A 576,716-nucleotide genomic window follows, 5' to 3' on the forward strand; every position below is an offset into this window, starting at 1 on the left:
TATGGCTTATCTGACAGAGTATTCCTTATTATTTCCAAAATTTCTATATTGCTGTCCTGCATTATACACATGTATTTGGCATGTGAGCTACTTACGCTTAGAAACAATGTATGAAAGAGCAGCAGAGTGACAGATGTACCTCCAGAAGGATATTTAAATTGATTTTTTTCTTAATACCTTTGGTTTTTTTCCGTTAAATTCCCTCTAACTTTATATGTCAGCTCACATAATACAGTTTATTGCTATTATGGCTGGCTTTGGCACCATTGTTTCCTAGTCATTTGATATATTTGGAGAAACATTTAATATTTATGAATGCCACAAAGGAATATTTTACATTTTTTTAGGTCTTTAGCTATTCCTTTTCTTTACACCCTTTCCCTTTTAGTAAAATAAAACACTTTTATAGAAAATATCTTGCTTTATCAAAAATTCGTTTACAGTTTTATGGCCTCTTAGTTGGATTATCTTTTACTCAACTTGGCCCTCAATTTTATTTTGCTTTATTTGGATTTTTCATTTTTTGTGGCATCTGTGATATGTTGATTTATTAGTCAAAGGACCATAGAAAATTTTCAGAACTCCCATTTTCTGAATAATTTTGAAATTAAATGAGGATATAGCCATTTATTATAAATCAAACCATTGTCATTTTTATAGGAAAAAATAGAAGAGAAAGAAAGAGAGAGGGAGGGAGGAAGGGAAGAAAATAAAAAGAGATGGAAGATGTTAAGCTTTTTTTTCTTTAGTGAAATAAATTGTAAAGCTGAAAAGGACTCTAGAAATATCTAGCATAGCGATTTCCAACTTCTTTGAGTATGAAGCCCTATCTTTAACATACGTATTGTTTTTCAGACCTCGCATAATAGCAATTGTTATTTTGGTAAATATTGATCAGAATATATGGGAAAAGATTTATAAATTAAGTGACATTTTACAATTAAATTTACATTTCATTAGAACCATAGCATCTATATATATTTGGAAAATTAGTGCATATATGCAAATAACATATGACATTCTGGCTGGGGAGAATAAAGATGAACATTAGGAAAGTTTATGAAATAACAGTATTTCTGCAGTAGAATCTCATTCAGTCAGGAAACACAGAACTTCTGCAATTCATTCTTTTTATATTTATAAAGTGAAAACCCAACAGATGAGGAAAGTTGACCAAGATCAGATTAATGAAAAATTTAGATTAATGTTTCTGCTAGCCAAATAATCTTACCGTAGTACAATATCACCCCCAATAAGGAGTTAGTCAATTATGTATCTAATAACTCAGATCAGACCCTTGAGGCAAAGTTGACTTTAGCTTACACATTTTTTGTTTGATTATCTCAATTTTGTTTGGTTGTATTAACATATATTAAGGCAAGATTTAGTAATTAAGCTGTGATTAGAATAAAAAGTATTGGTTTATACCAGATTACCAGCAATAGAAACAGATTTCATTACTTTAAATTAATAAAGAAGCATTAAAAAGAAATTTTAATTGAGTTGATAGTTAAACATGCACATATATTTATATGATTCTTTAGATCTGATAGGATATATTACTAGTAATAGAGTTCTATAAATATTTTTAACTGATCACCTGAATGATCAGAGCATGCAACAGACTGAACAGTTATGAAATTTTAACTTCAAGTTATAGAAAATCATGTGTATTAATGTGTATAATTCTTCATTATATTTCTGATATCGTTATGAACAATGAAGTTCCCCTAGATAGCCCTGCAAAAACTGACTTCTGGGATTATGAGGAAGGTGGGACTGGCTCCTGAGTGAGGTAGGTCATGTATTCTACAGCATAGACATGTTTTGAAAAGAGCAAGTAAATCTCAGGTGAATTTGGCCAACTGCTTATCCTTACATTTAAGCCAGTTACACACCCACACAGATGCCAAGGTGTCATCTCTAAAATATTGGGAGGGAAAACCTTGGATTCAATGCTGTCTTACTGGAAGTGATAACCAAGCATTACTCAGAAAAAAAAAAAAAACAACTTTTTGCCTATTGCTGAAGTGGTTATATAGTAATGATTTTACTTTTAAACTTTAAAATATTTATTTTTCTATATCCTGGCAATACTATTGATAGTGCTCAGGAGAATCGTTAACTGTTATTAGATAAAGTATAATAGAATAAATAATATTGGTTAGTTAATGTTGGATTCTGAAAACATCTCAAATGTGTTAATGTAAAGTTGTAATAATTTTAAACATTGTAACAAATCTCCTTTGAAGATCCTATTTGTCACTGTTCGATCTGGAGCGCAAATGAATGAAGCCTGCTGTGACTTAGGCTGAAGCCACTGTATGGAGTTGCCCATGTGAAGAGCCACTGAGTGCAGATCAGTGGCTGGAATTTAGGCTGTCTTTCCTTGAGACGTATTGATGGGCGCATGAAGCAGATGCTCACTGGGAATTGCAGACATTTGAAAGTGAATGGTGAGAGTGAAGGAGTTCGTGATATATTTGGGATATTATATAGATTCCATAGTATACCTTTAAGAGTCCTGATATCACTTTTGAAAACGTTGGATTCCAAATAGTGTTTCTCTATTGATGTTTCAGAGCCTCTGGAGATTCAGCGATCGACTTATTCCTGAGATTCCTTTGTGGCCACTTTTACTGAGATCATCCTTCTATTTGGGGGCTTGAAGAAAGTGATGCATTTTAGGTGTTGAATAGATGCTGAGCTCCTTAGCCTAATCAGTTTGAAGTTCTCATTTGAGTCTTTTTTTTTTAATGGACAAAGACCCTTAACTTGTGGGGGACCTCTCTCCTGACTGCCAGTCATATGGTCTTGTTTGGTATGAGCTGACCTGGAGCCCAGCTCCAGACATACACAATTCCTCACGTAACCCTAAAGTCTCTTCTCTTGCTTGCCATAGAAAGAGCCCTTAATTTCTGGGTCAATTTGCAAACAATTCTTAAACTTCTAATTTTTTTTAGTTAATTTGGAACTAAAATGTGTCATCAGAAAACCATGTGTCTTCTATGACACCTTATGCATATCCACAAGAGGGAAAAATTAAAATCCTTTGTTAATAAAATTATGGAATATTTGTTGCTTTCCCCCAACTCCCAATAACCTTGTAACATTTTTCCAAAATACAATTTTGTTGAAAAATTTTAATTTATAGCCCCTACTTTTTTCCATATTGTATGGGAAAAAAAAGGAAGCCAAGAGAAGCTTCCATCAGGGCTCTCCAAAGAGCATGCCTAGTAACACTCAGATTTTATATTTAAGACAACTCAAACTGATCTCTGAACTCAGTGATGACCCATCCAGATGTTTTGAAGTGACGGAGACACAAACAAAAAAAGCTGTTCTTGTCAGCCAGTCACCTTAAAAAACATCATATCTAAAAAGAACCTGTAAGAATTTATTTTCCTGATAAACAACATCCAGAATAACTGCTGAACAGCCTTAGTTAATGAATGTGGCCAACTTAAACTGATATAATTCTAGCCTAAAGATAAGAAACTGTATGTTAGGAAGTCTGTGCAAACATATTGGGGATACAGTTATTATTATAGTTTGGACTTCCTGAATTACTAATACCATGAAGATCTTTCCTGACAAAAAATGCCTTCATTCTTGCTAGCTTTGTAGGCATGAGAGACATTTGGGCCTACTGATATATAGGAATATCTATCTAGTGCTTATGTTGTAATTTACTGGTATTCTTTCCCAAAGAAGGACCTGTTTACAGTAGCTCTGGACTGCATGAGTAACTGAGAGTAGGGTGGTATGAAAGGGGAGAGGAGATCCCCTTCAGAACCCTAGTTCTACAGGTATTTGGAGAAGCCATGGGGATCACCACCATCAACCTTGACTGCTGCTAAAGAATTCCTGCAAATATGCCTCCAAATGAATTTCTCATCTATGCTAGCCATGACACTTGATTCATCCTTCCATTACAGCATTTATACACAGAGTTATTGTTTTATTTCTTTCTCTACACTGGACTCTGAGCCCCTGGAGGACAGCTCTCCTACCATGGCTATGCCCAGTGATACTGTTTGACATGGTTTCCGGGGCTGAGCTATAGCTCTGTTGCCTGGAGGCGTATCAGTTTTCCATTTTTCATTCAGAATCCCAGCAGTGTCTGTTTCTCGTGAATAATTAGCTAGTGTGAAAGTCACAGAATCCATAGCCTCTACAAGGTGCAAATTTATTAAATGCCCATGGTTCTGCAATGAATTAGTGTTTTTAAAGCGAATATAAGAAAAAGGAAGTGATAGAATAGACATTATTGTAGTTATTTTAGAATTCTATTTTTTTTTTTTTTGAGACAGGATTTTGCATGTCCCCAGAACTGGAATGTAGTGGCTGCATTGTAGCTCACTGCAGCGTCAAACTCCTACCTCAGCCTCTGGAATAGCTGGGACTCCAGACGGAGCTAGAATTCTACTGTCACGAGTAGGGTGCATTTAATAATCTTTAAGGTCTTTCCAAGTGCTAAAATTTCTGATTCTGGAAGATTTGTCCTTATTGTATCAGTATTTACTTCCTTTTTCCAATAAAACAGTCCAACAGATGCTTACAGTGTACCCGTGGCTTATGAAACCAAAGACATGAGGAAGTTAGAGGAAAGCGTACTTCCTATAAGACAAGTAATGTTATTTAACAAATTCTCATGCATTTAAAGCAACATAATGAGAAAATACCAATTCTACCGAAGCTCATTATGAGAACATTTTCAGAGTTCATACTATGGACTTGATATACATTAAATTCTTAAGAACTTCTCTCCAGTACTCCTGGAAACTAGGTATCACAGTCCTTGGGTAGACTGTTTTAATAAAGAGAGCAGGTCAGGTTACGAAAAATGCAGGTTTTCCAATGAGCTTTACTTCTAATGTATATCGTAGATCACTGATAGATGATTGCAAAGAAATACATGCATTTCATTTTACCTCCAGGAAATTCCCAAGAATTCAGAATGTCTACTTTGTGTTGACGGTTTTCTCTGGAGTTGCGAACACTGAGAGTGAAATCAGTTTCGAAAACCATGCTTCAAATATTCCTTTCAATTTGCTCTTGTGGCAGTTTTCGTCAAACAACCTGCTTGGAGATAATCTATTTGCAGAACCTAGGTGGGGACAAACCTGCCACATTATATAATTCACTGAGCAGGTTTTGGCTCTCACTTCACCAATCCATCTTAAATAGTGGCTAGTGCCCTGCATCTAGCAATACATATGATTAAACAATTTAGCACAGAAAGAGAAAGGCCACACAACTTGGCAACCCCGTAGACATTTATCTTTGAGAAAACTAAACGGATCCAACTTTTTGCCAGAGTTTAATAGCAAAGCTGTCACATTTTACACAAATGAGTATCCAGTCCGCTAGCGAATGGAAAGAGGGGACAGGGAGGAGGGGACCAGAGGAGGCGGGCTGCTGACTGGACTGTTTTCAAAGGGGCTCCCGTGTTTAGGGGAGGTGCTGGGATGCTCCACATGGCTGGAGAGACGAAGTAGTTAAAAATTATTACTAGGGAGGGGGCCGGAACCTCGGGACGTGGGTATATAAGACGGTGCCTGAGCGCAGAGCGGCTGCTGCTGCTGTGATCCAGGACCAGGGCGCACCGGCTCAGCCTCTCACTTGTCAGAGGCCGGGGAAGAGAAGCAAAGCGCAACGGTGTGGTCCAAGCCGGGGCTTCTGCTTCGCCTCTAGGACATACACGGGACCCCCTAACTTCAGTCCCCCAAACGCGCACCCTCGAAGTCTTGAACTCCAGCCCGGCACATCCACGCGCGGCACAGGCGCGGCAGGCGGCAGGTCCCGGCCGAAGGCGATGCGCGCAGGGGGTCGGGCAGCTGGGCTCGGGCGGCGGGAGTAGGGCCCAGCAGGGAGGCAGGGAGGCTGCAGAGTCAGAGTCGCGGGCTGCGCCCTGGGCAGAGGCCGCCCTCGCTCCACGCAACACCTGCTGCTGCCACCGCGCCGCGATGAGCCGCGTGGTCTCGCTGCTGCTGGGCGCCGCGCTGCTCTGCGGCCACGGAGCCTTCTGCCGCCGCGTGGTCAGCGGTGAGTCAGGGGCCGTCTCCCCGAAGAACGAGCGGGGAGAGGGGACCACGGGGCGCGGCGGGCAGCCTGTTCTCCGGCGGAGGCTCTCCGGGGCGTTGGAAACCTGCATGGTGTAAGGGCCCGGGAGGAGGCGGGGAGAAATTGATTGTGCTGTTCTCCTCCCTCTCTTCTCTAACACACACGCAGAAAAGTTTAAATTTTTGTGAAGCGCTTGCTTAAGTAGCTGCGGAGCGAGCCTCTGCTTCATTACGAGCGGCATAGCCTTTTTCAGGAGTGATTTCCACTGTCTTTGTGAGAGAGTTGACCACACGGCCGGGCTCAGCACCTGCCAAAGGGGTGGGGTAGGGCGGAGGCAGAGGGAACCCAGAGACAGAAGAGCCACCGCAGAAATACCACCCTCTGTCGCTCTGACTGGACTTTGGTCCCAGCACCATGTTCACTCGGATGCTTTCTGTGACCAGATCAGTTCGCTGTGGGTCGCCTCCGGATGCCTGGGCATTCGGTCTTTGTTCTCAGCAGGACTACTGGCAAGGAACTGAAGTGTGGTCATTGCGTGTAGATGCCTTTCCTTTGCACACTGCGTTCCAAGTTGGGGACTTCCCAGAAAATGAAGTCAGCTGGAGTTGGGCCGAGGTATACTTGGTAATGACTGCAGGTTCGGCACACAGTAGGTGCACAATTAAGTCGGTCGAGTCAGTGCATGGGAAATGGATCAAAATTGGCAAGCTTCCCAGGTTGTCTTTGATTTTTCTTTTTTTGACTCTCACTGTCCTGTCGTTGAACAATTTATATTGCAATTACTCTCCCTTACTTTTTGGGACGGTCTCTTCAAAAGGATACAGATTCTCGACGACCTAGGGTGAATGTGCTTAGGGCCTCACATAAAGGCTGATCATAGCTACACTTTATTGAAATCTCTTACTATGCTCATTGAAACATTGCAATAAGTATTTGTTGGATATAGGTGTTTTGAGGGTGAAAAGTTTTTTTAAAACATAAAAAGCACAAATAGCCCTTTTCACTTTTGTACACCTATACAACAGGTGTCACTGGATGTAGAAATAGATGACAGATGACAGCAAGTAATTCAGCTGTGAAGCCAGACCTTTAGACATTGGCATATTAAGCTTAATTGTCACTGATCTTCCCCTTAGCAATTTGTGATGTTCTACAGCTTCAGAATATAGTTCTTACATGTGTAGTTACCGATCACTCTACACTTTTTTCAGAATTTTCAGAATCTGTGACATTAGATCCTTTTCCTCCCTAAGTTAGCTGCAAAGAAAAAGTTCATTATATAGACTCATCTGATTTTGTGAATTACTTATCTGTCTTTGTATTTATCAGAATTATTCATGCAACTGAATGAAAAGCAGAGACCATGCTTTGAACATAAGATGTTTTTTACTCATTGACCTAAATAATATCCTTTAGATATGCTCTTGTTCCTAAGCCTCAACATTTTAAAGGGAGGAAAAATAATATCTAAAGTAAAAACAGAGCTTAAAAAATTGTTGAAGAGGTGTATTTTGCGTTCTATGAGTACATAATTTTTTCCAAACCTTTTGTTAGGTTTTCTTATTAAGCATTTATAGGCATCTTGTAGGTGACATCTGGAAAATTTCTAATTAACTGAACATGATCTATTTGATTTAGCATAAATGATGATGTTTATTTGATATTAAAATAATTAGTTATGTTTTTCTTATGAATAATTCAATTGTCTTTGGTCATAAAATTCACATTGAAATTTAACCATCTATAAATTGATTTGTGACTTTTATTCTTTGAAGACTAATTTCTTAAAAAGATATATTTTGACCACAGTGGCCAGAGAACAGAGCAGCCTGAAGCCTGACATTTTTGTAGCAATAGTTTCTAATGGATCTATTGTCTACCTGGTCAATGTAAGTTTTGAATTGGTGCATCAATTTTTCGTGCCACTTGGGACCATTCACCAAATCTTTATTGAAGAGTAAGAGCCTCTTTGGGGCTGTTATTAGGAACATACTTGCAACATATGGAATATATTTCTATTTGTTAAATTTCAGTACAACAATTTATAATTTCTATGTAGGATACTCAAATAATCACTGAACGCAGAAAAATAGACACTCACAAAATAATTCTCCACAGAAATTATCTTTAATACTTTAAAATATTCAATAAGGTACTTTCCAATACTTTTAAATACATCACCTTTTCTAAAGTTTAGAGCATTACTTAAAAATAAAGTGGATATATTTTAGCAAGAAATGACATTTCAAACAACTTCATCATCATAATCTGACCCATGAGATTTAGTGGCATCTAGTAGTAATAAGAAAGTATTTTTTCTAGGTCAGTGGTCATGCTTATTTTGATGTACGAATATGCAAAACAATATGTGACATGATGATAGTAATCAAAGCCTATTTATTGAATTTATGATGCTAATTTGGAAACTACTTTTAGGAGCTTAGACCTTTACTGATTTCTTACTACACACAGATGTGTAGAGAATATCTATGGGAGCTGCAATCATTTAATTTTGTGAAGTGACTGGTGAGTAGTGATGTCTTCTTTAGGACAAAGGTAAAAGGATTTTACTTGTAGGCATAAGGATAAATATGAAGGATTCCAAATTCAGGTCTCTAAGTTGGGAGGATATGTTTGAAGAGCAAGTGATACTTTTAAACATTTGAAGTGTTTTGAAGTAATGTGTTTCTTTTTTTTCCCCCTTTTTCTTTCTAGTGTGCATAGCAGTGATCCCCAACTTATTTTTGCTGCAAAATGACATTAGGAATATTTCATGGTGCTTCCAGATTTCTCCAGGGCACTTTAATATATATCAGTTTAACTTTATTAAAACTGGCACACGTTTTATTTAGGAGACTGGGTGATTTAGAGGCCTGTCTTCTTATCCTGTCGATACCATAGAATATTGCAAATTCATGGGTGGTGAACAGTAGCACATACATTAATACAATATAATATAATATATAGCAAGGGAGATACAAGAAAAACTGCTGAGCCTTTCTCAGCCTATGGAACTAATCTATGACATCACCAAAAGCATAAAATGATGACAGTGCAGTTTTCAGAGATGCAATTACTTTAAGTATCTCTCGGGCATGAAAGGAACAAATTAATCTTATTACCAGTCATTTAATGAACTAACCATTTATCATAGCCATTATTCTTCAACTGCTGTTTGTCACCATTTTATGGTTTTGTTTTTATAACTCTTTCCCAAAGATGGCAGTATCTGTTACATTACCTTTAGAAAAGGTAATGTATTTTTTATATATATATAAAATATATGTATAATACATATATAATATACATAATACATATATTTGTATAATACATATATGTATATGTGTGTATATATGTATATATGTGTATATATGTATACATATGTATGTATACAGATATAATATATGTATACATATGTATGTATACAGATATATGTATACATATGTATGTATACAGATATAATATATGTATATATACATATATTATATATGTGTATATATAATCTTCTGAATTTATATATGTATATATATAATCTTCTGAATATATAATACATATATGTATATATACATATATACATACATCTACATATATGTATATGTATGTATATATGTATGTATATATACGTATGTATATATACACATTGTATATGTGTACATATGTATTGTACATATAATATAATACATATATGTATTTTATATATAATATATAATATATATAATATTAATATATATAATATATAATATATATAATAATATATATATAAAGGAGTCCAAGGTTAAAATTCAGAAGATGCACTCACAAACAATTTTTACTATTTACAACAACTTTCTGTGTCAGGAATTCATATACAAGTAGATGGATGTGTGCGACTCTAGGATGAGAGTGTTTCTTTTACTATTTTAACATATTCCTCATGATATAACACAGGATGACAACTTGGCTAAAGTTATACTCTTTGTAATGTGGAATGCATTCAATTTGGTTCTAGTTTGTTTTATTTGGAAAATAAAAAGACTAGATAAAAATTTATTAAAGGCATATATGGTTTGAAAATCTGAGACAGAGGCAACATTAATTCTTATTTAAACATTTGTAACAGAAAGTCTAATTCTGTTTAGAAACAAGCTCTCAATGCACAAGCCTTGCTTATATTAGCCACCCAATAATCAATAACAGATTAATGCTTATGATTCTGACATAGATAACATGCACAGTGTTTGTATTCATCAATCCCTTTTGTTCATGAAATATTTCACCTTTATATTAGGTTTGAGACATATGGAGACAGCATAGAAACCTGGTAAAAGCATGGAGTGTAGAGCCAGATGGCCTGGTTTCACAACCCAGCTTCAGCACTTGTGAGCTGTGTGAACTGCCCTCTTTGCCTCATTTTGAAAACAGATAAGAGCACCTATGTCATAGGATTGCTAGGGATATTAAAAAGGTTCAAACACAGTTATGCAGATTGTGCACTGTGTCGAGGTACAAGCCAAAAAGACAGGAGAAGGAGCTCAGCTTGGCAAGCCCAGTGCCTGTAGCTCAAGCCACCTAGAGGCAAAATCAACTTTTTCTAGTTGAACAGTCTATAAGAGGGACCTTTCTGCCATCTCTTACCAGGAGAGGTCGTCTTTTCCTAATTTATCCCAAAGCATGGATTGTGGTAGAAATGAGGTGCTGCATTCTAAATTATTGCTAAATTTCAGGCTTTTATTATTAGAATCATTACTTCTATAAAACTCATAACTGGTCTCATTATTTAAGTAAGAAGACTGAGGCCAGGGGCGATTAAATAATCTCAAGTACCCAAAGTTCAAGTGTAGAGTTTGGTTTCAAAGCTAATTCATTTTGATTGGCTACATGAACTCTTAAGTCACAATGATACTTGGTTTACTACTTATTATTCTAATCTCCATTGTAAATATTATGATTTTTTAAAAAAGGTAGTCTCATCCTCTTCTCAGAAAGCTTACGCATTTTCCAACTGGAAAAGTAGGGCTTGCTGCTGCTGCCACCATCCAGAAAATGACCACAACCTACATTTATAAACTTAATTTAAAATTATAAATAAAATTATAAATAAATTTGTTTATTAATGTAAGAAAATGGACTCCAGCTATACTGCACTAGGCAATTAAGTACATTATAAAATCTCTGTTGTAAAAATAAAAGTTTATTATAGTAAAACTCTTTATAAGAAAAAATTTTAAGAAGTTGGTGTAACATTGAATGCTGAACGCAGAACGCTTGAACACCAGTCATTTTCTTTTTAGTTCAAAAGTGTTGGCACTGGTATCACAGTCCTTGCTGCACTGTGTATGGTAGTATCAACATATTTATCAGTGTGATTGTGAGGGGGGTAAGAAGAAATTATGAAAAAGAAAAAAAATCTTGTGTGATTCTAATAAAACATTCTAAGTTAATTCAGTCTGGTTTGGGGAATATTTACCATGTGGATGCTCTTTTTTACTGGTAGATCATAATTGAACAGTAGGAATTTGTAATATGTCTTTTATATTTTTATTGAAAAAGTGATATAAATCCAATATTCATCTAATATTAATAATATATAATTATAGCGTGAGACATTAGAAAATATTTATTATTTTCATAACTAACTGAGCACTCAACTATCAGAAAATAAACAAATATAAGCAAAAAGAAACCAAATTATAGATCCTTTCTGCTCAGAAAGAAAAAGCAAACTACCCTGACTTCATGAGTTTGGCCCCACTTTATATCATTGCCAAGAGCATTTAAACCTCTGCCAATAGTTAGCTCTATAGAAATTTTAATGGCTAAGAAAAAAGACAAAAATCATCTACTTATTCATGGAAAGAGTGATGAAATCTTTGTTGTGACAGTGATAGGAATGTTAATAATAATAACTTTCTCTAAATAAAAGGGCCTGTTTATTTATGTAGCTGTGTGTGAAACTAATAAGGATGAATATTTCTTTTATATAAAATAAATGTGTATTTTATTTATTTTAATATATAAAATAAATACGTATTTTATTTATTTTAATATATAAAATAAATACGTATTTTATTTATTTTAATATATAAAATACGTACGTATTTTATTTATTTTAATATATAAAATACGTACGTATTTTATTTATTTTAATAAATAGTATTTTATTTAATGTATAAAATACGTACGTATTTTATTTAATGTATAAAATACGTACGTATTTTATTTAATGTATAAAATACGTACGTATTTTATTTAATGTATAAAATACGTACGTATTTTGTTTAATGTATAAAATACGTACGTATTTTGTTTAATGTATAAAATACGTACGTATTTTATTTATTTTAATATATAAAAATACATATTTATTTTATTTATTTTAATTATTTATTTTAATATATAAAATATTTATTTTATTTATTTATTTTAATATATAAAATATTTATTTTATTTATTTATTTTAATATATAAAACAAATATTTATTTATTTATTTTAATATATAAAACAAATATTTATTTATTTATTTTAATATATAAATATTTATTTTATTTATTTTAATATATAAAATAAATATTTATTTTATTTATTTTAATATATAAAATAAATATTTATTTTTATTTATTTTAATATATAAAATAAATATTTATTTTTATTTATTTTAATATATAAAATAAATATTTATTTTTATTTATTTTAATATATAAAATAAATATTTATTTATTTTAATATATAAAATAAATATTTATTTATTTTATTATATAAAATAAATATTTATTTATTTTATTATATAAAATAAATATTTATTTATTTAATTTATTTATTTTAATATATAAAAAAAGTTTATGTATTTTATATAAAGAAGCCTCTTTTATATAAAAGAAATATTCTATAAAATATTTCTGTAAAAATTCAGTGCAATCTATACGACAAACCTCCATGACACACATTTACCTATGTAATAAACCTGCACATCCTACATATGTACCCATGAACTTAAAATAAATGCTTAAAAATCCAGTGCAGAAAAACTTACATATTTAAATACTTTCTGGATTTAAAAATTAATTAGCTCCTAGTGCACATCTAGCAAATAAATTATCTTGGATTTTATTTTCCCAATATGTTTGTAGAGAAATTATCTTGAATTTTATTTTCTCAATATGTTTGTAGAATCCTGGGCAGATCTTTTCTGTCTCTTGTAGATAAGCTCACAATAAAAGGATGTCTTCAATTGCAGATGCCAGTTGACATTTAGTAATTTATGGTTCGACGGCATAAATGTAACCTTAGTGTAATAGAACCCGTTATATGGTTCTCTGAATCCTTATCTATCCCATAAAATGTTGATGGAAGATTTTATCTGAACATAACATTTGAAAATAAGAGACAGAGAAATTCTCCACGTTATCTCACAGAATGAGACGAGAGGTAATTGTAATTGTTCTCTAGGAAAATTGGCTTTTACAGAAGTGGGAATGTTGCTTCCAGAAGATCTGCATTAACAAAACTTTTCTGGGAATTAGGGCAACATTTGTTTCCCAGCTGTTGGAGTTTCACTGCATTAGTAGCCAAATGGGATCAGCTGAAAGAGCGGTGAGACGTTCAATAGCTGCTGCTTCTGATGATTTTGCTGCAACTTGGACCAAATTTGCACGATAAGGTGGAAATCAGTAATAAAATAGAATTGAATGTAAAGAAATTCAGTGTCAGCTTTAACTGATTGTATATAAACCCATAAAAATTGTGCAATATATTTACAATTTCCTGAAAACTGCCTTGCTAGATCTGAACTGTTAGTGACTTTTCAGTTCAAACTCTGTAGACACAGCTGATGATCAAACTTTAGAGTTAATATATCTGTTCTAGTTGACGATGGGCTGCTGTCTTGATGCCCTGAGAGTCTCCTGGCCGTGCAGCCATCACAAGCTCCACTCCCTCAAGCAGGACCGGAGGACTGCTCTACTATCCACAACCAGAGACACGGCCTGGCACAGAGAGTGTCAAGCTGTCTATTGTCCAGGGCCTGCACAGCACTGATTGTTAATTATTTTAAATATAATCTCTCTCCCTAGGTTTTTTTCTTTTATTATTATTATATCTGTATAAACTAACATAATGGTGTTAGAAATTTCCACATGAAACCTAAAGCTCTCATGCATTTAATTAGAAGTACTATCTTAATTTTATGAGTTAATTTACATCACCATTTCTGTATGCTCATCATGAGTAAATCTGTGCTGCATTTATTTTTTAATATATCAGAGATAATGAACAGTGACATTTAGCATACACATCATACCCTGGAATTCCCTGAATGTTTGGGGCTTTGTTATATATAACAAACTTTTTACTCACTGAAAGGTCTGGCTATTCTGTTTTGTTTTTTTTTAATATGACATTTTTTGACATCTTGCAAAACAATCTTCTTAGGGAAATTTAATATTTCAAAAGTGCTGGGATAAAATCCAAGGCAGAAAGTTCTTGGAGTGAAAAATTGAACAAGTTAAAAACTCAAGGGAATGTAATTAAGATATATTTGGACACTTAGAACTATGTAAAGGATGTAGTAGATGAAAATGGAAACCGCGTGCTTCTAAATACAGTCATGAAAATACAGGCTTAATGGCATTGTTAGGCTCTGACTGAGAACAACCATTTTAAATGATGAAATCATCACAAAACTTAGTAATACATTAGGAGAAATTTTAAAATAATACATTAATTTTCAGAGTCAACCATTGGGACTTTCATGATCATCTCTCAAAGAATATTTATTTTCAGGCTGATCTGTCCTCCTGAAGTTTCTCTAACTTATTTCCCATGGTCATTCATACTAATATGTTCTTTTTCATTAACAGTTTGGGCAGCCTGTTAATTTGTTCAGATTTTTTAGTGTGTTGCTGCTGGGTCCAGATCACAGTCACGAAACAGAGGGAACAACTCTTGGCTTGCTTGCATTGCCAGAACTACTATTTTATGATTGGTTGTTCTCAGTTTGTGTCAACATATTGAATGCCTATCACTCAAACACTGTTGAGAAGTTAGTGACCTTCTACTGATTTCTGTGCCTTTCTCCCTCTGAGTGTCATCATAGGTCATTAACTGCTGACTCCAGAAAGGAATGGATATGATACACTGGCTCAGTGTGATGTACTGTAATTAAAGTACAAAGTTTGAATGCTTTTTTTTTTTTGCCAGTATTTAAATACAAGAATCTCCCCCACCCCTACAAATCCCTGACTACTGACAACTTTTATTGATAGGCTACACAATTAAATACATAGTAGAAAAGGCCATAAATACCAACAGGAATAATGTTAATGGAGATGAACTGTAAGAAAGTAGAGAAACTATTTCCTAATTTCTTAGCATAAAGTAATTTGTCTAAATTTTACATAAAGTAATTGACAGTCTATTTTCCAGGTCCAAATCTAAGCTAAACTAGGGCAAGACTAAGAAAGTAGAAGAGGCTATGGACTATGGAAAGCAGTCTGGGCGTAAGAAATAGTAACAGAGAGGGATCCTTGGCGGTTTTAAAAGTTGACAGCAGAGAGCAGAGGTGAACAAAAGCAGAAGCAGTGAAAATCAAAACAAGACAGAATGACCATTCTGGAGATTGTTTATAATCTTGCCATACATTCTTAGTGGTAAACAAGGGTGAGTGTAGACAATAGAACAATAGAAAGTCCATTGCTTATAGAACTAGCTAAATCCTATACACCGTAATATCCTTGACATCAATCTATTTATATCTGTTTATCGTCTGTCTATCTATCTATCTAATCTGGCATATATATGTAAATATAAAAATATACGACTTTATTATGACCTGATATCATGCATATTTGCAGTTATTTCACTTGATAATTAGGAAAATTAGCACTGCTTAACATGTAGAGGTATGCGAAATTTAATTTTGAGATTTTTTTTTCAAACTCTTTTTGCCTATGTGTTTAAGACTTCACAGATGTTATTAGAGCAGAATTTCATTATGACGTCTCAAAAATTCTTTTAAGCTTGTTTGTGGTTCTGGCCAATATCTTGAAATAAATTGATTTTCAGTATACTACAAATAATGACTTTATTGGGTATAGTATAGACTGTACATAATCAATAGATGTCAGGATAGGTGGTTAGGTGGTTAAACGGAATGCTGTAACATGAAAACCTTTAAGATACAGGTTTAAGATAAAAAATAGATTTTAAACTTCCCTTCCAAATTCAGAGTATTCTATGTATGTATTTATAGATTTTGGATATTTGGTTGGTCCTAATCTTTATTCCTGAAGAAATATGTAATAAAACCACCAGTAGTAAGATTAACTACAGAAAAAGGTGAATTTAAATGAATTTGTATTTAAGTTTAACAAAATTCTGAGTTAGGGAAGGTTTAAAAAATGTAATACTATTACTTTCAAACTCATAAGCGAATGAATGGAACATTTTTAAGGTTAAATTAGAGGAAGACATTGTTATTTCATATGTGTTTAATATATAAGTAGAGCCTCTAAAGCTGAGAGAAATAATTTGTTTTCAAGTCTGCTAAATGTTTATTACCTTAATTGTTTTGAGCTAATAATTTAACTGTCTTTGAAAGACCAGTTTGGCCAAATTTCAGCCTACTCAGGTCTCCATCCAAATTGTAAGAAATTGAAAACAGCCATTGATAAGATTTTACTAGCTATTTTATTTCATGATATATTCATTCCACTGTTTTCTAAGCCATCATTTTTTTCACATTTAAAGTATATTCATTTTTTTTAAAAAAAGTACTTAATTCTTTAATTTCATAGTTGGGAGATTTTAATTTGCAATTTATCACTTATCAGAGATGTCTCTGTAAAATGAGAGAAGACATTGGCCTAGGAATTGGAGTTTACACACAATATCTCCCCAAAGACCCCAGAAAATACCCAAAAAATTGGTAATGAGATTTTTTCAGAGATAGTGAGTACTTTAGAACTCTATCTTGTCACTTCCAATGTAATATTATATTAATTAATCGTTTATTACTACCAATTACCTTCATTCTGTCCCCTTTTAACTTTCAATTTTAATAGATTTGTTTCGGGTATAAAAAATGAAAGCAAATATTTATACCTTAAATCTGCCACTTTGTATCTTCTTCAGAACACCTTACATAAAATTGTTTCATTATATATTACTTGTTTTTGATAATTAATTTGCTTTATGAATTGTTATTCTTCTTTCATTAAGTTTTAGCTCACTTTACTATACACTCCTGAAATTCCTTTAGCTATTTTCATTTGCTTTGTTAATTGGTTTATAGAATCTAAGCCAGAAGAGTTATAACTTCCCTTACAAACCTTGCTTGAAGTACTGGGTTTAAAAGTTTATGTTGCAAGTTTACGAGGGAATAAATTTGCTTTTACAAATTGCAAGCAATAGGCTAGAAAATAAACTTTACGAAATAATTCAGTGGGAGAAGCATTTCTGGTAATGTATTTTCTGCTTTGACTGGTTCTTACATTTTGATTCTTAGTGTTGTTACAAATAGAGTTCAGATCATCAATATATGGGCATCTTTTTTTTTTTTTCAGGCCAAAAGGTGTGTTTTGCTGACTTCAAGCATCCCTGCTACAAAATGGCCTACTTCCATGAACTGTCCAGCCGAGTGAGCTTTCAGGAGGCACGCCTGGCTTGTGAGAGTGAGGGAGGAGTCCTCCTCAGCCTTGAGAATGAAGCAGAACAGAAGTTAATAGAGAGCATGTTGCAAAACCTGACAAAACCCGGGACAGGGATTTCTGATGGTGATTTCTGGATAGGGCTTTGGAGGAATGGAGATGGGCAAACATCTGGTGCCTGCCCAGATCTCTACCAGTGGTCTGATGGAAGCAATTCCCAGTACCGGTGAGTATGGATCTTGAGCAGTTGGCAGGTGCTCTGGGGAACTCCAAAGATAGAGGGAGGACTCTGTTACCTGTAGAGGATGTCAGAGTAGGACAGGCAGAATCATTTAGTAGGCATGTATCTGAGTGTTCCTATTACTCTCTGTTTGCAGAAACTGGTACACAGATGAACCTTCCTGCGGAAGTGAAAAGTGTGTTGTGATGTATCACCAACCAACTGCCAATCCTGGCCTTGGGGGTCCCTACCTTTACCAGTGGAATGATGACAGGTGTAACATGAAGCACAATTATATTTGCAAGTATGAACCAGGTAAGCAGTAGCAAAAGAAGGTATAGAAGATTTTGTGCATGTTTAATTGTATTAAGTTTTGTCTTTAATTTTGACTACCTGTGGCTCTTTTTGTTTTTCTGCTGTGAAGTAGAAAATTACCTTGCAGCTTCTCATATCACTCGTGTAATGAAGCATATCATATGCTGTAGAGCAAACTGTCCAATGAGCTCAAAGAAGAGAGTAAATAAAAACATCTGGAGAGATGTCTTTAAGAAAAAATAATCATTTCTTACAATAAAACCAAATATTTTTGTAAATAGATTTTATAAACAATATTTTAAAATATTTTAAACGTTACTATAATATGTGGGAAGTAGATGTAAGTTACCAAAGCACCTATAGACTTACACATGTGAGCAGCACTTCTTTATCTGACTTTAAGAGAACAAAGCACTTTCTCCTGGATCATTTGCTTATCATTTTATGGTATAATACTTGACATGTGGTACTCAGTAAAAAGAAGACTATCATAGCTCATTGCCCCATAGTGGAAAAAAGTAGGAAGATGCGACTCATTCTCCCTATGATTCCTATTCTTGAAATATGTCTCCTCAGTTAGCTTTCTTTTGAAATCTCCCACTACTTGTCATATGCAGCAAATGGGAATCTTACATTGACTTGAGCTATACTGGCATGGGTTCTGGATCTAAAAAATAGTCCATTTGAATTACTTTAACTAGGACGGATCATCTGAATTCATATTTGACTGAAAGAGGGACTAATACAAACTCTGTGGACTCATTTTTAAAAATCATCTAGAAAGTCAAGTTAGATCCTTAGGCTTTGAGATTTTTTTGCTGTTTTTCTCCTCCTCAGTGTTTGGAAGTGTCATTTTAACTCTTCTGAAGAGGTGTCTGCTTGAACTCATAATACGTGTTCACAGAAGGCAATTATAGTTGAGTACTGCTGCTTCCATTATTCTCCTGAAATTACATGATTCTTTTTCTCATAATACCAGAAAACACAAAGGATTATTTGGATTAGACTTACCCTTCTCTTACATTTATCCTGCTCTTGAGTGTATTAGCCACCTTTTTTTTTTATCCCTGGTGAGTTTATTCTTTAACCATCTTGGTTGCTAAACCCGTCATTACCCTCCTGGAAGTCTTTGCAAAGCTGAATCTGTTATGCGCTTATGTCCTCTATTTTTCTCTTGGAGAAATATAAAGTTGAAATCCTCTGATATTTTAAATTTATGACATTCTATGTACTTAAGACTACTGGATAATACAAGTACAATATTATGCATTATTCTTAATATTACATTATCGCCTTCTCCTTTCTTTTGAGTTCAAAGGTCAATTATTTGACCCTTCATTGTATTATCTTTATTTTATTTTTGCATCAAAATTTATGCCATTATTTAGGACACTGTAAATCTTACAATCTTCTTTACTTGTTTATGTATTAGGTAATCTAGGTTTACATTACTCATGCAAGAGCATTTATGATATAAAATTATTCTTTCTTTATCTTCTCCATTCTACCCAAATCTTCAAATAATCTATATTTATTAAAATATTATTTTATGTAGTTTTTGTTTTGAAGCACATTCACGGGTTTACTGTTGGCCTTATTAATGTGCTCAGGATTTTTATTTTTTATTTCATGATTTAATCTTTTTTTGTCTTTTTATTTATATTTAGTTAACCCTCCTTGAGCTTAGTGACTGCTTAGTAAAGGATGTTGGTTTGATTAAATTCCTTGGTTGTGTAATCAGTGCTTGATTTTTAGTGATATTTTGCATAATATTTATATTATTTGTTTAAAAATACCAGTTGACTAGGCATAGAGTGACTAAGTTCTCTAGAAGAGTAGGTATAGTCTAGGACTGAATCTGAAACCCAGAGGAGGCTATTAAAATGTCAGAGTTAAATCTGTGTACAAGAGTAACAAATATTTCTACAGAATGGATTATGATTAAACTTCCAACAAAGGGGGACTCTTTGACATTTTAAGGCAATGTAAGAATGGTAAACATTAAATTAAAATTCTTCTCTATCCTGAAGACTATATAAGAACATGGGTTCTTATTTCAATTGATAAAAGTAGAGAGTTACACTTTTGGAACAAATGGAAACAAATTTACAGGTTTTTAAAAAAATAATTCAATTTATTTTCATTGAATTATTGATTTAACAAATAGTTCCTTAAGGAAAAGAAAAATAGAAAATAGAGCAATACGAAATCATGACAATAAACTTCAACAATTTTAAAGTGTGTAGCAAGAGAAAAAAAAGCCAGGAATAATAGTTAATGGACGCTGGGCTTCATACTTAGGTGATGGAATGATCTCTGCAGCACAGCACCATGGCACACGTTTACCCACGTAACAAACCTGCACATTCTGCACATGTACCCCTGAACTTAAAAGTTAGAAGAACAATAAAAAATAAAGTGTGTGGAAATTGAAGAGACATCTATAAAACTAGGGAAAGAAACAACTTGCAAGCTTTAATTTAGTGTTATTATTATTATTTTTAAAAGTAGACACTATTGGAAAGCAAATCTAAGGATGGCATTGTATGTGCAGAACAGAAATGTGGCTTAGAACGTTGTTACTTGAATCATCCATTCCAAATGTAATCCACATACAGTCATCTGCTGATTATTATTGCAAGGGGAAACCCAAATAATACACTGATATTAGTAAAGAAATTATCTTGCTTGTCTCTGAACTGCATTTAATATATCACACTCTTAACGTTTGCCAATTCTTGGTTATCCTTGCTTAACTTTGTGACTGGTCCGCCATTATTGCCTGCAGCAGGCTATCATCAGCACAGTCCCACTGTTGATTGCTAATTGCAATTTGGAGTTTTAAGGGAGAACATATCAACTCCATCTTTTATTCAAAGAGAATTAAATGTTGACTTTATAGTTAGATAATTTCATGTAAATTTAAATTCAGAATATATTTTATTAGCTGTAAGCTGTTCAGAAATCAAAATTCTGATGTTTTTATTTTATAATATAATTTCATATTTATATGTTTTCAATTCTTTTGTTTAATCATTATATATGATGGTGGTTCTTATTATTTACAGAAATTAATCCAACAGCCCCTGTAGAAAAGCCTTATCTTACAAATCAACCAGGAGACACCCATCAAAATGTGGTTGTTACTGAAGCAGGTAATTACTTCATGTGCCTTTAACTTCATCAAGAACTGAACTGTACTTTCAGACGCTGCTTCATGTTGACCCCAGTGAAACTTGTCTTGCCTGGGGAAGTGGTTCACTAAGTATGGTCCTATGGACATTTACTTTTGAACTAGGTTAGAAAAAATTATGCTAAGCTAGTATTTGAATAGAAAAACCTGTTTTGTTTTCTTCAGAGTGGTACTAAACTAAGTGATCCACATTAAAATTTGGATCTGGCCAGGCACAGAGGCTCACACCTGTAATCTCAACAATTTGGGAGGCTGAGGCAGGTGGATCACTTGAGCCCAGGAGTTTGAGACCATCCTGAGCAACCTGGTGAGACCCCATCTCTGCAAAAAATACAAAAAACTAGCCTGGCGTGGAGGTACACACCTGTAGTCCCAGCTACTGGGAAGCTAAGGTGGGAGAATCACCTGAGTCTGGGAAGTCGAGGCTGCAGTGAGCAGTGATCATGCACTACAGTCCAGTTTGGTCAACAAAGTGAGACCTTGTCTCAAAAAAGCAAATAACAAAACAACAACAACAACAACAACAACAACACACCACCACCAACAACAAAAGAACTTTGGATCTACAAGAAATTTCTCTAACAACACGTAGGCGTCATGATGCAAATTGGCACATTCAGTGGAGAGCAAACAGGGGTGTGCTGGTAAATGTTTAGGGATTGGTTGGATCCTTAAATTGCTTGAAGTCAAACAGGAGTGGGAGGAAACAGCAAATTATCGCTCAGATACCCTATTGCTCATGAGTTTGTCTTCTGTTAACAAATGAAGTGATGCACAGTTAAATGGAAAGCTTTATCTACATCTGGTCCACTTTGACCAGAATTATTCAGATTAGTCATGATGATGACTTTTAATTTACAAGCTAAATGCATAGTTCTTCAATTTGCTTTTTTTGCATAGACATGATATTAAGGCTTAGTGATTTTCACTTTTCAGGTGCCTGGTTTTAAAACCATTCAGAACATCTAAACCTAATTAAAAAGATCAGTAGGCTGGGCGCAGTGGCTCACACCTGTAATCCCAGCACTTTGGGAGGCTGAGGCAGGTGGGTCACCTGAGGTCAGGAGTTCAAGACCAGCTTGGCCAACATGGCAAAACCCTGTCTCTACTAAAAAATACAAAAATTAGCTGGGCGTGGTGGCAGGTGCCTGTAATTCCAGCTATTTGGGAGGCTGAGGCAGGAGAATCACTGGAAACTGGGAGGCAGAGGTTACAGTGAGCCAAGATTGCACCATGCACTCTGGCCTGGGAGACAGAGCAAGACTCTGTCCCTCCACAAAAAAAAAAAATTCAGTAATCACATTAGAAATACTTTTTTCTCTTTTGAAATTGAGCAGATGTTTATTAATTTTAAGTTGTATGGAATTACAGTGTCATGGTTTTTTAATTTTACTAAGAATACCTAGCATTATCAAATGTGATGGAACAGGATTAAAAAATGATTCATTTTAGAATTTAATTAAGATCAAGTCTTTGTGCTGCTGGAGTCTCGTGTCTCTGAGTCGTGACTGTATCATCAGTTAATATTTATATATTTCATTTTAATCCCAGTGACTTGTATGGAATCATGACACTAAGCTTATTGGCTAGGTAATTACTTACCCAATATATTTACAATAATCTTAATAATTATTATTTTTAATAATAAGTACTTATTTTTGTAAGTAATGATTGAGAAGGAGTAATGAAATGAGTTAGCTAAGGTTATTAATGAAAGCTAGTCCATGTCTGAATTGTAGATTTAATAATAGTTTTGGAAGTATGGATATCAAATTGGAACAGTTTGATATCACTAGAGATCAGTATAATTCAATTTTCCGTTCAGTAAAATTTTGTTTTTAACTTTTACCAAAACATGAATACAGTCATGTGCCACTTAACAATGGGGATATGTTCTGAGAAATGCACCATTAGGCGATTTTGTCATTGTGCGAACATCATAGAGTGTACTTGAACCTAGGTCATACAGCTTACTACACATCTAGGCTGTTTGATATGGCCTATTACTTCTAGGCTACAAACCCCTGCACCATGTTACTATACTGAATGCTGTAGACAACTGTAACACAATGGAATTTGTATATCAAAACCTATCTAAACATAGAAATGTATAAAATAGGATATCAAATATAAAAGATGGTATACCTATGTAGGGCAGCTCCATTATAATCTTATGGGACCACTGTCACATATGTGATGCATCGTTGACTGAAATGTCACTATGTGGTGCATGACTGTATATTATGTCATTAGATTTTTCAATATTTTGAGAAGAACTTTGGGGTCAATTTATTGAAAATTCTATTTCACCTGAATTTTTTGAAACATTCTTACATATTTTTGCTTTAGAATTCTTCCTCAACTATCTTTTCACATGAAGACTGTTTTATTTTGTAGGTATAATTCCCAATCTAATTTATGTTGTTATACCAACAATACCCCTGCTCTTACTGATACTGGTTGCTTTTGGAACCTGTTGTTTCCAGATGCTGCATAAAAGGTAAATAACTCATATATGTAGAGACAATTTGAAAAACTTTAAATAGGTTTTCAGAAATGTTTTAAAACTATTAGCATAAAGTTAATTATATTTTAATTTTCCTTAAGAAATCCTATACATACAATCTAATAAGATATACATTGAGGATAGAATTAATGTAATATAACATTTAATCCTTACAGGACTTATTAAGCAGTTACCCTTCTGTTTGTATTTCTCAGTTGAGAAGATGGTGTCTTAGATGGGTTACCTAGTCTGCCTTGGGTACCATAGTTAGTGTCCACGGTGAATCTGAAATTTGGATGTTTGTAAACTTCCAACATATGCACTATATTATATTGTTTTTTGTTTATGAAGTATAAGAATTAATGCTAAACTTTTCAATCTAGATATCAAGCTATATGTAAGACTTGATATTTGTAGGTTCATTTTATATTACTTTTCAAAATTCAAGTCACAGGTTTCTGTTTTATTTCAAAAAGATCTTTTAAGAATAGGAAATAAAATACAGCGGTTCAAACAGGCCACTTTTTGGCAGGTATCTTGAAATAAAATCCTATATTTTACCAGCAAGATTTCTGGGGGAATATTATGACTTTTTATCTGCTTTCCTATACCCTTGGGTTAGCGAAGTTTTTCCATGTGTGCCAATTTTTTAATAAAAATGAAACAAAATTCAATATAATGAAAATGTATTTCATTGTCAAATAAAAAATGAAATATAAATATGTATCAAAAGGAAAAAAGGAAAAGCTATTCTGTTTATATAAGAGCATGTTTGCTAGAATAAACTAGACATCTTTGTCTGGGTGGTTTAAATAAGAACTGATCAAGGGGATGCCTCCATCAGGAAGGACCTGCAAACAAATTCATTTTCCTCTTTTGACCTTACTTCATCTTCTTCTTTTTCTGAAATAAACCCTACCATTAAGTAACAAAAGACCCAGAAAAAAATGAAGTAATTCTTAAATGAAATACTAATTCTACACAAAAGCCACATTAATAACCTTTTTTTTTTTTTTACCATTTAGACCACTTTTGTGCTTTTTATAAACTTTCTTGGCTTATTTTCCATACATGTTAGATGACTGTAGAATAAAGTTGTGTTGATCTTACTTATTTGGATGAAAATCTACAAACCATACAATTTGGACATAATATTTTATTAGTAACCAAAACAGCTAAATCTAAGTGAATTAAGTAATATTTTAAAAGGGTAATGGTCAGGTGTGTTTAGAAATAGTTCTTTTTTCTCTTTGAGGGAATTCTGCAATGGCTGATAGTTGGAGGAGGGGATGGGGAGACGCCTGTGAGGACTGAGGCAGATGCTGGGAACTGGGGCTGGGATGGTCAGGGAGCAAGTAAGTGCACAACACAGTGAACCGGGACAAACACTTTTGGTCCAGGCAGGAGATTATCTTGAGGAAACCAGCCCAAAGAAATCTACTTTTGACAGGGCATCCAGTAGAGAATGACTTGGGTGGATCACCTGAGGTCGGGACTTTGATACCACCCTGACTAACATGGCAAAACCCCATCTCTACTAAAAATACAAAAAATAGCCAGGCGTGGTGGCGGGCGCCCATAATCCCAGCTACTTGGGAGGCTGAGGCAGGAGAATTGCTTGAACCGGGGAGGCGGAGGTTGCAGTGAGCCGAGATCAGGCCACTGTACTCCAGCCTGGGCGACAGAGTGAGGGTCTATCTCAAAAAAAAAAAAAAAAAAAAAGAGAGAGAGAGAGAGAGAATGACTTGGATAAACTCAGGAACAGGGAACTTCTGCAGGTGCCTGAAAAGTTATCGTGTTATGGAAAGACAGAAGATAGCAGAACCCGAGGCACAGGCTGGAAATGTGGGCCAGAATTCCACATGTGACAAGGGTGAAGTTGTATCTCAAATCTGGAGGAACTCAGAAACTGTTATGTTACCAAAGCATGAATCTGCTATTGAACCACATTGGTTTCAGAGACTGAGGCACCAGTAAGCTTCCAGAAATCAAGTGACTTAGGTGCAGAGCCGGAGAACCGATGGGAGGAGGGGAATAGGCACATCCGTACACATAGTATAATAGCATTGTTTTGATGATTTGACATTAAATTCAGCATCCATTAGTGACAGGGGACTCAAGGAGCAAAATGATTTCCAAAATAATTGATCAAAGGAAATAAAGGTATTTATTGGTGAATAAAACGGAAATGTTTAATATTGTGTCAGGCACATGTTTGTAGGTGTGGAACCAACCCAAATGCCCATCAATCAATGCATGGATAAAGAATCTGTGGTGTATATATATATATATATATATATATTCATATACATATATTCATATATATATTCATATACATTCATATATATTCATATACATATATTCATATATATATATGATGGAATACTACTCATCCATACAAAGGAATGAATTAACGGCATTCACAGCGACCTGGGTAATACTGGAGACTGTTATTCTAAGTGAAGTAATACAGGAATGAAAAACTAAACATCGTACGTTCTCACTCACAAGTGGGAGCTAAGCTATGATGATGCAAAGGCATCAGAATGACACAGTGGACTTTGGGGACTCAGGGGGAAAGAGTAGGAAGGGGGCGAGGGATAAAAGAATACAAATTGGGTACAGTGTATACTACTCAAGTGATGGGTGCACCAAAATTTCACAAATCACCACTAAAGAACTTACTCATGTAACCAAACACCACCTGTTCCCCCATAACCTATGGAAATAAAAAATTAAAATAACAACAGCAACAACAAAAATGAACTCTAAATTAGGAAATGTCAAACAGGAAAAGATATGTTTTGTTTTCTCTATCATTCACAAGAACTGTTTGCCATCCTCACATATTTGAATAATCTAGAAGTTTTTGGAAGAATGGGAAAATATACTGCTGAGAGGGGGAGTCTTTCATAAATAACTGTCTGAGATATCTCCCTTTGGACCTAGACATGCTTAGTTTAATAAGAAATTTTAGGCACTAAACATTTTTTCTTATGTTTTTCAGTAAAGGAAGAACAAAAACTAGTCCAAACCAGTCTACACTGTGGATTTCAAAGAGTACCAGAAAAGAAAGTGGCATGGAAGTATAATAACTCATTGACTTGGTTCCAGAATTTTGTAATTCTGGATCTGTATAAGGAATGGCATCAGAACAATAGCTTGGAATGGCTTGAAATCACAAAGGATCTGCAAGATGAACTGTAAGCTCCCCCTTGAGGCAAATATTAAAGTAATTTTTATATGTCTATTATTTCATTTAAAGAATATGCTGTGCTAATAATGGAGTGAGACATGCTTATTTTGCTAAAGGATGCACCCAAACTTCAAACTTCAAGCAAATGAAATGGACAATGCAGATAAAGTTGTTATCAACACGTCGGGAGTATGTGTGTTAGAAGCAATTCTTTTTATTTCTTTCACTTTTCATAAGTTGTTATCTAGTCAATGTATGTATATTGTATTGAAATTTACAGTGTGCAAAAGTATTTTACCTTTGCATAAGTGTTTGATAAAAATGAACTGTTCTAATATTTATTTTTATGGCATCTCATTTTTCAATACATGCTCTTTTGATTAAAGAAACTTATTACTGTTGTCAACTGAATTCACACACACACAAATATAGTACCATAGAAAAAATTTGTTTTCTCGAAATAATTCATCTTTCAGCTTCTCTGCTTTTGGTCAATGTCTAGGAAATCTCTTCAGAAATAAGAAGCTATTTCATTAAGTGTGATATAAACCTCCTCAAACATTTTACTTAGAGGCAAGGATTGTCTAATTTCAATTGTGCAAGACATGTGCCTTATAATTATTTTTAGTTTAAAATTAAACAGATTTTGTAATAATGTAACTTTGTTAATAGGTGCATAAACACTAATGCAGTCAATTTGAACAAAAGAAGTGGCATACACAATATAAATCATATGTCTTCACACATTGCCTATATAATGAGAAGCAGCTCTCTGAGGGTTCTGAAATCAATGTGGTCCCTCTCTTGCCCACTAAACAAAGATGGTTGTTCGGGGTTTGGGATTGACACTGGAGGCAGATAGTTGCAAAGTTAGTCTAAGGTTTCCGTAGCTGTATTTAGCCTCTGACTATATTAGTATACAAAGAGGTCATGTGGTTGAGACCAGGTGAATAGTCACTATCAGTGTGGAGACAAGCACAGCACACAGACATTTCAGGAAGGAAAGGAACTACGAAATCGTGTGAAAATGGGTTGGAACCCATCAGTGATCGCATATTCATTGAGGAGGGTTTGCTTGAGATAGAAAATGGTGGCTCCTTTCTGTCTTATCTCCTAGTTTCTTCAATGCTTACGCCTTGTTCTTCTCAAGAGAAAGTTGTAACTGTCTGGTCTTCATATGTCCCTGTGCTCCTTTTAACCAAATAAAGAGTTCTTGTTTCTGAAGAATGATGACTAGTCCTGTCTAAACCTCTTATGTGAAACAAGTACAGATACGTTTGCATCGATCGATATATAAAAAGTTGAAAACAAATTACTCTTTAAGTGTAGTAATAATGGAAGGCGTGATTATGTCTAATATTTTTCCTGTCAATTCTTTTCAGTTAAATAATAAAGTATTTTCCTCAACACAGTTCACAACTAGCATTGGTTGGCAAAGCTAGGAAGCAAAAGAGAAATCAATGGGCATTGCCCATTTTCAGCGGCTCAGAGACTGAGAGAATGAGCAGCTGCATTTGAAGTTGAGATCTGCCAACATGCAGCACTCCTCCTCTTTCTTTTCTTGGCTACCTATCTTTCTGGGTAGAACTGGAGACCAGTTGCTGGGACCTAAACTAACTTTTTCCTCCAAACTACTATCATGTATTTCTCCCTCTAGTGTGGACATACTGGAGGAAAACCGGGTGTTCCCCCTTGTCTTTGCCACCATGGACTATAACAGCTGCAAGGCAAAAGCTTCAAATCAATGGAGAAATGCCTGGCTTTTGCCTTTGATCTTTATCTAGGTCTGGGTAACTCTTCTGGTATCACCAACTAAACCTATAAGCTACTGGAGGTGGAAAATGAACTTCTCTTTTATTAGAAAATGGTAGTAATCCTATATCTTAACAGTTTCCTAAAATTTTAGCTAACCTTTGGGAAATGAAAAATACATGGTGTATCATCTGTTGCGTTAGCATTTTTAGAATATATTTTTGCTATATGTTTTTGAAATGCAGATGAAATGTGCAACAATCTTCAGATACTAAAACAAATAAATAATACCCTGCTGGTCAGTCTATCTTTCCCAACTGTTAGAATCAGACCACTGGAAAGGTGTTAAAAGGAATCGTGTGTTCAGTGGTGATACGATTTGGCTGTTTCCCCACCCACATCTCACCTTGAATTGTAATAATCCCCATGTGTCAAGGGTGGGGCCAGGTGGAGATAATTGAATCATGGGAGTGGTTTCCCCCATACTGTTCTCATGGTAGTGGATAAGGAAAGTGGAAAGGAAATGGAAGTTCTCCTGCATACGCTCTCTTGCCTGTCTCCATGTAAGACATGCCTTTGCTCCTCCTTTGCCTTCCACCATGATTGTGAGGCCTCTCCAGCTGTGTGGAACTGTGAGTTCATTAAATGATGTCTTTCCTTTATAAATTACCCAGTCTTGGGTATGTCTTTATTAGCAGCAAGAAAATGGACTAAAACACGTGGCTCCTAATTTTTGTCCAAAGAATGAATTCTACAATTTCTTAACAGGAATTTGCATTCGTCCATCATCTGGCCACACCTTCTTCATATAACATTTTTCCCCTTTATCTGTTTCCCAGAGAGAGAGTCTTTTGGTATGATAACACATGATTCTCTATTTAACTGACCCCCACCTGCACAGTGGATCCCCAATATCCTCTTCAATGCCTCTGTAATAATTATTCTTTCCAGGTGTGGTTCAAATCTCCTTTCTTCCATAAGGCCAAGCCATACAATTGGTCCCTTCCTTCAACTCCTTTTAACCTTTCTCTTCTATTAAATTGTCCCATGCAAGAATGTGTGTGAAGGTGCGTATGTGTGTGTGTTTTCTATTAACTATGAATTTTTTCTCCCCAAATACATCAAAAGATTCTGTGTGGTGAGCTAAATTGAAGTCAGCACTTATTCTGGAAATGATCCAAGGGATTAAACAAGTGAAGCAAATTCATTTATTACACATATTTGACCTTCTCATGGGTGATTCAGCTGTGTCTAAATAAGTTTTCACATATTAGAAATATCCACTGTAACACACATAAACCAAGACCAGGATTTGCAATAGGTGCATTTCTTTGGTATGTCTGATTATTTATTTGAGACTTAAAAATACTAGCTTGAAATAGGTAAAATTTATCTAATATACAATGACCATATCAGTTAATTTATCTTTTATTTAATTAACTTATTTAAGAGGAACGTAAAATCAATTTAGTCCAGGCCTGTGACATAAGCTTACAATAGTTTCTATTAGTGGGGAAAATACTAAGGTTATGCATATGTTGAAAATTTTGATAGAACAGACAGAGAAACAATTGAGTTTCTGCTAATAGCAGCAAACTAAACTGGAACTAGAAAATTTATGGCAGTTTATTTCCAACAGTGACATACTTTGGGAAAAACACTTTATTTTCTTTCTTTTTTAAATTCTGCTCAAATTTCTTAAGTGTATGGTATATGCTTTAAAATAACATCCCTTTAAACAACAGTAAATAATAAAAGTAATCATTAAGAATTTTAAAAATGAGATCTGTGAAGAAATACCTGTTCACAATGACATACAAATGCATTTAATGGTATTTTAAAGTTATTCCGTATTGCTATGGTGAATTTTATTATTTTAAAAATTTTGTTTCCCTGGCCCCCTAGCATTTCATTGGCATAGGTAAGAATAAAAACCTTTGGTAACTTTTTAAAATTTTTGTACGAAACACTTAATTTCCATGCTTTCTAGAGTAGAATGGGAAAATAATGCGACTTTCCTGTTTGGTTTAAGAAATGCTCTAATGTAGAAAACTTTGTATCCATTCGGTAAACCTTGAGACCCTGGCATACACTCCGGGGCGATTAGGCAGGGCACACTTGTATCCAAATGAGGTCACACCAGCAAGGAACCACCTGTTGTTTTCTTGGCACATTAATGGTCCTCCTGAATCCCCCTAAAGAGTGAATTGCAAAACAAAATTGTAGATATGTGGTCAATTGATCTAAACATATAAAATTATTTGTATCAAATAAATTAAAAAATAAAAATTAAAAAATATGATTTAATTGCAAGTCATCTGTATATATTCTCACTTTCACTCTAAGTCAGGAATGAGAACCTCAGTAAGGAGACAGAGAAACTATAACAACTAAGACATAATTTATAATTTTTACGGTGCACCTTTTTAGTAAAAGTTTCGCCACTTTAATTAGGCATTTTGGTGGCTACTAAGAAGTTCTTTAAAGCACGACTATGAAAAGCATCCCAAACAAAATATTTATTAAAAGCCAATCATTTTATTTAAGGAGATCTGCTGTAAGTGTCACAAAGGACACTGTGGAAAAGACAAATTATTTCACAATATACTTTTTGGAAAAATTAGGAACTCACACATAAAGTTGATTTTAGTTCTCTTGGGTAGTATTATCTTTTTGGGGCTCAACAAACACCATCCGATTTGAAAAACATTTCAACTGAAATAAGGAAGTCTGTGATATAATTTTTAGTGATAATTGCTCATGTTTTCATCTGAGATTTCAAACTAAGAAATATTTTTAATTTTTATGAATATTAATCACAGCAGATCCTAGTAAATTTCATAGATTTTATTTGCATATGATTCCTGTGTAATGCAATGATAATACAAACATCTAATATCATTATTTAATGACATAAAATTGACTAGTATTTTTCCTGTATTAATTGGGCAAATCTTTTTAATTAATTTGTTTTTTTATATTTATGAAGACATTTAAAGTTTTATGTGTTTTGAAATCACTGGCATAATAGAATATTTCAATCCCAGCTCGATGCTAGAAATTATCCTGAGAGACTTTTTGTCTGATCCTTTATCATCTTTGGGCCCTATATTTAAAGAAAAAAATGTAATCTATCAATGCACCCTTTTTTCCCCTCCATACACAGCAACATAAATTGCATTGGCGACCATAGGTTACCAACATTTTAGTGTAACAAATGTGTGCAAGCTGTTTGAAAGCAGGGACTGTGATTTCTATTTCTGCATCCCAAACCCTTAATCTGTAATATAGGTTCTGAAATATTTATGGAACAGTTTATATTCAAGGATCAAAATACATTTTATATGACTTGGAAATTATTAAAAATAAACTTCAGCTGTTTGGATATTTTTAAAAGGAGTAATTTTTTTTTACATATCTTCTAAAACAATTTAATTTTTTAATAGACAAGAGGATCCAGACAGAATAAGGATTTTACCCAGAACATACTGGGTCAGTTGCAGTTACTCAAGGATCCTGCGGCAGACTTGTTGCCTATCGGCTGGGTGGTCTATCTGATTGGGAGACCTCAGTCTGTTTCCATTACTTCTTGTCATCTAACTATAACACATCAGTTTAGTTATGTAACTTCTCCTTACCTTAATTTTCTTTTCTTTTTTTTTTTTTACATTTTACTTTAAGGTCTGGGATACACATCCAGAATGTGCAGGTTTGTTACATAGGTATACGTGTGCCATGGTGCTTTGCTGAACCTATTGACCCGCCCTCTAAGTTCCTTCCCCTCACCTCCTAGTCCCCAACAGGCCCTGGTGTGTGTTGTTCCCTGTCCTGTGTCCATGTGTTCTCATTGTTCAACTCCCACTCATGAGTGAGAACATGCAGTGTTTGGTTTTCTGTTCCTGTGTTAGTTTGCTAAGGATGATGGCTTCCAGCTTCATCCATGTCCCTGCAAATGACGTGATCTCATTCCCTTTTATGGCTGCATAGTATCCCATGGTGTATATGTGCCACATTTTCTTTATTCAGTCTATCATTGATGGGCATTTGGGTTGGTTCCAAGTCTTTGCTATTGTAAATAGTGCTGCAATAAATACACGTGTGCATATGTCTTTACAGTACAATGATTTAATCCCAGTAATGGGATTGCTGGGTCAAATGGTATTTCTGGTTCTATATCCTTGAGGAATTGCCACACTGTCTTCCACAATGGTTGAACTAATTTACATTCCCACCAACACTGTAAAAGTGTTCCTAGTTCTTCACAACCTTGCCAGCATCTATTGTTTCTTGACTTTTTAATAATCGCCATTCTGACTGGCATGAGATGGTATCTCATTGTGGTTTTGATTTGCATTTCTCTAATGATCAGTGATGTTGAGTTTTTTTTTTTTCTTCACATTTGTTGCCTTTCCTTAATTTTCTGATTTGTTCAGTGAAGGTATTAATATTTCATCCTTCCACTGTCTTGGAGATATATGAGTACTTCAAAAATATGCACGGGACCTGGTGCGGTGGCTCACACCTGTGATCACAGCACTTTGGGAGGCCGAGACGGGTGGATCACCTGAGGTCAGGAGTTCGAGATCAGCCTGGCCAACATGGTGAAACCCGGTCTCTACTAAAAATACAAAAAATTAGCCAGGTGTGGTGATGGGTGCCTATAATCCCAGCTACTCGGGAGGCTGAGGCAGGAGAATCACTTGAATCTGGCAGGTGGAGGTTGCAGTGAGTGGAGATCATGCCACTGCACTCCAGCCTGGGCAATAAGAGCAAAACTCTGACTCAAAAATAAATAAATAAATAATAAATAAATACATATGTAAATAAATATTTTAAAAAATATGCATGTATTTACAGAACATAAAGTATTAACCTTAAATTTATGTTTCTAGTGAGATGCTATATTTATAAGTAAAAATAAAAATCAGTACCTTCTTTGAGTGTCTGAGTGCAAGGGTTGGTGACCGTTTTTGTTGAGAACAATACTTCTCATACTTTAGTGTGCATCAGAATCTCCTGGAAGATGTGACAAACACACATAGCTGGCCCCACCCTCATAGTTTCTGATTCAGCAGATATGTGATGAGCCCTGATAATTTGCATTTCTAGCAGGTTCTCAGGTGGTGCTGCTGGACTGGAGGCCACGCATTGAAAGCCATTGGAATAGAATATGGCTTGGAATGGTAGGTAGAGTGTCAGTCACTAAATTTTAGGTAGAGAAGATATTCTTCAGCCATTGGTGTTGCCTTGAAATCCAAACTACTACCACTAAAAGGCAAGCCTTTGGTAAGTCAGAAGTTGTGGATGACTAATAAGGCACATTCTTTGCCACTGTAAGGCTAAAAAATGATGCTTCAAAGAACTTAAATAATGTATCAGTAATAACGTGTTCACAATTTTAAAGAATGCATTCTTATTTAATCAGTTAATCCTGTTATAAAACATAGTATTAAAGTTGAACAAAGAAAATCATGTGACAGTCTAGTGTATTCATTACTCAATTATGATAACATTTTATTATACAAGGTATTACCTTATGTGGGAGACTTCTTACTTACCAAGGAATAACATGCTTAGACTGTGTAGAATCAGAGCTAGCTATAAGATTTCAGAGACCTGGCATGAGTTAATGACTTAATGTAACCCTAAAATCAATAGCATCAGCCGTCATATTTTCTGCCTAGTGCGTGAGGTCTCGGCCACACAATCCCCATTAGCTGTAATTGAAGTTGTCCAGCTGATTTCCCTTCTGCACAAGAATTCTATAGATCTCCTTCTAAGTGGCAATATATCTTACCTTTAGCACACTTTTCATTTTAAAAAAGAAGTATAAGACCCGAAGATAAATTTTAAACAAGAAAAAAGCCATCCTATTTGTCTTGAATTTGCAAGCATTTATCAAAGCAGAATAAATGTAAAACTAAGCTGGAAGTTTAACACAACTGAAGACATTGATTTAACTAGAGGACTTACATACAGATGATCTGAATAATCATCAATTTAGATGGCTTGTCATGTATTGATAGTATGACATATATATGTTAATATATAAAATAAGTTGCTACACTTTAACACAGTGAAACCATTTTCCTATGACATAAACTGCTATTTCTGCATTTAGTAATTATTCATTTGGTCAGTAATGCTAGCAGGTTTAATCCAGCAGACATTAAAGCATTGATATGTTATTACTTTTCAAATATAGAAAATATGCCAGAAAATTTATTTACTAAGTTTCATAATAAAAACTGTTAACATTTTTGAGTAATTGCTCGATGCCTTACATGGGTTATCTCATTTAAACCTCTCCATAAACCCTAAGTCACTTGCCCAAAGTCTCACCAATACGTGTTAAAGCCAGGATCAAACAAGAGTAGTCTGAACGTAGAATCCATGCTCTTCATGACTACCCCATGCTGTACCTAAAAATTAATTACAATTCTAAAATCTAGCAGAACTTCCCTTTTTATTTATTGTGTGTACTTGGATTTCATGGAGCTAATAGATAGGAACATTATTCTTAGGTGGCAAGATATTTCAGTGAAGTTACTATGTGGGTAAGAGTTTTTTTCCTAATGTCACACAGGTCAAGAGCTATTGACACTTCAAATTTATTGCAATATTGACATTAGCACTACAGCAAGTTCAAGTTACTACATTTCTAATATACAGTGTAAACGATAATATAAAAACCAGAGCCAGGGTTATGCCAGTCTATTAAGTTATTTACTTCCCTTTGGTTAGCTGTAAATTGACTCTAACGAGGCTATGCAGGTTTTCATCAAGAAATTACTTCAGGTTACTGCACGACTGTATGATATTCTAAATTCAGGGTTGAAATTTAGAGGCCCACAGACTAAACTGGCCCTCAGGCCCTGTTTTTGTTTGTTTGTTTTAAGTTTGCATGGGGTTTAAAATAATTGGAAATTTGAAAAGAAATTGCTTTTAGATAAGGTGCACACTTTCTGGCTCAACCCAGGTCCACTGCTCATTTTAGCTGGCTGCCTCACACATTCAAGTATTATGTCTAGTCTCCAAAAACATCGATTTGTAACCTATTTTCTTAAAAAATAATTTTTGTTTCCAATGCTCAGGTCTACCCAAGAGGATTACGCAAATAGGCAAAAAGTAACAGTTTTGTAAAAGAAGAGAAATGAAAGAAGCTTATTTCTTTACTCCCAAATTATTGTTAAGCAATGAAATAACTATAACACCAGTGCTTTCTGAAAATGTACAGTGAGCAGTTTTACATCTTTACCTGACAAGAATCTATTCCTCCTTCTTCATAGCCTGCACATATCATATTTTCAGTAATGTTATATTCTGGCATCTGCTGTTGGCATTTCTCATTTGATAGAAGAGGAACATCAGCTTCTTGCAATATGTTTGCAGTAGTACCTGCTCAAAATGGAGAATGCAGCCAGCCAGTCAGAAGTGATCAACATGCATCCTTGAATGAACTACCATCAGTCTTATTTATTCCAACATTTCACTCTCATTATCAAGTACTGTGTATATATAATGGAGCTAAATACTAAACCTTGCACACTAAAGCACATAATAAAGCCCATCTGTGGATTGTGCCAAATGGATAACAGGAAAGCTCTTCTTTTTTACCGAAGGGCTAGTAGGAGCGATGGATTAGACTAGATGGTCTTTGGGCATCTTCTGTGATTTTAAACAGTTACAGGATTGCTCATGGGGGAAAATGTTCACCAGCACAAAGTGTTTCATTCATGGAAATTAGCAACGGCTCAGAAATCCAGAAGTGCTTTTCTTTTGGCACCTGAGGAGGTGCTTGCTTCTGTATAATAGCATTCAGCTTCTTTGTGGTGCTGTGTGAGTGAGCAGGTGCACATCAAGCAGAGGACAAAGCTCAGATGAACTATGCCCTGGTCTAGGGGCAATCAGCTTGTCATCCATACCCAGGTGAAGAGAAAGGAGGCATTTAAAAAAATAAAGCAGAGTATACTTACCTGCTTTTTACAAAATGATTCATCCACTAGAAGTACGAATCTCTGCTGAAATACTAATCCCAAGAGAGATGTGAAACAAGCAGGTGTCTAGTGCCCCAGAAAAGGTACATGATAAGCACTTTCTAATAATTAGCATTTCTATTTGGTTCCTCAAGAGAGGCAGAACGTTGAAGAGAAGTTAGTACCTTTGACAGCCATTGATGCTGAAAAAATTTATGTGACCTCATTTCTAGCTAAATTTAATTCATGCACTAAAAAGATGAAGGAAGCAAAAAAAGTGTGTTCGTGCACACGTGCACGTGTGTGTGTGTAATTAAATGCAAAACAGATATATATGACTCAGTAGTGCATTGGTAAATGTATATCAATTTTCTCTCCAGAAAAATGAAAGCCCCATGGTCCTTCTTCTCATTTTACTGATGTAAACACTTCCACAATGATCAATTTCAAGGTACCAGCATGGCAGTGAACATGGAGTAAACATTACTAGATAACTTTTCAAGTTTGACAATGGGCTATAAGTTAAGAAAATGAATTGCAGAGATTAAAATGGAGGAGAAAATTTGGCATCTCACTGGTATCCATTCTATGAGGATCAAGGATGGCTTGGCAGACTTTAATTTTATAATAAAAACCAAGGCCACTTCTGCTGCTTGTCAATGAATTAAAATTTGTTTGGTAGATGATAAAACTGTTTGGTAAAGGAACATTTGAGCAGTGTCTGTTTACTGATTGCCTTGATGTAACCAACTAGTATCACCTCATTTCTTCCTAGTGAACAATATGTTCACGGTTTTCCTAGCTAATCAATTAGTATAATATACTCAAAAGATTGAAAACTGGGATTTTTTTTTTTTTTTTTTTGAGACGAAGCCTAGCTCTTGTCCTCCAGGCTGGAGTGCAATGGCACAATCTCGGCTCACTGCAACCTCCGCCTCCCGGGTTCAAGTGATTCTCCTGCCTCAGCCTCCCGAGTAGCTGGGATTACAGGTGTGTACCACCACTCCTGGCTAATTTTTTTTTTGTATTTTAAGTAGAGACAGGGTTTCACCATGTTGGCCAGGCTGGTCTCGAACTCCTGACCTCAGGTGATCTGCCCGGCTCGGCCTCCCAAAGTTTTGGGGTTACAGGCATGAACCACCGCACCCGGCCAGAAAACTGGGATTTTGTGAAATTAAGTAGATGGAAGTCATAAAGCAAAGTTCGTAAACTATGTGAAACTTAACATCACTGAAGAAATATTTAAACATGATCTAGCTGTTTATTCCTAAATGAAATTGACCTCAGATACAGTTTATTTCCTGGCTCCATACCACTCTTAGAGACTTTCTTAAGTCAATCAGACATATATCTTTAGTAACAATAAGTAAACGTAAGCCACATTTACTCAGCTTTTTAAAAAAAATCCAAAAACAAAAAAAAACTTCCTATGAAATAAAGAGTTTCAAATTTTGTTATTGGTTAATTTGTTTCTGAAGAGCCTACATTGTGGTCATAAAATGTCTTTTAGCTTGAAGTCTGAAAAGAAAATATCTATCTAGGAATCATTTTTACTGTTTAAATTTGAAGTTTAATAAATCATAATATTTTTCAAGAGGGAGAAATATATGAATATACAGTCTTTGACTTCAATATACTTGATGGACAGCAGACATGAGGCATTTTCAGCAATACAGTGTCATTGCTGTGAAGAACTTTTGTAGGAGTTATCAGAAAAGCATTTGACTTAGAACTTTGTGCTTTCTCTTATAATAGGTAACGACATTTTAAATGTGAGTACTTTGATTCTGAGACCCTCTACCTTTCCACAAGATTTTCTGCATTTTCATCTTAAATACATTTAGGACTTTTAAACGTCATGGCTATAATTTGTTGTGACTGCAGGGATCAGGTCCTCTTATCAGACTACAGAGCTTTATTATTTATGAGTGGTTAAAACTCTGTCCCAGATAGGGCACTCCTATTAGAAATTCCACAGCCAATGAGCCTTATGGTTACATTTAGAGGGTATGAAGTATGAGAATACTTTTCAAAAAAAGTATGATTATTTTTAATATGTATGATTTCTGTGTTTGGAAAACATGCAGTTGAGGCTGGGGGTGAATGGTGTATCAACTGATGGATACAATGTAAGATTCATGTCAAATCTGAGCCCTCTTGTCAGTAAGCAGAATTAGCATGTTCAAGTTACAAGAGATTCCATTCTCATTTTAAGAAAATGTTGAGTGTGAGGCCTTCACATTATAAATAAAGATAGTTTTATTAGTTTGGAAAATGTGACAGGTAATAATTTGGCTTTTGATGAGACTTTATCATGTGCTTTACAAAAATAAATTTTTGTAACCCTAGTTTATATTCATTTTAATGAGGCTTTTAAGTTTATCAGAGTGTTTATAATACTAAAACTAGATATTGAGGTTGGGGGACACTTGAATTCCCCCTCAAAAGAATATAGTTTTATAATATCTTCTATGCAATCTGAAGAAATTTTTAAAAACTCTACAAATATATAGGCTGGGTGCGGTGGCTCACGACTATAATCCCAGCACTTTGGGAGTCTAAGGCAGGCGGATCACGAGGTCAGGAGATCGAGACCATCCTGACCAACATGGTGAAACCCCGTCTCTACTAAAAATACAAAAAAAATTAGCCAGGCATGGTGGCGGGCGCCTGTGGTCCCAGCTACTTGGGAGGCTGAGACAGGAGAATGGCGTGAACCCGGGAGGTGGAGTTTGCAGTGTCCCAAGATGGCGCCACTGCACTCCAGCCCGGGCCACATTGCGAGACTCCGTCTCAAAAACAAACAAACAAAATTCTGCAAATATACAAACTCTGCAAGTATATCTTTGAAAGCTCTACAGATACACAACTCTAAATATATATGTACATGCTTGACGGTACTTTTAGGAGATATTGAAAAAACTGTTATATAAGAATTGCAAAGATGTTGAAAGCATTCACAGGATATTATGATAGTCTGTTTTTCACCAGTAAGGTTTTTTTTTTTTTTTTTTGAGTCTGATAATTTACCTTGATATACAACCGTCCCCCAACCAGCAATAGAACAATTTCTTCCTGGAGGAAAAACTTGATTTTCTTCTGGTAAACAAATAGGTTGTATGTAATCTGGAAAAACAAGCCAACAGCAAAACGAACAAACGAAGAAAAAGAAAGAACAGATTTACAAGCATTTCTAACAAGTTTTAAAAATCAATAACAGTTAATCTAAAAAACATGTATTTTTTTTTTTTATCCTACCTGTAAAAATTTTAGACATCGGTCTTAGGGGAAATAGGCATTTCAGAGCAGCACTTTTTGACAATAGATCGGCTACCACTGGTGGCCCTTTAGGGTCTTTTACTAGTCTCCTCGTTACTCTTTTTTTTTTTTTTTTTTTTTTTTTTTTGAGACGGAGTCTCACTGGGTCGCCCAGGCTGGAGTGCAGTGGTGCGATCTCAGCTCCCTGCAAGCTCCACCTCCCGGGTTCACGCCATTCTCCTGCCTCAGCTTCCCAAGTAGCTGGGACTACAGGCGCCCGCCACCACGCCTGGCTAATTTTTTTGTATTTTTTTTTTTTAGTAGAGACGGCGTTTCACTGTGTTAGCCAGGATGGTCTCGATTTCCTGACCTCGTGATCTGCCCACATTGGCCTCCCAAAGTGCTGGGATTACAGGCGTGAGCCACCGCACCCGGCCCTCATTTCTCTTTTATAGTGTAAAAAATGTCTTAGTTCTGGAGGTAATCATTTATATTTTATTTTTAAATAAAATTATGGTGCTCAATAGAAAGTGGTGCCAGTTCTCTGAAAATTACGGTAAGGATGATTTTCAGCATCAATTAATAGAAATTTGGGCAAATGTTCTGAGGCTTTTTTATTTTCCCCAATTATCACCATGTTAAAAAAGCTTTTAGGAGATTGTTTTACAGGGCAATTATGGAAGCACTGACATTGGTCACTGACGTTTAAAGCCCTTCTTGCATCAATTTACAAGCCAACTGGCACTCTTAAGCACCCACTGCATGTAAGACCTAGGGCAGACACAAAAATGAATAAGACACAGTGCTTATCCTTAAGGACAGGGATATACAACTAACCATAGCAATAGTCTGTTTTTGATAAGTGCTGTAATGCATGTATAAATCAAACCCCATGAAAACACAGAGATGGCAGCACTTTCTCCTAACCGGGCACTGAAAAAGACTTAGGAATAAAAGTCAGAATTGAGCAGAGCCCTTCATGATAAAGTTCACTTTATCAGGGGATTTCTTGCACATTTTCCAGGCATTTGGAGGAAGTCCTTCATTTGTCACTCAGATAATATTATCGAATCTCCATTAAAAACTTCATCCTATGAAGGCCGGGCGCGGTGACTCACGCCTGTAATCCCAGCACTTTGGGAGGCCAAGGCGGGTGGATCACGAGGTCAAGAGATCGAGATCATCCTGCCCAACATGGTGAAACCCCGTCTCTGCTAAAAATACAAGAAAAAAAATTAGCTGGGCATCGTGGCATGCACCCGTCGTCTACCTGGGAGGCTGAGACAGGAGAATTGCTTGAACCTGGGAGGCGGAGGTTGTAGTGAGCCAAGATTGTGCCACTGCACTCCAGCCTGGGCAACAGAGCGAGACTCCGTCTCAAAAAAAAAAAAACAACAACAACAAAACAAAACAAAAAACCAAACTTCCTTCTATGAATAACTTAATTCTTGCTCACTTTCCCCACAGAACATGTGTTCTTCTCTCAGTTTATGTCTTACTCTGCTTTTTGGTAGATGAACCTACCTTTCTTTTACATGAAAAATAGAGAGGGCATGCATAATAACATCATCTATTTATCTGAGCTTCTCCTTTGAGTTTCCTGTTATACAGGGCTCAGAGAGTTTTATTCTACTGGTTCTTTCCGGAAAGTTGAATTTAAACATCCTGATGAAAGAAATTTAATATATTTCTCTCTACTCCCTAATCCCATTTAAGTTCCAATGATTTACGTAACAAATTATCTAGCTTTTATGAATTAATGCATTGACATTGATAATATTTGAAATCTAATTTTGAATTAATTTTGGCAGATAAGATGACTAAGAGTGATTTTTTTTTTTTACCTGTGTAATTCACTTTAAATTCCAGATGCATCATGGCAATGTCGTTGTCCTTTCTTCGCCTATTGTAATGAGGGTTTATGACAATTTCATCTATTAATCGAGGGACTGTTTGAGGAGAGGTCAGATTTGATTTCATATGCAGGCCTAGGATTGCTGTCCACTTGGATGGCTCTAAGTTTCTCCTGAAAATTGTAATGAAGAAATATGAGACACTCTTCATCCAAAGCAGTTCCTTTCTAGAAGATCTTCATCATGACATTTCAGAATATGTTTCTATCCTGAAATGTTCTTTAATTTCTCTGAAGAATCATCATTTAAAAATATTCCTCAAATCTTTATTTTTCTGATCACAACATAAAGAAAGCCCTAATTAGTGCTAATCTCTCTGTTTCACTCCTCTTAAGTCATATGCTGAGCTCTAGTTCTAGATTGTGGTTCTCAACTGTGGTTGTACATTGCAATCTCGTGGGGTGCTTTTAAATAATGCTGACACCTACTTCCCCTCCTCCCCCGATTCTAATGTACTGGGTCTGGAATAGTCCACCAGACAATTTAAAAAATACTTTTAAAATTAAATCTCCAAATTTGTGCTAATATATATAATATATGGCTAGGTTGGAGAACCTCTGCCTTAGGTCACATTTCACTGTGGAAATTGTGTCCCTGTTAAGGGCTTTTTCAGACAATTGTAGCAACTGTAGTATAAGGGAAGGAAGTTCAGATGCATTTCCCATTTAGAGAGTCATTGAATTCACATATAGTTAAAGTAAACAAGCCAGGCGCGGTGGCTTACGCCTGTAATCCCAGCACTTTGGGAGGCCGAGGCGGGCAGATCACAAGGTCAGTGGATCGAGACCATCTTGGCTAACACGGTGAAACCCCCCCGTCTCTACTAAAAATACAAAAAAATCATCCGGGCGTGGTGGTGGGCGCCTGTAGTCCCAGCTACTTCGGGGGGCTGAGGCAGGAGAATGGCGTGAACCCGGGGGGCGGAGCTTGCAGTGAGCCGAGATTGCGCCACTGCACTCCAGCCTGGGAGACAGAGCAAGACTCCGCCTCAAAAAAAAAAAAAAAAAAAAAAGTAAACAGTATGCCTTATTATAATTTTTATAATCTAACATATAAACTTCAATAATCTCCATATACAATGTTGGCCATCTATAATAATTGGTAAAGGATAACACTTGTGTTGTAGAACAGATTAAATTGGGTACTATATTATAATTTGAAAGTGTGCAAGGAGTTTTAAATGTGCTATTGGCCTGCGATTTCTTCACACAAAGGAATTATCAGCTGGAATTAAGCCAGTTAAGCCATATTCACAATGAAGGTAAAATTCAATGGTTGCAATCCTAGGCAGAGCTATTGATTCAATTCTTAACAGTCGCAAATGCCTCGTTTAATGTGGTATTTAAATATTAAAGTCCAAGTCACTTACAGATGTATAAAGGGCATGAAGTTACTTACATCTATCTATCACTTTGTTTTATTTACGAAATTACTATGTTTGGTCAGGTAGCAGTCATCAGTAAAGCCAGTGAGCGTCCAAGCATTCAGTAAAGCATCCACTGACAACCACATTGCATTAAAACTTGAAGAAATACACCTAAGTGCTCTGTAGCAACAAAATACTACTTGGTGCCAAGTGCAATGCCAAGAACTTTTGTATCTCTTCATTTAATCCTCATCATAATTTTACAATGGGAACAAACTAGGCGCTGATTATCTAAATGGTAGGAGGTGACTTTAACTGGAGCTGCCTGACTTTAGAGCCTGCACTTAACACCAGTGACTGGGGTGCCTCATACAGCTCTGAGTGGGGTGCCGTGGGAGGGATTGAGAACTAGAAGGAAGGACTGGAGATGTGGGGGGCAAGAGGGAGAGATAAGCTCTGCTGTTGCTTTCCCTGGTCCCACATAGGGGAAGTTATCTCTCCTCCTAGTGGTTGGTGGCAGCTCCTTAAGTGGCTTAGAGACTGGGCCAGGAGGTCATTATGGTGCTGTACAGGCTTGACAAGAGGTCTTCTTGCTTTCTCTTCTCCAGGTCAGAGGAATCTGTACTTCAGCCATGCTTGGCATCTTGATAATTTCAGACAGCACCCCACTTCCACTGTACCCTGGGATTCCCGTGTCTACTTTAGCCTATGTAGGGAGAGTGAACAGAGCCAAATGTCTTCCCTGGTGTTCTATTTCTGAACTTCTTTCTCTATCATATGTTAAGTATATTTCCTAAAGCTCAACTGGTCAGTTTTCACTTGAGTAGCCTGCCTGTTAAGACTGACAGGTAACAAGTAGTTACTTTATTTTAAAAATTGTATGATTTTTTTTTTACTCAACATTTACCTCACACATTCACTCAATATTTACAAAAAATTAATCTTACAATTACTATACCGTATGTTTTGTGTTTGGCATTTTATTAAATTTATTTATACATCATATTTTCTGTTATATTCATATAACCAATGTATTGTAATAGTATTTATAATTTATAGTATATGATATAAATTATCTATATAAATAATATTACCTATATTAATGAACTATTAATATTTGCTCACAGTGTATGAGATCATTATATATAAGTTGGAGTTAACAGAGGACATGTCATTATTAAAAATTATAGGATTGTCTCCTCAGATGTTTTCTACATATTTTATCTTCAGAATTTTTCATATAGAAGTTCAGAGAGGTGTATGCAGTTTATTTGATATAGATTTAAATAAATGTTAAATTAAGGTATTTCAGAGAAAGAGCATCTAAACTCCCAAATTCTTCTCTTTTGTAAATACTATACTTTATCTGAGAACTAACCAACATAATTACTGATATGAGAGAGCTTGTAGGTAACATAGTTTAGTAATCAACACTTCCTTTCATTATTTTAAGGACTTGAGTAGAAAACCAATATATGAACCAGGAACGTGCAGATTAAATATACATGCTTCAAGCTACTCATCTCATTTAATACAATTTACAACAATATTAATCTGACACATTCTTGATAATTTCCAAAATTGTTTATTGTGCCACACAGAAAATAGCCTCTCTTTCATGTTTTTATTACTTCAGTATCTATGAGCAGCACCATGGATAGGAAAAATTCCGCCGCCATGTATCATTTACATCTTTCCTTCAAAGAGAAAGGCTGCTCCACAAACCTTTCTGTCATGCACTTAACTTCCCCGCCACAAAACCAACACTAGCACAAGCACCACCAGTACTACTTCATCTGGCCGTAATTTTAGAGCTTTTCCTCGGTGGAAAATGACTGGAGAATACAGAGCTTACAGCCAATAGTTCTTAAGTTCTAGAGCCACTTGAGGAAGTTTCTAAAACTTTAGATTTCTAGTTTCCATTTCCAGAAATTCTAATTTGGAAAGTTGGAGTGGCACTCAACAATCTGTACTTTGTAATCACTGTTGGGATACTGAGCAATGCAGAAAACTTCCTAGCTTTTTTATATACCCAAATCTGAGGGGCAGGTGAAGACAGCCTTCAGAAAAATCATTTTAGATGAAGAGATGGGACTTTTTATGTTTTTAAAATCTGGTCTCAAAGCATCTCTTTTCTAGTAAAGGAAGGAAGAGCTATAGCGCAGAAGATAGACGGGCATAGGAGAAGGTGAGAACCACCTTGAATAGGAAATCCCCAATCCGGTGGGGGATAAAGATCGCAAAGATAGGGCATCTTCAGATAGAAGTTGGCTGAATTTACTTTCGGAGGCCGAGGCAGGTGGATCACCTGAGGTCAGGAGTTCGAGACCGTCCTGGCCAACATGGTGAAACCCCGTCTCTACTAAAAATACAAAAATTAGCCAGGCGTGGTGGTGCACGCCTGTAATCCCAGCTACTCAGGAGGCTGGGGCAGGAGAATTGCTTGAACCCGGGAGGCAGAGGTTCCAGGGAGCTGAATTTGTGCCATTGCACTCCAGCCTGGGTGACAAGAGCAAAACTCTGCCCAAAAAAAAAGAGAAAAAAAAGAAGTTGGCTGAATTTTTGCTGCATTTCACCATCTGTCCTGCACAAGCAAGACATTTATCATAGTAGCAAGAGAAAGAGAAGCACAGCAGGTTGGAGAGGGCAGAAAAACATACACTCCTGGTCTCTGTAACCCCAAAGATGCTTCTTTGAAAAAAAGATGCTTTTTTCCCATTTCCTGAGATGCAGAAGCAGCACCAGACAAGATGAACTAGTGGTACCTCAGATATATGTGGCTATGTGCTGATGTGAAAATAACTTCACCACTCTAGGCATCAGGATGTCCATTTGTAAGTGGGACTTTCAATGCAGTAGAAAGCAAATATGGTAAGACAGCTATGATAGAGCATCACAACAGGCTGAAGGGAAAGTAAAATCAATGGGAATCCAAAACTGTAAATTAAAACCTTTTTCCTGTTTTACTATTACTAAAGGTGGCACAACAGCAACCTCAACAACTTTGCACCATGCCAACACTGATGTTTACACCCAGCACAGCATTTTTGGTCTCTATTTTTATTCTCCTCTGAATGTAATGAGGATTCCTAGATGGCTAGCCAATTCGAATATTTAAGGCAACTGAAAGTTAGAATGTTTCTGAAACATAGTGTTGTTGCCAGAGAGTACGAAAGTTTTCAAGAACATCGGGCAATTCTGAAAGTACAAAGAAGCCAGATTAAATGAAATAACACTGGCGAAGTTTTAGCAAGGTGACTCTCATATAATGATCATTATAATTACCCTAGTTAAAAGAAAAGAGTTGTTTATGAAAGGCCATGTGTCCGCAATGAAACTCAAAAGAGAAAAGTTAACAGGTGCAAAAGGTAGTTTTATTATAAAAGGAGGGTAGGCAACAAGAATATGTTTAATTTTTCTTCCTTTTCATGAGTAAGGACAAGAGTTTCATATATGTGAATATTTTTATTTAATTTTAAGTAGAAATCTGTTTTTGAAATATGGGTATATGCTTATTTGTGTAAGTGTAAGAAACAGAAGTAAGTACAGCAAACCAGAAATAGGCCAAACACTCCTGAGCATAATTTTACTTGGTAGATTATTCCTGAAACTTAAGGAATCATCTTTGAACTCTTTCCTTCACTTGACTTCCAGGATTCACCATGCACTTGTGATTTTCCTTTCATTTCACTCTCCATTCTTCCTCAGTCTTTTTTTTCCCCCCAGGTCTTTTTTGTTCATCTTAAACTCTAAATCTTAGAATATCCCAGGGGTCTGCCTTTGGCCTTCTCTTTTATATCTACACTGGCCTCATACATAATCTTAACCAAGTCATTATTTTAAATACCTACAATATACTGAAAACTTCTAAATTTGTATTTTAATTCTTGACTTCTTCCATACAGTCTAGATTTGTATGTCCATAGGCTGACATCATTGGCTGATACCAACTTGGATGTCTAATAGGCAGTCCCAAGCTTAATGTATAAAAATCAGAACTCTCACTCTCTTTCCAATCCAATTTCTTCCTGTTTTCCTCATCTCAGTAAATGATATCAACACTCACTCCATTCTCTTTTCCTTACTCCATATCTGTGATCATTAATAAATGCAGATGACTCTAACCATCAGAACTTACTAAAGAGATCCAGCCACTTCCTCAGCTTCTTCAGCTATGGTCCTAACTGGTCTCCCTGATTTCACGTTTGCTCCTCCCAGCAGTCCCATCTTCACACATTAGCCTGATTGGATAAGGTCACTCTTTGGTCCTCCACATGGTCCCTCATCCTATTTACCTATTTAGCCTCCTGAGACCTCTCCAGGGCTCGATCCATAGTTCCAGTCTCATCACTGCCGCTCTGCCAATCCCCTTCTGGGCAACAGCAGCAGGGCTTTTTGAGGTGTCTGGAGTAAGTCTACCTCACTTCTACCCCAGAGCATCACAGTTTGCTGTTACTTTAAAAGAAATTTGTGTAACATTCTCCTTCATTTCTTTAGATTTTCCTTCCATTTTCAATTGGTCTGTGACGCTTTCTCCAACCACTGTATCGAAAACAACCTTCTTGCTCTTATCATATTTTCTGTTCATACTACTTTTCTTTACTGCATGTATCACCGCTAAAGTATTTATTTAAATGTTTTTCAGCCTTAACATGTCATATAAACCTTATCAGAGGAAAGATTTTGTTGGTCTGTACAGCACTATCATCTCCAAACTTAGAAAACTACTTAGCACAGGATAAGTGCTCAGCAAATGTCATCTGATTGAATGGATATATAAAAAACAGTAAGCAATCCAAGAGCAGGAAGGAATGAATATTACCAGTGGTTCCTCATAACAGCCAGGTAAAGGGCAGAGTTGCGTATCAATCCACATCATTTCACTCTCTGTTCTTCCTCAGTCTTCTCCCACCCCACCCAGCTCTTTTTTCTTTTTAATGTTTACAGTCTCAAACTCTAAATATTAAAATATTCCTTCTTTGTGTAACAAGTGGTTATGCAAAATAACTAAGAAAAAAGGTGGCTCAACAATGTGATCCAAGATGAGGAATTAATTATCAAAGTAGAGGTAACTTCAGAGATATGATAGAAACTTTTAGGAAATGAAATTTCTGAGCACACTAATAATTATAATGAGATACATGCCAAAGAGACATATGTTATTAAATAGTGGTAATAGAATGGTGTCAAGGAAATGGATTGCATGATATGGGTCAAGAGAGACTTACGGGAAACACAATTTTACAGGGAAACACAAGATTGGAAGTTCATATAACCTCTAATAAAGACATAAATCTAAAAAGTCTTAGTGATACAGTAAGATAGTATTAACTTTTAGGAAGATGACTAGCACTCAAACTTGAAATATGTTGGAAAAGGATCCAAGACCTAAGCTCTAACCAAAGTCAATATTACTAACCCTACCCTTGAAATCTCTACTGTCTATGACTATTTATCAGAGAACTAAGAATAGAGCTACCATTTGATCTAGTAATCCCACTGCTAGGAATCAATCCAAAGGAAAAGAAATCAGTGTATCAAAAAGATACCTGCATTTGTGTGTTTATAACAGCACTATTCACAATAGAAAAGATACCGAATCAACATAAGTGTTCATCAACAGACGACTGGATAAAGAAATGTGGTATATATATGCAATGAAATACTATTCGGCCAGGAGAAAGAATAAAATCATGTCTTTTGCAGCAACATGGATGGAACTGGAGGCCATTATCTTAAGTGAAACAACTCACATGCAGAAAGACAAATTTCAAATATCCCCACTTATAAGTGGGAGCCAAATAATGTATAGTGGACATAAAGTGTGGAATGATAGATCAGAGAGAGTTAGAAGGAGGGTGCTGTGGGAGGCGGGTGGATATTAAGAAATTAATGGGTAGAGTGTACATTATTCAGGTGATGGATACCCTAAAAGCCCTGACTTCATCACTATGCAATCCACCCATGTAACAAAATTACACTTGTACCCCATACATTTACACAAATAGCATTTAAAAGAGAAGTCTCTATTGTCCTAAGAAAATGCTCTTCCTTTTTTTTTTTTTTTTTTTTTTGTAGAGACGGAGTGTTGTGTTGCTCTGTCTCCCAGGCTGGAGTGCAGTGGTGCGATCTCGGCTCACCACAACCTTCGCCTCCCGGGTTCAAGCAATTCTCTTGCCTCAGCCTCCCGAGTAGCTGGGACTACAGGCGCACGCTGCCACACCTGGCTAATTTCTTTTGTATTTTAGTAGAGACGGGGTTTCACTGTGTTGTCCAGGCTGGTCTCAAACTCCCGAGCTCAGGCCCGCCTCGGCCTCCCAAAGTGCTAGGATTACAGGCATGAGCCACCACACCCGGCTGCTCTTCCTTTTTTTTATCTGCAAATATTACCATAATCTTAAAATGATATTATAGTATTTCTTCAATCTGAAGAACATTATATATTACAAGCCTAACTCCCTAGAACAATAAGACTAGGTAGATAAACAGAAAAATAAAATTAAACTAATTATATGTATATTTTAGGATAGGTTTAAGAAGAAATTAAGTATTTAAAAATTATTGAATTGATATATGTCCTGTGTTCTGCTTAAAGCATGAGGCATTCAAAAAAATCCAAATTTTAAGTGGTAATTATGGTATCAATTAAGTAATGTTATTTTATTATAAATGCTTAACTGTTTAAAAAGTTGATTTTCAAAGTTGTATTAGTTATATCAGTTTACTAAATGGAGTACTAAATAAATTATAAATAGGCCGGGCACAGTGACTCACACCTGTAATCCCAGCACTTTGAGAGGCTGAGGTGGGCGGATCACCTGAGGTTGGGCTTTCAAGACCAGCCTGACCAACATGGAGAAACCCCGTCTCTACTAAAAATGCAAAATTAGCCGGGTGTGGTGGTGCATGCCTGTAATCCCAGCTACTCGGGAGGCTGAGGCAGGAAAATCGCTTGAACCTGGGAGGCGGAGGTTGCGGTGAGCCAAGATCGTGCCATTGCACTCCAGCCTGGGCAACAAGAGTGAAACTCTGTCTCAATAAATAAATAAATGAAGTATAAATAGTAGTGTGTATTTCTCACCATGCCCCAAATACCTCATATATGAAATTATTTATTTCAGGAGTGTTAACACATATTTTAAGGAATTGTTTCAATAAGAAATCAGGTAATCCCTGTGATGTCTCTGGTCTGCTCTGAAAAGCTAAATTAAAGAATGAGATCTTGGCAAGAGGCTCCCTGTCACTAATTTCATCTTTAATAGATGTCCGTTCAATGACTGTGATCCAGACTGTAAATCTATATATGATTGCCCACCCACGTGACTCCATATTTGCTTCTGGAAGCTGGGATGTGAGTGACTAGAAAGAGGTAATGGAGAAACTTTTTTGGGTGATTGGAATGTTTTATATCTTCAGAGGAATGTCAGTTTAACAGGTGCATGCATTTAAAAAATGCATCAATTTGTATACTTAAGTTTATGCATTTTCCTATATGTCAGCAGGAAAAAAGAATGGAAAACAAATATGAAACCTTGGTTGATGCGTGTGCTTTATGCAGTAGTATGAGTCAGCAATTCTCAAACTCCTTTTTGTGTTCCAGGCTTTCCAGACTTCAGCAAATACATCAATAGCTTGTGGATAATAGGAACAATGTTTTTTGTTATTGGAATCAAGATGTAAAAATACAGAAGACAAGGTTAGGATTTATCCTGTAGTATTCTATTGGTGTTGGAGTCATTGTTTTGAGTATATATTTGTAGGTATATAATAGAGCTTTGTTCACTGTGTAGTTTTAGGAACAGGACACAACATCAGTAGCCGTAAGCACACAAGATCATGTTTACCAAAAAGAAAGGGGCTACTCTACACTAAAGGAGATGAAAAAAGTGTAGCATCCAGATGCAATACACTATTCTGAATTGGTTCTAACATGGCAAACATGCAAACAAAATAAAGAGCATATTTGTGAAATTAATTAGGATTGTATTTCATTAATGTTAAATTTCCATGATTTGCTGTGATTCTGTAGGAAGTGTCCTGTTTTTAGTAAAAATACTCTGAGTACTTAAGAGTATAAAAATACATCTAACCTACTACGAAATTGTTCAGAAAAAAAAGTCTCCTGACTTAGAAAGAGATGATAATAAAATATACAGAGGAAAATGTAAGCAATTGGTGAGTCTGAGTAAAGGTATAAAGAGCTCTGTACTATTTTTGCAATTTTTATGCATGTTTGAAATTATATCAATATAAAAATTTCATAAAATAAATATGTTGAATATCTATTGTGCAAGACTTGGCGTCTTCTTTCATAGAGCTTTCCTATGCAGGAACTACAACACAATCAACATTTTATTGCACATTCTTGCATGAATCGCGGTAGGCAAAAGCATTGCAGCATCTTATTGTTGTCCTGACAAGCAAGATAGATATCCTTAGGAACTTCCTACAGATGAGGAAACGGAAACTTAGAGATACTAAGTTGCTTGTCCATAATCACACATGTGATTTGTTGGATATACAGGATTAAAATCCTCTCCTTTGGTTCAAAGTCAAACTTGCCCTTTAAGCCACAGGAAGGTTGGCCCACACTTCCAAATCCTTCTTTTAAGGTTGTAAAAGGACAATACCACGATAGAGAAACCGAACAGGCACAGGGTTATTTAGAATCACTCAGGAGAACTTAGCCTGAGGAATGCAAATAAAGTGTTGATGATAAGATTAAACAGAAGAGCTGTTCAATTAAACCATTTAACCACCTGCAGGTTAAAACACCTGGAACAGGTTTACACTGAGGGCAAGCCACTTGTGTGGCATGAGTTTAATAACTTGCTTGATCTGAGTTATTCTTTTTATTAGGAAATTAAGCTTTCCATAGCACAATTAGGCTTTTAAAGAGACAGATAAGAGCCAGTATTAACATACTGATAAAACAGTTTTTGATTAAACTATCTAAAACAAGATCAGAAACTTTCTTTGTTAGAGACATGAAGTAGAAAGCAAGAAAACTCTTAGGCATTAGAGAAAAAAAAATAATTCCATTGAATGCCTAAGGAGAGTAAAATGCGTGGTTGGTAAGGATAATTTTGAATTTATCAGAATTCTAGTACAACTTACCTTTGCTTGTGCTTAAGTTGAAACTGAAAAGACATTTTATTGTCCTATGTGATTGTGTGAGAGAAGCAGGAGCCTAGGAGAGCCAAAGTAACACCATTTTAAGTTCGGCCCCATCTTGAGACTAACAAGACACATTCCTTGCTGGTCATGACCCATAGTCATAAAATGTTTATTGTTGAGGAAGCAGCCTAAAGATACCTACAAGGACACATTCCTACAATGGAAAGTGCAAATGTATCAACACGCATAACAATATATGCTTTCAAGATAATTATGCTTTGATGTACTTACACACTGCAATGTCAAGGATTGTTTTCTCCAAATCAATGGAATAATAAATTTTGTCAAGGTTACTCTCATGTAGACACAGCCTAGTTTAGTATTTACATAGACAAGACCCCCATAGAAGAAAAACTTAAAGACAGGGCGTTCCTTCTCTTGCTTTCTAAGGATGCCCTACTTTGTGACTCAGGAGCTTTCAATAAACGATCTTTTTGCACTGCACTCTCCGACTGGCCTTGAATTCCTTCCTGTGTGAGATCCAAGAATCCTCTCTTGGCACCTGGATCTGGATTCCTTTTCTCTGGTAACAATTGGACATGTGTTTATACTAGGTAAAACTGCCTTTCTATTTTCTACACATATTTGTTGTTTGAAAAGCTATGAGATTGGTATCATTAACCTATTAGAAGTACATCTGTAAAATAGATAATTGAAAGACATCACTAATATTACTGCGAGCCTGATTGACGTTTAGACAGCATATGTTCGGCAAGAACATTAAACAGGAATTTGCCAAATTCAAGGTTGATATAGCAAGGTTGCTAACTTATTAAGATGTACCTATGTGCAACAGAAAACACTGACTCTTTAGCTAAAACTAGCTTTAATTTGCATCACAGTTAGGATACAGATGTTACGCTATCCATGACATGTCCAACGCAAACAACATGTGTAAAGATTAAAGCCATGTTTAGAAGGGGATGGAAAAATTGCCTCTACAGACGCTTGTTATAGTATGAAAATAAATTACAATATGATTATTAGGAGGCAGCAAAGTCAAGAGGGTGCACTTTAGTTAAGGGAGAGGCTGCAATTTAGTCTCCAGGATGTAACACTCAATGGACAGAATCAGAGAGAGCTTTAGATGTAGATGGGATGGTGCTGTCGGCAGCTCCTTTGGAGACCAGCTATTTGGCAAACCTGAGAGCTAGTTGAGGGTCCTTTTTCTCCAAAGTCCTGGGATTATGCATTTGAGTCTACTTTCACTCTGATATAATGGGTATTTAGGCATAAGTGCAATCTTTTAATGTTCATTCTACCTGGCATTCCCCATCTCCTTTAAAATTTTCACAATCTCTGTGTCTGACAGTTGGTCTTTATTTACCCAAGGACCTTAAATATCTATGTGGGTAAGGAAAGTTGAGTCTTGTAACCTGATTAACTATGGCTGCCTCGTCCATGCCTGGTTCTTTCCTCGTCAATGCCTGGTTCTTTCTAACATGGTTCTTTCCTCTGAGGTTCTGGATGCTGGCTACAGAGAGGCTTACTCTAATCCTCATGGGTAAGGTCATTCACTGGACACCTCACTGACATAGGGACAGGAGATGGGTCCTAGATCAAGCTCATGCGTATTCTATGAGGAAGCTCCCTTTTTTCCTGACCGAATTCAGAACAATGTGACTGTCTAGAGAGGTGGCATCTTTGATGTGGAAGAGGAGCATGAACATGTTCTTGGGTCCATGATCATTTAGCTTTTCCTCCTTTACTCCCACCCCCTTCCATCCACTCTGTTTTCTCCTCTAGGACTGCAAAATAAATGTCAAAATTCAACATTATCTTGTCCTATTATAGTACAAAACAGAGTCAGATACGGTTGATATTAGTTCTAAATTTCAGTTAATAGGTAGCAATCAAAATAGATCTGACTTAAGAACTAAATACTTTTATCTTAATTCACAACAAAGTGCTTATCCATGAACTTCCAGAGCACAGTATAATTGTAATTTGAGGGCTACCTAAGAATACTTTCTGATATTGACAATTTGCTAGCAATAAGTATTGGACAAATTGAATGGTAACCAGTACAATTTATACAACAAATACTAATTTCACGCTCTTAAAAATGCTTACCTTTTGAATTGGCAAAAGTTTCCATTTTTATGTATGTAAAAGTGTAAAAAGATCTAATGATGTAATATCTAATGTAGAAGAATTAATATTCATATCTAATGCAGGATAATTTTTAAATTGTATCTCTATTTTCATACATGACATTAATGGGAAAATAATTGGAATGTTTATAATGTCATAAACAGCAGGATTTCCCTGGTGGGATGGTTTTGTGATGCTGCATGAAATGGGACGCTTGGCAGTGTCTGCTGTGGTGACCTAGTTTGGGAAGGGACACTTGACATCACACTCACCCATACACGCAGTGTGCGGCGGACACCAGCCAGTCACTGCTGACGAGAGATGCGCCGCAGAGCAGTCGGCCACCATAATACAGACCCACCACCCAGGGCCAGGCCCCTTCTTTGGCATTACTTCCTCCAACAATCTTTGGGGTGATGTCTTGAGCCACCAGTTTTTTTCCACAAGCTATTAAAATAATTGGAGAAAGAGCATCTATTTCATTTTTGGCATTTCTTCTGATGGTGAAAATTGAGTGGTAACAAAATAACTTCAGGTGACATAAAACTCTATTCAGAATTTTAAACAGAATGCTTGAAGTGGGATATGACAATATATTTACTTACATTTATGGTTACACTGTAACCGAATCAAGGAATCCTGTAAACACTGTTGACTGTAATAGAAGAACAATCATATTTTTAAAATTATGCATTTAATATTTTAAAGTCAAACATCATATAGGTTATCCTACTTTTGCTTTAGTAAAATGGACATCTTAATGTCTCATATATGAAATGTAGGGAGACTGAATTGTAAGCCGAAGAAGCCCCAGTTTAATGTCAAATAGAGGTGAGTTTGCATCTTCATTCTACCATTTCTATGTGACTTCAGGGAAGTTGCTCAATATCCCTGAGACCCAGTTTCTTCTTCCATAAGATGGGGGTAATAATACTTTATTGGAGTGTTGTGAGAATAAAAAGCAATATTTGCAATAAAACTATTACAGGGCCTTATACACAATGAAATTCTATAAATGATAGATATTGTTATGTTACTTGAACCGACATTGGTTTTCATCATTCTATAACACAGAGTATGCCTCAGTATTGCCAATCTGACAACTATTCCGTGCCCAACACCGTGTATGAGGCTGTGTGCTTCATTCAGGGAACTGAATGATGAATGCGTCACAGGTGCTGCTTTCAAGGAAGGCAGACACGTAAGAAGCACATATAAAAGAAAGCATAGGCAAAAATTACTGAAAACTCATCACCTGCTTAGAAATTTAAATACCAACTTTTTTTCAGTGTCAAGAATTCCATTTTAAACAAAAACTAAGCAAATTTGTTTTACAGTGCATTATACTTATCAGCCACTAGAGATCAGTATAACACAAGAAATTAGAGTACTTGCTCCCACTATTTCCAAATGCAACCACTGCAGATATCGGCTACATTAAAACACACACATTATACATGCAGATACACAAATAATTGTAATGACTTACTTACATTTATATACTTAGCTACAGCTAATTGTGCATGCTGTTTAGATCTTTAAAAATGCAACGTAAATAAAACCTAAGATCCACACGTCTAATCAAAGCAATTCAGTGTTTCAGGAAAATATATGATAAAGTTTATTTGAAATCATATGTATACATATTGAATGACTGGCATATTCTTTACAACACAGAATGATTTTAGTTGAAATATAAGGAAGTCTATCTTTTTAGTAACTAGTGTGCATGCATGTATATCAATCTAGATATATCTACATGTATTTATAACACCCCAAGGAAGTCTCAATTAACTCCCCTTTTTTTCACCCTGTGGTGGGAGATGGTGGTCTGAGTCTGCATGTATCTCACAATAGGTTACAGAATCAGAATAGGCCGGGCGCAGTGGCTCATGCCTGGAATCCCAGCACTTTGGGAGGCCGAGGCGGGCAGATCACGAGGTCAGGAGATCGAGACCATCCTGGCTAACACGGTGAAACCCCTTCTCTACTAAAAATACACAAAAATTAGCCAGGCGTGGTGGCAGGCGCCTGTAGCCCCAGCTACTTGGGAGGCTGAGGCAGGAGAATGGTGGGAACTTGGGAGGTGGAGCTTGCAGTGAGCTGAGATCACGCCACTGTACTCCAGCCTGGGCAACAGAGCGAGACTCCGTCTCAAAAAAAGAAAAAAAATAAAGAATCAGAATATAGGTCAGTAGATTTTTATAGTTGGCTGAATCATTTTCCCTGACATCCTCTTCTTTTACCTATTTTTTATTACAACCACTAGCGCAAGGGCATTTTCAAAAACACCAGTTTTCATAGGGATACAAACATAATCATCTATGCAATAAATAATAAATGCATAAATAAATTAACCAAATAAATAAATGAACATATGTCTGCTTTTCTGCCAACCCAATATAATGTGGCTAATTAAGGAAGGGATTAAGGACATTTAATTAACTGGCTTGTTGATGTGATGAAAGGTTAAAATATGTCTATAAATGATGTCTCTCTCAAATAGCACACACATACATTATAATAGTGATGTCAATGGAAAATGATACTGGCATTTCGTTGATAAGCATAGAATAAGCTAGTTTTGATCTCAAGCATGCATATAATTAACATAAATGATTTTAAATAATTTTTTTCTTACAAATTTTTAAATGCCTCTAAGACGTGAAAAGAAGAAATTCTCAATGTTCAAACTGCTTCAGGATCTATATGGTAATATAAATTTAGACACGCCTTACAGGAAAGGAAATCTAGAAGCCTGCTTTCTCATTTGCAGATGCTTTGCTTCATATCTGATGAGACTCATAATATCAGTCAAGGCCCAGCAAACATTGATATAAAACATTCAACTGCAAAGTTCTTTTTTTGGTACTCAAAATACTCCTTTATCATTTTTATTTTTTTACTGGTTAAGCTCACAGAAATGGTAACTTTTCATGAAAAACTGAATAATTATCTAATTTCATTTTTTACCATTAAACAAAATATACCAGCAAAGCATCTTAAATCCTTGTTTGTAGTTATGGCTTCTTGCAGTTACATTCTTCCCACCCACAGCTGTTCTTTAATGGAACTGTAAAATTCAGAAGCCAATTTCAACAAAAATTACCATTAATACCCAAATAGGAGAAATGACTTAATTTAGCTAAAACAGATCTTCGAATACAGGAAAGATGCTGCTTTTTAATACCTTAGTAAAGGCTATAAAAGTAAACCTAATATTAAAAAGTAAAAGAGAATATGTAGACACGATGAAAGGTCTAGACTTCTTCATTTAATATTCATGATCTATTTGCCAAGGAAGAGAAAAGAATATCAGGATATTCCCCTCTTTCTTCTCTTTTAGTGGTAGCTAATTTGTTCTGCCTCCATTAGTCTGATCAACACTGGACCTGTTTTATCCCAGTTCTCACAATTTCTTTCCAAGTGATTTAATTATTTATTAATCTGAGGCTAATGATAAAAAAGGGTATAAAATTAAAACATGTCAAATCCCTATGAGTGTGCCAGAAATTTACATACAGAATATTTCTTTTGACCATCTTATATGTATTAGGGTTAGAAAATGTTATCAGATATTAAATAGATACTGTTTGAGATTACTTAAATAATAAGTCAAATAACTTTCAAGATTATATGACCAGTATGTAATAGCATTCAAATCTGACTGGCTTCAACAATCTATCTTCTGCCATGTCTATGTATGACTAGTCTAAGAACCGATTTAGGGACCCACCTGGGTGTTAGTATTAAGTGGCCATCAGGTGCTGTGTTTAATTTGACAAATGGTCCACCATCGGTAGAGAAGATTGGCACTGATGAGTTTCCACTCCTAGAGAAAAAAGAAAAAAGCATACAGACAAAACAAAAGCATAAAGAAAAGACCATAAGCTAGACTTTCAGTTCCTTAATGCTGTGGACATTAAAACAAATTATGGGATACCAGCCAAAAAAATGAACGTTTTAATATAAAACTTCATGTGTTTTCGTATCTAAAGGATGATGCAAATTAGTAGAATTACCCATAATCACATGAAATGTCATTTTAACTTTAATGTAATATCTTTAGTCTTTGTTTGCATTCTTATGTATTATTTTACAAAGTTAAATCATTACATATATCACTTAGTTACCTGGTTTTATAAATGTGATTTTTTCTATGTTGTCAAATAGTTTCCATAAAAACCGCTTTGAATGACAATTTCCCAGCATTGCTGTACTGTAATTTATTAAGCTTTTCTCCTGTTGTATAGCTCATCTTTTTTTTAGCTCATCTTTTTAAAAGTGCATGTAGAGAACAACATAGACAGAGACTATCTTCAGTGTTTACTTTTGCTTTGCTCTTGATATTTCATTCAATTCAAAGGCTAACAAGCCCTAATTTAAAGGAAGTCATGTGATTGCACTAAAAGAGAGACTATGCAGCTTTGGCCTGCAAGTGTCAATTGGTGAGGCACCACAGGGTGGAGAGAGACACCTCTGTGTGATCAAAGACATCGAGGCCCCAGGCTTTCTTTTCCCTGAAAACCTATAATTCTCATGCTCTCAACTGTGAGCTCTAATTGAAGATTTCTCTTAATTATCCTGACACTCTTTTTTAGACTTAGCTGGAGACTTTTAGCTTTTAATTCTTAATCTTGTTTCTTGCCTTTTATTTCAGATTTTAATCATCATATAAAAATATGCCTTTAGGCTGGAAACATCCTGAGTTCTGCTCTCTTCTACCGGTGAGCAGGGAGATGATGTGGTTCTACGTTTTGGAGTACTGTGATGGACCCACCCATTGCCTCTTTAAAAGAAGCCCCAATGTCTTCCCCAGGCTATTGCCAACACTGATCCTTTTCTGTCTGTTTCCAGGGAACTTCCAAGTAACATTCAAAGCTTTTCTGATCAGTTAGAAGACATGAACTATTTAGAAAGTGATTCTTCTCTCTTTTAATGCTTTTATCAAGCTGAAAGAATGTTTACTAACTTTCATCTACTGAACATAGAGCTGGGACAATAGATGTCTATTTAATGTTCCAGAATTTAAATCTTGCACTTTTATTTTGTAAACAGATAAAAGTAACTGAAACACACAAAGCCATTACCATACTTTAATAAAGCCTGAAATGGATTTACCAAGGGAAAGATGAGCCTTGGAATTCCTATTGTTAAAGATTATGCTATTCCACCAAGTGGGCAGAAGGAAAATCTCATTTAAATATTTATATAAAATGTATTTGCTATGGCTTAGAAAACAAAACAGGTGTGAAGATGTCAAAGGGTAGCTGAGAATGTAGAAAGTCTGGAATGCTCCAGATCATGAAGAACTTCACAGATGCAGAACATCTGTATTTAAGGACTCACACATTTAGAGCAGACTGAATCTAGATAAACACAGATGTTAGAGGACCTTGAATTTCACCATTCTTGCAGGTTTTGGTAGAAATTCTCACAGTAATCTCAGCTTTCAAAAATATCAAGGGATGCCATTTCAAATTAAAGAGGTTTTAGTTGTGTTTTGCTGTCTGCAGGCTCCAGAAACGTCATTGGAATTGGTTGATTCGTGAACATTACTGCTGCCAGAGTAAAGTTGATTGGTTGGGAGAGTCATTCTCCAGCCTGTCTTCTAGACATCTCTCTTCTTTTCTTGTGTTTGATCATTTCTAGTTTCATTTCTAGTTTCCTCATTCAGCTGAATGCCTGCCCTGTGTTTAACATTCTTCTAGGTAGTTTTCCACGTTCCTGACTCCCCATGACACATTCTCAAAGTGATGCTCTTTCCAGACAAGCAGCACCAGCCTCAGGAGAGAACATAGGTCCAAAGGCAAATTCTCCACCCTCACTCGAGGCCGACTTAGCCAATAGTCTTAGGCCTGCTCTAGGGTAGGGTCCGGCTATCTGTATTTCACCAAGCCCTCCAGGTGATCCTGGTGCCTGCTACAGTCAGGAAATCATGTTACAGCCAAATATAGCATCTTTTTCTGCTACTGGCATGAGGCTCTGCTTTTTGACATACAAAGTGACTTCTAGTTACCCAATAATCTGTTTTACGGCACTCATGTCTAAATGAGGAAAACTTTTGAAAGGTGTATCATTAAAAATAGATGTTAGAGAGGTGGATTTTAGACTCTTCACTTATCTATAGCTATCCTTTCCCCCGTCTCTTGGATATCTCTTTTAAGACAGAGCCCGAAGGGATACATTCCTTTTTCTTTCTTTCCCTTTCTTTCTTTCTTTTTCTTTCTTTCTCTCTCTCTTTCTTTCTTTCTTTCTTTTTTTCTTTCTTTGTTTTTCTTCTTTCTCTCTTTCTTTCTCTCTTCTTTCTCTCTCTCTCTCTTTCTTTCTCTCTCTCTCTTTCTTTCTCCTTCCTTCCTTCTTGCCTTCCTGCCTTCTTTCTTTCTCTTTTTTTTTTGGATACTCTGTTGCCTAGGCTGGAGTGCAGTGGCTCAATCTCGACTCACTGCAACCTCTGCCTCCCAGGTTTAAGTGATTCTCCTGACTCAGCCTCCCGAGTACCTGGGACTACAGGCATGTGCCACCACACCTGGCTAATTTTTTTTGTATTTTTAGTAGAGAGGGTGTTTCACTATGTTGGCCAGGCTAGTCGTGAACTCCTGACCTCAAGTAATCCACCTGCCTTGGCCTCCCAAAGTGCTGGGATTACAGGTGTGAGCCACCACACCTGGCCAGATACATTAATTTCTCTGGAAATTCACACCAAAATTTGGAGAAAAACTGAATTGAACAAGTATTTAAAAATTATATGTAAATATTTTTTAAGCAAGCCTATTTATGACACATCTACTTCTGGCATGCATTTGGATAGGATTGACAGTGATTTTTTTTTAAACATATGCCTATTCTAGAAGGAAAGATGACTAAAGCCAAATTTTTAAGAATAATGGGTATTCAGTAAATGCCACTTGTTCCACCCTGAGATTTTCAAATGCTGCTCCAGGATGGCACTTTCACTATCCAGCAGAGAAAACTGGAGATACATACACACATGGATAAAAGATGTGTAATCTTATTTTCTGAGATGATCTTTTCAACATTTTTAGTCTCAAATTTAACATGAGAAAACAAATATAAATATGTCATCTTGGGTTATTTAGAGTAGTTGAACAAAATACTCCTTCAAAACTAGTTACAAAATTATCACATAATTACATTTTTGTACTAAATATTGTTACCAGCAACATAAGAGTAGGGTATAGGGCCCTCAGTTCATACCAATGTTTCTCCAGATGTCAGTTCTACATGTTAAATTTGGGATTTGTGATGGACTACCTGCATTTCAAATCCTGTCAGGTCAAACTCATTCTTTTTCTGACTAAACACAATGTATTTCTTTGTAAGCACAGTAAACAGATTAAAAAGCAGCAGAAGTTTACAACAAACTATTCCTTATTTTAAGAAATCACGAGGCAATAAATATACATTAAAAATCTTCTTCACAGAATAAAAGATTACCCTATCTGAAGTCACCATTTACTTTTGAAAGACAAAAATCTCAGAACTACTAAAAAATTGAATTCAGAGGAAATGTATTATATTAAGTTCTGTAATTTAAGCACGCACCTGAGGCTCTTACTGCCTCAGTTTTCTTTTCTTGCAAGGAAATTAGTTGTTGATTTTTAGAGAGGCACTCTGCGAATATTAAAACTAGACTGTACATTTTCTAAATCTTTAAAATGTTCCATATTTGCAGATTTAGATAACTTCATTACACATTCACATAGCTGTTTGAAATCAGAAGTTTAGTATCACATAGAAACTCCATATAGCATTACCTTGTTGACATACTAATGCCTCCCGGAAACCTATTTCTAAGCTTTTATTGCCATTTTTATAGGTTATATAACCTCAAAGAGCTCTCCTTACTTCAGGAAAACTTTATTCCATGTAAGAAAAGAAGCATATAGGTGCAACCATTATTATTTTTGAGGTCATAGATGGAGTATAAAAACATACTCATAGATGAATTCTAGGGAGTAAAAAAGGATATCTCAGGGATACTTGCGTGGTATTAAATCTTCTGCCTCTGTTCTTAGTCCCTGACTAGGTTTCTTCTCTTTTGTCTCACTTCTCAGGCTGAATTTGCTGTGATAAGAATTCTTCCCTGGAGCAGGAGCTTAGGCGGGGATGTTTTAAGGCCTTTGGACACACTAAAGCTAAAAAGAATAATAATGCATGCTGCAAATACTGCAGCTAGGCACTGTAGCTCATTTCACACCCCAAAAGGTTTAAGTAATGAATAGAGCCAGGTGGGATTAGCCTGAAAAGGCTTTTGGAGAAGGACGGTTGTTTCTTTTCAGATTGGAGGGAAAGAAGGGGATTGATTTAGCAGGACAGAAGGCAGGGGGACCATTTTACAGGCAGAGGCTTGGTGGATAGAAGAGATTTGATGGCAAATCATCCCACTAGGAGAGTAAAGGCATGTGGGCAGGTAGGTAGAAATGCCATTTCTGAGCTGGACACATTTCAACTACAATTATTTAACCATGTATTGCATTTATAACAATACACCTAGCACACACCTAGCCCAGTGATAGCTCTTAGCAAACAGGTAAGTTTAATTAATTTTAGATTTTCTGACTTCCACCCTTAGGAGTTGATGGCATTTACTCAGAAGTAAAGAAATGTCAATAAAAACAATTATCTTAACCTAATCAATTTCTACTTTTGTGGAAGCTACTGTATTAAGAGCAAGAGGTAAATTGATGGGTTAGTCTGGTAGCTATTCTCTGTTATCTTACAGATGCAATGGTATTACAAAGGAAAGAAACTGCTGGTACCTCCTTCCTACCAAAAATACGTCTGAGAGAAGTGATACTTCTAGGAGATTGTCAAAGAGGCAGGATCTCTTCATGGGCAACATCTTGGAAACCTTGGGCAACGTGAACCACTTTAACATTATTTCCTTAGCTGCTGCTGCTGTTGGAGTTCCTTTTGTTTGTTTGTTTGGAGTAGAAGACATATGACACACACCTCTACATTTCTTATTAAGTTTTCTCAGTGCATTATCACTTTCTAAGTACACATGAGTGAAATTTCCTTTAGAATTTAGTGTCCTTTAGAACTTGTCGTCCCTTTGGAACTGTTAGCATTTATCTTATTTCATCAGGAAAATTACACGGTTTTTTAATGTTTTCCTTTTTGCGTGGGTCTCCAGGAATCTCAGACATAAGTGTTAGTAATTACACCGACCTTTCATGTTTTGTAGATTTGCCTCTTTATTTCTTTGGATCTTATTTTTCTGTAGTATTCTATTAAACTTACTGCATATGTTCTTTGTTATATAGACCTCAGTTCCTTTTTGGAAAAGAGATAATGGAAGAAAATCATGGGGGAAAAAAGAAAGAATAGAAACACATGAGGAAAGAAGAAAGAAAATGAGGAAAGGAGAAAGAGGAAGGAAAAATTAAAGGGAGGGAGGAAAAAGGGGATATTATTTCACTGGATTTTATCGATTTTATTCAAAAATTGTTCTTCATCTCATAGAATATATAGCGTTAATTACAAGTTGAGCAGTTGGAAGCACTTTTTAGAATAAAAGCAGAATGAATAAGGAAGGTTTTGTTATAAGCTTCATAGGGCTAAGGTTTTCTGTCCTTACCTATTTCTGTTTTAGAATATAGAAACCTCCACTTTTCCAAATAACAGGATCTAAGGAAATGATAAAGGACATTGTCTTGGGTGAAAACATACTCTCTTGTTTTTATATAACAAAATAAATACCTATACATTACAGATAATTTTTGGCAGATGATTTGTAGTTGTGCCAAAACATAAAAGATGTTCTCCCTCTTTTGTGTGTGTAATTATATTCTGAGTAATTTCCTGACAACAAAGAATCTCTTTGGTGACAAAATACATATTAAAAAGTGTAAGCCAAAATAGGAGTGAAAGACAAAGAAGATTCTCCCTGAATGGTGGTGGTGCAAAGAAATGACATTTCACAAAAGTCTTGATTTCCAATAAAATATTTTCAAATACTTAGTAGGAGAAAGGAGGAATAATGTTTTTCCAGGTAAGAAGTAATACCAGTCTGTGGGTGGTGAAAACCTTGCTATGGATATTTTTCACTCTGTTGATGACATCCTTCTCAGATTTCTGATGCAGGTTTTAAAAAATTCTCCACTTGATTTCATCTATGCCAGGGTTTGTGGGGGTCTGGGGTGGTTCTAACAAAGTCAAAGTATGCTAGGACAAACTAAGAAATGTCCTGGATTAAGTCAGATGATTCTCAACAGGGTGTTTAAACCTGGTACGGTAGAAAAAAGTTGTTTGATATGTGTGTGTGTGTGTATCTTTATTTTGTTTTTATTACCAGGTGAAATCAAACTGTCAAAGTTTGGGGATGCTTTGTATAACTTCTATGTTGTTTTCTACCGAAATGAGTATATGAAGGATCGTGCGTGTCTTGACTACTCTGTCAGAATGACCTCGGCCTTTTAAAGAACTAAGACCTCTGGGTCTCACTCCAGCCAGGGTCCTTCACCTCTTTGGAATCCATGGAAGTTCATGATAACATGTAGGAGGTTTGCAGTTGGCAAAGAAATAATTACATCTTTATTTTTACTAACTTTAATCTCTTCTTCTGATACAAATGTAGGTGATTAACCACAAAATTCTTAGCAATATCTATAATATGGTCACCAAAATGAACTGCAGATATATTCATATCATATTGCAGTTGCTAGACACATATATCATTTATGTTCACCTTTGATACTACAGTGGCCATTAGAGCCACCAGTGTATCTTATTAAATATGTTAATAAAGAAATATATATTTCCATGGATTTAAAAATTTTTGATAATTATTTTTAATGTAATAAATTTCCTTTGTAGTTCTGTGTGTTCTAGTTTATATACTTAAAAATACTCTTTTTTGTGTGTAATTATATTCTTATTAATTTCCTGGCAACAAAGTCTCACTTGGGTGACAAAATACATATTAAAAAGTGTAAGCCGAAGTAGGAGCAACAGACAAAGAAGATTCTCCAAATTAAGTTTCCCCAGACTGACAAAAGTACCTATGACACATAAACAAAGGTTGAGAGCACTTACCCTAGGTGGTGGTTCTCAACTCTAGAATGCATCTGAATTACCTGAAGGACTTATTAAATCACAGATTGCTGGGCCTTACTCTAGACTTTTGGGTTCAATAGGCCAGAGGTAGGATTCCAGGATTTGAATTTCCATACTTTTTTTTTTTTTTTTTTTTTTTTTTTTGAGACGGAGTCTCGCTCTGTTGCCCAGGCTGGAGTGCAGTGGCGCGATCTCAGCTCACTGCAAGCTCCGCCTCCCGGGTTCACGCCATTCTCCTGCCTCAGCCTCCCGAATAGCTGGGTCTACAGGCGCCCGCCACCACGCCCGGCTAATTTTTTGTATTTTTAGTAGAAACGGGGTTTCACCGGGTTAGCCAGGATGGTCTCCATCTCCTGACCTCGTGATCCGCCCACCTCGGCCTCCCAAAGCGCTGGGATTACAGGTGTGAGCCACCACGCCCGGCCCCTTGAATTTCTATAAATTTATCCCAGGTGATTCCATGCTGGGATGGAATTTGGTCCTAAAACCACACATTGAGATCCACTGACCTAGACCATTCTGAATCTAAGAGTCTGAGGCTGAGACTAGGTGATTCTTATAAAACCACACATTGAGATCCACTGACCTAGACCATTCTGAATCTAAGAGTCTGAGGCTGAGACTAGGTGATTCTTATGTATAACCAGGCTGTACCTTCAAGAGCCGGTGTAGCTGTTGTATTACCAGTCAGTGGTACACCTATTGTCACTCCCTTGCCCAGAGCAGACATAATTATCTTATCACTGTGCTTTCCCCCACCCTGCTAGATATTAAACCTATTAAGTATTAATGTTAAAAAGTATCAAATTATGGTAGTTTGCTATTAATGATTTGCTCTTTATTTTTAATTAATGCATTTCTAATTTTAAAATGGAGAAAACATCAGAGTTATAATTTGTGCTTCAAGTAAATGATGGACTTTGTAGTTAAGTCAATTAAACCAAATTAAAATAAGATTTCTTCCACCACCTTGCCCAAAGCTTTTCTCACCCACCCCACCACAGTAACATAGCTAAGAATAAAAGTACCTTCTGTGCTGAAGTTGCAAATCAAAAAATTTCAAAAATGTAAAATATTATTTATTTCTGTGTAAAGTTAGCAAATTAAGTAAAAATCATCTAAAGCCAAAGGTTACATTTTTTTTTTACTGTTCCCATATCTGTGTTGTTGTTTTGTGTCCTGAGTTGTAGTAAGTCAAGGTTTTCCCCACATACTTGAAAATTTTGGGACATTGGCAGAAAATATGAACAAGGGCAGAAGCACTATATGTCTACCACCTCCTTAAACTAGGATGAAACATAGGTTCTATTTCCAGTGTTCCGGAACTCAGTGCTAAGTTGTATAAACAAATTCACTGTGGTGGTTACATCAGAATTTAAATGATTATGCTCTATGTTTTTGAAAGGCTTATTGAAGAACATTTTAATCTCTTCCCCCAGTATTTTCAAAACACCGCTGCAATGGAAGAACCTTGGGGTAATTCCGTTTCTTATTAGCATTTGAGAATGTAAGGCTCAATTTGATGTTGCTGATATTTAGAAGTATCTTGGACAGGACTAATATGGGATTTAAAAATTAACACCAATTCCTCATAGGCCACCTTATTAGAACACAAATAACTAACTCCACTTTTGAGATATTAGTATTTCCTAAATTCTCTAAAGTTTTACAGAAATGATGTTTTTTTCTAGATTTTGATGATTTAGCAGGGTAAATCTGCTATATCATTTATATATTGGGTTAGTAACAGGGAAATGCTATTTGCTAGGAAATACCATTAAAAAAACACTACCCTAAGTTTTTTTAACCTTTATTGTTGCATCAGTATAAAATGTTTTCTTTCATGCTTTGATCAAAGACATGAAAATGTTATTCAAGGTACTTTTTACTTATGCATGTAATGAATGGTAGGAAATGAAAATGTTTAATATAAAAAAAGGAAAGGCTAATGAAATAGGCCTCATAGGATTTACTAGAATCTGAGGGGAATTGCATTTTGTACCCTATCTGCATAAATAATCTTGAGAGACTACAGTGGCTTTTTAATAAATTGACTATCAAATTACTTTCTACTGCAGCAAACACACATCATTTTAAACTCACTAAGTTTTCTTTCAGTCACCATGCACCAGTCTAGACAAATTCTCATTAAGGATATAACTTTCTTTCAATTACTAGAGCACTATGGAGACTATTTAATAAGCACAGGCTCAAAGATTAAAGTCTTTGCAGAGATTACCTGACTCATTTCTGAAGAAAGCAAGCACCTGACCTTCATCAAAAATATTGTATCTAAGGCAGTGGGATGTACTACTTGTGTTACATACACTAAAAAATCTGGTTATTTGTCTCTGTATCTGGTTAGAAGGACTATGATTCATGGGAAATGGGATCAGTGAACTAGAGAGTAAAATCTGGCTGGGGAAACCACGTAAGTAAATAGAACAGAGCTGTGTGTTATCCACTCAGCTCAGGCCATTTTCTAGAAAGCCTTCCTTGACATGCCTTTATTGACTTAAGTTCTGCTACAGCACATTGCATTTATCACATTATATTGTAATGATCTATTTATGTGTCTATCATCACCACATAAGCATGTAAAGCCATGTCTTATTTATTCATGGAACAGATACAATATCATCACCTGTGCTTAGATTTCTGACCCAGGAATAATAATAATATATTTACATGATATACTGTTAAAATGTAATAAAGATGGATGTTTCCTTCCAATGCATTGGAAGGAACGTAAATGTAGGGATCCACATTTTGCTATCACCCAACTAACAGGTTTCATTCAAATTAATTGAAAAAAACTTCTGTCAAAGTAAAGTGTTGATCATTTTGACCTTTGTGAATAACTCATCTTAACCCAATACATCCTCCAGGAAACAATGTAGTTAAAATTCACAAACCACAATGGAAAGAACTCCTCTTTTTATAATCACATGGTGATCTGCGAAAGGTGATGAATTGAGACACAAATCTGGGCAGGGAAAGCCCAGTCATCCGGGGCACTCGGGTGCATCAATTGTGGAAGCAAGGTCAAGTCCCCAATCTCCCTAGCTTAATCTTTAGAAACTAAGTTCCTGAGTCTATACAGCAGCTCCTGAGCAATTGAAGCTAACGGCTTCCTAGGACCTCACCTCTTTGAATTCACTATTGAACTAAAATTAGTGTTTAAAGTAGGAACTTGGAATGAATGCCACTTACCCAGTTCTTTACTTGAAATGAAAATAAACAACTGTCACTTTCTGGGTTTTGTTGACTCTTTATCAACAAAAATTGTTTCTCCTACAACTTGCCCTCTTTCAAGACTTTATGTCTGAAAGCTCCCCATGTTTAAAGAGTTTTTGTTAAAGTTTATAATGTAGAATAAAAAGAATTACACACAGACACACACATACACACACACACACATTTAAAGTACAGGAAGACTGACTAATACGCATAAACCAAATCGATTTTTTAACATATACTATTTATAGAAAATATGCTCAATAAAAGTAGGAATAGAAAGAAATTACAAAAGAATGTGGTTTCACCCCATTTTATAAAAAGTTTAAAAGTACATATATGAACAAAGATCTAGAAAACTATACACTGAGACTTTTTTTTTTTAAAGTTCTGGGACACATGTGCAGAACATGCAGTTTTGTTACATAGGTATACATGTGCTATGGTAGTTTGCTGCACCCATCAACCCATCATCTACATTAGACATTTCTCCTAATGCTATCCCTCCCCTAGTCCCCCACCCACTGACAGGCCCTGGTGTGTGATGTTCCCCTCCCTGTGTCCATGTGTTCTCATTGTTCAACTCCCACTTATGAGTGAGAATATGCAGTGTTTGGTTTTCTGTTCCTGTGTTAGTTTGCTGAGAATGATGGTTTTCCAGTTTCATCCATGTGCCTACAAAGGACATGAACTTATCCTTTTTTATTGCTGCGTAGTATTCCATGGTGTATATGTGCTACATTTTCTTTATCCAGTCTATCACTGATGGACATTTGGGTTGGTTTCAAGTCTTTGCTGTTGTGAACAGTGCTGCAATAAACATACGTGTGCATGTGTCTTTATAGTAGAATGATTTATAATCCTTTGGGTATATACCCAGTAATGGGATTGCTGGGTCAAATGGTATTTCTGATCTAGATCCTTGAGGAATTGCCACACTGTCTTCCACAATGTTGGGAAAACTGGCTAGCCATATGCAGAAAACTGAAACTGGACCCCTTCCTTACACCTTATACAAAAATTAACTCAAGATGGATTAAAGACTTAAACGTAAGACCTAAAACCACAAAAACCCTAGGAGAAAACCTAGACGTTATCATTCAGGACATAGGCATGGGCAAAGACTTCATGACTAAAACACCAAAAGCAATGGCAACAAAAGCCAAAATTGACAAATGGGATGTAATTAAACTAAAGATCTTCTGCACAGCAAAAGAAACTATCATTAGAGTGAACAGGGGACCTACAGAATGGGAGAAAATTTTTGCAATCTAGCCATCTGACAAAGGGCTAATATCCAGTATCTACAAAGAAGTTGTAACAAATTTACAAGAAAAAAACAAACAAATTTACAAGAAAAAAACAAACAACCCCATCAAAAAGTGGGTGAAGGATGCGAACAGACAATTCTCAAAAGAAGACATTTATGCAGCCAACAAATATATGAAAAAAAGTTCATCATCACTGGTCATTGGAGAAATGCAAATCAAAATCACAATGAGATACCATCTCACGCCAGTTAGAATGGTGATCATCAAAAAGTCAGGAAACAACAGATGCTGGAGAGGATGTGGAGAAATAGGAACGCTTTTACACTGTTGGTGGGAGCGTAAATTAGTTCAACTAAACTGATTATTTATATAATGAATAATGAAATTCATTTCCTCTCTTTGCTCTTGATAGGAATTTCATTCCTGATGAGGCTGACATTACTTGGATGAGGCTTGGAGCTGGGAAGTTTCCATTCTAAATGCACAGCTTTTTAGAATATAACAGGAACTGGAAGCTCTCAGTCCAACTGTAAGAAGCTAAGTTAGGTATAGAAGGAACGTACCTCAACACAATAAAGATTATATATGACAAAGCCATAGTTAACAATATATTAACAGGAAAAAGTTGAAATCTTTTCTTCTAAGAACTAGAACAAGACAAAGATACCTACTCTCACCACTCTTATTCAGTATAACACTGAAAGTCCTAGACAAAGCAATTAGAATAAAGAGAGAAATAAAGGGCATCCAAATTGGAAAGAAGGAAGTCAAATTGTCTCTGTTCATAGATGACATTATCTTATCTATAGAAAAACCTAAATACTCCACCAATAAAGGGACTTGATCATTGAATTTAGTAAAGTTTCAGGAAACAAAATAAACAAAACAGAATCATTACAGTTTCTGTACATCAACAACCAACTAGCTGAAAAAGAAATCAAGAAAGTAATCACATCTACAACAATCACAAAAAAAACAAACACCTAGAAATAAATTTAACCAAGGAGGTGAAAGACCTCTTCAAGGAAAACTGTAAAACACTGATGAAAGAAATTGAAAAGGACACAAACAAATGAAAAAACATCCTATACTCACGGATTGGAAGACTTAATATTGTTAAAATAACAATACTACCCAATCCCTATTTAATGATAGGGATTTAATGCAATCCCTATCAAAACACCAAAGACATTCTTCACAGGAATAGAAAAAAAATCCTAAAATTTGTATGCAACCACAAAACACACCAAATAGCCAAAGCAATCCTGAGCAAAAAGAACAAAACTGGAGGCTTCACACTACCAGATTTCAAAATATTCTACAAAATTACAGTAACCAAGATAACTGGCATAAAAATGGACAACAGACCAATGGAACAGAATAGAGAACAAGATAGAGAACCCTGAAATAAATCTATGTTTACAGCCCACTGATTCTTTTTTTTTTTTTTTTAACAAAGGCACCAAGAACATTCACTGGGGGGAAAGAACAATCTCTTCAGTAAATGATGCTGGGAAAACTGGATAACTATATGAAGTGTGAAACTAGACCCTTATCTCTCACCATATAGAAAAATCATATCAGAATGGATTAAAGAGTTAAATCTAAGACCTAAAATGTTGAAACCACTAGAATAAAACACTGGGGAAAACACTCCAGGACATCGGTCTGGACAAAGATGGCTTGAGTAAGCCCATAAAAGCACAGGCAACCAAAGCCAAAATGGACAAATGGGATCACATCACCCTAAAAAGCTTCTACACAGCAAAGGGAATAACCAACGAAGTGAAGAGCAAATCCACAGAATGGGAGAAAATATCTGCAAACTATCCATTTGACAAGCACATATTAACCAGAATATATAAAGAGCTCAAACAAATCGACAAGAAATAAAAACATATATTCCGACTTTAAAAATAGGCAAATTATCTGAATAGACATTTCTCAAAAAAAGACATACAAAATAGCCAACAGAATATGAAAAAATGCTCAACATCACTAATTACTAGAGAAATGCAAATCAAAACCACAATGAGATATCTCTCACCCCTGTTATAATAGCTTTTATCAAAAGAGAGGCAGTAAGGGATGCTGGTGAAGACATGGAGGAAGAAGAACACCCATAGACTGTTGGGGAAAATATAAATTAGTACAGCCACTATTCAGAACATTATGGAAGTTTCTTAAAAAACTAAAAATAGAACTACCATATAATCCAGCACTTCCACTGCTGGGCATATATTCAAAAGAAAGGAAATCAGTATATCAAAGAGGATATCTGCCCTCCCATGTTTATTGCAGCACTATTCACAATAGCCAACATTTGGAATCAACCTAAGAGAAAAGCATATGTTTTATAATTAGAAAACTTTGGGCACATGTTTTTATAGATAGGTATATCTATATTTACATATACCTAGAGTGTATATATAATGTATTGCTTAAGTATTTGGCACTGATTTTTAAAGACAAGGATTAGTCTAGAGTTTAGCATTACAATAATGTACAAAATAGACATGGTTCTTCCCTTTATAGACCTCATAGTTTAATATGACAAACAAACTTTAAATGATATAGTGTTATAAGTTATAAAGATAACCACATGTGAGCCAACATGGTTAGTAATCACTAAATCTTCAAAATCATTAAGGATCAGAATGGTGGGTTAGAGTTGCCAGGTTGTAAAATGCAAAATAAGTATGTTATTACTGCTCATTACTTTCATTTTCTACCTAATTACTTAATTACTTTTAAGACTTGATGGGAAGGTAAAAAACAAATATGGTGAAATTACATATTTGATGCAAGCTATTAGTGCATTAGACTGGGAGGTATAATACATTTTTGATGAGTTATTAATTGGAATTTTTACTTGCATCATCCTTGCTGAGAATATCTTTCTTTATCCTTCTATAATGTAAAATTTATAGAAATACTGTAGCGGGAGAGGGTATGCAAGATTTTTAATTTTAAAGATATTTTACAAATTTTGCATAACCTCTCCCACTACAATAGTACTTCTATAAATTTTCCAAAAAAACTATTGTAAATGTGTTGCAAAGATATAGCAAAAGCATATTGTCTGTAGTACCCTTGTGATTATTTATGTATATTATGATATAGGATAAAATGAAATATTTCATTAAAAAATCATCAAAAAATATAAAATCATGAGAAATGCTCACACATAAGTATTTTGTATAACAGTATATTGTATTTTATATAATATTTACATGTACTTATATTTATACAGTATTCATACAAAGGTTATTAACAGTGGTTATTATTTGAAAATGGGGTTAATCAAGATTTTTATTTTCTCCCTTTTGCTAATGTGTATTTTCTAAATTCATAACTTTATAAATTTTAAAGCTCTTATTAAACCTAATTTGATAGTAATAAAAAGGTTTGCGAATCTCTTAAAAAGGAACTCAGTAGAATTACTTACCCTAGTCCCAGCAGTTGACAAACATCATTTGAAATCTGGATGGTCCAGTTCTCAGCACAAGCTGTATGCCATATGCTCTGGATTCTGAACCGCACTAAACCATTGTTGTTCATTGTGCCATTGAAAAAACGCACTAAAGACATGGAGAGTATAATGGTAGTTACCAGAGACTGAAGGGTGCGGAGTATGGGAAGACATCATTCAAAGAGTACAGCGCTTCATTTAGACAGGAGGAATAAGTTCGTGAGATCTCTTGCACAGCACTGTGACTATAGTTAATAATAATGTATTGTATATTTCAAAATTTTGCAAAATTTCAAATTTTCTCATCATGAAATATGGTAAGTATTTAAAGGTGATGGATAGGTTGATTAGCATAATTCAATCATTCCTCAATCTCTCTCTCTCTCTATATATATATATACACACTTTTTAAATATATATATACACATCCTCTATATATACATTCTCTCTCCATACTTTCTATTAATATATATTACGTATAATAACATCACATTGTAACCCATAAATATATAGAATTAAATTTTTCAAATATACAGCAAATTTTTTGGAAAAATTAACAAAAAAAGAGACATTAAAGAGATTAGATTACACATGTGGTCATTTTGACCTAAATTGATAGGAGTAAATTATGACCTCTAAACTAAATGTGCAATGTTCTTAATATTTCGAGTTTAGAGATTGATTGTAGTTTTTCTTAAGAGCATGATGGAAGGTCTAATTTGAAAAATATAAATTTAGTAGACAATTTTGCTCTTTTATGTAACCATAAAAATGGAAAATGCAGAGATATGCAAGTTTATTACAAATCTATACAGCAAATAAACAGAAAATAAAGTTATCTGTGAAGAGTATATATAAGAGTATATATAAACTTAGTTTCTGAAAGAAGGAAACTCAAGTTTAGGGATTACTTTAGGAATTCCCTCCCCACCAAAAAAACAACTTTCTTTGTACTTGCTTTTATACCATTTGATTTCTATCATCTTACTCATCATTTTACAACCATTTTGAACAGAATTTTAAGGCCATTAGTGGCCAAGTAGGGGCTGGACCAAGCTAAGCGTGTTCATCAAGGGAGGAAAACATCAGTAATTGTAGTCTTACCTACAAACACTATGTTGTAATTCTATAAAATAATGCTACATTGTTTACCTTTTTTTCCTATTATGACAAGAGCTAAGAGCAGTGACTACAGAATTATACAAACTTAGGTTCAAAAACAGCTATGGCCCTTACTGGGTGTGCAACCTTTGGCAGCCACTTATCATTTCCAAGCCATAGTTTCCTCATGGGTAAACTATAGCCAATTTTTTTTTTCTTTTTTGAGATGGAGTTTCGCTCTTGTGACAAAGGCTGGAGTGCAATGGCACGATCTGGGCTCACTGCAACCTCTGCCTCCCAGGTTCAAGCGATTCTCCTGCCTCAGCCTCCGGAGTAGCTGAGATTACAGGCACCCACCACCACACCTGGCAAATTTCGTATTTTTAGTAGAGACAGGGTTTCACCATGTTGGTCAGGCTGGTCATGAACTCCTGACCTCAGATGATCTGCCCACCTCGGCCTCCCAAAGTGCTGGGATTACAGGCGTGAGCCACTGCGCCTGACCAACTATACCTAATACTTGTTGTGGATTTTTTTTTAACTTAGTTACAGTGCATGGTACATAGTATGTAAGTGTTAAATATTTCCTTAGAAATAAAAAGACATAATAAAAGTATCCATTACTCATAATGTTATTGAGGTGTGGAAGGGGAGCTGGACTGAAAACTCAGCAGGGCAGGGGGAGAAAGTGAACTATAAGTAAGCACACAGGTGCCTCTGAATGTGGGCAACAAACAGAAAACAGTAGCCAATATGAGTGGTGCTAGCCTGCTTGGCCTGGAATGTTGTCTCTGTGGTATTCTCGGCTTCCTATATGGGTATTTGTTGCTCTAGAATTACAGTTAATAAGTGTGACCAAATTGAAACAAACAATAAACTGAGGCCTGCGTATTAACTTTTCTTCTATCCAGATGGGGACAGAGGTGCTAAAATCATCTCAGAGATGAGATGTTCTTGTTCCAAAGCATCAAAACAGGTCCTAATAAACACACTTATAATCTTTCTTTGACACTGTAGAATCCAAATGCAGAGGCTAAAGTCATAAAAGTATTTTCCTAAAAATAAGACATACCACAATCTGCTTCATCTGAGCCATCCTCACAGTGCAGATGACCGTCACAGAGATTCACCAGTGGAACACACTCTCCATTTTTACATTGAAAATGGTCTTCCTTGCATGGCTCTATGGGGAAAGAATGTTTATTGTATAGGATAAAGAAAACACAAATGGATGATTCCAGAGTACAAATCCCATTTGCTCCCGTTTAAACATGAGTCCTTTGCCACAGCTCAAGGTAGAGCCAGCTTTGATACTGAGTAAATGATGAGTTAATGGGTGCAGCACACCAACATGGCACATGTATACACATGTAACAAACCTGCATGTTGTACACATGTACCCCAGAACTTAAAGTATAATAAAATATATATATATATAAAATAATAAACATGAGTCCTTTGCCACAGCTCAAGGTGGAGCTAGCTTTGATACTGAGTAAACGACGAGTTGATGGGTGCAGCACACCAACATGGCACATGTATACACATGTAACAAACCTGCATGTTGTGCACATGTACCCTAGAACTTAAAGTATAATAAAATATATATATATAAAATAATAAACATGAGTCCTTTGCCACAGCTCAAGGTGGAGCCAGCTTTGATACTGAGTAAACGACGAGTTAATGGGTGCAGCACACCAACATGGCACATGTATACACATGTAACAAACCTGCACGTTGTGCACATGTACCCTAGAACTTAAAGTATAATAAAATATATATGTATAAAATAATAAACATGAGTCCTTTGCCACAGCTCAAGGTGGAGCTAGCTTTGATACTGAGTAAATGACGAGTTAATGGGTGCAGCACACCAACATGGCACATGTATACACATGTAACAAACCTGCACGTTGTGCACATGTACCCTAGAACTTAAAGTATAATAAAATATATATGTATAAAATAATAAACATGAGTCCTTTGCCACAGCTCAAGGTGGAGCCAGCTTTGATACTGAGCAACACCATCTACTTGTTTGCTCAGAAAGCCTCAGAAATAGTTTCCAAGCTGATGTGTATGTAGCTTTAGAAGAGTGTGGATGAAACCTCAGACATCTCTTTTGCAGCAAAACTCAGGGAATTTCTAAGAGGTGGCTGAGAGGTTGTCAACTCACCTCTTCCTCGTAATTTTGTTAGTATCTCTTCAATAAACAAACTCCTCCACCCCAAACGAACATACAAGCAACAACCATTGAGCTGTTACTCAAGCACAGAGAGGTCCCCTGGCCTCACCATCCAAATGACACTTCCAAACCTTTGTAAGAAAGAAATGTGGAAGTTGTCTGTTGGTGAGATCAAAGTTGGATTGGGTCGGAAACAGAAGGCTCAATTAAAGCTTGGTCAGGCAGGAAAGGGTAGTTACAAAGAAATGGAAACTTTGCCGTATCGGTAATGTGAAAAGAAGTTGAGGATAGAGCTCCAAACAAGTACAGCAGTGTTGGAGGCATGGGCATGTGCTTGGCACATGGAGACACAAAAGGAAAATGAAAAACCTGGGCAAAGAAGAAATTGGGTAGCTCTGGAGGCCATTGGTGGTTGTTTCCTGAGTTTGGGTTGTGCAAAAAGAGGCCTAGTGGAAACATTCCTTATTTAGAAGTAGCTGCTGCTGTTTCCTGAGATTGTTCGGTCTTTAAAAGTTTTGTTCTGGGAGAGCCCTCATATCACTGGGAGAGAGGGGTTTGCTTCCCTCTTCCAGTGCTTTCTGATTATGGCTTAGGAGGTACAGTTATGTGCTGGAAGGAGAGTAGGAACTCCATGAGGGCCACTTGGAATTTGGTTCCCTAACAATGGTGATGGCTGTCAGGTGTGGAGAGGCTCAATGTCTTATCCCCTACATGGCACGTGAACAATCATATGGGAAAGAAAAAGCACTTGATAAAAATAAGAAACAGGGAAGCTTCTATTTTGAAAACTATTAGTGACTATTAGTCAATATAATAACATTACTATTACATTGCTTTCGAGGAGACTCAGTTCAGGTTAATATGATTTCAGAAACAAATTATAAAAATATCCATGGAGACTTTCTGAATTTATGATGACCAAACATAAAGCCACTTGAAAGAAATTATTCCTGTTGTTTTAGAATCTAAGTTGTAGACTCACATCTGAGAGTACTGAAAAATACCGTTACACTTCTAAAGAGAGGGACTCAGTATAGCCATACTACACTTATAGAAAAAAATACCAAAAGTAGTCCAGCAACTATCAATATCCATCATCTATTTTCAGCTTTTTAATAAAAGGGCATTAGAGTATTTTTCTAAAAAATATATTGAATAGAGTATTTGAGGGGGGGTGTTTTTATGGGGGTAAGGGGAGGGTGGTGCTATCCAGCAAACCAAGTGTGGGATGCCCTAAGAGAATCAATTCTTAATTGAGTTGCCTGAAAGAAGCAAGGTCAGCATCTCACTCCCTGGCCAAAAGTTGACTACACTGCATAACCACAAGGACCAGGCTTTCATGGGACTAGTGTAAGGGCTTTCAGATTTTTTAAAACTCTGACATTAGTATGAAACAGATTTTAAGTAATAACTCTAGGATACACATCAATGTGTGTGTTTGTGTGTGTGTGTGTAACTAAATTAAAATTTGCTTTTACTCTGTTCTATTATTTCCTATCCCATCCCATCCCATCCCATCCCATCCCATCCCATCCCATCCTATCCCATTCTATCCTGTCCCATCCTATTCCATCCCATCCCATTCCATCCCATCCCATCCCATCCCATCCCATCCCATCCCATCCCATCCCATCCCATCCTATCCCATCCCATTCTATTCCACAACAAGGCATAACATTTGTTGGGTAGTGAAACCAAATAAATTCATTTCACTACCCTGGTTTTTGATAAATACCAGGATAAACTGAAGTATACTGAAAATATTAATGAGACAGCAACATTATTTTCCTGAAGTTTGTGGGCAGATAGCTGTGTAAATAAAGATTGGTATCAATTCCTATGAAATGAAATCAGAAGTTAGGAAGTTGGCAAGGTGGACACTGGAAAGATGATCAGATGACAACTGCCTGGCAGGGAAGCCCGGCTCTAGCACAGAAAGTGGAGGAATGGAACCTGGGGATTAGGGATTCGGAGCTGAACCAGTTTATAAGAGATTATTGTACTATAAGAGGTGTATTGTCTATAGTGCAATATTCCAGGGCTGGTGGAACAATGCTCTGAAGAGCTCACAAGTCTGTTTCACAACAGAGCTGGCATTTGGCCAGAAGCTGGTGTTTGCCAAATGAAAACTACAATGGTAAAAATAAATAAATAAATAAAAATAAAAACTTCCTATCTTCCAACGTTGGAACGATGGGAAGATGGGGAAAAAAGGGAAGTGGAAACTAAAATAAAGACAATATTTCCACCCTCCTCTGCCTTAAGTTATTAGGCCAAGGTCTGTGCCTGAGTTGAGGGATAAAAGAAGCTTTGAATTAGATGATATAAAAGTGTTGATATTATACTTGACTGTTCATTTTAACACTTACAAGTGAGTGTAAGTTACCCAGATAAAATGATTTAACACCGGAAGTAACTGAAAAAGTGTAGAGATCTGCCTGAAATATTCAGAGCCGAAAAAGGAGATTTGAATTAAAATAGAGACAAATGAACCTTTTGTTTTGCTTATATGGTCATTGAGGTCAGTCATTCTGTAAACTGAATATACAATATGCCAGCTGTAATACCCATAAAGCCATGTTTTCTCATCTTTGTATGTCCAGGTCTTGGTGAAATGTCTTGCACAAAGCAGGGAATAAGTAGATATTTTTAAAACATAAAGTAAATTAATGTATGTTAAAAGATTGATATGCCTCAAAATAAGTATGAAGCTTAGTAATAGAGTCAATGTAATATAAAGCAATTTTTAAAACTATGATTTCAAATAAAGTTTAAAATTTAAGATAATTGGCTGATGGTAATTCTAGTGATTTGAAAAAAATAAACAATTTTATGAATTATGAAGATATAATTTACTTAGTTAAATTTCAATAGTGGTTAAGACATAGGACCTAAAGTAATATGACCTTGGTTGATGGTGCAATTTAGCCATTTCTTTTAATATTTCTTTGACCTTGGGCAAAGAAATTAGCCTGAGGCTCAGTTTCTTTGTCAATAGGAGTAAATACTACTTTTGTCTTAGGTGTGTCAGGAGAACAAATTTTAAAAGATAATGAAGTGTATTTATCATACCAATATATATACAGAGAATACGCAGTAGATAATATTTTTAACAGTAAAAACAGTAACAGTAAAAAAAAATCTTCTTCACCGATTTTTTTTTTTTTTTTTTTTTTTTTTGAGACAGAGTTTTGCTCTTGTTGCCCAGGCTGGAGTACAATGGCGCCATCTCGGCTCACTGAAACCTCCGCCTCCCGAGTTCGAGTGATTCTCCTGCCTCAGCCTCCCAAGTAGCTGGGATTACAGGCATGTGCCACCACGCTGGGCTAATTTTGTATTTTTAGGTGAGACGGGGTTTTCTCCATGTTGGTCAGGCTGGTCTCGAACTCCCGACCTCAGGTGATCTGGCCGCCTTGGCCTCCCAAAGTGCTGGGATTACAGGCATGAGCCACTGCGCCCGGCCTTTCACTGATATTTTTTAAGTTAACATTTTTACTCCATGTGCTAGTTGTGCTGTTTCTCCCTACGAATAATGAAATAAACGAGAAAACATACCTAATCCTTTCCTCTTAGTATCTTACAACAATAATTGGAGCTATTTGTATACTCTACTCTAAGCTTTGAAGAATTCTGTATTTTTTCATCTGAAATCTAAGTTACCTTATTAAGAAAATATTTTTAGAAAGCCATGGCTGGTTGTTTCTACAAACGTTTATACCATGAGAAAATTTGGTTACATATCTCAAAATATAATGCTATTACGGAGGTTCTTGAAAATGTAATTATCAATTTGTTTCACAAACATATTTTAAAACCAGATTAGTGAGATGACAAATGGGCAGAGATAATTACAGATTCTAAAGACAGCATTAATACTTTGACTATATATTTTATCTTTCTGGTATTAATTTTCCTTTAGAAAATTGGAAGTCTTAAATGTAGGCAGAAGTGTTTGTATTCATATATTCTGTCTTAAATATATATTTTAATATACTTTATTTAAAAAGTTGACAGCATGAATTACATGTCCACGATCAATTATATTGATATACTTACAGAATGTTAGTCACCACCCTTTATTTTTAAATTATCTTATTACTTTTTTCATAGCTTACTGAAATCACTATGTAAAAAATGAGTTCTCAATGACAATAATTTAATCATATATACATTTGCTGATAATTTTACCCTTTTACTAATGTAGATAGGCAACATTTAATTTGAAAATCACATACGAGTTGAATGGAAACAGACAAATATCTGAATTAAAATTTAAATGATAACATACAAATGTTTTAAAAATGTAATTCATTTTTGTGCTCTAGCTGAAGCTGTTAGGGTTATAGTCTATGAATCCAGAAAAATAATAACTTGTTTCTATAAGCTGAATGAACTGGATGAAAAAATGCTGAATGGGGAAAACTGATCTATTGTTACTGAACTGAACAGAAATTTTAAAATCTGAGAAGTATAAATAAGCTCTTTCAAAATTTTCCTTACATGCATAAACTGGATTCTGATTTTTTGCAACATACAATAGTTTAGCTTCATTAAGCAGTCTTTAATCCAACAGTTTAACTCTCTCTGGACTCTTGAAATCTTATTTCTGATAGTTTTATGCCCATGGTGAGAGAAAAAAAGAAATATTGCTAAGAATTGAATTTCCCCATCTCCTTTTTATGAAGTCTCCAGTAGCGTTGCCTCATTTAGTCAACATATGCTTGGTTTAAAATGGAACGAAATTGATCTCTAAGCACATGCCACACAATCTGGGGAGGGCTCAAACCCCCTAAATGTAATCAGCTGCCACTTCCACAGTTGCCTGATAAACACTGTGGAATTCCATCGTTAAGACTCTGAGTATCAGAAAAGAGGAATAAGGGGACATTTATAGGAGACAGATCTTAATAAATCTATATTACATATACTTTATTACAGTAGAAATGGAAATGTTAGGAACATAGTACAAAGAAAATAAGATACAAAAATACACTATACAATTGTGTTAAATTTCAACTGAATGCTTGGAAGGTGGCCCTAAAATAGCTCCAGAAGACAAGTGAAGTAAAAACGATTTTTTTCCTTCTTTTTTTTTTTTTTTTTTTGAGACGGAGTCTCACTCTGTCGCCCAGGCTGGAGTGCAGTGGCGCGATCTCGGCTCACTGCAAGCTCCGCCTCCCGGGTTCACGCCATTCTCCTGCCTCAGCCTCCTGAGTAGCTGGAACTACAGGCGCCCGCTACCACGCCCGGCTAATTTTTTGTATTATTAGTAGAGACAGGGTTTCACCTTGTTAGCCAGGATGGTCTCGATCTCCTGACCTCGTGATCTGCCCGCCTCGGCCTCCCAAAGTGCTGGGATTACGGGCATGAGCCACGTGCCCGGCCGCAAAAATGATTTTTGTTGCCCATTTATACTTTTTTCTAAAAGAACCACCAAAGTAAAGTGCCAGGATGTGTGTCCAATCTCGCTTTCCCTTACCAGCTTGATTAGCCTCCACAGCCAAGTCCCTGTTTCTGTAATTGCTTTTCAGTCTTTGGGTATAAAAATTCTCGACGGAAGCAGACGGTGCTGATGAAAACTCAATCATTCCGTTACTCACTTCCCAGCAGCATCTGTCCTATGTCTAGGAGGAATGTGAAACCACACTCCCCATGTATTTATCATGCAGTGATGGGCATTGAAGACTCCGTTCTAGCTTCAATCAGGGGAATTTTCCCTTAAAAATAACTTCATACACTACATACTAATTTAACAGTATAAATGAAATCTAGCTATAGGCAAAAGAAATCTAAAGAATCTATACACCATAAAATTGGTGTCTTTTGCGTTGAGAGAAATACATTGTGCTCTGTTTTTGAGTTTGATCTTGAATCAAAGTTGCTTATAATGTTTTTCAAAATCTTTGACATTGTGTTAGTTTCATTATAAGAATCTGAGACAGGAAATAAATGCCGATGAGGATGCAGAGAAAGGGGAACATTTATACACCTTTGGTAGAAATGTAAAATAGTACAGCCATTATGAAAACCAATATGAGGCTCCTCAAAGAACTAAGAAATATAAAAACTAAAAATATAACTACCATATAATTCAGGAGCCCCACTGCTGGATATTTATCCAAAAGAAAGAAAAGCAGTATATCAAAGAGATATCTGCTCATCTATGTTTACTGCAGCACTATTCTTAATAGCCAAGTTACGCAGTCAACGTAAGAGTCCATCAACAGATGAAAAGAGAGAGAGAAAATGGTATCTTTGCATAATGGAATATTATGCAGTCATAATAAATAATGAAATCCTGTCGTTTGCAACAACATGGAGGAAACTGGAGGACATTATGTTAAGTGAAATTGCCAGGCACAGAAAGACAAATGTTGCATGTTCTCATTCATATGTGGGAGCTAAATTAATTGATTTCATGAAGATAGTAAATAGAATGGTGGTCACCAGAGGCTGAGAAGGGTAGTGGGGAGGGAGGATAAAGAAGGGTTTCAATGGGTACCAAAATAGAGTTACATAGAAGGAATAAGATCTAGTGTTTGGTAACACAATAAAATGACTATAGTTAACAATAATTTATGGTACATTTCAAAATAACTAGAGAAGACAATTTGGAATGTTCCTAACACTTAGAAATAATAAATGTTTGAAGTGAAGAATATTTCAGTTTCCCAGATTCAATGATTGTAAATTGTATGCTTGTATTAAAATATTACATATACTCCATAAACATGTGTAACTATTATGAGTCCATAAAACACAATTTAAACAAACAAACTGTAACTATAACTTTTGATGGAAGAGATTTGTCTCTGTCTTCCTTTTGACAATCCATTTTCCTCTTTTCAAGTCTTTTCTCCTTTCTCATTTTCAATTTAAAATAGGGGTTTAAAGACCTACTTTTTCTTAAAAATTTTGTTTCAAGATGCTTTCACTTTTGCAGATGGTGGAATGCCATGTGCTGTTAGTTTGTTCTCATGCTGCTAATAAAGACATACCTGAGACTAGGTAATTTATATGAAAAAGGAGAATTAATGGACTTGCTGTTCCACAGGGCTGGGAGAGCTTCATAATCATGGCAGACAAAAGAGGAGAAAGGCACATCTTACATGGCAGCAGGCAAGAGAGAGCACATGCAGGGAAACTCCTTTTTATAAAACCATCAGATCTCATGAGACCTACTCATTATCATGAGAACAGCACAGGAAAAACCCACCCCCATGACTCAATTACCTCCCACCGGGTCCCTCCTATAACACATGGGGACCATTACAATTCAAGGTGAGATCTGAGTGGAGACACAGCCAAACGAAATCACCTATAATTATTTCAATTGTTTGGATACCTCAATAAATCTAATCCCTTATCTGTTAGAACACAGTATTTTTTAAAAAAATCTCAATTACTTCAGGTTTTACTATTTATCTCAATTTCTTTAAAAGTATAATACTTCTTTCAAAAATCCTTTCCTTGACAGAATTCTTGAAAGAAATTTAGGATGGCCTCCAGTAGAATAGTATTAGGCATTAGGTATTTACTTGCTCTATTTTATGATATTTTGCAGAAGAGAGTACATAATTTTACTGCATTTAAACAAGCAGTTATTGAACCCTGTATATTTTTTAGTTGTGGGATTTTCTCCTTAAAACATGAGAAATATTACTTCATTGTTTTAATGTTCATAATTGAGTGAAATATAAAGCTGATCTTATTTTCAACACTTGCTAAAATATTACTTTTTCTGTTAAGAATTTTCAGAAAAATTTCCCTCTTGAAATTTAAAACTTCACACAGAAAATGTTATAACACTGATCCCTGCTTATTAATATTTTTTATTGAACACACTAAGACTTCATGATTTTTCAGGTAATTTTATTCAGATCCAGAAAGTGTATGATTTTTCTTTCACTGTATCTTTCACTATTAGTTTTGATCTGCTTTTATGTTTTCAATTTCAGGAATGTTTATTGTTTTCAAATTTGGTTTGGTGTTTTTACCTGCATGCCCATTACAGACTCTCATATGTTTCCATCTCTCTTTACTTATCATTTTTTCATTCTTCATCATGCTTTCCTGCAGCAATTTTTGCGGAAATGTGTGTGTTCTGCACAAGAGGTTTTGAATAGTTGTGCGGTAGACCAGAAAACTAGGTGGTTCACACTGCTAACAAAGGCCTCTAGTCAAATCAGAAAGATTTGATTATGGCAGAGTTTCACAGAAAATTGCTCTGGCCAAAGACGGCCATCTTCTTCCAAATTTCTTGAGAGGAGACTTTATTGTAACGTCACTTGTGGGAGCCGGTACTGTGCAAAGACTATTCTATCAGGAGCCAAATATTATATAATAATTCAAAAAAATTAGGGTCATAATTTTACATATAAAAGTATTGGTGGTAACATTTTGTGTTTTTCTGTCATCTAAAGTTTGCTATTAACTAATTTGCTTTCTATATAACAGTAAGAAAGATTTAGCTTTTCTCCAACATTACATAACCAAAGTCTGTTGTATCTTAAATGTGCTCAATATTAACTACCAAAATGTCCTCATCTATGTCCATCACCCTTCTATACTTTAAAAGTGTAACTCAAATGTTGAATTAAATTAAAATAATAGGTACACCACAAAGAGAAGGAAACTGAAATAGCAGATAAAATAATTGGCAAACAAACATGGTTATAGTATAATCATCAGCAACAAAATAATCAAGAAACAAAATCAGTGATTCAATTCAAGATGACATTTTCAAAATTATCTTGATTAACATTTTCCAAAGCAATGATCAAATTTTCTTCTAAGTTAAATTCTCGCCACACACACACACACACACACACGCTTATGTAAATACATATCTATTGATATTTGCATCTCAATGTATTTTCTTCTTTACCTAACAAAATCATGTCATTTTCTATATTTCTTCTTTTTAGTGTACTCTAAGATAAATTATAATTTTGTGTACATCTCAAAGTATTTACTCATTAATTATTTTTTATTGACCCATGTCACTGTTGCTTGTAAGTAAACAGATTGGCTTCTAAAATCAGTCACAAAATCCAGATTAATCGATTGAGCTACCACTTACTTCTACCTAAGTAGCATGCATAATATCAGTTGTGCTTCATTTTCAGGGCCAGATGGTAGACCTCTTTATCTGCCATAAAGATTAAAGCAGGCAGCTTTCTGGGATGGTGTCAAAAGCCCTGGTCAGTTGTGAGTGGAGGAACAAAGATAAACATAACCTAATAGTAACTGGATTTTGTATTAGATAATAGGCCAGATGAAGATGAACTATCCAACCCTACCTCTTTTCTAGATATTCAAGTGAAATACATAAATTCCATAAATATTTCTCTTCCTATGGAAGAGAAAGAGAGATGTAGGAAGTAGCATATATTCTGTTTTTCTGACATATTTGCACCTGGAAAGAACCACTGAGTTGCCGGGCAGTTCTATGAGACAATTCATAGTCCACGTGAAGTATCAAGTTACAAAAAAATTCTCTGCAGATTGTTGAATGCAAATATATGCAAATATTAAATATATGAATATATATACATATTCACATATATCCATATATATATACACACACACACACACATACATATATCCATGATGAACATGCCGCTATTTTGTTTGCTCCTGTTGATTATTTTATGGATATACTAAAACACCTAGTGTCGGACGGTTGGGCACGCCAGCAAATAGCATTAAATTCCTACACTGTGGTGCTTTACTCTGGTTGTCTCCAATAAGTTAATGATGTTAATTATTTAATTGAATGTTGTTGGCATGCCAACAGCTCTCTTGCCTGTTTCCTTCTTTGCTCTCTGAAAATGTACTTGACATGGGAAACATGACAGTCTTCTTTCCTTAGAGGGTCAGGTACTTTTAACATTTAACATGGCCCTCTTCAATGAACAAAATTCAACACTCCTTACACATCAGAGAAATCCAAGTAGGTCTGCTTAAAAACTTTTGTGGCTGCCTACTTTGAACGAACTCAGGTAATGGTACTACAGGTGTAAAGGAGGAAAAATCATCTTCATTAAGATGAGGAAGAATAAGTGTCACAGAAGGAAAGCATTAAAATCATGATTTTGGCCTTGAAATTCAGTATACCTTGCTGTTTTGCTCCAAAAGTTATGATGCAATGTGTGATTTATGGGTTCTTACCTGGAATCCCCAAGTGATAGCCAGTAGTAAAGTTTGCTTTAAACCCTCCTCTTGCCAACACATCGTTAGTGATGAGAAGCACAGTCATTCTGTTGGTGGTAGAGAACACATCCTTTACTGGGCCAGGCCCTGTGTACACAGCTGTTCCAAAGGAAAACGAGATAATCAGTGAGATGATCCTTTGGATCTAGAAGGAAATGTACCCCACATCTCAGTTCCATCTGCCAGACGTAGGGCTATATGCTACATGGCTCGCTCATAGAGCAGCCACAAGTAAATGAACACACACATTCTTTTACATTTTGAACACTTTTCAACAAAGCAAACTTCTCTTTAAATTTTGATATTTCTTGAGGTTTGTGCAACTCTATAATGTAATGATGAATTACTTATAATATATGTGACTTAGTACCACTGCTATTCAAAGTTCATGTTATCCCAGACAAATGACTGACTACTTATAAAGACCTTTATAAAACAATGGAGTTTATGGTCACCTTTACTAAATTTTTGACCAAACATATTCAGTATTTTTTTGTATGTGGAATCATAAACCTAATCTGAAGGATGGATTATTTAGAGATTGAGAATATTAACTACATGGTGGCTTTTAAACCTTTTCCCCTTAATCCCTCAGCTTTGGGGATTTCATAAACAATAAAACATTCTTTACTATATTTCAGCTAATTAAAAAATACATTTATTAAAAAAAGTTTTATATATTGGAAGCCCTGAAAGTGATTCAGTTACAAAAGACCTTCCTGCCTACAAATTTTAAAACAATAAATCAGAGATCTTTCTGGAATTCTTATTTATTTTTCAATGATTTGTTTAACTATTAACAGATGAAACGATACGTTTTAATTTTTTAGATGATGAGAACTCTGAAGTTTTTATTTGAAGAATAATTTGATATAAAATAGAAAAACTATTTAAAACTTTTTTATATGTGTATAAAAAACCAAATTTCAGATTCCTCAGTTCTTGCCACCCTTCTAGTCCCAAAAAAATTTTCTTTATTTGTTCTATGTGTGGCTCCCAAAATCCTCTCCCAGGAAGCTCACACTCTAGAACTTTGTGAGATTTTGCTGTAGAATTCCACATAAGGGTTGACTGATGAAAAGGTTGGGGAACCCTCCCCACCACACTGTCCCTTGATGTGCCCTAGAAAATTTTCTCTGGAGTATTCATTGATTAGGTGCAGCATTCATGTGATTGTATCCTGACTGCATATCTATTAGATCAGATTTTACAATACTTGATGAATACAAGTCCAAAGCACAGTTAGATAAAACACTTTTTTGTGTGTGGGAGGGCGATAAAACACTTTTTAGTTGTATCATTTCATTCATCAAAATTGATCATTTGAGCATCTTTATTTAATGTGTGACTTATCAAGAGACACCTTTTTCTTAAAAATGACCAGCCTGGCCAACATGGTGAAACCCTGTCTCTACTAAAAATACAAAAAATTAGCCGGGCGAGGTGGTGGGCGCCTGTAATCCAATCTACTCTGGAGGCTGAGGCAGGAGGATCGCTTAAACCAAGGAGACAGAGGTTTCAGTGAGCTGAGATCGCACCACTGCACTCCAGCCTGGGTGACAGAGTGAGGCTCCATCTCAACAACAACAGCAACAACAAAAAATAGTGGTAGTTAGATAACATGTTAGCTATTATGTTTGACTGATAGCTTTTTAGTGTGTCAGCATGTATTCTATGATCTATAGAATACACAAAATTTCCTCTATAATAGTACACTCTATAATAGCACAAAAATTTCCTCTACGAGAGTACACTCTCCCTAGCCTTATTTTAAAATAATCAATAAATAAAAAAGAAAAATAAACTGGTCAATTTTTGAAGCATTCTCAGGTACCTACACAGAAGCAGCTAGTACTAGAGACACAGCCAAAGTAATAATAAAATGTAAAGTAAAACTCATTAAAAATTTTGTATAACACAATTTGAATAGTTTGAAGTAAAATAAAAACTGATTTAAGAGCTATCTTTGGACATCCGATGTACACATAAAGAGAACTACATAATGGGTGTCCTTAGCTTCTAGTCTCCAATGGGTAGTGCTTGTGGTAGTCAATTAATACCAGCTGGTAGGAACTGATGACTCAAAAATATTGTCCAAAATAGTTAAACTCATGGAGATAGAGAGTAGAATGATGGTTACAAGTGGCTGGAAAGGGTACTGGGAGGGGTGGTGGAGTGAGGATGATCAATGGATACAAAAATATAGTTAGAATGAATAAGATCTAGTATTTGATAGCACAATAGGGTGACCACAGCCAATAATAAGTTACTGCATATTTAAAAATAACTAAAAGAATATAATTGGGTTGTAACACAAAGACAGGAAAAATGCTTGAGGTGATGGATACAGTATTCACACTGATGTGATTATTATGCATTGTAGGCCTGTATCAAAATATCTCATGTATCCCATAAATACACACACCTACTATGTACCCATGAAAATTAAGAACAAATTTAAAAAGTAAAAATAATTAGTCCTGCTTTGTGAAGAACGTTCAAGAAAAATATTACGTTGTCACTATTTTAAATATACCCTATATTGTAAGTTCCACATAAACTCATGTCACTTTACTATTGTATTTTCATTTTGCAAGTTGTAAAAGAGTGATTACATTAATTAAGAAACGCTCTTTCCATCAGCACAACATCTTGAGCTTTACAACCTTTACAATATTCAGATTGCAGACTTACCTAAGAGCAAGGAATCAGCTTCTTCACCATCTCTTATTTCAACTACATCATTAATATTTTCTAAGTCAAATTCTTGAAAATGAAGTTGTATATTCTTTCCTTTTTGTGCATTTAAAATCCAAACACCTAAAAAGTAAGAAGTAACATTTAATTTGGAACACACTTGGTGATTTCTCTTAAAAGCTTCACTCTCTTGAGAATTTCAAATAACTTAAAAAAAAATCAATTTTTTTTCCACTTCATGAAAATCAGTGTTTCAAGGTGTTTCTTTTTTCTTTTCATTATTTTTTTTTTGGTGAGAAAATATATTGGTTTAGTCAATAATATTTATAGTAACATTTCAATTAAATTTGAAATTAGTATAATTGATATTTTTATGAAATGGAATACTTTAATCAAAGTTTACAAATATTATTTTACCTCTACAATATAACATTTATGAATATCAAAGGATACTAAAATTATAGTTTCATTTATTTAATTTTCCATGATCAAATTTAGAAGAAAATTAGGTAATTAAAATCCACTTTATAGGACAAGTAAGCTTTAATATTTATTTTAAAATTTTTGCATTTATTTACATTTAGTTCATTAAAAAAACAAAATAAAACAAGACTAGCAGCATCAATAAACACTTCTTGTTTTTATTGATTTCGTAAATAATTCAACCTTCAGATTTTTTTCTAGGCTATTCTTCTGTCATTCTGTATTAGTTTTCTCATTCACTCTTAAGAAATATAATTATATTTATATAGTAAAATTTCTGTCTTTATTTTCTGCTCTTTTCTCAGATGCAGGCAAATTTATTGACTTATTTACTGTATATGGCTGTACATATTTCAAATTCAACATGTTCTAAAGAAAAAGCAGAATTATCTCTTTTGCAAACTCATTTATCTTATTCTTCCTATCTCAGTGGCACTACTAATCATCCACTCATAGTTCTCTATACTTGAAACCTCAGCACCTTCCTTGACCTCCTTTCTCCTACCACATCCAATCAATCACCTAAGCCTGTTATTACTACCTCCAACATCCTTTGAACCCCATTTACTTCTCAACGTCCCTTGCCACCACAACAAGAGTTCAAATCACTATAGTTTCTCATCTCCTAATTGGTGATGCTGATGATTCTCATCCCTTACCATCTATCTCTGATCTAAAATGCAAGCTCGTTTTTATCGCCATTTTCCTGTAAACCATTCAAAGACTCCCTAGTGCTCTCAGAATAAATTCAAACTTCATAACATGGTGTAAAATTCTTTCACACTTCTAATTTTACCCATTACCATTATTTAATTTTTCTTGGAGATTCAAGAAACAGTTGTCTCCTACTTTGGTATGTCAAGGACTCTCCACAGAGTCCTGCCTTTACCCTTATTATAACAGTATTTTGGACATTTTGTGCCTGACAACATATCTGAGTCACCATCTATACTGTGCTACATTTGTGTCTTCTTTACTTACTTCAGATTAAGGAAATAAAGTATTGAATACACATTTGTCAAATAAACAAACATTTTTAAATTTAATAAATTTCTCCAAATTGTTTAAATGTTCCACTTCTTGTTGGATTTTTCAGATTATCACTTTGTTCAAATGATGTTTAAAAGATGTCTTCAGGCCGGGCACGGTGGCTCAAGCCTGTAATCCCAGCACTTTGGGAGGCCGAGAAGGGCAGATCATGAAGTCAGCAGATCGAGACCATCCTGGCTAACACGGTGAAACCCCGTCTCTACTAAAAATACAAAAAATTTAGCAGGGCGTGGTGGCGGGTGCCTGTAGCTCCAGCTACTCAGGAGGCTGAGGCAGGAGAATGGTGTGAAACCAGGAGGCGGAGCTTGCAGTGAGCCGAGATCGCGCCACTGCACTCCAGCCTGGGCGACAGAGCGAGACTCCATCTCAAAAAAAAAAAAAAAAAAAGATGTCTTCAGTGTGAAGCAGAGATAACTCTGTTTCCCCAAAGAAGTCAAATTAGATTAGTTGCTGTTTATTTTTTGGGGATGAGGTATTTGTCTACAATATTGACCCTATATGCACCTATGAAAGTGATGCTCTCTTATCTCTTGATCATCTGAAGGAACAAGGTTGGCTTTTTCTGAAGACACATTTTTCCCGCCATTGAGGCATTTCTTTCATTGACAGAATTTTCCATTTAGCTTAGTGGTCTTAATAAGGCACGACCATGGAAAGATGTTTGTTACCCAGTCCAGACTCCTGAAGTGGAACCTTTGTAGGATGGGCTAGGGAATCTGCATCTCCAACACAATCTTTATGTATCTTTATATGAGTTTATCTATTTAGGAACATTGATGTAGAGGTAGTCTTTATGCAGTTTTAGCAAACTATTTTCTCTAGACAAATTTTTTAGTGATCTTTCTTATAATTTTATTTTTTATACTGGAAATAATTACATAACTGTAGCTATCTGCTTTATTGGCTCTAGTGTATATTTGCAAAAAGTGTGAATGCTACAACTGGTTCTTTACTTTTTAATACTTTCCATTGTCTTTGTCCTATGAAATTGCAAACTTGTTAAACACACTATAGACATTATATGCACAAACAAGGAGAGTGATTTAGAAAGCGGTGTCTGGAGTAACACTGGTTCTCTCACTGTTGTTATTCAACTTCTAAATTTGGAATTATAATAATGACACCTGCTTCAAGAAGTTCTTGTGGGAAATGAATGAAATAATGTATATTGGGCATTAACACAGTGCCTGGCATGAAACAAATGCTATATATATTTAGCAATTATTGTTATTTTTGTTGTTATATTAAGCAATCTTATAGGTAGACATGATAGGTGTACCCATGTTTGACAAATTTATAATCTACTTTGCTGCGTCAAGGGGAGATCTACATTTCATATGGACATTTGTTTCTGATGACCTGGAAAAGAAATGACTCACAGAAAGCCAGATTAGGGTAGCTGTTTGGAAAGTTCATAGAACTGAATGTTGTATTTGGCTCCCACAGCTCAAAAGGTCCTCCACAGTCCGCTGAAAAGGAAAGCAATGGGAAATCATCAGTAATACAATGTTTATTTCAGAGAGATAATACCATATGCCAGCGAATTTTCAATTACATTTCTTAGAATACAAATTTTGACAAGTAAATTTTAGAGTCATGTTAGGGTAAATGCTGCAGTTTAAGTAAAGGAAAAATACAGTTAAATAGATAAGAGCTCTAATGATCAGTGATGTTGAGCTTTTTTTCATGTGATTGTTGGCCGCATGTATGTTACCTTTTGAAAAGTGTTCATGTCCTTTGCCCACTTTTTTGTGGGGTTGTTTATTCTTTTTCTTATAAATTTAAGTTCTTTATAGAAGCTGGATATTGGATCTTTGTCAGATGCATAATTTGCAAAAGGTACCATCTGACACCAGTCAGAATGGCTATTAGTAAAAAGTCAAAAAATAACAGATATTGGAGAGTTTGTGGGAAAAAATGAATGCTTATAGACTGTTGGTGGGAATGTAAATTAGTTAAACTATGTGGAAGACAGTGTGGTAATTTCTCAAAGACCTAAAGACAGAAATACTATTTGACCCAGCAATTCCGCTACTCGGTATATACCCAAAGGGATATAAATCATTCTATTATAAAGACACATGCACACGTTGTTTCATTGCAGCGCTATTCAAAATAGGAAAGACATTGAATCAACCTAAATGTCCATCAATGATAGACTGGATAAAGAAAAGGTGGTACATATATACCATGGAATACTATGCAGTAATAAAGAATAATAAGATCATGACATTTGCAGGGACATGGATGGAGCTGGGGACCATTATCCTTAGCAAACTAACACAAGAACAGAAAATCAAATTCTGCATGTTCTCACTTATAAGTGAAAGCTAAATGATGAGAGCACATGGACACACAGAGGGAAACAACACACACTGGGGCCTTTCAGAGGGTGGAGAGTGGTACGAGGAAGGGGAATCAGGAAAAATCACTTGTGAGTACTAGGCTTAATACCTATGTGATAAAATAATCTGTACAACCAACCTCCATGACACAAGTTTACCTGTGTAACAAACCTGCACTTGTTCCCCTGAACTTAAAAGTAAAAAAGAAAATTGGAAAAAAAAATAGATAAGAACTTCTCAAAATTTCTTTAGCATTCTTATGGCCTTTGTGAATCTTCAAGAAAGCATGATATGCACAGCACTTCCCTAAAATTATTTGTACAAAGGAAATTTTTTGTCAAATATCTTTTATAAATAGGTTTAATAAACCAAGATATAAAATCCCTACTGTAGAAAATGTTTACCTAAAATAAAATGAATTCAATATTTACCACTCTCTAACAAGAAAGGCTAGTAAATCATTTAATTCTGCAATTCTTGATTTTCCTTTTTTTTTTTCATTTATTTATTTATTTTTTGGTAGTCTTAAGGGAAAGCTTCACTATTCTGCACATTGATAGTAAGGAAAGGGAGACAAAGTGAAACTTCATTTGCTTAATAAATGCTTAATCAATGCCCCGATCTGGTAGCCAACATTGCGCAGAAGCCAGGTTGAGACGGGTAATTATTAAGGCAAATTTATTAAAACAACAGAGCACAGATCTTCCAGCTCAGAGTCTGACACTTTAAGTAGGTAGATTAACTTTATAAAATTCTTAACATACTTTGTTGTTTCATTTATTAGAAACAAATTCTAAAGTAATGTAAAAAATCATCAACTATTTTAAACATTCTAATTGTATCTAATTCTTGTTACCATTATTATGTTTTAAAACAAGACCAAAAGAAGAAAAGTAACCTCATTTGAAGAATGCAGAAAACTGGAATAAATATATTCTTTTCTATTATGAAAGGCATATAATACTGAGATTATTTACCCCCAATAAACTAGAAATCAGATTTTGGGAGGGATAATTAAGTGTCTCTACATCTATGACAGTGTTGATAGCCATACCCTCTTCCTTAATCTCTCTTTCATATATATTCTGCCTTATTTATGTAAGTCACTTGAAATTCATGTGCATCTTCAAAGTTTATATGTAACACACTGCTTAGATTTGGGTTTCATGATGCATATGATGGGACAGGAAGGCAATTACTCTGACTCAGTGTCGGGATCTTTGCCAACCTGTCCTGTTTTGTAAAGAGATAGGGCATGGTCCTGTTCTTCATGCCTTTCAGGGCCAGGTTTGTCTAGACCCAGATGAACTTATCAAAATAATAAAATGTTTTACCAAATCTTGCAAAGTGCTTCCATGCATGTTATCTCATATAGGGAGAGAATGCAGTGTATAAGAGGAGGATTTGTTGGAGCTGGTGGATGAAAATTGTGGCTCTGAGTTAGTTGTATTGGAGACAACTAGATATATATTAAGGATTTTTTGGATTGTTGTAAAATTAGACATAATTTAAGAAATGTTCCTTTGCATTACCTGCCATACTTAGTACTGGTTTTCAAGGCAATCTTGTGGATTGGGTAATTACTATTATTACTTCAGTTTTACATGGAAAATCTGAGAATTACAGATATTCACTTGCTTTTTAATGCCATACACAGCCACCTAGTGTCAAAGTCAAGACTTCATCATGGTTAATCTCGAGCTCATCCCACAGTAATTTACTGTCTCCTATTGGGTTGATTAAACTTTGGATAATTTCCACCATCTGGTTCACACTGCCATAGGCAGGGTTTAAATTGAGTCTCTATAATTGGCACTTGATACGTACATAACAAAAAAAGGAGGGCAGTGGATGAAAGCACTGACAAGTAAGGTCAAGGATGGGTAAACCTAGAAGGAAGAAGAGAGTGTACATGGGGTGCTGAGGAAGGCATGTGAACCAAAGAAGGAACAACAATGGAGAATAAGGGCAAGTTCTCAACAGGAAATCATGACTAATTTACAAAGATTTCAGAAGAAGGGTCTACCACAATCCTATAACCTCTACATACACATGGCACATTTAATTTCAATAATTCTACATTGCTATGAAATACTTCTTTTAATCCTTAATGAGACCAGTGAAGGAGGGAATGTCTAACTAACTTCAGGGACAAATATTACACTCAGATATAAGACTGGGAAAAATTAACTTCCTATTTCACAAATTTAGCAGTGGCCAATACTGGGTTTTTAAAAAAATCTTTTTGTATTTTTGTTTTTTACCATTATTCTTATTTTATCCTCAAGTAACAGGAAGAATGTAAAACCTTATATTCCTGATAGAGTAAATAGCTGAGATTTGGAAAATGCATTGGATTTTGACATAATTGAACACTTAGTGTGCTATACTTAAAGATGAGTAGGTAGGATGTTAATGAGCACATAACAAGAACTCAAACGTTGTCAAGTGTAATAGTTAAGCCTGTCAAGGCAGGCAGTTTACTTAGGATTTTGCCACTAAACACAAGTCTTGGAAAATGCATCCCTTTAAAATACTTAAGTACTTTTTGAAATGCATTTAAATCATAATTATCAAATAACTGACCAATAAGACATCTCTGATCCCTGGCCTGATAAAATAGATCAGTTACTCTCTGCATATAAATGACTGTAAAGAATTGGTAAAAACACTTTAAGTCATTCTAAATATGACACAATTTATTTTAATGGTGATGTTGTTCTAGCAGAGATGTGGCATGTGCCTCTAATAGAGAAACAAAAGATTCATGAAATGTAATTCCAAATATCACAGTCATGCTGTGCCATTAGGTAAAACATCCTCAGCCAGGGAATGAGAGTAAAATAGCCTGTTTGGTATAGGGAATTATATTCATTTATAGTGTTAAATTCCTTCATTTTTTTTCTTCTGGGAGCGGTTCTCTTAAACACTTGTGTTCTGATTAATTTCTTACTATGCCAATAGGGATTTTCACTGCATATACTATGTAAATATCATGCAGTATTTGGCAAAGTGGTTGCCAAGGATAGATATTTTCCTTGATGCATGTCATTTTTTACTCCATGCTGAAGCTTCTGATGTCCATGAAATGTGTGTTAATGCAGAGGTGTTTACTGAGGGGTGGAAAAGAGAAGAGCCTAGCTTTCATCTACAATAAGAGGGTTTTAATTAAAGATATTTATGGCAAAACAAGAAATGAGAATATGGGAAAAATAGATTTTTGATTGATACTTTATGTGATAGAATTAATAGATGTAGCTTGAGAAATAATACCTCCTATTGATTGATGTTTGAATATATAAAAAGTGGCTAATTTTCAAAATTGGCTATTGTTTTTCATCATTATTGTAATAGATACACAAATCTTTTGGTATCACAAATAGCATTTTAAAAGTTTAGGTTGTAATTTAAAGAAAAATGTTCCATAAAATTTTGTGTTCATTTGATCAAAATTTATGTTTTCATTAACAAGTTATAGTGATCATTCCTGATATAAATATTTTTATTAAATGTGTAACAATAAAGTTCAGATTTTTATTCTCTGTACTCTAAATTTGGTTATCAATAAAAATCCAGACAATGAGAGCTCAAAAACGTAGGCTATTAGTTTGCTTTGTTTTGTCTTGTTTTGAGATTGAGTCTTACTCTGTTGCCCAGACTGGAGTGCTGTGGCTATTCACAAGCATGATCGTAGTGCACCCGAGCCTTGAACTCCTGGCTTCAAAGCATCATTCTGCCTCAGGCTTCCAAGTAGCTTGGACAACAGGTATGTGCCACTGTGCCTGGCTCAGGCTATTAGTTTTAGAGGTAAAATAATTAAAACAAAATAGAACAACCCAAAACACACTGATACAACTAAGCAAGCAGTTCTGCTGAATATGGCCATCAATTTCAAGAGAGGTAGAGAGGTAGACAGGTACTGATTGATTCATATCTACATGAAGAACTAAAGTTAGATTATTTAGCTCTAAGTATTAGGTCACATCTACAAAACTTTCCAAATTAACTTTTTTTTTTTTCTTTTCCCCAGAGAGACAGGGTTTCGCCATGTTGGCAAGGTTGGTCTTGAATTATTGGCCTCAAGTGACCTGCCCCCCTCAGCCTCCCAAAGTGCTGGGATTACAGGTGTGAGGTACTGCACCCGGCCATGCCAAATTGCCTTTAATTTACATTTGGAAGTAGAAAATGGCTTTAAAAATGGTGAAATAAAGAAAAACTGTGGAAATAAAGAGTGAATATTGAAATATCTAATACTATAGCTAGGTGTTTTGTCTTTGTTTTTCTTTTTAATTAGTTTTAAAAGCCCCAGAAATAAGCCAGGGGCCTGAAATGTGGATTTTGTTTTGTATACACCTATTTCTATTCAGTAGGTATCTTGTCATGAATCATCAAAATTGTTTTAAATTGGCTTGATCATCACGTAATGGAATGTTTATTCTCTTAAAGTGTACTCAGTGCAATCCCCACATTTACATTCATTTGTACCAACGTCACAGAGCAACAGTTGTAGAATCGATGCAGCAGAAAGTTATTAAAGTCATGAAATGGAATAATCTCTGTGGTTATGAAAGCCGAACTTACATTTCCTCAGACTAGGCACAATGTGGGTTCCCAGGAAAGAGGGAGGAAACTGAGTGTTATTACTCAGTCACTGATCTGGGACTGTTTTCTTCTTTAAGTGCTCTATACGAAGCCAAAGAAAGGCTATTAGCCAGTCAGCCATGGCTTCCTTTTATTACTGCTTAAACAAGCCATTGATCTGGAACCAAAAAAGCTCTGCTCAAATAAGAATTTCACTGAACCAATTGCAAATGGCATTAGAATGAAATTTTTCAGAATACATTTGATGGTAATTAATGTTTTCTGCTGTGAAAAATATTGTCTTGAAGTGAACCATTTGGAAACTGGAACAAATAGACTCCGGGCAGATTCTAAAGTTTATATTTTCAAATCAGATGGGTTATTCTTTCATTATAATTTCCCTATTGTTAAAATAGACAGGGACACCAAGCTTGACATAAAGGTGCTATCTTTTTCTCTTTCTGATTGGAATATAAATATGAAGACTATAAGCGTCATATAGATACATTTTTAACTTAAGAAATCATATTTAAAATTTTGTTTCTATGTATGATATGATGTAAAAAAGTTACCTCAAATTTTCTGTTTTAGGTAGTGATGAGATGTTGCTACATTTTAAATATCAGGTCCAAGAAACTATGTTACTTCCTCCTAGAAAATTTTTCTTCTTTATTATTTATGAATAAATAGGGGAACAAACTAGCAGAAAGAATTATCAAGAAAATCTATCATGTTAAATGATTGAAATATCAAAATAGCAAAATGTTGCTGATATTTGGTATCTGTAGGAATAATTACTATTTATCAAGCAAGCCATGATTTTAATGATGCTGAATGTTGTTCTTGCAAAAAAACTCTTCCATATAATAAATAGGTAGGGTGTGGGTCACCTACACAAAATGAAGTGAGACAATTATTTTCAAACAATGCCACAAATCCAAAATTACTGCATTTATGTGGGTATTTTTTCCTACACCCATCCCTACCATCATTTCCAAACTTTAGTTTTGGTACCAAAATTTTGTTTAACAAAAGTTTCATGTCACCAAAATAAGAGTATATCCAAAAGAGAGAGAGACAGAGACAGACAGAGAGAGAGATAAAGAGAGAGAAAGAGAGAGAGAGAGGCTTAGTCCATCTCTAATAGTATTTACTGATCATCAATTATTGTGATATTAGGAATCAGTCATACACTGGTAAAGCAAAGGTAAATTTGACCTAGAGTTTGCTGTGGAGGAACTCACTTCTTGTCACAATTTTATGACCAATATTATTCCATGAGAATGTATGGTACTTTCCTGCTTTTGCATCCATTTTATGAGTATCATTCCGTCTTTTATCTGCACGCTTCCTTAAAGCCTTCTTCTGCTCACATTTTTTTTTTCTCCAAAGTCCTCTATCACTTACTTCTCTCATGTATTACTTTTAGGGGCACATAATTATACATTGCTTCAAATATTTATTTATATATTTTTTCATGTATTAATGGTTATTGCTACATCTTACATTTCATCTGCAGTGTTAGCAGATGGCAGATATTTATAAATTTTGAATGAATGATTAAATATTGAGTAATTTATATATATCTCATATAAGCATCTAAACATGTTAATACACAAGATAGTAAAAGCAAACCAATCTTTTGATGGAATGTAAGTGCTCATTCAATATGGTGGCATGGGATCAATATGACAATATAACTACTGTCTTCAACCTAATGGTAGCTCATTTGTTACATGTTCTCAAATACCCATAATTAACCTTTAGAGCCTTTTCATTGTTAAAGCCACTCATCTGAAAAGTCTGCTTTTTTTCCTTGAAGATTGGAAGCAGAAAAATATATAGTTTTGGAAGTAAACCAAATTTGGATAGGCTCTCCAAACTGATTTGCTGATATAATTTGGTAAAAGTATTAAGTGTGCTTTGAAGAAAATGAGAAATGGAAAAAGTACTGCATTTGTGGGATCAGATCCATGCAGAACAAAACACACATGAGGTTTAACCCAAGCAAAGCCGTAGAGCTAAGTCAGCTTCCAACCACCACAATCCAAAGAAAAAAGCATTGTTTTTTTTTTGCATAAAAACACGTGTAGTGAAAAAATCCCTATAGAAAGTCAGTGGATGTTTGTAATTATTTATTATCATAGGCATTTTTCTTTTTCTTTGTTTTTCTGTCAAACCCCTAATCTGAAAGTAGTATGAAGTGATTGTCTTCTTTGACATGGATAATTTGAATGGTAATGGGTTTTGTTCTGAAATGTCACGCTTCCAGTTTGACTTAAGAGCACAAGTAGACACAGGCTCCATTTGGTTCTTTTGAGTTATAAAAGCTCTTATAGGACATTGTGAATCTTGGTCACTTCTCAGCAGTAACACATGAGTGGCCCCATGAAAGGAACATATTCCAAAGCCTTACAAAGGTACTGTGATAGTTAATATTGAAGGCCAGCTTGATTGGATTGAAGGATGCGAAGTATTGTTCCTGGGTGTGTCTATGAGGGTGTTGCCAAAGAAGATTAACATTTGAGTCAGGGAACTGGGAAAGGCCGACCCACTCTCAGTCTGGGTGGGCACAATATAATCAGCTGCCAGCACAGCTAGAATAAAAGCAGGCAGAAGAACGTGGAAAGATTAGACTGGCTGAATTTTCCAGCCTTCATCTTTCCCCCACGCTGGATGCTTCCTGCCCTCAAACATCGGACTCCAAGTTCTTCAGCTTTCAGACTCTTGGACCTACACCAGTGGTTGCCAGAGGCTCTCAGGCCTTTGGCCACAGACTGAAGGCTGCACAATCAGCTTTCCTACTTTTGAGGTTTGGGGATTTGGACTGGCTTTTTTGCTCTAAGCTTGCAGATGGTCTATTATGAAATTTCACCTTGTGATCATGTGAGTCAATACTCCTCAAAAACTCCGTTTCATATACACATCTACCCTATGAGTTCTGTCCCTCTAGAGAACGCTGACTAATACAGGCACTATTTAGGACAAAAATATTTTAGGTGATCTAGGTCTGTATGTTCAAAGTCCAGGCTTGATTAGTCATTGTTATTAAATTATTTTAAAAATAGACATAGTAGGTTTCAGACTTAACTCTTAAAATTACTCCTTAAGAAGGCCACAAAAACCTCAAGGCACCCTCCCCAAAGACTACAGACCATGCCACGTGGCCAGTACAACATTTGTTTGTATTCCAGTGAAAACAAAATGGAAACCAGCTCCTTTATTACTTTCGAATATAAGAAAGATACTAAAATGATCATTAATATGCTCGATAATGAAGAGTGATTTTCATTGTGGATTTATGTGTAACATGTAATATTTTGCTAGCCTCCATTTGGCTTATATTTTAAAGTCTTTGATTTTCAGGAAAAATAAATAACAGTAGGTTGAGATAATGAAAATAAGCCAAAGGAAGATCTACCTGAAAATAATTATTGTTTTTTGTTTGTTTTGTTTTGTTTTTCTAGAGACAGAGTCTTACACTCTTGCCCAGGCTGGAGTGCAGTGACATGATTACAGCTCACAACAGCCTCAATCTCTCAGGCTCAAGAGGCCCTCCTGCCTCAGCCTCTCCGGTAGCTGGGACTACAGGTATGCACCACTGTGCCCGGCTAATTTGTGTTTGTTTGTTTTGTTTTGTAGAGACAGAGTCTCGCTGTAATCCTCAGGCTTGTCTCAAACTCCTGGCTTCAAGCAGTCCTCCTGCTTCAGCCTCCCAAAGTGCTGGAATTATAGCTGTGAGCCTCCACACCTGACGTTAATGATTTAATAAGACAAAATACACATGAAGGTTACTTACTAGGAAGTTCTGGTGGAGGAGTTGGCACCAAAGTTGGTTCTGGATAAAGACTCCCATTGCAAATCCCATATGTTAGGCTAATGTCATCCAAGGCAATATCACTCAGGATCTTGTTTTTAAAAGCATTAAAAGCAACCTGCAATTCAGAGAGGCATATGAAACGATTTGATTCCATTCTAATCTTCTCTGACTTGATTCTTCTTGTGAGCCCAAGAGATTCAATATTGTCTAGAGATTCAATATTGTCACCTTGAACTATATGGTAACCGTTACTACATAGTGAAATCTTGACAGATCATGCTTTTTAAATTCTTCTGCTGAACCCAACCCCCTTATTATGTGTTCACACTGGCTAAATTTCCAATGATGTCTTCCTTCTGAATTAGTCAACATTGTTACAGTTTCTATCTCTCTGTCTGTGTCTCTCTTATGATATTGTCATACTCCATTGTACTCTGTCATGCATATATATCATCTGGCAGGAGAAAGCAATTTTCTCCCAAATTTCTTCTTTCAGCAATATTAAACATTCAGGTAGTTTTCTTCCTTCTTAGAGCATACAAAGCCTGAAGAGAAAACACACTGGGGGTGAAGGGGACGAGAGAGAGTATGAGTGTAAAACGATCATTCAGGGCCAGCTGTTACTGGTCACAGTTCACCCAGGGTGTTGATGTGGGATACTGTGCAAGGGTGGTGCCTGGAGGACACAGAACCAGATTTGGAAGAAAGGTCCAGTGGCCAGAGGTAACATATTAGGTTCTCAGGAACAGTGGGTATTTTAGCTGTACTTTCCTGGATCCTGTGCTATGTAGAAGAGGAAAGACATAAATTGAATGTCTGCTATATGCTATTTGCTATGCTAGGCACATGGTATACATTGATCTTATTTAATTTTCAACACTCATTCATTCACTCATTTGTCTATTCATTCCACCTACTTCATGCCAGACATTATTCCAGTAAGTATTATTTTCTTTCTTACACATATGACCTAATTAAATTTCAAGGAGACTATGGTGACTTGCTCATGATTTCACAACAAAATGGCAAAGCCGAAGTGCACGTATCTGTAGAACTTGACACTCTCGCACCACCTCATGAGCTGTGAGAAACTGGATCCAATTATATTATTTAGAAAAGATGCTCAGTGAGTATAGCCACATCTGGCCACTGCAATACTGACTTCCCCTTCTGCTGTCTCTTTTCTCCCTGGCCTTTCCATTTTCCCTTACCCTTCTCTGAATTATCAGAAAACAAAATTGGAGAGGAAATGTCCCATAAAAGGATCAAGAAGAAGAAAGAAGGAAAAAGGAAGAGAAGGAAAGAATGATGGGAGGAAAACAGTTGAGAGTCATTAATTATTGCCTACCTTACACCAAGTCATGGGGAAAATCTGAAGCCTTTGATGATGGCAGTGTCTGTCCAAATATACATCTTCTGAAAGTGATACTCTTGTGTTTGAAATTACCCATTTAAAATATTATTAATTTGGTCAAACTAATAGCCTCTATTATGCCATATTTTAATTGCAAAGACCCTCAGGAAGAGAACACATTAAAGTGTTATTTGAAAAATTAGTTCACCTTAATGTGAAATAAATGATCAGAGACTTCCCAATGCTACAGCTCATATAATTTGTTTCTGAAGGAAATACGTGGAGATTAAATCAGAGTGGGGCAGGGTGGGTGGATGCCTATGGGCATAGGGCACGGTTGACCTAGGTGGTATTTGTGAAAAGCTGAAAATTGTAGGTAGGCAGAGGGCTTAGAGATAAATGGTTGGCCTATGCTAGAAAGTTGCTGAAGGAAGCTGAAATATTCTAAAAGACTTCGATGTATTTTATGGACCATTATAAGCTGTATTTTCATTAGTACATTGTTCCTCAATGATGGTTTTTAATAGGCTATTGAATAAATAAAAATAAAATACTCCAAGGTAAAATGTGAGGTAGATTGGGCAAGTAGAGAAAGTGACTTGATTATCTTCAGAAAATAAATTAATTTTTTCACTGTATCATTCTAAATATAATTGTTCCACACAAAAAGAATACAAATATAAATAATAAAGTATTTTGCAAACCTTAAATTTAACTGTTTCATTTAGGGTTACTTGTCCATAATTCCAATTGTCTCCATAATTTCCTTCCTTTTGGAAAACTGTCTTCTCCATATTTTGGTCATTGCTGATATTAATGCTTAATTTATGGACATTTTCACCATACATATGATACCTAGTTTGGAAAGAAGCAAAAATGTTTGGATTCCTACAACATTAGAATAAGTCCTTTTCAGAGCTTTTCTAAATTTTTTATTTTCTTTGAAATAATCTTTTTTTTCCTTCTGGGTTTTGGAGTTGCTGGGGATGGGGAGAGGTGTCTATCAATCAATGTTTTATTGCTTATCAGTTGGGAAAAGTAATAGTATATGCATTAAAACTTTAGCCAACATCTTAGTGAAATATGAGCCTGGTGGCCTGAGCAAGGCAATGTTACCCATTAAAAAAGACAGCGTTTAAACAGGTGTCTACAACATACCAGAAACTAAGGCAAGCTGGCTCCAAAGTGGGGTCCAAAGGGAGGCTTAAAAGTCCCACTCGTTCTTGTCTCCCTCCTGGTCCAGTTGGGGTAGAAATGTAAAATCCTGTAAAAATATCAAAAAAAAATTATTTCACTTAAATATTGCATTTTCATTGTGTGACAAGTAGACTTTGTAAGCAGGAAAGAAAAACTTTAAGAAGAAAGGTTAAGGAAATATATTTTAATATAGTGGACAGGACACTAGACTCGAGCTCAGAAAGCAGTATTTTTGCCATAACAGATTGTTATTGACAAAAATAGATTAACACTGGGCCTCCCACTTTATTAAACAAGAGTCTTGAAGTGGAGTACCACCAAGGATATATAAAATTCTGACTTATTATGAGTCACTAAATTATTCAGTCCAATTCCTGACTTAATTCTAGTTTACTAGATATTTTGATTAATTCACATGAGGATATTTAGAGATGCTGGTAGACTAACTCAGAATATACACATATATTTAAATACAAATTTGAAGGCAAATTTAAGAGTTTCTAAGATTTTCAGTTTTATATTTCACTGAACACTTCATATCTCTAAATAAGAACTTGCCTTATTTTAAAACAGTCTTATCTTTCTTTATTCCTATGAACGATAAGTAATCAGATCACTGAGAAGCAGGAAGCATGCTAATCCGTATAAAAGCTTTGAAAATAGCACAAGCCACTGCATAAAGTGCTTTTTGGTCTGAAATTCATTCTTCCAACCAATGATTTCAGTCATTTGAAGTTTGCGAAGGGTTGTTGGGATAACATTTTGAACATTTTCTTAGGGGAATTTATTTTATTCTTAGTTTCCTGCTCACATATTATGACAGGAAGCGAGAATCGTGTAACAAAATATTATATAAAGCAAATGTGATGTTGGATTAATCTAATTTGATTGGACTGCAATTTTTTATGAGATGATGAAATTTAGTGTTTACTTGAAATCAAGCATCTTCTCTCTTGTGCTTTGCAACAGAAAAATATAGGCAATGTTGCATATAAACTTTAAACTCATTCATTTATGGGATGCAAAGTAAGAACAAGGCATAAAGAAAAGAAGCTAGTAGAACTGCCTGTAGTATATCAATGCATATTTAGACCAGTGAGGCAAAAATTATTCAGAATAAATGAGTGTTTTATCAAGGTGAAATTATGGTCAAGTGGCTTAATAAATGTAATATGTACACATTCATTTGCTTTATATGACAAACTATTAATAATGTGTTTAACATTTTATATTATTAACACATTACTCCTATTTTATATAATGCTGTAATATTTCATGAGTACATATCTTAGCTATTTTGTTAGTGTTCTAATTATATGACTGAATGGAGAAGAGTGGCCTAGATACAGAAGAGAGGTCCCACAACCCAATCTTCAAATGCACAACTCCAAATCGCTTTTGAATTTACCTTACTTTTGATTACTTAGAACATAACTGGGGAATAAATAATTAAAATACCACTTAATGGCTGGGAGCGGTGGCTCACGCCTGTAATCCCAGCACTTTGGGAGGCCGAGGCGGGCGGATCACGAGGTCAGGAGATCCAGACCATCCTGGCTAACACAGTGAAACCCCGTCTCTACTAAAAATACAAAAAATTAGCTGGGCGTGGTGGCGGGCGCCTGTAGTCCCAGCTACTCGGGAGGCTGAGGCAGGAGAATGACGTGAACCCGGGAGGTGGAGCTTGCAGTGAACCGAGGTCGTGCCACTGCACTCCAGCCTGGGCGACAGAGAGAGACTCCGTCTCAAAAAAAAAAAAAAAAAAAAAAAAATCCACTGAATATCATTAATAAATACTCAAATGGTTAGCCTATTCAGAAAAATTTATAATTAGCTACAATTATATAAACACACATCATGCTCCTATTTATGTTTGGCCATGTTCACAGTCAATAGTTATAATTTGAAATAGTTTGAATCTGTTTTTCACTTAGTAAGCAGTAATATATTTGGAGTTTTCAGTATGATCAAAATATGATGCTATGAGTTCTTTTGTCAGTGATCAGGTAAAACATAATTAATTATGTAGACTATAGTACCTTATAAATCTTGCCTAGAGTAAATATCATATAGAATTGCATATTATTGAATATAGTAAAATAATATATAACATTAAATTTCTATTTTTGTGATATCAGCTACATTCTTTAGTTAACAAATTAGAAGATGAATAAAAGCCTTTATAAAATGCTAAAGTTTAAGAGTAGAGATTTGTAGTTTACATAAAACTGTACTTAGTCTAACCACTAATTGTCCTTAAATTTCATCTATAACATTTTGCCCTAAGGGATCACTTGATCTCTGGTTAACAGATGCCAGATGCAGAAGAAATTATTGTATTCCAAGGCATCCCATTCCGTTTCAACATGATTAGAAAATTATTTTCTTTTTTAAAAAAATAAGCTTATACGCACCTATTATAACTAATTTTGCCTTGTGGGACTATTTACAATATAACATATTTGTTAGCTCTACAAAAGTTTAAAGGCCACTATTACATCTCTCCTAAGTCTTCTCAAGATTATCCATCACTTTTTTTTCCTTGCATAATTTTATTAAGGCACAGTTTCAGTTTGCTTCTTTAATTTGAGAAGCTGTCAATTAGCTGTACATTCAGTTGCTTCCACTTAAAGTATGGAAACTCACATTCACACAACATGTCTGTTGCGCTATCTCACCAGGGAGCAGAGTAGAAACATCCCAACGCATGGAACTATTACTGAAGACAGACCATCATTGTCACTATTTCCAAGCGCATCTCACTTCTAGCTCTCTGACTCTTCTTGGGAATCATCTCTTACACCATTGCTCAATAATACTTTCTTATGCACAATCAAATTAGCCCCTTATTCAAGATCTTTTATTATCTCTTTATTTCTTATTAAACCAAATACAAATACAGTCTGATATTTGAGGCCCCTGTGTTATGACCTCAATGTCATTTTCCGGCTATTGCGCCTATACTTCATCTATTTCCATAGAGCACTTCTGCAAAATTAGATAATTTTAATATTTCCAAACACCTAGAAATTTTTTGACACTTTGTGTCTTCTTTTTTTCTCCTTTACGTCCTTCCACTTCCCCTTCCAATTGTACCTTGTTAAAATCGTATCAGTTTTTTGAGGTCATTTAAATCAAGCTGTCATCTCCTTCAGAAGGCCTCCCAATTAAAAGTAACCACTTTTTCTTTTGAATTCTCAGTGGCACTTTGTACTTCTCTGATGTCATTCGGTATATTCTGTCGTGTATATATTTTTTTTCTTGAGATGAAGTTTCACTCCATCATTCAGGCTGGAGTGCGGTAGCCAATCTTGGTTCATTGCAACCTCTGCCTCCGGTGGTTCAAGTGAATCTCCTGCCTCAGCCTCCAGAGTAGCTGGGACTACAGGCTCACGCCACCATGGCCGGCTAATTTTTGTATTTTTAGTAGAGATGGAGTTTCGCCATGTTGGCCAGGCTGCTTTCAAACTGCTGATCTCAGGTGATCCGCCTGCCTTGGATGTGTTGGGATTACAGGCATCAGGCACTGCACCCAGCCTGTTGTATATTTTATTTATGTTTATATGTGACTTTTTAAACTTGCTAGAACTTTTGGAAACAAGAAAGACACTTTGTTCATTTTTTTTTCTGTCTTGATATGAATTAGCTGTCTGTCGTTTAACATATTTTTGTTACAGATTTGCTTTGCTTTTAAATTTATTAAATTTCTACATAAAAGGAACAATTAAAGAGATTTTTTCATAACCACATGGGAATTTATATGGTCAAAAATAATTTCTTTTAAAACCCTTTGACTTCCTTGAAATGTCTTCTAGAGCTCTTAGAATCAATCTCAGTCAACTTAAAACCCAGGATATTGGCCAGCCATGGTGGCTCACATCTGTAATCCCAGCAATTTGGGAGTCCAAGGCAGGAAGATCACTTAATTTAAAAAGAGAGGCCACCTTATACTAATAATAATGATAGCTGTGGCTGTTTTTACAAAAAAGAGAAGGGGGAGTTTGACAACATAATGAGGCCCCATCTCTATAAAAAATTTTAAAAAATTGCTGGGTGTGGTAGAATGCACCTGTGATCCCAGCTACTCAGGAGGCTGAGGTGGGAGTATCTCTTGAGCCCAGGAGTTTGAGGCTGCAGTGAGTTATGATTATGCCACTGTACTCCAGTCTGGGAGACAGAGTGATCCTGTCTCTAAACAAATAAATAAGCCCCAGAAAATTGAATACACTTTGTTTACTTAAGCCTGTAATGATCTCTTTTTTGAACTATTAGGTTTTTCTTAAAACTTCTTCCAATCACTTTTTCCTGCTTATCTCTTCATGAATTGAACCTAGCCTCTTTCCACCCAACATCCTAATTAAAAAGCAAAACTTCTGAGCATGTGCTGATCTGATATAGAGATAGCAGAAACTGGAGAGATAGTAGAACTTCCTGAGATCCTAGAAATCCCTCTCAAGAAGGAAATAGGCGGATGCAAATTGTTTCATGATTTGTAAATACATATGTAAAATTAGCTGAACCTAGTAGATAAATATTATTAAAAGCTTAGACTGATGCATGGCCTAAATTCAGTCAGATTTTATCAATTTTAGAAGGTAATATTATTTCCTAAAATTCAATATCACAGGAAAGATAAGAAAATAAAAATATTACTTTTAAAACATTAAAGTTACACTTATTTTAGAAAAAGTTTATATGCTAAGTTAAATGAAGATATCTAAAAGAACTAATATGATTTTGAAAATTGAGCAGAGTGACTATTTTCCTCCCCAACATATGACTTAGAACAGTACCACAGCCAATGTATGTTTCTTGAATACTTTTGCAGTATGAAAAGAAAGTGGTTATAATACCTAACATTTATATAGCACTTCCTATGTGTCAGGCATTTTTCAGAGTTTTTTTTCTAAACATAGCAATCAATTTAATGTTTATTACATGCCTTTAATGGCAGGTCCTATTGTCCTCAACCTCACTTTCCAGATAAGGGAATTGGGGCAGAAATAGAAGATAGGAAACTTGCCTAAATGGCAGGGCTAAGATTTAAACCTGGCTAAGACTCCAGGGTCTATATTTCAATGGTTTTTACTACTAAACTATACTACCTCCCACAGTATTACAAACAACTGCAATTTCATTGGTAAAGGAAACGAAAGAAACATTTTATTTGAGCTATGTAGTCCTCTGCGATCCCTATATTTCTGAAGTTTCCACATATTATGAACCTCATTTTTCCTGAGCCTTCTGAATGAATGGGCCACTTCTGAGCACCTCAAGATGCTGTCCTGCCTCAATACCACCTTCTTGACCAATTCCTTTTGCTTCTAAGAGGTACAGAGAAACCCTGACTGCTGACAATACAGAGATTTAGAAGCCATAGCTTAACCAGGAGAGAGTTCTTCAGAAGGACTAGAAAAATTAAGAGCCTTAGGTGTTCTTACCTAAAGCAGTATTAATTCAAAGTTTATCTGTTTCATTTAGTCTTTTCTGTCACTTAAGTTAAAGGCAAAGAACAAAACAATAAGACAAACAACAAACCTGCCTGGATAAGAGGAACATCGAGAAATATTTAATTCTCTTTCATTTCAGAGATAGGATGTTCTGACACATAAAAAAGCAGGCTAGAAGAAAAACGCCCTTTGGAGAGGAATAACTGGTTGATTATGAAATCACAGGTATGGGAGTTGGAGAGGACCTATTAAACCCTATCATCTGTCCTCATTATATGACTTGTCTAACTTTAAAAAACTCCTGCTACTACGCTTTCTCCTGAGACTTCATTTCAGACCCGACTATTTAAAACCTCCACTTGACATTCAACCCGTTTCACTTTGGTCAGTTTCATCTTATTTCCTTAGTTATTTAATCTGTTGGCAAGCCGAAACCATTTTCCCCTTTAATGTACTTATGCTCTTCAAATATCAGTGGAGTTATTTTATCTCTTATTAGGATGACATAAAAGCAGAAAAATGATAATTTGAACATCAGAGATTTCAACCACATAAAAGGTATCTGTCATAGTCAATAGATATAAATGCTTTTTGCACTTTCCTCTAACTACTCTTGTCCAAGTGTGGTAGAAACTTTTTTTTTATTACAGTAAAGGGAAAAAAAAGATCAGATTATTTGACTGTTTTAGGCCAGACCCCTTCAGAGAGTTGGGGTGATTATCATGTAGGGGTTAGTTTTCAGCTGCGCAATTAGTGTTTTTTCCATGGAGAATCAGGCTCTGGGAAATAACTTATTCAAAGAAGATTAATTATGGATGAGAGTATTCATGTCATCATTTTCAACACTAAACGTTTTTTGTCTTATGGGGTTGGCCATTTACATAAAGAACATTTTTTATGTGAAGGCCCACACTGGTGACTCATTTAGCTGGATCCTGTTGGCTTCAGTTAAAAACTATATTCAGAATCTGACCTTTTCTCACCACATCTGCTCCCACTGATCTGAGTCTCATGACCTCTTCTCTAGTTAGGCAATGGCCTTCCACCAGTCTCTTTTCAACACTCTTGCCCTCGCACAAACTATCTTTCAACAGATCAGTCATGTTCCCTCTGCCTGGAATAATCTGTGTGGCTAATTCTTTCAATTCCTTACAGTTTTGATTCAAATGTCACTTTTTCAATGAGACTTACTGATCATCTTCTTCTAATTTGTAACAGCATCTTAGCCCTGCCTTCCCCATCCTCTTACAAAGCTTCACATTTTCCCAAAGTACCTATTCACATTTAACACACCAAGAAACAATTAATTATATATATATATATATATATATATATATATTTCCTATTTACTGTTTTTTCTTGCTAGAATTTGTGTTTCATGAGAGCAGAAAATTTGGTTTATTTTGTTCACAGATATATTCTGAATGACTTGAATAAGGCCTGGAGCTCAATAAATGCTTCTTAAATAAAAGAACAAAATAATACATTTGAAGGGGCTTTTACTGATGACTCTGAAATATATTAAAGTGGTCACTTTTTACTAAAATCTATTTTTATTAAGTTGAAATAGTGTGATGAACCATATTTTGATATTCTAGGGATATCATTCTCTAAAGAAGTAGGATTAGTCAGATATATTTCTATCTTGAAAAACATTAACTCTTTAAAGTCCTTTAACTAAATGTCACTCACAATTTATGTTAAATCAACCACTTAATTTTCAGGTCTTAAAATCAGGAATATTAATCTTTGTAATTGGTCATTAATAACAAATTGCAATGCCAATTTGCTTAGAATTTTTGTTAACTTTAGAAACTATTTTATTCAGTCAATAACTTATTCAGAAATTACTTGAGTCAAAGTTGTAGATATTTATTTACATATTCAAAAATAATTTTTGCATGTTAATTACATTCATGCACTGAGAATACCTGATACGGTTTGGCTCTGTGTCCCCACCCAAATCTCATCTCCAATTGTAATCTACCTAGTCCCCATGTGTTGAGGGCAGGACCTGGTGGGAGTGATGGGATCACGGGGGCAATTTTTCCAATGCCGTTCTCATAATGGTGAGTTCCCACAAGATCTGGTGGTTTTATATGTGTTTGACATTTCTTCCTAAACACACTCACTGTCTCTTGCCTGCAGCCACGTAAGACGTGTCTGCTTTGCCTTCTGCCATGATTATAAGTGTCCTGAGACCTCCCCAGCCATGCAGAACTATGAGTCAATGAAACCTCTTTCCTTTATAAATTACCCAGTCTCGGGTATTTCTTTATGGCAGTGTGAAAATGGACTAATACATGCCCTATTAATTCAAAGTTAAAAGAGACTAGGTTTTTGTTCCTGAAAAGAATACTGTGGTAAAAAGAAACAAATAAGTGAGTAAATATAATGCTATATAATAGGAAAAACGGAAGAGGTGCTTAGAATATTTAAGGGGAAAAAAATTTCAACTTGGAGGTTTTGGACAGACTTTGTGGAAGTTACTGTATATGACCTGTATCCTTAATGCCTAGAACCATAGCTGGTTAGAGGTGGCTTTTAACGTTTGTTTGAATGAGATAGTATTCTTATCAGCAAGTCATATTATAAGATGAATTTTGACTAAGAAAATTATATAAATTCACAACTTTTCACTGTATTTTTTTTGTAATTTTCCTTATACATTCCTTCTAAGATTTGTAACTCTCACTTCAGTGATTATATTTGGTATTATGAATATGTGTTCCAAGACTTTCATGATTGATCTTCCCACTACAAGTTCCTTAGCTTCTAATATTTCACCATGATTTCTGGTTTCTCAGCAAAATATTATTGTCTCTAATATTTCCACCTGGCATCAATTCTAATATCTCATTCAGATGAAAAATGTACTTAGAAATCACAACCTTGCCCTATTAGCATGCTTTAGAATCAGACTTCCATAGGGCTTCTCAGAAGAAGCAAGTCTATCTTTGTTTCAAGATTATGCAATCTTGTATGTTGAAAATGCTAAGGAATTCTTTAAAGGAACATCGGAGATAACAAACAAATTCAGCAGGACTGCTGTTGGGTCTAAGATCAATATGCAAAAATCCATTTTATTTCTGTGCAACAGCAATGTACAGTCAGAAAACGAAATTAAGACAAATAGACCAAACTTCAGAAAAGCTAATTGCCTCACTCAAGTCTACTTAGTTAATAATAAGTGGCAAGTCTAGGATGACAACCTAGTCTTGTCTCTAATGGCCTCTGTGTACTTTTCAACATTTTGCAAATATATAGGGTAAACCAATATATTTCTTGAAACACACTCACTTTTACTTGCCTGTTTGATTACCATTTTTCATTTAATTAATTGAATTTTTAAAAAACCCAAAAAGACTTTTGCATTTAATACTGCTCACTTTACACTGCAGTACAACACATACCTCTTTCCTTTTGATTTATGAATTAAAATCCTTTTGACTTCTGAATTAAATGAATTATACCTGAAGCATTGCCAAAAGTGTGGTCAAAATTGGGTCCAGTAAAAGGAGAAAAGGTGCTTCCCTGAATCCTTTCCCATTCATTATCATCATTTAGATCCTGGACCCAGAAACAAAAGCCATCCTCAAAGTTACAATTAATTTTCTCATAATCTGTGAATGAAAAAAAAGAAGGAATAAAAAAAATTTAGTCCATAATGTGAGTAGTTATATTAGATTGTATTGAAAATAATCTAACCTTATACAGCTTATACTTCAGTGGTATGTACAAAATCATTATTTTTTTATTGATCTTAACTCTGTTGCATTCTATTTATTTTTTTTAAAACAGCTTTTTGTTGCCAACTGTGTTAAATTAATACATTTCCTATACTCTGTCAGGGTATTAGCAAATATAAGTTTCTCGTTTTTTAAGTTTTACATCTTGTTTCCATTGGTTCACCCACATAAACTTTGTTCCATATTTTTCTCTCTCCTGTTACTAAATTTAATACCTTGATCCAAATTAAGTTTATGTAGAATTTTCTCTGAATTAGTTTTATGCTAGTATTTTGTAACTTGCAATGCTTGCAGCAAATAAAATTTTAATTTGATTTTATAGTGATTTATAAGTTTTCTCAAATTGGTTAATTGATTCCTTTGAAAAATGTAAACCATTGTCCAATTTCTCATTTCTTTTTAAGTTCTAAGAAGAGAAAGATGCACATACAAGATACTCATTATAAAATTGCATCATGAAAATTTTAGATTCTGCTACCTTTAAAATTCCATCATAACATTAAAGCATCTAAAATTAAAAAGCCAAAAAATAAATAATACTTACTATTAAGCTCACTGCTGTTAAATGCAGTATATGTTACATTAAAGCCAACATAATCACTTTCATCAGATTCTATAAGAAAGGTGGCAGTAACTTGGTTGGAAAAAATTCTTATTGTGCCAGGATTAGTTTCCCAAATAGAAGCTACAAAATAAAATAAACAACTGTTATATGTATATATCTATCTGTTCATCTATCTATCCATCCATCAGTCCATCTACTGAACTATCAGTTTGTCAGTTGATCTATACAAATATCTATCTGATACCACTTAGTTAACTAAAAGCATTAGTCTTACATTTGTTTTAATTAAAATATCTCTTCTCTCAAACATTAGAAAGCCTCAAATTATTATACATATTTATGGTTTGATAAAAAAGGTATTTTTAATTTTTAATTGTTAGCTTTATGCACTATATATACATAGAAAAGATGCATTCATTTACTGGCAAAGTTCATTTAAGAAACATTAGTTAAGCAGTTTTGAAAATTAAAGTCAACTTAGCTTTATCAGGTATTTACTGTGTCCCACTCACAGGGGCTTAATCTGGGTAAAATAACAGAAACAAAAGAGTATTCTTTGGCTCTTTACGCTTGTAACTATACAACCTCAAAATAATACCAGGTGACTTAAGATTGTTTCTACAGCATTTTATATTGATGTAATATTTGTCTGTCTTGAGTACAAACTGCTTAGAGGATTTTTTTTTTCATTTTTGATTGTCAAGAGTTAGTATAATACTAGGATTATAAAAAGCTTTCATATGATGTCTTACAAAATCATTGTTAAATAAAATTTGCTTTTATGAAAATGTACAGCACATACATTTTCAAAGGGGGTGATCTTGCCTTTAGTGGAGTGAAAATTGGTTTTGAGGGAGAAAAACAGTTTTAATTTTTAAATGTGTAAAGCTCAGATATACCCACAGTCCATGAACAGATACACAGAATATAGTGCATATGAAATATTAGACTTTCACGAGGAGCTGTTAGAAAAAAACAAGGCCTGAAATGGTCTCTTAGTGGAGGTGATAATGAAAAAAGTGTTAACAAACAACGCATTAGCATTTTAGTTTGACAATCTGAACATGGCATCAGATTCAGGCCTATAAAAAATACCATACTTGCAGATAGGAGACAATGAACCACTGTTACATAACAGTGAGTTATTTAACATTGAGTTCTGAAAAGAGATACTTTTATGAACTATTAGATATCTTGTGATTATGTAGTAATTAGGAAACAATGTGATACATACAATGGCATTTCAACATAATCTAATAGAAAGGACATCATGAACAAGCACTGATTCACATCTTAATGTTTTTCCTCAAAATGTGTGTCACGCATTCAATGTTTTTTATGAAGAACTATTATTTAGACTGTTGCTATGGCAGCATGCATACCTGTGTAATTTTAATACTTCTCATACTGAAAACCTTTGGAGTTCATAAGTGTTAGTCACTTAAGGGATGTGAACATTCTAGAAACTTTAAACCTATCTGCCTCTTTTTTGCTTTTTATTCCATGGCAATGGAATTCTCTTGGACAGTGGCCTCTGGCTGGCTTTGAATGTGGTTGGTGGTTCAACCACACCCTTGGTGTGTTGGATTTCATAGTGTGTTGGATTCTCACGATATCTAATAGAATTGTGCTAGCCTAAAAAATCCAGGAGCTTACCTTGAATTCCATTAACCTGCTTCAGAGATACATGAAAATCTCCTAAAATGGTGTAGAATATGTGTCTGTAGAGATTTTACAAAACTTTCATCAGATAGTCTTAAAGTCTCCTTGCCTAATAAGAGTCCCAGGACTACAGATCTAGTGAAAGCCATGTATTTTACAAATCCAGGGAGTAGTGGAGGGTAGTGGTTAACAGCAGGGGCTCCAGCATCAGTATTTGATTGAGTCTTGGTTCCATGTCTTACTAGACTACTCTGTGCCTTTCTTCTGTAGTGTTACAACTTTTTCCCATAAAGATTTGTGATAAGGAGTAAAAGTAATTCTCATGTAAGACAGTGACTGGTATATACTAAATGCTTAGTGAATTCTATCTTTTGCTTCTCTATCTCACCAACTAGGTTGTAAACCTTGAAAAGGATGAGATCATGACTTAATGCTTTCTGTGCCTCTGTCATTGTACCAAAGCATAGGAGATTTTTAATCAATATTTGAGGGCATATATCATGATGTGAGTAAACAGAGTAATAGAATTTGCCTACATAAACGAGACAGGGTTTGTGTTGAAAGAAAAAGAAAACAATTACCTAATATCTTTTAAAGGATGACTTTTTTCCTATATCACAACTGATAAATTTTTAGACATTCCTTAAGAAAATCCAATGTCTTCCACTAAAAATCCAAAACTTTTATGGATGTTAATTTGCATAGACTGATCAAGCAGTCACTCTTAAATGTGAATTAACTCATCATTTGTCTACTAACAGCAAAGGCTCTGGTGAATAGGTTTTGTGAAAGAAGAAAGAAGTATGATACAGATGTGGGGAATTTGGAAAGAGGGCAATGGACGGGGAAGACCAACTTTCTACAGAATAGGATTCAACAGATCTAGTTCAAACTACTTATATTATCCAATTTATAAGAGTGAAAATGCGGCAACTAGAGTACCATCTTTATCATAAAATAATTTCTAATATATTCAACACGTCTTAGTGAGTGCCCACTATGAATTTAGTCTGGGGCCAAGTGCTGATGACATAGAAAAGAAGTAACCAGTTTCCTCTATTAGAAGAATTTATATTGGTGAGTTATTAAAAATAACCATAAAATTATTATATAAGGGAAAAATGCTATGGGGGTACTAAAGAAGGAATCTTTAATTTTGCCAGGCACTATGATTGGCGAATCTTTGAGAATTTCTGAAAGGGATGACTTAAGCAAACTTAGTGCTTGCTAAAATAAACTTTTCCACATAACATACCCCTATCAACAGAAGTGAATTAATGGGTACTTCTGAGTATACATAAAAGTGTCCTAATAAAAGCACAAAATGTGTTGAAAATGCTTTGCTTTGAATAATATTTGCCTATATTGTTTAATTCTATAATGCAGTGTGATTATTTTTGTTGTAGGATAAGTTGACAATTCAGGAATATACACTATGTTTATTGCATAGCTTTGGCTATAGCTATGCACACTTCTGTGTGCCTCAGGATAAGCATGGCCTTACACAATGTTAAGCTACAGTATTAGAAATATATTGTCAGCAGTCCTGTGGGAATGGAATACCAGCTAAGCACTTGAGATATAAAGAATGGCATAACAACTATGCACTCAGAGACACAATTCCTGGGCTAAGCATTTTGAAACCGTTTTCAGTGTGCTAACCTAGGCATTTTTGTTGTCTTTCTTTGAAGATGCATAAAAACATTTATAGATTTTTCTGAACACTAAATTAAGTAAGCTCACTCACCGTCTTCTACCCCTTTCATATGAAGTATTAATAATTATTACAACCATTGAATTCAATATTATACCTTCATCATTGCAACTTAAAGAAAACACTTTTGAAATAACTTTCCCAACACTCTATTTTGATTTACTTCAATTTTCATAATTATTTGAAGACTGCACTATCACTTTACACAATGTCTGTATTTCTCTGACGCTTTTTAGCAGTTAGAGAACTTTTGCATCACAATTGTAGATTAAAATGATGGAAAAAATGCCTTTAGGATTTGTTTATGCTGATTTCCCCCTAATCAGGTATATAACAACTATTTTATGATGATAATTCCTTACATTGTCTCTATATAATCCCACTTACCCTAAGTAAAAAATTTATATATTTCCAATATTGTACAAATAATAACAGTATTTGAGATTGTATATTTTGAATTGGAATTTAATGAAAGCAAACCTTGTAAGCATCTTTCACATAAAGAAATTGCTAAAACATTTAGGGAAAGATGAGCTTGTGACTTGAGAATGAAAGTATCTGCATTATTACCATACAAATTAACTTTACACTTATGGGAAATACTGCTTGTTTCCATTGATTATACACTATAATACCATATGATAGAAATATATCCCAGTTGGTGTAAATTCAAATAAACAAACCTTGAGTTTCTACAATACACCAGACTTTGTGCTAGATGCCAGTTGTAAGATATTATTAGTTTTCTTAGAAAAAGTTAGAATTTTTAATTGTAAAATTTAACACCCAATACACTTTCTCACATTTTTAGATTATAATTAAAATATTTAATTTTCAAAACTTTAAAATAAATGATTATTCTGAATATCTTAAAATTAAGCAACTACCTATTATAATATAACTACATATTCATTGATGTTTTCTGCTTGGATATTCAGTTTCTTATTATATTTTTATGGCAATTAATTGCGTATTAGTCACATCACTATGGCTAAACATTTTAAAATTTATTCACAAATTGCTGATACCCTAACCATGTGAAAATAATATTTAGACAGACCATGGTATTTGAAGAGTTAAGAAACATGAGACTATCTTATGCCTACCACTTATTCAGCCCCCAACCTCTACCAATTTAGATTTTATCTTCTGTATAATAGGGATGATAATATCACCTACATAATTGGTTTGGAAGAGCATTTAGTCAGTCAACTCAAAGTGCTGACAACACTCCTTTACACAGTGTAGGTGAAAATATATGGTAAAGTTTATTAATGTCACATTAGTCTTTGGAAATATTTATATGAAGTAACCTATTTGTCCACCTATGTAAATATTTATGTTGATCATAATTTTAAAAAACTGCATTTATCAGCTATAGAAATAGATTATGAACTGGTTGGCCCATTTTTTTTTTAAGAGCAAATGTGACTTACCATGAGTTCACATGTTTTATATATACTCATTATGATATTTGTACTTGGGCTTTTAAGGCACAAAGAATAATGGTATTATGTTTCAAGTCAGAGAGTTTGGGCTTTGATTTCTGCCTCCAACACTGTGAACTTACGGTAATTTAATATATTATACCTCATTTTACTCTTCTGTAAAACATATTTTGCAGGTTTGTTGAAAATATTAAATAAGAAAATGCACATTGATTATTCAGTAGAGTATCACACAACAATACCTAATAAAAATGAGATATTATTAGCATATGCTTAAATATTTCTCAAAACATTAAATCTGTAAAAAATTATTCAATAGGATTCACTTTTCATTACCCATAAATACAATTTGAGAGGCAAAGTTCTTAAAATAAAGTTATTATATAAAATTTAATCACAGGTGTCACCAACCTTATCTTAGCTCTAGAACACTTAACTATTTCTCCAACATGCGAGGAAAACTAGTTATTCCCTCGGCTTCATTTCCGCATTCTCTACCTCATCCTCACTTTATTTCCCCCTGGAATTTTGCCCCTAATTTCACTGGTTACTGTGAATAGATCTGTGCATTTTGGGGCCCAGTGGAACAAAGGGGCATGAATAGAAACATATTACTAGGGCATTCCCTGCCCTCTTTTCAGCTTCCAGCCCCGTCCATGTGTAACGATAAATGGTTATATAGTAACAATACCATCCATCCACATCTATCATTTACTTAGCCTATCTCCTTGGCTAGACAGTGTTTTAGCCACTTTATTAGTAATAGCCTGCAGGAGACCGAGGAGCAGGATGAACATAAAAAATGACAGAACCTCTGTGAGTTTACAGCCTACGCAATGCAGAGAAAACAGAATAGTAATTTTCAGGGATTGTGTGAATTTGGTTAATAGGGACTAACATTTAAACAATGTATGGTAACCAAATATATAATTATAATCCTTTGACAAATTTCACATAATTTTTAAGATATTAATTAGGAGAGGACAATGTTAAAACGTAACTGCTTTATTATGAAGATCACATAGAGCACTAATTTTCTAACTTTTATAATGAGAAGCAATTGTTTTTTTTTTTTAGTTTTATAAGTTTCAAGTCCATATTCACTTCAAAATCAAAGGGAAAACATACCACTCCAAAAATTTACCCACATATTTTCATTTTCATAAGTAATTGTATATTTGTTTCAACTTACCTCTTAAAATCTTGCTTGATCCTACACCTTCATAAATATCTAATATATCTGTATAATATGTATTAAAATCATCGAAGCTCAGTTTAATGGAAAGTCCTTGGTTTACACTAAATTAAAAGCAAAAAATAGATTACCAAATTTTTAACAGTTGTCATATTTCTTAATGCATTCTAGAATTCATATGTGTTTTCTTGTGGTGAACACCACATAATATGATATATACTCTCTTAAATTTTTAAGTGTACAGTGCAGTATTGCCGGTTGTGAACACAATGATGTACTGCAGATCTCTAGAACTCTTTCAGGACTGAAACTCTGTATCAGTGAATGACAACTCCCCATTGCTTAGTACTCCCAGCCCCTGGCAACCACCATTCTCCTTTCATTTCCATGAGTTTAACTACTTTCTATGCTTCATGTAAATGAATTCATGCAGTATTTATCTCTCTGTGACTGGCTTATTTCACTTAGCATAATGTTCTCAAGGTTCTTCTATGTTGTATGATATACAAGATTTCCTTCTTTATGACTGAGTAATATTCATATATATATATCACATATCCTTTGTTCAATCATTGGATGATGGACATTCAGGTTCTTTTTACCTTTTGGTTATTATAACTAATGTTGAAATGAACATGGGAGTGCAGATATTTCATTGAGATAAATATTCAGAATTGGGAATGCTGGATCATATGGGAATTCTATTTTCAATTTTTTGAGGAACCTGCACACTGTTCTCCATAGCAGCTGCACCATTTCAGGTCTTCTCGATATCATTTGTGGAAAAAGACTATCCTTTCCCCTTTGTGTTGTCTTAGCACCCTCGTGGAAGATCATTTGATCATATATGTGAGGCTTTATTGTGGGCTTTCTATTCTGTCTATGTGTTTGTCTTTTTGCCAGTACGTTACAGTTTTGATTACTATAGCTCTGTAATATATTTTGAAATCAGGAAGTGTGAGACCCCAGGTTTGTTATTTTTTCAGTTTGTTTTGGCTATTCAGGTTTTGTTGTGATTCCATATACATTTTTGGATTTTTTTTCTATTTCTGTAAAAAACCTCCATTGGTATTTTATAGGGCTTGCATTTGATCTGTACATCACTTTGGGTAGTATGAACATTTTAATTATGTTAAATTGTACAATTCATGTATATTGTTCATACCATCAAGATGACAGCTATCATATTCTATAATTGTTATTTACATACTTAAATGTCTTTCCTAACAGAATTTATATGACTCAAGGACAGGGATTAATTCATTCATTCCTGTATTATCTAATACTTTGTAGAAACTAGTGCATGCTATTGATATAAAAAAATAATGTATCTAGCTGCCGGTATAAGAGCATAGAAGGAAAAGTGTGACAGGTTCATCAGAAAATTTAAATTTGATATTTAAACTATTTTCATTTTCAGATAATAGTTTCAGAGAGGGGAGACTTAGTGAAACCTCTATTTACAACTCCACTGTCTCATTAAAGTGTTATAATCAGAAATGTAAATAACTCCTCCAAGTGCTTTGTAAGTACCAAGTTTCTCTGAACCCCTTGGAAGGGAGATGGCTAAAAGAAACAAAAGTGTGTATGGGAGAAAACATCTAAGCCACCTTGGGCATGAGTTTGGCTAGATCATCTGCAAATGGACCCAGGAAAGGATTAAAAAGGCTAGTAATACTTAAGAGATTTAGTTTCCAAGGCAAAGCAGGAGCCCTGAGAAGTGGTCTGGCCTCTGACTCTGGCCATGGAGGATACTGAGTGAACAAGGCCTACAGGCAGGGACATGGCAAGATTGGCTTTTAGGTTCACCACCAGCAGTAATGTGGCCAATAAGGCAATCAAGGACATTCTTCACAGAGTTAGTTAATTTTTGAAAGTCTAAAAGTCATTGTTGAGAACTGTTCATTTGTGGCAAGACCTCAGGTTGATCAAACACCATACTATAATTATGGCCAGTGGGGTGGAGTTCAGGGCTGAAGTTTAGTCTTCAAGTAGTGGGGTTGGTGTTAGTGCAATGGCAGCTACTAGCAGGGCAGCATTAAAAGACAACTAAGCAGAAACTCAGATTTTTGGACCTACTGGTGTTTGCTGTAAGGCACATAAAGTTAGAATGGTGGTAGGTTATTAAAAAAAAAACAAACCCAAAGCATAAACCTATAGACTTCAGCCCTGGGTATCAGATTCAGCAGTTCCAGAGTGTATTTTGGAATGTATATTTTGAGAAGCTCCAAGGGCGATTATGATGAGCTCTTAGGTTTGAGGGCCCTTGAAGTATGATAGGTAAATGCAGGAGATGCTACACTCATGGCTACTCTAAGACATGTCTGGTAACCACCGGCAGAGGTAAGGGGATCAAGGTGAGAGAGCAGAAGATCATCCCAGACTAGACAGAGAAGGAAAGTAAAGCTAAGTTTGAAGCTGTTTAAATTCTGCCTCTGTTATGTCAGTTCAAGGACTGGGGGAGTGAGCCTGCTGGTGAGACCTTTAGAGAATCTGGAGTCAAGCTGGAATAGACAGAGATGGAAGAAATAGGCAGACTTGAGAGATGATTTCTTAACTAAAGTTCTGGTGTGCCTGGGCAAGAATATGGTGAGTGTTTTTTCATCTGATGTTTTCAAGCTGTCAATCTAAGGAACGCAAGCATGAGGAGCCCCCTAGGACGCTTTGCTTTCAGAGGACCTCTGCTTTTCCAAAATAGATATTTGGAGGTAGAAGAGACAAAAAAGTGCCGACGATTTTCCACCTCCTTCTGATTCAGAAAATTCAACTCACTTCCAATAAAACCACAGGGATTTATAAAAGTAAGATTAATTGGAGAACATAATCAGATTTTGTTATAATATTAGATATTTCAGTTACCTTCTGATTTTTTGAAGGGATTAAATTAAATTTCTTTAAATTTAATTTATACACTTTGTATTATTGTGTCAGTAGTTAATATTTTTATAGACCACTTTTATTGAGCATTTAATATGTGGCTAAGCACTTTACATTCATTATCATATTTAATAATGACCTCTTTGAACATAGTATTTAGAGATGTGGAATTCTACAGACACAGAAATTTGGAGTCAAAGAGGTTTACTTATTTGCCTGAGATCACACATCTTGATCTGATGATGTGTGAAGGTCTTGATCTGAAGATCTTAATCTGAAGAAGTTAGATTTGAACCCACACAAACTGTCTCCAATAACTATATTCTTAACTATTGGCTGTATGCTAACTGTGGTCTTAATGTAATTCAAAGGATGAGCTGGTCCTGCTCAAAATATAGTTTAATTGCATCTTAAACATTTCTCCTATATTTAATTGATCTTAAACCTTATAGAAAAATTATTGTCTTTAGTCTCATCTGATCACTATTGGGAAAGAAAACAACTATTTGGTACAATGCATCACTAATATAATAATCAGCTTTGAGAAAAAATAGATTATTTGTGTGATTAATTAAATCATCATTTTAGCATAAAGTACACTGTTTTGGGGTAACATCTTAGGTTCTTCAGGTTTTTAAAATAATCCATTTATCAATCATAGATTTCTTAAAATAGTTTCAAAAATTAAGTAATGGAAAGAAACTAAAAACAATAGGGCCATAAAATTTTTAATTAATATAGGATAATTTTTGCGTAAAGGACATTATCATTACAGCAAAAGTTTATTGTGTGTTCTGCTCATAAACCCTCTAAATGTGACCTGTCTTTATTAAGAAGTGAACTTAGCAATTAAATTATTTTTATTTGGTATTAATAAAATTTCAAAGATTGCATAAAAAATAGTTGTGTACCCAATTATGCAGATTAGTTACATTCTTTCCATTTTCAGTGAAAGATATTTAAGATTTTCTACAGCTTTCTATTGACATTTTAAATAAGTGCTAGAGTTAATATTTTATTTTCCTAATGACCAATGCTAATAGACATTTATAAATGCTTCTTTTAAGTTTGAAGTGATTATGTGTGTGTGTGTGTTTCTGCATCAGAAAAATGCTTTATATAGATATATAAACACATACAAATGTAGGTTGAAAACAATATTCTCCAACTTGGTTAATTTTTCAATTGGCAAGAATTACTTAGAACTTCCATTTTTAATTCATAGTCTTATTTTTGACACACCAATTGCATGTTATCTAGAGCAGGAAACAAAGGAAATTGTGTTTTTAGTTATATTACATATCTCTCAAGGGGCTGCACTCCAAATCGAAATAAAAAATAAAGGGATATTCTTCTTTCCTTGAACAATGCCAAGTAAGTGTGTATAGAACAATCTTTTTCTCACATCTCCTCTCTGGGATATGTCTACCTGGGTGATTAGTTATTGGGCCATTTCATACTGTTTGGCAAGAACCTGAGGCTCTGACTTTTAACTTTCTTTAATCAGCTATTATATGTCAATATAATCTATCATAAATGTAATCATCAATATCAATCATCATCAATATAATCAGAATGATTAAAATTATACTATAGGTCAGACTGGTAAACCATAATCCCATCTAGCTATTAATAGAAATGAACTAATTAGAATATAATTTTTCATAGTGAATTCTATGGAGCACTTATTCTGCATGCTCTGTTGGGGAAATATTCAGTATTTTAACAAGAAAGTTTTCATTGGAGACTTACATTGCATGTTAACATATTTAAGGCTATAAGAAGTCCTACTTTTAAGAGTTTTAATAAGTTTATTTCAGGATCTCTTATATTTATGTGAATACAAATTCTTTTTATCCTTGGAATATCCGGAAGGAACTTAAGGTGTTCCTTGTCTATGAAAATGCTTAGGTAAACTTTAAGGTAGATCAGCTATCAGCAGCCTAATTATTTTGATTATCTTCATGATTGGGTTGGTTAATTGAATTAAGAATGTGGAGGTGAAATACATATTGACTGATCCAAATGTCTTTCAAGATATAGTAAGAAAGACATGTATAGAGGCTGTTCCCTGCTCTTAATCTGCTGTAACTGAATCACACCTTTAGAGATTTCCACATGGTAAGCAGCAAAATGAGAAAGAAAATATTTTATAGACAAATGCAGAAGATGCGAAATTCTACTTCTCACGATACACAGACATACATGTATGTTGTTTGCCTGGCCGCACATGAATAATGTCCACCACAGAAAAATAAACTTGCTTCAGAACCCAATGAGATGACCCCACTTATTAGACAGTATTGTTCATAGCGCAGAATAGCTTTTTAAAAGGTTAAAAATGGTAGTATAGTTTTTTGTACAGTTTTTCAGTTGGGAGGTTTTTGCTTCATAGTTAATGAAAACAATGATTCTTTAAAAAACTACTGAAAGCAATAAGACGTTGCATCAGAAAAACGCTTTATGACTTAAGAACAGAAAAGATAAGATCTTGTATTACCGTATGATCCACTGGCAGACAACACTTGTTTCAGAAGGTTTTGGATAATGAGTAGCCTGGAAAGACCCAGATGATCCAGTTAACAGAAATCTTCCATCACAAACTGTGGCTGCAAAACGATGCCAATTAATGTTAGACAAAAACAATCTCGGGATTCAAATTGGCTGCAAAACATTTCACAGAATATTCATGGCAAAACCTGGACAAGGCTATTTTATAAAACTGAAATGATAGTAAGATTTCATGTTTGAAACCTATTAGCCATGTTCAAATACTCACACACATCATATCGTGAAATATTTTAGAAAAATTTTCTTTCTCTCTTTCTCTCTCTCTTTCTCCTTCCTTTTCCCTTCCTTCCTTCCTTCCTTCCCTCCCTCCCTTCCTTCCTTCTTTCCTTCCTTTTCTCTCTTTCTTTCTCTTTCTCTCTCTCTTTTTCCTTCCTTCCTTCCTTCCTTCCTTCCTTGCTTCCTTCTCTCTCTCTCTTTCTTTCTCTTCTTTCTCTTTTTTCCTTTTTTTTTTTTTGAGACAGAGTTTCGCTCTTGTTGCGTGTGCTGGAATGCAACGGCGCGATCTCGGCTCACGGCCTCCTGTGTTCAAGTGATTCTCCTGCCTCAGCCTCCGGAGTAGCTGGGATTACAGGCGGCGGTCACCACGCCCGGATAATTTTTGTATTTTTAGTAGAGACGCGGTTTCACCATGTTGGCCAGGCTGGTCTCGATCTCCTGACCATAGGTGATCTGCACTCCTAGGACTCCCAAAATGCTGGGATTACAGGCGTGAGCCACTGCGCCATGCCCAAAAGCATTGTCTTTCTAAACACCCTTCCCTAAGCTGCACTTTAAGTGTATTCTTCCATATTTGCAAGGAAATAAATATATCTGAATTGAAAACTGCCAGTTCAGACAAATAACTAGTCATTTTTTGTCTTATTTCTATAATTAAATTGGAGCTAGGTGAATTTCAAATATATGTACAAAGTGCTATGTTTTCTTGAAAAAGATTAGAATAAGGCCAGGAAAATGATGGTACTAGTGGCCTGTACAGAATTCCATCCAACAAATCTGTTAGTCCATCTTTTAAAGTTCATTACTCTTGCTCCTTTGGGAGATAACCAGTTCAATGTTTTCTATATTTTCATTCAATACTCCTGATTAAGCCTTTTGCTTTCCATAATTACTCATTTTCCTCTTTTGGTTTTCATAGTAGATTTATTTCATGAACCTCTCCTTAATGTCATGCATTATTAGTTGCCTTTAATTTATATCTGAATAGATTCCAACTAGATTAAAATCTTCTTGAAGGCATGAACCAGGAGCCATAACTTAGAGATTTTTGTTTTTTTCATACACTTGCTATGTATAGTATATGCAAAAATCCACCCTGATTTTCACGACTTTTAGTCTTTCTTACATTATTTTCCTTCTAGTTAGTTACTTGGTTATGTTGACACAATATTCTAAAATTATGACCCTTACAATGTGTCTTTTTCTCTGCATAGATTAAAAATTCTTCATACGGAGAAACATTAATGGAGGTTAGAAAAATCAAAGTAATATGTCAAAATTAATTTGCCGTTTTCGGAATCTGAGTGTTTAGAATAAGCTAATTCTAAACTGAGCTATGAAAAAGCTCATCGTAAAATTATAAAGTGATTCTATCAAATTACATAATACAAGCTATTTTATGACAAAATATTTTATGTATATAAAATAAATACATTAAAAATTAGATAGCAAATAGAAATCTTGATAAAAATATCATGTGTTTATTGGGTTTTTGCTATTTTTTTGGTATATATATTTTTTCAGGTGCATAAAAATTTACTTTGGTAACTTAAGTTTATTATTCAAAGTCTGCTTAAAAACAATGGCCTAGGAATTAATTCATTAGCTTATGATTTGGTAACCTGATTTCCAGAAGAAAAAAAGAACGAAAATAAGAAAAGAAAAGATAATAAGTCAAGAAGCAAGGATTAAATTCTGAACAATCCGGCACAGATCACAGGAAAGAAAGAAAAATAGTGGTTTGTTGAGTTAACTGAATTGCCTTATGCATAATGATTACTGCAACAAACAAAGAAAATTAAGGCTAATTTGTCATGATTTGAAGATAGATAGTAAAATATGTGACTTTTTAATGACTTGCTAAATAATTTTCCAGTTGTAAAAGCAAATCTCTTTTCTCACCTTCAACGCTCTTTTCCACTGTAAACCATGCCAAACAAGCAGGGCAATTAATGCCTTAGATTCAAAGACCATAAAAACAAAAATGGCATTTGCTTGCATTTTATGTGGTATATAAAGCTTTTAAATCACAGTTTGTCGAGAAATAACATGGACTCAAAGATTGTAGACAGTGTAGTAAAGTCTACTGCTATTGTAAAGTTTATATTTGAGTTACAATACTTAGGAAGCAATGAGGTAGGGTGCTCAATCTTATCAGTGCTAAAATATAACTGCCAACATTTATAGAGTGTTTACTATGTGCCGGTCATTTTCTAAAGCTATTATATATGTATGAATGTAATTTGCATAACAACTCTATGATGTTATGGGGGAAACTGAGGCACATATGGGTTAAATAATAACCATAAGGCCTCCTAGCTTACAAGCAACAATTTAAAGCAAGGCAGCCTTATTCTAGAGCATACTGTGGTATATTGCCTAATATCACAACATATATATACATCTATCACTATCGCAATGACATCACCCACTCTTTGAACTGAAAAGCAGGGGGGAAAGCATAAATAAAAGAAGAAACAGAAAATTTTTTAAAGATTTCCATCTTTTTCAATGTTCTTAAAGTTAGAATACAGATCACATTTGCAATAATATTCCAGAACAAATAGGAGGATGCAAAAGAGACACACACAGAGAGAGAAAGGGAACAAAACAAGATCCCTTTAAGCATTTGTAAAAACCTGTTTGTAAAGCTGATAAAATTTTAGTCATTTTTCCCACCTGTTCACTACGCATTTTTTTGGGAAAGGTATCAACAGCTTTGCGCTGCACAATGTGATTCATGATTTCCAGAAAGCCATGTTACGTCTCTAGTTTCAAAGATGGTTCTATGTTTGACAAACCCTCTTTCAGTTCTTTCCTGAGCACATGACTAAACTACACTTCCCCATATCCCTTGGAGTCAGATAAGGTCGTGTGACTGAGTTGGCCAATGAACGATTGTAAAAGTCACTGTGTCTATTTCCAAATATGGTTTCTGAACATATCTGTAACATTCTTCCTTTGTCAGTCAGCTGGTTGTGAAGGATCCAGTAGAGGACTCTGGGGGCAGAGAGAGTGGCAAGTAAGGAGCAGGCATCCTGAATGCCTAGAGCACAACCCTTTGCCATCTTTCTTGCACCGTGATATAGGTGATAAATAAACTGTTATTGTTAAGATTGTTTATCATAGTATTTAGCCTGTCCTAAAGAATATGATCAATTTTCCTGTTCAGTATTCTATCATGTTACTAAGTTTTAGTGGGAATGGATACTCCACAGGTCAAATTCTGCTCTAACGAGGCTCTAGTCAATTCCTGCATTCAAGCAAATATAGAGAATATTCCTAAATGTATTTAAAATAAAATTACAGTAGTATTGAAGTATTTCTAATAGCAACGCTCAGAATGCCAAAATATTATCTTTTCAAGACAGAGGCTTGTGTAAGGCACTTTCTTATACATTTTTTTCATTTAATTTCAGGATGTTTCTGGAGAACCTGATAGTGCAAATGACCATGAATGAAGCAGGATAGGTTTTCAGGAAAAAATATATGACCCAGTTGTGGATGAGTAGGATGACTAGGTGTTTAGGATTGTGACTTATTAGACTGTGCAGTGCTTTCTAGTGCAGCATCAGAAAAAAAGATCTAAGTAGAAGATAAATGAGCCTGTCAAATTATAGCAGCCATTCGATTGCACTATCAGAAATGTTGCCTGTAATAGGATGCAACACATAAGGGTAAGCACTTAGGACCCACGAAGAACTCCCTCTGCTGGCTGAATATTCACTAATTGTGTCTTTGCTCATGGCATTCAAATCTCCAGGATATATAAATCAAACATGATCTATGCTCACTCACCAAGCTGTATTATGCATATACACGTGAGGCATGCAAACTATGAGAACACTTGCCAACTTCCAAAGAGTTAAGCATTGGCTTAAAGGCTGTGAATCAGCATCTTTCCTTTTCATAGGTCAGCTAAAAAGTGAACTTTCCTGCTGATGTAATTCTAATCAGAAGACGAAAACAATTTAAAGAAATCTTGTTTCAGCTATAGTCAGCTGTAAGTGTGCAAACCTAAATAACTAAAGACTAAAAGAGGAAGTTGCATGAGGAAGACAATGTTAAGATGACTATCAATAACACAAACCAGAATTAGAGCTCACAGCTGGAGCAAAAAAGTAAACAAATCGATAAGAGAGAGAGAGAGTAAAGGTAAACTTCATATGGGAAAAATTCTCTTAAATTCGTTTTATAAATTTTTCCATGAATATAGATTGATGGACAGTGGCTTTCAGGTGGAAATAATGCTGCTGGAAGTTTGAGCTGGTGCTGAAAGTCATTAGGCTTGTGGGCTCACCATGATCAATGAATGAAGCAACTTAAAATGAATAAAGCAACTTGTACTCTTAAATTCTCTCTGGATAAAAATAGATTCATTGATTGATTTAAACAATATTATCCCACAAATAATTCGAATTTATTTACCAAAATAGATACAATACTTACTTAAACAACAACAACAAAAATAAAATCAAGAAAATGGAAAGTGACGGTGTGTAAGCTTGAGAGAGTTAGTGACATGAAAGGCTGGTCACTACTAAGGTTCAATTAACAAAAAATCTTCATGTTACTAAAAAGTAACAACCCAGTTTGACTATGTTTTTAAAGCAAATTAAGATAATTACTTCCATTCTAATACTGAGGCTCATCTCCTGAGTTTAGAGTGGCTCATAAAAATGATTCATAGCATTAAAACTTATTTTAGGACAAATTATCACACTTACATGATATTCCTATGGTTCATTTTTATATGCACTGATATTAGTTCATCATGAAAATTATGAACTCCATGAGCATAATAACAAAATAATAGGTGCAGTACATTTTTCAATTATTTGATTCATATATTTTGGTAGTTATGCCTTTTCCTCTATTTAAGGATATTGATCATCATTATATTGGCTTAAAGCCATGTGTCTAAGTTGACATACACTATTATTTTTGAAACAGAAATCAGCATCACCTTTGTTACCTCATGATGGCACACTTGCATCATATTCTCCCTGAAAAGATTTTGGAAAATGCCTGAAAGCCATAGCAAAGCAAGAACATTGCTTTCTTCTTCTTTGAGTAACTTAGTTATATAAAATAGATTAAAAATATTCTGCAGCCTGCACTTTCTTCCAATATGTTCTGAGTGTACTTCAAAGTCTGTAGTTAAACTTTAAAGGTCTGAATTTTATCCAAGAACATTTGCATCGGGATTGCTTAGTGGAAATCTCTGTAGTAGAGTTGCCTTTCATTGAGTTGGTACCGGGAAACAGACCAAATGCCTGGCTTTTAAAATGTGTACTAAGTGGATAGGTAGCTTTTAAAACTTTGGTCGTTATTAGAATATTCATCTTTAATTACTATCAAGCAAGATGAGAAAAGTGTAACAAATAATAGAAAAGTGTAGCAAATAGTAACTACGGTCTTTAACACACTTTGGGCACTAACTGTATTTATAGTCAGTTTTAAAACTGATTATAAGCCATACCAAAAAATATGCAGTTAATACTTTCTGTTAAATAAAACAAAATATCAGTTAGACTTATCCAAAGTCAGCAGTCTCCCCTTATCCACAGGGGATATTTTCTAAGACCTCCAGTGGATGCCTGAACCATGGATAGTACTGAACCCTATATCTACTATGTTTTTTCCTATACATACACACCTACCATAGGAGATTAACAGCAATAATCACTAATAAAATAGAACAATTATAACAATACTCAGAATGATGTGCAATTTTATACTTATACATTGTTTATTTCTGGAATTTTCCATTTACTGTTGTGCCCTGTGGTTGACAGCAGGTAGCTGAAACTGTGGAAACCACTAATAAGGGAGAACTACTGTAGTTCTATGTGGAAATCTTCTTAAATGTGTTACACACAGAAACAAATTACCTATTTAGATGCTGCTTTCTAGTAAACTTTTCTAAGTGGAATCCAGCTATGAAATGAAGAAATAAGTAAAAGAGTAAACATGTTTAAATCAACTAGAGCCATGCTTGGTATATGGTAACTGCTACTTAAGTGTCAAATAGTAATAATAATGGTAAAATAATGTTATTGTCATTAACACTCAAAAAATGCCAAAATATACAAATGAAACACAGAAGTTTTACTTATGAGGCATTAAGTTCTTATTCATATCTTATTTCTACTATTTATAGAACTACAAGAGGCAAATAAAAGGAACAGTCAGAATTTTAATATGGTGCTCATTGAGTTAGGTACTGTTAAAATGTTGAAAGAAAAAGACTGATATGATAGTGAAAAAACATGAAAACCATTAGTAAGAAGTGAGAATGTCTATCAAAGAAGTCAAATTAATAATAGTTTGGATTAGTTTAATATAGAGAAGAGACGAAAATTTAGCAACACCCATCCCCACGTTTATGACAGACATTGTTAATCACATCTCCCTTTCTGTAGTGATCAAATGGAATTCTGTTTAATTAATTAATATCTTTAATATTATTTATAAAGTTTAGGAAAATATTAATACAATTATTTTAAGATTTTGTATTATATTTTAAAAATAGCTATTTAAATAGCTCATTCTTCAGTAGTTTCAGGTATTTGAGATTAGAATGTGTGTGTGTGTGTGTGTGTGTGTGTGTGTGTGTGTCTACAGTGAGGGAGGATAAAACAGAAGGGGAGAGAGTAGGGGGGAGAACTTACCACACATTTTATTGTCTTCGTCAGAACCATCTGGACAGTTTACTTCTCCATCACAAAATAAATCAGCTTTTATACACGTTAGAGCATCAGTACAAGGACTTGAACCAGGCAGGCACTCTATGGAGACATTTCCTTTAAAAAATAACTGAAATTAATTTCCAATTGATGAGATATGTACAATGTTTAAATATTTAATAGGCCTTTTTGCCACTGGGGTTCTTACTTATAAGTATGTTCTTCAACTGCCACAGGAATATTTATTTCATTTGCAAATCAATCATTTGTAAAATTAGAGCATTTTAAATTTTGAAATTTCATGTGGGGCAATTTTGGAAAGCTTATCACATCATCTGCAACATCTAGCAGCCACTTCATTTACTCATAAGCTTATTATTTGAAAATATAGTGGCTTAAGTCAAGGTTTCCATTCTGTAGAGTACATTTACCAACTAAAGTCATTTTAAAGTAAGATAAGCACTTAAAATTCCCAGTGCACTGTGACATTGAACAATGAAGAAACCTAATGGCTATTCCTGTTCAGTATCTCTTTGTTCCTTGGGTCAGAGATTCTTAGGGGGTACACTGTAAACACACCCCTGCGGGGTTTCATGCCATCTTCTGGAGGGTATCCGAAAAACTTGCACCTCTCAGCCTGACTTGTCCTTCACTTGCCCCACTTTCATAAACTTAAGTGTAGAGATGCACCAAGAAACACATTTTACTTCTAGAAATTAACTTGGGAAGTTTAAGAGCAATTCTGAAAATAAGCCATATTCTTATATGCCTACAAGATAAAGACTTTAAAAAAAATTTTTAGGCCAGTGTGGAAATTTGAATACTTCTGCCTCTGAATATAACAACAATGATGGTGAAAAGTTTTGGAAATCTTTAACTCATCAGCATTTTTTTTTCTTTTTGGTTGTTGTTCTTAATCTTAAAGCCAGAACTGTACTGCCATCTGCTGGGTTTTCAAAATATGAAAATCTGAAATTTCTCCTTCTGCTCTATAAAATTAATTGGAAAATAAAAATGCCCATGTCAATGAATCTACTAAGTTACTTCTTAATTAAAAACATTTATAGATTTTTGCTGAGTCTACATACAACTAAATTAGACATTTGTAACTGGCTGTAATTAAAATGAATATAAACCAATGGGAAATTCATGGAACACCCAACATCTAAAATTATAGGACAGAGTAAAGATCAAAGCCATTCTCAAATGATAGAGTACTCCCATGTAGGAGAATAATAAATAATAATAAAAATATCATTTAATAAACTCAAATGCATATATTTGTTGATATTTAAGAGCTATTCATCAAAAGTCCTTAACCATTGAGTTATTAATCCAGAAAACACATAATATTTCATAGAATCTCATACATGCTTTATAAATAAATAAACCAAATAAAGCACTATACTTAAAACTGTGTCTTATTTTACAAGTAGCTAATAGAATTCCAAGTATTCAGCATTTCAAAGATGAATTTGGGATACAGCTAGGAACATATATCACTTTGGCTGTCCTAATGCTTCTCATGGGAGCTCCACTTCCTGATGTATCACATCTCTGTTCAGTATCTGTTGAACTCTTGATTAGACCCCAAAACCACACCAGCAAGTCATACCACTTGGACTCGACTGATCTCATGAATAATCATTTATTGACCCCACAAGTATTTATTCTGTACACATTTTTGTCATGGAATTTTAAGAGACACAGATAAAAGAATGAGTAAGGCAGAGCCTCTCTCTTTTTATGAAGCTTCAAGTTAAGTGGGGGGAAATTGTTTATGTACAAATTATATTTTAAAGAGAGATTTAAAAAGTGCTATGGGAGCATCAAAGTTTAAGCAATTAGTTTCCTTCTAAGGCAAGAATTAAAGACATTTTTACAGAAATGGTCATATTTCAATTAGTTTTTGATGTACACCTAGAAATGCACCAGGAGGAGAGAGGTATGGAATGTATTTAGTGATGTGTGAAAAGTACATCAATATATGAGAAACAGATGAGTCTCACTAACATAGATGGTGGGATGTTTATGGAAGGCATAGTAGGAAGGCAGTTTGGTACCAGATTCTAGGAAACCTTTTTATCTTTGTTAAGTGTTAGAAATACTTTTCAACAGGCGATGGCATTGGAAGATTTTACATATATCTGCAATATGACTAGTCCATGTTTCATAAAGGCAATTGTTGGACCATGTGAAACACCACTTGAATAAGACCACTGGAGAAGCAGTTTCAATGGCCCACATGAAAGATGAGGGCTAGAACTCTCACAATGGCAGAGGAGATGGGACGTGGACTCAATTACTACTTTACAGGTAAAATTGATGGGCTTCAGTGACTACATTTGCTTCTGAACAAGATTAGTGGAGGTGAAGAATGGGATGCTAAGGAATTGGCAGTTGAATTACTGAAGAGGCCATTTGGGTTACTAATGGCCATTAGTCGCAATAGTGATTATGAGATGAACAAATTGTGGGGTTAGAAACTTGAGTCTAGTTGGACGTATTTTGAATTTAAGTTGGAATATTAGGTATTGTTTTAAGTTGCACTCTGTCTCTCTCCAAACTATTTCATAAACATTCTTCAACTGACTTGGTCCAGGAGGAAACAGAAGTTTTCTGTATTAAAACTAGTATGAAAAATATGAATGTAATTCTTATGCAATGGTAGTGAGTTTTAAAATTTTTGTCAAATTGTATTTTTACTGAGTCTTCTCTCACTCTTTCATTTCCTACATGAATATATATTATTACAATTTCTAAGAAAAATCATCAATTAAAACATTAGCTGTTATACCCAGCCAGATGCCAGTTTAATTTAAATGGTTTTGCACTCTCAAACTAGAATTATTGACTTCAGTATTACTTGGTTTGTATTTCATTACTTAATTTTTGTTCTAATATTTCTTTTTTTCTAAGAAGTCTGTACCAAAGTGTGTTCCCAACAGATAATTTTTAGGAAAGGAGTTTATCAATTCTGGTTAAAGAAAAGTAAACAAAGAGAATAATAATTGATTTCATTTATTAAAAGCTAATCAAATTTCCTTCATGTTAGGCATTATTAACTCAGTGGGAAAAAGTGCACTTGTTTTCTGTAATCTATGTGGTATTTTACCTTCAGGACACTAACTTTTGACATATTATGAAAATACACCAGTAGATTAGTATTACTTGGAATTCTGCAAATAGAAGGCTTTAATTATTTATATTGTAACATGAAGAATTAGGTATACACTCAAAGGTGATTATTTCAGAGTGATCCAATGTCCAAACAATTTCCAGTTATTTGACATTAGGAACCTCCTGTGCCTACGGAGAGCAGGCTCTGTGCTAGGCATTGTGGAGAGTAAAAAGACTAAAATCCATTATTTTTTGCCTTCCAAATAATTTGTAAGAGATGTTATATACAACATGATAAATTGAAACCATGGTTTGGAAATCATAGATTTTTATTGTCCCTACAATTTGAAAAGGGATAATAGTACTTGGTGGCCAAAACTGGTTAAGACAAATTAAGCTCAAGATCCTGATAGCTTACTCAATAGGAAAAGCAGAATCTTCATCTATGAATGTTTGCCTTTAGAGGCCAGTTTTATTTCACTATGTTATATTGGAAAATAGATATCACCTTACAGAAATTCTCATTTACTGTGTAGAACAAATCTAGTATTTTTTAAAATTTTATTGTAAGCAAGACTATGGCTTTTCAATCCAAATGAAATTATTGGTAGAAAGATTCTTTAGTAGTCTTGATACCATGTGAGTAGGAACGTCTTAAATTAGAGGAGAGTGCTTAGCAATATATAAATGTTCTTTTCTCAAATGCAGAAAAAGAACGATTCCTAAAGTCACAATACCTTTGGTATCAGGTAAAATCTCTGCATCTCAGTCTTGAAGTAATTAAATCGAGGAACATAATTCTACCTTGGGTTGTTTTGGCCCAATTTCATGTTTTTCACTAAATCAACCAGTTATTCTTTTTCTCCAATTCTCAAACTTTTTCACATAGTGGAATGGTAGCAAGATTACATTTTTTATGAGATTGAGAAAGCCCATGATAGTGAAACTTTTGTTTTCTGCGGCTATTGCTGTAAGTAACAGTAAGTAACAAAGGACTAGAACAAGCTGTAGTGTAGGAAGCCCTCAAACATGGGAGCAATTGCCAAAACATCCCCTCTAGGCACGCTGTAGCACTCCAGAAATTAATCTGTGTAATGTCACCTCAGTTCCAGTCCTTCTCCTCTAGTGTTCTAAGTGGGTTAGTAAAGCTTAAAAGTAATTGGCAACAAAAGCAGCTGAATGATAGAGCACAATCCTCATGGACTTTGTACCGTTATCACAAAAAATTCTCTTTGGCAGAATTTATAACGGCACTAATATCAGGTATATGATGCATGCATCTGTTGATTTTTCTCAAACTCTGTCTTCCAGGCATATAAAAATGAGAATAAACTTAACATCCCTGAAAGGCATATTCATAGTAAATTACTGCTTGGAAAATGCAGTTTTCATGTTTAATTGCCTCGTTCCCTTCTATAAATACATAGTATCTTGCCGTATGAGAGGAATAAACGGCAAGGATGACTGGGCATTTATGTAGTACATGGATTCACTAATAAGAAAAAGAATATGATATTTCACCACCTACTTACCTTATAATAATAGTTTGAGAATTGATTAAGGTAATCCAATACAGTCTCTGATAACGGAAAATGTTTAGAAACAAAGTTTTTTTGGAGAAATAAAAGTTCAGATCAAAATGAGCATTACCCAGTATAATAATCGTGTTTTAAATTTAGGGTTTTTTATGAATCTTTTAAAGAAAGTATCCAAATAGTTGTTTTGTTCAATTCTGTTTCATCAAACTCAGAAGGGGGAAGGAGTAGGGATCTAACATTGGCATTGTTCCTCCTGCTCCTTCTCAGTGGGAGTCACCATGTTGACGATGGTACAGTGGTATCTGTATTATCTCTCTTTCAATTCTCATGATCATCCCCTAAGAAATATATTTTAATCTCCTTTTCAGATAATAAATATAAAGTTCAAATAGGCTAGATAGCTTGCCGAATACATATAGACTGATTGTTGAAATTAGGTAATGCGTGAATTCACCCACGTCTTTTTAGTGATTGAGAATGTATGTTACTTGTTGATCTTTATTTTGACTATCAATTATACAAAATGTGAAAGACAGGGCTAAGTGTACACTGCCCCCCATTTCTTTAGTTTACATGTAGAAGAGATTTCTGCTCCACTCATCAGGAGAGAAAAATATGGGTGGCACACTTTCCCATGCTCTCTGACCCCTCATTCATCATTTCCTTCTTTGTCCAGAGAAAATTGGGCAGATGTTTCAGCCAATTCTTTATACTTTTAACAGGTATGTCTTCAGAATAGTAAAGGAGAAAACCTTCTTTTAAGTCCAGTGCTTTCTGGCTTTATTTGAAACACTGTTTCTACCTAATTCATTCTACATATTACTATTAGGACATTTTATACAACTAAGAGGGCCTTAATGACTTTGAATTAGATTAATCATTTGATGAACCAATAAACAAATAGAAAAATGGCATTAATTTGGATACTTGTTACTGGCTTTCAAGGTTTTAGGAGCACATTTTTCAAAATATATTTAGCTTACTTATTCAGTTTATTTTTAAACCAAAAGAATTAGCCATTATCAATCCCAAAAGCATTTGTTCAAAAGTGTGTTGGAAGGGGATTTGAGAGGCTGTAAATAATTTTCCACATTACAGACAGGAATGTGGGCTCAGTGGCAGGCTTTCTTTTGTTTTTTGTCAATATGTTGTGGTGCTGTTTGGATATAACCTAAATACAACTGCAGAAAGGCTTATTCTATCATAACAGATCTTTATGGGTTTTAGAATTGTGATGGCTTGTTTCCTAAAGCATTTTGATTGATTCATGTATTGCTTTGCTTTTCAAATATTACATCAACAATTTTTATGCAAGAATCCTTTATCCTTGCCAAGAATGGCTTTTATAATTTTACAAATGTTTTCCCTCTATGTATATAATATTTGATGTAAATTTTAATAATATAACATGGTAGAGATATTGTTGGGAGCTGACTGAAGATCTACAATATTGTCTTTATTGAATTTACTTAAAGGGATTAGTGACACACCCAGGACATTTTATATGAAGATTAAGTTATGACCAGAGAAGGTATTTTAGTTGATTGACAGAAGCACAGCAGACAATTCCTAGAAATACAGAGAAATTGGCACACCAAAGATACATACTGAGAGTTGGCACAAAGTAGATACTTAAAAAAAATTCCTGAATGAATGAATGAATCCAAGGCTACTTTGGTTCTGCTTTGGCCACAAGTGCTGTGTTAACAGGAGAAAGCAAGCATGTCTAACTTGTATGCAGAGATGATAATCAAAGGAAAAAAATCCCTAATATCTGATAAAATCTGCTTCCTTAGTTGAAACCTTTTGATACTACTGGTGACATTCTTATCAATAGGTAATCACAGTTCTGTTAATAATAGACAGAGGATAGAAGTGAAATCTGAGAACTCAGGCATTAGCCCTAAATATGTTGTTTACTTTGGTGAAATCCAGGGCTAAAACTGCAGACTTTTATGCTCTTGATTTCTTGTCTATAAAATAGGCACAATATTTATTGCTAAGGCATCAGAGACTTCTCAGAGGCCTAAAATAAAATGTACGAGAAAACTTTCTTTCAAAAAATAATAATAATATTATTCAAACTGACCTGGAGTTGCCAGATGACTGGTGGTTGTTAGCTTGTCTGAAAAATAAATTATATTAAAATAATTATTACCTATTTTAAACTAATTACCAGGAATTTATTGTATATTCATTCTGTATAATAATTAACCTAAGAATTTTAAAAGTTATTACGAATTATTAGTGTCCATTTAGAAGTATGTCATTTGTATTTGGATTTAAAAATAAATCTTTTATGTTTTCGATGATTTTTAGAGTTGTAGCACAGAGGTTTTTAGATTTTTAACTCCTCTTTTATTTTCTAACTAAAGAAGACAAGGTTATTCAATGATCAGTAACTAAATGCGAGGATTCATTAATCTCATAATGACCATAGACGTAAATGTTCCAGGTTAATTTGATGTTATATGAAAGAGAAGTGTAGGATATGCTTAGACCATGGGCTTTGGAATCAGGAGGAATTGCTTTCGATTTCTGAGTTTGACACTTAGTACCTGTGTGACCCTGGGCATGTTACTTATTATTTAATTTATTCTTTCAAATAGAAAAATATTACGACCTCTCTACAAAATCATTCTGATAATTGAAATAGGTAATGTTTGTAAAATATAGTACCTGGCTAAAGAGGATGCCTTAAAAAATAAGACTTCAAGTCTTATAAAAATTGTCATGATTACTATACCAAAAGTAATATCTTCATAGTTTTATAACTATGAAGTTTGAAATTGTAGCTCGAAAGATGGAATGAAGAAAATGCTGGAATACAGTAGTTAACATAAAGTCTCAATTCTCTTTTCCAAAGTGAAATATATTCTGAAAGTGATCTTTCTTTATCTCACCCTTAGTGACCTCCCAACTGCCATAGCTTCATCACCAAGGCACCATGATTGGAGCCGTTTATGGAGATGTCACTCACACACACACACACACACACACACACACTCATATATCTCTCCTATATAACACACACACACTCATATATCTCTCATATATAACACACACACTCATATATCTCTCATATATAACACACACACACTCATATATCTCTCATATATATTTGTATATAAAGTTTAAAATATGAAAGGAACATTGAAATTGGAAATGTATATCCTTGGCATAAGTGATGAGGCATTAGGAACATTGTAATATTACGAATTATGTTATTCCTAACCAATATAAGCTTCTTACAACTTGATATGAAGACTAAATGCCTCAGAAATAGCTGCAAGAAAAAAATGTATATTTTCCTAGGTGATAGAGTTTGATGATCACTAAGTTGTATTTTTAAAAGTGCCATAAACACTGACCTGAAGTTGTTGCAGGGCTTACTGTAGAAAAATTCTCCAAAGATGCTGGAATAAAGTTGATTTAACACATGGGTTTATGATATAAATACATTACAAAACATTGAGTACAACTTGAATATTCATTCAAAGGGCATCTGATCCTTTAGAGTTCCTATTTTATCCTCTGCCATGCTAAATCTTCCTATTTATTATTTGGTTGTAATGCATTTGATAAATTTCCAGAGTCTGCATATTGTCTCTATGCAATTTACTTATGCAAAAAGTTTGCTTTATTTTGTATCTATTTAAGAAATGTATCTGTTTATTAATCGTAGTTCTATAGAATAATTTACATTTTAGCCAACTAATATAACGCGATACGCCACATCTTGGCATACCTAGAACCACTTGTTTTACACTAAAATATATGAAGGTAACAATTGCAAAACAATCTTTCACATAATGAATATTTCCTTGGAACTAAGTGGTATGTAAGTAAAAAGTGCTTTGCACATAAAAGACAAAAGCTGGCAATTTTCTTTGAACTTTAACATGTTTAATAGTTTTAAAAGGATAGACTCACCTATGCAAGATATAAAGGAAATCAAAGCATATCTCATCAAAAACCATGTGGTGAATTTGTTTTTATTCAAAACTATATTGATGGTAAGTGGGCTAAGAAGTATATACATTTCTACTAACTAGGTGGTTTATTTCAGTATTTCATCATTTTTGAATTGTGTTGGTTCTATAAAACCTATTGAAGTTTTATAAACGATACATGGTAGAGCGTTGACGCTGAAGATAAAATAAAATTTATGTGACTTTTCATAAATAATGTGGTTTAATTTTTTTATGTTTGACAGTATATTATACAAAACTTTAAGATATCTATGTATAATTTAACTTAACAGTTAAATTATAGTATTTAACTGTATACTATAGTATACTATACTGTATATATATAGTATACTATACTGTATATATACTGTATATATACAGTATAGTATACTATATATATACAGTATAGTATACTATACTGTATAGTATAGTATTAAATTATAGATTTAATAGTAAATCTTAACTAAATTTAAAACTTTATAAATTTGAAAATTCACATGATACAAATGGATATTAAACTGAAATACCTACAATTAACTTGGTACCCTGTTTATAAATGTGTTTTAATACAATTCAACAAATTAAATGTAACTTCTACTTGTTGAGAATATTCTTGGGCTGATGTTGCAAAACAAGTTTATTACACTTGTGATACTAATTCTAAATTAACTCAAAGGATATGGTTTCATTGAATAAACATACAATTTTAAAAATCACAAACTCTATTCCCCCAGATGATCCAAATATAGGAAATCATGAAAAAAAGTTTCAGCATATCTGTCAATTTGCTTGCCAGAACAGACCATCAGAAACCAATGCACATTCAAATAGAGATAGTAAGATGACAACTTTGGGGCCTATTGGAGGACGGGCGGTGGGAGGAGGCAGAGAATGAGGAGAAATAACTAACGGGTGCTAGGCTTAATAACTGGGTGATAAAATAATCTATACAACAAACTCCCATGATGCAAGTTTACCTACATAACAAACCTGTACATGTACCCTGAAAAGTTAAAAAATAAAAAATGAAAATTTCATTTTTCCATGTCAAAAAAGAAAAATGACTATTAAAAAATCAACTAAAATTGTTCAAAGATAAAAACATTACAAACAAACTAGTATAAAGGACAGACATTAGGATCAGACCACAGGGGTCAGAATGCCTAAGTCTAAATGACTGTGTGAAAAAGGCCATTTACCAAAAGTATCTGTATTTTGGTCTTCTCCTTGATTGGGGGATAGTAATGACATCACATAAGAGCATTAATGTAGAGAGTAAAAATGTTGATAGATAAACCACCTGTTCTAGCTAATAATAGCCAGTAGTAGTTTTCAGCTCATCTGAATCAAAGATTCAAAATAGACAGTCTCTGCTCAAACAGCTGTGACATGGGTCCAAACCATCAGTAGAGGAAGGACTAAGAATTTATCTTCTTGCTGAACAGGAGCTGCAACATGTTGCAGGAGACTCAATCAAAGAGGAAACTATGCTTGATGAAACAATGCTCTGAAGAGAAGCAACTAGAGATCTACAATCTCATATCTACTATTAGAAAATAAACAAAGAAAACTCCTGGATGTTTTTATGTATTTGATTTAGAGGCAAACATACCGATTGATCTCATTTTGTAGCAAAAATTAGTTGAAATAATTAAATAGTTAGGCTATTTAGAGTTTCTCTTTATTCCCCTCGGTGTAGATATTTATGTATTGGCTAACTTTCTAACATCCAAAAATTTCTGAATTCCAAAATGTATTTGGTCCCAAGGTTTACGGGTAAGGGATTGAATCTGGATGACCTTGGCAAATTACTACTGTTCTCGACAATACTCAACAAGGACACTGTGTTTGTTGAATTGAATTGAATGAAGGATAATTAGAATGGAAAATTTGGAACAATCTAAGCATTTACAAACATATTTTTTGTTATTTTTGATGTTCCACATTTCTTCTTTTTTGGTTTATTCTTACGTTAAAATTACTTATCATTTTAAAAATTAATATTTAATTTTTATAAATAGGTAACTGGAAGGGATCAAACTCATTGACTCCACTTTTTTCTTCTTTTTTTAGCTCCTCAATTAGAAATTGGACCTTGCCACCGGATTTTACAATCTAACAATGTCTAGAGAGAGTTCCTGAAGTTAGGGTGTGCTTGAACACTGCAAAGAATGCATAAGACCCACAAACTTCTATGCATGCCAACACTTTCAGAATCTCCTGGATATTTGGTATTTTATAAACTTTTTCTCATTGATAAGTTTCTTCAAATACAGTTTCTTCAGATTTTACTTTTCTCATGTAAATGTGTCACCTCAGGCAATAAGACATGTTCCTAAGGTCAAGCATGATTCCACTTCCTCCCTGGTATATTGCTAGAATTTTAATTTCATAGCTTAATGATTCAAAGAAATCAAATAATGTTCACAGATACCTAGGATATCAACGCTGTTCAAATCAATATGGAAAGTGACCAGTTGGCTGGATTTATTTGCTTCAAGGCCTTGAATCAGTTCTTCTTTTACATTTTCATCTGACACCCACTGGGCAAAGAAAAGGTCAAATATGACTATAATGCTGCCATTTCTGCAAAGCAAAAGAGGATATAAGAGGAAAAAGTCAGCCATCTTCAACTGATTTGTGTTCAATTCATGTTAAATGTCTTTGAAATTCTCTATAGTTATCATCTTGCTAATTCTCATTATACCTGTGTAAGATAGTCACTTCAAATATTATCTTTATTTCATGAGGGAAAGAAAAAGTGAACTGAAAGACTAAGTGCTTTTTTGAGAAGAGAAACTCCAAAGTAGATGCAAAATTGAAATCTGAGTTTTCTGAGTTCCACGTTCAAGTACTCATCCCCAGGCCAGCATGTTCCTGAGACCCTTGTGTTAAAATCACGTGGTCTCTTTGCACTTACTCTGATTTTACTGTTTGGAGAAAAGAAGGGTACGGATTTGTAGTTTTTCATGGATAATTTCTAAGTTGGGGGAAATCTAAGGTAGTTTCACTGGTTTCAAAGAAAATTTTTCTACATAGTTTTAAAAGGCCTGATAGCAAGCTTATGGCAACTAATCTATATCTCCCTCTTCTTCTCTATTTTGCTTAATATAAAATATCAAAATATGCCCTGATTTCAAGGGATAGAAAGAAAACAAGGGTATCTGGGTCTATCAGGGATTCACAAGAAATTCAATCTCAGGTCCATGAGTCGGGACTGTCTTGCCTGCATGATCTCCAAACATAGCATTAGAGTTCAGTCATATAGCCCTAATCATCTTCCCCCTTGATTTTATCCCCTGCTCTGTACCATGCATTTTAAAAGGTAACTTTTTCTCAGTGTAAAGAAAGAGAAAAATGAATAAATTTTTGGCGAATAGGGATACTTGGGAGATTTTTGCACTCCTGCTTACATTTCTATTTGCCATATGCTATCATTTTAGGGTATGACCACTTGGGAGACAAACTATAGCTCTGATATTTATTCTATACCCCTCAATAAACTCTAGGCACTCATGGTATACTTGGCTGCTTAAGACACAGACCAGGACAAACTAAATTTTGCATGATATGTTTGCTGGTTTCGAATTATGGGAGTTATATATTCTTGTGATATATGTAAGTTTATGAGCTTGTTGAAGGATTTTCTCAAGTCCAGTAGAATTCTTTATTTATCTCTCCATCTATCTATCTTGATAGAACCTACAGTAAATGTTATTTTTTCTTCCATGACTGGATATAGAACTAGAATATTCCTGAAAGATCACAGTAGATCAGCATCTCCAGTAGGGGGAGTATATTCCTTCTTCGTGTCCATGGCACTATTCAGTTTCACAGTAATTCATTTCCAGGAAGCTGGTCTTTCATTTTTAAAATGAACAAGATATAATATTTTTGATATAATATTTTTATAATTCACATGTATTAAATAAATTATATAAAATTATAGAAGGTTTAACTTTCTAATCATTTGCTTAAATTATAGCAGCCAAATCTTGTAAATGAGAAGGTTCCCTAGTAACTGTTTAGTTCAGGGTTTCCCAAACTTACCCATACATGAAATCACTGTTGTCCTTGGTAATGATACATTTCGTCACAGACACTACCTTTCATCTACTTTTCCACACTTGTGCTGGCTGGCTAACCCCTAATTTTACTGGAGAATAAGCCTCCATTTTTTTAGGAAAGGTGGCATCTTCTTTAACCATTCTTTATATCAAACATGGTTTTATTCATGGGTGTATTACCTGGCCTTGGTCAACAGAATCTGAAGGGAAGACTAATGGAAACTTCTGGAAAACTTTTTTATATCTAATAAAAGAACAGCTCACAGTAGATTACCACCCTTCGTTGTTGAACATTATTAGGTCTAAATAATTTGCCGAAACTGCCACATCTACCTTGAGACCATGAGTGAGGCCATGGTTGATAAGCCAAAGATAGCGTAGCAGAAGAAGGAAAGTACCCAAAGCCCTGACTATGTCATTGTCATTGTACTACTGAATTAACTTCCTTTAAAACCTCTAGATTTCTTGTGATGTCAGATAATAAACACTTTTTTTTTTTTGAGACGGAGTCTCTCTCTGTGGCCAGGCTGGAATGCAGCGGCACGATCTCCGCTCACTGCAACCTTCGCCTCCCGGGTTCAAGCAATTCTCCTGCCTTAGCCTCCTGAGTAGCTGGGACTACAGGTGCCCGACACCATGCCCAGCTAATTTTTTGTATTTTTAATAGAGATGGGGTTTCACCATGTTGGCCAGGATGGTCTCGATCTCCTGACCTCGTGATCCTCCTGCCTCGGCCTCCCAAAGTGCTGGGATTACAGGCATGAGCCACCATGCCTGGCCAATAAACACTTATTTTTAAGACACTTTTAGTCATGCATTCTGTTAATGGGAATTTTGAAAATTCTAACAAGCATACAACTGTCAGCCCCTATCCCATATTTATATGAACAGAAGGTAATTACCCTAATTTTGAAGCTGAATATTGGCCAATATTTTCATTTTAGCAGTGAGGACACTGAGGCTTAGAGTAATGTAGGTAACTTTGCCTAGGGTTATACAGCTTATTAGTGTCAGAGATAGAAAAGAAACCTAGGGAATCTGTTTCCCTAATGTGTTTTTATATAATTCCCATCCCCCCACACTCAACAACACTTTTATCAATTCTATTCTGAACTATTTGTCAGCAGGAAAGAGGCTACAGCACATTTACCCTAAAGGCATGTCCAGGTATTTTATTCTGTTGCATAGTTAGCAGAACCTTATATACAAATAGATGAAAAAAACAGCTGGTTGGATATTTTTGGGGAGAAGGGAAAGATATTTATTTCTGCAATACTTCCAAAAGATAGAGCACTGCCTTTTTTCCTCCTCCTCTTCTTCCTTCTTCTTTTCCTCCTACTCTTTTTCTTTTTTACATTATGTCTTCCTAATCAACCTCACTTTCCAAGATAGTTAAATGGACAGGACTGATTGTGGTTAAAATGAAGTGAGAGTGAACAATATTAATTATTTTCTCTCTCTCCAATCCCCCATCTTTATTTTATCTTTGGGTGCAGACCAGAAAACTTAAATTCTGATTATATCTGTTTTATTTCTATGTAATTTCACAGGTTCAATTTGACTGAACACTTGCTTTCATTTTATTTGAGTTATGGAGTAAAAGAGGTAAGGTATTTTGGGCAAAGAAAATACAAATCTGGAATTTTGCTTCACTGAGTTGAAAGTAACTGGATTAGTTCATCCTCAGGCATAAAACATTTTTCTTTGAAAGGTGTGTTCTCTTAGTTGTGAATTATGCATTACATTTAATAATTTATACTTTGCAAGGATAGGAGTTGCATATCCTATATCCACATAAAGTTGTAGCCTTTAAAATTTATTTTCTTATTTAGTGGAAATGTTGAGATGAGAGAGATAAAGCAGAAATAAAAAAAGTCGTAATAATCATTTGTGATTCACCTCATAAGAAAGCTGAAGCTGTTTAGTTGTTTAGTAATGAAATGAGAATTCTTCCTTTAGGTTAAAAAAATGACCATTTTCATTTCAAAGTACTAGTCCTTGTAAAATAACAGTTTTTCTCTAAGGCAGATAAATCCTACTATGGTACAGAAAGCTTGAGTATAATAGAGCAAAATATTACTTATCTCATATATTCCTTAATGATATTGGTAACCTTTAGGGCTGCTGAGTAAACAAGTCTTTCCTTTCCTAACTTTGTGGCATATCTGTGCTCAAAGGGCAAAAGAAACTGCATGTTGCCACAAAGGGTAAATAGTTCTTTATTAAAATAATCAAATGCTAAATGTTCTGGTGAAAGCACTTTCCACAAAGCAGAATGAATGAAAGTATTCCCCAAATAGACCAAACCATTTGCTTACCCTGAAGAGTAGCTACACACACATACACACACACACACACACACACACACACGCACACACACCCCAAAATCATACAAGTTAGTAAGTGGCAGAGATTGGCATTAAATATTGTGAAAGTAAGAGAAAATAGTTCAATGACTAAATCTAGTATTGGAGTGCTAGAATTTGATCATATACACATACATGGTGTGAGTTTAATTAAAATCTATAACAAAAATGTAAATAGGTGTTTTAAAGGATTTATAGATATACAGTTGATGTAGGTATTGTTAGGTGAGAACTCAGTTATTTCTGTTTTCTGATTTTATCAATTGGATTTTTAAATTAAAATAATTTATAAAGTTAATAATGAGTCTTCTACTGTTTCCTATGAGTGGAATACGTATATTTGTAGGTGATTATTTAAGGTAAAGTAATCCTAAGTGTTTCATTGTTACTGTCTCTCCTGCTCCTGATTTCCTTTTCCTATCCTCCTCTTCTAGGTCTCCCAAAATAGCAACAATGTGATTTATCTAACAGACGTTTTCATGAAATTCCTTTGCATTGCACTTTTCAAAAACTCACTTCTGATTTAATGGCAGCTCAGCTACCACCAGAGGGAAGTATCTCTACACTGATGAAGTACATTATTTGACAGTCATTATAAAATATTTGTCAAGGTCTGGGCACGGTACTGGCCTCCTAGGTAGCTATAAAGGAGGGGAAACAAACAATCCCTAAGCTCAAATAATTTACAGTTTCAAATGTGGTGATTTTGTCATCTAGAGAAATAAAAGATTACTTACTAAATATCAGAAAAATTTGGGATTTTGGTAGCCCACGAGGCCTATATATAAAAGTCTATATTCATCAAATTTTCCCAACCTAATGTAAGTGAAGTTATCCAGCATGTTGTAGACATGTAAACATAAAGGGTTCCATTAGCAAAACTATTCTGATAAACTCTGCAACGGACACTGTGCTTTCTGTATGGATTTCACTAGGCAAAGCCCAATTCAAGAGAGGCAGGCACCTAGAATACCGATCCTTAAAGGAGGTTAAAGCCTTTTGGAAATAAATCTGAATTGATGCTTTACTGCAGCTCTCCAGACTCAATCCTCTACAAAACTAGAAAAGAGAAATTCGTTTCATTCACCACAAAGTAGACAAATAGCTTAAAGTGAACCAACAAAAAATAAAACTTTCCTGTGTAATGTTACACTCACAAAATAAAGACTAAGTACGCATTTTTATTAGCATTTTGAAAAAGTTAAAATAATTAACCTTTCCTGCATGTCTGTGTTTCTCCTTTTAGTTCTGATATTGGACCAATGAAAGAGGCTAAGAGATTATACACTCCAGAAACAGAGGGAAGGGACTATGTACTGTAGGTAGGAAGGAAGACAGCAGATGGGTGTAGGGGCAGCTCCTGGGATTAAGATGTCAGAAATATGCAATAGAGTAAAGAATGATATGATAGATAAGGAAATAAAGAAAAGAAAGACAAGAGAAAGAAAGAAAGAAGAAAAAAGAGAAAGAGAAAGAAAGAAAGAAGGAAGGAAGGAAAGAAAGACAAGAGAAAGAAAAGAAAAAGAAAGAAAGGAAAGAAGGAAGGAAAGAAAGAAAGAAGAAAAAAAGAAAGGAGGGAGGGAGGCAGGGAGGGAAGGAGGAAGTAAATTAAGGAAGGAAGGAAGGAAGGGAGGAAGATTAAACCTTTTTACGTAAAAAGATAAAGCTTTCATTGTGTCTGTATTTGATAAGATTAAAAATTCACCTCTGATTTAATAGTAGCACAGCTACCACCAGGGGAAACCATCTCTACACTGATGAAGTATATTATTTGAGAATCATTATAAAATATTTATCAAGGTTTGAGCACTGTACTGGCCTCCTTGGTAGCTATAAAGAGGGGAAAGAAATAATTCCTAAACTCAAATAATTTACAATTTTAAATATAGTGATTTTGCCACTTAGAGAAATAAAAGATTATTTACTAAATATCAAAGAAAAATTCTGCGATTTTCATAGCCTACCAGGCCTATATATAAAAGTCTATATTCATCAAGTTTTGTTCCAACAGGAGATGGGAAGGCACTGAGGTTTCTTTTGACCATTAAATAAGCTTCATTTGACCTTCTGCCATTGTTTTTCTAAGCATAATCTCTTTTACCTTTGATTTGACTTTCCTACCTCTTTTTGGTCACTAAAACTAAGGATTCTGTTACTGATGTCAGAATTTTTGTGATGGTCATATACCAATTATTTTGTCCTTAGGATCTTTGATTCAATTGTTCCTTATCTGAGATGTGAGACTAACCTTTCTATAAAGTCAGCCTCACTGTGTTTCTCCAATGTCCTACCAGTCCCCTATGACTTTAATTTGGCACGAGTTCATTGTCACACTCTTAGGTTTATATTTAGCAAATTCATGATGTCTCAACATCTTCTTAGTAGCCCTCAATGCCAGCTCTATTATATCCTCAACACACTACATTATTTTTTATCTTTATCTGAAATGGCTTTCCTTGTCTTCTCCACTCAAGTAGTCCCTATCTATGCTTTTCAGACACTGTCCCACATTTTTCATAAAACTTTCCATGACCCACCCTTTCAAGTCAAGGGATTCCTTCACACAGTAACATGCCTGTGCTTTTGGAGAACTATTTAAGGATTCTCAAGTTAGTTTATTTCTTGTAACAAAAAGTTAAAGCCATGGTAACTGTATAATTATTTTTATAGCCATAGGATGAAGATTAAATGAAAAGATGCTAATCTCTAACATAATATTAATAGGATGAAGATTAAATGAAAAAATGATAACCTCTAACATAATATTCATTATGTTAATAACAGCTGCTAAATAATTTTTCATTCATTTGCTAGGACTTTATAGAATACATATGCTGTGGTAGGCATTAGTTAGGTTCTGAAAATACAGGTATCAAAGATACATTCTCTGCCCTAAGAGAGCTCCTAGCCTAGTAAGGAGATAGACAAATCAACAATTATGCTATAGTGTGAGAATTGTACTTTAAATGTAGATACATGGTGCTAAATGACAGGGGGAAGAAGTACCTAAACCAGACTAGAGTGTCAGTTAAGTGTCCCTGGGAAGGCGACATGGACTGGTTCTTAATGGGTTGTGAGGATGGAATATAAGAATGGATGCAATAATAAGGATAGAAAATGAGAGTGCCAGTATATTAATCCATTTTTACACTACTATAAAGAAATACCTGAGGCTGGGTAATTTATAAAATAAAGAAGTTTAATTGGCTTACAGTTCCACATGGCTGGGGAGGCCTCAGAAACTTACAATCAGGGTGGAAGCCTAAGGGGAATCAAGGACCTTCTTCACATGGTGGCAGAAGAGAGAAGAGTGTGAAGGGGGAAGAAGCCCTTATGAAACCATCAGATCTCATAAGAACTCACTCACTGTCATGAGAACAGCATGTGGGAAACTGCCTTCATGACCCAATCACCTCACACCAGGTACCTCTCTCAACATGTGGGGATTACAATTGGAGATGAGATTTGTGTGGGGACACAGAGCCAAACCATATCATTCTGCTTCAGACCCCTCCCAAATCTCATGCCCTCACATTTCAGAACACAATCATGCCTTCCCAACAGTCCCTCAAAGTCTTAACTCATTTCAGTATTAATTCAAAAGTCCAAAGTCTCATCTGAGACTAGACAAGGCTCTTCTGCCTGTGAGTATGTAAAATCAAAAACAAGTTCATTACTTCCAAGATACAAAGGGGTTACAAGCACTGGATAAATGCTACCATTCCAAATGGAAAAAAAATTGGACAAAACAAAGGGGCTACAGGCCCCATGCAACTCCAAAATCCAGCAGGGCAGTCATTAAATCTTAAAGCTCCAAAATAATCTCCTTTGACTCCATGTCTCACATCCAGGGCATGCTAATGCAAGGGGTGGGCTCTGACGGTCTTGGGCAGCTCCACCCTAGTGGCTTTGAAGCATACAGCTCCCCTATCCCCACTGGCTGCTTTCACAGCTGGCATTGAGTGTCTGCAGTTTTTCCAGGCACACGGTGTAAGATGTCAGTGGATCTACCATTCTGTGGTCTGGAGGACGGTGGCTGTCTTCTCCAGAGTCAGCCCAGGGGGGACTCTGTGTGGGGGCTCTAGCCACACATTTTCCTTCTGCACTGCTCTAGCAGAAGTTCTCCATGAGGGTTCTGCCCCCACAGCAGACTTCTGCCTAGATATCCAGATGTTTCCATACATCCTCTGAAATCTAGGCAGAGGTTCCCAAACTTTAATTCTTGACTTCTGTGTACCTGCAGGCCCATGTGGAAGTTGCCAAAGTGTGGAGCTTGCACCCTCTTAAGCAATGGCCTGACCTGTACACTGGGCCCTTTTAGCCATGGCTGGAGCTGGAGTGGCTGGGACGCAGGGCACCAAGCCCCAAGGCTGTACACAGCAGTGGGGTCCTGGGCCCCATCCACGAACCATGTTTTCCTCCTAGGCCTCCAGGCCTGTGATGGGAGGTCCTGCTATGAAGAACTCTGGCATGCCATGGAGACATGTTCACCATTGTCTTGGCGAATAACATTTGACTCCTCATTACTTATGCAAATTTCTGTAGCTGGCTTCAATTTGTCCCCAGGAAATGGGTTTTTCTTTCTGCCACATAGTTAGCCTGCAAATTTTCCAAACTTTTATATTCTGTCACCTGTTGAAAGTTTTGCTGTTTAGAAATTTCTCCTGCCAGATACCTTAAATCATCACTCTCAAGTTCAAAATTCCACAGATCTCTAGGGCAGGGGCAAAATGCTGCCAATCTCTTTGTTAAAGGATAGTAAGAATAACCTTTGGTCCCTTTTCCAATAAGTTCCTGATCTCCATCTGAGATCACCTCAACCTGGACTTCATCATCCATATCACTCTTAGCATTTTGGTCAAATCCATTCAACAAGTCTCTGAGGAGACTCCTTCCCGTCTTCTTCTGAGTTCTCCAAACTATTCCAACCTCTGCCTGTTACCTAGTTCCAATGTCACTTCCACATTTTCGGTTATCTTTATCGCAGTACCCCATTCCTGGTGCCAATTAGTCTTTTTTCACACTGCTATAAAGATACTACTCAAAACTGGGTAATTTATAAAGGAAGGAAGTTTAATTGACTCACAGTTCTGCATGACTGGGGAGGCCTCAGGAAACTGAAAATCATGGCAGAAGGTGTAGAAGCAGCAAGTACTTTCTTCGCAAGGTGGCAGGAAAGAGAGAGAGTGGGGGAAACTGCCACTTATAAAACCATCAGATCTCATGAGAACTCATCCACTATCATGAGAACAGCATGGGAGAAACTGCCCCCATTCCAATCACCTCCCACCAGGTCCCTCCCTCAACATGTGGGGATTACAACTTGAGATGAGATTTGAATGGGGACACAGAGCCATATCACCCAGTAACGAAAACATAGATAAAAGAGAGAAAGCAGGATGGTTTTGAGGGTGTACAGATGATGTGGCAGGACTGAGGTAGAAGGCTGTGTCGAGTTGGGGAGGAGAAACAGAAGGCCAGAGTGTGTTTTGGTGACAGAGCCATGCAGTACACCTGCATTTAGTATGATAGCACTAGAAAAAGTCTTTAGGTATTTAAGGAGTGAGATATGAAGATGGAGAGACATTTATTCTGTAAAAAACTAGTAACTACAAGCAGGATCAGTGGATGAAAATCAAAGAAAGAAAGAATTTGGTGATAATAATAAAGCATGTTCTAGTACCTAAAGTTATAAATAATAAACAAAATATACTAATAATCATGATTATTTAATAGGCTGTTTGTAGGATGTCCACAGCAATATTGAAAAAAGATTCCTAATTTTTGTTAGTCACATTATATGAGAAAATTAAATTTAAGCAGTATGAATCTCTTTCTTTTGTTGGACTGGAATGAATTTTCTTTAGTCTGTGAGCATTCCAGCTCAAAGCAGTCAAGCAAAGGCTAGACTACACAAGAAAAGAAAAAACTTTTTCTTGCACTGTCACACAAACTGTATATACAACCTGACATGTAATGCCTAATAACGTTAGTAAAAATTTCTTGACTCTGTCATATCTCCCCAACAATATTTTTAATTCCTCACAGCAGAGATTTTATACCTTAATCATCACATAAATTACTCATGCCTAATTTATTATTAATGTCTGTTATATATTAGTCACTTAACCCAGAGGTGCCCTTTGTAAGTAGGCAATTAAAAACCAAATAGCCTATCAAAACACAGAGAGAGAAAACCAGTTCTAAATATACCAATACAAATTAAAATGTCTTAATGATAGTGGTTGAATGAGCTCTTTAATAAAAGACTTTCTCTTAATATCTGTATTCTCAGAACCTAGTTAAATGTCTGTTTCTAAGTAAGCCCTATATGTATGTTAAATACATAAGCGAGCAAATGAATGGATGACTACCTGAACATTTATTTAACTCTATGTTGACGAGATAAAAATATTTGCTTCAGTTTTCCAGTATCTCTTTAATATATGTTTTGCCTATTTTTTGAAGTACTCTTTTTAGTGATTCTACTCTCCCCTTGTGCAAAGCACAGAACAATATTTTATATTTTCGTCTTTATCTTTATTCCACTATAGGGGGATTTTAAGTTATGCTGTATTTCAAAGCATGCTCTATCTCTCATAGAATTTTAGGGATATTAACCCTGAATAAACTGAAGATTATTTTGGGAAGATAAGGAAAATTCTGCTTTCTAAAATTACAGAAACTACAGGGTAACTTTGTTTCTATCATATCACATTTGAAGAACTGATTTTAAAAGCCTCAGATGAAACAAACAAAAATAATGTGTCATTTTTCAGGAAGAGGTAAAGAAAAAGTAAATAATGATAATTTTCATTCTAACCAAATAGATGTTTAAATCTTCATGTATGGCATTCTCTCTCTCTCTGTCTCTCTCTCTCTCTCTCTCACTCTGTCTCTCTCTCTTTCTCTCACATACACACAAACACACACTTACTTTTGATACTTTTGATGTATCTATGAACCATATAAACTGTACAGAGATACTGTAGACTACCTCATTTTCAGCTTGCCTCCAGTTTTTACTAAAACAACAATGAGGTCATTATGAAAAAAAAAAACACATTCCTACTAAATTATAACAGTATTACAATCTAAATGATAAAAAAGCCCCTTATAGACTTCTGGATAGATCAGTACACCTTTAAATCCAGTGACAGATTCTTATAAAGGTTATTTCTCCACTCGTTTAACTCATTCCACTCTGACTTTCTGAGTATTTTTCTATATGCTAACTCCAGCAACTAGCATTGTCAATTCATAGAAGAGTAACACATGCATAACCATTAAAAAGGAAAAAAATAAGAGAATAAAAAGATTGTAAACTTAGGTACTGTTTACCCTAGTCTGAGTATAGATTATCCCATCAGTTTTCCCATAAAGTTAACAAACACTTTAACCTACACAAGTTTAAAAATCAGAGTGGAGAACAAGGAAAACTAAAGGTGCAAGCACAGGGCTTGCATGGAAAAAGGTCTATGGCCATTTAGCAAATGAACAAAATAAGGCACCCAGAGGGAGAGTAGCCACTGAGAAACATACAGCAAACACTGCTTGGACAATTCCTGAATATGTGACTCTTTAGCCTTAACTTTCATTGCTTCACTCTGTCTTGAGTACTTTTTTAATATAAAAATTAGTAGTAGAGGACAGCATGAATGTTTTAGACAGACAGACTAATGGCAGCTTGACATTGGAAAAGTAACCTAGCCTCTCTGAACCACACTTTAATAATTCACGACAGGCTGATAATCTAAATCTTCACAAACCCCTAGTGAGGAAAGCATTGGGTGACATACACAAATACATGGTAGTAATGGTACACAGAACAAATTGACAAGCTTGTGGTGATCTTCTGATTAGTACTGAGTATTTAGTTTGCTAAATGAATTGGTATGCCAGGAACACCATCAGTCCATATATACTTGCCATTTTTCTTTTTAAAAATAGGGCTAAAGTATCTTAACCTTTTCAAAAATAATTTAATTTTTAGGGAGCAAAATGTAAAACATCTGAATTTTTTTAGTGTTATTATGATGCCTTATTATTTATCTAATTGAAGACATAAACCTTAAATATCAATGGACAATGTAGACAAGAAAACTGTAATAATTTCTATCAGACTGTCAGCTGCACAAAAGCACAAAAAATATGTAATTTTAAGGCCCTGGAATATAATAAATAATACATGAATAAAAGTAAAATTAATATTCAGGTTTTATAGGTCGCAGTGTCTTGAAAACCCATAGGGAGGCTGTTGTCCTCTGCTATTGAGCTTGTACATTGTGCTTTCATTTCAAATTGTGGGCTTGGAGCTTTCAGCTACCTTCAACTGCAGTGCAGCAGCTGCTTAAAAACTAAGACTTATTTACTCTCACGGTAAAGGAGTATGGAAGATGGCCAGCTGTAACTAAAGAATATTGCCATCAGTCTAGCTTACTTAGATGTTTTTCTCCATGCTCATCTTGGCTTTCATTGTTCTCCTTCCTGTTCCAGGTTTACTGTCATCCTTCTTATTTCTGTAGAAAAAGAGAAGTTTCCTTTTCCATTGCATCTTCAGCCCACCCATCTATGGTGAAAAGCAAACCCACCCTCCCTAGAAGTTGTTATATTCTGTGGGCTCTGCTACTCTAACATTCTCATATGAAAGGAGAGCACATGCTGAATCAGAACAACAAAACTCCATTCAAACACATTCCCCAACACCTACTAGCTGTGTGATTTGAGGCAAGTTATTTTTCCAAGCCTCGGTGTCGTAGTTGTTTAAGGCGGAATAATTGCATCTCCCTCACAGTCATTTGGTGAGGAGTGAATAAGAAAATACATCTTACAGCTGGGTGCTGTGGCTCATGCCTGTAATCCCAGCACTTTGGGAGGCCGAGGTGGGCGGATCACAAGGTCAGGAGATCGAGACGATCTTGGCTAACATGGTGAAACAGCATCTCTACTAAAAATACAAAAAATTAGCCGGGTGTGGTGGCAGGCACCTGTAGTCTCAGCTACTCGGGAGGCTGAGGCAGGAGAATGGCGTGAACCTGGGAGATGGAGCTTGCAGTGAGCTGAGATCACGCCAGTGCACTCCAGCCTGGGCGACAGAATGAGACTCTGTCTCCAAAAAAAAAAAAATCCGTCTGTCTATCATCTATCTATCTATCTATCTATCTATCTATCTATCTATCATCTATCTATCTATCTTAAGTCACAAAAGGCTTGGCCTGAAATAGAGATTCAACCAGTGAGTTTCCTTTTTGCCAGCTTGTCATAGGATCTCTGTTTTACCTAACCTTCTGGAATATTGTCTTTCTTTCTGTGCTTTTTAAATGTGAATTATTGTGAAGGCTTTGCTCTCTTCCCTTTTTCAGCTACCCCAGGTCTTGATCAGTCTTTAACTTTTTTTTCTTGGAATCCTCTCCCTTTGTCTTTTTCATTTTTAACTTAATTTTATAAATTTACATTTTTCTTTCTTTTATATTATATGTATTTTTAACTTTCCAGTTGACTTGTATCTCTATTCCAAAAGCCCTTTGGTAGTTTGTAGTTTAGAAAACTTTAGGTTCAGAGAGATGTCAGCAAGATTGTCAAACTCTCCTTCATGATACAACAGCAACAACAACACACAGGTCAATTTTTTTTTGTGACAAATACAAAAGCTAATAGTTTAGAAAATAGATCTTACAATAGAAATAAGAAAATAGTTCTTACAAAATTTCCATAATTTCCATATGTTACAGATTCAAACATTCATAGTGTGGAATTACATCATTACATTACTAATCTAAGATTCGTTAGTTTATTGAGCACATACTTTACTTTAAGCAATCTTATGCCTTCTGGGTACACAGTGGACAAGTACCTTCTCTCTAGGTATTTATAGTATAAATGAAGCAGGGTGATACAATATTATTTTATTAAATGATAAGCAAGCTTTTTCCAAATGTTCATAGCAAGTCAAATACTATATCTGCATCTGTACCCTCTCCATGTGTCTCTGCAAGATTTTATTGTCAGTAGAGAGAAACATATTAACATAAGATCAATTATCAAAAGTTATTATTATTTGCTACTAAAATGAAAGTTTATGCTGTGCCACTTTGCTTAATCCTCAAAAAATGTTGAAAAATTTAAATATTCCTCTTTTCCTATATATAGTGATGCTATTTTACAAATATTAGCAAAAAAATCACTAATTTTCCGTCAGTAGAAAATTTTTGAGCTATACTCACTCAAATTGTAAAACTCTTGAGTTCTTATATTCATTCTTCAGATTGCTTGATAGAAAGATCTCATCTATCTAGAAAAATACAAAAGATTGAATGAGTATACTAAATTTAAGATTTTAACTTTTGTTGAAAAATTTATACAAAGCAATCTTTATGTTCTGCTTAGAGTTGGGGCAATTTTCTCCATAGTAATGGGGCTCATACATTTGAGTATCTTGGGAATATTACATTTATTCTCTAGTTGTTTCACATTGAGAAAATGGTGTTTTCGGCAAGTAGTTAAACTATGTTATAAAATTTTAAACCAGCTGTCAGTCTCCTACCATTTGCTGAAGGTCAAAAGCAAGAACTTTGAAATCCACTGAGAGTTTGTCTTGCAAATTAGGATTATATGTAACTCCGGATGTTATTTTAAATGTCCCTCTGGCTTCATGACTTTGTCCAAGTGTTGCACCTAGATAAATTAATAAGGAAAAAACACTAAGATTTTGGATTATGAGTAGGAGAAAATATGCACATCTGTTAAGACATAGAAGTAAAGCTCTCGCTTGATGTGTTAGCTCTGTAGTTCTTGCTTTTTCTTTGTAGTCTCATGTTTCAAAATCAGCTGCTTTCTTTCCCCAGCTGTCTGATTGTTTTAAAAGATTGGAAACTAAACTTTTTTTCCATTCTTTCAATATTTTTTTTCTTTTCTTTGAAGTCTAACCCACACTCCAAGCTTCCAAGTTTTCATTATTATTGTTATTGAGATTCCTGTTGGAAGATACACGGACTGATGAACTCCCACCAATCATGGGAAGTGACTCAGGGAAACATGGTGAGAAGTGAACCATTAAAAGTTTTGTAGTTGCTTTCAGATACTTCTTGAACACCTAGCATCCAGGGACACCACTGGGTTTTGACATATGAATTGCTGTGAAGATTTCAGTGTTTTGGTTACTTTGAAACATGACTTTGAGGCTACTTCTTTCATTCTAATAATTATAAAAATGGCATGCATGACCTTGTGCCATTAGCTGGTGACTGTCTTTGTTGAAGACGTTATTTAGAATGCTGTAGAAAATAGATAACCTCACTAGGAAAAAAAATGTAAAAAAAGAAGGTTAACGAATTAAATATAAACATGGATAATAAAATGTGTCATTAAGTCCTACATAATCCCTTTATCAGCATATTTTCATTGACACTGATTTATGTTTCAAATGAATTGCTTCAACTGAAACTCACAATAATGAACTCATTAGTAAATATAATAATAATGACATATAATTCTCACAATAATCTGGTGTGAGAAGACGTAGTTTCTTCTTTTCTGAGATAGGGTAATTGGAGTTTAGAATGATTAAGAAAATTTCTCAAGATAGTAAAGGTCTTAAGCAACAGATCTGGAATTTGGTCATTGAAATGACTGACTCTACAACCCAGGATCTCTATATAATAATTGACACCAAACTATCCCATTAAGAGGATAATTAGAAATAATAATTCAGGCAGTATGTGTGCATATAGTCTAAATAGCTTTAATTGCATAATTGATGTAACATATTATTTATACTATTTCATTTGTATTTTAAATACTCAAAATTACATTGAAGTTTGCATGTTTAAATGTAGAATACAAAGAAGGACTGAGGAACTACAACAGATTAAAGGAGACTAAGGAAGCGTAATAACTAAATCTTATATAGGAATCTGCATTGGATCTTAAGCTGGTAAAGGGCATTAGTGGAAAAACTGGTGAAATTTGAATAAAGTATGTGGTTCAGTTAACGATACTGTAGAAATGTTAATTTTTTGATTGTGACAATTGTACTGTGGATAAACGAAATATTAACATCCAAGGAAGCTGGGTTATATGAGAACTCTGTACAATTTTTGCAACTTTTAATAAGTCTAAAGTGAAGTCAAAAAAAGTATAAAAAATGTTAAAAGTAGTATGTGCTTTGAAAGCCCTAAAGACTCTGCAAAAAGGCTCCTGAAACTGATAAATGACTTCAGCAAAGTTTCAGGATACAAAATAAATGTACAATGTCAGTTGCATTTCTATACGCTAAATACATTCAAGCTGAGAGCCAAATCAAGAATTTAATCCCATTGTCAATAGCCATACAAAAGATAAAATACTTAGGAATATCTCTCACCAAGGATATAAAAGAGACCTACAAGGATAACTACAAAACAGTGCTATAAAAATCAGATAACACAAACAAATGGAAATAATTCCATGCTAATGGATTGGAAGAATCAATGTTGTTAAAATGGCCATACTGCCCAAAGCAACATACAGATTCAATGCTATTCCTATTAAACTATCAAACTCATTTTTCATAAAATCATAAAAAAAGATTCAAAAATTCATATGGAACTAGGAAAGAGCCAGAATAGTCAAAGCAATCCTAAGCTAAAAGAACATAGTCAGAGGCATCACATTACACAACTTCATGCTATATTATAAAGCTATAGTAACTAAAACAGCATGGTAGTAGTACAAATACAGACACATAGTCCAATGGAACAGAATAGAGAACCCACAGTAAAGTAAAGCTACACATCTACAGCCATCTAATCTTTAACAAAGTTGACAAAAATAAACAATGAGGAAAGGACTTGCTAGTTAATAAACAGTGCTGGTATATCTGGCTAGCCATATGCAGAAGAATGAAACTGGATCCCTACCTTTCGCCATATACAAAAATTAACGCAAGATAAATTAAAGATTTAAATTAAGACCTCAAACTATAACAATCCTAGAGGAAAAAAGGAAAACATCATTCTGGAAATTATGCTTGGCAGAGAATTTAGGACTAAATCCTCAAAAGCAGTTGCAACGAAACCAAAAATTGGCAAGTGGGGCCTAATTAAACTAAAGATCTTCTGCACTGCAAAATAAACTATCAAGAAAGTAAACATACAACCTATGGAATGGGAGGAAATACTTGCAAATGATGCATCTGACAAGGTCTAATATCCCGAATCTATAAGGATCTTAAATAATTGCACAAACAAAAAACAAATAAATCCATTAAAAACTGGGCAAAAAACATGAACAAGCACTTGTCAAAAAAAGACATACAAGTGGCTAACAAATATTTTAAAAAATACTCATCACCACTAATCACCAGAGAAATGTAAATCAAAACCACAATGAGATACCATCTCACGCTGGTCGGAATGGCTATTACCAAAGAATCGAAAAACAACAGATGTTGACAAGGCTGCAGAGAAACAGGAATATTTATACACCGTTGATAGAAATGTAAATTAGTTCAGCTACTGTGCAAAGCAGTTTGGCTATTTCTCAAAGAACCTAAAACAGAAATACCATTTGACCCAGCAATCCCATTACTGGGTATACATCAAAAAGAAAATAAGTCATTCTACCAAACAGACACATGCACTCATATGTTCATCACAGCACAGTTTACAATAGCAAAGTTATGGACTCAACCTAGGTGCCCATCAACGGTGTACTGGATAAAGAAAATGTGGTACATATACATTGTGGAATAAGATGCAGCCATAAAAAAGAATGAACTCATGTCCTTTGCAGCAATATGGATGCAGCTAGAGGCCATTATCCTAAGCAAATTAATGCAGGAACAGAAAAAACAAATACCACATGTTCTCAAGCATAAGTGGGAGCTAAACAGCAGGCACTCGTGGACATAAAGATGGCAACAATAGACACTGGGGACTACCAGAAGGGGAAAGTGGGAGAGGGGCAAGGGTTGACAAACTAACTTCTGGGTACTATGCTCAGTACCTGGGTGATGGGATCATTCATACCCCAAACCTCAATATATGCAATATACGCAGGTAACAAGCCTGCACATGTGCCCCCTGAATCTAAAATAATAGTTTAAAAAGAAAAAAATAGCAGTATGCGTTATGATCTCCGATGTATTGGTAAAGCATTAACTCGAATCCCTTTTTATATTTAGCTGTTCACTGTTAAACAGTATTATCACTTATAAATATTTATTTTCTCTTTCACTTGTAAAATAACTAACCTTTGTATGTTTATTGAACAACAGGGATTCCAATGGACTTTCAAATGCTTATAGATCCTTCAAGTTATTCACAGCAATTAAATAAGACCAAAACAGCCATTTTTCTAAAAGTTTAATTCAATCTGTATTATCTTTTAGTACTTTGTATAATTTTATAAAATATCCACACTTTTTCCCCTTTAAAATATAGCCCGTGTGTATGTCAATAGTTTTTAAATAGACCAGGAATTATACTAAAATTATTTAATAAAACTATGGCATGTGCATTACATTCTAATTTAAACTTACTTATTTACTAGAATAAAATAGCTAACCCAACAATTGTGAATTTAATAGGTAAAACTAAAATCACTCACAATGGAAAGATACGGTGGCTCATGCCTGTAATCCCAGCATTTGGGGAGGCCGAGGTGGGCAGATCCGAGGTCAAGAGACTGAGACCATCCTGGCCAACATGGTGAAACCCCACCGCTACTAAAAATACAAAAATTAGCTGGGCATGATGGCGCGCACCTGTAGTCCCAGCTACTAGCAAGGCTGAGGCAGGAGAATCACTTGAACCCAGGAAGTGGAGGTTGCAGTGAGCCGAGATCGCGCCACTGCACTCCAGCCTGGCGACAGAGCGAGACTCTATCTCAAAAAAAAAAAAAAAAAAAAAAAGAGAGAGAATTTATATGCACATATATATATAAAGTTCATCATTTTAAAAATGTAAAAAATTGTTTAAGAAAAAATAAACTGTTAATACGTAGGTTATTGCTATGCTTTCAATTTTTAAAATTTACCCTATAAATGAATAAGTGGTAAGATGGACTATAAGTTCTAGAGCTGGATAGTCTAGTTTGGAATCTTACTTCTGCTGCCCACTAATAATGTGAACTTAAGCAAGTTACTTCTAGTCTCTGTCTCAGATCCCTCATCTGTAAAACGAGCATACCAATAAGCTTTCATATGTTGTAGCTACACAATACATTTGAAGGTATTTTAAAAGCTGTTGGTACAAAGTTAGCTCTAAATAAGATTTATCATTTCTTATGCTTTTTCTGTTTATCAAAGTTGCTACTCAGTTTGTGACCTTTTTAAGTCTACATTTATATCCAAGTTATTTTATACTAGTAGAATTAAAATGGTTAGACTGATAAGAAAATGAAGATAGAAATAAACAATATTTTCTGTTAACTTTGCATGTTTATCTACTTATATATTCAACAACATTAATATGTTTGTGATTTAAATTATATCAACACAAAATCAGGGGCCATGAAATCTACTTGATTATATGTTGAAACCAAGATACTTATTTAACATTATTTATTTTAAAAACTACTCAGTCTCATGCTTAAATTCTGCATTAAGTTTCAAATTACATACCAATTAATTTTCCTAATATTCTCTGAAGGGAACTACAGAGAAGTACATGAAGGCAACATAAATATTTTGTCATGAAGATTAATTTGAAATATTAGATTGAAAACCCAAAATAATGCATTTAGTTAGCAATGAATAAAATAGACTTACAGAATTACTGACACTCAAGTGTGTACATTCAGTTGAGAGCACCTTCACGAGCCAACTCCATGTGACTTACCTCGTTGGGATTCCTTGATTGTCAGGCAGGATACTGCAATTAATCCAGCACAGAGCACTACCAATATGGCAAAGAGAGCTGCAAACATGATTTCATAGGAGCTGAGAGAATGATGCCTAGAAGATACGCTTCTTTTTGACCCCATTTTTGGTTTTGAAGGCTTGCTAATTTAAGAACTGAAAGAGAATATAAATAATTCTACCAACTGAAGAGTAAAATCTCTCAAATTTTTAAAGATGTGTAAAGCAACAACCACCTGTCTACATGCATACCAGTCAGTGTAAGTGAGTTGTGTATGTCTCTTTGGCAAAATTATGTCTCTATACATTAAGTATCATTAAAAGGGTAGTTAATCTTTAAGAAGATATAAATGAGTAAAGATGCCTAGAGTTGTAAATGTTAACTACCTGAACAGGCCATTTGCCAAGGTGAATCAAATTAAATTCATGTTGTAAACAAAAGACATTTTATCATTTTGAGAACTATTAAGAAAAATGTGAAATTCATGACAGACAAATTAGTCACTAGGCACATGCATCTGATATTCATAGAGAGAGTTCCTAACAGATCAACCTTCTACCCTCTGACTCAGATGATTCTTAAGACGCTTCTCTTATATGTTGATATAGACCTTCTAAAAATAACTTTTAGGTGCAGATGTATATAAAGCCTAACATATATATCCTCTCTCTGTGTACATATACATATACATATATTCCTTATGGAAACAATCAAAAGTGTTGCCAACTTTGTTATGTCACCCATGTGAAGTTATGCAAAGTAAGGCAGTATTACATAAGGGAAAGTACACTTAAACAAGGCATTATATGGCTACTCTTTATGGCCTTGTGCAGTTATTAATGAATGGGAGTACCTGTCATAAGAGGAATAAAATATGTGTTTCTATTCTAAGAAAATAGTCTGGGTGGGGAAGACATTGCTCACTTGCCCTGGACTTTATTTCTTTAAATATGCCAATTAGAACAAGAGAACAGGTTAAGATAATCATAGTTATAGTTGTAGATATATGCTTTATGGAAAAATCAAAGTCATTTTCTGATAATCAAATTACAGTTTAGCATTGGGATTATTCACACCATGAATAATGATGAGTTCAGGAACTTTAAAACACAAAAATTAAAACTAAATAAAACCGAATCTATTCTGAAGTAAACCAATGTGACTTTTATTCTGGTAAATAAAACTGGCAGGAGGTAAGAAAGTTTTAGATTGGAAACCCCTAACACACTGAAATTGTGGCATATTATAATGGGCTAAGATGAACAGTAGCTGCTTTTCTTCTTCTTTACCCATGAAAGAAGAGAATTGCATGTTGCCCCCAAACTCAAGAATTTTTGCGACAAAAATAGAATTATGAGTAAACAAATGTATGTCATTGAAAATATTTATATTTTTAGCTAATTGACTTAAATATATATATGAAATATATATATGAAATCAGAGACACCACTTATGGACTTGGGAGAAGTTTATTTTATTTATATTCTAGGGGACAATTATAATAGGCCAGACCCTCTGATAAAATTGGAACCTACAAAAAGTGCCTCTTGAATTTGGAAAGCCAAAGTGAAAGCACAATGACTGTTTTCTTTGTATGACTAGTGCAGAAGCAAACCCTAACCCTAACCCTAACCCTAACCCTAACCCTAACCCTATGTAGTTATGGAATTCTAATTAAAATAAAAAACTGACCTTAGACATATAAGCAAAAATTAAAAGCCTTAGCAATACTTAGTAGTGTCATATAGAGCTTTAAGTTACATTTCTTTTGACTTTATAGAAGGAAAGCAGAAGACAGTGAGTTCACATGTCTGCTTCAAGCATAGCCATGGATTAATGGATAAAATATTAGATTGAAAGCCCAAAATAATGCATTTAGTTTCAGAAATAAAACTTTCACTTTCGATCACAAATTCTCCTCAAATAATGTTTTAAATAATTATATTTAGTATCAAGCAAATGAGTGAAAGAATAGCTTTTTTAAAGAAGGCAATAATTTATGGAGGACAGACTGAAATTAAACAAACAGATGAATGTGAAAAATCAAATCATATATCTTGAAATTTTTTGAAAAGTTATTAAAATAAAACAGGACTTGCCCTATCAGGTAACAAAACTCATTACAAAGCTGTAATATAAAGAGAGTGTTGTATCAGTCCCAGCAAAGAAAACTGTCTCAGTGGAATTAAGTGCCCATAAGTGTGATTTGCATATGGAAACTTCATATGTGAAAAACATAGGGCATTAATAATAGGTTAGAAAAGAGTGGCTCTTCAATACATAGTGCTGCATTGATTTGTTCTCCATCTTCACATGAAGGACTTTAGATCTTCATCTCACACTGTGAAGAGACAAAAATTCCAGGTGGATTAAGCATATATAAAAAGCACGGAAAAATTTTAGAAGAAAATATAGAAGAATGTCTTTCTAATGATAAGGTATTGAAGGAATTTTTAGAAAAGGATTCAAAAATAAAAGGAAAAATCATGAAGAACATTGATAAATTTAGCCAATAGTAACATTGACTTTTCTTTTTTTAAAACAAAGTTTATCTAAAAAATAAAACCCTAAGCCACAGACTTGTGTTTTTTTCTTTACAATTTTTTTCAAACTGCATATGTTTTCATTCAGCTATGACAGAATTGAACTGAGGCAAAAATTTTGGTATGAGGTACTTACATTTATTTTAAAGGCAGTCCAGGAAACCTCCATGAGAAGGGCTGGGAAGTGAAGAGATGGAGGGTGATAAAGCCAGTGAAGACTGGGTGTGATCAAGCCAGTTACCATCGTAGGCATCTGGAACATAAGTCTGCTTGGGACCTGTGTGAGACAGTGGGAACACGTGTCAGAGCTATCCCACTTAGGGGGAAATAGAGTGGAATATTCATTTGCCAAAAAGCCATGCTCATTGGTTGAGGTTAGCTTCTGGGACGTCAAGTCTGGCACTTCGAGTTACTCTGGGTGAGTAGAGCATCCAGGGAAGCTGACTTCAGTGTGCAGAGATGAATGAGAGGGCCTGTGAGTATAGAATCCTTACAATAGCTGCTATGGCTTACAAATAAAAAACACTCTTCAGAAATTAAAGAGATTTTCTATTGACTAACAGATAAAAGACAAGTAGCAGGCAATTGACAAAAAGGGCAAAACCAAACAAAAAAGAAAGAAAACAGGAGCACACAAATGTCTATAGGTGGTCAATGTTAGTAGTAGTTATGGAATTCTAATTAAAATAAAAAACTGACCTTAGACATATAAGCAAAAATTAAAAGCCTTAGCAATACTTAGCAGTGTCATTCATTGCTTGTCTGAGTGAAGATTCAAATAATCAAGTTGAATAGCAATTTGGTTAATATCTAGAAAAACTAAATGCACACATACAATCTGACCTCTAAATTCCCTTTCCAGTTAAATCTGGGACAAGTAGACAATGAGATAATATTCATTATAATACAATTATAATAAAATTTTAAGCCCTACAAAATATAGGGAAAACTTAAATGTTCATCAATAGGAAAATGAAAAAGTGAAGTGTATTATTTTTATAGAATAAAATGTTATACACAAGTTTAAAGTACATGAACTAAAGTTGTATGTACTAAACTAGAAATAATAAAACAAAATTATATGCAAAGAAACAAGTTTAGAGGGTTATATGTGATGTTGCACAGCCTAAAGTAGAAAAGAAAATCATTTGTTTAGTGATGCAATTCTGTGGATAAGAGTGTACCCGAAAACGATAAATAGAAAATCCGTATGATGGTTACTTCTGAGCAGAAAAGGGGTTGGTTAATATAGAAATAGAACAACAAGGTGTATTTGTATTGCATTACTTCTGTTAAAATATTTGAAATACATTAATGAACCACATAAACTTTGACACAGTTAGAGGATTAGGACATGTGAGTTAATATTCTGCATTTTTAAAAAAATAGATCAAAAGTTAAAGGGGAGACATAAGATTGAAGTCTCTGTGGTATTATTAATAATTTTCATCTTACCAAATAATTATTAAAATTGAAAGAAACTTTATGCACTAAACTTTCTTTTTCTTTTTTCTTTTCTTTTTTTTTTTTTTTTTTTTTTTTTGAGACAGTCTCATTCTGTCACCCAGGGTGGAGTGCAGTGACATGATCTTGGTTTACTACCAACTCTGCTTCCTGGGCTCAAGCAATCCTCCCACCTCAGCCTCCTGAGTATATGGGGCTAAAGATGTGTGCCATCATGCCCAGATAATTTTCTCTTCCCCCGCTTTTTTCTTTTTGTAGAGATGAGGTCTCACTTCGTTGTCCAGGCTGGTCTTGAAGGAGCTTTTCTATTGTGAAAAGTGTAGAAGTTACAAAAATGTCCCCATTAGCCAAGTCACTGAATGCCCATAGGAGAATAAGATAATTATTTTAAACATATACTTGAGACATTTAACCATATAAGATAAAACGCTTTATGTGAAGTGGAAACAAATGAATACATATTTGGGATGGCAAATAAAGAGAATATACAGCTCTAGATAGGGAAGATCACTAACTTAAAGAAAATTTCAGTGAGTAAATTGTTGTGTACCATTTTGGTAATGGGAATGACATATTCTGGTTAGGTGAATAATGAAGTAGAAAGAGACTTGAGGATAGTTGGGTATGGAGTGGGTGTAGCCAATGCTTTAGTTTTTGAGACTCCTAAAGGTGGATTATAATTATTTTTGCCTAGGGCAAATAAAAGGGTAAGAATAGAACAGAGAAGAAAATTAAGAGTCTGATAAGCTCTTGATAATGTTATAGAAGCAAACAGACCATGTGCACAACATATAGTGTTCATTTGTTCACAAATATGTGGTTTTATACTCTGACTGTATGAAGTAGCAGTAGAAATTGCAGAGTTCCTAAAGATTAAAGCCATGAACACTTCTGTGAAATTTCATTCACTGTTCAACACAAGATGAGAAAACCCAAACAGCTTTCACCTTTAAATAATTTTGTGTGGCTGGGTTGTAATCAGATAAATATCTCTAATACAGTTACATTTTTAGAAACTAATATAAAATAAGAAAATATGTATTCTTCATCAAAAATACTTCTGGACATTTCAGAGACTTCTTTTTTCTCCAAAAATACCAGTGCCATAGTCAATGAACACTCCTAGGATTGATGGTTCCAAGTTGATATGAGCTTAAGAAATACACATTTGCTTTTCTCCAAGACTGGTAATTATTTCTTTGACTTCCTATATAATTTTAACATGTTATTCTGAGATCTAATTGGCAAATTCTTTGTATTTTAGGTTTTCAAAGGGGTGGTCATCTTTATTCACACACAGTCTGAGGACTATTTAATAAACATCTTAACTAGGCACAAAGGAGAAGGTGGACCTTTAAATATTATTAAATGTCTTTATCATTGAGGATTCTTAAGTACTGCAATCTAAGAGATTTGCTTACTGGATATTTTTGTTTATTTTTTTGACCCTTGAAAAATTTGGCTGGATATAAAAATTTGGTGCTATTCTCTGGTACTGAATATTGAACTAGTCCTCCTTTATTGTTATAAAATAAAAGAGTTATAGTTGTAAAAATCAATTCAATTTTAATTGAGGATGTATCATCATCAGTCAGGTTGTTTTTTAAAAAAAGTGTGTTTAGAAGAGCTGATGGATTCCATATTCCATGAGTTCATTCATATGTGAGAAATCTTCCTCTTTCTTTTATACTTGACTGATAATATATTGATGCATGGGTAAGTGACAAGTTTTTTTTTCTTGGAATTCTGAAGATTTTTTTAATAGTGTGTTTTTTTTTCTGCCACTGAACATAATTATGCCAATGTATGATGCTAACCCTTTTTCTTACTTTTGTATGTGACATGTTTTATATCTGCCTGAATGCTTACAGAATTATGTTTTCATACTTGAAGTTCAAAAGAGAGTAAATTGGCATTGATTATTCTGAATTAATCTTTCTTAGAATGTGATGTACCTTTTTCAGTTTCCCTTTCATCTCAGGAAAAAAATCCTTTATTAAAGCTTCAAATCTTTTTTTGTGTTGTTGTTGTTCAATTTACTAGAATTCATAATGGGGTCAGGGTCCAATTTTCCTTAAGATGAATTATCTTAGTCATTTATCTATATCTCTACTTTTCTTGTAATTATTTCATTATATCTGTATCTCCCTCATACATTTCAATTATATGCAATGTTCAACTGTGTATTTCTGTTCTCTGCCATCTCTAATTTACAGATTTGTGTAATGCTGTTGCTTTGTTGTAATTGATTTTCATAATTATAATCTTTCTATTTTATTCAAATTCTGGATTTTGTTACTGGGTTCTTATTGTCTTCAACTCATTTATTAAGTTTTAAAAGTAACAAATGGTACTGTTGAAAATTTTTCTTTGATTGAGTTTGCTTCCAAAATCAGTTTTTGGAAATATTTTCTATACAATCTCCCCCTCTTCCCCACTTCCCCCCTCCCTCCTTCCCCCCTTCCTTCCTTCCCTCCCTCCCTCCCTTCCCTCCCTCCCTTCCTTCTTCCCTCCCTCCCTCCCTTCCTTCCTTCCTTTCTTCCTTCCATCTTTCCTTCTTAGGTATATTCACATGTCTTCCACACTATTTCTTTCCATCTGGTTCATGCTTGTCGTAGTCCTACCTGTGTTATTTTTCATTGTTTTCCCATAGAGTAGGTTAATGTCCTTACATTATTATGAGCTACAGTTTTGAAGAAATTAACCTGGATATGCATTTTTTTTTGCAATTTAAGTGGTTAGAGAAAGGTTTTGAGGCAGGAGTATAAATTCACATGAGGCTGTATACAGCCTTCTTTTGATGGCCCATATTTCCTTCTCTTTTCTGCAATTTTGTTAAATATCCTGTACAAAGGTTCCTTTGTACTAATGTGAGGTTTATTCTATCTGTGAATGTGTGTGGGATGCCACTGGGATGCCACTGTGCTACATACTATTCTCTACAATATAATGAGTAGCATTAAGAATTGACAAACTCCTAATAGCTCCTCCCATCTCCACTGAGATCCTGTAGCAGTCACTGATCCCTAGGGTTTGCTAGTCCTCAGATATTTTCCCTATCTTTATTTCAGGTTGCCTGCTTACCAGTCTCCTGTTTTTCTACAGACTGCAAAGTATTAATGAAAATTAGAACTTTTTTGAGTTTCTTTTCAGCAAAATGATGGGGAGGGGAGAGTTTGTAGATGAATAATAGAAAAAAAAAAAGAGCCATGTTGAATTCCCTACTATTTTTGTTATTGGATGGAGTGTATGCCTCAACTTTATTTTTCTATTGGTTTTTTGTTTTCCTGTTGATGAGTTTTTGTGATTTTTTGACTGGTTTGAAACCAGTTTATAAAATTGAATTATATTCTGGAGAAGGAGGTTTTAAGCTTCAGCTCCACTCAAATTTTATTCAAAAGTCCATGTAACTTCTGACCTAAAGAACTAAAGACTATGCCAATTTTATTCAACTTAAGGATATATCGACTTTATTCAGCCAGAATAATACCTAAATATTAATATAGATGTTATAAAACCTCACTGGCTCTAAGATTGTATGCATGGACAATATCATTAGTTATTTTATCTACACTATTAAAAATACTACCAAATCTAGTATTTAGCTGATTACTACTTTACAGAAGGATACAAGAAAACTGAAAATTCACAAACTAAAAATGCTTTAAATTAATAATAATCTCTTGCGTTGTTTACAATCCCATTAAACAGAAGTTACATTCCTCTGCTACTTCTAGGTTAATCGTAAAGGAAGTCCTTAAGTATGATACATGCTAGAATATTCTTTTTGAAATATTTTAATTGCTAAAAAGTGTATTTGCCATTCAAAAGGATGGTGTGTTGTGAAAAATATCACTAGACATGTTGACAGAAGACCCAGCTGTATATATAAGGATTGACACTTACTAGGTATTCTTAGGCATTTTGTTAAAACTTTTTTTTTTGAGCTTCAGTTTTCTACTTTAGAGAACAAAGTTATTGATCTTAAAATCACTTTCCTTTCTAAAATTTTATGACTTCATGATTTTTATGGTTCCTTCCAAAGGAAAGTATATGATTTATGTCTCTTTCATTAAAAAGTCTTTTTTTCCCTGAGATTTGTTTCAGATATTCACCTAAAAATCACCTATGTGAGACTATCTTTTAAAACAGTTTCTTAAGATCTTTTCCTTCATATCTCCCACTGACCTTTAATTCTCTTTGCAATTCCTTTTTATCCTCCTCTTGTCTGACTACAGTGAAACCATATTTACTTTCCCTTTGCTAATGCAAATTCTTGCTTCCTCTCCCTTCATCCTTTGTTCCCACTCCACATGTGGTTTTTTACCTTGCCATATGAAAGTCACTCTCACCAAGCATATTTCCCTAATCTACTTTTGTCTATAAAGTGGATTATGAAACTTTTGAATAAAAGGCATTATACCAGAACATGCTGAACCGCATAGCACTTAACTCTTCCGAAGGAAATAACTCTATTCATGGCAGTCTTCAAAAATAGACCTGTATTTCGGGGAAGAAACACGAACCAGGCTGGGAAAGATTGCTTTTTCCTCGTAGGGGTTACCACACTTTTTACAGCATCCTACTTGGTTAGTAGGAAGCTTTGAAAAAAATATCAGCATGTTCTTCCCAATCAGCTGCTAGTTTAGATCATTTTCAAAGAAATCCCCTGTGTATCCAGAATCCTAACCAATTCACAATTCTATGATTTCAGATTGTTGTGCCAGCCACATCTGTAGCTCAGGCAAGATTTATCTTCTCACCATGTTACTTTTTAACTTTAATAATCCTAGTGCCCAGAGGTCAAAAGATTATTTGATATTGAAAGAGAGTGAGCCTACTTGTCAGATTTTCTCAATGCTCTTTTATCTAATTTCCCTGCTATCATCACCAAAGTGTTATACCAACCTTTACTTTGTCCACAGAATCAGTTTTCCACATCCGCTTGCTAAGTTCTGTCTTAACACAATTCCAGGAAGCTTGTTCTGTTTTCTTTTCTAAGCGAAAGAATAAAAATAAAATCCAATTAAGAGATCACCGAATTAAAGAACTAAAAGTTCCTGACATGGTCTGGACCTCTAAATTCCCAAGTAAAAATTTGCATTTCATGTTTCTGACTATGTCTTTTTAGCCACCATCCAAATAAATTCATTGGGTAATATTTTGTACTAGGTAAATACATAGCTTCTTTGCTGCTGTTTTATTTTTAACGATGTCAGTTTCAAGAACAAAGTGGCCAGGTATGTAGTGTGATTTTGCTTAATTTGTACTTTACCTAGAATTATGTGTTTGATTAATGTGTCTAGTAACCCTACTGCTGCTGCTGCTGCTGCTGAGTTGGGTCCATTAACATTAAAAATAAAATAACTCACAATAACCAGGAAGGTTTCATTATTAAGTCATTTTTTTACGACAGGGAAGTCAACGACAGAAGCATGAGTCTGGTAAAGTTGGTTAGGTGTAGGGAATTAAACAGCATAATAACATGTTCAGTTAAATTCCTTACATTAGATCCTTGGAAACGTTGTGTAAAAATAAGATAAATTTTAAATAAATATAATTGTGGTGGTGATCATTCTCTATCTGTATTCATTCTTCCCTTTCTCCTTTTAGAGACGAAACTAACTGAATTTTACCTGTGCACCACAAGCTAGCTGCCCTAGTTTTCAATCTTTCTTCAGTTTAGATATGGTCATGTGTAGGTTGCTTTTTCAATAAAATCTTAACTATGAGTTTGAATTAGAAATTTAAGTGTAATTCATAATGCATTTTCCCCTTCCTGCCTTCCCTCCCTCCCTCCCTTCCTCTTCCTTCCTTCCTTTTCTTTCTTTCTTTCTTTCTTTTTCTTTCTCTCTCTCTCTTTCTTTTTCTTTCTTTCTTTTCTTTCTTTTCTTTTTCTTTTCTTTCTTTTCTTTCTTTTCTTTCTTTCCTTCCTTCCTTCCTTCCTTCTTCTTTCTTTCTTTCTTTCTTTCAGATGCATTATGTGTCTAATTTTCTTTGAGACAGAGTCTCACTCTGTCACCCAGGCTGGAGTGCAGTGGCTTGGTCTCGGGTCACTGCTACCTCCACCTTCCAGGTTCAAGCAATTCTCTGCCTCAGCCTCCCGAGTAGCTGGGATTACAGGCGCCCGCCACCACACCTGGCTAATTTTTTTTTTTTTTTTGTATTTTTAATAGAGACGGAGTTTCACCATCCTGGCCAGGCTGGTCTTGAACTCCTGACCTCGTGATCTAGCTGCTTCGGCCTCCCAAAGTGCTGAGATTACAGGCATGAGCCACCGCACCCTGAACTCTTTATTTCTTGCTTTAGGACAGGGTCTTGCTCTGTCGCCCAGACTGGAGTGCAGTGGTATGATCATAGCTCACTGCAGCCTCAAATTACTGGTCCCAAGCGATCCTCCCACCTCAGCCTCCCGAGTAGTTGGGACCACAGGCACATGCCACCAGTCCTGGCCCCTTTTTTAAATTTTTTGTAGAGACAGGCTCATAATGCACTTAAAAAATATTTAAAAGTAATTTGTTTACAAAGTGCTTACTCGTTTATGTGATAGTAGTAATTATTTAGCTATAATATTTTAATGACATGCTTTTTCTTCCAGTAACTATTTCAGCATAGAAATATTATAGACTTAAGGAATGCATAGAAACTTAATAGACTGTCATTAGAATGTTATTATTTCTGCTTTTTATTTCCTTTAATTTTTTAAAATTCTTACAATTTAAGGTATTTATACTCCATTTTTAACAGTTTTATTAAGATACAGACCACTGCACATATTTAATGTATACAATTTGATGAGTTCAGACAAATGCCAATAATGTAAAATCATCACCATAATCAAGGAATAGACATGTCCTAACACCTCCCATTTTCTTTGTGTCCCTTTACTTCTTGTGTGTGTGTGAGTGTGTGATTTTTGAACATAACTTGAGCTTTCAACTCTTTCTTACCAAATTTTCAAATGCACAATATCATATTGTTAACTCTAGGTACTATGTTATACAGCAAATTTCTATAACCAGTTTATCTTGCATAATTACAATTTTATACATATTGAATTCTTCATTTGCCCAACTCTGCAGCCCTTGGCAATCATTATTGTATTGTCTGCTTCTATGAGTTTGACTATTGTAGATACCTCATATAATTAGAATCATGAATTATTTTTTCCTGTGTGGGTGGCTTATTTCACTTAGCATAATGCCTTCCAGGTTCATCCATGTTGTTGCAAAAAGCAGAATTTCCTTCCCTTTTAAGGCTGAATAATAATCCATTTTATGCATATATCACATGCTTCTTTATCCATTTATCTGTCAAAGGACACTTAAGTTGTTTCCATATCTTGGCTACCATGAATAATGCTGCAATAAACGTGGGACAGAGATGCAGATATCTCTTTGTGACCCTGATTTCAATTTCTTGGGATATATACCCAGAAGTGGGATTTCTAGATCATATGGTAGCTCTATTTAAAAATTTTTAAGGACCTCCATACTGTTTTCCATAGCTGTTGCATCATGTTACATTCCTACAAACACTGTATAAGCGTTTCAATTTTTCTGCCTTCTTGCTAGCCCTTATCTTTTTTTTTTTTGATAGTTGACACCCTAAAGGTGTGAGGTAATATCATTCATTGTAGTTTCTATTTGTATTTCCCTGATGATTAGACATTTTGAGCACTTTTTTACACACCTGCTGGCCATTTCTGTGTCTTCTTTGGAGAAATGTCTATCAGGGTGCATGCCGATTTTTAAATTCAGGTTACTTGTCTTTTTGCTATTGATTTGTGAGTTCCTTATATCGTTTTGAAATGTATCCCTTATCAGATGTTCGTTTTGCAAATGTTTTCTCCTATTCTATAGGTTGCCTTTCAATCTGTTGTTTCCTTTCCTGCACAGGAGCTTTTTAGTTTGACATAGTCCCACTTCTCTAGTTTTGCTTTTATGTTCTATGATTTTAGTGTCATAGTCAAGAAATCTTTGCCAAGACCACTGCCAAGAAGGTATTCCCCTATGTTTTCTTCTAGAAGTTTGACAGTTCAGATCTTATGTTTAAGTCTTTAGTCCATTTTTGTTTGATTTTTGTGAGTGATGTAAGGCAGAGATCTACTTTTGTTTTTTTGAGGGTAGTGTCTAGTTTTCCCAGTTCTACTTTTTGAAGAAATTATACTTCCTTACCCATTGTGTATCCTTAGCACTGTTGCTAAAGATGAGTTGACCATATATGTATGAGTTACAGCTGGTCTCTTTATTTTGTTCCATTTAATATATCTGTCTTTATGCTAGTACCATACTGTTTTAATTACTATGGTTTCTACCACTTCTATTCTGTAAAGTCCTGGAAGTCTTAGCCAGAACCATTAGGTAAGAGAAAGAAATAGAAGGAATCCAAATTGTAAAGGAACAGAATAAAATGTTCTCTGTTTGCAGATGACATCATCTTGTGTGTAGAGAACCCTAAAACTCCACCTACACAAAATGTTAGAACCAATAAACAAATTGAGTAAATATGCAGGATACAAAATCAACGTACAAAAAATCAGTTGTATTTCAAAACATTAACAAGGAACCATTCTAAAAATAAGCTAAAAAAATTCCATTTACAATAGCATAAAAATCATACAATATTTAGAAATAAACTTAAGCATGGGGGTGAAATACTTATACAATGAAAACTGCAAAACATTGATGACGGAAATTAAAGGAGACACAGATAAATGAAAAAAAAACATGGCTTTCTATGGATTGGATGACTTAATATTGTTGAAATATAAATATTAGCCAAATTGATCTACAGGTGAAATGCTATATTCATCAAAATCCTAATGGTGTTTTTTACAGAAATAGAGAAAAGAATCCTAAATTTCATTTGGAACCACAAAAGACCCAGAGTAGCCAAAGAGATCTTGAGAAAGAAGAGCAAAGCTGGAGACATCACACTTCTTGACTTTATACTCCATTTTAACCTTTACTTTTTCAGAATATCCTAGAGCAAAATTCATATTATCCTTATATATCTTTTGAACGTTGAAATTTGTAGACTTACTATTATCATAAGGCATTTGTTTTTACAGCCCAGTGTTCGATCTCCTTGGTTAGTAATATTCTCTTGAAGACATTGGCCCCTTGTGCCTTATCCATACCATTACAAAGGGGGATGATATTGGTTAATTTTTGAAATTCTAATACTTAGCCAAAATGTGAAACTCTTTGATAAATTCACAAACTATTTGCAGCATATTGTAAAGAATTTTAAATTTAGTTATCTTGTTTATGAGTTTAAATTATCCAGACGACTTTTGACTTTATCTTTTGCTATTGGACATGATAAACTCATTCATTCAAGAGTACATACATTTCATGCCCTACTAACACCTTAGAGGTACTTATCTATTGATGACACATTTTCTATGCTCTTTACTTTGTATTAACGAGATTACAAATCATTGATTCTCAAGTAAAGCTGATACATACCAGATTTTGAGATAAACCATGGCAGTCAACGTCAACTCTCTTCATAAAGATAGTGGTAAATTAAGCATGTCAACTTACATTTTGACTAATAATACAATTAATTTTTATGTATAAGATAGTAATTTTAACTGTGCTTGAATATCAAACCAACTATAATAAGAAAAAAATCATGTCAATTGTAACATTTCAGCCAATTTTTACATAAAAGGCCTTAGAAAGGTAATTTCAAGATTTTGGAGCATGTGTAACCTAATCATTATTTATTTGGCACTTCTATTTTAAATTGTCTATTACCTTTTCTCACATAAAAAGAGCCATGTTTTTACAAGTTGAATCAGAAGTCTCTACTTTGTGAGGGTAAGAAAGCAACAATTAACCATTCCAGAAGTTTACATAATCCTATGATTGTCTCCCTCTCTTATATGAAACATTCTGCCACAGCAAACAAGCAGGTGCAATTACAGCCAGACTGAGATTTCTGGAGATAAAGAATAAACAAAGATGGCATGAATAGGTCCTAAAACACAGTAATCTAATTAAAATATGCAATTAAAATAGTTAATGCAATTTTCTATGTCAAGATACTACAGAAAAAAGAAGATATGTTTTGAAACATTTTAAGACTGCTACTACATAAGTTAGTATCTATGCTGAACAAGATTTGGTGTGCTCACAATTTAATTAACTTCAGGCTCTCAATAACCGTGTGATAAAAATAGAGCCTAAACCCCTCAGAAGTCTGTATCTGCTAGATGTTTCTGATCTAGAAAATAAAATTAACTCTTCAGTGAAATGATCCAAATAGATTGCCAAGAACTAATCTTGCTCAATGTGAATCGATCCATATTAAGAAAATAATTAGGAGAATGCTGTTATCAGAGGCAGCAATATGTGTCAGTCAAAAGGGTAGCCTACACACATATAAACACGTGTACACACAATCACACACATACACACATACACATTCAAGCACAAACACACATATATTCACACACACACACATACTTGGAATATAATTGCCAGAAATGCTATATCCGTTTCACAAGGAATTTGTTCAAAAAAATATAAAAAGCTATGCTACTGGGAGAAGTTGAGCTTGGCTAGCAATTTAAGAAAAGCAATCACTTGGATCCTGGCCTCTTTCTTCAGCTAAAAGGTAATGAAATGTATTGCTCATTTGTTCTTTCTGTCATGTCCAATTAAAACAAAAGAAATGAAACTTCTCTGTCTCTTCCAAACAGGCTCTCTCCTATGGTTTCATTTCACCCATTAGATACTTTAATGCTTGCTACTAGCTGGAAGACGATACCCAAAATACAGTGTCTAAGGGATACCTTACTTCTGTGGATTAGAGGTGAGAGAGTTAAGAACCTTATTTTTAAAAGTATTCTGTGGTCTTTCTGCATCTCTTATCATTTTTATCTGTTGTAGCGATGGCTAAGTGGAAAGAGAATGTCATTCTGCAGCCAGTACTGTGGAATACTAACAATTTTACAGCCACATACGTAGAAGCGACAGTGGCCATATCTGTGTGGGAATGGTGTTATTTGCCTCTCTACATCAGCTGGATGGGCTACAACCTTAAACTTGGGTCAACCTTTCTGCCCTTAGGGATTGATCTATACGTGGCCTCTTGCTGAAATAGGGAAAATGTTACCCCCCCAATCATCTTTTACCCTGTAGCCCTGCCCATTCATCTCTTTGATTTGGTCTACGTATTCTTTTGCTCTATAATCTATTAACTATTAAACGTTATAGCTGCTACTTATAGCTGTGTTTTTAGTTCACAGAAGACAATATTGTGATTTAAATATTTAAAAATAATATTGACCAATCTCTGCTAGAAAACATTGTTAAAATTGGAATCTCCAGAGAAAAGAAATGGGCACCTCTTTGTGGCAATGGCTGTTGATTCAGCGTATGCTATACATGGTAGATCAATGCAAAAACAACGCAGTTCATACTATTTGCAATTATGGGATTGCCTCATTAAAAAATGCTGTCATACTGCTCTGAAAGCTGACCATACAAGTTAGATCATTCTTGTCATACCCAACTAAATCAGTGTTGAGCCGGGGGAAAAAATCACTCAGTGAATGTGCAATTGTTCCAAGAATGTAATTCTCTGCAAGCCTGGTAGAAACAGCCAACTTTAACCTGAAACCAGTTTTATCTAATAGCTGCTGAAGCAACTCCAAAAATAGTCTTACTCATTGCTGTCACTTACCGATTAAAACTTGCCAGCTCCCCAAAACTTTCCTAGTGCCAGTGAACTTTCTTGATAAGCAATATGTGACATTTCCTCTCTTTTTTTTTTTTTTTTGAGACGGAGTCTCGCTCTGTTGCCCAGGCTGGAGTGCAGTGGTGCTATCTCTGCTCACTGCAAGCTCGGCCTTCCGGGTTCACGCCATTCTCCTGCCTCAGCCTCCTGAGTAGCTGGGACTATAGGCGCCCGCCACCACGCCCAGCTAATTTTTTGTATTTTTAGTAGAGATGGGGTTTCACCGTGTTAGCCAGGATGGTCTCGATCCCCTGACATCGTGATCCACCCGCCTCAGCCTCCCAAAGTGCTGGGATTACAGGTGTGAGCCACTGCGCCCGGCCGACATTTCCTCTTTTTCTAAAAACTCTAACCTTCTCTTTCTTCTTTGGACATACCAAAGACCACCTGGTGTGTGTGTATGTCCCAAATTGCAATTCTTGCTTTCCTCCCCGAAATTTTAACTATGGAGATCCACCTCTACATTTTATTTGACTTTGACACCACCCTGGTAGAAAAGTATCCTTCTCTGCTTCACTGACATGAAACTTAGCCATGCATCTGTAGTCCTTCCTGTAGGTGGAAAATACATCCTGCCCTGGTATGTGACTGTTTTTGGATAAAGAAATGGGAATACAAGCAAATCAGAATATGATTGGTTATGTCTTTTTACCCCTTCTACCATGAGAAAAGTAATTTCCCGGATACAATTGTTCTGTCAACATGGGTTGCAAAGTGAAGATATGTGAAGGAGAGTAACAGCTAATCAACAACGGACGCACAATGTGGACAAGAAATTGACATTTGTTTTTGTTTGCTACTGGGACCTGAAAGTCATTTTTTTAAATGTAGCATACCGTAGCCTAGCCTGAGTGATACGGTAATTTTAAAAATATGTGTAGGAAAAGGAGGGCTGTAATTTCCTCAGCACTAGACTAGACGTGAAAAATTTTAAGTTTTCTTCATATTTTTCTAACAGTGTTACCTTAAATGGTTATTGAATTCCTCCAATGCTAGCTTCTGCATCTATGCAATGAATGGTTTGGATGAGACAATGTTAGCCACCTTTAACATCCTTTGAGTCTGTGATTCGAGTAAACCTCAAAGCATGGCTAAAGTCACCATTATTTAGTTTTGCTGAAATCTCCTTCTTTTTATTACTTCCTTATTAGGTAGCTAGGTGGCACTTTGTGGTTGAATAGAACACAAAGTCTATTGAATTTTCTGTTTCTATGTGGCTAGGGAAAGATCTTCAATATTTGGAAGGTATAATAAAAATTCTCAAGTTGTAGCGAAGGTTAAATTAACCACTAGCCATACCTTGGATTTAGTAAAACCTGCATGTTACCTAAAACAATTAGTAATTTGCCTTTGACTTAGTGATATTTGTCATTGTTAAAGCTGTCACACTAGGTCAATAGATGCAACAGGTAACAAAAGCACTTGATCTTACTGCTGTATAAAATAAGCTTTTTATCTTGGACTTTCTGTTAAGTTCCTTTAAGAGAGTTTTCCAAATAGCATGGCCAGGCTTTGGCACTGAGGATGATACTGCCTGCGAGATTCACAATGTAGATGTCACTTTGGCTCTACTCAGATAAGAGGTATCACTGCACTGAGTCACAGCAATATAGAGTCAGATTGTTTTCTGCTATGTAGGCTTTCTCCACTTCAACCCCAAGAAGTATCTAGGGAGGATTTCCAAAGTGTATGGCTTTAACACTTAAAACATCATTCCTAAATATCATCCTGAAGCTTGTTAGAAATGTTGAATCACTCTAGATTTATTAAATAAGGATGTGCATTTTAAGATCTCCAGGTGACTTATATGTACACTACATTTCTAAAAAGGGTGAGCTTGGAGAAACTAAGATATTCTCTTTTGTAGCTGTTATTTTACATATATGACACGGAGGACTATATCACTAAACACTATACCACTAATATTGGAAAATATCACAGCACTAATATAGGATCAATGTAACTTGCAATGATGTAAAAATATGCAGCATATTTCAAATGGATTCTCAATCTTCAAATATTATGTAAGAATCTTGATTTGGTGTTTCAAGATCTTGGTCACAGTTTTCAGTACTCCACTCTGATTGTAAAGGGAAGGCAGTTTGCATAGAGGTTGAAAGTATTGGTTCTGGGTCTAATTTTTTGAGCTAAAACCTTGGCGTCTTGTTACTGTGTATAACACGGTGGATAGTTTTTACTTAATTTTCCTGAACTTTATTTTCTCATCAACATTATAGGGATAATAGTTACCTAATAGTTAAGGAAAATCTTTAGAAAAGTTATTTGAGACCAGATGTTTCTATCCCTGGTCAGTTAACAATTTTTTCTTTCTTAGGGTTCATTAATGAAGTTGTAACCAGTGTTTTAATTTAGGAATGCCAAAGGTCAGTATATATTTTTGTAAGATAACTATATGGTTTCATTAAAGAAAAATATTTGACATATGCAATTTCTATTCCTTTGTTTGAGGATTGTACTCTGTCTTTTGAATGCTCTTCTCCTTAATCTATTTATGGAATGGTTTGCTCCTTTATGTAAGACATGAATAAGATTTTTCCGATATAAAAGTTTCCCCAGGAAGATAATGGATTAAGCCTTATGGAGACTTTAAGTAGATTTTATTATCTTCTATAACTTCATCATTCACTGCTCTGAGAAAAATGATTATTGATACACCCCTTCGGTTATGTCCACTGAAAATTACAATGACAGCTTTGGGCATGGGACAGCTAAAACTACGAGAGTTTCTGTCTTCAGGCAGAGGGCTGAAAGCAAGTATTACTCTTTTTTTCTTTTTCAGACTATGTCTGGCTCTGTCACCCAGGCTGGAGTGCAGTGGCATGACCTAGGCTCACTGCAACCTCTGCCTCCCAGGTTCAAGCGATTCTTCTGCCTCAGCCTCCTGAGTAGCTGGGATTACAGGCGTGCATCATCATGCCTAAGATAATTTTTTGTATTTTTAATAGAGACTGGGTTTCACCATGTTGGCGAGATTGGTCTTGAACTCCTGACCTCAGGCAATCCACCCTCCTCAGCCTCCCAAAGTGCTGGGATTACAGGTGTGAGCCACTGCCCCCAGCCCTGAAGGCAATTATTACTCTTAATGAAAAATAAACGGAAGGTGAAACCTTTGGTGACTTGATACTTTACCTTATTATGTTTATTTTTTAAAAAAAATCACAATGTGCTTTACCTCTGATTGAAGATGCATGTAACTTGAGCAATGGATCCCAAAACATCACTTCATGATGTTATTTTGAAAACAGGATAAAATAATATGAAACATATAATGATAATTACTTGCAGTTAATGATCATTTACTATGTGTGATGTGTAATTCTAGGAATTTTACATGCATTTACTTATTCTCACAATAACCCTATGATGTTAAACAGTAGTAGCGTGGCAGGTGCTACAATTATTCCCATTTATGAGATGTGGAAACCAAGGCACAAAGCATTTAAATAAATAGCCTAAGGTATCAAAGCGGATAACTGCCATTTTCAGAAAATAAATTCAGATAGTCTGGATCTTAACACTAAATTCAATAGTTTTGCATGTGTCAATTTATCTGAATTCTGGTTTCATTCTTCAAATACCCTTTCTGAATAGCTCTGGGCTAGGTTGGGCAAATAAGAGAAATTTGTGAGGGTTAGCAGGCAGATGGGAAATAGCAGTCAGGAAACTAGGAAGTTGGTACCAGGGCTCCCGAATTACTGTAGGTCTCAAATGCTGATGCTGATCTGCTAGCTCATCTCATTTGCATGGGGCTCAGCTAGCGCAGATTTCCTTCAGGTTCTTTAAATCTTAGGTCAGGCTCATATGCAGTGCCTGTGTGGAGGGTCTTAGCTTCCTCTGCAGTTCACCAAAGGCAGGTTACTCAAGGCTAGATGTGGATTTACAAATGATAAGAAAAGCAGAGACTGGCAAATATGACTTATAGTTTACTCTTGTGGCGTCTCCTCTGAGGTTTTGCTTTTGATTTCTCTTTCTTTAGGTCCAGATTTTATTCACAATTGCCTGCCCCACCAACTGCCTGCCCACTCCCAAATGCAGAGGCAGCAGCCTGCTATAGATTTCGCTGTCTCTTGTCCTTGATTCCTTGTTAGTGACCTTTCTCTGATCCTCTAACCATACCCTTTTTGTTCTTTGCTTCCGTGTATTCACTCATAATTGTGGAGAGTTCAATCTCTAAAATAAATTCCTTTTTTTTTTTTTTTTTTTTTTTTTTGAGACAGAGTCTCGCTGTGTCGCCCAGGCTGGAGTGCAGTGGCACGATCTCGGCTCACTGCAAGCTCCGCCTCCCAGGTTCAGGCCATTCTCCTGCCTCAGCCTCCCGAGTAGCTGGGACTACAGGCGCCCGCGCCCGCGCCCACACCCGGCTAAATTTTTGTATTTTTTTTTTTTTTAGTAGAGACGGGGTTTCACCGTGTTGGCCAGATGGTCTCGATCTCCTGACCTCGTGATCCGCCCACCTCAGCCTCCCACAGTGCTGGGATTACAGGCATGAGCCACCGCGCCCGGCCTAAAATAAATTCCTAATTCGTATTGCTCAGTGGTTCCGCTTTCCTAGTGATACACTCAATTCATATGCATCTCTATGAAGCTGAGAAAATACTGATTCTCTAAAAAATGAAATATTCCCTGATATTAACAGATTATAGCCCAAAGTGATTAGCATAATGCCAGGGAGATTATAATCATTTAGTAATGTTCGGTATCATCCTTATCTTGATCTTCATTTTTTTTCCTCCTTGAAAAATTAACTGAAGTATGATCACAAAGCAAAACATAAAGGAGACATTCAAGTGTGCTTTATTTAAAGAAAGAGAAGTTTCAGCCTGGCATCAATAATTTGCCTAAATATTTTAACTGAAAGAGAATGCTTTCACACGGTCTCAAAAGAAAAGTCATTTTCTTTTCATCTGAAAACAAGTGTTTTAAATGTTTTTTTATCAGTAGATTCATAGTGTTATCTGAGGTCCTACATTTATTCTTTAGGCTTACATTTACCTCAACAATAATTTCCAAAAATCATCACCTCTGCTAACTTGAGAGAAGATTCTATTTTCCAGTTACTGAATGGTCCTTTTTCATGCCGTTCAAATCTGAATATCTTGCTTAAACTCCAGTGCCCAGACTGCTCCCAATTGTCTAGTAAAGCTCTCAGCCCAGCCAAACGTTGTGGAGAAACTATACAGCAATTCCTTTTTGCAACACTCTTGTTTTGACATCTCAGTGAGTCTATTTACATGTAGTAATTTCCCAGTGCCAGTTAAAGTCAGAAAAAGTGATTCACTGTGGCATTCTTGCAAAATATGACAGATGGGCTCATTAGTCTTTTGATTCATAAAAGCCATCATGTTGTTTTGCTTAAAATAAGAAGCAAAAAATAAGCAAGTCCTTGATAGGTTTAATTCAGATCAGAGCAAAGTAATGCCAACTCTGCAGATTCGTGTAAAGAACCGACAAAAGGAGCTGGGGGAAAAAGGACTGTGCAAATGAATGCATTATTCTTTGTAAAAAAGTTATGAGCCATAAAGTAATGGTTAAAAAAGAGCTAGGCATCTGCAACTAGGCAAAGAGATTAGAAGAAAGCAACAACAACTAGTAAGTTATATGCTATTTGTTGTGTTTTCTTGATGTAAATATAGCAGTAGAAAGAATGAAGACATTAAATGCGAATTAAGAGAATATATGTATTCATATATATGAATTCATATATAACATTATATATGAATATTATATATTCATACATGTGTGAATTCATATGTATGAATATATATGATATAATAATTTTATGAATATATGAACACATATGAATTAATATACATATATATTAATTCAAGATGCCAGAGACTTTAAGAAAAGAGGAATCCCTATCAATGGATAAATAATATGATACAGAATAGTATTTATTACTTAAGAAGTGAAAATTTAAAAGAATATATATTTGGTGTGTCAACACCAAAATGTCTTCCAGAAAACTCTGGTAGAGTAGTTGCATGCCAACAGAAGACTATTCTTATGGAAATTTTCATTTACATTGATTAGCCATTAATGTTTTGTTGCAATCAGCAAACCTGACTACTATAAGGACTCCACAGTCAAATTTGAATTTAAAATTATGGATGGTAGATTGTCAAATCTTATTTGTTGTCTTGCCTTTAAACGATTCTAAAAGAAAGGCTTCATATCTTGCAGAATTTTTAATTGTTAAGTAATATCAATAATTAATAATAACCCAGGAGATTAGTGAAAAGAAGTTTCCTATTGTAACTCTTCATTGAGCAAAAGACTTCTGTCGGTCAATTAAAAACATCTCTATTGCTGGAGAAATAATGGTTCTTTCACTTTCTTATGAGTTGTGTCCATTTCTGTGATGGCCTTACATGATACGTGAATGAATCATAAGTTATTCCTCAAACTCTTAAGAAGTATTTATGTAGCTGTGTAGATAAATAATTTAATTACCTGTGTAGAAATAAGAACTTACCAAAGCTTCAAATGTTGTGAATAATAACGTAGTGGAAAATTCTTTTGCCTCATCCACATTTGGGAAAAAGTGCTTAAAAAAATCTCCCAAATATATCTCTACACATTTTTCATGGATATTTTGATAATTCAGATGCATCAGTATTCTGGGCTTCAAGCACTCTTGGTGTAAAAAACCCTTAATAACCTAAATGCAATACAAGAAAAATACATTATTTGGTGGCAAAAGATAAATAGAAAAACATTAACATTGATTTTATGCTCTGTGCCAGGCTCTGTGCTATGATTATTAACAAAATATTAATAAAATATCTTTTTATTCACCTATTTATTTGCTTCCTAAATATGTATAAGAACTCTTTTATATCCTGCATACCTTTCTCTGTAATGATGTCTTCCTTTTCTTTTCCAGCTTCAAGGGCCCACAATTACTTTATTTTACAAACCCTTATTTAGCAACTATACACAACACACACTCACAGTGACAAACAACATAAGTAGTTGTACTGTGCAGATAATAACTCACTTAATCCTCATGTGTTCTATGAAGTAGGAATTATTATTATCTACTTTTTATGCAAAATATCAAGGAGTAGTATAGTTAATTAACTTATCTATTGTCACTTAGCAAATAAGTGGCAGATTCAGAATTCCAGCTCAGGCACATGATCTGGCTACAAAATGAAGCTCTCATGTAAAATATTGTGATATGTAAGAGAAGAAACTTTATAAGGGGCTTAACTCAATTACCTCCACTTTCTGATTTGAAAACTATTTGATTTTATTAAAACTTCATGATATGTCAACAAAATATAAACAAAAGTCAATATGCTAAAGATGAAGAAAGAAAATCCTTACCTGTTTTCATCTTTAAACAGCTCTTCTGAAGCATGCAAACCCTCTTTTTGGTCTACGCTATGTGATAAAAAGCTATTTGTTTTAGCCACAATTAATAGAGGACTTTAGTAATGTCAACAAAATTGGTTCCATTTTGAAAGTCTGTTGAACTTCACCTATAATATTTCGTGCATTGTCAAAGATTTGGTTTATTTCAAAATTATGCATTTTCATTGATAACATTTGAAAAATAAGAATGTGGAAAAAATGTGTTGCCAAATGGTTTGTCAATTAATAGTTTAGTGATCACATATTTCATTTCTTCCTAGATGACGCACATGTCATAATCTAACTGACTTCTTTTTGCCACAGGCATTAAAAAGAACAAAAAATGTCTCAATTGGATTTTATGAAACAAACACATAAAGGGAGTGTTCGCCTCTGCATTTCTTCCCTCCGCCATGCCTGGTTTAGAGTGATTAATCCCTTTTGGTGTTTGTTAAAAAACATGTTATTGATGTTATTAGAAGCCCATTTCATTGTAATTAATATCGCTGGTTATTAGCTGTTCTTACGAAGGAAATGATTGGCTCTAGGCATCAACTTATGTAAGTTGTACAAGGCAGCAGCCCTCTGAGAACAGATTCAATTCTCTCTCCTTTGCTAGCTCATTTGTGTCTGTCTGAAGCATGCAGTGTTAATTGCGTAGCCCAAAATCTACCCACTCCTTGCTCTTTGCCAACAGAGCCCCAGTTTTTATCAGATTGTGAAAGTGTACAGCTTTTTTAGAATTATAGTCAGTCTAACCCTCTAAGCCACACACACTTATTTTCCATTCTCCTTGCCTTACTTACTATTACATTTAAGGGAATAAAAGTCAACATGCTGAAGATGGATAAATAAAATTCTTAACTGTTTATTTCTTTTAACAACTGTTCTGATGCATGTAAACTCTCCTTTTTGTCTATGCTTTGTGAATAAAAAGCTATTTATTTTAGCCACAGTTAATAGGGGACTTTAGTTGCAGGCAAAAACATTCATTACTACTTCACCATCTGAAATAGACCTGCTCAGGACCGACCTACTTCCACAAAGGCTGACCGATCAAAACATGACTGAGGATTTATATTTTATCATTGTTTACCTAAGAAATATACTTATTCAAATCATTCTTCTAACCAGGAAAGTGTTTCTCTACTTTTTAGAGAAAAAAACACCTCAGTGTTTCAAATCTGAATTTGGGAGTTTTTTAAAACATTTTTTTCCCAAATGTGGATAAGGCAAAAGAATTTTCCACTATGTTATTATTCACAACATTTGAAGCTTTGATAAGTTCTTATTTCTACACAGGTAGTTAAATTATTGATCTACACAGCTAAGAGTTTGAGGAATAACTTATGATTCATTCACATATCATGTAAGGCAGTCACAGAAATGGACACAACTCATAAGAAAGTGAAAGAACCATTATTTCTCCAGCAATAGAGATGTTTTTAATTGACTGACAGAAGTCTTTTGCTCGATGAAGAGTTACAATAGGAAACTTCTTTTCACTAATCTCCTGGGTTATTGTTATTAATATTAGTTAACAATTAAAAATTCTGCAAGATATGAAGCCTTTCTTTTAGAATTGTTTAAAGGCAAGACAACAAATAAGATTTGACAATCTACTATGCATAATTTTAAATTCAAATTTGACTGTGGAGTCCTTATAGTAGTCAGGTGACTTGGGTGCTGTTAAAGGTATTCAGTTTCATAAGGGAAGCTGAGCATAAAAGTTTGGAAAATTTGCAGGCTGACAATTTGATAGAAAGGAAAAACCCATCTTCCGAGGAGAAATTCAAGCAGGCTGCAGAAATTTGCATAAGTAACAAGGAGCCAAATGTTAATCACCAAGACAATGGGCAAATGTCTCCAGGGCATGTCAGAGGTCTTCATGACAGCCCCTCCCACCATAGGTCTGGAGGCCTAGGAGAAAATGATTTTGTGGGCCGGTCCCAGGGCCCCCTTGCTATCTGCAGCTTATGGACTTGGTGCTCTGCATTCCAACTTTGGCTGAAAGGGGCCAATGTAGAGTGCAGGCCATGGCTTCAGAGAGTGGAAGCCCCAAGCCTTTTCAGCTTCCACATGGTGTTGAGCCTGTGAGTGCACAGAAGTCAAGAATTGAGGTTTGGGAACCTCTGCCTAGATTTCAGAATATGTATGGAAATACCTGGATGTCCAGGCAGAAGTTTGCTGCAGGGTGGGGCGCTCATGCAGAACCTCTGCTAGGGCAGTGCAGAAGGAAAATGTGGGGTTGGAGCACACAGAGGCCCTACTGGGGCACCACCTAGTGGAGCTGTGAGAAGAGAGCCACTTTCCTCCAGACCCCAGAATGGTATATCCACCAACAGCTTGCACTGTTCACCTGGAAAAGTTGCAAACCCTGAATGCCAACTCATGAAAGCAGCTGGGAGGGAGGCTGTACCCTGCAAAGCCACAGGACAGAGCTGCCCAAGACCATGGGAACCCACCTCTTGCATCAGCATCAGTGTGACCTGGATGTGAGACCTGGAGTCAAAGGAGATCATTTTGGAGCTATAAAATTTGACTGCCCTGCTGGATTTCAGACTAGCATGGGCCCCCTAACCACTTTGTTTTGGCCAATTTCTCCCATTTGGAATGGCTGTGTTAACTCAATACCTGTACCCCCAGTGTATCTAGGCTTTTGATTTTACAGGCTTATAGGCAGAAGGGACTTGCCTTGTGTCAGATGAGACTTTGAACTGTGGACTTTTGAGTTAATGCTGTAATGAGCTAAGACTTTGGGGGACTGTTGGGAAGGCATGATTGGTTTTGAAATGTGGGGACATGAGATTTGGAGGGGCCGGGGTGGAATGATATGGTTTGGTTCTGTGTCCCCACCCAAATCTCATCTTGAATTATACTCCCATAATTCCCACGTGCTGTGGGAGGGAACCAGTGGGAGATAATTTGAATCAAGAAGGCAGTTGCTCCCATACTGTTCTTATGGTAGTGAATAAATTTCATGAGATCTGATGGTTTTATCAGGGGTTTCCACTTTTGTGTCTTCATCATTTTCTCTTTCTGCTGCCACGTAGGAAGTGCCTTTCAACTTCTGCCATGATTCTGAGGTTTCCTCAGCCATGTAGAACTGTAAGTCCAATTAAACCTCTTTTTCTTCCCAGTCTTGGGTATGTCTTTAGCAGCATGAAGATAAATTAACATGCCTACTTAGATGTATGAACAAAGTTTCTAGTTCTAGTGTTTGTAATTTGAGATTACTTATACTATACTTGCAGCTTTGCCTAGTTTTCTTCCTAAAATGTTCAACTATATGTTACTCTCATTGAGTACCTTAATATATTTCACATCCATTAAGAATTTTAAAGAGAGATATGTATTTTTGCTCAAATAATTTCTTAATTTAAATATAGTTTTAATTCACCAGAGCATGAATCCAAGTAGTTAAAAATATGTATGTTGTATGTTCAGCTCATGAATCTTCCCATTATATTTACTATTACTGGTTGATGCATGTTAGCACTTATCACCTTTTCACAATGTTAGCGTCAGTCTTTGTGAAAGCTGTACCTCTTAGTAAATATCTGAAAATATTGCATTAAAATTAAAATTTGGGGTCACAAAAAAGTCACTGTTAGATGTGTATCAATGCTGGTGAATAATCATATTTCACAATTAGTGACACCTTTTTCTATCTGCTTGAAGAAGGTTATATAGCATTCTGTTTTTGACAGTTTAAATGGTTTCACTCAAAAGATGTGTAGTATCTGTCCAAAACATTTGGTCCCATAAAAAAGAAACTATGTTTTGCCTTGGGTAATTTTATGTTGCTTGATCAAAGATCTAGTTACTTATTTTGGCAGCAGAAAATATATTGGTGAAGGTGTTCACCTAGAATGAAGCTTCAATTCTATGGGGATAGATTCATTCTTTATCTTGGTGGTGGTTGCTCAACCAAAACTGGGCATTTTTCAGCTTGTCCAACTAGTGTGGCAATTGTTATTAGGAAACTTCTTTGATGAAATCATCACTTATGCCATACATATCCAATAAAAGAAGAGCAGAATTACTACAATCTGCTGCTCTGTATGCTGGTGCAATAACACCAAATATTAGCTTGTCAAATTCATCTTATGCAAGTTTGTGATCAAGGTTTTCCAATCATTTCCGGATACAAGTAATCATGAGACACAGGGAAAACAAGGAGAGGTCTGGGCCCATCAATGTAGCTCTGATATTCCCTTCTTGCAGCAGTGGAATGCACTCTGGTCCACAATATATCAAATGTGTAATAATGTATGCAGCTAGATTATTTACATAGAAGAGAGTTCTTTTGGTCTTAAAAGACATTCTTTTTATTCTTATAAATTATACAGCTTTTGTGACATTTTCCAGGCAAATGTGCTCCAAAACTCTACACATGTTAGTTTGCTTAGCATGTACAGTCTTAGAACAGATATATCTGACTAAAAGCAATCCATAGGAAGGAACTCTCCAGCTAGCAAGACCATTAGTTCATTTGTTATTAGCAAATTAGCAAATTGTCCAGATCACCATTTTTCTTTGCTGTAAAGTCTCCCAGTAAAAAGAGAAAAAGAATTTTATACTTGCTGTGTTAGTTTATAGAATAAAAATTTGTGCTCCATCAAGGCTACAAATGTCTTAAGAACCAGCCTAGCCCAAGGATGTTATTGCTTTTATCCTGAAATGTTTTATATTATAATACATATCCTGTGTACTTACTTTCCAGCCAGGTTTTTCCTTTGTAATTGCTGTATTTTATGCAGGTTGACATATTTCTTAATATGGTCTCACATTGACCATATTATGTAAAGTTTTATCATGGCCCTATCCCTTGATTCTGGGTCTCTTGGTCCATTCTTTCTGTTTTCCATTGAAACTTCGGAATTTCTCCCCTGTTTCTTTTCTTTCTTTGTCTTTTCAAAGATGATATTCAAGGATAGTAGTTAAATATGTTGATTCAAACAATAGCTTGTATGGCAATTTAAATTTCATTTTAAATTATTGTATATATTTTTCCTTCTTTTCTCCAATAAGAACTTTTTTCCAAAGTATAGTTGTGTTCAAACTATGAGTCCACTAAAGCAATTATAATTAAATAACTTGAATAGTTTAATTTAAAATGATTTCTCATATGCATAAAATTTTTCTTACTAAAATTTCCATTTACTTTTACAAGTTTTTCCACTTTAGAAAATATAGGATTTATCTATGCAATCAAAAATGCCTACTAGAGCCTTTTAGCTTTTCTCTTTCTGAAATGAAAATGAAATGTACCAAATTACCTTTGGTAAATGCACTTTCTAATTCTTCTATGCTACTTCCACATATTGATTTCTATAACAGAAAAAGTATATATGTTTACTAAAGTGTGTCAATGACTTTCTTTTACTTTTAAGAAAATAAGTAAAATTATTGGGTGAATATTCAAGGAATTTTAATAAAGTTTTCTTACATTTATCTTCATCTTCAGATCCTTGCACTGAACTGAAAACTTTAATTCTGAATAATTTGTAGCTTCCTGAATACATTTTGCTTTGTCATGAACTCATCCCTTCATATAAAGTATTCTCTTACACTTGGGTTTCTGGATTATCATTTCCTCCATTCCTCTTTCCTACTTGGAGGCCTCTTATTTATCCTTTAAGCCATATTCCAAGAGTTTTCTCCTCTGATAATACTTCTCTGAACTCTTCTATTATTTGTAGTTTGAGACACTATGTCTTTATCAATTTCCTGAGCTATTTATATAATATTTAGTAACATTATGAAAATAATAGAATCTTACTTTTGTGTCATGTTAAGGGTTGAATTGTGCCTCGCCAAAATACACATGTTGAAGTCCTAAATCTCAGTACCTCAGATTGCCACCTTGTTAGGAAACAGGGTCATTGCAGATGTAACTAGTGAAATTAAGTGGAGGATATAATGGAGTAGGGTGGGCTCCTAATCAAATCTGAAAGGTATCCTTATAGGAAAGAAGGTTATGTGAAGACACAGAAATACAGGAAGAATGAACCGTGAAATGGGAGACAGAGATTGGAGTTATGCTTCCATACGCTAAAGAAAGCATCAGGCTACCAGGAGTCGGGAGAGTCAAGGTAGCATCCTCCCCTAGGGGCTTCAGAGAGACCACAGCCCGGCCCACGTAGATTTTGGATTTCCAGCCTCAAGGACAAGGAGATAAGAAATTTCTGTTGTTTAAAGCCACCAGCTTGTGGCACTTTGTTTAGGCAACCCTAGGAAACTGATTGATGTCATGAAATTTTAGATGTCTTGGGAAACAGTAAAATTCTTCTCTAGTTTTTATACTCATCAATCATGGTGTGATTTTTTTTCTTCTCCGAAAAAGTTGGGACTAATTATTTGTGAGAGTTAACTATTTTTGTCAAGTAAGTAATGCAAAGATTCCTGTGTACCTTTCTCGGAAAGATAACTTTGTATCATGGCAAAAAATTGAACATTTAATAAGTAACATGGTGAAAAATCCCAATTTAGAAAGTGTATGAGTTTACTTTTTTCATGTTAATACTAACTAGCAGTCAATATGCTGACACTGAACATACCTTAAATGGGGGAAATGGAGTCATTGTTGCACCTGACCACTGCTAGCAATGTTTGTCCTGGTAAGTATTTAAAACATTTTAGTGTCTCAAAAGATGGAAAAAAATGGCCTAATCCACACTGACTGATGAGAATAATTCAGGAACAGCAAATTAAAACCAAATTGGTATTATCCACATCTTGTGCAACTCTTGTGTTGAAAATAAAGGAGCAGGAAAAACTTTTTGATTAAATTTCTGGAACTTCTGCCTCATTTATCTTAAAAATAACAGAGTTTAGGCCTGGCATGGTGGCTCATGCCTGTAATTGTAGCACTTTGGGAGGCAGAGGAGGGCAGATTGCTTGAGCCCAGGAGTTTGAGACCAGCCTGGGTAACATGGAGAAACCCTGTCTCTAGAAAAAATACAAAAGAATTAGCCAGGCATGGTGGCTGAGGTGGGAGAATCACCTGAGCTTGAGAGGTCAAGGCTGCAGTGATCCATGATTGTGCTACTGCACTCCAGCCTGGGAGACAAAGTAAGACCTTGTCTCAAAAAAAAAAAAAAAAAAAAAAAAATTAAAATAACATAGTTTGAGGATATAAAGAATACTCATTTCAGATTATGGTAAGGGCCGATTATGTTCAGATGTACCTTCTAGCTGTTATTATTAACTTTATACATTTTCCTAAAATGTTATGATGAGTAATTTGTTTTGGAGTTTTGCAGACAAATTGTAATTAACATTTTTCTTATTTTGAAAAGTTGAAAAATATCTGTCCTTCAGTTTCTGGAATTTGTCCAGTTTGTTTTTTAAAAAATAAATGATCTGACAATTGGATACTCACTACTTACTCTGAAAAGCCATTGTTGCCAATTTGGCAGGTCCAATACAGGGGTAAGGAGCTCTTTCACATGGATCCATTTGTTATACTACTGCTCTGCGGTGCAAGATTAAATTAATCTCTCCTTTGTTTTTTCTTTCATGTGAAATGGCTTCAAATATTTTATTTTGGCTGGTATCAACCTTCTAAAAAGATAGCATATACGTGTTCGCACATCCAGCTACTTCAATAAAAGGAAGACTCACCATAATCTATACCTGCAGCTACATCTACATTGCACGTATACTCATATCTATAGCTAATCTCTATATCTCTACACACAGAGATACATGCACATATATACACACATTTATATATGTACACACATAAGTATAAACATGTATAAATATTTTTATATTATTGTTACTGTTCAATTACATATATATGTATTATATATCTTAGATTCAGAGAGCTAAATATTCCATTTTTGTGTCTTTTTCTATCTTCAGTTTTAAGATGCTCTTTTCCTAGGTAATTTAATACCCATTTCTCTTAGAGAAGATGACAGAAGCAGACACATATCCAGAATAGCGATTTTTAAAAATATCTATGTAAATAGTCATAAATCTGGTGTATTTACACAGCTATTTGCAGAACAATTACTGTATTTTGGATTACTACCATACAGGAACATAACTGCTTTGTAAGCTTTCTAAAATATTTTTTTCTAATAATCTCTCACTTCTTCTGAATAGGAGGTATATATTAGCTATATCATTGGATAAACATCTTAATCCATACAATGTTTTAGAAATATTTGAAATAGAAATTACATATTTGGAAGAAAGATTATTAAAAGGCACTATTAGTTACTTTTAAATAAATACATTTAAAAACTCATCTATTGCTCATAAATTAAACATTATGCATAAGTTATCTAGCCTTATATAATTATAATTTGATTGGACAAATTGAGTCTTTCATGTGTACTTAGAATTTATTTGTTAAGTACTTTAAAAATAGATATTATCTTTTCTAAATCTTTGCCATCCTTGATGTTCCTTGAGGAAAGAAGTCCTTGGAGGAAGCAATAACCTCTACCTTGTATTTATATCCATCCTTTTATTTCACTTACTTCAGATAAAAATATAAAAAACACCAATTTTTTTTTTAAAAAAGATAAACATTACTTGAATACCCTTCATTTCCTTCTCCTGCCTAATTGCCCTGGCCAGAACTTCCAACACTATGTTGAATAGGAGTGGTGAGAGAGGGCATCCCTGTCTTGTGCCAGTTTTCAAAGGGAATGCTTCCAGTTTTTGCCCATTCAGTATGATATTGGCTGTGGGCTTGTCATAGATAGCTCTTATTATTTTGAAATACGTCCCATCAATACCTAATTTATTGAGAGTTTTTAGCATGAAGGGTTGTTGAATTTTGTCAAAGGCCTTTTCTGCATCTATTGAGATAATCATGTGGTTTTTGTCTTTGGTTCTGTTTATATGCTGGATTACATTTATTGATTTGCGTATATTGAACCAGCCTTGCATCCCAGGGATGAGGCCCACTTGATCATGGTGGATAAGCTTTTTGATGTGCTGCTGGATTCGGTTTGCCAGTATTTTATTGAGGATTTTTGCATCAATGTTCATCAAGGATATTGGTCTAAAATTCTCTTTTTTTGTTGTGTCTCTGCCCGGCTTTGGTATCAGGATGATGCTGGCCTCATAAAATGAGTTAGGGAGGATTCCCTCTTTTTCTATTGATTGGAATACTTTCAGAAGGAATGGTACCAGTTCCTCCTTGTACCTCTGGTAGAATTCGGCTGTGAATCCATCTGGTCCTGGACTCTTTTTGGTTGGTAAGCTATCGATTATTGCCACAATTTCAGATCCTGTTATTGGTCTAGTCAGAGATTCAACTTCTTCCTGGTTTAGTCTTGGGAGAGTGTCGAGGAATTTATCCATTTCTTCTAGATTTTCCAGTTTATTTGCGTAGAGGTGTTTGTAGTATTCTCTGATGGTAGTTTGTATTTCTGTGGGATTGGTGGTGATATCCCCTTTATCATTTTTTATTGCATCTATTTGATTCTTCTCTCTTTTTTTCTTTATTAGTCTTGCTAGCAGTCTATCAATTTTGTTGATCCTTCCAAAAAAACAGCTCCTGGATTCATTAATTTTTTGAAGGTTTTTTTTTTTTGTCTCTATTTCCTTCAGTTCTGCTCTGATTTTAGTTATTTCTTGCCTTCTGCTAGCTTTTGAATGTGTTTGCTCTTGCTTTTCTAGTTCTTTTAATTGTGATGTTAGGGTGTCAATTTTGGATCTTTCCTGCTTTCTCTTGTGGGCATTTAGTGCTATAAATTTCCCTCTACACACTGCTTTGAATGTGTCCCGGAGATTCTGGTATGTTGTGTTTTTGTTCTCGTTGGTTTCAAAGAACATCTTTATTTCTGCCTTCATTTCGTTATGTACCCAGTAGTCATTCAGGAGCAGGTTGTTCAGTTTCCATGTAGTTGAGCGGTTTTGAGTAAGTTTCTTAATTCTGAGCTCTAGTTTGATTGCACTGTGGTCTAGTCAAATTGTCCCTGTTTGCAGACGACATGATTGTATATCTAGAAAACCCCATTGTCTCAGCCCAAAATCTCCTTAAGCTGATAAGCAACTTCAGCAAAGTCTCAGGATACAAAATCAATGTACAAAAATCACAAGCATTCTTATACACCAATAACAGACAAACAGAGAGCCAAATCATGAGTGAACTCCCATTCACAATTGTTTCAAAGAGAATAAAATACTCAGGAATCCAACTTACAAGGGATGTGAAGGACCTCTTCAAGGAGAACTACAAACCACTGCTCAATGAAATAAAAGAGGATACAAACAAATGGAAGAACATTCCATGCTCATGGGTAGGAAGAATCAATATCGTGAAAATGGCCATACTGCCCAAGGTAATTTATAGATTCAATGCCATCCCCATCAAGCTACCAATGACTTTCTTCACAGAATTGGAAAAAACTACTTTAAAGTTCATATGGAACCAAAAAAGAGCCCACATCACCAAGTTAATCCTAAGCCAAAAGAACAAAGCTGGAGGCATCACACTACCTGACTTCAAACTATACTACAAGGCTACAGTAACCAAAACAGCATGGTACTGGTACCAAAACAGATATATAGATCAATGGAACAGAAGAAAGCCCTCAGAAATGACGCCGCATATCTACAACTATCTGATCTTTGACAAACCTGAGAAAAACAAGCAATGGGGAAAGGATTCCCTATTTAATAAATGGTGCTGGGAAAACTGGCTAGCCATATGTAGAAAGCTGAAACTGGATCCCTTCCTTACACCTTATACAAAAATTAATTCAAGATGGATTAAAGACTTAAACGTTAGACCTAAAACCATAAAAACCCTAGAAGAAAACCTAGGCATTACCATTCAGGACATAGGCATGGGCAAGGACTTCATGTCTAAAACACCAAAAGCAATGGCAACAAAATCCAAAACTGACAAATGGGATCTAATTAAACTAAAGAGCTTCTGCACAGCAAAAGAAACTACCATCAGAGTGAACAGGCAACTTACAGAATGGGAGAAAATTTTCGCAACCTACTCATCTGACAAAGGGCTAATATCCAGAATCTACAATGAACTCAAACAAATTTACAAGAAAAAAACAAACCACCCCATCAAAAAGTGGGCAAAGGATATGAACAGACACTACTCAAAAGAAGACATTTATGCAGCCAAAAGACACATGAAAAAATGCTCATCATCACTGGCCATCAGAGAAATGCAAATCAAAACCACAATGAGACACCATCTCACACCAGTTAGAATGGCAATCATTAAAAAGTCAGGAAACAACAGGTGCTGGAGAGGATGTGGAGAAATAGGAACACTTTTACACTGTTGGTGGGACTGTAAACTAGTTCAACCATTGTGGAAGTCAGTGTGGCGATTCCTCAGGGATCTAGAACTAGAAATACCATTTGACCCAGCCATCCCATTACTGGGTGTATACCCAAAGGATTATAAATCATGCTGCTATAAAGACACATGCACACGTATGTTTATTGCGGCACTATTCACAATAGCAAAGACTTGGAACCAACCCAAATGTCCAACAATGATAGACTGGATTAAGAAAATGTGGCACATACACACCATGGAATACTATGCAGCCATAAAAAAGGATGAGTTCATGTCCTTTGTAGGGACATGGATGAAATTGGAAATCATCATTCTCAGTAAACTATCGCAAGGACAAAAAACCAAACACCGCATGTTCTCACTCACAGATGGGAATTGAACAATGAGAACACATGGACACAGGAAGGGGAACATCACACTCTGGGGACTGTTGTGTGGTGGGGGGAGGGGGGAGGGATAGCATTAGGAAATATACCTAATGCTAAATGATGAGTTAATGGGTGCAACACACCAGCATGGCACAGGTATACATATGTAACTAACCTGCACATTGTGCACATGTACCCTAAAACTTAAAGTATAATAATAATAAAAAAAAACATTATTAATTTCTTTCTAGATCATCTCTTATACCAGAAAATGGTAAAATTAAAATACATCTTTTTAAAAAATGTTAAGGAACAGTAATTAATATTGTTTCATATTTGTATGGTGCTTTATACTCTCTATCACAAATACCGTCTCATCATTTCACAGTAAGAATAACTGCCAGCACCATAAGCTATACCTGGCCCTGAGTCACAGTAGGAAAATCAGCAGCAACAAATACCTGATAACAAACAATAATCTAATTTAATTATATGCAAAGTGTATATGCTTGTATGTACTTATTTATTGTGAAAATTATGAATCAAAACTTTTCTGTTAGACATGACTGTATATCAATTTATGTAGATTTAATTAATGACTTCAAATAATTATAAAATAATGCTTTAATGCTAAACATTGTAGAACATTCTTTTGGTTTCCATAAAATCATGAAGCCCAGTAGTCTACATGATTTTCTTCGAAATCTTTTAATTAATCAGGGCTCTGAATTCTTTCGTATAAATCTTCTTTCTTATAGTTAAAAATGTTGAAAACAATCAACTCTAAAAGTCAATTCTCTCTTTATAGTCAGTTCCTGATAATGTCTCCCAAATGATCCTCAGAAATTACTGCTGGCCATTTGAGGTTTACACATATTCATCTCTGTATTTGCTTTTACAAACTTACCCATGGAAAATGATCTTTTTTGTTATAATGCTTTGCATTGAAGTAGTTCATTATATTTAAAAATTTCAATTAATTTTGCTAATACCTCATGTTAAAGGAGCAAGAATTTCTATGATCATATAATCGATGGAAAAACTGTAGCACAGAGAGTTTAAAAGATTTACCCATAGATATTCATCAAGATAACAGTTTAGTTGATGATAACAATGCAGAATAACCTATTTTTAAGCAGTTTTTATTCTTTACTCAAAGCAGTCTTTTCTAAGTATAAAATGAAGTTTTGAATGAATTATAAAAGTAATGAATGAGTTTTTTAAACATACAACATTTAAGTATTATGGTCACCAGAATATAAAATATATAGCACAGAACTTTTATACTAACTGCATTATTTTTCCAATTCAAATAGCATTGGTCATCGTGTTTTATAGAAATAGAGTTTTGAATGTGGGAGTGTTATCTCTTGACACTAGACAGTAGAATTTACAAAAGCATCGTGATGAAAGTGACAAGAATCAATAATGGGAAGGAGAGGTATAAATTAAATTGGATTTATGGATGGAAAAAAAGAGACTAGTTAGATTTAGAGGCAGAAAATTATAGCACAAAGAGAGACTAGATACCATCTTTAAAGCTCTTATTGAAATGTAAAATATTTTTAGTAGATAGCAGTGTAACCCTGTTCAGAGAGATTTATCCAAAGCTAGAAATCACTTGAGAACAGAAAGCAGAGATCTTAGATAATGACTTCAAAGGCACAAAATGTTTTCATGAGGGAAACCTGTAAAGGTTGTGGGGTTGTTGTGGATAAGTTTTATAATTACACAGTACCATGGGACCATAGATGACTAGGCAAAATTCTCAAGGAAAGTTGTAGACACATTTTACCTATGTGGAACTCACACAAAACAAAACTGTAGTGATGTGTATTTTCATTGGCATCAATATAAAGAGTCTATGTAACGAGAAATAAGAAAGCTTTGAGATCACAAATCTTAGAACCTCCACTTCCCTATTTCATAAATCGATGTGTATCAGAATCTTAGTCATACGTGATGATCAGGATGAATTTTAGGATCATATGGCTTATTTTTCATATTTATTATCCCATGCTATAAGTAGCACCTATTTTCAAGGTTTGAAATTCTTATAAGCTACTCAATTTTAAAAAAATCAGAAAATATTCATTGATTTTGTGTACTTTTGAATAATTGTGTATTTAACAAATGGTTTGCTAAATTCTTGTCATGACCTGTTCATGTAAATAAATTCTTATCATGACCTATTTATATAATTGACATTCATTGTAGTATCTTTTATAACATTCTTTAAAGGTCTGATTTAAAAGAAAATTAGTGTAATATAGTGATTGTTAATAATATAGTTGTTGGACTTTTTCTGCTTAAAGTATAATTACTTCGATGTTACAGAATGATCAACCTACTAACAGCAATTGTTTAGATGAGCTATTTGAACAATTGAACAATCAAGAAATTCTTGTAAAAAAATAGGATTATGAAAGTTGTGCCAGGCGTGGTGGCTCACACCTGTAATCCCAGCACTTTGGGAGACCAAAGCAGGAGGATCACCTGAGGTCAGGAGTTCGAGACCAGCCTGACCAATATGATGAAATCCTGTTTCTACTAAAAATACAAAAATGAGCCAGGTGTGGTGGCATGCACCTGTAATCCCAGCTACTCAGGAGGCTGAGACAGGAGAATCGCTTGAACCTGGGAGGTGGAGGTTGCAGTGAGCCCTGCACTCCAGCCTAGGCAACAAGAGTGAAACTCCATCTCAAACAAAACAAAACAAAACAAAATAAAAGAAAACAAAACAAAACCAAAAAAACAAAGAGACCGGGCGTGGTGGCTCACACCTGTAATCCCAGCACTTTGGGAGGCCGAGGCAGGCAGATCATGAGGTCAGGAGATCAAGACCTTCCTGGCTAACATGGTGAAACCCCATCTCTACTAAAAATACAGAAAATTCGCTGGGTGTGGTGGTGTGCACCTCGTAGTCCCAGCTACTCGGGAGGCTGAGGCAGAAGAATCACTTGAACCTAGGAGGCAGATGTTGCAGTGAGCTGAGATCGTGCCACTGCACCCCAGCCTGGGTGACATAGCAAGACTCCATCTCAAAAAAAAAAAAAAAAAAGAAAGAAAAGAAAAGAAGATTGTCAACTTTAGGACACATTATTATTATTATTATTATTATTATTATTTTGAGTCTCACTCTGTTGCCCAGACTGGAGTGCAGTGGCAGGATCTCGGCTCACTGCAACCTCTGGCTCCCAGGTTCAAGCGATTCTCCTGCTTCAGCCTCCTGAGTAGCTGGGACTGCAGGCACACGCCACCAATCTCAGCTAAGTTTTGTATTGTTAGTAGAGACAGGGTTTCACCATGTCAGCCAGGCTAGTCTTGAACTCCTGACCTCAAGTGATTTGCCTGCCTAGGCCTCCCAAAGTGATGGGATTACAGGCGTGAGCCACCACACCCGGCCCAGGACACATTATTTTAAAGAATCTCTGATGATCAAAGTTGTTCCTTAGTTTAACGTAATCTCCTACTCATTCCTCCTCTTCTTTCATTGCTACTTTACTATAACTGTCCCTTGTGTTGTTAAAATTCCTATCTTTCCAATAATACTGTTTTACTTTAACATCAATGAATTGTTTTTTCTTAGTTACCTTGAGTCTTATTTTGATTAATTTTATTTTAAAATATCCTGTATTTCGTCTGCTCTCTCCATCAGATATGGCTGTTTCCTAAGAACGATGTTTATCCTACTTTGCTCATTATTAGCTTTTGGCATGGATGGGCTTGACGTATTTGCTAGCAGATTATCTACTATAAGTAATAAAACATTCTGGCACCACATTACTATTTGTGTAAACCAGACAAATGTTTTCTGTACTTTTTTCTCCTTACATATATTTTTCATTCACTCTTGCAAACTTTTGCTCCAAATATAAGTTAATCTATAAAGTAGTTATTTATATTTTTAAATAAATTATTCAAAGTAATCAATGCTAGGTTTTCTCTAAAATATGCAACAAGACAAGGATGCCCACTTTCTCCACTTGTATTCAAAATAATACTGGAATTACTGGCCAGAGCCATCAGGCAAGAGAAAGAAATAAAGGGCATCCAAATTGGAAAGGAAAAAGTCAAATTAGCCCTGTTTTCAAACCACATGATCTTATACTTAGCAAAACCTCAAGACTCAACCAAACCACTGTTAGAAGTGATAAGCAAATTCAATAAAGTTGTAGAATACAAAATCAACATACAAAAATCAGTAGCATTTCTATATGCCAGCAGCAAACGATCTGAAAAAAATTAAGAAGATAATCCCATTTATAATAGCCACAAGTAATATAAAATACCTAGGAATCAATTTAACCAAAGAAGCAAAAGCAATATACAAGGAAAACTATAAAACACTAATGAAAGAAATTGAAGAGGACACAAATCAAAAGATAGTCCATGTTCATGAATTGGAATAATTAATTCTGTAAAAATAACAATACTACTCAAAGCAATACACAGATTCAATGCAATCCCTATCAAAATACCAAGAAAGTTCTTCACAGAAATAGAAAAAAATGCTAAATTTATACAGAACCACAAAAGACCTCAAATAGCCAAAGCAATTCCAAGCAAAAAGAACAAAGCTAGAAGCAACATACTACCTGACTTTAAAATATACTACAAAGCTGTAGTAACCAAATAAGCATGGTACTTGCATAAAAACAGATACATAGATCAATAGAACAGAATATGGAACCCCAAAATGCATTCACAGCCCACTGATTTTCAACAGGCACGGAAAACACACATTAAGGAAAAAGACAGTCTCGTCAATAAAATTGCTCTGGAAAAGCTGAATATCCACATGTCGAAGAATAAAACTAAACTTCTATCTCTCATCAGTTGTAAAATCAGCTGAAAATGAATTGAAGAACTCAAAGTAAGACCAAAACTGCTAGAGAAAAATAGGGGGAAAGCTCCATGACATTGGTTTAGGCAATGTTTGTTTGTTTGTTTTTTATATAACCCCAAAAACATAGGCAACAAATATAGACAAATGAGATTACTTCAAACTACAAAGCTTCTGGACAGTAAAGGAAATAATCAATAGAGTGAAGACACAACTTACAGAACAGGATAAACTATTTGCAATCTGTGCAACTCTCTAGGGGTTAATATACAGCATATATAAGCAACTCAAATAACATAATAGCAAAATAACAAATAATTAATAATTAAAACATGGGCAGAATATCTGAATAGACATTTCTCAAAAGAAGACATACAAATGGACCAGGTGTAGTGGTTCACGCCTGTAATCCCAGCACTTTGGGAGGCTGAGTCAGGTGGATCATGAGGTCAGGAGTTCGAGACCAGCCTGGCCAATATGGTGAAACCCCATCTCTACTAAAAATTAAAAAGCCAGGCATGGTGGTGGGTGCCTATAACCTCAGCTACTTGGGAGGCTGAGACAGGAGAATTGCTTGAACCCGGGAGGCAGAGGTAGCAGTGAGCCCAGATAATGCCATTGCATTTCAGCCTGGGCGACAGAGTAAGACCTCAACTCAAAAAAAAAAAAAAAAAAAAAAAAAGACATACAAATGACAAACGAGCATATTAAAAATGGTCAACATCACTAAATGATATGGTTTGGCTGTGTCCCCATCCAAATTTCATCTTGAACTGTAGTTCCGATAATCCCCACATGTTTGGGAGGGACTTGGTGGGAAGTAATTGAATCATGAAGTCAGTTACCTCCATGCTCTTCTGTTGACAGTGAGTGAGTTCTTATGAGATCTCATAGTTTTATAGGGGCTTTTTCCCTCCTTCATTCTGCACTTGTCTCTTGCTTGTTGCCATGTAAGATGTGGCTTTGCTCTTCCTTTGTCTTCTGCAATGATGGTGAGGCCTCCCTAGCCTTGTTAAAGTGTGAGTCCATTAAGCCTCTTTTTTTCATAAGTTAGCTAATGTAGAGTAGGTCTTTAGTAGCAGCATGAGAACCAACTAGTACACTAATCATCAGAGATATGTAAATCCAAACCACAATGAGATATCACTTCACCCTTGTTAGAATGTCTGTTTTCAAAAAGATAAAAAGGAAATGCTGGTGAGGATGTGGAGAATGAGAATTCTTATACACTCTTGGTGAGAATGTAAATTAGTACAGCCATTATAAACAGTAGTATAAAGGTTCTTCAAAAAATTAAAAATATAAATACCATATGATCCAGTAATACCAATAAACGTATATCCAAAGGAAATTAAATCAGTATGTTGAAGAGGTATCTACATTTCTATGTTTGTTGAAACTGTTTTATTAATAAAGTCACCACAGTGATCTACATACATTTGGTTTTCTGAGAATGTGTTGAGAATACTGGTTATGCATCAAACAAATGGATTATGACATTGTGTCTAATTGACGTTACAAATCAATACAATTTACTAAAGAAGAATCACTAAGAATGCAGACTCTGGAGTGAGATTTCTTTAGTTTATAGCTAAATATATTTAATATCCATGAGCTTTGGGAACATGGGCTAACTAAGGAAACTTTCTTCACATTTCTTCTACCTTTAAAGTGGAAATAATTATAAGATATTCCTCATGGGGCTGTTATAATGATCAAATCTGACAATAGATGAAACACACTATAAAGATGCATACTATATTTTGAAAAATCAGTAAATTTTAATTATTTCCTTTTATTTAGTTGGATTTTTAAAAATAGAAATATTCTAAGCACAGAGTGTATGCAACTTGAATTTATTACTCTATGGCCTATCATGGAAACAGTGTTGTTATATGATACATTTATATAATTTTAAATATCATATCATACTGTGGTCCTAATCTAATATTCAAATCTCATAAACTATCATTTTTGTAGTTGTTTCACATTTTTAATTTAGAAACATCAAGGACTATTGCTTTGATGAGCTATTATATATTGCTTTTCTGTTAGGCTTAGTAAGCAAATATAATACTTCAGTAAAAATAATGATAAACTATTTCTTTCAATGATTTGAAAGTTGCCTGATATTTTGAGATAAAGTCTAGTATATCTTTTTTGAAACAGACAAACTGGGTCTTAAAATAAATCAGAACAATTATGCTGTTTATATTGGTGAGTTACATGAATCCACTTGGTAAATAATGAACAGATGTTCTACTAATCAAACTATACAGACACAATTTGCTTTTCTGACCTAAAGGCCACACCCAAGAAAAGCTGTTGCTCATTTTGTTCTTTCACTTGGGAAAAGGAAAGGAGAAATTTAATATTTCTCAAATGAATTGTTATCTTATTCCAGGAGCTTTTGAAAATGTAGCATTATATACAATATAGAATTTCTATATAAAATACAGAATATGACAATTCACAAAAACCCACCTTGCACATATTCAATCATATTTAATGCATATAGTATGCTGTGAGATGGTGATCTTAAATTTATTTCATAGATAGAAAGGAACCCAGAGTTGAAGTTACATGTCAAGGTGGTACATGTGTCTTCTGACTTCAGAACCACTAGTGTGTGTTCTCCCAACAAGCAGGAAGAGAGAAAGTGTCTTTCTATTCTCTTTTTTAAATTGTGTAACTTAAGGATTAACATTCCTGAGTTTAATATCCAATGCTATTACTTACTGGTTATGTAACTTTGGTTAGAATATTGAACTTTTATGTTCCTCTGTAAGATGGGATACTAATTGAACCTCCTTCTGTAGGCATTTGTGACTGCCTATGAGCTAAATCATGTACAGTGTTTAGACGAGACCCCAGTACAATCAGCAGTCAGTACCTACCACATCTTATTATTATCATTTCCTTTTTGAAACCAAACTGTCAAAATTGTGAGTATCTTGGCAATGGAAAATTTTCAACTCTTCACAGTCATCCTTGAATCACTCTCAGACCATTTCATTAGGGCCTAATGGGAAATGTTCTTTTTCTGAGGCGACTCAGTAAACTCATGAATCTTTCCCTCAAACACACACACACACACACACACACACACACACCCCTATATAAAATGGAAGAATAGCCTTTCAATTAGAAAACACATAAAAAAGAAGATACAAAGAAAATATATGTAGCACTTATGAGATTAAGCCCAGTTTTTCATTAAAACATCTGCTCTTCAAGTTTCCATCCCTTGGCTCTCACTTAAGTATTTTATTTTCAACTTATGGAAGCAATTACTTGAATGCAAACTCCAGGGAAGTAAATGGCCGCAGCATATAGCTCATTCAATGTACCCTTTTGCATTATCTTATATACAAGGCACATTAGTTTTCAGGTTAGTAAAAATAATCTTAACTTCATATTTTTATTGCTTGTGGGAATTATTCCAAATGAAATAGCATGCACATTTCATTGTTTTACATGGTTTTTTTTTCTAGCATATATTTCATCTGGGGTTGCATAATGGAAAGATCTATTTTCTTCTAAAACCTTTTGTCGTAGTTTGAAAGGATCAACGGCTCCTCCCTGTGATTCAGTTTCACATGGCGATTTCCTATGAGCCCTGAAAACGTGGAACCTCAATGCATTTGTTTCTGCTTAAGAATTATAAATCTTCTTACTCTATTCTGTGATTATACCATCCCTTGACAATGGTTTTGCTAAAAGATTTTCAAAAGCCGAGTTCTGGGAGTAGAAGGAGGTTCAACTTTGAATGCTATTTTCTGATCAATTGGAGCTTCTTAATCCTCTTCCTTTACTGGACTGTGCTCTGGTAAATAGCTGTCAGCAAGGGAAGGAGTTCAATACCTGTGGGCCATGACCCACTTAAAGGCTTCCTCTTTTGGGAAAAAAATCCAAGACAGCCTTAAATGTCAGTATTCTCCTGGAATGCCCTTGTGTCAGCTTCAGGGGTTCAATTGCCATGCGTATCTATAAATTCCAGCCTTTTCAAATAAAATACTGGAAGTTATTACATCTGTCAGGTGAAGCAGAGGTAAATGCAAGCCTTGAATATAAAGATTTGGTTCATATATACACCGTCAACAATAAGAAAGCCAGACAGGCCTTCTAATATTTGGACATACATGATACATTCTTCAGTTGTGTATGATATTCATTAAAAATTGGCTGATTATTCTTATCCTACCCATTTTAAGATAATCCACAATTAATCACTGGCCAAGCATTACAATGCAATGTTCTATCAAATTTATGCAAAAGATTCTCTTTTTTTAAAAAATACACTGAATCCTCCCTTTTTATTTCAGATGTGGTGTTTTGTTAAGGATTTTATTGTAATACAGTTCTTCAGTTCCCTGAAAGTTTAGATATATGTAAAAACTCATTTCTTAATAAAAAGCCCATCATAAACATGAAAAGGGTAAAATGACATAATGTGACAAATGTTGCTATTAGCTTATCTATTGTTATGGAATTATTTTTACTGTACACAGTTCACCAAAAAATAAAAAACTGTCAAAAAGCTACTGAACTGTCTGTTTTTATTTTAGTGAATTGATCATAGATTTGTCTGCCCTTTTTTTTGAGTTGTTAATCAAATATAAAAACCAGTCATGATTTTGTGCAAAACTACAAATACATGCATTTTTAAAATGTAGAGACACTGAAAATAAAAGCCAATTTAATTCTCAGGAGGGATAAATCTTGGTTTCAGCAACAAGAAGCATTGAGGTATTTAAGCTGCTTTGGGGACAGCATTATAGAAGGGCAGAAGAGCCCTGTGTGCTTACATGAGCTCTGGTTTGTCTTTCTCTCTACAATTTTCTGCAATTACAAAATATATTTTGAGAAGAGCTTATGCTTTCTTGAACAGCTAACATGTTTCACTTGTTATTAAATTTACTTTTTCTCTCTTCTACTGTTTTCTATACTTTCCTGGTGGAAAAGGTTCAGTTTTTGTATGACTGTCCAAGATGAAAACAGAAGATACTACACATTTTTGACTCAGTGAGTTTAGAGCCAAAGATGATTGTCAATCAATGTCAAAGTTCACAGTCATGGCATGCATAAGACATGCATGACATGCATGCATAATTTTATGCATGCATAATTTTATGTATGCAAACGCAAACTTATGCATGCATAATTTTATTTTCTCATTGTGATTCTTGCTTCCAGTTGATGTGGTTCAATTCAAAAAAGATTCATTATGATTTTACCTGAGATCAATAGCTACCTCCGAATTGTTTGGAAATCAATGCAGGACTGAGAAACTACCTTCCACATTGTGTTCTTGGGGAGATATTAGCTAGTGGCAGGTGAGCTTATGTTTATGTGATGGCACCTGCGAGTACATAGAGGTTGAATATGTTAGTAACATATTTAAGGCATACTCAAAACTTAGGGATTCCTTGAGTCTACAATTTCATAAGCATGGTTTGTTAAAATTAGCACCACAAAGGTTTAAGGAATAAAAACAACTTTCTCAAGTTATTTTTTACTTATAACTCAATGTATACACACACATAAGCAAACACACAAAGCAAACATAATGTAATATTAAAATTAGGCTGGGTATGGCAGCTCACGCCTGTAATCCCAGCACTTTGGGAGGCCGAGGTGGGCTGACATATTCAGCCCAAAAGCTCTAGACCAGCCTACACAACATGGCGAAACCATGTCTCTACAAAAAATAAAAAAATAATATCCGGGCATGGTGGTGGGCACCTGTGGTCCCAGCTACCTGAGAGGCTGAGGTGGGAGAATCACTGGAGCCCTGGATGGGATGTTGAGGCTGAAGTGAGCTGTGACAGCATCAGTACACTCCAGCCTGTCTCAAGAAAAACAAAGAGATTCAATACAATATTTTGAACTGGAATGTTACAAACTGAATAGGAATATGGATAAAGATGAACTAATCGATGACAATTTCAATATGAGCCAATAGAAATCATTTTATTTAACAGCTTTATTGAGTTACAATTAATATAGAAAAACTGCACATATTTAATGTGTGCAATTTGATGAGTTTGGACGAAGGTAAATATCTGTGGTAACATTATCAAAACCAAGGTAATAGGCATATCCAACATCTCTCAAAGTTTCCTTGTGTCCCTCTCATTGTTTTTGTAGTATGAACATGTAACATAAGATCTACCATCTTAACAAAGTTTGAAGTGCACAATACTGCATTTTAACTATAAGGACTGTTATACAGCATATTTCTAGAGCTTACTCATCTAGCACAACTGAAACTTTATATCTTTTGAACAACTGCCACAGTTTATAAACAACCCCACATTTTTAATTTTGCAACGTCACATGTCAATCCCTTTAAAATTTTTTTTGTATTGATGTGTCAGTTTTGTTGTCTTCCCTCTAAGTTGAAAACTACCAGCCTCTAATTTAAATCCAGGCATCTGGATCTCTCAAAAATCGCACAAAATAAATGTGATTATATTTCCATGAGGGCCCTCCAGATATTCATAAACACGTGTCATGCTCTCCACCCCATATCTCTGCTTTTCTAATGTATTAGTCAGTGTTCTCCAGAGAAACAGAACCAACAGAATGTGTGTATGTGTGCACATGCATGCACATGTGCATATACACACATATATACAGAAACATATTTATTTTAAGGCTTGCCTGATTATGGAAGCTGGCAAATACAAAATCTGCAGGGTACACTGGCAGCCTGGAGAGTCAATGATGCAGTTCACATCTAAAGGCCATCAAGACTGGAGATTTAGAGATGAGCTTATTTTGCAGTTTATGCAGCTCCCTCAAAAAATTAAAAATAGAACTACTGTATGATTCAGCAATCCCACTTTCAGGTAAATATCCAAAAGAATTGGAATTCAGATCTCTAAGAGATATCTGCACTCCTATATTCATTGCAACATTATTCACAATGGCTAAGATATGGAAACAATCCAAGGGTCCATCACAGTGAATGAACAAAGAAAATCTGGTATATATGTGTATAATATGAGTAAGACTCAAAAGAGAAGGAAATCCTGCCATTTGAGACTACATGGATTAACTTGAAGGACATAATGCTAAATGAAATTAGCCAATCACAGAAGGACAAATTCTGCAATATTCCACCTGTATGAAGTATCTGTAAGAGTTAAACTCATGGGAGCAGAGCATATGATATTTGCCAGGGGCTAAGGGTAACAAGCAAATTCATAGTTATTTTTACTTTGATTTATTGAGATCTAGTTGTCAAAGGACAATATGTGAATATTGGAAATTAAATACTAGAAAATTTAAACTTTAATTTTGCAACAATGGAGACAATATCATATAAGAAACTCAATTTATAAAGCTCCAGAGGATACTCATGCTTGTAATATAACCCCTAATTTGAAATGTAGACATTTTGAAAATGCTTTTGTAGAAAAATTGCCTAGATGTTGAATGCATCATTTCTTCCTTGCTAACGTGATATTCTTTTGTACACTGATGAGATGTTTCCTTCCATAAGGATTCCAACTAAGTTCTTCAAATAGAAAGAAGTATTTTCTTTTGCCCTGAAGCCATTTTAATATGTGTATTAGTTAGGGTTCTGCAGAGAAGCAGAACCAATAGGATATATATAGAGATATATAAAAGGAGATTCATTATGAAATTGGTTCAAGCAAATACAAAGGCTGAGAAGTCCCGTGATATGCCAGTGAGCAAACTGGAGAACCAGGAAAGCCAGTGGTATAATTCAGTCTGAGTCAAAGGCTCAGAACAGGAGGAGCCAATGGTGTAACTCTTAGTCCCAGTACAAAGCCAAGAGTCTGAGAGGGGAGGGGCTGCTGGTATAAGTGCCATAGTCTAAAGGCTGGAGGATCACAAGCTCCAACGTCCAAGAGCAGAAGATGGAGAAAATGAATTTGCCCTTCCTCTGCCTTTTTGTGCTATCTTGGGCCTCACAGATTGGATAATGCCTGTTCTCATTGGTAAGGGCAGATCTTCTTTACTCAATCTACTGATTCAAAAGCTAATCTATTCCAGAAACATCCTCACAGACACATCCCAAAATAATATTGTATTAGCTATCTGGTGTTCCTTAGCCAAGTCAAGTTGACACACAAATTTAACTATCACAGTATGTGATATAGCTTGGCTGTGTCCCCACCCAAATCTCATCTTGAATTGTGGGTCCCCTAATCCCCGTGGGTCATGGGTGGGACCCAGTGGGAAGTATCTGAATCATGGGGGCAGTTACCCTCATGCTATTCTTGTGATAGTGAGTGAGTTCACACGAGATCTGATGGTTTTATAAGGGTTTTTTCCTCCCTTCACTCCTGCCACCATGTGAAGAAGGACCTGTTTGCTTCCCCTTCCACCATGGTTGTAAGTTTCATGAGGCTTCCCCAGCCATGTGGGACTATTAGTCAACTAAACCTCTTTCCTTTATAAACTACCCTGTCTTGGGTATGTTTTTATTAGTAGCATGAGAATGGACTAATACAGTGTGAAAATACATAGCTTTTCTTAGGGGCATAGGAGATAGACAAATTTTAATGTTCTGATAAAGCTCTGTTATTGTCAACGAAATGACATAATCATAGTCCTTTATGGAAAGCCATTACACAGGTTCTAGGTATTTTTTCATCAACATTAGACTTACATGAAAAATATATCTGCAGTTAGGAAATATTTAGGCTGATGAAGTTAGGACCTGTACTTGCAAGAAATATCAGGCCTTCAGTTTCTAAATTCCTATTAATAAGCTCTCTAGATGTGGGAATTATATATTTATCAAATTTTACTTCTGAACATTAGCTCTTTGCAGAGGTTTTGAACTTTGCTCTTTACAAGGAAAATGTCTACTTACCCTTCATTCCTGTTGTCAGGGAGGAGAAGACCTCCTTGAGTTCCTCAGCAAAGAAATCTAGTTTTAGGTTAGCTATCAACAGTGACAATCAGCGAGTTTGGGGGAAATACGTGTAATAATTAACTCCCTAAAACTATTTTAGAAGAGAAGGGATAACAAGTAATTGTAACTAATTTTAACAATTGCGAGGATGAAACCAAATCAAAAAGGAAATAGGAGTGAAAATGTCCCTCCTTGCATAGTATTGTATAGCAATCTAGATAACACTTGATTTGGTTTCCTCAGAACAATTAAATTCTGGCACCTTGTAGGTTACTAAGATGACTAAACCAATGCTCTTGCAAATGATTTAAAGTAAAATAAATTCCGTGAGTAAAATTATATGAATCTAATTAACATGGGAAGTAAATCCTTTAATTAGAAAAGTCAAATAATTATTTTTCTTCAAAGAAATGAAATTACTGCAATTACTTTTTTGAATAGATAATACAGAATTATTTAATAGATAATTTTAAGGTGCCCACAAGGCAGGAATTTAAGTAGTGAGTAAAATATTTACAGGGGATTCAGGGATTAACTTTCTCCTTTGGGAGATTCCTTAGAACTTCAGCCTTCATTTACAAATCCTAAAATAGAATGATTGTCTAATGTCAGCGTTTCACTGAACAACTACATAGGCAAATTTATTTTTATCTAAGAAGTGAAATAATTACTCGCATAGGTTCTTAAGTTACTTATTAAAATGATGTTATTTATAATTCATGTTAATTAAACACATACACACAAAGCCCACTTATTTTGCCAGTTACATTTCTCAATATTCAGGACATTTCAATTGAACTACAAGTTTTAGAGGGAATTTGAGACTAGATCTGAAGAGGGCTACCTAGTTTCCTAAATTTCAGTAAGATATTTAAACCACTAAATTAAGATAATCTAAAAATAGCATGAGGAAACAGTGCAAATATTAAGCAAGACTCTTACTATGAAGCTAGTTAGAATAGTTAATTAGAGCTGTATATTATTCATTAATGTAAATCACATATAAATAATTTAATACATAAGTAGTGCTACTACTGATTATAAAAGTAATCAAAGCATACACTTGGAATAAATGTATTATCCTTGATACATATGTTCAAACTCAATAAAGATTTTCAGAAATGTATATCTTCCTTTTACAAAGTTATGAGTAATTATTTCAAACGACAGGTAACTTCCTTTTTAGGTAAGATACGCTGTTCTAGAAAATAAGATGTAGAAAGAGCCTCAATTCAGCAGTCAATACCCAAATTTAAATTTTCTATAGTGAATTCCATAACATTTAGGCAATAGAATGTTAGGTTTAAAAAAGTGGACTCTGTTATTAGACAGAGAGACATTTGAATTTGTTCTTTGCCCCTTACTGTGTGACCTTCAGTAAAGTACTTGACCTATCTAAGCCTCAATTTCCTATTGTGAAATGCATAGTAATTGTAACAATTTGGTAGACTGTTGAAATAATTGAAATAATTATATGTAACTTGCTCAGCATAGTGCTTACCGAGTATCTTAACATATGCGGTCTGTTATTATCATAGTAATTTTTCATACAGACTTAGACAAGAAAAATGAAAGACAGCATGTGAATGGTGTCAGTCTTAAAATATTTGAGGCTTTCATATTTAATTAGGCCAGAAAAAATATTGGAGACACGTGCGTTTCTCACCTACCCCAACTTCCTTGGGAGAAATGAAGTTGTGCTAAACCTCTTTATAAAGGAAAAGCAACTTCTTACGTTGGAGTGGGTGCTGATGGGGACTTGTCATTAAAAACCCTAGATAGTATGCTATGTACAGGAGATCACTTAAGTTTCAATGTGTGATTATCTTTCCAGGAAGTTTAGGAATGCAAAGCGACGTATAATGTTTGATTTGTGAAACTAACAATCTTATAGTAGTTATTAATAATGCAATAGAGTTTAAAATCCTGTAGCAAAAAATTTTGTTTCTGCAAGAAGATAAAGCAGTTGGGCTAATAAGAAATGGGCTCCCACTTCTAATAGGAAGTCCTTGATTTCAGCAAGAAGGCAACAACCTAAGCCTTCTACTTCTAGGGGATATTTGTTGGTAAGAAGGAGGTGACGATTTCTAAAAACCACTAAAAATGGCCGAATCCTCATCAATAGATGGACACATAATTGACATAATCTACTTTTGTTGTTTAAATTCTGTGGCCTGAGCACTTAGATAACTTTTGAATAACCAACTGATTTTGGGAGCCCAGAAACTTTTGAGCATAATTCTAGAAAAATGAACATCATCTCCATCCGTTGTTATACCCTTTAGTAAGAGAGATCCTTATTCAGACTGAGCGTATACTGCATTGAGACGAAGGCCAGGAGGTTAGTGTAAGTGTGCTTGGTGCTACCATTTCCTTCTTTGTCCACTAATCAGAAATAAAATGACATAATTTTTGATAGCCTTATATTAAGGTATAAGGAGGATTGAGGTTAAGGCATTCTTCACATTTATTTTGTCATTTAGCTAACTCAGACACCATCTGGAAGGAGCTGTTGGAACCTTGTGCATGAATGAAAAAAATAATTGAGGAATTAGGGAGCTCAAGCATTCTTTGGTAAGTCACAAAGTGGTATATTTGGGAAGGCATGACAAAGCTTACTTTTGGCATCTATCTTCAGGGTGGGAAATTTTCGTTCTTTTAGACTATATTCAGTCAGTTTAGTCAATTTACTCATATTGAATGCACACTATGCCAGAACTGTGTTAGGTCTTTGAGGTTTCAAGAATCTCAAGTGGTTCTCAAATAGATGAAATTCAGCAATGGTTGCTGGATATCTTTTAATCAAAGGCAGAAGTAGAACTCCAGAGGAGTTACGGTTGTTTTCACAAAGTGGTCGGACAAAGTGTTTCCATTCATGAAATTTCTGACACGGGGTAGCTGCTAGACTTGTGAGAGATGAGCCTGTCACTAACAATAGAAAATATTAGAGTCAACATTTTACTGCAAAAACTATGTATTTCACAGCCACAGAATGGATTAAGCGTTAGTTCTAACAATGTCTCCATAACACCCGTAGAAGAGAATCTCAACCCTAACAGACCCATGGTACTTTTCCCAAAATAAAATTCCTGGTTGGAGAACACATGCAGACTGCTACACAGCTGCCAAAAATACCATGAGCAACTATTTCTTTTGATCATGTGAGTTTTCTAAAGTGAAAAATATATCTTATGATGATTATATCATTTTAATTTTCATGAAATAAAATTTGTCTTTTTAATTTTGTTGTTATTTATTCTTTGTCTTGTTTCTTTGATAGTAAAGATACTCTCATTAGCTTTCTTCTAGGACCTTCATAGTCTAGCATTTACGTTTAAGTCAATGATGTGTCTTTGATTGTGCTTTTGTATATGTATATGGTGTGTATAGGTATATAAAGTGTACAAGGTCAAGTTTAGTTTTATTCCATGTGGATATTCATTTACTCCAGCATTATGGTTGCAATAAATTTTCCCCCAGTTAATTTGATGCATTTATAAAAATCAACTTATCTTATAAGGGTGCATCCATTTCTGGACTCTTTAATCTGTTCCAGTTTTCAACAGGTCTACTCTCTTTTTTTTTCTTTTTCTTTTGAGACAGAGTCTTGCTCTGTCACCCAGTCTGGAGTGCAGTGGCACAATCTTGGCTCATTGCAACCTCTGCCTCCCAAGTTCAAGTGATTCTCATGACTCAGCCTCTCGAGTAGCTGGGACTGCAGAGGCGCACCATCATGCCTGGCTAATTTTTGTATTTTTAGTAGAGAGAGGGTTTCACCATGTTGGCCAGGCTAGTCTCGAACTCCTGGCCTCAAGTGATCCACCTGCCTCATCCTCCCAAAGTGCTGGGATTATAGGCAAATGTGTCTACTCTTAAGTCAATATCTCATGTCTTGGTTACTGTTTCTTTAAAGCAAATGCATATGTCTAATAATTAAAATGCTACAAATGTGTTGATTTATTTTCATAATTTTTGGTCTTATTCTAGAATGTTTACTTTTCATATAAATTTTACAATTGACTTGTCAAAGTATGCTGGTATTTTCATGGGAATTGTTTTAAATATATCAATAAATCTAAGAAGAACTATTGATTCTTCAGACTTGTTACTTCTCTGTGAACATGATACATCTCTCCATTTATTTTGATTATCTAAAATTGGCTCAGAGAAGTTTTGTAATTTTCAGTGTAAAGGTCTCACACATAATTAATTAAATTTATTTCTAGGAATGTTGTTTGATGCTATAATACATGAATTTTTAAAAACCAGTAGTTTATTAATAGCTTATAATAATACTATCGATTTTTATATTTTCATATTTTATTCTGTTGTTTAAATATTACTCATTATGTAGGTAGTTTCTTGGTAATTTCTTTTTTATATGTAGATTATCACGTTCTCTGAGAGAGATATAATTTTGCCACTTTCCTGTATTTATGGCTTATATATATTTTTCTGCCTCATTGCATTGGATTGAACCTCTAGAGCAATATGGAAAATGAGTTGTCAGAGAAAATATTCTCAGTGTTAATGAGAATGAGTTCAATATTTCACCATTAAATGTAGTCTTAACAGTAGGTTTTTTTTTTTGGATACCATTTTCTTCTGTTGTATCAGTTGCTCATAAGTCTTATTCTGAATTATTAAATTTAGTCATTTTTTCTTTCTCTATTGAGTGGAACACAAGACTTTTCTTTCTCTTTCTATTTATGTAGTACATTCAGCAGTTCATTGAATAAACTCGTATGATAGTACCCATAATGTTTTACCTAAGTTATTCGATTATTTATCTGTACTGTGCAGTAATCAGAGTTCTGCAAATAAACAGAAACAATAGAATGTTTGTGTCTGTAGAAAGAGATTTGTTTTAAAGAATTGGCTCACCCGATTGTGGAGGCTAGCAAATGCAAACTCTGCAGGGTGGGCTGGCAGGTGGGAGACCCAGAGGAGAGTTCATGCTGCAGTTCAAAGGCAAAGACTATCTGCTGTAGAATTCCTCTCACTCATGTGAGGTGTATCTATTGTTCTATTCAGTCACCTTCAACTGATTGGATGAGACTCATCCACATAATGAAGGACCCAATGCTTTACTCAAAGTTCACTGAGTAAATGTTAATCTCATCTAAAAACACAGAAACATCCATGATAATCTTTGACCACACATCTGGGCACTGTTGACACCTAAAATTAACCATACATATTATTGCTATTTCCTTCAATGGCTGTGAATTCACCATGTTTTACACTTTAATTATATACTATTTTTATTTGACAGTTCACCTTGAAATCAGCCTGATTTCCCCATAGAACTGATGTTTATGGTTTTCCTTGAATGAACATAGAAATTTACCTTCCTTGTCTTAGAGCTTGAAAAAATTACATTTGTCTTATCTTAGTTCCTTTCTCAGCAAATCGACCATCAGGTTTCCTGACAGTATCAAGGAACTGAAACTTACCAGATCACTGCATCTGGCCAATGAAACGTAAGATCTCCATCCATCACAATTGCCTAACAGACCACCTGCTACCCATTGACCAACTCCTCTTTCGTACACTTCCCTAATTTCTGTTTTTCGACATGTAGTTACATTTCTTCCCTGCTCTATAAACCCTTAATTTTAGTCACTTGAAGAAACGGATTTGAGATTAATCTTCCATTCTCCTTGACTGTAGCACTCACATAAAGCCTTCTTTCTTGGAAATACTCATTGTCTCAGTGATTGGCTTTCTGTGTGGTGAGCAAAATCCCTAGTGTTTCAGTAACAACTTAATAAAGCAGGATTTAAAAAAAATAAATGTGCTGTATGAATCTTGTAGCATGAATAGCAAGGAATTAAGAAAAACTAAAGTCCCCACACATATCCTTTTTCAGGAAGGGAAAATCAATATCTTACAATACAGTTTTCATTCTAAGAAATACTACACATTTTATGTTATAAGCAAAATTTTATGGAATAGTTTATGAAATAAAATTGAACCTCATAGTTTTAAATTTCTTTGTACAATAATGTTTCCTTTAGACACTTCCCCATCCTCCTTTTAACTATTTACTATATAATTTTTGTCATAACTTAAAGTCGATTTATTTTCAGTGCCTTTTAAAAGTTATCAACGATCTTTGGATACTATAGTTGCCCTGAGTTCAACTTCATGTTTTATAAAATAGGCACAATCTTCCTTTATGGGAGGAGGAGTTTCTTTCTATGTCTTTGGTTATCAGAATTAGAAAAACTGCCTTGATCAGCATATATTAAATTTTTTAAAGTTAAGTTTTTCACCGCTTGTGAGACTAATTTTATTGTATTCTTCACGTGATGATGATTATGATGTGACTTCAATTTACCCTTCCTAATGTGACTGTAAATTTTCATGTAATGAAAGAAGAGGCACAACCAAGATTACTGCATAGCATTGGTAACATGTAGAAAATATATTTCATATTTTGAGAAGAGATAAACTCTTAGCTCTCAAGGTCACGGAATGCTGACAGTTAATTGGTCTTTTGAGAAATAAAATCTTGAAAGAAGACTAAAAATTGCATTCAAGTATTACTCAAGATTGTGTATAATAGCAATATGAAAACACAATGTGGTAAATTATAATTAATTATAATTGTTTGTTTCTACAAATCATTGCTACATACAAGAAAGTGTGATGTAGACTAGTAATTTATGCTTGGAATTGCTATTTTTTTAACTACCTGTCCAATAAAGGTTTACTTCAGGAGGGTATATTACACCTAGAAGAAAATTTATTTAATTAGATAAATCACTATTAGACATAATCAAGCAAATATTGTGTTTGTAAATGGCCATATATAAGGAAGGAACACCATTATATTTGAATAACATTGTTAAAATAAAATAAAATAAAACTTTTGGAACATTTAAGCAGACTTTATTAAAAATATTTTTAAGATATTGAGAATTTGAACATGGCCTATGAAAAATAAAAAGCAGAAGTGCAAGCAAGAAAACAGTTGTGCAAGTGGCTTTCAAAAAAAATTGCTTGCTTAAAGAGTTTGGTTTGTAGAGCATCAAGAAAATCACTCATTTAAGATTCACCAAGGTTGAAATGAAGGAAAAAAAAATTTTAAGGGCAGCCAGAGAGAAAGGTCAGGTTACCCACAAAGGGAAGCCCATCAGACTAACAATGGATCTCTCAGCAGAAACTCTACAAGCCAGAGAGAGTGAGGGCCAATATTCAACATTCTGAAAGAAAAGAATTTTCAATCCAGAATTTCATATCCACCCAAACTAAGCTTCATAAGAGGAGAAATAAAATCCTTTACAGACAAGTAAATGCTGAGAGACTTTGTCAAATCTCTCACATAATTTTTTAACATATTTAGCATGATTAATTTAACAATATTAAACTTACATGTAAATGGGCTAATTGCCTCAATTAAAAGACACAGACTGGCAAATTGGATAAAGAGTCAAGACCCATCGGGGTGCTGTATTCAGGAGACCCATTTCATGTGCAAAAACACACATAGGCTCAAAATAAAGGGATGGAGGAATATTTACCAAGCAAATGGAAAGCAAAAAAAAAAAAAAAAAAAGCGGGGGGCGGGGGTTGCAATCCTAGTCTCTGATAAAACAGACTTTAAACCAACAAAGATCAAAAAAGACAAAGAAGGGCATTACCTCATGGTAAAGGGATCAATGCATCAAGTAGAGCTAACTATCCTAACTATATATACACCCAATATAGGAGCACCCAGATTCATAAAGCAAGTTCTCAGAGACCTACAAGAGACCTAGACTCCCACACAATAATAGTGGGAGACTTTAACACCTCACTGTCGCTATTAGAGAGATCGAGACAGAAAATTAACACGGATATTCAGGACTTGAACTCAGCTCAGGACCAAGCAGACCTAATAGACATCTACAGAACTCTCCACCCCAAATCAACAAAATATACATTCCTCTCAGCACCACATCACACTTATTCTAAAATCAACCACGTAATTGGAAGTAAAACACTCCTCAGCAAATGCAAAAGAATGGAAATCATGACAAATTGTCTCTCATACCACAGTGCAATCAAATTAGAACTCAGGATTAAGGAACTCATTCAAAACCACACAACTACATGAAAACTGAACAACCTGCTCCTGAATGACTACTGCATAAATAACGAAAATAAGGCAGAAATAAAGAAGTTCTTTGGCCAGGCGTGGTGGCTCACGGCTGTAATCCCAGCACTTTGGGAAGCCGAGGTGGGTGGATCACGAGGTCAGGAGGTGGAGACCATCCTGACTAACACAGTGAAACCCTGTCACTACTAAAAATACAAAAAATTAGCCGGGCATGTGGTGGGCGCCTGTAGTCCCAGCTACTCGGGAGGCTGAGACAGGAGAATGGCATGAACCCGGGAGGCAGAGCTTGCAGTGAGCTGAGATCGTGCCACTGAACTCCAGCCTGGGTGACAGAGTGAGACTCTGTCTCAAAAAAAAGAGAAAAAAAGAAAAAGAAAAAGTTCTTTGAAACCCATGAGAACAAAGACACAATGTACCAGAATCTCTGGGACACAGCTATACCAGTGTTTAGAGAGAAATTTATAGCACTAAATGCCCAGAGGAGAAAGTGGGAAAGATCTAAAATCGACACCCTAACATCACAATTAAAAGAACTAGAGAAGCAAGAGCAAACGTATTTAAAAGCTAGCAGAAGACAAAAAATAACTAAGATCAGAGCAGAACTGAAGGAGATAGAGACACGAGAAACCCTTCAAAAAAATCAATGAATCCAGGAGCTGGTTTTTTGAAAAGTTTAACAAAATAGATAGACTGCTAGCCAGATTCATAAAGAAGAGAGAGAAGAATCAAATAAACACAATAAAATATGATAAAGGGGATATCACCACCAACCCCACAGAAATACAAACTACCATCAGAGAATAGTATAAACATCTCTATGCAAATAAACTAGAAAATCTGGAAGAAATGGATAAATTCCTGGACACATACACCCCTGCAGGACTAAACCAGGAAGAAGTCAAATCCCTGAATAGACCAATAACAATTTCTGAAATTGAGGCAGTAATTAATAGCCTACCAACCAAAAAAAGCCCAGGACCAGATGGATTCACAGCCAATTTCTACCAGAGGTACAAAGAGGAGCTGGTACCATTCCTTCTGAAACTCTTACAAACAATAGAAAAAGAGGCACTCCTCCCTAACTCATTTCTTGAGGCCAGCATCATCCTTTTACCAAAACCTGGCAGAGACACAAGAAAAGAAGAAAATTTTAGGCCAATATCCCTGATGAACATCGATGCGAAAATCCTCAATAAAATACAGGCAAAACGAATACAGCAGCACATCAAAAAGCTTATCCACCATGATCAATTCGGCTTCATCCCTGGGATGCAAGGCTGGTTCAGCATACACAAATCAATAACTGTAATCCATCACATAAACAGAACCAATGACAAAAACCACATGATTATCTCAATAGATGCAGAAAAGGCCTTGAATAAAATTCAACACCCCTTCATGCAAAAAACTCTCAATAAACTAGATACTGATGGAACGTATCTCAAAATAATAAGAGCTATTTATGACAAACCCACAGCCAATATCATACAGAGTGGGAAAAAGCTGGATGTATTCCCTTTGAAAACCGGCACAAGACAGGGATGCCCTCTCTCACCACTCCTATTCAACACAGTGTCGGAAGTTCTTGCCAGGGAAATCAGGCAAGAGAAAGGAATAAAGGGTATTCAAATAGGAAGAGAGGGAGTCAAATTGTCTCTGTTTGCAGATGAAATCATTGTGTATTTAGAAAACCCCATTGTCTTTTGGTTCCATATGAACTTTAAAGTAGTTTTTTCCAATTCTGTGAAGAAAGTCATTGGTAGCTTGATGGGGATGGCATTGAATCTGTAAATTACCTTGGGCAGTATGGCCATTTTCACGATATTGATTCTTCCTACCCATGAGCAAGGAATGTTCTTCCATTTGTTTGTATCCTCTTTTATTTCCTTGAGCAGTGGTTTGTAGTTCTCCTTGAAGAGGTGCTTCACATCCCTTGTAAGTTGGATTCCTAGGTATTTTATTCTCTTTGAAGCAATTGTGAATGCCAAGTCAATCCTAAGCCAAAAGAACAAAGCTGGAGGCATCACACTACCTGACTTCAAACTATACTATAAGGCTACAGTAACCAAAACAGCATGGTACTGGTACCAAAACAGAAATATAGATCAATGGAACAGAACAGAGCCCTCAGAAATAATGCCGCTTACCTACAACTATCTGATCTTTGACAAACCTGAGAAAAACAAGCAATGGGGAAAGGATTCCCTATTTAATAAATGGTGCTGGGAAAACTGGCTAGCCATATGTAGAAAGCTGAAACTGGATCCCTTCCTTACACCTTATACAAAAATCAATTCAAGATGGATTAAAGATTTAAACGTTAGACCTAAAACCATAAAAACCCTAGAAGAAAACCTAGGCATTACCATTCAGGACATAGGCGTGGGCAAGGACTTCATGTCCAAAACACCAAAAGCAATGGCAACAAAAGCCAAAATTGACAAATGGGATCTAATCAAACTAAAGAGCTTCTGCACAGCAAAAGAAACTACCATCAGAGTGAATAGGCAACCTACAACATGGGAGAAAATTTTCGCAACCTACTCATCTGACAAAGGGCTAATATCCAGAATCTACAGTGAACTCAAACAAATTTACAAGAAAAAAACAAACAACCCCATCAAAAAGTGGGCGAAGGACATGAACAGGCACTTCTCAAAAGAAGACATTTATGCAGCCAAAAAACACATGAAAAAATGCTCATCATCACTGGCCATCAGAGAAATGCAAATCAAAACCACTATGAGATATCATCTCACACCAGTTAGAATGGCAATCATTAAAAAGTCAGGAAACAACAGGTGCTGGAGAGGATGTGGAGAAATAGGAACACTTTTACACTGTTGGTGGGACTGTAAACTAGTTCAACCATTGTGGAAGTCAGTGTGGCGATTCCTCAGGGATCTAGAACTAGAAATACCATTTGACCCAGCCATCCCATTACTGGGTATATACCCAAATGACTATAAATCATGCTGCTATAAAGACACATGCACACGTATGTTTATTGCGGCATTATTCACAATAGCAAAGACTTGGAACCAACCCAAATGTCCAACAATGATAGACTGGATTAAGAAAATGTGGCACATATACACCATGGAATACTATGCAGCCATAAAAAATGATGAGTTCATATCCTTTGTAGGGACATGGATGAAATTGGAAACCATCATTCTCAGTAAACTATCGCAAGAACAAAAAACCAAACACCGCATATTCTCACTCATAGGTGGGAATTGAACAATGAGATCACATGGACACAGGAAGGGGAATATCATACTCTGGGGACTGTGGTGGGGAGGGGGGAGGGGGGAGGGATAGCATTGGGAGATATACCTAATGCTAGATGACGAGTTAGTGGGTGCAGCGCACCAGCATGGCACATGTATACATATGTAACTAACCTGCACAATGTGCACATGTACCCTAAAACTTAAAGTATAATAAAAAAAAAAAAAAAAAAAAAAAGAAAACCCCATTGTCTCGGCCTAAAATCTCCTTAAGCTGATAAGCAACTTCAGCAAAGTCTCAGGATACAAAATCTATGTGCAAAAATCACAGGCATTCCTATAAACAAGTAACAGACAAACAGAGAGCCAAATCATGAGTGAACTCCCATTCACAATTGTTACAAAGAAAATAAAGTACCTAGGAATACAACTTAAAAGGGATGTGAAGAACGTCTTCAAGGAGAACTACAAACCACTGCTTAACGAAATAAGAGAGGACACAAACAAATGGAAAAGCCTTCTATGCTCATGGATAGGAAGAATCAATATGGTGAAAATGGCCATACTGCCCAAAGTAATTTATACATGCAATGCTATTCCCATGAAGACACCCTTCACTTTCTTCACAGAATTAGAAAAAACTATTTTAAATTTCATATGGAACCAAAAAAGAGCACATATAGCCAAGACAATCCTAAGTGAAAAGAACAAAGCTGGAGGCATCACACTAACTGACTTCAAACTATACTACAAGGCTACAGTAACCAAAATAGCATGGTACTGGTACCAAAACAGATATATAGACCAATGGAACAGGAAATAAGCCTTAGAAATAACGTCACATATCTACAACCATCTGATCTTTGAAAAACCTGACAAAAACAAGCAACGAGGAAAGGATTCCCTATTTAATAAATGGTGTTGGGAAAACTGGCTAGCCATATGCAGAAAAGTGAAACTGGATCCCTTCCTTACACCTTATACAAAAATTAACTCAAGATGGATTAAAGACTTAAATGTAAGACCTAAAGCCAAAAAACCCCTAGAAGAAAACCTAGGCATTACCATTCAGGACATAGGCATGGGCAAACACTTCATGACTAAAACACCAAAAGCAATGGAAACAAAAGCCAAAATGGACAAATGGGATCTAATTAAACTAAACAGCTTCTGCACAGCAAAAAAAAAAAAAAAAAAAAAAAAAAAAAAAAAAAAAAAAAAAAAAAACCTACCGTCAAACTAAACAGGCAACCTACAGAATGGGAGAAAATTTTTGCAATCTATCCATCTAACAAAGGGCTAATATCTAGAATCTACAAGGAACTTAAACAAATATAGAAGAAAAAAACAACCCCATGAAAAAGTGGGCAAAGGATATGAACAGACACTTCTCAAAAGAAGACATTCATGTGGCCCACAAACATATGAAAAAAAGCTCAACATCACTGGTCACTAGAGAAATGCAAATCAAAACCACAATGAGATATCATCTCACACCAGTTAGAATGGTGATCATTGAAGTCAGGAAACAACAGATGCTGGAGAGGATGTGGAGAAACAGGAATGCTTGTACACAGTTGGTGACAGTGTAAATTAGTTCAACCATTGTGGAAGACAGTCTGGAGATTCCTCTAGGATCTAGAACCAGAAATACCATTTGACCCAGCAATCCCATTACTGGGTATATACCCAAAGGATTATAAATCATTCTACTATAAAGACACATGCACATGTATGTTTATTGCAGCACTGTTCACAATAGCAAAGACTTGGAACCAACCCAAATGCCCATCAATGATAGACTGGATAAAGAAAATGTGGCACATATACACCATGGAATACTATGCAGCCATAAAAAAGGATGTGTTCATGTCCTTTGCAGGGACATGGATGAAGCTGGAAACCATCATTCTCAGCAAACTAACACAGGAACAGAAAACCAAACACTGCATGTTCTCACTCATAAGTGGGAGCTGAACAATAAGAACACTTGGACATGGAGGGGAACATCACACGCCAGGGCCTGTCGATGGGTAGGGGGCTGGGGGAGGGATAGCATTAGGAGAAATACCTAATGTAGATGATGGGTTGATGGTGCAGCAAACCACCATGGCATGTGTATACCTATGTAACAAACCTGCACGTTCTGCACATGTATCCCAGAATGAAAAGTATAATAATAATAATAATAATAATAAACTAAGTTCCTACTTGCCTATCATGGAGCTATAATTTGAGGACAAGAATGCATTCTTTTGAGTAATAAGTCTTGATAAATCCAATACTGAGAAGAAAATAGCAGATAGAGTGGTTTACCTTTGATTATTTTATTAAAAAATACCTAACATATCAGAGTTTAAAAAATTGTCTGACTTGGAAAAATGTTTTAGGGAAGAGATGAAAAGGGAAGAAATAAAGTAGAATTCCTAAATCTAAAATATACAGATTCAATCAGTGGGGGAAAATTGTGTGTCTGTGTAAAGAGGAAGGTGGGGCCCAATCAGGAGCTAGAACGAGGGACCTAAGACTTTTGTTGTGGGAATGATAATATGATAAAGATATTTTATAATATTGTCCTATGGATGCTACCAATAAACGAATCTCAGAAGCTAGTGGAGTGAAAATAAATGGGAGATTATGGTTGCATGACCTGAGAGAAACTGAAAGTACGTCAAAAAGTGTATTTGTGTAGTTTTAGTTTTAGTTTTTTAAAACAGAAGAGAAAAAGAAAGACAAGAGAGGAGAGACAGAGAGACAGTGGAGGAAAAGAGAAAGAGAACTTTTGAAAGTTCCACAAAAAGTTGAAGAGACCATATTTACATAAAAATTACAAAATTATAGGATATATAGTTGGTTATTTAAACTCTACAGATTTCTATATTCAAAAGGATTACAACTTTTGAGGTCTTATGTTTGTTTTTAGGTCCTTAGAGATTTGGAAGGCTTACAATGACTATTGACAATCCCTATTTCAACCCACTCATTTTTGGACAAGAAACAGAGAGGCTCCTTTTGTGATATCAGTGAATGATTTAACCTCAGTGCTATAGCTTTTCCTCTATTCTCCCACTACAGCATCATACTGGCCAAATAGACAACTGCTTTATTTCAATTATGGTGACACATCAGCCAATTCAGGTTGGTATAATATTGATATACAATTGCAGGTTACTGAAGAAGATACTTCTCTTGTTTATTCATTATCTGTAATGTCTTTCACTAGCTCAGCCTCCTTAGACCTCTCTGGAGACTAATTTCTGGTGCATAAACAGAAGAGAGAAATCCAGGAAAGCACTTGGTTTTTCAAACAAACAAAAAAAATCAACAAAAAGTTTTGCCTTTTTTTATTTGCTTCATCAATTATTTCTACAAACTTTTATTATATACATTTAGAAGTCTTATATTTGATTTACAAATTGAGAAATGAACCACAGCTTCAAAAACATAATACAAGAAAAGCTTCAAAGGAGAATAATTGTTTTCTTTACCCACACCCAATGTTTTATTTATTTCATTTAGCAATAAACGAGTAATTGTACTTTGGGTATACACTTTGTCCCCTGCCTTTTAATTTACCCTCTATCATACCTCCAGGTGGTACCATATGTGATTCTACTTTGACGGTGCAAGCTGCACCCTGTTAGGTTTCAAAAATATGTTCTGGTAATAACTTTCAGTTTAGAAAAGCAAAACAAAATGTGGAGTACGCAGGCATAGTCATAAGTTACGACTTCCTCTGAATGAAAGAAATCATTCTAGTGCTAATAAAATTTGCATGTATATAAAGTAGAAAATCACATGCTTTAACATAAATACCGGAGGAAAAAGCAATTGCAGCTGGCTGTTGAAAGCCTTGGCTCTTATGTCCACCTGGCTAATGTATGCAGCCCTAACTACAGCTGCACTGCCAGCAGTTTTCCTTTATTTTTCAATTACAGTTTGGAGGCAGGAAGAGGGCATGTATATTATAGAATTCTTTTGGATGTAAATAAATGTTTGTAATAAAAGAAGGAGATCACTTCCTTCTTAAGTGCTTGAATGCCTAAATTTAGGCTTTGGGCTTTACAAAGTTATGGTTTATAGTTCCTTATCTAAATTTCATTATGCAATCTGATGTGTTCCATTTTAGAATTTTCCTGAGGTTCTGTTTATTGCCCTTGGCCTTCAGGCAACATTTTTTGTCACAAAAGAATTACCTAAATTATTAATATGCTCTGTTTTTTAGGATATAAAAATATTAAATTTTATATTTAGCTTCTGAAAATGATTGGGACAATTCTAGAAGCTTTGTAGTAAATCATCAGACAATTCCCCTCTGGTTTATGTTGTCTTGCTCCTCATATAAACTATTATTATAATATTCATTACAATTGTTCAAACTTTGATTTAAATCAGGAAGAAAGTATACAATACAAGAGCCAGATATTATGATAGATTTTAGTGGGGAGTTAATATAATTAAGGAGCAAAGTTATTTTGGGGATCCTCCTGTAAACTGATTTGTAATTTTGTGGGGAAGACAAACAAATATGCAGTAAGTAATTCACCCTATTTCTGTTGGCCATAAAAATAACTGTCTCATTATTGTAGCCTATCTCTGCAAATAGTCTTCTGTCTTTATTAAATAGTCTTGTACCTATATTAATGTCAAAAATAGCTCTATCTTTTTCCATGTTTCCAATAAGTAAATGATTCTGAATTTTCTCAATTACCTTGAAAGCAGAAATAGTAATAGAATCATTGTTAACCTTTGGTAAATTTCATAAATTGTCCTAAATATATTTTACATTGTTATTTACTCGGGTCTAAAACAAAGGAAAGATAGCCTAGTATTTTTGGTAAATTTTCTGGTGAACAAATCCACTAGAGTCATGAATACTATAGAGTCAGGAATACTGGAGCAAGTCAGGATTACTTTGAGAATAGCCTTTGTTCTCTTTTAATGAAGGTGTTACTAAGGCCTTGACATCAAGAAATCTCTACTTCCGTCATCTCTCTCCAACTTTTCTTTGGGCCTTCACATCTTCCTTAGTTAACTTTTTTCTTGCATACTATTCCATTCCATGTACTTGACCCTCCTATATTCCCTATCAATACAGAAAACAAAAAAATGGTATGCTTTTTAGGAGCCTCCCTGTCCTTGCAAACTGTCAAGAATATTGCACAAAGTGTCTATGAACTACAAATTTCTACTCAATTATACTGTATACCTAGGTCTAGATGACACAAAGAACTCTTACCCCAACCGAAAATAAATGAATTATAAGCAAATGCTGAGTTATTTCCCCCTCTGATACTCTGGGTGATGGTGTGTATAAAAGAAGCAGTATAAGAATATCTGAAAGTTTTAAAATTTATTTTTCAAAATTATGTTGGCAAGGTCTACCCAGAGATTTCATGTATATCTCAGTTGAGTTGCACAGACTCTTTATTCTCCTTTGTTGTTTTCTTTCCTTTGTTGTTGCAATTATCAATAGATAAACTTTATTTTACTTTGCCATTAGAAAGAGAGGAAAGGAAATATGAAAAAATGGGAGATAGAGAGGGCATATGATCTTATTCTGAATATTCAACATTTCAGAAAACAAGAGAGCCTCAAAATATAGTATAAAAAACTTTAAATTTATACAATGAAGTTTTTCCATGAAGATATTTTCCTCTTTGTGGAAAAAAGTATCCATAGAATGATTGTCTGGGGAACTGATTTTTGTATCTTTAAAAAGATTAGTCTAGAAATAGAAAAATCACAAGATACGTAAAAATTAGGATAATTTTTTTCAATACTTCTTACATCTCTATTACCCATGATAGTTGATATATGAAAGATGTCACTGAAACACCATTTTATACTGTGAAACAAAACTCCAAAGTGAACTATCAGAGATAGTTCACTCATTTTTTCTTGCCAAGGGCAGAAATTTGGGGTTTCAATAGAACTGTATTAAGGTTGCAAGATGTCTCTAAAAGGAAATTAAGCTGGTTTTGATAATAACAACAACAACAACAACAAAAAGAATGTCCTATTTGCAGATTTGTAATTCCATATCTATGATTTTTTCTATCAAGAGTATGTATATATGTTGCTATAGTGTTAGATGCATTATTGTTCCCCTACTTAGCCATCACTCTCTTGGTTATCTTAGCTGTTGTGTTTAGTATATAGAACTTTTTACAACCAAATAAAAGTTAATGGTCTAAATCTGTAACCATTTATTGTTGTAATTCCTGGAGGGATTGCTGTCTTCTTAATCTTTCAGTTTTGAAAAAAAAAAACAGCATAATATGGTGTTTTTCCTGGTTCCTAAAGCCTAAGTAATGTTTGCTCAAGCTGGCAAACCTGCAGTGCAGAAATAAGGATACCTCAAAGAATGAGTATGTGGGATAGACACAGTGTCTTACACAATCCTATAAATAATCCATATTTTTGAAAACTTAATGATAATTTTTATAGAAACTTTTGCAACCAGCCACTCAAATGGCAAAATCACTTGCAGTGTTAAAATTCTGCATGCCCATACCATAGGCAAAATCAATGCAAAAAGTTGTCTGCTCCTGTAGATCTTTGCTTCCTTTCTCTGCCAGTTAGAAACTAGAAATGGTTTTATAGCTTGGCCACAGATGAAGGCAAAAAAAAAAAAGGCAGGATAATTCACCACAGCCAATAACATGAAGGGAATCAGCGAATCAACACTCACGGTGGTTGGCCTGATGAGGTGAGGGTGAAGAGCAAGAGAGTGTGGACATGCCTTTTTGTGTAACAGTTGGCTGAAGCAAACTGATTAAATGGAAAGTAAAAGGAAAATCATAGGGAGAGACAGAATAATCCATTTTTTTCTCAAGATGAAATGGCTTCAGTCAGAAGTTGCTTTAGAAGAAGATCTCATTACATAAATAACAAAATCAAGATGGAAAGTTTAGGTTATATAAACATTAAGAAATAATTGTTGCATCAGAAAAACATACACCTTTAAGAAGGATTACCTGTGATTTTATTTTCATATCACTAAAAAGAAATTTTTTTTTGTTCTATGAGAAAAGAGGCTGGAGGTAGAAGTAATAAATAAGTCTCATAGTGTGCATGTCATACCTTAACCAAACTAGCCTGAAATTAAATAAATGTATGTTCTAAAAATGAACTTCTCCCTTTTAGCCTATGGGGTTCAATTCAGGTAGCCAATTATTTGAGTGATATTTCTAAAAATACAGGATACATAGTAAGGGTGCAAATTTAAAGCTAAAAGAATTTTATATATATATATATACACACACATACACACACATATATAATCATTTAATTGGCTAGGTTTGTATTAACTTCATGATATTCAAAGAACTAGCTTAAAATAATTTCACAAATCACTACAATAAATAAAGTGCTTGATGAGTCTAAATTATTGGTACAGGTCCAAAGAAAGCAAAAAATGAGGCTATGACAGAGAGCAGAATTAGAAAGGAAATATTTGCCCAGTGATGCAATTAAAATACATTAAAATTTTAAGTACAGCAAATCAGTGGGAAAAGAAAAAGAAACTGAGTAGCTACTAAAATCAATGAATGGACATATTTGAAGTTAGGGCTATAAGAAAAACTGCAGTATAATTATTTAATGTATCAATGACCTTGTTGAAAATGTGAACAGTAGGTAGTTATTCCAATAAGAAGGCACAATAATAGCACGTAAGATTGGTAAGATTCATTTAATAAGGCATGTGATTATAGTGATAACTACTACAAGATGGATGTTATTGTTTGTATCCAAATGAATTCCATTAGAATCACTTTAAAGGACTAGGATAAGAAATCTGTTCAAGCTGTTGTCCTAGCTCAATGTTTGAAATCCCAAGGGAGAGAGGTAATAAATAAGTTAAATGCAATAACAAAGCACCCTTATCTAAAGCTGAGTTCCTGGAGTAGCATAAAAATCAGAAGCTCTTTATGCTGGGATGGATTTTTCAAAGTACAAGTTTCTCCTTGCCTTTTAATAAGTATCTGGATAAAAGACAAGGGAGGTCATTGGCCAAAGGGGAAAATAGTATGATTTATTTTAAAATTTAGTTAGTAGAATGTTATTTTATAAAATCTGCATTTGGTTATTAGAACCCTGAAATTTTTCCTTACATTTATTAATGAAATCTGCAGGTTATATCCATAACCATGACCAAGGCCAGTCAGTTGTATCGATTATGATCAGGAAAAGCATACTAAATAGATCAAAAAAGAACCTCATAATATATGAATGAACAGGCAACAGGTCCAACTTTGACCTTTCTTAGAACAATCCTATAATATTTTACTTTACTACCTTTCTTTTTATTTTACCCATTATAAGTTGATGTGTGTTATTTTAATCATTCACAAGGTTACCTGTTTTCACATAAATATTCAGAATAAAATATTTAAGAAGGATTCTTATAGCAGCTCTAGGGAATTGGACCTGAGAAGTATTTTTTTCTAAAAGAGAAGGTAAAATTAGTTGTGCAACTGATAATACCACCCATTCACATCCTAAGAATATCAACTTCTAATTTTTCTTTTTTATGTTTTTGCCTGCATATTGTAATTCATTATTAAGTAAGGAGATTTTTTAAAAATACATTGTTATAATCTCCTTGTTAATGCAGTTTTTCTCATTAATGAACAGGAAAATTCACTTTATTGATATAATTTACTATTCACTTTTTCTTAACTGTTTCAGCTAGTTTGCCATCAAGGGTTTGTCCTGTCTTGGTCAGTCTCATTCGTATGTGATTGACTACAGATGGTATTAAATAGACAGATGGTATTAAACAAAGACTAGAAGCTAGTGATCATTAAGTTATTCAATGCTCCTACTTTCAAAGGGGCAGTTTTTCACTACACTGTCATCCTTTTTATAATATAAAGTTGCATATATATCCATATATGTTATATATATCCATATATCTCTGTATGTGGGTATTCCTATATCCATATCTCATATCTCCATCTATACGTATATGTGTATTTCTATACACCCAATAGCCAGAGAGATACATATAGGTAGATAAGTAGGCAGAGATATTAAAAAAGATATACATTTTGCTATTTTTTTTTTTTGAGATGGAGTTTCACTCTTATTGCCCGGGCTGGAGTGCTATGGCTCAATCTTTGCTCACTGCAACCTCCGCCTCCTGGGTTCAAGTGATTCTCCTGCCCCAGTCTCCCAAGTAGCTGGGATTACAGACTTGCATCACCATGCCCAGCTAATTTTGTATTTTTAGTAGAGATGGGGTTTCACTATGTTGGTCAGGCTGGTCTCAAACTCCTGACCTCAGGTGATCCATCCACCTCGGCCTCCCAAAGTGCTCAGATTACAGGTGTGAGCCACCGCACCTGGCCTAAATTTTGCCATGTTTATATATGAATAAAGTGCATGAAATGCAAGGTGGCTGTTATGATCAACAAAGAGAATTCTTCAAAGAAGCTAGTAAGAGCTAAATAGCCAAAAGCTGAGAAGATCAGAACAAAAGATGTTATTGGGTTCTAGTACTCTTAAGATCTATGTTTCTCCCTTCCAATTATTTACTTCATAGAAAAGGCGGTCAGATTATCCTAGTCTGACTGAGGCTACACAAACCCGTCTTTATTTTCTGTGTAGTGGGGCAATGGTCATGGAGCTCAGACACAGGTACAAGAGCTCAATCTCAGATTATTAGAATCATGACGAATTTATCAGCCTCTCCAAAGACATTTACTTCATGTGAGTTAGATGAGATTATACAGCTACGTGGTCTAGGAAGATGTGAGACCATAATATAGAGCGCCCCCACTTCAGTATTCTCCCTCATAATGACACTTTTAACATTATTTCTAGGACAGCTGGGACCTAAGCCCATTGTTTTGTTTTTTTCCAATAGAGGCTGTAAATTATTATGCAGTAATGTATCAATCCAATAGAGATTCGATTTTTTATTTGACTTCAGTCATGTATAAATGCCAATCCCAAACTACTCCTTTTCAGAGTTGATTCCTATTCTATTAGCTTTTAAAACTGATATAAAGATTGAGCTAAAAAAAAGTCTATCTTTAGAATGTCAGATGTAATGAAACATAAAGAAATAAAAAACAAGTCAGGCAACAGTGGCTTGCAATTTGGGAGGCCAAGGTGCGAGGATCGCTTGAGGACACACACGTTTGAGACCAGCCTGGGCAACCTGGCAAAACCTCATCTCTACTAAAAATACGAAAATTAGCCAGGTGTGGTGTCGCGGGCCTGTAGTCCCAGCTACTCGGTAGTCTGAGGTGGGAGGATCACTTGAACCCAGGTGGTTGAGGCTGCAGTGAGCCATGATAATGCCACTGCACTCCAGCCTGGATGACAGAGCAAGACTCTGTCTCAAAAAATTTTCTTCTTTGATTGAAAGTTTTTCCTCCCAGTCATTTCAAAAAGAGGGAGAAATAAAAGGAGATTTCAATAAAAATGCTGATTATTTCCTGTTAATTTTGAATAAATGATATAGGTTGTTTGGCTGAAAACTGCCCTTTAAGCTCGCTTCATTAGTCACGACTAGCATGTGCTATAATTTAGAGACAAAGCCCACATAGTACAAACAAGGGAGCAATTACTTTGGCTTAAAGCTTGTAGTGCTTTGAACTTTATTTTTTCTCTAACAAGATCACTTTTGGACTTTGTACAGATTTTATTTTCTCACATAAAATTATGTCCTTATCTACATTTATTAAATGTAAGATTTAATTTTATTGACAGAAATATAGAAATGCTACATTAATTGCCAAGGGCTGGGTGATGCAGAATATGGTAAGTTAAGTATTAATGAGAATTGTATTTTACTGTGTTCCAAGAGCCAAAGAAGTGTTTGACATAATATTTATGAGTCTGAATTATAGGAACATTCTAACAGCATTAAGAAATCATATACGAAAAAAAATTATATGCCATAAAACTGTTTTATCTGAATCATATTTCTTAGTATTCTTCTCTATTAAACAGCTGACTTAGGGCTTTAGAATATCCTGAGAAATGATGTCCTTCTAAGTGGGATTTATAAATACTTCTTGACAAGAAAAGATACATTTACTCCAATTTTTAGCATGTGTTATTTTATGACCTCAAATTGCAACCCTAGATTTTTTCCCTTATTGAAATATTTTTAGATTTCTGGTAGAAAAATGTATTTCAAATCATTGTGCAAGAGAAATATTTCTTTAAAGGGGAAATGAACTATAATATTAAAAAGAGACAAGCTTTTGGGGGGTTTTTGCAATCTGTTTAACAGGAGAAATAAAAAATACATGAAAACATTTTTGTGCTTGAAACGAACTATTTTATGCTAAAGTGAAACTGTCAAAATCAGCAAATATTTATTGGGCATCTCTGTGTTTAAGAAACTCTTCATATATCCATATATGTCATATATATCCATGTAGATAGATGGATTTCCATATACCCATGTCATCACAGCTCCGTGCTGTGGGTTTACAGAACCTAAAGAAAAACATTGCTGCATTAAAAATAACTTACAAGAAAAGGCTTTCATACCAATTATAGTAGACCACTTATAAGGATTTCTAGGCACAGTAAAGTAGCATAGTACTTGACTAATGGTTAGATAATAATAATGCCATTAATTTGCAGAAGTCAGTCTCAGGGCTGGTCAGTGCAGTGAGTGGGTACTTCTGCAATTCTCTCTCTCTTTTTTTTTTATTCCAATAAGGCTGTGCTAACTCCAAATGCCACATTCTCCCATTACAATGCATAACACTGGAAGAAAAAAGAGTAGAAAAGGGAAACTCTATTACCCTATATTTTTCTTTAAACAGTGAAAAGTGTTTCTGAAAAGCGCTTATCTGACTTGCAGAGTAATGAGGGCAAAAGTTAATATGATACGCCTTGACCAGTGGCTCTTAAAGTGTCATCTATGGTAACTTGTTAGAAATCCAAATTTTCAGGTTCCAAACCAATCTTACTGAGTTAGAAACTGGCAGTGGAGCCTGCAGATGATTAACAAGCTCCTCAGAACATTTTGAAGTACTCTAATGTTTGAGAATTACTGCGTTATACCAATTGTGACTCACTTCCAGCGGCTGGATATGAATTGGAGTAAGGTCTCTAATCATACATTTCAGAATTCTCACTGAACTCTAGGCTGTTCTGCATTTTTCGTGTGACTTGAAATAACAATTAGAAGTCATCAAAGGCCATCACATTTATAGATAGAAAGTTCATACAAATGATAGAGTCCATTATTATAAGATATCATTTCTCCTTTAGGGCTTTTAGTTGCAAGTAACAAACATGGAAATTTAACTGAAACTGGCTTGAACAGAAAAGGAGTAGAGAAGGGACTCATGTAATTCAGGTCATGTAGGGTCTTATTAAGAAACTCAAGTGACAGACACAGTCATAGCTGGGCTTAGATCTTTTCTCTTCCAGGCTGGCTTTACTCATGGCACTGGTTTCTAGGAGCTCCAGGATGGCATTTATCAAAGTGCAAATCTAGAGAAAATATAAAGTTTACTTTCACTTACTGAAGAGTCTGATTGAAGATTATATACTATATGTTGTTCATAATTCCTTCCTGAATAATCACCCTTACTGTAGCAATGTTTTAGGCTGTTTATCTCAGATCCAATTATATGCCCATTTTCAGACATGGGAATAGATTTAGACTCCAATCCTGTGTTTAAAAATGTGGTTATCACCCACAATTAGGAAAGGTTCCTTAATCCCAAGAGTGAAGGGACTTGAGGTGGCAAAAGTAAATTATGGCCATTTAAATCTATAAAGTCATCTGTGAGGAATCGAATACATAAAAGTCAATAACTAATCCTACCTTGGGTCCATAAGTGCCCCTGTGTATATACAAGAGGTTGAAATCTCTTAATCATGATTATGGAAAGGTAAATGATGTTTTTTTCCAGAGTAAAGTCAATATACATTGACTACATGATGCAGTAGCTAGAAACGTTAAAGCAGCCTTTGGAAATTAGTTTTAAGGCATGTTTCCTTTTTAGTACTTAAATCTCAAATGAATCATTTTCATGTCTCCATCTACACCGTCCCTACCCAGTTTGATTATCTCCCATCTTGGTTATGCTGTTCGTCCCTTGCTTTAATTTTAATCCTTCTCTATTCTAGCCTCTAGGGTATCAGATTGTTTCAGACAACTTTTTATTTTGGAATTCATTTATACTTACAGAAATAAATAGGGTAATACAGAAAGTTCTGTTGTACCCCTCTTCCAGTTTCACCCTTTATTACCACCTCACAGTACCCTGGTATATTCATCGAAACTAAGATTTCAACAATGGTGGATTATTTTATGTGAACTCCAGACATTAATTGGATTTCACCAGTTTTTCCACAAACATCCTCTGTTTCAGAACCTGATACAGAGTACCACATGGCATTTACTTGTCATGTCTCTCCAGTCTCCTCTAATCTGTGAGAGTTTCTCAGTCTTCCCTTGTTTCCTTGTCATCAGACTTGGAATTGTCTGATGTTTTCCTCATGGTTAGATTGAGGTTATAGATTCTTGGAAAGAACATGTCAGAGGTGAAGCAATCTTCTCACATTTTATGAGGGAACACACAATGTCAACATAAAATTATTGGTGAGATTAACCTTTACAATTTGATTAAGATAGTTTTTACCATGTTTCTCTATTTCTCAACTATAAAATTCCTATTTCCCCTTTCAACACCCTCCAGACTCTCACAGATATACAGGTGGAATATTCCTTATTCCAAATACTTGAGAACAGAACTCTTTCATATGTCAGATTTCTTTTGGATTTTGGATATTTGCATTATACTTACTGGTTGAGCATCCCACATCTGAAAATCTGAAATTGGAAAAGCTCCAGTGAGCATTCATTTGATGGTTATATTCCCACTGAAAAAGTTTCAGATGTTTGATTTTTGGATTTGGAATGTTCAATCTGTATATATCAGGTTTAAAAAAATGCTAAGATTTCTTTCTGCATAATACTTTCATATGTCCATGGCCCTTAAAGTTGGAAGTTCCTGTGATTGGAATCTACACATACATGCATACAAATACATACATTCATAAACAAATGCATATACACTAATTTTAATGTCAAATGTGGCATATTCAGAATTCACCAAAACTTAGGAAATGATAGTATTAATAATCAAGCCAAACTTTTGTCTGTGAAAGACTGTCAGGCCATTGGTGATTAAAATTTGTTTACTACCTAACTGGGCATCATAGTCAATAGGATAGTTCTGAGTCACAAATGCATCATGGCAATTTTCTTTCATAGTCAATTCCAGCCTTTAGGGACTAAAGAAAAATATGTTATTTACAAGAAAACAAACAAACAAACAACCCCATCAAAAAGTGGGCAAAAGATATGAACAGACACTTCTCAAAAGAAGACATTTATGTGGCCCACAAACATGAAAAAAAGCTCATCATCACTGGTCACTAGAGAAATGCAAATCAAAACCACAATGAGATACCATCTTATACCAGTTAGAATGGCGATCATTAAAAAGTCAGGAAACAACAGATGCTGGAGAGGATGTGGAGAAATAGGAATGCTTTTAAAATATTGGTGGGATGGTAAATTAGTTCAGCCATTGTGGAAGACAGTGTGGCAATTCCTCAAGGATCTAGAACTAGAAATACCATTTGACCCAGCAATCACATTACTGGGTATATACCCAAAGGATGATAAATCATTCTACTACAAAGAAACAGGCACGTGTATGTTTATTGCAGCACTGTTCACAATAGCAAAGACTTGGAACCAACCCAAATGCCCATCAATGATAGACTGGATAAAGAAAATGTGGCACATGTACACCATGGAATACTATGCAGCCATGAAAAAGGATGAGTTCATGTCCTTTGCAGGGACATGGAGGAAGCTAGAAACCATCATTCTCAGCAAACCAACACAGGAACAGAAAACCAAACACCACGTATTCTCACTCATAAGTGGGAGCTGAATATTTCTTTCAAATATCTGTTCTAATAATACGATGGCCAGTCATCACAGTTTGCACAGTATTATGCTGGTTTTAGTATCTGAATTCTCTCATCCTGGGAAAACTTTTAGTCTTGTTCATGTATGGATTTTTAAACAACCAGCTCACGTTCTCTTAGGTGGTGCTGTAGGTTGACAAAGACTCTCTTACAATATAGTCTCCAGGAGATTTTAGTAGACTTTCTATAATCTACCCAGGCCATGGTTTAGTGAGATTATGTCATGTGAACTGTATATGCACCAATATTTGAAGGCATCTACAAACATTTTTTTTATTTAAACCAGCATCAAATTCTACCAAACCCGGCAAGTTTAGTTTGTAAGTAAAGATGAAATGACTGGACATTCTAAATGGATGGACTTTGAGTTCTTTTGTCAGGGTACTCATGATGATGCAGACTTACCTATATGCTCTCACCTTGCCTCCCTGGTGACCTGCATGATTTATTTGTCAGAGAAAATGACTACCTTAAATCTAAGCAATGGGTAGTTATCAAATCTAAAAAAAATCTATGTGACTCAAAGGGAATTTAAATTCATGACTCTGCTTCATAAATACTAATCTCAAAGCAAGTCAACAAGATAAAAGATATTAACTCTTGTCCCATCTTCATGTGGCTCTTGTTGTATTACTAAGGGTCATTGGAGGCTGCCTAGCTAGTCACTATTCTGAAAATGAGACTGACATTAATCAAAAAGATAGCATAACGAAAGAGCAAAAGGGAACAACTTGTTCTAATCAACATTGAGTCATTGATAACTCCACTAATCGAACTCAAACAAGTCTGAAATACTGTGGTCTTGGAATCAAACTTGAAACCAGAGGCAGAGTAATGCCTGATACAATGAAATCCAAGCTCAGATTACTAGGATTTGTATCCTGACTCTACCATTTGGCAACTGTGTCCTCTGGAAAGTTATTTAACTTTTCTGGAACTTCGTTTCCCAATTTATAAAGTACTATTCCTAAGAGTCCCTCCCTTATTTCATCACAGGTACACCGACTTCATCTATTTTCCTAACTCTTCTGAGCTTCTGTTGGCTCACTTGCGAATTACTGGCTTTGACTGCCTCAATTGAGTGTTGTCAGGATAAAACAGAATAATGTATGCAAAGACTCCAACCCACAGTATTATTATTATTCAGTAGGTTATAGAGGTGTTATACATAATTTGTTTTTCCCTAATAAATAAAAATGTGAACATGTGATTTATCATGTTAAACATAATTTTCAGTTGTAAAACAATTTATGTTGCGACGTGATGTATCTTTTGCTGATGCGTGCTTGATGTCAGGGGCACGGGGCATTGCACGTTAAACTTTGTACACAAATTATTAATGTCAAAAATAAAACCTACAGAAGACGGATTAGAAAATAAATATTTTTATCTTGAGATAAACAAAAAATCCAAGTCCTAATCACCTACATATTTTCAGCCACATGTGCAGTTCTATTAGTAAAACTCTCTCTCTTACTAAGGAGTAAAATTACATTTTACTCCTTTCTCCTATTTTAACCTAAAACGATCTCTCCTAATCTTTGCATAGCAATAATAGGTAGGTAATACATTAAAAACATCCTTTAATCAAAAGTCTATTTCAAAGTTTTACAACCACAAGTCAAATTTGTTTTCTGAGGGAATTAATCTTAATTTATATAATCAAAAACAATAGACGCAGGAGGAAAACATGAAAGCAAATTCTGAGGAAATATTTGTTTCATAGATTCAGGAAAACATTTTTCTTCAGATATGACTGAATAGTAATAATTTTTGTCTTACAGTTCTTTCACTTGCTTTACTTCAGCAATTACATTAGCATTAATATAATTTTATCTACGATATATTATTTCAATTATTTTATATACATCTTCACTTCTAATTTTTCTAAATATACTTATTGTATTGCTTCACTTTTTTCATTTTCTTCTCATCATATTAACCAACTTAAATTATAATATAAATAATTTCGATAGAGAGAATAGGAACATTATCCAATATGAACACCCATTTTGATGAAATTCCTGAGAATTAAATCTTCCAAAAACTTTATACATTTAAATCAGAATTTTTACACTTCTAAAAATAGCATCTTAAAATATATTCAAATAAGCATGTAATCTTAAAATTATTAGTTTTCTTTAGACAATAGGGTATGGCGACTATATTTAGCAACAATATATTATATATTTTAAAGTTGCTAGAAGAGAAGACTTGAATTTTTCACAAATATACAAATGATAAACACTCAAAGTGATGGATGCCTCAAATACCCTGACTGATCATTACACGTCTATGCATGTAACAAAATACCACATGCACCCCATAAATAAGTAAAATATTATGTACCAATAAAATTAGTTTTCTCCTAGTTTTTTTTATTTAATTTTATATTCCTTCAATTTTTTTTTGTAATTGCTATATTGGTTAGGGTATACATAGGAGAAATGATATGATTTCACCTATTGAGGAAAATATTTTGTGTGATTTTTTAAAATTCCAAATGAAGCTTATTTAAATTGTCTGTGCCTTGGTGTGCTTTTTTCCTTATATTAGTCTAGGAAATCTCAATTCAACTGAAACACCTTCTTTCTAACTTGTTTTATCTTATCTAACTTATCTAGCTTACTTTCTCTTTCTAACTTACTTTATCCTAGTGCTCTTGAATCTATTAATATGTAACCATTTCCTTACTGAGAGTCAGTTAAACAAGACTTCTTTATAACCTCTTTGTCTCTTTGCTTCCATTCTTTTAGATTATTGTTAAATTACTGGGTCCCAGGTGCAAGGCTTATTCTTTCCAAACAGCTGTGATTAGTGGAATACTATTAGTATCTATATTATTCATATGTGATTTAATCATAGAAATTCCAGTTTTACCTCACTAGAATTGTTAGATGAAATTTCTACATTCCCTATCATTTTACTTGTAACAATTTCCTTTTCAATTCTCAAAAATAATTTCTAATGTATATTTTCCTTTGCTTCTTTTAGTTTTGATCAAAGCACACTGAGTTCAGATAAAATGTGAGTTTCCAGCAGGGAAAAGGCATGGGTATCCTTTCCTTGCCATTGCTATTTATTATTTTTCCAGACAGCAGTTCGGTTCTCTACACCCTGGGCTATTTCTCAACTGAAATAGATTGTACTCTGAAGTTCAGCAACTGCTTGTGATTCAGCCCTTTGGTTCTAACATTAGAGTTTTGGTTTTAACATTTGCTACTCCATGATATTTTTGAGACCCAGGGCAAATCTGTAAAGGTGTTTGCTGTAATTTCTTCCTTTGTAGTTTACATAGCGTAACATTTTTATTGGCAAACCTGTAAAATTCCTTCAGAAAATTACAAATACAAGCCTTGATTAGAGATTTGGGTATTTGTCTAATATGTCTGTGTGCATTATTCATAGCTGTATACATAATAAGAATAGTAAAAATATATCTGGATATTATTTCAACATTTTTCCTTGAAGTAATTGTGTGATAATTGACAACTCATCTCACTTTTCTAGACTTTTAAATATATTTTTAAGGTACAGCATTTATACAAAAAATGCACAAATCATCATGCATATCTTTATGAATTTTCACAAGGTTACTACACCAATGTAACCAGAATCAAACAGAGAAAATATACCAGCATCACAGAAACTTCTCTTGTGTCCACTTCCAGTAACTGAGAATTATGGATAACCAATATGCCAACACCTAAACAACAGATTAACTGATCTTGTTTAGTAATCCTCATTTTTTATTTTATATGACTGGAATCACACAGAATACATTACTAGGTGCCCTCTTTTCCTCAAAAAGTTACCTTTGTAATATTTATCCATGTTGTTGCATAGTTGTAGTTTACTTATTTTCATTCTTTACAGTATTCCATTGTGTAACCATACCACAATCTATTTAGTTATTCTTAGAATGTATTTGCTTTCTGGTAAACTAGGAAATCGTTTCCTAAAATAAATGTCAAGTCAGACGATGTAAGTACATTTTTAATTCTAGTACTGAATTTACTCACAATTCAGAGGATACGATAGCAAAACAAAAGCTTAGTCTTTAAGGAGGTCCATGACTATCAATGCTACTCCCACAATGCCTTTTATCTCTTGTATTAGGCCATGTTCTGGTTTAAGTTTAACATAAAAAGTTTAGGCAATATTTTTGCTAGGGTATTTGTTTAGTAGCATAATTGTAGAAGGATTTAATCAGACTATTTCCTTTTCAAGTATCCACATTAAAGGGAGAAAAATAGGCTACAAGTCTCCTTCTAACCTTGATCTTTTCCTTCTCCCTAAAAAAAAGTTTTTATTCATTCATTCATTCATTCATCTGTTCTTTTTTATACCTTCTATTTATATATGCAGACTAGCATACTTTTATATATGTAGTGATCAGGACATTATGTTTTTCTAGTTGGATTTCCAGTTGCCACAGTACCATTTATTAAAAAGAATTATCTTTTAATAAAGAATTCATTGTCATAAATAAGGTGATTATATATGGGTGAATCTGTTTCTGTGCTCTATATTCTGTTCCCACTCTCTATTTTCTTCCATAATTACCTAGCATCATTGGTAAATTGTCTTAATTACTACAGGTTTATCCAATATCTGCCACTGTATTTTTTCTGTTTTTATCTTTCTTCTGTAAGGTTGCCTTAACTGTCCTTAGCTCCTTGCATTAATTCATAAATTTTATAATCAAATTTTCATTTTCCTCATGAATAAGAGATTTTAAAAAATCAGATTGGGTAGAACTGTCACCTTTCTGATACTGATTGTTTTAATTCATTGAGTTAAGTCCTTTATTTTTGTTATTTGTGTTTTAATGTTTTAATATAGTTCTTATACATGTTTTGTTAAAACTATGATCTTTTTGGTATTTGTTGCTATTATAAAGATTATCTTTTAAAATTTTACTCTAATGTCTTTGTAATTGGTAAACAAAATGAATACCATTTACTTTTACATATTTACTTGTATCCAATAAATTGTTAAATTAATAAATATCCTATGTACACAAATAATTTCATCTGTGAATAATGATAGTTTTTTCCTCTTTATTTCAATCTTTATGTATTTTTTCTTGCCTTATTATATTAGCTAAGACCCTCAGTTCAATGTAGAAAAGACAAGGTGATAGTAAATATTTTTTTCATCCTTGATGTCATCGGGAAATACTCTTAATATTTAGTGTAATATTAACTATTGGCCTTTTGTAGATAGCTTTTTATCAGGTTAGAGAAATTTCACACTATTCATTTTTTGCTAAGTAATCTTTTTTGTTTGTTTTGGTTGTTTCTAATCATGTATAGTTATAAAATTTTTTTCAGATGACTTTTCAGCATCTGTCAAAATAATTACATAGTTTCTCTTCTTTATTCTTTTGACATGGTGAATAATATTGACTTATGAATCTTAACTTCCCTTGAATTCCTGAAACAAGCCATATTTTGTCATAATTTACTGTAATTCTTTATTGTGTTAGTCTGTTCTCACACTGCTAATAAAGACATACCCAAGACTCGATCATTTATAAAGGAAAGAGGTTTAATTGACTCACAGTTCCACATGGCTGGAGAGGCCTCACAGTCATGGCAGAAGGCGAACGAGGAGCAAATTCACTTCTTACATGGTGACAGGCAAGAGAGCTTGTGCAGGAGAACTCACATTTATAAAACCATCAGATCTCGTGAGAGTTATTCACTACCACGAGAACAGTATGGGGGAAACTGCTCCCATGATTCAATTATCTCCACCTGGGCCCGTACTTGACATGTGGAGATTATTACAATTCTGGATGAGATTTGTGTGGGAACACAGCCAAATCCTATCATTTATATATATTCTTAGGCCTAATTGAGTAATATTTTGTTTCTAAGACAGATCTGTAACTGTCCTTTTGTCTCACAACTTTTCAGATATTAATCTCAAGATGATAGCTTCATGAACTTTTGTAACTCCGGAAGATCATTCAAAAACATTTGGAAATTCTGTATATCTGTGTTATTTCCATTTTAAGTATTTTAAAGAAATTCCTGGGGAAGCCATTTGATTCTAGGATTGGACTCAAGTTTTTAAAGTATTGCTAGTAGTATCATAGTGTTAAATGTTATAGGCTAACATATAATGAACTCTTATTTTGTTCCAGGAAAAATACTGACATAGGTTATCTTATTTTTTCTGCACAGAAACTCTGTGAGGTATTATTATTATTTTGAAAACTTGAGAATTGAAGTTTAAGGAGGATAAGCAACTTGCCCAAAGTGACACAGGTAGTTATTAAAAGAAGTTACTACACGTCTTCTGAGATCCCTCCTTGTTCCACAGTTCGTAGAAGAACATGTTTCCATTTTCTTGCTCTCTGGTAACAAACAAAATGCAAGCAAGTCACCAATGGCCTCAGCTGAATGTTACTTTATAATGCACTTCATTCTCTAAAACACTCACCCTTCCACTGTTAACATCCTTCCCGATCATTCCTATTATACTCCCTGGAAGCACATTTTCTGATAAATATAAAAATGAAAGTCAATATAAAAACAAAATACTTCAATTTCTTCCACATTTTCATAGAGTACTTTCTGAACCATTGTGTATTAGTTGAACTCCAAATGTATCCTGAAAATGGCATTTCCCTTAAACCTTTTTATTGTGGCTACTCATTTTCCTGTCCCATCTTCAATGAAGGGACTAAATCATTTCAGCATTGTTTTTTTTTTTTTTTTTTTTTTTGCTGGTCTCCTATTTCTACTTTCAAACACTTTGGTGCAACATTTTGCACAATCTCTTGGAAGTTCATGCTCAATAATAATACCACCAGCTGTGGGTATTTGTTGTCATAATATATTGATCATTTCTCCAAAGAGATTGAGGAATATCACACTTGGATAACAGTCATTTGATTCTTCCATTTCTTCTTTTCTAAATTCGTATTGGATTACTTCAATATACATAAATAGGATCTACCAAATACTCTATTAGCATAACTCTTGAAATCATCAACTTTCACTTCAGTTTCACTCTGCTTCTAAAATGATCCTAGGTTGGGCCATGCTCCTTTATCTAGGGCTCTTATACTTATTATCTCAAATTTCAACACCTTGTTTTCGAAATATAACCTATTTGCCTTTCTGGCTATCATTTGTCCCTTAATCTAGGGCATATTTCCTTTGACAACAGTGGGATCTTCTGTGTCATTTCAACCATTTTCATTAGAGCATCTGCATCCTTTGATTTTCACAACATGAAAAAATCAGAGCTCTGAGTATTGGTTAATAAAAACTGTCTCCTTTTCCACTACAACAGCAGAATGCCCACTTTCATAAGGGAAAATACAGAAGAGTCCTTTGAACTGGTACCGTCTACATATAACTTCTGCAGTTTCCTCAGTGGTTCTGAGAAAGAATTTGCTAACTGGCGAACTTTTTTTTTTCTATTTCCCCAGTGGCAATTTTAATTATTCACTGTGTCTTCACAGTTGTTTTCCATGATCTTTCAACTTTCATTTTTAGCTGATGTTCTTGCCCAACTACTTCACTTGGAATAAAACAAGATTAGGTTAAAAAGATCTATCAATTTCTCATATTAAAATATGAAGACTCCCATCTGTAGCCGCAATGACACTATATTTATTTTTCCATTGTTATCGGTAAAAATGTCTTTCCACTTATGTGCCTGAAATTATTCCCTCCCTTACTTGCCTAGGGGACTTTTTCTGTCAATTCTCTCCTTCATTATTTATCCAGAATATAATTATTTAATTCTTACTGTGTAATTAACACATCACTAGATGTTTTGGATATATTGGTGAACAAAATAGAAAAACAATGTTTTATCTTGATAGGTAAATTATAATGGGAAGGAGAGGATAAATACTAAACAATAAATAATAAATAAATACAGATAATAGAATATTAGAAGCTGGCAGTTTTGGAAATAGAGTAAATCACAGTAAAGAAAATCAGGGGTATTTGAAGAGGGCTGAGAAGGTTACAGTATTTAATAGGGTATTATAATTGACTACATTGAGAATGTAAATCTTAAGCAAAAAGATGATTTGATAAGGAATTTATGAAATTATACAGGGATGCATTTCTGGCAGAGGTAACAGCTGGAGAAAAGACACTAAGTTGAAAGCATGCCTGATGAGTTTAAGTAATAGCAAGGGGACTGGGAGTTGCTGGTGTGGGCCAGTTAAAGAGAGACTAATAGGAGCTGATGACAGAGAACATTAGCTTGACAGATTATATAAGACCTTGAGGTCCATCGTAAGGACCTAGGACATTCAAAATTGATAGATTGAGACAAAGAGGAGGAAACAAAAAGATACTAAGGAGTAGCAATCAGTGAGACAGGAGAAAAATGAAGAGAATGTTGTATCTTACAAATCAAGAGAAAAAACTATGCCTATGAAGGCTCAGCTGAGTGAAATCCTGATGATCAGTCAAGTAGAATAGGAAACACAAATGTACCATTGCTTTTGGCAATATGAAAGTTGTTAGGGATAGTATCAAAGGCAGTTTCAGTGAAATCATGGGCACAGTCTCAGTTAAATTTAAGAGAGATTGTGAGAAGAGGACTTAAAAACAGTGAGAGGAGACAATGTTTTTGCAGAGTTTTGCTGCAAAGGATAGCAAATAAGTCAGGTAATAGTGGGGAAAGTTTCAAATCAGAGACATATGATCAGCATGTTTGTATTTGAATCAGAATAATTAGAGTGTGAAATATTGAGTATGTAGGAGAAAGCAGAAAGAAAAATTCTGGTGTTATATCCCTAAGTTGGCAAGAGAAGATGAGATCTGACTCTAAGAAGTGGGAAGGCAGGGAAGTGAATGCAGACTTATGGGTGAATAGGTGTTGTGATTGGTTATGTGGAAGCTCTTTTCAGATTGCTTCAGTTTTCTCAGTGAAACAGCGAGCACAATCAGCAACTGGGACAAAGGTAGGGGTGTGATACTGAAGGCTCGAGGAGAGAGAGCGTGTCAAATACTATTAAGAATGTGGAGGCATGAACATACCAACAATATGTGATGTGACGTCTGCCAGCATTAAAGGTTTGCTTAAAGTCTATTGCTATTAATTTATAGTGACAGCAGTCAGTGTATTTTTTTATTCACCTTTACTTTGCTAGATAGATGCAGATATGAAGTAGACACAGAAGTTGCTGTATTGTTGAATTTAACCATCATTATGGTTTTGCCAAGGAGTTCTGTTCTCATGCTGCTAATAAGACATACCTGAGACTGGGTAATTTAGAAAGGGAAGAGCTTTAATTGACTCACAGTTCCACATGGCTGGAGAGCCCTCACAATCATGGCGAAAGGCAAATGAGGAACAAAGTCGCGTCTTACATGGTGGCAGGTGAGAGAGCTTGTGTAGGGGAACTCCCATTTATAAAACCATCAGATCTCCTAAAATTTATTCACTACCACGAGAACAGTATGGAGGAAACTACCCCCATGATTCAATTAACTCCACCTGGCCCTGCCCTTGACACGTGGGAATTATTACAATTCAAGGTGAGTTTTGGTTGGAGACACAGCCAAACCATATCAAGTCCAGTAAAGCAAGAACAGAAAGGAATCAGGGGTACTTCAGGGATTATGATGACTGGCCATGTAATATGAGAGGGGACATTTTGGGGACAGAAGACCACGAAAAGGAAGGATCTCTGAACCAGAGACTTTAAGGTAGTGGTCGACATTTTTGGCACCAGGGACAGGTTTCGTGGAAGACATTTTTTCTGTGAAGTGGGTAGAGGTGGGGGATGATTTGGGGATGAAATAGTTCCACCTCAGATCATTAGGCATTAGTTAAATTCTCAGAGGGATGCACAACCTAGATCCCTTGCTTGCACAGTTCACAATAGAGTTCATTCTCCTATGAGAATCTAATGCTGCCACTGCTCTGACAGGAGGCAGAGCTTAGGTGGGAATGCTCTCTTGCCTGCTGCTCACCTCCTGCTCTGCAGCCCAGTTCCTAACAGGCATGCACAAATACCCATGGCCAGGGTTAGGGACTCCTACTCTAGTTGACTCAAAGGATGGCTAGGATGGAATTACAAGAGGGAGTGATTGCAAAGTTAGTTGTGTCTGTTCTTACTTCTGTGCCATAGTGAAGTGTTTCCTGGCCATTGCCATGTCCTTCATAAGCTTCCACTGATGCCTAGCCCTGTAAGAAAAAAAGTGGATACACATATCCTTCTGTCCTCTGTGTGGTACACTAGGCTTCGATGTCTTACAGCACTTTTAGTGACGCCTTTCAGTTTTTACTTGCTGCTTTCCCATCTTCTCCTGTGATAAATCCAGGAAAGACACGTCTAAATGATAGCCCTCTACCAAAGGCCAAGCTTTCTGTCTTTGTATACTCAGGGTACGTCGTCTTTGAAATACTCAGTATTTGACATACTCAGGGTATGTTGTCTTCCAGGAGGCCTCTTATTTCTATCTGACAATTCACCGTCAGTGTTTTGTTGAATCAGTATAAATCAATCTTACTCATCTCATGTATATGCTTGTCTATCTCTACTTTGATGAATTTCTCAAAATCAGGGCCTGTCTCTTAGTCACTGTATCTATGTACAAGACCTAGCCAATGGCTAGCATAAAATAATGTATCCTAATTAATCAAAAGATCTGTTATCACCTGAAATTCAGCTCCATATCTAATTACATACTTGATCTATCATGACTATTTCCCACTCACCACACGTTTGGAAAATATAACATTGAGCTAATTCATTACTTACCTATCCAGAGAGGCTCACTGCTCTGATGTCCTTCTCCACCACCCCGCTCCCTGCAAGTATTCACAACATTTTCTAAACCACCTGTGTTTGGAACTCTGGGTCTTTCTTTCATCTCACTTCTGCATTTTTCAGATCCGTTTACCAAACCTTATAAGTAATTTATATTTCTTTCATCTGGCTTTTGCTGTTTCCAGATCCCTTTACCAAGCCCTATAAACAAATATTTTAAAATGTCTTATTCACTAATTTCTTTATTTTTATTTCTATTGCAGTCACTCTTTTTCTTAGATTCAGAGTCATTTACTCATTCTGTAAATTATTTTTAAGCACCTACTAAGAGCCAGAGACCTACTAAGTGCTAGGTGCTGGAGAGAGAGTTTTAAACAAACCACGCAAAGTCTATTCTTTCATGGAGCTTGCATTCTAAATGCCTTAGCAAGAAAGTATAAAATAGTGCTTCTGTGCTATTTAAGAATTTAAAACCGAGTTTGGGATAGAAAGTGACCTGGAGTCTACTTTACATTGAATGATGGAAGGTTCCCTGAGAAAGTGACATGAAAACTGACCTCAATTAATGACATTCACTGACACCTTTGCTGACTGTTCCACATCTCTTGTATCTCACTCTGTCCTACAGATCTTTCTGCCCTCACACTTATTTAGTGTATTACATAAGGTAGCCATTGAAAATATGCAACTTGGTATTTTTATCATAATTGTCTCAGGTATATCAACTATGAACTTAGAGTATAAAGTCTCTGAGAGTGAGACTATCACCATCTATACCAACATGCAAAGGAAGGAGCCTCTGAAATGGGAGGTAAAATGTTAGCTTTCCTGTTTTTATACTCAGAATTTTAGTTTTATATTTGTTAATAGAAATTTTAAGATTAATTTAAAAATAGATTCACTTATTCCTAAAACTCTTCATATTTATCACCTGAATAGGAATTCCTCCAGCAGTGTTTTTTTTCCACTAATATCACCTACACATTGCTGCTCTCCTTCTATGACTTTTTGAATGCACATAAACTTATTGTTTCATTTCTGAAACTCACTTAAGTCTTCCTGAGGCTATATCCAATAGCAATTAAATTTAACTTGTGTCATACCAATAATACACATAACTCAGTTAAAATGATAATATGAACAGCTTTGAATGGGTTCACAGGTCCACAGCAATAGCATGCTTACCACCTGAGTGACTGTGATTGACAGGCACCATACCCAGATTGTAGGATGTGCTCTAATTTTACAGATCTTACATTGAAAGGTTAAAAAAAAATTTATCTTAGAAATGCTAAAATGAAGTAATCTATCCTCAGCTGATGTTCCATGGAAGAGCCCTCTGTAGGAGATTGACAGGTATGCTGAAGAGTTTGGGAATGCTGAGTTAAATACAGTTAAATTGGAATCTCAGGACCTTCCAGAATCTTCAGTATGCAATAGGAACTATGTATTCCAAAAGGATTTATTTTTCAGTGTTTAACTAAGAACCCTTGTTTTCACTGTTCTCAGCCTTTGGAGTTAGTGTTCTATGGGATAAAATTTGGGCACTGATCTGGACAGCAGAAATAATATCCAAAGAAATATAGGTTATTACTTGATCCATAGATAAGAAAATGCAGGATTTTAGTGAGCTGTAAAAGCCTGAAGATCAAGATGTGGACCTGAAGGCCCATCTATTTGAGACATCCACTGGCTGTGGGCCTCTTCCTCTTAAGCTGGCTATAAAATCAATATAGCTCATACCATCTTCCTATTAACATTTCCCCCTGTAGTTAGCTGCATGTCCTAGATTTTCAACATGGTCCAAGTATAAAATACTTTGTTCCATTATCAACTAAGTATCTCATGTGATTTCTTGCAAAGTCAAGTTATTAGAATATAATGTGGGCACGACACACAGAGGCAGAGCCCAACCTCAGCAGCCTTTTTCCCCTTGAAATGTTTATTTTCAAAATTATCATACAAAAATTCGAAAGAAAGAACAATAAACATTTGCATAGCTTTCTATTCTCACTTTTACGCTAATGTACTTTGAGTCTAGAGGTAAGGCATTTCAGTGCTCTCATGAATGAAATGATGTAGTTGTGTGATCTTCAGGGATTCATTTGCCTTTAAAATTTTGTAAGACCATGTAAGTCAGAAGTAATTATAATAATAAAAAATTTAGAAAATATTATCTTTCATTTCTAGCACTATTATTCAAATCTTAGTAACACCACAATGTTTATCTGTGCCTGGCATTTTTCATTTCACATAATTTCTAGTAGCATGAATAAACATTTAACAAGAGATTCCTAGGAGGAAAACTAACCTTCTAAGACTAAAGCCCAAGGGAGTCACAATTAAGGATTTGAAATAATTAGTCTGGTTCTGTAATGTTGTACCTCCTTTTATTCTTACCATTTAGTCTCATTCTGAAAGTTTAACTAACCCTAAGTACATTTATCATTCCAGGAGCGTTATTGTACTCTGTGTCTAGCAACATCTTAGGTATCAAATAATTCATCTTGCAAAGTAGAAGCACCTTTTATTTTTCTTCTCTTCCTATATCTCAGTATCTTAATTGCAATGACTCATGAGCTGACTTTTTTTGTTTTTTTCCCGGTTGGCTCACGGTCGTGCTGATGTGTCACAGAATAGTGACTACAACTTCCGCTGTAATTGATGGGAACAAATTCTTCTGGGATGTATTAATACAGCTGCAGGCAGTAAGGCAAGCAGCGAATGGAAACTAAATGGGTTCAGGAGCTCTAGAGACAAGGATGTTGCTGGAGGCGGAGAGGTAGGCAGCCACTAATAACTACAGCTAAACAGTGGGACGAAATCATGCACTAGGTTTGTTTCACCGATCAGTATATATCATATGCATTTGGCAGTTCGGAGTAATTCTTTCTTTCCCAAACCAATTAGCCCTTCACTGTGGTGCTAACTAGTGCATGTGTAGCTGCTAGTTAGAATAATCACTAGCATTAGGAGATATACGTAATGTAAATGACGAGTTAATGGGTGCAGCACACCAACATGGCACATGTATACATATGTAACAAACCTGCACGTTGTGCACACGTACCCTAATACTTAAAGTATAAAAAAAAAGTAAAAAAAAAAAAAAAGAATAATCACTAGGCCTTTGATTTTATGTGCCCATGTTAAAGATATAGATTTTCTTTGGTGTTTTGAAGACAAACTATGTCTTTCTTAATCTTGAATACTTTTTCCAAAGACCATGATTCTATTTAGCTTGAAATTAAGATTATTCCTGGCCGGGCGCGGTGGCTCACGCCTGTGATCCCAGCACTTTGGGAGGCAGACGCGGGTGGATCATGAGGTCAGGAGATCGAGACCATCCTGGCTAACACAGTGAAACCCCGTCTCTACTAAAAATACAAAAATTATCGGGGCGTGGTGGTGGGCGCCTGTAGTCCCAGCTACTCGGGAGGTTGAGGCAGAATGGCGTGAACCCTGGAGGCAGAGCTTGCAGTGAGCCGAGATTGCGCCACTGCGCTCCAACCTGGGAGACAGAGCGAGACTCCGTCTCAAAAAAAAAAAAAAAATTTCTTTACATATTCGTTTGGTGTTCTAAACTTGGAACCATATAATTATAGTTTTGGTTCAAACATTTAATTTTGCTGGTTGGGTGTGGTTAATCCCAGCATTTTGGAAGGCCAAGGCAGGAGGATTGCTTGAGACCAGGAGTTTGAGACCAGCCTGGGCAACATAGTAAGACTATGTCTCCAAAATCAATCAATCAATCATTCATCATCATCATAATTTTGCTGATCAGGAGTTTGGTCTAAAAAGAATGAGTTAGTTGCCCAAGATCTCAGCACTGCTTATGGGCAGTGTTCAGGTAAAAGCAAATGATAAGGTTCATCATGGTTAGATTTACCAGCAATTTGGTAAAATATACTGAGAGCTTATAGTGTGTTACGCATAGGACAGGGGTGCAAATATGAATTTAATTGATACTTGGAAATATACAAACACAAATTATTTCCAGGTATATATTCTTTACCAGCGACATGTACAAAGTGCTGCATGGGAGAAAAAAATCTTAATTTGGATTGGAGAGTTGGAAGACAATGAAACACATACAGTCAGTGGCAGGTATTATTGGTGGAAAAGCAGAAGTCCTGTTGCAGAGTCCTTGCAAACTGTAGTGGCATTTTGTGAATGTATTTATAATCTGAGTTTCACAAATATGTAAAACTACAATTTTCCTACCTGTAATTTGTATTTGCTTCATAGCACAATGAAGAGAAGCCAGAATGTATTTAGATTTTATGTGGAATCTTTAGATATTAAAATCACCTTATTTTCATTTTTCCAAACAGAAATAAATGTTCTATGCTCTTGTCATGGCCAATTTGGCTTACTAAATTACAAAAAACAAAGGCATATTGTTTTTCACACCCTTGGCTTGACGTTATATGGGTGACTTCCATGGCTGTCTACATATCCTTGGTTTTGATACTAAACATGGTATCGATTACTGTTATTACAAAGATAACTGTATATAAAGGTCCTAGTGTCGTCAAGTCATTATTCATAATTCCTTGAACAGGCATATTTCTTTGTAAATAAAGAATTGGGCATGAAGTTAACTTACATGTCCAGTTGGGAAGAATTTAATGACTCTACCACCATATGGTGTCTGGCATCTTCCTAGAGAGCCACAAGTCACAACATAAAAAATCACTGCACTACAGTGTCAGACATGGATTTCAGCCTCCTGCTGAAATACTCAAGGAGTGTTCAATATTTGTGTCAGCTTTCAGCAGGCATTTTGATGAATATGAATGTAATAGAAATGTCTGAATCTGTGTATGAATCAAATATAAGCCAAATATTAACTGCCTCCTAAGAGAAAATGCTTTGATTATTTTTTCACTTGTTTTTCTGTCTGCCTGGTCATTTCTTGAGGCATCAGACTTCATACTGGTTTAGTGTTGGAGTCTCATTCTTCTGGGGAGGAAGGACAAATTAAGGGGACATATAAAATTTTTTTTTAAAAGTATCTTAAATCTGTTACTTTTTGAAAGGACAACTATAAAGTTTACTATCTTCCAAAGAGGTCTTAAAATTCATAAAGGAGAGTTTAACTGCAGGATTTATGTTATAATTATGCATAGCCAGAAAGTCATGAAGCAATACTAAACATTCCTCACATGCTGTCAAGTCCACTGTCTTCAAAATAATTGTAATGTAAACGGTTATGTCTGTCCAAAAGGTAGAGCGTCCTCACATCTCATGTAAATTAAATGTTTCAGAGGTTAGAGAATGACAAACCTGCTCTTCACCCCCTACTTAGAGAAATAAGGGGAGTTTAAGTTGGGCATAATAATGTAGATAAAGTAATACAAATAAAACAACAATGTTATCCAGTTATTTTGTTGTGGACATTGTGGCTCCAGAACTTTTATTAACTGCTCACTGGTATACCATGGCTTCATTAAGTGCTATTATCAGGTGTTAAAAGAGTGTCTTTACAACCTTATGTTATTCAAAAACTTGGGAGAACTTCTTTAGACTGTAAGTCTTCAGGGAGAAATGATTTTTTCAAAAGAAAAATACATGAAAAGTACCTAGGTTAATATTTCTCTGGCCATAATTGACCAGCTACAGTTTTAGAGATCAATTTGTGGCTTGTGTGTTTATATCTGTCCCTTTAGACATTGTAAACTTTTATACAAAAGAGTAGCTGCAAATGTTCTCCTTCCCAACTGACAAAAGAAGAAGAAGAAATAAATAAATAATACCGTTAACATGAAAGAGTTCATAGGTGGTGTGGAATTTCAATAGGAAACCTAAGCCTGGATTAAAGGGCTTGATACATATACCCTTGGAGTTCTCATATGTAAAATAAAGGATTACATTAAATAACCTTCTAATTTTAACTTTTGTTACTGTGTGATTCATAATATTGATTCTTAAGAATCATTTCTCTTTGTTTTTTTTGGATAAATAAATGCCTTGCATGTAAGTATAAAAAATACTCTGAATCAGTCACCAATTGTTCTTCTTCAGTAACTATGGTTTCCTATATACTTGTTAAAATGTTCTATCCTCTTACTATTGCCAATTTCACTTACTAAATAATATAAAAAAGAAAAAAACACTGTTTTTTATACCTTTGTCAATAAATTATGGACGTCCATGGTTGTCTACGTATGTGGCTGTCCACATATAGTAAATACATATTTTATGTATTCTAATTAATGTAGTTCACATTTTTATATGCCCCAAGCACTCACGTGCCTTATGTTCAGTTGGGAAGGCAAGTCATGTAGAATCATACTACCAAACTCTACTTCTGTATTAAATAGGACCCTATACATTCTAATTATGATACTTTTACTATCGATGGAGAGAGAGAGAGAGGGAGAGAGAGAGAGATTCTACATTGAATAGAAGACATCATCAGGCAAGATGATATTAAATCCCTTTGAAGATTATTTTTCTATCGGTAGTGGGTTGAGTGGTAGTCCTCCAAGAGATATTTTCACGTGGAACATGCAAATGTGACTTTTTTTTAGAATAAGAATCTTTGCAGATGTGATTAAGTAAATACATTGAAAGAGAAAATCCTGATTAATTAGAGTGGGCCCTCAATCCAATGTAAAATATCCTTAGAAAAGAAGAGAAGGGGAGAAGATACATGAGAAAGGACATCTGACAATGGAAGCAGAAACTTGGGTAATGCAGCCCCAGGAACATCTGGAGCCATCAGAATTTGCAAGAGGCAAGGAAGGATTCTTTCCTAGAGCCCTCAGGGGGAGTAAGGGGCCTCTTGACATCTGGGTTTAGGAGCTCTGGTCACCAAATCTATGAGAAGAGAAATTTAGGTTGTTTTAAGCTATCAGTTTGTTATGGCAGCCCCAGTAAACTAATACACTATCATTGTCATAAACTTTATAAAACCAGGACTAATACATACATGGAAAGCTGAATCCATTTAGGAACTATATAGCACATTCAAACTGAGAAATTCAAGAGAAGGTAACAAAGTGACTCGTTACAAATGTGAGGTCAGGATACAGGACAGCGGAAGTGGTAGTGTGGTAAGGGTGCTTGCTAGGGCTGTCATAACCAAACATCACAGGCTATGTAGCTTAAACAACAGGAATTTATTTTCTCACAGTTCTGGAAGCTGGAAGTCCAAGACCAAGGTGCTGGCAGGGTTGGTGTCTCCTAAGGCCGCCTCCTGGGTTGCAGATGGCCACCTGCTCACTGTGACCTCATATAGCCTATTCTCTTTGCACCGCATACGTGGTCTCTCATACATGTCCTAATCTTCTCTTCTTGTTAGGTGGGTGCAAAAGTAATTGCGTTTTTTGCCATTGTATAGAGACACCAGTCAGACTGGATTAGGGCCCATAATAAGAGCCTCCTTTTCACGTAATTACCTCTTTGAGGGCTCTATCTCCAAATACAGCCACATTCTAATGCATTGCGGGAATAGAGCTTTAACATATGAATTTAGAGGAGTTACAATTTAGTTCATAACATTGCTCTTAGCAAGGCTAGGCCCCAAAGAGTGAGAACAGGATGAAATTATTTGAACCCAAAGACACAGAAGGCTTTGTGGAGAGGGTTGCCTTCTAGGAGCTACCAGCTTTGATGGAGAGATAACAGCAAAGCCAGAGAGGAAGGCAAGCTAGAGAGTCAATTCTTCTCTTCCTTAATTCATCTCAGGGCAAGAAACACCACCTCGATAAGACATACACAGCAGCCTTCCAGTGCCCAGAGCAAGGCTGAGAAGGATGGAGAGAGAGTCTGAGGTGGCCAATGGAAGACACTTAGCAAAACTGAACATTGAAAATCATTTCATGGAGACCACTTTAGCCAACTCTGCAGCCTGAATGTGTTAGCAAAATGGGTCTGGAATAACAAAATACATCTTACCAACTCTTAACTATAACTGAGGAGTTAATGAAAATGGTCTAGAAGAATAAAGTACATGTTGACAACTCATTATAACTGAGGAGTTAATAAAAACAACATAAATTTGTATAATATGATCTCAAAATTATAGGCATGCCCTGGAAGTTCTAAAAATCTTAATTCTTACTAAATTATGTTTTGTATTTTCAATTAAAGTGTATGCATTTATGTCTTCATAAACACTATGTGGTTTAGAACATCACAGATGTTGACAGGTATTCTAAGATTTAAGTGCTGAATGCTTAGCAGGGCTGTACTCCTGATATTCAAAATGCACTTACTCACATTTTAACTTCTCTATACTCTAGGTATCTTCTTTGTTATGCGGAAAGATTATTAATATCCAAGAATATTACAAACTTATGGGATATGATTTTAATAAAACAATTGCTAGAGAAATGATTTTTGCCTGTAGCATAGTTCTTACTGTATCTTCACTACCCAGCACTAATTGATATTTGATAAACATTTACTTAACTGAATTAAACTGCAAATAGACTTGGCTCATTTTCCTACATATATAAATAAGCCCCTAGTACATAATTATTATTTGAACATCTTTATGTATTAGAAACTAAGTAATAGGTGGTAAATACTGGGATTTATTACCAGGCTGTTCTTATTGCCCATAGACTCCTTAGTCATTTTATATTAAGCTGTTTAATAAATAAAATAAATAAAAATGATTATTTTTAACAAATTGTCTCATATATTGATATGTATATTGTTTTTCTAATCATATTTGGCAGGGAAATGAAATTGCTTTGGGTGGAAAGCTGTCAGGAATATTCTTGAGACTTAACTCCTACATGAAAATACTGATTGTTAAATCCCTAAAAATAATTAAATTAATGCTTCTATATGTGTTGATATATTTTCCTGAGAATAGATGATGTGGAGAAAAGAATTGTATCTCATTATAATTTGTGATCAATTTCACTAGAAAATATTTCAGAACAAGAGTCAAAATTGTGAAACTAATTAAAATGTATACAGCAGCTGAGAAAAAGTTGCCACTAGAGGGCACTACTGCTCTTTACAAACCAACTTTTAGCAATAACAAATACTGAAGATTTAATGGCTAGGGGGTCGACGTGGCAAATTTGGATATGCATTTGAAATGCTCCAAAAATAATAAATTCATTAAAGTTAATATTATTTATCAGACAGTTTACAAACTGAGCACTGAAACTGCCATTCCCATCAACCCAATTTGACTAGTCTTTGATATGTACATGCGGGACAAAAAATACACACAAAGGAAAATATATTTATGGTATTTCACAGTTACTTTACTCAGATAAATTATCTCATATATTCATTGTAAAGAAGGATTCTGCACCTCTTAATATAAAATAATAATGTGAATAATAAGCTGGGTACATAGATTAACATCTCTTTGAAGTGCTGTGATGTATTTACACGTATGCAATTTATATTCATAACACAGTATAAATTCATGCATACACATCCACAGTGAGAAGGGAGACAAGTAGTATAATCACCAATTTAAAAGGGAAGAAATTGAGGTGCAGAATGTCATAGCTTACCTAAATCACAGAGCAGCTAGGGTGTAATACGTATTTGTGTATGTGCATACATAGGGGCAAAAATGGGGACAAAATATTATTTCTCTACAATGGAATTATTCACCATTAAATAATGTATAATATACACATATAACATACACATTTTGGAGAGAGAAAATAAAAGTTAATTATTATGTTTTGTTAATAGTAATTATTATGTTTGTTAATAGTAACTAATTATTATGTTTTGTCAATAGTTATCATTAAAAAAATCCTTGCTGTACTTACTATGAACTGAAAATCAAATAACAGAAATGTAAGCCATATCCTTTGATGTAAAACAAGAAAAATAGAATTAAGTGAATATGATGCATATGCCAAAATAACACACACGGCATAGTTTTATGTGAAAAATATGCTGTTATACAGAATTTAGGAGATCACCGTGAGTTGCAGTAAACTAAAAGTGTTCTATGCAGAAGATGGAACTGTAATGTGATCTTTACATTTTAGCAAAATTCAGATAGGTGGTGAGGGCATTATAGCATGAGACAAGGCTCGGAGATCCTGATGTTCCAGACACATATGGTGGCAGTTCATATTTAAATCTGGCTGGAGAAGGGGTAAGGAGAAATAATTGGAGGAATCTAGAAAGATATATCAGAAACAGCTTGTGTGTGATTTTGAACTCCAGTCTTAGTTGCCTTGGTGTGATGAAAAGTATTTATATCAGCTGTGTGACATGATCAACAAGCAGTGTTTAGGGTGATTAACCTATTTGCAAGACAAGCAGAAACTTTAGTGAGAGACGACCTGTGAAGAATCTGTTCCACAGAACAAACTTGAGAGGTATGAGCCTTCATTAGGCTAATGGTGACAGATGTGGAAAGGGAAGGACTAAAATAGACGTCATTTAGAAATATGAAACAGGATGGATTTTAATCACAGAAAAGGGGGGAAGATAAGAAATGGTCATGAGAATTTAAGCCTAGAGAACATGAAGTAGATTTGCACCAAAAAGACACAAAAAATTCAGTTCAGTTTTAGATATTTTAAGATGTCTTTCATTTGTTTAAATATAATCATTCTCCTTAGAGATGCAAAGCAGAAAAAAGTTAGATTGTCAGTATAGATTTAAAAACTTATATTTAAAAATGTTAATTTAACCAGAAGGAGGAGATTAATTTCTGAGTGAAGAGAAAATGGGAAATAAGGGATTAAGGGCCAAAAATGTGAGTTAATCCACATTTTAAGTTAGAGAAAGAATAGTCACCACTGAAATATTTAAAATAATTATCTTAGATGTGTATGGGAGATGAAATATGAATTCACCAGAGCCAAAGAATAAGGGATTCCCTGAAGTAAAATTCCAAAAACAGGACAAGGGGGTAGGAAAAATATCATGGAATGAATTAAGAACAGGTCAAGGCCATATTGGAAATTGTCATTTTATCAAAGTTTTGGGGAAATAAGTCAAGTGTTAGTGGTTTTGGAATGGAGAAACAGGCAAACAACTGTTTGAGAATCGAGGCAGTAAAATGAAATCAAATAGGAAATTAGGATTAAAGTGTTCACTATTAGGGTTAAATCTTGTGTTATAATATTTAGAAAACACAGGATGATAGTATTTAGGATACAGCACGGAATGCTTTTAACCAAACAAGAAAAAGAAAGAAGAGAAATGAAATATCCAAAATAAAGAGAATAATTGAAAGACAAAATGTCAGAGGAGATAGAGGGATGGAGGACGTAGGGCTGAAGGGACAGCCATGGAAAGCTGTGATAATATAATTTGATAGCCCTGAAGAGACGTGCTACACTAAGGCTTAGACGGGGATGTTCTCAGCTATCTGAAATCTATTGTGAAATTACATGTGGAACAAGCCAATAAGAAAAAACCAAGATAGTTTTCATCACATAAACAGAACCAGTGTCAAAATCCACATGATTACCTCAATAGATGCAGAAAGGGCCTTTGATAAAATTCAACACTCCATCATGCAAAAAACTCTCATTAAACTAGGTATTGATGGAACATATCTCAAAATAATAAGAGCTATTTACGACAAACCCACAGCCAATATCATACTGAATGGGCAAAAGCTGGAAGCATTCCCTTTGAAAACTGGCACAAGACAAGGATGTCCTCTCTCACCACTCCTATTCTACATACTATTGGAAGTTCTGCCCAGGGAAATCAGGCAAGAGAAAGGAATAAAGGGTATTCAAATAGGAAGAGATGAAGTCAAATTGTCCCTCTTTGCAGATGACATGATTGTATATTTAGAAAACCCCATCATCTCAGCCCCAAATCTCCTTAAGCTGATAAGCAACTTCAGCAATGTCTCAGGATACAAAATCAATGTGCAAAAACCACAAGCATTCCTATACACCAATAATAGACAGAGAGTCAAATCATGAGTGAACTCCCATTCACAATTGCTACAAAAAGAATAAAATACCTAGGAATACAAGTTACAAGGGATGTGAAGGACCTCTTCATGGAGAACTACAAACCACCGCTCAAGGAAATAAAAGAGGACACAAACAAACGGAAAAACATTCCATGCTCATGGATAGGAAGAATCAATATCGTGAAAATGGTCATACTGCCCAAAGTGATTTATAGATTTAATGCTATCCCTATCAAGCGATCATTGATTTTCTTCACAGAATTTGAAAAAACTACTTTAAATTTCATATGGAACCAAAGGAGAGGCAGCATAGCCAAGACAATCTTAAGCAAAAGGAACAAAGCTAGAGACATCAGCTACTGCACTTCAAACTATGCTACAAGGCTACAGTAACCAAAACAGCATGGTACTGGTACCAAAACAGATATATAGACCAATGGAACAGAACAGAGGCTTCAGAAATAATGCCCCACCTCTACAACCATCTGATCTTTGACAAACCTGACAAAAACAGGCAATGGGGAAAGGATTTCTTATTTAATAAATAGTGTTGGGAAAACTGGCTAGCCATATGCTGAAACTGGCTAGCCATATGCTGAAACTGGCTAGCCAAAGTGAAACTGGACCCCTTCCTTACACCTTATACAAAAATTAACTCATGATGAATTAAAGAGTTAAACGTAAGGCCTAAAACCATAAAAACTCTAGAAGAAAACCTAGGCAATACCATTCAGGACATAGGCATGGGCAAAGACTTCATGACTAAAACACAAAAAACAATGGAAACAAAAGCCAAAATGGACAAATGGGATCTGATTAAACTAAAGAGCTTCTGCACAGCAAAAGAAACTGTCATCAGAGTGAACAGGCAACCTACAGAATGGGAGAAAATTTTTGCAATCTATCCATCTGACTAAGGGCTAATATCCAGAATCTGCAAGGAACTTAAACATGTTTACAAGAAAAAAACAACCCCATCAAAAAGTGGGCAAAGGATATGAACAGACACTTCTCAAAAGAAGACATTTATGTGGCCAACAAACATGAAAAAAAGCATATCATCACAAGTCGTTAGAGAAATGCAAATTAAAACCACAATGAGGTGCCATCTCATGCCAGTTAGAATGGCAGTCTTTAAAAAGTCAGAAAACAACAGATGCTGGAGAGGATGTGGAGAAATAGGAAAGCTTTTACACTGTTGGTGGGATTGTAAATCAGTTCAACCATTGTGGAAGACAGTGTGGTGATTCCTCAAGGATCTAGAACCAGAAATACCATTTGACCCAGCAATCCCATTATTGCGTATATACCCAAAAGATTATGAATCATTCTACTATAAAGACACATGCACACATATGTTCACTGCAGCTCTATTCACAATAGCAAAGACTTGGAACCAACCCAAATGTCCATCAATGATAGACTGGATAAAGAAAATGTAGCACATATACACCATGGAATACTATGCAGCCATGAAAAAGGTGAATTTATGTCCTTTGCAGGGACATGGATGAAGCTGGAAACCATCATTCTCAGCAAACTATCACAGGAACAGAAAAACCAAACACTACATGTTCTCACTCATAAGTGGGAGTTGAACAATGAGAACACATGCACGCAGGGAGGGGAACATCACACACTGGGGCCTGTCAGAGGGTGGGTGGCTAGGTGAGGGATAGCATTAGGAGAAATATCTAATGTAGATGATGGGTTGATGGGTGCAGCAAACCACCATGGCATGCGTATACCTATGTAACAAACTTGCAAGTTCTGCACATGTATCCCAGAACTTAAAGTATAATAAAATATACAAATTATATATATATACATATATATATATGATTTAGATGGAAACATGGATTAGTAAAAAAATTTATATCTTTTATAGTTCAGTCATATTACAAACAAAAACTATTTCCAGAATTTTGACTAATTAAAGGTACTGAGAATAAAATTTCATTTTACTGCAAGAAAAAAAAAGAACAGCTACTAACCATGGTGCCAAGGATTTCAATCCAAGGTTTTCAATGATGATATTAAAAGCGTAGGAAACAGCGAAGCAGAGAAGCAGCTTGGTTGTGGACTTATTTTGTTTAAGGTTATAATACATATATTAGCCATTTTATATTGGATGCTTACAAGATTTAAGATATATTTACTACTACTTCAATGAATTTTCAGGAAGAAAAACCGATGCCTCATCTTATAAGGTATTGACTGTTATCTAGGTCTAAATATAATTAAATTCTATTTTATAATGTTTAAGGTTCAAGTAGTAGAATATTATCATGGATTTCTTCTGGTAGTTAAAACAACGCAACTCTTTTAAGACAGAGCCATTTTATACATAATTACGGTTTTAAAAATCTTAATTTTGATCTACCACAGACATGTGTTTTTACTAGTATGAGTTCAATAACACAGGAAGTACCACCAATGTTTCTTTTTTTAAAAACAATGATTGACATGTAATAATTATACATATTTATGGGGCACAGCATGATGTTTTGGTACATTTATACTTTGTGTACTCATAAAGCAGGGTAATTAGCATATCTATCATCTTAAACATTTATCATTTCTTTGTGATGAGAACATTCAAAATGTCTATTCTCATTATTTTGAAATAGGCAATACACTGTTGTTAACACTAATCATCTTATTATGCAATGGAGCATCAGAACTTACTCCTCCTATGCAACTGTAATTTGGTATCCATTGACCAATCTCTCTCTAGCCCTCTGGTAACTACTGTTCTAGTCTTTACTTACATGAGAACTACATTTCAGATGCCTCATATGAGTGAGATCATATGATATTTGTCTTTCTGTGCCTGTGTTATTTCACTTAATATAGTGTCCTTCCAGTTAATCCATGTTTACCACAAATGACAGAATTTCATTTTTTTTCTATGGCTGAATAGTATTCTATTGTGTATACATACCACATTTTCCTTATTCATTTTTCAGTTGAGGGACATATTGGTTGATTCCATATCTTGGCTACTATGAACAGTGCTGAAATAAACATAGGAGTGCAGATATCTTTTTGACATACTCATTTCATTTCATTTGGATATATACCCAGTAGTGGGATTGCTGGATTACATGGTAGTTTTATTTTTAATTTCTTGAGGGAAATTTAATCTGTTTTCCATAATGGCTGTACTAATTTCCACTCCCACCAGCAGTGTGTAAAAGTTGTCTTTTCTTAGCAACTTCATCCACACTTATCTTTTAATGTTTTAATGGTAGCCATTCTAACTTGAGTGAGGTGATATCCCATTATAGTTTTCACTTAAATTTTTCAGATGATTAGTGATGTTGAGTATGTTTTTTTCATATACCTGTTGGCCATTTGTATGTCTTCTTTCAAGAAATGTCTGTTCAGGTCTCTTGATTATTTCTTAATCAAGTTATTTGTTTATTTGTTGTTTACTTGTTTAAATTCCTTATATATTTTGGATATTAACCCCTTACTAGATGTATGTTTTGCAAATGTTTTCTTCCATTCTGTAGGTTGTCTCTTTGTTCTGTTGATTGTTTCCTTTGTTGTGCAAACATTTTATAAGTTGATGTAATCTCATTTGTCTATATTTGCTTTAGTTGCTCGTGCTTTTGAGGTTTTCTCCAAAAAGTCCTGTCCTAGACTAATGTCATTAAGACTTTTCGTTTTTTTTTTCTTTTTTTGGTTTTAGGTGTTTTATTTAGGTCTTTAATGTATTTCGAGTTAATTTTTATATATGGTGAGAGATAAACAACTAATTTCATTCTTTTGCCTATGGATATCCAGTTTTCACAGCACCATTTATTGAGGAAGCTCTCCTGTCCCCATTGTATGTACTTGGCACCTTTGGTAAAAAATCAATTGGCTGTAGATGTGTGGATTTATTTCTGGGATCTCTATTCTGTTTCATTGGTCCATATGCCTGTTTATGCCAGTACCATTTTGTTTTGGTTATTATAGTTTTGCAGTATTTTTTTTTTTTTTTGAAGTCAGGTAGTGTGATGCCTCCAGCTTTGCTTTTTTTTTGGTTTGTTTTTGCTCAATATTGCTTTGACTATTTGGGTATTTTGTGGTTCTATACAAATATTATGAATTGAAAATAATTCCTATGAAGAATGTATGCCACTGGCATTTTGATATGAATTGTATTAAATCTATAGATAACTTTGGATAGTATGGACATTTTAACAATATTAATTCTTTCAATACATGAAAATGAGATATTGTACCATTCTTGTGTGTTCTTCAATTTCTTGCCTCCATATTTTATAGTTTTCATTGGAGAGACATGTCACCTCCTTGGTTAAATGTATTCCTAGTTTTTTCTTTTGAAGGGTTTTGGTAGCTATTATAAGTGGGATTGCTTTCTTGATTCCATTTTTAGATAATTTGCCATTGGTATGTAGAGATGCTGTTGATTTTTCTTTTTGGAAAGATTGATTGTGGCATGATATTTGGGAAAGTGGTAATTGTTTTATTTATTGTGTCTAAATTTTCCATGAAGTTTCTTCTTAAACTTTTTCCATGCCACACCATTCATAGAAAGTGAAAATGCAAGGCAGATCAGAAGAAATGTAGCAGGCATTTCAAGACCAGTGGTGACCTATCGAGGGGTTCATTCACCCCAATTACCATCTTAAGAGTTTAGGGTATTCTAATGTATGCTTCATTTTAACTAATTGCCACACTGGGTTGTAAGCTGTGCTTGGAATTACCATTGGTCAATGAAACTGGACACATGGGAATTATCCTTAATTCCTCTTCCTTTCTCACTGTCATTCTTAGCAAACCACCTAGACCTATTTTGAATCTCTTTCCTTCTATACTCTTATCTCTTGTCCTGGTTCATTGTATCCCCAAATACTAATGATATATAATATAATTAATATGCTATATGATTACTATAATACAATTAATATAATAAATATGATTATATAATAAAATATGATTAATATAATGTAATATGATACATTGGAAATCTCTCTTTGAATGGGGAGATATTTTTCAGGAGCTAGGTATGAAGTGGAAAAGTGATTGATAGATTGCTTCTGTACCTTGTGCCAACCTTTGCTATTCCAGGAATTCAGGACTCAATATAATTGAGAAAATGGGCAGATGGGATTATTTCCATTTAATTTAACATTTGACTCAAATTTTTTGCTCATTGCTATAATCGCACTGTTGTATGGTTTAAAATGCTTCATGTGCTTCCCACCTCCTTAGAACTATGAATTTCTGATCTCCAATTCTGTAACTTATTCACATTTATATATCAAGCACATGCCATAGTTTCTAAGTCAGAGTAAGAGCTTACTTTTTAAGTCATTAAATGAATAAATTTTTTGGATCAATAATGTATAAGTCACCTTTAAAATAAACAGTTTCAGGCATGCAAGTATGAGTAAGACACATATTTTTACTCTAACAGTGGAGGACATGAAAAGGGGATAGGTAGGATGTGTATTACACACACAAAAAAAAACTTGATAAGTGATATGAAAGAAATACATTACGTAGTATGAGAGGGATCATGGCCATATTTGCAGCTTAATTTAGAATGCCTGTTCACGCTGACAGACAAAGGCCTAAAGTTAACACCAAATGAGCTTCTTTCAGGACACCATGGTGCCCCGGACTCTAGATCTTTCATTCATCATCAAGTTCTAAAAAATATTTTGACAGGTTGGATCTATAATAAGGTGAATTTAGTAAGGCAGAATTTAATAACGATATATGAAAACCTTCATGCACTCAAGTGCAAAAATCAAAGGAGTAAGAAAGCTTCACATGTTTTTTGACTCTTAGCTCAATACAAATCAACAGTGGTTCAGTTTTTAAAAAACTTTATAAATATAAACTTCATTATTTCCAGAGTATCTACAATAAGACAGATAAAATTTCCCTCTCTACCTTGTACATGTAGGAATTCACCAAATGCATGAGTACTTTATTGATTTATTATTTGTTTAATTTATATCCTGCCCAATTTCCAAAATGATTTGAAGCAACTACCTTGGCCTCATTTTGTATAAAGGTTTCAAACAAAACAAAACTTGTAGAAAAGTATAGAAAAACTAGAAAAAAATCTAATTTGATGTTTTAAAGGATCTAAAACACTATTTTCACAGCTGTGTAACATTAGCAGCAATTAATAATTTAGCAATACATTTTATTTTTCACTGAATAAATTCATTAAGCATTTGTTAAATGCCTACTATGTACCAGATACACTATTAGATTTTGGGGATTCAATGGGAAAAGATAAAATGAATAAGAAAAAAATCTTCCTTTTGTTTATAACACTCATGATCTAGCTGAGAAAAAGACAATCCAATGATCTCAGGAATAAACGTGTAATTGCAGACACTTATTAATTGCTATTATATGTCCTGAGAAGGACAACTATAACTCTGGAATTGTGCTCTGAAGACATAACCAATGAGAAGTATTAGATTAAGCAAAGGTGTGATGTGGTTTGGCTCTGTGTCCCCACGCAAAACTCACCTTGAATTGTCATAATCCCCACATGTCAAGGGCAGAACCAGGAGGAGGTAATCCGATCATGGGGGCAGTTTCTCCCATGCTGTTCTCATGATAATGAGTGAGTTTCACAAGATCTGCTGGTTTCATAAGTGTCTGGCATTTCCCTGCTTGCACTCATTCTCTCTCCTGCCACTCTGTGAAGAAGTGCCTCCTGCCATGACTGTATGTTTCCTGAGGCCTTCCCAGCCATGGGAAACTGTGAGTCAATTAAAACTCTTTTCTTTATAAATTACCCGGTCACAGGTGTTTCTTCATAGCAGTGTGAGAATGGAGTAATAGGAGTGAATTGGTACCACAGGGAATGGGGTGCTGCTATAATGGTACCTGAAAATGTGGAAGCGACTCTGAAACTGGGTAACAGGCAGAGGTTGGAACAGTTTGGAGGGCTCAGTGGAAGATAGGAAGATGTGGGAAAGTTTGGAACTTCCTAGGGACTATTGAATAGTTTTGATCAATATGTTAACAGTGATATGGGTAATGAAGCCTAGGCTGAAGAGGTCTCTGATGGAGATTAGAAACTTATTGGGAACTGGAGCAAAGGTGATTCTTGCTATGTTTTAACAAAGAGACTGGCAGTGTTTTGCCCCTGCACTAGAGATTTGTGGAACTTTGAACTTGAGAGATGATTTAGGGTACCAAGCAGAATACATTTCTAAGCAGCAAAGTGTTCAAAGGGGGACTTCAGTGATCTTAAAAGCATTAAGTTTTATTCATTCATAAAGATATGGTTTGGAATTGGAACTTATGTTTAAAAGGGAAGCACAGCAAAAAAGTTCAGAAAATTTGCAGCCTGATAATGCGATGGAAAAGAAAACCCCATTTTCTGAGGTGAAATTCAAGTCAGCTGCAGACATTTGCATAAGTAATGAGGAGCCAAATGTTAATTTTCCAAGACAATGGGGAAAATGTCTCTACTGCATGTCAGAGGTCTTTACAGCAGCCCCTCCCATTACAGGCCTGGAGGCCTAGAAGGAAAAAATGGTTTCCTAGGCTAGGTCCATGGCCTGTCTGCTGTGTGCAGACTTGAGACTTAGTGCTCTGTGTCCCAGCTACTCCAGCCATGGCTAAAAGGGACCAATGTAGAGCTCAGGTCTTTGCTTCAGAGGGTGCAAGGCCCAAGCCTTGGCAGCTTACACGTGGTATTGGGCCTATGGGTGCACAGAAGTCAAGAATTGAGGTTTGGGAACCTCTGCCTAGATTTCAAAGGATGTATGGAAATGCCCAGATGTCCAGGCAGAAGTTTGCTGTGGGAGTGGAGCCCTCATGGAGAACCTCTCCTAGGGCAGTGTGGAAGGGAAATGTGGGGTCAAAGCCCCCATACATAGCTTTTGTTTCTCTTTTTTATATTTATAACTAAAGTTTACATAGTCTGTTTTATCAATGATGTCTAGTAAGACAATGAATGAATACTCTTTCAGGATAAGTACTAACTCCCTACTGGGGCACTACCTAGTGGAGCTGTGAGAAGAGGGTCATTGTCCTCCAGACCCCAGAATGGTATATTCACCAACAGCTTGCACTGTGTGCTTAGAAAAGCCACTGACACTCAACACCAGCCTGTGAAAGCAGCCTGGAGGGTCTGTACCCTGGAAAGCCACACTGGCAGAGCTTCCTAAGGCCTTAGGGGCTGTCTCTTGCATCAGCGTGCCCTGTAGGTGAGATATGGAGTCAAAGGAGATCATTTTGGAATCAGATTCTTTAGGCTCACTCCTGATACACATTGTGTTAGCATGATGCTAATAAAATTTTATTCTGTTATGATATAATTTATGTCCTATGGAGTAGTGTATTTGAAATAGTTCTAAACTAGAACTGAAAATGTCTGGTTTTTAGTCTTGCTTCTGCCATTAAAGAGTAAATGTATCTTGGTACTCATTTTACTACCTCCAGAGATTTTAAAATTAGGTTAATATTCCATTCATTTTTAATATTCCTCTAAGCCATACCGCTCATATTTTAACCCCCTAAGTAAATGGTATGGGGAAAGAAAATTTATGTAATCCATGTTTCAGTTAGGAAATACATTTTCTAATATTAGATTAAATATAATTAAAACAATAATAAAATATTTGAAAACAATAAAATGATTCAATAGCAGAATAAGCAAAAATCAGATATAGAATGATAAGGCAACCCCAAAACAGGTTGAATAAAATCAACCTGAACAAAAGCAACAGTGACTTATATACTAACTTGAAAAATTATAATCAGCTACAGAAATCTGAATAAATTGAATTATAGTAATTAAGTTGACAGTATAATCTCAAGAAAATAGAAAAAAACCCATAAGTATAATCAAGTCTAGATGTCAGATAAACAAGTAGCAAAATATTTTTTTAAAAGCTATGTATTTTTCCCTACCAATATTCCCAAATTAATGTCTAAATGAATGCAAATGTTTATATTCCTTGTTGAAGGATTTTTGCTTATCACTGAAATGTAGTCACTTCTACAATGAAACCAAACTTTATTATTCAAAGACACAAATGTAAATGAACTAATTACCAAACATCAAATCCAAACTGTATATTTTACAAGAGGTTTAGCAATCAACTGAATTCAGTTGGTAGTCAACAGGAGTTAGTACTTATCCTGAAAGAGTATTCATTCATTGTCTTATTAGACATCATTGATAAAATAGACTATGTAAACTTTAGCTATAAATATAAAAGAGAGAACCAAAAGCTATTTAATACTTTCAGCATTTAAGAGTGAAGTCAGGCTTTGCTGCAAAGTAGAAACTTGGTCTGGAAAAAGAAACATTGTTCTTGAGTTGAATTGCTAGACATCAAAAAGTACTTACATGTCATGGCTGACCTTGCTGGTTTAGAATAAGAAACATCTCTTGAAGATATTTCCCAAGCATTTCTCCTCCTCCAGTTACTTACTTGACTCCTCCCTCAATCACTCCTGCTGCCCACGAATTTCATTAATAAGAGTAGGAACCACGAACTTTCTACCTTACAACTTCTTCAGAGACAGTATCAAAACAACAACCCATTTACACCTCCAACCAACTTGTGTATCACCACAATGGTCTCAGGAATTAAGATTGTCCACTGTCAGCTACTTGAAGAGTTAAAAATGACTACTGTTGGCGGGGGACTGTGGCTCACACCTGTAATCCCAACACTTTGGGAGGGTGAGGCAGGCAGATGACTTGAGGTCAGGAGTTCAACAACAGCCTGGCCAACATGTTGAAACCCTCTCTCTAATAAAAAATACAAAAAGTAGCTGGGCGTGGTGGTGCACACCTATAATCCCAGCTACTTGGGAGGCTGAGGTGAGAGAATCACTTGAACCCGGAGGGCAGAGGTTGTAGTGAGCTGAGATCGTGCCACTCCACTCCAGCCTGGGTGACAGAGTGAGACTCCATCTCAAAAAACAACAACAACAACAACAACAAACAAAAACAAAGACTACTGTTTTTTCAGCATTCATTAATAAGAGTAGGAACTATTATTTGGATGAAAATTAACTTAGAATTTGCTGAAAATGAGTATGGGACACCTATTCTCTGGCAACACTTTGCTGTAATTGTGTCTGAGTTAGTGAATGAGGTGGATATGGGCCCCGACCTTAGGATGTTTTAGTCTACTTGGGGAGAGTCACATAGCCTAGGATGTAACCTGTTATTAAAGGGAGCTTTGTCCCCACTCTTGATGTTTCCATTCTGGTGGAGGGAAGTCCAAAGATATCATGCTTTTAGTTTCATTTTGCCTTTAAGAAATGGAGTGATTTTTCTTCAAGTAGGTAAATTAACAACAATAAAAACAAAACAACTGGGCATGCTTGACTTAAAGTACATCTCCTTTATAGAAAGAAACTTACATTCTTGACTTTTCTGCAGTTCCAGGTTGCCTGCCAGGGATACCCACCCCTGCCTAAAGTCAGGTGGCTAAATTTACTCAATCCTGTAGTCTGCTGGTCTCTCATACAATGCTAATACGTCAAACTAGTACTACTGATGATGAAGGTAATACTTTCCCTCTTTTATTATCATTTTGCTTTTTAAATGTTCTCAATTAGTTCAGTGCCTGGTCAAGAGAGAAAAAAATTATACATTGAGATCCCTCAGAAACCCACAACACAGCCAAAAGTGAGAATGGGTAAGTGGAAAGAATAAGCATTATCCTAACTCTTTTAATACTTACTACTTCAGTGCACATTGTTCTGATAAGAGGATAAAGTAAACACAGATAAGGTTACAAATCACAATTTCCCTGAAAAACATTAACTGCATTACCAAAAATCCTATAATCCCTAGAAATTATCATGTCCATTTATGATTCTGGCTTAATTTAGAAAAGGGGAGAATGAATAATAGGCTATTCCTACTATAGGATCTTTGCCAATCAACCTATGATAAACTGATAAATAAATAAATAAATAAATAAATAAATGATATTTAAATGAGACAGGTTACTGTCATTTAGGTCAAGAGCCAGAAGAAGACATGTGGTTATACATGCTTGAGAAATCTAGACAAAATGGCTCTAAGAAATAGTTGATTAAAAACTTAAAATACAAAACCATTCTAGTATTCAGTTTCCGATCAGTTTTAAACTTCAACTCTATTACAAGGAAGTAACTTATAAAGCAGGTCTTTCTTTTTTGTTTTTGCTGCCACCAAAAAAAATGTGGATGTGTGGATATTAAACTCACCTGACTTCATCATCTCTCTATAATCCAGGATACACATAATATACTGAGCTATTAGCAAGATCACAATACATGTTTTTGAACTTCATCCACCTATATCATAATAAAAACTTGTAGAGTAGGTGGGGAGATTGGAATCAAAATGCCATAGCTAATTTGGTAAAGAAATGATACACAGTTCTAGTATCTATTAATAGTAAAAGTTTTCCCATACCAAAAACGCCATGTTATATAAATATGCATATTGTACTTTTCACTATGCAGTCCTTCAAAGGGTAATAATTTGCTAATGTTATTTCAACTTTCTGCAGGCCTTTTGGTATGAAAAGACTAAAAATTACAGGACACAAGCATTCATTAAATGGATATATTTTACTCTAGAAAGTAATAAAAGGAATTACAAACATTTAATTTTTCTCCTTTTCACTTGATGCTATTTTTTTAAAGAAATTTAGAACAATATTTTTATTCTATAATTCTTGAAGAAATTGTTTTTTGAAAACAAATCCACTGTAATACAGAACTAAAGCAAATTTTAGTTGATAAAATAATGTGGGCTCTAGTCCAGATATACATTTTTTTAAAAGTGAAAACTAAGTTAATCTATAAACTTGTTAAGCAAGAAGATCAAGAAGCACAAGAGCCCGAAATCGAAATGCCTTAACAATCAGTGAGGTGACTTAAATCACTGAACTGGGAATTATACTGGACAACTGGTAACCATGGGGATTTTGTTACATCAAAGTAAAGGTCCTGTCTGGAGATATTGCAGGCTGTGTTGCTATAGCTTCTTGAGTTACTTCAAAATAGTTGAAAACTCAGCTTTGATATCAAGTTTCTTAATTTTTAAAACTGGCTTTGTTTGCTGAATCCAAGAGCACACAAATGAGTCTGTGGTTTAGTTTAGGCTTTGGGTCCACCACTTAGAAACTGTTATGGTAATTGAACTCAGGAAGGACCCAGCCTCTGAGATCCCTGAGTTGGGGGATGAAGAGAAAGGAACCAGGCTACTAGGTAAACTAGGTATCCTGGTAAACTCTAGACCAAGCTTGTCCAACCCACAGCCGGAGGGCTGCATGAGGCCCAAAACGGCTTTGAATGTGGCCCAACACGGCTTTGAATGTGGCCCAACACAAATTTGTAAACTTTCTTAAAACATTATGAGAATTTCTTGTGATTTTTTTTTTTTTTTTTAGTTCATCAGCTATCGCTAGTGTTACTGTATTTCATGGGTGACTCAAGACAATTCTTCCAACGTGGCCCAGGGAAGCCAAAAGACTGGACACCCCTTGAGAGGGAAGGAAAGCCATCCAGACACAGCCGTGATGGTGTTCCAGCTGAAAAGGCTGCAGAGAAGGCTTTCACAACTATTGGCAATTTCTGATATTTGGGGATATTTCTGCTACAGTGTAGTAAGTTACTTGTTTGATTCCACCAGGATAGGAGTATTATCAAAATCCACAGCCACCCTCAGTTCTTAGAAACTCAGATGCCCTTAAATGCAGGCATTTACAGAAAAGACAATGAGTCATTTGTATAGATGGAGCTATTTACTGGATGTTATCATTTTTAATGCCATAGTACTCTCTATTTTCTTTCCTCTTACGTTCTCATTATCAAGATTTCCTTTGGCACCTATTTCTCCAGATACTAACAGTGAATACAATTTTCCTACCCAAAAATTTCTTTCAATTTTTGGGTAGGAACAAACAGACACGAATATAAATAACAGCAGGGGTAGTTTGCTCTTAAAAATGTTCCCCGAGTATTTCTTTCTTGGAGGACGCTGTAATTGTCCAATTTAACTCTGTTAGCATTTTGGAGAATAACAGATACATAGAACAGATATCCTTATGGTAGAATTATCTGAGTGCAAATTTGTTTAATGGCAAACATTTAGTCAGTAATTCATATGGAAGCTAATATTTTCCATGGCACTCAGACACACACAGCCAGTGAACGGAGGGCACCTGCCATTACATTCATTCATTCAAATACATTCTATTTGACCACACTGTCTTCCTTTTGGTGAGGATTTGACTAAGAATAACATTTCTGGTTCCTTTGGAGCACTCAGTAGAGACACATTATTTGTTTGTTTACTTATTTTCCTTTTGGGCAGTTGGATCAATAGGCACATGATCGATTTCTCCCAAGATTGTGCAGTCTTGGGTGGAAATGAAATTATATAGAAAGAAAAGATTCAAATAAAAAGCAAGGAAAAGATCCCCTAAGGGTACAGGGGAGGGAAAAACAAATTTTCTGTCTAGAAGCCTAAGCATGTTTGACACACACACACAAAAAAAAAAAAATAGAGAAAAGAGTGATATGCAGAGAAAAGATGACATCTGTTGCTCATAGTCTATTGAAAAATGTGTGACAAATATCTGTACAACAGTCCTCATGGAGGTCAAATTCCCTGTCTCTTCAAAATTCCGTTTCTATGTATCCTTTATCTTATACACTTAGGGAAACAGTAGTGAGTTCTTATATGGTTTTCCTCAGAAGGAACTTCACTTCCGGACATGAGCTTTAATTCTTCTAAAAGCCGTCAGGGATTCAGCCATCACGAAAAGGTCTTCAATCATGCACCTCATTGGGCTTCTTTATGTCCTGTTTTTAGGAGAAAGACTTGTAATGTCTTCCTAAATGTGACACTAGCAATGGAAGGAACATAAACTTTGGAAGAGGAGAAGCAAGAATACCACTCATTGGAATATTTTTTCCTCTCTCCACAAATGATTGCTTTTTGTTGCCTTCACGAGATCTTTTTTTAACTATAATTTAGGGATTCTCATTTCATTCAACTTCTAGCCTTTCAGATACATTCCTGTCTACTTCCATTTCTATTAGCTACCATCTGGCTCTGCTGCTACCAGGATTATAGTCAGTTATATTGGAAATAAATATATTTGTCATTATAATTTTACTATGGCAGCTTTCTGCACCTAAACATTCTGCACACAATTGTGCAGGTGCACACACACATAGACACACACAGAAACCCCACGTTATCTCCCACCCACCCTTTTTGATTTTCTATTATGTAATATACTCTGCTTCCTCCTTCAAGATTTCCTTAAGAAGTGAATCAGTTCTGGAAGGCTGAATGATCTAAGTGTCACCACCACTTTCTCTTAATTGAATAGTATCAGCCATAGCCAACTACATGACACATTCTTCTGTAAGAGACAATAAGTTCAGTTAGCGGAATCCTAACATATATGTAAATGAGGGGACAATTCATAGGATGCCAATTGTTCCACCTGCTGTAAGTTTAGTGAGTGGTGCACAGTGCTTCCTCTATTAGGGTGTTGTTAGTTAAAATTCTATTGCCCTTTCCTTACGTTATTTTGAAATTTACTTTCAAATGGATTATAACAGTTCCCAAAATATGAATCCAGGAACATATGCTCATTCACTAATTTGCTCCAGTCTGAGCAGAATTTATCTAATTGTCCTCAGAATCTGGCCTTCTCAGCTTAACTTACATGTGGCTCTGCTTGGCAGTGATGAACTCAGCGTGTGACCCATTGAACGGCGGGCACCTGCCATTACATTCATGGCAGTGGCCGACTAATGAATATTGCCAGAGCAAAAATCATCTTTAATGATGGATCTCAAAATACATTTTCATGTTTCCAGTAGCTTCTGTTAAAATTCTTCATTGTCAATTGCAGATTGAGAACAAGGGAACACAAGCCTCAGAAGAGGGTACACTAAGTGGAACTGCAATTAGGAACAAGCGCAGCAGACAAAAAGAAGAGTCACGGCCACCTGCAGACAGCATGTCAGGAAGAAGCTGCCACTGAAAAAGTTAGGAAGCAAATGCTTGGCTGACATTGCAGTACCAGCAAATGTACACGGATTTTTCCCTGTAACTATCCATCCTTTATTGTAACTATCAAATTAGCAAGTGTGTTAGAGAGAGTGCCATGCTCCCGGAAAGGGGCAATCATTTCTTCTTCTCTCACTCATATTCCTGGTTGACAGTTCCCTAGGGGGACAGTGGAAGTAAATTTAGACCTGCCCTGATGGAGGCGAGTCAGCTCATTAGCAGCTGCCATCACAGCACTTTCCCTTCAGCTCACAGATGGAGACAAGGGCTCTTTGAAGGCGATTCTGAGGCAACTTCGCATGGAACGGCATAAGTGGGGATCCTGTAAAGTGTCGTTTCCCTGGAAACCAAGTGTAACAAATACCCTGTTTTCATCAGTTCAGGATGCGTGTAGTTCACACTTAAATGCTGGGTTTGTGCAGAAATTTGCACAGTGGATGCCTGTGTTATGATACATGTAAGCAAGAGTTCTTAAGGACTGTCAGTTGGCTCCTTTATGGAGTCATAAACCCCCTTTGAAAGAGCAGCATGTTAAAAGATAAGATATGAATCATTCCAATGGGATGTAAGTGTGATGCAGAGTTTCTGTACAAAATGCAGTATTCCCTTAAGCAATTTAGAAAAAAGTATCAATTTTAATTGAATTAGATCTTGTTTTAACATAAAGACTTATCATGTTAATTTCAATCCCCAGATTCTTACTTGTGGGACCACCAGTAATGGAATTTTATCTTATTAATAGCCTAAGTAACAACACCATCCCAATTTCATCCATACACATTTGATTCAAAAACGCAAGTGGTATTTCCAATCAAATTAAGATATCAGGACATTTTTTTAAGAGGACTGGCATGGTTGCTTATGCTTGTAATCCCAGCACTTTGGGATACCAAGGTGGGAAGGTTGCTTGAGCTCAAGAGTTTGAGACCATCCTGGGCAGCATTGTGAGACTCTGTCTCTACTAACAGTAAAACTTAAAAATTTAGCCAGCATGGTGGCACATGCCTGCAGTCCTAGCTACTTGGAAGGCTGAGGCCAAGGGATTGCTTGGGCCAAGGTATTTGAGGCTGCAGTAAGCCATGATTGCACCACTGCACTTCAGCCTAGGCAGCACAGTGAGACCATCTCTCAAAAAAAAGGAAACAAACAAACAAACAAACAAAGAAAACACCAACCAACCAAACAACAACAACAACAACAAAAAAGACAAATGATATTAGGGAAAATTCCTTAGAAAGGAATTAAAATTCAAAGGGTGATTATTCAAGTAGAAAATTTCATAAAAAATAAGTTCCTAAACAAAATATAGACTAGTAACATTTTTTACAACAGCAACTTAAATATCCATTTGAGAAATTCTCCATTCATACAACGCCTCCACTGTATGAACACTGAGCCAGAAAGTAGCCTACCATTACAGCTTAGCTCTTAATTGCTTACCATGTCATTAATAATAATTCATTGTTGCTAAGTTTATATTTGGGTATTTATGGAAAATATCAGTGACACCATGGACAAGCAGCCTTTACACTGTTTGCGCAGTTAGTACTGATTTTTTTCCATATTTCCTACTTGAATCTTCATCCATTTTGAGTGGCATAGTCTTTATTAAAATTGTCCTAAAACTCTCAGGTCCAAGGTTGGTATCATACAGAAGTTAAACATAGAGAGATAGAGGTATTAAGAACTTCAGTCACTTATCTGTGTTCACATGACGAGTTATTAATAGAGCCAGTTCTTCAGATTTTCCTTCTTACCATTTAATCACCAGTTTACGATAGACTGAAATTCAACTCTACCTAATTAGTCTGTACAATTGTAATGGCTGATGAGTTAACGCAGACACATGCACTTGCTTAACTGCAATTTGATCTACTTAGATTTGAAATATAGTTTTGTACAGTCTAGACTGTCAGGAGAATGAAACTCTTTTTGTCTCTGGTATATTAAATGTCCCCTTGACTCTGGTGTTACTGGATCATGGCAGAATCTGGTCTATGGATTCTCCATGCAAGTAAGCTCAAGTTTTTGTTTTTCAGCCATTAGTCACATAGTTTTAAATGTATTAGAAAAATATGCTGAAGTTGAGTGTTTTTTACTCCACTGTGTATTACTAATGGGATTTTACCAAAGAGCATGACCTCTAATCATATTAATATTTAATCAAGCAATAAACATGCCTTGCTGCAAAGCTCAAAGCCAACAGAGTTCTCTCTGGTGATCATTTTTCTATTAAGCTAACAAGGATTTCTTTTGCTTTATCTCATTACTATAAAATTGGGATAAATGTCTGAGTATTCAATTCTCAGTAAGTGTCTTAAAGGGCTTTTGACTCTCCTGTCCAAATAAGCGAAATATCCCACATTGAACTTTAATATGTTTTCTCAAAGCTTTGTTTCTTTGGAAATGGCCTCAAAAACGTGGCCTATGAGATAAAGGTTTTGAAATAAAAGGAAGAAGAAAAGATGGTCAATTGTAAAATATAAGTGCTAACATCACAAAATATTGAGAAAAAATTGTTAAATGAGTGTTTTAAAAAGGAAGCAATGATGATTTATATGATACTAGGGAAAGTGGCCCAAAGTAAATGCAATGTGCTTAGATTGTACTTAGATATTTATACTGTAGAGGAAAATAGGACAGGGAACATGTTACACAGTCACCATATTGTTTCTTCCTCCTGGGCACACAAAAATAAGTAAGAAATTTACCAGCTCACTCCCTAACCTCCTGCAGTCATGATGGGGTAGGTACATCTGGCTGAGTTTTAGTCAATAGTTGGTGGGCAGAGGTGATGTGAAGCAACCTCCAGTCCTAATTCTTACAGATCATCCTGCAATATCCTCCAGACTTCTCTTCCCCATCTACAGTATCCTTGACAGACACCTGTTTCAGATGGTGTAGTTGCAAAAGAGAAAAAGTCCCTAATAGCTTAGAAATGTGCAGTCTTACACTACAAATACTTATGGGACACAGATAACCTCCTCAAATTTCTTAAAATCAGTTTATAGACTGATTCCAGCAGCCATTGTGAAATCAACTAAAACATACAATTCTTAAGTCATCTTTTTGAAGATGCTTCTAATGGCATACATATTATTCATGGCAGAGTTCAGTTTTTTTTCCCATTGATCAGCTTTCTTACTGTTTTTGACTTGTTTCTTTTTATAGTTAGGAAATTATATTTATGGATAATTAATATGCTTCAATATCAAGTAGACTGTGTGTGTGTGTGTTTTAGCCAATGGGGGTAAAGTAGAACAAGTGTTCCTCTTCCTCCAGGCCCTAGTGTGTCATTTGTGGCTTCAGTTATAAAAAAGTAGACTTCATCAAGGACTCAGGGAGCAATGCTGGGCGTCAGGATACTCTGCATTGCTGGTTCTCAGGCGTGTCCAGGCTTAACCATTGATAACAGAGCTCTACTGGCCTGCCTTGTGTTTCAATAGCATGTCAACCCCAGCTGGCCTGCCTTGTGTTTTACATGGCATGTCAGCCCAGCATTTCTGTTGCTAGAAAGCTTTCCTTTTCTTTCATATTTAGAGGGATAAGGTTTTAACTGTTCAGCATCTGTTCTTAAAATGGCAATATACTCTCTGTGATTATTTTGAGAAAGCCATTTTGATCGAAATATTGGGTTCTCTTTGCTTTCATTTCCCTGATAGATCTCTCAGCTCACTCTCCCCAGAACTGACTCTGAAGAACTGACAAAGCAATAACTAGTTGTTACAGAGGAATTTTTCTCTATTGTGGGTGTTATTTATTTATTTTGTTTATTCTAGTAATGATTTCTTGTCCACTTCAATTTATTAGTTTCAAAACGAGTGAATATACACACAGTGGAATCTTTGCTATCCCTTGGTTAAATTCTATCCCGTGATATCCCTTGAAAGAGTAAGGAGGAGGTCTCTCTGTTTCATGAGGAATTTAAGCAAGGTGCTCAGAATGAATCACCTAGAAGAGTATAAATATTGCTGTAGATTTCTTAAGTACTAGTTTCAAACAAATACCATGAAAAAAAGAGTAATTGCCAACATGTGTGCCCTTCACTCAATTTCCTACAGAAAGAACAGCTGAAAAAAAACTATTAAAAATCCATTACCTGTTGTTTAAGAACCAAATAGCATTTTTCAGAAGCTTCTTATCAAGCAATTGAATGCAGCAGGATGATGTACGGTGGGAGTGAGGGTTAGGCTGGTATTGACATTTTGCTTCCTAACTTAAATGATTCACTAAATTCACTAAATTAGATCAAGGAATTTAATTTCTTTTCAAGCCTTTATGAATTTTCTCTAATATAGAAATGATCCAAGACAGAACACTCAAGAAAATTAAACAGAGACAACAATTTAGAGAAAAAATTCTGCATAGTACCCTGTGGAGGGCACTCATGGACCATCAAACAGATGAGTGAGAATTTCTTGGCCAAATCTCTCAGTACCTTTTTCAAGGCAAACTCAGATTTGTTCGCTATATATCTACAATATATTCAGGAAGCAAGACTTGAATGGCAGAGCTAAGACTAAACTGAAGGCAACCACTCTTTATTAAGGTCTTGTAAGCACTTTTATATACTTAGAATCTAGTCTTGGTGTTAGTTATTCGGTACGTTCAGTACCTATAAATTTTCAAATCTACATCTGACATGAACAGAACTAAATCCTAAAGGAGAAGATCAATATTAAACCTGCCACATTTTAACAGGGGTCATGTTGCATATGACAGAGATAAAAAGGGCTCAGGGCAATGCAGTGTCTTTCAGAACAGTGAGAGACGGGCTGTCCCTGGAGTAATCAAGGTCAGAAAACTGCCAGGTCTTTCCCTTGAAGGCCAGGGCAGAAAGATTTTCTCTAGCTGCTGAAAGGCAAATGAGTGGGACTCACAGGTCAGCACAATCACTGCCAGCCCACAATCCGAACCCTTTTATGACTAAGCAGTAGAGATGCTGAGGGGTGGCTTCAGAGGAGGTTTTAGAGCTACCCTCGAAAGAACAATAAACGAACATTCAGTTTGTATCTGAATGTTGTTTTAAGCTATTTAAATAAATGCACAATCTAAATAAAAATTAAAGTACATTCTAGTAATAATAACTTTAAGACACTCAACAAGTTGAGTGCTCTCAAGCTTCACCCCATTTCCAAGCAAACTGTACACATTTAAATCCCTCCTCTAAGCAACTGCCACACGTAGGCGTAATATGATTAAAGTGAAGAAATCTATTTTTTTCAGGAAAGAAAAGGAACAAAAATAGGCAGACCAAAGATCTTATCCTTTTAGACTACTCTAAAGACAAACAAAAACACATCGCAGAGATAACAGCATTGAGGCACATACACGTATACACATAGATGTAAAAATTTAAGGACAATTTCATCTGTAAGGATTATGAGAGAGTTGGTGTTTCTGGGTGGAGTGTCGTGGAGGAAGGAAAGTAGCAATTATAAAGTTATTTTTAACATATGGAAAATTAGCAAAAATTTCATGATCACTTACTGAAATGCCACCGAATTGATAAAATAAGGAAAAAGCAAATTGAAAACCATCGGATGCCTAGAACATTATCTACAAGTGTTTGAAAATTTCAGAAGCCAGTATGTTTTTTCAGCAATACTCATGAGTACTCTTGTAACTTGCTGGGTGCTGTAACTTGAGAAAATATTAAGAAGAATATTCTTGAAATTTTTATTTCCACATTCTTCTAGTTCTAAAAATTAATAGAAAATTTGGTGTTTTAAAAATTGCTAAAGAAAAGCTTATTTAGAGATTTTTATCAAACTATCAGCATCTAAAACTAACTTGTGACAAATGGAGTTGCTTACAGTGAACAAAATGGCCAGTCTCTTGTAGTTATTTTTATATCTGAGTTGTAGATTTTAATATACCAAATATATTGTCTCTCTCTCTCTCTTTCTCTATCTAAAGAACATGTAAATCAATGAAATAATAGATAGCCTATATTGTTATTTATTTCATTAAAATATTATGGCAGGGTGAATTGTTGAAGAATGAATGTGAAAGCCTCATCACTCTCAGGAGTGACACTAAAGAGTTTGATAATTAGTACTTCAAGGTCAAGTGGTAAGTAATTGATGAAGCACTGCTTGTTATAATGTTTTTGACGAGAGGATTAAACTGAAGTGCACTTAATTTTCTTGGCTGTTTAAGTGTAGTTACCACAAAATAGACAAAATAAGGTTTCATTATGCTTTTTTTTAAAAAATGATATGAGATTGTAAAGTGGGATAATGTATTAAGCTTTTATCTTCCATCATTAGTGTGACAGTCAAAGTAAAGGCAAAAAGATGATGCTGAGAGCCAATGTTATCCTTATGGGACACAGTGATGCACTTTAGTGTACATTAAAACATACCTGAAACACTTGTCATAGTTGTCAGACCCTACTTATTGGAGCGCTGAAATCTGAATCGAAGCTGCAAAATTGAATGAAAAACAACTGGCTACATCAGTTTATCACTGAAAAACAAATGGCTATATTTGCTTCTTTGCAGTTCCAAACATGAGCTCAATACAGGAGACTCTAGAGCACTAGAACCCTGTAAATCATGACATATATGTCTGTGCCAGCCGCTGATAAACTCTGCCTAGCTCTCCCAATGAAAGTAACAGATAGACCTCTGAAAAGCACCGAGATGAAAAATCAGACAGGAAAGCCACTTCTTCTAATACTAAACCTTGCCAGGACAGGGAGGTGCCTCTAGCACTGTTGTACCGTTTCCTCCAAGAGAAAGTATTTGCAAAGCTTACATTTTCAAACAATCCTAGGAATGTATCACTTCATATTTTCAAAAGTTTCTTGGAGAAAGATATTTTGCAGTGTCCTACATGAACTTGAGTGTTTGTCTCTGGAACTTTTAAGTTTGATTTCACTTAGCGCTGCTTGCACTTCAGTTGAGGCCATTTTTACTTGAAGCTTAATTAAAGCCATTGTTCTCAGGGACTAATATGCATCAATACTCTTTTCCCAAAGGTCCCCAAGTCATATAAGGACACCTTGAATCATTCTCAGTTAATGATACCTGCCACAAGAATATTTTCTCAAGATAGAAAAATTCATATTAGTTAATGTATCATCTTAGTCACACTACCAAATCGGTTATAATGTTGCCTTTGCTATTTTTACTAATACCTTTTTTCCATAGTTTCTGGATATAGAAGCTAAGTGGAAAATATTTTAAAATATGGTTTACTTTTATTTAGAAATTAGCCAATGGTTTATTTAGAAATTAGTCACTATTATATAAATTCTGTCATTAATTTTAAGAATATTATCAAAACATTTAAAACTGTTTTTCAATTTTCTCAAGATAATATAGATTTAAACAGTTAACAGGTCAATGAAAAAGTTTGAAACTTTGTGCTTAAAAATTAAAAGGATAAAGGAAAATGATGCATAATATTTATTTGCAGCTCAGCCAATAAAATCTGATGAATCACGAAATTGCCATAACAAGTTTATTTCTATGATGTCTTGTAGCTGCTTTTTAATGCAGTTTTAACCTAGATGAATCAAATGCCATATCACTTGTTATTCTTTTAAAAAGAACCTTTTCAAATTATTGCATATATATTTAAAAATTCCTTCACTTGATATATGGGTATTGTGGAATATACTTTTACATGTATCAGTTACAGTGTTTCTAGTCACAAGTAATAGAAATTCTAATTGAAACTTTACTTAAACAATAGCATGGATTTATTATTCTAGGTAATTACAAAGCCTTTTCTTTTCTGTCTTCGGTGATGGTGTCAGCTTTATCCAAAGCCTGGACTTAAAGGGAAAATGGTAACAGTGTTTCCAGATTTTATGTCTGTGTGCCACACAGTTCAGTAGAATTTGTACCCCAGAAGCCTCCAGCACTAGCCTTGCTTAGGCTGATTAGCTGAATTAAATCCCATGCTTATCAATATATATGGCTCCGATTATGAAATTCAGCTAATTATTTTAGGTCTCAGCCACATGCCCCACTCCTTGCACCAAACGGGGTCAGTTACTTAAAAAATTAGAGGTTCAATAAGGAAAGCTTCAAGACCTAAGTGAAAACTAGGGTAGTTGGTAGTCACCTAAGTAACTATTGAGGTAGTCTCTTTGAGGTAGAGACTGCATTTAGGTGAAGCAGCCAAAAAATAAAATAAAATAAAATAAAATAGCCCAATTAGACTTACCCACCTCTTTATCTCTCTCTCTCTTTCTCTCTCTCCCTCTGTGTATGTGTTGTTTGTGTGTGCGTCCAGAACTCTCTTTTAATGAGAAAAAAAATGACTAGAAAATTACATGGAAATCTGCTTCTCCTAATCTCGCAATTGCTTAATCATACCAATCCTTCCTGCTTTTTCTGGCAATAAACTTTTTATTTGATAATTGTTTAGATGTACAGAGAAGTTGTGAAGATATTTTAATTATTTGATGTATCTCACATCTAGATTTCCTTACTGTTTATCTGTTACATTACTACAGTATATTTATCAGGATTAATGAACCATTATAGATACATTATTAGTAATTAAAGCCCAGATTTATTCAGATTTCTTTAGTTTTCACTAAATGTTCTTTTTTTTTTTTTTAATGCAGTCATTGTGTCTACTTAAGTTCCACTTGGCTCTGATAGTTTCTCGGACTTTCCCTTCTTTGGGTAAACTTGATAGCTTTGAGGAATCAAATGTTTTTAGAATGTCCCTCAATTAGCACTTGTCTGATTTTTCCCTCATGATTAGATTAGGGATTTTAAGAGAAAGAACACAGAGGTAAGGTCCCATTGTCATCACATTATATCAAGGTTAAACACTGTATAACATAATGTTTGATGTTAAAGTTGATCATCCAGCAGAGGTAGCATTTGTTAGTTTTCTCCACTGTAAATTAATGTTTTCCCTCCTATTTTTCACACTGCATTCTTCGGAAAGAAGTCACTATGTGCAATCCATATTTAAGGAGTGGGGTTATGCTTCATCTCCTCAAGGATAGAGTATCTACATAAATTATTTGGGATACTGCAGAGATTTGTCTATTTTCCTCCAATCATTTGCTTATTTAATCATTCATATAATTATGGATTCATTAATATTTATTTTATACTTTGGGTTATAATCCAACACTACTTTATTTATTTTATTGTATAAATGGTTCTACCTTTGGCCAGCGGCAGCTGGTTCAGTTGACTCCTGTTTCTCATTGCCATTTCCCTGGCCTGCTGTTTTCTTTTTTAATTTCTAGTCTACCTGGAATTGTAATCATTGCCTTAGAGTGATGATTCTCAAATGTGGTCCCCTGACATTTGACATCTGAGGACTTGTTAGACATACAGGCCTCATCCCAAATCATCCTACTGAATCAGAATCTCTGGGTATGGTACCTAGAAATTTGTCGTTTAATAAACCCTGACAGTGATCCTTATGCAAGGAAAAGTTCCAAGACCAGGGCCCTAAAGCATCATGAGAAGAAAAGAAGAAAAATTTTAAAAGCGTAAAAATTGGACACATAATAATTGTACATATTTATGGGGTACATAGTGATTTTTTTTTTTTTTAGGCAGAGTCTCGCTTAGTCACCCAGGCTGAAGTGCAGTGGTGAGATCTCAGCTCACTGCAGCCACCGTCTCCCGGGTTCAAGCGATTCTCCCATCTCAGCCTCCCGAGTAGCTGGGATTACAGGCACCTGCCATCATGCATGGCTAATTTTTGTATTTTTAATAGAGACAGGTTTCACCATGTTGGCCAGGCTGGTCTTGAACTCCTGACCTCAGGAGATCCGCCCGCCTCGGCCTCCCAAAGAGCTAGGATTACAGGTGTGAGCCACTGTGCCTGGCCTACATAGTGATATTTTGATATATACAGTGTATAGTGATCAAATCAGGGTTATTAACATATCCATCACCTCAAATGTTTATCATTTTTTTTTGTGTGTTGGGAACATTCAAAATCCTCTCTTGTAGCTATTTAAAAATATAAATTATATTGTTGTCTATAGTCACCCTACAGTGTTAGAATATACTAGAACTTATTTCTCCTATCTAGCTGTAACTTTGTAACCTTTAACCAACCTCTCCCTATTCCTCTGCCCCTCCTCCCCTTTCCAGCCTTTAATTCATTCCACAGCAAATAATTGAAAAATAAAGTAAGTAAATAATTCACTCATATGCACTCAGCAAATACATTATATTCTGGATTTAATGTGCTGATTTCTAGTCTGAAGCCATTTATATGGTCAATAATCTTGTTTCTTTTCTTTGAAGGACTATCTTTCTTCAGTTTTAAATTAATTATCTGGTTACTTTTTTAGAAGTGGCATTTTAAATCCATTTATGTTTATTCAAAATTCTCTTAACTTTGAACATCATTCTAAAATCTCTAACAATTCTAAATTCTCTCAATCTTGGATATTCAAAATTCAAACATTCAAACATTTTTTTTATCATGGGTTGTATTTCAATTTCATATAATTATTTGTGAGAATGAAGTCAGTAAAATATATCTGAAACCCCATTGAATAAACCAAGTGATCAGACAGCTTCTCTGAAAATGAATATTAAACTACTATCTTTGTTAACCTTGAACTTACTGGCTGTGTGTGTGTGTGTGTATGTGCATATATATGTGTGTGTGTCGTTGGTCCCTCACCAAAGCAAATTAATATCACAAGAAAAATGTGGAGTTGCATTCAGTTTTGGAATAGTGTTGAAAAGAATATCAACTTATCGGAAAACTTTTCTATTCTGAGTCAGATGAAACTCATGGTCTTGTATATTCTAAGATTCTTTAAAATACTAATTTCAGTTACTTATAATATTTGATTTGGAATCACTATATATTTTCAATTTAAGAGATATTTTTAGTGGTTTCTTCATAAACTTTTTCAGTTTTTAAAATATTAATATATAGATATGACAGAAATAATTTACAATGACATTTACTTTAAACTGAAAATATTTTTCCCCATCTCTAAAAAAAGCTTCAAATATGTGTCACCTGCTCCATCTGCAAAGGCCATTGCTAACTTACCACAGTACCAAGATACAATTTACAAAATTATATAAGTACACACACACAGACACACACAAAACTGTAATTTTCCAAAACAATGAACCTGTCCTTTAGCCTGTCATTTTTATACTACTATTTTCATATTTCATATGCTAGTTGTAAAGTACAACGTAATGGCTTCATGAGGGATTTATATTTCTACGAAGGACAAAATTGGTGGCATTAGGTTAAGTCTTTTCTGTTACCAATATGTGCTTTGACTAGTTTTTTATATACACATGTTTAAACAAGTGGAATAATACACACTTCAAAAATGCATCTTTGAGTTGAGCTTCATTCTACAAAATCTGTAAGCCTTATGTCATGAAGAAGAGGATCCTAGCATTTATTAGGTCTGTTTCCTATTGTGTGAATCACACCTCCCAACCTCAAAGTATTCCATATGAAAACACAGCTGTCACTGCCAAGGACTTCAGTGCTTCCAGTTTTAGGCTGGATAATGTCTGTCTGCCAAAGCAATACATCAATCATTACACAAGATGACTCACACCATCCGCGTCTTGGCAAGAATATACATATTGCTAACAACTGCATTTATCTGGAAAGCTTTAAGCATTAATGCATCCTTATTTTTATTTTAACCCCAAATTCTCAACCATAGGAATATTGTCAACTTTTCTTACAGCTTTACAATAAATCCTGGGTAGCTTTTTTAAAAACTACAACCAGAGGATAAATGTTATTCTTTAATAATGTTTGTATGATTTGTCCCTCAATATCTAAAATCTAAAATTACTGCCAAAGTGTAATTCTCATCATAGTGTGTCTGTAGTTGCATCTCCTTTGGTGTCTATTTGTGATTCAAAACATGTAGAATCCATTATTAGAGTACATATTTTAATTTTAAAAACATGAACAAAAATAAAGCTTGCATGTAAATAATAAATCTGACACACCATGGTAGGCATTATTTTAAAACTAATAAATTTACAACTTACAAAATTATATAACAATATATATACTGAGCATAATAGATATATTGTGTACTAAATTTCAAATATTATATCATTTAAAAGATATATAACATATAAATGATCCCTGCAGTAGTTTAAAATAATACTTAGTTTAAAATGGCAATGAATGATTTCAGAACATAAATTATTCATCAAAGGACATTTAATAGTTTAGTTCACCTGGTATAAAATTGACAAGGTAGTCATTAATGAGCTCAAATTATTCAGTAAATGTTAATACCCAGAACCAAATAATGGCATTTATTTCTTAGGAATTACTGCCTAATCTACTGGATAATATTTTTAAAGGTGAACTATGTCCTGCTCTTTTCCATGCACACACACTCACACATGCACACATACACAAACACATATGGCTTGAAATTGCTAGAAAAATATGAGCTTAATTATATGTTTTAAATTTTTAAATATGTATTAAATTATTTAGAATAATCACTGTGAGAAGACATGTATGTTGAAGTCTCAAACCAATAAACTCTACCAGTAAAATTTGTAATGAGGACGTAAACTGTTAATTTTTGGGGAAAGAATAAAAAATAAAATAGGAATAAGAAAAAACATTGAAGATTGCCATACACATGAATGTACTAAGAGCACTAACAAACATTAAAGGCTCTCTGTTTAGTGGCCAAGAGATACTGGTTTTATAGAAAGGACAAAACAATACAGAATGGTGAGATATATGCCGATATATGTGGTTAAAATATAAAAACTATTTACTAGTTTTCAAATTTTACAAGTAAGTTATACGTTAGAAAAATGATAATTCTATAACAGAAGGGACGTGATTATCTCCAGGAAAAACCTGAAGATAAAATTTAAAATGTTTTAGAGCAGAAGTGGTGAGAGAAAGTGGTTACATACTCTTCTTTCAAAATGAAAAAAGTTAAGAATGTATTGACAGTTGATGGAGCAAAAATAGAGGATGCACATATAAGATATCAATGCTATCTCAATAAAAATAACAATGTAAGAATTAATATTACATGGAAAGTAAGGATTTTAAAAGTCAGCCAATTCCCATTTTGCTAGGAGGTCACAGCATATTTGAGGTGGAGAACAATATGGAGGTTCCACACACACACACAAAAAAATAGAACTACTATAGATCCAGCAATCCCACTGTTGGGTATACATTTTAAAAAACAAACAAACAAAGAAACAACAACAAAACAGTGTATCGGCGGGTGCGGTGGCTCATGCCTGTAATCCCAGCACTTTGGGAGGCCAAGGCGGCTGTATCACCTGAGGTTGAGAGTATGAGACCAGCCTGGCTAATATGGTGAAACCCCATCTCTACTAAAAATACAAAAAATTAGCCGGGCATGGTTGTGGGTGCCTGTAATCTCAGCTACTTGGGAGGCTGAGGCAGGAGAATTGCTTGAACCTGGGAGGCAGAGGTTGCAGTGAGCCAAGATTGTGCCACTGCACTCCAGCCTGGACGGCAGAGGTTGCAGTGAGCCAAGATTGTGCCACTGCACTCCAGCCTGGACAACAAGAGTGAAACTTTGTCTAAAAAAAAAAAAAAACAGAGAGAGAGAGATACCTGCATTCCCATGTTTACTGCAGCACTATTCACAATAGCCAAGATACAGAATCAACCTGAGTGTCTATCAAGAAATTAATGGATAAAGAAAATGTGGCGTATATAGACACATTTTATACAATGGAATATTATTTCACCACAAAAAAGAATGAAATTCTGTCCATTTGGCACAACCTGAATGAAACTGGAGGACATGACATTAGGTGAAATAAACCAGACACAGAAACACAAATATTGCAGATTCTCCCTCATATGTGAGAACTAAAACAACAACAAAATGAACTCATGGAGATAGATAGTGGAATAATGGTTGACAGAGGCTGGGAAGGGAAGTAGGGAGTGGGGTGATAAACTGGAGATAGTTCATAGGTACAAAAATACAGTCGGATGAGATGAACAAGATCTAGTATTCAGTGATGTAATAGAGTGACTATAGTTAGCAATAATTTATTGTATGTTTTTAAATAACTACAAGAGTTGAATTGAAATGCTTCTAACATAAAAAAAAATAACAAAGCCTTAAGGTGATGGATACCCTGGTTTCCCTGATCTGATCATTACACATTGTAGGTCCTTAAAACATTACATATCCTTCATAAATATATAAAATTACTGTGTTATCATAGTTAAAAACTAAAAAATTAAAAAAAATAAAGTGCTGAACAACAAAAACAAAAAGAATGTATGTAACCACCAGAAGAAACAGAAAATAAACTATGATAATAGTTGCCCCCTAAGTGTAGGCCTAATGGTTAGAGCATGGGGCCAACCACAGATACTTTTCATCATGAGCTATTTTGAACTTCTCAATTCTTTACTCCATGGGCATGAATAATTGTCTTCACATTTTTAAATGAAACGGAAAATCATTGCAAAACAAAAATAACATGGTACACATATAATTATTCATAATGGCTGAAACATTGAGAAAAATTAACAAAAAAAATTAAGCTAAAAATAATTAGCAGGGGAGATGGCATTAAAGACAAAGTAATGGATAATAATTAAAAGCTTGGGCTTTGGACTCAATCTTACCTACCTTCAAGTAATTATTTTCTATTAGCTATTGAGAAATAAAAATGAAATCCTAAGCCCTGCAAAGACACAGACTCTCTCTTTGCCAAGGAAACCCCAGAGACACCTTCAAAACTGAGTTGTCGGCCATGACAGGATGGGGGATGTCCGACACAGCTGATTTTAGCTCCTCCCTCGCTACCCACTATTGGCTTTCTTCCCTAAAGGCTAAAAAGAAACCAGCGCTTTGCAGAGACTGGCTCCACTTCTGATATCAACCAAACACCTGATGGTACCCCTTCTTTTTGTGGTTATAATAAAACAACCAACCAGCCTTCCTTCCTTATAAGACAGCACTGACCATGAAGGATGCATAGCGAGAGTGTTTGGGTCCTCTTCTTAAATTTTTGATAACAGCGGGTCAAAGACTCCACCCTTGGATAATGCTAACACTGCCAGTTTTTGAACTTGGGATCCGTGGAGAATGGCATGAAACTCAACTGCGCATGCACGTTTCTCCTTTCATAAATATTCATAACTCCTCCTATAGCTTAATGAGTATGTATATTTGGTCACCCCATTCAGCATAAATTCTTGTCTTATTCTTTTCACACTTGAAGTGCCTGTGTTCGGATTCCGGCTGGCCCTGTGCTTCCCAGCCTGTTTGCCACCCTGCAGGCTGCAAACCCTTGATGGGAAATAAAGCTTTCCTTTCCAAACGTATGAACCTCATCATTCTTTAGTTGACACTGTGTAACCTTGGGAAAGTTACTTAACCTATGTAGACGAGGGTTCTGATCTGTAAAATCTTAATAATAGTACTCCATTCTCATGAAGCTGTTCATGGCATGATGGGATAATACATACATAGGCCCTTAATAATGTCGTAAACAGTACTAAAGAAACTATGAAATAGTAAGTCAAATATAGACTTAATAAGACTTATAACCAGTAATTAAAAAAATAACAGCAGAAAAACATCTCTGTTTTCATTAAATAAGCAAATGCAGAAATCCCAAGAATGCATCTTTGTTAATGAGAGCTGAATGTCCTCAGTTAGAGATGTAATTTTAAAATCTGGGACAAAACTATGTACCATGTATTGTTCTTTAAATCAGAAAGATAGATGAAAATAACATATTTGAAATTTATATTGCAAAAATTAACTGAAAAAGAGATAGAAACTTGATATAACTATAGCCATAGGAAAAACCATGATCTTTAAGACTTGGCTGCAAAAAAGACACAAGAACAGATAGTTTGCCAGTCAGTTTTACCAAATTTCCAGAGAAGAGTTTATCCCTATGCTACTGAGCATGGAGAATGTTTCAAAAAGAAGCCCATTTATTTTTACAAAAGACTCAAAAATATTTTGTATCTTCATTCACAAGTAAGAATAACAGTTTTCATATCTTTTCCTTTCTTTCTTCTTTTTCTAATTTTTCACCTCTCTCCCGTCTTCATGTCCTCCTCCTTCTATTGATTCTTTTCATTTAAATATGTTTAGCAGATTTTTAGAGGATTAATAAAACTTAAAAAAAAATTAACACTGTTTTTTTAACTTGGTGAACCTTTCCATTTCTTATTTGGTGAATGGCCTGAACTTCTACTTCGATAGCATGCATACCTTTTTTTTTAACTTGATGTTTAATAAAAGTTTTGTTTTTCTTTTTTCTTTAGCTATGCAGAGTATTAAGTTCAGTTCTCAAGAGAGCTGTAATCAAACACAACCTGATGTTTTACTTAATTTTTCTTTCCTCTTTTCCTGATAAAATGTTTAATTTCTATATGGTAATTATTTTTATGGTTACTATGTTCCATGTTATGTGTTATGTCTTCCCTAAGAATGTGAATAATATGTGATATATTTCCTATTACTTTACTTTTTTATATTTAAAATTTTATTATCTGAAATGTTTTACATATAAAATGAGTTAAGAAACTTTTTTTAAAATAGACAGTCATTGTCCTAATGACAATTTCTTTTTTTCTTTACTTTTCTTTTTTTTTTTCTTTTGAGTCAGTGTCTCGCTCTGTTGCCTACACTGGAGTGCAGCAGCGTGATTTGTCTCAGCTCACTGTAACCTCAACCTTCCAGGCTCAAGTGATCCTTCTACTTCAGCTTCTTGAGTACCTGGGACTTACAGGCATGTACCACCAAGTCCAGCTAATTTTTATTTTTTATAGAAATGAGTACTTGCCATATTTTCCAGGCTGGTCTCGAACTCCTGGGCTCAAGCGATTCTCCCACATAAGCCTCCCAAAGTGCTAGGATTACAGACATGAGCCAGGGTGACTGGTCCCTGATGGCAATTTCTTAAGCAAATAATCCCTTTAGAATGGATTTTAAGTAAGATCCTCATGGCACTCCTGATTCCCATATATGCCTACATTAGGACCTTAGCTCTCTCATCTGGTTTCTGTTAGTGTAGTAATGTGTATTATCACAGCTTTATCTTCTGCTAAGCTTTCCCTTCTTACTTTTCTTTTACAGCATTTAATTAATTTTACAGGTTTTATTCCACATAATTTTTGAATAAGTAGTCAAAGTATTTGAAAGCTCCAGTGAATTTTTGATTAAAATATTTTAGAATTATATTATTTTGTGAAAACTTTTAAATTTATAACATACAATCATGTAACCAAAGAACATGACATATCTCTGCATTAAGGTCTTCTTTGATACTAGACTCACTGTATTTATAGAGTTATAGGTATTGATTGTATCCTGAATGATAGATGCAACAGAGGCGTCTTTGGAGAAACAGCAAGGAGAAAAAGCAAGTGAAACACTATTAGGACATATTCATACCATACATATAATGGAAAACACCCTAGACTGTTACATGTCACGCCATGAAATTTCCTTTTTCAAAATTCTTTCTGGATGAATAAGGCAGACTAAGAGTTAAGTTATTCTGTTAGTAGATGATGCCTTAAGTGTTATATACCTTTGCTGGGAAAAGTAATAGAGACGCTTAAAACTTGGGTCTATACAAGAGCAGTAGGTACTTCCTTACATCTACTGTACCTTAAGTCATTTATAGTTTAATAAGCTATGAAAAATTTAGTAATAGATATTCTAGAAACACACTTATCTGTGCTTCTGCTATCATCAAATGATATTTATGCAATAGGCAATGATGATGCCTTCAAGTTATCCCTATAAATTATATTTACATTTTGATATCATCCTAATCGGTAGGAGGTAATTCATATATCTGTGCAGCATGATATAAAAATAAAATGTGGTCGTCCCTACTGAACAAAAGCAAGTTTTTCAAATGTGTTTTATAGAATTAATGCATTACAGACAGAAAGGAAAAAATGCATTGGCTAGGTCAGTTATTGTAAAACTAAAGTAGTTAAGTTTCATATTTCTTGACAAAGAAACTTTGCTGGGTGCTGGTGGAACAAGGACAGAAATAATTTAATTCAGTTGCCACACTCTGCCTCTGCAAATAAACCAAAACATACTCACAGCGCTCCACATTGTTGCCTGTCGTCTTATTATATGTCTTTATCATCTCTTTCTTGAACTACAATAATCTAGCTGGGTCCTTTGCTTCCACTTGTCCCTTTATAATTCTTCAGACAGTGACCTTTTTTAAAACAAATCAGACCATGTTTTTTTTTGTTTAAAGTTTTCTATGTCCTTTCAATAAAAACCAACCTCTGATCATGGCCCCAGTTTTCTGCACAAATGTTCTAGTCCACTTGATAATAGTCTTTCTTAACTTCTTCTATCATTCTTGGCTTAAGGATCTTTTGTATGCTTTTTTTTTATTCCAACTTGACTTTTTCCTCTAGATCTTTGTTAAGCTGATTTCTTCTAATTATTAAGATTCCTGCTTAAAATATCACCTTCTCAGAGAAATGTTTCTTGTCAGCTATCTAAGTTGCTTCCCCCTTTTTACTGTCATTCGGAAGTAGAACACAATATTTCAGTTTCTTGGTAGCATTTCCTAGGTCATAATTTTTTTATTTACTAATATTTTTATTCTCACTGGAAATATTCACCATGATACTAGAAACCTTGCCTGTATTTTTACCTTCTTACTCTCAGTCTATAGGATGAAACCTAGTATGTCATACAATCTTTGCTTATTAAATATTTAAAAGAATAAATGCAGAAATCCTCTGTCATCAGAGGTGATCAGTTTTTCTAAGTAATCTAAAAGGTGTTAAAAGATCAACAAATTTATTCAATTAACTATTATGTTTTGAACTCTAATGGAATAAACACATTCTTAATCATTCTTTGAACTTTATACTAATGTATATTAAAGTTTTATTAGTCAATGTGTATTTTGGTAGCTTATATTAATATTTAGCATATTACCAATATTTTCTAATTTATCTGGTTCTGTCATCATTTATTCCTGAAAAGCAGCTAATACTTCTCAAGCTGGTTATGAGTCAATGCATTTAAAAGAGGAGACTCTCACATCTCTTTATTCCTGATTTCAAATGTATATACACACATATATATTTTTAAAAATTATATTATATTAAAAAATTCAAATTAAATAATTGTTCATTTGAATTTTTTAATATTGTTGATCTTTTTTCAAAATGTTTTTCTTTCCAAATCACTTTTTACTTAGGCTCCATTTATAGTCCCTAATATCCACCCAGACTCCTTTTATAGCTATGAACCAAAGTCTTCAGAATATCTCAATAATTTTGCCATGTTTTTTATTGTAGTCTCTCTTCTTCTTATTTCTCAATCTGTTCTAAATCACAACCTATTTGTACCAATTTCTTATTCAATCACATTTATGTCTCCCTTTGCTTACAGGGACAATTTTCTATACATAAGGATTATATTCAAAATCTCTTCACCTAATTGGTCTTCTCTACCAAACTAAACATCACTATTTTTCAAACGATTCTCTCCTATTGACCACTGAACACATCATATCTAGAATTACTACAAAACAATCCTAATAAATTGGTCTTCCTTCTTTGAATAGCAATAATCCCAATTACTGGATTGGAAAATTTAAATTATATGTTACAATGCCTTATTATCTCACTCTTTATATGTTTTCTCCCCCAGCTACATGAAAAGCTATTACACAGCTATTATTTTGACTTATACTTGTTTTGCTTCTTTTTTTTTTTTTTCAGACGGTGTCTCGCTCTGTTGCTCAGGCTGGAGTGCAGTGGCGTGATCTTAGCTCACTCTTGTTTTGCATTTTTTATGTGACTAGCACACAATGCTTACAACTCTAGCCACTTAATTCATTTTGCTCCAAAGTGTGAATGAATACAATTTATTACCATGTAAACTGGCTAAATAATCACTCATAATTTTTGTCCTCATAAGGGACAAACAGCTATAATATAAAGTTATGATATTTCCGATATGTCCTTGAAGTGAAGGTGGCCATGTGACTCAACTTGGCCCAAAGGAGCAATATGGAGAGAGAGTGGAAATAATATGTACCGCCTCAAGGCAAGGCTCACATAAATGTATGCATGATTTTCAAACTCTTTTCCTTCCTAGCAAGCTTGATGTTAATGATAATGATAATTTTTTGGAAGCCATACATTAAAGATGAAGAAAAATATGGAAATAGCTCAAGTTACCTCCCCAACATTAAAACAAACAAACAACCCTCAGAGAAAACTCACCAGTTAGAGAGGAACTAGAATTTTGAACGCACTGTGAAAAAAACTAAAACAAAAGCAAACAAACAAATAAAACTTCTACCAAGTTTGAGCCATTATATGTATTTTTTTGTTGTTGCAACAGGGAACATTATCATAACTAATATACTACATTCCTAACCAGGTTAACCTGTAGCTACCAGTACTTATAAAATTATTTCTATTTTACTACTGAATGTTTGAAGGCATTTTCCAAAAGGTGACACTTCCAAGCCTGAATATGTAAATTTTACCTGACTATTGCATTTCTCCATTCACCAAAATTAATTAACATTTAGTATGTGGACAACCCATATCTAAAACGATTTGCATTTAATAAATGAAGTGACATCATTTTAATGTATGAATTCCTTTATAAGTAGTACAAAACATGTGCTCATAATGCAAACTTAAGAAAATTAATAATTTTTGTACTATAAAAAAATGTTGAACCATGTTTTCCAAAATGAATGACTCCTAAAATTCCCAAAAACAGGGATATATTTTTTCTCACATCTTTTATACATTGTCTTTTTTATGTTTTAAACATTGCAAACAAAGAGAATGATCAGGAAAATTTCTTTGGGAGTCTTAGTAACTGACATAATTTAATGTGGATTGAAAAACAATGTAGGAAGTCACCAGTGAATGGAGGATTTATCTATGTGGATATACATGGAATCCTTACAGTCCTTAATGTTTTAAGTGCTATGCAGTAATCTCAAAGAGAGAAACTCATTTATTTTTTGGTGTAATGGAATAATTATTTAAATTTCCTCAGCTACTGCTGAAATTTTGATTAAAATTCACCTTTTCCACACATTTTAATATAGAAAACATAGGTATTATTTAAATAGAAAGGACTGGACTCCTGTCATGGAGTTTTGCTAAAAACAATCTTTAACCTCTTTTCTACCCTTCTCCCTGCCTCCTGATACCAAGTTTACATAACGAAAGTCAACTAAATAGTTCCAGTATTCAACATCTGCTTTTTTCCATTTGTTTCTTACTATGCATACTTTGCCCACAGGTGTTTCAGACAAATGTACTCTATTCTTTTCTCGTTTCTGGTCATTTGTTCACAAAGTCCACTTTACCTAGTATGCCCTCTATAATTTCTCCTATTTAAAATCTACCAACCCCTTTAAATACAACTAAAATGCAAAAATGCATGAAAAGGCTTTTTCCTTTATATCTAAAGATATCTTATTCTACCCTGTGCGCCCAATGTCCTTTGGGTTTCCATTACAGTCTTTAATTCATATTGCCTCATGTGATACACATTTGTGTACACGCATTTCTTAGAATGGCAATCATGAAGGGCTCGCCATTTATGTTCTGTAGCATGTGACATATATTCTATTAATAACTATTAGTTTTATATTAGTTTTTTTCCTTTAATTTATTCCTTAACCAAATATTAATGTTGTTTTTTTTTCTTCTGCACGTCTTCCTAGCAAGTTATAATTTCCAAACTGGACATGGTAATGGACACTTGTGGTCCCAGCTACTCAAGAGGCTGAGACAGGAAGATCGCTTGAGCCCAGGAGTTCGAGCCTACTGTGAGCTATGACTGCTACACTGCATTCCAGCATGGGTGACAGAGCTGGACCCCATCTTTTAAAAAAAGAGTTATAATTTTCAAATAAATCTACCTTTATGATTTCACTTACCCCAAACTAAAAGAGTATGTATTGAAGTTTCTTAGAGATGAAACACTTATCATGCTATTTCTTATGATCTCATTCTGGTATGTTTTCGTAATACATGCAATATATATTTTTTAAAAGATGATATTTGTATAATCTCAAAATTCTATGATTTTAGTAGTCTGGTAATACTATAAAAAATTTATCCCATTCCTACTCAATTTTACAGTAGGAAAAATAAAAATCAGTCTCATTTTATATAACAAGTACTACATTAGTTTTGGAAGACATAGATAACTAATGAAAGATACTTTAAGATTATATAATTTATTATAAAGAAGTAAGTATTTGTTTTATTTTAAAAGCAACCCACACTTAGGGAAGTCGGAGATGAGAAGCTCCTACTATAGAAGGTGGAATTGTATGAAATTTTTTTGCTGAAGAATCAAATATATACAGAAAAGCTAACAAATCAGTAGTTACATTTTGGTAAAATTTCAGAAAGTGAAGATGCTTTTGGATCACTGCTCAGATCCAAAGATTTTTACTGACACCCAACTCCAATGACTGATTACTACCTACCCCCTTCCTTAATAGTAACTATGCTCCTGAATGATCACCACAGACTAGTTTTTTTTCAAATAACTTTATATAAATGAGATGAAATAATACAGATTATTCATCTCTGGTTTGTTTAACATTACATTTTGTTTGTGCAATTTGCCTATATTTGCATAGAGTGGTAATTGGTTCATTGTGATTGCCACATTAACAGTTGATGAATGTTTAACTTGTTTTCAGTTTGAAGCTGTTATGAATAAAGTGCAATAAACATGTTTTATACGTGTTTTGTAACTACAAGCAAGCATTTATATTGGGTGCAACTTTGAGGGCTTAAGTTTTAGCTCTTCTTTTGTGCATACATTGGTATTCAATTGTATTTTTAATTCACATGTGATCTCTAATGAGTGAGACTGCATACCTTTTCATGTGTTCAGGTAAAGACCTTAGACAGTCCGAGGTTGACCATACTAATCACTGAGATCGTTTCTTCTACCTGAAGAATTTGCTTTAGTATTTTGTTTACCGTGGGGATTCTGCTGACTACTTATTTCAGTTATTACTTGCCAAATATAACTGTCTTTGGTCTGTATTATTTTCATTAGACATATAACTCTAGGGCATCAACATTTTTTTCATCTAAGCACTTTGAAGATAATTTTCAATGATCATGTGGCTTCTTTTTTCTTTTTTCTTCTTTAAAATTGTTTAAATTTAAAAATTGTTTTCTGTCTTTAGTTAAGTTTTGTTTTTTCGATAACTTAGTGGTCAATTTAACTTTAACCTACAATTTTAAATTTTAGGTATTATAATATGCATTTTGGCTCTGAAAACTTTTAATCTGTTTTCTCCATCTTTCATTTTCAGCAATAATGTTATGTTATGCTATGTATGTTATGTTCATTTGAGGCTTTTTTCATAGTTATTTGCTTTGTATTGTAATTGCTTGTGAAAACTGTGACAACATTTTTCACCAGTTTTGAGAGTCTTTGCCATTTTCTCCTTATAGTGCTTTGGCTCCATTTATTCTTTTTTCTTTTTGCAATTTCAATTACTTATATGTGAAACCCTTCACTATCTTCCGTGTATCTTGTATATTTTTTTCTTCTATTTCTATCCTTTATCTGGAGATTTTCACTCACTCTATTGCCAAGATTATAACTCTTTTTAATTCTGTCAAATATGTTGAAACCAGCTCACTTGCTTTATTTTTCAATGGAGAATTTCCATTATGTTCTCTTTAAAGCTTTCATTTCTCTTTCAAAACTCACCATGTTCATATTACTTTCTTGCACGCACATATAGTTATTTAAAGGTCTATAAAAATAATTTCAATATATGAATTCTCTATAGATATGTTTACATTGCCAAAATTTTTGCATTGTTTTTGATAAATTCTTATCTTTTATTTAATTAATTTTAAAAACCAAATGGCAGATATTTTGTATGAAAAACTATTAATATAGATTTATTCCCTAAATAGTAATATTTTATTCCACAATGGGTTGTTTTGTTTGAGTCTACCATTTAGTTGGAGGGTATATCACCAGATTTTAATCTTGCCTTTACTTCTTGTATTTGTTGATATATACCCAGTTCAGCTGGCCCCTAGGGTTCATACCGTCATGCACAATTGAAAGTATATGTTAATTACCAGAGACCATCACCCTTGGTAGATCCTTACCTTCAGTTTTTATTTGTCAAGCACTATAAATTTTTCAGCTTCCCATCCTTTCCTCCATAGCTTTGGGATTCACAAATACTCTAATGTGGAGAACCTAGAACACTGGTTTGACATCCATGGGCTTCTCTTCTCTCTGAGAACATACTTCCCTTCCCCTTCAAGGCCATGCAGCTTTCATAACTCTCCAATGCGTTCAAACATATTTTACAGGTGTATGTGCTTTTTTTTTCTTTTTGTACAGATTTTATAGCTCCCACGTGGGAATGCGGTTTTTGAAACATAACATCTGCACCATCACTTTGTAAAATTTCCTATACACATTAAATACCTGTAAATAAAATAAAAGCACCATTTTTAGAAATAGATAACAAATGAAAAGAGCAGTAATATATTATAATATATTGATTCTGATTAGGATGTGTTTTATTTATACTGTCCATTAACAATTTTGAATTAGATATGCAAAACAATTACCAAAATTATATACAGCATTAAAGAGGACTTTACTTAATATATCTATCTATTTCTTGGTCACTGATCTTAGCATAATAACTTATTATTGATTTTTATTACTACTCACATAAATTTTATTTCATTAATGTGTTAAGTATTGATTTTGCCTAAATAGTTTTTAAGGTAAAGAATTCAGTAAGCAATCTGCTGATACAAAAGAATATTAAATTTTTTATACTCCACTTAATGTTATTTATGTACTATTTTCATACATATTGTAATTTTTAACCTTAATTAGATTCTTTGAGCATTAAAATCTCATATGATAATAGTTAAAAAAATTTGTCTCTGATTAATTCAACTACTTTGTCATAAAAGTTACTAGATGATTACACAATTGTTGTGACACTTTTGGAATTAGTCCCAAAGGATATATTCTTTTTCACCTCAAAAAATGCCCAGAGTATAAAAAGGAGATCTTTTTTTTTAAATTCAGATTGCTGCTCTCCTTAGTATATCATCTAAATCATTACAGATTTAACAAATTGTTCTGAGAACAAAATCTATTGAACACCACATAATAAATTTCTGACCATAAATTGTTGATGTAGAGAAAAAGGATGCTTAGCAGACCTTAGTTTAGTATAGTATTTGTGCCAGGAATTGTGCTAAGGTTTTGAAATTGCACTGGTGAAAATACATGATTCTTCTAAGCAAGGAACTGGCTGTCTGGCAGATGTAAATACCTGTAAACCAATATGTAACATTGTCTTGTGGAGGCTAAAGCAACTCCATCTTGGATGTTAATCGGCCATGTTGACTTTTTATTAACCCCAGTTCTGGGGAGCCCTCTAAGATCTCCAGTTTATCCATTGTTCCTTGTGTAAGAGCAGGTGTTACAATAATTCTTGGCCTTAAGTCAAACAACCTTGATGTTATCGTACTTTAGTTGTCATACACATCCCTTCTGAATCATGTATACATTTACATATGGTAGATAAGCCCTGGGTTTTGGGGGCAGGGGATAATGGCATGGAGATCCACCATCTTGTCTCACCTGCTGCCAGACACAGACGTAACTTCTGCTCATAAGTCCCTGTTAAATGTTTTTTTTTTTTTCTCCTGAGAAACTGGCTATGTCAGCCTTTTTTCTTGCATTTTTCAGCTTCCTCAGACTTTGGGGTAAGATTTGCCCATTGATAAACAGTAATTAAGAAAGTATTATATGTTATATGGCACCTGTACATTGAATAGTGAATTCTAAGTATTTTGAGTTCACTAATAAGAGAAAACTCTTGGCAATTGTAGAAGAAATTATGCTGGAAGGGTAAGTTTTCTGAGGTCAGATGATAAAGAGTCTTAAATGGCACAAAACACAGTATTTTCTTCTACATTTATACCCTTTTCCCTAATAAATGGCTTTAAATATCATTTATATGTTTATAACAACCAAACATAGACTTGAAACCTTCATTTTTATTGATCTTTAATAAGCTATATGTCAAGGGAGAGAGTCGACACTATTTTATGAGACATTGGTTATGATAAGATATTGGAAGAATCCATGAGAACCTGACATTTCTGCTAATATATATGAGTGGATTTGGGAGTCTGCTTATAATAATAATGGTATTAATACTATTAATATTAACATTAACTATCATTATTGAATCTGAATTTTGATTTATTCAAAACGTGGTCACAGATTTAAACAATACTATAAGATAGGCATTATCTTCCCAGTAGTATAGATAAAAATTTGGTAGCACAGAGAAATCCATAGTAAATGAGATTTAAGACTATGAATAGCAGAACTGTTACTGGAAAAGTGGTCTCAGTCCAGATTTCAAGAGAGGGTTCTTAGATCGCATGCAGGAAGGAATTCAAGGTGAATCACAGAGAGCAGTGAGAAGAGATTTTATAGAAAGCAACTCTGTCACAGAGTATGGCATCCTCAGAAAGCGAGTGGAGGAACACATTGTCTTTGTTTTTTTGTTGTTGTTGTTGTTGTTGTTTTTTCTGATGTTGGGTCTTGTCTATGCAAAGACTAAACTAAACTGTAACTATACGAGGATGAGTAGACAGCATGACAAAATGTATTATTCTATTGATTTAAAGAAAACTATCCTTGACCTTTTAGTGTGTAAGTACATTGAATATAACTGTCATTATTTTGAAAGCATATATTGTTATGGGTATTGGGACATCTGGACTTTTCTTTTGTTGTAGGTGTCTGTCATTGTAGGTATCTTTGGACTATTTCCTCAGCTATAAAAATCTTATGACCATGAGTTGTCATAAGAATGTGGCAAGGAATTTAACTTGCTAGTTTTAAGATGAAGTTGATTTTAAAATGGTGTCACTCTGGTTCGCCTTGGCTTCTGCTTCCCTAATAGAGTCAGAATTCAAACTTCAGAAACGTCTTTCTGAAGTAGGAGCATGTATTGTAAAATGTGGAGAAAATATAATGAATTGACTTTCGAACATTTTGATTTTAAGAAGGATTTCGTACACCCAAATGAGGTAAAGAGGCTATTTTCTGAAGCTCTTTAAAATGATCCAACATAGACATTTGTCCTTAAATTTCACATGAAGGTCAGGTGGAATGCTCTGTGTTTGAGATGGCTGAGGTTAATAGTCTGTGAAGAATAATAAAGAGGGCAAGTATAGAACCTTGGAAAACAAACGTTTTATAAGCAGTTATAGGAAAACAAGCAAATGAAGGAGAAGGAAAGAGTTTAAAATGTAGGAGGAAAATTAAAATCTGCTATGACATGGAAATCAAGAAAAGTGTTCCAAATAATTGGAGATAGTCAATAATGTTAATGCCATAGAAAGGTTAAGGGAGATTTTTAATGTGGGCTGTAAAATTCAATGTTATTGGATTCTGCCTTCTCTACACCCTCAGCCAAAGAAAACATCTCTCTCTGGTGCTAAAAAACTTTCACAATTTTCATCCAACCTCATCTCGCTTGGATTATGGCAAGAATAATCTATAATACTGTCATAAATTATTAATAATGTCTCATCTGATTATTACCATTTGGAACTAAATTGGTGAAGTTACAAAATATTTCCAGATATAATTTTACTTTGTTAAGGAAATTTCTAAAAACATTTAGTTATAGACTAACTTTACTCTTCTCAGTCAAAACTTACTAAAGGTACAACAATGGTGAAAATATTAATATAAACACTCATAGAAATGTATTTTGATGGAATCAGAGGTAACATTTTAACTCTTACTTATCCTGAACCCATATTCCCCTACCTTCTTAAAGATTCTCTGTGTCCTCTTGGAAGCCATAGTCCTCATTAATTACCAATGAATATTTGAAGTCACTCTAACACATATTTATTTTGACAATGTTCCGATATAAATGGGATTGAGGAACTTCCAGAAAGCATTTGAAATTTTTTCATACTGAGTTTCACACATCCACAAATGTGTCTGATAGACTGGAATAGTTCTAATAGAATCAACTCTGCAGGAAGGAAAGCTGGGATACTGAAATGTAAATTATTCAGAAAGAGGCAGGAAACTGATTGAGTCATCCATAGTCAGAAATCAAGGGGCAATGATTCCAGGAGCAATGTGAGTCCATGTGAAAACTGTTTTGTTACCATGTCACAACCATATCAAAACACATAGACTGCGAAGATCTGGGAAAACTTATACTTCCATTTAGAGTAGAAAAAAATTTTCCATGTGTTTTCTAATGTTTTCAAGCCATGTAAATATGCCTAGTCTTTTTGTTTCCTAGAAAGAATAGATTATCTTTAGAGGAGAATAGTTTCCATACAGCACTGAACTCTGTCGATTAATGCAATCATACATTTTTATTACTAAAACCTACACCAATCTATCTGAAAACATTGTGGTTTAATTTTATTCTTTTGAATGCAGTACATGAGCTTCTTCAGATATCGATTTCAATAACAGATAGATTATACATTGTAAATGAAAATGAAATATCTGATCCACACTCTCATGTAGGTACCTGGTTAGGGTACCTTAGATAGGGTATCTAGAATTTTCCTCAGAAGTATTTCTAGAGCTCCTAAACCTCAGGAAAATTGGCTGAACCATTTCTCATCCCCAATCAAACACAAGTTCTAGAATGACCCGAGCTTTTCTGAATTAAGTAGACTGTAATATTTTTTTCTATGTTTGGTTGTTGACTACTGACTTCTATTATCAGAGTGTTTGCTGGATTGGCCATTTACAATTTCTACTGCTCTTGTTCTTTTGGTCTTCACATTTCTATTTTAATTCTTTCATCTTCTGGCACTTTGGACTGAAGAAAAAAAGTAAAAGAAGAATATAGGCAACTTTCATTGTCTACAAATTTGGACAGCCAAATTTTTACTGCCTATGTACTGAAAAGAATCTTTCCTTTTACCTGTGGCACAATGAGAATTTCTGCATTATGCTAAAACATTGCAAACTGCCAGCAGCTCAATTATATATACTTTTATAGTTCATTACCCAAACCATCTCTCTCCCTGAGAAATCCTGAAATTTAGCTATGCCTCATTGATTCACAGTAGATATGCCACTCTGGATGTAGTTTTTTAAAAAGGAAAAAAAAGTGTACAGAATTAAAAACAACTGCACTCATTTACATATATGCTGCTCTGTGATCTTGTCTGTTACTTTATTGCACTGAAGTTTCTGTTAGCCCATTGAGTGCTGTCATATTTGTTTGAAGAGCTTTCTAAAATCAAGTTCAGAATCTGATCTCTGTGTGGAACAACTGGCCTTCTTCTAAGCCTACCCTATTCATATCTGCAATTTGTTGAGCAGACAGAAGCTCTAACCCCACAGGAAAGTTTCCTGAATTTTATGATCATCATATTTTTAACTATGTGCCCTTGTGCTTGATAGAAGCATGGGGATGTATCAGAACATAATGGTTATCACTAGAGGATACTATCACATTACCCCAATAATGAAGGTTTCTCTTGTATCTTGAATGCATGTGAGGACAAACATTATCATTCATGTTACTATGATTATTATAGTAGGAATTTTACTCAACTGCAACCTGGAGGAGTGATTCACCTATTCTTCATCTTCTTTTGTATTTTACACAGTTGTGTCTGTCATGGCTCCTTTTAAAGGACATACATATAATTCAAAAAATTTTATATCACACATAATCCCTGATGTTTGACTTACCATCCACCAGTGGACACCTGGGGCATCCAATATCCACCTATAATTTTGCTGTAGGAATCATTAATCATCTTCTATCACATAGAATATTCCAACTGGTTTAATGAAAAGTTTATCATTGATTATTACCCACAACTAGTCACAGAAGTTATCTTTGTTAATATCTCTGTAGCACAGATGAACATATATCAATGGAGGTATCAGGCATGCAGGAGGAAGCATGTACATAGAAAATCATTCAATGACCACTAAGTTGGTTTTAATTTAATGGAAACTATTTTAAGAAAAATAATTTTGCAAAAATCCCAGTTATCTTTGATATAGCTTTCTGACAGACTATTTTTGTTTCTTAGTATACCCTCTAAAAAATACTGGAAAAAAACTGTCAAAATAATTTCAGGGCTTTTTTTTTCTTTTTTTTTTTTTTGCACAAAATGAGCAAAGCAGTAGTGTAGATTTCTGATAAATATATTTAAATTGTGTTAAAGTCTTCAGTTCAATGAAGATTCATGTTATTAAAATTGGCTTAATATTTGCTAACAGAACCATAATAAAGAAATGGAATTTTTCTTTATTTTATTAACAAAAGCTAAACAATTTGACCAAAGGATTCATTTAAAATGAATAGTGCTCAAATTCCTACTCATACTCTGTGGATCAAAATAGTATATTATGTTCTTCATTACATCAAGTTGAAAGTGTGTACTTTAAAAATATTTAAACCAGTACATTTTAAATAATGAAATATTAATTTCCAAATATTGGGCAGATGATGCAATAGTTTTTATGCCATATATTTTCTTTCTTTTTATCTGAAACTCTTGAATATTTACATGTTGCTTAAACTGTTTCTTTTCTTATTAAAAGTTAAGTGTTGTTTTGAATAATTATAAATAATTTTAGGTGTGAACAATTATGCTTTGCTTGTTTTATTTAAGTCTATTTAATTCAATTTAAAATGTATTAAATTAAATTAAAATCCATTAAAATTAGTTGCATTAAAATTTAAATTTAGTAAAATTAAGCCTATTCAATATAATATCATAGGAATATGAAACAGCAATATGCAAAAACAAACAAACAAAAAACAAGCAATAAACCAGTTTCTCTTGAAATACATGAGTATACAATCTGGGGGCTAGATAATCAAGAAAGCTCACTAATTAAGAAATTGAAATAGGATTTCTTGTAGAACTAACAGTGCCATTTAACTCGACCAGGATCCCAATAAAAGATCCAAAAAGTACTCTGTTGTAGGCTAATTATCTTTCTCAATATGAGATGGCACAGGTCTCACTGGAAACAATTAGGCTTAAAAATGTTCATTTGTAAGTTCCTGTTTCTACTCACATATATTTTATATATTTGAATGTACAATTTTTGAAATTTTAGAAAAACTACTACATTTAGGAAAATACACATTTTTAATGGGAAACTGAAAAAATATTAAACATCATCATAATGTATTTTAACATCATAAAAACTTTAAGCTTTCGTGAGGGAGTTTCTGTAGGGAGAAAATTAATCTGCCTTTCTTTTACCTTCCACTTTGTAAACTTCATTACAAGGCTTGTTAATTCAAGGAAAAATGTTCATTATTTTTAGCCTTTAAAGCTTAAAAGTACAATTGAGAATCATTCACTACAGGCACATAATTTTCCACTGACTGGTCGCTGTCTGCTTTCAAAGAACAATCATTTGTAATCTTATGATATGATGGTGAGTAATCACCATCTTAAAGCGATTTCTTTCCTATTAACCTTTCTGTTAACTCCACAATTTGTTTACAACAAAAACAAATCAGTCAACACTTTTGTAATTTTCTTTAGCAGCACAGCTTTTCTCTCTGATTCAAAAACAAAATCCTTGGTTGATGTGTTCATGAAATTCTGACTTTCTTTCCTGGAGTCTCTTTGCAGTATTAAAAACAGCATGGGTGAGTCTTTTTAAAAAGAATTGGAATCTGAGACAAATCAAAATGAGAGTTCTATTATCCCTAATATGCTCTTGAGAACAGTGATCAGATTCCTTAGCTGAGTCAGTTTCAGCACTCAAGTTTTACATGTGTGTGGCTGCTCTGAAAACCACAGAGATATTTTGTGAAACCTTTTCTACTTTGAGAAAAAAACAGGAGTCATATGCAACGGCTCCAGAAATTAATAGGTCTTGAACCCATTTTGTTTTAGATAAAAATTGAGTAAATACAGAATAATTTTTCTTTCTTTTTAATCTTTTCTTTGTTGTTGTTGTTGTTGCTCCTTATCCTTGGCATAAGAAGTTGGTACATTAATATTGTTTTAACACAAAGATATACAGGTTTATTGTCTGGAAACTATGTATGCAGCTTCAATTTATTTTATAAAACATCTGTGTATGTGTGATATACAAAGAATTACAGTTAGCCCTAGTTCACCCAATGCAAACCACATAACATTATTTTTTCCTCTCACTGCATAACCTACCATTAATTTTATTAATGAGTTAAATCTTCAAATAACAGAAAGTCCTTGGATAATGACAAAGGTCAACTCCTTTGTGAGCTGGGCATTTAAAAATATTTTTAAAAGGTCAAACTAATTTAAAACACTAGTCTATACCCTTCAGCTACGTTGATCCACAACTATTTGTACCATTGTTTGTTGAAGTGCAGAGTACACTCTCTAATAAAAAGATGGAAAAGAAAACAATGACAGTCACAGCCAGAGGTCAATACTGAAAAGATTTTTTAAAATTCTATTAATAAAGCTAACAATATGATTTGAGTAAATGGTGACAGGCAGTACTTTGTCAGCTGCTCTTGGAATACCTACCACTTTCATATGACAATTTTCCTTGCTGTGATAATTTGAATTTCCACCATAAAATAGCACTGCTGAGAGTCCGGCATTACATACTGTCACATGTGGTATTATATCTCAAACAGGATGACATGGTTCCCGCTCTCTAAGTACATCAGGAGTGAATGAGGAATACCTGAAGAAAACAAATACAACAATATCCTAACATTATGGCACAGGTAATGGCAAATTTTATCATTTCAATTAAAAATATTAAGTCAACTAGAATTTATCAAACAAGTAACCTGTGGAAGATAACTCATTGTCAAGTATTTTTCTTAAGATTCCCTATAAAAATAAGGTGGCTCATGCCTGTAATCCCAGCACTTTTGGGAGGCCGAGGCGGGCGGATCACGAGGTCAGGAGATCGAGACCATGGTGAAACCCCGTCTCTACTAAAAATACAAAAAATTAGCCGGGCGTGGTGGCGGGCGCCTGTAGTCCCAGCTACTCGGGAGGCTGAGGCAGGAGAATGGCGTGAACCCCGGAGGCGGAGCTTGCAGTGAGCCGAGATTGCGCCACTGCACTCCAGCCTGGGTAACAGAGCGAGACTCCATCTCAAAAAAAAAAAAAAAAAAAAAAAAAAAAAAAAGGTTTATTATAGCACTCCAAATGCAGGTGAATTTATGTAAGTACAATCAAAACATACGTCTTTATTAATGCCTTTACTAGTTAACGTTTTGAACAATATGTGTATAAAGTCAAATCCATACAAAATTTTAATTTTTTAAAATTCTCGATGGAGCTGGTCATGGCAGAATCTAGGAAGAAGAGCAAGAGTTTTAAAAATCTTTATTTTTTTTAGAGCTACTTTAGTGACAGTTTATTTTTCTACCCAAACTTTTCTTTTAATCAAATTTATACTTCCAGCTCTTACCTTCCTTATAAATCACTGTAGAATAATCACATAATTTGAAGTAGAAGGGAAAAAAATGTACTCTTAAAATTGCTCCCTCTTGTTTCCATCCCCAGTCAACCCAGGTTACATTTGCAGTCCTTAAAAATGTGATGAATAGGAAATAGAGTCATTTAAACTTATATATCACCTAGGAAATGTATAGAAAGGAATCTAAAAGCTAAGGGACTTTTTAGTGATAATACACTCAGGATTTCATCAGACTTTTACAACAGTTAATAGGGTGAGAGATGGCATGGCTTCACAATGCTAGAGATAATGCTCCATTCCCATAAGCAGTTATATAATACCAATCACAGCAGCACTTAGTCTTTAACAAAAGATCAAATGAGTTCTTTCTGGGAGTTACTTAATCCATAGATCAGGACAATAAAGAGACAGAGTATTACTGTACATTATTCAGAGGAAAGGACAGAGGGCAGTGGGTGTTGGGCAAAGGGTAGGTGTATGTGAGAAAGTCTTGCTACCAGGCTACTTTGACACAGTATTTGTACTTACAGGCTTCAGCATGGTCTCAATTCCTGCTCAATAAATCTCTAAGATTTAAAGATTTCTGAGATCAAAGAAAGTTTGAGGGATTTATTCCACTAGTCACTTGCCACAGTTCACATTTATAGTTAGAGGGTATAATTCCTTGCATTTGCAAAAGTAACTAGGGGTATTCACAAATAAATATCTGAGCCTACTATAGTTATATAAACTATTGCATTTTGATACATTCATATAATTAAGTTAAACCCTTTAACCTGTAAGAGGATGGCCACTGAATCTGTATCCTTATCTCAGCACATTGAGCTTATTTGACTTAATATCTTAGCAGTTCTTGCCTGAAGTTTACAAGCATTGATGAACAAACTGGAATGATTTTTTAAAAAATGTTTAAACATTAACTATTAGTCCCCTTTGTATTAGTGAGGCTTCTGCAAAGAAATAGAACCAATAGTTAATCTCTCAGGATTATTCTAAGAAATTGGCTCATGCAATCATAGAGGCTGACAAGCACCAAGATCTACAATCAATCTGAAAACCCAAGAGAGCTGATAGTATAGCTCCAGTCCATGTCCAAGGCTTAAGAACCAGGAGAGTGAAAGTGTAGTTCCAGTCTGAGACCATGTAGGATTGAGACCCAGGAAGACCCAATGTTTCAGTTTGAGTCTGAATGCAGGAGAAAACCAATGTCCCCACTTGAAGGCACTCAGGCAGGAGAAATTCCCTTTACTCCCAGGAGGGTAATCTTTTTTGCTCTATTCAGACATTCAACTCACTGAATAAGTCCCACTCACCTTGAAAAAGGCAATCTGTGTTATTTGGTCTACCAATTAAAATGTAAATCTCATCCAGAAACACCGTCACCCCCACACCTAGCACAATGCTTGAACAAATATTTGGGCACTCTGGATCCCGGTAATGTTGACAGATGAAATAATCATCACATTCTGCAAATGCATTTCTCTGTAATTTCAGTATTTTACTCACTCAAACTGTAGTTGTTTTTGAGATAAGAGTCAATAAAGGTCATGAAAGGGCATTTAATCAGATATCTTAATTTTAAATAGTGGAAAGCCAAAAGAATCAGTTCCAATATTTTTTCCCTAGAGATCCACCAATAGTTCTCCATTGTTTTTTATAGAGGACTTAAAGGTGATTCACTCAATTATCTTCCCAAAAGAACAATGACAGACTTAGTAGCGTCATCTAAATTATACCCCCCATATATATATTTTAGTGAGATATTTGTGGAACATCTTATAACAGATGCAGGTTATCAACTAAATTTCTCTTTTGATGTGGTTTTGTTTGGTCTTCTAAACAGTATTTTATAAAACAATTAAGAGTAAAATGCTCAATCCAACAAATTTCTTTTGTCCACATGTCTAGGAAGGAATGTGCTTTATTGGTGGGTGGTTGACAATAATTGGAACATGGAGAATGAATGTTTCTAGATGAACAGTGAACTACAGAGGGTGGAAAATATTATCATGCTACTCCCAATCACCAGCAAATAATTGACATTAATTTGTCAGTCTGGATTGCAATAAACCAAAATACAGTGTTTTATGGTAGAGTTATAAATATTATCTTCTTTAGTAATAAAAAAATATAAAACAACACTATTGCCTGGAGGAGGTACTAAAGAATTGTTATATTAATTGTATGAAACCATAATGTCTCTCTTATTTAAGAGAAGCCATTACACACCCAATGTTAAAATGTGGAAAGGTGCAGAATAAGCAAATACATAAATTTTTAATAGGATTTGTGAATTATTCAGTTTATTTCTGTCTTAGTTACTTTGGACTACTATGGCACATTAGCATAGACTGGGTGGCTTAACCAAAATTTATTTGTCTCATTTCTAGTGTCTGGGAAGTCTGAGATCAAGATGCTGGAAGATCCAGTGTCTGATGAGGGCTTACTTCTTGGTTTGCAGAAAACTGACTTCTTGTTGTATCATCATATGGCAGAAGGAGAGCTAATAAGCTCTCTAGCCTCTTATAAAAAGTACTAATCCCATTTATGAGGCCTCCACTCTCATGACTTAATCACCGCCCAAGGGCCCCACCTTCAAATACCTTCACATTGGGATTAGAGTTTTAACATATGAATTTCGAGGAAACAGATTCTGTCTATTGCAGTCCCTTATTTTAGCTATCAGCAAGTTTGGCCAAACCAGTATTTTTCTCTTAAATTTAATTTTAGCAGCCAGATTATGATATCACTGACTTTCATCATGCTGCACATATTAAAATGTACAAGTTGACAAGTTATGACCTGTGTATACAACTGCAAAACCATCACCACAACCAAGATAACCAGCATATCCATCATCCCAGAAAGTTTGCTTAGGCCTCTTCCTAATTATTTCTCATTGCTTTTCTCTACTCACTCTCACACAGTTTCCAGAAAACTACTAATCTAATTTTGTTCACTCTACATTAGTTTGCATTTTTGAAAAATGACATAAAGGGAATTACATATTATAGCACACATAATTTTGTCTGGGTTCTGTCATTCAGCATAATTATTTTGAGTTTCATCTGTATCATGTGTCAGTAGCTCATTCCATTTCATTGCTCAGTAGCATTTCATTGTATTCACATACCACAATTGTTCATCTATTGACCTGTTGACAGACATTAGAGTTGCTTACCAATAAAACTGTAGAAACATCTGTTTATAAATAATCATACAGATAAATGTTTTATTTCTCTTGAGTAAATTCCCAGTAACAAAAGAGATGGCTTGTAAGTGTAGGTGTCTATTTAACTTTTCAAGAAACTTCCACTCTGTTCCCAAAATGGCATTATCATTTAATTTTCTCTAAAGCAGTATATGAGAGTTCCAGTTTTTCTGTATTCTCACAAACACTTGGTATGATTGGCCATTTTTGTTTAAAGCCATTCTGATTGGTATATAGTAGTATTTTTATGACAGTTTTAATTTGCAGTTTCCTTATGGACAGTGATGTTGAGCATATTTTTCCTGTGCTTATTTACCTTCTCTCTATACCTTATGGTAGGGTGTCTGTTAAAATATTTTGCCTATTTTTAATTGATAAAATTCAACACCCATTATTACTAAAAAGTTTTAGCCAACCAGGAATAGAAGGAATCTTTCTCAATCTGATATAACATCTTGAAACATCTATAGTTAACATCAAACTTAATGGTGAAAGGCTGAATTTTTTCTTTTTACCAATATCAGGAACAAGACAAAAATGTCCAGTCTTACTATTTCTCTTTAGCATTATAGTGGAGCTTTGGCTAGTGCAGTTGTGCAAGAAAAATAAATTAGAAAGAAGTAGAACTTGTTTTTACATAGATTACATGATTATGTACAAATTCTGACCAAACCTATGAAAAAGCTACTGGAACTAATAAACGAGATCAGTAATTAAAGTTACATATACTAGTAATAATATTTAAATATTTTGTTAATTTTAAAACTATCATGTATAATAGCATAAAAGTATGAAATATTTAGGAATGAATCTGATAAAACATGTGAAATATCTGTATTCTCTACTCTGAGAACTGAAACCTTTATAATATTGCTGAGAGAAATTAAAGAAGACCTAAATAAATGGAAGAGATAAATCATGTTCATACCTCTGGGTACTTAATATTTTTAAGATGTACATTCATCTTAATTTGCTAAAAACTCAATAATATCCCAATCAAAATCCTAGGGGGCTTTTGTTTGGTGGAATTAACAAATCGGTTCTAAAATTTATATGGGAATCCACAGTATCTACAAGAGCCAAAATACTAGTGAAAGTGAATAACAGAGTTGGAGAACTAACATAACTAAGAACTTAACATAATTTCAAGACATACTACAAAGCCATTATAATCAAGACTGTGTTTTGGGTGTTAAGATAGATACATAGATCCATAGAACAGGGTAGAAAATCAAGCAAAAAAAAATATATATATATATACAGACATATATGAACAACTGATTTTCAAAAGAGTAGAAGTTTTTCTTCTAGGGTTTTTATGGTTTTGAGTTTTACATTTAATTCTTTAATCCATCTTGAGTTAATTTTTGTATAAGGTGTAAGGAAGGGGTCCAGTTTTAGTTTTCTGCATATGGCTAGCCAGTGTTCCCAGCTATTTATTGAATAGGAGATCCTTTCCCCATTGCTATTGCTTGTTTTTGTTTTTTTGAAAATCAGATGGTTGTAGATGTGTGGTGTTATTTCTGAAGTGTCTGTTCCATTCCATTGGTATATATGTCTGTTTTGATACCAGTAGGTTACTGTAGCCTTGTAGTACAGTTTGAAGCCAGGTAGCATGATGCCTCCAGCTTTGCTCTCTTTGCTTAGCATTGTCTTGGCTACATGGGGTCTTCTTTGATTCCATATGAAATTTAAAGTAGTTTTTTCTAATTATGTGAAGAAAGTAAATAGTAGTTTGATGGGAATGGCATTGAATCTAGAAATTACTTTGGGCAGTATGGCCATTTACACAATATTGATTCTTCCTATCCATGAGGATGGAATTTTTTTTATTTGTTTGTGTCCTCTCTTATTTCCTTGAGCAATGGATTGTAGTTCTCCTTGAAGAGGTCCTTCATGTCCCTTGTTAGCTGTATTCCTAGGTATTTTATTCTCTTTGTATCAGTTGTGAATGGGAGTTCATTCATGATTTGGCTCTCTGCTTGTCTATTGTTTGTGTAAAGGAATGCTTGTGATTTTTGCACATTGATTTTGTATCTTGAGACTTTGCTGAAGTTGCTTATAAGTTTAAGGAGTTTTGGGGCTGAGGTGATGGGGTTTTCTAAATATAAAATCATGTCTTCTGCAAACAAAGAAAATTTGATTTCCTCTCATCCTATTTGAGTACCCTTTATTTCTTTCTCTTGCCTGATTGCCTTGGCCGGAACTTCCAACACTAAGTTGAATAGGAGTGGCACCATTCAGGATACAGGCATGGGCAAAGACTTCATGATGAAAATGCCAACGAAAACCAAAATTGACAAATGGGATCTAATTAAACTAAAGAGCTTCTGCATAGAAAAAGAAACTATCAGCAGAGTGAACAGGCAACATACAGAATTGGAGAACATTTTAGCAATCTACCCATCCGACAAAGGTCTAATATTCAGAATCTACAAGGAATTTAAACAAATTTACAAGAAAAAAACAAACAACCCCATCAAAAAGCAGGCAAACAATATGAACAGACACTTCTCAAAAGAAGGCATTTACATGGCCAACAAACATGTGAAAGAAAGCTCAACATCACTAATTATCAGAGAAATGCAAATCAAAACCACAATGAGATACCATCTTATGCCAGTCAGAATGGCGATTATTAAAAAGTCAAGAAACAATAGATGTTGGCAAGGTTGTGGACAAATAAGAATGCTTTTACACTGTTGATGGGAATATAAATTAGTTCAACCATTGTGGAAGAGAGTATGGCGATTCCTCGAGGATCTAGAACCAGATATACCATTTGACTCAACAATCCCATGTCTGGGTATATACCCAAAGGAATAGAGATCATTCTACTATAAAGACACATGCACACATATGTTTATTGCAGCACTATTTACAATGGCAAAGACCTGGAACCAACCCAAATGCCCATCAATGATAGACTGGCTAGAGAAAATGTGGTATGTACACACCATGGAATACTAAGCAGCCAAAAAAAGGAATGATTGCATTTCCTTTGCAGGGACATAGATGAAGCTGGAAGCCATCATCCTCATCAAACTAACACAGGAACAGAAAACCAAACACCATGTGTCCTCACTCATAAGTGGGAGTTGAACAATGAGAACACATGGAAATTGAGAGAAGGGATCAATACATACCAAGGCCTGTTGGGGGTTGCGGGGGTGAGAGGAAGGTACTGAGAGGACAGGTCAATAGGTGCAGCAAACCACCATGGCACACGTATACTTATGTAACAAACCTGCACGTTCTGCACATGTATCCTGTTGTTTGTTGTTGTTATTGTTGTTGTTTTGTAGAAATAAAGAAAAAAATAAAAAAAAGAAGAAAATTAATTCAATGGAAATAGGAGACTCATTGCAACAATGGTGGTATAGCAATTTAATGAACTTTGGCCTGTACCTCACATCATATACAAAGTGAACTAAAAAAAGAATAAGCATAAATGCTGAAACTTAATAAAAATGATTTTATAAGTTAGTTTTAAGACACACAGAGAAGGTTCTCCACATGTAATAAAGAATGAGAGGTAAGGCAGGAATCATGAAGAACTATGATGTATTTCTTAAATCTGTAAATATTCATAATCAATGAGAGGGGATGTAGGGGTACACAGTAATATTGATGAGGCAAACAAGTGAATTCTTAATCAATAGTGGTCATTGTCCTACTTCTTCCTAAAAGGAATTAATTTCCAACCAAACCTGGATAATATTTCTTCTGTTTTTATTCTTCACATGAATAGACAGAGTTGCCTCTAAGAGTTATAGAGTTGGGAATTTCGTCCAGCCCTGACATTTATCGAAACAAATGTTATCTATCAACTCAGTGATATAAATTTTAATTTTCAGTAAATGAGAATCTCTTAAAGAAATAGATAATGGTAGTAATAATGATGAAATATCTTTGCAAAAGATATCAAAGTTTCAGATTGTATAATAGTTTGAACATCAAGTTGATCATTTGAAAAATTTCATTCTTTAAGTATTCAACTTTGTCCAAAGGATGTAGACCTGTATTAGGAGACATAATAAAATATTATCAATAATAAATGTGCCTTATTTGAATAAATGAATATTTGAGAGCCTTTCTGACTGACAACGTCAGCAGGAAAAATGGAAATGAAACATTTGCATTAGCAGATTCAGAAGTGCTAGAAAAGGTACAAATATGGAAGCTGCGGAATTTCATGGTTCTAACTACTAACAATAGAAAAGAATTTTTATACATGCCTTTGGGAGTTAAAATAAGAGTTAAACGTTGTTTTATATCCTTACATTTATTTTCAGAAATAATTTCACCTATGTTACTGTATTTTGGGAATAGCCTCTATGACTATTCAGAAAATATTTGTAATCTCAAAATAAGAGTGATTGAAACACACATAAAAAATCCAGAGGCAGAAGTTATAGGGCTTCCTCCCTATTGAAGGGTCCAACATTCTTCTGTTTTCTACTCCATCATTATTGATTCCTGTATCTATTATCAAGTCAAGTCATACATACTCCAAGATGGCTACTGAAGCCTGGACCAAATCTGCTCTTTCAATTCAACAGATGGTGAAAGACATCAAAAGGGTACATTGTCAACTGAATAGGCTTTCTTTAAGGAACCTTCCTGAAAGTTGAATACATCCATTCTCTTTACCTTTCTTTAATTAGAATCTAGATTATATGGCAACAACAAGGTACATGGGTTATATCATTTTGTAGCTTGGTTTACCTTATAAATTGTATATGACTTTATATGGGAAGAACATGAGGATAAATGTTGGGTAGGCAACAAGCAAGCTCTGTTGAAGTCTCTATTGTTATTAGGCCACACTAAATTTTCACATTTTTTCTCTATTTTGGGGGTACAGAATATTATCCGTTAGGAACAATCATTCTTAAATGTATAGCTATACACATGACAAGTATGCAGTACAATCATTCTTAAATGTATACATATACACATGACAAGTATGCAATTACAATGCTGGAGACAATCTGAGTTTGCATTTCCACATGTGTGCTCAGAAAGTACTTTTTAAATACTTGCCTTAGTGTCATAATCAAATAGTATTGTATAAATAATTGTACCACTTCAACATTATTCACTGGAGGGCACAAACTGTACTTAATGCATCTGTATCAGTCAACTGTTGCTATATTATAAACAATTAATACAATCTTAGTGACATTAAAAATAAACATTTCCTCTCAAGCATCTATTAGTCAGAGAGGGCAGCTCTTCTGACCTCAGTTGGACAGACTCAGTTATCCACTTATTAAGCTCAGCAAGTTGATTCTTCTTCAAGTACCTAGTAGTGAATAAAGAGAACAAGCCTAATGCTGTAAGCCCTTGGTTGTGTCAATTGCACAAACCAAGTCACTGAGTTCAAAGTCGAGAGTCAGGGAAGTAGATTCCTTTGTAAGAATTGTACAACTACATGCAAAGGAGCAATGATATAGGAAAGAATGGAGAATGGGCTGGCAATTAAACCTACCACAGTAAAAATCCTCCCATATAAAGTCATATTGAAACCTCCTGAATTTAGGGCCTGACATAGTTGACCTCATTAAACAGATTATATAATGAGGACGGAAATACATTTTAAACCACCACTTTGTTCAGGCTTCTTTGCCCATACCTTCTTAAAAACATTTCCTATATGTAGCTTCACATTCTTTCTTAAAACTGATCATTGAAGTTTAATATATACCAGTTTTCTACTACTTTAATAAGTTCTTTAATATTAAGAACTTATTCATGAGCTGGGTCTAATGGCTCCCACCAGTAATAACAACACTTTGGGAGGCCAAAGCAGGAGGATTGCTTGAGCCCAGGAGTTCAGGACCAGCCTGAGCAACATGGCAAGACCTTGTCTCTACAAAAAATATTAAAAAAAAATAGCCAAGTTTGTTGATGCATACCTGTGGTCCCAGCTACTTGGGAGGCTGAGGTGGGAGGATCATCTGAGCCCGGGAAGTGGAGGATGCAGTGAACTGTGTTCGCACCACTGCACTCTAGCCTGGGCAACAAAGAGAGACTTTGTCTCAAAATAAGTAAGTAAATAAATAACTTATTCATAATTTCTCATCTGAATGCCTCCTACTACTGGTTGCACAATTGGTTCATCATTGTGTCAAGTCTTCCACTGTGCCAGAACAACTGTAAATATAAATAAAACCTAAGGAATGTAACATAAATGAGGATTCATTAAAGTCTAAGGATTAAACAAATCTATATATAAAGTATTGAAAATAAATTCCTGGCAGTAAATAACACTCATTTTATAGTATGTTGTTATTAAAGACATTTTACTGAACATGAATTATTTGCAAGATAATGTTATAATAAGTTAATATTTAATTTTTTTAAATTGGACATTTTATTTTTTAAAAAGACCATGAAAAGTTGTGCTTTTCCACTTACAGGCTGCATGACTTGGGCAAATAATTCAGCTGCTATGATTCTCAGATGTATTCTTTTTACATAATACATACGTGATTTAAAATAAAATATATATCTGAAATACTTAGCAAAGTGCTTGGCATATATTATGCTGTAAATAAGTATTACCTTTTTTGTTGTCTATTTCCCTCTATCAGTCAGAGTCAATTCAGAAAACAAAATCACATCAGTTACTTTACCAATAGAATTTAATGTAAACAATTGTTAACCATGTACAAATTTGTTAATTAGCTTATAAGAAAGTCCAGACTAAAACTATAGGGTATCATGGAGGCAACAATTGAAATAATCTACCATTGTTCCCTATGGCTAGAAGAACAAAAGGAAGATGTTAGAATTACTGAAATTTAGAAGCTTGGAGGAGGGGCCCAAGAAAATGAAACACAAACCTTGGAGAAGAGGGTGCTGGTGTGAGTGGTGATGAGGCTGGTATAGTAAATGTTGGAAAAACTGCAACCTGGATTTAGTTGCAACCGCAGGGAGGAACTGCTGCTGCCAGGGTGAAGAAACACTGCTATAGTGGAAGCTGCGGGAGCGAGAGAATGTAAGCAAGCCTAGAGGAAGAAAACAGGAAGGAGGAAGTCACTTCCTCCCCCAGCCTCAGTCTCTCAGTACCACTTTCTCCTGGCAGAGTAGAAATGTGGTTTTTCAGATGCTAGTCCTAGCATCACAAAGCAAAGGTGAAGTTAGAGTGGAGAGAGAATAGCTTCATAAATAGCCTACTTTTTCACTCCTCTAACTCCATTCATTTTTACCTCCTATTTTTCCTTCTTACTTTCTATCATTTCTTTTTTCTTCTTTTTGAGGTTTTTTTTTTTCTTTTTTCTTTTTAGACGGAATCCTGCTCTGTCTTCCAGGCTGGAGTGCAATGGCGCAGTCTAGGCTCACTGCTACCTCTTCCTACCGGGTTCAAGTGATTCTCCTGCCTCAGCCTCCTGAGTAGCTGGGACTACAGGTACGTGCCACCGCACCTGGCTAATTTTTGTATTTTTAGTAGAGATGGGGTTTCACCGTGTTGGCCGGGCTGGTCTCGAGCTCCTGACCTCATGATCTGCCCGCCTCGGCCTCCCAAAGTGCTGGGATTACAGGCATGAGCCACCATGCCCAGCCCTCTTTTTGCCTTTCTTTAACTGTATTTTCCTCCTGTCTGGCCTTCCATCCTTCCTTCCTTCCTTTTTTGGTGGACAACAATTCTATGGGCTTGAAAAGACATGTTTTTAAATGTAAGCTATTGTCTTTTATGTAATAAACAGATATCGAAAATTATACATCAGTTCAGGGAATCTATATAATCATTTCAAAAAATCTATGGTGCCAGGCACTTTACATGATCTTAATTCAAATTATTATATTCTCACAATGACAGGGATAATAGCAAACCTAAGATTTGAACCCAACATTTTCAGCCTCCAATTATGATGTTTAAATTTTTTTTCTGTATCACAGATTCCAGTTCATTTGGATAAGTAGAGATGAATAATTCAGTCATTACTGTCATTTGAACTAGGTAGGCCTCAAAAGAATATGAAAATTTTGATACATTGAGAAAGTATATGATACATTATGAACACTGAAAAATTTATAAGCAAATTTGGGATAAGGCAAGACATTCTCCATAAACAATATTCAATAAATCTAACAAACTAAAAAGTTGTAGAATTTCCAATATAAATTTATGTAATTTGGGAGGAATAAATGTTTCTTTTTCTTATTATATATGTACTAAAATTTTTAAGAGAAAATATTTGAAAGTATCATCTTTTACATACAAAAATACAGTTTGGAAGTTAATTGTACTGGGCAATAAAAAAAAATTAAGGTAACTTTCTTAAAAAGTCCACTAACTGCTATGCTGATGGTAATTTCAAAAGCACATCTTATTATCTAATATGAGAAGATTAATATCAACTAATGTATTTCCTGGTAAAGATATAACATGAATTTAGACCTATAAAGATAAAATTATAACTAATCACCAGAGATGAAAAATAATCACTTACTTTTTTTGAAATTACATTTGAAAATTTTAGAAAAAAATATATATTAAAACAAGTTTACTCTGTATGTAACTAAATCATCTAAAATATGCAAGCATATTTAAAATGATTAAAGCTGCATTTTGATGATAATTTACAACTATATGTATAACTACACAGAAGTCTTCAAATGAAAGTTAAAATATCCAAAAACTCAAGTTTCATTCTATGTTTACCTGTCACTAGGGAAGCATGATCTTCAGTTGGACTGTTTTTATTTGAGATTAGAGGAGGTTTGGAAAATTAGGAAAATTATAGGTTCCAAATAGAATATACAAATATACTTGCCAAAGTACAGAGAGAGAGAGAGGAGAGAGAGAATGACAGAAAGAGAGAGAGAGAGAAGCAGGAAGAGAAGGAGGATGGGAATGGGAAGGAGGAGGAGTAGGAGAAAGGGCAGGAGGAAGTTGGTGGAAGGGGAAGGGGAGGGGAGACAGAAATAGGAAAATCACCTTGATTGTGCTGGATATAGGCAGAAAGGAATATGTCATAAGCATACAAATCTAACCCCTTAGTCTAATTTTTACATTTTAATTATAAATTCCACTTCTACATTTTCTTGTTAACAATTTCCAATAGACAATAAATTTGAATTGTTAGAATTAGGTGTTTCAAATCCAGTTCATTGTCTAATAGAGATTATGTTCAAGTTGCTAATGGAAAAAATTATACCTTAATAGACCTCAAGTGTATATGGACTCAGGTAATTACTACCAAAAACTAAGGTTCTAATGGGCTACTCATCCTTTTTTTAAATTTTTATGTCCATAATTTTGGGGGTACAGGTAGTTTTTTGTTACATGGATAAGTTCTTTAGTGTTGATTACTGAGATTTTGGTGCACCTGCGATTTTGCTGCACCTGTCACTGGAGCAGTGTACACTATACCTAGTATGTCATCTTTTATTCCTTACTCCCCTTTCACTCTTCTGTCCTGAGTTCCCAAAATTCATTATATCATTCTTATGCTTTTGCATCCTCATAACTTAGCTCCTACTTATAAGTCAGAACATACAGTATTTGGTTTTCCATTCCTGAGTTACTTTACTTAGAATAATGGCTTCCTGCTTCATCCAAGTCGCTGCAAAAGACACTATTTCATTCCTTTTTATGACAGAGTAGTATTCCATAAGGTGAATATACCACATTTTCTTTACCCACTCATTGGTTGATAGGCACTTAGATTGATTCCACATCTTTGCAATTGTGAATTGTGCTGCTATCAACATGTGTGTGCATGTGTATTTTTCATGTAATGAATTCTTTTTCTTTGGGTAGATACTCAGTAGTGAGAAAAAAATCAACAAAGTAAACAGATAACCCACAGATCGGGAGAAAATATTTGCAAACTATGCATCCAACAAAGGGCTAATAGCCAGAATCTACAAGCGACTCAAACAAATCAGCAAGAAAAAAATTAAATAGGATGTTGGCTGTGGGTTTGTCATATATGGCTTCAAGGTTTATTTTATTACTTTGAGGTAAATTCCTTCTGTTCCTATTTTGTTGAGGGTTTTTATCATAAAATGATGCTGGATTTTATCTAATGCCTTTGTTGTGTTTATTGAGATAATCATATGGTTTTTGTTTCTGTTTATGTGATGTTTTACATTTATTGACTTGTATATGTTAAACCATCCCTGCATCCCAGATCTGAAACCCACTTGATCATGTTGTGTTATCTTTTAGATACACTGTTGGATTCCGTTAGCTAGTATTTTGTTGAGGACTTTTGCATCTGTGTTCATCAAGCATATTGCTCTGTAGTTTTCTTTTCTCTATTATGTCCTTTCCTGGTTTTCTATTATGGTGGTACTGGCTTTAACAAATGATTTAGGGAGAATTTTCTCTTTCTCTTTTTTTTGTTTTGTTTTGTTTTTGTTTTTCTTTTAATAGTTTCTGTAGAATTGGTACCAATTCTTCTTTGAATGTCTGGTATAATTCAGCTGTGAATCCACCTGGTTCTGGACATTTATTTTTGTTGGGAATTTTTTAAATTACTGATTCAATCTCACTGTTTGTTACTGGTTTGTTCGAGATTTCTATTTCTTCTTGATTTAATCTAAGAGGGTTGTATACGGCCAGAAATTTATCCAATTCCTTTAGATTTTCTAGTTTGTGTATGTAAAGATTTTCATAGTAGCACTGAATGATCTTTTGTATTTTTGTGGCATTGTAACATCTCCATTTTCATTTAACATTGAGCTTTTTAAATCTTCTCTCTTCTTTACATGGTTAATCTCACTATTAGTCTATCAATTTTGTTTATCTTATCAAAGAACCACCTTTTGTTTCATTTAGCTTTTGTATTTTTTTTTCAATTTCATTTAGTTCTGCTCTGATCTCTGTCATTTCTTTTCTTCTGCTGGTTTGGGGTTCGGTTTGTTCTTGTTTCTCCAGTTCCCTGAGGTGTGACATTAGTTTGTCTATTTGTGCTCTTTCAGACTTTTTGATGTAGGAATCTAATGCTATGAACTTTCCTCTTAGCATCACTTTTGCTGTATCCCAGAGGTTTTGATGAGTTTTGTCATTAATATCATTCAATTCAAATAATTTTTTTAAATTTCCATCCTGATTTCATTGTTAATCCCAAAATTTTTCAAGAGCCGACTATTTAATTTCCACATATTTGTATAATTTTGAGGATTCCTTTTGGTGTTAATTTCCAGTTTTATTCCACTGTAGTCTGAGAAGATACTTGATATGATTTTGATTTTCATAAATTTATTGAGATTTGTTTTGTGGCCTGGCATCTAGTAGAGCTTGGAGAATGTTCCATGCACTGATGAGAAGAATGTCTCCTCTGCAGTTGTTGTGAAGAACGTTTGGTAAATATCTGTTAAGTTCATTTGTCCAGGGTATAGTTTAAGTTCACTGTTTCTTTGTTGACTTTGTGTCTTGATGATCTGTCTAGTGCTGTTAGCAGAGTATTGAAGTCCCCCATTATTATTGTGTTGCTATCTGTCTCATTTCTTAGGTCTAATAGTAATTGTTTATATATTTGGCAGCTCCTGCATTAGGTGCATATAAATTTAGGATTATAATATCTTCTTGTTGTGCTAATCCTTTTATCATGATTTGATGCCCTTCTTTGTCTTTTTTTTTTTGTTTTAACTATTGTTGCTTTATAGTCTGTTTTGTTTGATATATGAATAGCTACTCCTTCTCGCTTTTGGTTTTCACTTGTGTAAAATATATTTTTCTACCCCTGAGACTTAAGTTTATGTGAGTCCTTATGCGTTAGGTGAGTCTCTTGAAGACAGCAGATATTTTGTTGTCAGTTTTTAATTCAATTTGTCATTCTGTATCTTTTATTTTTTTTTTTCTTTCTTGAAATGGAGTCTCACTCTGTCACCCAGGCTGGAGTGCAGTGTGCTATCTCAGCTCACTGCAACCTCCGCCTCCCGGGTTCAAGCAATTCTCCTGCCTCAGCCTCCCGAGTAGCTGGGATTACAGACATGTGCCACCATGCCTGGCTAATTCTTTTGTGTTTTTAGTAGAGACTGGGCTTCACTGTGTTAGCCAGGATGGTCTCGATCTCCTAATCTCGTGATCTGCCCACCTCGGCATCCCAAAGTGCTGGGATTACAGGTGTGAGCCCCTGCGCCCAGCCAATTCTGTATCTTTTTAGTGCAGCATTTAGGCCGCTTACATTCAATGTTAATATTGAGATGTGAGATATTGTTCTATTCATCATGTTAGTTGTTGCCTAGATACTTTTTTAATCATTCTGTTACTGTTTTATAGGCCTTGTGAGTTTTATGCTTTAAGGAGATTCTATTTTGGCATGTACCAAGCTTTTGTTTCAAGATTTAGAACTCCTTTTAACATTTCTTATAGTTCTGGTTTGGTAGTGGAAAATTCCCTTAGCATTTGATTCTCTGAAAACACAAGCAAAACCAAGTTTGTCATTCATTTATGAAGCTTGGTTTTTCTAGATACAAAATTATTGACTGACAGTTATTTTGTTTGTGGTGGCTAAAGATAGGACCCCAATTCCTTCTGGCTTGTAAGGTTTCTGCTAATAAATCTGTTGTTAGTCTGATAGGTTTTCCTTTATAGGTTACCTGATGCTTTTGTCTCACAGCTCTGAAGATTCTTTACTTCATCTTGACTTCAGATAGCTTGACGACTATGTGCCTTGGTGATAATCTCTTTGCAATGAATTTCCCAGGAGTTCTTTGAGCGTCTAGTATTTGGATGTCTAGATCTCTAGCAAGGCCAAGGAAGTTTTTCTCCATTATTCCCTCAAATTGGTTTTCCAAATTTTCAGACTTCACTTCTCTCTCAGGAACACCAATTATTTTTAGGTTTGGCTGTTTTATGTATTCCTTTATTTCTTGGAGACTTTGTTTATTTTATTATTTCTTTTTTCTTTGCCTTTGACTGATTGGGTTAATAAAAGCCTTGTGTTTAAGTTCTGAAATACTTTCTTCTACTTGTTCTAGTCTATTGTTGAAATTTTCCACTGCATTTTGTTTTTTCTTAAGTGTGTATTTCATTTCCAGAAATTCCTATTATTTTTTTCTTTATGATATCTATTTCTCTGGAGAAAAATTTATTCATACTCTGAATTTTTTTCTTAATTTCTTTAAGTTGCTTTTCACTTTTCTACAGTATCTCCTTGAGTAGCTTAATAATTAACTTTCTGAATTCTTTGGCATTTCAGAGATTTCTTCTTGATTTGGATCCATTGCTGGGGGGCTAGTGTGATCTTTTGGAGGTGTTAATAGAGCTCTGTTTTGTCATATTACCAGAATTAACATTCTGGTTCTTTCTTATTTGGGTAGACTATTTCTTCACATTGTTCTTGAATTTATTTTTGATTGGACTTTTTTTTTATTGCTTTTTTTCCCCTCTGGAGGATCTGACTTTAGTGTTTGTAGTTTATTTTAGCCTAATTTGATTCTTGGTGCTTTTAGGGGTGAAGACTCAGTATGAGTTCCTTAGTTATAGAGCATCTTTGTACACTGGGTTTCCCAGATCCTAGTTGTAGTAGTTGTATACTTGGTGTGTGAGAAGGTTCACTGTATCCTATGGGATTGCAATCACAGGGATCTCTTGAAGCTTATCTTGTTCTCTTGTGGTGTACACTTTATTTATTTATTTATTTTATTTTTCCCAAGTAGTTTATTTACTCAGTTGATGATTCAGGCTCCAAGCCAATAGGGGAGGTATTTCTGGGTAGGCACCAGTTGTAGCTAAAGCAGGTGGGTAAATGTAATACCCAATGTTGGGCAGAGGTCTTAGCCTTGATGAAGGTGACTCCTAGAGCTCTCAATTAGATGGTTTTATCAGGGTGAAGGATGGGAGCTACGTCAGCTCCCATGCCAGACCAGCAGGAAAGCTATCCACCTCACAGCCTCACTCTTGTCCCAGTAGTCTGACTATTCAGATCACACAGGAACTTCTTTTCATCTGTAGGAATGTGAATGTTCCAAATAGGGAGGAATTGTTACTCTCACAATTTTGATATTGCTCTTGCTTTCTGGATATGGAATGTATCTACGCATATGAAAGCTTCAAATGTTTTTAATTTATGATTATCATATTGTTACTAAATGACCATAGAACAGTAAATTGCACAATTAAAATGAATTTTAGCCAGTTTGTGTGACAAAGAAGGAGGAGGTAATAAAGAATCAAGTGAAATGCGTTCAAAACTGTTTTACCTCTCTGCACCAAAGCATTGACCTAGAATCACATTCTAAAGAAGATCTTTCTAATCAACTTCTCTAGAAATAAACAAAAACAACTTCATTGAATTCTCAACACAAGAATCCCTGCCTCACAAGGGAACCTGTACCAATTGCAGCATGTCTGAACTCAGTGATAGAGTGGGATGTTTGGCTAGCACCAATGTGGAGTTACAGAATTCTCCTGCCCATTTTCTTTCTTAGTACTCCTCTCTCTACACTGATATCCATAAAGTTCTGGTCTGGATGTCCCAGCTTGGTTTACTATTCTCTTTATCAAACTTTATTACCATTTTATAAATTCTTCAGTCACCATTACAATAATATCATATACTTTATTTGCCAAGGGACATATAAACCATGCATGCATGTCAGGTTTACTCTTGATATTATGTTGGTGCAAAAGTAATGGTATTTTTGCCATTTGTGTACTTGGTGTGTGAGAAGGTTCACTGTATCCTATGGGTATGGAATCGCACGGATCTCTTGAAGCTTATCTTGTTCTCTTATGGTGTACACTTTATTTATTTATTTATTTATTTTATTTTTCCATTTTTTCCATTACTTTTGCACCAACCTAATAGTTTAGCTATCAATGTATTGCAGTCAGTACTCACCTCTTTTCCTTTGGCCACACCAGAGGTTACCTACATCTTTGGGGGACAGCTACTACACATGCTAATAACTTTCTACGTCATGAAAATTTGTCTTTTCCTGAGGGCTTTCTCTAGCTACAAGAGCAAGATCAACTTGTGCCCAGGATACAGTGGAAGTGCCACAAAGTAGGAATTTAGTGTATTATACTTTAGCTTCCTGTACCTTCAGACTGACAGTTGAGGTGTGTTCTACACAGTCTCTCAGAGAGTCTCTAGCAGGGTTGAGCTCAATTTGTCCCCAGCATTAATGTCCTATTTATTGGATTTCCTTCTTTATTATGCCCACTCTTTTGATGTACTTCTTGGGATCACTTCCCAAATACACTCTTTTAGAATCTTAAAAGTGGCAGAATATTTATCATTTTATAGGCCCATGTCTTCAATATCTAGACTACAAGTCTCTTAGAACCAAAATATGAAAGGAACAGCCAATCTCACCATCACTCCCAGTGAGTCACTTGAATAGTTAGTGTGTTTCTCTCTGCAACCAGAGGCATATTTGGATTTAAGGATCTGGTTCTTGAAAGAATATGGTGGTTCTATAAGAGAACATTGTAAGATTTCCATTTAGCATATAACAGTGGCTGCCTGTAAGAGATTTAGACAATAATTACTATTATCATGTCTGGAATTTTTATATTAATTATTATGGAGAGCTAGAGGCACTATTATACAATGAAAATAGGAAAAGAGTATGTTGATCACTCAAGGCATTCACCTGGGTGCCTAATGATGTCTCCATGCCCAATAGTAACATTAAGCAGGAAATTACAGCAACCAGGACCTGGCAAGGGCATGGTAACTAAGGACTCATTTAATTCTTTTGCACTCTGTTGAAGGTCTATGTTATCTGACTAGGCTTGCAGTCTAGACCAGCACAAGTGTTGCCCAAATATGAAGGGACCTTAAAAGAAGTGGTAGGAGAAAGAGGTAATAAATATCAGTTTTATCACGAGATTAACTGTACCACATTCAACTTCAGTTTGACTAATTCTTTTGTTATAGTTCTTATCTTCTTAAGAATCATAGCTGTCTATCATATTGGTGAATCAGTGAAGGGCAGAGTGGATTGAATGTTGGCCATGAGATCTAAATGATACAAGGTGTAGACTTCAGGTGATACACTTAATGCTTCACTGAAATCTCCTTAGCCCACTACAGAGAATAATGGCAACTTTGGGGAAGTCCTCCTATATGCCAATGGTTTTCTACTGTGTATTTCTGTATCTCTGCTGCGCAGCTTTCTCTGTCTGTATGATCAAGATCAATCTGCCTGCAGGACAGTTTGGAAGTGCCAAGGGCTTAATGATTGCAGTAGCAAACCTCAACCAATGAGGATGAATGTGAGTGAATAAAAACCACACTTACCTGTCCCTCAGGACCACAGTTCTGAGATATTTTCCACATAGGTTCTCACTGGCATTGAACCCGAGTGATCTGCAGTGGTTCCTGGCTCAGTAATATACCTTTTGTTGCTGATCCTCCTTTACCTGTCTCCTAGTCTCTCACCAGGCTTCCATATTACTTACAAAATAAACTCTTAGCAAAAGACTATTTGCTGTACGAACTACATTTTGGGAAATACAATTTCAAACACCATCATCATACAACTAATTCTTGGACTATTTTTCTACTAAAAATTTAACTTATAGCAATATGTGGTTTTGAATAAATTGTATTTTCTATAATGAAAGTAATATGTCTATAATTTAAAGACCTAAGTACTTAATGAATAAAGAAAAACCACCCATGAATGACAACAGAGTATCAGGGCCAGAAATGAAAAGAGGTCAAATCATTAAAATCATGTACTGACATGAACAAGAATCTTGATAAAGAAAATGAGCATTTTAAATGAACCCAGAAATGGAAACTTGCCAAAAAATGTCTCCCTTTACAGGCATTGAAAAGACTTTGAGGTCACACTGCCAACTTTACATGAAGAGGACATGTTCTTTGAATTATATTTTCAATGAATTTGTAACATTTACATTGTGTATGAAGATAGTTCTCTGCAGTGAACGTAAAAGTCCGTTTGCTATGAGTAGAAAGGAAAACTTTTTCCCAGGGAGACCAGGGTCACAAATAAAATTATTTGGCTTTTGCTCCTGGTATGTCTGCTTTTATCACTTGACCCTTGCTGATATGCTCAGCTCCGCCCGCAGTACAGGATCAAACATGCTTCTCATCTGGACAAATTTAGAAAACCTTAATACACTTGCACAGGATGGTCAGTTCAAACATACACTTGCTGCAAGCCTTTTGTCCCAGAATAGCTTAATTCTACCTCACTGCCATGACTGACCTGGGCCAGTGCACTATGGCTGCTCTCCTGGTTTACTAATGACTCCTAAGATAAAACCCCATGCTTGCCTCTCAGTTCTCATTCATGGATATCCCTGTAGTATTTGTTCACTCTGCTTTTTGAAACTTGCCTTTCCCTGTCTTGATCTAATTCTAGTTCTTTTACCGTATCAGTCAATGGCTATTTCCATTTTCTCTACATTTGTTTTATTTATTATCCTACTTTATTGCAGAGTGATAGGAGATGGTGAACAGTAATAAGTACATATACATATAATAGTAATAAGTAACAATGAATAAAAGGAAAGAAACATGTATAAAGAGGTAAGAGCACAGTGCAAAAATATCAGATACTGATGCCTATTACAATCAAGCCCATACAGAGGTCTGAGCATACAACTGGTCCTAGACTTTATTTTCTACTATAATTTTACCCAACACTTTTGTCTCATCGAACCACTATGCAGATGTATCCCAGGATATTCTGCAAATATCAATCTCTGTTACTAACCTCCCACCAAGATTAGATCTGCATTTCCTTATTGGCTATGAAACACATCCAAATTGATAACTTGACTCATTTCAAACTCAGGTCATTGCAAAATTAACTTATAATTTTTATTTTGTTCTTACTCAGCTTCAAATTCTACCATTTACTTACCCCCTATTTAACACTAATGATCATCATTGCGTTGTTCTGGGCCCTGGTGATACAATGGTAAACATAATTTTTCTGCTTTCAGGGAATTTAATGTTTAATGTGGCAAGTTGCCTTTATGGATCCACCCAACAGAGTTTCCAGGGAAACTGCAGACACAGCCTTGTCACGCTCAAAGACCTAGATCAGGATGAGCCTTCATATCCTCAACATGTTCTCCAGCCAGATAAAGAAGGCAGCTCAACCATCAAAAACTGGAAATTAGGAAATTCTATTCAAAACCAAAGGGTCAGAGATGAATGAGGTTTGTTTACAGACGTATTGAAAATGTAGCTAGTGGAGAAGAATATGCAGAACTTGGGCAAACAAACCAGGAATAATAAAAACTTGACCAAGAAAGGAATGCACATTTGCTATCCAGTAAAAATTAAAAGGTGATAGTTTATTATTGGTAAAATAACAGCAAGTGCATCCACATAAATTAATATCACTGTTATTTCTAAGCAGCAGAATGTGGATATGATGCTGGAGGGTACTGGAAGGACTCAAAGCAACAAATGACATAGGGATTAGGGCTATGAAAGTACCTGGACAAAGATAACATTTATGATCTGCAGCCAGTGGGTCAAAAGGTGTCTCCAAATGATATTGAGGCAACTGGCTGCCTATGGATGCTGGTGGAATCATGGTGGTGACATCCTCTCCAGGAAGGATTACTGCATGGAGAAATGCTCCACAGACCAACCCTCTGGGTGGCAAGTCCCTGGTGAAAGTCAGGCTGTACCATACGACACTTTTCCAGGGATCTGTCCAAAGACAGAGAGTGAGCCACTGGAAGTGCTGAATGGCAAATTTGGCCTTGTGACTAGATTTATTGTCAGGTAGTTATACTGGAAGAAGTCCACATACTAGAAGGCGGTATGCTATGACTGTTTTAGGAAATGTGAATTTCCGTGAGAAGTTTCTAAGTAGCTTGTGTTTTGTGATAGGTGGGAACCAGATTTGGCTTGCATTGAGGACCTGTGCTATCTCCAGAGTCCTTATGCCCCACACTACACCCTAACTCCAAATTCCATGTCTCCAGCTCTCGGAAACACAGGCAGCTGAAAGCATTTCTGGAGTCTGCTCTTCCCAGTCCCAGCCACCATCACTTCCCTCTGTAGAGTCAAGACTCTTAGCTTATATTGTTTTCATTATGAATTGTAAGATACAGGTGGCTTCCTGGTGCTGGGAGGTAGATGCTCTTGTAAAGATGGCCCTGATAACTCCCTGCTCCTCACAAAAGAGACACAGAATTACAGGAAAAGCAATGCCTCTCGGGAGGGAATCTCTTTTCTCATCTTTGCCCACAGCCTGAGCTCTGAGTCCCTCTGTTTATTTTCTCTCAGTTTGTGCTTAAACTTGAATGTCCTACAGATCTTGGGTCTCTTTAAATCCCCTCCTGGTATCTGAGAGCCCTTGGCCTGGAAAGGTTGTGTCTTTCCTAGGGCTGGCTTCACAGTGTGTGCTCAGTGAGGTTGCACAGGGCCCAACACTTCAAAGGGCTCAGCATTTGAGGTTTAATGCTCTGGAGTGGCTGTCTTGAAATTCTTAATAAATTTATCTCTGAATTCTGTAAGTAAGTCAAATGGGACAATGGAGCATGCACTTGATCCAGTGGGGGCCTGGAGCCACAGCTCGCGATGCAGTCCTGTATACTGCCACCTTTCTGCCTTCCCAGGACAGGTTCTCAGCCATCCATTCCCCATTTCCAGGTCCCCCAGGTCTACCTGGCCTTCCCTACCCTATCCACTGCTGTGGCTACTGTGGCTGTCCACCTAGGGCAGTGACAGGATTGTGTCTATGAGGAACACCTATGTTCCACCACTGGCAAGGGGTCTTATGTATGGGAAGGTTCAGAGTTAGAAAAGAGCTGTTCATGGCCTAAGCTGGTTGTGTCAGGACATAATTGGTTAGGTGAATTGGTGAGAGCTCTCGCCTACCCCTAATTTTTGGGTTGGGAAGGTGGGCATTTGGTTAGGAGAGGTTGACTTCCCCATGCCTGGCAAAGGACCTGTATTCTAATTTTGTCCTAGGACCCACAATTTATGAGTCTTTCCTGGTCTCGTCTAGTATGCTATAGACAGTCCCTCTTAGTTGTGACTTTGACAAATCCTGTCCCTGAGACATCTTCTAACAGAGAGAGGAGAGGAATACTGACAAATGTATCTTGAGCTCTTAAAATTTGTGACATCCTGTGCCTAACACTTGCTATTAACAATCTCATTTCATTCTTACACAACCATAGCATAGAAATTCTCCAGTTAGTACCATTTTATAGATGATGAAACTGAAGCATGAACATTCCAGAAATTTCACAAAGTCTTATAGCCCAGAGGCTTCATATCTAAAATTCAAACCAAGAATCCTTTTCTCAGAAATCCGTAAAGTTCTGCATCATGTCAGATGTGAGCTGGACCAACACCAAAACAGAAAAGAAGTTTCACCTTTCAGTTTGAAATGAAGATGTGGCTTTTTCAGTAAAGAGACTAGTATTTCTGTGGCTAACTGAATTAACCTGTGGGCTCTAGGTAAGTCCTAAGCACATCTGGGAAAGAATAAAAGGAATATTTAATTGACCTCAGGGGCGCTTTAGAAGATCATCCAGACCTATCAGGACATCTTCTCAGGGAGGCGGGATGAGATTTAGGAACCAAGAAGCAGCCATATAATCTCGCCAAACCCATTAGTGGTCCTGACATGGCTGGAGACCCTGGGATCCTTTCTCCTGACATGGGAGACTAAACCACTTGTTGGCTCTGTTCCCCATCCTGTGCCTCCTGGAGCAGGGGAAGCAGATGGTTTCAATACAGGCAGAAACAGCTGTTCCTCATATGGGGTGAGCTGAATCTTGATTGTTTTAGGTTCTGCTCTTTACATTGACCCCTCAATGGTCCTAGTTCTGAAGTATATAAGCGGGCCCTTTAAAAGACTTTCCTAAGGCCTGAATGTCAAATGAATCATAATCTAGGTAGCAAGATTGCTCCTAAATGGACATCACAGTGGCTGAAAACAATCAAGGGATGGCTGATTTAGTAGGGCCATGCTCAAGTAGGGCAAGTCTCTCCCCAAGGTACCCAGAGACATCCTCAATGCATCAGCAATCTTGGAAGCTGTACTCATCTGAAACTTCAGGCTTTGTTGGACAACACTCCTGTCCACTGGCACACTCACTGCCATACAACCCTTTCTCAGACTGAGTCCGTTAGTAGTATCTACCTGCCGTAAGCCCCTAGAATCAAAGATGCTATGTGGAAGGCTTGGACCCAAAGACAGCATTGGAGACTTGGTCTTAGGTGAGCAAGGGTTTAATCTGACTAGGACAGCCATGTCAGAGGCCACATCTGGTAAGTGAATGAATTGCATTCCAGGCTCTCAACTTAGCATAGACCTCTTCACCTCATTCTGCCTTGCATGGACATCAAACTGAACAGGTTCCCAACATTCTCTCCTGGGGAGAGCTTTTCTCTCCTTTGCCACAATGCTTAGGGTATTAAAGATGTAGAGATGACCTCACTTTTAGCAATGAATCCCCCAAATGTGTACTTCCCAGCCAACCAGTTTATCACTTATCTATATGGTGATACACCCTTCTGTTATTTTCACCAAAGATCCTTGGCACAAACACTGAAGCCAAATTTCCCATACAATCCTAGAGTTTAAGTAGGATGCAAAGTCCTGTGTGGTTTCTCCATAGTGCGGTCTGTGATCATGGAAGGCTCAAGTTCCCTTCAGCACAGGGACCCAGGTTTGGGTATGCAGGTAGCTGAGTTTTTCCAGCTCAGACCATAATTGAACTGTGAATTCAGTCAGAACCTATTTGTAATTCACAGATTTATATACTACCCTCAGGGAATCAAGATGTTATTATTGTCACATGTGTAGAAATGTATTTATATGAAATCGTCTTCCTCTTCTCCGAGTTATTTTCCAGACTATTAGCAAAATTTACTCAGAAGTAAAAGGCACATCAATTAGCTGGGCGTGTCTGTGTACACCTGTAATCCCAGCTACTTAGGAGGCCAAGGCAGGAGAATGGCTTGAACCCAGGAGGTGGAGGCAGAGTGAGACTCTGCCTCAATTAAAATAAAGAAAAAAAGGAATATCAATTAACTTCTGAGCAGTGTTCCTGACCATATAGAAAGGAAACCTAATCCTGAGATACAAGGGCAATTACTCAAGAGGAAGTTCCATCAAAGTTGAAGTTTGAATGGAATGAATGAGTTAGGTAAATAAAGGGTGAGAAGAAGCTAGCACGTGAAAAGGAAAAAGGTTTTTGGCAGAGAAAATGGCTAATGAGAAAGCCTAGAGGAGGGGAAGCATGGTGCATTTGGAAAATGGTAAAAAAGTCATGCTAATAAAAATGTAGGGCATGTCTTCAATTGTGACTGCATTAAGTGGAAGACAGATTGGTCATTTCAATCTCCCAATAGTTTTTATCCAAGAAGTTGTTTTGGTCATTGAGGTCAGGTTTCATTTTAGTTGAAATAATATTCCCAAGTTATAAGGATCCCCAAAACACAGAGCACTGGATTAAGAAATCAGGAAAAAGTCTGTAAGGGTAAAGGTGTACAGAATGGGATTGAGGATTGAGGGAAAGATTTAAATTTTGGGAAGGAATCCAACATAACAATAGATGAGGCATGTTGAGACTTAGCAATTTTTAAAATAGTTAGGTCTAGGAGTTAAGATCTTAGCAGAGTCAGGTTCTGGACTGGCTGTACTACTAACGAAGTGCTGGTCCAGTTCTGGTTGCAATAGATCTGTCAATTTCTAGGACTTTCATTAGATTTAGATGCAGTTACATGCAGCCTCAGGTGAAAGGGTGACCTCTGGAAATTGAACCTGGAAATTTGGTTCAGATGTTACACTAATGTTCTCTAACACTCAGACTAAAAACTTTGTATGCACTTCTTCTTGTCCCCTGTGGAATGCAATTACCAAGATATGTTTCACTTCTTCATTGTCTCTTGGCTTTCTTCCATTATTTATTTTTTTTTTGAGACGGAGTCTTGCTCTGTCGCCCAGGCTGGAGTGCAGTGGTGCGATCTCGGCTCACTGCAAGCTCCGCCTCCCGGGTTCAAGCGATTCTCCTGCCTCAGCCTCCCGAGTAGCTGGGACTACAGGTGCCCGCCACTGTGCCCGGCTAATTTTTTTGTATTTTTTAGTAGAGACGGGGTTTCACCGCGTTAGCCAGAATGGTCTCGATCTCCTGACCTCGTGATCCGCCCGCCTCGGCCTCCCAAAGTGCTGGGATTACAGTCGTGAGCCACCGCGCCCGGCCTCTTCCATTACTTTTTATCCTGATTACCATAATTATCATTACAGGAAGTTTGTTATTTGTGGTCTATTGACCTTAAAATATTGTAGATAAAAGTACAATAAAGCTGTTATTTTATTAAAATTACAGAAAATTAAAACAAAACGGAGATGAATAGATTTGAAATTCAGTTATCTCATGTAACTCCTATTTATAATTACTGTTTTTTTCTCTAAAATATCGTTTCATACACCAGTTAAGGCAAGCTAATTTTGTTTTCTCGGTTTTCCTGCTTATTTCCCCCTTATTGCCTTTTCTCATACTATCTTCTTAATAAGAAATTCTCTCTGTGATATGCACCCATTGTATTCATGCCTGTTATTCAATGTGCACGAAGCCTTTCTTAATATTTCCATTCATACATTATTTTTCTTTTCATTGATTCTCCATTACACTTTGCATATCTGTTAACATGCTAAAAACATGACGAACCCATGATATAAATGATTCAATTGTGTGAGATCCTATGAGGCGCCATCTGGAGTCCCAGGAAGGAATAAAATAGCCCTCATGTCATTCAAATTTAAGCCCTGCTTCATCTGAAAGCAAAGCCTTGCCTAGGGCACGCCCATTCCGTTACCTGCATCAGTGACTGATCAGAATGGGGTAAGGCACAAGCCATTCCCTGTTTCCTGCATCAGTGACTGATCAGAATGAGGTAAGGCATGCCCATTCCGTGTTACCTGCATCAGTGACTGATCAGAATGGGGTAAGGCACGCCAATTCCCTGTTACCTGCATCAGTGACTGATCAGAATGGGGTAAGGCACAAGCCATTCCCTGTTTCCTGCATCTGTGACTGATCAGAATGGGGTAAGGCACGCCATTCCCTGTTTCCTGCATCAGTGACTGATCAGAATGGGGTAAGGCACAAGCCATTCCCTGTTTCCTGCATCAGTGACTGATCAGAATGAGGTAAGGCATGCCCATTCCGTGTTACCTGCATCAGTGACTGATCAGAATGGGGTAAGGCACGCCCATTCCCTGTTACCTGCATCAGTCAGTGACAGATCAGAATGGGGTAAGGCACGCCCATTCCCTGTTTCCTGCATCAGTGACTGATCAGAATGGGGATATGAACATCCAACCTCCTTACTCCAAATGCAGACAACTTTGAAGTGTCATCTGAGCACAAGAGCTCCTTGTAGAGCAATGTCTGAGCACTTCATTGAAATTGTATCACAGCACAACTCTTCCCCCCACGTAATCCTGCCTCCTTTTTTCTTCTGCAGGTGTTAATCCTAAACATTTCTCCAATAAATGCTCTATGTGTTATCTTTCTCTCATAATGTGCTTCTTGGAGAATCCAAACTGTATTGCCATTCCTTCATTCAAATATATATGGAACTATTTGTAGGGCAAATAATAACTGCTTTGTACCCAAGACATAGTTCTCAATGTGGTTGAATAAACCAAGTAAAAACAAAAATTATCCTGCTCACAGGGATCTAGGATGAGAGATTAGTTATATCCATGTAAAGAAGGCACCAAGTGATTTACATGTATACAGATGACTGACAATGGAGGCTCGGATGCGGAAATCTCCTTTATATGTTTCCTATCTCTAAGATAAGAAGCTCTTTTAAGGCATGAGTATGTGCTGCATCTAGTGACCTGAAAAAAACTGACACTCAATATGTAATTGTTAAATTGATCTCATGTTGGTTTGCTCAGCAAAAAAAAAAAAAAAGAAAGAAAGAAAGGAAAAAAAATCCAAAAGAGGCTCCCACAAGAGAGGCTCCCTCTCGCAATGACTGAGAATAACCACCAATTAATTTGAACGACATTTTATCTGTGGGTTTATTTATTAAATACATTACCTAGATTTATTGAAACAATAATTATAGCTAAATAACTGTGAGGCAAAAATGTCAGTGCTAAAACCTGAAAAAAGTGCTGAGGTTCACACTGAAAGGAACAACATTCATAATTTCAAAGACTCTCAGATTGATTGGTTCAGCTCCCAAGACAGGCAGGCACTGCCCTCCATTTATAATCACGCAGCAGCTATTATATTCTGTATTTTTTCAATTCTAATTTGCTTCATCTCTAACATAATCTCTCTGCAAGGCTATTGCACAAGACATTTATTTATCTAGTTTTACAGCAAGTTGTTTAAGAAATTTTGAGATGGTTATATGGGTCACTTAACACTTAGTCTAAAGGAAAGAGAGTTGTGTGTCAGTGTCCTGCAGTATCATTTTATTTAAAGAAAAAAATACCTGTTTTTAAGACAAGCAAATAGTAGTGTGGTTCAATAATCTGTATATGAAGATAAATAATTAAATTGTTAAATGTATTGCTAAACAACTATTATTTAAGTTTTGCTAGACGAATATAAGATAGCCAAAGTAATTTACAAAGAACTCGATTTCACTGAATGTTGGGATTTATTAAATACATTATTCTTTCTTTTAACACCATTCATCAATGTGACAAAGAGGTCGTAGAAAGATGTTTGTTTCAAGGAAGTAAATGTATGCATTGAAAACTAGAGAAAGAGAGTAATGGTGATTACTATTGATTTTCAGGAAACTATATTCAGTGGTAGAATCAAAACTGAGCAATTACATGATTAAAATACATTTTGAATCCCCCAACATGAAAGCATGATAATCATAAGTTTGCATCCAGAGCCAACATGTCATAAACATTTGAATTTTATTCCTACACCTACCACCCCCTGCAAATGACTGAGGAAGGATGTGAGGTTTTATGTCTATTCTCTGCTGTTTGTTCAATTCCTTTTTGAATCTCTTAATTAAAGACAGTTGATTAATGACTCACAAGCACTTCATATATCAAAAATGTCAAAGCACATTATTACAAAGAGATGTTTTTATATGGTTAGATATGGACACCTACGTTTCTCTTTCATTCTGATAGGTCTGGCATCTACTTTGTTAAAATAGTTTTTCTTTCCTTATGAAATGCAAAAACAATCTGAAATGAAGACATCATTCCAAAGGCTCAGTGTTTCAAAAATAAAAATAATAATCACATGCACATTACATTAAGTACCTACTTACCCTTTTGTTCTAAGTGAATCTTGGCTCTGCTGAGAATGCTTCTCTTTCAATCCTCTCAAATGCTAATGTTTTTTTCTATCTTACATTCTTCATACTGTAGGACTCAGAGAGGAAGAAAAAGTTATTGCTCTTTATTGTACGTCAGACCTTTGTCTTTTCCTCGTGTTTTGAATCTCAGGTCACCTGACAATTCCAGCCAAAAATCTTTCCTTTTGCAGTCATCTTCCCAATATCTGGTCACCCCCTTTCCCCGACTCAAAAACACATTCCAAGGCTTTCTTGAAGATTTTTGTACCTGAGTCACTGCCATCTCCTCAATACCACTGCTGTTACAATTTCTGTCTTATATGTCCATAACAATGATCCTTCCAATCAAATGGACTCTTACTATCTTGACTTTTTTTCTCGAGTAATCTTGATCTCAATTCTAATCAGTCTTTCAAGCTATTCCCATTTCTTACACAGATTTAGGCCTTGCTGTCAGCAATAATGACAACTCTTTCCCCACCCCAGGATCATTTATACATTATACATTATACATTAACTCTCTAAACATCACCCTTTATCTTTCCAGAACATTTCCCAAAATACCCAGCCTTTCACACCTCGACAGAATCTTACATTCAATTTTCCTGGTACATTTTCATTGAGAGTTTGCTTCCCATGATCTCACGCTCTTCTCACAAAAGTTAAATCCCATGGTTCATCCTTAAACACCATAGCTGAATCGTTTAACTGTCTTTGGATCCCTTCTTTTATTTTGCTTCTTTGGCAATAAGCTGACACTTTATTTATCTCTATATAGTTGAATGTGGCTGGAGAAAAACACTAAACAAGATAGTCTGGTACCCCATTACTTTCATGCCATTTACCTAAAGTGGACTACAGTGACTCCCAGCCACCGTCCAGCATTTCCCTGGTCCAGTCATTCTCCCAGTCTACTAGACGGCTGCTTCATTACCTTGCCCACTGTCTTCAGACCTCCAACCCTACACGAAATTCTCACATCTGATGATTTTGCTTCCCTTCATACTGAAGAAAGAAAAATACAAAGAAGATTCAAAAATACAAAAGCTTTCACTACTACTTTGACCCAATGAACTGGATCAGTGCATTACATTGTTTTACTCTCTTGTCTCTTTAGATAAAATATCTCAGCTCCTATAAAAAAAATAAACATTTACCTCCATTTTGAACTGATTCCATTCTCATCTTCTCAATGACATTATCCTGGAAACTCTCTATATAGCTCTACATTTTCATGCTCAAGGAAGTATACCCAGTGAGGCATAAAAAATACTTTCAATATCTACAATCTGAATCAGTCAAATCAGCTATAATGGAAAATACTTCACTCACAGGAAGAAAGTAACCACTCGATGCCCATTATTTTCACTGATCCAATCAGTTCTCCAGCTGCACTAGTCGAATAGGATAACCTTAATCTTAGACTGGTGAGCAATTTATGGTACTTTGATATCTTCCTTTTAGGTGCTTTGGGCATTTTAAATTGATCATATAGTGCATGGCATGCAGCATTAGAACAAAATTAGAATAGATTTGAATATTAAGCAAAGGGACTGGAGCAGAGGCCCAGATATCACCACTGGAGGCATCAAAGGGATAAAACTGTACTTCATCTCCTCCACAGGAGCATGCAAGCGTTTGTGGTTGTAGGTGGGTGCCTCTGTACTCTCTCCCAAACAGCAATCCTTTCTGCTGTTACAAAATGCAACTATTCCTTTTGGGGACTTCCAAGTCCTTTATGGTCAGTCCATATGTTGTGATTGCACTGACCACAAAGGTGATCATAGGAAGGCGTATAACTGAGGATAGACCAAATAAATTCAGTCTTATGATTTTATCTGGTATAATCAGAAGAGAGGAACACTTTTTCACTGGAGATGGCAAGATAGTGGAGTACATATATGGTGTTTCCAGCGACTATTTTTACTACTATATGTAAAGAGACATCTGTTAATGAAATCAGTAGATCTAAAAGATAATGAAAGACATTGCTGAGGATATTATTTGAGCATCTGGACTTGGTGCTTTCTAAGTCATTCTTCCCTGAATTTTCAGTTGATTGTGACAAGAGTTCAAATTTGAGTTAAGTTTCCATCGTTTAATCAAGAAAGAGTCTTGATTAGTACAGATATAAAGATAAAATAGAAGAGAAATGAACGGTATCCAAACAGGCTAAAGTGATAGAATAGTGGCTTAATGGCATTGTTTCTGTAAGTAACAGCTGACCAACAATTGTTATGGTTCTATATTATTTGTGGTTATACACAAGATAGTTTGAGTTTGGCATTTGGAAAAAGTTTTCCCTTTTACAATTTGAAAAAAGAAAGTATTTATTTAAACACCAAATAGTAGACTTTATTAAACCATATGACCAACTCACTCATCAACCTCTTTACCTGACCTTTTTAGATAACTTCTCCCTCCCTAATTTTCAGAGCACCCACATTACTTAAATTGCTGTTGCAAGAACTGATAATTGTGGAGGTTATTGGTTATTGGTTTAGGAAGAGAAACTGAATAAATCTGAGCCGATTATTTCTCCTTCTGCAAAGTACGTCCTTCTGGTCAATCCTATTTATTCAATAATTGGCTCCCAGCTGAAGTTGAAGATCCTTTCAAAGGAATTTAAAACTTGGAATTAGGGAGAGAAAATTATTTGGGGGGTATAGTTGCACTGAAATATCTACATCTTATGTGTTTTTGGTTGCCTTATTCTAATGTGTAGAGAGATAGGTTGAGAAGAATGGAACAAATTGCAGAGACATCCCAAAGAAAGGCTACGATGACCTCCTTGTTTCCCCACAAGATCTAGGTCTCCAGTTGTATTCCTGAGGCCCTGAATGGGATTTCCTAAAACACTTCACCATCCTTTTAATAAACTTATTTTTCTACTTAAGTTTTAGTGAAGTTTATTTTATTTCAACCAAAAATAGTCCTAATCGTAGGACAATTTATCATGTGTCAGTAAAGCATAAGATGCAGTAAGCTGATAGATATAAATAGTGGCATAAAAACTCTGTCTCAACAAAGGCATTTGATCAGATTTGTCATGATGTTTTTATAAACAAGAGGAGAAATTGGGATGATTTAAATCAGGGACTGTTCTTACCATTTCTGTGACAGTGAGTAAACGATGCTGGTTAATGATGCCAACTTTTTGATAGTTTACAGCCTTATGTTACTGGGTTGCACTCTCAACTTTGTCTCAACAGTTTTTAGCTTAATAACTTGAGTGAGGATATTGATAGCACGTTCATCGAAATCAAACATAACAACAAATGGGAGGTTAGTAGAATTTTTATTTTTATTTTTTTAAAATAGCATACTGAACAGTATATTAAAATTTGAGATAATTATAAACCCTTTAATTATAACAAAAAAATCCCCAAGACAAATAAAATTTAGGAATAGATGAATCTAAATAGCAGAATATGTAAAATAGTATTGATCATTTTGAATAAAATTAAGCTCACTTACTTCAGCAAGATGATAAAACTATTAGAAATGCTCAAGCAGTGTTCAGCACTATTGATAAATGTATTGTGCCCAGGATAATGTCATAGTTAGAAGATAAATGAAAAGAGTCTTTAAGTAATAGCCTAATATAGTGGAATATATGTTGAGAATAATCATCTGGTTTATGAATTTGTAGTAAATATTGCATGTTTAGAACCAACCATTGAAATATTAGGATTGGTTATTGCGATAGTACAAATACTAAAAGAAAGTTATAGAAGGAAGACCTAAATGTGGGTAAACTTCGTTAGCTGAATTTTTTTTTATTATACTTTAAGTTCTGGGGTACATATGCAGAACGTGAAGGTTTGTTACATAGGTATACGCGTGCCATAGTGGTTTGCTGCACCCATCAACCTGTTCATGTACAAAATGTATAATTACATATCCGGCCTATTTACTCACTTACACCATTGAGCCCTACTATAATGATTGCAAGTTCATTTTAAAAAACCTAATCTAAAATGACAAAGGGAGAAGATATCAGTAAAATAACATAATACAGCTTTGAAAGATGGGGACATTTAATAGAGGGAGTAGTTAAAATCTAAGACCTACAAGAAGGATCTACAGGAAGAGGCTACACATGGTACCCACCCAATTTTCCCCCTAAATCCCTAAGAGGCTCCAGACTTCAACTGTCAAGTGGACCAGTGAGGTGAAATGGAATTAGAATGGAAGACAGACAGGAAATAAGTGTCAAATTTATGTTAAAAAACAAACCAGTGCATGCCTATGCCTAGCCACCTCTTCCTCACAGTTGGATGATAATCTTTTCATCTAACCTGAAGATTTTTGCTGTTTTCAATTAATGATTAATGAATTAGTTAATTTAATGCATTTGTCAAGCTATGGAGAAGGTGACAGCAGAATGAAAATATAAATCTTGCTGCTGTGGGTCTGGACACAAGGCAATTAAATTCAAGTTTACAAACAAAACTTTGGAAGCTTTTGCCACCTTCTCTGCAAGGGAGGTTGATACATACTATCTCCATTACACAAACTGGAAAAAGGTCTCTCACCTTTTTCTCATTAATGTACTATCATTAATGTATTATCATTAATGTACTATCTCTCATTACACAAGCTGGAAAAAGAAACCAGAAGAAGCATTCTTGGAAAATAAAGTTATAACATGGAAAAAAAAGGAACCATGGTGGTGTGCTACGTGCGTATAAACAATATGTGCATAGTCATGATATTCTAAACGTTAATTCAACCATTGATTATGATATTGGTATAAAAGAACAATGAAAGTTGGGAAATTGAATTGAAAGTACTTTAAGTTTTAGCTTTTTTTACATCTCCACCTTACCACATACAAATATTTTCTCTTCCCCATACTCCTAGTATAAACATACTATAAGGTTTGTCCAATACTTATTGTTTAAATAATTATGGCTACCTAAATATGTTTATTACCAAGTTGCTAATGTACTTCCATTCTTATTTATTGCTTTTGTTTTACTGGTGTTATCAATTTTGCTTATTTGTTTGGTTAATTTCTATTTTCTTATTACTAAATCACTTTCAAACTTTCTAATGGAATTCTAAAATGGATAGCTTTTTTTTAGTACAGTTCAAAAATTCATATAGTACATAAATCTATAAGGTACCATTGGTTCCATTTTGTCTTCTTTCCTTGATGGTTTTCTTCTTGAAGTTTTTCATTATCATGTTCCAGACTGAGCTGGCTGATCTCCAGCTGGCCATACTGCTGTTATTCTGGGACTTCTCTTTCCCATTTATTGTGGAATTCTTTTTGTGTTTCTTCTCTGTTGGATAACCATTTCTTGGCTATCATGTATTTGTCTTTCTTGGGTTCGTCTCTAAATTTGGTGGAGCATAACCTTCAGAATCTTCCTGAGAAAGAGTGCTTAAGAAGTAAACATTCTCAGGACTTACCTGCCTAAAAATGTCTGTACTTTGCCCTTTCCCTTAATTGACTTTTTGGATGTGTAAACAGTTCTAGATTGAAAATCATGTAAGCCATTATTTTATTGTCAGCTTCTAGTATTGTTAAAAAACAATCATCCTGGTTTACATATTCTTGCTTTTTTCTTTATAGAGGTTCCAGTTTTATTTTTTTCCCATTGATTTTGTTAATTTGATAATTTTTTTTCCATTAAACATAAATTTTCTTAGTTCTGGAAAAAGTTATTTTATTATTCCCTTGCTATCTTTCTCTTCTTAATGTATTCAGTTTCCCTTCCTTTGGTATATCTATAGATACATCTCTTGATTTCTCTTCTGTTTTTTTCTTTTATTTTCTCTTCAATTTTCAATTTCTATTTTCGGTGAGAGATTATTTTCTTGAGCTATGCCCCAGATGAAAATATCACCCTGTAGTTGTAAATCTTTGCTTTTCTCTCCATATCCTAACTCTGTTGTATTTGTTGTTTCTTATCTGATTTCATAAAGTCAGGGGCTTTGTCTCCTTTGTACTATGCCTGTTATATAATATAACTTCAAGAGCCTCAAGAGCCTTTTTTAAAGTAACATTATCTCTTAAATGTATTTCTAAATTTTTTTGGTTAAAAATTCCCATTGTCACATTTTTAATTTCCAGTGGCTTTTTCTTTATTCTTTGAATGTTCCTTTTATAGCAACCTGTTGTTTTCCTATGGATAGAATAATACCTCTTCTCTTTTAAGGATATTATTAGGTTTTATAAGTTTCCCTTTGCTCACTTTACAGTCTAATTCTTTTCCACTGAGTTTATTTTGCTGCCTATTTGATTGAATTCAGTCTTCGTGTTGTGTCCTTTCTCAATATTTGGTGATCTTGGCTTTCTGTTTATATTTAAGAGAAGGGTGAAAAAATACATATCTGACATGAGACCAGTATGAATGGGCTGGGATTATGGGCTGATAAGCCTAAGGATCATCTGTTGGTAAACGGGCACTCCACTTAGATTCCCTTAAACGTCAGTATCATATGTAATTTCTCTCGTACTAGATGTCCATATTTTTCCTGGGTTCTGAAAGCCTTATTTGGAGTTTTCTGAGGGTTCATTTGGGGAAAAAATAAAAACAAAAAAATGATAAAAAAATAAAACCTTAGATTTTCCCTAGTATATATGTAGACATTCTTAAAGTTCCCTTATCTTTAGTAGACACTTCACCCCTGCAGTTACGGGGACCTGGTAGCTATGAGTTTAAGTCTTTATGACTAAATCTCACCAGAGAGTAAATTTCCTGCCTCAGAATAGACTGACTCAATGAGTTGGCTGAAAGTTTCCAATATTCTATTTTCTGTTTTTGCAGGCTTTTAATCATTAACCTTATTTTTTTTTCAACCTTACCAGCACGCATTTCTGCAGAAATACTAGTTCTTTTAGTTCTGAGTTTCTTCTGGGTTTAGAGGTGCATCACTTGGCTTTTTATTGGCAGTAATGTTTCAGATTTGCCTACTCTGATAAGTCAGTATCTTCTCATCTTCCTAGTTTTCAGCTTCAAAACATTGTTGCTGTTGTTTATTTATTATTATCACTCTATATCCAATTTGCTCAGTCTTCTTTAATGGCTTACCGGAGCTTTTAGGGGTTTAGTTAAAATGAAATCATGTGTTCTTTTTGCCATTTTTAAATTGTCAGTCTAAGCCTAGAAATACCATTTGACCCAGCCATCCCATTACTGGGTATACACCCAAAGGATTACACATCATGCTACTATAAAGACACATGCACACGTATGTTTATTGCAGCACTACTCACAGTAGCAAAGACTTGGAACCAACCCAAATGTCCAACAATGATAGACTGGATTAAGAAAATGTGGCACATATACACCATGGAATACTATGCAGCCATAAAAATGATGAGTTCATGTCCTTTGTAGGGACATGGATGAAGTCGGAAACCATCATTCTCAGCAAGCTATCGCAAGGACAAAAAACCAAACACTGCATGTTCTCGCTCATAGGTGGGAACTGAACAAAGAGAACACTTGGACACACACCGGGGCCTGTTGTTGGGTCGGGGGAGGGGGGAGGGATAGCATTAGGAGATATACCTAATGTAAATGACGAGTTAATGGGTGCAGCACACCAACATGTCACATGTATACATATGTAACAAACCTGCACGTTGTGCACATGTACCCTAGAACTTAAAGTATAATTTTAAAAAAAAGAATCAATAAATACCAAAAATTTGAAAAAAAAAAAAGAAATTAGAAATTAGGCTTAGGAAAAAACAGCTAAAATGCTTCAAAGTAGCTGTTTCTATAGCTAGAGACTGTGGTTATAATATTGTCCTTGATTTTATAGAAGTCTTTTTAGTAAAATGTGACATCTATTTTCAAATAATATGAACATATTATTTTGATAGAAAAATTAATGATTTAATTAAAAAACTGGTAAAAATTGTATTTTTTGAACGTTGCAAGTTGTTTTTTCATTGCAATTTTCAGACATGGTTGGACCAAAAAAAAAAAAACTTTTTTAAAAACAATTTGCTGGTTACATAAAAATCATTCCCTAATATCAATTTTTGAATAATCACATAAAAAATGAATTAGTTGCAAGGTGGTTCTAACAGAGGCAGGGATTTAAGCCTGTCAATCCTTCTTCTTCTCGGAATTATATATAGAATTTAGCAAAGAAAATTTTAATAGAATCAAGTATTTTTATTAATTATTGTGAAGTTTACACCTAGAAAGCTTAGATAATAGGAGCTCAAATCAAGCTTTCCTTGAAGTGTCTGCAGAGATATTGATACTGCATGCTTATAGTCTAATCTGAGTGTTCCAAAGAATGAAGTAACTGACCAGACTTTGGTTTCTGCATTTGAAAATTAGCAACTCACTGTAGGTTCAATACGTTTTGACAGATTGGCTTTTGTATTTTTCCCAAATATTAAAACATAGCTTGAAAAATATTGAATGATTGATTCTACTTTTAAAAGCTCAGTTAGTATGAAATGCCAGAGATTGCTGAATGTCTAAAGATATTCAAATACATTGGGGGATGGAAGAAGCCTTACCTGCTTATAAGAGAGTATGCCTCTGGCCAGGCGCAGTGGCTCACTCCTGTAATCCCAGCACTTTGGGAGTCCGAGGCAGGTGGATCACTTGAGGCCAGGAGTTTGAAACCAGCCTGGCCAACATGACAAAACCCCGACTCTACTAAAAATACAAAAATTAGCTGGGCATGGTGCCATGTGCCTGTAATCCCAGCTACGCAGGAGGCTGAGGTGGGAGAATTGCTTGAAAATGGGAGGCAGAGGTAGCAGAATTGCTTGAACATGGGAGGCAGAGGTGGCGGTTGCAGTGAGCCGTGATCTCGCCACTGCACTCTAGCCTGGGTGACAGAGCGAGACTCTGTCTCGGGAAAAGAAAAAAATAGTAATGTGTGCCCAAAGACTTTTTCATTAGCAAACTAATAAACTAGACAACCAACCAACCAACCAGACAGTCAAAAGACATATGTGTGTTTTATTATTATTATTATTATTATTATTATTATTATTATACTTCAAGGTCTGGGGTACATGTGCAGAATGTGCAGGTTTGTTACATAGGTACACATGTGTCATGATGGTTTGCTGCACCCATCAACCTGTTACCTACATTAGGTATTTCTCCTAATGCTATCCCTCCCCTAGCCCCCGACACCCCAACAGGCCCTGATATGTGATGTTCCCCTCCCTGTGTCCATGTGTTGTCATTGTTCAATTCCCACCTATGATTGAGAACATGTGGTCTTTGGTTTTCTGTTCTTGTGATAGTTTGCTGAGAATGATGCTTTCCAGCTTCATCCATGTCCCTGCAAAGGACATGAATTCATCCTTTTTTATGGCTGCATAGTATTCCATTTTCTTTATCCAGTCTATCATTGATGGACATTTGCATTGGTTCCAAATCTTTGCTATTGTGAATAGTGCCACAATAAACATATGTGTGCATGTGTCTTTATAGTAGAATGATTTATAATCCTTTGGGTATATACCCAGTAATGAGATTACTGGGTCAAATGGTATTTCTAGTTCTACATCCTTGAGGAATCGCACACTGTCTTCCACAATGGTTGAATTAATTTACCCTCCCACCGACAGTGTAAATTGTTCCTATTACTCCACATCCTCTCCAGCATCTGTTGTTTCCTGACTTTTTAATGATCACCATTCTGACATGAGATGGTATCTCATTGTGGTTTTGATTTGCATTTCTTTAACGACCAGTGATAATGAGCATTTTTTCATATGTTTGTTGGCTGCATAAATGTCTTATTTTGAGAAGTGTCTGTTCATATCCTTTGCCCACTTTTTGATGGGGTTGTTATTTTCTTGTATACTTGTTTAAGTTCTATATAGATTCTGGATATTAGCCCTTTGTCAGATGGATAGATTGCAAAAATTTTCTCCCATTCTTTAGATTGCCTGTTCACTCTGATGATAGTTTCTTTTGCTGTGCAGAAGCTCTTTAGTTTAATTAGATCCCATTTATCAATTTTGGCTTTTGTTTCCACTGCTTTTGGTGTTTTAGTCATGAAGTCTTTGCCCATGCCTATGTCCTAAATGGTATTGCCTAAGTTTTCTTCTAGTATTTTTAGGGTTTTAGGACTTATGTTTAAGTCTTTAACCCATGTTGAGTTGATTTTTGTAGAAGATGTAAGGAAGGGGTCCAGTTTCAGTTTTGTGTATATGGCTAGCCAGTTTTTCCAACACCATTTATTAAACATGTTCTTTTTATTTATAATTTTATTCCTATCTCAGGAAACTGTGCTTCACATTGGCCACACGTTTTTCAGTGCAATGTGTTATGTGACTTGGTCAATATTGCCTGGTCATTAGTGAGGTCTGCATTTTCTTTTCTTCCTACTCTTCCTTCCTTCCTCTTTCTATCCTACTTCCTGCTCTTTCTGAACATTGATTCCTTCACTGCCCATGTCTAATATTTAATGGCACAGCAGAAACAGTGAGGCTTTTATTTATATTCTTTTCAGTGAGGAGAGAAAAAACAATTCCTAACTGAAAACCTAGTAAAGTAGGAGGCCCATATAATAAGTCAAGTCTTCAAGGAATCAGAGAGAACCTAACTAATAATCTGGCCTTTCCCTTTGTTGGCAGGACCTTGCAATTTGGAAAATGGTGGCCTATTCATTCACTCAGCAAGGGTGAATACAGCACATATATAAGGTAGTGATTATTTTAGCATTCATAGAAAATGAATATCTTGATTCCCAATAAATGCCTGGCATCTCATTTTGTATCAGTGAAATATATGTAAGACTACTTCTTCTGAATGATACATGATTGACTTTTTATATTTGAAAGAGTGTGGACAAGGGATTTTCTGAACACTTTGTGACATGGTTACTTTTTTAAATGGTAAATTTATGGTAATTTTCAAAATTGTGAAGAAGTCTAGAAAAAAGTAGCATTGAAATATAAAAGGATGTTCTCATTAAAACTTTGAGAAGCATATCACCTTGATTTAAAATTTAAAATGAATTATTTAAAGTATTTCTTCAGACTCACAGACCCTATCTTCTTGCCTAATCTTATTTTAGAATTTCCTGACTTAAGTAGAAAAAGGCTGTATTTTGAACTCTGTTCAAAGGTTAGGTTTTGAAGACCTATGGTTCTTCAGGTTAAATATGATGATTATACATAATATCTATCAACATTAATTTTAGAATTTGACGTATTTTTTAAAATCTACATGGATAGATTTACTTTTGTATTGGTAAACAAAGAACCTAATTACATGTGCTTTCCCAAGTCTATGGTTTCCATATTTGATTGTTTCATGTGAAAATGCATATTTTAAGATTCATTCTTACGTTCACAGATGTATGTAAAACTATCTTGCTTGAAAATAGTGGGAGTGTCTCAAGGCATAAATGCACTTTTGATCATCATATTTGGTCTCCATTTTAAAGATGGCATTGCTTTGTATTTACTAAGAAAACGCTCTAAATGTTCAGATTATGAAAGAGACAATTTTAGTTATTTAATTAAATTAACTTCTTTAAAGAGGAAGTGAAGGGTAGATATTTTTAAAATTATTCTTTAAAAATTCTAAAACAGATTTATGACTTGTTTAGCATTTGTTTAAAAATTTCTAATTTTCTCAAAATATATATGAACTGAACATTTTATTAAGAAATTGTTTTAATTACTTAGAGTCAGAACAGAATGCTAATAAACAATTTACAACCTTAGAATAATATATTTAACATAATTGAGTCTTTTGTTTGTTTGTTGATTTGGTAGCTGTAACTTTAAGGTGCAGATGGTGAAATAGACTCTACAGTGCTTTATTGCTCACACTGTCTCTAGAGTTTTAAGTTCTAATTGCACCTATAAAAAGGGGTAATTAGTCCTTTCTGTTTTATTGCTGTTAAGGGAAAAAAAGCTGTTTCAGTTAACTGCCAACTGGATTCTATTCTAGATTAAAATCCTGGTATCAGTAACTTCTTCTCCTTTTCAAATTCCAAGTCAAGAGTTCAAAACATGTGAGAAATGTCACCTTCTTAAATATTACGGTCTATTAATTATGTCCTTGTAGTGAGGTTTATTGGTGCAATTAGTCGACAGGTAGGAATATCAGTCTTTATAAAATTATATGTGGTGGGGACAAGGTTAATACTAATTTCATAGGCATTAAGGATATATTTGAGTGTATTCAGAGATAAGCGAACCATGATATTAGTAAAATGACATCTTTTGATTTGTTTAAAAGTTTGAAAATAAGAACATACTCAAAGACTATTTTTCTTCACAAATCCAGTAGTGTTGGCAGATTGAAAATGTGTAATTATAATTATTTTCCATTTAGGCATGTATTATTTTGATAGCAATTTCTCAGTAATATCAAATATAATTACCCGACTCTAGAAAGTAATTTCATTTCTCCCTACCTAGACATGTGGCTATAATATAAAAAGAATGATAAACATTTTGTTTTAATCAAAAGTACAAATTAGGTATTCTAGCTTCCAAAATAATTTTCAAGCATGTCAAAAAAATTCATGTCAAGTATTAGCTTAATTATTTTTAACTTTAGTGTTTAGTGCCTTATAGGTAACGTGGCTTAATTCACAGAGGCTTTGAGATATTTCTGCATAACTTTTACTATTTCAAGATGTGAAAACAAAGAATCCCAAGGAAGATATATAAATTGAAAGGATCAACATGCCGCATAACCAGTGATGGCATTAGCATTTGTTTGTGAATTAATTATATTAATGGTTATAATTAGGATAATTTGAGCTTTTACATTAGTATAATGACAGTTTACTTGTAATGTTTTAGTCTATGTTTTAATTCCACCAACTGTGAAATGGAAGAAAATGTCAATACAAAGAACAAAGCAGAATTTGCATAGGAATGGAAACAACTACATCAAGACAAATGAATCTTGAATTAGCTCATGAGCTGAATAATGTCATGAGTTTTTGTACTTGTAAATTTATTTTTTAAATCCATACGTAACACGAAAGATTGATAAAGACAGCTGCATTTTTAATTCAAATAAGATCAGCTGTTTGGCAGAAGAGGCAGAGGAAAGAAAAATAGATACAATGATTTAAGTGAAGTGAGAAAATCAAAGACAAAGTGAAGCACAATGAAATCATCATGTAAAATACACATTAAATGTAACTTCATTCATTTTAGAAAAAAAGTTTGCTTAGTTTGCTTTTCAATGTGTCTAGCATAGTTTATATGTATTAAAAAGTTTTCTTAGCTATCCTTCAATGCGGACATAAGAACATTAGAGGTAAAAACAATTTTTGCTTAATTTCCTGTTTAAGGAAACTTAGTCCTGTTTTTGTGTTGGTCAGCATTATGCTATCAGCACAATCTATTTTAGGCTATGTGCTATTTTGCCTTTTTTTTAAGAGACAGAGTCTTACTCTGTCACCCGGGCCAGAGAGCAGTGGTGTGATTATAGCTTACTGCAGCCTGAAACTCCTGGGCTCAAATCATCCTCTCACCTCCGCTTTCTTTCTGAGCAGCTAGGACTACAGGTGCATGCCACCACACCTGGCTAATTTTTATTTATTGATTGATTTTTGGTAGAGACTAGGTCTCGCCATGTGGCCCAGGGAAGTCTCAAACTTCTGGCCTCAAGTAATTGTCCCACCTCAGCCTCCCAAAATGCCGGGATTACAAACATGAGACACCAATGCCCAGAGTATTTTACCTTTTATGACAAAATCTCCCCCTGGCATACTAATTCCTACTTTGTTTCTCTAGTCCTCATTCCCTGTTGTGCTATACCTAACCCAGCAACCACAGCTCAACTGATCACATATCTACACTAATTATTAATAGGGGCCATCTACAAGTTGACTGGATCTTACCTACTATCTATTGACAGATGCCTACAACACCAGCTCATTCACCTACCAGTGTTTCAACTGGATTGTTTTCACTGAATCTGCTTGTTGTTGTCTTGTGTGAAAGGTCCGCTACAGTTAAGGGCTGCCTGCCAAGCTGTTCCTGTAGCCACTGCTGTTAGGCTCATAAATTGCCTTCTCTGTCTTAGTGGGGGGTTTCCCACTCTCTTGTTAAAAGCATGCCCCACTCCGTTGCTTGATGAAATTCAATTTTATGGACAATATTCACTGATTCAAAAATAGTTATTGATCTCCTTTCTAAGCAGTTATAGGTGCTAATTATATAATGATGAACAAATAGACATAGTACCTGCTTACCTGAACCTTCTATTTTAGTGACCTGTATGTATTATACACACATAAACAGATAAGTACATATGTAATTAAGAACTTAATGTCATAAAAAGATAACCTGGATGTTGTAATAAAGAGTATGAGAAATAACTGAATTTGAGAGGGCAGTCTCTGTAATTTAGACTTTTTGAAGAATTATCTATTATTATAATTAATAAAATTAACGATCATAATTATTTTATTATTGCTATTATTATTATTACAATATAATAGTTGTGGACATTTTATTGAGATAAAACTCTAACAAGTGACCTTTATTGGGAACTTAAAATATGCTACATACTCTTCTAAATGTCTTATATACATTAAATCATTTAATACAGCAAACACATCTATGAGAATGGTGATAATACCTCCGTTTTTACAAGTGAAGAAACTGCAATACAAAGATGATGTCACCTGCCTAAGGCCACACTGCTAGTGAAAGTTTGAGAGGGAATAGAGCGAAGGTCATCCAGTGCCAGTGCCCGTACTTTTACCACAATGCTATACCACCTGTCAAGAGGCTGAGACCCAAACCTCACCTGAGTTAAATTTGCAAAATAATAAGAATTCTGCCAGTGTACTGTAAATAGAAGGAAAAGCACAGGAAATGACAATCACATGGATTAGATCTGGAACGTAGTGACTATGGGTGTGGGCAGAGTAGCTCAAAGTGAGGACTAAGGCATGTTCACAGGTAGCAAGGTACTCTTAGCAGGCCATTTACTTGATCCACTTTATGTCTTCCTATTTGATTTGCTTTGCTTTATTTAGCTTTGCTTAATCATTCCAAGTGTTTTGCAGAGAATATTAATTGGGATGAAGCAAGGACAAATTGTTCAAGAACAATTAGTGTAGTTTAAGAAAAAAACAGTGATGATCTCCACTAGGGTTGTAGCAGCAGAAATGCAGAAAGTTACGCAGAACAGAATTACATTTGAAAGAACAATATATATGTGGGACTATGTGGGAGGCTCTTATTCTAATAGGTACAGATACATTAAAACTAAAATAGAAATCCTTTAGGAACATTGAATATTCTGGATTTTAAGAAAATGGGCCAATACTTTTGCTAACTGGATGAGTGTGACAGCTAACTAATACAGTTATTAATAGAGGTAACTTCTGAACCTGTTGAGAAAAAAATAAGCAATAAAATAATAAAAAAGTAAAGACTTATAAACATATAGATTAAGGAAAACAATAGTATAAAATATATTTTTGTAAATTTTTCTGCATGCTTATATTATAAAATAAATGTTAAAAATATTAAGAACTTACAGATGTAATTAATAGCAAGAGGTTTAAATAATTAATCATTCCAGATTCAATTGACAGATTTAAATATAATCACAGAATTAGTGGGGGAAAGAAATGGAGTAGCTGTCACATACTTGAACACTGAGAAAGCATTTTATACAAACTTTAGAAGTTTTACTTGCACAATTAATGCAATAGACTGAATGTGTACCCCTCGTCCCCAATATTCATATGTTGAGCCCTATCCCCCATTGTGATGGTATTTGGAGATAGGGCCTTTGGGAGAATATTAGATTTAGATGAGGTCATGAAAATGGGCCCTCACAATAATAAAGAATGGGTGCCCTTATAAGGGATAAGCACACTTATGAGAAGAGGAAGAAACAATATGGCTGGCTGTCTCTGCCATTTGAGGACACAGTGAGAAGGATGTCATCTCCAAGCTGGAAAGGGAGCACTAACCAGAACCCAACCATAATGGCCACCTGATCTCTGACTTTCAGCCTTCAGAATTGTGAGAAAATAAATCTCTGTTGCTAAAGTCACCCAGTCTACGGTATTTTGTTATGACAGCCCAAGCTAATTGAAACCGTCAATTTTTTAGAAAGATAAAAATAAAGTGAGTAACTTTAGATAGAGACAAATGGCCAAGTACCAATCCAATGAAAATTATTTTTGGTAGTTTTAGATCTAAGATTATTTGAATCTAAATTAAACTAATAATAAAAAAATCAGTTCAACTTGGAATACTCTAGGCATTATGCTTAAAGGCTTCAAGAGTGACCCATACCAATGTATCTGAGAGGTCAAACATTTTACTTGTATGAATAGACTAGGTGTCTCTAAGGGAAAGTGAAAGTTGGAATTAATTTGAGAAAACTGCTAGTTTCCAGAGAACAGCAACAATACTTTCAACATAAATGTTAATGAGTAGCATAAGTATGGGAAACAACCCTACTGAGTATGGGAATGGATTGAGAATCTTTCTAAATAGTAAAACAATTAGTAGTAGTCAGATTGATGAGAACAGTATATGTACAGATGTCTGTTTTCCAAGGTATTAGACTGATATTAGCAAAATATCCATTCTTAAGAACAGCTTACTCCTTTGAAACATGGCATTTTGAGGACTGTCATCCTATACTTGGAAGATGCTAATGTTTTAGCATCTTGGCAATGCTTGACATTCTTGAGGAAATTTTAAATTATATTATTTTCCAGTATTGGAAATTAAAGGTAGATCCGTGTGCTTTGATAATTAATTTAAGAGAGGTTAGGACTGGCAATTTCTAATGAAATTTTAAATCTTCAATTAGGGCAGAACCAAATAAAATGTGATAACACAGAAATGTGTCTTAAAATGATCCACAGGGTGGGTCAAAATTTTTCTCAGGAAACAGTGTTCCATTGCAGAGAAATGTGTGTGAAAATTTTTAAATATTATGTGATTCCTTAGAGCATAGCTTCTCTTATATTAGCCAAATTGGTCATAAGGGGGCTGAAATCAATTACAAACCATAGTGATTTTATTTTGAGGTCATTTTAATCCTGTTAGAGTAAAACTTTGTTACCTGAATAGAGATGTATATTCACATAGTATTTATTATCTATACAGAGAGCTGGAGTGAGAAGTAATGAATCTCATTTATATAGGAACATATCAAATTGCACATATTCACAATAAATTCTTGATTTATCTGATTTAAGATTTTTATAGAATCTGTCAACATAGTACTCATTACTTCCTTATTTCTTATAATATTTTATAGCCATTAATCTTTTTTTTAAAAAAAATATTAAGGTAAACTTACCTCTTTGCCCATAATAGGTGCTATCCAACTCACCATCCTAAATTAATGTATATTAATAGTTTATATTATTTCTAACTCTTTTATAATTATAATATTTAATGAAGTTAATTTTTTAAGAAAATTGCTCTTAGGCTAAGTTGAAAATTATTTTATGTACTACACATAAATGGCACTGAAAGATCAATTTTTTGAAGGGAGAGAGATAAAGAAATTCAACTAAATTTAAACTATCTTCAACATTTTCCATATTCATATTCAATCGCAAGTAGGTTAATCACTTGCTTAGGCTGTGAATGACTTGCCTTCTACTTTCTCAGGTTCTTAGAATGTGAAAATAATACAGTATTTGTTTCTTCTATGGCAGACAAGCATATATACTTAATGATTTGTTTTGTTTATTTTAGACAGAAAGTTTTAAAAATGTACAATTGGTATTAAAGTGAGTAAATTCTACTTTTACTGAAAGTTTATTTCTCATTCTAACATTTTACCTATGTATATAATACATTGAAATTTGGTTTAAAATGTCACTATGAAGTCCAGTCATAAAATTATAAATAGGCACCTAATTAAATACGATTCTAAACTCAATGAATACCCTTTTATCTAGAAAAGATATCATGAAATGAACTTTGAATTAATAACAAAGTATTGCAAAAATAAAATCAACTTACTAAGCATATGCATCAAATACAGTATCAATATACTTAGCCTTTGGTGACAGTGGCAGGTTCAAAGTATCTGGGGGCAATTCTTCCTTCTAATGTGTTATTGGTCATGACGGTGCAGCCATGTATCTGTAATAAGGATTGACAGAGTAGGAAGGGAACAAACTTATAATAAAAGAAGAATTGGATAAAGTTAACTGTGAAAATAAGCAAACAGAATAAGCATCAATTAGTGTAGAGAAGTAAAACCTTGGGGGAGATGAATTATATTTTATGACCACTGATAATGGATTCTGAGTAAATAGGTTTACATTTCACTGGGGAAGGTTATTGTAAATTGAAAAGATGCAGCAGAAATGCAGTTATATAGGAAGAAGAGGGAAAATCATTTAATCCGATGAGTGTTTTTATGAGAAATTTTGACTCATATAATAATTATTCAGTGTAAGTGGTGAAATATTATAATACATATTTGGAATTTGAAAACTGGTAACAAGTGTATCAGGATAAAATTGAAAATTATGATATGTGGCCTTTTTGCATCTAAACTTTCAGTAGTAATTGATTTAATTTTGTTATTTAGAGCATTAGAGAAAAAAATTATTTCCTAAGGTCTACCAATATATACACAAAGTCCTTCTTTTCATTGATATAACAAATATATATGCATAACCTGTCATATTAAATTTCATTCCTGCTTTATGATGGGCATTATAAAATGAGTTAACTGATTAGCAATTTCCTTTCTTATAATGCTTTCAGCAAACATAAACCTGATACCGCAATTGACAAACTCACCAAATCCCACTCTTCCTCTTCCCTTAGAAGAAAAACGCCAGAGCAGGTGCTACATTATGATCATCAGAAAGCCATTCTGTTTAACATGAATAATGTCATTCAGAGGGTTAGCCATCTGTTTGCTGAGTGTTTTTCAGACCTACACCCACAGCAGCACAAAAGCAATGCATGTGGGTGCCATAATCATGGATCTTCCAAAAAGCTTTTGTCTCTTGTAAAAATGAAGTGAGATTATTTTAAGAACTAAGTTATATTAGAAATGCAGGCACTTAAATGCTGTCTTTTTTGTTGCTTTGTCAAAGATTCCAGATATGTAAATTAAATACTGTTTGGGTTTCTGCGTGTAATTTATGAGCTTAAAAAGGAGATCTGAGCAAATTAATTATAGTTGAAAAATGTGCATCACTGAGACAAATGCAGTCTGTTGTGCTTATATTTCTTGGACTTTATATCCCATTTTAAAGTGTAATTTTTTTCAGAATATTTATATTGTATTTTTACTTTGTATTCCATGTGAGAAAACTAAGCAAAGAATTTCCTTTCCAAATACAGTAAGCAAACATTGTTCATTAAATATTTTCCCAGAAAATAAAGCATAAGGGAAACTGAACGAAGAGTTAAGTGAAATCAAGATTTTCTTTGATGTTTCTCACTCTATTGCCATTCAAATGTTAATTACAGAATCATCTTTAGTTACAGTCCACTATTTTATCACTACAGCATAGTGATGTTCCCTCCAGGATTAATTCAAGAAACTCCTAAAAAACGAATTAACATAAAATAATATTTGAAAAAAAAACCTGTATAACTTCAGTAAGCACATCATTAAAAACCTTAAATGTGTGTGTATATATATATAAATGTATGCATGTATGTATATCTATATATAGACATATATAGCATAATTCTTCATGTTACTTTAGCCACAATCATTATATATTTCTGAAAAAAAAAACACTCTTCCTCAAACATGATTGCCATTGTATTTAGGAAATGAGTGATAACAATGTTCAATCTATTTTGATGAAATCCAAACTTAAATTAGGCATTGAAATATTTGACAATTAGTTTTGAATATATTTGAAAGTTTAGAAAGTGTTTTGAGCAATTTGAATCTATCCAATGCATTTTAAAAATATTTTTAAAACAATATGATACAATATCAATGAAATTTCCTTGTAAATTAATAAATCATATGCATTAAATTCAGTAACTGTTGGACAGATAAGCATAAAAATATACAGAATTTCCTGATACTATGATCTACTAGAACCTCATTTTAATACATAAATTAAAAAAAAACTATTTAAAATCACTTTATATCTACCTGCCTAGATCTAGTAAAAGAGTAACTTCAGGAAGTTCAAGTGCTTGCTTAGGACATTTGGAACCCCAGCATCATAGCAATCATTGAATATGTATGAGTTAGTGTTTACTGGTGTTAGTGACACTCTGCTTATGGGAGATGTAGAGATGCATCAAGGGAAATGTACATAGAAAAGACACGGTCGTGTTTCGAGACTCTTAAAGGACTACAGGCAAGGAAGAGAAACCCATTCTACAGGCATTTCAAAGTATGCTAATACATAGAGAGTTTTTGAATGAATCTAATCTACGTGAGTCCAATCCACTATTTCTAGTCTGCGAAACCTAATTTGACCTTGATTAGTGGAAATGAAGGCTTAAAGATGACAGACAATCAGCACCTGTTAAGTGATGATGTACATAGAAATTTTAACTTCCAAGAAGGATATTGATGGGTTTTTATTCTATACCATAAGCTGAGCGAAAAGAAGAGAAAAAGTGGGTCAGAACTAGAGGTTTGAAGGTCACTGGAAACATGCTGAAGGCTTGTATATATTTACAGGCATGGAAGAAAAAAATCAAAACAAAATTTGTGTTTTCTGCTTTTGGAAAATGATCACTTCATATGGTGAGAGCATAGGAGGTTACCACTTTCAGTTACCCAAGACTGAGATGTTCTTTCTGAATGCAATGATCTGTTCACTTAGGGGACTAGTATGATGCTGATAAAGGGAGCGATTAATATTATTTTAAAATTATAGAATATATGTAAAACAAAGTTTTAGGAAATGGTAAGTCTCAAATTTTGATAACAGCTTTCTTGATTACCCCATGTAAAGTTATTCCTTCAATGTTCTTGTATAGACCTTTATTATAATAGTAACCATGTTGATTCCCATTTATTTATATTTTACATTTCTGATTTCTCTTATTAGGTTATCTGTTCTCTGAAATCAGAACATATTTTATTTCTTCTTCATATTCCCAGCACCTAGCACACAATCTACTATATAATATACACAAAATATTTATTAAATAGATGAGTAACAATAAAACTATTCTAAGTTACATATATTGATACTGTGCATATTGATTTTGATTAATTTAGAAGTCATCTAAAAGTTATGTTATTTCCCCTACTCTGAGAAACAAACATCATTTCAAATAAAATAGTGTTGTACTGATCTTGAGAAGAAAGTCCATGACTAAATAAATAGATGTGGTAATTGGTTTCTTAAAACATATATTTTGTCAAAATTCAAAGTCAAGTGAATGAGAAATCTGAAGTTTACAATATATGTGTGTCTTATAAATACATAACTCAATAATCAAAATAACTCATTAGGGGATTGCTACATTTGAACTGGTGGCACAAGGCTATTATTCTCCTAATGATTCTATGCAGTTTAGTAGAAAAATTGAATTTCCTTAATTATATTTATGATCTCCATCTTACATGTTAATTTTATCATTACAATAGCAAACATTCCTTTCAATTTTAGCCAGAGTAATTTTAACCCGAATCAACTATGCCCTATGAGATTTCTGATTCTGAAGATGGAGAATGAGCTAGGTAGTTTACAGGGACTCAGAAGGAAGGAATTTTAATACAGAATAACTATAGAAAAGAGAAAATGTGGATGTACAATTGGAAGTATTGGTCATAAGGATGAATTATAGTGGTTGCCTATTTTACAGAGATTTTAACATATATTACCACTTTCTATAGACAACGTTTGTGTCCCCCCAAAATTCATATGTTGAAATTCTAACCCCAAATCTGTCTGTTTTATAAGGTAGGGACTTTTGTAGGGGATTAGGTCATGGACTCAGAGCCCTCATGAATAGAATGAGTACCCTCATAAAAGGAATGATAAATTACCTAACTGGTATAATGAACATTACTCAGGAGATGGTTATACTAAAAGCCCAGGTTTCACCAGTATGCAACATACCCATATAGCAAAATGTCATGTGTATCCCTTAAAATTATACAAATACAAAATAAAGATAAGTAAAAACAAAAATAAAAGAGACCCCAGAGATTGAGCCTCAGCACTTTTTCTAAGTGCTTTGTATATGTTAAGTCATCCGCTTCTTACACCTACCCTGAGAGTCCAGTTTACAATTTTATCTCCATTTTACGAATTAGGAGTAGAAGCAAAGATACACACTGACTAATAGGTAAGAATGGGAATTAGGACATATAATTTCTGGTTGTAAAATATTCCCTTTAATCATTCTTCTAAATTGTCCCTCAATAGCAAGGGGAAGCATCAAAGTTAGCATGTAAAATAAAATAAAAGGAACCAGTAGAGTCAGTTGAAAATGTACAGGTCTGCTTGACCTTGTAGAGAGAGAAACAAGGAGAAAAGATTACCAGAGATGTGCAATAGTTTGAAATCTTATAAACAGTGGGATTTCCAGAACAAAAAAGGCAGATGCTGGCTTACTTAGTGCTCATTCATTCACAGCTATGAGGTGTCCTCTGGGAGATAGGCCTTAGATTGGACCTATGTCTTAGTCCATTTTGTGCTGCCATAACAGAATAGCACAAACTGGGTAATCCTCAAAGAACGTAGATTTATTTCTTATAGTTCTGAAGCCTGGGTAGTCCAAGATCAAAGGACTGGTATCTGGTGAGGGCCTTCTTGCTGCATCATCCTATAATGGAAGGTGAAAGGGAAAAAGTCCCCGCAAGAGACAGCAAGAAGGTCAAACTCACTTTTGTAGCAAACCCACTCTCATGATAAGAATCCCACTGCCCAGCCTGGCCAATACGGTGAAACCCCGTCTCTAATATAAATACAAAAATTAGCCAGGCGTGGTGGTGCGTGCCTGTAGCCCCAGCTACTTGGGAGGCTGAGGCAGAATAATCACTTGAACCCAGTAGTCGGAGGTCACAGTGAGCCGAGATTGTGCCACTGCACTCCAGCCTGGGTAACAGAGCGAGATCCTGTCAAAAAAAAAAAAAAAAGAATGACTACCCTGTTAATGGCATTAATCCTCAAATAAGAGCAAGAGAAACCACAGAGACTTGGATTTGAGTCTGGTGCCATAACTTAATTGCACTTTGAGTGTCTTCCCTGTAGAATGCGTGAGCATACTTGCACACAGAACAGTGTGCATCGAAAATTTCTGACAAGCAGAGTTGGCTGTATAAGACTGAATTATCATTTGAAAATACCTGCCCCCTTTCCTGAAGAAGTATTCCATCTTCTTGACTCTGCTCACATGGGACTTGGCCTGTAGCTTGCTTTGGCCAGCAAATAGAGAGCAGGAATACTACATATCACCTCTGCACAAAAGCTTTATAAGCAAGTACACTGTTTGACATTATTTATTTTCTTCTGCCACGGTGAGTGGCAAGGTCCAATTAAAGGTGGCTCCATCCAGCTGAGTTTAGGATAAAGCACTATATGGGACAAAGCTACCCTAGAGTCACTATGAACACATGATTTTCATAAGAAATAAACCCTGGTTTATTAAGCCTCTGAGGTTTGGGAGGGATTATCACAGAGTAGCATAGCCTATCCTTTTGCAGTAACTTTATACTGTGTCAACTTAACAATGCTGGAAATACACACACACACACACACACACACACACACACACATATTTTTTGAGACAGGGTCTCACTCTGTTACCCAGGCGGGAGTATAGTAGTGTGATCTCAGCTCAATGCAGCCTCCATACCCTGGGCTCAAGAGGTCCTCCCACCTCCACCTCCTGAGTAGCTGAGACTACAGCCATGTGGCACTGTGTCTGGCTAATTTTTGTATTTTTGTTAGAGATGGGTTTTCACCATGTTGCCCAGGCTGGTCTTGAAATCCTGAACTCAAGTGTTCTGCTCATCTAGGCCTCCCACAGTGCTGGGATTACAGGGGTGCGCCACTGCACCCTGCTGAGCTATATTTATTAGTACACTTTTCCATACATGATTCTGAGTTAGGACTGGACAAAAGAGAAACTTGCATGAGTTGTGGAGACAGAAGGAAAGTAGCAGCTGGCATTGTCTAATGGCAAGAGGGAGGCACTAGGCACTGTTGCTACCTGCATTGAGAGCTTCAGGGTAAACATAGAGTAGTTAAAAGTCTGACTTGCCCTTGTGAATTCTAATTTGTGCTCATGTGTTTCAGTTTTTCCTTTCTGTCTCTCACTATATACCTGGTGTTCCCAACCTTAGGTTCATAACTAGAATTGCATAGACTTTTTCACTAGTTATCACAATTGTTGAGTCTAATCACCGTAATAAATCCATTATTCTATACTACTCTATACAGATTTATTGTCTTTCTGATTGAACCCTAATTTATAAACCAGTTAGAGCCTCTTTAGTTGTAACTACCATATGTTATTTGTAAAAGGCTTTGCATTCATTATTTATAAACCTTACAATAATTCTTCAGGACAGGCATTACTATTTGTAATTTAGAGATGATAAATCTGGAAAAAGAAACATTGCTTTCCAAAGGTAAAAGAGCTAGTGAGCTGTAGAGCTTGCATTTGAACCTATGTTTTGATGATGTTCTTTTACCTATGTCACCATTCTCACTACAAAAACCTTATTCATTATATATGTGATACTTTGCTGATATACAGCATTTCCATTTGGAAGAAGTCATTTTGCACATTTTTACTGCCAACTTAAAACCATTTTTTGAAGTATGGAATGTAGAAGTGAGCTTGTAGGAGCAAAACTGTGCACCCATTTTAGAGGCCAAATAATGACAGGAGAGAATATGACCCAAAGAATATTACTTTGCATGCTGCAGTGCACTTACACACAGTAATGAAGGCTTTAATATCAGCAGGAGAGAGGAAAGTGACAATGAACATTAAAGCTGAAGTCCTGCATTCTCTCTCAATGGAGCATGAAATAAGGCATGTCATCATGTCAGCGTATGCTAGGAAGGATTTGCTTAGACCCTGGTCCTTTTAGTATGGTAAGTCAGCTTCATGGTGAGTCAGATTCTCCAACATTGTGACTTTTTCAGACCTTCTCATTTCTTCCCCTATTCAATCTTCTGCCTTTGCAGATTGACTGTGATACTAAATTGCTATCTTGTCAGGAGTATGTAGAAGACTTTCAAGTTTCTAATATAGTGGTGAAGTTTCATGAAAGGCAGATTATTATAGTGTTGCAAAAATATCATTTTGTAAGAGAGAAAAGATATTAAACCATGTTAAAAATGCATCTTCATCTGCGCTGCTCTTCTCTAACCACGCCATATAAATAGCATTATTATGTTAATATTCATCCTAAATTTGACTTCATATTGTGGTAACAACACTGACTAAAAACTGCTAAAAATGATCATTTCCAAAGTACCTGATGTATATTTTATTTGTAGTAAGATTGTTACCAAGTCAGGTTAAGATACTTGAGCTTTCTAGGCCTCACTAGAAAGTGAGATTATCTAGATTATCTAGATCTGGATAATTTCAGATCTACATTCCAAGATTTACATTTTATGACCTTATTTTTCCAGCCTTTGTCTTAGTCCTTGCATAATTATTTAGCCCCTAAAAGGTCTTATGCTATGTTAATAATAGAGAAAGTATCATTTTATTTTCATTCTGTTTTAAGATTTCACAAATGTTGTATCTGAACAAATTAGCATAGATTCTAAGAAAGCTTATTGCAGATGAAGTTCTATTAAAAAGCAATCATTATCAAAGAAATACAATGTTTGAAGTTGAAGTATTAAAGGATTCCATGTTATTCTTTTATATTCAGCTGGCTAAATTGTTATTTCTATTCCACAGGTCTTTAAAAAACATTTTAAGGCATATTTTAATATTAAGACTTTATGCCAATTTCAGCCAACTTGGAATGTAGTCTAAATATAGGTAGAACAAGTAAAGACAGGAGAAGAGTAAAAATAGGGTCTTAGAGTCTAAAATGTATATGGTTATGTTCAAGAGACAATGAAGAGATAGTTTCTCATATACAGTAGACTTCAGAACCTAATATTCTTCTTCACAAAACATCGAAATCACATGATGTTAATAAGGTGTCTTGATGGGAAGAAAAATGTTCTATGTAAGCTTATGAAATGTCCTTATTCGCATATCTATCTCACAGGTTTACAACAAACTTCAATAAAATTTCTAAGGGTGTCCGCTCTAAAGAAATTTGCCTAATTTGTTTAATTACTATGATTTGCATTTGGAACCAGATTATATTGTTCACCATATAATGCCATTTTATACCAAAAAATTAAATATACTTGGTGTCAATGGATTCATCACTATGTATAAAGCTTATTTGTGTAATAAGACAAATAAGTAAAGAATTATTTGAATTGTGTTTGTGTAACATTCTTATGTTAAATGCATTTTGTTTCTTTAAAAGTTCCATCCTTGAACTGCACTTTGCTTTCTTATCTAATCTATAAATAATTAAGTTAAATAACCTAAATGATTCTCCCACTTAAGCATAGCTATTTGACAGATTTTCTCAAAAAACATCAAATATATATTACGTTTGAGGCATATAATCCCGTAAGTGGTGGAAATATCAAGCATTTACTAAAATTAAATACCAATGGCAATTATTTTTAAACTTCTCTAAGGACCAACAAAACAAAACCTAACAAAAAAATCTACAAACTTAATTTTGAGCCTCAATTTAAGGTATACATTGGCGGTAGTGAGATGAACATTGATTTAGGGTATGCTGTAGAGATGGTGTTTAGTGTTTTACTGCTCACCAATTATGACAAACGCATTCTTCTTTTCTGATTTCTGAAAAAGTACATTGCTAGATATTGAATGCCTGTTTTTTTGCCTTTCATCCATACTGCAAAATGAAGTATAAAAGAACCAGAAAAGCCTGTTTCTCTTGATACTGCTTTTAAAATTTTATTTTAGTTTGAGAATTCAGTGAGTACCCCAAATAGATAGAACACATCAGAAATGTAATAAATATGTCTTTGTTGAGAACAGCTTCACTGACTAGATATTTCCCCTTTTTTTTAAAAAAAAGTCTATTTTATGCTACTGAATCTTTAAAATTAATAAAATACATTTCTTCATTAAGTTAGAACATTGAACATTGTCACTGAACTCATAATTCTGCATGAAATTAAATAAAAGCATGGACGTATAGAAACGCATTTCTCTGAACCCAGCTGTTTACTTGAAAGAAAGAAAATGGATCATATAACTTTCTTATCTAGTACTTACAAGGATTAATTCTCTTTTAAAGGTATCCCAATATTTATATTTATAACAGACTCAAACATCCTGAAATAGAGCTATTCAAACAATCATGAATTCATGATTACTTAGTACAAACAAATAATTGAAGGATAATATGTATTGAAGGATATATGACATTTTTCCATACTTTTTTCCCCCACAGTTGAGTATCCAATGCTTAAGAAATATATATTTTCTGAAAGTGACCTGAATGTTTGTGTTTAGACTTGATCATTTCTAGTTTTAGTTTGATTTGTTTGTTGGAGTTCAAACATGCACTATTCTAGATTTACAGTAAGTAGATCTTTCCTTTTTAATGAAATGAAAAATAATTCCCGTTCATATTACTATTTGTATTTAGATATGGTCAAAACTCTTTGACACTTTTAAAATATTGCCTTAAAATAAAAGAAAGAGACTTAAAAGCTGTGTTTCAAAGCATCCAAACTTCAGACAGTAGCTTACTAAATTTTGTTTCAACATAAGAGTTATAATTGAATAGCTAATGTGATTTTTTATAACCAGATTGCAGATATACAGCATTGGAGTGATAAGGGCCAGATGCTATCTGAACAGCAGGTCTTCAGTGAGAAAAATTAGCTCAGCTTCTGTGGTCTTTGTTTTTCAGTCAGAACACATTCACATCACAGCTGGGATTCATACTGGTCTGCTTGTTTCTGGTAGTCTTCCTGCCCTTTCTACTTTAAAGAGAGAAGCATATTGACCAGAAACCAACATGCTTACAGGGGTTTGACCTTTAAAAGAGAATGAAACCTTGTAGGCACTAGATAAGAAAGTTATATGATCCGTTTTCGTTCTTTCAAGTAAACAGCTGGGTTCAGAGAAATGTGTTTCTATACGTCAAGCAGCACTTAGGACTCATTTTGGACCTCAAAAGTAAATCATAACATTTTGATATGTTGAAGGACCTTGGACAATTACCTAAAACTTAAAATAAATTACTAACTCTTTTATTAGGAAAAATACTTAACAATCTTTGGATTCGCCGTTTAAGACAAATTTTCTCCTCTACTTTTCAATTTAAGAATATAAAGACTTGATTGCAGTAACAAAGTTAGGAAAACGTGAATACATATTATACCTCCAAGTATGAAAACTCAAGTGAAATCAGTGAACAAAATAGTTTGGTCCATGCTTTTATTTAATTTCGTACAGAATTATGAGTTCAGTGACAATGTTCAATGTTCTAACTTAATGAAGAAATGTATTTTATTAATTTTAAAGATTCAGTAGCATAAAATAGACTTTTTAAAAACTAAAGTGGAAATTACTTATCTAGTCAGTGAAGCTGTTCTATATGATCATTGGATATATTTGCTATATAGACTCAAATTAAATTTCTTTGGAAATATTTGAATATAGTCTTCCCATATCAGAACATAAAAGTGCTAAATTCATTCTAATAACTGTGTATTATTATGTAAAGAGATTATTGTAAATCCTTTTTTCACTTACAGTAAATGTCTGGAAATGTCTGTCTTCTTTTCTGTTTCAGTGCTTATTATTATCTTCAAATACCAGTAATTTTCAATGAAGGACATATATCCCCTCCGTGTTGAAGCATGATTCCCAATGTTGGAAGACATTCTTGGGATTTTAACACAAAACTGTATTTTAAACCCATACCTAAGTGGAATCTACTTTTGCCTTTGTCCTGTTGTGCTACAATTTGTTACTTCCAATTCCTTCCTCTGTAACAGCTAGAATGACATTTTAATGAGGGTGATTTTGATCACATCACATTTTTGTTACTATCTTCTATTGTTTTTTTTAAATATCCAAAATCTGTAAGCGGCTCTACTATGTCCCGAAGAAAACTATCTTTGCACACCATCCTCCTTTACTCCCAGAATAACAATCATGCCAGAATGTCATTTTTTTTCCTTAAAATTTTTCATAGTCCCATTTGGCTTATGGCTTTTTCACATGATTTTTTTCCTCCCTGAAACTCTGTTAAAAAAACATTTTATTTGCCCAAGAGCTACTTGATTTCCCTCAGTTTAAATGCTATTTCCTCCAAAAAGGCTTTGATCCTCACTTCAGTGACTATATGAAAGCACGAATACTTCTTCAAAACCATTTCAGTTTTCTTGTATTTGGGGCACATGGTGAGATTATAGTATTCTGTCTTAAAGAGTATAGGCATCATTATGAAGCTTACTGAGATTTTAGACTTTTACTTCTTACCTGGAATTATTATTTAATTTTATTCAGTTTCACAAGCAAAGATTTGATCACCACTAGATTCACCTCCATAATAAGTTTTACTATAATATTATGGCACAATAATTTTTATTATGGCATGATAATTTTTACTTATTGGGTAATTGCTTGTGATATTTGCAGAATGCTGATGTCCAAAATCATCATATTATGTTTTGCAGAGTCCAATAAAATATGGTAGATTGGGTATAAGAGGACACAAAATTGTACAGGTTCTGAAAGTTGGGTATCTGTCCAATGAAACAGAGTTACTACCGGATAGAATCTAGCTTCCTAGTATACCAGCCTCTCTACCAACAACTGGTCAAAAATATACAAAAGTTTAGAGGCTTACATTTGAATTAATCACTAGCATTAGAAAACCGATGATTGCCTGTAATAATAAATTAACCTGTAAAAGCATCTCTAAGGAAAGTGTAGTCAGTGAAGAGAGTAAGAGAAATAAATAAGCATCTATGTCTACTGAGATAGCTAATTATTATACTTACGGGAGAAAGACATTAAAGCAGCTGGCCTATAATCTATTAGCATCCTTGAAATTAGCATCCCTGAAATTACTGGTAAAGATCTCTGTTTAGTGTAATTTTGATTTACTGATCTGATTCATTGTGTCAGCTGAGCTCTCATGAAGGAATAAAAGGTTTATAAAATGAGAAAAACATTTTAATGGTAATTTACATCATGATGACTTAAAATAATGAAAAAATTGGAGGATAAAATTGGTAAAATCTCTAAGAAAATAGAAAAACATAAAAATAAGAGATAACAAGTAAAATTAGAGGATTAATACAAGAAGTGTAAAACCTTCCTGGAGATACTTTCTGTACTTCTACTTCCAGTAGAAGTAGATAAAGAGAAACAACAGACAAAAGAGAAGGAATTATCAAAGAAATACTGTATTAAAATTTCAGAACAGAACACGTGTATCATCAAATTAAAAGGAGCCTTAATTTTTTTAATTTTTTAAATATGAGCACAAAATTTTACTATTTATTTATTATTAGCACTTTTTTTTAAGTCTGTATGTTATCCTGTTTTTTTTAAGTTTCTCATCACAGAGAAAGACAGTATGCTACTGATGAAATATATCAGTAGTGACCTCAAACCATCTCTCCAGGCACATAAAGCAAAAAACTGAAGGCAGTACTCAAACTTGTGCTACCTAGAAGCATCATGGATTTTTGTCTGCTGCTGTATATTCGATTTTGATTAGATAGGCATTAGCATATAACATTCATAGCATCAAAAAATTCATGAAAATGAGTTAAAATGTCAGCCACACAACTATCTAAATGTTAGAACTATAACATCTAGCATGGTTATCTTGGAATGTCAGCATGAATTTTTTACTCTAAAAAGTACTCCAAAAAACTTTCACAATGTTAAATTCAACATTTAATGTAAAAGATTTATGTGTGCAGCAATGCATTGGAATCATCCTGTCAAAAGGGCTCTCTTTCAACCCTTCTGAAGGTGAGAAAGTGAATGGGGCTCACTTTTGGCTACAGCTGGTGCTGCGCTCAGCTCTCTGATATTATTTTGCTCTGTGGTCAAAAAGCAGAATCATGAACCATGCCCAAGCCAGCAAACTGAAGTGCAGTATGAACTGTTTAAATTTCTCTCTTCAGATATGTCTATTCAACCACCACTTGGATGTCTAGGCTATCAGATACTTTTCCGCGGCTGCCTGTTTGGTTTTGTTGTAAACATTTAGTAGTTCCTGGTAGGTATGGTAGTTTCTGTTGAGCACACTTGCTTTGTTGAGTCCTGGAGAGGATACTGATAGTTCAGTTTGTCCTGATATGTTGTTTTTAGTGATCCACACATGTTTATGGATGTCTCAGGCAGTTGTCAGAGTTCTACTTTATGCAGCAATATAATCCTAAAGACAGAGAGCCATCTATCTAACAAGTTATAAGATCTTCTGAAGTTTTAGATTTCAGTTTGTCCTAAAATGATTTAAAAAATTAGTTCATGGCTCATTCTACATCTCTGCATCCTGACCTGCTAGATTGGAAATGATAGCCTTGTTGGAAATTATTAAAAAGAAAAAAGTGACACAATCATTTGCCTCTCCAGTGGGAAGCATGAAATCTTCATATTTTTTCATGTCCTTTTAATTTTGCCCCAAATCACCTTAGACATTGTGATATTTATATCTAATAGAAAATTCCAATACTGATGCCAATCTGAGCTAACACATAGGATTATAATGCCCTATCAGACTTATGCAAATCAGAGATCTGTTCCAGTCTGAATTAAGCTTCACTAAATATCAAAGAAGTAGGCAATTAAGAAGCTGAGGAAAAGCAAAGAGATGTGTAGATATTGAAAAAAAATCTCTACATCTTGCTTCTCATGTTGGGCGTATCCCTCTGGTGCAGAATAATTAAGGTGTCTAATGAAGTCTGCAGAATTCCATGCACCCTCAGGTATGTTGAAACTATGAAACCTTTCTATGTGTCAGCCAAGAGACTTGTATAGCTTAGGATACATTTTCCAGGGGGCCACAGCTCACAGATCCTTGCATCTATTTATTATATGTATTCTAAACCGGGACCATTCTTCCAAGAGGTTTTGTGGAAGAGCCATGTATGCAAAGAGATCTCCAACACAGAAGGAACCAAGAAACCAAAAGCAAGGCAGACAAATCCAGTTTGTTGGTAAAAAGCAATTTATTTGGGAAATTGTGAACAGAAGTGTGGTCTTGGAGAGCAAGGCCAGTAGATATCTGCACCATTACTTCCCAGACCCAGGGCTTTTTTTCCACTGGGAAAGGGTATACTGCTCTATAGACACAATTGAAGGCAACTTCCTGAACAGGCAAGAATGCTATGTGCATCATGGTCTACAATTTGTGTGATAACATCAAGATTGCTCTGACCTGAGGACAGGATTTTATAGTTAGTACATGTTTAGACTAAGGACAGTAAACAAAGTTGGAAGCAGAGGGCATTCCCAGGGCTGATGTTATTCACAAGTCAACATGGTGGATTATCATCCAAGATGGAGTCACTTTAGCCACCACATAAGGACTTTGCAGAAATAAGTTTAAAATGTCTTCTGAAGTGATACTGTGTTCCCATACTACTAGCAGGAATTTTTTCTGTACCAATATGGTAGTAATTCCAAGATATGTGAACTAAATATAAGTACAAAGAGAATTACTAGTGAAGTCTCAAAAGGAATATTCTGGCTGGTTTTGTAGTCTAGGGAGCAACCTATAGAAATATATATTTTTACTTGCCCTCTAAGTCCATATGTTTATTAAAATGGTGTAATATAAAAAAGTTATAATCCTTCCTTTGAAATGTCTCAAATTTATTCAATCAAACTCTATGTTAAGTGCAGATAAATCTGTGATCAGGTATTCACTTGTTTGCCTGTCAGATTCTTCTTCACTATCTTGTTTTTATGTTCTATGTCTTACATAAGAAAAAGAGGAATGATAAGTCATACTAGGAAGCAGTGGCTTTTCCTAGTGTTTATACAAATTGCTCAAGATTCTGGTTTCAGATGCTCTATCAAGTTCACCATGGGGAACCTGATAAGATGGTTATGTCAATGAGAGCACCCTTTGGCCTCTTCTAATGAGATTCATTCCATCTCCCAGAGCAAATTGACATGAATATTTTCAAACGCTTACATGTTATTTCCTGTTGTAGAATTGCCTACAGGAGCTGGTATTTATAGGTACAAAGGATTTTTTTAAGTGATTTAATTTTTCATTGGAAGTTGTCTGCTCCCATTACCAGTAAGAGACAGAACTATCTCTTAGGTCTCAGCGAAGACTGCAAAATAAAGCAGTAATTTTTAAAAACAAGTTACATAACTGTTTTCATACCTTTCAAAGTATGAAAGCAAAGTTCAAAGGAATTTAAAGCAGGTAAGAAAATCACAAAATATAAATTTTCCTGAATCTTTATTTTTCACCGTAATGGCTATGAGAACCACACAGAAATGAACAAAAGACATGGAGCATGTTTAGATATTTAATGAAACAAGAATAGGAAAACCCTGGAGATTACTTGCTTCTGAATCCTTGCCTTAAGCAACATAAAGTTACAGAAAATTAAAAAAAAAAATCTTTAAGCAACATAAAGTTACAGAAAATAAAAAAAAATCTTTAAGCAACATAAAGTTACAGAAAATAAAAAAAAAATCTAACCACCAATTGTCCTCTTTAGTTATCTTCTCTCTGTTAATTAAGGTCTCTAATGAAGTCTCATCAACAAATCAAGTTGGCCTTCTTAGACAGTTCCTATAAGGCGATCCCCAACTCTAACCTCATGTCTGGATTCTGGAAAGCAACACCTATCACACAAATACTAATGTAATACTGGTGCATCCATTCAGTGGTATTCTTAAACTTCATACTATTATATTGTGCTAAGCCCCAAGAACTTTCATATACATATCCTACAGAGTAGCAAGTTCCTTCACCAGCAACAATCAACAAAATAAAACACTTCCCTTTAATCATCAAAAAGATGTAATATCTCAGCAACAAAAGAGTGCATGCACCGCCTTTATATAAGACCACAAGTTGAAGATTCACAAAAAGCATTAGCGTCTTTACATAAAAACCATCTCTGTCTTAGTTTGTGTTCTACACAAACAGTCCCTAAGACAAGAATTTAAGAGCAATTAAATTTTTGGGAGTAATCTTAGGAAACATTGCTACAGTAAGACCAATTGAGAAGGGAAAAATAAGGAAGACAATAAATAATATACTGTCAAGGAAGTTACCCACTCTGGGCAACTGAAGGTTAATCCTATTGGGAAAACTTGAGAGATATTGTAGAACACAGGAGTCAGAGATTTTTTTTTTTTTGCCTTGGGGACACATTTGCTATTTATATCACCGCCTTCCATGGACCTTCTTTGAGGGCTGCTGTTGAGAGGTGCTAATTGTGTAACATATTCAGCTTGCCCTATACACAGGCATGGCAGGCTCTGGTGCCTGAAGTAATAACTCAGTGAGAATTTAAAGTAGGGCTGAGATGATCCGAAATGGTAAGAATTGAGGAGTATCGGGTTGGCACAACAGCGTCTTCTAAATCACCTCTTGGGAATCTAAGATTTAAAGCGTGTATGGCCTAGCGTAAGATTTATAATGTTAATATATGTTTGTTTTCTTTGGACCAAACTGGCACATGAGGATAGAGAATTTATTTACAACTGAATACAAAATTGACATCCATCCCACCACCGCCAAAAGAGGAGGAAGATGTGGCAGCTCAAAAACATTATGTGTCTGAGACAGACAGGAGGTGGCCAAGTTGATTTGCTGACAGAAATTTTAATACCCTTTGTTATATTGAACTCTGTTTCAGTATGCTAGCTTAGATCATCATATTTCCCCTTTCCCGAATCTATTTCATCTGCCATAAAAACTCCCTCAATGGCTTTAACCAAGAGGAATTTAGATGACTGTAATCAGCCCTAATTTTCAAATATAATGCTAGGCCACTTGTTGGCCAAGAATGAATTTGTCCAAAATAAACATTGCTGTAAACATCATAAGTCCAGTTTTAGCAGTACTGTCAAACAGCTTACCACTGTGGAGGTACAGGATGTGCTATTGCCAACATTGCATGCAAAATTTTCGGGCCCTACTTCATCAGTAGCTTATACCATTTTGAGTCTTAAGTTTTAAATATTCTGCAGATAAGTTGCAACATCTTACTTTGGTTTTAATTTATATTTCTCAGCTTAATAAGGAGTTTGAACTCTTTTTATATGTCTGAGTGTTTGTATTAATCTTTTAATAAAGTGTCTATCTAAATTTCTTGTTCATATTTTTTAATTGGGTTGTCTGCCACAATTATTATTAACTGACAATAATTTATTTATACAAATATAATTAAATGTATTAGAAGTGATCACTTCCATTCCTTAGATTACAGTTTCTCTCAATTATGCCATTTTTAAATTACAAATCCTTATTTCTTTATTTTAATACCGTTTAGTTATTTTTATCATTTATTTTATGGTCAGTACATCTGGATCCTGTTTAAGAAATAGTTCCCAACCAATAACAGAAAGCTAATGTCCTACAAAATTATTTAGAAACTATGATGTTTTACCTTTATATTATTTGTCTAGGATTGATTTTGTGTATTGCATAAGGTGGCAAGAGGTCGCCGGTGCCTGTTTCCAAACTTGCTGCATCACTGTCATCCTAGGACTGACATTGATGGCTGATGTTTATTCTTTCATCAATCTCAGGTTTTCTTTCTTAGCTTAAGCCCTTAGTAGATAGCTTTAAGCCTCTTCCCAAGAAATAATTCATGGGAAATAAATTTAATGAACTGTACCTAGATTTATTTTTTAAAACCTGTCCCTTTAGAATATTAAAGTTATTAATCTATGTCTTCTAGAAAGTGATTTAGATATTGGAAAAAATAATTCCATTGAATTTTGTTTCTGTTTGGTTGATATGATTTTAACCCTTTCTAGAAGTATATTTATATTCTAAAATTTTACTATTATGAGCTTTATATTTGTTTTTTTTTTTCTGGATTTTTTTAAAGTTTTTTTTTCCTTTATTATTATACTTTAAGTTTTAGGGTACATGTGCACATTGTGCAGGTTAGTTACATATGTATACATGTGCCATGCTGGTGTGCTGCACCCACTAACTCGTCGTCTAGCATTAGGTATATCTCCCAATGCTATCCCTCCCCCCTGCCCCCACCCCACAACAGTCCCCAGAGTGTGATATTCCCTAATTTTCCAGGAAGCTTGGAATGATTTGAAAATTCTGCCCTTTAGCTCTAAGGATTTTATTTATTTATATAGTTTATAATTTATTGTTTTTTATTTTCTCTTTCAGTGATCAATAATTGAATAACAAATTTCCATTTTTTTCTGAATTTGAGGAATTAAGAGTTCATTCTTCTGATAAAGCAAAATAAATGACAATATACCCATTTTTCTTTTAAGATTTAGACGATGCAAATAAAAGTTAGATGAAATTTACAGCAAAAGAAAATAGAAAAAATTAACGTGTTTATAGTGTTGTTCAACTGTTCAGATTTCTAGTTTTGTGCTATGTATTCTTTATTATCAACATACTAGAATATGATGTAATTCAAGAACATTTCATACATAATCACTTTGATAAAAAAGGAGATTGGCAAGAGCATAAAAATATTTAAAACACTAGATTAATGAATTCAAAGCTACATAAAGATCTTATAATAACAGTAGTAAACATTTTGAGAAATGTGTAGAAACTCCTAACTGCAGGGTTTTATAACCAATATGTTATAACTAATATAAAAGCAATATGTTGCTAATAGACAGCCATACTTCACACTAAGTTCTCTAATGGGATAACTTGCAGGATTCATAATTTAACAACAGATTGAAAAAGGAAAATTTTTAGATTCAGTAGCAAACATTTTGGATTTCTCAACAACACTTTCTCCCTAAATTGCTGTGAAATACATTATTCATCAATACCTAGATCCAGAAATATTCACTGAGGGCCTGTAGTGGTAGGTAGTGAATTCATTGAGGCAACCCATGCAAAGTGCACCCGCAGAGCCTGCGATGTGAGGGGGATTTAAACATAAGTTGCCCTCACTCTACTTCTTTAAAATATTTTCAAATGATTCATTAACATTCTTATTTTATATGATCCTTGAATTGGTTAGATGTATATTCCTCAATCTCCAAGTATTTTGAAATTTCTCTATCATTTTGCTATTAATTTTTAGTTAAAGTCCTCATGTTTGAGAACTTATTTTGTATGATTACTGTTATTTTAATTTCACACATGTATGTCCAATGGCCAAGAATGTTCTCTATCTTGGAGAGCATTCCCTGTGAGGTTGAGAAGATGTATATTTTGCTATTGGAACGATAATTCTATAAATGTCAGTTGGATCAAGTTGATTGATAATGCTGTTTAGATTAACTATATTTTTACTCATTGTCTTCTTGCTTAATCTATCAGTTACTGAAATGGGGGCTGAAATCTCTATCTATAATAATAAATGTGTATGTTTCTCCTTGCGGTTATCAGTTTTTGTCACATATTTTGACACTCGATTTTTAAGTGAATGCTTCAAGGTTTGCTAATGTCTTTTTGGAGAATTAAACCTTTTATCATTATCATTAGGTAATGTCCCTCTTTATCTGTAATAATTTTCCTTCTGCTCTGTTTTGTCTGAAATGAATAAAGCTGCTCCAGCTTTCTTTTGATTAGTGATAGCATCCATGTCTTCATCTCCTTTACTTTTAGCCTATCTATGTCTTTATAGTTAAAATTGGTTTCTTGTAGGGAACAGATAGAGTTTTTCCCCCTGCACTCAAAATTTGTCTGTTAACTGATATATTTAGATCATTCACATTTAAAGTGACTATTAATATATTTCAATCAGTATCGATTATGTTTGTAGCTTTTAAAATTTTCTTGAACATTATTTGTTTCTTTTTTATCTCTTCTCTTTTTATATCTTCTCTGGTTTTCATTGAAGTTTGAATGATTTCATTTTACTTCCTCTCTTAACCTATCAATTATACTTTTTAAAAAATGGTTATTTTAGAGTTTACCACATACATTTATAATGAATTTAAGTTCATTTTTAAATAACACTATGCCTCCTTACTGGTTTTTCAGGTAACTTATAGAGTATTTCCACTTCCCTTCTCCTATCCCTTGAAAAATTGTCATTTATTTCTCTTATCCATATGGCATAATCAAAGAATAAATTGGTGATATTTGTTCAAAAATCCATGCCTATTAGATTCATTTAGAATATAAAAAAATTTTATTTTATTTTCACTTATTTCTTCTCCACTGATTTTTCTATTTTTATGTAGAGATGAGTTTCTGACATATATTTCTTCTTCCTGAAGAAAATATTTTAACATTTCCTGCATGGGTGGTCTCTGGTCATAAATTCCCTTAGTTTTTGTTTGAGCAAGTATTTATCTGTTGATGACTTTTCAAGGATAGTTTTGTGGGATACAGAATTCTAGATTGGCGTTTTTTTTTTCCCTTTCTACTCTTGATATAGTTCATCCCACACTCTTCTTGCTGACAGGACTTCTGCCAAGGACAACTTTCCTGTAATGTTTATCTTTCCTTATTCCTCCATAGGTAAGGTTGTTTTTTTGTTTTTGTTTTTTTCTCAGAATTTCCTTTTTTTTTCTTTTTCTTTCTGCAGTTTGACTTTGCCATGCATAGGTGTCATTTTTTGTTATTTATCCTATGTCCTGTTTTTACATTTTTTTTAATTATAAAAAGGGAGGGTGCTTATTGGCTTCCTGGATCTATGGTTTCTTAATTGTCACCAATTTTATAATGTTCTCCACCACTCTTGCTTCAAATATTTTTTCTTTTCCTTTCTTTTTCTCCTCTTGGCATTCCAATTGTGCATATGTTACAACTTTTGAATTTGCCCAGAAGTTCTTGGATATTACGTTTTTCTCTTTTTTTCTATAAATTTCTGCTTGAAAAGTTTCTACTGATTTATCTTCTGAATCACCAATTCTTTCCTCAGTCAGTTTATTGATGTGTACATCCAAACCATTCTTAATTTTTGTTAGTGTTTTTTAATTTTACGAATTTCTATTGATACTTTCATAGAGATTTTATTTGTCTGCTTTTATTACACATGTTATTGCATGTTGTCTACTTTTTTCATTAGAGCTCTCAGCATATTAATCATAGTTATTTTAAAGCCACTGTAAAACTTCTGATATCTGCTTGTGATCTGGCTTTGAAACTTGTTTCTTCTTTCCAGACTGTTTTCCTGCCTTCACATGACTTACCATTTGTTTTGTTGTTATTGTTGAAAGCCTAGCATGCTATATCAAGTTATAGAAAATGACGTAGATAGGCCGTTAGTGTGTTTAATCAAGTTTAGCCTAAAACTGCCTCCTTACATATTTTAAGTTCCACCTAAAGTCTTCTCTATACGTTGTGAACTGTAAAAAGTGGAGGTGTAAACAGACCATAGCTTACACTTGTGCCAATCACCAAGTTATGATCAATCAAATGTAGCCAACTCTTCAAATAAGTCAAACTCCGAGCTGTAACCAATCCATCTATTTCTGTATCTTACTTCCTTTTTTCTGTACCTCACTTTCCTTTTTCTGTCCATAAATCACGTGGCTGTGCTGGAGTCTCAAAGAGCCTAGTCTCGTTCAGGAGGTTGCCTGATTCACATATCTTTCATTGTTCAGTTAAACTGTTTTAAATTAAATTTGGCAGAAGTTTCTCTTTTATCAAGTGTGAGGTTTTATGTAAATCTTTCTAGGACTTGAACTGTATTTAATTTTCGCTGTAGCCATGGGTGCCAAGGCCTTCAAATTCCTCTAGTATTCTTACTTGTCTCTCTTCTTTGTTTTTTGTTTCTTTAAGAATTCCTTTTTTAATAGAGCCTGAAGCTCTGTCATTGTGAAAATAAGGAACAGGGTAGGAGAGGCATTTTATAATCTTATACAATCTCAGTCTTTTGGTGGTTCTGCATCCCTGGGTTGTGTCCTTTACAAGCATCTCTTACCTCTCTCCCCTCCTTCAACTTTAGGTGAGATAAGAAAGCACGAGAGTGCTGGAACTAGATAATTGCTTTTCTGCCTACGGAAGATAAATCACCGGCAAGTTCATTTTCAGTGGAAAATAATCCATTTTTCTGGGGTATGCATAGTTGTATTTCAAAGTGGTCACTTTTGTCCTCTCCCTGGCCAAAGACATGAGCTGAGTTTTCTTGGCTCTCCACCATGAGAACCTGGTAGCCCATAAAGTTGTGGGGGGTCTCTCTAAGATTACAGTCCCCAGAAGTTTTTAATTCTCAAGCTAGTCTACACTGAGCCTCCAACAATTTATTGACTACTGTTGAAATGTCCCAGTTTATAGTTCTATCAGGGCCTCTTCTAAGTAACCTGATCTGAGGTTTCTTTCTTTGTATTCAGTTTGTTTTTTTCAGATCCAAAGCAACACAATACTCTGATGCATGCAAGAAAACTCACTGATTTTTCAATTGCTCATCTTTTTTTTTTTTTTTTAAGATGGGAATGATAACTTTCAAACCCTTTTCTTGTTAGAGGTGAAACTATATACCCTGGTTTTTCACAAATTCAGATTATTGGCCTTGGAGCAAAAAACAAACAAACAAACAAACAAACAACAAATCAGAACCTCATGGAAGTTGATATGGAATGCACATAGGAGCCCCCTTAATACACATTTACAACCTCTTAAGACGCAGATGTTATGAAATCTAATTTTCTTTAGTTTCTGTACAGAAGAACTTCATATTTCTCTAAAGCAGTAATAGGTTTTCCCATAAATCTTGCAAATTCACTCCAAACACATATACAAGTAGAAAAGGCATTAACAATGAAATGGCCTTGGATATAGAACCAATATTCTATGAATATCTAACAGATGTATGAAACATTACAGGCATTCAGTATGCACAAGGATTTCATTACTGCCCTGGGGTCTGCCACATTATTTTGCTGAAAATAACCTTAAACAGCTAAGCAATGACAGCCTTTCTTCTTATTACCTGGCATCCTCACTTTAAGTGGCAACTTCAACAGTTCATCTAGGCTCTGCCTTCTTTCCACCATCATTAGTGATTTGCAGTGAGTCAGTTTTCATGGATTACCCACATTGCATTTTGATACTGATGACTAATTCTCTAGCGGTTTTCTATACTTAGATGAAATGGAGAAATCTTTCCATTTTCACATATGAAGAACCACTTCAAGTTACTAATATGAAGGTAACCAAACAGGGCTTCTCCTTTAAACTATGCTAATTTTTCTGTCTTCTTGTTTTGTGCTACTTGTGTCATTTAGTGATCAGGTGTGATCTCATACTCTATGAATCATGCTATCAACCAAAATGACTCTATTTTAATGAACTGAGCCACAATTAAAACAAACAAACAGGCTATTTCATACTGAAATGCTGATTTAACAATTCTTTTAAACTTGGAAAATTGGCAACCTTATGTATGTATCTCTACATGGAAAAAATTAACTAGTTTGGGATATATGTAATTATTTTTGGATATTTATTACCATTTTTACCATTCCTTTTATTGCATATGCTGAGTGTGTGTGTATGTATATGCATATATGTAGCTCATTGAAAACTAAAGCAATAGGCTCCTTCATTAAATACTACGTATTTCATTGCATGCTATTTTTTCAAATATGCAAGTAAAATTGAGAAAACATTATAAATGATCCAAAATACATAATTTTGGTATATATTAAAGCAATTTTTAGTGCTCATCACAAAAATAAATGACTTTACTTTGCCAAATAAATTATTGTCTAGATAAAATGTCTAGGCCATACTATACAAAATAAACTTGCAAATCCTTCCCTCACTATTTCAGGCACTTTTCCTTTTTATTTTTTTTCATTCTGTGACTCTAGTCAATGACATTTTTTTCTTTTTAAGTAAACACATTATATTAACATATATTTATCTAGCTTAAAAGAGCAGATATTTCAATTTTATGTCTCTGGGATAGGAAAAATCATTCGTTGAATGAAGCTAACTGAGAAAAAAAGTGTTTTCCATCTAAAGGGTAATTTTATTCTCCCTCATATTCAGTTTTTAAATTTTCAATATTATTTCAAAATTGCCCTTTTCAAACAATTTAAATTTGTGAACTTTCCACTGAGAGCTGGTTGTTATCATGAATTCATACAAATAGTCACTGGCAAAGAGTAATTATCACACTATGATGCTGTTAAAATTGTGTTGACTCATCTGAAAATAGTTGGAGTTGAGTGACAGACTCTCATGGCTGATTTTCAAATATAATAATTCATTCATTTTTTGTTTACTCGTTTTAGTAACTGTTGCCACATATCAGAATATTCCAATACTAAGTAGCTTAAAACAACCTTCATTTAATCATCAATTCCAAGGTCAATAATCAGTACAATGAAAATGACTAGTCCCTGCTCTACAGTGGCTGGGAATTTAGTTGAGGAGACTTAAAGCCTGCATAAGCTTGGCTGCTTGGAGCTAGAATTATCTGAAGGGACATTTGCTCACATGTATTGTGGGTATTGCTTACCCTTAGCCTCAGTCTCAGCCAGACTTGAGGTTTGAACCCTTACATGTGATCTCTCCACATGACCTGAACTTGCTGTCATCACTGTGGCCCTAGGGCCATTAGATTCCTATGTGACAATTCAGGACTCCAGTGTTAGTGTTCTAGTCACAAGGCAGAAACTGATCACTTTTATGATCCAGGCTTGAAAGTCGCTGATTGCCACTTTGGCCACTCATTCTTTTGATTAAGAGCAAGCCACAAATACAATTTAAGGGAAATGGAAGTAGCTATGTCTGTTAATAGGGTTGTGGCAATGTTCTAAAAAGTTCTAAGTCGTCTTACTGAATGGGAAGTATTGAAGTGATCTTTAGAAAATATGACCTGCCAACAATTGCTTAAAGCAAAACTGAATTAGACTCTTCTCAAGTGTGAGTGTGAGTGTGTGTGTGTGTGTGTGTGTAATCCCTTGTCATCTTTGTTACACAGAGGAGATTTTAACGTTTGAAAATCCTTTGCATTTTAGCTATTTCCTATCTTTCATGTTTTTCTATATAATCCTGTTGCCTTTGGTTCTAAAATCCTATAGTGCTTATTTCTCTAAGGGTATTTAGCTGCAGGATTTCCGAATGAGAGTAATTGATCTGTGAATACACTGCTATTTCAAACACAAAGAACTTGAATGAAAGTGTTGAGATTTAGAAATATGAGGATTACAGTGGCATTTGATATTTCTTATCAGAAGTAATAGAAATGTACACTTTATTCCACTGAACATATATTTTAAAATGTAAACCTATGCTTTAGGACAAATACTTAAAAGCCAAGTCAATGATTACAAAGACTTCATGAAGAAGATATTATGTATTATTAATCATTGAAATCTATTTAATAATTGCTAGTACCTGCTATCAAATATGTATTTAGTTTTATACCAAAGACTACATTGGGTTCAAGTTCTAACAAGCAATTATGATCGTAATTATGACTTTATTCATAATCTCATATTCATGAGAAAAATTTAAGGATTCAAAATTAGATAATATGCAAGAGTGTACACTTTGATTAAAATTTGCTTTTCATTTTTTGAATAATCATTAACATAACCCTTGAAAATAATGGAATAAAAATAGGGTATAGTTTTGCTATATGCTCAATATTATGCTAGGGGATGGTACAGAATTGTGAAAAAAATAAGCATTATATTTGTTCTGTGAAGTCAGATCTTTACTTTTTTAACATTTGCAAGTTTTCCAATACCATTTAATTTATTATTGCTTTCTTAGCCGTTTTGCTTTCTGCCTCCAAAATATCTGTCCTTGTTTGACTTAATATTCATACTTTTGTCTACATAACTATAATTCTTTCTCATAACTCATATTTTTATTCTGCTTCTTAAATAATCTCAAAATAGACTTTAGCACAAATTGATTTTATTTAATAATTATATATTTATAGCAGTACATAAATACATACTACTCAAAAAATTAGGAAAAAGTAAAATATAAATGTTATTTCAGGATATTATCCATGAAAACTTCCTAACCTTGTGAGAAAGGCCAAAAGTCAAACTGAGGGAATGCAAAGAACGCCTGCAAGAGTCTACACAAGAATATTATCCCAAAGACATATAATAATCATATTTTTCAAGATTGAAATGAAAAAAAGAATGTTAAAGGCAGCTAGACAGAAAGGGCAGGTCACCTACGAAGGGAACCCCACTGGTCTAACAGTGGACCCCTCAGCTGAACCCCTACATCTCAGAAGAGATTGGGGACCTAGATTAAATATTCTTAAAGAAAAATATTTTCAACCAAGAATTTCAAATCCAGCCAAAGTAAGCTTTTTAAGCCAGGAGAAATAAGATCCTTTTCAGATAAGCAAATGCTCAGGAAGTTTCTACCACCAGAATTGTTTTATAAGAGTTCTTGACAGGAGAACTAAATATAGAAAGGAAAGACTGCTCGTGGCTAACTCAAACACAGACTTAACTACACAGACCAGTGACACTATAAAGCAACCACATAAACAAGCCACCATAATTACCAGCTAATAACACAATGACACATATCAATACTAACCTTGAATGTAAATAGGCTAAATGACCCCACATAAAAGGCACAGAGTGGCAAGCTGGATAAAAAAGCAAGATCCAATGGTAAGCTGTCTTCAAGAAATCCATCTCAAATGTAATGACATCCATTGGCTCAAAATAACGGGATGGAGAAAAATCCACCAAGCAAATGGAAAACAGAAAAAAAAAGCAGGGGTTGCAATCCTAATTTCAAACAAAACAGAGTTTAAACCAACAAAAATAAAAAAGACAAAGGAGGACATTACATATGGTAAAGGATTCAATTCAACAAAATGACCTAACTATCTTAAATATACAGGCACCCAACACAGGAACACACAGTTTCATAAAGGAAGTTCTTAGAGACCTACAAGAGACATAGATTCTCACACTATAACAGTGGGAGATATTCAGGATCTAAACTCAACATTGGACCAAATGGATCTGATCGACATCTACAGATCCCTCCACCCAAAACAACAGAATATACATTATTCTAATTGCCACATGACACATACTCTAAAATCAATCACATAACTGGACATAAAACAAATCTCAGCAAATGCTAAATAACTGAAATCATACCAAACACACTCTTGTATCACAGCTTGATAAAAATAGAAGTCCAGTTATATTGTTTGGCTGTGTCCCCACCCAGATCTCATCTTGAATTGTAATAGCCATAATCCCCACATGTCTAGGGAGAGCCCTGGTGAGTGGTGATTGGATCATAGGGAGTGGTTTCCCCCATGCTGTTCTCATGACAGTGAGTGAGTTCTCATGAGATCTGATGGTTTTATAAGGGACTGTTCTCCCTTCCCTCTTTCCTCTCTCTCACCTACCATCATGTAAGACATGCTCCTTCCCCTTCCACCATGATTGTAAGTTTCCTGAGGCCTCTTCAGCCATGTGGAACTATGAGTCAATTAAACCTCTTTCCTTTATAAATTACCCATTCTCCGGAATTTATAGCAGTATGAAAATGAACATCAAGAATAAGTAAATTGCTCAAAACCATGCAATTACATGGAAATTAAGCAACATGCTCCTGAATAACTTTTGGGTAAACAATGAAATCAAGGCAGAAATCAAGAAGTTATCTGAAACTAAGGAGAACAAGGATATAACATACCAGAATCTCTCGACACAGCTAAGGCAGTGTTAAGAAGGAAATGGTTAGCAGTAAATGCCCACACCAAAAAGTTAGAGAGGTCTCAAATTAACTACCTAACATCACAGTGAAAGAATTAGAGAAGCAGGAACAAATCAACTCTAAAGCTATCAGAAGACAAGAAATAACCAAAATCAGAGCTGAACTGAAGGAAATCAAAACACACACACACACACACACACACACACACACACACACACACACAGAAATTCAAAAGATCAACAAATCCAGGAGTTTTACTTTTTGTTTTGAAACAAATAATAAGATTTATAGGCCATTAGCTAGAATAATAGAGAAGAAAAGAGAAAATATGCAAATAAACACAATTAGAAATGTTGAAGGGAATGTTTCCACTGAAATAAAAACAGCCATCAGACACTACTACAAAAACCTCTATGCACACAAATTAGAAAACCAAGACAAGATGGATAAATTCCTGGACCCGTACACCCTTCCAAGAATGAACCAGTAAGAAACTGATTCTCTCAAAAGACCGAGATTGGGCTTCAAAATGGAATCAGTAATGAATAGCCTACCAATCAAAAAAGGGCCTAGGATCTAAAGGATTCAAAGCTGAATTCTACCAGATGACAAAGAAGAGCTGATACCATAACTACTGAAACTATTCCAAAAAATTGAGGAGGAGAGACTCTTCCATAACTCATTATATGAGGCCAACATCATCCTGATACCAAAACTTTGCAGAGACGCACACAATAAAGAAATCTTTAGGCCAATATCCTTGATGAACATAGATGCAAAAATCCTCAATGAAATACTTGATAACCAAATCCAGCAGGATATGAAAAAGCCTATCCACCATGATTAAATAGGCTTTATCCCTGGGATGCAAGTTCGATTCAACATATGCAGATCAATAAATGTGATTCATCACATAAATGGAAGTAAAGACAAAAACCACATGATTATTTCAATAGATGCAGAAAAGGCTTTTGATAAAATTCGACACAGCTTCATATTAAAAACTTTCAATAAACTAGCTATTAAAGAAATACACTTCAAAATAATAGGAGCCATCTATGATGAACCCACAGTCAATATCATACTAAAAGGGCAAAATCTGGAATCATTCCCTTTGAAAACTCGCACAAGACAAGGATGCCCTCTCTCACCACTCCTATCCAACATAGTATTGGAAGTCCTGGCCAGAGCAATCAGGCAAGAGAAAGAAATAAAGGGCATCCAAATAGGAAGTGAGGAAGTTAAACTATCCCTGTTTGAAGATCACATGATCTTATATTAAGAAAACCCCATAATCTCAGCCCAAAAGCTCCTTCAGCTGAAAAGAACTTCAACAAAGTTTCAGGATACAAAATCAATGTACAAAAATTACTGTCATTCCTATACACAAACAACAGCCAAGCCAAGAGCCAAATCAGAAGGCGATCTTGTTCACAATTGCCAAAAAATGAATAAAATACCTAGGAATACAGCTAATCATGTAGGGGAAAAGTCTCTACAATGGGAGTTATAGAAATTATAGAAAACTGCTCAAAGAAATCAGAGAAGACACAAACAAATTGAAAAACCTTCCATGCTCATGGATAGGAAGAAACAATATTGTGAAAATAGCCATATTTCCCAAAGCAATGTATAGATTCAATGCTATTCCCATTAAACTACCATTGACATCCTTCACACAACTAGAAAAAAACTATTTTAAAAATCATATGGAACCAAAAAAGAGTCTGAATAGCCAAGACAATTCTAAGCAAAAAGGACAAAGCTAGAGGCATCATGTTATGCAACTTTAAACTATGCTACAGGGCTACAGTAACCAAAACAACATAGTACTGGTACAAAAACAGGTACATAGACCAATGGAACAGAATGCAGAGACCAAAAGAAGGCTGCACATGTACAACCATCTGATCTTCGGCAAAGCTGACAAAAACAAACAATGAGGAAAATATTATCTATTCAATAAATGGTGCTGGGATAACTGGCTAGCCATATACAGAAAATTGAATCTGGACCCCTTCCTTACATCTTGTACAAAAATTATCTCAAGATGGATTAAAGATTTAAATGTGAAACCCAAACAAAAACCCTGGAAGACAACCTAGGCAATGCTATTAAGGACTCAGAAGCAGGACAAGATTTCATGACAAAAATTAAAAAACCAAGTGCAACAAAAGCAAAGAGTGACAACTGAGGTCTAATGAAACTAAAGAGCTTCTGCACAGCAAAGCTAAACTAAGTGAAAACCTACGGAAGGGAGAAAAATTTTGCCTTTGTGCATCTGAAAAAGGTCTAATATCCAGCATCTATAAGGAGCTTAAACAAATCCACAAGAAGAAACAAACAAACCAATTAAAAACTCGAAAAAGGGCATGAATAGACACTTTTCAGAAGAACACATACATGCAGCCAACAATCACATGAAAAAAAGCTCACCAGACGTACAGATCAAAACCACAATGAGATACCATCTCACACCAGTCAGAATGGCTATTAATAAAAAGACAAAAAGTGACAGATGCTGGTGAAGTTGTGGAGAGAAGAGGACACTGGTACAATGTCAGTGGGAGTGTAAATGAGCTCAACCATTGTGAAAAGCAGTATGGCAATTCCTCAAAGAGCTAAAAGCCGAACTACCATTTGACCCAGCAATCCCATTACTGGGCATATACCCAGAGGAATACAAATGATTCTACCATAGAGACACATGCACGCATATGTTCATTGCAGCAATATTCATATTAGGAAAGGCATGAAATCAACCTAGATGTCCATCAATGAGAGATTAAAAGAAGAAAATGTGGACATGGAATACTGTGAAGTCATAAAAAAGAATGAGATCATGTCTTTTGCAGAAATGTAGATGGAGATGGAGGCTATTATCCTTAGCAAACTAATGCAGGAACAGAAAACCAAATACTGCATGTTCTTACTTATAACTACGAGCTAAATGATGAGAACTCATGACCACAACACAGGAAAAAATAGACAGTGGGGTCTACCTGAGGATTGAAGGTGGGAGGAGGTTTAGGAGCAGAAAAGGTAACTGTTGCGTACTGAGCTTAATATCTGGGTGATGAAATAATGTGTACAACAAACCCCCATGACATGAGTTTACCTACCAAACCTTCTCATGTACCCCTGAACCAAAAATAAACTTTTTAAAAAAAAATAAAATATCAAAGTTACCCTTAAGAAAGTTCCAGAAATGCAACATTATTAGCATCCCTGATTTCTATTCCTCTTCTTTCCTGACAATCGTATCAACTCCATGATATACATAGCCATTAACACCAAAGGACAGTTTTATTTCCTTTTAAAAGTAGTGTAATTAGGCTGATACAACATGTATTCTTTTGTATCCAGCTTCTTTTGATCAATGTTTTATGATATAAGATTCATCCATATTTTTGGTGTTCATTTTAATTGTTTTGTTCCACTGTTTAATATATCAGATACAAGCACACACACCATACACACACACACACACTCATACACAACGATGTACACATAATCTACTTTATGCTTGATAGATGCATGCCTTTCATTGTGTATAGAGATGGTTAGACAGGAAAAGAGGGAAGGAGAGAGGAAGGGAGAAGAGAAGAGAGAAAAGGAGAAGGGGAGAGAAAATAAATTTGTTGGGTTACAGGATATGCATAAGCTCAATTTTAATATGTAATAAACATTGAAATGTTTCCAAATTCGTTCTAAAATTATGTGTGCTCAGAATAGTAGATACATTTTCTAGTTGCACTGCATCCTTGAGAAAATTTAGCCTTACCAATAATTTTATTTGAGTCATTTGGTGAGTATGTAAAGCTATCTCTCCTCTTTTAACTTATATTTTCTTGATTATCAAAGATATTTAGAACATTTTTGATGTTTATCTGTCATCCATTTGGATATTATATTATGTGAAGTGCTATTCAAGGCTATTACCTGCTTTTTTATTGTGTGGTATTTTTTAACTATATTAAAGAACGTGTTATGTATTCTGGGTATAGTTTTTTTTTTCTTCTCATTTTATGTGCCACAAACATATTCTCATTCTCTGTTTTTTTTTCTTTTCACTTATTTTATGTTTAATGTTGGTCTTTATTTTAACAGCAAATTTATCACCATTTACTTTTGTTACTAGAGCTTCTTTCCCTACCATAAGACTATGAAAGTATGTTTTTATATTATGGTCTAGAAATTTTACTGGTTTACCTTTCATCTTACTTTTTACAAAATGTATGAATTAATGTTTTCTTATGGTGTGAGAGAGGGGTCAATATATATCTTTTCCCATTTGAATAACTGGATTACCAAACTTAATGTATTTAGAATACTTCTTTTCTCTTTTTTGCATCTTCATTTTTGTTATGTCAGGTGCCCTATGTGCAAGTGTGTTTTTGAGAATCCTTTTCTGAGCCATTATTCTAGTTTTCATCATTGTGGAAATATCATACAGTTTCAATTGATTTAGGCTTCTCATACATTTTGTTCATATGGCTATCTTCTCTTGTGAAGTGTCTACTAAATTTGTCATGTTTTATATTAAACGGTTTTAAAGTTTCTTACTGATTTGTTGTGCTACATTATATAATCAGAATAGGAGTCTGTTGAATACATGAAGTACAGATACCTTCTCCCTCTTTACATTCCTTTTCTCTTTCATCATATTATGTTGATGAAAAGCAATTCTTCATTGAATGTATTCAAGTTTGTAAATGTTTCACACCTAGTCAATGGTTTTCTTCCTGTTTCCTATCTCTAGCCTGAAGGTAAACTCCTATATTTTAGTCTAAAGTCTTTACTGTTTGTCTTTTTTATTTAGACCTCTTATCCATCTGAAAATATATGTTTTAAAATATATTTAAAATATATTGTGAAGCAGAGTTCAATATTTAATTTTTTTATATGTACACATCATTGACCTATGACCACTAATTAAAAAGAATATCCTTTCCTCACACTTATGGGTCACACATATCAGGTATATGTTTATTTCTTAGTGTATTTATCTATCCTTGTGCATATAATCCTTGTATCAAATACTATATATTTCTGATAATTATTGATTTTGGTAACATCAGTTCTTCAGCTTTTAATATTTCACTTCATTTATTGAATAGTTAAGGAAATATTCATATTTTCTATTGCTTTTCATGTCAGTTTAGTATTTTCAATGTATTGGTGCAAAGGTGTTTATAATATCTTGTGTTTTAACATCTATATACTCTCAAATTATGTCCTTTTTAATTTTTAGTCATGGTAATTTGTGCTCCTCCCTTTCTTCTTGGTGAAGCTTACGAGTTCATCGATGTTTTGAGTCGTTTTGGGTGCCTCTTGTGGCTCATCTCACATCCTATTGTCCTTACCTCTATTTCTAGATGCAGCTATGACATTCAGTCTTCAACTCACTTTGTGTTGATGGTGTCCAACTCAAGCCCACACATGATACTTTTCCTTATTCTCCCAGAAGTCTCTACACTGCTGAAGTATGGGGTTAAAATAGAAGATTGTTGACAGATAGCATACTGGGTATGTACTGGCCCTAGGGAACTCTTCAGTATAGACAAATGGAAGCCTATAATTAAATACTTACTTTCAATCTTCTAGTCAACAATTTTCAGAAGCATTGATAAGCACAAATAAAATATATTGGTGATCAACTTAATAGAACACCCTTAACATTAATATTCCTACTTGCCTCTTATAATTTTTGATCCCTCATCCCTGCTCCCTGGGATAACCTCCCCAATACACCATCTTTCAAGTCTATTTTCAGAGGAATACAGATTAGGATATTAGTTTTTTCAAATAATCAACTTTCAAACTTCATACATTTAATCTTCTGTATTTTTAAATTTTTCCATAAATTTTTATAACTATATTAGTAGCTTCCTAAATTTTTTTTTCCTATCAAGTTAGCTGTTTTTATTTCATTTTTTTAGATAAACGCTTAGGTCACTGATTGTCAACTTTTATTCTTTTCTAATACATGAATTTAGAGCTGCAATGTTCCTAGCAAATTTTAATTAAACTGCATGGTACAAGTTGTGCTTTGTGTTATTTTCTCATTATTTAAATACAAACATTTTATAGTGTCCACTCAGATATTTTCTTTGAGCTTAGAGAAATTTAGAAGTACGCTATTTAACTTCAAAATAATTTTTATTTTCTAGTTATTATTTGGTTATTTATTTTATCTTAATTCTACTATAGTCAGACACCATACATTGTATTATTTGAGTCATATAAAATATGTTTTTACTTACCTTATTACCTCTCATTCATTTCTTGATGCAATATTTCCTTTGCAATTAAATAAGTGTGCATTTTGCCACAGTTGTCTGCTTTGTTATATGCATGTCAATTAGTAGCATTTTGTCAGGCATACTGTTTCAAGTATTCTGTAACATTACCAATTGTCTGACTTTTCCTTCAGTTACAGAGGTAATTTTTTCAGTCTATAAGATCATAGATTTGTCCATTTCTTATTTTAATTCTATTAGCTTTTGATGATCTATTTTAATACCTTTGTTGAGGTACCATTCACATACAATTAACTGCCCATATTAACAGTGTAAATTTAGGTTGCTTCTGACAAAGGTACATGCCCATGAATTCATCACTACAATCAAGATAAAGAACATATCTATCAACTCGAAAGATTCCTATTGCTTCTTTGCAATCCATTTTTTTCATCCCATTTTTTCAAATTTTATATCATTCTCAGGCACATGGTGATATATTTTCTGTCAAAATAAATCAATTTCAATTCCCTATATAGATGACCCCACACTTATAATGAGAGTACATCTCAATCAACCCATGGTGAGTTGAAAATATCATAAGTCAAAAATGCATTTAATAAATCTAACCTACTAAACATCATGGCTTAGTCTAATCTACAGTACAGTAAACATGTTCCGAACACTTACATTAGCCAAGAGCTGGGAAAAATTATCTGGCAACACAGTATACTGTAGAGTATCAGTTGTTTACCCTCAACATCGTGAAGCTAACTGGGAGCTGCTGCTTGCTGCCACTGCCAAGCATCAGAGAAGTGTCATATAGTATATTGCCAGCCCAGGAGAAAATCAAAATTCAAAATTTGAAATATAGTCTCTACTGAAGGCATATCACTTTCTCACCATTGTAGAGTCAAAAAATTGGAGGTCAAAATCATATTGTAAGTTGGGGATGGTCTGTAATTTTATATAAACGAAAACATACACCATGTAAGTTTTTTTTCTGACTTCATTGACTTAGTATGTTTATTTTAAGACGTATCCATGTGAACTGATAGATAATTCCTTTTTATTGCTAAGTAGTATTCCATGGCATGAACATTCCACAATTTGTTTATCCATTCACCTGTTGAAGGCCATTACAAATAGATCCACTGCAAATCTTTGTGCAGAGGTTTTGGTCTTCTCGTATGCTCTTATTTCTCTTAGATAAATACTAAGGAGATGAATGGATAGATCATATTGTAGGTGTAGGTTTAATTTTTTAAGAAATTGTTGACCGTTTGAGAAAGTGGTTGTAGCATTTTACAATCCCCATCAATGGTGTATAAGAGTTCTAGTACGTCCACATCCTCACCTTACAGCAAATGTGCATTTAATGTTAGATTATGCTTGCTTAGAAGAAAAATGTGCTGGTGTTCAAATGTATCTATTCTATTTCTTATCTGGCTTTGGAATTCTCTGTGCCTTAAATATCTGCCCTTGCTTTGTCTGTCTACTAATTCCTACTTATCTCTCAAGATCAATCTCTGATCTACCCCAGAATGTGTTTTGCTCCCTACCTTGTACAACGACTTTGTCCTTCAAGTTCTGAAGTCCCTATGCCATAGTAACATTCTTATAGTTTAGGCAACCTTATTTGATTAAGGGTTTCTTGCAGGAAGAATCACATATTATTTATCCTTTAACCTGCCTCAGAGCTTGACACATACTAAGAGCTCCATATATTTTGTGTTATTAAATGAAATAGTAAACGTAATTTTATAATTCTCTATCTTATTGATTATCTGTAAAAGCTTGTAAATGAACATTTCTTGCTAAATGTAAAGACACACGGAATTGCACTGATTACTTCTAAGACTTGAACCATTCAGAGTGCAATTAACAAATAAAACAAGATATCAAGATACTTCTGAGAACATGATTCGATTTAAAATTTAATCATTGCTCACTAATGGCTGTGATTGGAGTTTAACTTATTAGACACCATCTGCTGCCTAAACATCTAGGGAATATTTTTAAGGAATATCTTTCTAGAGCAAATGATAATCTTGTGCCAACTTGTTTATCACTTATCTGGTTGCTGGCATTTAAACCTTGTAACAACAAAAATTATAGTTGAGTGCATAAGGCAATAAATGAAAACTAAATATGATAAGAGCACAATGAAAATGTAAATGACTTTTTTCCCCAGATTCATTACTTCTGGTATCATAATGAGCTATGTAAATGTGAGACTAGGTTACACGGCAACAGTGGAGTGATTCAGAAGGCAAGCTTTATTCAGACAAGTGCTAGTTTGAGTATCGGCTATACCTTTAAATACCATTGTGACCTTGAATAATTAAGAAACCCTTGTAACCTTAGTTTTTCCATCACAACTAGTGACTAATAATAACGATCTTATAAATTGTGGTAGCAAGTGTGTGTATATTTATATACTTGCTTATTTTATTCATGGTCCACATAATCTGGGCAAGATGATCATTTAGGACTGAAGGAGTCCAAAATAGGCCACCCACTTCACAATATTCCACTTTGGCATAAGGGTTACTTTGAGCCAAAGGCAGTTCAAAATCAGCAGGGGAAGAAAGATTTATGTGGTCTCCCATATTCTGCCTAAATGGAGAGCAAAATTTCCTTTTGTGAGGGCGTTGAAAATTTTCCTTGTTAAGGCATCCCTTTTTCCCATACTGGGAATGGGAGAGCAACTCTTGTCACCAGAGATGCAGAGTTGACAGTAAGATTGGGCTGCATAAACAAACCTTACTAAAGTGGTCCTTATCTTGCATTAGCTTTCCCCCAACAAATGTCCTCATCCCTTCCTGACAATCTATTGTCTCTTAAAGCCCAAACAACATTTCCTTTGTTAAAATGGTACAGAAACCCAAATCTAACCACTTCTTTGAGTTTCACTTCTTTTCTGTAAAAACCCATGCATGTAAATATTAATAAAAGTGTATACCTTTTCTCCTGTTAATCTGTATCTGTTAGTTTAATTTTAAGCCTCCCAGTCATAAAATCAAAAGGGTAGAGGAAAAGCTTTTCTCTCCTGTAGTACCCTTAGATATTAGACATTTTTACTTTAATGCGTATGTATTATAAAAATGAAATACCTTGTAAAAATTGAAAAAAAAGACAAACTGAAAAAGCTAATTCTTCAATAGTTACTTGGTTCAAAAATGCTTCTAATTCCTAAGAGTTTTTATCTTTGCATGTCATGTAAATCCTAACAGTTTTGATACACTCTGCTCAATTAATGTATATTTGCAATGTCCCTCTGTTACCACTTAACTATTCTTTTTTAAGCAATTGTATTAATTTCCTAAATCTGCCATATAAATTAACACAAACTTGGTGTCTTAAAACAACAGAAATTTATTATCTGACAGTTCTGGAAGCCAGAGTCCAAATCAAGGTGTTGATAAGCATGCACTCCCACTGGAGGCTCTAGGGAGAATTGCTTTCCCAGAGCTTTGCGCTTCAAATGGCTCCAGACTTTGACCCCAAAAGTATCTGTGACAGGTCTCAATCAATTTAGAAAATTCATTTTGCCAAGGTTAAGGACACACCTGTGACACAGCTTCAGGAGGTCCTGATGACATGTGCCCAAGGTGGTAGGGGTACAGCATGGCTTTATACATTCTAGGGAGACATGAGGAACCAATCAGTAGGTGTAAGATTAACATTGATTTGGTCTGGAAATTTGGGACAACTCAAAGCAGGGGGCTTTCATGTCATAGGTAGATAACGCACAGAAAGTTGCATTATTTTGGGTCTTTGATCAATCTTTCACTGAATACAGAATTTACATCTGAGAGAGGGGTAGAGGAATACTCATTTATGCTTTAGTCTGGCTCAGTGAATCTGCATTTTTACATAAACAATAGGGCAGAGGAATCAATCAAAAATACATTTTTCTCACGTGACCAGAGGGATGACTTGGAGTTCTGTCCTTTGTCCTGCACCTATGAAAATGGCTATCAATTTACATTGCTGGGTGAAACTCAACAGAACTGTTTTAGGGTAAAGATCTTGAGGCCCACAGGGAATTTCCTTGTGGACAAATTGTGAGAACTTTTCATCTTTGTAGCTATTTTTTTCACATTTTTCATCTTTGTAGCTATTTTATTTAGGAATAAAATGAGAGGCAGGTTTTCCTGACAGTTCCCAGCTTGACTTTTCCCTTTGGCTTAGTGATTTGTGGGTTCCAATATTTATTTTCCTTTCACAAGATGTTCTTTGGCTTCTAGCAGCAAAACTCCACTCTCCACCTCTGTCTTCACACGGTCTTGTTCTTTTCTCTCAGTGTGTCTCTGTGTCTTTCTTTTTGTGTATTTTATAGGGATACTTGGATTTAGTGTATGATCTGTCTGGTCATCCAGAGATGCTTAATTTAATTGCATTTACAAAACCCTCTTTTTTCCCAAATTAGGTCACATTCACAGGTTCTGGGGATTAGGAAATGAACATATCTTTCAGGGCTTTATTTTATCATTTACTTTAATGGATGGGCTCATGCAACCTCTATAATTTTTGCTTTGAGATCTGGTGTTCAAATGAACACATGCATTTACTAAATTGCCACCTGTGACTTTGTTCCATTTGACCACCTTTGTTACTCTAAAACAGTAGCTGCATTGCCTAATCTGATCTCATTTCAGCACTGACCTCAGCCTGACTGTATTATTTTCTATCATTTGAATATCAAAACCTTTTTGATGTTTGCCTATGCTGTACAATAGAGGAGGTTTATATCTGTATCTGCCCTCTCTACTACTGGGAACATTAACCAATTTTCAGAATACAGTTACAAAAATATTCTCCACTTCCCAAACCTATAAGAAACAAAAGCTTCTGTTAAGTTCTTTTTTTCAAAGCATTTTTTTAAAGGTTACAGAATAAGAGTTGAAACTAATGTTTAACATGAAGCTACAGAAGCTCATTATCACTCAGCAGCTGACAGAAAAAAGCTTTTTAGCCATATTATGTAACATTTCTAGGTCCCTTGGCACATAAGGACCACATCCTGTTGCCTCTTCGTGGGTAACTCGTGTGAACTCACACCAAATGGAAGCTTCTGTTTTAACTAATTCCCTCTGGAAGTTTTGTTTGAATCTCTGCTTTAGATGAAAGCGTTTCTAACTTGTTCTTTAACATTGATTTGGTAAAAAATATGACCCTCTGCAAATTGTTTAGGGCTGATCCTAATACTGAATCAAGTAAGCACAGACTATTAAAGGTGGAGAGAAGTCACTTTTCAGTAGCTATTGACCTTACCAAATCCTGTCATCCATATTACATACAGAAATCGTTAGAACTCTTTCTGTATTAACGTTTGCAATGATTGTGGTGGAACTGGAAGTGATTATCTTAATGATTTTGATGGTAGTATTTTTGGAACCTATGCAAATAAGATGCCTCTCTGTGAACCATTTCCAGATCATCTATGTATTCATATTTCAATATAGTAATTTTTTAAAAGTGTGAACAAAATCTTTAAAACAAGTTCATTGTTAATTAGTATATGGTAAATTTTCATGTATTTTTAAATTTGTTACCATTAAAATCTCTGTTCTTTCTTACTATTGGTTTACAGTAATCAGGGGCCCAACTGTGGAAATCATTTCTTCTTCCAATTCTCCCACGCTCTGGACTCTCTAAAATATTTCACAATGTGATGCAGACATTTTGGTGATTTCCTTTTTTTTTTTTGAGACGGACTCTTGCTCTATCGATAGGCTGGAGTGCAGTGGCACAATCTTGGCTCACTGAAATCTCCGCCTCCCAGGTTCAAGTGATTCTCCTGCCTCAGCCTCCTGAATAGCTGGAATTACAGGTGTGTGCCACCATGCCCGGCTAATTTTTGTATTTTTAGTAGAGACAGGGTTTCACCATCTTGCCACGCTGGTCTTGAACTCCTGACCTTGTGATCCACCCACCTCGGCCTCCCAAAGTGCTGGGATTACAGGCGTGAGCCACTTAGACCACATAACACATTCATCAGTTGCAAGCAAAATATTCTTAAAAATAAGTTTACGTGTTTGGAGTCATGAGATCTGGGCTTTAGTCCTAACTGTGATATTCACCAGCTACCAGAGGAAAGATACGTTGCTTTTTTCTTCAGTATCTCTTTTTCTTTATTGGTAAAACAATGGTTTTGACTGTTTAATAGACATCAGGTTCTTTTCATCTTTGTTCATCTATGCCGAAGTAAGAAAGTCCTAGGTCATATACCTTTCTTCAGAAATAGATATATATCTATTATTACAGATGATTTAAAATTGAATAACTGTATGTATCTGGCCAGAAGAGTGTTTTATGAGATAGATACGAGCCCATAAAACTGTCCCTTTATATTTTATGCTACATGAATTGATCTGCCTATACAATTATTCATAGAAATATGATTTATTTATACCGAATCAACTACAGAGTTGAACATATTTTTTCCCACTTCTTGAATTTAAGATTACTGTATCACACACTTCTTGGTTTGTATATTTTGGCATCACTGAATAAACATCATTTATGCTTTTTTTCTTGAGGAGTTTATATCAAAATTTTTATATGCCAAGTTTCTTGACAGGATTCCTAACATTTCATTATTCAATGGTAGATATAGTCAGTGACACAGCTCAGTATTACATTAAACACAACATGATAATTCCTTTGACTGCTTTGTTTTCCTTTTACTTATAACCGATTTAAATATTTTCATAAAAAGTTATGGTTTTCCAGACATAAGTAAGATTTCAAGAACTACAGAATACATATTAACATTGTCAGTCACAAAGTTAACTTTACCAACTACTTATATCTAACATCACAACTATGGTATTTTTCAGAAAACTATCTATCTAGCTATCATATCTATCTATCTATCTATCTATCTATCTATCTATCTATCTATCTATCATCTATCACCTTGTAATAACAAGAACTTGAGGCAGCTCCTTTTTTAGCTTTAATTAATCAGAATGACTTAAAAGAGATTTTATAAAATTTAATTATTTTGGCTCTACATTAAGTGTTAATGGGAAATAAATATTTAATAATACACCCTTTGGAAGTATGATTATGGTCTCATTTAATTGAATAATAAACATTCAAGTTCTCCCCATTTTTTCCCAACCAGAGCAAATATATTTCTACTTTTTCCTGTCTGAAATGAATTTACTAAATATAGGAGTTTTCTGTACAATGAGAATCATATCTCAAGATAAACCAAAACAAACTGTATTTTTCTGGAGTATATTTAAGCCAAAAATATTTTGTATTTTATCAAAACTAAATATTTCATCAAGAGCGAGCGAAACTCAAAAATTCATTCTCAATAAGGAATGAAGGGAAGTGTTGATATGTCCTTTTTTTTTTTTTTAACGTTAGTCCTGTCACCTAAATGAGTGATGAAAGACATTTAATTCTAAACAAGTTTGTTGTAATCTTCTGGAAAAAAAAATTGAGTAATAGCAAGTGTTTAAAAATCTAATATCTATTTTTTTATTATGTGCCAGGCACTCTTCTAAGCAAAACGATGTATTACTGATATACTGAATGCTCACAGAACCCTAGGAGATAGCTTGTTGTTATGACACAGCTGAAGGAAATTGAGACTTGAGGTATTACATGGCAAGCCCTAGGTCATCAAGAATAGCAAAACTTACGATGAATCCTTCAAGACTCATGGACTTGAACATACATGCAAAACTGCCTCATAAACTAAAGACTGAAAATTCTTTAAGCCACTTTCTAGCTTTAAAATTTAAGATAAAAAGAAGAGCTCAAACACATATAAGAATGTGTTGCTTAGCTGACTTTAAACCTTTGTGTGTTAACAATTTTGATCTATAGCAGGAATCATTGAACTATGGCCCACAGGTGAAATCTCAGCTGCCACTTTTTTGTATTACCTGCCACTATTTTTGTATATACCAAGAATGTTTTATATGTTTTTCTATGGTTGGAAAAAATCAAAATAAGAATAGTATTTCTTTTCTTTTTTCTTTAATCTGTATTTGTCAAACCTTTTAAAGCCAAATGTGATTCAGGCACTATATTTCCATTTACGAGCCTCTCTCTGAGTTATTTTTCAAGAGCTTTACAATATGCCTAGGTAAGCTTATAATTTTGCTCCTCTAATAATACTTTTCTTTGGTAATTAAGCCCTGTGGAGAGTTTAATGCTCCAGTTTAACATATTTCTAGAGGACTAGTACGTGCAGAGTTGGCAACTACAGCGGATGCAAAGTTGAAAAAGTAGATCCCAGAAGATGTAAAAAATAATTTTTTTGTAAACATCAAGGTATATCTCAGAGGAAGATCCTCTGAGACCACCACCTCTTTAATGAAGTTCTGATATTCAGGTATTAGTTTCTCACAGTTTTCCATGACGAAAACTCTGTACATAAAACTTAATGTTATTTTTCTTTCTGATTTTAAATAGATGTAAAGGAGCACATCTTGGGACAAAAAGAAGAGCTCTGAAGAATAATATTTCTTGACAGATAAAAATTATCTGAAATGCAAGTTTCTGTGTCCCTAAATAATGTTTTATTGAAACAGAGTCATGCCTCTTCATGTCTATATTGTCTGTGGTTCCCTCTACACTACAACATCAAGTCCAGCAGTTGCAATGGAGATATCTGGCCTGCAAAGTTGAAAGTATTTACTATATTGTCATGTAAGAAAAAGTTCACTGATTCCTTGCCTACAATGCTCACCAGGAAAGCATAGTTTATATTGAGTTGGGCATATAAAATTAACATGTTTTTATTTTGCACATAGATAACAATTATTGTCAAAGAATCCTGAGGGATATAAAATATAGGACAGAAATCTGGGCCTTGAATTACACCTCAAAACTAGCAATCATTAACAAATGAGAACAGCTAACAACTAAAATATGAGTATTGATTTTATATGCAATAGCGTTTAAAATAAAGGATCAGATCAATGTTGAAATATACGAGGAAAATTTCATGCAGAGGAAATGGTTGTGCTTTTAAGGCTGGGATCTTTTGGTTAGATGTAGGAAGGGATAGGTGTGATTTCACTGTGTAGCAGGAAACTCAAGGAAAGGAAAAGAGGCTGGGTGCAGTTTCTCATGCCTGCAGTCCAGGCCTTTTGGGAGGCTGAAGCTGGAGGATCATTTAAGGACAGAAGTTTGAGGTTACAGTGAACTATGATTATGCTGCTGCAACCCAGCACAGGCAATAGAGCAAGACCTTGTCTCAAAAAAAAAAAAAAAAGAAAGGCAAAGTGGTGATGAGTAGTATATGAGATGACATAAATACATAAATATAGACTCAGACTCTGGTGAAGAGAAGAAAATGATTTACATGGCCAAATACAGTTGTCTTGCCCATGTAGTTCTGGTCCCTCTGTCTCAAAAATAAAATTCTTTTAAACTTTAAGACTACTTCCTCATGTGCCTTAAGACCTTACCAATTTGGTTTTATTTTTGTGGTTCAAGAAACATTTTCTTAAATGTACACTACCCACCCACCCCGCCACACACACAGTCTGTTTTCTGTAATCTCACAGCCAAATAGCTAAATGCTATTTGAGACAGCTCTGTCATCATGGATATATGATATATGAGGATTTTGACCTTCCCTAAGCCTTCAACATTTCTGGGTCATCCTGTTATATGTTTCTGGAAAGTTTCCTATCCCTTTAGCCTCACCAACTATTTCATGACTCCTGTGTTCCTAAAGCTTATAATTTCAATTTTTTCTTCACATTTACCAAATTATTCTGCTCTTCTATTTACAGGAAATCAAATCTATAAGGCAAAAATTTAGTTGAATTCCTTTTCCTCCATTGATACATATATGTACACCAACAGCTTAGCATGCCTCCTTCCTGCAAATGTCAAAAAAATAAAAGGAAAAAATCCCTGTTTTCCAAATCCAACCCACTTACCTGACTTGGGATTTTGCCCTTGCCCTCCCTCTGGGAATTTGGCTCAACTTCATGTCCTTCAGTCTACCTATTGGCATCTTCCCCTCTGCATGGAAACACATGCATCAAAACATCCTGTGATTACTGACATCTCGCAAGGCTCAGACTTAGGTCTTTCCTTATTATGCGTATCCTATCTGGACAATTTTATTAATATTTGTGTCTGAGACTCCCATTTATTGGTAGTTTTCTCAAAGTCTCTCTCATTCTCACATTTCCTCACTTGGGCTTCCAACAATTTAAAATCTATTAATTTAAAAGATAGTAATCTTTTTAATCTGTTTAAATTTAAAACAATTTAAAATCTATTAATCTGAATCTAACAATTGCCAACTTCTTCCAATTTTTATGTACCTTCTGCTGTGGTCTGAATATGTTCCCCAGCATTCCTGTGTTTTTTTCTTCACATTTACCAAATTATGTTGCTTCTATTTTTACAAGAAAATAAAATCTATAAGGCAAAAATTGAGTTGAATTCCTTTTCCTCCATTGATACATTTGTCTGTACCAACACCTTAGCATGCCTCCTTCCATACCTCCAGCATTTCTCCATTCATGTGTTGGATTAATCACCAATGCAATAGTGTTGGGAGGTGGGGCCTAATGGGAGGTATTTTAAGTCTTGAGGGCTCTGCTCTCATGAATGAATCAACGCAGCCATTAAAAAGGCTAGTGGCCAGGCGCGGTAGCTCACACCTGTAATCCCAGTACTTTGGGAGGCCAAGGTGGGCAGATTGCCTGAGGTCGGGAATTGGAGACTAGCCTGGCCAAAATGGTGAAACCCTGTCTCTACTAAAAATACAAAAATCAGCCAGGCATGGTGGTGGGCGCCTGTATCCCAGCTACTTGGGAGGCTGAGGCAGGAGAATCACTGGAACCCAGAAGGCAGAGGGTGACATGAGCTGAGATTGTGTCACTGCACTCCAGCCTGGGCAACAGAGCAAGACCCCCTCTCCAAAAAAAATGAAAAAAAGAAAAAGGCTAGCAAGCCTGAGTTCTTCTCTAGCTACCTTCCACCATATGAAGATGCAGCAAGAAGGCCCTCATCAGATGCTAATGCCCTGATCTTGAACTTCCCAGCCTCCAGAATTGTGAGAAATGAAGGTGTACTTTACTTCTTTATACATTACCCAATCTGTGGTATTCTGCTATAACAGCACAAAACAGACTAAGACAATCTTTTTCATTCCCTATTTCAGAAAATTGAACATCCATTGTGGTTCAAAAACAAGAAACCTCAATTTTGCCTTAAATCCCTGTTTCTAAGATTCCATGTTAACATTCCAAAAATATTTTGTTGCTTAGTATCCCCCATAACTATCTGTTCTTTACATGCTAATTACTACTATTCTGCATGATATTCTCATTTTTCCCCACTGAATTGTTCCTCTTCTTTCTTATAGTTTTCCCTCCCCGCAGGCACATGCTTGCCCAATCACTCCTGTTCTGTTCTTGTCATACTAGCCTCTCAAACCTAAGAATATGATCATGCCATTAACATGGTTTTGGAATTGCCCTGCTTTTACCAATAATTTCCTTTTATATGCAGGAAAAAAAATTGAAACCTGTAGACATCTCAAAGCCTTTCATGGACTCTGTCTGTTGAGTCCCCTCCCCTCCCCTCCTTCCCTCACAGATTATGCTGCACTCTTCCTCATCTCTGGCAATGCCACACTTTCTCATAGTTTTGTACAGTTATAGTTGTCTTCCCAGGACAGTAAAGATCCCAGGACCTTTGATTTTCTGTTTTGCCTGAAACTTATTCATCTTCTGGCTTGACTTCAAATCCTGTATTCTCTGTTGAGCCCACTCTGATTTCTCCAAGTAAACCCAAATACAACTGCATCAATGTTTCATACTTATTAAAAATACGCATTGTATAGAGGTTTCATGTTAATTTCTAATCTGCTTATTTTGTTTGTCTATTTTTCACCAGATGTAAGCTCTTGAAACTTGTTTGAAAGGTGTATTCTTCCCTCTGTTATGACAGTATAGATTGTAGTGCTGCAATTCAGCTTTTAACATGGTAAAAAGAACGTTAGATGATGAGTGTGAGATACTTGGATCCACCAAACTTCATCATTGCCATTATCTTCACCAGGGATATCATCTGTCTTAGTGCTTACTATGCCAGTCATTATGCAAAAAACATTTATAAAATAATGTCTTTTAATACTTGTACCATTTTTCAAGTTAGATAATAACATATTCTCTTTTTATAGATGATAAAGTTGAATCAAGAGATTCATCAGGTTGCCTCCAGAGTCTACAGTCTTAATATTGAACTACTTTTCTGAATCCAAGGATTAATTCACAAATCAATTTTAAGTGCATAACTTCCCCAGTTTTGTTACTGACTAATCTCCATGAATAACAAAACTATTTGCTGGTTTCATTGAAGTTTTAATGCCAATCACACAGTTTCATGATACAAGAATATGGGCTTTGGTCATCATACGTGAAAGACACATAAGGGTTTTATTGGACAGCATAGTTGGTCCGATTCAACTACGTTGAATTGACAAATTACAATGTGCAATTGTAATTGCAATTCAGCACATTACATAGGCTGAATGTGATCTTATTCTGTGATAACAGAAGCAGCATGACATTCATATTATGAGAGGTGATCGTCTACCTCTAGTTGCTGTGGGTTAGACTCCACATAGAGAACTACTCTCAGCTATGGATGTAATAGGTTTAAAGACATCTAGACTGGCCAGGACTGGTGGCTCATGCTTGTAATCCTAGCACTTTGGGAGGCGGAGGCGGGTGGATCACGAGGTCAGGAGTTCAAGACCAGCCTGGCCAACACGGTGAAACCCCGTCTCTACTAAAAATACAAAAATTAGCTAGGCATGCTGGTGCATGCCTGTAATCCCAGCTACTCGAGAGGCTGAAGCAGGAGAATTGCTTGAACCAGGACCCAGGAAGTGAAGGTTGCAGTGAGCCGACATCTCACCACTGCACTCCAGCCTGGGCTACAGAGCAAGACTCTGTCTCAAAAAACAAAACAAACAAACAAACAAAAAGACATAGTCTAATTGGGTTAAGTTCAAAGGAAAAGGAAGCTTAATGGAAGAGAGTTTCAAATATACCAAATTTATAATAAAAACAAAAGATGCTGCAACATTTCACTAGAGAGAACAAAGAGTTGCTTTCCAAGTATTTTAAGAACACTTATGTGGAAGAGAAAGTGCATTTTGATTTGATTTTTATGTCCCTATAAATTAGAACTAGGCTTAGTGGTTGAAGCAAGGGTGTCCTGAGATGAAGTGATAGCCTGAAGACTCATGGACTTCACCATAGCTAGAAGTGACCAGGCATATCTCAGATGGAGGTTTAGTGGGGATGGTATAGAGTTTAGATATTAGAAGAATGTTTGGACTACAAATTTAAGATCAACCCAGTCCTATTTTTCTGTGATGTTGAGATTGTAATGCTATTGACTTAGTAAACTTTCACATTTATTAAGCATTATATGCATATTTCATTTGTAACTACGTACTTCAAAACAGGAATCAAGGCAGTTTACTGCTTAAAGAAAAGTGAAGTGTGTCTTCCAATGTAGAGACTTTGATAAGTGCAATGCATTGCCATGTCTTGTGAGAGCCCTTCCTCATTTTAATGTCAAAACTTGATCTATTGCAAAGCCAAGTGAATTGTTATTCAGAGATATGGAAAATGTATCTAAAAGTGTCCCCATAAATCTGTTGCCAGATTGTGGTTTACATCAGACTTTAAACATTTAGAATGATGGAAAGTAAACATCATAGAATGATCTAAAATTATACCAAATCTATCAGAAGAATCCTTCATAGTATAACGTGAAATGGACATCCTTTTATAGCACTATCAATTTTGTGCTGAGTTTAAACATAAAAAATACTTTTTTGGCAATATTTTCATATTAATAAATTATTTTCAGGAGGAACATTTTAAAATGAAAAGAAAATGACAAAATAATTTCCAATATCAGAAGATAATTTGATAAATAAAAATAAAAATAAGAAAGCCATAAAATGAAATATATATGGTCATATAATATGCAAGTTGCCAGAAAAAATAGTTTACTTTTAAAAATTATCCCCAGATAAAAATTTCAATCTGAACTAATTTCATTAAAATTGAACCTGATTAAAATTCATTTGAGCCCTTGGATGGGGCAATTACTGTTAGCAAGACTATGTGGAATTCTATACTTCAAATTCTTCTCACCTGACTCAGTGAATAGAATTTCAAATGAAAATTACATTGTATATAACAGGAGAGGATTTTATGCTTTAAAATGCTACTATATGGGAACTAGAGAATGTTTTTACATTAACCAAATAAAATATTTAATTTATACCCAGTAGTAAAGTTTAAAAATACTAAAACATTTGCCTCATTCACATTTACTAAATTGCAACTTCCAAGTAGACATCCCTGCCTCCTCTGTGTCCTGAGAATTTTACTCCATTTTTTAAAATGTGCATACGGGTTGATAAATGTTGTCTACTATCTTGTACAAAGTGTGGCTACCCTTGAGAATTAGTTATTCTTTGCTTAGTGACTGAATCCCCATGAGGTCTCTGACTTTCTAGTTGTCTGTACTCACACAGTGCCTTCCACTGTTTCACACTGAATACTAAACTCGTAATATTCCAGAGACTGGGATACATTTCTAGATGGTAGAACTGTGGTATACAATTTTTAGGTTATAACAATAAAGAAACTGAAACCCCATTAACCAGATGCATGATCATCCCTTACATAGAGTATAAACCAAGTGTAGGGCTTGTCAGTAGCTCTTACATAGAGAATTTAGTATCACATAAACAGTCACTTCCTCTCCACAGACACAAAAGTCACTGTGGCTACAGTATCCGTCTCAAGATGCTTTACTGGTAATCTCTATTCATCTATTGTAGTTACTTGAAAAAAATGAAATCTATTACCTATCCCAGCCCTAAAACTTGAAGGTTCAATGAAGCCTAAAAAGAATAGACAACAAAACTTGGAAATAGATTTAAGAATTCATAGTGCATAGAAAGTACTATTGTTAAACTTCTATATAGCTTTAATATTGATTACCCTCTTTTTTGTAAATTACAGTAGACTTTAGTTAAGGAACAAACACTGGGAAGGAGAAATCAGAAAGTCTCTTACTTTTCAGGGAAGGCGATTTGCTGATTATAAAAAATTGTGGTGATGAACGTATCTTTTTAGCATGATGATCTATTTTCCTTTAGGTATACACCCTGTAATGGAAGTGCTGGGTTGAATGGTAACAGTTTTAAGTTCTTTGAGAAATCTCCAAACTGCTTTCCACAGTGCTACACTGCGCACAAGAGCAAAGACATGGAATCAACGTAAGTGCCCATCAATGGGTTGGATATGATACACTGTGGAATACTATGCAGCCACAAAAAAGGATGAAATCATGTCTTTTGCAGCAACATGGATGGAACTGGAGGCTGTAATCCTAACTGAATTGACACAGGAACAAAAAACCAAGTACTACATGTTGCTACAAATAGGTGCAAACATTAAGCACACATGGACATAAACATGGAAACAATGGATACTATGCACTACTAGAGTGGGGAGGGAAAGGGGGGATTAGGTTGAAAAAATACCTATTGGGCACAATGCTCACTACCCACGTGCAATACACTCATGCAACAAACCTGCACATGACCCCGTCTCTAAAATAAAAGTTTAAATAATAAAAAAAAACTTCTTAAGTAGTAATGTTATGTAATTATAATTGTTAATATTTATTTATTTATTTATCTTTTTTTTTTTTTTTTTGAGACGGAGTCTCACTCTTCGCCCAGGCTGGAGTGCAGTGGCACGATCTCAGCTCACTACAAACTCTGCCTCCTGGGTTCACGCCATTCTCCTGCCTCAGCCTCCCAAGTAGCTGGGACTACAGGCGCCCGCCACCATGCTTGACTAATTTTTTTGTATTTTCAATAGAGACAGGGTTTCACTGTGTTAGCTAGGATGGTCTGGATCTACTGACCTCATGATCCGCCCGCCTTGGCCTCCCAAAGTGCTGGGATTAAAGGCATGAGCCACCGCACCTGGCCCTGTTAATATTTATTTAGGGTTTTCATGAGTATGGAGTGAAGGAAGTGGAAGGTTATAATTACAAAAAAAAATTGACGAAAAAGAGAAAAAAAATTTTATGAACACAGTGAAGAGCTCACTCATAACTCAATGAGTGGAGTAATAGAGCATTATGGAGAGTCCCCACATCATATTAATATCATCATAACAGACATATAAGAAAAATTTAGACTTAGAAGAAGACATACATTAGGCAACAAAAAGTCCTCTAAATGGTGGATATTTATTTCATGTAAATAAAATACTCAATTAGAGAAACAATTTTTTGTTACTGGAGCTTAGGTCCACTTCAGAAAATAGTTTTAAAATAAACAATATTTATTTCTTCCTTCAAAAATTGTTTTGAGTATAATAGAATTTATAAAGAATTAGAGTAAACTTTATATATATATCTATTAAAATATTTCATGTTATAAATTGAAAGAAAAATATACTTATGTATAGATGCTAGAGACCTTAAGGTGACTCAAATATGCTACTTTGTGTTTACTTTTTTTCCTATCCTCCTAAGAGCAGTGAACATCTAAATATATGTAGTCTGTGCTTCTACCCTAATGTTTATGGTAATTTGTAACTGAGAAGCTGACATTTTTAGTGCTAATAATTGTCAACACGACTTTATAAAAATTAAGCCTTGGAAATGCAATACTTTAGAGAAATCCCTTTGATCTTAAAATAACGTTTTCGAGCTCTAAGTTATTTTACATTATACACAGGTACTTATATTTCATTATATGAAACAAACTAGGCACTTGTGTGTTTTTTAAAATTGGGAATTAAAAGAATCTATACAAATGTTTTTTATTAGAATGTCAGAAATACTTTCTAAAATGATATAGTTAGTTAATTCTCTCTGTGAACTCTAAAAACCCAGGAATTTTCAAGTTATGTCCAGTTATATAGAAATGACCAATTCCCAATGTCTCCTTGGCATAATAAATTTAATTCATTAGATGGAAACTCTAAACTAAAATAATACTATAGGGCACTATAGACTCTCTAAAGGTGCCCCTTACTCACCACTAAAATATAACTGCCTTTAGAATAAAGCACTTTAATATACTTTGCTGCCATCACCATTCACTAGAGAATTACAGCCATGGAAATGAGGGCGTGTTTTAAGTGTTTCTTACTCATAGTCCACCAACAATTTAAAAATTTTGTGTAGCACCATAAAACAGTCAATGGATAATCAAAACATCATATACCCAAAGCTTATTTGCCTACAGTAAAAAAAAAAAAAAAGTGCTTTTACTATAGACAACAAATACTTTCACAGCTAGCATTTCATTCAAAATTATATGGAAGCATCTTGCTTACTAAGTGAGACATCTAGCTATCTTTCACTGTCATATTTTTTATTGGCTTGATTGGGGTGCAATTGACATACAATTAACTGCGCATACTTAAAGTGTTAACAAGAAGATATTTGACAGATGTCAGTCCTATGATAATAAATATATCATATATGTCACTTGCAAAGATTCTTTGTGCCACTAAGTAATCCCATTTTCCTATCCCCATTCCACTCCACCCTTAATCCCAAGCAATTATTGATCAGTTTTCTATAACTATAGATTAGCTTAAATTTTCTAGAATAATTGAAATAAAACAGCATGTACTCTTTGTCTATCTTCCTTCACTCACAGTAATTATTTGAGATCCATGTATAGTAATATAGTAATGTGTTATACTAGTTCATTATTTTTTATTAATATGTAGCATTTCATTGCATAAATATATCACAGTATATTTATTTGTTCACCTGTTTATAGGCACATCATTGCTTCCACTTTGGGTTATTACAAATGATATTGCTATAAATATCTATGTACATGGGTTTGTATGGCGTCTGTTTTCATATATTTTGGGCAAATATTGAAGAGTGGATTAGCTGGATCATATGGTATGTATATATTTAACTTTTAAAAAATGTGCCAAAATATTTTCCAAAATGGTTTTGCCATTTTGCATTCCATCAGCAGTGTAAAAAAGTTACAGTTTCTCTACATCCTCAACACTTGGTAGGGTCAGCTATTTTAATCTTCACCATTCTAATTTCTGTGCTTTTGTATCTCATCGTGGCACAAATTGGAATTTCCCTTTAAAAATGTTGTCTTTTGTATTTTGTCCATATGTGTGGTTGTTTCAGTCAGGAAGATATTTCTTGTCCAGTTCCCTCCATCTTGGCCGAAATAGACATCCCCATTAGTAGAAAATTTTAAAGGCAAATAAATAAATAAATAATGAATGAAAAAAGTAAACAACAGATAACATGATAACATGAGATGATAATATGCTTGAACATTAGATGATAAAAGCATTGAATTAAAAAAATCACAAAAGACTAAGAACATAAACCTAATGTATCATCATAGCTCCATAAGCTATTGACTTTTGTTTTACTAGAGAGATGTATGCATTGTAATTATTATACTTTCCTGAATCTAGGGATTTTATGACATAAGTGTAGTTTATTCAACCTTGACTGAATTTCCTTCTCTACCATCTCAATGATATCCTTCTTTGAGTCATTACAATTATAATGTAATCAGACTTTGTGCTTGGAGGCAATGAAAATTAATCCTTAAGTTCCAAGAAAGCAGACACTGTTCTGTTCACTGTCATATCTCTTACTCAGAACATTTTCTGTGACAGAGTATCTACAAACACTACATGAATGATTAAATTATAGTGAAAGAATACATTAAATAGATGTTCTAATTGTATTTATAAACTTAATTATAATTAATGTATAATTAGTGGCATTTAAAAAATTGTAAGGCATATTATTGTATTGAACATATGTACTACCTATGTTCAATGAGGCATGTCTGCATTATTGAAGATACATTTTATCATAAAAAGGATTAGATTGTATATAATAATATAGTAATACTATGATATACAATGCTTTGGGTAGTCACAATGACTCCAAGCTTCTTTTTAAATAACTGCAGAGTTCACTCTAATAACAGGCTTTAGGAGCACAGAGCTTGCATTCACTGAGTCATCATTTAACACTTTTTTTTATTTTTAACTTCTTTCATAAATACAATTATTAATAAAAATTCTTTTGGAGTTAAATGATCTTCATTCAATTTTAAGCATCCTGATAAATTTGAAATACAGAAACTATTTTGTGTTATCATTTTAATATAGAGTCAGAATACATACAAGGCAATGCCTATTCCATTGGAAGTAGTAGTTACATCAAATTAATTATATCCAATCATTGTCTAAAGAAGAAAATGGAACACCATTCTGATCTACAATTATTTTCAAATATAAATTGGTGGTTTTTAGCCACAAGGAGTGGGACAGTTTCTGCTTTTCTTTTTAATGAATTTTTTAGAAGTACTTAGTGTAAAGTAATTTATAAATGGAGAATGTTGTTAGGAACTCCACCAAAACATTGCATCTGTGTCACTTAAGCATTTTTTGTTCTTCTAAAAATTACATTACACATAGTATGTCAATGAAGAAAAAATATACTTGACCTCAGTGTTAATTATGATCAGCAGTAATTTCCAGAAAATATTCCAGAAAGAAAGAAAATATTAAACATTACTGAGATCAAGATTACCTCACAGTGGAATCTTTATTTCATACACACGCATACTGAAATTGTTTTCTGTTTTCTGTAGAGACAGAGAAAAGCAAAACTTGTTTTCCTGAATTCTTTACTGTGCACCTTCAACAATGCCAATCAATGCATAGAATAGAATGGAGGCCAGGAACAACGGGACAATACAGGAGAGTATAGGTACTCACCAGCCTTCCTGAACGCATAAAGTAAAAAGAGATATGCAAAAGTCATTGGAAAGATATTTCTATTTGTGTGTGTGTGCACACACACATACCTAAACAATAGTGCAGACACCCAAAAACAATGAGGAAAAAATACCAATCAGTTTCAATTTCTTGCAGCCTAAAAGGCTGTTTAACATTATGGAATAAAAATTTATGTCCTGATGGGGAATTTGTTTTCACTTAGATTCCTCAGTGCAACAGAGAAAACTGAGCAGAACACACAGGGCCATAAACAGTAGAAATTTTGGTTTCTGAAAGAAACAGGTCCGTGGGGCTCTGTACATAGAAGTAGAAATCATTCCAGAAATTATTGGTAAAGGTATTACATATAAGATAAGGCACATTATTTCAGCAACATTTTTCAAAGGTTTTCTAGTCTGCAAAGCCTCCTAATGAACATTATCAATAAAGGTTGTATATATGTAAACCAAAAATAAAATTCTAAGCATCCCCCCCCACCACCCAACCATCTGAATGGACTTCCTCCTCAGCCAGGGCCCTCTTTTGTTTGTTTGTTTGTTTGTTTTTTAAAGAAAATATTTTAATGTTCATGGAAAGTGAATTTTCTTTTTTCCTTTTTTTTTTTTTTGCAGCATACTTTATTTATTTATTTACTTTTAAAGTTTTTTCCTGGTCAGCAAGGGGCACTCTTAAAATGTAACTGAAGAGACTGTTTCAGGCCATGACGGGAAGTGGGTATTGGACCTACCTCATTACGTGTCTCCAGCATTAACATCAACACAGACTTTAAGTCTGATAAGAAACATTTTGCAACCTATTCTCTCTGAAGCCTGCTATCTGAAGGCTTCCTCTGCAAATAAGAACTTTGTTCCCCCGCAACCTCTTGTCTTAACCCAGACATTCCTTGCTATTGATCCCAGGTCTTTAGAGAAACTCAACCCATTTTCAACTGGAACATTCTTAAGTCTACCTATAGGCTGGAAGTCCCCGCTATGAGCTGTCCCACCTTTCTGGATCAAACCAATGTATTTCTTAAATGTATTTGATTGATATCTCATGCCTCCCTAAAATGTATAAAACCAAGCTGCACCCCGACCACCTTGGGCACATGTTCTCAGGATCTCCTGAGGGCTGTCATGGGCCATGGTCACTCATACTGAATAAATCTCTTCAAATATTTTAGAGTTTGACTATTTTCATCAACATATAAAAGGAGCTTTGTTTAATTAATAAACTGATGGTGAAATAAGAAGACTAAATACATGAAAACAGTATGTTGGCACAGACTAAAATGATGTAGTCAATGTGGGGGTTACAACACAGCTATGGTGATATAAGAATATGAATCAGAACAGACTTTTAGGCGTCTATTGCAAAGGACTCTCACTTTTTCTTTGGAGAAAAAAATAGGAAAATGTATTAGCTTGTCTTGAATGCACAATAATTTTATATGTTTATTGTATAAAGTGGAATAAGTCATGACCTCAGAACTTTTGCATTCTATGCACCTGCAAAAGTAGCACTGCATAGACCCCATCAAGGTTTCCAGCTTGCACCATCCACAGCAGCAGGTTGAGCTGCACCTGTTCCTGCCTGGGCTCCTGGTGAGGCAGCCGAGGAGCACTGCATAGAAATGCATGAAGCAGACATTTGATGCAGTGCAACACAGCAAATGCTGAGGTTCCCTGGGTCACCCTAGGCCTCTCTTTTGACATATTTTCTTCCCCCAGGCCTTGGCACTCTGGGCCTGTGATTGGAGGGGCAGTATGGAGACTCTTCCAAGTGCCTTTGGGATCATTCTTTTATTATCCTGATGAGTAGCCTCTGGTTTCATTTAATTCATCCCAATCTCCTTATCAAACGGTCACTTGGCCACACCCTTGATTTTCCCTCTTGAAAATGCTTCTTCAATCTCTATCACATAGCCAGACCGAAAATATTTCACAACCCTAAATTCTGTTTTCCTTCTAGTTAAAATTCTGTCTTTAAATCACTTTTTTCACACACTACTATATGCAATTAAAAGCCACACAGCATCCTGAATGCTTTGCTGCTTAGCTATTTCTTCTGCCAAATATCTTACTTTATCACACTTAAATGCTGTCTTTCATAAAGCCCTAGGACACTGATACAATTCAGCCCAGCTCTTTGCCAACATAAAACAAGGATGGCATTTTCTCCAGTTTGTAATATCTTCTTCCTCATTTACATCTGAGCCCTCCTCAAAATGGTCTTTACTGTCTATATTTCTACCAATATTTTGGTCATGACCACTTAAATCATGTCTAAGAAGGTCCAGACTTTCCCTACAGTTCTTCTCTTCTGGGTCCTCACCAGAATTGCCCTTAGTGCTCCTTCTGTGACAATCTGGGCTTTTTCTAGTGTGCCCTTCTAAATTCTTTCAGTCTCATCCCATCACCCACATCCAAAGGTGCTTCCACATTTGCAGGGATTTGTTACAGCAACACTCACTCTCCGGCCCCAATTTTCTGTCTCAGTCCATTTTGGGTTGCTCTAATAGAATACTACAGATTGGGTAATTTAACAGAAATTCATTTTAACAGAAATTCATTGGCTCACCATTCTGGAGGCTGTGACATCCAAGATCAAGGGGCCAGCATCTGGTGAGGGCCGGCTTGTTGCATCGTCTGATTGCAGGAGGGCAAGTAGAGGGCAACAAAGGGAGGGCAAGTGGGGCCACACTCCCCCTTCTATAAGAAACCCACAACCATGATAAGGGACACTGCTGCAATAAAAGCATTAATCTTTTTATAAAGCTGGGGCCCCTCAACCCAGACTTCTCTTAAAGATCCCCTCTTTCAACACTGTTGCATTGAGTATTAAGTTTTGAATACACATCTTATGAGGGAAAACATTCAAACCATAGCACCCACCTTTTCCCATCTTCAAAGTCAGCAATGGCAGATCAGTCCCCTCTCATGCTTTGAATCATTCCTGCTTTCTTCATCATCATATCTCTCTGAGTGACTTGCTGCCCAAAACGCAGCCAAGTGACTTAAACGGTGCCAACTCAGACTGTTAAAACTCGAAAAGCTAAAGATGCAAACTTTGCCTTTCTAAATATTTTATTATTCCTATCGAAGAACCCCACATATTGTTCCATGATACTTTCTGACTATGAACAAGGTGATAAAATATAAGCCTATTCATTTCTATGTTTGAAATGGAAATAGAAAAATAGAAAAGAATAACATGTGGCAGGTATTTGTGAGATAGCAACGTGCAGTTTTCATTAAAGGTCAGAGATTATATAACACTAGAAAAGGAAAATCCATAATAGCAATAGATGTTGAAAAATAGTTGTCACTATTCATTTAGGAAAATTCTGACACGTACACAAATTTACAATTGAGTATATTTGTTTATAAACTAACATAAAATTGAAGTTGTCAAGTTTAAAATAAGGACAGAAAAATACAGTGATACTTGTTCATAAAAGCAACTTAAATAAAAACCATTTTGCCTATTAGTCTGGCTATTTTCTGTCTCTGGTTGCTATAAACTGTAGGAAAACTCATTTTGGATATTTCTGGGTTTTTTTTTGTTTGTTTTGTTTTGTTTTGGTTTTTTTTGAGACGGAGTCTTGCTCAGTTGCCTAGGCTGAAGTGCAGTGGCACAATCTCCTCTCACTGCAAGCTCCACCTCCCAGGTTCACGCCATTCTCCTGCCTCAGCCTCCCCAGTGGCTGGGACTACAGGCGCCCACCACCACGCCCAGCTAATTTTTTGTATTTTTAGTAGAGACGAGGTTTCACCGTGTTAGCCAGGATGGTCTCTATCTCCTGACCTCATGATCCGCCTGCCTCGGCCTCCCAAAGTGCTGGCATTACAGGCGTGAGCCACCACGCCCTGCCGATAATGCTGGTTTTTTAAATTATTCTGATAATATTGAAATGAATATTTTTTTCCAAGAGGCAGCATTTCCAAAATGACAGGACACCTATTTGTATAAATGTGTGATGTTTATTTATTCATATTGTACACAGGAGAATTCCTGGATCACAATAAATTCAAAATCACCTTCCACTTGGCATACCACTTAGAGTGATCTTAACATGCTTTCCAGAGCAATATGCACTCAAAGTAATCACTCAATGGGAGCACTTGTCTTTATGTTCTCATTCAATTCTAGTGTTTGTTGCTGGTGTAAGGATGACCTTGTAACAGTCCACTTGTGAAGGAGGTTTAACTCTGGGTTGGCTGGTGACCTATATAGGGTTACTATGCAATGCAAAACAACTGTATGTATTTTGAATAGCCATTTTTTTTCTCAAGGATGCAGTGAAAGTTGCATTTAGAGAACACACATTTGGGCTAGACAGAAATGTAATAAATCTTTAAGACAGTCCTCACCATATTAAACCCTAAATAGTTGTGGCAGGTGGTGACGTGCTGTTGCAAAAATGCATCGTTTGTGCTTCAATAGGAAAATGATGAGATTGAGTCTGGTGATAATAGATATTTTTTTCAAAATGACCCATACATTTTAAAAACATTCTGCAAGGGCAGACATATGGTCACTGGGTCCATGACTTTTAGAGTCTATGAAACTCGGGTCAATGACTCAGGGAACAGACATTCCAGAAGGTAAGTGAAATGGCAAGTTAAAAAGAAAATTCAAGTGCGACACTAGTTACTGAGTGGCCTGTGGAAATAATTTCACAGTTGGATGGGTGGTCCCTCCAATTATTAAAAAAGCTAACCAGAAAATTTTCTAGCATGATTAAATAAGATTCTGTTGTAAATGTTTTTCTCATATAGAAGGTCTGCCATCATATATGGGCAACTATGGGGGCACTTATTAATTACTTTTTCAATGAAAGTTAGTTGAGACAGAAACTGTGTGTTCTAGCTTCCAGCAACACAGATTGAACAAACGGCCATGAAGATTGCAAAATAATGCTGTCCATCAGGATGTAAGTTTGTAATTGTAGAAAAGAGGGTCACTTCAGATTATGGGAAGAGTTTGCTTTTTCATGAAGTTGATATCAGGGTATATAGTCTCAGAGAAGATTTCCAAGGTTCATCAAAATTTGTAAGAGCATGAGCATGAGAAAATAAAGCTGGAAATAAAGAGATTATGTTCACAATTTGGAGTAGCCCCTCAGTGGCTACAAATTCATTTGCTTAATCATTATCAAATGACAATTTACTGATATGTCAAAAAACAATCAAATCATATTATTCATGATTAATGTTATTAATCATTAATATCTCTTAATGGATATTAATTATTATTGATTGATTGATAATATCTCTTAATTGATATCTCTTAATGGATATTAATTTGATATATTAATAATATCTATCAAATCATATTATTAATGATTAATATCTCTTCATGTTCATATCACTTAAGATTTACCACCCTTCAAGGGACTTGTTCCATTGTCTATTTTTCTAATAAGGGATTTTGATATTTGATTCATGGGTTAAACCATACCTTTATTGGGGATAGAAACTGGATAATCTGTGGTGCTACTTGAGGTTTTTTGTTGTTTTTTTTCTCTCAGGCAAGACAACAATCTTACAGCAATCTGGAACAACAATGCTAGAAAGATTGAGATTTTCACGTAAAATGGGCAAGTATTTAAAGAGCAGGGCTCTGTGGCAGTATAATTCAGAGAGCTAGGACTTTGGTCTATGGCACACTAATCTCATCTGTCAAATGTGGCACCCTTCATATTGGATTGCTTTCTCTAGTCACAGGATTACATTTCCCATCCATAGATCACTCAGTGCTATAAACTAATTCAAGCTCTTCCATTTAGCAGCCTGGAAATAAGTATGGTTTGACATAACTGAACAAAGCAGAAATGAAATCCTGGAGTCTATTTTAAATGAAAAGAGTCTAAGATCAGGTGTCAAGCTTTGACTAAGATTCTGGAAAGAGCATCAAGAACAGACATCGTGTTTGGTAATACTACTTCCCTCCAGAGAAACTGAAAATACTTTGAGCAGCACAGAAAATAATGTCCCAGAACAAAGATAAATTGCAACTACAGAAGGTAACCAGGGGTCACAGACGCAAGCAGAGAATTGAGCGCAGAAAAAATTTTAAAGATCTACCAACAGATCTGCTTACTACTCAATTCAACTTTTGATACAGCAAACCTTTTGCACTTTGGCACAAGGGCATCTTAAGGGCACAATGCATCCTCTAATGCTCTCCCATTTGTAGTTTCTAAATATATATATTTAGCTGTATCTTTTTGGAAAAATTGATATTTGCCTTACTTAATATAGGATATTTCTTTCTCATTTTATTTAAAGTAATGCAAAGTCTTTCAACTGCAACTAGTTTTATTCCATAATGTTACTCCCAGGTGTATTGTATTCCAAGTGAGTTTTTCTTCTTATTTATAAATGTACTGGCTTTTAGTTTGACCACTGAAATAGTGGGGAAGGCAGTCAATCAAAATGTACTTGTGTGAGTTCAAATGAACCTTTTGGAAACATTAACAAGATTGAAATATTTAAAAGGTCCTAGTATGCTCACTAAGTGCAAAAGTGATTAATCTTTTTACCTTAATGTTGGCAGCAATCATAAAATACATGCAATTAAAGTCTATAATGGCTTGTATTTCTATGGTATGTACTGTGAAGTTATCCAAGAAATAATGGGATAGAAAAAATAGAATATATATACCACGCTCTGCAAGTAATATCTCCTAATAAATGTGTTTAGCACAATGCAGTTTGGAAACATTCAACTGTCAAATATTTGTCTGTAATAACTGTTTTTCTGCATAGGGACTGTGTTAACTTCTAGAATAATGGGAGGCAATACTTCTTTTTAATGATCTTACTGATTTCTAGCTTAAGTGAATAAACATCTTAAACAAGATTTTAAATTTGAAGAAGAGTGATGATGAAGACACCATCAGTAAGTGACAAATTTTTATTATTTTATGCAAAGAAAGGGCTATTATATACCATTTTAAATTATAAATATTTTCGTATTTCAAAACATTATGAAAATTATGCACAACATAAAGGTTCTTATTCAGGTAGGTTACAGAAATTTTAATCTATGTAATCATTTAATATTTTTACTGAGGCAACCAGTCATTTTACAACATCCATTCTACTTTAATAAACATCCGTAATGCCCATAAAAGTGCTTATCTGAATAGACTGCACTTCTTCGTTTCCTTTATATATAGCTGTGGGCCTGTAATTTCTGGCCAATGGGTTACAAACAAATGTGGTGCAAGCAATTGCTATGAAGACATAATCTTTGTTTTTTCTCATTTCTTCCTTCCTGAAAGCTGGAATGCTATTGTCATGACTAGCATTAGAACAGTCACTTGGAACCACAAAGTGGAATCTAGGGACTAAGGATGACCTTCTGCATTAAAAACTAAAACATTGTTGAGAAAAAGTGGACAAGAAAAATAGAGATATGTGTCATGGTCTTAGAAGACTAGATATTACGAAAATGTCAATATTTCCTAACTTGATCTTTAGAATCAATGAAATCCCAAATCAAAACACTGTAGGATTTTTTTTTTTTTTTGCGGGGGGGCAGGCAAATGTGTGGTGGAAAGGCAAAAATGGACAAACTTAGTTTAAAAACTATACAGTGATGTAAAGAAACTACAGTAGAAAAAACAGGCTTGAAATACAATAAGAGTAATCAAGATGGAGTAGCATTGGCAAAAAGATAGGCAAATTAATGAAACAGTATACAGTTATAATCTCTCTTCTTCTCTTTTACATCATAAGAATGAAATATCTAGGCTGGGTGCGGTGGCTCAAGCCTGTAATCCCAGCACTTTGGGAGGCTGAGGCGGGCGGATCACAAAGTCAGGAGATCAAAGACCAACCTGGCTAACATGGTGAAACCCTGTCTCTACTAAAACATACAAAAAATTAGCCGGGCATGGTGGCGGGCGCCTGTAGTCCCAGCTACTTGGGAGGATGAGGCAGGAGAATGGTGTGAATCTGGGAGGCGGAGCTTGCAGTGAGCCGAGATCATGCCACTGCACTCCAGCCTGGGCGACAGAGCGAGATTCCGTCTCAGAAAAAAAAAAAAAAAAAAAAAAAGAAATGTCTACATAGCCTGGTAGAGAGGAGCTAAGAAAATCTGGCCATTAATCCATTTACTCTCTTTTTTGTACAGGGGAGGAAGTATTTGACACCACAAGGAAAGAGGAAAATGTCAGGTGATCTAGTATAATCTCTGTTAATGGGACCGCTGGCTAACTAGCTTGATGATATTTGCAAAGAGACTGTATCTACACAGTCTTTAGCAGGCTATTTCTGGCCAAAAGAGTATTAATAGTAACTAAACTCTGAATCTGTGGACCTATGAGATATGCCATTTTAGAGAATGATTTGTAAGCTATACAACTCTTATGATACAAAATAGAGCTGGTTCATTACTTAAACACAATTGACTCCTTTTTGTGGAGAGATATAAACGTTACTCAGAGACTCCAAATAATACTTAGGTCTAGGAAATCTATCACTGCAGGAAGAAAGGTTTGGGAAAGCTGAAACCAGAGGTTAATCTGATTAGGTCCACCAAACTTAACCTGTCCTACTTGCTTTTTGTTATCATTATTATTATTATTGTTATTTCTCATATAGCTAAAAGCCACACCACTAAATGTTATAATTTAAACTTCCCTGGCTTCCTTATAGATATATTTCTGACATAGGTGTCACTGTGGTAACAGTGGCTTAAGTTGCTTTTTCAGGAGCTGGGGGCAGCTTAAAGCATTTGAGACCACCAGTCATTCAACTGCGCCTGCACAAATGCCCAAGAGTTGGTCTTTTGACCTCAGAGGGCCAAAAACTCCACCTCAGCTTACGCTAATGCTGCCATTTTCTGAATATGTGTCCTATGATGAGTCACGAACCCTTATTGCATTTGTGTAGATCACCAATTACTTCACTTTTTCCCACTGCCAATCACCTTTCCCCATGCATTAGGCAACCGCTCTTCTATAACCCATAAATATCCCTAAGGCTTATCTTCAAAAAAATAGATTTAAGAGCTGTTCTCCCATCTGCTCGTTGAGGTACACTGTGAATAAACCTTTTCTCTTTTGCAAAACCTGTCATCACAGTGATTGGTTTACTGTGTACAGGAAGAACAAACCTGATTAGTTTCATGCAGAAATTCAAGGATCGTTAGAGAATACTGTGAGCAACTATATGTCAAAAAAATGCGAAAATCTAGAAGAAATGGATAAATTTCTAGACACATAAAACCTACCAAGATTGAACCATGAAGAAGTAAAAAATCTGAACAGTAACAACATCAAAGCGATCATAAGAAGTTTCCCAGCAAAGAGAATTCCATGACCTGACTTCATCACTGCTGAGTTTTATCAAACATTTAAAGAACTAATATCAATCCTACTCAAACTACTCCAAAAAATGGAGGAGGGAATACTTCTAAACAAATTCCACAAGGCCAGTATTATCCTGATACTAAAACCAGACAAAGACACATTTTAAAAAAATGAATACTGATGCAAAAATTCTCAACAAAAATACTACTAAACAGAATTCATCATACCTGGCTTATTTTTTATTTTCAATAGAGATGGGGTTTCCCCATGTTGGCCAGGCTGGTCTTGAACTCCTGACCTCAGGTGATCTGCCTGCCTCAGCCTCCCAAAGTGCTGGGATTACAGGCGTGAGCCACTGCACCTGGCCAGTAGCATTTCTTTATGTAAACAATGAACAATCGGAAAAACAAATCAAGAAAGTAATCCCACTTACAATAGCTACAAATAAAATTAAATACCTAGAACTTAACTAAATAAGTGAAAGATTTCTAGAATGAAAACTATATAACATTTATTCCAGAGATTGAAGAGGACACCAAAAATTAAAAGATATTCCATGTTATGAATTGGAAGAATCAATATTGTTATAATGTCCACACTACTCAAAACAATCTGCAGATTCAATGCAATCCCTATCAAAATGTCCATGACATTCTTCACAGAAATAAAAAAAAAATTCTAGAAGTAATATGGAACCACAAAAGACCCAGAATAATCAAAGCCATCCTAAGTGAAACAAAAACAGAAACAAAAACAAAACTGGAGGAATCACATACCTGACTTTGAATTATACTACAGAGCTATAGTAACAAAAACAGCATGGTACTGGCATGGAAACAGACAGAGAGACCAATGGGACAGAACAGAGAAACCAGAAATAAATTTTTAAATCTACAGTGAGCTCCTTTTCAACAAAGTTGCCAAGAATATTCATTGGGGAAAGGACAGCCTCTTCCAAAAAATAGTGCTGGGAAAACTGTACATTCATATGAAAAAGAATAAAACTAGATGCCTATCTCTCAGCATATACAAAAAATCAAATCTAAATGGATTAAAGACTTAAATCTAAGACTTCAAACTATAAAACATCTACAAGAAAACACTGGAGAAACTGTCCAGAACATTGGGCAAAGATTTGTTGAGTAATACCCCACAAGCACAGGCAACCAAAGCAAACCTCAACAAATGAGATCACTTCAAGTGAAAAACCTGTGCAGCAAAAAGAAGCAATCAACAAAGTGAAGAGGCAACAGAATAGGAGAAAACATTTGTAAACTACAACTTGACAAGGTATTAATAGCCAGAAACTATAAGAAGCTCAAACAACTCAATAGGAAAAAGCTAATAATCTGATTTTAAAATGAGCAAAAGATCCGAGTAGATATTTCTGAAAAGAAAATGTGCAAATGGCAAACAGGCATATGAAAAGGTGCTTGACATGATTGATCCTGAGAGAAATGCAAATGAAAACTATAATGAGATATCATCTCACCCCAGTTAAAATGACCTTTATCCAGAAGACAGGCAATAACAAATGCTGGCGAGGCTGTGGAGAAAAGGAAACTCTTACACTGCTGGTGGGAATGTAAATTAATTAGTACAATGACTATGGAGAACAGTATGGAGGTTCCTTAAAAAAGTAAAAATAGAACTAGGATGTGATCCAGCAATCCTACTTCTAGGTATATACCCCAAATAAAGAAAAGATGTATATCGACAAGATACCTGCACGCCTATGTTTATTGCAAGACTATTCACAATAGGCAAGATTTGAAAGCAACCTAAGTGTCCATCCGCAGGTGAATGGTTAAATAAAAGGTAGTATATGTTCAGAATGGTATTATTCTGTCATAAAAATGAATGAGATCCTGTCATTTGCAACAACGTGGATAGAACTGGAGGTCATTATATTAAGTGAAATAAGCCGGAACAGAAAGACAAACTTCACATGTTCCCACTCACCTGTGAGAGCTAAAAATTAAAGCAGTTGAATCCAGGGAGATAGAGAGTAGAATGATGGTTATCAGAGGCTGGGAATCATTGTTGCAGAGGGGACAGTGGGGATGGTTACATACAAAAATATAGTTAGATAAAATGAGTAAGATCTAGTATTTCATAGCAGAACAGGGTGACTACAGTCAACAATAATTTATTGTACATTTTTAAATAATTAAAATAATATAATTTGAATGCTTGTAACACAAATGATAAATGCTTCAGGTGATGGATACCCCATTTATCCTAATGTGATTATTACACATTGCTTGCATGTATCAGAATATCTCATGTACCCCATAAATATATACACCTACTATGTACCCATAATTGTTTCTTAAAAAGCCCTAATTGGTATTAAAGCCACTGCCTATGTCCTATTTCCTGATTCCCCCCTATTCATTTGAGTAACATGATTTTCTGTAACCTTAAGACTGTTGGTCAAATTTGATGCTTACTAAGATCACTCAGTTTTTTTATGAGTCCTGTTTGACAATTATTCCCTTTGTTTTAGCTCCTAGGAGCTGCTTCTATAGCTTTTGTCCCAGAATAAGAAGTTAAATGAAACAGACCCACAGTTGACACTTAGCCTGAAGGACAGAAAAAACTAGCCAGAAATTTGTATGTAACATAACAAATAAATAAATATTTATTATTAGAGACTGAGATTTAGGATTTCATTTATTACCCCAATGAAGGTGACTAGTATGGCAGGATATGTTTGAAGAGGATCCTCTTTTTAAGCAATTTATACGCAGGGTTGCATTTGTAGTTTAAAAGCTCAAAAGGCGCCATTTTGTCTGAAAAAGTAGAACCTGAGAAGGATAATGACAGAATCTATAGAATCACAAAGATTATGTAACAAAAATTGCTAAGGGGTGGCATGATGGTCATTCCTTTCATAAAATTATTCCTGAATTATCTAATAGCATTTTTTTTTTACATTTTAATTTGTTAAACTTTGTGAGTACATAATAGGTGTATATATTTATGGGGTACATGAGATGTTTTGAGATAGTCATGCAATGTGACAATTTAATAACTTCTTGATAACTATGGATTCTGTGGTTCAGAAAACTCTCTAATCTTTTCTACATAGTTCCATGTTCTTTCTTTATCATTATGTTTCAATTAGCCATAACATTTCCCACAGCCATAATATAGATATTAAAATGCGGCAGAGGTATGGTAAAGAATAGCAAAACCTCAGTACCCCCACAACACACACATTAAAGCTTTATCAGCAATTATTACTATCTAGGAGTGGGATTTAGGCTTATTTTCAAAATAAATATTCTGTCAGTTTCCTTTAACGAAATACAAATATGTTCTGCAAGTGAATAATAAAACTGCTTTACTTTTATGCAAAATTTATTTTTCTTCTGATGAACTGGTTTTGATGGATAAGTTGCAGTATTAAAAAATGGAGTTGACATGTGAAAAGAAAGTATTGCACAATTCATTACAGGAGTCAATTTCTAGTCTTTCTGCGTCAATTCAGATATCAGAAGTCATGTTCTTAACCTAGACTATCTCTAAGGAAGTTATAAAAACTGAGATTATGATAAATAACACTAGACCACACTACTGAAAAATGATTTCTAAGTAGTGCAATCAATGTCCATTTATAGACACACAAAACTGTAGCCCATAGGATTCAAAAATGTACTGCAAGCAATTTAAAATAAAGCAATTTCATTACTGGAAGACAGCAGAAAGCTTCTTAGGGAAAATTCTAAGATTTTGTTGGTTTATTTAAATTTTAGATTTTAGTAAAACCACTAATATATCACAATCTCCTGCCCATTTTGTTTTTAAGGACTCAAAGCAGGTAATTCACAAAGATTGCAATAAAGCACAAACCCAGAGCCATTAAAATGGAAAGTGTCTATTTATGCTAATCTTTTCCTCCAATATTCACCAAAAATGCAGGTTGCTGTATATTCTTTATTAAGGCTATATAATGAAACTTTTTCTACATCTAAATGACACTTTTCTAGGAATATATATATATATGTATATACATATACGTATATATATATTCTAGGAATATATATACACACATATATATTCTAGGAATATATATACACACATATATATTCTAGGAATATATATACACACATATATATTCTAGGAATATATATACACACATATATATTCTAGGAATATATATACACACATATATATTCTAGGAATATATATACACACATATATATTCTAGGAATATATATACACACATATATATTCTAGGAATATATATACACACATATATATTCTAGGAATATATATACACACATATATATTCTAGGAATATATATACACACATATATATTCTAGGAATATATATACACACATATATATTCTAGGAATATATATACACACATATATATTCTAGGAATATATATACACACATATATATTCTAGGAATATATATACACACATATATATTCTAGGAATATATATACACACATATATATTCTAGGAATATATATATATACACATATATATTCTAGGAATATATATATACACATATATATTCTAGGAATATATATATACATATATATTCTAGGAATATATATATACATATATATTCTAGGAATATATATATACATATATATTCTAGGAATATATAGATACATATATATATATAAGTTGTATAGAAAGTTATTTAAGTGACAATAATTCAGAGGTACTTGTCAGACATACTTTCATCAGATAAATTCTACATGGAAAGGCAGGGGATTGAATGGGAATTTTAATGTACATATCCTTTCTGGGTAACATTAAATTTATCTCCTCTACTGACTTTCTTAATAAGATGATGTACATATCTGTTGCTTTTCTGTTGGTACTTTCTGGATATTTGTCATTGCAAGTCTGTTAAATCACTTGCAATGGCATCTGACTGAATGTGGTGCATGAATCCTAGATGCTATTTTTGCAACTTAATTTATTGCTCTCTTTTCTTTGTCTGGTTTCTTTCTAAATACCCTTCAAAATCTAGCTAAAGCATCACAATTTTCAGGTAGCCTTTCCAGAATGATTAGTGTGACCAAAAAAAATGCTCCTTCATATTCTAATAGTAACCTATTCTTAACATATAACACAGCTAAGTAGTGATAATCAGAAGTCTACTGGTGATTTTTCTTCATTAAACTTTAATTAGAAAAAAACTCCGAGATATTTGAATTATCATTTTTTTCAGGGAAAAATAAACTATGATATTTGAAAATAGTCACCAAATTAAATATTACAGTAATAAAGCTAATCTCTGTGAAGAGATAATGGCATTCTGCTTCTGTCCAAGAAAGAGTAACAGGAAATGGATTTATGCTCCTGCCCTAAATCAATATAAAAAATATATCATAAGAGTTTTCAAGACATTAGGCACCAGCAAACTTAACATAGTGATCTTGAGAGACAGGAAACAAATGAATGGAACCTTATGATTATTCTGTGTTCCTGCCTTGATAGTTTCCAGGGTATTGTGAAGAATGAAAATCTAAGACAGAACTTAGAGGATGTCTTGAGTTTGGGACACAGAGCTAAAATACCAGACAGACTGTAACCCCTACAGTTCATAGTGCTGAGTACTGTAGAGAACAGAGAGAGAGAAAAGGAGAAGGAGAATGAATACTGGAGATCTGAAGAGAGTCACCCTATATTATTCAGGAAAGTACGATAATGAGAAAAATACTCAACTCAAGGCTAGGATCAGGGAGGGAGAGAAAATATCTGACAGGTTGCAGAGAATAGTACTCAGAACTCACGCAGAACAGGGAATAGTACGTTTCCATCAACCACACTGAACGCATAATTCACGGATCACTGGATAGAACATTCAGTATTCATTAGTGAAAAAACTGGTGACATTTGAGTAAAGTCTGTGGTTTTGTCAACATCATTGTATCAATAGTATTTTTTTAATTGTAATAAATGTACCATGATTGTATAAGATGTTAATATTAGTGAAAGTTGAGGGAAAGGTACTTGGAAAGACCCTGTTCTATTGTGTTTTTGAGTTTTTTTATAAAGTTAAAATTATTTCAAAATAATTTGAAAACAAGAGTCACATCACTATATATGATATTCAAATGGCTAATAAACGTGCTCATGTACTTATTTTTATTAGTAATTATGGAAATGGAATCTAGTACTACTACATCTTCAGTGGAATAGCTAAAATAGAAATAAATAATAATAATGGAAATCCAAAAAAAAGAAAATGGGCAATACCAAATGGAGGCTAGAATGTAGAACAACTAGAACTCTTGTAACACGATTATTTGGAGTACAAACTGGCACAATTGTTTTGGAAAAGTTGCCTGTAATTATCTACCAAATTTGAACGCATTCACATACTATAAATTATTAAATCAAGTTCTAGGTGTACACACAACTTAATATATAGCATACATATTGTTTACAATAATGTTCACATACGCACCAAAATTATAAGAAAGTACACTCATGTTGCACTCATACTCAAGCAAATACATAATTTTATATTCAATTTTGATAAACAGGCAAGTCAACTCTATCAGGAAAGAGTTGACAAATCAACACAAGTCAGGATAGTAACTACTGTGGGCAAGAGAGTAAGGGTAAATTGAAAAGGAGAAGGAAGGGGCATCTAGCAGATGGTAATGTTCCAATCTGCAAACTGTGTGGTAGTTACATGGATGTGTTAACCTCATGACAAGTTAACAGGCTATTCACTTTTCTACACTTCTCTCTATAGACAAAAAGTTAAAAGGTACTTAATAAAAAACAAGTTTCTAAATTAGTCTCATCTTCAGTTCTTTCTTTCTTGGCTTGTTTTTTTACACCCCAGAACATCAATGTACTACTTAAAAATGAATGAATATATTTGAATCATTATAAGAGTAAATATTAGTAACTGCTAAGAAATCATTTCTAAAACTTACTGGTCAGAATGATTCTATCTGGTTTTATATAGATATCTCATCTTGTTAATTCCCTCCTGTACCTTAAAAAATGCTAACCTATACTTTAAATACACTTGCCCATCAAACTGTATCCACAAAAATTAATGCTAATGAGTAAAATCAAAGTGGAAGCAGAGGGTATCCATTCAGGATTCATCAGAATTATGCTTTTGTTTACAAATCTAATGTCTGATTTCTGTAAGACCGTATTTCTGACTTGTTATTGACAAAGATTTTAGCACTAACATTTTTATACCTGCAGCAAAAAACAATTTGTCTTGTAGGCAAATGATACCTCTATTTCAGTTTTCTTCGAATTCTTCCATGAAAACATCTTGTCTTTAATTTATAAGATTTAGCAAAGACTACCTCCCTGGGAATTAAAAAACAAGCAAGAAACAAGCTGTCAGAGAAATTTTACTCCATTCTGCTGATGACTGTGTTTGGAATGTAATTATCACACAGTCAGTGGTGGGTCCAGGTTCCGTGAAGACTGAAGCTTACATAGTTTTTTGGGACGTCTTCAAGAAAAAAAAAGGGAGAGTGCAAATACATCTTATGAATGAAAATTTTATTGAAACATAGGATGATGTGAATACATTGTTAGGGCCCCTTCTTTGGAATCAGTATAAGTGAAAGAAAAATTGTTTCTTTTTCTTCATGGTAAGTCCAGTCCTTAATGGTATCTCTGGTTCTATGGATAGAATCAGGAGATAATCACATAAAGCAGATGTCAAAAAGAAGAGACACCTCTAGGGGAAGAGCAAGCAATGTAAATAAATGAAATGGGGTGTGTTTAAAGAAATTATAGTGCAAGGGTTATTACAAATGGCAACTTGCAACCTCATTCTCATGGAAGAGATAATAGGGGATGATGTAACTATGCCGCTCTGCCTTGCATGATGGAAAACAGCCAAATTTCAAATCCACTCAACTTCTTACACATAGTTGACTGTTGTTTACTCTTCCCTTATTGAACAAATCAAAAGAAATCTGTATTTTCATTATAAATATCCCATTTTAAAAAATTAGCATTGAATTTAAACTATTGAGTATCTCCCTTTGAATATAGAACCTGGGATTTTCCCCAAGCCTTATACACACAAATGTAAATAGAACTAGTGAAACATGGCCCTAAAACTAACCCCGGCCATAGGTTGAGGCTAAAGATAAGTAGTGAGCTGGCCCTGAACGTTTTACCTTGTTTGTAATGATTTAAATTAGAAGATACTCCTTTCCCCACCAAAATAGGGGACTTGTTGAGACTTGGATACATACCTTAGATTTAGGGAATTCTAATGAGATGGAAAAAATTCAGTGGATTGACAAAACAATTAGGTCTGTAGTATGTTTGGCCTAAGCTCTCCTCATCTTTGTTAGTTTTCCCGGAAATGGATTCAAAGATACTAAGTGGGTTATAAATGCCACTGTCTTTGTCAGAAGATTGCTTGAATGACTAGGAATCCATGGAAAGACCACCTGAAGAGCCTAGTGCTGTGCCTCATGTTTAATGGGCCAAGCTGTATCTGTACCGTCATTTTAAATGGAAATATACAAAGTTAAGAAAGAAAAGCAGCAACAGTGTTTACAACATACTTCACAGGTGATGTTTGTTCAGGGGTAAAAAATAGGGTAAGTGTAGGCAGATGGATTCCAAAGAAATCAAAAGCTTGTTTAAATGCAAATGTTCCCAGGAAGAAGAAGCATTTAGAGAAGAAATGATATATAAATAAAGTTCCTCTCAGCAGAATGTTTTCTTGCTCACGTTTACAAGAGGCAACCTCAGGTGTCTAATGGAGATATAAGGAAGAACTAAAAGTGGATACCTTTGTGAAAGGAGTTTTAGTGCCTCTAAAAGCCTGCTGTCTGAGATACTTTATTTAGCTACGGAACTGAATGTGCAACCAAATTACAATCTTTCTTCTCTTTCAATTTTGTACACTGATCTTGACTTCAGGATTAGTTGACACTTCAAGAAATAAAAGTGCAATTTAGCCTTCCTTTTAATCTCCACTTAACTTCTGTGATAACAAGCAACTGCTTAGCAAGGTAATTAATGGGAAATTATGCTTTTTTATTGGCAACTTGGGATGTACTTCTGAAGAGCAAGACAGGAAGCACTGAATCATAATGTGGTACTAATTATTTTCTATCTCAGCTATTTGGTCATAGCACCAATATGAGTTGGTAATCTGAAAGATGGGGAAGAGAATATCTCTTGGCCCACCAAGAGGACTTATTTGAGGGGGGAGAAGAATAAGTTAAATGTCTCCTATGTTTGAAGATACATGATCAAACACAAATCTCTTATTTTTTACATGTGGCATCATTATTACACACGACATACATTTGTTAGATCATTTAATCCCACAGAATACAGTGTGACAATTGCTTAAGAAAAAAAAGAGATGAAATCTTCATACCTCACTCAGACTTTTCAGCAGTGGATTAAATGAATATTTAGCAAAGCAAGTTAGCAGTTTGCAAATGTGCAATTAAAATCCTGGCTCTTCTCTAATTATGTAACACTTAAGTTAAATGGTCTTAATAGACATATAATGATAGCTTTATAAACCTACAGTTACTTATAATCAAATGTAATTTCTATTTCGGTTTTAAAGCACCCATTAAATGTCTATTATGATTTTTAAGTAATTTGGCAGACATTTAATGAATACTTTACAAACCTAAATAGTAATTATTTCAAGAGACAACTGTTAACATATAGGAGTAACAGCTATTCATTTGAACACACGGTTTAAAACTAATTACTGAGCTATTTATGCAATACCCAGTGGATTTACAACAAAAAGAAAATCATAATTTTATTGTAATCTTATCTCTTAAAATAGAAACATTTTTTTTCTAATTTTGTGCTGGGTTCTGTGACATAACCTGTCATCTTCCAAAAATGTAACACTGGTAAGTCAAATCTTTTCAGAATACCATGAATACTCCAGAAAATTAATTTTGTTCTGGGCAGAGAAAAAATGTATTTTATGCATTAATTTACTGTTATATTTTGGGTATGTTGCTAGGAGACTTAAATGAATAAAATTCAATGTAGACAGGTTCTTTCTTATAGCAAGTTGTAGGTGATGAACCTGTTTTCAATCTCTCAGCATAATGCTACAAATATTATCAAAAGACCACTATTTCTCACTATTTATAAAACAGGTATAGGTTGGCAACATCTTTTCACACCTAAAATGCTTAAAATTCTTTAACATGACAGAATTTTATGATACAGTACAGCCACTAAACTTTTCTCATGAAACAGAAATTATTATTTTTGGCCCATGCAGCACTTTTGAGCATTATAGGAGGACTTTACTGCCTATTTCATGGGTGATTCACATTAATTTGTAAAATTAAAATTGCTTTATTGTTTCTGTGAGATATAGGCATTTTAAGTCTGAATTTCCAACTCTGGTTGACATAATTACACAAATTAGATAATTATTTGAAGGTGAGAAAGAAGTTTTCATACCAATGTGTATTAATATGTATTATATTTAAATTATCATTATAGTATTATGAAGAGTTAATTTCATAATTTAGTTTTTTTCATATACACTCTGTCTCAGCATTGTGGTCATTTGTGATTTTTCATATCCTAACCTGTCTTTCCTTTTTTGACAAGAAAAAATAATGCAATCATTCTCTCTCTCTACTAGCTTTACTTATTTATCATATAGGTATATGTAGCATCCATAAAATAATACATGTGTGAGTCTACTATATATAAACAAAATAATTCATACAGAATTCTCATTACATAAATATGTCTTTGATTTACTAACACCATTAATAACAGAACAGGCAACGTGCTTTCCTGAGTCTTTTCTTGAGACTCGACTGTTGGTCTTTTTCCATGTTCAGGCACTAACATGGCCAAGCTCAGTTCTCTACTCAGTCAGAATGGCTTTAAGAAAGATGACTCTGTTTCTCTCTAAGATCCAGTCTAGATATAGCCATATTTAAAGAGGGTTCTCACTCCTGATTTATTCTAGTTCGTCTTGGACAACAATTTAGTCTTAGAGAAGAGGGAAAAAATGCATCTCTATCTCAAGAACATGTATATCTTCTTATTCTTATGAAATATACTAGAGAGTAAAAAAAGAGAAATACAAAATAAAAACAGGAGTCCTAAAATTTGGATAGCCCAACCCCCTTTCACAAATTCAATGATATCTATAAAATTCATGCTGGGTTACAAATAAAATATAGTTAAATGAGTTATAACTTTATTTAAATCCATATACAAATAATATTATAAACTAGAACATTTATATCTTCTTATTCTTATGAAATGTACTAGATAATAAAAAAGATAAATAAGAAATACAAATAGGAGTCCTAAAATCCTAAAATTTGGATAGCACAACCCCTACTCACAAACTCAATGACATCTATAAAATTCATGCTGGGTTACATATAAAACATAGTTAAATGAGTTATAACTTTGTGTAAATCCATGTACAAATAATGTTATAAACTAATACAGTGTGATGTTTAGAAAAAGCTAACCATTAAGTCTCTATTTATACTGCCTATGCCTTATGATGTTATACATTAATACAATTTTTAAAATAACAAGTAGTTATTTGGATACATGTGCTAGAAACTCAGCAGAGAGGTCTGTACTACATACACTGTGCATCAGTCTGCCAAGGATTGGCATGTAGATAGTGATGCCATATAGTGATGTGAGATCAAAAAGAGGTTGCATAGCTAAAGAAAAGAAGAATATCAACGATGGAGTTCTATAATATCCAACACCAAAAGTTCAGGAAATTAGGACAAGCAAGCATATGAGACTGGACAGATGTCAGAGGGGTAGGGAAAAACCAGGCAAAAATAGATGACTGGAATCCAAATAAAGCTATTCTTCCAAAAAGCAGGAGATATTTAAACATGTTATATCCTATTGGTAGATCAGCTTAAAGATTAAGTATTAATCATTAGATTTAACACTGGGAAATTAATTGGTAAACTGATAAAAGGAATACCAAAGTGCTACAATGAAAGATTGATGAAGTGGGCTGAAGAGACAAAAAAAAAATAAAAAGAGTAAAAAATTAGTATAAGCTACTTTTAGTATTCCAAGGCATGCTCTTGTAAAGGGAAGTTAACAAAACCCAATCAATCAAACAAGCAAACAAAAACGGGGCTGTAGATGAAGACAGAATTGAAATTAAGAGAGCTTTTATTATAGGATGCAGATACAATGACACATTTATGTACTGATGGTGAGATCCAGGAGAGAGGGAAAATTTGAAGATGCTTTAGAAAGAGGAATAAAACATCAAAGCCAAATTTTTCATAGGTAAAGCAAAGGGATGTAGTGCACAAAAATGAAAGTGAGTTGGTAGCTAGGAGTTTCATAGCTTATCCGCATGAACAAGCAAGCAAGGAGTTGGGCATGGTCTCAGGCGCTGGGTACATGTGGTAGTGGATCCTAAAGTTCTCTTGTGATTGATCCAATTTTCTTAGCAACATGGGAAGTGAGATCATTGGGTGATGTAAAGATAACTGTGGTAGTTCTGAATATTTGTGGAAAAAGGAAGTTTAAAATAGCTTTCTAGGAGAGTGGAATGAAAAATTCATTGAAATGTGTAATTTAATTTCTTTTCTTTCTTTCGTTCTTTTTCTTTTTTTTGAGGCAGAGTCTTGCTCTGTCGCCCAGGCTGGAGTGCAGTGGCGCGACCTCTGCTCACTGCAAGTTCCACCTCCCGGGTTCCCGCCATTCTCCTGCCTCAGCCTCCCGAGTAGCTGGGACTACAGATGCCCACCACCACGCCAGGCTAATTTTTTTTTTTTTTTTGTATTTTTAGTAGAGACGGGGTTTCACCGTGTTATCCAGGATGGTCTTGATCTCCTGACCTCGTGATCCACCTGCCTCGGCCTCCCAAAGTGCTGGGATTACAGGCGTGAGCCACTGCGCCCGGCCGTGTAATTTAATTTCTAAGTAATAATGATGACCAACTGTTCTGAAATTAACAATCACACATTTAAATTGAGAGCAATCAGCATGTGGTGTTTTTCTCCAATAACATTTAGTTGCACATGCACATGAAAAAGTAGTCAAAGAGTTGAATATTAAAGTGAGAAACTTATCAGATTTCTAAGGTAATGCCCAAAGTTTTCTGTGTGTATGCACATGTGCACGGGCAGGCATGTGTTTTGGTTGGCCTTCATCCACTGTAAAGCTTTATGTTGTGAAAATTTTCATATATTTTATAATAAGATATTCTGGAAGAAAAATGATGGTAGCTTAGTTTTGAATTTTCCTGCTTCTCTTCTAAAATTTATAGGGGGATGTATTAGTGTCCTAAGACTATCGTAACACGGTATCACAACCTGAATAGTTTAAGCAACAGAAATTCACTGTCTCACTGTTCAGGATGTTAGATGTCTAAGATCAGGTCTCAGCAGTGTTGATTTCTTCTGAGGGCTCTGAGGGAAGAATCTGTTTCAGGCCTTATGCCTTGGCTTTTAGATGGCCATCTTCACCGTGTACTCCTTCACATGGAGATGTGTGTATGTGTGTGTGTGTGTGTGTGTTTCTGCAAGTTTCCCCCTTTTCAGTCATATTAAATCAGGGCAGACCTTATGATCTCATTTTAACTTGATTACCTCTGTAAGACCCTATCTCCAAATAAGGTCAGTTTCTGAGGTACTGAGGATTATGACTCCAACATATGAATTTCGCTGATGGCACACAATTCAATGCATAACAGGCAAAGTGTTGCATTGCTATGACACAAAGAGACAAGGAGGGAAGAGAACTTAGAAATCACCTAATAAAATGTGCTCCCAGGAAGAAGATGGCATCATATAGCGTAGGAACCAACGTGCTCAAAGCTGAGCTGGAACAATGCATCAGTCAAAGAGTAGACAAACAGAAATGCAGGGTGTGGAAGAGGGAGGAGGAGAAGACAAAAATTTAAAAAAACAGAACTCTAAAATGCCACCATAGTAAGTGTATTAAAATAAAAATGTAAAGCCTCTAACTATGGTAGAATAACCAGATGTGGACTTGTCTGTTTGCCTTACAAAAATAGGAAACAGGATAAAACGTAGAACTAATAAATTGTCAGATATTTTACCATAAGCAGCACAGAACTATGAACTCTAAGAGAAGAGAGAAAATTGATGTAAGTTCGGTTATTACTCTGACTTTCTGTCTGAAGGGATTTTCTTGAACTTGATGCAGAGAGGTATCCAAAGCACAGCATGACAATCTCCTTGATATGAGGAGATAGAGATAGAATTTCAGACAGGTGGGTTTGGCTGGAAAATTGCAGAGCATGTATTAGAAAGAAGTATGATGTACAGACAATGGCTTTTATCTGCTTCAATCTGTTGCACAATGTAAACCACACATGCCGTGGATGAACATCTAGTAATAGTGTACAGAAAATCAAAGATAACTATGTTCACAGATTTCTCATTAGAAAGTATGCCAGGACGAGGCATGGTGGCTCATGCCTGAAATCCCAGCACTTTGGGAGGCCAAGACAGGAGGAATGCTTGACCCCGGGTGTTTGCGACCAGCCTGGCCAATATAGTGAGTCCCAGTCTCTAAAAAAAAAAAAAAAAAAAAAAAAAAAAAATTATATATATAGCCAGGCATTGTGGTTTGCGCCTGTAGTCTTGGTTGCTCAGGAGGCTGAGGTGGGAGGATGGCTTGAGTGTGAGAGGTCAAGCAGTGAGCTGTGTTCATGATGCTGCCCTTCAGCCTGTCTGAGATTGAGACTCTGTCTCAAAAAAAAAAAAAAAAAGAAAGAAGAAAAAAGAAAAGAAAGCAAAAAGAAAGAAAGAAAAAAAAGGAAACTATGCCAGGCAGTAGACAATAGAATATCTTTAAAGTAGGAAGGAAAAATAACCATCAATCTAGAATTTTATATAGAGTAAAATATCTACAACAAATCAAGGTAAAACTGATACTTTTCCCAACAACAAAAGTTAGAGGAATTTATCACTAACTAAATTGAACTAGATGAACTATTACAGTTTTTAAGCAAGGAAGCTATTATTCGATGGAAGCTAAGGTATACATAATCAAACAATGATTACCAATGTAGAAGTTTCCTTTCATTTTCTGAAACCGTTTTTGGGACATAACACGCTGCTTATACTGTGTGTTTATATGGTACAGTATTATGTTAAAATAAACTAATAACATAAGGATATATATTGTGAACACAAAACAACCATAAAAATAGTTATAGTTGATTAACAGTATTTAAAATGAAATACAAAAATAATAAAAGACTGACAAAGAGAAAGTAAAAAACAACAACAAAAATAGATGGAATAAGTAATAAGGAAGGACAAAAAAAAAGAACTATTGTTCCTTCTTTCTTTTCCTTTCCTTCTGTGTCACTTTCAGCATAGGTAGTTAATTAATGCAGTAAAGTAACAGAGAAAATAAATTATGTAATAGGGTTCCATGGTTGTTTGTGTTTATTGGAAAGTCACTGCTTGTTTGCAATTGAATTGAGTTCTGGTTTTGAATGGAAAGTGTAGCCTCTTGGAGTTGTCAACCTTGCTCACTCATTTATAGACAGAAAATGCTTATCTTGTACTCAGAGTCTTGCTGAACTCTCAAGCACTGTGGGTCCACAAGAATTCTGTGTTCACGAGGCATCACAAACGCTGTATATGAATAGAACAGTAAGAAACTGAACATGTATATCACAGACATCTCTGCTCACACTTGTACTCAAGTGTCCCATCATACTGCACTTTTAAAACACAGAGGTAAAATTATTTAAAAATTTAAGGCAGTAATAAGAGAGTGTTAAATCAAAAACAGGGCACTTCTGAGCATGAAATCTTGTATGACTGTACAAGGTACAGTGCATGAAGCTGGCCCTACATGAACAAAACGAATTATTTCCTTCTAAGTTCTAGAACAAAGTAGAGATATCCAATCTAACCACTGAAATTCAATATTGCATCAACATTCTTGCCAATGCAATACGAGAAAGATAAAAACTAATACAACACATGCCATTAGTAATAACGTTAAAAACATGAACACAGGAATAAACTTAGCATAATGTATGCCATACCTGTTTACTGAAATCTTCAAAACTTTGCTGAGAAAAATAAAACGAGATCGAAATATTAAGATTGGTGTGAAAGTAATTGCAGTTTTTACGATTGAAAGTAACGCAAAAACTGCAATTACTTTTGCACTAACCTAATATATTGCAATGTATAATGTGATTACAGATTGGAAGGCTTAATGTTGTTATGATAGTATCTCTCCCCAAATTGATCTATATGTTCAATGCATATTTAAAAAACAATTATAGCAGAGTTCTTTGTAGAAATTGTTAAGCTAATTCTAAATTTTATATGGAAATCCAAAGGACATATTATATACAAAATGATTTCTAGGAAGAAGAACAAAATTAGATGAGCAGCACCTTTTTCTTCCAAGACTCCCTATATACTCCTTTTAGGTACCAGTCATAGAGGTAGTATGGCTGAGGTTTACAACTGGATGTATAGATAATGGAACAGAATAGAAAATCCAGAAACATGTCATTTTTTATGAGCTTAAATTTTTGACAGTATTTCCATGGTTATTCAATGAGAAAAATTATAGTCTTTTAAGCAATTTTATCCCAGAGGAAATGTAAGTATATTTAAAGACAAAAAAGAAACCTTAACTTATAACATGTCTGCACATGCTCATATACAAGAGGTATACAAGAATAGATGGAAGAGGAGTAAGATAAAAATACCAATTAAGGCCTTTGGACTAACAAGTGATGGAGTCTTTTTTTCCTGCCACTAACACTTTTCATATAACTTTTCCCCCTAGAAATTGTAACTAGCCACAATTTGAAAATTAGAGATTGACAGTGAAGTGTATTAGTCAGTTTTCATACTGCTGATAAAGACATACCCAAGACTGTGTACTTTATAAAAAAGAAGAGGTTTGATGGACTCACAGTTCCAGGTGGCTAGGGAGGACTCACGAACATGGAGAAGGCTAAAGGCACGTCTTACATGGTGGCAGACAAGAGAGAATGTAGACAGACAGGTCTACATTGTCTTGGCAGACAAGTGAAAGAGGAAATAAATCATCAAGTCTCGTGAGACTTATTCACTAACAGGAGAACAGTATAGGAGAAACCATCTCCATGATTCAATTATCTGCCATGAGTCCCTCCCACAACACGTGAGAATTATGGGAGGTACAATTCAAGATGAGATTTGGGTGGGGACGCAGTCAAACCATATTAGTAAGTCTCCCCTGCATTATGGTGTACTGTTAGTGTGTCACTCATATCATATCAGATTCCTTAAACATTTGTTTGCATAAAGTCCCCATGTGATTCTATTCCCCATAGTAAGTACCTGCTTCTCTAGCACCATGTACTATGTACTATGCACAAGTAGCCAGAATCAGATTTGTCTACAGAATTGGAGAACTATTATCTCCGAACTTTTGTTCTCCTGCTAACAGCTCTTAAACACTGAGAGATGTGTGTAGTGGCTTAAATACTCCAAGCGCTTTTTCTCTAATCAGGAATAGACTATTTTTGAAGGATTGAGTAAAAGCTATTCTTTGCAGGACTTTTCTATTATCATACTCATTTTTGGACTCCTCTTATGTCCTGTCTCATTTCCCCATGTGGTTATCAACTTGTCTAGGGATAATGTAAAATAACACATATCATGCTGGTCTCAGGACAAAACTCCATCTATTACAGTTGGTGCAAAACAGTCAGATTTTATGCCTATGATGCTGGTATAATTATTATACCATGATATTGACCCATTTCACTCCAAAACCCCTTCTAGTTTGTATAATAATTTATACAGTCATCATTTTATAATGTGAAATAGTCACAACCACAACCACATTCTACCCAGGAGAGAGAGTGTAGAAAAATCTATGATAATTTAGGAAAGAAAGAGTCAGACAAAGCAGGTGCTCTTGAAGTTTAAAAACAAAACACATTTTGAACATGCAAGAAACTTTGTGAATACTGTTTGCGGAAGCCTCCTTGACAACATTATGAGGGGATGAACTCCAGGTGGAAAGGAGTAATTGCTATTTAACAAATAAATAAAAGAAAGGCTAAAGTTGACAGAATAGATTATATATTGTATATGCTCTGATAATGTGAAATAATTCATCTAACACAAAACGGAACAGATGGCTTTGATAAGAAGATAAAAAATAAAGTTAGTTTTCTGATTACATCATCGTAATTGCTAGATGTCAAAGGGTATTATTTAAAGCTAACAAATCAAATAGTAAAAGATCAAGTCTATTTAAGGAAACAATGAAAAACACTCGAAAGTTATTGATATCTATTAAATGTGGGTGATGGTATCCTGGAAAGGGGAAAGGAAAACTATACAACTTCATGTTCATGGTGTTTAAAAGAATTGAAGAAAATGGATATTTTACAAACGTAAAATCATTCATGCAATTTCTAGAGCAAAATTATAAACTTCCCTAAATATTAAAAATACACCAAAAGAAAAAATAAAAACAGACACCCATACTGAATATTTCATACATTGTGATGGTTAGTTTTTGTGTGTCAACTTGCCTAGGCTATGGTATCCACTTCTGTTAAACACTAATCTAAATACACCAGTCTGGATGTTGCTGTCTGATGAGGTTAACATTGATGATCAGTAGACCTTAAATGAAACAGATATCCTCCATAATGTGGGTGAGTCTCACCCAATCTGTTGAAGATCTTAAGAGTAAGGATTAAGGAAGAAATGGGATCCTCAAAATTTGAATGGGTCATCTGAAAATACTATAATGAAGAAAAGGGAATTGTACTCTTAAATTTTACTGAATTTTAGAAGTGTCCCTTTCACCATCATTTAGAGATTAAACCGGCATTGACTGAGGAAACTGTAATGCCCCCTCCCCAGGTAGTTTCCTTGCAAGATGCTGTTAATCCTCCTCAGCGCCCCCCTCCCACCACTCTTTTATTCTAGACTTGTACCTAGACTCAAGTTCTAGCAGAAAGCTGAGGTCGAAGTGTACCCCATGAGTAGATATGCCAGAAGCCAAAAGAACTACATAATTTTTTCAATTTATACACACAGAAACCCTGGGAATATGCGAGAAATAAGTATTAAGGTTGTGGGATAGTAGGAACATAACGTTGGATCTGGCTAAATTTATTGATACAGGCTGGCTAAGCAGAGATCCTTCATTTAATATTGCAGCATGAGGGGTTAGAAAAAGATCTAACAGTTTAGTTGATTGGTTCAAACAAAAGCTGGTCTACACTACAAATGAAATTGAAAATTTCCGATTATTTATTCCTGACCTAGAACTCTTTCTTTTTTTTTTTTTTTTTTTTTTTGAGACGGAGTCTTGCTCTTTCGCCCAGGCTGGAGTGCAGTGGCCCGATCTCAGCTCACTGCAAGCTCCGCCTCCTGGGTTCACGCCATTCTCCTGCCTCAGCCTCCCGAGTAGCTGGGACTACAGGCGCCCACCACCACGCCCGGCTAATTTTTTCTATTTTTAGTAGAGACGGGGTTTCACCGTGTTAGCTAGGATGGTCTCGATCTCCTGACCTCGTGATCCGCCCGCCTCGGCCTCCCAAAGTACTGGGATTACAGGCGTGAGCCACCGCGCCCGGCCAGAACTCTTTCTTTAGCTTATACAGATCAGGTAAGAATTTAGCACACTCTCTATCTATTCTACCCCTAGGGACACCAAGATCAATTAGCCAATTCCATAAGTTATCTGTGAGTCGGACTATTTGTCTAATTGATCTAGGTCAAGAAATAGGAGTCTAAATTGAATCATAAAAGCAGAAAGTGCACCTCTATCAATTCCCAGAATGGAGCCAATTACTGATCCAGAACTCCTTGAATGAAAGGGAGGCCAGATCCCCTTGAGGAAGGACTTCGCTATACTGCCAAAAAAATTTATATCATTAATCTTTCCCCATCCTTTCCAAAAGGGATGTATAGCCTTTTGTCAGGGTGACTTTGCATTAGGAGAAAAACAAGTAATCAATACTGAACATTGGATCCAAACTGATTCCAGGAGACCTAAAACATTGCTGCAATATATCAGAGTAGGGGCTTATAGGTCAGTTGAATAATGGAGTTATAGCCAAGGTGCATTTTACAGTTGGTCCAGTGGATCCCTGATCCCATCCTATGGTTATTTTCCCAACTCAGAATGTAGGGGTGCTGATATCCACCACATGCCCATTTAACTTGCCTATTTGACTTGTGCAGAAAACAGATGGATCTTGGAGAATGACAATGAATTATCATAAGCTTTACCCACGTGGTAACACCAATTACAGCTGTTGTACCAGATGTAGTTGCATTGCTTGAGTGCATTAACGCATGCCCTGGTATCTGGTATGCAGCTATTGATATAATACATGCTTTTTCCTTTTCACCTGTTAGTAGAGTCCACTAAAGCTGTTTACGTTCAGCTTGCAAAACCACAATATGCCTTTATTTTCATACCTCAGGAGAATATTAACTCTTCAGCCCTATGCTAAAGTTTAGTCCACACCACAATACACCTTTATTTTCATACCTTAGGAGAATATCAACTCTTCAGCCTTATTCTATAGTTTAGTCCACACCACAGTACACCTTTATTTTCATACCTTAGGAGAATATTAACTCTTCAGCCCTATGCTATAGTTTAGTCCATACCACAGGACACCTTTATTTTCATACCTTATGAGAATATTAACTCTTCAGCCCTATGCTATAGTTTAGTCTACACCATAGTACACCTTTATTTTCATATCTTAGGAGAATATTAACTCTTCAGCCCTATGCTATAGTTTAGTCTACACCACAATGCACCTTTATTTTCATACCTTAGGAGAATATTAACTCTTCAGCCATATGCTATAGTTTTGTCCACACCACAGTACACCTTTATTTTCATACCTTATGGGAATATTAACTCTTCAGCCCTATGCTGTAGTTTAGTTCACACCACAGTACACCTTTATTTTCATACCTTAGGAGAATATTAACTCTTCAGCCCTATGCTATAGTTTAGCCCACACCACAATACACCTTTATTTTCATACCTCAGGAGAACATTAACTCTTCATCCCTATGCTATAGTTTAGTCCACACCACAATACACCTTTATTTTCATACCTTAGGAGAATATCAACTCTTCAGCCCTATGCTATAGTTTAGTCCACACCACAGTACACCTTTATGACTTGGCGATGCGGGCTCTTTTTTGGTTCCATATGAACTTTAAAGTAGTTTTTTCCAATTCTGTGAAGAAAGTCATTGGTAGTTTGATGGGGATGGCATTGAATCTATAAATTACCTTGGGCAGTATGGCCATTTTCATGATATTGATTCTTCCTATCCATGAGCATGGAAGGCTTTTCCATTTGTTTGTGTCCTCTCTTATTTCCTTGAGCAGTGGTTTGTAGTTCTCCTTGAAGAGGTTCTTCAATCCCTTTTAAGTTGTATTCCTAGGTACTTTATTTTCTTTGTAACAATTGTGAATGGGAGTTCACTCATGATTTGGCTCTCTGTTTGTCTGTTATTTGTGTATAGGAATGCTTGTGATTTTTGCACATTGAAGAAGTTGCTTGTCAGCTTAAGAAAAACCTCCTGAGACGATGGGGTTTTCTAAATATACAATCATGTAATTGACTTTATTTCTTGGTCTTTAAAGATACTGGACACAGCCACTGCATAGAAATTCCAAAAAAAAAGCGTATGCTTCTCCTCATATATAGCCTATCAATTTCAAGTAGCAAAGAAAATGGAAGACATTTTTATTCTTCACTTTTCTCAGTTGATCAGGATTAATAACTAGAAAATGAGTATTCTGCTTCCCTTCACACATGATATGCATTTGATGGGATAATTAGATCAACATCACTCTTACTTTCCACAGTCATTGTGACTGCATTTGGGAAGAGAAAATGTGCCAGTACAAAACCATAATGCAGTATATAAATACAATTGTTTTATTTATTTCCTAGTTACACAACTGTGAAACATATTCACTGTCAACTAAATACTAATGATTATGACAGTTTTTCCCTGACACAATATTTTCCCAGATACATATGATCGTTTATTGTCATTTTTAACATTTTCTTATAACGATTGTTGATTGTAGCCTGTATTAGTTCGTATTCACACCGCTGATAAAGACATACCCAAGGCCAGGTGCAGTGGCTCATGCTTGTAATCCCAGCACTTTGGGGGGCTGAAGCAGGTGGATCATGAGGTCAGGCATTCAAGACCAGCCTGGCCAAAATGGGGAAACCCTGTCTCTACTAAAAACACAAAAATTAATGGGGCTTGGTGTAATCCAGCTACTCAGAAGGCTGTGATCCCAGCTACTCAGGAGGCTGAGGCAGGAGAATTGCTTGAACCTGGGAGGTGGAGGTTTCAGTGAACTGAGATTGCACCACTGCACTCCAGCCTAGGCAAGAGTGAGATTTCATGTCCAAAAAAAAAAAAAAAAAAAAAAAAAGACATGTCTGGAACTGACAAGAAAATGAGATTTCATGGACTTACAGTTCCACATGGCTGGAGAGGCCTCACAATCATGGCAGAAGGGAAGGAGGAGCAAATCACGTCTTACATGGATGGTGGCAGGCAAAGAGAGAGAGCTTATGCCTGGAAACTTCCATTTTTAAAACAATCAGATCTCATGAGACTTATTCACTATCACACGAACAGCATGAGAAAGACCATGATTCAATTATCTCCCACCAGGTCCCTCCCACCACGTGGGAATTATGGGGGCTACAAGATAAGATTTGGGTGGGGACACAAAGCCAATCCATATCATTGTCTCTGGCCCCTCCCAAATTTCATGTTTTCACATTTCAAAACCAATCATGCCTTTCTAACAGTCTCCCAAAGTCTTAACTCATTTCAGGATTAACTGAAAAGTTCACAGTCCAAAGCCCTATCTAAGACAAGGCAAGTCCCTTCTGCCTATGAGCCTATCAAATCAAAAGCAAGTTAGTTACTTCTTAGGTGCAATGGGGGTACAGCCAATGGGTAAATACAGCCATTCCATATGAGAGAAATTGGCCAAAACAAAGGGGCTACAGGTTCCATGCAAGCTCAAAATCCAGTGGGACAGGTCAAATCTTAAAGCTCCAAAATGATCTTCTTTGACTCCATGTCTCACATCCAAGTCATACTGATGCAAGAGGTGAGTTTCCTTGGTCTTCAGTAGCTCCACCCCTAAGGCTTTGCAGGGTACATCCTCTCTCCCAGCTGCTTTTACCAGCTGGCATGGAGTGTCTGTGGCTTTTTCAGGCACACACACAGTGCAAGCTGTCAGTGGATCTACCATTCTGGGATTTGGAGGGCCCTCTTTTCACAGCTCCACTAGATGGTACCCCAGTAGGGACTCTGTGTGGGGGCTCCAACCCTACATTTTCCTTCTGAGCTGCCTTAGCAAAGGTTCTCCATGAGAGCCCTGCCCCTGCAGTGAACTTCTGCCTGGACATCCAGGCATTTCTATACATCCTCTGAAATCTAGCAGGAGGTTCCCAAACCTCAATTCTTGACTTCTGTGTCTGTGTATCCACAGGCTCAACACCATGTGGAAGTTACCAAGGCTTGAGGCTTGCACCCTCTGAGGCCACAGCTCAATCTGTACCTTGGACCCTTGTAGTAACAGCTGGAACAGCTGGGGCACAGAGCACCAAGACCCTAGACTGCACACAGCATAGACCCTGGACCTGCCCCACAAAACTATTTTTTCTTCCTAAGCCTCTGGGCCTGTGATGGGAGGGGCTGCTGTGAAGACCTCTGACATGCCCTGGAGACATTTTCCCCACTGTCTTGGAGATTAATATTTGGCTCCTCATTATTTATGCAAATTTATGCAGCCAGCTTCAATTTTTACTCAGAAATGATATTTTCTCTTCTATCGCAGTGTCAGGCTGTACATTTTCTAACTTTTATGCTCTGTTTCCCTTTTAAAACTGAATGCCTTTACCACCACCCAAGTCACATCTTGGATGCTTTGTTGCTTAGAAATTTCTTGCACCAGATACCCTAAATTATCTCCCTCAAGTTCAAAGTTCCAGAAATCTCTAGGGAAGGGGCAAAATGCTGCCAGTCTCTTTGCTAAAACATAACAAGAGTCGCCTTTGCTCCAGTTCCCAACAAGTTCCTCATCTCTATTTGAGACCACCTCAGCCTGGATTTCTTTGTCTATCATTATCAGCATTTTGGTCAAAGCCATTCAACAAGTCTCTAGAAAGTTCCAAACTTTCCCACATTTTCCTGTCTTCTTCTGAACCCTCCAAACTCTTCCAACCTCTGCCTGTTACCCAGCTCCAAAGTCACTTCCACATGTTCAGGTATCTTTTCAGTAACACCTGACTCTACTGGTACCAATTTACTGTATTAGTCCAATTTCATGCTGTTGATAAAGACATATCTGAGACTGGGAGGAAAAATAGGTTTAAGGGACTTACAGTTCCACATTGCTGGGGAGGAGTCACAATCATGGTGGAAGGCAAGGAGGAGCAAGTCACATCTTACATGGATGGTGTCAGGCAAAGAGAGAAAGCTTGTGCAGGGAAATTCCCTTTTTCAAAACCATCAGATCTTGTGAGACTTATACACAATTATGCGAACACTCCCATGATTCAGTTGTCTCCCACTGGGTCCCTCCCACTGCAAGTGGGAATTATGGAAGCTACAATAGGAGATTTGGGTGAGGACCCAGAGCCAAACCATATCATAGCCTTTCTATAAAATGTGTTTTCTGTTGATGCGATTTATCTTTAATTAAAATTAACTTTAATATGTATTGTCAAAATCGTGGTCTCTAAAATAGTTATATATATATATGAAGATACATGTATACAATAATAAGAGTTTTGTTATATATCCACTCCACCTTAAAATAAATAAAACACAAACAATACAGTTGAAACTTCCTGATTACTTATTTCCAGTGGAAGAATATCATAATTTTTAATTTCATGCATACTTATATATTTTTAAATGATATAATGTGGTTTTATTTTTTAAGTTTTGCAAATGAAATTCTATGCAAATTCTTTGGCAACTTTATTTTTCTGAAAACCTAATTGTAATTTTCATACTTGGAGACTACATTAGTTTTCACAGCAGTTTGATATTATATTATGTGAAAATGTCATAATTTCTGTGGATTCTCAGTTCATAAAATTCTACATTATATCCAGCACTGAGCTGTCACAAACAATGCTGGTTTACAGAGTATTATATATGTATCTCAGAGGATTAAACAATAACTTTTCTATGATCAATCTGGAATTGCTAAGACTTAGGGCTAGAACACCTTTTTCATTACCAGATTTTGTGGGCTTTTGTTCTTCTGAGTACCTGGACCAATTTTTATTATATCAGCAATAATAGGGAGTATTCTGTTACTCTAAATTCTTGACATCACAATATTCTTAGTAGTCATTTTAATGCATTGTATTTTAAATAATTTTCTTGAAGGTACTATATTTAAAGCCAAATAGAGAAATCAGGTTTAATATTTATATATTTGTATTTATGTATGTGTGGTACACAAGATATTATAACTCAAGATCTTGTATCTCAAGATGAGGATGCTAAACATTTCCGAAGTCACAGAAAGACTTGCTCACTCACCCCACCTCTCAGCCCTTAACTGCTACACTGTTGATGGGAATGTAAATTGGCACAGCCATTATGGAAAACAGTAGGCAGGTTCTTAAAGACATTAAAAATATAACTATTATATAATCCTACTTCTAGATATATACTCAAAGGAAATGAAATAATTATCTTGATATTTGCAATCCCATGTTCACTACTGCATTATTCACAATAGCAAAGATATGAAAACGTGTTGACAGATGAATGAAGAAAATGTCACACACACACACACACACACACACACACACAGAGAGGAATATTTTTCAGACTTAAAAAAGAAAATCCTGCCATTTGCAACTCTGTGTATGAACCTGCAGCATGTTAGGCTAAGTGAAATCAGATGCAGAAATACAAATACTGCATGATCTCTCTAATATGTGGAATCTAAAAAAGTTGAACTCACACAAACAGAGAGTAGAATGGGGGTTGCCAGAGGCTGTGGGTGGGAAAAACAGGGAGCTGTTGATCAAAGGGTACAAAGTTTCAGTTACTTAGGATGAATAAGTTCTGGAAAGCTAGTGTAGAACATGGCTACTATAGTTGATAATATAGTATTGCATGCCTCAAGTTTGATAAGGGAAAAGATATTAAGTGTTCTCACTACATGTACACACACACAATTGATGACTTTGTGAGGTGATAAATATGTTAATTAGCTTGACTGTGGTAATCACTTCACAGTGTATATGTACATTAAAACATCACATTTAATACCTTAAATATATACATTTTTTGTTAATTATACTGCAATAAATCTGGGGATGGGGAGAGATACTAGAGGTATAGAAGGCTGTGAAGGTCATGAAGTTATAAATAAATAGATTGACTTGAAACATGCTTTTTTTTGCTTTTATTTTTAATTTAATTTAATTTAATTTAATTTTTTGAGTCAGGGTCTCACTCTATCACCCAGGCTGGAGTGCAATGGTGCAATCATGGCTCACTACAGCCTTAAAATCCTGGGCTCAGGTGATCCTCCCACCTCAGCCTCCCAAGTAACTGGGAGTACAGGCTCACAGCATGCCCAGCTAATTTTTTTGTGCAGTTTTTGTAGAGATGGGGTTTCCCCATATTGCTCAGGCTGGTTGAAACATGTTTAGAAGGTGATGTAACAGATCTTTATAACTGACAGATGGTGAGAAGAGAATTACTAGATAAAATTGACATAAACAAAAGTAGAACTAATAAGTGAATTTAATGAGGTCCAGACAAAAAGCAAACATTTCCAAAAAATCAAATGATATACTATACACTGGAAATAAATAAATTTTAAAAAAGAGAAGAACTGGAAATGTGGAATACGTACTTAGAAAAACTTTAAAAAGAAGATGTGATTAATCTGTACACTGAAATTTATAAAATATTCTTTGAGAAACTAACTTAAAATATATAAATAGGCAACACATAAATAAAAAATAAAAGTATAAAATAGGGTGTAAAAATAGAAACTAACTTATGATAAAGTCATTCTCCAATAAATTTAATGAGAAGAAAAATCTTCTGACCAAATACTAATAAAACAATTAAAAATATATGTAATAATTATACATATGCATATGTATCTATGTATCTGTGTGTATATGCATTAAATATAATAAAAATTTTATATGTGTATATGAAGATAGTTTCTGACTAACAATGGTTCAACTTACAGTTTTTCAACTTGCAATGGCTTTATCAGGGTGTAACCTCCATTGTAAGTCAAGGAACACCTGTATATACATATATATATATATATATATATATATATGGTGATGAAATTAAGCTAGATTGTAGAACTAAATGAAAAAGTAAAATATGTTACCCTTCTAGAATAAAATTTAGCAGGATCCCTTCAACATCGTGATGCCTTAAATTTTTCTTAGAGAGCAAACTGAATGCAATAGGCATGACAGGAAAATTGCTAAACTATACTTTACTAGACTTAAAATTTCTCCTCATTGAAAACCTAAATCGGTAAGCCACAGACTAAAAGATATTCACAAGATATACATCTAAAAAGAAGACTTATATCCAAAATCTCTGAAGAATTTTAACTCAATAATAAAAATATTTAAAAATCCAGTGAAAAGTGGATAAAATAATCTAATAAACATTTGCAAAGGACACAAATAAATGGCAGAGAATAACAACAAAAGCAAAACAAATTAAAAAATGCAGCATCACTAGTTATCACAAAACTGCAAATTAAAACCATAATGAGATACCATTACACACCTAGTAGAATGGCTAAAATTTAGAAGTCTAACAGTATCAGCTGTTAGCACAGATTTTAAGCAATGAGTCTCTTAAATATTGCTTGTAGAAATGTTGAATAGTCCAGCCATTTCAAAAAAGAGTTTTTCAATTTCTTTAAAACTTATGCCTACCTTATGACCCAGCAATTTTACTCCAAAACAATTAAATCCTATGTTTATAAATGATTGTATAGGCATGTTAATAACATCTTTATTTTTTATAGACAATAGTGGAAAAAATTCAAAAGTCCATCAGCAGATCTGTTGAACAAATTTTGGTTTATTTGTAGAATTGAAAACAACTCGGTAAAAACAAAATAAATAAATAAATAAATGATTGCTCTGTCAACAGTATGGCTCAATACCAAAAACATTATGTTGAAGGAAATTAGCCAGGCACAAAAGAGTACATTCTGTATGATCCCATTTGGTGAGATTCAAAGACTGACTAAATCAATCTATGCTAGAAATCATAAAAGAGGTGGCCTAAGCCAGGAGTTGGTAAAAAACTAGAAAATGCCATGTGGGAAATTTCTACAGTGAAGGAATTTATACCATAATTTGGGTATTGCTTACAATAGTATATACATTTGTCAATAGTTAATATATTTTGCAGTTGAGTTCTATGCATTTTTCTGCATTCAAATTTTATTTAATAAAAATGAACATAAAAAACAAAACTCTTTAGAAGAGAAAATGAGATTTCAGAGAGAGTAAATAAAACATGTGGAATTTTTTCTAGAGCACAGGTCTCTATTCTACAAATTGAAGTCCATTTCCCTTAATTTGAAAAATTGAGAAATAAGGCTAATAATGTTCTTACTTTAAAGCTTAGGGAAAAGTCAAAAATTTTTAAGTAAATGGAAATAAAGAGTTGATCTTGAAAGCTTAACTCTGAAAGCTGAACTCTATTGAAACTGTATGTATTTGGTAGAAACTGCATTTTGAGTACTCATAACCATTTCGTGTTTCTCTTTCAAAATAGTATTCAAAGATTACATGAGATATTCAACATTTTATTATAAATAGGCTTTGGATTAGATGTTTTTGCCCACCTTGAGGCTAATGTAAAGCTGAACTCTGAATTAATGTAAATTTTGTTTGCTAGAAAGGTATAACATATTAGTATAAATAAGATGGAAGTTCTTTTTTTTTGTATTTGTACAATATTTTTATTTAATATTTTAATGCATTTGTTCTGTTTCCCGCTTTTATCTACATGTCTCTCATTTTTAAATAACTTTGGTAGTGTTTGGAGAAAAGTATAAACTTTATCAATTTAAAAAAAAACTTGAGACATTTTAAACCTAAAAAATCTTCACTTGAATTGTTTGTATCTAATATGTTTATAGAACAATAACCTTACTTGGTATCATCTTTTTGCACTTCAATATTCAAAATAATTTGCTGAAATATTTTAATCAAATGTCTGGCTTTTCAAAAAAAAGTCATAAACTCTTTGTGGGACAAATTTTAAAATAATACTTAGCATATGAATACATAGTTTGTGATATATATTACCCTAAAATTAAAATGTAGTTACACTTTAATATATGGTTTAATTAATTGATTTTACTCTATGCTGTGTGAAAGCTAAAAAACACAGAAATGTGTTCAGGATCCTGAAAACAATTCTGCATCAGAAGAAAACTAATGTTTATCTTCTACCAGACATTTATGTTTATTCAATAAATCATTTAATCTACTTCAAATTATTTTGGACAATAATGCCTAACTAATGTGGCTATAAGGTTAAGTCTTGTATTGACTAGTAGTAAGTCTTGTCATTAAACTTAATCCATTATACTGTAAATGTCACTCCCTCAAGCTCTACTTCTAATCAATATACTCTACTATCTTTTCCATCAGATGAGCTACAGTCAGCCCATGGACTAGTATTGACTCCATTCCTATTAAGAGATAATAACATGCACATAGAACTTTTTCCAGTCTTTTAACACAAACAGAAGTCTGTATGATACAATTATTTCGTAATCTGAAATTTTCAAGTTTTTAAAATATAAGGGAGGTTCTTTTTGGTCTTTTTAATATACCAATCCTTTTCTATGAAGGTATCAGAGCATCCTCTCTATATATGTATACACACAGAGACAGAGCAAGTTAGTCTCCAAATTATGATTCGACTTATTTCAACTTTGTCATGTGCAAAAGCAATAAGCTTTCAGTAGAAACTGTATTTTAAATACCCATATAACAATTTTGTGTTTCACTTTCAATACAGTATTCAATAAACTGCATGAGATATTCAACATTTTATTATAAAATAGGCTTTGGGTGAGATGATTTTGCCCAACTTACTTACATTAATGTAAGTTTTCTGAGCATGTTTAAGGTAGGCCAGGCTAAACTATGATGTTCAGTAGGTTATGTATATCAAACACATTTTTTACTTATGATAATTTCAGTTTATAATGGATTACGCAAAAGGGTAGATCCACCAACAGCTTGCACCATGCACCTGGAAAAGACACAGATATTCAATGCCAGCTGGTGAAAGCACCCAAGGGGGCTGCACCCTGCAGAGACACAGGGGCAGAGTTGCCCACGGCTGTGGGAGCCCATCCATTGCATCGGTGTTATCTGGATGTGAGACATGTAGTCAAAGGAGATTATTTTGGAGCTTTAAGATTTAATGACTGCCCTGCTGGGTTTGGACTTGCATGGGGTTTGTAGCCCCCTTGTTTGGCTGATTTCTCCCCCTTGGAATGGGAGTATTTAGACAATGCTTGTACTCCTATTGTATCTTGGAAGTAACTAACTTATTTATTTTACAGGCTCATGGGCAGAAAGTACTTGCCTTGTCTCAGATGAGATTTTTGGGCTGCAGACTTTTCAGTTAATGCTGAAATGAGTTAAGGCATTGGGGGACCGTTGAAAAGGGTTGATTGTATTTTGCAATGTGAAAATAACATAAAATTTGAGTGGAGCCAGAGTGAAATGATATGGTTTGGATTTGTGTCCCCAACCACATCTTATATTGAGCTATAATCCCCAATGTTGGAAGAGGGTCCTGGTTGAAGGTGATTGGCTCATGGGGCACACTTCCCCTTTGTTGTTCTCATGATAGTGAGTGAGTTCTAATGAGATACCGTTGTTTAAAAGTGGGTGTCACCTCCCCCCTGAACTTCCTCCTGCTCCAGCCGTATAAGATGTGACTCCTTCCTCTTCACCTTCCATCATGATTGTAAGTTTCCTGAGGTCTCCTCAGCAATGCTTCCTGTACAGCCTGTGGAACTTTGAGTCAATTAAACCTCTTTTCTTTATAAATTACCCAGCCTCAGGTAGTTCTTTATAGCAATGTGAGAATGGACTAATACACCATCCCTTGCCAAAAGCCCCCTGGGGAGCAAAATCACCACTAAGTGAGAACCCCTGGAGCAAGAGAACTGAGAAATATGTTTTACAGAAAGATTTTATAAGTACTATGGAACAGTGACTATTGTATGTGGTTTTTTTTCTTCTCTTTCCATACAGGATATTTATTGCAGTTATTTTCTTCTTGTTGCCCTACTGCATGTGAGGAATTGAAGAAGCAGATGAGCTGTCTTTATTTCATATATTTCTGTATCAAGAGCTTGATATAATGACTGAACTAAACTTTGAAGGTGCTGGGATAAGGATGATTATAGTTTGTATGTGGGAGGGAACTGTGACTGTGAGGAAGACTCAAGCAAATTTCATTAAGAATTCCAGCTTATTTTGTCTGCTGCTTATCTTTTGCTAGGTGACTGCAGTTTTTCCTCGTATGGATGTGATATATATTTCCCACTCTTTAAATTTGAGCCCTCAATTGTCATAGTCCATTTTGTGCTGCTATAACAGAATACCTGAGACATGGTAATATATAATGAATGGAAATTTATTTCTCACAATTTTGGAGGCTGTTAAATTTAAGACTGAAGAGTAGGCATCTTTTGGTGGCCTTCTTGTGATGTCACCTCATGGGTGAAGTTGGAAAGGCAAGAGACAACCCTCTCCCAAAAGCCCTTTTTGAAAGATATTAAACCCATCCATGAGGACAGAATCCTTGTTGCTTAATCATCTCTAAATAGGCCCACCTGCTAATACTATTACAGTGGAAATTAAATTTAAACATAAATTTTGGAGGGAACAAATATTTAAACCATAATATCAACTTTGGCCTGTTTGAGTCAACAAAGTAAGGCCAAAAAGACAATGTGCCAGTTTCAATTTATGTTATTAAGGGGCTTTTATATTTTCTCTTTGGCCTTTTTATGCCCTTGATATAAGAAGCACATAAGCTTCTACTCCAGTAGCTCCAGAATAAGGATAATAGACATTTGCAGAAGAGTCACCCCAGCTGAGTCACCAGAGCCAAAACTAACTTATATCAGCCAACTTGTAAATGTATTACTGATAACAATCATGATCAGCAAAACTGTCCCAGGAAAAGAAGTCAGCTTCAGTCTTCCTTCTCACCCACCTCAAACAATCTATACTATTTGATTCCAAATTTAAATAAAGTTCAAGGGAAGACAAAATAATGTTATCTATGATTAGGATGATGGGGATTGACTGAAAGAGGGAAAAAGGAAACTCTTTGGGGTGATTGAAGTTTTTTCTGTATCTTGATAGGAGTTTTGGTTACATGGTGGTTTCTTAAATTCATTAAACTTCAATCTCAAGACATTTATTTTGTCTTGATTTATCTTTAATATAATAATAAAAATATATGTAAAATATTTTTACATATTTTTATTACTTTTTTATATACAGTTAGTCAACCACAGAAAAGGATAATCAGAGATAATTATTCAGAAAGGAACATTGTTTAGTCTTTTAAGCATCTGCTATTCCTTTCTCCCTTGAAAATGATGTGTAGTGATTAGTTTTCATCCGAACAGGCATTTTCTCCTTCTTAAAAATTAAAACATGCCCTATTTTGAAGGTGCTGGGATAAGGATGATTATATTTTTATATTACATATATGTTACATATAATAAAAATAGTATATGTAATGTTTCAAACACACAGAAAGAATCTGGAAAAACTGATTAGGATAATATTAAGAAGGAAATAGAGGTTAAACATGTTAACCTGAAAAATCATAGTAAATTAAAAAATGATGGAAATAATTCCAAATACATGTGTAATTTCAATCCATGTAAACGAATTAAATATCAACTACAAAAAAAATTCTCATACTTTAGAAAAGTGCAATCCACTTCTTATTTTCTTCCTTTTGTTTTCCTGAACAATTCAGTTCTACAGTACTTAGTTGAAGCAAAGCATGGAAAGAGTGTCTTGGCATGAGATGTCAGAAGCAAAGCATGATAAAGAGGGCATCCACAGTAGGTGTCACAGCCTGAGTGAGATGAAGAGGGCATCAAGTGATGTCTGCCCTCAGCCATGGGATGTCAGTAACGAAACAGGACAAAAGGGCTCCAAAAGTGTGGGGAAGCTCTTCATGTACTGCAGAAGCCCTGCAGGTTGAGGAAGATATTAACCTCAGACATATGGCCATGTATGCCATTTGGGAGCCTAAGCAGGATGATGTAGGGTTATATTGGGGGACCTGGATAAGATATTAGAACCCAGAGTGCAGAGCGGTGTATATGGCTGGAGGTCTTCACATGGGTTTTCAGAATCTGAGCAGAATGAGGGCTGCAGCTTATGTGGATGTTGAAGCCTAGTCAGAAAGAAGTGTAGAAGACATAAGCTTAATCAAGTGATCACATTGAATGTTATCAACAATGGTTGGGAGTAGGGGCGTTGGGAGACAGTATATAATTTCATAGAAAGCAGAAAAATAGAACATTGCTTAAATTCCTGCTGAAGATACATAACTTGAATCTAATTATACGGAAACATGAGACAACCCCAAAATTAAAGTATGTTTTACAAAATCTATGGGAAAAGCTGTTTCAGACTGATCAAGGCATGATTCATAATTTGATAATTTTACTATAAATTATATTATTTAAACACTTGTCAAAGCTTGAATATAGTCTGGGATCAATGGTGGTAATGTATCAATATTAATTTCTTGATTTTGACAGTTGTGATTATGTAGGAGCATTTAGAAAGAGACAACAATTTAGTGTTCAGAGATAATAGGAATCAGATCAGTAACAATCTTAAATGGCTGAGAAAACCAATGATTTTTTCACTATACTTGCCACATTATAAATTTGAATTTGTGATTTATGTATATATACACATAAATATTGTGTATGTATACCTACAAAGATATACCAGAATGTAACTTATACTGTAAACATTAAAACTCATAGTAAAATATTCATATATAGTCATCTCTGAGCATCCATGTGGAATAAATTTCAGGATCTCCCATGAATACCAAAATCCATGGATGCTCAAGTCCCTTATATAAAGTGGTATATTATTTGTATGTAACCTATGCACATCCTCTTGTATACTGTAAATTATTTCTAGATTACTTATAATATCAAAACTATATAAATACCATGTAAATACTTACTATACTGTATTGTTTAGGGAATAATGACAAGAAAAAGTCTGTATGTGTTCACTATTCATGCAACCATTATTTTTTCAACTATTTTTGACCTGCAGTTGGTTGAATCTATGAATGAAGAACCCATGGATAGAGAGGGCCAACTGTATAAAGAGTCAGGAATAAGAGAAGAATTCTCATTATTATATCTTCGACTCATCATCGTATGGAAGTACTATCCAATTTCCTATAAGAAGAAAACATGAAACAAAAAAGAAAACAGTGTTCTTCTTTTCATGCAATAGGCTTATCTTCATAGAAAAGGTATAGGAGAGTCTGCAAACCACTGGAAATATTTAGAAAATTCAGCAAGTTTGCTATAAGGTTGATGCAAAAGTAACTGCAGTTTTTACCATTAAGTCATGGCAAAACCGCAATTACTTTTTTGCCATCCTAATAATTTATTACATTCTATGTATTTCTGAGTATATTAGCAATTTCCATACAAAACAAGCAAAGCATTTTAAAAGAACATTTTAATTTTGATTTTAATTAAAATATTATATTTTAAAATTTCAAATATATTAAATGCATTTAAGTATGTAAAATATAACACATTTAAAATGTATTGATATATTAAATATTATACTATTCGCTGTAATGGTTAATTTTAAGTGTCAACTTGGAAGATGTTTTGAATGAGTTTAATATTTAAATCAGTGAACTTCGATTAAAGCAGATTGCTCCCCATAATGTGAGTGGGCTTCATCCAATCAGTTAAAGACTTGAATAGAACAGAAACCAGCCTTTCTGAGTAAGAGAACAATTTTTCAGACATCAACTGCACTGTCGGCTCTCCTGGGTCTCCAGGCTGCCAGCCCACACTGTAAATTTTAAACTTCCTAGCTTCCATAATTGCATGAAGAAATTTCTTATTGTAAATCTCTCTCTCTCTCTCTCTCTTTTTCTCTGTCTCTCCCATTGCCTATCGGTTCTGTTTCTGTGAAGAATCCCGACTCACATATTCTCACAGTAGCACAAAATTATAAGATATGTAGGAATATATAGTTTAAAATATCTTTGTGAAAAAATAATAAAACATTTAAAAAATAACAGTATACTTGAATAAGTGATGGACGTTAGAACATGTTTATGGATGAAGTTATTATGGTGAACATGAAAATTCTTCCCAAATTAATTGATAAATTTAGTGCAATTCCAATAAAAATACCATTATACAATAATATTTCATGAAATATGTGAGGTCGATAAACACATATAAAGATCAAAGGCCAAAAGAAGCTGACAATTTCGAAGTAAAATGTATGACTAGTTTTACCTCATAATATTGAAGGTTTATTGAGGGTTATTATAAAATGTGAGTAATTTGGTCAATTTGGTATTTGTGTCAAATTAGATGAATAGATCAATAAATTGGAATGAACAACACAGAAATAGCTCAGGTGTAATTGGTACCTTTATACATGTTGCCCGTATGAAGAAGGATTCATCTAGATTCATGTTTCACACGATGCAACATAGCATTTTGTCTGAATTTGAAATCTAAATATAAAAAATAATACCTTAATACATCTAGATGTTGATGAAAATGTATTTTGGGTATAGATGAATTTCTTAAGTAAGGCAAAAGCACAAACTATGTGAGCTTAATAAATATGACTATATTATTTTTAAATGGCACAGGAAGATGTAATAAAATTAAAAAGTAAGCCAAAAACTGGGAAAATATATTTTTAAAACAAACAATGAACAAACAAAACTAATGAGAATACATAAAGAATGACTATATATTAGTACGGAAAAGAAAACAGAATAACTTGTAAAAATAATAAAGTATCAATCTAAGCAGTAATAGGGAATATGCAAGTCAAAACAATGAAACTATTTTATAGTTGTCAAAGGGATAAAAATTAAGAGGTCTGAAAACACTGAATCCTGTGTATCGGGGAAACTGGAACTCTTAGATATTGGTGTTGGGAATGGAAATTGTTAGTCAATTTGGAGAACAATTTGACATTTACTAGTAGAGCTGAGAATAATATACAATGACACACTGATTCAACTTCTAGGTTAACAGGATATGTGCAAATGTTGCTAAGGATGTTTATGATAGCACTGATTGTAATAAGTAAAGAATAGTGATATGGTTTGGCTCTGTGCCAATCCAAATCTCATCTGGAATTCCCATGTGTTATGTGGGGTACCCGGTGGGAGGTAATTGAATCATGGGAACAGTTCTTTCCTGTTTTGTTCTCATGATAGTTTGTCTCGGGAGATCTGATGGTTTTACAAGGGAGAGTTGCCCTGCTCAAATTCCCTCTTCTGTTGTCTGCCACCATGTGAGACATGCTTTTCATCTACTGCCATAATTGTGAGGCCTTCCCAGCCACGTGGAACTGTAAGTCTAATAAACCTCTTTCTTTTGTAAATTGCCCAGTCTCAGGTATGTCTTTATCAGCAGCATGAAAATGGATTAATAAAGTCACCCTTGATTTTGCCATTATTAAAATACAGAATATACATTAGTTTGCTCATAAAATAAAATACTATATGAGAGTTAAATGTATTTATATGTCCAACATAAGTAACATTTAAAAATGTAGTATTGGATGATGAAAGCAAGTCTTAAAATATATATATTGTATGAGAAGATACAATTGGCCATTGAACACCACACGTTTGAACAGCACAGGTTCACTTTTTTGCAGACTTTATTCTGCTTCTGCCACCCCTGAGACAGCAAGAACAACCCCTCCTTTTCCCCTCTTCTCAGCCTACTCAACATGAACATGATGAGGATGAAGACCTTTATGATAATCTACTTCCACTTAACAAGTAGTAAATATTCTTCTTCCTCCTCCCCCCTCCCTCCTCCTCTTCCTCCTCCTCCTCCCCCTCTTCCCCCTCTTCACCCTCTTCTCCGTCTTCCCCCTCTTCCCCCTCTTCCCCTTCTCCCTCTCCTTCTCCTTCTTCTTCTATTTTTTTTGACAGAGTCTCACTCTGTTGCCCAGGCTTGAGTGCAGTGGCACAATCACGGCTCTCTGCAACCTCCGCCTCCTGGGTTCAAGTGATTCTTCTGCCTCAGCCTCCCAAATAGCTGGGATTGCAGGAACATCGTGCTAATTTTTTAATTTTTAGTAGAGACTGGGTTTCACCATGTCGCCCAGGCTGGTCTCAAACTCCTGAGCTCAGGCATACCACCTGCCTCAGCCTCCTAAAGTGCTGGGATTACAGGCATGAGCCACTGCACCTGGCCATATTTTCTCTTCCTTATAATTCTCTTAATAATATTTTTTCTCTAGCTTATTTTATTGTAACAATAGAGTATATAAAACATATAACATACAAAATATGTGTTACTCAATTGTTACGTTTTCTATAAGGCTTCTGGTCAACAGTAGGCTGTTAGTAGACTGCACAGGGATTGGTGTCCCCAACCCCCACATTGTTCAAGGGTCAACTATACAATCGATTTTATCAATAATAAAGCCAAATATTTTGCTTCTAATTATACACATATAGAATAAAAACATAAAATTATGCACATTTATTTATTTTATGCTATTTGACATTTTAATGTATTTTTCTACAAAATGCCTGCTCATAAGTTCTACCCACATTCCTATCGTATTTTTTCTTATTACTACTTGTTATTCTAAGGTATTATAAAACAATATTTTAGAACTATTTTTGTCAAGTCAATTGATTTGTGCTGTTCTTTGTTCATTATTTGTGCAAATATTACTTCAATTATTTTTATTATTTTATGCAGTTATATCTATTAATATTTTCCTGATTCTTTTACATATATTCATTTAACATGTTATAGCTTTCTATAGTCACACATCTACCATGTTGAAATGAATTGAAATCATGAAATCATGTTAAATATTTTAACATTAGTTTTTATGAAAAATTTGCCTCTGATTTTCAGAAAATATTATATAGTGTCCAACACTGGAAGATTTTAGTTTCTGTATTTGTTTTTAAACAAAATTGGTGTTATATTTTATCACATGACTTTTTAGCATCTGTCAAGATTACGGAGACCATGGGAAACAATGAATTTAGAGAACAAGAAGATTCCTGGTAGCAGCAATAAAAAAGACATGAGAGCACAAGGTTTCCCTAGTTTACTTCAAATCAATTGTATATGCTTCAAAAATAAAGTTATTAGGTTATTTTCATCCTTACTAGAATGAGGAAGGTATACAGAAAAGTTATTTAACAACTGGTATAATGCAACTAATTTGAATTAAAGTTAGGGCAGAGTCCTGAAGGTGCCCTGATGGACCAGGGATTAATTTTTCAGTTCATGGACTGTGTACAAATCTCAGAAATTACAGACATTCAGCAGGGGCATGTTGGGTGGGAAGGGCAACCAGGATGCAAGAACTAACCAATGTATCTTTAAACAGACAAAAAATATTACTAAATTGATATTAAAATTGATAATAATATCAGTATGTCGATTGAATATCAACACACTATAAATACTAGTTAAAATAATATTTGTCATTATTGGCCTTTCAAGTTGTTAATTATTCAAATTGCATATTCTTTCAATGATGCAATGCCATTTAATTTTGAATGTATCATCACATAAATTTTCTTCCTAGATATCTAAAATAATTTTAAATTTATTGTGTCATTGAAATTTTGTTATATATTCACACATGCGCAGGTTGAGCACAATTTTATACTTATTAATTTTTATGCTTTATTAATTACATTTAATAAATATATTGAATACTAAAAATATTTCTGGCACTAAAGTATTAGTACAAACTTCAAAGGTTATCGATTTAAGATCAGTACAGTCACAAATGGGGTATTTAACAAGGGGTGGGGACCTATATGATTGTTAGAGTAACTGGAAGATGCTACTGACATTTATTGAGTGTGGGCTAGGAATGGTCAACCTCTTAGAATACATAGTCCATACAAAGAGTTATTGTGTAAATCCAAATACAAAGAATGTTCTCATTGATATATACTGATCCATTTTTTTAGGGGCTATGCAGATTCAAATGAAATGCAACACAATGAAAATATGTAGTTCATTGTCAATGAATGCATGGTATTTGCATGTGGGTTTGTATATTGTTAAATTTGAGCAATTAATGTGTGGAATTATATTTATGATCTCTGAAGATGGCTGTATGTACTATTTATTTCTTAAATTACCAATAATTTAAATAAGTATATAACACAGCTTAATAAAAATATGTGTATATATGTATGTGTGTATCTATCGCTCTATATATATGAAACATACAGAGTTTTATATTTCATTCTATCATTGTAACTATAGTAAGTGAAGGCAACCATACTGCCTTGGTTTTCCCATTGCATGCTACTATTTGTTTTGATCAAATTCTTGCCTAAATCAGAATGCTAAAGCACTTCAGAGCTCAATCCTTCAACCTCTTTTGTATTTACATCCACTTCCTAATTGAAAGTTCAGGTTCCTTGACTTTAAATGTCATTTATGAAGTTGTAACTCTTACATTTCTATCTCCACCCCGATCGTTGCCCTGAAATTCAGATTGTAAATTCAACTGTCAGTTGCAATACACATTTTCACACAAAAAAAGATGTCTGCTTCCAAATCTTGATAAAGACCTCATGAGAAACCCTGAGACAACCAACTTGAATGTAGAATGGTTATTTCGAACTAAACACTTTGTAAGCCAAGCCTTTTACTTTCCTCCTCAAACACCCTCCTTGTCCAGTTTTTCTTTTGCAATCTCAATAAATGCTACTGTTCTTTTAAGTTCAATGACCAAAAATCTCTGCCATAAATATCAAAATCGTAAGCAAGTGCTTCAAGTTCTATTTAGCATGACTACCATCAGTTAGAAAAAACAGAATTCTATTTATGAGACTACCATAAAAGGCACATATTGACCAATCTTATTTATGAGCATTTATTTATGAGCACTTATTGTATTGTATATTTCAAAATATCTAGAAGAGAGGATTTCAAATGTTATCATCACAATGACATAATAAATGATTGAAATGATGGAGAAGCTAAATGCGCTGATTTGATCATTTCAAGAATGTATACATGTATCCAACATCACACAGTAATAAATAAATATGTATAATTATTACATGTCAATTAGAAATAAAATGCAACTTAAAAAATAAAAAATTTAAATCTAAAGCAAAATATTGACAAGAAGACTCTAACAATCATTCTCAAAATTATTTGGCCAAGTAGAGATATTCTTCAGTAATATGAAGCTGATTTTATACCAACATATTTATGAATATAATATGTAAGTAAAGTAGAAAATCAAATGATTATATTCATTGATGCTAAAAGACATTTAATAAAATATAGAAGCCACTTTCAAAAAAATTATAAATAGAAGAAAACTTTAAATGAATACACAATAATTTGGTAAAACCAATAGCAGTGTTTATTCTAAATGGTAAACCTCAAAATTTATTTTTATAAATTCCTAAAGAAAGAATCTTTTTGTCTGATGTCAACTTAACTATTCTACACCTTTGAGGTCAAAGGAAATATAGAGAAAAATAAAATACTTTTCAATATTTTGTAATACAAAAAGGAATAAAATTGTCTCATGTTGTCATGTAACTACACACCTACATGGAAGAAATTCTAGTAAATGTCTACAACACGGAAGAGACCCTAGTAAATTAATAATGAAATTATTAATAATGAATAATGAAATGTATGCTTTCATAAAAGGCAGAAAAAATCAATAACTTATCTCCCTACCAACCTGAAACACTTTTAATTGGAAATGGGAAAGTATACCATTCACAAAAATATAGACACTGGGAAATGTTTCAAAAGATAAGACTCGTAGGATGTCCTGAATACATAGAAGGGTATTCCCATGTTCTTGGATAGGAAGAGTTCGAGTAATGAAAATGCCAATTCTTTAACAAATAAATATATAATTGAACTAAAATTCCAATAAGAATTTGAGTTTACAGGATAAAATGACCTAAAGTTAGATATAAAAAATAAATATTCAATAGTTAAGAGAGTTTTGAAAAATAACAAATTGAGAAATCATTAGCATATATTAGAATGCACTACAAAGTTACTAGGATCAGCACAGCATGCTTAAATAATATAATTAGATAAGTAAATAACTACAAGGGAGTCATGAACTCAGGAAAATATATATTTTCCTGAGTATAAATAAGAAAACAGGTGCTTCTATTCTGTTTAGAAAAGAGTCTATTTAATCAATTGTGATGGCATAATTGACCAAATATGTAGAAAAAAATAAATCTGAGCCCTTAAGTTGCAGTATAAGCACAAATAAACTCTATATGCATTACAGTTGCTGATTACTGGGATATCATCAATTCAGGCCTCACACCCATGGACAATGAATGATGTATTTCCTAATTATTGCAAACGTCTTTTTTCCTAATTTCTATACTTTGAAGGTGATATGGTTTGGCTGTGTCCCCACCCAAATCTTATCTTGAATTGTAATCCCCATGTTTCTAGGGAAAGACCCAGCGGGAGTTACTAAATAATGGGGTTGGTTTCTCTCATGCTGTTCTCATGATAGTGAATGAGTTCTTAGGAGATCTGATGGTTTCATAAGCATATGGCATTTCCCCTGCTGGCACTCATTCTCTCTCCTGCCACCCTGTGAAGAGTTGCCTTCTGCCATGATTGTAAGTTTCCTGGGGCCTCCCCATACCTGCAGAACTAGGCATCAATTAAATTTCCTTTTTTATAAATTACCTAGTCTCAAATATTTCTTCATAACAGCATGAGAATGGACTAATACAGTAAATTGGTACCAGGAGTGAGGTGTGCATGCTGCTGTAAAGATACCCAAAAGTGTGGAATTTACTTTGGAACTGAGTTACAGGCAGAAGTTGGAACAATTTGGAGGAATCAGAAGAAGACAGAAAAATGTGCAAAAGTTTGGAACTTCCTAGAGACTTGAAGGGTTCAGAAGATTGAAAGATGTGGGGAAAGTTTCAAACTTCCTAGGGACTTGTTGAATGGCTTTGAACAAAATGCTTAGAATAATATGGACAATGAAATCCAGGCTGGGGTGGTCTCAGATGGAGGTGAGGAACTTGTTGGGAACTTGAATAGAAATGATTCTTGCTATGCTTTAGCAAAGAGACTAGTGGCATACTGCAACTCTCCTAGAGATCTGTGAACTTGAGAAAGATGATTTATGGTATCTGGTGGACAGAAATTTCTAAGTGGCAAAGTGTTCAAGAGGAAGCAGAGCATAAAAGTTTGGAAAATTTGCAGGCTGGCGATGTGATAGAAAAGAAAATCTCATTTTTCTGGGGAGAAATTCAAGCCAGCTACAGAAATGTGCATAAGCAATGAGGAGCCCAATGTTATTCACCAAGATAATGGGGAAAATGTCTCCAAGACATTTCAGAGACCTTCACTGCAGCCCCTCACATCACAGGCCCAGAGGCCTGTGGTTTCATGGACTGGCCCAGGGCCCCCTGCTCTGTGCAGCCTTGGGACATGATGGCCTGAATCCCAGCTGCTTCAGCGCTAGCTGTAGCTAAAAGGGGTCAACGTACAGCTTGAGCCATTGTTTCAGAGGGTGCCAGCTCCAAGCCTTGATGGCTTCCAAGTGGTGTTGAGCCTATGGGTAGACAGAAGTCAACAACTGAGGTTTGGGAACCTCCGCCTAGATTTCAGAGGATGTATGGAAATGCCTGGAGATTCAGACAGAAGTTTGCTGGAGGGGTGGGGACTTCATGGAGAACCTCTGCTAGGGAAGTGCAGAAAAGAAATGTAGGGTTGGTGCTCCCACACAGAGTCCCCTCTGGGGCACTGCCTAATGGAGTTGTGAGAAGACAGCCACCATTCTCCAGACCCCAAAATGGTAGATCCACCAACAGCTTGCACTGTGTGCCTGGAAAAATCTGACAGTCAATGTCAGCCTATGAAAGCAGCCAGGAGCTGGGCTATACCCTGCAGAGCCACAGGGGCAGAGATGCCCAAGACCACGGGAACCTAACTGTTGCATCAGCGTGACCTGGATGTAAGATATGGAATCAAAAGAGATCATTTTGGAGCTTTAAGATTTGACTGCCCCACTGGATTTCAGACTTTCATAGGGCCTGCAGCCCCTTGGTTTTGGCCAATTTGTCTCCTTTGGAATAGCTGTATTTACCCAATGCCTGTACCCCCATTGTATCTACGAAGTAACTAACTTGCTTTTGATTTTACAGGCTTATAGGCAGAAGGGACTTGCCTTGTCTCAGATGAGACTTTGGACTGTGTTCTTTTGGGTTAATGCTGAAATGAGTTAAGACTTTCCATGACTGTTGAGAAGGCATGATTGGTTTTGAAATTTGAGGACATGAGATTTGGGAGGTGCCAGAGGCAGAATGATGTGGTTTGGTTGTGTCCTAACCCAAATCCCATCTTGAATTTTAATACCCATGTGTCATTGGAGGGACCTGGTAGGAGGTAATTGAATCATGGGAGTAGTTTCCCCAGTGCTGTTCTCGTGATAGTGAGTGAGTTATCATGAGATCTGATGGTTTTATAAGCATCCAGCATTTACCCTGCAGGCCCTCATTCTCTCTCCCACCACCCTCTGAAGAGGTGCCTTCTGCCTTAGTTGTAAGTTTCTTGAGGCCTCCCCAGCCATGCTAAACTGTGAGTCAATTAAGCCTCTTTCCTTTCTAAATTACCCAGTCAAAAGTATGTCTTCATAGCAGCATGAGAATGGACTAATACAGAGGGATTGATCACAAATATGTTTGCTGCTTCCCTAAAATGATCTGAGGAGGATTTTTCTTGCCTTTAGTGACTCCCTGCTATTTGAGGAGCTTAGTTTCATTTCCAAGTACTAGAGACCAGGCTCTTCCTCACACACTTTCATCTGCATACTCCAGGTTTTAAGCATAAACTTGTATCTGCATCTTTGCTTCCTTTATGACTCTTTAGACCTCAAGTCTTCTTGAATTTTATCATTTTGAATTTATTCTTTGTTTCCTGAACCAGGGTGTTTTCTTTGTTAGGTATACCTTTGATTTTATGTTAAAATGTGTTCACAGGGGCTGGATGCAGTAGCTCATGCCTGTAATCCCAGCACTTTGTGACGCCAAGGCAGGAGGATCACAAGGTCAAGAGATCGAGACATTCCTGACCAACATGGTGAAACCCCTTCTCTACTAAAAGTACAAAAAAATTAGCTGTGTGAGGTGGCATGCACCTGTAGTCCCAACTAACCGGGAGGCTGAGGCAGGAGAATCGCTTGAACCTGGGAGGTGGAGATTGCAGTGAGCTGAGATCACGCCGCTGCACTCCAGCCTGGTGACAGAGTGAGATTCTGTCTCTAAAAAAAATTTGTGTAAGGATATGTGTCTGTGTCTGAAGCAAGTGGGAGCATCCTGCATCGTTGATACAAAATCAAGTATGTGTTAAACAGTTTTTTATATGGTTTCTATAATTTCTATCATTTGAAACAGGAAAGGAGGGGTTGCAATTATGTTATGAGACTGTCAATTTCAAAATATTCTATTAGTTTTTAGAAATTTATTTGCATAGAGGTAGTAACTGTTAATTGTATTAAAAGATGATTTGAAAGCTTAAAATGGAAAACATATCCACTGATTATTTCTGAGAATTATAAAGATATTACCCTTAGGTTAGGCTATTTTTGTGAGAAAACAACTCACTCACCTCAGCTCATGGTATTCTTGTATTTTCTGGAAACAGTAGTTGAAAATTGCTGCATAGCAATTTATACTTAATAAACTACATATATGTGTGTGTGTATATATGTATATATATACACAGATATATATATGTATTTTTTTAACAATCTGTTGACATCGGTATTATTCCTTCAGTTTCCTACTGTAATAGAATGTGGCCAAAAAGAAATGGCTTATCACAGATTGTCTTCCCCCAAAGTAGTAAAGAAATCAATCACTCAGACTTGGGAGGTTGCTTCTATGATCTTTTCACTAATACTTACTACTTCCCAGCATAAATTACACTTTAGGCTTCTTTCTTCCTTCTTTTCTTTTTCTTTCTTGCTTCTTTTTTTCTTTCCTTCCTTTGTTTATATTTTCTTTCCTTTTTTAAAAAACAAAATTCTTAATTTGGGTAACTTTCCTTTTAAGGAAGTTGAATCACTTTCTAAAGCAAACAGAACACCAGTAGATTACTAAGCTGACTGTAAATTAAAATCAAGCTTTACTTCCCTGAGACCCAACTAGGTATTAATGAGTACAAAGTAGGTTCATTCAATAGAACATTGAAAAGGGACCATATTTTCACTCCTGCTCTGTCAATATATATATAACACAAAAATATTATCTGCCAGTAAGAATGGCCTTAGTCTATTTATATTCTGTGTAATAAGCACCCTTTCAGCATTGTATAGACAAAAGCTGTATCTTTCTTCTTGATTTCTGCTCTTCAAAACAGGGCATGCTTTAATTTGTAAGAAGGAGAAAATGCCTGTTCGGATGAAAACTAATCACTACACATCATTTTCAAGGGAGAAAGGAACAGCAGATGCTTAAAAGACTAAACAGTGTTCCTTTCCGAATAAATATCTCTGATTATTCTTTCCTGTGGTTGACTAACTATATAAAACATGATTAGGTCTAACGCTCTATTGATGTATCACAGTCTTAGGCAGAGTTAACAGTATACTTAGCTTGGGCCTGCCTTTCTTTCTTTTCCCATTTTCCTAGCTGCAGTGTGGCATAGCCCTTAGTCGATACAGCAACTCCCTCCTAAGCAAGCATTAAATTGAACACATGAATGGCAGCATTTTAAAGGAGATCTGATAACCCAGACATGCTTGCAGCTTTTAAAGAGGCCACATCAGATAAAAAGAACTACTGGACACTTGAGAGCTGACATATTCTTCTAAAAAAGAAAAGATCTTGAGAAATCAATTGGGCCATAGAGAATATTCTCCAAAAGATCAAATAGGGCAAAATAATGTTTCTATTTCTCTAGAGCAGCATACAATATTTAGAGAAAATGCTCTTTCAAATAGTCAAATGAATTTATTCATACAGTATTTTTATATAAAAAGAGTTGAGCCTAATACTTCTGAGAATTACTTTAAAATCTCCCACATTTTGTCAACAATCTTAGACTTTAATCCTAAAAAAAAATCTTGAAAATGTTTTCCATCATCACAGATGCCCAAAGGAAAAATACACTCTTCAAAAAGTGAGTTCATAAATCATTTAGTTTTTCAATACTTAAAGAATGAAATAGAATTTCCTGAAGGCCTTCTGTGTATGTATGGGTGTGTATGTTTGTGTGTGTATGTGTGTGTGTGGGATAGAGAGAGAGAGAAAAAAAAAATTAGCAGAATACTGTATATCCAAAGTTCAGCATAATATTAATGATAATCTAATTTCAGAAGAAAATTTAAAAAATATTTCTAATGATACTGATCTTTGAAATCTAGAACTTTATGTAAAAAACCACTCCAAATTAGAAACATATTTGTCATTTTCTAAAGGAACTATGCCTATCAATCAATGGACTACATCTGGTTAGCCATTTGTGTGATTCTTTTTATCATTACAGACCTACATTGATTTTACTAAACAACTGAATGGAATAAGCCTTTAAAAAATAAAAACAAGAACAGAAGAAACGAAGGAAGGAAGGAAGAAACTAAGAAAGAAAGGAAGAAAGAACCTAACCTAAGAAATAAGCAACATGTACCCTCAGACGTTTGGCTCATTGCCAAGCTAAACAAACCTTCACAATTTGCAGAAAGTAAACTTAAATATCGTTGTTGTCAACTTAAAATCAGTGAGTTGGGTGAAAACAATCAAGTACCAAAGTCAGAAGTGTACAACGACTGTCACATTAGTGCCATGAGACATGGCCTCATTTGGTGAAACTGTGTGTATTTTTTAAAGCAGCTGTAGGCAAGCAAACACTTCATGACGTTAAATCAACCACATAAGGAAACTGAAATAAGTAATTACTCTAGGGAAGTGAGCAATTAACAACTGAGCACACATACGGATTTCTTTGAATGTAAGTCAATAAGACTCTATGTTTCCAGAGAAGAATTCTCTCCCAATTATATTTCTCCCTAACAGTAAGAACAGTAGGGTGGGAAGAGTCAATAATACATGCTCAATAAACACGATTTGAATGAATAAATTGGTATTTGTTAAAGAACTATAAAAACTACAGTAATAATGGAGAAAATTTTCTCATACTCCTTTAGATATTTTTGATTATTTTTTCTTCCCCCATGCACTTGCTAATAGTTTCTCTCATGTCTTAGTCCAGTCAGGTTGGTATAACAAATTACCATAGACTGAGTGGCATATAAACAATAAGAATTTATTTCTCGTAGTTCTGGAAACTGGAAGTCTCAGATGAGAGTGCCATTATGGTTTAATTCTAAAGGCTCTCTTCTGAGTTGCAGATGGCAACTTCTTGTTGTGCCCTCTCATGGTGACCGGGGCAAGGCAGCTCTATGGCATGTCTTTCATAAGGGCACTAAAATCCTGTTCAAAAAGGCTCTGCTCTTATGACCTAATCACTCACCAAAGGGCCCACCTCCTAATAGCATCACCTTCAGGGTTAAGACTTTAACATATGAATTTTTTAGGACATAAACATTCAGTCTATTGTTCCCTGCATCCAGCCCTCCTAGTACTCTGTGAACCTCTTCCTTTTTTGCTTTCTTCATCCTGTCTCTGGCCTGCTGTTAGTAAAAGACTGTCTATACCACTTACGTTTCCTTAAGCACCTATTCAGTATGTCACATTATACCAACTCCCCCCCTATAAACCACATAATACAGAGAATTCTGAAACCCAATTACCAACTCAAAGATGTATTATGGAATTCTGCCAATCTTTCTTCTTGTTGACTTTCTGGTGGGTTATTTATCTGGAATTGATTTTTCATCTAGATAAATCACTCATGTGTGTCATTGTAACTCTTGGACTAAATTATTGCCTCTTTAATATGTTGCTTGTTGGGCCTAATTTCTGGACTATATTTCTTAGTTTAGAAATATAGAGAAATAAGAGACTGGGGTTTATCCCACAGCCATTAGGAAGAGGAGTCAATTCTTGCTTCCTCTACAGTCACTTAAGCGGACCTAACCTCTGCCAGCCAGGAAACCTGTAATCCATATTTTAGTTATTATAAATTAACTGGTATCATAATTTTGTTCAGAAGTAAAAGATCATCATTTGTCTTCCATAAAAAGATGAGCAATACTCAGGAAATATTGATTGAAAGTATTCACTGATAAGTATATAAAAAGCAAGGGTTAAAACATACTTGATATGGTCAATATTTTATTTGTACTTTGCTTAAAAAACAAAGATGAGTTGAATGGAAAGAAACAAAAGATCGTACACAATGATTATAGTTTAAATATGATGCTAATTAATGATGCTATTACTTTTTCATTTCCTATTCATGAAGATTATTCCAAAATTACTTTAACAATCAGCAGATATGGTGAGTTATTTATATGAATGATTATCATAAAAAGGAAACCAAAGAGAAGGAAAAGCTCAGAGAAAAATATTGATGAAAACATTAGGTACATCAAAAATCACTCTGGGTATATTGATCTGATTCATTCTTCTATGCTTGACAGAGAACATTCAATACTCAGAATTATCCATCTAGCATTTTGACATTGCCCTTTGGAGAGTAATTATCAGTACTAATTTATGTAATTTTTTTAGTCCAGCAGAAGGTTTCAGAACTCACATATGCCTGTGTATTTTAACTTTATACCTTGAATGTACTCTATTTATAATTTAGGCAATATAATATGACTAGCATAATATTACATGAAATTATATTTTCAAAATGGAAATTATTTTTCAGGGATTTTTTTTAAAAGAAGGTTTCAAAAAGTATTTTCAGTTTTAAAGAAAACCAATGTTTTTCCTTTTTTCTGAGATGGTACATGTATAGCTATCACTTGCAAAGAATAAAACCACAGAAATTAATAGGACATGTGCCTGAAAAAAAATATTTGGAAGATATAGGGCAGTGCCATCAAATATACATAAAATGTTATCCACATATGGAATTTTAAGTCATCTAGCAGTCACATTAAAAATAAAAAGAACCCGGTAAAATTATTTTTATAATTGCGGTATCATAAAAACATATTTGGTCTTTTCTTCTGGTTTCTGGCACAGCACTCCACTGGAAGCTGAGTCTCCAGAAAGACCAACCCTTTGTTAGAAGTTTGGAAATTTCAGCTGCACCCCCTCAACCTCAGAGAAGGGAGAAAGGCTGGATTGAGTTCAAGCACCAGTGGCCAATGATTTAATCGATCATGTCTACATAGTGGAAGCTCATAAAAATCCCTAAATGATGGGGATTGGAGAGTTTCCAGGTGGGTGAACACACTGAGGTACTGGGAAGGCAGCATGGAAACTCGGCACCTCTTCACCTCCCACTACCTCGCCCTACACATTTCTTCCATTTGGCTGTTCCTGAGTTGTATCCCTTATAATAAACCATTAATAGTAAGTAAAATCATTTCCTGAGTTCCGTGAGTCATTCTAGCAAATTATCAAACATGAAGGGTTGGGGGGAGGTTGTGGGAACCCCTGATTTGTAGTAAAGTTAGAGAGAAGTGTGGGTAACCTGGAGACCAATATTTGAAATTGGAGTCTTGCCATTGACTCTTGATAGACCTCCAGGTAACCCACAATTCTCTCTAACTTTGCTACATATTGGGCTGTGAAATCGAGCCCTAACTGCCTGGAGGCTGCTTTCATTCTGGCTAGGTAGCGTCAGAGGTAAATTGAATTGTAGGGCACCCAGTTGGGGTACCATCATTTTTCTTCTGAATGCTGAGTCTTTCCTTTGCTTCTCTGTGGAGATCAATCCATTCTAGCGTGGCATGAAAGGCCTATTGAATCTCTATGTAAACTAAAGCCCAGGACAGGTCTAGGTTTTGAAAAGGGATGGAAACCTTTTTGAGCTATTTAATACTTATGTCCAACCCCACTAAACAAAATACACAGCATGTGTTACACAAATCAAATGTGTAACACCCATATTTCTAGATATTGACTCTTGAATTTGCAGAAGGTCAGCAGGACACTGCCCATGCCTGACCATCCTCAAATATTATGTAACTCTGGTTAGTGCGTCAGCATTAGTGAATGTAAGGAGGGAGTGACAAACTGGAAAAGGGATAAAATAAGGGGGAGATCCAATATCAGTTAAGTACATCTAAGAAGTGTTATGTCAAAATCAACATTGAGAAGGCCATTCCGAATTTGGTTGTGTTCAGTTTCATAATTACATAATTTACTTGTCAAATATCCATGAAGTCCTGTGATTTGCTTTTAAGACAGATACCCTGTGAAGCCTGACACATTAGACTTTAGATATCAGTCACTTAGCAGTCATTTCATACCAGGGAATCATTTAATTTGCCTGGTCTTTAGAGAATAATAGAATAATACCTCTCTTATACGACTGCTTTCAATTAATCTCACACACACACACACACACAATATGAAAATACTTTGAACACTGCATGACACCTGCTAATGATTTATTACATGACAACAGCACATTTCTGACCTAGCGAATACGAAGATGGCACTATTAGCAAACCAAAGTCTCTCTTTGCTTAATATAATTTTAATAAATATATTTATATGAAAAATTTAGCTACTGATAAATGTTCTTAACAATTCTTCTGACGGTTTGTGGTAAAGTAATTATGAACTTGATTAAATCAAACTTATTCTTCATTTAATATGATAATTTTTTTCTTAAAAAATTATTCAAACACTCTGTTTGGTATTTGGGATGTTCTGTTTCTTCATGTTGCCAAACTGGATAGACAGGAAAAAATAGGATATATTAATCTTTACTAGAAATAATTTGAAAGACTGTTTAACTTTATCTGGACATCAATATGGTATAGAAACAAATTTGAATTAGTTTGACAGTGCACATAAATAAATCCTGTAATATGTAATTTCTGGATCATAGTGAAATCCAATTCTCAATTTAATTTTAACCTAATGCTATGCTCGTAGATATTAAAATGGGCATTTTCATAACTTTTTATTTACAAAGAAGAGTAAAGGTTAAATTATATCGGTAATATTCACATAGTATAGAGAAATAGAGCTAGCATCTATGTTTTATGTAAAATTCCAGCTCCTTTCAGTTGCGATTTTTTTTTGGGGTTTCAATGAAATTATGTATTTACCAACATAAACAGATTTTAAAATTTACTATTTTCAATTAGTTACTGCTTGTGAATGTGTGCAAAAATTAAAGTCTTTATAATCACTAGACTGGGATCTTTATGCCATCAGTTTTCTTTAAATTAGTATAAGGCACAGTCATGTGGGTGAAATATGTTAAATTTGAGCCAGGTGTGTTGAAGACAAAGTCCTTGTTTAACTCTTTTACTTAATACATAAGTGAGAAAGGTAACTTTTAAACTGCCCTTGCAAAAATTATAATAGTAAGAAAATTATGGCAGTGAAAGAGATCAGACCTAACCAACTCCATCTTTTCTTTAACCTTCAAACTGCCCTTAGCTGTTCCTGAGCATGGACCAAGTTAAGTTTGGAAGAAATTTAGTTTATAGTTTAAGAGATAATAGCTCTTTCAAAAACTAAACCACCTTTGTAAAACCAATGAAAAGAAACCAGGTTGGGAGAATGAGAGGGGCCTAAATTCTGCTAAGATGTAGGCATAGTTAAGTAATTACCAGCCATTATTCCAGAGGTCACAAGATTTGCAACTTCCCCAACTACTCCTGTAACAAACATTCCTATTGTAGAACCTAAAATTGGCTGTTTGAGATGTCTTCTTAGGCTTTTGCATTTCTGAAGACCGATGGCCACACCTAGACCAAAGACTCCTTTGTGGCCCCCACCCAGAAGCAGATTCAGTGCACTAGGACTATTTTCCACAACCCTACTTTTGCATCCCCAACCAGTCAGCCTCCATTACCTAGGATCCTGCCCACCAAACTATCCTTGAAAAGCTCTAGCCTCCAAATTTTTTGGGAGGTGGATTTGAGTAGTAATAAAACTGTGGTCTCTAGTTTAGCTGGCTCTACTCATATTAATATAACTCTTTCCCTTTGCAATTCCCCATCTTGATAAATTGGCTCTGTCTGGGCAGTGGGCAAAAAGAACCCATTAGGTGGTTATACTTTTAGCTCATTAAGAGTAGAAATCCACTCTGAATGTGTACTCAGTAAGATATCCTGCATCAAGTAACTTGCCCCTCCAAATGGGAGGACTACAGTGTCTCCTGCTCAGTGCAGTGATGCTTTTCTTTAAGTGCATATAGAAATGTTCATATTTTACCTGAGTGGGCTGACAGTTCAACACATTGCCATCTTGTGTTGAAAATGCATACTTCAATTTGGTATTAGAGACACATTTCCTTATACTTCTGGGTTTAAATTATGCAGTTTTTCTCAGTGCCACTGTTTTCTTGTGGGTATAACAATAATACTTACTTTACAAGGCTGGTGCAAATATTAATTGAACAAATAGATGCCTAGTAAACGGAATTGTGAAAGGCACATTGTAAGGATTCTATAATTGCTTTTATTATTATCAATATTATTATTATTAATCTATCCATGAAAATTATCCAGCTTATTACTACCAGAAAGGAAATGTTGAAAGACAATAAAGTTAAATGCAAACTGCATAAAATGACTTTATAATATTAAGAGATACAGACTTGTATTTGAATATATTAGCCAAAACAATGGAATTATAAATATGTATTTTCCATTTTTTCTAGCAAACAATAATTTATTTATATGAAAAATGTGTAGTTAGAAAAGCCAGTGTGGTTCATAATTGCTGATGTGCAAATTCCTTGATTTAAAGCAAAAATCCACTTTAATATGGCAGCATATATTACCATATTCTTATTTGAAAAATGTTATTTCAACTCCTCCAAAGATACAGTGACAGAAAGTGTTATTTTAATTTATTTGCCATATGCAATCCTGTTTCCTCTCCTTAAATTAAGAAAAATGCATAGAGTGTTTCCCATCAGGTAGCTCCTATTTGGATGAAAACTCTTAAAACTCAATGAAGAGCACTCTGTTTTCAGTAACTCCTGTTAAAAACACAACCACAGGTTACGGCCAGGTGGAAGTGAAAATTTTGACTTTTTTTCTGGATAGAAATGTGGAATTACAAATATGTCACCTCTGAACTAGGTACATATCCAGCTAATCTAGCACAGCTAGATAATCACAACTCTACCGGAGTACTGTGTAGATTTTGCAGTGTGGGGAACAAAGTCTATGCTTGCTGGTAAGAAGATCACCTGAAGAGTGAAGAAAGAAGGGGCTGATTTGCTCAGACTGTAATTTGCTCCCTAGTAATCAGGGAAGTCATACCTCATCCCATAGGGAAGAATGACAAGTAACAGAAAAAGGGTAAGGATATGGCTCTTTGGAGGGTTCTGGACAGAAAAGTTGAAGCAGAGAAAAATTACATATTCAGATAGAAAAACAAATTTGTTGAACAACGATCCAATAGACTATTAAAATAGGTACCATTTTTGTTTAGGCTTATGTTTTGTGAAATTGATTTATGTTTTGTGAAATTTATGATTTCACAATTTTTTGTTTTGTGAAATTGTACATAATTTATGTTTTGTGAAATTGTTGATCTATGTTTTGTGAAATTGTACATAATCTATTATTTCTTTCAATAGATATTTTAATTTAAAGTATGCAATAATTAACACTGCTAGTCATTAATTTTTACCCTGAAACACAATCTTGCCTCAAATTTTCAGAACATTATTTTTTATTTAGTATATCACTTCATAAATAGCCACAACCCTCAAAGATGTAAATTAAGGACAGCAAGGTTTAAAATCAATAATTCCTTTAAGCCTTTACAATATTTTTTAAAGTAGTGCCAGGAAATAAGACATGCTGGCTTTCACTTTCAGTAACCTGAAAATAATAGCATAAATTATGTAAGTAACCTCTTATTTAACAGAGTTGTATCATATTTTTTACTCTAAGTTCCTTGTTTAGTATGACAAAGCTCTACTTTCTAGATCAGTGGTTCTCAAAGACAATGATTTTCTCCCAGGAAGATTTCTTAGGAGGCATTTGGCAATGTCTGGAGAGAGTTTGGGTTGTGATAAAACAAGGAAGACACTACTATTGGCAACTAGTGAACAGAGATCACAGATGCTGCTGAACATCCTAAAATTCAAGTGGCGGCTTTTACAACATAGAAGTGGCCAAAAATGTCAGTTGTGCTGAGGTTCAGAATGTTTGTTTTAGATGCATGTTATTTGACTTAAGATTTGTATTAATATCAAAGGGACAACTTTGGGGCTTGAAGATGGCTGACTAGAGGGACCTGACCCTTGCCTTCTCCACAAAGAAGGACCAAAACAGCAAATAAATAATCACACGTTGAATAGAGTGTCTGAGAGAGAACAGTAGAATTCAGCAGAGAAATCACAGGAAAGCTCTGAGATACACACAGAAGACAGAAGCAAAGAAGTTCACTGGTCAGGATTGGCTGGGAGCCTCAGGAGAGAGAAACTTCCCAGTGTAGGAAAAAGGTAAATGAGAGATCACCTGTGGTCCTCATTTCCACCATGAACGTCTGCTATCTGCAAGCGGAGAAGCCCCTTGGCCCTTGCAGGCCCTGAGACCAGTATAGGAAGCTGTATGGAGTCCATATGATTGTATTGTTCCAAAGTGGGAGTTCATGCTGGATCATATCAACCTCCTTGCCACCCCATGCTAGACTCAAGCAGCTACAGGAGGATACCATTTTGAGAGCCCATCAGCTACCAGACTATATCCTTCCCTGGGACCCAATAGCCACTGTTTTTCCCCTTCCCTTGAGACCCCTGCTGACATCTCCCTAGATCCACTCAGAGATCTGCAGTATCAGGACACAGACTGAACCTGTCACTGTTGCCAGGTCCCCAGGACTCTAGACTTTGCAGTGTCCTACAGCCTGGGGAAAGTGCATGCATCACACCAGGGAGTCTGCCCGTGGAACAAGACAAAGGAAGCCAAAGCATTTGATGCCCAGAGTCTGAGAGACCCTGCCCAGGGCCACTGTCACAGACACTAACCTCCCACTCCAAGCAGCAGGACCACTGCTCATCTGCATGTGCCTTCAGGGGGCCCAGGGGCCAACCTGCCCAGAAACCATCTGGGGTTTAAGAATATTCCAATCCTTGCGATAGTTTGCTGAGAATGATGGTTTCCAGCTTTATCCATGCAAACTGTCGCAAGGACAAAATACTAAACACTGCATGTTCTCACTCATAGGTGGGAATTGAACAATGAGAACACATGGACACAGGAAGGGGAACATCACACATCGGGGCCTGTTGTGGGGGGGGGGGGGAGGGATAGCATTAGGAGATATACCTAATGTTAAATGACGAGTTAATGGGTCCAGCACACCAACATGGCACATGTATACATATGTAACTAACCTGCACATTGTGTACATGTACTCTAAAATTTAAAGTATAATAAAAAAAATAAAAAATAAAAAATTGAAAAAAAAAAAGAAAAAAAGAATATTCCAATCTTGCCTAGTGACCCTAGCACCGTGCATGCCATTTGGGAGCCTGAGGACAACACTCAACCTACCACCACTGGCACCCTTGCATGCTGTCTGGGGGCGTGAAAATTCAAGTATACTGTCCTGCTGCTGCCAGTGCCAGCTCACACAATCAGGAGACTGGAGGACTGGCCTGCCCCACCCTCACCCTCCTGCAGCAGTGCACATGAATACCACCGGGGGGGCCTGAAAACAGTTCTGCCCTGCCCATTGCCATCTCCATTAGCACCCAAGCATGCTGTCTAGGGGCCGAAAAATGAATCTTCATAAATTTAAATAAATTAAAATCATATCAAACATCTTCCCAGATCATAATAGAGTAAAATTAGAAATCAATACCAAGTAGAACTTTGGAAACTGTACAAATACATGGAAATTAAGCAACATGCTCCTGAGTGACCACTGGTTCAATAAAGAAATTAAAAATAAATTAAAACATTTTTTGAAACAAATGAAAATAGAAACACAAATACCAAAACCTAGGGGGTAGAGCAAAGGCAGTGGTAAGATGGAAGTTTGTAGTTATAAATACCTACCTCACAAAGAGTAGAAATATTTCAAATAAACAACCTGATTACTTGCCACCTCAAGAAGCTAGAAAAACAAACAAAAAAAGTAAATAATCACACTCAAAATTATTAATTTTTTAAATTTAAATTTTAATTTAATTTAGTTATTTTTTAGAGACTGGGTCTCCCTCTGTTGTCCAGGCTGGCCCTCAAGTGATCCTCCCGTTTTGGCCTCCCAAAGCACTGTGATTATAGGTGACAGCCACTGCACTCAACCCAAACTCAAAATTAGTAGAAGAAAATAAATCATAAAAATCAGAGCAGAACTGAATAAAATAGAGACTAAAAATTTACAAAGTATCCATGAAACAAAAAGTGTTTTTTTGAAAAAAGATAGACAAGATCAATAAACTGATAGCTTGACTAACCAAGAAAAAGAGAGAGAAGACATAAAAAAGTAAAAGTAAAAATTAAAAAGGAGACATTAAACTGGTATCACAAAAATAAAAAATATCATTAAAAACTGTTATGAAGCACTATATGCTAACAAATTGGAAAATCTAAAGAAAATGGATAAATTCCTAGATACACATAACCTACCAGGATTGCATAAAGAAATTAAAAATTTGAACAGATCAATAGGAAGTAACAAAATTGAAGCAGTAATAAAAAGTCTCCCATCAAAGAAAAGCCCAGAACCTGATGGCTTAACTGCTGAATTTTATCAAATTTATAAAGAAGAACTAAAATGAATTTCTCTGAAACTATTCAAAAAAAATTTAAGATGAGCCCTCTATGAGGCCAGCATTGCCCTGATACCAAATCCAGGAAAGGCATAACAAAAATAGAAAACCACAGGCCAATACTCCTGAATAACATAGATGCAAAATTCCTCAACAAAATACTAGTAAAACAAATCAAACAACATAGCAAAATACACCATGATCTAGTGGGATTTATCAAAGGGACACAAGTATGGTTCCACATATGTAAATGGATAAATGTAATACATCACATGAACAGAATGAAGGACAAAAATTATAATATCACCTCAATAAATACATAAAAAGCACCTGATAAAATTCCGAATCCTTTATGATAAAAACTCTCAAGACATTAGGCACAGAAGGAACATAGCTCAACATAGTAAAGAAAATATATTGCTGACCCATAGCTAACATCATATTGGATGGGGAAAAGCTGAAATCTTTTCCCCTAAGAACTAGAAAAAGATAAGAATGCCCACTTTCACCGCTGTTATTCAACATAGTATTAGAAGTTCTGGCCAGAACAGGCAGGCAAGGGGAAGAAATAAAAGGAATTCAAACTGGAAAAAAGAAGTCAAAATGTATCTCTTTGCAGATAAGATGATCTTATATATTTAAAAACAAACAAAACACTAAGACTCCACCAAAAAAGAAAAAAAAAACATTTAGAACTAATAAATGAATTCAGTAAAGTTGCAGGATACAAATTCAATATATAAAAATCACTAACATTTCCACACACCAATAACAAATTAGCTGAAAAAGAAATTTAAAAGGCAATCCCTTTTATAAAAGCTAGAAAAAAAATATGTAGAAATAAATTTAACCAAGAAGTCAAAAGACCTCTGCAAGGAAAACTACAAAACACTGATGAAAGAAATTGAAGAGGTTACAGATAAATAGCAAAAATCTTCTGCTCATGGAATGGAAGCATTAATATTGCTTAAATGTCTATACTACCCAAAGTGATCTACAGATTCAATGCAATCTTGATCAAAGTAACAATGGCATTCTTTGCAGAAATAGAAACAAAAATTCTAAAATTTGTATGACACTATAAAAGACCTAAATAACCAAAGCAATCTGAACAAAAGAACCAAACTGGAGGCATCACACTACTTGACTTCAAAATATACTCTAAAGCTGTAATAACCAAAACATCAAGGTACTAACATGAAAACAAACAAGACCAATGGTACAGAATACAAAACCCAGAAATAAATCCAAATATTTACAGCCAACTGATTTTTTGATAAAGAGCCCAAAAATATACATTGGTGAAAGGACACCCTCTTCAATAAATGGTTCTAGGAAACCTGAATATCTATTATGCAAAAAGAATGAAACTATATTCCTATCTCTTGCTGTATAAAAAATTAACTCAAAATGAATTAAATACTTCACTATAAGACCTGAAACTATAAAAATACTAGAAGAAAACCTAGGCAATACTCACATGGACATTGATTTAGGCAAAGAGAATTTATGACAAAGACCTCATAAGCTCAGGCAACAAAAGTAAAAATTGATTAATGGGACTATTAAATTAAAAAGCTCTGCATAGCAAAGGAAAAAGTCAGCAGAGTGAGAGACAACCTGTACAATGGGAAAAAATATTTGCAAACTAATCATCCAAGAAGGGACTAATATCAAGAATATATCAGGAACCCAAACAATTGAACTGCAAAATAATAATAGAATCCCAATAAAAAGTGAAAAAAGAACATTTTTCAAAAAAAGACCAGTATAAATAGCCAACAGATACATGAAAATATGTTCAACATTACTAATGATCAAGAAAATGCAGGTCAAAACTACAATAAGCTATCACCTCATCCCAGTTAGAATGGCTACTCTCAAAAACACAAAATATAGCAAATGCTGGCAAGGATGCAGAGAACAGGGAACTCTTATAGACTATTGGTGGAATGTAAATTAGTATAGCCATTATGAAATACAGTGTGGAGAGTTCTCAAAAACTGAAAATAGAATTACAATATAATCTAGCAATTTCAATACTATGTATTTATCCAAAGGAAAATAAACCAGTATATCAGAGTAATACCCGCACTCCAATGTTTTGTGGAGCACTACTCACAATAACAAAGATAGGAAACAACCTCAGTATCCATCAATGAACAAATAAATAAAAAAAGTTATAACTTTATGGTATAAAATAAAACATAGTATATATAACATTTATAGAAAGCGCTCTCTCTCTCTCTGTGCATGTATATGGTTGAATAGTATTTAGCTATAAAAAAGAATGGAATCCTGTCATTTGCAGTAACGTGGATAGAACTGGAGGTCATTATGTATAAAGTAAAATAAGCCAGGCTCAGAGAGATATCACACATTCTGGCTCATATGTGGGAGCTAAAGAAGTCTATCTTGTGGAGGTAGAGATTAGAATGATAGTCACAAGTATGTAGAAAGGGTGGGGAAGTGAAAGAAGCAAGGTTGGTTAATGGGTACAAACATACATATCGATAGCACAGAAGGCTAATTATCTATAATTGTTACCTATAACAACAAAGTAATTTTGGAATATAATAATTTTTCTCACTATTTAAAACATAAGATATGTCTGTGGATCTAAGGAAAGTTGTCTAAGATTCATATGATTTAATAACATCCAGATACTTAACCAGGTACACTTAGGAATTTATGTTGAATTGTACAATATTTTGAGAAAAAATGATTATTTGCTAAATAGTATGAGAATAACTTTCTAGAATATATGATCAGCAAGTGCAAGGATTATTTTCTATTTTGGTCAGTGCTATGTCTTCAGGGCCTAGCATATATCAACAATAAATAATTGTGAGATGAATAAGTAAATCCTAATATTCCAAACCATTTCAATTTAGTGATATAAGTTTTTAAGCTTTTACTGCAACTAGCTTTTGCCCCTTGCAAATATCTGAGACATATCCTATAATGGGTAAATACTTACAAGTTTAAAATGTTTTTATATACATAGGGAATTAAGACTTTTTGCTCAAACCGTTCTCATATCCTTGTAATGAGTCAGAAATTTGTATCCCTAATTGACAGTAGAAGATTATGGATAAGGCAGACTCTGAATGGTGCTCAACTAATAGTCATTCTCTTCTTCCTTAGAGCAACCTCATTTGGATGGAGCAGCAAAGTGCCAACTGGAAGATGTGGAATCCCAGCCTCTCTTACAGTGTGTGGTGGCCCCTGACAAGAAGGTTCTTACCTGTCAGATATGGGTAGATAAATTTGGGGTTTTTGTCTTTTCAAAGATATAATGTTTATCCTTGTCTCGAACTTATCCTTTTACCAGCCCTTCTTCCCCACTGGAACCCAGCCACAGTGCTTGAAATGCACGCCTCTATACATTTTAAGAAAAACAATCCTTCATTTTGTTTAACCCATTTTATTGTTTTGATGATATATTTGTAGTATGTAGATGAACTTACGCTTAACATAGGCATGGTGGCTTAGAAAGTTTTATATCTAGCATGGCCAAATCTAAATTGTCAAGTCCATGTTTAAAAACTCAACTTATCCATCTCCACAATTCATGTACTTTTCATAATGCTGCACTTTCTTTTGAAAGTCCTAGATGCTCAATCCAGTGCTCATCATTAGTATGTCCATTATATACCTTCCATATTTTATATTCTTTCAAATACAACTCCAGGGAAAATAATATACAAAATAGGATTTCAAATAGAAGAATGACTAAAAATGAACAGATCTCAGTGCTCATTTATAAGTTTGTCCTTTAAGATGTCTTCATTGAGTTAAGAAACACCTGGGGCTATTTTAAATGCAAATTGTTTTTTCAAGATTTTTTTTATCATTTAGACCAAGATAAACGCTATGATTTTTTTCTAGCAATAGCAACTTCTTTTGTTATAAAATATGGTCTTACTTTAAAAAGAAAAATCATTAAAATAAAAATATATCGGCAGAATCCTATCAAAAATGGTTCCTATTAATGACAGATCGACATGTTAAAAAATCCTTGAAGTTTTATTTTCAAATTCTATAAGTTATTTGGTTTCTGAAATAAATCATAACTTTATTAAACATGGATGATAGAGTAAAATTCATTTTCTGCTTCCAGGCAATACATGCTGGGAGGAGACATAAAATGTATTCATAAAGATAAAAACTTGAAAGTATAGGATGTCATAGGAAGTTCACTGCATTTATACTTAGAGATGTACTATAAACCAAGTTCAAACATTAATTAATTGAATGAGCAAGAACAAATGTTTTAACTTCCTTAAACTTTGTTCTATCATTTAGAAAATGAGATCTTGTTATATTTGCCAAATGCTTTGATTTTTAAAAGGTTAAAAAAATTATGCAATTTCTTTGAAAACTGGTATACCTATAAAACATATTAGCTATGTTTGAATACAAAAAATTAGAAAAATAATTTAGTTTTATATTTATTATGACAGTCTTGAAGTTGAGACAATTAAGACATGATACTAAATAATTAACTAAAACAAAAACCGAATAATTACAAGATATCTCTAAAAGTTTAATGTTGCATCAAACACCGTGTGTTAATTTGGATCTATACATTCATACTTTTAAAAATGTATAGGTTTTGTTTTTTAATTTTTAATTTTTGAGTGTACATAGTAGGTGTATATATTTATGGGGTATGTGAGATGTTTGGATACAGGTATGCAATGTGTAATAAGCACATCATGAAAAATGAGGTATCCGCCGCTCAAGCATTTATCCTTTGTGTTACCAACATTCCAATTATACTCTTTCAGTTATTTTAATATGTACAATTAAATTATTTACTATAGTCACTCTGTTGTGCAATCCAAAACTAACTCTTATTCTATTTTTTGTGTGTACCCATTAACCATCCCCATCTCCCCTCTACCTGCCCCCAATACCCTTCCAAGCCTCTGATAACCATCCTACTCTCTGTCTCCATGAGTTCAACTGTTTTGACTTTTAGATTCCACAAATAAGTGAGCACATGCAGTGTTTGTATTTCTGTGTCTGGCTTATTTAACATGACATAATGACCTGCAGTTCCATTCATGCTGTTGCAAATGACAGGATCCCATTCTTTTTATAACCAAATAGTATTCCATTGTGTATAATGATAATATTTTCTTTATCTATTTATCTGTTTCTGATATGGTTAGGCTCTGTTCCCACCCAAATTTCACCTTGAATTGTAGCTCCCATAATTCCCACGTTGTGGGAGGGACCCAAGGAGAGATAATTGAATCATGGGGGCAGTTCCCCCATGCTGTTCTCAAGGTAGTGAATAAGTCTCACAAGATCTGATGGTTTTTATAAGGGGAAACCCCTTTCACTTGGCTCTCTCTCTTTACTCCCACCACCATATAGGAAGAGCCTTTCACCTTCTGCCATGATTGTGAGGCCTCCCCCACCACATGGAAATGTGAGTCCATTAAACCTCTTTTTCTTTACAAATTACCAGTCTTGGGTTTGTCTTTATCAGCAAGATGAAAACGGACTAATACAGTAAGTTTGGAGGGCTCAGAAGAAGACAAGAAAATATAGCAAAGTTTAAAACTTACTAGAGACTTGTTGAATGGCTTTGACCAAAATGCTGATAATCATATGGACGATGAAATTCAAGCTCAGGTGGTCTCAGATGAAGAGGAGAAATTTGTTGGGAACTGGAGTAAAGGTGACTCTTGCTATGTTTTAGCAAATAGGCAAGTGACATTTTGCCCCTGCACTAGAGATTTGTGGAACTTTGAACTCGAGGGAGATGATTTAGGGCATCTAGTGGAAGAAATTTCTAAGCAGCAAAGCATTCAAGACGTGACTTGGATGCTGTTAAAAGCATTCAGTTTTAAAAAGGAAACAGGGCATAAAAGTTTAGAAAATTTGAAGCCTGGTGATGGGATAGAAAAGAAAATTCCATTTTCTGAGGAGAAATTCAAGCCAACTGTAGAAATTTGCACAAGTAACCAGGAGCCAAATGTTAATTCCAAAGACAATGAGAAAAATGTCTCCAGGGCATGTCAGAGACCTTTGCAGAAGCCCCTCCCATCAGATGCCCAGAGACCTAAAAGGAAAAAATGGTTCTCTGGGCTCGGCACAGGATCCTACTGCTGTGTGCAGCCTAGGGACTTGGTGCCCTGCATCCCAGATGCTCTAGCCATGGCTAAAAGGGGCCAAGGTACAGCTCCAGTCAGGGCTTTAGAGGGTGCAACCCCCAAGTCTTGGCAGCTTCCATGTGGCATTGAGTCTGTGGGGGCACAGAAGTCAAGAACTGAGGTTTGGGAACCTCCACCTAGATTTCAGAGGATATATGGAAACATCTGGATGTCCAGGCAGAAGTTTGTTGCAGGGGCAGAGCCCTCATGGAGAACCTCTGCTAGGGCAGTGTGGAAGGGAAATATGGAGGGGAAGCCCCTAACACAGAGTCCCTACTGTGGCACTGCCTAGTGGAGCTGTGAGAAGAGGGCCACCATCCTCCAGACCCCAGAATCATAGATCCACCAACAGCTTGCAAGGTGCCCCCGGAAAAGCTGCAGACACTCAACCCCAGCCCGTGAGAGCAGCTGGGAGGGAGACTGTACCCTGCAAAGCCACAGGGGTGGAGCTGCCCAAGATCATGAGAACCCACCTCTCGCATCAGTGTGACTGTGAGACAGGGAGTCAAAGGAGATCATTTTGGAGCTTTAAAATTTGACTACCCTACTGGATTTTGGAATTGCATGGGGCCTGTAGCGCTGTCATTTTGGTCAATTTTTTCCTTTTGGAATGGGTTATTTACCCAATGCCTGCACCCCCATTTTATCTAGGAAGTAAATAACTTGCTTTTGATTTTACAGGCTTGTAGGCAGAAGGGACTTGCCTTATCTCAGATGAGACTTTGACTGTGGACTTTTGAGTTAATGCTGAAATGAGTTAAGCCTTTGGGAGATTGTTGGGAAGGCATGATTGTATATTGAAATGAGAGCACATGAGATTTGGGAGGGGCCAGGGGTGGAATGATATGGTTTGCCTGTGTCTTCACCCAAATTTCATCTTGATTTGTAGCTCCCATAATTCCCACGTGTTGTAGGAGGGGCCCGGGGGCAGATAATTGAATCATGGGGGTGGTTTTCCCAATACTGTCCTTGTGGTAGTGAATAAGTCTCATAAAATCTGATGGTTTTATAAAGGGAAACCTCTTTTGCTTGGCTCTTTCTCTCTCTTGCCAAGTAGTGCCTTTCATCTCTGCCATAATTGTAAGGCCTCCCCCACCAGATAGAACTGTGAGTCCACTAAACCTGTTTTTCTTTATAAATTACCCAATCTCTGATATGTCCTTATCAGCAGTGTGAAAATGGACTAATACAGTTTCCAAATCTTGGCTATTATAAACAGTGCTGCAACAAACATAGGGGTGAAGATGTATCTTCCATATACTGATTTCCTTTCTTTTGAATGTATAATCCAGGTACCGCTGGATTATACGGTATCTCTATTTTTAGTTTTTTTGTGGAACCTCAAAACTGTTCCTTCAGAATGACTGTACTAATTTATATTCCCACCACAAGTGTACAAGGGTTCCCTTTTTACATCTTCACTGGTATTTGCTATTGCCTGTCTTTTGGATAAAAGCCATGTTAACTAGGGTGAGATGATAATTCATTGTAGTTTTGATTTGCATTTCTCTGATGATCAATAATGTTGAGCACATTTTATATACCTATTTACCATTTATATAACTTCTTTTCAGAAATGTCTGTTTAACTTTATTACCCACTTTTAAATCAGATTATTTGATTTTTTTTCTTATAAAGTTGCTTGAGCTCCTTATATATACTGGTTACTAAATTGCCAGATGGGTAGTTTACAAACATTTTCTACCATTCTACGGGTTGTCTCTTTACTTTGTTGATTGTGTCCTTAGCTATGCAGAAGGTTTTTAACTTGAGGTGAACCCATTTGTCCATGTTTGCTTTGGTGCCCTGTGCTTATGGAGTAGTATTCAATAAAGTTTTTGCCCAGACCAATGCCTGGAGAGTTTCCTTGGTGATTGCTTGTGGTAGTTTCATAGTTTGAAGTCTTAGATATAAGCTTTTAATCCATTTTGACTTGATTATTGTATATGGTGATAGTCTAGTTTCATTCTTCTGTATATGGATTATCAGTTTTCCCAGCACCATTTATCGAAGAGACTCTCTTCCCCAGTGTGTGTTCTTGGCACCTTTCTTGAAAATGAGTTCACTGTACAGGTGTGGATTTGTTTTCGGTTTCTCTATTCCATTCCACTGGTCTGTCTGTTTCTATGCCAGTACCGTGTTCTTTGGGTTACTATAACTGCAGTGTGATTTGAAGTCAGGTAATGCAATTTCTTCTGTTTTGTTCTGTTTTTTTTCACTTAGAATAGCTTTAGCCATTCTTGGTCTTTTTTGGTTTCATATAAATTTTAGGTTTTTTTTTCTATTTCTCTGAAAAGTGCCATTGGTATTTTGATAGAGATTACATTGAATCTGTAGATTATTTTGGGTAATGTGGATGTTTTAACAATATTGACTCTTCTAATCCATGAACGTGGGGTATCTTTCCCTTTTTTGGTGTCCTCTTCAATTTCCTTCAACAGTGTTTTATGGTTTTTATTAGAGAGATCTTTGACTTCTTTGGTTAATTCCTAGGTATTTCATTTTATTTGTAGCTATTGTAAATGGTTACTCTTCTGATTTATTCTTCAGATTGCTTACTTTTGGCACATAAAAATACTCCTAATTTTTGTATGTTGTTTTGTGTCCTGCAACTTTACTGAATTTGTTTATCAGTTCTAACAGTATTTTGGTGGTGACTTTAGGTTTTTCCAAATATAGTATCATATCATCTGCAAACAATGATAATTTTATTTTTCATTTTCTATTTGGATGCCTTTGATTTCCTTCATTGTTATTCAACATAGGACCTCACAGTACTATGTTGAATATCAGATCAATGCCCCAGAGAATAAAAATGGGCAACCTTATCATCCAGACCTTAGAGGAAAGGCTTTCAGTTAAGATGTGTATTTTTTGTATTTCATCTACAATTATTAAAATAAGCATAGCTTTTAAGCATTATTAGCATTAAGAAGAATATCTAAAAAGATAACATATTGATATGTTTATTTCTATAGTATCAAGAATTTAGGAAAAAAATAAGGAAATACGCTTTTTAAAAGAAGGATAGCCCATACATGGTGTCTCACACCTGTAATGCTAGCAATTTGGGAAGAGGGCAGTTTGCTTGAGCCCAGGAGTTGGAGACCAGCCTGGGAAACATGGCAAAACCCACTTTCTACTAAAAAAAAAACAAAAAACAAAAAAATTAGCCAGGCATGGTGGTACATGCCTGTAGTCCCAGCACCTTGGAAGGCTGAGTTGGAAGGATCAACTGAACCCAGAAAGCCAAGGCTTCAGTAAGCTGAAATTGCACCACTGCACCCCAGCCTGGGCAACAGGAATGAGACCCTGTCTCAAAAAAAAAATAACGAAAAGAAAAGAAAAAGGCTAAAACTATGATTCACTTAATCATACGTAAAATGTTTTACCTTCTAAATAGAGAAGCTACAAAACCTCACAAAAGAACATAATAGGAAATCTGAACAATAGAAAGAAGTACCATAATATTGGGCAAGAAGATATATGTTTAAAAGTACCTATTCTTTCAGAATCAATGCATGATTTTAAAATTCTAACTAATATTCTCTTTTTATAAGGAGAATAATATAAACTATTTTAGAACAGTGAAGAAATAATGGAAAATAAAGTGATACAATAGGAATCATCTCAGTAATTATTCCATTAGTAACATATTCTAATGCCGTCATAATCAAATTAGTATTGTAGTAACAAGCTCAGGTGGCTAGATCAGTGCGCAACACAGATAATTCAGAAATAGTTCTAAGTGTATATGAGAATGTAACATATAAAACAGGTAATATTTTAATTCATAGGAAAGGACAGTTAATTTTTATAAATTGTGTGGGCATATGTGGCCACATCTCTGGAGTAAAACTGTGTCACATCTGTAACACATACATTCTGTTTGACTTCAAGTCTCTCTATTGATGACAATGTGAATAGTTTCAAACTTTTGCAAAGCATTTAAAAATAAATATTAAAATTAAAACTGCACACACACTTTTTTTGCCTGTCCGTTGCATTCAATTACTCTATCTCTTGGAGCTGAATTTATTTCTGTGAGGCTTTATGTATAATTATATTTATTACAGCATTTTTCATAATAACCAAAAAAAGGAATAAAAGCATACAAATACAGTATATGTCCAAACATGCAATATCAAGGACTATGTAAATAAATTACATTTAAAATCTGCATCATGGAATAATATCTAAATATGCAAATTATCATTAATGCATTTCATTTTCTTCTTCTCCACCTTGAAAATTTTGTGTTTTCCATATATTTTCATCTCAGAAAAAATGCAGACTAAACTTTAAATTTCCCAGGTCCACTTCTTAATTCCATACTCCACAATCCCCCTTCACTATTGGTATCAATGCTGTTTTCCTCCTCACCATCAATGCTTTCTCAACTATGACTACTTATCATAAATCCAACTATTTATAAGTTTCATATATTCTAAAAAATAAAAAAAAGGAAACAGCATATACAAAGATAAAACTCCCTTCTAAAGTTCTACTGCATCAAGCTGAACTTTCTCTGCTTTTATTGCCTTAGAATCCTGTCACTTCTGTTAAAGTCTTCACCAGCCATTTGTTAATAAGGCTCAAGGCACTGGACTAGTCTTTCATAGATCCGCAGAGACCTCCATAACACCAAAACCAAGACTCTGCCAGTATTCATGATCTTTGACCTCTATGCATATGACACAATTGACCATAAAGCCTTCTGGAAGCAATGACACATGAAAAACCACTTGGGTAGCAGAAAGAGAAAGGACAAAACACATTTTAGAAATATTTAAGTGGCAAAATCAAATCAATTGATGATTGACTGATTGATTACCTAGATGAAGGAATTCAATGACTCACCGGATATCAGATAATGAAGACAAGAGTTATGTGAACCTGCTTTTGGGACTTGGGTAGAGTGTGATACCAGCTGTTTTTCTCCTCACCATAAATGCTTTCTCCCTGTGAATCAAAACAGATTTATACCTTATAAAAGAAGGCTAGGATTTACATGGAAGTGATGAAGCATCTGTAAACCTGTGAGATTATCAAACACATCATATTTAATCAGATGTCTATGAGTCTGAAGATCATAGCAAAATATCATAATATCTATGAAATGGCTAAATTATTCTAGGAGAGATATAGAGTGTGGTAAAATGTTGGTCAGGAATAGATTTTTGGAAATATCGAAGTTTTATAAATATATATATTAAAAGAAACTCATGGGGAAATAAAAGATAAATGGGAATTTGAACTGAATATTTTCTATCTCATCCTTTAGATCCTCTTTCCACTGAACTCCACACTGCCCCATGCTTCAGGATCAAAGTCTGGTGACAAGTTTATGCCTGCTGTCCCAGTTTAATTATGAATGACACACTTTCTTATTATAAAAATAGTCCTTATTTTAACTGTAGATTATATGGCTATCCAAACCAGGACTCTCTGGTTTCTCTTTGGCTTCAGCCACTAGAGATCAGATGGAGGGAGGAGAAGGAAGTCAGAAAATTTGTTTCTGTGGCATCCTTTTTGACTTGTTACATTTGGTTGGTGGTTGTTCTTATTGGCCCCAGCTGATGCTAGCCACTGATAGGGAAGAGGGAATGAGGAAGTTTCCAGATGATCCCATTGGAAGGGGATATGTGTCTCTTCCAAGATCTTGATTGGTGCAGGGGTATGGGCAGATCCAAGACAGTGTAGTGTCAAGAAAGTCAAGAAAGAATTTTCCAAGACTTGTGTAATACACGGGGATGGACAAAGCAAATGCAACAGGTAGTCCAGCAAGACGAAGAAGAGATAGTCAAAATTATGAACAGTCATAAAAAGTATGGAAATTATAAATTTTGTTTCAGGTAGAGACAACAGATAAACACACATTAGGCATAAAATATTTAAAAAGAAAATAGCCAAAAAAACAAAAACTTTTCTGTTTAGTTCAACAATTATTAATGACCTCCTATTCTGATTTTAGGGGCCATTGTCTGAAGTACACGTAGGGAAGAAATTATAGAAAGGCGAAACTAAGGAAGTCACTATATATTGATATCATAATTTATTTGAGTTTGAACCTATTTATACTTACTCATGTTTGGAAAAATGCAAGCAGATAGAGAACTTTTGTGGACACAATATTCCAAACAAACATACTTTTGCCCAGCTTATGAAGACTTACTTTCACCAAAGTTATAGAAATACTTTGGCATCAATATTTGGCATCATTCAGCAGATATGGAAGGTAATAAGTTGTTTAGCTATGTTTTAATCCTCTTTCTTGGTGTGCTCACTGACTATTATAAGCTGAAAATATGAATGGCCAAAATAAAATAAACTTTATATGATTATTAGAAACAATACTAATAACTCCTAGAAAGCAAAGACATACACAAATATCTAAAAACATGGAAAATTGCTGGAGAATGATTGTGGAGAAAAGTTACATTAGCAGAATGTAAGAAGTTTGGCATTTCCAGGAATTTAGAAGCCAGAGTAATTAACCAGTAAAGAAAGAGTTAGGTCCTGCCACTTCTTCCCAAGTTCTCATCATTTTTCAAGGATTTGGTACATCTGGGGATTCTGATAGCTAAGCCCTGTATCCAATTTAGAAAGAGCATCCCTAATGTTAGCTGAAGGCAGTGGAGTAGAAATTTATCACTAAGGAACGAAATGCATTCCTTTTGGCAGAAAGCTGCTTAGAGGAATGTATTTTATGTGGTATAAAAGTGCATGGAAATTTTAGTTGTATTTTTCTTTAAATCTATGAAAAACTTTATGTCTTTGAGGGATAAACCCTATGCAGCTATTGGGAAAATAGGAAACATCTTAAAGAAGAACAAACTTATCCAACATTGCACACTATTCTGTTTCCTATTTCATAGGCTGGGCCACCTGAAATTTTATAACCCAACAAAACTTTAGATTCCTTGCATTTTCATACAGGTCTCCAGAAATGGGAATGATACTCTTGCTAAAATATCTGCTATTCGGAGTCTATTCTGCTTAGAAAATTAGCAGAATCAAGGACCATAAATAGATATCATGTCATCTTCCAGCTTACTTTTGAAGAGATCTCTATACCGTTCAATCTTCTGGGTTTGAATTAGAGTAAATGGTCAATGAATAAAGACAGGAAGAATGGAGAGAGAACAGTATCTGATAACTAAAGCCCCCCAACAAGCACCAGAACATTTGTCTTTTTTAATAAAATGAGTTCTTCTATTTTCGTTTCTTCTTCAAATTAGTAAAAAAGTTTGAAAGGTACAATTTCAATGTGCCAAAGTGAAAATTTTCTCCCCTGATTAACAAATACTGTTACTGGCTGTGAGGCAGAAAGTTGTATATAAGCAGTGATTAAATATATAATGGGGTAATAGTGAAACTCTGGTAAACCCTCACACATTTTAGAGAATGACAGAGCTTTCTAGTTGTCTATGAAGTTACAGATGTGAAGAGCAAACTTTTTTCTTCTCTTAGAGGGGCTGAGCATGCCATTGTCACCTACTTTTCAGGAGGGAAATGTACTAGATGAATATTGCTATCCTCTGATCACAAGTCACCCACTGGGTCAGTCACTCTTTCCTTAAGGACTTTTGGAAAATTGCACAATTACGGGTTGTCCTTTGCAAACAGCTGTGCTCACGACTTAAACACCGTTTTATTTTATTGCAATGTGGGGGGTCCTTAAGGAGTCCAGATTATCTTGTTGCTCAGAGAATTAATAAAATTTAGGTAGAGGGGAAGGAAAGTGCATTTTGAAGCCCAATAGGCCTCACGTTTAAGTCATGTTCTATATTATTTTATTAGTAAAGAAGCTGGTATTTAATCTCCATCTGTCTGATTTCCAAATTTTATCTATCGGCACATTTTGAATTTGTAATAGGCTTGACGGTCAGAACAATATTCACTCCTAAAAATTCAACCACTTTCCACTTATTATCAATTGTGCCTTTTCCTATAATTTCCATTAAAAATTCATGGTTTTTGCCTAATTTAATTAATAATTACCAACAATAGAAATGCCAAGTCCATAAAATTGATAGAAATTGGGGTGTTTTGTGGAGTTAATAATTTGGTTTACTTTTCTCATCTTTCATAGAACTTTCTTAACCATGTAGAATGTTCTGCCACAAGCAGAAGCTCAATAAGTTCTGCTGATTTGTTTTAACAAGTATAAGATTTGTTTTCTTTTGCCATGCAAATCTGGCTTCCTAGAAAAAGCAATGACACAAGAAGGAAGTCAATATTTATGGTCTGCGCATTTCCAGTGTTAATAGGCTTAAGAGTATACAAAATGCAGATGACTAGGCTATAAAATGACTTTGTCTTTCCCTAATCAGGAAAAACTACCAAAAATGTAATGTAAAAAAATATATAAACTGAGTAAGCGTGTGCCCTATTGTCACTTATACTTCTGTTTTTCTATGTAAGTCAAAGTGTAGCTTATATAGGAACCGGCTAGAAGAATGATGTATGGATATTTATAGGGGAAAATCTCATGGTGCTCCAAGGAATGCCTTTCTGTATGTAAACAACTCTTTAAGTTACAAGGCTCTTTGAAAAATGGCATGTTCTATTCAATGTAGATTCAATGAAAGAATCTAGATTGCCAAAATCATTTTATGAAAAACGATAGCATTATGGTCCCACACCTTCATGTCTTCAAACACACACACACACACACACACACACACGCGCACACATACACACACACACACCATATTATGGAAAGATAATGTCCTCTTGTTCTAAATCACAAACCAATAAAATATTCGTATTCTATTTCAAGCCATACTCATACTTTAACCTAGTCCTTGCACAAGTACAAATACTCCCTCCTTTTTTGTTTTTTACAGAAATTCACATTTCAGTCTGTCACTGAAATGGGCTGTCAAAAGGCTAGCCCATTTTCTTAATCTAGTTCCTATACAATATACAAATACTGTTTTTTACCTGAATGTGCATTTCAGTCAGCTGAGCCTATTTCATTGATATAAATAATTAGGTAGCGGAAACATCTTTTTGAGATGTTTATACATCAACAGAAGTCTCCATTATCCTTTATTTATGACCTAAGGGGATAAAAATATGAATCCAAAATTCTTAGGAATACAAAATGGCTGACTCATGCTTCTTGCAAAATGTATGCTTTCCATATGACCATTAAGAAATAGTGGCTCTACCCCTAGGTCTCTACCGCTATTTCTCTCTCTTCTATCTCTTCAAGCTTACTTACCCTTGTACTCATTCTTCCTTAAAATTCCTTTTCGTATGCTAGATGTTGATTCATCTCTTGCCATTTTGTACTTAATTCTTGCCTCCCAATAGATGTTACATTCAGAAAAAACATATTTCAGTTACAGAAACATGCAACTCTTTCTTACCTAAACATTTTTTTCACTTCAACCACCCCTATTCCTTTTAATTTTCCTTTAAAGTTTAACATATTTGAGAAACCATCTCTTAAACTCTCTCATTTTGGGTTAGGTGGAGGATTTCTAGATAAAACTCAAGACACATAGTAAAATTTGAATTTCAGATAAACAATAATTTTTTAGTATATTACAAACAGTGCATGGGTGTGTTTTTTGTGGATATTCAGGGGAGGGGGGTGGATAGAGGAAAATTTCCCACAATGAATGTAGACTTGTGAGCAGGATAGACCCTATGAAGTATAAAATTAGCTCAGTGTGAATTAACTTGTATTGCAATACAATGGCATTTCCAAATACAACTTGTATCTACAAAGTGATTTGATATTTTCTGACCATGAAAGTTTGGGCACTTAAGCCATAATTTTGAGAAAAAATGTACTGTATCCTTTCCATTCTGTGAAGTCTGTTTTGAATTGTATTTATGAATGATCTGACCAAGTCATACCATTTTCTAGTACAGAAAACTGCTTTCTTGTAGGTTTACTAATAACTAAAAACAGGGCATTTTACTGCTACTGCTAAGTATGATATCTCACTCTTGCTATGTATTCAGAATGAGTAGAGAATCATTTAATCAAAGAGTAAGGTAATATCCACTGAGAAGTTGATGAAACCCTCACATTGTTTGAGGAAAAGTTTTAATTCACTCAAATTGACATCTGTAACTGATAATCACAGGGCATAATAAAACGTAAAAAAAAATTAACCCGGTGTTTGCCATTCAGTAATATAACAGCATCTAGTTCCCTATCAGTATCATTAAATTCAAATAAAATACAAACTAATATTCACTTCAACCTATTTTCTACAGTGAATATTAGAAATATTTTCTTTAAAAAGCTAAATGTAGTGATAAATCAGATTACAACACTGTAAATTCTTTATGTTATCTTTAAAAAGCCTGCATATGTCTCACAGATAGATATTTATTACACATATATACACATAAGAAAGATGTTTTAATGGAGGAAAAAGTTTAAATAATTTGATGTCAACCTAATAAAATATCATTAATTGTATGGGTGTTCACCTCTGGCTGGGGGCATAAGGCTCCAGAAGATTTTAATTTTCTTCCTTGCTGAGCAACATTTTCTAGATAGTCTGTAATAAACACATTTTTAGCCAGTAATAAGAAACATATTTCTTAAAATAGTTTAAAAAATATTTTACCTTTTATTACTCATATCATTTGCCAGAGGCCCAAATACATATAGATCCTATTGAGCTGTCTGTGCTTAGGAAACCGAGAATGTGAAACCTGCTGGATGATGAAATAGCAGGGAAAGCAATAATTTGTTTCCTAACAAGCTATATATAAGTCACTTCTTGAGTGAAGAATAGGTCAATTGTACTTTGTTTGGAATTGTTATTTATGTTTTCAAGTGAATATGTTTAACATTTCCCCAGAGTCCCTTTCTGTAGTTCTTAATGATTTCAGCTATTTATTAGCATATGCTCCCAGGCTAAACTAAAATATTCCAGGGGATGAATTTCTCAGTTTTGTAAAAAAAAGTGGATTTGTGCAAGAAAACACTGCCCTCAAGCCTCTGTGCTGAGAAATTAATCTCTACAAACATAGAGAAATCCCCATTGTTCAAACAAGTTCTTAGGGCACAAAACATGGAAAATAACCGGAACTTCGTCATCACCACTAGAATATTTTTCTATGTTTATCTGTTGAAAATTACATAGCATGTCTAATAGGACACTTTCTAAATCTGTGAAATACTATGCAACTTTAAATGAAGCCACTTTTACTCTGATGAACTGCCACATGGCAAAGCAAGGACATAAAAATCCATTCAAATAGGTGTTATAAAACAGATTTATTAAAGAATGTATTACTAAAAAATGTAATACCAAGGGACAAACAGGCATACACAGATATTGAAATATAATTAAAATTATTACTGTATAGTCCTATTAAATATATGACAATTGCAAAATACTCAACAAATACAATATTCATAGGCACATTTTTTATAACGATTATATACACTCACATGTTAGTACTCTCTCATATTTCACTGTGATTATAAATAGAACTACTCAAATATATTTGTTTCTTCCAAACCAGTTGTTAAGGCTAAAATGAGACACAAAATAAATGATCGGAATAAAAATATCGAAGTCCCTTTTATATTCATTAGAAATTGTTTTACTTGCTGTCACCCAAAGTTTCACACATATCTCAGGAGTGGAATAATGGGCTTGTTAGAATTCTGTCCTCTAAATAAGAGTCCTCTACCTTTACTTACATACAATGCAAGGTAGGTCAAAAATCTGTCTTCTTTAGAACACAATCATATTGAACAAAAGTTCTATATACTCTATTACTATTTGCTTATATCTTCCACTTACTTTCAGTTTATTTTAACCACTCACATCCCACGACTACACTGAGACCCCTTCTTTTATGATCATGGATTAATTTCTTGTTAAAAAAACTCTCTGAGCCTTGCTTAATTGCTGGAAACATCTGAAACTTCCTCCCCTTTGATCTATTTGACATTCTTAATTACCATCAGGACTGTTTAACTAGGCCTTTCTCATTCCTCAGTCAAGATTTCCCTTACCTTAAGTGCTGGGCTTCTCAGTCGTCTGACTTCATGCTGTGTTCTTCCCACTCCACACATGCATCCTTGGCGATTATAGTAATGGCTTCACTATTTATAGTATTTGGAGGTAGGTCCATATTTACGTCACTACTTTGAATCATCCTCTCCATTTCTGAAGGTTTATTTTCTGGATAGTTCCACAAAGAAGTTTCATCAGGCAGCTTATACTCCATATGTTGAAAGTGGTCTGTCTCCTCTTCAGTTCACAAACTAACGCAGTCAGTGACTCGATTTCAGCCGGTTGCATAAACCAGTATTCTGAAGGAATCTTTGACTCTTCGTTCTCTCCAGACACAGTGAACTACCAAGTCCTCTCAAGTTAACTTTCCGAATATTTCTTGAGTTTGCACTATTCTCTAGTCCACTGTTGCCATCTCAGTCAAGGCAAACATTATTTCTTGTCTAGATGATGGCTAACACAACTCCCTCCAACTTATCCTTCACATAGCATCGAAATGCATAGTTGATCATGAGATGCCATGGCTTGAAACTTTTAAAGAAACTTCTCATTGTGCTTTAAAAAAATCTACTTGATATTATGTAAAAGCTATCTATGATGTGGTTCATTGCTCATGCCTTTACCTCAAGAATCCCTTAATTAAATTCCTTGCAGAAATTATGTATTGTATATATATAAAATGTATGTGTCTATATACATTTATATGTAATGTGTGTGTAAACATATACACACACTATATATAAATACGTATGTGTATCTACAGACATATATATTAAATTCCTTGCAGTAAATATATAATGCATTATATATCAATTATAATAATATATACAATTACACATTTAATTTACATATGTATTACATATGTTACGTATATATAATTTTATACATATTACATATAATTATAATTATATATAGATCTTATATATAATCATATATAATGCATATAATTATATAATGTAATATATAGTAGATACAATTATATATTATATGTAATATATTACGCATATAATTGCTATAATGCAGCTCCAATATTTTCCAATATGATAAGGCTAAATTGTGTATAATTCTGGTTTTAATTTTTATTTTCCTATTAATGAAGTTAAGCATCTCCACATAAATCTTTATGACACATATATAATGTGTATATATTATATATAAATTTATATATACACATATATGCACATATATACATATATACACACATATATACATATATACACATATATACATATATACACGTAAATTTATATATCTACACATACATATTTTTAATCTGAAGTTGAAATATATGTGTATATATATTTAAATTTATGTGTATCTATATTTTAATTTATATATATATACACAAATACATATTTTAAATCTGAAGTTGCAAACTTATCTCAGTTCTCATATATTAAAGTACCAATCAGCTTAGCACCAGAGGCATATGGGTCTAGTTATATTACTATTATCATCACCATCATCATCATTTTTTTTTTCCATGATGAGCCTTAAGCCATGTGAAACTCATGGGCACAAAAGGTAAAACTTTAATTGACTATTACCATGCTCACCACTTTTAAAACTTTATCTAGACTTTTAAAAAAATATGTCCTAAATTTGCAAAGTGTTTGAAGGATTTTCTTTTTCAGTTTGAGCCAGAACCTTATAAAAGACTGGTTATAATCTAACTACAGCTAGGAGAGATACATTTCACTGACACTGCCAGCATCTTCTATGCGATGATTCATTTCCACAACTGAAGAAAACACTAACCTATGAATCTTGGGTTTTTTTCTTAATAAATCAGTTCCTAATTGATCTTCTATGTAAAGCACTATATTCTCATTTCTTTCACATTTTGATCAAAATAGTTATTTTTCTGAATTGCTTGTAATTTTAAAAATATAACACATGTGTAGCTGATTTTTCTTTTATCCTACTGTGGTATTAAAACCTCATTCATATATACACAACATGGATAACGAGTAGGGGGCTTTTAGAAAAAAGCAAAAATAAATACTATATATTACCACCTAGTTTAAAATATCAAACATTAATGATAACTTTGAAACCTTTTCATGATCACATTTTGTATCTAACACCCAGAGCTATCCATATTTTTGAATGTTTATTTCATGTTACCTTGCTTTCTACTGAGTTTTACAAATGGACTTATTTGCCTGTTTTTGTATATTATACAAATGGTATCACACTGTATGAATCCTAACATGGCTTATATTTTGTTGACTAATATTATGTTGTAGAAGTTACCTACGTTTCTGTGTGTGACTATGGTCCAGTTTCACAGCTATACAGTATTCAGTTTAATGAATAGCCAAATTTATTCATCCATTCTCCTCTTGGTTGAAAATTTACTTGTTTATATATGTTTGCATTTACAAATGATTCTGCTAGGAAACCTCTTCTGTCTCATGTTGAACTTCGAATTTATTAATATATAGGGTACTTCCTTAGAAAAAAAATTTGCTGTAGAAGGGGGTATGCATGTGTTTTAGAAAATACCAATTTTCTGGCCAAATTATTCCATATTCTGTTGAACCCTCCCATGAGCAGAATATGATCTCCTGAGACTCCAGATCCTCATCAAATCTTGCTACAATGCAGCTACAGTATTTTCTCACCAATATGCTAAAGCCAAATTGTGTATAATTCTGGTTTTAATTTTTATTTTCCTGTTAAGTAATGAAGTTAAGCATCTTTACATAAATCTTCATGACTCATATAAGGGATTTCTTTGTAAAATGTTTGATATCTTTTATTCATTTTGTATTACGTTGCCTAATTTCTACTAATTGTTAACAATTAATCATATGTTTTGGATACCAAGGGTTTGTGGGTTAAAAATGTTCAAACTATCCTTCCCATTTTGTAGCATTTTACTTTATTTATTGGATTTTAGAAGAACAGAAATTTTAAATTTGATTGTAATCAAACAGTTTTATTTTTATTTTTATTTTTTTGAGACAGAATCTCATTCTGTCACCCAGGCTGGAGTGCAATGGCACGATCTCGGCTCACTGCAACCTCTACCTCCTGGGTTCAAGCAATTCTCCTGCCTCAGCCTCCCGAGTAACTGGGATTACCGTCACGTGCCACCACGCTCGGTTAATGTTTTGTATTTTTAGTAGAGATGGAGTTTCACCATGTTGGACAGGCTGGTCTCAAACTCCTGATCTCAGGTGATCCACCCACCTTAGTCTCCCAAAGTGCTGGGATTACAGGCATGAGCCACTGAGCCCAGCCAAAAAGTTTTATTTTTAATAAATATTTAAGGCAAAATTATTTATTAAAAATTTTTAATAAATTTTTAATAAAGTCAGGCAGTGGAGGCAGATACTTCTGAGCCTGTGGGGGTAGGGAGTGCCCTCCTGGGCCCCTGAGAGTACAGAGATGCCCAGTTCCACAGCCACAGCTTCGGTGGCTGCAGCTGTGCCTAGGAGGGTGGGGGTCCTGTCTTCTCCTGGACCCCAAGAGCACAGGGATGCCTGGGTCCACAGCCATGGCTGGGTGGCTGCAGCTGCATGCAGGTAGCACGAGGCTCCTGCTTTGCCAGCTTAGAAGGGGCTAGGCTTCTGCCTGTTCCTGGATCCCACTGGCTCAGTGGAGCACACAGCCCTGGCTGCGCCTCCCCAACTTTAGCTGGCATCACGGCAACAGTTGCTCCAGATAGGTCACCGCTGCCATCAGAAGGATACTTCACCTATGTTATTATTCTCTAAAAGTATAATTGTGAAATTTGTCCTCAGACTAATTTTAAGAAAATAAGGAGTCCACAGACAAATTTTAAGAAAACATCAGAGCAACTCAAATTGAGAAACACTTTACAGAATACCTGACCAGTACTCCTCAAAACTGTGAAGGGTATAAAAACAAAAAAGACTAAGAAATAGTCACAGACCAGATAAGATTAAGGGAGCATCACAGTAAAATGAAATGTGGCATCCTGAACTCAGTTCTGGGATAGTGAAAGAACATTAGTGGAAAAACTTGTGAAATCAAAGAATAGGAGTTCAGTTAATGGTAATGTACTAATGATGGTGTCAACCTAAAAGTGCCTGAGACAGGTCTCAATCAATTTAGAGGTTTATTTTTCCAAGATTGAGGATGTGACCAGGGAAAAAGAGACAAAATTTACAGTGGGATCTGTGGGATGCACTTTTTCCAAAAAGAGTTTTAAGGAGCTCAATATTTAAATGGGAAAGAGCAGCAGGAAGGCAAAGAGGGAAGAAAAATGGAGAGAAGGGTAGGTAGTGAGGTCAGCAAATACATTCTTGAGAGGCTTTGATTAATGCTCACTGAATCCACATTTTACATGTTTCTCAATTTAAGTTTCTCTGATGTTTTTCTTAAAATTGGTCTAAAGAATTATGATTTTTGTAAAATTTAGTCTGGGGACTAATTCTTATAATTATTATTTTGGGGAAGAATAATGTGTAATTTCACATGTGAAAAGAAAGAAGTGGGGGAATAAGTTAATTATGCATTCATCTAGCACTCAATAGGTCTACATTTTACATAAGATAAAATAAGTATGTGTAATTACAGCTATCTGTTGAAAAAAGGAACTCAGTTTTTTTTCGATGACTCAGTCCCTTAGCTTAACTTTTACCTTTGGAATGGTGACTTTGGGGTCCTGAGATTTTATTTTTTTTTCACAATGGTTTCTTAGTTGTGACAATTTTAATATAGTTATTATTTTAGAAACACGGAAAAATCTTGCCTTCAGGAGCTGACAAGCACAGGAGGGAGGCCAAGGAGGGCTGAGGGCCGCTCAGTGCTTGCCTGAAGGCACCTCTTGGCATGACCAGCCTGGGTGCCACGAACTGCAGCAGGAGGCAGACAGGCTCCTGGGTGGGAAGGGGTGGGTCCCCAATGAAGCCCCATCTTCAAGCAACGGAAGGCCTGAATTCTGGGGACTGGGCTGCCAGCCCGGTGGACCAGAGTGGGAACTTATAGTGCTTTATCTGAGCCCGCCCATGGCCACTCATGGACCAATCAGCATGCACTTCCTCTCCTCTGAAGCATATAAAAATCCCCAAACTTAGCCAGGCTCAAAAAGAGAAAGAATGACCAACGGTTGAGAGGAGCTATCCACTCCAGGGTCTCCTCTCTGCTCAAAGCTGAGAAGATGACAGGACAACCTGCCTGCAGAGAGGAGCTACCCACTCCAGTGTCTCCTCTCTAATGAGAGCGGGACACTCATCAGGACACCCTGGCTGCAGAGAAAATCTACCTACTGTGGGTCTCCTCTGAGCTGTTCTATCACTCAATAAATCTCCTTTTTACCTTGCTCACCCTCCTTTTGTCCATGTGCCTCATTCTTCCCAGGCACAGGACAAGAACTCAGGACTCGCTGAATGGGGGCGCTAAAAGAGCGCAACACAAACAGGGTTGAAATATGCCCCTTGGTCACCATGTTGCAGATGACAAAAAGGAGAGAAGAGCTATGGCCCTTTGAGGAGCCCAGACTTACGAGTTCCCTGAGCCAGGGCTGTGATACCCTCTTGGGGCTCCAAGGCATCTCCAAGCTTCTGGGTGTCTCCAAGCTTCCAGGTGCCACTGCCTTCCCCAGTGCCAGCTGTGGAAGCTGCTTGCTCTATTCCTGGTCCAGCTGAAGCCTCACAGGGAGCTGGTGCCCATGCCACTGCAGCCAGCACGCTTGGCTGTGCACAGTGGCCAGACCCATGCTTGCTTGCTCACATATGCTTGCTTGCCCTTACCGCTGTGCTCACCCTTGGATGCATAGGATCCAGGCCAGTAGCGTGAGCTGAGCACAGCCTTCCAGGCCAAGTGAGCCCAGTGGGCCTGAGCAAAACTTGGGCACAGGTGCCACTGGCCACAGAGGTTTCTGGCTGGCGAAGTTGACACCCCAAGGATCCTGTAACACTTCCTATTACATTATATTAGTAGGTATATGGTATTAGCCATATTAAATCAATGTGATGTAGGCATCTTGCCAGAAAGTATTTACTATCTTAATGGCATGCTACAAACACATCACAATTCACTAATTATTTGAAATGTGAACCTCAAATGTCTGAGACAGGTCTTAGTCAATTTGGGAACTTTATTTTGCCAAAGTTAAGGGTGCGTCCCTGTGACACAGCTTCAGGAGCTTCTCACAAGTGTCCAAGGTGGCTGGGGCACACCTGGTTTATACATTTTAGGGAAGCATAAGACATCGATCAATACATGCAAGATGTACATTGGTTCAGTCCAGAAAGGTCAGACAACTTGAAGTGGGGAGGGGGCTTCCAGGTCATAGGTAGACAAGAGGCAAATAATTGCATTCTTCTGAGTTTTTGATCAGCCTTTCCAAAGGAAGTAATCAGATATACATTTATTTCAGTGTGCAGAAGGATGACTTTGAACAGAATGGGAGGCAGGTTTGCCCTAAGCAGTTCTTGGCTTTACTTTTCCCTTTAGCTTAGTGACTTTGGGGTCCCAAGACTTAATTTTCTTTCACAGATATCTGCTTTTTGAAAATATCCTTTACTTGGATAATGATGCTTGAAATTGCTGACTGCTGAAAATTAATTAGCTTTTGGGCCATCAGAGCAAGTGGGAATGTAATTGAGTTCTGTATAGACCAGGGTGTTTCTAAAGTGTCTTCTTAGGAGAGTTCTAAGGAGACATTTTTTTTTTCTCCTCTTTCCATCGAGCACAATAGGTAAAACACACAAGTTTCTCTGCCATTTCTCTTTGTATGAAGGGCTTATTTACCCTGAAGTTTCAACACTCAAGGGCCTCGGCTTGATGCAAAGGCCTGAGGCTCTGTTTCCTTTCCCCACATGGCCACTGAAACAATGCCTCCAATGACTGGGTGAGGCTCATACCCTCAGGGCAGCCCCTGGCACCAGTAACTTCCTATCTCTCTGGAGTCCTTTGTCTCATGCTGGCCGGATATTACTAGGTCATCCATATGTTTAAAAATTCATTAAAATATATTTTATTCAGCACTTAATTTTCTGTGTTGGAATTATTTTAGGGTCTGCTGTTTGCTATGCTTTCTGTTTTTACATATAATTTCTTCTCAATATTTTCTTTACACCTTCCATGATCCATCTCTTTCAAAAGATGGTTTAATAATTTATTTTTAGTATCTATTTTGACATGTTACCTTGCTCATGTTTAAGGTTTTCCATTAATTGCTCAAAGAAAGATAAAGTAGGGTAAACAGTGAATAAGAACAGAGAAAATGGGATTGATACAGGTTGAGCATTACTAATCTGCAAATTCATAATTTGAAATATTCCTAATTCTGAAATTTTCTGAGCACCAACATGATACCACGGGTAGAAGATTCTACCCCTAACTCTTACCGGGGATCCTTGCTCACAGAGCTCCTCAGATGGTGGCGAGCCACTTCCAAGATGGTGGTGGGCCGCTTCCAAGATGGTGGCTAGCCTCGTGTTCTCTGACCTGGGGTTCTTGGCCTCACGGATTCCAAGGAATGGAATCTTGGGCCGTGCGGTGAGTGTTATAGCTCTATTAGAAGCCATGGGTCATGGAAAAGAACCGTGGAACCCAGTGACTAGTGTTCAGCTCGATTAGGACGAACCTGGGCACTTAGCCATGCAGGAACAATGGCAAGCCTTTAGCCCAATCAGAAGCGGCAATGGGTGCCTTGCTGGTTCAGGAACACAGCGGACACCCTGCCGGATCCGGAGGGATGGGAGTCAGCGGCAGGTCTGCGACAGCGGCAAACAGCAGTGGTGGAAAGCGAGCTAAAGCTCAGCTCGAGCCATAACAAACATGGACCAGAAGAGTGCAGTTGCAAGATTTAGTAGAGTTAAATAGAGTGAAAACAGAGCCCCCATACAAAGGGAGGGGACCCAAAGGGGGTTGCCGTTGCCAGCTTGAATGCCTGGGTTTATATCCTGATGCTTGTCCCTCCTGCTGTGCTCTCAGGCAATAGATGATTGGCTATTTCTTTACCTCCTGTTTTTGCCTAATTAGCATTTTAGTGAGCTCTCTGACTGGTTGGGTGTGAGCTAAGTTGCGAGCCCCATGTTTAAAAGTGGATGCGGTCATCTTCCCATCTAGGCTTAGGGCTTCTTAGTTGGCCTAGGAAATCCAGCTAGTCCTGTCTCTCAGTACCCCCCCTCAACAGGAAAACCCAAGTGCTGTTGGGGAGGTTGGCCAATGACGGCTCTAACTGCTTCCTGCTGAATTGGGGCATAGTAGGGGTTGGGCAGTTGAGATTTCCTCGGGAGGGGTGTCTTCGATGTCATTAATATCGGAGCATGGGCTAGCAGGCCAGTCTAGGGGCCCGCGGTGGATCTTAGTCATGGACTGCATCTGGGGCTCCATTTGAAGAACTATTTGTAGTTTTACAGTTTTGATTCTGGAAGAGACAAACTTAACAAGGAGGTTAAAGATACAGGGATTTAAATGTATGGCCTGCAGTGCAGGGGATTATTTCTTTGGCATACTTCACAGGCCCTGACTATCTGCTTGATAGTTTTGAAAAGGCCTGGTCCAGTAAATAATAATTTGGCCATCTGATGGGTGCTATCAATGCCTAAGTGGAAGGTTTGGTGAAAGGTTTTAAGTAATTTCTATTGGTTAGCTGCAGACAAAAGTATTTTTCCTTCTTCAGTGGCTAGCCATCTGGAGGGGAGGAAAGTATGACCTTGTGAGGTTCCCTATTCTATTTTTCCTGCTGAATGCTGGGGCTTGGTTTCCTGGAGGGGATTACCCTATACTAGGGGTCCTTCTATAAGCATTTCTAATGGAGGGTCCTGCCTTGCGGCTCTTTTGACTTGAGTATCCGCTTGGTGGTTCCTTTCTATTTTCCTTTCTTTTCCTTTCTGGTGACCTTGGCAGTGTAAGATTGTTACCTTTTTAGGTTTCTGTACAGCCAATAATTATCTCCTAATGGCTTCCTGATGTTTGATACATGTTCCTTCGGAAGTTAGGAATTCCTTTTCTCTCTACATTGTTGCATGGGCATGGAGGAGTAGGTAAGCATACTTAGAGGCTGTATATATATTTACCTTTTTTCTTTCTCCTAATTCTAGTGCCCAAGTGAGGGCTATTAGTTCTGCCAGCTGAGCACTAGTTCTTGGAGTGAGGGGATTACTTTTAAGTATTCCATTATCACTGACCACTGCATACCTCACTTTTAGAAGTTTCTTTGTAGAAAAAGGACTTCAATCAGTATACAAGTTGAGGTCAGGATCAGTCAAGGGAAACTCTAAAAGGTCCCCTCTAGCGCCATAGGTTTGAGCAATTACTTGTTGACAGTTATGTTCTATCTTTTCTTCATTGTCTGAAAGAAATGTGGCTGGGTTAAGAGTTGCACAAGTGCGCAGTTGCAGCACTGGCCCTTTAAGTAATAGAGCCTGATATTTAAGTAAACGGTTGTCTCACAGCCACAAGTCTCCTTTAGCAGTGAGTATGCCATTCACATCATAAGATGTTCACGCAGTAAGATCCCTTCCCTGTATTATTTTAACTGCTTCAGACACTAAGACTGCTACTGCTGCCACTACCCGTAAACAATGAGGCCAACCCTTTGCCACTACATCTATTTCCCTACTTAGCTATGCCACAGGTTGCAAGCTCATCCTTTGGACCCGTGTAAGGACTCCTGGAGCTATTCCTGTTTTTTCTGTGACATATAAAGAAAAGTCTTGCCCGGTTGGCAAGCTCAACACTGGGGCTTGGGTTAGGGCCTTCTTTAGGGCCCGGAAAGCCGCTTCTGCTTCAGGTGTCCATCTTACTAAATGGGTATTGGCTTTCTGAGTTTCCTTAATTAGTGTATATAATGGTCTGGCTATTTCGCCGTACTTGGGAATCCATATTCGGCAGAAAACTGTTATGCCAAGGAACCCTCTTAGTTGCTTTAGGGTTTTGGGATGAGGATAAGCCAGTATAGGCTGGATACGTTCCTCACTGAGGGCCCTGGTGCCTTTGGATAATTTTAGCCCTAAATATTTAATCTGCTGTGAGCAGAGCTGAGCCTTTCATTTGGAAACCTTGTAGCCACAGGTAGCGAGGAAATTAAAGAGTGCTTGGGTGGCTTGATGGCACAAGGTTTCTGAACGGGTGGCTAAAATTAAATCATCCCTGTACCGAAGGAAGAGTGTCCAGGTGTGAGAATTGGCTCAAGTCTTGGGCTAATGCCTGGCCAAATAGATGGGGGCTATCCTTGAACTTTTGGGGTAAAACAGTCCAGGTGAATTGAGACGTTGGGTTCGAAGAATCTTCAAAGGCAAACAAGAATTGAGAGTCAGGATGTACAGGGATGCAGAAAAAGGCATCTTTAAGGTCCAGAACTGTAAACCACTCTGCTTCCTCTAGTATTTGGGAAAGCAGAGTATAAGGGTTAGGTACAGCTGGGTATAGAGGGACAACGGCCTCACTGATAACCCTGAGATCTTGCACTAACCTCCACTGTCCGTTGGGTTTCTGTACTCATAAAATTGGAGTATTGCAGGGGCTACTGCATGCTTTTACTAGGCCTTGGGCTTTTAGGTCCTTAACAATCTTTTGGAGTCCTTGTTGGGCCTTGGGTCTAAGGGGTAGGGAAAGGAGGTGGAATCCTTTAGTTTAACTTGAACAGGATGGGCATTCTTTGCTCATCTATATTGTCCTTCCGTTGCCTAGACTTCAGGATTAATTCCTTCCTCAAGCAGGGGACAACAAATGGGTGTTCCTTCTCCTATGTTCAGGTGTATAATGGCCCTTGCTTTTACTAGAATGTCTCTCCTTAATAAGGGAGTGGGGCTTTCAGGCATAATTAGAAAAGCATGTGAAATGAGTAAAGCTCCACAGTCACAGCTTAGTGGCTGGGAGAAGTATCCAGTGACTGGCTGTCCTAGGACTCCTCAGATAGTGACAGATCTGGAGGACAGTTGTCTGGGACAGGAGAGTAAGACTGAGAAGGCCGTGCCAGTGTCCAGGAGACAGTTAACCTCCTGGCCCTCAATGGTCAAGCATATCTGGGGCCCTGTGAGGGTGACGGCATGGGCTGGCACTTGCCCCGGGCACCCTCAGTCCTGCTGCTGAATCATCTAGTTAGTGGCTTCTGACTCAGAGGAGCTTCATCCCCTGGGGCAGTGGACCTTCCAGTGATTCCTTTGACATAAGAGGCATGGATGAGGGGGCAGCTTACTTCTACTTGGACAAATCTTTTTTTAAGTGTCCTTGTAGACCGCACTGGAAGCAAGCCCTATTAGGCATTCGATTTGCCCAGCTTTTCCCTTTTCCAGAGCCTCCAAAGTCCACTTGCCTGAGGGCCATGACTAAAGCGGTGGTCTTTTTTTTATCCCATTTGTCCCATTCCGCCTGCTCCTCCTGATCTCTATTATAAAAAACAGAGCTCTGGTTGCCAAGATCAATAGGGTTCCTAAGTTTTGCCCCAGGCCTAAGGTGGACTTTTGAAGGTTTTTTTCTGATGTCTGAAGCTGACTGAGTGATAAACTTATCCTTTAAGATTAATTGGCCTTCAATAGAGTCAGGTGACAGAGAGGTATGCTTCCTCAATGCCCCCCTTAGTGTCTCCAGAAAGGCAGTAGGATTTTCTTCCTTTCCCTGTGTTATAGTGGACATCGCTGAATAATTCATAGGCTTCTTCCTAGTTTTACTTAGTCCTAGCACCCAAGTTAGCTAATATCTGCAGTACCAATCTCCATGTTCTGATTCTGTGTCCCAATGAGGACCTACACTGGGAACTGCCTGCTGGCCTGTGGGGAATCGTTCTCTTTCCTCTGTTGTCATCCTATCATTGACCTGACTGAGATACCAGAGATCGTCAAACTCTCAGGCTGCAGTTATGGTGGCACTTCTCTCATTTGGGGTTAGTGTCTGATTTAGCAATAACATTATATCTCTCCATTGCAGATCAAAGGATTGTCCTAACCCTTGTAAAACATCAATATAGCCATCAGGATTATCTGAGAATTTACCTAGGTCTATTTTAATTTGCTTTAAGTCTGAGAGAGAAAAAGGTACATGCACTCTGGCTGGGCTGAATTCTCTTCCTACCACTGCTTGGAGGGGACATAATCAGAGAATATTGGCACTGTTTGGTTCATTGTTTATCCCTTTGTCTATCTCCTTTAGACCACTTGGGTAACAGGGGGTCCTTATTGGTTGGGGAAGGAGTCGGGGGGATGCTGGGATAGGCAGGTAGACTGAGGGCTTCCTGAGGGCACAAACCATACTTTTTACATAATTGCGAGTTGTCTGTTAATGAAAATAAAGTTTGCACCTATGGCACTTCACTACATTTGCCCTCCTTTCTACAGAAGAGATCTAGCTGTAAGATGTTGTTATAATTTATACTTCCCTCAGGAGGCCAGGTTTCTCCCCCTTGAAGAGGGTATCGTGGCCAGGTGGTACTGCCGAAGAATGTAAGTCATTTCTTTCTTAGCGTCTGAGGGTCAAATTGGTCCTAATTCTCCAGAATACATCTTAGGGGCATTTTTGCCTTGGGGTGGGGGGAACGTTTCCCATCTGAAAAAAGAACATAGGGATGCCAGCACCCCTAGTCATTTTCCGATGAGCATTAGCCCTAGAGCGTCCTCTAAAGGCCTAATGCTTATTCTTTTCCAGGGTGAGTAACCAGCCATGGACCTCTGCTTATCGGATTAGTTATGCTCACCGATGTAGCAGTCCTGCACCTGTTTTCCCGCCTCTCTTGACCACAAAGAAAGGGGTCCGGGCTGCTGGATTCTAGTGGTCCTTTACCAGCTTGCCCAACATTGCCTTTGCGCCCAGGGGTGAGTCCTAGAGCTGGGCTGGGTTCCTGAGTATTTCATAACCACCTAGCTGCCCCATTAAGATGCATTCCTATAAAAGCAGTTCTTATGCAAATTTATTTCAAAGAGGGCATAGGTAACCTTTTGAGTAAGGATTGAGAAGTCTTTTTGATTCTGTAAGTATTTTAAGGCTTGTCTGAGTGGAAACAGCTCACACGTTTGAGGAGACAAATTTTTAGGCAATTTTTCTAACTGCTTACACAAGAGTCTCCGTATCAATTACTGAATATCCATTGTGGTTTTTTTCCTCAATCACCTGGGAGGAACCATCTATCGTCCTGTCCCGAAGGGAGTTCCTCCTAGGTCTGGTCAGACCTTTGTGTGGTAATTAAGATTTAAATCCTCTGTTAGGAAATCTGCTGGGTTAAGGGAATTATCAGTGGTTGGAGTTACATTACCCTTTTCTAACAGGATAGCCCCATACTTTAAGATTTTTGAGTTAGTAAGCTATCCTTTTTGCTTTTTCGACTTAGAAAACTGGTGAGGTGTTCTCACAATGAGGTTTCCTCTAAAAGTTATTTTTCTACTTTTAGCAAAGCAGTTGCTGCTACAGATCGAATGCACCTGCGGGTTACTGGGTTAAGGATTTTTGATAGGAAAGCTACGGGTTGTCAGTGGTCTCAGTGATTTCAGGCTACGCCCTTGTTTACACTGACAACAAGGTAGTATTGCAGTGTTATAGGGTCACGCAGAAGACCTTCAATTACCAATTATAGGTTTTAAATTTACCCTGGCTTTTAAAGGAATAGGGCACACTGGGTTTTTTTTGTTTTTTTCTTTTTTCTTTTTTTTTTTTTTTACTATTTCTATCTTTTTCTTTTTCTCTTTGACTCCTTCTTTATCTCTCTCTCTCTCCATCTCTCTTTCTGTCTCTCTCTCCGTCTCTCTCTCTCTCTCTCTCTCTCTCTCTTAGCCATTACAAACTTGGGGCCCTGGCAAGGATGGTGGGGAACGGGTCCCACGTAACTGCCCATATTGAGAGCTGTATACCTAAATCAGAAGGGACACCAGGGATAAGACTCCCTGGGTTATAGCCTAGGTGCTTAAGGACGCAGAGTAGAGCTTCCTTAGATCCCTTTGGAGATACAACTTGCTAGAGGATTTAAAAGTCTGAACCATTAGTACCTAGGAGGCAGGGATCAGAAGAAGTAGATTCAGAGGTAAGGAGAATTTTGGGGCTACACTTTCAAGAAAGTGGTTGGGACCCAGGAGGTATGGGTCAGAAGGAAAGGTAAGAGGCGCATGCGTGGGAGACTGTTAAAGAGACTTCTGGCTGCACCATGATCTCAACCGGCTACTGCCGGGAGCTCGGGACTACAGCTTTCTGCCTCTAGTCGGCCCTCGACTTCCCCAAGAAAATTGAAAGTGGAAGCTACCTCCAGACAGTCCAATGTCCCCAACCCAGAAGGGTTGGGGGTTGTTAGAAAGCCCTTCCCCAGATAGCCTCACACCTGGGTCTTAAGTCTGGCGGCCACGCTAATCATTTTTAACTGGCCTACAAGTGCCCGGTATTTTCCTTCAATTCTAAGGAAGGATAGGACAGAAGAGCAAGTGAAAGTGGTCCAATATTACTCACCGCTTTGGAGGTCCCTTCCTGGTTGCCAAAATGTTACCGGGGGGGTCCTTGCTCACAGAGCTCCTAAGATGGTGGCGAGCCGCTTCCAAGATGGTGGCAAGCCGCTTCCAAGATGGTGGCAAGCCTCAGGTTCTCTAACCTGGGGTTCTTGGCCTCACGGATTCCAAGGAATGGAATCTTGGGCCATGTGGTGAGTGTTATAGCTCCGTTAGAAGCTGTGGGTCACGGAAGAGAACCGTGGAACCCAGTGACTACTGTTTAGCTTGATTAGGACGAACCCGGGCACTTAGCCGTGCAGGAACAACGGCAAGCCTTTAGCCCAATCAGGAGCAGCAATGGGCGCCTCGCGGGATCAGAAGCACAGTGGACACCCTGCCGGATTTGGAGGGATGGGAGTCAGCGGCAGGTCTGCGACGGCAGCAAACAGCAGTGGTGGACGGTGAGTGAAAGCTCAGCTCGAGCTATAACAAACATGGACCAGAAGAGTGCAGCTGCAAGATTTAATAGAGTGAAATAGAGTGAAAGCAGAGCTCCCATACAAAGGGAGGAGACCCAAAGGGGGTTGCCATTGCAGGCTTGAATGCCTGGGTTTATATCCCGATCCTTGTCCCTCCTGCTGTGCTCTCAGGCAATAGATGATTGACTATTTCTTTACCTCCTGTTTTTGCCTAATTAGCATTTTAGTGAGCTGTCTGACTGGTTAGGTGTGAGCTAAGTTGCAAGTGCCGTGTTTAAAAGTGGATGCGGTCACCTTCCCAGCTAGGCTTAAGGATTCTTAGTCGGCCTATGAAAGCCACCTAGTCCTGTCTCTCATAACCTCATGTGACTAGGCACAGTGAAAAAGCAGTCAAAGCTTCATTTGTACAAAGTTATTGAAGACATTATATAAAATTACCTTTAAGCTATATGTATCAATATATATGAAATATAAATGAATTTTGTGTTTAGACTTGGGTTTCATTCTTAAGGTATCTCATCCTGTATATGTAAATCTTCCCAAATTCCAAACATTTCTGGTCCCAAACATTTCAAATAAGGAATATTCAACCCATATGATAGGAGTGCAAAAAGAGAAAAGGATCTGAAAATGAAGAGGGTTAAATGCAAATGTTACTCAGAATAAAATAGATGATATTTTTATCATTAGCAATCTTACATCCTAGCTTCAATATCATTTATAATTTTCAGACTAACAAGGTATCATCACATTTTTCTCACTGTTAAATAAATATCTTGTATTATTTAAAATATATAGCTCTAGTTTTTTTATTTTATTATCCGTGTGTGTGTGTATTTGACCACAGAATGTATAAGATTATAGTTCTTAGAAATAAAAGTCAAGACAAGTTATTAAAATAATTAAATATAATATGCAAACTTAAATGTAATTTTATGTAGACCTTTTCTTATTCTGAGACTGCTAAATTTCAGCTATGTGCAATTTTACAATAACTCCCGGAAGACCATATCTTATTATGGACATCATTATGTTGAAAGTGATACAAATTTAGAACCCCAAATGAAAAAATTAAAAAAAAATGTTTATTAGCCTTACTCACTTAGGCTTTCTTGTAGAGGAAATAAGAAATGCTAAAGATTTTGCATATCAAAGTTGAAGTCTGTTATAACAGTAGGAGAGAAGTAATATACAAATTCATTCGTTGATATTTTTGAAAGAAAATTCTAAAAGTGTCCTCTTTCAAAATATCAGTACTTTAGAAATGAGGTTCTTTTGTTAAGATAACAAAATTGCCCTGGTTATATTAATTGTGAAATGACTATCTAAAGATTGCAAATAATAATTCAGTTGAAAACTTAATTATCAAAAAAAGTTAAATAACAAAAGTAAACTCCTCAACATCATCTCTCTCTTAAAACCAGTGACTCTTCTTATATTTCTACTCTCAAATTAAAAATGTCATCAACAGGCTTAGTGGCTCATGCCTGTAATCTCAGCACTGTGGGAGGCCCAAGAAGGAAGATCACTTAAGGCCAGAAGTTTGAGATCATCATGGGTAACTCAGTGAGATCCCATCACTACAAATTTTTTTTTAAATTAGCTGAGTATGGTGTCACTTGCCTGTAGTCCTAGCTATTCTGGAGGCTGAGGTGGGAGGATTGCTTGAGCCCAGAAATTCAAGGCTGCAGTGAGTAATAATCCCACCACTGCACTCCAGCCTAGGTGACAGACCAAGACTCTGTCTCAAAAAAAAAAAAATAAAATAAAATATGTCATCCCCTCAGGCACTCCAGACAGAAATATATTATTGTAAATTTTTTTTCAACCATTTCATCCAAAGCAGTAATGAAATCCAGAATATGTAAAATCCCAAGCATTTCTAGACTATTTGTTTTTCTCATCTTTCCTATCACCACTGCCTGAATTTAAATTCCCCTTATGTCTTGTCAAGACTGTTAAAATTTTTTTCACCTAGTTTCCTTAACTTCAGTATAAATTTCCTCTCACATTTAATTTACTGCATACTGTCTTAGTTCATTTTGTGCTGCTATAACAGAATACCTGAGACTGGGTAATTTATAACAGAAATGTATTGGCTGACAGCTCTGGAGCCTGGGAAGTCCTATATCAAGCGACTGGCACCTTGTGAGGTTTTCTTGTTGTGTCATCTCATGGTGGAAGGTGGAAGGGCACACAGAGGGCCAAACTTGCCTTTTTATAATGACACCAATCCTACCCATGAGGGCAGGTGGAACCCTCATGGCCTCATCATCACTCAAAGCTCCCACCTTGTAATATTGTTATAATAGAAATTAAATCTTAACAAGAGTTTCTGATGGGACAAATATTCAAGCCATATCATTCTGCCCTGGCTCACAAAAACTAATGTTCTTCTCACATACAAAAATACATTCATTCCATTTCTATAGCCCCAAGTGTTCCAGTATCAACTCAAAATTTCAATGTCTGGAGTCTCATCTAAATTATATATGGGTGAGACCCAAGGGTTGATTCATCCTGAGGCAAGTTTCTTTTTAGCTATGAGTTTGTGAAATTAATCAAGTTATGTGCTTCCAAAACATGATGGTAGAACAGGCATAAATAGACATTTCCATTCCAAAAGGGAGAAATAAGAAAGAAAAAAGGAAAAACAGGTCCCAAGCAAGTGCAAAAGTAAACAATACTAAACCCTAAATCTTGAGAATACCCTTTTTAGACTATATCCTGCTTTAGGGACACATTGGGGTGGTGCTGGGTCCCTTAAGGACCCAGGCGGTTCTGCCCCTATGGGTTTGCAGGTATTAGCTCATACAACAGCTCCCACAGGTTAGAGTCTTATATCTGCATCTCTCCCAGGCTGATGTTGCACGCTGGTAGCTCTACAGTTCCAGGGTCTTAGGGGTGGCTGTGCTCCCATGGCTGTAATAGGTGCAGCCCTAGTGGGGACTCTGTAGCAGCTCTGCCCCTGACACAAATCTCTGCCTGAACCTCCACACTGTCCACAGCATCCTTTGAAATCTAGGTAGAGAAAGCCATGCTCTCACAACTTTTGCATTTTTTTGCACCTGGAGAATTAGCACCCTGTGGATGCTGCCACGGTTTACAGATTGAACTTTCTAGAGCAGCAGTTATAGCCACACCTGAGTCTGCTGGAGTCATATCTTGGGCAGCTGAGGGTTGCATCAGAACACACAGAATGCTGGAAACAAACATTAAGGCAGCCCTGCGTAGCCCTCATGGTCCTGAGGACACCCTAGGCCTCTCTTTTGATATATTTCCTTCCCTCAGGCCTTGGCACTATGGGTCTGTGATGGGAGTTGTGACACAAGTAATCTCGAGAGTGCCTTTGTGGTCATTCTCCCATTGTTTTGGTAATCTTCTCTGGCTTTGTTCTTTTTATACTAATTTTCTTATCAAATGTTCCCTTCACCACACTCATTTTCCTGTCCTGGAAAATGCTCTTTCATTTTCCACGAAATGGCCAGGTTGAGAATTCTCCAAATCCCTAAATTCTGTTCCCATTTTAATTATCAGTGATGATTTTAAATGATGTCTCCATTTTCACGTTTTACTGTATGCTGTTAAAAGAAGCCACATAGCAGCTTGAATGCTTTGCTGCTTAGACATTTTTCTGCCAGATATCCTAGTTCATCACTTAAATTCTGCCTTTCATAAAGCCTTTGGGCATAGACATTATTCAGCAAGATTCTTTCTCCCCTTACAACAGGGTTGGCCTTTTCTACAGTTTACAATACCTAATTCATTTCTTCCATCTGAGATGTCATCAGGGTGGCCTTTACCATCCATATTTTTAACAACATTCTGATTATGACAATGTAGATAATCTCTAAGAAGTACCACACTTTCCTTACAATGGAATGTCCTCTTCTGAGCCCTCACTAGGTTTGTCCTTAATGCTCCTTTAATAGTAATTTAGGTTTTTGTAGCTTGCTCTTCCAAATTCTTCCAGCCTCAGCCCACTACCCAGTTCCAAAACCACTTGCAAGTATTCAGGTATTTGTTACAGCAACACCCTTTGTCCAGTAGTAATTTTCTGTCTCAATTCATTTCATGATGCTGTAACAGAATACTGCAGACTGGGCAATTCACAACAAACAGAAATGTCTTGGCTCGCAGTTCTGGAGGTTAGGAAGTATGAAATCGAGGTCCAGGCATCTCAGAAGGGTCTTCTTTTGGTGCCATCCTATGAAAGAAGGTGGAAGGGCAAAGAGAGGGCCAACTTTGTCCTTTATAATGGCACCAGTCCCACCTTTGAGGACAGAACTCTCGTGGTTTAATCACTTTTTAAGTATCTCATTTTCTGATAATGTTACAATGGCAATTAAATTTTGACATAGGTTTTGGAAGTGACAAACATTCAAACAACAGCGTAAACTATAGTTAGAAGTATTTCTCTAATACACCCTGACCATACTGATATGGGAGGAGGGCAGAGAAGTGCTGGGAGGAGAAGAGTGGGTCCCTGATGAGCGCTCTACCCTCCAGCCTGTGCCCATGGACCTAGGTGAGGACAGGCACTCCTGCCTTCACGGCCAAATGTTGCATTTCCCAAACCACCCTGGCCCGCCATGCCCCCATCCTGTGCCTATAAAAACCCCAAGATCCTAGCAGGCCGACTGGACATCGAGAGGAACACGTCAGCGGAAGAAGACACAAGTGGCTGGATGTTGAGGGGAGCATGCCGCTGTAAGAGCACACTGAGAGAGCTGGCAGGCGGCAGGCCATCGACCGGTGGAATGACGCGGAGTTTGGCCAGGGAGGTTGGAGGAGAGCCCGGGCCTCTGAGCGGCAGGACTCCACGGGAAAACCATCTTCCTTCTGGCTCCCCCACCTGCTGAGAGCTACTTCCACTCACACTGAGCAGCCCGACTCCAAGGGAAAACCATCTCTCTTCTGGCTCCCCCATCTCCTGAGAGCTACTTCCACTCTAAAACTTGCACACATTCTCCAAGCCCATGTGTGATCTGATTCTTCTGGTATACCAAGGCAAGAAACCCCGGGATTCAGAAATCCCTCTGTCCTTGTGATAAGGAAGGAGGGCTAATTGAGCTAACACAAGCCACCTATGGATGGCTAAACTAAAAGAGCACCCTGCAACACACACCCACTGGGGCTTCAGGAGCTGTAAACATTCACACCTAGACACTGCCGTGGGGTCGGAGCCCCACGGCCTGCCCATCCACATGCTCTCCTCAGAGGCTTGAGCAGGGAAGAAACGAGCCACATCCCCATCACACACCCTGCGAGGGGGACAAGGGAACCTTTCCGGTTTCAATACCACTTCATTACCTAACACCTTCGCCTGAATCTCTGTGGTGTACAGTACATCAAGCAGAGCCAATGACTGTGACAGTGTTTTACGCGGCCTTCCTCTATCTGTTCCCAACTATGACCATTTCCTGGCATTCACCAAATAATCTAGAAGATGTCTGCACACACCATCCCTGTGCTCACATTATTGTTTTTATTGACCCCATATTAACTCTCCTAGAAAAGTCCCACCTCTTGCTTAAGTGTTAATTGGGTGCTATTTTCTCTTTTGGGCATTACCCTTGCCCTCTTCCCTTCATCCCTTCCAAGGAGCATGCTCCTTCCTGGACACTGCTATTCTGTATGCCCACCAATCCCTCACTCTCCCTAAGGCCTTTGCAATTGTTGTTGCTTCTTTGATTTTCAGTCTAGGTATCATTTCTTCAGGGGAGATTTCCCAGATGACCCTTTTATTCACTCTTATGGTATGCCTCACTTCTCCTTTTTAGCACTTAGAAAAATTTCAATTAAGTATTTTTGAGTGCATTTAAAAAGTTTTCTCAGTGTTTTCTAATCTCCCTAAGAATTGAACTATTATTTCATTCACTGTTATAAAGTCAATGTTGAGAAATTCATGTGTGTGTAAAGATAGTATCTTTAGACAACTTAAAATATGCTTCCAAATTTGCTTTATATTAGTACATAATTTCTCACTCTTCCCTTTTTCTATTCCTCTAGACTTATTTACTTGCTTCAGGATAGTTTGGGTAAGAATTCAAAAAGAAATAAGTGCTTACTCAATCTTGAATACATACATTAATTTTTTTTTTCTTTTGGTCTGTGTCGTCATCAACAACAAAAATAATCCTTAAAGTCAGGTTTTTTTTTTATGGCAGAAAAGTAGTATGTTTTAATAAATTATTTTAGCTCTCATCAAAAAAAGGCCTGAAAGACAGAGTCATAAAATTTTACTGTAAGCCATAACATAAAAATAGTATAGGGCTGCTTCAGGCACATAGAAAGAATTGCAAAATCTTGCCCTTTCTGCTCAGGATAAGTGACAAGGACACAAGAAAAGAAGATAAAAGGGGAGATACACAACCGTGTCTTACTCTAGCCCAACAATAAGTAAAAACTCAAAGGTATAGGTGTGCTAGAAACTGCTATATTTGCAAGAAGAAACATAAGGAAATCAGAACTGGTAACCAGATTCCCTAGGAGTAGACCACACCTCTTGAAAAATATGGCCCAGAAGCAATACAACAGGGTTAGAGAACAGGTGATTTGCAGCAGTAGCCTGGAGCAGCAGGTCTGACTCAACCAAATCTAGGATCTGGAAGTTCCCACGTATCATGATCAGGAGACCTGGAGGTACAGACAACACTGAAGACAGTGAAATTTTGGACAATTAGCCACATCCCCAAATGAGGACAGGCAGCTACTGAACCTCAGCAGTCTGCCTCAGCAGGCAAGAAATGGATTCAACAGACCACTCAAAGTCAAAGCCAGATAGATAGCAGGTCATGAGTCCTCATCATTTTCTTGTAGGAAACAAATTGTGTAAGTTTCTATTTCTCATTTCCCAGTATGTGAGATCACCTTTTGGAAAAGAAATGGGGAAATATAAGACATATTAAATATGGAATATTTATCAGAAAGGACCTAAGTCACTTGTATTCATCTTCTAAGGATGCCATAACAGAATACCTTAGACTGAGTAACTTAGACAAATGTATTGCCTCACAGTTCTGGAGGTTGGAAGTCCAAGGTCAAGGTGATGGCAAGGTTGGATTCTAGGTGAGGGCTTCCTTCCTGACTTGCAGGTGGCCACCTTCTCACTGTGTCCTCACTTGGTCTTTCTCTGTGTATGTGCTCCTGATGTCTGTTTTTTATTTTTATTTTTCTGATAAGGACACTAGTCCTATTGGATGAGGGTCCACCCCTTATGACCTCATTTAAATTAATTCCTTAAAGTCCCTATTTCCAAAAACAGTCACATTGTGGGTTAGGACTTCAACCTATGAATTTTGGGAAGGATACAACTTAGTTCATAACAATCCTAAAAGGATATAATCTGAACTAAAAGAGCTGAAGAAATCATCACATAGTAGTTATTCATGAGAAATATTAGTTATAGAACATACAGCAATCACATTTTGAAGTATTTAATAAAAATGGATGCTACAATTGCAACCCTGGAAAAGTTGTGTGGCTTATAAATGAATCCACAAGTGCATAAATATATATGTATGTAGTCTTTTTAAATAAATAAACATCAGTATAAAAGGCAAAAGATCAAAAACAGCCTAAATACTCATCTATGGGATTTAATTTAAATCAATTATTGGGCCTTCATACATTATTGGAATTTTTATATGCTCAGTGAAATGATAAGCTTTGACTTCACGTATTGAAATAGATACATCAATCTGTAATATTGCTATCATATTTTGTCTAGATTGACAAAGCACATGCCTATTTTCTTTATTAATATGTTAATTTGTGACAATATATAAATTATAAATGATGAAATGATATATAACAGGCTTAACAAAGGGTTACAGGTGTCATCTCTGTGGCAATATTGTGATGGGCTTAAGATCACTGCTAAGAGAAGTAGTTAACTGCAGAATTAAATAGCCTGGCTCAGTAGTCACACCAGAGGTATCTTTGGCAAGTTATTTAATCTTAGGTTTTATAAGCCTCACTTTTTTCATCTATAAATGGGTCTAATAATTGTATCTATCTTACAGGATCATTGGTAGACCTAAATGTTAATACAAGTAAAACACTTAGGAATGTGTGGGATATTGTGTGCACTTAATAAATGTCACATATTGTATCCTTTTATTATTTTTATTCCTATTATTATTAGATACAGTCCCAAATAATTTTATTTCTGGTTTTACAAAAGACATGTGGTGCTTTTCAATCACTGAAATCAATAAAGCCAATACATATACAAAAATTTTCAAAAAAAATTAGGTAATCACAATTTTTCTCTCTGCAATTTTACTAACATTATTTAGAAATGATGCTATTAAAGGGCATTACTTCTACTCATAGAGACACATGCATAGCCAATTATTTCGTCTCTTTACTCTTCATCTTTAAGCTTGCCCACTGACTGTCCTAACTGTAACAGACTTAAACAACAATTATTTGCATGTGCCAATAGCAGCTAGGGGCAAAGGAGTAGATAAGAGAGTCATTGCTTATGTGACCGAAGGAGACAAATAATACGTGGATGAGGCTTTTTAATTTTTGCCCTTGAGAGAGTAATGTTCTCATATCTTAAAAGGAAATCGATACCTGATATTAGATGCACATAAACTAATGATAAATACGTCATGACAGTAGATTTGTGAATTCTCATCTAAGTCAACTAAACAAAGAAACCTATTTTATATTGTGCTATGTTTTGAATTTGTTCCCCAAAGTTCCTGTGTTATAAATTGGTACCCAGTGCAGCAGTGCTGAGAGATGGAACTTTTAGGAGGCAATGAGTTTTGAGGGCTCTGCTCTCTTAAACGGGTTAATCCATTCATGGATTACTGGGTACTGAGGGAGTGGGTTAGTTATCATGAAAATGGGTAAGCAAGTTTGGTCATCTCTTGTGAGCTGTTCTTGCCATGTAATGCATTACACCACCAAGGGACTCTGCAGAGTCACCATTCACAAGAAGGTTCTCATCAGATACAACCCCTCGGTAATGGACTTCCCAGCATCCAGAACTGTAAGAAATGTATTTATTTTCTTTATAAGTTACTCAGCCATAAGTATTCAGTTATACCAATAGAAAACAAATTAACACATAGTAGTTTTCAATTAGATATAATTAATATAAAAAGAATACTAAAATCCATAAGGCAATCAGTGTGTAAACCCCACTCATTCTGATTTCTTCATTATGCATTCCTTCGCTTAGATTTAAGTTGGAGGAATTTTAAGTGTTGTAAACATTACCATTTTAATAACATGATATATAAACCTGGAAGGTAATACATTAACATATTTTACAGTTGTTTATGACTTTGTAAAGACAAAACAAATAGAATGAACCTGCCATTCATAATCTGTAGTTTTATTTCGAGAGCTGGGAATTCATGGGAAGTTTGTAACTGCAATTTGATCACCTCCCCTTTGAACCTATCTCAGTCATGAGTACCATAATGTGCACTTCTTTACTTCAGCAGAAGCTGCTTAGAGACAAATTACTTTGGTGCTAGATTAAATGCACCCCAGCAGCTAGACTGGATGGCATTTCACTCCCATGCAGAATCCTTGCAAGCTGCGCTCTTTGACCTTCTGGATGACATCTTCTGCCCGACAGTCATTATTTTCTACCTCCAGCTCACTAGGACACCTAAGTGGAGCAGTCATTAGAGTTCCACAGGCAGCATAAATGGCCATATATATATATATATATGTTTCTGTGGTCAGAAATTGGAGGGGAGGAGATGAAAGGAAAAAAAGGGCTCCGAAGTTGCTTTTATTCATGACTGCACCTCTCCCTCACTGACTCTGAAGCTCACTGTTGTTGATTTCCCTGTGATCCTTGATTTCCTTGTGATATTTCAAACCACTCCAGTCTCTAGATTGAAGGTTTGTGTTGGCCTTGTTGTGGTACTATCCGATAGAATTTTGGATGATGTTTCTGTCCTACAATTCTGAAAATTGCCATTAAACAAAGGTTATAATGTAGTTAAATAAGGCATGTAGGAATAAAGCAAAATCAAGTCTAGAGGATGATATAACTCTTCTGCATGGTTAAGTATGTTGTAACAATGATTCTAGAGGGAGAGATCAGTGTCGAGTGGGTATTGATATAATGGTAAGTAACCCGTTTCTCCAAATCTCTTGACACTGTTCACTCCTGCTTTCTTGTGCCTTATCTACTCTCCTCCCACTTCACCTCCTCTCTGAAAATTCTCTCCTCTTCCTCCCGTTCCCTTCATTATATTCTTAATGTTTATTTTCATTTTTTTCCTGGTGAAGATATTTAACAAATCAAGAATGGATTCCAATAATGCTGAAAGCTTCCTAGTTTTTTCCTATATGAAAATTATGCTTCATTCTTTCAATAAAAACATGCCAGAAGATGTAAATTATTCTGTAACTGCATTTTTTGTCTAGTTCTCTGGATTTCACCATCACATTCCATAGATGGCTATTGTCTTTTATTTGCAAGGGAATATACTACTTGTTAGAGAAATAAGTAAATATTAGCTTAGATTTCTGCACTGGAAGTATGCAGAGCTTTGCTCTGGGGATGAAATAAAATATGAAGTATATAATTGGGAATATGTTGGCATAAAATAAGGGACTAATAAATGGTACCAAATAATTGAACAAAGTGACAGTTTCATCAGCAGTATCAATGTTCAAGGCATGTAAAGAAATTAGAAGGCTTACAAAGAAAGTCTATCTCTCTTTTCCCAGGTGTGTGTAACAAAAGTTCTTGAATAAACCTGGATTTTGCTGATCTGGAGTTCAAGCAAGTCCATGCACATCTGCTAAGTTAATGGGGCAGTTGCATTATCTTGCTGCCATGTTTATTTAATGCTGAAACCCACTGATGGTAAATTATACCATAAAATTTTAAATTATATTTTACAATATAGAAATGTGCATAAATAAAACACACAGTGTAAAAAAAAATAATCTACACATTGAGAGACAGACTCATACTCAAGCAATTCTCTGCTCCTGCTCCTAGTAACTATCAAATTCAGCAACTCAACCTTTTGTTATCACAATATCTTTAATAGAATTGCTTCAGATTAAGTTTTTTTGTGTATTTTCTTTGAATAATATATTCTACCTGCCTGTTGGGAAATATCAGAAACTAAATTAAACTATACATCTTCTCTATATTCTTTTCCCCAGACTATATGTAAATATATTTTTTATTTTCTACATAATATTACAACTTTTAATTTTGTTAGATGAGCAAATTTTGGCTCCTATTCTCATGTTCTTTCTACCAGCTGCCATCCATTTTCCATCATTTATGCCATTATTTTACATTTAAAAGTAATTAATACCTATTTTCCATGTTAATTTTAAATCTTTGTGCTTTGTGAGATAGTGTTTGAGAATAAAATAAAAATCATCATTTAACTTATTAGGATTATGAAAATGCAATTCCTTTCTGAAGCCATAGAGTCCTGAAGGTTCTTTCTACTTTCTCATTCTGTATATTGGCAGTTACAAAATATCTCAGTTAGTTAGCTTTATATTTGTCATTTCTTAAATGAATTTTTGTTTTCCTAAGAATTTTTCCTGGCACTTTGTTTCCCATGCCCTCTTTCTCTATCTGCTAAAGTCAAACATAAAGTTCTTCTAGTGCTCTACTACTAAGAATAATCCTCACCTTTCCAGCATTAGATATTGACAGTGATGGGCATTACCAGCTTTGATGCAAAGCAGCTTTGCCTGAGATGGTAGATGTGACACTATGGGACAGATATTGCATCCTCTACAAGACTACGGGAAGTTTTGCAATAATGTTAAAAGACTTTAGTAGCTACATTCATTCTTCTAGCAGACACGGAGGCTTTTGGCAGGAGATGATGCCATAACTACTGCTTTGGATAGGGGCGATATCATCAAAGATAGCTTAAAAAGTAAAGGAAGATATTGTGGGTTTTATTTGAACACTGAGCAAACTAGTTCATGGAGTGCACATAAGTTATACCTTGGAATTTCAAAGAGCTATTAAGGTATTATTTTAAGATGATAAGATCTTTGAAAAAGCAGGTCGTAATAAACCCAGAGAAATGTTTGGTGTGTGACAGCCTGTGTCAACATAATTTTGCCCAAGTCTCTGAAACATTAGAAATATATAGAAGCAGTAAATATCTATTCTAATGGCTTCAAGACATTTTTCCCCCTCTTCTCTGCAATGGCCTCTAATTCAAATTAATGGACCCCCAATGCTACTGCCTCTGAGAAAAGCTCATTGAAACATAAGTAAGTGTGTCTCTTACTCCATGATCCAACCGAGGCTAATGAGAGAATATCATATCACACTTGATTAATTTGAAAGTGGGCACTGGCCAAATTACCTGAGTCAGAGTTCTTGCCTGAGGTTTTTAAATGCTACCCTAGAAGAAAAGCAATTTCTTTATGGTGACGAAAGTTATAAGTCATAAAAACACTGGAATGTTCACTGGTTATGTTTCCTGCTAATTAGAGAAAACAGCTTTAAAGTGAAAGACAGTAAAGCCAGCATATTGAAAGAAAAATAAATTAGTACCAAGAGAGTTCTGATTGCATTTTTGTCCCTGGTCCAGTTGTTCATAAATTCATTCCATCTCTGCCATCTATATTTTGGTTGTTACATTTTCATTGAATTCTCTGAAGAAATGTTCTTCATTTTTCTCCCCAAATTAGTTTGAGTTAGGTTTATGTCAGTTGGCATCTAAGAATCTTAAGTAATTTGAAAAAGTTGAATGCCCGTTTATACTCACTAATGACTCTTTATTGAATTTTCTCAGAGTAAAGTTGACAAGTATTGCCATAGCAGCTGAAGTTCACTTCAGATTAAACACAATGTCTTTGACTGTGCCAAGAATATAATTTTATGTTTTGTCAATTATTAGGTAATAAGTAATTCTGGGATTCTGAGGTTGGCTTACTCATCAGTAACATTTATAATATTAGAAATTTACTTCTAAAGAGAAAATTCACCACTTCCGTAATTTTATAGACCTTGATTTTTACATGGAATTTGATGTGTTTTTTATGTTTTATGCTAGTATTTATTTAAAATAAGTATTTAAATAACTTAAATAAATATGTTATCACTATATTATACAACTTAAATAAATATGTTATCACTATATTAATGTTTTAAGTTGTGTATATGACTTTAATGACTGAATTTTTATCCATGAAATGCAGGCATTAAAAAATAGCATTTAGAACAGAGAAATGTGAGTTGCTCCTTATTGGCTATTTCACTTTCTGAAGTTTCAGTTACTTTGTGTTAACCCTAGTTCAAAAATATTAAACGGAAAATTCCAGGACTAAACAATGTATAAAATTTTAAATTGCTGCTGTTACGAGTAGTGTGATGAAGTCTTGTATTTCCCTGTTCTGTCTTGCTGGGGAGGCGAGTCATTCCTATATCCAGCATGTCCACACTGTTTATGCTACCCACCCATTAGTCTCTTGGTAGCCATCTTGGTGATCAGATCAACTGATATGCCAGTGCTTGTGTTCAAGTCACCCTTATTTTACTTACTAATGCCCCTAAACACAAAAGTAGTGAGGCCAGCATCTGGATATGTCAAAGAGAAGCCCTAAAGTGCTTTCTTTAAGTGAAAAGGTGGAAGTTCTTAACTTAATAAGAAAAAAAAAAATTTGTATGCAGAGGTTGCTAGCACCTGTGGTAAGAACAAATCTTTTATCCCTGAAACTGTGAAGAAGGAAAAATAAATGAGTGCATAGTATATATATGGTTCAGTACTATCCTTAGTTTCAGGCATCCACTAGAGGTCTTGGAACATATATAAATAAGGGTGCACTACTATCTATGTATGTACTGGTGTACACACACAGTCAGCAATTGTTTTAAGAGTTGTTTACTTTAAATTGCAATAATAATCTGTTGTAATAACGTTACATGATCCAATAAATCATGTTACACAGAAATTAGAAAGAAACATTTTGAACTGCTTACTATATTAATTTTTAATTATTATTCCAAAGATACAATATTTAAGGTGACAGTTTTATTGGATAATGATAGAAATGCTAATGGCATTCCATAAAGTTTATATTAGAGCAGTATATTTTAATTTATTGATCTTTCTTATTTCTAGCAATCTACTCCCTCCCAATTCTTTTAATTTTATACATCAATCAAGATGACAAGATTGGTAGGCATATAGACAAAATATCTATAGGCACTTTCTAAGGTACTGGAAGTTATAGCACATCATGTGTTAACAAAAACAACTTTTTAAAAACTCTTCTATAGCTTCACATATAGTCGCAAGGCATGTGAACTTTAAGAAATCGTATGATGTGATGATAGTGACAGGAGGCACACAAATTCCTAGGCATATAGGGACAGGCCCCCAGTGAAACCCAACTTTCAAGGCAAAAACAGTGGAAAACCTAAAAACCAAGCTACAAGTCTAGAAAAAAATCCATGGACTGAACTGAGAACCTCTCTTCCCATTTGGTGCATTTTCCTCTGATTGATCCCCTCCCTTCACCGATTTTACATATACCTACCCTTCCCTAATTGATTTTCTACATTGCCATGCCCATCTTTGAGTGGTACATTTTTTTAGCCATTTTTGCTTACTCACAAACCAATCACCATGCACTCCCCCATTCAGAGCCCATAAAAACCCTGGACTCAGCCACACTTAGGGGACTGCCTGCCTTCGGGTGGAGGACCACCTGTCTTCAGCTAGGGGACTGCCATTTTAGCTCCCCTCTCTACTGAGAGCTGTTCTGTGGCTCAATAAAACTCTTTGCCTTGCTGACCCTCCAGTTGTCCACGTAAATTCATTCTTCTTGGATACAGGACAAAAACTCAGGACCCACAGGTGTGAAAAGGGCTATCACACTATAACCCTCCCTCCTGCTCCTGGAGCAATGGGAGGCCTGAGCAGGGGCACCACTGGCAGCAGAGGTCTCCAGCTGGTGAAGCAGCCCCCCAAAAATCCTCCATCACTGATGTTTCTTAAAAGAGATTATTTGTGATCCTGACACGCCAAAAATTACCCGCGTCTGTCCATATTTATTGATGCAATTTTATGCACAAATAACTTTTAGCCATTTGGACTTAAAAAGTAAAACTGGGCTTTGTGAAAGCCTTGTTTCCATGGATAGAAAAATACTTAACTCCTATGGTTAGAATTGCCTTGAGCTACAAGTGTTAATTAATCATAATCAACAGTGTTTCAGTGATGATGTATCACCAGTTATTTCTAAAAATAACAAAAAAATACACCAATAATATTTACCAGATGGGAACTAACTTTAATGATTGACTGGATTGGGGGTCCAAGCTCAAGAGCAATAAGTAATATAGTCAGTCATACATAACCATTTTGTTCAAACTTCCTGCTTACCCTTGCAATGATAATTTACCTAATATAATTATAAAAGTTGATGACTGATGGCTCTAATAAAAAATCAATCTTTGAAATAGAGAATAATGACGAAGTTTCCAAGTTCTGTGATGAAAGTACTTAGAAAGAATGTACAATGACTCCATACATTCTGTTATCCATTAATAGCTCCTTGTTTTGACCTTAAACATGTCTCTCTTTGTCACATAACAATGCTGATGAAATCCACTTCATCACACAGACTCACAAACTTGGCCTTGTTCAACTTTTCCCTTTTCTTCTACTCAGACATTTATTCAGTTATCTAGGTTGGTTATTTTTAACTATGGAATGTTCTAAATCAGTTTTTCTTTCCTAGCTTATTATGATTCCCTAATTTAAATTCCTCTTTGTCACCATTGGGAATATTGTAATAATCCCTTAACTTCCCTTCCAGATACCAGTATTTCTAGTCTTTGTTACCAATAATTCCCATCTTTTTGGTCTCAGGACTCATTTATAATCTTATAAGCTATTAAAGACCTCAAAGAGCTTTTTAAATGTAGATTCCACCCACTGATATATGCTGCATTAGAAAGAATAACTAAGAAATGTCTATTTATATTAATTTATCTTAAAATAGACATTAAAATTCCATTACATATAAACATGATATCATATTTTTATAAAATAACTATATGTTTAATACAAAACATGAGGAGAAGAGAGGTATTACTTAAACATTTTTACTTAGAGGAAAAATGGATTCTCATATATGCTTCTGTGTTCCACTTAAGGATATCATGTATGGCTCCACACAAATACCTAGTTTGAAAAACTGTTTTTCCTTTTTAATATCCTTTTCAGATTACTGTCAATATTCTTCTTTGATATAACATCAAAACTCAATAAGTGGTAGTTTGCTAATAATTATTTGCAATGTGGAATTAGAAAGCAGATCAACAAACGTTTACCCTCTTACATTAGGATCTGTTGATACATCTGTGCTTTGACTCTTACCTGCCTGTGAATTTGCTGCATTATACACGGGTATTTAGAACATGCTGGTTCCCTGAGTTGTGTAGATATCCCAAATATTGAAATGTTTTATTATACAATATCAAAATCAGGTTCATTTTTATTAAGTTCAATAACAATATGATCAGAAAAGTATTAATTATGAGAAATGTCACGTTCTTGGTGGTGAATACTAATTTTCCAATTTTTTTCACTTGAAAGCTCAAATGTTATTATTAGCAACAAATACTTTAAGTTGTTTACTTCAAAGTTACAGTATCACTTATTTTTGAGAAAATGTTCTTCAGAATGGCCATATTTGAACTATCATAGTTTGTCCGTCGTTCTTTCTAGTAAAGGGTATTTTATAAAAACAGTAAAGTGTCAGGAGTCCCCAAGATTACCCCTAAGTTTGTGATTTACAGAAATTAGCATATAGTCATATTCAGTGCTAAGATGCATTCCAGCAAAAGGAAACAAAGCAAAGTCAGCCAAGGGGGAAGGCTCAAGAAGCAAAATCTGGAGGAGACCAGGCAAAAGCTGCCAGGATGTACTTAAATCCTCCAGTAATGAGCTGTGACATGTGGGAAGTGTTGTCTACCAGAAGAGCTCATTCAGTCTCAACACCCGAGGTTTTTATTGGGAGCTGGTTATGTAGGCAACTTCTGCCTAGCATGTATCAAAATTCCGGATGCCCAGAGTGAAATCAAGAGTACAGCATAAATCACATTGTTTGTACAAAGATTTGGGGAATGGTGGGAACATAGACTAAATTCAAGTTCCCAGATGGCATCCAAGGGCCAGCATTGCAAGCAGACCTTTCTAAGGAAAAGTAGTCAGATCTGCCGTATGTATTATTGCTTTCCTGCACAAGCAGCTAATCCATCTTACAACTAAAAAGTTATATACAGGTGCTTTTTCTCAATACAACAGTGATATATTGGTCTGCAGCCTGTACTTTACACATACTTCTCATTTTGTGACACGTAACATTCAAAGATGTGTACCCAAAGTTGAGATTAAATAAAATTAATAATTTATTTCTGCTGCTTTTAGGAACTTTTCAGGTAAAATGGCAGCTTTTGTTTCTGTTTTTTCCTACTAAGCATTTATAATGAGGAAGAATATAATGGCTACTCATATAATTTAGTGCAACCGCTTTGATTCATGTTAAGGCACAAGCAGTTTTGTTCATCATTGCTTTTGCAACATTACTGCAAATATTAACACAGTGAAAAAGGCAAGAAACATCTTACAGTAATTTTGACCTTGCAGATCCTTTGAAAGTTTTCAGATACTCACAAGTCTACAGTCCACAATTTGGGAACTGTTGTTCTACACTCTAGGTACAATTATCTCTGTGAAATACTAATCTGATATTTTTCCTTCCATTGTTTAACAAACATTATGACTCTAGTCTCTATGGAATAATAACCAGGCATTGTATTGAATTCTTAACAAATGCTGACTTTAACTGGCCCTTTCAAGATAAATTGTCCCCTATTTCTGCAAAGCCGTGCCTACTAATCATTCCATAAGCATAGTGGTCTCTCTTCTTAGAATGGTATCCACTATTTATAGATTCTTATTTATCAGTATTCACATTTATTTATTTAATTTTATCTCCATCTAGGCCCAATGGAAATGTAATCAAAATTATCCATAAAGAACTATTTCCCTAGCTTATTAATAGCATTTTATTTTTTTTGAGACAGCGTCTTGCTCTGTCTCCCAGGCAGGAGTGCAGTGGTGCGATCTCAGCTCACTGCAACCTCCACCTCCCAGGTTCAAGCGATTCTCCTGCCTCAGCCACCTGAATAGCTGGGATTACAGGTGCCTGCCACCACACCTGGCTAATTTTTGTATTTTTAGTAGAGATGAGGTTTCACCATGTTGGCCAGGCTGTTCTTGAACTCCTAGCCTCAAGTGATCTGCCCGCCTCAGTCTCCCAGTATTTTGTTTTTATTTCTTTATTCCTCTATTTCCAAAGATAGCTTGGCACCCTTAAATTTCTCAAGATTTTCTCAAATGTAAGATGACAGAAATCACAACCATTATATTACCTTCTAAGCTTTACCTTCCTCTTGGTGGTCCCAAACTTCGTGTGTAATGCCATGACCATTTAAGCAGTCATATAAATCAAACAACTGAAATCCACTTTACCCCACAATTCTTTGCAAATCTCCACCTGATTGACCTTCTTACCATGTCTTTGATCTACCCACTTTTCTCTTTTCACCACCATTCTGTTCTATACATTGTCATAATCTCCCATTTGAACTACTACAGTAACCTCTTAGTTCTTTCCAAACATCTCTCCTTGCCCTCACCTTCAAGCACTCCTTTGAAAGCTTATATCATAGAGATATATTTAAAATGAACAATATGTTCAAGTTCACCTCATCCCCGTACCCACACCTTGCTTAAAACTTCAAAGTAGCTTACCATTGATCCTTAGTATAAATATAAAAAGCTTTCAATATAAATATAAAAGTCCTTAACACAAATATAAAGTTCTCTTGCTCTGATCACTGTCTACTTACAACAAGATTTTATGTTCAGTTTTACCTTGCCCTCTGTATCCCATTGTCCCATTGGCTTGCCCAGGTTTTCCATTTGTTCCTCAATTACATCATGTTTCCTCCTACACAAAGCCTGAACATGTGCTGTCTAGAAATTATTTCTAATTTTATCCGCATCATTCTCCTATACATTGTTAAAAATATTCTTCATTTTGATCTCTGGTTAATAATAACTAACTCAAATATTTGAATAATGCAATTTCCCCTTCCCCGCTCTCACAATTTTTGGTAGCACTTCTTCAATGTGAGTTTTTTTACTTCACTTGTAAGATTTGTTGATTAATATCTATTTTCCCAACTGAATTTTTATGTCCATGAGTTCAAAGTGCTTGTCTGATTTTGCCTCCAGTGTTACCAAAAACTCATATTATAATACCTGTCTCACAGTAAGTGCTGAAAAATATTTGTCAAAATTATAAGTAATAATAAAGCTACAGTAAAGAAGACAATGTGGTATTGGTGGAAGAATAGACAAAAGTTTATTGGAACAAAATGGAGAATCCAAGAATAAACTCACATAAATTGAGTCAACTAATCTTAGAAAAAGAGAAGAGGTAAAATTGTCAGAAATGTTGGAACCAGAGTGACTCCATATTGAGTGAGGGCTAGGAAAATGAGGCTGAGACTTGCTGGGCTGCATTCCCAGAAACTTAGATATTTCTAGCCTCTAGATGTTTACGGTTCAGGGAGAAGATTGATAATGTTTACTAAACAGAGTGTCCAGATATCCTGATATCTTGAGAACAGAAGCATTCCTAATTTTGCTTTAGAGATAATAATATCAATTCTTGCAAAATACAGTAATTAAGAAAATTGGCTTGGTGCCTTGGCTCGTACCTGTAATCCCAGCACTTTGGGAGGCCAAGGTGGGTGGATCACTTGAGGTCAGAAGTTCGAGACCAGCCTGGCCAACATGGTGAAACCCCATCTCTACACAAAATACAAAAATTAGCCAGGCATGGTGGTGCTTGCCTGTAATCCCAGCTACTTGGGAAACTGAGGCAGGAGAATCACTTAAACTCAGGAGGCAGAGGTTGCAGTGAGCCAAGATCGTGCCACTGCTCTCCGGCCTGGGTGACAGAGGTTGCAGTGAGCCGAGATCGCGCCACTGCACTCCAGCCTGGGTGACAGAGTGAGACTTCATCTCAAAAAAAGAAAAGAAAAGAAAATGAATCCTTTATTACAAACCCTTGTAGCAAAGCACATCTCCCCATGATCTTTTTTTGTTTGATATATAATCTAGTATTGTACTTAAGGTGGATGCGTTCCTCCTCTGACTTTGGGAATGCCCTACTCTGTCTATGGAGTAGCTGTACTTTCACGACTTGATGTTCTTAATAAACTTGCTTTTGCTTTGCACTGTGGACTCACCTGAATTCTTTCTTGCACGAGATACAAGAACCCTCTCTTGGGTTCTGGGTCAAGATGACTTTCCTGTAATCTTTCACCTTCCTCACAATCATGACAGAAGGTGAAAGGCACATCTTACATGGCAGCAGGCAAGAAACAGAATTAGAACCAAGCAAAACTTCAACACATATTAGCAACAGTGCATCAAAATGAAACTTTCTTAAAGTTCATTTACTGTTACGTAGCATGCAATTATACAATATTTCCTATGTATCCAAAATGTCACTGGCTTCTGCTCCCACTGGATTGATTAAATATATTTAACATATATATAAAATATGTATAGTTTACGTACATATAAATATATAGTAGATGCTTGAAGAACACAGGTTTGAATTGCACAGGTACCATTATGTGTGATTTTTTTTCTCTGCCATCCCTGAGTCACCAAGATAAATCCTTCCTTTTCCTCCTCCTCTTCAGACTAATCACAATGAGGATGAATACCTTTAGGGTGATTCCCTTTCATTTAGTGAACAGTAAAGTATATTTTCTCTTGCTTATGATTGTCTTAATAACATTTTCTTTTCTCTAGCTTACTTTATTATAAGAATACAGTATACAATACATATAACATATAAAATATTTGTTAATATGCTGTTTATAGTATAGGTTAGGCTTCCGGTCAATGATAGGCCATTAATAGTGAAGTTTGGGAGGACTTAAAAGTTATATGCATATTTTTGATGGTGTGGAGGTCAGCATGTTCACCCATGTTGTTCAAGGGTCAACTACAAACCTGATAGCCCTTTGTGGATACTTGCTTCTACTTAGCCCATTGTATCATGTCCTTGTGGTGATTGTGCTCATTCATTATGAGAATTTCTTCAGCTTGAAGAACACCTATTTCTGAATCTTCTCTGAGCTTTAGAAATATTAGCAAGGGAGGGAACTTAGATGGTTCTGTCCCTGATCTAACTTTCATTATGAAGTTCTGGATCAGAGAGTTCCTCTCTGGAGGATTACGCGTCATTTAACCGATCATTGCTTCCGCAATCACAGACTCACCAAGGACAGTCATTATACTTCCTTCTGGAGTAATATCCCTTCTCCATTAAGATTCGACTTCTGCCCTGGAGACTGAGGAACTAGTAATCCTGTCTCAAGATTGGGCGATTAACTTCAAATTGCTTTTCAACACTAGGTTGAAACAGTCTTCCCTGAGAACCTTCTCTTTATTTGCTCAGAGTTTGATAAGACATTCTAGCTGTTCCCTAATATATTTTCATAAAGCAAGCATAAGTGATATCAAATCATTATCTCAGGGTCACATACTGGTTAATGTCCTCCATATCCTGTTAATTTAATGCGAAAGTGAATTTTATGTCTGGAAACTGTTGTATGTCTTTGGTATCTTCCTTCTGCAGTGTGTCTGAATTGTAAGGTCAGAACTTAGGTCATTGAACTTGTTATATAAGGCCACCAAAGAATAGTAATTAAAAAAAAACTAGCAGTTATCTTATTTGTAAAAGAAGACAGCTTGGTTGATGATATTTTTGTACCATTGACATCTAGAGTTTGAATATATGTGTTAAATTTGCTGCTACTGCAGCACTTGACCCTATTCACTAGGAGATGTCAATTTTCTGATTCTAATACTATTGCTGACTTGAGGGGGAAGGTTGACTATTTCCATATAGTTTGACCTGTGATGATTTTAAATTGGAAACAGTGAGTAAGACTAAAATCATGGGGGAATACTTTTTTTCTAATATTCTCTAGTAGTCATACGTAAATATAATAGTTCTAATGATTTAGTCAAAACCTAATTAATGTCAGTAATGGAGAACAAATGTAACTAATAATGCAATCTTATAGACAGTATTATTTTAAGCTTCACTGTACATATGGATTTCTCTTTATGTGCCTATAGTCATATGTTTAAAAGCTTTATATTTATAAAAAAGTGATGACTTAATGTCAAGTTAAAACATAATATTTGAGCAATACTTCACTATTCCCATCTCATCAAACACGTACTTTTTCCTCTGGCTCTCCACATCCATTATGGCTCTCTTGACTTTTTTTCCTTTGTCAAATTCATTGTTATTATACTAACTATTATTATGACATAGCTTCCTTGATATGTTCTTGTCTGTTACCTCTCATCTAATTTGATCTATATATTTACCAAATTAATGCTTGGTACTTCTTATTATTATAACCTTTATCAAGCCTCTTCACCACTCAGCATAGATATATATATACACATAAAAACACACATACAGTGGCTTTTCATTTCTTGTTAATTACAAATTCTTCATACTCTTACTAACTCTCTGATATAAACATTCCCTTCACATTCCTTACGTGATAAACACACACCCACTGTGATAAACGAGCAAAGTTTAAAGACCTCTTATCTTTATTTTTCTGGTACACAAACCTCTGTTTTAATTTATTACTTTGTCCTGGAATGCTTTTCCCTGAATTTTGAAGGGCAAATTCAATACAGGTATTACCTTGGGAAAGACCCCAAGAGCTATTGTTCCTTTTTGAGACATTCATAGAACTTTTAGTTCTATGCTTTAATGCCATTTATATTCTATTTTGTAATTTAATTATTATTTTGTGTATTAAAATCATCTTTTTTACTTGATTACCATTGTAGAAAAGTTTTTATTTTCTTATAATTTTGTAGTACTGTGCACAGTCTTCTATAATAAATAAGACTTATTTGTTAAAAGTCCCTTGAACAATGAGTGAAATAATTCTCTTTAGTTAAAAGGCAGACTATATTTCTTTATTTTGTAAGAAAATGGAATCCTCTTACAAAGAGAATGTCTGAAGGAGGCTACTGATTTTTATTTCTTTGAGATATTATTTTACCCAAAATTTCAGTACAGTTTTGCCAACAGTAACTCTAAAAGCATCTTCTAATGTTGGTCTCTTTATTATCTCTAGTTCCAAAATGGTATCATTCTTTGATAAACACAGATTTTGAGAAACAAAACATTTGAATGTGGAGATGGAGAAAGACAGAGTGTTCAAGGAATGTATATTAATCCGTTCTCACACTGCTAATGAAGACATACCCAAGACTGGGTAATATAAAGAAAAGAGGTTTAATTGACTCACGGTTCTGCATGGCTGTGGAAGCCTCAGGAAACTTACAATCATGGTGGAAGGGAAAGTAAACATGTCCTTCGTCAGAAGGTGGCAGGAGATAGAAGTGCCAAGCAAAAGGTGGAAAGTCCTTTATAAAACCATCAGATCTCGTGAGAACTCACTATCATGAGAACAACATGGGGGGAACCACCCCCATGATTCAACTACCACCCATGGGGACCATCCCGTGACATGTGGGGATTATGGGAACCACAATTGAAGATGATAATTTGGTTAGGGACAAAGCCAAACCATATCACAATGTTTCTTGGCTCAGTGAAGTATAAACCAAATTTATTTATTGTGATTTAGGATGTAGGGTTATATCCTAGGAAAAGAATACATAAACAATGTTTAATGTTTTATCCAGTTGTCATTGTTGGTATGAAAAAGAAACCTATCTTTTTTAAGTATTAAGGAGAGCAAGAAACTAATAATATTTTGCAGCTAGTAGCTCTGATTATCTGTGGAGACCTCAAAAATGGCAAAATGGCCTCTTAAAAAATTGATATTTATTAAGACTATATATTTGGTTGGTACAAAAGTCATTGTGATTTTTGCTAAACATCTGTTGTCACAGATCTCAAATTGCTTACTAGAAGTTATAAACAACATGAAATTATGCTATTTATTTATTATGCCAGGCTTCTCCAGACATGCTAAGTAAAACTGGTATAACTTTGATAATTTTAAGCTGGAATTTCTCAAATCTACTTAAGATTGCAATGATTCCTAAAACCATATTTTTTTTTCAAGAACAGTGCAGCCAGCCTCTGGGTTTATTTTATCAGATACAGATTCAGAATCAGCCTTCTTAGAGGCTGAATTGCCACATGCTACTGAATTAGTTAAGACACTGACTTCAGTCTAAGGGCGTTGGATTCAGTGGAAGCACAAATGGCCCTGCGGCAGCTTTTCCCTGTGGCTATCATACTTCTCCACTACGTTTCTATCTTTTGCATCGTATCAATATTCCCATCCCTCTCAGAAGTGGATTAAAACTATCTCTTTGCAATAATGAAATTAAATCACCTAAGAAGTTTGCATCATTTTTGCTGAGAAGTGAAGGAGCAGCATTTGTTAGCACTAATCTGAAAGTTTCTAGTGATTTATTAACATTTTCTTTCTTTGAAAGTACGACTGAAAACTGAATGATAAATGATTTCTGAAGATTGGAAATTCAGGCACAAGGCTTTTTCAGGGCTATTCCCAATAATACAAGGTAAAAAAAAAATCAAATTTCTTAACTTTTTAAAACCAATATCACATTTTCCAACATGATGCTACCATCTATTTTTTAAGACATCTTCCTACTCCAGGGCAGAAATATAATTGGAATAAATCTGCAAACATTCCAAGACTGCTGTATCAAGTCTGCAAGAATTCACCTCAAATTAGATAAAATACATGCAATTTGTGATGCCTCTGTTGCAAAAGCAAAAAGAAATATTCCGTGTCCCTAGGGTTGTCAATTGTTACTGAATTTTGATTTATACAAATATAACCATAGCAGAACCACTTTGTCACCTAGTGGAAAATGGCTTTCCATGGTGTGAAATTCACTTAAATTTGGATACTTTTGTAACATCTAGCAATTATTGACTTTTCCAATTTTTGCAAGTGTATTTCTTTAAACACAAGTGGTCTTTTCTATCTTTCCTTGCCACTTAGAATGGGAAAGGTGTTCAGCTTCAGATTTTCTGGTTATACTTTTTAAATATTTATTTTTTAATTGAAAAAGGAAATTTTATATAGTTATGATATATACATAAATATGTATGTTTTGATACATGTTTATATTATGGATGGTGAAATCAAGCTAGTTAGCATATTTAGTACCTGACAACTATCATTTTATTTTTGTAATGAGAACATTTGAGATCTACTATGAGCAATCTTTAAATACACAATACATTGCTATTAACTATAGTTATCATGTTGCACAATAGATCTCGTGAACTTACTCCTCCTCTCTAATTTAAATTTTATGTCTTTTGGCCAGGCATGGTGGCTCATGCCTACAATCCCAGCACTTTGGAAGGCCAAGGCAGGATCACATGAGGCCAAGAATTCAAGACCAGCCTGGACAATATAGCAAAACTCTATCTCTACTAAAAATACAAAAATTAGCTGGGCATGGTGGTGCACACCTGTAATCCCTGCTACTCGGGAGGCTATGGCACGAGAATTGCTTGATCCCGAGAGGTGGAGGCTGCAGTGAGCCAAGATCATGCCACAGCACTCCAGCCTGTGTCACAGAGTGAGACTTTGTATCAAAATAAATAAATGAATAAATTTCGTATCCTTTAACCAAAATCTTCTGCATTTCCCATTCTCCACTCCCCCAGTCCCTGATAACCACTTTTCTACCCTCCACTTCTGTGAGTTCTACTTTCACATATAAGTGAGATTATTATGCACTATTTGTCTGATGATACTTAAACTGCATTTATCTACTGAATAACAATTTCATCAATAAACTGAAATGAAAAAGAAATTTAAAGCTGTGGCTGATAGTTCAGGAGTCATGACATTCCTTATTATCTTTATCACTGTGAATTTATCACTTTTACTCATTAAAATTCTCTTAGACAAAGAAACACATATATATATGCATGCAAATCAAAGGAACTAAGTATGAAGAGCAAGGAAAAAACACTGCAGACGGGTTGGCTAGGCTTGAATTCTGGTAGCAGTCACATGCTCTTGGAAGACGTTGTAATTTCATTATGTCTTAGTTACCTCATGTATCAAATGGAGAAGATAATAGTACTTACCTAGTAGGGATGTGTAGAGAATTAAATATGTTAATGGATGTAAAGAGATTAGAATAGTTTATGGCACACAATAAGGGCATAATATGTGCTACCTATTTCAATTTATATCACAGGGAATGAAACTCTAGAATATTTGGGTCTGCTCTCATTGACAGCACATTAGTCTAAATACCTGCAAGGCCGGTAACATGCTGATAACTTTAATAATGTGTTTCTGTGAATCACAGAATATGCTGCATCGATTTGGCTGTAAGTTGTAATTCTCCTATTCTATCAAATTGTATAGTTCACTGAGTGAACTCCTGTATTGGACCATGTATTAAATTGAGTGGGGCAGGGTTAGGGGAAATATGTTTAACTTTCTTAACAAGTAAGTCACAAACCTGAAATCATCCTTCACTTTATATTGTCTCTTTCCCCATATTAAAATTTTTACTAGATCTTATTGATTTTGCCTTCAAAATTTATTTTAAAATGTGTTTATTTCCATCTTTTTCTGAAGACCACATTATTTCTTGCTGGGAACAGATGTAAATATTTTCTCCATCTTAGAGTCTTCCTAAATACAAACTGGATATCCATATTGCTGACAGAGTCATCTCTTTAATATCATAATCAAATCATTTTCTCTCCTTACATAGATGTATTCAGGAATTTCACATTGCTTTCCAAATAAACATAAAAGCCTGTAACATTTCAAACAAAACCTTTATATTTTGGTCCTATAATTTTAGGCTTATCATCTGTCATGTTCCCAAATGTTTCCCCCTTTCTCTTAATGACCCATTCCTGGCTACTTTTTCTTCTACCTTCTTGTCCTTTGTGGATACTCTTAGCAGTAGCGGTAATAATTTTCATGTCTTACCTGTGGACACCATTATACTTGTACTTCGAGGCTCATATTTTTATTTTTAACCCTCTAGCTCAGAATGAGTTAGAGCTTTGATTTACATTTTTAAATCACTCTGCATATTAGTTCTTATTAGTTCTGTTAGTTTCTATATTGTGAATGGGGGAAATTATTTACCAAAAAAAATCCATCATTCTTTTGAGGGCAAAGTTTGAATTTTGTCCTTAGAATCCCTAAGTTTAACATAATCCATTGCACTAGGAGACAATCACTAAATGATTGTTGATCAAGGGACTCATTCAATTTTATATTATTAATACTTGATATCAGATTTAACCCCCTGTCTTATAGCTATCTGGGTTTTTCCTGAGTCAAGTGCCCAGGGTTTAAGAATATTAATTTTTCTACAGTCTTAACTTGCTGAGATTTTATGCTTTAAAATACTTTCCCTAGATCAGTTTTCTATCTTAAGGTTTTAGAAATTGAATTTTCAGGTTTGACCTGCTGTTCAGTTTCCCTCCTTCACGGATCTTGACCATTTCTTTTTTTTTCTAGGCTGAAATGTTTCTGCAGTCCTTGGGTTATAGCCATGAATGATTTCTTTGGGTAAGTACCCTATAGATACATCTAAGTGGTATTAATAAGAATTCAATATCCTAAGTTTGTGAGCACAAAAGTCATTGTTTAAAGCCTTTGAGAGGCTTTGATATTGAAAACATTGTAAAGCACAGAAGAACATACTGGAGAAATAAACATAATTATTAGAACTACATAGTTTTCTATGGGAAAAGAGTGGCAACTTTGAATTTCTTATTTGTTATGCACTCCTAAGAATGACTTAAATTTTTTTTGAATTGCTTACTAATTTTACTTTTGAATTAAAAATAGTTAATTTCATTGTGGTTTTTATTTGCATTTCTCTGATGGCCAGTGATCATGAGCATTTTTTCATGTGGTTTTTGGCTGCATAAATGTCTTCTTTTGAGAAGTGCCTGTTCATGTCCTTCGTCCAATTGTTGATGGGGTTGTTTGTTTTTTTCTTGTAAATTTGTTTGAGTTCATTGTAGATTCTGGATATTAGCCCTTTGTCAGATGAGTAGGTTGCGAAAATTTTCTCCCATTTTGTAGGTTGCCTGTTCACTCTGACGACAGTTTCTTTTGCTGTGCAGAAGCTCTTTCGTTTAATTAGATCCCATTTGTCAATTTCGGCTTTTGTTGCCATTGCTTTTGGTGTTTTAGACATGAAGTCCTTGCCCATGCCTATGTCCTGAATGGTATTGCCTAGGTTTTCTTCTAGGGTTTTTATGGTTTTAGGTCTAACATGTAAGTCTTTAATCCATCTTGAATTAATTTTTGTATAAGGTTTAAGGAAGGGATCCAGTTTCAGCTTTCTACATATGGCTAAACAGTTTTCCCAGCACCATTTGTTAAATAGGGAATCCTTTCCCCATTGCTTGTATCTCACACCAGTTAGAATGGTGATCATTAAAAAGTCAGGAAACAGCAGGTGCTGGAGAGGATGTGGAGAAATAGGAACACTTTTACACTGTTGGTGGGACTGTAAACTAGTTCAACCATTGTGGAAGTCAGTGTGGTGATTCCTCAGGAATCTAGAACTAGAAATACCATTTGACCCAGCCATCCCATTACTGGGTGTATACCCAAAGGATTATAAATCATGCTGCTATAAAGACACATGCACACGTATGTTTATTGCGGCACTATTCACAATAGCAAAGACTTGGAACCAACCCAAATGTCTAACAATGATAGACTGGATTAAGAAAATGTGGCACATATACACCATGGAATACTATGCAGCCATAAAAAATGAAGAGTTCATGTCCTTTTTAGGGACATGGATGAAACTGGAAACCGTCATTCTCAGCAAACTATCGCAAGGACTAAAAACCAAACACCGCATGTTCTCACTCACAGGTGGGAATTGAACAATGAGAACACATGGACACAGGAAGGGGAACATCACACTCCAGGGACTGTTGTGGGGTGGGGGAAGTGGGGAGGGATAGCATTAGGGGATATACCTAATGCTAAATGATGAGTTAATGGGTGCAGCACAGCAACATGGCACATGTATACATATGTACCAAACCTGCACATTGTGCACATGCATCCTAAAACTTAAAGTATAATAATAATAATAAAAGTAGCTACTTTCACTGTTCAATTGCCTCAACAATTGAATATTTTTGTTGAATATTAAATTACAAGATGCTTTTCTTTTGTGTTTGGAATACAATATGTCTCAAATATATCTCAAATGTATCCAAAATACCATTTGAGATATAATGAGATATATAAAAATGGTATTTTAGATACATTTGAGATATATTATATTCTTTTAATATTTGATGATTCGGGAGCTAGAGCTTGGAAATGAAAATTACAATCTAAAATGTCCATTTTTACTTTCCTCCAATGCCAGTGGTCTTCATTAAGGTATAGGCAACTGACTGCTGGACTTTAATGAGATCATAAGTCCTTAGTAGTATGAGAGATGCATTGGGTACTTTAAAATTGGAGAATACTTTTATTTTTTCCTTATTTGAGGAATTATTAATTATTGAGTAATTTTATCAATATTTGAGTATTTACTAACTCAATTACTCAAATATTTATTTTTCACACAGAATGTGTTAAATACTTTTGAAATCTTAGCAAAAATAAGCCTCGTCTCTTGAACGAGAAATTGATTTTCTCTATTAACAAATGGAACCTGAACCTTGATATGAGTGAGTTCAATTTTAAACTCCAAATCTATGATATTTGAGTTAAGTGCTACGTTTGCCAAATTGTGTTCTTCCATCCCTAAAGCTATTAGTTCCAAGTCCTGCCAATAGGAAGATCAAAGAAATACAAAGAAAAAAATCAATATATGATTGAGCTTCTTCACCCCATCTTCATTAAGAGAATACATAGTATAATTTAATTCTGCAGCATATATTTGAAAATGGACAACCAAAGGTGCTACTAAAATTGAGCATTGTCTGATTCTAACTCTTTTGGAAAGTGGTCTTTTTAACTTGGCCAAATCTATAATGATGGTAAACACACTAAACACACACACACACACACACACACACACAGCTATATAAAACCTAGTGTTGTTAATAAGAATAAAATGAACACCAAGGAATTCCTCATCCAAATTAAGAGATCCCTTACGTTGATGTCAGTCCCTTTCTCTGATAATATATTCTTCCTCCTCACCAGGGTTAAACACTATCCTTCTTTTTCCTTTAATCATTATGATTTTTTTCAGTTTTTCACTCATGCATTTTTTTCTGAGGCATTCATTGTTAGGTATGGCATGGCTTTAAATTTTGTGTAAGTTCAATCATACTTTATGTATTCTGTTATTTTCACCTTGTTGCTCTGTATAGTTTTATATAGTTCATTTTCAGTTCTGAATACTACTCTACTGTATCAATATAGCCAAAATGTCTTCTCATTCTAGTCTTGATGGATATTGGGATATCCTCAGTATCTTACTAAGATAAACAATGGCACTATGAATTATATTGTGCTTTCAACAGAATACACATGCATAAATTTATCTCAACCAAATAATTATAAATGGAATTGCTCCACTTTACTAAGAGTTGTTAAAGTATTATTCCAAGAACATTTCCTAGCCTACTCTTTACATAGCTGTGTACAAAAGCTCTCCTTGCTGTGCTTACTTGTGAATATTAGGTTGGTGCAAAAGTAATTGTGGTTTTTGCTGTTATCTGCAATGGCAAAAAATGCATTACTTTTGCACCAACCTGAAATTTAATATTGTAGATTGATATGGTTTGGCTGCGTTCCCAGCCAAATCTCATCTTGAATTGTAGTTCCCATAATCCCCAAATGTAGTGGGAGGGACGCAGTGTGAGGTGATTGAATCATGAGGTCCGTTACTCCCATGCTGCTGTTCTGGTGATAGTGAGTTCTCAGGAGATCTGATGGTTTTATAGCAGACTTTTCCCCCTTTTGCTCTGCACTTCTCTTTGTTGCTGCCATGTGAAGGACATGTTTGCTTCCTTTTCCACCATGATTGTAAGTTTCCTGAGGCCTCCCCCACCATGCTGAACTGTGAGTCAATTAAACCTTTTTTCTTTGTAAATTACACAGTCTCAAGTATGTCCTTATTAGCAGCATGAGAACAAATACCTAGATCTTTAAAACGTGTTGAATAACATAATAAAATTGTATCTCAGAATTTTAAAATGAATCTCTCAATTTAATTGAACAGAAATTCATTTTTATCACATCATTTTATTATTTAATACATGTATGATACTTTTAAAATTTTATTTTTTAAAGCTGAGTTTTCTTTCTTATTAATCATAGCAATACTTTACATATTCTTGGTGTAAGTACATTGTGATGTAGATCAAAAATATCTTCTCCTAATTTAATATTTTTAAAGTATTCCATTGTAAAGCTTTTTTTTTTTTTTTTTGGAGACAGAGTCTCGCTCTGCCGCCAGGCTGGAATGCAGTGGTGCCATCTCCGCTCACTGCTAACTCCGCCTCCCGGGTTCACGCTATTCTCCTCCCTCAGCCTCCCTAGAGATGGCGTTTCACCGTGTTAGCCAGGATGGTCTCGATCTCCTGATCTCGTGTTCTGCCCGCCTCAGCCTCCCAAAGTGCTGGGATTACAGGCACGAGCCACCGTGCCCGGCCTGTAAGGCCGTTCCAGGCAGAGTAAGAATGGAGATCCTGAGGTTATTCAGATAAGCATACTTGGTATCACTACTTCCCACTATTAAATAGTTGAGGTAAGTAGGTTAATAGGACTGTTAGTGCCAGCCCCTAGGTGGCATAGGAGTACCTTGGAGTAGAAAGGGTTGCTGTAGTTAAAGCTTTGGTTATATGGTGGCTGAATAATTAACTACATATTTAGCATATTTCTTTTTCTTTTTCTTTTTTTTTTTTTTCCAAGACAGAGTCTCACTTTGTCGCCCAGGCTGGAGTGCAGTGGCACAATCTCAGCTCACTGCAACTTCTGCCTCCCAGGTTCAAGCAATTCTCTTGTCTCAGCCTCCCGAGTAGCTGGAGTTACAGGCACTTGTCACCATGCCCGGCTAATTTTTTGTATTTTTTTAGTAGAGACAGGGTTTTACAATGTTGGCCAGGCTGGTCTCAAACTCCTGAACTTAGGTGATCTGCCCAGTTCGGCCTCCCAAAGCGCTGGGATTAGAGACGCTAGCCACTGTGCCTGGCCTAGCATACTTGCAAATAAAGGAAAAATATTAAAAGTGAACCATTATATATTTTTGGTGCTGCTTAAAAATTTTTGTTGTCTAACAGAGTGTTCTGTGATTAGACCTTAAAATTCCTGATTGTTCACTGATAACAGGTTACTAAAAAGTTAGTTTCATTCTATGATTGGTTTGATGGTTTGACTCTTTCCAGGGAGCAATGATTTTGTTGAACACTCTTTGTCAGGTAGCTGCAATTGAAATAAATGCTTTTTAGGCATGAAGGTAATTTGAAAAGGCAAAGACATAATTTGAATACATATGTTAGATGATTAAGCATGATTTTCATTGATGCAGTTGGTGGTATGAGCAGGATAAATAAATAGCAGATATAATATTATAAGGCCAAGACTTTTATAGGGAGGAGGCAGTCTCCTAGAATAAGAAGGTGAGCAACAACTTCTGACAGCATATGACTTTAGCTTGTCATTGAAATATTTGAGAAATGGATAGAAAGAGTCCCAAAAGGCAGACCTTTCATAAAGGATATAATATAAGGAAAGACATTTTAATATCAGGTAACTATGTAATCACAAATCAAGTGTTCCTTTAAATTGCAAAATCTTCATCATTCTTTTACTTGTCATTATATTAAGGACTTTAACTTTGAATTACTAACCCTAACTCATCCAAATATTCCTATATACGCAGGTAAACTTATTTCATTCTATTTCAATATGCCTAAAAGTAAATATTCAAACAAGTGAGCCAAAAAAGAATAGAAAAAAAAGCTTTGATAATGATAGATGAGCATTTTTCAATATAGGATATTATGTGGTATCTGGGGAAGAAAATAAATTGTTGAAGTTTATAACATGTATTCTTAGCTAGTGGGAAAAATAAAATATATTAATATGTAATTTGCCTCTGTTTCTACAATATATTTTTGTGTCAAAAGGTTGCTTTTTCAAATTATAATTATTGTTTTACCAATGTCCAAAATTGCCCACAGAGTAAGATACATTTATTTACAAAGCCAACTTCTACATGAGAAATTGGTATTTATTTGAGCAACCCAGTGCATTAAGTGGAAAAAGTGTGCTTAAAGCTGGAGACTGTTATATGTTATTTAATGGGACAAACACAGAGAAGTTATTATCATAGCAATTTACTTCCTTCAGGGCTTAGTAATTTGAAAGAAGATAAATGCATTTAGTAGTTGTGAAGGGGCTTAGAGAATAATGAAAAAGATTATTAAAAGGTCAAAGAGCAACAATGTTAGAAACATTATAATGATGAAATAAATGAAAGAGTGAACAAACATACACATTTATTATATAAAAATAAAACTTATTTTGAAGAATGTCAAGGTCATAAATTTTATAAGGACAGCTTTATTTCTCATAAATGGCTGCAGCCTGCAGGGTGGCCATTCAGACAGGCTGGAAAGCACAGCCTTGGCTGGAAGCCAGTAACAGACACTTTGAGGGAGGGGCAAAGAGAATAGTAATTTATACTGAGCAGGGTTGCCAAATATACTTATTCAATAAGTTACAGGAGGAATTGTGAATATTTATGAAAAGAGATCTCTGCCCATGTGCAGTTCAGCTTCATACTCCTTCATGGTTCCCGTGTACAAAAAACGGTGGCATTGGCATGATCTGTGGGTAGAGGTGTTGGATGTTTTGATATCAAAAGGAGAAGCAGAGGACACAAAAACCCTTACTGTGCATTCTCTCTAGACTGGCCAGAACCACTCTGTGGTTGGTAGTCTCTTATTAGACAAAAATAGAGGGGTGTCAGGTGGTTGACTGACGTTAGTGGTAGAGTCTTTTGAAAGGCCTGGTTTTTGTCAAGCACATAGGGAGAAAAACCTACTCATGGTTAGCAAGGGAAGGGGTTTAATGAAGTGTGACTGACACCCATCCTATTGTAGCCAAGAATTCAGTTTTCAGGGGTACTCTGGGCTCCTCTTTGCAAAGAGATAATCTGTTCAGTCAGTTGGGAGGCTTGGAATTTAATTTTTAGTTTACATTCTACAGTCAAATATGTGGACCCTTAGATTTTCAAGGTATGTCCTCATTTGAATGATGCACATTAATAGAACTGTGGGATATGATGAGGTTTCTCTTCAAATAACCCAATCAATCTTTTATTCTTTAATTCATAGTACCCCCCCACTGTTTTCCCTTTTTCTCCTTTTTTTCCTTTTTGCCTTTGTTAGATGCCCAGGCACGCCAGAGTACCAGGCATTATCAGTACCAGCTCACATTCCTTTCCTTATTTAGAAAGAAAACTAACTTTCTAGGTCATTACAGACATCCCTTCCCCTTTCCTCTCTGCTTTCTTTTACGTGCCCAACTTATCTAAAAAAATCAAATGTTTAGCCAACCAGAATTAGTTTAGATTGTATGACCCGACCCTAGCCAATGGGGAAAGGGTACAGGGGCAGGACTTGCATCAGGAATAAAGGCTCTCGTGCCCCTTTCTTCAGGTATGCTGTCATGGCGACTGGCCAAGGAGGCACCCCTCTGCGCAGAAGTAAAATTGCTTTGCTAAGAATCCTTTATTCGAGTGTTCAGTTTCCTTAAGATTTTGAGCATTATTCCTAACAGAACCATCAAAAGTACTGTGGGAACTGAGGGTATTAATTTGGGAAAAGAACGAGAAGATAGGGAGGAGAACAGTCACACCACAGGAAAAAAAATATGATCCTAGGGAAATGCTGAACTTGACATAGTGATGGTCATACTGTTTCTGGATCACTATAGATTCTCCTTGACCTGAAAAAGATCTTTTTAGAGGCTACTTTCTTGGTCCCATGTTTGATTTGATATAGTTTCAGCTCAATGCATGCTCCAAGAAAGAAGTCAAAAGCAAATATTTGAGAAAAAAAATAGCTATTTTTAATAAAATTTGAAGTTAGCTATACCAATATCAATTGATTGAATACCAATAACATAGATTAATAACTAACATTGCAGATTAAAGTCAAACCTTTATACCCACAAAGAGGTGATTCACAGAATGCAAGTTAAGTTTCCTTAATAAAATTTCAAGCACATTGTCATAAACTTTAACAATACTTGAGATAAAGATGGAGTTTTAAAGACAGAGAAAGAGAGGGAAAACATGAATTATGTAAATTTTGGAATAAAATTGGCATCAGACTTCTCAATAGCAGCTGGGAGACAATGGAGCAATGGCTACTGGCATTATGAGGAGAAAATGTCCAACCTGAGTTTGATAAACAGTTAAAATATAACACCATTGTGGAAGAGAAGATAAAGACATTTTCAAACGTGATGTTTAAAATAATTTTCTCACAATGCACTCAAACTGAGAAAAATAGAAAAGGGTGTGTTTAACCAAAAGAAGGACCAAATTTAAAAAGAAAAAAGAACAAGATGGAGGACACAGGGTATCTCACACAGGAAGGGAATGACAGAAAATCACAAAAGTAAAGAAAAATCCCAGGGTGGCAGCTATCAAGAAAGCAGTGACTTCTTGAGCCGGGAAATGGAGGGAACAAAACAGTGTATATGCATATGTCTATAGTAGCACAACTCACAATTGCAAAGATTTGGAACCAACCTAAATGCCTATCAACTAATGAGTGGATAAAGAAAATGTGGTAGACATACACCATGGAATACTACTCAGCCATTAAAAGGAATGAAATGTCTTTTGCAACAACTTGAATGGAGCTGGGGGCCATTATTCTAATTGAAGTAATACAGGAGTGGAAAACCAAAACCCATAAGTTCTCACTTATACATGGGGGCTAAGTTATGAGTACAGAAAGGCATGCAGAGTGATATAATGGACTTTAGAGTCTCAGAATGGGGAGGGTGAGAGAGGTACTAGTAATAAAAAACTACACGGTGTGTACAAGGTATACCACTTGGGTGATGGGTGCACTAAAACCTCAGAATTCACCATTATGTAATTCATCTATGTAACCAAAAACCACTTGTACCCTAAAAGCTATGGAAATTTTTTTTAAAGGCAGTATATATGAAAGAATTGGCTCCTGAAAAACTGTATTGAGATGCTTGAGGATACATGGTAAAATATTTATTTACAAAGATAAAGGCAATCAAGTAGATGAAAAACATGGGTCTACTATCAGTGCTAGGAACAAAAGTTGTACAAAGAAATAATAAAATGACATGGCCAAGGCAATGACCAAAGTTTCATACTTACAAAAATGACACCTTGTATTGGAGAAGCAAATCTCATGATGTATAACCACTTCATTCATCTGTTTAGTTTATCTGTAATAATTTCTATAAATGTGTTCTTTGGGAGAAGTTCTTCCCCTGACTTCAAAGGGAAAAGTTAACGAATCCCAGAATTGTTCGTGTCATGGTAAAAATAATAATAATAATAATTCTTATAATTCCAAAATCCTTCCTCCACCTTGATTCTCTTGATTTCTGTGCAATCTACTTGTGGGTTTTAGATCATTCTAGCAACTTCTGACACACCAACTTTTACATTTTTGCGTTAATTTTTGTCAGCTCACTATAACATTTCATGTTAATATTATGCTGGTTTCTTAATAAGTATTTCCAGCTTAACATCGTGCTACAAATATAAATGCAGGTTTTTAATTAAACAACAGTTTTTACTGTGATATCACTACATTAAAGAGACCCCCTGCCCCACAGTTGCCTTCTTTTTTATATAAAAAAATAGATATCTATGACATGACTGCTGGTTCTTCTATTCTTGCTATCCTCTCTTGCCTATACCTACCTTCCTTTGACCTGGAAATTGCCTTTCTTTCCATACAACATTATTTCTCCTACATACAAGTGTCCCACTCACACCCCCCAAATATAAAGATATTTGGCAATACCCTCCATCTTAAAACAATAAAAATAAAAGAAATTTTTCCTCAAACTACGTTCTTCTCCATCAACTGTCTTATTTCTTCTTTTCACTGAAAACTTCATAAAAATCGATGGTCTCCACTCCTCTCATTCTATCCTCTCACTATTAACCCACTAGAGTAAAGCCTTTATCTCCATCACTCATGAGAAATTGTCTTATCAATGCTTCAGATGTCTTTCACATTGCCAGGTTAAATTCTTTGTATCTTCGCTGATCTATAAGTAGCTTATGACATAGTACATCTCTCTCTTCTTGCCTTGATCCTTCCGATATCACTGTTACTCAGATTTTCTACTAATACAATTGTCATTCTGTTCACTCTTTTGCTGGATTATTATCATCTGTCATAACACAATTTTTTAGAATGTCTCAGAGATTAGCTCTGAGCCCTTCCTCTCTTTATTTCACTTGTTAGGTGGTGATATCTAACAGTACACACACACATGCATGCCCACACACACACACACACACAATCTCTTATAACTTCCCTCTTCTGAATATTGGACCTAAAAAAGCCAACTGCCTACTTGAACGTCTCTGATTATATGAAAATTAACATGTCTAAAATAAAATTACCCTTCCCCCAGTAGCTCTTCCCATTTATGTCAATTTCAGTATCTGAAAAACATTTACTCTAAGTATTAAGGGGATCTATTTATTCTCTCTTCTTAGGCATTTTCCAAATGTGACGTAGTGACCCTGTCCTTCACTAATGCCACCCTGGGCCAACCTCCCAGCATCTCTCAACTAAAAAAATTTAGTGACTTCTTAACTGGTCTTTCTGCCATCCCCTTTAAGACAAAATGAATAGTAAATATATTAAATAAGTACATTACACACTTGGTTACAACCCAATTGTTGCTACAGAAAAAGAAAAAGAAAAAAATGAATGGAGAAAGTAAAAAGGATTGTGAATGCCAGATTGTGTATGGGCATATTTTAGTAAAGTGGCACTAGAAAGTGGCATTGGCAAGAGAAAGAAGAGTCTTCCAGGCAGTAGCTAGTCCAAGTGGAATAGAGTAAATGAGGAGGAAATTACTAGAGGAGAATGTCCAAGGTAAAAGAGGACTCCATTATTTACTGAATTCACTTGTGTATTAGGCTGTTCTTACATTGCTATAAAGAATTACCTGAGACTGGGTAATTTATAAAGAAGAGAGGTTTAATTGGCTTATGGTTCTGCAAGTTCCACAGACAGCATGGTGCTTCCATCTGCTCAGCTTCTAGGAAGACTTCAGGAAACTTACAATCATGGCAGAAGGCAAAAAAAAAGAGCAGGTAGGTCACATGGAGAAAACAGGAACAAGAGAATGGGGGTGTAGGTGCTACACCCTTCTAAACCACCAGATTTCATTAGAACTCATTCACTATCACAAAAACAGCACCAAAGTGATAATGCTAAACCATTCATAAGAAATCTGACCCAATAATCCAAACACCTCCCACCAAGCCCCACTTTCAACGTTGGGGATTATAATTACCCCTAGTGACCCACTAGCAAAATTTTTGCTTTCTGTTCCTGTGACATTACGTCTGCTGGCCTAGAGGTCTTAGTTCCAGAGGGAGGAACTCTGCCACCAGGAGACACAACAACAATTCCATTAAACTGGAATTTCAGATTGCCACCTGGACACTTTGGTCTCCTTTTACTTTTAAGTCAACAGGCTAGGAAGGGAGTAAAGTGTTGGCTGGGGTGAGTGACCTGGACTGTCAAGATAAAATCAATCTACTACTCCACAATGGAGGTAAGGAAGAGCATGCATGGAATAAAGGAGATCCATTAGGGCGTCTCTTAATATTACCATGCCCTGTGATTAAGGTCAATGGGAAACTACAACAGCTCAATCCAGGGAGGACTACAAATGGCCCAGACCCTTCAGAAATGAAGATTTGGGTGGCTCCACCGGGAAAAAACCCACGACCTGCCAAGGTGCTTGCTGAAGGCAAAGGAAATACAGAATGAGTAGTAGAAGAAGGTAGTCACAAATGTGAGCCATGACCATGTGACCAGCTGCAGAAACAAGGACTGTAATTGTCATGAGTGTTTCCTCCTTTTTTGCTGTTAAAAACATGTTTGTGCATGTATACACTTGTACTAAGAAAATATCTTTATTTTATTTCATTTTTTAATCATGTGACATAATATTTATTGACTTCATATCAGCATTTAAGTATTCTTAACTTTATGTAATAGCATTTGGGTTGGGGATTGATGCATTTCCGATTGTACAAAAGATACTCATATTATGTTAAGTGTAATTATGACATTATTATTGTCTTTATTTGGAGATTATGTATAATCTCAGGGGATGTATATGGGTTCAAGTTGACAATGGGTGGACTTGTAATGGTTAATACTGAGTGTCAACTTGATTGGATTGAATAATACAAAGTATTGATCCTGGGTGTGTTTGTGAGGGTGTTGTCAAAGGAGATTAACATTTGAGTCAGTGGGCTAGGAAAGGAAGACCCACCCTTAATCTGGGTTGGCATGATCTAATCAGCTGTCAGCACGACCTGAATATAAAGCAGGCAGAAAAATGTGAAAAGGCTAGACTGGCTTAGCCTCCCAGCCTACATCTTTCTCCCATGCTGGATGCTTCCTGCCCTCAAACATCAGGCTCCATGTTTTTCAGCTTTGGAACTCGCACTGGCTTCCTTGCTCCTCAGTTTACAGACAGCGTATTGTGGGACCTTGTGATTGTGTGAGTTAATACTACTTAATAAACTCCCATATGTAGGTGTGTGTATATGTCTTATTAGTTCTATCCCTCTAGAGAACCCTGACTGATACACCTGCTCTAACAGGCTGTTGAATGCCCATGGCTTTTCCAGGTGCAGGGCATAAGCTGCCCATGGATATACTATTATTGGGTCTACAAGGTGATGGCCCACTTCTCACAGCTCCACTAGGCAGTGTTCTGGTGAAGGCTCTATGTGGGGACTTGAACCCCTCATTTTCCCTTGATACTACCCTAGAAGTTATCTGTGGGGGTTCTGTTTCTGAAGTAGGCTTCTGCCTGGACACCCACACTTTTCATACATCCTTTGAAATCTACGCAGAAGGTGCCAAGACTTATTCATTCTTACACTCTGTGCACTTGCAGGCTTAACAGTACATAGAAGACACCAAGGCTTATGGCAGTTTGTACTTTCCAGAACAGCAACATGAAGAATATCTGGGAGGTTTTGAGCCAAGGCTGGAGCCGGAGTTGCCTAGACGTGGGGAACAGTATTTCAAGACTACACAGGGCAGCAAAGCCCTGGGCCTGGCCATGGAAACCATTGTTTCCTACTAGGCCTCAGGACTTGTCATGGAAGGGGCTGCCACGAAGGTCTCTGAAATGCTTTCCAAGCATCCTCCTCATTGTCTTGGCTATCAGCACTTGGCTCCCTTTTTAGTCATGCATACTTCTCTAGCAAGTCGTTTCTTCACAGCCTGCCTGAATTCCTCTCCCCAGAAAGGTTTTTTTCTTCCTCTGCCACATGGCCAGGCTGCAAATTTTGAAAACTTTTGTTGTCTGCTTCCCTTTTAAATATAGGTTCTAACTTTAAGTCATTCCTTTGTTCCTAAATCTGAGCATAGGTTGTTAGAAGCTGCCAGGCCACATTTTGAATGCTTTTCTGCTTAGAAATTTCCTCCACCAGGTACCCTAAATCATCCCCATGAAGTTCAAACTTCCAAAGATCCTCAGGGCATGAACAGAATGCATCCAGGGTTTTTACTAAGGTATAACACACATGACTTTTGCTCCAGCTCTCAATAAGTTATTTCTATCTGAGACCTCAGCAGCCTGGAATTCGGTCTCTGTATCACTATCAGTATATTGATCACAACCATTTAACCAGTCTCTAAGACATTTCTAACTTTTCCTCATCTTACTGTCTTCTTCAAAGCCCTCCAAACTCTTTCAAACATAGCTCATTACCCAGTTCCAAAGCTGCTTCCACATTTTCAGATATCTTTATAGCAATGCCTCGATCCTCAATACCAATTTTCTTTACTAGACTGCTCTTGTATTTCTATGAAGAAATATCTGAGAGAGGGTAATTTATAAAGAAAAGAGGTTTAATTGGCTCCCAGTACTGCAGGATTTACAGAAATAATGATACTGGCATCTGCCTGGCTTCTTGGGAGGTCTCAGGCAACTTACAATCACGGTAGAAGGTGAAGAGAGAGCAGGCATGCCACTTGGTAAAAGCAGGAGCGTGAGAGAGACAGTGGGTGCAGGGCAGGGCTAGGGAGAAGTGCCACAAACACTTTTAAATAAGCAGATCTCATGATAATGCACTCAGTATTTTGAGAATAGCACCAGGGCAGTGGTGCTAAATCATTCATGAGAAACTCACCCCCATGATCCAATCACTTCTACCAGGCCCCACCTCCAACACTGAGGATTATAATTCATCATGAGACTTAGGTGGGGACAAATATACAAACTGTATCAATATGTTATGCCACAATTATCATATAATTATTTCCATGATTTATGCCACATTAAGATATTTGATTTTTACTCTGAGTGAAATGGGGAGACCTTGAAGAATTATGAGCATAGCCTGGCCCATTTTAAATTTAGTTTCAAATCAGTCATTCTAGATGATCTGATGAGAATTGTCTAACAACATGGGAAAGCTAAATAAAGAAAGACGACTTGGGAGTCTGTTCACAGCAGTTCAAGATGACTAGTAACTCAAAAAAGGTGCCAACTGAGGAAGTGAGGAGGGGTTAGCCATTGGGTACATGTCCTGACATACTGGATACTGGACGTGAGAGAAACGATAGGTCAAGTTATGATTCCAAAGATCTTGCTCAGCAACTTGAAGAGTAAGCTGCTATCCATGGACAGTGGCAGGCTGCAGGTGAAGCAGGTTTATGAGGGGATATCAGAATTCAATTTTGGTTGTGTCTGAAGTGTCTATCTGACATCTAAATTTAAGAAGACAGTTGGATATGTGAGTTTAAGATTTCTGTTACACATTCAAATTGAGGAGGCAGTTGGACATGTGGAAATCAAGAGAGAGTTCTGACTTAGAGAGATTAATTCAGTAGTCTTCAGCATATGGCCTGTATTCAAAATCATGAGGATGGAATACATTATCAAGGGAATAAGTATTAATTCAAAAGGAAAGAGAAAGTGGACCAAATAATTGAAGAGTACTGAAAAAGAATTGACAAAAATAAATGGGCAGGACTTGGGGAAGTGACAGAGAAATCAGCAGTGGAGGCTAAGAAGTGACCAGTGATCTTGGGAGAAAATCAAGACATTGTGGTACTCTACAAGCCTAGTGGAAAAAAAAAATAGTAACAAAGAGAAGAAAGCAACGGAATGTGTTACTTAATCTTAACATATCAGGTAAAATATCTACTAAATGAGTGTTTCAAAGATAGGTTACAAACGGAAGAATTGGAAACCAGATGCAAAAATAGATTGATGTGGTTTAATCTCACCTCAAATTGTAATCCCCATGTGTCAAGGGAGGGACTTGTAATCTCCACATGTCAAGGGAAGGAGGGGATTGCATCATGTGGGCGGTTTCCCCCACGCTTTTCTTGTGATAGTGAGTGAGTTCTCATGAGATATGATGGTTTCATAAGTGTTTGACAGTTCCTTTTTCACATGCTTTCTCTCCTGCTGCCTTATGAAGAAGGTGCCTGCTTCCTTTTCTACCATGATTGTTAAGTTTCCTGAGGTCTCCCAGCCATGCAGAACTATCAGTCAATTAAACCTCTTTCCTTCATAAATTACCCAGTCTCGGCTATTTCTTTTTTCTTTCTTTCTTTTTTTCTAAGACAGAGTCTCTCTTTGCATTCCAGGCTGGAGTGCAGTCTGTCTCCCCATCTCCCGAAATCAAGTGATTCTCCTGCCTCAGCCTCCCAAGTACCTGGGATTACAGTTGTCCACCACCTGGCCTCGCCAATTTTTGTATTTTTATAGAGACAGAGTTTCACCATTTTGGTCAGGCTGGTCGCAAAGTCCTGACCTCAAGTGATCCACCCACCTTGGCCCCCCAGAGTGCTGGAATTACAGACTTGAGCCTGTATTGGGCCTCGGGTATTTCTTAATAGCAGTGTGAAAATGTACTAATACACAGATATTCCAAAGAGTTTTACTACAAAGAAAGCAAGGACTGGGGCAGTAGCTAGAAGAAGAAATAGAATCAGCAGAAGTGTTATTATTATAGTTGGTATTCTATTCATTTTTAAAATTGAAGAAATAGTTTATTTGGATGTTTGTAGGAATAATTCAATAGACAGCAAAATTTCTGATGTATGACAGAAAAAGAAGAGTTGCCAGGGAAGTGCCCTGAGCAAGTAAGAAGTAATAAGTTAGTACTTAAGTGGAAGGATGTACTTTGTGTAAAAGCAAGGAAATTTCATCTGCTGCAGCAAGTGGGAAGAAAGAGTATGTGAAAGAAACTGCTGATTAATTTCAATTTTCTAGTAAAGTAGGAAACAAGTAGGAAGCAAGGTCATATGGTATGACTGTTAGAGGAAGGGCTGGGAGTCACTGGGAGGATAAATAGACTGCCTCTTGCCTGGCAGTACCGAGAGCCCTCCAAAACCCGAAGTGATCTGGTCCCTAATATCTCTCTAACATTGTGCTCTATGACTTGCCTTCTCATTGTGTAGGCCTGGCTGTCTTGTTTCCTTAGCCATTTCTGGAAAATGCCAAGCACACTCCTGCCTTAAAAAATGTCAAACTTTTGCTCCTTCTGCCTAGTATACTTTCTCCTGATCTCCACATAGACTCTTCCTCACTTCATAAAGCCTCTGTTCAAATGCAAGGCTTTGCCTAAACAACCACCTTGTTATTCTCTATTCTCTTATCCTACTTTATTTTTCTTTTAGCACATATCAATACTTGACTCATTTATTTGATTATTTATTGCCTGCCTTTTCCCGATAGAATTGTATTTCCATGACACTAATCTTAGGTCCTAGAAAATGACTGGTAGATAGTAGGTGGTCAATAATGAACTCTGTTGAATAGATGAATAACTGTATGAAACAGTGAATGAATAAATGGTTACTAGGGAAAGAAAACAGAGAAAAGTGGGGTGTGTAGCAGAGCTAAATTTCTATATACTGTAATGGAAAGTGCACAATCGGTAGTATCTGAGTCACTTATTTAAGAGACATGGTCTTTAAACAATTGAAGTTAAATTACAGTAGGAACAGATAAAATATCAAAAATATTTGCCTTTGGGGAGGTGTTGGCATGAGAAAGGGCACATACTTATTTTTGGTTATAGCCTTTTAACATTGTTGGATTTTTTCAAACTTTGAGTTCATAACATTGATAAGCACTAAAAGCATATTATTGTAAAAGGCCAGTTTGAATGCAATGATGCATTTTACAGCCATTTCTGCCATCTAAAGTTGTATGATCTAAGCTTTTTGCTGCCCCCACGGAAGCAACCATCTGAACAAACTGAAGCTTGAACGCCCCATAGTTCAACAGAATTAATGGTAGATTCCTTTCAACTTTGCTCTCTTTTTCATTACAGTCACCTTCACTAGCAGGTTGCAAATAGTCATGCAATAATGTCTATTTTATTTCATTTCAAAGAGCTCTGTTTAATGCATTTGTTGTACTTTTGAATATGACTAAATCCCAATTCATTCTTCCACAGACAGGAGATGTGAAGGCAGATTGTCTGAATATCAAGATGCTGTCCTAAATTATATGAGGTATAGATGCATAGTGGCATGCAAATTATTTTACATCTCTGTACTTTAGTTTCTTTCTTCATTGTTAAAATGAGAATATCTATACTTTAGGCCTCTGTGGGTGAAAGAAATTGAATATGTACAATATTTACAATATTACCTGGTACATAGTAAACAGTAAATACGAAACATACCATAGTAATTATTATTATTATAAACACTATTTCAAGCTGTATCCAAATGGCTAGATGCGCTTGCATTCTGCTCTTCAGATATATAATCAGTAAGACAATGATGAAAGTGGATGCAAGAACACCATGTATTCAGCAGACAGATTAGAGTTTAATCAAGAGTGTTTCTTAAGTTCATCATATAAAACAAAATGAAAATCTGTGGATTCTACTGAAAATGAAAACTGAATATTAAAATTATCTCTAAACTGAGTTTAAAATGTTAACTTTGAAAATAGTGAGCTGAAAATGCTAAGAAATCATCATTAAAAACTAAGGGCTTCTTTGTTTCATTTCTTCGAATTCTTTCTACCTGCATTTGTGAGTGTGTGTATGTGTGTGCACGTGTGTGTATGTGTATGTTGTGTGTATGTGTGTGCACGTGTGTGTATGTGTATGTTGTGCATATGTGTGTATACATGTGTGTGTATGTGCAGTTGGAGCCAAGACAGGCAGATGTATATAAGAATTCCTGCCTTTCAAATTATCTGAATATCCATGCTTTTTCAGAGACTATTAACATACATCAGAAAATAATTCCTCTAAATAAAATATCCCTAGCATAAATACTTAGCCAGCGCACAGCTGTATAAGGGCCCTGACATATCAGAGGTGGAGGAAGTCTATAGCATCTTCAGCTCCAGCCCTATACTCTGTATTTTATACAGAGAAGCAAGAGATCAGGAAAAGGGGCAGAACCTACTCAGATCCTGATCTCTAGACCCATGGTTCAGAACTATTTTAACTGTGCCATACAGTTTCAAATAATCCAAAACGAAAAATGTAACAGAGAAGAGAGCAATGAAATGTGTTACCTGATCTTAACATATCAGGTAAAATATCTACTAAATGGAGTAGCATGAAGATAGGTTACAAAGAGAGGAATCGAAACAGGATGCAAAAATAGATTGAATGGTTTGGCTCTGTGTCCCCACCCAAATCTCATCTCAAATTGTAATCTCCACATGTCATTTATCCTTATGGTTGGTTATTGATTGAACTTTGTCTCTGTGATCTTATTATGAACAATTTTGCTCTCTCTGGATGGCAGTAGTCTTAAATAGACATAAATTTTATGAAAAAAATGTTATTTTTTAACCTACTCCTTCATAAAGAAGTGGAGAAAATGCCACTATTTATAGGAAGATAAAGTAAGTGGACATTTTATGAAGGCATACGTTTAAATTAGATGAACACATAAATCTGTTGCTGAAATTACCTGCAAATATACAGAAAATACTCCAGCTCAAGACAATACAACACAAATCAGGTAGAAAATTATTTGCCTATAAATCTTAATCTACTGCAATTTTATTTTCCCTCATCTATTTGCCATGTGGCACTCCTGAATTTTAGGGGCTAGGTCTATTACTTGGAAATAGGCTTGTCCTAATAAAACTGACATTTCTAAAGGGCTGTTTTCATAGAATCATGCCCCTGTTTCTGAGATCCCTAATTCAACACCTTTGACAGTCTCAATTCTTTGCAGGGTACAATACCGGGAACAAAGGGGAAAATACAAATAAAAGCAAAGAAGAAATGGGAGCAGGGATAAGCTCTTCAAGTTGTTTTAGTCCTCATAATTCAAAAAGTTATAAAGTTCTCTTACACTGAAACTAAATGTCTCAATTTTAACTCTACTTTTGGTCTTCTATCACTGACAGGCAAACTCAGGCAGTCTTTTTTTTTTTTAAGCAAAGCAAATTTTATTACACATAAAATTAATATATCAATATACAATAAGTTACACTGTTTTATCTTACTGTACATTAATTCAGGAGGCTATTTTTACTTTTTCTTTAATCCCACTTCTTAATCCCAGAAAAACTTTATCAGGCAGTCTTTTAAATGATTTTTGGATAAGTTCTCTTTACCTAAACTTTGATTAATTTTTTTTTTATTCAACCCCAGATTTTATCTCCAGTAATTGATTGATTATATGTTACATGCCCTCAGTTTTCATGGAAGTAGTGAAAATCCACCAGTGTTTTTAAGTTAAAGTTTTCATGTAAGAGCATAACATCGAATACCAATGAGCAATCTGAAAGCAGGATGGGATTTCTTATTCAACTCTTATGAAATTCACACTAGCCAGTGAATTCTGTTCCATTTAATCACATCATTTCAGTATTTCCTGTGGAAGGCGGCATTTCAGTTGAGCCAAATCGGGAGGCTTCATCTTCATGAAGTACTTCATCTTTGAAAGAGGCTGCTTGTAGTCATGATTTTTCAAGCCTTTTAGGCATCTTTAAGCAGTATACTTCAAGATTCCCAGGAACATGTGATATTAAAATAATTTTGTATATTAACATTTGAAACAAGTCAGAAAAAATAACTTTGCTTTTTATTTAATTATAGATGTCACAAGCTAACATTTACTTTCATTATTATAGGAGAAATATGAATTGCTATTTAGAAAATGTCAATCGTGCAAAATATGGTATATCAGCCTTTATAAATAAATATTTCATAAACTAGTTTATGTAATGTCAGGAATATTTAAAAACAAGGTTTTGTTTCAAATAAAATTGCATGTCACTGGGTTAAGCACAAGTAGTTTTCTTTAGTATAAGACTTACTTTCTTTAAAACACAGAAATGCTCCCTAAGTATTCACTAAGAAATATATTATGTGGTATAGCCTAAACTTATTTGACTATGGGACCTATATTTCTTGGAGCATCTTTCCAGAAGTGAATTCCAAGAAAAAAGATTTTGAAGCATAGTATGAATAAAAGCAGTAATAGCATACTTCATTAACTTTAATACTTGTAGATGTTTTACTTCCTGTCTTTCCTTCTCAAATAGGAATACATCTTTTAGAAAAAAATGGGTAATTTGAAATATGTCTTTGTACATTATCACAAAACATAATACTTGAAGATGACAATTGTTTGTAGTAAAGCCTTTGTTTTTTCTCTGTTTTGTTTTTTCAGTTTAGCAGTGATATACTGAACTGATAGTAATGTTCAACTGCACACTAGTCATTTGCTTATAAATCCAAGATAGCTTTAAAATACTCACCAAAATATTTTCTGTTAACTGCTTGGTCAAAATTTTATCCTTGCAACTAATTTTTCTCCCACCTTCTTATTTGATAAAAAAATTGCAATGTACTAGCAAGATTGGGTCAGTTAGAAAAATTCAAATATCTCTATTACATGGTTAAATTTTTTTTAAAGTCAGGCTACTTAATAATTTTCATCTCATAGGTATTTCTTTACCAGCCTGTCAATGTCATAAGAAAATAGTTATTTTCAGACAATGAAAGTGTAAAGTGAGGAATTTTCACAAAAGTATTTATTAAAATGTGAGAAAGTATTCGAAGCTGTGAATAGGATATACCTTCAGGATGATTATTTTTGCAGGTCAAAATAAAATGGCACTGGTGGATTTCTTGGAAAAGAAACAAATGCTGATGAGTTTAGCAAGTGAGAGGACAAACTAAAACCTACAATTTTTTTTTAGAAATAGCTACTTTAAAGTTTTAAATGACTCACATAAAATGAATTCTATTAACCCATTTATATGTGATATAATTTTGGAGTGCTTTATAAGTTCTCACTGATTTTACCGCTGACACTAAGTAGTAAGCCTTTTTGTTGTTGTAGCTCCATCTTAGAATATCTCCATCCCAAGAATCTTTAAACCATTTGAATTTACAAAAGAAGTCCATTTTTGTTGTTGTTGAGGTGAAATCGTGTCATCAATATACATAGGTTCCTCTTTAATTTTTAGGAATGTTCATATATATGTAAGACAACATTATTTCAGTTGGCTTAGGAAAATAATTTTTTCTGGTGAATTTATATTTTTGTTATTTTGATCCTAAGTTTAAAAAATATATTCAGATGACCAACAAATACACCCAAATTGAAGATTTTAAAAATTGTTTTTCTTGTTTGTTTATGTGCTCATTAGTTTATGTTCTTTTAGAGGGACAGAAAAAAATGTTGTTCTTAACACTTTTGAGATAATTAAAGGAGACAAAAAATATGTGGAATATTCATCTCAGCTATAGAACTAATACTGTTTTGGTTTTCTATGAGCACTCACTGAGTCCTGTCCTCCAGACCTTAAAAATACCCTTGTGGTGTCAAACATTATAGAGGTTATAAACAGAAGTATTGATTTTTTAAATAATATTAAATCATTGAAAACTGATGATAGAAAAATTGGAAGATTTTTGAGATTAAATAAACCAGGCTGCTAATATGTGGACCTGCTTCAAGCAAGCTTAGTAATTAATATTGAATCCTGTTCAACTTGTTCAAGTTTCAGAATCAGAGGAGAACCAAATAATTTTCAACCGTTTTTATTGTTGCTGTTGTTTTGTTTTATTTAGTTTTGATTTTATTGGAGGATAAATTGTTAACCCTACTTAGCAGTCTTCGGACTGGCTCAAATATTTTTCTCTCTTGTTTGGTTGTATATCCTCACTCTGCCTCCTTTGTTTATAGTTTTCATATATTAATTACATGTTCCTCTCCCCACTTAGGGCTACCAGAAATAATACAAATGAAGAGCCTCTCATCTCTTCAAAAATAGGAGATAAAAAATCCCATCAAGTATCATATCTGTGTCTTCATATTAACCTCTTTGGTGGGTATAGACCATGGGTTTGTTTGGCTTGTCATTTACACTAAATTCAAATGTAAAGCACAACCTCATTCAAAACAGTAATGAAAGATGAAATAGATAGTACATAAATACCTGACTAATAAATATCAATAAATGAATGAATATATAGATGAATGTTGTAGTAAGAAGCTTCCCAGAATATCTGATGGACTCTAAGCATAGTCTTCCCTTCTGCTTCACTTGCTACAAATGATTTGTGTTCCATCAGGGTACAATGTCCCAGGGAGCTTCTTAAGTATGCAGACTCAAGGTCACACTATTTCTCTTCTACCCTAACTCCCTGCCTCCTCTGCCCCTGACACACACAAAGAAAGATTTGAGAGGGTCTAGGAATTAGAACTTAATGCAGGTTGTTCATGAATTTTATACCAAACACTCTAATCACTGGAGTCAAAATAGTCAAGAAAAAGATATATATTTGAATGTGGTTTGCCACTTATTTTAAATCAGTCTCATGAATAGAACAAAAAATAAAATAAAAAAGTATTTCCTTTTAAACACAAGCCATGGTTTTGAGTTAAATAAATCTATTTTTCTCCCAAGAACATAAAGAACCATCTTGTCTCTATTTTCCTAATTGAAGGCCATGGATTTGAAGTCTCCTAATCACTTCTCAACTCTTATTTTGCAAATTGTGTTTCCTGAAAATAGACTGGAATTGCGTATTCAAATGAAGGTAGTTTCATGGAGTATGCTCCTGGGATTGATTCCCTTGGAATGAAAGGAAAGGAAGCAGGATTGGGAAAGAGAAAATGTGGGCTGTGAAGAAAACTCAGCAAAGTCTTCAGCCAGCCCCTTGAGTACAGTGAAGCTTGCACATTGTGGCCAAGCGGCTGGGCCTTCACACTCCCACTATATCCATTCATCATTAAATATGGGCTGCCCCCAAAAAGGGAATCTGGCCTTAGGCCAGGCAACACTTTCCAGAGCTTTCTCACATTGGTGGCTGTCAGCTGCTAGCATCCCTAATAGCCAAAGGCAAGTCTTTCAGTCCTGAGGCAGACCCAGGCAGTGCATTATAGCATCAACCATATCTTACTTGTTTTTAAATTTTCTTTTTTCTTTTTTTTTCTTTTTTTCTTTTTGAGACGGAGTCTTGCTCTTTTGCCCAGGCCGGAGTGCAGGGGCGCTATCTCGGCTCACTGCAAGCTCCGCCTTCTGGGCTCACGCCATTCTCCTGCCTCAGCCTCCCGAGTAGCTGGGACTACAGGTGCCCACCACCACGCCTGGCTAATTTTTTGTATTTTTAGTAGAGATGGGGTTTCACCGTGTTAGCCAGGATGGTCTCGATCTCCTGACCCCGTGATCCGCCCACCTCGGCCTCCCAAAGTGCTGGGATTACAGGCGTGAGCCACCGAGCCCGGCCAATTTTATATTTTCTTTAAATATGTCCCCCTATATTCCTTTCATTCTTTTTTTACAAATTAATATTATGTTTTTATTATACTTTAAGTTCTGGGATACATGTGCAGAAAGTGCAGGTTTGTTACATAGGTATGCATGTGCCATGGTGGTTTGCCACACCCATCAACCCATCATCTAGCTTTTAAGCCCCACATGCATTAGGTATTTGTCCTAATGCTCTCCTTCCCCTTGTCCCTCACCCCTCAACAGATCCCGGTGTGTGATGTTCCCCTCCCTGTGTCCATGTGTTCTCATTGTTCAACTCCCACTTATGAGAGAGAACATGTGGTGTTTGGTTTTCTGTTCCTGTGTTAGTTTGCTGAGAATGATGGTTTGCAGCTTCATCCATGTCCCTGTAAAGGACATAATCTCATCCTTTTTTATGGCTGCATAGTATTCCATGGTATACATGTGCCACATTTTCTTTATCCAGTTTATCATTGATAAGCATTTGGGTTGGTTCCAAGTCTTTGCTATTGTGAATAGTGCTTCAATAAACATACATGTGCATGTGTCTTTATAGTAGAATGATTTATATTCCTTTGTGTCTATACCCAGTAATGGGATTGCTGGGTCAAAAGGTATTTCCGGTTCTAGATCCTTGAGGAATAAACTTACTGCCTTCCACAATGGCTGAACTAATTTACACTCCCAACAGTGTAAAAGCATTCCTATTTCTCCACATCCTCTCCAACATCTGTTGTTTCCTGACTTTTTAATGGTTGCCATTCTAACTGGCATGAGATGGTGTGTCATTGTGGTTTTGATTTGCATTTCTCAAATGACCAGTGATGATGAGCTTTTTTTTTTATATGTTTGTTGGCTGCATAAATGTCTTCTTTTGAGAACCATCTGTTCATATTCTTTGCCCACTTTTTGTTGGGATTGTTTGTTTTTTCTTGTACATTTGTTTAAATTCCTTGTAGATTTCTGGATATTAGCCCTTCATCAGATGGATAGATTGCCAAAATTTTCTCCTATTCTGTAGGTTGCCTGTTCACTCTGATGATAGTTTCTTTTGCTGTGCAGATGCTCTTTACTTTAATTAGATCCCATTTGTCAATTTTGGCTTTTGTTGCAATTGCTTTTGCCATTTTTCATCAGGAAGTCTTTGCCCATGCCTATGTCCTGAATGGTATTACCTAGGTTTTCTTCTAGGGTTTTCATGGTCTTAGGTTTTACATTTAAATCTTTAATCCATCTTGAGTTAATTTTTGTGTAAGGTGTAAGGAAGGGGTCCAGTTTCAGTTTTCTGCATATGGCTAGCCAGATTTCCCAGCACCATTTATTAAATAGGGAACTCTTTCCCCATTGTTTATTTTTGTCAGGTTTGTTGAAAATCAGATGTTTGTAGATGTGTGGTGTTATTTCTGAGGCCTCTGTTCTGTTCCATTGGTGTATATAACTGTTTTGGTACCAATGCCATGCTGTTTGAGTTACTGTAGCCTTGTGTTATAGTCTGAAGTTGAGTAGCATGATGTCTCCACCTTTTTCTTTTTGCTTAGGATTGTCGTGGCTATACAGGCTCTTTTTTGGTTCCATATGAAATTTAAAGTAGTTTTTTCTAGTTTTGTGAAGAAAGTCATTAGTAGCTTGATGGGAGTAGCACTGAATCTATAAATTACTTTGGGCGGTATGGCCATTTTCACAATATTGATTTTTCTATCCATGAGCATGGAATGTTTTTCCAGTTGTTTGTGTCCTCTCTTATTTACCAATTGCTACAAAGAAAATAAAATACCTAGGGATACAACTTACAAAGGATGTGAAGGACCTCTTCAGGGAGGAGAACTATATCCCCTTCATTGTTTATGTGTATTTTCTGGTCTATATATACTCATTTGAGGCCTTCTAATGACTTTCTCATATAGTGACTTAAACATATATACAGATAGAGAAATGTAGAATAACATGTGCATAAATATACATATATCAGTTCTCCACAGAGAAACCACTTGCCCTTGAGACAGGAATAGTAACAAATAGTAATTTGAATTTGCAAACAGTTAGCACTAAATTTATGTTTATTAGGGATTATTGTATTTATTTTTCATATACAGGGATCATAAAAATTGTTACTCAAGTGCATTTTGGTTTATTTCTTAAACGTTAAATATTTCTTAAATGTATGTGATGCAACAAAACATTAAGATATTGGTAATTGTGATTGTTACTCAGCCTTTTGGCTAATATCAAGTGAAGATATTGGTAATGGTTGAAGCAGAGTGTTGAGTATGTGGGATCACTGTAATATTTTATATATTTTGCATATGTTTGAAGATAATCTTAATAAAATGCTTAAAATATTTTATCTAAAAGAAAGTACATGTAAAATGACACCGCTGGCGATTTTTTTACTGTCATGGTATAACAAAAAAGATGATGGCAGAAGACAATCGGTTCACATTAAAATAAAATTTTTGCAACGTGTAAGTGAGAAAAAACCTGGTAAAATTTTGAGAGAAATAAGACACTGGAGTATTTATACTGAAGATTGAATGAACAATTAAAATATTCTAAAGTAGATTTATGAAGAAAGTTAAATATATAGAGACCATGAAAATATTAAAAGTTAATGTTACAAAGCAACAAGATACTGTCAAATTAAATTATAGGAATCCTTTCTAATCCACTAAGAGATAAATATTTGAAAATATTCACATGTATCTACAGTCACATAACCAAATTTAAATTAGCTTGTGTCTTCTACTTTCTCATTTTGGCCCACTGGTCCATGGTTATTCCACACCAGCAGCATTAATTTTGCAAGTAAAATCTCTTAAATTTTCTTTTCAACTTTACTTTCCATTTCCAGGCCTGTACCCACAGAGACACATGACACAACACTCCTAGTGCTATAGGAACAATGAATACTAAATAGCTGCTATAAATACAGGCATCATAACATCAAATTTAGTGCCACGTGATTTCAGTTGGTTTTCATATTCTTATGCAACTCACCTCTCTATATATGGCTTCCAGTTTTTAATAAATCCATTACTATATTTTATGTTTGCAAAGGGTTATTACAGGTTACCTAACACAGTAGACTGGACTGGAAGGTTAATAACGGATTTGCTTTGCAAAATGTCACACAAATTGATGCAATCAGACAGGCCATGGTCCAAAGGTAATTCATTTATAAAGGTACTAATACTCTGATCAATTCTAATCCAAAAATATCTGAAAATGACATTTGTCCTGTAATCTTGTGAACATTATGTAGAGTGGAAAAGCCAGCATGGAATGAACAGAGAATTTGTTTAGCAAACACTGTAATCACTGGAGTCAGAAAAGTCAAAGAAAAAGATATATATTTGAGTGTGGTTTACCACTTATTTAAATCAATCTCATGGATGGAACAAAAAATAACACATTTTATGATGAATTTCTTATCTTAGGTATAGGGTTAGCTCTTCCAATAGAGGCTGATTATTTGTGAAATGTTTACATTTCCTAGGGAGAAGAGATAGATTTGCCAATAATTTTATGAACTATTCTGAGTAGTTGGGTGAGGAAAATCTACCAACAATACATCTTATAGCTCACTGATATTCAAAATTTGTTTTCACTGGGTTTCTCTGTCTCTGCAAGGAATTAAGAAAACCTGCTGTAATTGCCTTAGACATAAAGGGCAGATGTAATTAGGTTCATGGTAACTTGCAGATCAAAATGACTCCAGTCATTATGGTTCGCAAACCAATCCCTCTTTTTTGTTAGTCAGTATTTCCTCAAGCTAGACATATTTTGTTCACTGGATCAGGAAAACACAGGTGTCAATAGTATCCAGAATGAGATACATAAAGGTACAAAGGTTTTGTTCACCAGATATTCTTACATGGGAATGAAAGGAACACTTCCCAAGGAAATGCATGTGGCAAGTCATCTGAAGTGCCTGCTCTAAAACTGTTCTAGAACACCTGGGGTAGGTAGCACATGCTCCACGAAAAGGCAACCACCTGACTGAGGGAGTTGGGAAATTTCTAATAGTGGCTCAAGTGTGAATCTTTGGGGAGAATAAATAATGTCTAGGTTATATTTATGGGAAGAATTGTTTGTGACGTGCAAAGTGAAATTCCTGATCATAGATTCTTAGGGATAACTTACCATATAAATCAACACCGCTCTATTTATTTGTGATTCCTTGCTGATGCAAAGGCTGGTGACTGCTCTACCCAGAATTTAAAAGATTGTATTTAAAGACAGAACTTACTCTAGTGGGATATTGCTTTTTCCTCTAAGCCTGTAGTGAGACAAAAACATTATAAAACAGTTATCTAAGGAAAAAAGGACTTTGTAACATTGTTTGTGCATTATAGACAAAAGTCATCATATATTCTTGAGTCTTATTTCTAAGAATAACTACTGAACTATGTAGTGTCTGGATTCTTAGTTAGATGCAACAGGAATCAATTGTATGTTATTCAAAAAGGAAAAAGTGTGCTGAAATAACCTGAGTATGTCACCTGTAGCTAGATGAGCCAGAGATCTGGACATGAAGAAAATCCAGTGGAGAATTATGACAAAAAGTTTACTACAGAACTGGTAGATACAGGATAGATCTGCTGCTAACATTGAATGTTACACACTCCAGCTTCCTCCCCAGTAGAATTGGTCCTAGCCACTACTCATCAGGAAATACAGTTTGCTATAGTGACCGTTGATGCGAATGAGAAATCTTTATTTTCCAGTTTCTTTAAATCACTGAGTACTGTTATAAAATCTAGCAATACATCCGATGAATGAAGCCTAGCATCTGTGCAGGTTCCTTAGCTATAAGAAAGTCTGGAAAGGGAAACTTCTAATATTTTTTATTTCTAAAGTGGCAAAATTGCTTACTTCCCACTCCCCAAGTCTCAGAAGTTGGAAATTACCCAAATAAAAGATAAGATGTCAGAAGCTTCAGTGACAAATATAATAAATGTGCTGAAGTCCATCTGTTTGACTATCCAATATTACATAAATACTTCTACATATACATATATGGAACTCTCATTTGAATAACAAGAAATGTTTTTAACCCAAACATAGAACAACTAAAATTCTCATCCATCTGTTTAGGGATTATCCCAGGTTGCAGAATAACTGAGTGACATCAATTCTCATTTCAATATTCTCTAACCAATGGGTTGTATAAAAAAATGAATCTCTGCAAAGACAGTATCTACCTAGATGAAACAGTGAACAAAAAATATGGCAAAAGAGGAAATTGAATTAAAAAATGTATGCACAATAAAGTAGTTCATAAGGCAATATACAGAAATACATGAAGAAGGTAAAGATATTTTTCTGTACCTGACTGAAAGGCAGACTTTAACCAAAGTTTTTATTTCTCTGTTTCACTACTAGGATGACTATACACTCTGCATAGCTCAGAACAATTATTGTTTACACCTGTCATCCTGGTCGCCTTCTGACACATTTATTTCCAATTTAAAAAATAGTATTGTTATTAAATGTTATATAACCTGACAAAATAACTCGATAGCAATAAGCTTCAATGTGCTTATTTAATGAAACATTCAGAACATTAGTAGGTTATTGAGGTTCCATTGTATCCAACATGTGTTATGGTTTTGACCAGTGCTGTGTGGAACACTTTACTAACAGGATGATAAATTTGAATTGTCTCCAGTAATAACTTCCCAGATGCAAAGTAACTAACACCAACCTTTCAAGAATAGCATGAAGGGCATAATTGATAAAATAAATTATGCTTATAGTTAAAAACAAAAAACAAAAACAAAAACAAAACAAAAAAACAGAAAATGAGACCTTTTTGGTACTTGGGTGGTCTGGGAGGTTTATTTGATATTGCTGCCCCTGTCGGCCACGTGGTGCTCCAGCCTGCTGTATCATGGCTTAGTTACAAGCCACAAGTCTTCCCATAAGCAGGATCAGCAGGACATATGGGAAATCTCCAATGTATGTATCAGCAGAGATGAGTGTCTGCGCAGTGTTGCAGAACAACTTACAGAAAGTAATGTGAGTGATCTTGCTACAACGGATTTATTATTTATTACAGAGTGGAAATCTGCAGGTATTTATTTTATCGTTATAGATACATTTTTATTTCGCAATGAAATAACTTGATAGCAAGATGCTTAATGTCGTATTTAAGAAAACATTAAGTATTGATTTTTCTACTTCTCAGGACAACAAGAATAAACATAGGCCTTGCATACAATATTCACCAGTAGGCTATAGTCATGTCATTTAAGCAAATGACAGTAGGGAGACATAAATCTGCAGAAAAAGCATCAGCATCTACTTGAAAATCTGTAGTTAAGCATTAAAATCTGTGACCTCCCCAGCATCTAATATGCTTTTTGTCATACAGCACACATGTGCTAAAACTTCTAAAATATAAGAAATATTCAGTACAAGGAGCTAGAAAATAAGTAAATTCTAAATTAAAAAAAGGAACCATTCTAATAACTGAATATAAACATGTATGAATTATAAAATTTAATAATAAATGTTATCCAGACTTTTTCTGAATGAGATGAGAAATATAGATTATATTTTGGAAAACCTTTTAAAGAGAGAAAGAGAAATAGAAAAAGAGAGAGAGAATGGGAAAAAGAGAGCAAGAAAGGAATGGACAGGGAGGAAGGAAGGAAAAAGAACAATGGTACAATGACGGTGTCATTAATGAGAAAGAGGAATTACCTACAGATTAGGAAATTTAAAAAATTATATTTCAACATATTTGAAGATACATAGTTGAGAATACTTACAAGTCTAGGAAGAATGAATTATTTTTAAGGGAAGACAATTTATCAAATGCGAACTTACATATTTATATTTGCTTATATCTTACACACTTGATAATCTAACAAATTTAGTTCAAGATTCTATTAAAAACCTGAATAGTCCAAGAAACAACAAAAAAGAAGAAAATAGAAGGAAAAAGAAAGGAAATAAAATTTATACCCAAAAAGATAATTTGAAACAAATAGTTGCTAAAAATGCTTTTACATATTGTATTAGAAGAATAAGTTTTACCTAGTTTTCTAATTTTCAATTATTTTTGATGCAAAGTTTTTTAAATTGTTTTATTTATTTATTTTTCAATTTTTATTTTATTTTATTTTATTTTATTTTTTTTGAGAGGGAGTCTCACTCTATCCCCCCAGCTAGAGTGCAGTGCTGTGATCTCAACTCACTGCAACCTCTGCCTCCCGGGTTCAAGCAATTCTCCTGCCTCAACCTCACAAGTAGCTGAGATTACAGGCACGTGCCACCATACCCAGCTAATTTTTTGTATTTTTAGTAGAGACGGGGTTTCACCTTTTTGGCCAGGCTGGTCTTGAACTCCTGACCTCAAGTGATCCACCTGCCTCGGCCTCCCAAAGAGCTGGGATTACAGGCATGTGCCACCGCTCCCAGCCTGCAAAGTTTTTCTTAAGCATATATAAACATTAATAAATATTGGTTAATGTGTTGGCTTCATTACGTTCAACAGAAGCATTTACAAATAGTTAAATGATATTATGTTTTAAGCAGTGTCATCAGATGCTTAAAATAGGAAATCAGTTGTGTTAGTTAAAATAAAACAGCCAATTCATGGAATCACAGTAAATTTAGAAAGTTCATAAAGTCAACAGTACAACCTTTAATATTTCATAAATGATACTGTAAGTCTAATACAATACTAAAAATTGAATTGAATTGTTCCTGGATTTATAGTACAAAAACAAAATTTAGTGTTTGTAAAGATGAGATCATCTATACTGGATTAAGAATCAAATAATTCAAATAATACACTTAATTATTTGAAACTGATTTTCTACAAACATCACTCATTCATGGGTATGTATACACATGCTTACATACATGATGAAACTAAACAAATTACAGTATTTTTGTGATGAAGTTGATAATTTATTTAAAAAAGCCTTTAGCATCGCAGTATAGACTCTTAGATTATGTTTCAGAATGTGAAGGATACTCTACATATAATAATAATAAAAATATATTATTGAACATACTTCTAGATAAATTCATTCTTATTTATCATTATTTTTAAACATTACTTGGAAACCTGTAAATGAATTAGAAAATTCAGTAGAATACCTCAAACATTGAGCTTTTGAAACTTATAGGAAATAAATACCAATTATTGAAAACAAAGATTGCAAACAAGGAGACACTGAAAAATTTCCCCTTATAAAAGCATGAGAGAATTTGGATAATTTATACAAAGGGAGCTCAAACTGTGTAAAAGATTTATTCTGAAGTCCTATAATTGGCTTTGTAATATATTTTCTTGTGAGAGGGTTTTTGTTTTGAAAGAGCCCTCATTTTTAATAGGACAAATTTATATTCTGTAACAGACTGAAATGAAATTGTGAAAGCCCTATGAGTTTGCAACATCTAAATTAGGCATTACGTTCATATTTGCTGAAGAAAGTCTATCTGAACAAAGGCAAAAAATAGCAACTATGAAAAATACTTAGGTTGATATATCCATCCATTTCGATGCAAAAAGAAAGAAAGAGGCCGGGCGCGGTGGCTCACGCCTGTAATCCCAGCACTTTGGGAGGCCGAGGCGGGCGGATCACGAGGTCAGGAGATCGAGACCATCCTGGCTAACACGGTGAAACCCCGTCTCTACTAAAAATACAAAAAATTAGCCGGGCGTGGTAGCGGGCGCCTGTAGTCGCAGCTACTCGGGAGGCTGAGGCAGGAGAACGGCGTGAACCCGGGAGGCGGAGCTTGCAGTGAGCCGAGATCGCGCCACTGCGCTCCAGCCTGGGAGACAGAGCGAGACTCCGTCTCAAAAAAAAAAAAAAAAAAAAAGAAAGAAAGAATTGAAAATATCTTCCATTTAATAAACTTTGCCCTGCATTCACCACATCTCAGCGCCTGTAGAGTGAATATTTCTTGGTTGAAAATAATAGGATGTGGAAATAATTTGTCAACCATATAATGCAACTTTCCAGAATATGCCATTGGTTATTCTATAAAAACATTAAAGTAAAAACATTGAAAAACCTTCTAGAAATAAAACCAGTAGCATATTATGAAAAAAATATATGTATATATAAATTAAAGCACACAGTAGAAACCATGAGGCCGGACGTGGTGGCTCATGCCTGTAATCCCAGCACTTTGGGAGGCCCAGGCGGGCGGATCACGAGATCTGACACCGAGACCATCCTGGCTAACATGGTGAAAACCCGTCTCTACTAAAAATAAAAAAATTAGCCAGGCGTGGTGGCGGGCGCTTGTAATCCCAGATACTCGGGAGGCTGAGGCAGGAGAATGGCGTGAAACCAGGAGGCGGAGTTTGCAGTGAGCCGAGATCGCGGCACTACACTCCAGCCTGGGCGGCAGAGCAAGACTCGGTCTCAAAAAAAAAAAAAAAAAGAAAAGAAAAGAAATCATGAGCAGGTACCAACACTGCCATTTTTAATGTTTACATACTAGATAGAAATAAGCAGCTAATGTTATTTTACTGAGGGTGCTTATGTGTGGATATGCATGCATGTATTGTTTATAGATAGAATTTTATACCTAAGATAATTTTGAACATTGTTCTATAGGTCCACTATAGAAGTAAAATTTGAACTAACAAATAGGTATTTAGAAATGAAATCATTTGAAGTACTTGGGGTGTCTTCAATACTCTTGGAAGTGTTTTAGTTTGAAGGATAAATTGTCTCATTTCCCTTTCCATGACTCAGTTCATGTTTCCATCACCTGCACCGAGCTCCTCATTTGGAGGGTGGTTTTATTCCAGTGGTGGAGCAAACAATAATCCAATGGGAGCTGCGAGAAGATTTGGAAGAGAATTGACGTGGGTCACACAAATTCTTACATTCTGGCTGCTCTTTGAAAAACAAAAAACAAAAGACCTCAATCTGTACTTGTGAAATTACTAAGGATTGTTAAAGAAAACGAGGGACAGCCTTCTTAGACTAAGAGAATAGACTACTTCATCTGGCAAGAGATGCTCACTGCAGGTGGTGGGTTCCATGATGTGTGCATCTTTTTGTTATTTTTAGACACACATATTCCATTATTCTCTATTTCCTGAATCAATAGCCTTGATTTACAAGAGATTTGAGGAAGCTGTGAATTCAGCTGATGCTAAAACCTGACATTCTAAAAGCTGGGTTTGGTTTTCAGCTCGTCTAAGCCTAAGGAGCATGAAAACTATGAGCACATTTATGGACTGCCCCTGTTTTCAACTTGGAGCACAGCTCCGAGCTACTTGTCATATTAGGAGCAAATATCTCACACCAGGGAACTTGAATTACTTAACCTCTTCGTCTTTCTCAAGATTCCCTAAAAAACAGATCCTGAAGCAAAGCTTATGTGTTAAAACTTTATTAGGGAGCATAATCCTAGGAAGAAAACAATGTAAGAAAGTAAGGAGGGAAAATATGGCTGGGAGTGTTACTGTGCCCAGTGAAGATTGACAGCAAGCATAACTGCTTGCTCTGAGTGGGATGAGTCTTAATAGGGGCATCCGAATGACTGTATTTCAGAACAATCAATCTGAAGGGAATAAAGAAGAAGAATTCATCCTTGGGTTCCCTCCAGCCCCACATGGAGTGATCTTGCCTCACCACAAGTCCAGATCACCTCATTTAGCCTCTCCAGAGTAACTGCAATCCAGAAGAGCTGGGCCAGAGGCATGCAGGCTCGTCACCAGTCAGTGCCATCTGCAGGGATCTGTGATATGTGGCTGTAGTGATAGTAGAAATTAATAACCTGTTTCTATTGTCTCAGGTACGAGGCAACCTTTGCTATGATTACTCTGTCGAGAAAGCAAAGCAAGGGAACAGATGCGTAGCGCAAAAGCTGAAGTTGATATACTTTTCATAGGTTTTCATGGTAGTAGCCACTTAGTCTCTCAAAGTATTGTCCTCCTTGACCATTGCATTTTATGTGGCCACAGGTGATACTTTCATAAATGGTACTATCACCAATTATTGAAATTAGTGATTGTTTTTTTAACCCAAGCAAGTCAGATAACCAATCCAAACTTCCTCCCAGTTCCCCAAGTCATTGTTGCTAACAATCACTCTGGTAAAGAAATAAAGTTTCCTAAATTTTAAAAAATTGAATTCTGAAGAATTACATAATCTTGGTGTAATATCATCTTACACTTCACTAGTAGATATTGTTAACATAATTTCAGGTGACTTACAAAATTTAAATTTCAGAATGAGTTCATTGAAAATGCTTACTGTGGATTTTATTTATTTATTTATTTATTTGTGTTAAATATACACATTGGAATAAGAAGAAAGACCCAAACAGAAAAGGGTTTTTGAAAAAGGTAGCATTACAGATATGTATTTTATTGCCTAATTCAAATACTTTCTAGCTCCATTTAAAATAAACCATGTGGATTTGAAAGTAAATGACAATTCTTCCTTATTAGTCTTCTCTTTCATGGCAGTTTTTGTGCTTTGAATTTACTGCCTATTCATATTCTTTGATGAGAAATGCAGATTTCAGCAATGTGTCTAATGTGTTGACTAAAAATAACTCTCAACTATATTCTAGACAGCTTTAAAGGCTAGACTGTATTATCTTTTGAAAGATCAGAACAAAGACCCTTTCAGTTCATGAAGAATGGATGAAAAATTGCTCTAATTAGTTTATTTTAATCTCTAGAGAGGAATATAAGTTGTCTACACATTATAAATGGCTAATTTTTAGTGATTAGTTTTTATTTCTAGGCATTATACCCAACCACCTGGCTTGCCCTGGTCAAATTTACTCTTTTCATCTTTCTCTTGAATTAGATCATACAAAAAATGAATTACTGTGATTTAAATATAAATGACACTGAGATCATAATGTGTCATAAAACCTTTTTCTCTTAGTTATTTTTATGAGAACAACTTTCTCTTCAGTTACTCAATACAGAGTAACAAATTCTTCACTATTTCTCACCTCCCTTATATAAATATTCACCACGTTTTTCTATTCAGTCTAGTAAATATCTCTCTCCTTTGCTCCTCCATCAACCCTAATTCAGTTTCTTGTTGCTTTTTCCTTGAACTAAAGCAATGCTTTTAACAGTCATCCAACTTCCTTCTGGCCTCTGGCCTTCATTGTTACTACCAACAAGACTTTTCTAAAATGCAAATCTTAACACCTGCTTGTTTGCAAAAACCAACCAATTACTCTCAAAATAAAGTACGAATAATTATATTAACATACTTTATCAGTGGGATGGTTAATTTGATGTATCAACTTGTCCAGGCCATGGCTCCCAGATTTGTAAACAAATATTTGTCTTGGTGTTTCTGTGAAGGTTTTCAGATGTGATAAACATTTAAACTTGTGGGCTTTGAGTAAAGCAGATTGTCCTTCATGATGTGGTAAGGACTCATCCAATCAGCTAAAGACCTGTAATAAATAGAACATAAGACTGACTTCTCCCAAATAAGAGGGAATTCTGCAGCAGACTGCCTTTTGACTTGAACTGCAGCACTGGCTCTTCTCTGGTTCTCTAGCCTGCTGACACACCCTTCATATTTTGGATTTTCCAGTCTTCATAATCACATGAGTCATTTCCTTAAAATAACTCTCTTATCTATATATACGTTTTCTACTGTTACTGCTGCTCCGGACAATCCTAAGTAGTACAAATGGGCACTTGTATCCTTCCCTACCTCCAGCCTTGACTCCACGTACAACATTCTTTCCAACCACATGACACTGAAGTTCTGTATATAAAAACCAGCATCTTCTTGAAGACACAGTCTCTTAATATGTTAGCTGCTCGGATATCTTTCATATTATTTGGTCCAGTAATTAAACATCAAAAAATGTTCCTTTCAAAAGATTTTTAGTTGTTACTCTTAAGTTATTGAGATTTCTGTTGGTTTTTCTTTCGAAACCAATAGAAGTTAGAATATAATACATTAAGAAAAAAAAGCAAGAGGAAATAAAAGTTGAGTTGAAATACTCTTCGGGGGAAAAAAAACAAACTTATGCAAGTTAATTAGGTTCAAAGGTGATTTCTAATTCCTAATTGTCAACAACTTCCCTCACTTAGCAGGAATTCCATTTATACACCAAATGTTTATGGAGCATTTACTATATTTGGATAATATGTCTGCACTGAAAATCTTTTTTTTAATTTCAACTTTTATTTCAGATACAGGTGGCACATGTGCTTGTTTCTTTTTTATTATTTATTTATTTTTTATTTATTTTATTTTTTATTTTACAGGATACATATGCAGAACGTGCAGGTTTGTTACATAGGTATACGTGTGCCATGGTGGTTTGCTGCACCTATTGACCCATCTTCTAAGTTCCCTCTGTTCACCCCCCAACCCCAAACAGGCCCTGTTGTGTGTTGTTTCCCCCCATGTGTCCATGTATTCTCAACTCCCACTTATGAGTGAGAACATGCGGTGTTTGGTTTTCTGCTCCTTGTTAGTTTGCTGAGGATAATGGCTTCCAGCTTCATCTATGTCCTTGCAAAGGACATGATCTCATTCCTTTTTATGGCTGCATAGTATTATGGTATATATGTATCACATTTTCCTTATCCAGTCTATCATTGATGGGCATTTGAGTTGGTTCCATATCTTTGCTATTGTAGATAGTGCTGCAGTAAACATACATGTGCATGTGTCTTTATAGCAGAATGATGTATATTCCTTTGAGTATATACTCTGTAATGGGATTGATGGGTCAAATGGTATTGCTGGTTCTAATCCTTGGGGAATTGCCGCACCGTCTTCCACATGGGTGAAATAATTTGCATTCCCATCAACTGTGTAAAAGCATTCCTATTTCTCCACAGCCTCACCAGCATCTACTATTTCTTGCCTTTTTAATAATCACCATTCTGACTGGCATGAGATGGTATCTCATTGTGGTTTTCATTTGGATTTCTCTAATGATTAGTGATGTTGAACTTTTTTTTCATATTTCTGTTGGTGATGTAAATGTCTTATTTTGAGAAGTGTCTGTTCATATGCTTTGCCCACTTTTTGATGGAGTTGTTTGTTTTTTTCTTGTAAATTTGTTAGAGTTTCTTGTAGATTCTGGATATTAGAGCAAAGCTGGAGGCATCATGCTACCTGACTTCAAAGTATACTACAAGGCGACAGTAACCAAAACGGCATGGTACTGGTACCAAAACAGACGTATAGACCAATGGAACAGAAGAGAGACCTCAGAAATAACACCAGACATCTACAACCATCTGATCTTCAACAAACCTGACAGAAACAAGCAATGGGAAAAGGATTTCCTGTTCAATAAATGGTGCTGGGAAAACTGGCTAGCCATATGAAGAAAACTGAAACTGGACCCCTTCCTTACACCTTACACAAAAATTAACTCAAGATGGATTAAAGACTTAAATGTAAAACCCAAAACCATAAAAACCCTAGAAGAAAACCTAGGCAATATCACTCATGACATAGGCATGGGTAAAGACTTCCTGATGAAAATGCCAAAAGCAACTGCAGCAAAAGTCAAAATTGACAAATGGGATCTAATTAAACTAAAGAGTTTCTGCACAGCTAAAGAAACTAAAATCAGAGTGAACAGGCAACCTACAGAATGAGAGAAAATTTTTGCAGTCTACCTATCTGACAGTTTTCTTACAAGAGCATATTATGTGATATTGAGGTTTAAGGTAAAAATCCCATCACTCAGCTAGTGAGCACAGTACCCAATAGTAATTTTCAACCCATGTCACTCTCCCTTCACTCTCTAGTAGTCTTCAGTGTCTATTGTCCCAATGTTTATGTCCATATATGCTCAAAGTTTAGCTCCCTCTTGTAAGTGAGAACATAAAGTATTTCGTTTCCTGTTTCTGTGTTAATTCACTTAGGATTACGGCCTCTAGCCCCATCCATGTTGCTAAAAAAGACATGATTTCATTCTTTTTTA

At 35.2% G+C, this 576,716-nt stretch overlaps 2 protein-coding genes and 1 long non-coding RNA gene across 9 annotated transcripts; 2 read left to right on the forward strand and 1 right to left on the reverse strand.

Moving 5' to 3' along the window:
* Positions 1–5,451: 5,451 nt before the first annotated feature.
* On the forward strand, positions 5,452–28,345 carry CHODL (chondrolectin). Of its 4 annotated transcripts, none has more exons than XM_001156423.5 (6): positions 5,456–6,048; positions 17,605–17,914; positions 18,066–18,223; positions 21,292–21,378; positions 23,814–23,916; positions 26,930–28,345. In XM_001156423.5, the coding sequence occupies exons 1-6, from the start codon at positions 5,970–5,972 to the stop codon at positions 27,012–27,014; spliced, it is 822 nt and encodes a 273-aa protein (XP_001156423.1). In that variant the 5' UTR covers positions 5,456–5,969; the 3' UTR covers positions 27,015–28,345. The 4 variants fall into 4 exon arrangements, with proteins under 4 accessions (XP_016793922.1, XP_001156423.1, XP_063659555.1 ...); XM_063803486.1 differs by lacking the exon at positions 5,456–6,048 and adding an exon at positions 6,379–6,715; XM_016938433.4 differs by lacking the exon at positions 23,814–23,916 and having other exon boundaries at positions 5,452–6,048.
* A 1,533-nt stretch (positions 28,346–29,878) lies between these two features.
* TMPRSS15 (transmembrane serine protease 15) lies at positions 29,879–244,548 on the reverse strand. Of its 4 annotated transcripts, XM_063803339.1 has the most exons (28): positions 244,238–244,548; positions 172,700–172,788; positions 166,464–166,604; positions 163,764–163,939; positions 158,489–158,619; positions 158,169–158,236; positions 143,947–144,098; positions 139,631–139,666; positions 132,869–133,000; positions 125,908–126,016; positions 120,528–120,634; positions 114,491–114,631; positions 113,671–113,820; positions 104,709–104,814; positions 104,255–104,405; positions 102,176–102,311; positions 92,830–92,919; positions 89,915–90,040; positions 87,179–87,319; positions 75,890–76,000; positions 73,693–73,825; positions 58,391–58,486; positions 55,260–55,309; positions 54,927–55,101; positions 41,949–42,130; positions 39,877–39,972; positions 36,129–36,268; positions 29,879–31,065 (listed from the first exon to the last, which is right to left on the reverse strand). In XM_063803339.1, the coding sequence occupies exons 4-28, from the start codon at positions 163,906–163,908 to the stop codon at positions 30,910–30,912; spliced, it is 3,060 nt and encodes a 1,019-aa protein (XP_063659409.1). In that variant the 5' UTR covers positions 163,909–163,939; positions 166,464–166,604; positions 172,700–172,788; positions 244,238–244,548; the 3' UTR covers positions 29,879–30,909. The 4 variants fall into 4 exon arrangements, with proteins under 4 accessions (XP_063659409.1, XP_063659410.1, NP_001414993.1 ...); NM_001428064.1 differs by lacking the exons at positions 172,700–172,788; positions 244,238–244,548 and adding an exon at positions 217,222–217,326 and having other exon boundaries at positions 30,065–31,065; XM_063803340.1 differs by lacking the exons at positions 172,700–172,788; positions 244,238–244,548 and having other exon boundaries at positions 166,464–166,605.
* Positions 67,141–103,676, forward strand: LOC107970184 (uncharacterized). Its single transcript, XR_001712560.3, has 4 exons — positions 67,141–67,212; positions 97,453–97,561; positions 101,844–101,967; positions 103,426–103,676. It is a non-coding gene; the product is annotated as an uncharacterized LOC107970184 (long non-coding RNA).
* Positions 244,549–576,716: the final 332,168 nt, after the last annotated feature.

The sequence above is a fragment of the Pan troglodytes genome, chromosome 22 (assembly GCF_028858775.2).
Source record: "Pan troglodytes isolate AG18354 chromosome 22, NHGRI_mPanTro3-v2.0_pri, whole genome shotgun sequence".
Lineage (NCBI taxonomy): Eukaryota > Metazoa > Chordata > Mammalia > Primates > Hominidae > Pan > Pan troglodytes.

Bases quoted from the DNA above. Each gene is read 5' to 3' on its own strand.
- CHODL (XM_063803485.1), top strand. From the start codon at position 6,481: ATGTTCACTCGGATGCTTTCTGTGACCAGATCAGTTCGCTGTGGGTCG. The intron at 6,716-17,604 runs GTAGGTGCACAA...TTTTTTTTTCAG, and splicing joins GACTGCAGGTTCGGCACACA to GCCAAAAGGTGTGTTTTGCT. The intron at 21,379-26,929 runs GTAATTACTTCA...TATGTTTTTCAG, and splicing joins TGTGGTTGTTACTGAAGCAG to TAAAGGAAGAACAAAAACTA.
- TMPRSS15 (XM_063803339.1), bottom strand. From the start codon at position 163,908: ATGGGGTCAAAAAGAAGCGTATCTTCTAGGCATCATTCTCTCAGCTCC. The intron at 139,667-143,946 runs GTATCTGTGAAC...TTTATTTTTCAG, and splicing joins GAACAGCGTTGATATCCTAG to ACAAGCTAACAACCACCAGT. The intron at 90,041-92,829 runs GTGAGTCATTTC...CTTACTTTTTAG, and splicing joins CTACCCTAATCTGGCTTTCT to GTGTTTGGATTTTAAATGCA.